The sequence below is a fragment of the Scardinius erythrophthalmus genome (assembly GCF_964197995.2).
Source record: "Scardinius erythrophthalmus genome assembly, chromosome: 25".
Lineage (NCBI taxonomy): Eukaryota > Metazoa > Chordata > Actinopteri > Cypriniformes > Leuciscidae > Scardinius > Scardinius erythrophthalmus.
The window spans coordinates 18,265,701-18,798,166 of NC_138245.1; the positions used below are offsets into that span (position 1 = coordinate 18,265,701).

Below are 532,466 nucleotides of genomic sequence, written 5' to 3' on the forward strand. Positions count from 1 at the left end.
TTATTGAGATAAAATGCCTTATGTAACTCTCTAACAGCGTTAAATCATTCAAAGGGTCATATTCACCACATAGTCACGGAGATCTGAAGCATTCCCAAAACAATGTTCTTCTGCAAAATGCATGCAGTTCTGCCTTTTAACCGCTAGAGGGCCAAAAGTTACATAGTGTACTTTTAAATTGCTCTGATCACCTTAAAAGTCTACATTTTTTTTTTAAATGAAGCTACACCCAGGTTTTCAAACTCATCAAATGCAACACCTGCCATACAGCACAGGCTTCATTCAGGACTTACAGTATAGGCTTCGTGAAGCACACAACTTTAACCGTGACTTAACCTCTCCCCACACCCACACACTTCCACCAAGAAGAAAAGAAAAAAAGAAAATAGTCTGAGATTAACATTTTGGGATTAAGTCATAGCTCATCTTCAGATATTGCAGAACAGAAGGAGATTGACTGACCAAAGATAACACAGACCAGTCCCAAGGCAGATCTTCTCAACCAGATTAACAATTTTCACATAAGATTTTCAAAACAAATCAGTCTGATCTTCAAGACAATAAGTATAAATGCAAGGGATTAGATATTAATACCGTGACATATTAAATGAAGGAAGAATATCTTAATTATAATATAGATTGCTCAAAAACAAGTCCTTAAGGATGAGGAAGAAAACAAGACGAGATTTGAAACAATGACTTAAACTTGATTCCTATGGTATAAGGAAACATAAACATTCTAAATACGCACCTGTACAGTATACACATTTAAATTGAAAATAATAATATTTTAGATTATATTTGTATTTTATTGGATTGACAGCCCCAAATGATTTGTATTTAATTGAATTTTATATTTGTATACAGCAGAAGATTGACTGGCCAAAGATGACCATTTTTATTTGTAATTTTGAAAGAAGTATGCTTACCAAGGCAAACACAGTAATTGTGAAGTATAATTACACTTTAAATTAACTGTTTCTTTTTTTAATACATTTAAAATGTGATTTATTAACAGTTGTGCTGCTTAATTTTTCTGTGGATACGTTATACTTTTCATTATCCTTTATTATATAATTTTGTGGTGGGGAAAAATACATTTTGCTCTTCTTTATGATTTAAAGATACATGCCTGTCATATCACATGCATATACATGCATACATTTACATGCGAACTGGTTGAATAACACTGTCCATTGGCACACTGTTAAGTATAACTTAGGTGAAGTGTTTCATTTAACCCCCTGGAGCACAGGCTATGGGCTATAATGCAGCACTCAGAGCCAGAGAAAGGAATGGATAAGCTTTAACTAGCAGATGGAAATTGCCTTTTCATCTCCTTACTCTTTCCGATCAAAACCCACGGATACAATTTGGTGTGTTGCTCGGCGCGGGGGCACAGGGCAGGGAAAGACAAATGAGAGAGGCCCACCGCTAGAATGTGTTCCCGTGGCCCGCCGCTGTGACCTAATTGTGGGAATGTACGCTTCCTCCGAGGCGCTGATTTCACTGTAATCAACAGAGGAGGACAGAAATGCTCTGTCGCCGGTCACGGAGCGCTGGAAGAGGAGCCTCGGATATCATACATTTAATTTCCTCATAAATCCTGCCGCAATGCAACAATTTTGCGAGGGAGAGGACCCGGCGACAGATTAATAGGCAAGGAGATTTATTCTGGCACGATCTGAGCTGCTTTGGCTTTTAAGCCTCAATCAGGTTAGGAAATAGGAATGATAAGTGTATCCAAATAAAAGATTCTCCAATTGACCGGCACAACAAGAACTGGCCCCAGGTTCACACTTGCATCTGTGCGGGAGAGACTTCCGAGACGCGAGGCCCGGCTTCGAGCGCAGCGTGTGACCTCAACAACGAAGGCGGTGGGCAAATGAAAAACAGAAATTGCCGACACAAATACACAGGGAAAGTAGCACAAGATTACATTTGTGTGCCAACGTTGGGTTAGACTTAAATGCTTCATTTCGAGGTCCACAGCGTGCGTAGTTTCACCCTGCTTGCTCGAGCAGATGTTGTGTGATGACGAGACTGCGCACGACTCTCACCTAGACTACAGCCGACTGTTGTCAGAAGCGCGCGCGCGCGCTCGCTCGTGCGGATGCCGGCGCGCGTCTCTAAGTAAACCCTCTAAGTAAACAGGTAGATGTCAGATCTCTTGAACAAGGACAATTCAAAGCCTCTTATGTTTTTTTGTTAAAGCCAACCCGCGACCATCTTATCTTAGTATTAGGACGGGTTACAACGGACCTGATTATTTTTTTTTATCTTTTCCGTGAAATGAATAGCTTAATGTTTAAAGTAATCTCACATTATGTTCAGCTCTTGGGAGCGCCGTCAGGTTGAGAGTGAGTGAGAGACAAAGAGAGATGATTGATCATCATCATCCTGCTTTAATCAGAAATGGCTCAGAGGATAAAGTGTGTCATATCTGATCCTGTGAATGGGCTTATGCTGAGATCTCAATTTGCCTTTCCGCTACACCGCGTAATATCCGCCCTAAAGCAAGATATGGTAAATCAAGACCCCATTGCGTCAAAATCAGCTGTGTTAGCATTAATTTTGCAATTAGCAGGTGGAATTTAAACCTTTGACTTGTCTTTTGCTGTTTCCAAACCACTTTAGCTGAATAAAGACAACATATTGCTTGTAAATAAAGATTTCAAATCATCTGCATTATAATTCCGAAATAGGTAAAGGAGAGGCTGTGCTTTATTGCGAATATAGTCATGGCTGAAAAGTGACTATAATACAGTACAAACTTGAGTGCCTTGAGAGGACTCAAATATATATTTAGTATATTTTATTACATAGCCTATATATATATATATATATATATATATATATATATATATATATATATATATATATATATATATATATATATATATGTAATAAAAATTCTTATTATTACTAGTTGTGCTGCTTAATATATATATATAGAGGGTGTGCTTTATTGCGAATATAGTCATGGCTGAAAAATGACTATATTCACAATACAGTACAAACTTGAGTGTATATATATATATATATATATATGTAATAAAAAGTCTTATTATTACCAGTTGTGCTGCTTAATATATATATATATATATATATATATATATATATATATATATATATATATATATATATATATAGAGCGTGTGCTTTATTGCGAATATAGTCATGGCTGAAAAGTGACTATATTCACAATACAGTACAAACTTGAGTGTATATATTTATATTTATTTATTTATTTATTTTTGGAAATTGTGAAAAAAAATTCAGGATTCTTTAATGATTAAAGTTAAAAACAACAGTATTTATTTTAAATAAAAATCTTTTATATCATTATATGTCAATGACTTGACGGTCCCCTTTGATCGATTTAATGCATCCTTGCTTTTTTTTTTTTTTTTTTTTTTTTTATCTTACTGACTCCAAAACTTTGCAGTGTTTAGTTTGTAGTGTTTATATAAATGAATAGTTCAAGAAGTTGACGAATTTCATCATATAAAGTAACACAGTATAGTTGTGTGTTAATAAACACCATTACTAAAGAACTGCAAGTCCACAGTATTGTGTTACTACACATATTCTCTCAACGGTGATGTCATGAGAGTCTGATAACTTGAGACATCTCCTCAAAGAAACACAAATATGCTTGAAATAAGTTTAAAGTGGATAATCAGGCCCTTGAGAGCAATGAGCTCACATTCTCTGCAGCCAATCAAATGGCTGGAATCACATCCTTCACTCATTCTCCTTCCCATTCTTCCCTCATCCACCTGTTCTGAAGCCTGAAGTGAATATGTTAATGCCCGGCCTTACTCACAAGACACATCGTCTGCATCCCGCAGTCTCCTCCATCCCCATAACACCGGAGGGGACATTCCCTTGTCCATTTTGCGGACCATATTTAATTTGGTGGACAGATGAGGGACGTGAATGGTGAATAGGAAGGTGAAGTAGGGTTACTCAGGTTGCGCTGCACCCGCGGCTTTGTCAGGCTTCCTCGCCATTGTTCTGGAAAAAGCATTCAAACCTTTTGCTCGGAGCATCAAAGGTGCGCTTGAGTCCCCCCCGCGCTTTGGAGACCACTGTGCCATTCAGAGCTGACATTATGGAGAACCTACTGCACACGGACAACGGGTCAGACAAATACAAGCAGGAGCAAAAGTGGTTCACTCAGCACTTGAAAGAACGTTAGGACTTGAAAAGGAAAATAGAGAAGAAAGGTGCAATGAAAGACAATTTCAAACAGAAAGGAGCTGGCTAAGAGAGCATGCACTAGATAGGGAGTCGTGTATGGCTATGACAAGACCACACAATCACAAAAAGCACTGTGACCACATGCAAAGTTTTCCGTATGTGCACATCTTGAGTGATCCTCGCATGCGTGTGTCCTGGGATGCTGAAGAGAGGCGAACGGACAGGCAGTGAGGCGCAGGTGAGAAACTCTGATGCTTCTGGAATGTCCAGGCTGACAAAAGGACTCACTCAAGTCTGCATTAAAACAGCCATTTTTCTGCAGTCCACAGCAACTGCCTGACAGCACAGCTTTTCTCCTTGGTCACTGTTTTCTTTGCAACTTCGACAGCTACTTTCTTTTTTCTCTTACTATTGCTATGAGTTTTTTTTAGTCTGTATGTTTGTTTGAGGTTAGCATTTCTTGTAGGAATCAGAAAATGATTTGCAGAGATGTGAAGGTTTAGTTAGAATTACAAATGCACAAATACATAGTAAATTAGTAAATAAGTACTTTATCTTCATTAATGTGCCCTCGTAATCTTAAATCAATATAACTTCCCCTCCCTCTTTCAGCGACATCTCTTGTCTTTTCTGATGATGTACTTACTGGCGTGAGGGCGGGACCACATGTCACTCACATAAGATTGACCAATAACAAACCACAATCCAATGATCCAATCAATTCCTGATGGACATCCTGCCCTACATTTCTTCTTGTTCAAGAGGCCATTTCACTCAGATATACGTCACAAAAGGGAAGAAAAGAGTATTGCAACTTATGTTTCATGCCAACTTTAACTAAAAATACATACTTAAAGGGAGAGTTCGAAGGAATTCTGTCATCATTTACTCACCCTCATGTCATTCCAAAACTGTCTGACTCACTTTCTTCTTATGTGAAACACAGAAGATATTTTGAAGAAACGTAGGAGGCCAAACAACACTTTCTTAGCCACAGTAAGCTTGTTTCCGCCACAGAATAAAAAAAAAAGAAATGAAGATAATTTGTTCTCGCAAATGCGAGAAAAACAAATCTGAATTGTGAGATACAAACTTGCAATTGCAAGAAATAAAGTCAGAATATGTTTATAATAAGCAGTTTTGGGCAAAGTTACTCTGAAAAGTAATCCATTACAATATGTTACTACCTAAAAAAGTAACTGTGTTACTTCACAGAAGGTAATGCATTACTTTTTCTCACCTGGGCTGGGCTTGCTTGTTTGTGTTTTAATAATAAAAAAAAAAAAAAAAAAAAAAATATATATATATATATATATATATATATATATATATATATATATATATATATATATATATATATATATATATATATATATATATATATATATATATATATATATATATATATACATATACATATACATAAATAATATACATAAAGTATAGCTATTTATGTTATTTAACATATTTTATTCATTTTGAGGAACAATGAATCTGTTTTTGTGCAAGTGAGATGAGTAAATGCATGTTCACATTGAGTCTAGAACTGCAATAATCATCATGTTAACTTACTCTTACTCATAAGTGTGAATGCACTTACTCACGATTTCTCTCAACATGGGGACAGGAGAGCTGTCAGTCAATGCATAGGAAAATAAAGTAACTTGTGTTACTTATTTGAAAATGTAACTCAGATATTTGGTTGTAAATTTAGAGGTAATCTGTAAATAGTAATCTAAATAGTAATCTGATTACATAACCCGTGTTGCTTGTAATGCATTACCCCCAACACTAATAACACGTTTATATATCGCAATTCTGACTTTATAGCATGCAATTGCGATTTTATATCACACAATTCTGAGAAAAAAGTCAGAATTGTGAGATAAAAAGTATTTTTTATATTTTATTCAGTGGCAGAAACAAAATATCAACTGCATCGGATACAAATATAAAAATGGCCTTTCTAAAAGAGTGCAAACGTTGTCATAAAAATCTAAAATATATTTTGCATAGATATAATTACATTTAAGTAGATCAGAGGAACATAAAAAGCATTTGAAGCAAAGATATGTATTATTTTAATATTTTATTTTTAAACATCTCTGGCACACAAACATGAAGTGAATTTAAATATTTTAAAATTTTTAAAAAATGTAATGTGTTTGAATGCATGTGTTTTTTAGTGTATTGATTTGTCACAGTCGCATTTTTTCAACAAACACACATCATCCACACACGGACAACTTTCTCTCTGTAATGTCAAGCCATTTGCTACAGAATGGTAATGGCGATATCTTTAATCCCTGCAGTTTGATCTGTTTACATTAAACATCACACCAGCACTTCTTTAATCCAACAGTAACTATATATGAGGAACCACTTAGTTTCCTACATAGTTTATTATGCATGCAAATATCTTACTTGGAATACATTGGAGTAGTTTGCAATCTAATATAGATATTTTAACTAATTGTAACACTTGAATGACAAAATGAACCTGTCATTCAGACAACATTCAGTGACGCAATCAACATGAAAAGTGAACTAATCAACAGTTCTATAGCAGCAGATCACAGATCAGGGCTAAATTTAAATCTGCACTTTTCATCAAGACTCTTTGACTGATCTGAGAACAGATGGGAGCGTTGCATTGAATCGGTCTCTAAATGCACCTAAGGGTGGGATCCCTGCAACAAAGTGTGGCACAATGTGTTTCTGGAGGTGTGCTAGAGTCTTGCTCCATTTCTGTTTGCCTCTCATGTCCTGCAATTCTACAGTTAAAGTGTCACATCACTTTCTTCCTTACTGCACCTGGAGTTAAAAGCTGCTAAATCCACAGGTGTCTTCATTATCAGTAAGTACCACACGTTGGTGTTGGACACCCACATTTCAGTTCTTCTCTTGTTAATGTGATTCACAAGCTGTAATTGCAGTTACAAAGATGATCTCATTCATTAAACACCCAAACTTATTTTAATTAAACAAAGTGGATGCAGAAAAAGTAGCCCTGCTGAAAATGATCCTTCAATAATTAGACAGTGATTATGACCACTTCTGAAAACATATGTCTATTTATGCATCAATTCTAGAAACCTACCCTGGGACGCTGGTCGACTTTAAAACTTGTGCCTTTACAAATGCAATTTTACTATACCACACACACACACACACACACACACACACACACACATACACACTTTTCATAAGGACCAACATTCTTTTTTTTTCTTTTTTTTTCCATTTCCTTTTTAACAAGCAATGCAACAAATTCAGTTCCCAAATGTAAATATATTTTCAACTGCTATCCCCCAACTCAAACCAATGTCACATTATGCAAAACAACAACAACAAAAACTCAATTATGACAGCCAAATATTTACCCCACATTCATATGTAGACATTTATGACATTCTTCCAAGATTCTGAAACTCATTCCTGGAAGCATGATCAGACTACAATATTAAGATGTCGTTTTTTCGATTAAGTTTCCAAACAATGTAGTATAGTAGCAGACATGACCATTTTCTTTAGTTCCCTGCAGTGCCAACACGCCAATTTCCTAATATATATTGTGAACCAATGGCTATTGTTCTCAAAAATCTATGTAAAGTTCTCTGGTTTGTATACTACAATTAAATGCGCCATAATACACAAGCAATTTGTCATGTAAATCGTGCTCCGTCTTTTGCCTCCTGCTTTCTGAAGAGGAGCGCGTCCGTTGAATGGGAATTTGAGCTAATTTCACAACGTGTTCGTGGACACAGATCAATGTTTATTGTGCGGACAAGCCGCTAATTGTGCCTGAATAAACTCAAATTAGAGTTAGATGATTTACATATGAGTAGAATTAGTGGAACCTCTCTGCTGTGGCTGCAGGTGTGGGGAATGGGTTTCTCAACTATTCTTTGCTTTTATTTCGTTGAAACCGTAAACGCTGAAATACTCAACTAGCATAAGAAATCTAGCTAGGCTACTGGCTAAACTGTATTAAAATGATTCCAATTCATAAGCAATTGAATCAAGAATAGCCTAGTATTTACAGTCAGCTTAACAAGCTAATAAGCAGTCGTGTTCGAAGACGCCATCATGCTTCAGTAAAGCAATAAAGATATGTTAAGTCAACATCATCTCCGGGCGTCGCTGAATGAGCAACTTCCACCATATTCTCCTCCGAGTAAAGATAATCACTAGCTGTGTTTGAACTTGAAAAGCTCCGTTTCGGACTTTTTTGTAATACTTTGTTGTGAGTCTCAGGTGAAATCGTCTGCAAACAAATGATTTCAAGCTGGCCCTCTTAAAAAGACGAGAGGGCGACTGGTCATTGTAGCAAGAACACAAAACTCTGGATTCCAGCAAACTTTTTATACAGCTTTAAAAGGGTCTCTCTCTTCCCCCCCATTTCGTGCTATAGCCTACCTCTGGCCAGGCTAAGTCTTTTCTTCCCTGCTTTAATCCTTCCCTTTATTTCAGAAAAACACAAAACCAGGTTCCACGCAGTGCTTTAGTGGCTAAAAGTGAAAGAGCTGCTTCTTTCGGGGCTGAACTCTGAATCGCGCTGGAAAATTGGTTCCTCTGAATAGGTGAAGGAGGAAAAACGTTTAATAGGATCCGAGGGAGGTTCTGCTCTCGCAATCTGCTCTCTAAACAGGTGGAAATTGGACCTTCTCAATTGTACAAATAGTAAGTATAAAAACCAGCATGGAAAAGCAATTTTCAGCGACAAGGATTAGCAAGTTGCAATGAAAATTGAAACTGGTCGGATGGTCCCCAAATCCTTCTTATTAAACCGAGCTGAATTGCACATTTCCTGTGAAACTGAGCGCTAAATAAATCAATCAAATAAAATAAACTATAGTATAATATGATAGGCTATAATATAATATATCACCAAATGCAGCAATTTTATGATAAAAGTAGGCTACGTTTTAGCCTCCTTATAAAAACAACATTATTTTTCATTTATGAAATGAACTGAAAAAAGCCACTATGCAATAATGTAGCCTATTAAGACATTTTCTTCTAAATGTTTTACTGCACTCCACCTGCACCTCGCGGATCACAAATGCGAACCGCATGCGCATGTGGATGCGCGACAGACGAATTGGGGCAAGAAACTTAAATAATAATCTGTAGTATCTGTCATGCATACCACCCCCGTGGCCGTGTATAAATGAGCGCTAAGAGAGGGGACAGTTCTGGTGATGGCGCTTCCTTGTCACCCTGATAAGAGCAAGAGCAAGTGATGTCAGCTAAGTGCTCCAGACAGTGATCTCGCGCTGATGAGGACGTCTGCGAGTAAAATGTGACAGTGCCACGCCGTTATCGTTGAATACATCTGCTGTGTGCTTTGGAGGAAAAGGGTAAACTACAACATCGGTTCTCTGGCGTAAGTTTGCTGTAAGATTTTCGAAAGTGCTGAATAGGAATCGACGCTGGGAGGGGTTTTGTCTTATTCTCTGCTTAACGAGCTCTGTAATGTCCTGTTAATTTTGTGTGTACTAGTTAATGAGCATTAATCGGGTACCCCTGGATGCTATTGTTCAGGGGATGGCCATTTGAATGCAAATGGATGACATTGTAAAAGCAAGGTGCTTATTAAACTGGTGCGTGTCCTGGCTTCTCTGGAATTCAACAGGAGAGGACGGGGCGGCTGGTCGATGCTCACACCAAGTTGGGTAGAAATGGCGAGCTCTCTCCCTGTGGAAACAGTGATGTCCTGCCCGAGACTTGACGACAGGAGCGGGGCCACGGCTGCAGCGCCCAAGTCCCTGGCCTTTTCCATCGACAGAATCATGTCCAAGACTTCGGAACCGAAAGCCGCAGCGGAGGAACGCCGTGGAGGACTTGAGGGATCCGAAGGGAAGAGAACGATCGGCTTGTGTACACCCATTCCCTGCATGATCCCGATCCAGCCGTTCAGCTACGACCTGCAGGCCAAGGCTTTAATGAACTATTCCGAGTTCTGGAAAGTTAATTTCAGGGGAGCACTATGCACTTCAGCGGCCATGTGTAAAGCCAACTGCGGCGTCTGCAGCAAAACGGACGCGGGCATCAAGCACTCGGTGTTGCCGGGGAGCAGGGTCATCAAACCGCAGGTCATACACCAAGCGCTGGCCATGCCTACCAACGGATCGTTGTGTTATTTCAATTATTTGGACTCTTACCATCAGTCCGATCTGCTGAGCGGACACTTATTTTCCTCAGCAATCGCGAACTCTCAAGCACAAGCCATAAGCGCGCACCAGAAGCTCCTCTTGTTGGAGAACGCGAAACTTGCGTGTGTTTCACCCGAGAAATTCCCCACACCTCAGTACCCACATAAAGAGCATCTTCCGGGGCAGCTGGACCAGATTGTTCGGGAGAACAACAATCTGACTGAGAAGAACGGAGCGAAAGCGCACAGCAAAACTTATAACTGCTCTGCTGACGGGAAACCCAAGAACTTCACGTGTGAAGTTTGTGGAAAGGTAAATTACGGAATTTCTCAAGTTGTTTTGACGCGATGTGAGAAATGAAAATAATGCACACATCAAATAAATTGTCGATGATTTATTAAGCTCTTTGTTTTCTTTCTTTTAAAGGTCTTCAACGCGCATTATAACCTGACGCGTCACATGCCGGTACACACAGGCGCGAGGCCGTTCGTGTGTAAAGTATGCGGGAAAGGTTTCCGCCAGGCCAGCACATTATGTAGACATAAAATCATTCACACACAGGTGAGTCATTTTTTTTTTGTTGCAATTTATGGCCCTTAAAATTTTTAAATAAATTGCTCTCGCGAGATATAATTTGCTTACAAATATGTTGTGACCTTATTCACAGGAGAAACCTCATAAATGTAACCAGTGTGGAAAAGCTTTCAACAGAAGCTCGACTTTAAACACACACATCCGAATTCACGCCGGCTACAAACCATTCGTCTGCGAATTTTGTGGAAAGGGCTTTCATCAAAAAGGTAAGCATTCTCTTAAGATAAGTTTCTTTTTTGTGTGCATACAATTCGAAATATTTCATTTGATGTTTGGTTTGTAGTTATTAATACATTTTAAATGAGATCAATTTGTCACTCTAACTACTTAGGCAACCATTACAAGATTTTTACATTTCACATGGGTCAAAACACAGACCTTTAACTCCTTTGTACGTCGACAGCTCTCGACATGATATTAACTAAGTTTGACAACTTCTTGACTTCAACATGCAAAGTGCTGATTAGAGAAGGCTTGAAAATGAAACTCTTCTGTTAAATGTAACTTAATTGTGAACTGTTGACCTGTTGGGGGGAAAACTGACATAGTTCGTTTTGTGTTTTTTTTTTTCAGGGAATTACAAGAATCACAAACTGACCCACAGTGGCGAAAAACAGTACAAGTGTTCAATCTGTAGCAAAGCCTTCCATCAGGTCTATAACCTCACGTTTCACATGCACACGCACAACGACAAGAAGCCCTTCACCTGCGGGACCTGCGGGAAGGGCTTCTGCCGGAACTTTGACTTGAAAAAGCACATACGGAAATTGCACGACAACATCAGTTTATCCGGCGGAAATGATTCTTCCAGAGGACACCAAAACTGAGACGCGACCTGTTTTTGACTGAACTTGGACAAATGATGAACAGCACCAATTTTATTTTTATTTTTTTGTGAACTTTTTCTGGTGGTGCTCAAACATCATCCACCGACATGAACGAAGATGAAGGGGACGGGAGAAAATCATCACATCATCGAGGAATTGTACATAAAACAGAATAAAATATTATTTAATGAAACCATGCCATACGGGCTGTCAAGCAATTATTTGTAGACTAGATGATACAAAAGGGTTTTATAAATAAATACCAACCTATGTGTAAAAAGAAATGTTTGATAAAATTGTTGACACAAATGCTAAAATAAAATCATAAATACAATAATGTCGGATTTATTTTATACATAGAAAAATTGTTTCATTTTTTGGGGTTTCTCATGATTGTTTTTTATGCTACGATATCATTTGAAAATGTAGGCTTAATTCAGACTTAAAGAATTACAAACGAAAGTGGCTAAAGGTTTACTTTTACATCAATTCTTAAATAAAATTCATTACAAATATTTGTTCTTTATCTTTATAAGTAGATTTATATATACATGTATATTTATTTAAAATAAAACATACATTCGTCTTTATAAGTAAAATTAAAGAGGTTAAAAACTGCGATTTTTTTAAGCACATAGTACAGTAAATTAGTTGTATAGATTGTGCCGTTTTATAAAATCAAAGGACAAACAAGACTCGTTCATCTATCAAATATAATATCGATATATTGCTGCAGCCATTCGGTGCAGTTAAATTTAAAGCTCGTAATGACATGTCTGGTGGAGTTCAAAGCCTGTGGTTTCACTCAGACATTTGATACACGGCTCTGCCTCTGTGACCGTACACTTGACTTCAGTTTAATGGCTCAAATTATCAGATAAAACATGGACTCTTGAAAGCCTATTACGTTAATCAACTAAAGAGCCTCAGGGGAAGCTTCAGCGCATCAAGTCGTGTTCATCATCGGTAGGTGGAAAATGGACTACACTTTTCCCACTTCTCCTCATCACCGCAGCGTTAATAAACAATAATGTATTCCGCGCACGGATCCTGGAACAATATTATCCTTACACGCCAACAGAAATTCTGATGAGAGACAAGCGCGTGATCCCAAATCTTGCTCTCCCAATTAAAGCCCAATTAGCGATTATGCCCACGTCTTGGGACCACGAGGAAGACTAATATTACTAGTTGAATGGCCTATTCACCTCCTCAGAGGCACGGTTCTAAAATGTGTTTGAACAGAAGTGTCTTCGCATGCATTCGTATGTCATCCCGTGTGGAATAACAACCCGAGTTTCAATAGGCATATAAGCGAGAGCTCAACTGCCATAAATTTGACATCTACTTACTGAATAATGTGCATTTTCTTGGAAAAGGCTATAAAACGGATAGTAAAATAATTATTATGAAGAATAAGAATAAACTATATTATTTCTGCAGTATAATTTTAATGCATCATATTCAAATGCATAAAATCGCCTGGGAGATGAGGGTTTAATAAGCGATTAATTCATATTATAACTCAAAAGTTGCTGCCTTAAAAATAAAAAGTACAATCAACTTGGATGTTTAAGTAATTTCAACTTAAATCAATTTAAACTCTTTAAAATCTTGTACGACTTACACAATAAGGTAAAAAAAATGCTTAGCTTATTTTGATGAGTTAAAGCAATGTAAAAATGTGTTGTCATAACTTATTGATCATGTATTATTATTATTTTTTTTTTTTTTTTACAGTGAAGTTATAGCAAAGTGCAAGAACTATAAGAACTATCACGATTTTATTCACATTCGAATTGGTCTAAAAACGTGCAGTAAACGTATCACTGTTCCTATACGTTGATTTTCTTTAATAATAATAATAATAATAATAATAATAAGGCAGCAGTTAAACTTTAATTAATTAATTTAGTTCAGTGGGTTGAAACTTTAAATGCGTTGAGATTTGATGTGCTGTGTGGGTAGACTTTTTTTTTTTTTTTTTTTTTTTTTACACAATATATCATCCGCGTAAAAACGATTAACTAAAAGATCCGAGCATTTCTGGTGGTGAAGAGGTCTGGGAAAATACCAGTTGTGGGCGGGTCTCACCAAAAGACATGTTTGTGTGAGGTATAATAAAATCCCTTTTGTGCAAAGCTGCCTATCTTGCCTATAGTGCCTAAAAAGATTGCAGAGAAGAAAACAACTTAAAGGCAGTCTCGTTGGCCTTTTTCTGCACTTACCTCTCAAACATCTGAGCAACCAGCTTTGCTTCTAGAAACATGTTAATTGACAACGGAGCTCATTACTGCATGCGCATGTAACGCGGCGAGAGGGATTATAGGGACAAGAGCGCATTAATGAACTGTCAACAGCGCAGAGCATGTACACGGCAGAGATCAGCCGAAATTGAGGCATTTACAAGCGACAAAAGCTCGTCTGAGACAGGAAGAAAAAAAAAAGACCCAGACTTTTGTTTGGTCAACTCAATTGATTGTAAATGGAAGATTAACGGGGGTAGCGTCAGCATTTTTAAGGGGGCGAGGAAGAAAAGGTCCCAATTAAGTCCACCAAATGTTAACTACATCGTTTCTCTCAGTTTAGCCCAAATGAAATTCTAATTAAACCGTCCTCTTTCCATCGTTTTGGAAAGCAATTTCTCTCCCAGTTGGAGAAGAGCGGGCTAGTTGTAGTACTTGTTAAGAGAAGCATTGCTTCTTGGCACAAAGCGCTCGCGAGGCGCATTGAAGCGCGCCAAAGGGGAAAGTTAATGAGCGTCAGGCGCGCGCACTTTGGATCCGTTCCTGCAGAACGGAGTTGAAAAGATGGACGCAGCCAAGCGTTCGCATGGTGTTCTGTACACGTATTTACGTCCAAGAAGATGACGATAAAGAAGGTCAACCTGACAATATGTTGTTTAATCCAGTTTCACGGGCTGTGAACATTCATTCAACGAATAACTGAGACGACATGTAAAAAATGAAGGTAATCACATATTCACAAATAATAGGCTACCTCCCTCACAGTTGTGCAATGTACTGACAAATTGAGCAATTATAGTTACAATTTATACAAAAATGTAACTTGAATGCACAAATTCTATGTTGAAGGAGAGTTCAATAACTGAATTTTGTTTTTTTTAGGTGGACTTAAAGTAAAAAAATGTCTCTGGTGTAGATTATCACAGAATGTAAAAAACAACAATATAAATCACAAATAGCCTTGAAAATGTTTATAAGTCAAATCAAAGTGGTGTAAACTACATGGGAAGCCATTTTGTTGTCATGTGACAAGAAGGGCTGTCAAAAGATTAATCGCGATTAATCGCATCCAAAATAAAAGTTTGTGTTTAAATAATATATGTGTGTGTACTGTGTATAATTAAATTTGTATATATAAATACACACATGCTTGTACATATTTAAGAAAAATGTGTAATTTATATATAAAAAATTATATTTATATATAATATAAATTATATATAAATATATACAGTATATGTATGCAAATATTTCTTAAATATATACATGCATGTGTGTGTATTCATATATACAAAATAATTATACACAGTACACACATATATATTATGTAAACACAAACTTTTATTTTGGATGTGTATTTGGATCTTTTGACAGCCCTACAATATATATATATATATATATATATATATATATATATATATATATATATATATATATATATATAAATTAATAACACAGATATCATGCCCAAAGTCACTAGAAAAAAAATTATCACATATTTTTAACCTTTTTATGAAAAGTCATGAAAAAAATGAAAAAAAGATTGAACTCAAAATGTACTGTTTTTTTGACGAGATATATCCAAATTGACCAAAATAAAAAATTGAAGGTAGCATTTACGCATTATTAGTTTTTTTTTATGTTGAATTTTAAGTTGCGATAATTAAGTCAAATGCAGTAACATAAAAAAAGAATCATAATTTTTGAAAAATATACTTACCTTAAAAAATTAAGTTGTGTACCCTCACACATAAACAAAGCACTTTTTAATTGGTTAGACCACACATTTTTGTAAAAAACTAAACAAAAACTTCTTGTCAATCAATTCTTAAATACGAAGAACTTGGCACACATTTTAAACTAGATCTCTCTTTTATAATAAATCCAGAGATCCTTGTTTACACATGGATGTACAAAATAGTAATTGTACATGAAATAAGCTTTGTGTGTTCACATTCCTCATTCCTAAACGAATGGGATCAGACATTACCAGCGCAGGGGCGTGAGTGGCAGTCAGCGGTGCCCCTTCGCTGGTCGGCCTGTTCGTCAAGGGCACGCTCAGAGAAGGAGCTTTATTGCTTTAAGGTGTCGAGGCAGCCGCATGGTAGCGGAGCGCCGGGACTCTGCCTCGCCGGAATTACATCAATGTCAGTCTCGGGTATGACCTCCATTCAGAAGCAGTCTTGAGGGCTTCAGGCCACGCAGCTGAAGGGGACCTTCTGTCCCCTCGTCCAACTCTTTACCCACACTGTCTTAAAAGAGACGAAGGTCTGACCTCAAAACAATCAGTTCCACATTCAACAATCTCAATGCCTTGTTATATAAATATGAATGCAAATGATGAATTGTGTTAGGGATATGAGCCAAAGGAAACTGCTAAATGAAATCTAAAGCTCTTCAATAGTCATCTGTTTAAATTGCTGTATTGCTTCTATAGAGGAATGACCTGAAATCAGTCTCATTGTTTGGCAGGATCAGCAAATCTGGGATGTCCGGTGTTAATCTTTTGACCTAGGATGCCCTTTCAGGACAATCTCCACTCCCTGTTTCCCAATGGATGGGTCTTAATTAACTCAGACCAAAAACCCTGCTGTTAAGCTGGTACTCTCTTCAATACACCAAGTTAGAATGCAGGGGGTTTGATGTAGAAAGCGATGTGTCACTGACTGATCCTTTAGACTGTGATTTTACGCCCAGCTCGGGTGGATTTCTGATCAGAATATACTCCAATCCATATAAAACTAAATAGATTGAGCATTATAACACACAAACAAGCGCATGCACTCATAAACTACTACAACAAATGTTGGGATGGAGTGGATGTTTTGAGTACTCGGATTAAAATGTTTCAGTGATGTAAGGGAGGAAATAACAATACCGAAGCTCAAAATCAATACAAAACAGAATGACGTACAAGTTAGCCAGAACAAAAACACAACAGGAGTCCCCTTATGACCAGCACTAGTGCTGGAATAATAGTTTCAAGAATGGAGAAAATTCCCCAACAGGCTCCCGAACGAAAGCTATTCGTGTTTAAGTGCACTACATTGACAAAGATCCTTAGTTGTGAAAAGCTCCTTCGGGAGCAATGGGTGGTATGTTTCTGATGGAAGACCAACTTGTTTTGCTAAGGAGAATTAAAAATATTTATACTTTTTCTAAGATCTAATGATCAAAGATTAATGGAATTACTAAAAAAATATATAATTATGCTTTCTTGTTTTAACTGATACGATCGCAACTACCATTTTAGTAGCCACACAAGATAATTAGTAATAAACAACTTTGTTCTACCATCTTACGATAATGTTCTGGAGATCTGGCTGATGGCCAGGTGTCTGAAGCCCGGAGCTGATCTACAACATTTGGCCTTGGCCTGTGCCTGAGCTCTGACAGCCTCAGTTGGCAGTGGTGTCCGTAGCCAAACCACCTCAGGGCTTTCCCCATTAGAATACATAATGCAGAACTAGTCATTTGGAAGGGCTCCAGATCGTGCTCTTCAAAACCCTTTTAGATAATTTGCTGTCTTGCCCTCCACCCACACCCAGAATTCCGCAGCCAACTGAACCCCCCCACCACCCCCACCCGCCAATTTGGAAGCCTCGACTGGTGCCCTGACCTCAGGGGCAGGAGTCCCAGCTGAGGAGGAAGGGCAGCTGCCAACCACCACCACTTCAACCCTGACCATCCAGATGATCGCGTTTGTCAAGCCGCCACTCCGTGTCACCCTGAACTGGTTTGATCATCCAATTAGGCTGGGTCACGGTCTGCAATCTCTCCCTCCATACAGGGACGACAGACTACACAGCGAAAGAGTACGAGGGAAAAAAAGTGATTGTTAAGGCACTCAAAATCTCTCTCTCTCTCTAAACCACTAGTCAACTTAAAGTCTAACCTTTCAACAATACAATAGCAATTACGTGTGGACAGTCGAAGTGCTCAGAGAGGCTTTGTGTAATGCCAGTCATGACCTCATTGTTGCTGAGGGTTCAGGTAGGAGGCGATGGGGTTTAGGGCAACATTCAAAAGCACCCCACATATATTTGCAAATGTGAGTCTTGAGACAGCACACAATGTTTGCAAGAGCTTTGGTTTAATCTGGACTTAAATTGCTCACCAATGCCTATAATGCAACTTAGAGACAGCGTCCGTTACGTACATTTGGAGGGAAATGGGGGGTGTGGAAATAGGATGATGAATTTGTTTTTTCTTAAAAAAAACACATTTATTACATGACAAACTATAAGGATACTTTTTTCTTTTTAAAACTAATTTGAACTTGTAAACTAACTTTAATAATACCTTTTCATCACTATAATAATAAAGTAAAATGTGTGGCACAAAAATATAAATAAAATTATAATAATGGGTAAAAAATGCATAGTTTTATGAGTTAATTGCATAGTTTATTACAAATCACTGCTAATCTTTACAACTGATTCATTACATTGTTATAAAGTGGCATTGTTACAGAAAGTGAAGTCAGTATCGCCCCCATGTGGACGTACACTGAATTTGGGCTCCTAATGTTACACACATAACACCTAAAGCATTCAAAGAAGACATTTATTCTGTATTTACATATATATACAGTATATATATATATATATATATATGTATGTGTGTGTGAGTGTGTGTTTGTGTGTATGTCCCTGTGTGTGTATACACTCTACTGTTCAAAATATTAGATCAGTAAGATTTTTTCAATGTTTTTAAAAGAAGTCTCAAATAGTAAGCTTTTGTAACATTATAAATGTTTTTTACTGCCACTTTTGATAAATGTAATGCATCCTTGCTGAACAAAATATTATTATTTTTTTTTTTTCAAAAAGAAACATTCTTCCTGACCCCAAACTTTTGAACAGCAATGTTACAAAAGCTTTCTATTTCAGATAAATGCTGTTCTTTTTAACTTTCTGTTCATCAAAGAATACTGAAAAAAAGGTAAACAACTGTTTTAAAGGGATAGTTCACTTTGAAATTAAATTTTGGTATGTTTTAGCTTACCTCAAGGGCATCCAAGATGTAGGTGTCTTTTTTTCCGCAGTAGTTTTAATTTTGATATTTTTAGGTCAAACCGTTCTTGTCTGTCAGTCTATATCTGACAGACAAGATATATTATACGACTGTCAGTCGTATAATGCAGGTCTATGGTCACTGTCTCAAAGAGCATGCACAGAGTCCAAATTAAAACAATTCCCCATCGTCCAAATTAAACAATTCCCCATCGTAAGTACACATTGATGGCCTAAGACACGAAACGAGCGGTTTGTGTGAGAAAACGAACAGTATTTATATTGTTTATACCTCTTGTAACACAGCCACGTCCAAGTGATCTGAGGGTGCGTGCGCTTCCTGCTGTGTGACGTGTGCACAGACTGGTACATAGATATATATATACACTAGATGTCGCCTTGTCTACGGCAGTTCATTGGAACGAATGTCTTTAAGGCGGCATCTAGTGTATCACCTCAGATCAGGCTTGTGCACAATTCAGAATTGAATTGAGAATGACTCCTTAATTCCAATTCAATTCTTGAATTTGAATTGAATTTGAATTGATGTCAAAAACAGGATCTAGAATTACAATTCGAATTTGAATTAAAGGAAGCAGAATTGCAATTCAATAAAAATTCAAAGAAATTCATATACATATTTGTATATTTAGATATGATTGCATTATAATATGTGGGGTGGCAGTGGCTCAGTAGTTCATGTAGGTTGTCTACAAACCGAAAGGTTGGTGGTTCAATCCCCGGTTCCACTTGACCAAGTGTCAAGGTTTTCCATGAGCAAGACACCTAACCCCAGACGAGCTGGTTGGCGCCTTGCATGGCTGACGCCGTTGGTGGATGAATGTGAGGCTATGGCGCTTTGGCGGCCATAGGTCTGTGAAAGCGCTATATAAATGCAGTCCATTTACCATTTAGTCACAGAACAAATAATTAAGTTTGATGTATTGTAATTGTAATTTTTTGGAACATGACTCCATTTCCCAGAATGCTTTACTTTAACCAAGTATTTAAAATGGTTGCTAAACAATTTGAGGTGGACATCTGTTTGAAAGCACAATTTGATGGGCAACACTGGACTTTTTAAGTTTCAGAAGTCCCTTACAACTTCACTCTGCACCTGTTGAGAGAATCTTTAGTGTTGCAGGAAAGATATTCAGACCAGAACTGTGCAGACTCAATGAAAAGGAGTTGAGGAGCTATTGAGAATTAGATGCAACAGTGTTGCTCAGTAATTTTTTGCATTGGAATAAATGATAACTTCATTTACAACAACTTTGTGTTTGTGTGATTACTTTGAAATGAAAATTACATTGGAACAAAACTAATTAAACAACACTGAGGGGGTAATTTATTTCAAGAATTTGATCAATATATATTTTAGAACAAAATGTATGCAGGGTTGAGGAGTAAATAGTTACGTGAAATGAAATTTCTGTTATTAAATTACAAAATTAAAGTAATTGTATTTAGTTGTATTACTGAGGTAAAATGTTTAATTCAACTAGTTACTAATCAACTTAAAACGAAATTGCTTTGCTTTGATAAAGTTATCCAAATAAAGTAATCCAAACCACATTTATAATGGGTAACTAATAACAGTAAGCAATAACATTTACAAAGTAACCTTCCTAACACTGAATGCATGCGAGACTCAACACATTCTTTCTGTTGTGTGACTGTGTGGAATTTCTTTGAATTGCCATGAATTTAATTCCACTTCCTGTCATTCCAATTCAAATTCAATTCAATGTCCTGTGGGGCGGATTAAATTCAATTCAAATTCCAATTCATGAATTGAATGGAGGCCAATTCTGAAATTCTGAATTTTGCACAAGCCTGCCTCAGATCACTTGGACGAACAAGATGTTTTCTCACACAAACCGCTCGTTTCGTGTCTTAGGCCATCAATGTGTACTTACGATGGGGAATTGTTTAATTTGGACGATGGGGAATTGTTCTAATTTGGACTTTGTGCATGCTCTTTGAGACAGTGACCATAGACCTGCATTATAGGACTGCCAGACAAGAACGGTTTGACCTAAAAATATCAAAATTGAAACTACTGCGGAAAAAAAGACACCTACATCTTGGATGCCCTTGAGGCAAGCAAAAACATACCAAAATTTAATTTCAAAGTGAACTATCCCTTTAAACATTGATAATAATAAGAAATGTTTTCTGAGCAGCAAATCAGCATATTAGAATAATTTCTGAAGGATCATGTGACACTGAAGATTGGATACATCTTCATACCGAAAATGTACATACCGTGATATGCATATTGCAACACATTGCGATATCTTAAATATTTTAATAGGCTACTTCAAAAAGTTGCGAAAAGTTAAAGTTTTTGGTCGACGCATAAAGCGGAGAATAGACCGGGCACGCGACACTTACGTGTGATCATTTATTTGGACAAGCTCCACGCATCATTCAGACAGCTGATTTAGGTTTGGGTCGAGGGGGTTTACCCCTGCATTGCACAGGTGAGGCATCTCGTTGCCTAGTTTTCAGTCTCTGTTGCCTAAGCAATCTCTCAGTCTCACTCACCGGCGGCTGTCCTTTCCCAAGCAAATACTGCTCCCATTCTGGCAGTTTCCTTTCAACTGAGGCCCAATAACGAGTCTATGACAGGACGACAAAAGACCAACATAGTTAAAAGAGCAGATAATTCATAAATATTTACTTCTGCACAACATTCTTATAACTTGTGTAGCTAAAACATTTAATACTGGCATTTGCATTTAAACTAGAGCAGCTGTCTTGTTGTATATATAAAAAAACACATATTATATTTACTTTACAACTGCCTCTTTTCAATTCATTATGATGGCACAGATGGGCACACAGTTGCTGTTGGCATCATCTAGACAAAAAGTACTTCAAATGGAACATTTACTATAACCTGCTTAAACGCTGTGCAACAATTTTATTTTATGAGACAGAAAGTAAGGATGTATGCTAGTCAAAAACCTCAAGGTTTATAATGTAAGCTAGTCAAATACCTCAAGGTTAATAATATCCGGATGAAGGAGCTGTCTGGTTTGAAGATTTGTTTCAGCATTCTGTAAATCCTGCAACAGAAACACACACATAAATACAAACACATTTCAAATACATTTTAAACATCCAAAATCAATTTAAGAATTTAATTTCACTGGGCTAAGAAGTTAGGAGGGTCATGCTATGTAATTCTGGAGATTTTAAAAAATATGTATGCATGTGCTGCAATTTAACACAGTATTTCTAAACAATTAAGAGTGCCTAACATGATTTGCTGTTGCTGATATCATACAAATTTCCATTTTTTTTTTAAGTAATTTTTACTGGATGTCATTTTTTAGAACAAGACAAGCCAGCTAATACAACGAAACATCACAAAAGTAACAATTGATAATAATAATAATAATAATAATCCATAGTATGGTAACACTTTACGATAAGGTCGCATTTGTTAACATTAATTAATGTATTAACATGAACTAACAATGAGCAATACATTTGTTATTTATTAATCTTTGTTAATGTTTGTTAATAAAAATCCAGCTGTTTATTGATTGTTCATGTTCGTTCACATTGCATTAAGTAATGTTAACAAATACAACGTTTCATTTTATTTAATAATGTATTAGTAAATGTTGAAAATAACATTAAGATTAATAAATGCTGTAGAAGTATTGTTCATTCATTATGTTAACGAATAAAACAAATTGTAAAGTATTACTGATAATACTTACTAGCCTATGTACCTTTTCTTTTACAGATTTTTTTTTTTTTTTAACAAAAGACAAGCAGGATTGAAAGTGAAAACTAATGTTATTGCATTTTATACATTAATACAAATTGTGAGTTTTATATTTTATGCAACATATTAAAGGGATAGTTCACCCAAAAATGAAAATTCTGTCATCATAGACTCTCCCTCAAGTTGTTTCAAACCTGTATGAATTTCTAATTTCTGCTGAACACAAAAGAAGATATTTTGAAAAATGTCTGTAACCAAACAGTTGACGTGTCCATTTACTTCCATAGTAGGAAAAAAAATACTATGGAAGTAAATGGACACGTCAACTGTTTGGTTACAGACATTTTTCAAAATATCTTCTTTTGTGTTCAGCAGAAATTAGAAATTCATACAGGTTTGAAACAACTTGAGGGAGAGTCTATGATGACAGAATTTTCATTTTTGGGTGAACTATCCCTTTAAGACATACAGTGGATACACTTTATATCAACTGTATGATGGAACATGAAAATGTAAGAACTCATTCCATCTTCATACCATCAGTATATCAGAGTAATTAGTTGAAAAATATTTTACTGTACTTATGTTTGGAATACATTATCATATAAAGGCATAGTACAGTATAGGCTATAATACAGGGATCTTAACCTTAAGGATCTGAGCATTCCTCTCCTTCGCTGCTTGAGACATCAGACACTGCTGTTTCTTCTTAGCCTTCTGCTGTTCATTGTGCGCTTCCATCTGCTGCAGCAGTAATGCTCTTTTTCCCAGTCTACACGAGGAAAATGATATCCATTAAGCCGTACAGTTTCATAACAAGGAATGAATGACTGGGAGAGACTTTTTAACCGACAACTAACGTTAGAGCTTTATTCTCAAAAACAAACTGAAAGAACTCACATATCTTCATGTTTCTGGCTAAGTTCTAACTCTTCATGTGTATAAGAGGCCATAATGTAACGTAGTTTCAAAGACATAAAAAAGAAACCCAAATTCTGTCATTTGACTGAAACTTTATCTAAAGAAATGTCGCTACTTCATGCAGTCAAAACCATAACAAGCCCTTCTGCGAGCATACTATCTAAAAAAGCAAAAAGCCTGGCGTAACCATACCAACCACCGTGTGTGCGGAAATGACTGCTCGTGAAAAAAGATTAGCACAAGTGCGCCATCTACTGTTGGGAAGAGTATGTTGAACATAACATTACAGTGATTTTGGCTCTTTTAAAATGAGTAAATTATTATTTAAATTTGGGTCAGTTTAAATATCATTTTCCTTTTCTTTCTGTTGTTGCTTTGTCAGTCGTAACTTAAATATTCATCTTTGTGCATAAAAACCACACTCAATACACTGGAAATAGATCCGAGTAGCCTTATATCTAAGCAGACCCAAAGAATAGCCTACAGAAAGTCAGTACAATATGGGGACAAAAATAAACAATTTATTAATAAAAAGTATAGCCTAGTAAAAATAAAATTCCAAGCACGAAGCACGAAGTGTTTGAAGGATGAAACCAATAACAAACTTGTTTTTGTCCTTCTTTTGTTATAATTATTATATTATATTAAGTTAACAAATGTGTGTATCTAGGCTATTGCATGCTCTGTATTTATGTTTACCAGTCTCCCTATTTATCAGTCGAATTACTATTATTGGCTTTAACAGTAAAATCATAATACACTAAATATGCAAGTAAAGCTTTATTCATATGTCACCTCTTTACAGAAGAGAAATTCACAGAAAAAAACACACATAGAAAAAAGATAATAAAATCAATAAAATATGCATATATATATATATAAAGTGGGTTGCCAAACATGTTGAGAACCACTGATCTAGATAATCATAGCTGTCATCATTATACTCTTATCATCGGACTCTTATCAGACTGCAAATTCCTTCTCATTTACCAGTCCTCTTATATGAAAACGAAAATGAAAAGTAAAGAAATTAACTCAGGGGCTGTCATTAAATTAATGTTTGACTAGAACAAAGTTGAAATCCATTATGAAAGCTACTTCCCCTGAATGTGATTCTGAAGATAAACCTAACCATGGAAGGCCCATTCATAAACCACAGCAAAATAATTTATGTTTTTTTATTTTTTGTACTTAAATGTATGGAAACATATCAACAGATTCCATGAAAGCAAAGTACAAAGCACGTCATGTCATAAATTGTTGTGAAAGGCATTTAAAGAATTTTCTGCAATAAAAACAGTTTAAAGTTCACTTCAGATCTATTATAGTCATTTAGATATCCATGTCTCAAATAGAAACCATGCAATCAGGTTCCTTCATCTATACTTGCCTAACCTTGTACTATTGCTTTCATCTCTTTTCATATGGCCAAATTATTGACATTCTCAGCAAAAACATTTGCTGTTTCCATGTGCATGTGCTTCCTCTATATCTGTCCATTTTGTTAGGAGTTAGACTTGCATCCAAGCGGGGTCAGCCCTATGTTCCCACAACCCTATGTTCCCACGGCCCTATGTTCCCACATTTCTAAGAATTTTTTTTTTTTTTACGATTTGTCTAAACCCCAGTTACGGGTAGGTTTAGGGGTGGGGTCAGGGGTAGGCCATTTGTGGGAACATTGTCTAAACCCCACTTACCGGTAGGTTTAGGGGTGGGGTCAGGGGTAGGCCATTTGTGGGAACATAGGGCTGTGGGAACATAGACATGCTCCCCATTCAAGCATGGCGAGTGTGAACACTGCGAGCTGTTCCTGATTTAAGTGCTCTGCCCTCGTCTCGCCTATTTCCAATGGCAAGCCCCCACATTGAGATCATGGGACTCGTGAGTTGATCTGGCTGAGGAGCCGAAACCCTTTCTCTTGTTCTCTCACCAGGTCGAGAGGTCTTCGCGCCTGCTTTCAAAGCAGCAATGGTCTCTCACCTTCTTCGAGGACCTCCATGAGTTAACTTGTTCATGGGGAAAACCTTATTCGTCACGTCTTTGTGACTTTGACGTCAACTTATTCGACTAATGTGGGTACAAGGCTTCGTGGTTATATGACGATGCCTCAGTCAGGGCTCCCCACCAAGCCATGCGAAACAAAATCCACCCTGGTGGGTAAAGCATTTCAGTCAGTGGGTCCTGCTGGTGCTGCTCTGCACACTATGGCGGTCTTACAGGCATACCATCCTGACCTGCTGAAAGATCTGGGAATGTGCAGGAGAATAGATGAGGAGGCCTTTTCGGAACTTCGCCAGGCCACAGATTTGTCTCTCCGGGCGACTAAGCAGACGGCCCGTGCTATCGACCGTTCCGGAGAGGCATCTGTGGCTAAACCTCATGGGCAACAAGGACAGGGACAAGGTATTTCCGCTTGATGCCCCTGTGTCACCTTCCGGACTGTTGCAAACAACAACATTTGAATGAATGGCAAAACTGATCATGGTTCACATACCAATCATACCTTATTTTTGGATGTTTTATTTTCGTATTCATCCTCCCATGTGGAGTCCAACCTGCACTCATCATCTGATTCCATGTCAATAGGCTATTGGGAGTATATTGCATACTCAGGTTCCTACTAAGACATTTCCAAGTACTAGTCGAGTATACAAAAATTGTATAGCAAACACACAAACCCAGACTCAATAAAGTGCTCAACCTTCACTCTGTTAATAGAAAATTACCTAAAGTATTTCCAGTGCAGTTCAGCAAAGAATGACAACTCAAGTAGACTAAAGGGTTGCCAAGTCTTCCATTAAAGTTCAGACTCAGTAAAAAGGCTAGGATTTAGGTCTTTACAGATATATATAACCAGTGGTGAACAAAATTAAAGCAGTATGCCTAGACTAAACTGGTACATATTTTTGCTATTTGCTAGCTCCAAACTTTAATAATAATCTTAATAATAATCTTAAATTCCCAGGATTGATGGTCTGTTTTTGATTTTAATACATACTGTAGATAAAAAGCAAAACATAATGACAGGAAATGAGACAATTACAGGAAATGGTGGCTTCCAGTTATTTATTCCCACGGAAACATGACTGTACACAGTTTACAAAACTCCAGTTTATGTGTGCTTTAGTATGTTGCTTATTTGGTCAATTTGTAGCTAGAACTAATTAAATTTTAATCCCACTTAACATAATTATTATGATAAAGTGACATGAAACAAATGTGGAGTTTTTAATATGAAGACAGTTTACCGTTGTATACTGCATAGTGTGCAGTAGCCTATTCCACTCTGATAACGTGACAGAGATTAAACCTTCTCAATTAGAATGTAACTTCCAGTAGTTTTTTTATTTATTATTTTTTTATATTAATTTGACATTTTATATGAATTTGACATTGTGCTTTTCAATGCTCAGTGTGGTTTATAAGAGGCTGTAGTTTAATATTTTATTTGTATCAGTAAAAGCAACATTTTATCAGTGGGAAGACATTCATTTGCTTCAGAAATAGAAACCTTAATAATAAACCAAAAGAGTATAATTTTACATGGGCTACTTCAAAAAGAATCACTAGTATTGCATTTATAAACTGTTTTTTCATGGTGCAACCTATGCTTCATCATCACAAGTTTCAAATTTCAAAGTTGTCAGTTTATCAGTGAAGACTAAATTGAATTAATTTATCAGTACACTTCACAATAAAGCAAAAGTAAAAATAAAAAAAAAATAATCAAAAATACAAATACAAAACCGTCAATACATAAATTTTACTACAAGGCAGACAAATACGAAAACAACTTTACTGCATAACTGATTGAAATATATACACAGGATTCTTAAAAAAATAGTTTGACCTGAAATGAAAATTAAGTCATCATTTACTCACCCTAGTGTTGTTCTAATGCTGTATGCCATCTTTTTATTTTGGACTTAAAATTTAGATTTTTTTTTTAAAAGCCCTGCTTGTGCTTTTCCATATAATGGCAGTGAATAGTGACCATCATCAAGCTTTTTAAAAAAGACGCAGAAAAATCACAGAATGATCTCATGAGTGATTTAGGGGTATAGGGTTTGGTGAATAGCAAACTGAAATCAAATGTATTATTTAATGAAAATCCTGACCGTTCTGTGCACAACAACGCGAAGTGTGTGTTCATGAGACATACAGTATTAGCACCACAGTTCAATCCGACTCACCCAGAAAAAGCAAACAAGTTGTGAGAAATCAAGATTAATAAATACGCGATTTCCTTTCGTGGTCCAAAAAAGAAAGAAGGGCATATGGCATTAGAACAACACCAGGGTGAGTAAATTATGACAATTTTCCTTTTATGGTGAACTATCCATTTAAGCAGACAGTTTGCCTCGTGCATACAGTTTAACAGCATCAACAGCAAGCCAAAGAGGGAAAAGTTTTTTATACACTTACATTATTGCTCCGTCCATGCAATTCACGCGCATTCTTAAATGAGCATTTTAGTGGTGGCCAAATGGCACTTTAAAATTAGTCAGAGCTATAGAAATGTATATTTTACAAGGAAATATGAAGATATAGGGCCCTATCTTGCACCCAGCGCAATTGACTTTGTACACCGACGCATGTATCATTCCTATTTTGCACCCGCGCACAGAGGACTTTTCCCTCCACAGACACACGTCGGTAAGTTAGGAAATACACTTGCGCTCCCCAGGGCCGTTCAGCACAAAGAGGAGGCGTGTTCCGGCGCAAACGTTCCTTCATGCTATTTTGCAGGTTTAGAAAACAATTGCGCCACTAACCAGGAAAAAATAGTTTAAAGTCAGTGGCGCGTTGCGCATGTTATTCATATGCTATTTTAAGGGCGCATGCTTGGCCATAATCAATGTAGTGTGTGTGCACAACGCGCATACACTTTGCTTCTCTCATCTACACAGAAGCAGCAGTTTTCATTTTTGCTAATCATACATTATTACGATAGATAGATAGATAGATAGATAGATAGATAGATAGATAGATAGATAGATAGATAGATAGATAGATAGATAGATAGATAGATAGATAGATAGACAATTTATTATAAAAGCATACATCTAGCTTACACATTTACCCAAATTATCATACGCCTGTTTAACCGAAGTTAATTTGGGTGTGTTTCTCCATTTCAATGTCACTTCTCTGTCTTTTACGGCCGTGACGAGAGCGTTGCTCTCCTTGGCTGTGAACCGCTCCTGGCGCGCGCCTGGCAAATCCGCCGTTACAATAGCAATCCGCTATGGAAAAAGTGCGTCTGCTCTTAAAGGGAATGTGAGATGACGCTCTGATTGGTTTATTTCACGTTACACCCAAACCACACCTATGAATAATGAAGCTACTTCAGACCAACCCCTTTTAGATTTGCGCCGGGCGCAAGAGTCATTTATCCCGCCGGGAAAATAGCAACAGGGCCCAAGACCCGCCCACAAAGTTACTTGCGCTTTGCGCTTGACACTTGCGTTTCAGATCGTTAAAATAGGGCCCATATAATCCTGAAGATAGATTCCTGTGATTAACACCTTGAAAGCACACAAATATTTATGTCCGTTTTTGCCCCGTGATCGTCAGTCTCTGCTTTTGAGGCTGAAGGTGCCTCGTGTATAACGTGCCGCACTATTACTTTCAGCTAATAAAAGAAAAATACTACAATTTTCTAGTGTTATATTTTGATTGGTTGGGGCATTCTACAGCCCTTCATAAAACTGCTCAACACACCCAACTAAGATTCTTTTTAATCAACACACAAATCTAAAAAAACAGATTAACACTATGTGTGCCTAAATTCTGTTTGGGTGGGCAAGGTTAATTGAACCACATGGTGACATGATATCATCGACGTGACGTGCCAAACAAACATGGAAACCATTCTGTTGTTTTTTTATCTTGCGCGTGCCCTGTGCGCCCCCGGCAAGATGCCGCCCTGGGCGATTGCCCATGTCGGCCATGCCTAATTCTGCCACTGCCCCAGACAAACTGTTCTCGGGGCTTAAAATGATTAAAGGCAAATCTAACCAGCTCTCGTCTCTCTGATTTGTCCAATACAGCAAAAATAAAGTAATCAAGAACACTTTGTTTCACATGCTGAAGTTGTTCCTTCACAAGGGTTTCATGGAGGAAGAACTTGACCAGTGGGGCCTGGTAGTGCTGCAATCCTAGAGTCCCCAAACACTTCAGTATGCGTGTGATGCGCAGGTTATTGTGTGAATATCTGCAAAATCAAAGAAAAATCTCTCACCACTGGAAACGCCTAGAAGTATTAAAACAACATGCAATTTAACAAACAGAATAAACATGACAGTAAAAAACCTGTTCAGGTTCCAAAAGCGATCCATCCAGTTAGGAGCACGGTCCACCTGTCCTGTTGTTTCGTTGACCAAGCGTATACCATAGAAATCCAACATGAGCTTATATGATTTCACCAATTTCCTCTTTGCTTCTTCATCTTTACGAAAAACCTGGAAATCAATTCATCAGATGAATTTAAAAATTTAGTTTTTTAAATACCTTAACCAGCTTCTGAACCGAGACTGATGTGCACTCCAAAATATTAAAATCCTGTCAGCCAAATCCTTCTTTTTTAAGCTGGTTGGTAAATAGAGTTGAAAAACATCTAATTGCGTTTTAAACTGACCTTTATTTCCGTTTTTGTGAGCGTATGTGCATCCGAATTAAGCCCTCGCTCTTGTATTGGAAACAACCTGAAAAGTTGTGAAATGGTTAGTTGAGGTCATTCAAATGTGCTAAAACACTTTCAGTAAAGAGTGCAATAATGAAGTGTTACAGTATCTAACCATTGAATGTAGGAGTGACAGTCTTCCAGCAAGTGATATTGACCCTTCCACTTTTGGTGAAAGTCATCAATGCGAACACCTGCGCAAATAAAGGTAATATGCTAATGCATTTGCCTTGATTGAATGACACTTGTATTAGACAAATAACAATAAATTGTGTCATTTAAATATTGAACGAGCAAAATGCCATACCACAAGGTGAAGATTTTATTTGACCATGGTAAAACTCCAGGTTATAGAAGCGGCCCTTGACAACAACAATATCAACAACAATAAAAAATGAAAAAAAAAAAAAACACTAAACCCATTCTTAAGCATCTGCTCCAAATCAAACCAGTTTTGATCAGACATGGCTAATTCTGAGTGTATACTGAATAGTATAAACTCTGTGATGGATTACTTACCAGACCTGGTTCATCATCATCGTCATCATTATCAAGGTTCTAGAGTTAAAAACAAAGACAAAGTTATCATGTAAGACTGGGTTCTGACGATATTTAGACATGTTTGTATGATTTAGATTCTCACCTATGTTTTACCTCATATGTGTATCAAAGGAGGAATGTGAGTTGGCATGTTAATTTGACATAGGAAAAGCTGTCATGACACCATAAGGAGCTTTTCTTTATTAAAAATCAAATTTCTATGATGGTATGCATTATATGATTTTTCTAATTTAGCAGTTTTCTAGTTTAGGAGAAAGATTTATCTTTTTTTCCCTTGCTCAGATGATATCTTCATTAAAAAGTGGCACAACATATAAACTACGCCACTCTTCCTTGTTTGAAAAGAGTTAAACGTACCCGGACACTATGCCGAAACTCTTGCATGTCCTTTGCAGCACACATGTTCCTGCGACTCCTTCTGCAGATCTTAACAAAACAAATCCCAAATGAGACAGCAGTTTGTAAAACAATTAATAAAAAAAATTATAAAAAAATTATATATATATATATATATATATATACATTCACAGAAATATAAAGTAGGAGGAATGGGAGGCTAATTAGCATAAGACAATGTTTTAGGTGGGGTTGATTCAATAATATTAATAATAATAATAAACAAATAAAATAAAAATAAAACAAATATTTCTATTTGAACTCTTAACTGCATTTCAAATTCAATGTCTAATAGGCCTATATCGCAGATTTTAAGGTGTAGGCTACATTTTGCCGCTGCCTAAGTAGCAAAGACAAAAAAGTAGCAGCACGAATGACGTTAAATAATCCAGTCAGGTGCGTTATTACGGTATAGGCCAGTATACTGTAGTTCGTATAGCTATAAAATCATAAATCATAGATAAACAACGACTTAGTAACAAAAAATTTTATAACAAATGGAAAGTTGTAATTATGTTCACTTGGTTATGCATTATTTTAGGATAACAACAACGCGTCACTAGACATCTAGGGAATGAGTAAAGACATGGTCGATTCTGGTTCAGGGACTTTATTCAAGCAAACAACATGTACCTAAAACAAAACAAGACAGCACTGACGTCCAAACATACCTTCTTCCTGGGTGGTTTATGATGGTATTCATCCTCCCATGTGGAGTCAAACTCGCACTCATCATCAGACTCCATGTCAAGTATCGAAGTATTTCTAACTCAGGTTACTACTAAGAAAACGCAGAGTCCGAGTATATAAAAATCTCACAGCAGACACAATAACCAAGACTCTAGAAAGTGCTCTGCTCAACCTTCCCACTGTCAAGAGAAAATAAAAGTCGAAGGTCACAGTGAACCGAAAGTGTTTCTAGTACAGTTCAGCAAAGAATGTATCAATTCCAGTTGACTAAAGGGTTGCCATGTCTTCCATAAATGTTCAGTAAATATGAAGGCTAGGATCTAAAAGCGGCCTTCAGGTATTTAGCCAATGGTGGCACGAAACAAAACAGCAGGCCTAGACTAAACTGGCACTTATTGTTTCTATTTGCATGATTCAATCTTTAATAACAATCTTTAAGAATGTTCTAAAAAAAAATTTATATAAAACAGACTACCAGAAAATACTCAGGCTTAATTTGAATACAGACATAAAAATGTAAACAAATAGTCCCTTCAAGTTATTATTCAAACAGGAGTAGGCTATATACTGTAGTTTACGAAACTCCAAATTATGTGTGCTTTAGGATGTTGCTTATTTTGTGACTTTGTTGCAAGATCTAACTACATTTTAATCCCACTAGATAGAATTATTCGCATAAAGTGACAAGCAACAAATGTATAGGCTACTTATGAAGACCGTGTACTGTTGTATACAGTATGTAGTGTGCAGAATGTTTTAAGCCAGTATTCCACACTGATAATGTAACAGAAATTAAACCCTCTCATTTCTGATTTTTCTATCAGCTTTAATATTCATTTTGATATCCATGACTCTGTTTGGCAATATGTTCAGTGTGGTTTTAACAGGCTCTATTTTAGCATTGTATTTGCATCAAACAGCATTTTATCAGTGGGAAGACATTAATTTGCTTCAGCAATAGAAACCCTTATAACAAACCAAAGCAGCATATTTTTTACATTCTTCAACAGAATAAGATATTATAGTATTGCATTTATACACAGCATACACATTCCATTTTATAGTATATTTTTGAATCACATAATTAATCAGCTAAATCATGTAATTAAACTTTCAAAGGCTTCACACTTCAGCGTAAGGCATAAAAATACAATATTTCCAGTAATCTCAATAAAAGAATAATCAGAGTAGGTCAAATCAGAGAACTCACATATCTAACATTTACTGGTGGTAATTTTCATAGTGCAACCTTAGCTTCAAGTTTCAAGTTTTTTTAATTAATTACTTGTGAAGAAGTCAGGTTCAAGTCAAAATTGTCAGTTCTTCACCGAAGAGACTAAATTGTCTTAATTTATCAGTACAATCCATAATTAACAAAAGTAAAAAACAAATATAGCAACAACAACAACGGCAGGCAAATGTACTTTTATGATGCTATCTCCTTTTATCAATCTGCTAAATCAAAATAGTTTTAAGAAGTCTTTAACTTATAAAGGGAGTTCCAATATATTTTCTGTATTTCAGTTTTGGGGAACAAACATGGAAACTCATGACGCTAACATAAATGGCTTGCTAACTTTTTGTCATATTGTACCTCTCCTTCCTTCTTGGCATCACTATCACTCAACTCTTGATTTTTCTTTACATCATTATCTCCTGAGTTGCATGAACTGTTATCATCTGAATCATGTTCATCTTTATTATTTTTGTCTGAACCCGTTTCGACTGGCTGCACATCTGCTGCCTGCTGATCTTCTTCCCTGTTTATTTCATTTTCAATATTTCTGACATGATTATTGTCATGTGTTTCGTTCACATCATTTGTTATCTCATTGGTTTCCCTTTGCTCCTTATCTTCTGCTGTGTTATTGTCTTTATTCTCTTCATTTTTGCTATCTACTTCACCTGACAGACACTTCTTGGGGCCCCAGACAAACTGTTCTCGGGGCTTGAAATGATTAAAGGCAAATCTAACCAGCTCTCGTCTCTCTGATTTGTCCAATACAGCAAAAATAAAGTAATCAAGAACACTTTGTTTCACACGCTGAAGTTGTTCCTCCTCAAGGGTTTCATGGAGAAAGAACTTGACCAGTGGGGCCTGGTAGTGCTGCAATCCTAGAGTCCCCAAACACTTCAGTATGCGTGTGATGCGCAGGTTATTGTGTGTATATCTGCAAAATCAAAGAAAAATCTCTGACCACTGGAAATGCCTAGAAGTATTGAAACAACATCAATGAAATTCAACAAAAAGGAAAAACATGACAGTAAGAACCTGTTTAGGTTCCTAAAGCGATCAATCCAGTTAGAAGCACGGTCCACCTTTCCTGTTGTTTCATCGACCAATTGTATACCATAGAAATCCAACATGAGCTTATATGATTCCACCAATTTCCTCTTTGCTTCTTTATCTTTGCGGAAAGCCTGGAAATCAAACGATCAGATGAATTTAAACATCCTATATTATTCAGCTTCTGAACTGAGACTGATGTTTCCTCCAAAATCTGACAAATCCTGTCAGCCAAATACTTTTTAAACTGGTTGGTAAATATAGTTGAAACACCTAATGTAATCTAAAATCTAATGGCATGTTTTAAACTGACCTTTATTTCCTTTTTTGTTAGCACATGTGCCTCCCAATTAACCCCTCGCTCTTGTATTGGAAACAACCTGTGAAATGATTAGTTGAACGATGGTCATTCAAATCTAAAACATTTTAAGGATACATAATAGTTAAAACATGCAATAATGAAGTGTTAAAGTATCTAACCATTGAATGTAGGAGTGACAGTCTTCCAGCCAGTGATATTGACCCTTCCACTTTTGGTGAAATTCATCAATGTAAACACCTGCGCAAACAAAGGTAATATGTAAAAGCATTTGCCTTGATTGAATGACACTTGTATTAGACAAATAACAATAAAATGTGTCATTTAAATATAGAACGAGCACAATGCCATACCATCAGGTGAAGATTTTATTTGACCATGGTAAAACTCCAGGTTATAGAAGCGGCCCTTGACAACAACAACAACAATTAAAAAAACAAATAATAAACCCATTCTTAAGCATCTGCTCCAAATCAATACTACTTTGTGGGCTATAAATATTCTAAACTAGGGGTGTCAAAGTCAATTTCTGCCCGGGCCACATACCTTCAAAAGGGCCGACTGAAAATTAAAGACCAATTTCATCACTCATATGCACCAAAGTTTTCAAGGTTTTATTTGGCTATTTTCTTTAACTATGTAACAAACATTATGTTTGTGCTGCAAATCATTTAAAAAGTTCAATTTTAGTTAGTTCAGGGCTTTGCTAAACTTACTATGTAAACTTTTTTTGAAATTAGAAAGTTTTTTTTGGGGGGGGGGGGGTAAGATATTCTATGAAAGAAGTATAGATATAAAGTTTCATATTCCTATTTCCGTGGTGACACATCAAGCTTGTCACTTGACACTTTGCATTGTATTTCAACTAGATTTTGCTATTTAAATACTTTTATAATGACCATGTTAGTTGATTAACTTACAGCAGACTCTGACAGCCGACATGTTTGTAAAACATGAAAACACAGAGGGCATAGAGAACACGTACACACCAAACAATGCACAAGAGAAACACAAGGGCAACACATATGGGAGACTAATCAACAGGGTTGATATAACACAATATCACATAAATTGTTCTTTCCTGTAGGACAAGAAGGCCAAGCCTATAGGCCTATTCGTAACGCTCCAAGTTGATGCTTCCTGCTTTATTTCGCTTGCGTGTCATGTGACCAGGGTGTAGCCTAATCGCAGCCTTTGATCGATATTATCGCAAATGCAATTAATAGGTCAGCCCTAATGAAAATAATCTGTTATTTAGATTAAATATACAGAAAGCGGTCTAAGAATGTTCCCTTTATAATCGCTGGAGGAGCTTTTAATCACACAGCGTGAGTTTATCAGTTCTGGACATTCGTTAAAACTCTGGCTCAGTGCCGCCAGTCAAAGAACGAAAGCAGATTTGAATTTATCAGTTCATCACTTCACACACTGAATGTTTTAAACACATGTGTGATACATGCGAAGGGTTAATATTCCTACAATTAAAGCACTAACTGATTGGTTGGACAGCGCAATCTGAGACGTTTCATTCATATGTGGTTTATTTCTTTTTTATTAACTTGTGGGGCGCATAATGAGGTGGAAATAAGACATGATGACAGTATAATGAAATACTGTAGCCAACACTGACATGCAAGAAGTGGAAAATTCTGAGTGTAATAGTTAAAAAGGATGTATTACTTACTTCACCTGGTTTGTCTTTATCATCATTATCATCATCATCATCATCATCTAAGTTCTAGAGTAAAACACAATCAAGTCAGAAAGGTTTTCCTTTTGTATGATTAAGATTTTCACCTGTTGTTTGTCTACATGTTTCAATGGAGGAATGTGAGTAGACATGCTCATTTGACATAAAGGAGAGTGGGGTGAGACGTGGGTAAACTGTGTTACCTCATTAATGTAGGAAAATATGCACACTTTTTGTTATGACAATAGAAGCTTTATTTATTTTTTTAAAGTCCCATTTTATGGATGTATGAATTAGATGCTTTCATCTAATTTAGTAATGACACATTAGTTTTACCTCTAGATCCTCTCTCCTTGTCAAGAAGCAGAACAGCTGCATTAAAAAGGAGAGGCTGCTCAACGCAGAGCCATGGGTGGAGTGTGAAGTCCAGCTCCCCCTCTCTGAATGGAATTTGGCTTAATGGTTGGAGAAAGAATATCCAACCACACCCTAACCCGACCTATAACTCTATCCCTCCACCCATTAGACGTCTAGAGAAGCTGGACATCATATGAATGACTCTGCAGTGACAGTGAGCACCAAAAAGTGACACATCTTACCCCACTCTTCCTTATATCAAGGTAATGAAACTTACCCGGCAACTATGACGAAAGTCTTGCATGTCCTTTGCAGCACTCATGTTCCTGCTCCTCATTTTGTAGTTCTTTAAACACACACAGAAATACCAAATGAGACAGTTGTTTGTAAAAAAATATTTTCATACTAGAAACAGAAAGTGGGAAGAATAAGCGAAATGGTAGCCTATATAAAACAACGTTCCTAAGCAAGATTCATTGAATAAACGTTGCACAGTCACGATAGGGGAAACAATAAAGCGTTGTGCCCAAACTTACCTTCTTTCTAGGAGTTTTATTTTCGCATTCTTCCTCCCATGTTGAGTCCAACTCGCACTCATCATCTGACTCCATGTTAATTCGGCGAATATTTCGCAAACGCAGGCGACTACGAACACGCCAAAACAAAGTTGCCAAAATACGCACAGATCTTAACACACCCCAGATCAAAGACTTCAGAAACTTTATAAAGTACATCAAGTAAAAAAAAAAATCCAGAATAACCAGTCGAACAAACCGTGCTTAACACTCCCACTATCAACTGTCAAGACAAAACGAAAGTTGAAGCTCATGGTGAATCGAAAGCATTTCAATTCAACAAGGAAGAACAACAGAGCTTGCGTTAACTCGAGGGTTGCCAGGTCTTTCTTAAATGTTCTGCCACAATATCCCAGAGTAAAGAAGATGTACCCAAATAACGTTTTATTTTCTAGCTTATATACATACACAGTATATCAATGTGTGTGAGTTCTCAGTTAAAGTACTAAAAAGTAAACTATTTTAGATTAAATACAGTAGTTTCTGAGCAAATCTATCAAGTGAAGAAGGGACGGACATTTCAAGTTGATCTTCGACATGGTTAAGAGCTGTTTAAACTGGTAAACACTGATTTTTTATTTAGCCTATGATAATTGATATCAAAAAGCATGTGTCACTAGGTTTGATCAAGTGTTTGTAAGGAAAATTGAAATGCCGATTCATAAAATATTGTTCTATTCATTTCTACCATTTGTGAACTTCTAAACAATGACCAGACCTATGCTTAATACTATGCTGATGACCAGAACTATGCTTAATACTATGCTGAATACTATGCTGTATTATGTTGGCTCTTAATACAGAGCCAACAACAGAAGATACTTTGAAGAATGTCGGTAACCAGGCAGTTTATGGACCCCATTAACTTCCATAGTATTTTTGGGCAATGAGGCCCATCAATTGTTTGGTTACCCATATTTTTCAAAATATCTTCTTTTGTGTTAAGAAGATGAATAAAAAATTCATACAGGTTTGGAACAACTTGAGGATAAGAAAATGATGACAAAATTGTCATTTTTGGGTGAACTATCCCTTTAAGTATTTGGTGCAGCTCACTTTTTATAAGCACCTAACAATAGCATGTTTAGTGGCCCCTAGTGGTTGTATTTGGGAACAATGTTAGGTTTCCATTCTAACCAGTTGGGTTTGTAATTTGTAGCTTTGGGAAATATGTCTAAGCAGTTACAAAGATAATCAGTCAGATACATAATTGGTCAAATAGGCCTATGTACAATGTAAAATGTATTTTAAAGATTGTTTACAGAAAAAAAAAACCTCAATTGTTGGCCACATGTTCACTCTCAGAAAAAAAGGTGTCGTACCCTAATGTACAAAAGCAAAAAGGTACGTCTTTGTACCTTATTTACCCCTAAATCGTACATACTAGTACCTTAACTGTACAAATTAGTACATTAAAAGTACATATTAGTTACTTAAGTGTACATATTAGTACCCTTTAGCTTTTGTACCTTAGGGTACTGTCATAGTGATAGCTTTGTACATTTGTTTCTGAGAGTGTTGGTATAGCATTGCAGGACCTCTGTTCAAAATATATGGGCTTCAGTAAATATCTCTATTATATTAATAATCTAAAGTTGTAACAAAACAATCTGTGATAACAACAACGAACTTGCGAACTTGCAGGTTTGAATTAAGAATGCTTATCAATTCCAATGCATTTAGAGTTGCAATTCCAAGAATTAAAATGGAATTAAATTCAGAGAAATTCATAGTGTAGTTTTTAATAACACAGTTAATTTTTCACTTTCAATTAGGTCTATATTTAAATATGTTATTATTATACACAATGTATGATTATTTTAGATGTTCCAGACTTGGGATAGTGTAAAGGGAAAGAATATACAGTTTGTATATAGAAATCGTTATGTCTATGGAAAGTCCCCATAAAACATGGAATCCCAACATGTGTGTGTGTAAAATTACTATTTTTTTAGACTTTAAAATAGAGTCAAAATTTTTTTGGAGTAAATGAATTCTACTAGGCACGACTTATGGAAGCTTGTTTCCGCCACAAAATAAAAAAAATCAAAGATAATTGCGACTTTTTATCTCACAATTGCGAGTTTACATCTCGCAATTCTGACTTTATTTCTCAGAATTGCGAGATATAAAGTCAGAATTGCGTGATATAAAGTCAGAATTCTGAGATATAAAGTCAGAATTGCGTGATATAAAGTCAGAATTCTGAGATATAAAGTCAGAATTGCGAGATATAAAGTCGCAATTGCGTCTTATAAAGTCAGAATTCTGACTTTTTTTCTCGCAATTGCGACTTTATATCACGCAATTCTGACTTTATATCTCAGAATTCTGACTTTATATCACGCAATTCTGACTTTATAACACATAATTGCGAGTTTATATCTCGCAATTCTGACATCTTTTCTCAGAATTGTCAGATACAAAGTCCAATTCTAATTTTTTTTATTTTGTGGCGGAAACAAGCTTCCATAATATGGAAGCTTGTTTCCGCCACAAAATAAAAAAAATCAAAGATAATTGCGACTTTTTATCTCACAATTGCGAGTTTACATCTCGCAATTCTGACTTTATTTCTCAGAATTGCGAGATATAAAGTCAGAATTGCGTGAAATAAAGTCACAATTGCGTGTTATAAAGTCAGAATTCTGACTTTTTTCTCGCAATTGCGACTTTATATCACGCAATTCTGACTTTATATCTCAGAATTCTGACTTTATATCTCAGAATTCTGACTTTATATCACGCAATTGGGAGATATAAAGTCAGAATTGCATGATATAAAGTCAGGATTGTGAGATATAAACTATTCTGAGGTAAAAAAAAAAAAAAAAGTCCGTCTTTTTTTTCCCCTTAGAATTGGACTTTGTATCTCACAATTCTGAGAAAAGATGTCAGAATTGCGAGATATAAACTCGCAATAATGTGTTATAAAGTCAGAATTGCGTGATATAAAGTCAGAATTCTGAGATATAAAGTCAGAATTGCGTGATATAAAGTCAGAATTCTGAGATATAAAGTCAGAATTGCGTGATATAAAGTCAGAATTCTGAGATATAAAGTCAGAATTGCGTGATATAAAGTCGCAATTGCGAGAAAAAAAGTCAGAATTCTGACTTTATAAGACGCAATTGCGACTTTATATCTCGCAATTCTGACTTTATATCTCAGAATTCTGACTTTATATCACGCAATTCTGACTTTATATCTCAGAATTCTGACTTTATATCACGCAATTCTGACTTTATATCTCGCAATTCTGAGAAATAAAGTCAGAATTGCGAGATGTAAACTCGCAATTGTGAGATAAAAAGTCGCAATTATCTTTTATTTTTTTTATTTTGTGGCGGAAACAAGCTTCCATAATGACTAATCAAAATGTATAATGTAATTATTTTTGTTTTGTCACAAAATGTGTGATGTTGTGCATTCTGGAGTAATACATTTTCACTGTAGTGTGACTGTGGAATTTATTTTAATTGGAATTCATTCATTTTCTCTCCCTGTCATTAAAGTTGATGTACTGAAAGGGAGTCAATTCTTAAATTCAGAATTTCGTCCAACCCTGTATGACACAATCGATTTCACATTGATGTTTCAGACAGTTTGACATGCTGTGGACTTACTCCCTTCTTCTAACTTAGAACATCAGAACATGAGCCGCTGATATCATATTAAAGGTCACTGAAGCCCGTGAACATTTCACTCCGCTGACAACCTTTGTCTTGTGACATCTAAGCTCAATATGACAGCATCAACTTAATCCATTTAATATACACATGGTCATTTCAGATGACCTAAGCACTGTATTCTGTTATATATGGTTTGCTGCTGTTTGTTTTTCGTTAGGATTGTGTGACTATTTAGCCTACATCTAGACAAAAAATCTATTTCTTTATCTTTTTCATTTTTCTGTTCTCAAAACAAGTGTGTGTGTGTGAATTTGGTGGTTGATGTCATGATTGTGCATTATTGTTGCAATAGTGTATTATGAACAGCAGATGGCTCTGTGTCATAAACCTTTTCTCAAAGCCGTCACTGCATAAGAGCACTGCATAATATCACTACATGGCTCATCATTCTCCGAGCTATTCAAATACCTGCTGCTAATACACTTGTCAAATGCCACATTTCTAAATCAGATATAAAACCATTTATATAAAACCATTTTACACCAGGATTAAGTCTCAATGAAATATTAGCTCAGCTTATGAACGCTAATTAGTGAATCAAGTCTGTCACCGAGAAAGATTTTGTTACTATTTTAAAAAGCTGTTTTCAGTGTCATTTGACGGAAATATGATTGCTACAGAACGTGCTTGACCAAAACATGCCACATTTTGCACTAAGGTATGCTGCAAATACAGCATTTCATAACAAAAACACATTTTCTACAGGCAAAAGCCATCTAAAAGGCACATGCACGCAGTGTGCATACAACCTGCCAAAAGCATTTTCCCTTTAAAGTTTATAATGTGTAGTAGTGGATTATTCTTGACAGCTTTATGTAACAGCATGTCCGCTGTGGGTGTTAATAATTAATTTGGTTGATTTTCTTTGTTCAGGGTCTTTTGAACAGCTCTACCTTCAGAGACGTTCATACAGCAGAACATTTTCAATGTTTTTCACTGTATTAGACCAGAGAACCACGAATGCAGGTTCAACCTTAGTGTTATTGTTTTCAGCTGCAACTGTTTTCAGCTTGCTATTTAATTTTGCATGAGGTAGTTTGCTACACTGCTATAGACAATGAGATTCTAAAACCTATAAGTAAATACAAGTGAACTTATAAAATCACATAACATTTTTAGCTGCAACTGTTTTCCTCTTATATTAGCACATTAATGAAAAAATGTGTAATAAAATATTCAGTTAGACACCGAAACAACATTACCATTTTTAATACCTTTTCCAAGCAGTTTTACAGGCTTAATCACACATGCAGAATTAGAAATAATTAATACAGCAGAGTAGTGGTGTTTTACAAGTCTGTTATTTAAAAGGTTAGTAAGCGCATCAACAGCTGCCCCATGAAAGGGCCAAAGGACTCAAGTGCTTAAAAGCCCTAAAACTGCATACATTTTTTTTTTCTCAATGATGTAAGATAAAGTGTCAAATTTCAAGATGTTCATCTCCAGTCGTTTAACAGAGATATTGTGTTCGCTAAAGGAAACCTTTCAGACCTCTTCTGCTCTTTCGTATCCTACCTGACCATGTATTTTATTGCTTTCATCTCTCCCCTTACGAAAAAGAAGTATACTTCAAGTTCATTTTATGAAGTAATGTTCAAGTATATTTTTAAGTATACATTATGTAGTAAGTATTACTAATCTCAATATGTACTAGTAGTAAACTTGAGTGAACTATTTTAATACCGCTTAATTGGGACTAAATTGGCCCACGTTTAGTATATAAAATATATGTTTAAGTGTACAGTAGTAAACTTTAAGTGCACAACTAGTTCATAATTACGTTTCTCATTTGTACTGCAAGTGAACTTATACTAGTAGTTTACTGTTTTAATACTTAGCAACTTTGAAGTATACTCTCAGTAAACTACTAGTTTAGTAGTTTTATACTACAAGTTTTCTTTAAAGGAACACTCCGACTTTTTGGGACTTTAGCTTATTCACAGTATCCCCCAGAGTTAGATAAGTCCATACATACCTTTTTCATTTCTGTGCGTTCTGTAAGAGTTATTTGACGCACCAACCGCTAGCCTAGCTTAGCACAAAGACTGGATGTAAATGGATAAGGTAGCATACTAATCCCAATAAGTGACAAAATAATGCAAACATTTTCCTATTTACATGTTGTGATCTGTATAGTCACAGCGTGTACAAATAACAAGGCTATATGAGACAGAGACCATTTTTAATCTTATAAATACTGGGAACTATATTCTCAGAATGAGAATATAGCTGTGCTCCTACGCCTAGTGAGAATATAGTTCCCAATATTTATACGATTAAAAATGGTCTCTGTCTCATATAGCCTTGTTATTTGTACACGCTGTGACTATACAGATCACAACATGTAAATAGGAAAATGTTTGCATTATTTTGTCACTTATTGAGATTAGTATGCTACCTTATCCATTTACATCCAGTCTTTGTGCTAAGCTAGGCTAGCGGTTGGTGCGTCAAATAACACTTACAGAACACACAGAAATGAAAAAGGTATGTATGGACTTATCTAACTCTGGGGGAGACTGTGAATAAGCTAAAGTCCCAAAAAGTCGGAGTGTTCCTTTAAGTGAACTTAACATTATACTTATAGTTTACTATTTATGTATAATTTTTGCACTTGCAGTAGGCCTATACTACTATGCTCAAATGTTATTTTTATACTTGAAAAATACCTTTAACTGTACATTTTATTAGCTTCATGCATCCTTTTTTTAATCAACACTTCAATGTTGGTAAGTTTCATAAAGAAAGGCAACATTTTAAACAAAAAAGATGAGAAAATCTCAATTTTGTCAAAGACTATGCCTTGATCAGATTCAGAACGATGATCAAAACACAGATGGAGGAGATCGAGTCCAACACCCCCAAAGCTTCACAGTCGTTTTCTCTTCATGGGTTACGCTTCATTTCATTTGGAAATTTTTGATTTACTGTTTGATGATCACATTATTTCACATTTGAGTGAGCAATATTCTATCACTTGTTCCAGCTACTTCTTCTCCTGTGTTTTGATCCAGAGATTCTGAATCTGTACTAGAAGATGTGAAAACATGGATAGCTGGAAAATTCAGTCAATGGTGGGGAAAGGGTAAAGTAAATTCCGTGTACCAGACTAGCCTACCCAAAAATTCAGATACGCAGATTCAGAAACATATCTGTTTTATATCAATATTTGAATCAATATTTTCAAACATTGTAAGTTTCATAAGACTGTATGAAAAAATTTATAAAAAGTATATTTAATAGGCTACTCGATCAAAAGAGTTAACACAACCACAAGCCAGTATACTTTGAATACTTAATTATACTTTTAAGTATATCTCGATCAAAAGATTGAGTTCAAGTATAGGACAAATATACTTGGACTTTTCTCTCAGTATAAGTCAAGTACACTTAAAGGTAGGGTAGGTAGGATTTTTATAAAAAACTTTTTTTCAAATTTGTTTAAACTGTCTTTATATACCAATACATAATTAAAATGTAAGTGCTCTGAAAAAGAGAGTATAAAAATCGAGTGACTGTAGACCTTTTAATCTGCAATAAACACAGCTCATTATTTCCATTCGGGACGAAACAATTGATTGGTTTGGGCGACTGTCACTCACTCTTGCAACCATGGCTACCACCCCTGTTGCTAGATCTGCCCATATGTGCGCGCACCCGTTTGATATGAGGAGTGCAAGAGGCGCGGAACCTACGAAGAGTAAAATTATGGCAGAGAAAGAGCATTCAAAATTCAAAGCACCTGCATATGCAGTCAGCGAAGGCAAACAAGGCAAAAACTACTTCCTCGGACCCTGGTTGCCCGCACTCTTGAACGACCTCCTCTGCTTCGCCCTCGACCCCAGACCTGTCCTCGAACTGACGAAGCGGTAGGCTACTTGTCTCCGGAGTGTAGTCCTCATTAGAGTCAACAATGCTTTCATCATGGAAACTCTTACATGCAAAACACCATATATGTTATGAATCTTACACGAAATTCACCTTCATCACAGTGTAACTGATGGTAATGGAAAAACGTGTATCAATGCAACCTGTTTTTAGCTTTGCCTTATAAATATAGCTCGTTACCTATAAATATAGCTCGTTACCGAATCAAACAAAGTAGGCTATATTTTAAACTTTACAAGTATCGATATGCTAGCTTGATAGTGAGTACTAAAATAAATCTTATTTGTTTATATTCATGGTGATAAAGTTAGGTATTTTATTACATTTGATTCTGACATGATGTCACTGCATGCACTGCGCTCCTTCCTCTCCACTCGTCTCAGGTAAATAAATGCGTCTTCCAGCTGAGCCTGAGCATTTGGCGTCGCGCGTTCATGTGTTTTGACACAAAAACGAATATATGTAATCACAATGCGCATGACGTCGCCACTTTCACAAATTCACGTTTTTGTAGTTTACACGGAGACAATAACGGTATCATTTTCAAAAACTCGCGTTTTGAATCCTGTTTTCAAAGATTTGCGTTTTTAGGCCCCCACATTGCCGTTGTCATGTAAATGTCATCTGCCAAAACGCATAAAAAGATTTACATTTTTAGTTGATGGCGGTGTTGTGTAAATGGCCCCTAAGTTGGCGTACTTGCAAAGTTACTTAGACAACAGAATAAAGGGAAATAAATTGTTACCGCAAACTTTTTAAACCTTTATAGATTTTTTTATTATTTAATGTACATTTTTAACACTATACTTTGTTATACCCTGGTATTAATTTTTTTTTAAATCTGATGGAGTGACTAAATTTGTCATATTTCTCTCTTCTCTTAAAAACTTCTTGTGGTTAGTTCATTTAATATTTCAACACTCCCAGTTTTTGAAAACAGCATTGCCATAATTACAACAGAAATACAGGTGGAAATATCTTAGCCTAGTCCTATTTTGTGCTGAACAATGGCTTTGAGTGAAAAAAGAAAAGTTGAGAACCTGATCTAGAAGATATAATAGTTTATTTTGTCATTCCAAACCCTGACATGGGAAAATGGTCCATAAAAGCAAAGTAAAATGAGGGAGCTTAACAAACCATGACCTTTTGGAATGTCATTTTTCTGTAAAATAATCTTCTCACAAAGCTAATAGTTACTCCTTTGCTTTTAAATACCAGTGGTTTCTGCCTTTTGATTTTTGTGGTGTCTGGCCAATCTCCTAATTACACACCCTGACATAGACAGCACGTTCTCTTCTGATATGATAAATTTAGAGGTGATTGAAAAGTTCAGTCATCATTTGTTACAATATGACCTTCAGAAAGACCCTTAATGCTTTATCATTTCATAGACCACTTAATACTATAATTGCACATCACATTTTCCTCTTATAAAAGTCTATTTTAAAACTTGCCCATCTGGCAGAATTTGAATAGGAACAGATAAAGACAGCCTACCAAGATAAAATTTGTTAAAACCCTAGGCATTCAGTCCAAAAGATAACAAGCGCATCTTGAAGGATTTATTTTTTATCTCAGCAAAATAAACTAAAAGGACAAAATAGAGGAGAATCACTACAAAAGTTGTTCCCGGGTAGAAATATGAACAGAGAATTATTCATGACCTCGGCCCATAGAAACTTGTACAAGAGTGACGCTACAATTTGTCAGCACGCTTGATCTTCAAGAGAGGAGGGGCGAGTCCGATCCTTTGCAGCGAATCATCTCTAAATAATTCAACACGCTGTGGTTAAGCTTCACGCCATTTATCTCTGCCCGACTGACAACCATCAAACTTGTCACTCGCTTATGTTTCATTGCGTTGAAGGGCTCTATTGATTGTGTTGCTGAGATTCACATTCTCTGAATGACTAAACAACAAATAAAAAAATGTCTGGGCTCCATCAGCTTACTGTTTATTTATTTGCACAAAAAAAGTAGGTTTTTTGTTTTTAGATGACAATGTAGAAATACAAAGCAATGCAAAAAAGCTGTTGTCTCATTAAAAACTCAACAGAGAAAAGTTTGGTGCTTTTTTAGGTTGCAGTTTTCATGGTTGGCGAATTAGCATACATTTTTCACGCCATTTACAAGCTCTCATATCTAAAAAGCTGTGTTTCAAATTAGCATAAAATGCATCGGTTCTGCTCAAAGAGGTAAAAAATTGTGCACTGAGTTGCCAGGGAAACCAGCAAATGTTTGCAAATGAAGAGGAAAGTCACTGTGCAGAATGAAATGTATTAGAAACTGAAATTGTAAGCAAACCGAGTTAAGTCAACGATGTCATACCTGCTTTTCGATGTCATTTAATCCAACTGTTTTCATGTTGCACATTTGGAATACCCACCGAACATATGCATTATACAGGGTTCCCATGAATATGGGGGAAAAAAATGGAAACAAATCAATAGAAATTGATTTCTTGGCCTGAAACATTTCTATAGGCCTATAATATATTTTTTTCCTGTTATGATCTGCTCTAAAGAGCAAAAGCTCTCAACTCATTATATTTTGTTTTGTTTTTTGAATGTTTTTTAGTTTGACTTACTTCCAAAATTTTAATTAAAATACATTGGACAACTCAATTGGATAAGCAAGTTTAATTTATTAAAAGTTATTAAAAGTTTATTACAACTCTACATTTGTTCATTACGGCATTACGGTTCATACCCAATTAATTTGAAGGTTTCACACCTTACATACATATGCAAATTGGCATCTATGTGAAATCATTTATATGTAAATCCTTATCCAATCATCACAAATAACTGGAAAGGTCATGAAGTAATGAAATTTCAATGGTGGATTTTTGGGATAGCTGCTATCACGACAGTTCAATACTACGATATCTGCCTAACTTTTCATCTTTCCCAGATCATATTCCTGGTGGTCCTGTAAGCCTTCACTGATGATCAAACATAGTAATTAGAGTCTGTCATTAGAGACTTCCAGTTGAACAGAGAGACTATGGGACTTGTGTACCCCACTGAAATGATGGGAAATGATAAATTGTACTGTGCTGAACTAGTTTAAGGCGTTCGGCTTGCCATTGTTTATCTGGTAGAGACGAACTTCACAAAGAGAGTCAGGGGAACAGCATAAGCAGCAATATCCATCAGCAGCTAGTGAGGAACTGCCTCTAAATACTAGCTGAAAGACCTCCAACGTAATTTTTATTCACTTTGAAACATTTCCATATTTGTTAGCATGTATTTTAAGGACAAACATATGGAACACATGGTAATGATACATGTGAACAGTTTTTTCTTTCTTTCTGTGAATTAAATACTTTCACCATTATTGTCCAGGACAACTGGGCAATAATGCAACACATACATGAAGTAAATTGTCACAATGCACAACACATTAAACAGCTGATGGACTTTTTATTTTAAAGAGTATTATGAAACCCTAATGAAAACTCTCCCAGGCGACAACCAGCCCCAGTCTCCCCTAATGCTATTTTACAATGAATTATTTGACCAATTCCAGAATATTTATCAGATCGACTTCCTTCAAATTAGACACTTTTGCTGTTTTACGATTTGTGGGCCAAATCTGTTGTGTTCAGACAACTCATAGCAGGCATGTTATGTATTTGTAACTTATGATGTAATATTTAAGTTTAACCAGAAAACAGCACTGAAACTGTTAAGCAGGCTTCAATGGTTTGTTTGAATGCACCCCAGAAGAGGTCGGTTTTGGCTGGTGCAGGCTGCTTTGCTGTTGGAAGATCTCTCCAGGGTAAGTGCGCTGTACGGTAATCTCGCTCTGATGGCAGGGAAATGCTGTCTTTGAACAAAGAGCCTCTGCAGCAGAGAAAAACCTCCCTTATGGTTGAGATGTGATTAAAGTTTCTCTCTCAGATCTCTGTGTGTCTGTCGAGGGGAAATGCGTTTGCTCAAAGAGAGATCCGGGGAGTCTCTCGGATTTGATGGGTGGATGGGTGGGTGGAAGAATTTGGGAAGTTAATAGTAAAAAGAATAGACTACCTCACTAAAAAAAAAAATCCTATCAGGCTTATGACAGCTACTGTAAGTGACTGTAACTAAAAATACGGATGGTACAAGCAATACACAAAATGATGTCTTTATGGGACAATAGTCATATTTTTCTGACATTTACTTGCAGTGCGGGAAGATGAATTCAAAAGGTAAGATATAAAAATGCAATCTTTCAATTGCTGAATACATAGCAGTATTTGTGCACAAACACACTCAGAAGACTTTTCTCCCACGTCTTTTGGCTTTCTCTCAAGACTGGCCTGGCTGTGGTTTGATGAGGTGTAATAGAACTCATTCTCAGTAAACAGAGATTCTCTCAGTTGGAGGCCAATAGTTGGCTACGTCTCCTTTGCTGTTTTCTTCTCGCATCAGACATATGTTATAAGCCTGGGTACCGATTTAGATATTTGCCTTCTCAGCCTTTGAATTTGAAATTCAATTCATTTTAATCTTGTTTGGATTTTCTTATCTCTGTCTATTTGCATGTGAAAAAGAAAAAAAAACTGGAGATGGATATGTCTCCTTAATATTGGTACTATAGAAGAGTTCTGAGGGCCTTCAAGGCCAAATGTGTAATTTCTGACACATTAATGTCAGCAAGCGGAATTGCAAAATATAATGTTGCTTCCAAGCCATTTTTTTGCGAACTTTCCTCGTTCTTTTTAAAGTGGCACTTGGACGACATAAATATATTTTTTAAAGATCACAGGAAACAATATTAGAAATGTTTAAATGTTCAAAAAATGAAATATGGAATTGTTAGGTCAATAGCACTTTATACATTACAATCTAAAATACAATGATAATAAATGGTAATTATGTGGGTATGATGTATTCTATAAAGGCCTTTATATCATCATGCCAGTATGGGTGTGGAAAGTTTATTTGTGATTGAGTCAATGATTCATTGGTTTAACGGATTCTTTCAAAAAGGCTGATTCATTTAGGAACTGAAGTGACTTTGTGAGTCATTGGATCATTCAATTGACCAATTATCTGCTGTGTCGCTGTTTGGAAATATTTGGAAATATAAATGGCCCAATCCTTTGCTATATAGTTCTAACATGATGTTTTTCAAATTAGTTTTTCAAATTTATTAGACAAACCCAGAAAGATTTGGTTGCCATTGACATATACAGAAATTTCATAATTTCTTTTAAAAAATCACTTTTTTTGGTGAACTTTATACAAAGCAGTTGTAACTCATAGACTTGTTGTGTTAATTTAATGTGAAAATGAAGTTACAGAAATTGCAGTTTTGTTAAAGGGCTCATGACATGGATATTTATTTTATTTTATTATTATTATTATTTAAATATGAATGCCAGTGGGCGGGGCCTATGGTGAGATGTGGTATACCAATTTGTTGATGTCTTTCTCTGGAGGCAGTCATTATGCAAATGTATATGCCTGTGTGATGTCACAGATGCAGTAATATCAAAACAAGCTGTTTTTTTGTGCTTGTTTAAATGAATGCTTTGTTTATAATGAGGGGGACGTTTAAGCTATGAAACTTACTGGAAGTTTTAAAGGGTAAGTTCGGTATTTTACACTTAAATCCCTGTTTACAGATCGTTTCTGATGAAATAGAACGGTTAAGATTAAAATTTGGACACAAGCTGCTGTCCCGAGAATTTTAGGTTTCTTTCGCTTTCCCCAAAACCTCTAGAATGGGTGTATAGGTGCACTGGAACAATCCTTCATAAAACGCATTAAACTTTCGTTTACAAAGACGTGAAACTCACCGAGTGGTCAGGGGTGTTCGCTGATATGCTCACACAAAAATCACTGCAAAAGATGCTTTTAAAACGTGTCCTTTAATGTTACAAAGACCTCTTATATGTCAAAAGATCAAAGCAAATCTGATGTCTCATGTCATGACCCCATTAAATGAAAAATCTGAAATGTTATAACTTGAACAGTTTCGAAACCAGGTTCGCTGCACAGTCTGCATGGACAAAGGAGGCTGTGAGAAGAATAATATGCAATAATACAAACTTTCAGTGTCCTTTTAATCATGGCTGTATTGTTACATAAAGAGAAGCCTGGAGTGTAATAGGAATGCATGCTATGTATAATTACTGTAAATGCCAGCCTTGCTCAAAATGCTTGTATAACAAAAAGGTTAGGGCAGGCTGCTCAGAACCATATTTGTCACACAGTAGGTAACCGTTAGAGGTTTCAGAGACATTAAGAGCCTCAATCTTGACGTCAAGACATGTTTTATTTGTAGTTGGAGTGTTAGGAAATCTCTTTTATTCCATTTCTTCTCCTCTTTCCATGTTTGCACCCAGCATTTACCTTAATTGCAATACGAAGTTATAATAATGGTGCAACTCCCACAATAATTTGAAAAGCCCACTAGTTTGTCATCAAAACCACTTTGTGACAGAGGGTCCGCCTACTTCCAGTCACTGTGACCCTCTCTCCGGCCCACGTCCAGCCTCGAATATAGAGACATGTGAAAATAGAAAACGCAGCATGTGATGAGGCACATCCAACGCTTTTTGTGCCCTTTCATCACTGTTACTGTATAAATCCAGCGTGGTATGTCTTATGTTGCTGAACATCCCAAAGTACATGCAGGAGGTGTCTTGAAGTACAAGCTGCTTGAAAATTGTGTCACGATTTCTTCATTTATGTCGTTACTGTATGGCTTTCCTCTGTGGAACACAAAAGAAGATCATTCAAAGAACATTAGTAACCAAACGGTTTTGACTTACATTTACATTTAGTCATTTAGCAGACGCTTTTATCCAAAGCGACTTACAAATTAGGACTAAATTAAGCGAGTCATTGTGAAGAGGCAAAAACAACGCAAGAAGTGCTCAAAATACAAAGTGCAGGCATTGCTCAGAGTAGCATAAGCCAGACAAGGGAGAACTAAGGGAAAAGGAAAGGCTTTTTTTTATGTTATGTGCTCACAGAAGAGATGAGTTTTAAGTTGTCTTTTGAATGTTGTCAGGGATTCTGCATTCCGGATGAGGGTGGGGAGATCATTGAATGTTCTGGAGAGTGATTTTTTGGCTCTCTGTGATGGTAGCACGAGACGTCGCTCATTGACTGATCGTAGGCTTCTGGTAAGGATGTAGACTCGTAGGAGCGAGTGAAAGTACACTGTAAAAACTAAAGGAGCCTCAAATATCCTGTCGGATACTCAAGGAACTTATACCTCTATAGTAGGGTTACTGGAGGAGCATTGACAAAATTTGAGGTTCTTGCTGGAACTTATGGGATCCTTTAAGCACTTTGTATTTAGTTCAGAGGTTCTGGAGTCACCTTTTCATTACCACGAGACCTCGAAGTGCTTTGGGGGAAAATAGAGGAACTTGAATGTGATAAAAAGGGTTATTGGAAGATCTTTTAACATTTAAGTGGTTCCTGGAGGATCTCTTATGTTAAAGCCAGCATCTGGAGGAACCCAGTGGTTCAGTGAGGCCAGAATGATATTATTATTATCCTATTATTACTTAAGTTTGATTCAGTATATATACCCAGGTGAAAAATACGTATAGGCTACTATTAAAAATGTACTTGAGTGTGTTTTTAGTAGGCCTTCAATACAAATATAACCTACTTTAATGCATTTTAATACATTTAACAGTAGCCTACGTCTTTTTCACCTGGGTAACTTACATTTATTTATATAGGCCTATTTTATTGATTAATTTAAACCTTAAACAACAACACTAAATAATAATAATATTAATTAAAAAAATGCATTAATTATTATTGAATAAATAATAGTAATAAAATAATATTTTTTACTTCTTCATAAATTATTATTTGAAGAAGAAGAACCAGGAGGATAAAGGTTTTATTCAGTCACGAAACTGCTGCTATTCCTCTGCTGTCGTCGCTTCAGTGATGCTCGTGCTGCTCGCGCGCAACAAAGCTCAGCTGATCTACGTCATCGAATTTGAAAGTAACGGCTCTCCTCATCAACGCCTGCCGCATCTTCCGCCGTTTGTTCGGCTCTCCGTTACAAGGTTTGTAAACTCGCCAAAGAAATATAAATACTCACTATATATTCAAACACACACATATATAAACTAAATGTATTATACATTACTACGTTTTTGCAGTGTTTACCACTCGTTTATTGCTATGGTTTATTGAACAGTATCTGGTATGAAGGTTTTAGCCGCGATGCAAACTACGTTGATCTAATGAACAAATTGAAATTATTGACTTATTGTCTTAGATTGATTTAAAGTTAGTCATTCAATTCAACATATTCTGTACAACTGTGTCTTCAAATTGCTGATATAACTTACAGCCTAACTAATTTAGCTGATTCCTGCTGTCGTCATTGGCGTTTGTTATGAATAACAAAAGCAGGTTAATATAGTTTGGTCTGTTTTTGTTTAGCCTAACTTTACTTACTACAGGTGCCCTCATTCTCTCAGATATCATTTTGAATCCATTTAGTGGTCAATAAATACTATGTTGTGAATAATCAGCTTTGTTATTTTGTTTCCCCAGAACAACCAGTACAATGTTTCAGTGGCAACATTGAATTACAGTAAGTTACCTGCACCACATGCAAGTACTTTATTACTATGAACTTTCTCTGTGTGCAATTGTATTGTTTGACTGTGTACTTGTGTTTTTTAATCAGTTATTCTCTGAAAATCTTCTTCCCTCATGCTCTCAAATCTCATTCATGTTACATTCATGTAATATCACTGGTTTGGAGCCAATAATGCTATGCATTTTTTATAGGCTATACCTTAATCATATGCATTTGAATATAAGACATTTGAACCCTGAATTATAACTTTGGTCTTTTTCGACAAAAAAAGGAAAAAGCTATTAAATGGCTTCATAAGACTTACAACACAACCCATAACACATGAGTTGTGAATTCATTGATTATTTTTAGGATCTTTTCTGGGACATTTTTGGAGCTTAACCATTTTTATATAAATTGTTGCATTGAATTGAACTAGACAAGTGTACATAAGAATGGTTTCATGAATGATTTACACAATTTTTTTCTGCTTGTGTTTCATGCAGTGAAAGTGAATGGTGACTGGGGTTGCATTATGCCTGAGATCTGCTTTTGGGTTCCACAGACAGAGAGTCAAACAGGTCTGGAACGTCACAAGGCTGAGGAAATTATTTAAATTTCACAACAATCACTTTAATAACATTACTAACAGTAAATTTTGTATTTTGCAGGGATCTCGGCAAGCTGAAATACAAGTTTGAAGAAGAATAAAAATCCTCCTGTAGACCTGAAAATCACTGAAGTGCCTGGACCATCCTCCAGAGAAGAGGAAAAACACACGGAAAATGAAGCTGATGCACCTTTTCACTTTTCTAACTCGTTAAGTACCTCACATGTCCCTTGTGAAGATTTTATAATTGATTGCATTTTATGTTGCAGTGAGTAAAGGTGCGGTCACATTTGTGAATTTCGTGAAATTACACAGGCAAAAAGGTCCATTGACCATTGTCAGCAGTGTAGCGATGTTATGTATGAAGCACCAAACAAAATTGCTGATCGTGTGGATTCTTATTGAAATGACTGAATTCACCAGTGAACATTCACAGAACAAAAGCTAATTTTACTGCACCTTAACTCTGTTCAAATGGAAAATGTTTTCTGCTTGTTGTGACATAAGGAATACTGTTTCCGGGTCGAAGCCTCTACTTCTACTTGCTTTATCTTGTTTCTAGATATTGAGAATATTGAGATATTGAGAATACTCAACCATTTATGGGAACTGTTGATTCAAGTCACATTTAAGCTTTTCAAAAGCCATAGTGTACATTACAGTCTCCAGTCTCACGGCATCCCAGACTTCAACATTTTATGATTCAAAATAGCTGAATAACTAACCATCTGAGATTTCGGAATAGAGATAAAGGTTAGGATCATAATTTTCAGGAATATTACAGCACAGTGAGTGCATATTAGCACTGTTTGTTGTTTGTTTTTGGCATCTGAGAGAGCTTTTGGACTTGGAAACAGTTGCGTCAGACTTAAGCGAACTGAAACACGTTTTAAAATTAAGTGAAGATGGACATTTTTAATTAGTCAATTTTAATTTTTTACATTGATTTATTACATGGAACATCTGTTTTCTATGCATTTTGTTGAGATGTCTTTTCTTGTGTAGCCTATTGTATACACATGGTTGATTATTCATGTTACTTATGTATTATACAATTTTTTTTGTGTATTCATTGATATTAATCTATTACTAGCTTTTTTCCCCAAGTGCATTGAAGTGTATGTATTAAAATGGATCTAAAATATGTAATAAACAATTCTTATTTTGTATTTGGTTCAGTTTGTTTATTATAATAGAAGTTTATGGTAACCGTAGTAACACCATGAAATTAATTTAATACAAAAAAAAAAAATTAAATTTGGTTCCTGGAGGCACCCAAAGTGGTTCCACACAGTGCTTCATATAAGAGTTCCTCAGGAAACCTGTGTGGTTCCTCAGAGAACCACCCCTTTTTAAAGGGTGCCTAGAGGATCTACAGACGGTTCCGCCGGTGTGGCAAAGTGAAGAACCCCAAAAGGTTCCTCCAGGCACCTTTAATTTTTACAGTGTAGGAGGGAGCTGAGCCTGTGATAGGTGTGTAAGCAAGAGTCAATGCCTGGAACTTGATGTGAACAGCGAGTGGTAGCCAGTGCAGAGAGATGAACAGAGGAGTGACGTGGGCCCTTTTGGGCTCATTGAAGATGAGACGAGATGCAGCATTCTGAGTCATTCGTAGAGGTTTAGTTGCACATGATGGAAGTCCAGCCAGAAGAGCATTGCAGTAGTCAAGCCTAGATATGACCAGAGCCTGGACGAGAAGTTGTGTTGCATGCTCAGTTAGGAAAGGCCTGATCTTCCTGATGTTGTGCAGTGCAAACCGGCATGATTGAGTTGTCTTTGTAATTTGGTCTGTGAAGGTCTGCTGGTCATCAAATATTACTCCATATTATGGATAAAATTATGGACTTTCATTGTATGAAAAAAAAAATATATATATATGTATATATATATATATATATATATATATATATATATATATATATATATATATATATATATATATATATATATATATCTCAAAATATCTTCTTTATATAGTTTCTTCTTTATACAAGTTTGTAACAACATGATGATGATGGTGAGTAAATGATGACAGAATTTTCATTTTAAGATGAACTAACCCTTTGAAGACTTCAAGGTTTGGCTGGTTAGCATGGTCCAGTTATCCCTTGATAGTGTTACCACATCTATCTTCATCTGGGCCCATAAAAACATACTTTTCAAGACCAAAAATTTTAATAATATTATACAATTCCTATTTTTCTGCATGTTTCAGCATGATTTCGTTGATTGTACCACTCAGAAGTTTTCTAAATTGATTTTTATTTTTTAGTGATGATTTTTTTCTTTGTTATCTGACATTTTTTACTTCATTTCCCCCCTAAAAATACCAGAACACATTTTTATTAATTCCTGTAGCTCAAACAGTAGAGCTCGATTCCCAGAAAATTGTCACAAACTGCCTGTTTTTGTTTAGTTTTTTGTTCCAGTTTCCCACTCCTCATTTTTTACTATGGTTTCTAATTAATGGGTCATCACCTGTTCACATTTGATTTCAATCATCGTTGTCTGGTATTGTTCGTGTATCAGTGAAACATCCCAGACAGCAACATAGTTTTGGCCCAAATCTGGGCCACATCTGGTACATGTGGATTCCATGCGTACCAGATGTGGGCCGGATTTGGGCCAATATTGCTGTCTGGGATGCTGTTATGCTGCCTTCCTGCATTGGATTAACTTAGTTTGTTTTATTAAATAACCTCTTTGTTTATTGAAACTCGTTTCAACATTTTTATCATCTTCATCTGGATCAAATCGTGACAAGAATGCATAGACTTGAATGCAATGCAAGTATCTAAAAGTGTCTGCCAAATTAAAAACATGACTATCATAGAAGAGGTGTATTCAAGTCTTTGTGTCTGTAAAGTTAAGTCCAAGGATGAAGGAAAAGGTTCCAATAAACAAAAAGCAATTTATTTTAACAAAACTAACAGATAATCCACAGATGAAGGTAACGTGCAGTGTGAGCACCAACACACAATACCCGACAAAGGAACAGAAAACCATTGTCTGAAATTGCCCCCTAAACCCTTAAGGGCCCTATTTGAGGGCACAGCCATTTGTAGTGGTGTATATAAACCATAGGGGACTTTGTCAAGTGTACTCAGTCAATCCCAAAATGCACCGCAATTACTAGTGTACAATCGATGTATGCTGCGTTCCAGTCCAAAATTGTCATGCCCTTCACTTGCTAACTTCCCTCCATCTCGTTCACTCGGATGTACGTCATTGCTTACGATGCACGAGTGCCCACTACTGGCGGAAACTGCAATGGGCTGAACTGGAACGCCCTAAGCCCTTGATCACTTGGAATCAGCTAAAGAGTTGATTTATTATTTACATTTTTTCCCTCTACGAATTTGTTTAATGTAGCATCCAAATGTATATAGGTGTGTGTGGGTTGTTTTAAATGAAAAAAATCTATAATTAATATATCATAGAGTTGTTTGTTGTGGTGGTGATTAGACGAGATTTGTGGTGACGTCACAATCGAACTGCATTGTGGGACATATAGATACCTGAAGTGTACATATGAAGTAGACTCGCTCCCTCGGTCAAAATCGAGGGAACGAGGGTCTGTCGATATAAACTTCCCTCGTCCACTTCACGAAGTGGAACGCACTTCAAAATGGCGGCGGGGATTCCCCCGAGGGGAAGTGTTTAGGGAAGTTCGCAAGTGCGTGTCTAAAAGTGGACTGGAACGCAGCAGTAGGCTCAACGGCTAGAGAATACCCATAATGCACTGTGACGATCGCGCTGAATGAATTCCTGCGTCTCACCAGAAGATGGCGCCCACAGCTGAATCATCCATCCATCCATTTCCAAATCGTTGGTCCAATGTGGCTACAGCGTAATATTATACAGGCTAAATTTACGGTGGCCGAGAGAGCTCAACGCGCTGCAAATGAAGAAAACACATGCAAACAGAAAAAAACGCATGCAAACAGAAAAAAACGCATGCAAATAGAAAAAAAACCCACCAGCGAATAAGAAAACATCTTCATCAGTTTTACAACTCACGTGCGTCCCAATACTCACAACACAACCAAATACGGAAACGCGCTGCAATTACAGAAACGCGCTGCAAAAGTTCACAACAAAAAAAACAAATACAGAAACGCGCTGCAAATAGAACAGAACACAACGGAAATGTTTCCGGGGAACCCAATAAGTGACGGACGGACGGCTAGGACGTGCTTACAGCTGTCTACTTTTATTTTTTTATTTTTTTTGCAAAACATACAAAGATGACACGTTTATGACATACAACTTTGTATACAATATACAAAATGTATTTGCGATATGTTCAATGTCATAAGAATACTAAAAAGAACAATGAGCTGAAGACTAAAATAAATAAATAAATAAAAAGATAGAGAAAAAGAACGAGGAAAAGACATTAATCTATACATCAGTTACATTGAACACATTTTGTCATGTTATGTTATAATAAGTTTCATAAGATGTTAGAATGTAGCTATAGTTCCAAATATGAGACGGCAAGTTTTAAAGTTGAGACACTCACACAAAGATATAACACATATTTTAAAAACTTTGTTGCATAAAATGTATATTTATTTGCAACAGTTATGTTAACAGCATTAATACTATATTTCTGGTAAGAACAGCTATTCAGCTGATGGACACGCGCTGCGTTGTCATGGGAACATCCCAGGTGAAAATAATGAGGAAATTACGTTGTCTTTCGTTGCTCCCTTCATCAACATAATGGCACACAAGTGCCCCGCTCACTCCAAAGTGCCCAATTCAAGGGCTCTGCCGTCTGCCCTTTTAAGAGAGTAACGTTAGGGCATAGGTAAAGCCAGAGCCCGCGTCACTCTGGTAAAGCTCGCGAGCCGTCTGTCCGTCACTTATTGGGTTCCCCGGAAACATTTCCGTTGTGTTCTGTCCTATTTGCAGCGCGTTTCTGTATTTGGTTTTGTTGTGAACTTTTGCAGCGCGTTTCTGTAATTGCAGCGCGTTTCCGTATTTGGTTGTGTTGTGAGTATTGGGACGCACGTGAGTTGTAAAACTGATGAAGATGTTTTCTTATTCGCTGGTGGTTTTTTTTCTATTTGCATGTGTTTTTTTCTGTTTGCATGCGTTTTTTCTGTTTGCATGTGTTTTCTTCATTTGCAGCGCGTTGAGCTCTCTCGGCCACCGTATAAATTCCTTTTTAATTGATTATTAAAATGCTTAATTAAGGTTTATACATGCTAGTTTCCACGACAGAGTTCAAGATAAATCTTTTCATCTTACTATACTGGAGCTGCCAGTTTGCTAATTTTAAATGATTATTAAACAGCAAGCACAAACTATGCAAAAGCGGCAGCCCTTCCGGCTCACTCAGTGTCCGAATTATCTCACTCGTTTTCATTCACTCCTTCAAGTGGACTATAGTGGAGTAATGTAGGGAATAGTGAATGAGGGTGTAAGGGGCGATTTCGAACACAGCCCAAGAGGAACTTAAAAACCCAGTAATGATGAGCCAACTACAGACTGGTGTGCTCGTTAATGAATGTCTATGGTAACAAATGACTGGTGGGAAACTAGAACAAAGGAAACAGGTAACTGAAGAGAAATAAAGAGAAACAAACTAAGGCTGAATCTGAAATCACCACCTTAACCCTCAATCATTATTCCCTACGTTAGTCCACTAATACTGTTCACTTGAAGGAGTGAATGAAAACGAGTAAGAGAATTCGGACAGTCGTTGAGCTCACAATGGCCGTTATTGTGGCGCAGTGTGAGATAGAATGAGTGCACTCAATGTCCACTATGGTTTCGGACACCACTACAAATGTCTGTCCCCTCTAATAATGCAAATGAAACTAGAAACAAAAAGAATGTGACAGTGTCTGCTGCATTTTTAATGATTAATGTTTCATTTCATTATGTTTATTTTATTAAGCTCCTTTCTACACTGTAAAAATAAAAGGTGCCTGGAGGAACCTTTTGGGGTTCTTCACTTCGCCACACCGGCGGAACCGTCTGTAGATCCTCTAGGCACCCTTTAAAAAGGGCCGGTTCTCTGAGGAACCACACAGGTTTCCTGAGGAACTCTGATATTAGGCACTGTGTGGAACCACTTTGGGTGCCTCCAGGAACCAAATTTCATTTTTTTTAAATATTTAATTTCATATTGTTACTATGGTTACCTTTGACATCTATTATAATAAACAAATTGAACCAAATACAAAATAAGAATTGTTTATTGATATCCATTTTTATGCATACACTTCCATGCACATGGGGAAAAAAGCTAACTACAGATTAATATCAATGAATACACAAAAAAATAGTATAATACATAAGCAACATGAATAATCAACCATGTATATACAATAGATAAACAAGAAAAGACATCTCAACAAAATGCATGGAAACACATGTTCCACGAAATAAATCAATGTAAATAAAATTACATTTGAACTAATTAAAAATGTCCATCATACTTAACTTTAACACATTTGTGTTTCAGTCCGATGGTAAGTCTAACATCACTGTTTCCAAGTCCAAAAGCTCTATCAGATGCCAAAAACAAACAACAGTGCTAATATACACTCATTGTGCTGTAACCTTTATCTCTATACTGAAATCTCAGATTGTTAGTTATTCAGCTATTTTGAATCATAAAATGTTTAAGTCTGGGATGCCGTTAGACTGGAGTCTATAATGTACACTATGGCTTTTGAAAATCTTAAATGTGTGACTTGAATCAACAGTGTTCATAAATGGTTGTTGAGTATTCTCATGAAACAAGATAGAGGAAGTAGAGGCTTCGACCCGGAAACAGTATTAAGGTGCAGTAAAATGATCTGTTGTTCTGTGAATGTTCACTGGTGAATTCAGTCATTTTACTAAGAATCCACACGATCAGCAATTTCGTTTGTGGTCAAAAATGTCACTGTGGGACCAAGTTGGTGTGAGGTACTTAACGAGTTAGAAAAGTGAAAAGGTACAGCATCGTTTTCCGTTTGTTTTTCCTCTGTTCTGGTGGATGGTCCAGACACTTCAATGATTTTCAGGTCTACAGGAGGATTTTTATTCTTGATCAAACTTGTATTTCAGCTTATTTCAGATCCCTGCAAAGTACAAAATTTACTGTTAGTAATGTTATTAAAGTGATAGTTGTGAAATTTAAATAATTTCCTCAGCCTTGTGACGTTCCAAACCTGTTTGACTTTCTGTCTGTGGAACCCAAAAGCAGATCTCAGGCATAATGCAACCCCAGTCACCGTTCAATTTCACTGCATGAAACACAAGCAGAAAAAAATGTGTAAATCATTCATGAAACCATTCTTATGTACACTTGTCTAGTTCAATTCAATACAACACTTTATGTAAAAATGGTTAAGATCCAAAAATGTCCCAGAAAAGATCCTAAAAATAATCAATGAGTTCACAACTCATGTGTTATGGGTTGTGTTGCAAGTCTTCTGAAGCCTAATAGCTTTTTCCTTTTTTTTTTTTTTTTTTTTTTGTCGAAAAAGACTAAACTTGAAGTTATAATTCAGAGTTAAAATGTCTATAGCATTTTTTGTGAATCAAACCTGTGATATTATTTTTCTGAGTAACATGAATGAGATTTGAGATCATGAGAAAAGATTTTCAGAGAATAACTGATTTAAAAAACACAAGTACACAGTCAAACAATACAATTGCACACAGAGAAAGTTCATAGTAATAAAGTACAGCATGTGGTGCAGGTAACTTACTGTAATTCAATGTTGCCACTGAAATGTTCAGATTATTTTAGAAATGTAATGGTTGTTCTGGGGAAACAAAAGAACAAAGCTGATTATTCACAACATAATATTTATTGACCAGTAAATGGCTTTAAAATGGTATTTGAGAGAATGAGGACACCTGTAACGTTAGTAAGTAAAGTTAACGTTAGGCTAAACAAAAACAGAGCAAACTATAACCTGTTTTTGTTATTCATAACAATCAGAGAATTTTCTAAATTAGTTAGGCAATTTGAAGACACAGTTGTACAAAATATGTTGAATTGAATGACTAAATCAATCTAAGACAATAAGTCAATCATTTCCATTTGTTCATTAGATCAACGTAGTTAGCATCGCGGCTAAAAACAGATACTGTGCAATAAACGAGTGGTAAACACTGTAAAAACGTAGTAATGTATAATAAATTTAGTTTATATATATGTGTGTTTAAATATATAGTGAGTAGACTCTGTATTTATATTTATTTGGCGAGTTTACAAACCTTGTAATGGAGAGCCGAACAAACGGCGGAAGCTTTGATGAGAGGAGCCGTTACTTTCAAACCGATGACGTCGATCAGCTGAGCTTTGTTGCGCGCGAGTAGCGCGAGCATCACTGAAGCGACGACAGCAGAGGAATAGCAGCAGTTTCGTGACTGAATAAAACTTCTCTCCTCCTGCTTCTTCTTCTTCATATAATATTATTATTATTTAGTGTTGTTGTTTAAGGTTTAAATGACTTAATAAAATAGGCCTATACTAAATATATGTAATCTACCCAAGTGAAAAAGACTAGGTTACTGTTAAATGTATTAAAATGCATTAAAGTATATTTGTATTGTAGGTCTACTAAAAACACACTCAAGTAAATTTTTAATACATTTAATAGTACGTCTTTTTCACCTGGGTATGTATACTGAATCAAACTTAAGTAGCCTATAATAATAACAATAATAGGATAATAATAATAATAATAGAATAATAATCTAATTCTGGCCTCACTGAACCATTGGGTTCCTCCAGATGCTGGCTTTAACTTAAGAGATCTTCCAGGAACCACTTAAATGTTAAAAGATCTTCCAATAACCCTTCTATCGCATTCAAGTTCCTCTATTTTCCCCCAAAGCACTTCGAGGTCTCATAGTAATGAAAAGGTGACTCCAGAACCTCTGAAGTAAATACAAAGTGCTTAAAGGATCCCATAAGTTCCAGCAAGAACCTCAAAGATTGTCAATGCTCTTCCAGTAACCCTTCTATAGGAAAAAGAGCTTTGAGGCACCAAAATTACATTTTGAAGTTCCTTGAGTATCCAACAGGATACTTGAGGCTCCTTTAGTTTTTACAGTGTACCAACCCAAGGATGCTTTACAATACAACAATACAATAAAGGATATAGTAGCATACAACACACAATACAGAAGTATATATAGTAAATATTTTACCAGTAATCATTTTCACAATTTTTCAATTTTTGCAAGACTCGAGATTTGGACTATGTTACTGTGTCTGCTGCCTTTGATGTCACAGCTCATTCACATCAAGTGATTGGCTTAAAAAAAATCCTATAAATTCAGAACTGAGTGTCCATTATGGAAGATGGGACATTTCAAACCGCATATCTGGATGGATCCTGCAACAGCTGAGCAGCTGGCTTGCTTTCTCTATGACATACCTTATATGCTCTGTTTTACTGATCTAAAATAATCCCCTCATCTGCATAGACACTTCTCTGACACCTTCCCAACATGCTGAGGACAACACATCATGATTTGTTAACACCATCTGCAGTTTTGCAACCTCATCCCCTTCACACTTTACTTCACTTTAAACTTTACTCAAAGAGAGAAAACTTTCAGAAAAGTCTCCCTGAGAAGTGCCACTAATCTTTAATCCCGCTGGATCTGTCTTCATTCTCTGCTGCGAGATACATCAGCAGTATGGTCTTTTACTCCTGGAGGCATCACCATATGGAAGCCCAAGTTACTTTTCTCATGTAGCATTTCTCATGCAACCAACCAGTGCCAAATTGCCAGTGGAATCGCTGAGGGCACCAAAGAGAAGCTTCCCATAATAACTAGTTCACCCATCCCGCAAAGCCCAGAAACATAAGGCATCCTGAGGAAGTCAAACCCTCAGGGTACTTTCCTACTAGAGCTTTTGATGTAGACATGAGTCCATTTGACGTCAGAGTGTGCTTCATTTGGTTGGTATGAGAGTGGTTTTCTGAACTTGGGTGTACTAAACCTGAAGCCGTGTGAAAAGATTGTCTGAGGTACAATTTGCAATTGGGATAGGACAGGAACAACTTTTGGAAGTGAACTGCCACTAAATTCTGGCCAATTCCAGTAAGTCAGTTATTAATACAAATATACAAAAGATATATCTAAAATGCTATTTTAAAAAAAAATTGATTAATCAAAGAATGTAAAATGTATCACGGTTTCCTCAAAATATTAAGCAATAGAATGATTTCTGAGGGATCGTGTGACAGTTGACATAAATTGTAACAGTAATAGTTTTTACTGTATTTTTGATCAAACAAATGCAGCATTGGTGAGCATACATAAAAAAATTATTTTAAAAACATAAAAAATGTTTAACGGTTGTGTATTTTGAAGCCCTAAATAATATGCATCTTGATTTGCGTTTATCTTAGCTGTTTGTCTATTAAATTGCCTTATGAGAGCATTGCATTCTTTGGATCTTGTTCATGCCTCCATGAGAGAATCACTCCTGGGAACAGTTTTGGACAGTTGCAGCTAGTACTCAATTGATGATGCAAACAAAAAAGAAGAATGTGACCCGTGGGAGCAGATAGAGGTGTTTGCAGTCGAGTTTGAGTTCAGACCAAGCAATCAAACCAAGTGTGAAAGCGGCCTAAGAATTAGGCTTATGATCCCAAATCCCTCTCTGATTAACCGAGTCTTACTAACTAGCTTATTATATTTTCAATGAGCCAGTCAGTTTCAGGTCAAGATGGAACTCATATCGACCGGTCACCCACCTACACCGGGCTAAATGATTAATCAGTTTGTGACACTTATATTGTAGTGGCGCTGACATTTTTTTTTTAATTGTGCAGTTTGCATCTCCGCTTAGCCTCATTAACACCGGTATTGTCGGCCATGCATTCTTTCACTGGCGAGTCCTCCCAGGACCAGTGAGGATAAATCAGAGAGACTGCCTGGAGTGCTTGTTAGTGATACACTTCTTTAATCAGATAAAGCAACTTTGCCCAATTTACCGGCTGCTTAAGCACTGGATAAAGTGAAGAGTGAGGGCTGGAGGCCCGTGGGCAGAGAGAGACTCACTGTATCTGTAAATAAGGCTATGTTGACTCACACTCTGACAGATAGGCCTCAGTGGGTGAGCTGGTATAGGGATGGAAACAGGAAAACCAGTATGATTGCTTTGTACTGGCCAAACACTCTCTTTTCATTGTTGAAAAAAACAAAACAAAATGGCAGCAAGCAACTTTTGAAACTATTCTTGCTGCAAAGTCACCCCTGTAACACATGGGTGTGTGTCTTTTTTTCTTTGACCGCATGATGTTGACCGAGTGCATTTATAAGCTCACAAAAAATGCTGGTAATTATCAAAAATCAGCTCATTATAAAACCCTGACAGTTATTTATGCCAAAGCCTTGGATAATGCGACACATGATTGTGTATATGTGTGTATATTAGATGTGCTTTTACAAGCAGCTTCAAGGTGCCTCATGCAGTCGTGCTTTGTAATGTATTACTATTTGAGTCATTTATTTTAAACTCAAGTGTTGCTGTATATTAGGTAAAGATAGATTATTCATTTATTTTATTCATAATTGCATGGTTTGTGTCCATCAAGTTAGAAAAAAAAAACACCTTTGATTAGCAAAATATATGTGTATATATATATGTGTGTGTGTGTGTGTGTGTGTGTGTGTGTGTGTGTGTGTGTGTGTGTGTGTGTGTGTGTGTGTGTGTGTGTGTGTGTGTGTCATTTCTGTTGTTGGTTTTTGGGAATGATTTTATGTCTTTTATTCTGTAATTAAATTCCATGAGGTGAGTTGCAGTGAGAACACATTACTTTATTAAAATAAACAAAGACTTGACTTGAAACATGGACTTAAACTTCAACTAAATAAACTCACCAACAGCAGTTACAGGAAACAAAACTAGACAAAGGAACAATGAAACATGAGGTTTATTTATACACAGAGACTAATGATTAACAAGAAACCATGAGCATCAAGACAATGAACCAATGACAAAACAGATCTGATGAACACATGAATACAGCAACCAATCAGAATATGACACAATAGACAGGGGAAGCACATGACATGATCACATGAGGAGTAAGGGAAATACATGGCAGGAAACAGGAACCAAACTACAAAATAAAAGACTTGAAAGCATGAACACAAAACAAAACCACAACCAATCGTGACTATGTATATATAATCTATATCTATCAAGGACTTTTTTTTTTCTTTATATGGGCTATTTATTTAATATATAAAACATTTTTGGGAGTAATTTTCAGTAAATATTACCCATACCGTGATATACGATTCTGGTTCTAACACTTACCACTCATTGTCTATACTCATTATTATAAAAGTATAACTATAAAAATTAAGAGTGTGGCCTCTGAGGCTTAAGGTTTTGTGGGTCCTGAGCTTTCCAAAGTTGATTAGCCCTGTTTTATGTGCTGCTCTCTCTATCGCTCAAACACTGTCCTGTTCACAGAGTCTGACAATTGCTGCAGGCCTATTATGCGGACACATCCAGTGTAAAGTATCCTGCAAATATGACTTGTGATGGAGCCAAATGGCCATTCTATATGTGGTTAATCAATCTTCTGTACATTTTCCAAGGAACTTAACCGATTGATTTTCCCCCACCAACAAGCAGTTCTATGAAGTCCAAATGGGAGGCCACTCCACACGACTATTTGCAGGTTGTACTGAATCTTAGTCTATTGATCGGTCTGCTCACAGAGAATATCCAAAGACTGCACCAACAACTGCTGCTTATTCAGCGTTCTCTAAAAGACAAGTGGAGGAGAAGCTGAAGTATAGTGAAGAAAAAGGCACACAAAAAAACTGCAATCAAATTTAAATCAAATTGCCTTTCAGTAGCGATTAGTATTTACATAAGCTTCTTTACCAATAATGACTTTTAAATGTGTGTGTTTTGAGTGTATGTGAACTTGTTTGTGTGTTTATTTGTGGAGAAATGATTTAAATTGCCCTCCAATTAAATGCCTAATTACGTACTTGAGAGCAGTTCTCTAAAAAAAAAGAACATTGAGAAGTGTCTTGCCTATGAGATTAATGACAATAATTTATTGGGCTAGAGACATTAAATGGTGTAAGAGGATTTTCTAAATGAACAGTTATTGGCTGATGAGCATCAAGCAAATATGCATGTTTTTGCAGTTTAAAAAAAGTGAATTGCCTATTAATGTAAAATTAAAATGGCAAGATTAATTATTTTTTTACTACATCACAATATTTTTGTGGTCCACTTATAATGTTAGACTATAAAGTTATAGGATTATTTTCTCTCTTTTTTTCAGGTCTGATTTTGTTTTATGACCACTTTACAACCTAAATTTCCCTTAAATTTCAATGGGCTGTTTTGTTTTCAGCTCTACCTTAAAGGGATAGTCAACCCAAATATAAATAAGAAGAATGTTGGTAACCAAACAATTGATGATCCCAATAGATCTCATATATATATATATATATATATATATATATATATATATATATATATATATATATATATATATATATATATATATATATATATATATATATATATATATATATTTTTTTTTTTTTTTTTTTTTTTTTTTTTTTTATATATATATGTTTTTTTTCCATATATATGATATCTATTGGGATCATCAATTGTTTGGTTACCAACATTCTTCAAAACACTTGAACATGTCTTATATGTCTTATAACATATCAGAAAGAGCCAATTTGGCAGCTTAGTTTCAATAAACAACGCTCATGATATTTAATATATATTTACTCAAAATTCTCAGCAGCTGAAGTAGAGGAATGGTGGAAAGAATCCCGGATCTTTTGGAGCTGTGGATTAGCGGTTAGTGCACATGCTAGCCACTCATTTACCTCTTTATTCAATTTTGATTCCAGGTGTCATGATTTACAAAAGGATTCTTGAATCATCTCCATTTTTATACAACAGCAGGGGTAGAATGTTTTGCAATAAACATGCAGTATACCATATTATTTGCATTGTGTATGTAAAGATTCAATACTGCATAAAAGCCATAATATATGTTATCTCTGACCCACCCATTTAAAAGGATGAGTGGAATAATAATAATCACTTTCCATCTGTTTTTTTTTTTCAGGCACTGTTTACAACAATCAACACAGTGTCTCCTATAAATGTGTCTCCATGGTGAATTAGAACGTCTGTAAATGCACTGTTTACCACTGTTGTGGTTTTATGCCGCTTCAGATGTGCCCTGCGTCTTCACACATGACATTAGTGATTTTTTTCAACAAAATTATTATTAATTAAAACCATATTGATGTTTTTTTGTGCATTGATGCAGAATCATTGAGTATCATGTCTATCTGTGAATTTTTGTCTTTCTGGACTTCATGGGGCATTATTCTGCATTCAGGGCACAATTTCAAAATCCACTCTTTCAAAACTGAGATAAATATGAAATAGTCAATCTAGAGTAAAAATAAAATATTTGAGGGAGGGATGAAAGGAAAAAATAGAACCTCTGAAAAAAATGTGTTTCATGTCAACAGCTAGATCTTGGCTGTATTGGAATCTGAACACAGCCCAAGTGCTCACATCCTCCCAGGCAATAAGCAATTTGCAACTTTTGCAGTATTTCCATGTGCACCAAAGCAATTAAAACAAGAATGTGTGACCATTTTTGTGTATGCCTTGCACATTAGGCACAAGTTCAATAGACCCGAGGCTCTTTGCTGCCTGGCCAATATTCTGTCTTATTTGAGATTAAATTAGAGAATGTCAGAAATAATCAATGTTACCATGTAAAATAATCCTGTTGCTATTGATCGCTACGCTCCAGAAAGGCCAACTATGAACACGGTTATGAAATAATGAGGAATTGATCATGCGGCCAATGTAGCTGCTAGCAGCATGTTATATTCACCTTTAATTCACATATGCACATTCACATAAAGATCATATAATAATAGTGGAGGATTGTGATGTTTCCGGTCATAATTCTTCAGATGCAACAGCCGACATGCAGATCGCTAGCACTGGAAGATTACCTCACCTCCTATTAGAGGTCTGTCACTTCAGTTGTATTTGTATAAAGTGACACTTTGCAGTTTGTGAGGGACACCTAGCTAAAATCGATGCTCGGGAAGGGCTCAGTTTCAGTCGGTAGACGGTAAAGATACCTCCCCCTGTTCTGGAAACTCTGCAAAGGCTCAGTTTTCATGCTGCTGCTAACATAGACATCCAAGAAAACAAGTGGCATGGCAGTGTGACACGTTTGGCTGATACTAATTCCCACAACTTAAAAGTAAAGGTCTGTCTAAAGCCAAAAAGACATTTTTCAGTTTGATTGACAGGCTGATAATACCCATTCCCAGGGTAACCACATTGGTTTCCTTGGTAACATTTATCGCATAGAAACAGATAAAACCTGGCATGAACTTGAGTAGTAATGTCAGTTATGTCTGCCTTTGTCTGCCCGCTTCTCCTATAGACGACGCGGTATAGACGTTTGGCTTTGAATCCTCGCAATTTTTTGACACAATTACAGTGTGCACTGAACAAATGCCAAAAGTGCAAGTTATGTCTAAGCATCTCTCTTTTTTATAGGACGTGGGAGTGGATTCCAATGGAAGAGGAGAGTAAGGCGAGACAGACAGCGTGTTAAACACAGAGGGCCAGACCCATGAATGACATTTGAAATCTCTTTGTGTATGCTGGCCTTCATTCTCTTCAATAGCGCGCTATTCAGTGGAGAGTGTGTTCTGGAGCGTGGATGTTATAGACAGAAACCAGGTAAAAGCTGATTTCAGAGGAAAGAGACTACCAGGATTTTTGCCAGATGTCTTTTGCCATGGCACAGTACCTTAGTACCTAGAGACTATAATACCTGGAAAAAAGTTCTCCTTTAACATCTCTATGGCAAGTATGTGATTTGAAATTTGCTATCTTTGATAAGTGCATACAGCAATGATCTGAACTAGGACTCCTACGTGAAGTTCTACAGATGGTGCAACCAGTACTTGATTTAAAAAAAACAAAATGTTTTCATCAATGAGAAAAGGTCAAACAGACTTATCCATTATATCATAGTTGGTATATCGGCTAGGTCGGCGAGACCGGTCAAATGCTATACGAAAATACAAAGACGAGGTGTGGTTTTGACACCTTTAAGAGAATATCGCAGATCTTACATTATTGTCATCATGTCTTCAGAGATGGAAACAGACATATTTTGATACAAAGGTACAGCACGTAAACAGTTCTGATGGAAAACACTTGATCCTACAGAACAGAAGAGACAAAAAAGATCTTACATTTGGAAATAATCAAACATATAAGCTTATAAAATATGTAAATGAAAGAAATCAATAACATAAAAGAATAATAATGCTACATAAGGAATATCACGATTAAAGATGATCGAATAGCTATCAATGAACATAATCCATAAAGAGATTAATAAGATTAATACAAAGGAAGTAATAAAAGACATTAATCAAAAGAATAAATTTGAATACAAATAATTCCACATACACCATATGTCTATTGTCAGCACAGTGTGCAGGAACAGACTGAAGAGGCAGATGAAGTTAACACGCAAGATTTAATAATAATCCACAAGTCAATCTAAAATAGGGCAGAGGGAAAACACCAAACGCAAAGTCTGGTTATGTCCAGAGGTGTCTGGGATGGTGGTTGTTCGCCCCGATCCAGAACAAAGACTTCAGGGTCTCATCGTCAAGGGGCAGGAGACAGCGAGCGAGAGAAGTTCTCTGTGAATTTCAAAACACAACTGAGTGAGTGTGACAGCCATATAGTTTTTTTTTTAAATCCTTTTTATTTGAGTTTTAGTTATTTTAGAACATCAAGTTAAACTAAATGAAAATGAGAAGTGGTGCCTTGGCTACTATAGCTTAAATGAAATAAGTTTAGGTATGTTTTATAATTTAATTTAAATTAATAAGTTAATTTTATTTCAAGTTTTTTTTTAAACAGTTTTACTTTTAGTCAACTATAATCCTGATTCCCCATGGACAAAATCGAGTCCATTTCAAGTAATTTTTTTTTCTAATTTGATCCTTCATTGATCCATGCGTCATATCTTAAAGTCACAGCAGGTATATTAGGTCATATATTACCTAATAAACCTGCTGCCAAATTATGAGATAATATTAAAAGCCCCTCCTACTTGGACTAAACCATTTTAGAAAATAAAGGTAATAAAAAAAAGGGAAAAAAAAAGATTTAAAGGTCCCGTATTATGCCCCTTTTCACAAGATGTAAAATAAGTCTCTGATGATGTGTCCTGAGTGTGTATGTGAAGTTTCAGCTCAAAATACCCAACAGATAATTTTTTACAGCATGTTTAAAATGTCATTTTTTGGGGCTCAGAAAAACGCGCTGTTTTAGTGTGTGCCCTTTAAATGCAAATAAGCAGCTACTGGACGACACAGGGGGCGGAGCTTCATGAGCTCGCGCTCAGTCTCTCAGGACAATTTCATCTCACGGAATGATGATAATATCAGAAACTCTCAGTAACGGTGTTCATTTCGAGTCGGACAATAATGCCTACAGAGTCAGAGTGCTGTATAGAGATGGAACAGGTATAGTTTAGTAGTTTAATTACGGTTATTATTATAACGTATTTGTCATCTGCTTGTATGTATCCATTATTTATTAATAGCCTACAAGTCTGCTGTTTCGGACCAGGTCCGAATGATGATCAAACATATACTGATGAGTTTAATAAAGTTTATTGTACACACACAAAAGATGAAGCATCAGTTTTACTTCAGAAAATCACCGTAAGAGCTGAGTAAACACAGTAAGTTATAAGAAGTGCGCAAGTACATAAACGAATTTCGGTAGAGTTGAGGGAGCATTCCTGTGGGCGGAGGTTAGTCAAAAAACTGTTCTAGTGACGTCATTAAAGAAGGAAGTAGAGGGATGTAGTCCAAACGGGCTGTTCGATGTAGGCGACTTCTGTTAAATAAAATATCTCGCTTGGCATTGAACTTTGAGCTTTATAATTTTACAGATATTATTTATGCTCTAACAGAAACATTACACACTAACTAAAGTTTGAAACATGGGATCACAAAGAACGGGACCTTTAACAGTAACAAAGAGATAAACTGTTATAATAATACAAAAATATATAAACATTGGGAACAAAACAAACTCAATTAATTAACAATGTTTAAAAATGTTTAACTAAGAATCAAACAGAACAACAATCTCCCCCTCATACATGAGAACAATTAACTGTGCATTCTGCTGGCGGGAATGAGATCTTCATAAATGGTGAGTTATGATGTTAGAATGAAAAGTGTGTGTGTGTATGCATGCATGTTCTCAGTCCAGTGTCAGAATAAGAGTCCTTTTACAAAATAAGAGTCTCTAGTCACAGAGCCTCACTGTGACAGTATCAATGTCAAAATTGTGAAAGTGTAAATGGCCAGTGAAAATGCTGAGCGGCTATTAACTTTGGAAAACCGCTTTCCACAGTGGCTGGTGAACAAAAAGAGTTAATGTCAAGCCCTGCTAATGATATATTTATATGTAGTGAGCAAAATATATCAGGAGGTCAATTAGCTTGCATAATGAGGAAATCCATACATACTCCTTATCTGAACAAACTGATCAATTATGGAAAAGTCAAGGTGCTAATCCCTATTTAGCCTATGCTGACCGTCTATTTCCCCCTGAGCTTTTCATTACCTTCTGTTGCTCCTCATGCTCCTAATGAAGTCTCTTTGTTTCGTCTTTACCCGTCTTTCTTCTCTCTATGACCTCTCCCCTGCTTTTTTTCCTATTCATCATGTTTACAAGCACGCACGCACACACACACACACACACACACAAACACACACACACACACACACACACACACACGCACACACACACACACACACACACACACACACACACACACACACACACACACACACACACACAAAATAATATAAATTGGATAATTATTTACATGCAACATTAACCTTCCCATATCAGGTCAATATTCTGATTTAGGAATGGCATATGCCTGTATTCAGTGTCATGTTAATACTAATATATATATATTTATATATATATATATATATATATATATATATATATATATATATCAGTGCTGTCAGATCATTTAATCACGATACTTAAATATATCTATATAAATATATCAATACTAAATATAAAGTATTGATCAGATATGGAGCTTAATTTGATAATGATGTGCATGTGAAAATTGCCATTCATCCATCTTTCTCTTAATCCCTCCATTTCCTCTTGGCATTTGCCAGCCTTGTTTTCCTGTGTCTCCTCCTCTGCCCACCTCCCTCGCTCCCTGCCTCCCTCTTCCTCCTCTTCTAAGCCTCTTCTTGGATCCATTACAGTGTTCCCTCCCATGAAAAATCTGAGCCTGTCAGCAGAACATCATAATCAAATTGTTTCAAAGGTCATTTAACATCGGAGCACAGAGCACCAACTAAGCCAAAGTCTTCAGAAGATCTGGCTCAAAAGCAATTTACGTGTCAGAGATGAATTGAGGAACGAAACATTTACAGAGAAAATGAACTATCTCAGGCCTGTTTGTGACTCGGAGTGTCAGTCCATCTACAACGTCTGTTCTGTTACATTCAGCCCCTCCATATGTTTCTAGATAGATATGGCATCATGTTTCATGAATGCTAGTAGCTGAGAGGTGATATTTGTTTGGGACGGCAGGATCTAGACAGCAGATGTGTATATCTTCATTTCTAAGAGCATATTTTGGCAGTTGACATTTGTTGTGCTGTTATGAATTGTTTATGCTTAGAAAGCACAAAACTGTAAAATTGCTTGCACTACTCGTTTGAATTGATTATTTGGAGCAAAGCTTCACAGATGTCTTTGTGAGGAATTGTGCTTTTTTTAATAATTAGTAAAATTGTTTGGTAGGTAATTTAAACCATCAACGGTTATTACGTTTCTGAAGTAAATCAGAATTAGATAATTTGAAACTAAATTAGCAGGCAGCCCCAATGAATCATCCTGTTCCAATAAACGTAATGGACATGCTAAGCTTTGATTAATTGTTCAATTAACTTTTCCTTATGTTACAACTTATTAGCTTTTTTATGGATGAATATTCCTGCCACACACTGTATCTGGTACAGCATCCTAGTTTCTGAAATAAACCAAAACAAAAGCATGGATTCTCATTTGTAAATTAGTCATCCACTCAGACAATTAAAAGCGTACCACCAGTCTTGCATATTCATGTGTCTTGCTATATTTAGAATTTCTGTGTTGTTCTGAAGCGGGGAGAATTTGTTTTGTTTTTTTGCTTTTAAATTTGACTGTGCAAGCATTGAGTAATAAATCTTTTTCCGATGCTTAAATAAACCTGGGGTGCGTTTCCCGAAAGCATCGTTAGCCAACTATGGTCGCAAGTTCCGTCGTTATCAGCATAGTTCAACGATTTGGTGTTTCCCGAAACCATCGTTCCAACGAACGTTCGCAAACAGCATCGCAAACTTGTGTGGTTGGAACGACAGCTCTCGAGCTGTGGTTAGAAGCATAGTTTCTAGTTTACATGAGATGTAGACTGAATAAATCCTTATCTTTAGCAAAATAAGCAAGCTGACATTCAGTACAACCCGTGTTATTTATTTAGAATACATACAAATGTAATTTACGTCTTTTAGTTTGTCAAGAGATTTAAAGCACCGTTTTTGAAGACTGCGCATGTGCGAACGTGCTCTACTATGTAAGAACGAGCCAAATATTGAGTCTGGTAATAAAGCAAAATAGCCTAACTGAGAAAAATTAGAAATGGTCTTCAGATGCCATGTCTGTTACTTATATGACAAAATCTAGCGTTAATTCGATCTCAAACAGATTAATTAAAATAAGTTATTAGTCCACCACGTGCGAGACGTCATAAACCAACGTGGTTGAACGATACTCTGCGACATACGCTTTCGGGAAACAGTCGTGACTAGCTAGTTGATTTCTCCAATGATGCATCGTACTCAGGGGCGCAACTACCTAGTTTCAGAGGGGTATGCAGCAACAATTTTGGCGCCCCCCCCCCCCCCAAAAAAAAAAAAAACCCAAAGAAATAAAGAACTGTGCCATGTAGTCTAATGAGTGAACGAGTGATAGTTAACAGATGAAATAAGTACAAAATTGTCATTGATTAATAAATTTGAAGTATATTTCACAGTGATTAATCCACTGCTGAGACCTCTGTCCCTCTAGGGGGGTTCGGGGGCATGCCCCCCGTAAGAAAATGTTGTGCTTTTTAGTGTTGAATTCATCAATCTGGTGCACTTTGAGAGTTCAAAATTAAAAGCTCCAACCCATATTCAGTGTGCAAATTAAACAAAGAAAAATTCAAACCTTTTTTAGTAACAGTGTCTGTCTACATTAGACTGCTACATAATAATATAATATTAGTCCCATGATAGTAATAGCCATATTTTGTAAAACAAATGCACTGAAAAATAAAGGAAACTTTCACAATTAGTTTTGTACTAATTTCTATACTTAGATGTGATTGGGCCAGCCCAGTGTCAATCAAGAAAAGAACCAATGGTCCGCTGATCTAGCCTACGTGTTTAATGAAAAATGTCAACAACAAAAAAAAAAAAAAAAAAAAGAAAAAAAAAAGTTTTTTTTTTTACTAATGTATTACAACGGCACTTACCCAGCGCCGCCAATTAAGCAAAACAAAACGAATGGGCCGCCGATGTACTAGTTTTGTGGGCCATTGAGACAAAGACAAAAAAAAAATAGCCTATTAGATGTATCGGCCCAAAAAGCACGTCGGCCCACCGGGAATCTCCTAGCCTACATGCATGGACGTCACACTTTAAATCCTACCTGTTGCCTTTGACCATCCACTTATTTAGCTGCTGGCGCATCAGTTGACATGCCATCTCCTTTTCCCTCTTTCTTTTTCTATTTTTAGTCCCGACAGCTTTTTTGCTTTATCCATCTTTATCGACTCGTACCTAGTCGCTCAGCGCTCACGGCGTTTAGAAACGCACAACAGCAGCTACATATATATTTAAAAAAAAAAAAATTACCATCGCTTTGGCGCCCCCCTGGTGCTGCGCGCCCCTATGCGCTGCATATAGCGCATACCCACTTTTTGCGCCACTGATCGTACTATGGTAGTTAAGCAGCGAGCTATATAGTTGTACGGGAAACGCAACCCAGTATTCTTGTTAATGGGCAGTCGTTAGTTTTGAAAGATCAGTTAAACTACTGCCAGTACACCACCTTTTTGTACAATTTCTTTGTGAAAATTATTTATATAATGGAATTTACAGAGGATGAAATATCTATCTACTGTAACTCGTTAACTAATGTGCGATTAAATAATGTTTTAAGTGTGTAAAATATATGTAAATTATATTGAAATATATTTTAAACCTGAAAATGATATAACCAAAATAATGTTTTACATTCTTTTTGTGAGAAGAGAGTATCCCTACAACTTTTGAAAGTAAACAGTATTTTACTGTAACATTACATAAAAAGTAGTTTCATTTTAATGTAAGTGTAAACCAGGGGTGCTTTTTTTAAAAGTCAATCCTACATTAGGATTATTTAACAACAGTTAAATAAACCTATTTAACCTATCTAATAATAATCAAATGTTAAAAAATACAACACTGCTTAGTCTTCACTGTTTGAATTAAATATATACTGATTTTTAAAGTTATTCAAAAGTTATTCAGTCAAGAGCAGCAAGTGAATTTCTCTTTGTCTTTTGTTGTTTTGTTAACATTTATCAGATCACAACTAAAATTACCCAAAGTACTTGTTCAACCTCCACATCATCTAATCACTTGAGCAAATCATAAAAGCAATTTCTTATTCTTTTGAACAAATTGCAAATGCTAGCATAATTATTGTTAGCAAATGCTAGCATAATATTAGAGAGAGACTTGTCTTTTTCTTTGTATCACACTGCTACTGCAATTTTTTGACAGACCAACGGTAACAGAGTAACTGTGAATCCTGTCGAGTCTCTTGCAATCAATATCCCACATTGAGTAATGTGTAAATTTGTACTGTTGAAATTTAGATATGCCATACAGATAAAGAACTGCACCAAAGACTGAGAAAAACTGTAAGATGGAACCAAATTTAATAGGCTGCTGTCACTTTAGGAGCTGCAAGGACTCAATATATTGTTTCATAACAATCTATCTATCTATCTATCTATCTATCTATCTATCTATCTATCTATCTATCTATCTATCTATCTATCTATCTATCTATCTATCTATCTATCTATCTATCTATCTATCTATCTATCTATCTATCTATCTATCTATCTATCTATCTATCTATCTATCTATCTGAGGTATAGCACTTAAAAAGAGAAAACATGAAAACAGCTTCAGGACTGTTTAGTATGGAAGCTTGTTTCCGCCACTGAATAAAACATTTTAAAAGATAATTGCGACTTTTTATCTCACAATTGCGAGTTTACATCTCGCAATTCTGACTTTATTTCTCAGAATTGCGAGATATAAAGTCAGAATTGCGTGTTTTACAGTTTTTCTCAGTCGCTTTGGTGCATTTCTCATAACACTATTTACATTTGCACAACAGTTAATGCAGTTCTCAAAACAATTAGTACAAACTGCAAAACCTAGTTGATAACCTGCAAAAGCGTGTCACTTGCTCAAAATGGATAGCTCATTCCTCAAAAGCAAGTATTTATGTCAATGAAAGTGTCAGTGTCATCAAAATGAAAAGTCCTGACACCATCGTTTATGAACAAGATAGTCAAATGGCTTAGTCATGTTTTCATTATGACAGTTTACTCTGTAAATGTTTTCCAATGATAAAAGTCAGATCTTGGTGACACTACCTGAAAATGCTCAAGATAGCACTATATACTATTTGCACAGCCATTTGAAAAGATACAGTAAAGTTAAACATTACTGTATTTATGAGGTAACTGAGTACAAGACACTGAATATGTATGTTTCACATTTTTACTGCATATGCTCTTTGCAATTCTAATTTGTTCACAGCATTGTGTAAAAGAAAAAATACACTCTTATTTACAACAAACATAAACTCCCTTTGGGTAGAGCTGTGCACAACTGTACACAATATTGCAGTAGGCCTATATACTGTATTGGAACTGAACATACAACATACATAGGACTGTAATCATTCATGCACATCCAGACGTTCCTCTCTGTCTGGTCACATAATTTCATTTACATCCCAGCGAATATCATCTCTTGCTCAATTGCAAATTGTTCAATTTAGGAGACTTGTTCAGGATTTTTTTTTTATTATTATTTTTTTAAATGACAGATTTTGACAACTAGTTCAACATTTTTGTATGTAATGACTCAAGCAATGAAATGAGGACTATTAGTTTTATATGGAATGACTATTCAGCATTCACAAGTATAGTTAATTTTGACTGACATGACATAAGCAAATGATAATGTTGTAAAACAGCAGAGAGTTGTATGAAAGCAATTGATGCATGTCCAAAAGCATTTGCAATTTGTTGGAAGGAATGAGAAACTGCTACTATGATGTGCACAAATGACTAAATGTTGTGGAGGTTGAACTAACTGTTGTGCAAATGTAAATAGTGATGTGAGAAATGCACCAAAGCGACTGAGAAAAACTGTAAAGTCGCAATTGCGTGTTATAAAGTCAGAATTCTGAGATATAAAGTCAGAATTGCGTGTTATAAAGTCAGAATTCTGACTTTTTTTCTCGCAATTGCGACTTTATATCACGCAATTCTGACTTTATATCTCAGCATTCTGACTTTATATCTCAGAATTCTGACTTTATATCACGCAATTGGGAGATATAAAGTCAGAATTGCATGATATAAAGTCGCAATTGCGTGTTATAAAGTCAGAATTCTGAGATATAAAGTCAGAATTGCGTTATAAAGTCAGAATTCTGACTTTTTTTCTCGCAATTGCGACTTTATATCACGCAATTCTGACTTTATATCTCAGAATTCTGACTTTATATCTCAGAATTCTGACTTTATATCACGCAATTGGGAGATATAAAGTCAGAATTGCATGATATAAAGTCAGAATTGTGAGATATAAACTATTCTGAGGTAAAAAAAAAAAAAAAAGTCCGTCTTTTTTTCCCCCCTTAGAATTGGACTTTATATCTCACAATTCTGAGAAAATATGTCAGAATTGCGAGATATAAACTCGCAATTATGTGTTATAAAGTCAGAATTGCGTGATATAAAGTCAGAATTCTGAGATATAAAGTCAGAATTGCGTGATATAAAGTCAGAATTCTGAGATATAAAGTCAGAATTGCGAGATATAAAGTCGCAATTGCGAGAAAAAAAGTCAGAATTCTGACTTTATAAGACGCAATTGCGACTTTATATCTCGAAATTCTGACTTTATATCTCAGAATTCTGACTTTATATCACGCAATTCTGACTTTATATCTCAGAATTCTGACTTTATTTCACGCAATTCTGACTTTATATCTCGCAATTCTGAGAAATAAAGTCAGAATTGCGAGATGTAAACTCGCAATTGTGAGATAAAAAGTCGCAATTATCTTTTTTTTTTTTTGTGGCGGAAACAAGCTTCCATAGTTTTGAGTATGTTCAACTTATGGAAAAAAATATATCAACTGAACAATTGAAGAAAATAATAATGTTTTACTTGTGAATCAAAGGTGAGCATTAACATTACTTAATGGTTGCACAGAACTGTCTTACCTGTAGATTGTCTAACTTGTGTAGGTAGTTGAGCAAACTAAAATTGTATATTTACCAGAACAAAAATGGTGACTAATGGGATCTTGAAACATAACACAACTTAAAACAACAAAATATGATCAAAAACATTACATAGTGCTAAAACATCAGTTAATTCTGAATAACAGATATTTGGCATTATACTGTAGGTCCCCATGCTTTGACCAAAAACACAAATTATTCAAGTGCATCATCAGTGTCCAAACAGATCATGTTCGGCAGCCTGTGTGTTGGACCCTCCCTCGCCAACAAACTTGACATTATAAGTTCTTGCTGCTTTTCTTTTTAATAGCCTAAAAGTTGACTTTATTTAACTAATGTTATGTCAATTTTCTCTACATTTGATAGTTCAATCAATCTTTAACAACAGAGTTTGTCTTACAAAATGGAAGTTGAAAGTTGTTTAGATGAAATATTGATGATGAATATACATCACATTCATTAATAGTTCCACCCAATGGCTGCTGCTGTTGATAAAGCAGAAATGTCTTTACCCTATTGAAGCCTTTAAAAAAATGGTTTTCAGTTGACATCCATAATTTCTTCTTCAAAAATGTGGCTTAGTGTGTACATGGTTTAGTTTTTAGATTTCTCTTTGTGAGTAATACACTTCGTACCAGACAGCAGTAATTCATCAAAAATGACCAATAACAAGAAAATATTAGAGATAAATGAGGTGCACAAGCAAGAAATCTAGCTTGACTAGGACAGTTTTGTCATGTTAAAGAATGACCTTTCTCTCTGACCTCTCCATGTCTCCAACCAAATGCAATCAGAGTGAAAGCTAAGTGTGATCGTTCTTCCGCACCCCACTTGTTTTAATCTACTTCGGCTTATTAGGCTCTCATAATATGAAAACATTGCAACAATGATGACTGATGTAAAATGTAAATCTGTAGGGGAGATTAAATAGCAAAGTTTTGCCCCCAGGCCAAGCCTAGATGGATCAGGGTGGCAGAGAGCTGTCTCAGCTCTAATTGGCTCCAGTAGACGTTAACAGCCAATCGAACAGTGCTTCTTTCTCATTGATCCCTCACTTAAAGCCAGACTAGGGCAAGACACAGGAAACGATAAAGAACATGCAACACAATGGGATTGGATTTGTGGGCAGAGGAGAACAGAGGAGACCATATTCTCCTTTCAGGAGTGCAAGTGGATTTTGGCATTGGATGAAAACAAACACACCTGGTTTATTTCAGTGATCTGTTCAAATATCTGAGGGCTACCTGAGAGGGATCCGGTGTGTTTGCACAGTTCTGGAGGGGATGTGCCCTCCTACATGGAAAGGTTTTGTGGAAAACTGGTTTGCATTAGCCTTTTGATGTCTGAGACTGTGAGACCTTGGAACGTGTACTTCAGGACCCTGGATAGCACACTAGGTCGAGCTCAGAAGCACTGACAATTCCTGCCTTAGCAGTTGAGTTCATCTCTTCAGAACCATGGAGAGCACCCCAATCATCACTTGTTCTTCAGAGCCTTGGACTGTGACCATGTTCAAAACACAACTCCATTTGACCATTTGAAGCTGTCATAATTATACCTGTCATAACTAAATATGCAATATATGCAATCCAAATATGCAATATATATTAGCAATACTAATAACAATAGTATTAATAATAATTAGTACTATTAATTATTCAATTATAAAAATATTGTTATTAAATAATATTATTGGTTTAATAATAGTACTTTATTAATAAACATGTATTGGATATGCAGTCTTCATAATGCAATAATAATGGTTATTACAGTTTTTCTCAGACGCTTTGGTGCATTTCTCATAACACTATTTACATTTGCACAACAGTTAATGCAGTTCACAAAACAATTAGTACAAACTGCAAGACCTAGTTGATAACCTGCAAAAGCGTGTCACTTGCTCAAAATGGATAGCCCATTCCTCAAAAGCAAGTATTTATGTCAATGAAAGTGTCAGTGTCATCAAAATGAAAAGTCCTGATTCCATTGTTTATGAACAAGATAGTCAAATGGCTTTGTCATGTTTTCATTATGACAGTTTACTCTGTAAATGTTTTCCAATGATAAAAGTCAGATCTTGGTGACACTACCTGAAAATGCTCAAGACAGCACTATATACTATTTGCACAGCCATTTGAAAAATACAGTAAAGTTACACATTAGTCTACTGTATTTAGTGAGGTAACTGAGTACAAGACACTGAATATGTATGTTTCACATTTTTACTGCATATGCTCTTTGCAATTCTAATTTGTTCACAGCATTGTGCAAAAGAAAATATACACCCTTATTTACAACAAACATAAACTCCCTTTGGGTAGAAGCTGTGCACAACTGCAAACAATATTGCAGTACATATAGGAACTGAACATACAACATACATAGTACTGTAATCATTCATGCACATCTAGATGTTCCTCATCAGTGAAAGCTGAGATTCACCTGAGAGAAATTGTTCAATTTAGGAGACATTTTCAGGAAAAAAAAAAGATTTAAAAAAATTTGTAAAATTTACTTGACAGATTTTGACAACTAGTTCAACATTTTTGTATGTAATGACTCAAGCAATGAAATTAGGACTATTAGTTTTATATGGAATGACTATTCAGCATTCACAAGTCTAGTTAATTTTGACTGACATGACATAAGCAAATGATAATGTTATAAAACAGCAGAGAGTTGTATGAAAGCAATTGATGCATGTCCAAAAGCATTTGCAATTTGTTGGAAGGAATGAGAAACTGCTACTATGATGTGCACAAATGACTAAATGTTGTGGAGATTGAACTAACTGTTGTGCAAATGTAAATAGTGATGTGAGAAATGCACCAAAGCGACTGAGAAAAACTGTATTATTCATTTGTCATCACATTGTGCGTCAAGTTCAAGGGTGAACGCTGATTTGTGACCCTGGACAACAAAACCAGTCTTATGGGTATTTTTTTAAAAATTGAGATTTATCCATCACCTGAAAGCTGAATACATAATCTTTCCACTGATGTATGGTTTGTTAGGATAGGACAATATTTGGCCGAGATACAGCTATTTGAAAATCTGGAATCTGAGGGTACAGAAAAATCGAAATATTGAGAAAATCGCCTTTTAAGTTGTCCATTTCTGTTGGCGATAGTGCTGCATCCATTCACAAAAATAAATGTTTTATGTATTTAAGGTGGGAAATTTACAAAATATCTTCATGGAACATGATCTTTACTTAATATCCTAATGATTTTTGGCATAAAAGAAAAATCTATAATTTTGACCCATACAATGTTTTGTTGGCTATTGCCACAATATACCCGTGCAACATAAGATCCAGGGTCACATTTATACTTCTGCGTCGGACCTACGACGGAGCCTCTACGGAGTCTACGCTGTAGGCAATGCGTTGATTTTCATTTATACTTCTGTGTCATTGTCCACGTTGACGAGCAATTACACATGCAGAGGGAGCATGTAAAACCCGAGGGAGCGGTTCTAGCAGACCCAATCACAGCGCTTGCGTCCGCGTAGAACTAACACGTTGTTACATTTTTGGAGAGGTGCACATCAGGGTACGCGTGCTACACACAGCCTACGACGTAGCTATGGCGTGATTTCGACGCAGAAGTATAAATTGGGCTTTACTCTTTTTGCGTAAATCGATGTGTACGGCCGTCTGCCGGAAGCTAGTTATTTTAGTCGATAAAGTTTTATGTGATGCGTTCGTGTAAGAAAAATATCCATATTTAAAACTTTATCTATCTACTAAAATAACTAGCTTCCGCATCTATACATGATTAAAGAGCTCCACGGCTCTGCGGGGGTTAATCTATTGTTTATTCCCTTTCATGTTTAGTATCATTTTAAATGTCTCAGTTCGATTGGTAAATGGGTCTCAATTTCATTGCAGTTATTGGTATAATGAGAAAGATTGAAAACTTAGGAGAATTCTGTTCTCATTTTTGTGTTGTCTCTCTTCAAGATATCTGATAGTTCTCTCCTCTCCCCCGAAACCAGGTGTAACCCCCTAGGGTACATGAATAGACCTAAACAACTCTAAAAATATTTGTACAACCCTTTTGGTCTGCGAAAGTGGCAGAGCAGCCTTTGGGGAATCCAGAAAACCCCCACATAGTGCTTTCTTGAGTTTCACACACCACTGTGTGTCTCTGTCAAGTATGCATTTCTTACTCTAAGAGTCATCTTTGAGCAATTGATGTTATGTATTATTATTAATTCTGAATTGGCTTCTAATTGTTTAATTGTGTAATTGCAAGATAATTTTTTTCCTGACAAATAAAATGTTATATTTTATTTAGTCTGGACTCTCCTGAAATCATTATGACCTGTACATTATGAGGAGGCTGATGGCAGAGCAGATCTGTGTCCAGGATAGGTCAAACTAAAGGCTCATGAGTGAATGGAGCAGTAGGCACGTCATTTGAAGACCTTTTGATTTCTGTCCATCACTGACTTGGGAAGTTGTACGGAAGTGGCTAAATAAACACCTATTTTGTACGAGTGAGCAGTAGGCAACCGACTAAAGAGGTATTAGCTAACCCTGCCCCCTCTGACCAAGATCAGACTGGCGAGTTTGTGTCCGTAAAATCCATGTAATCCGGGGCAAGTGACTCTGTGCGGCATTTGGGTCCCGAATGAATTGAAAGTATGGGATACCCAGAATAATCAAATATCTAAATTGATCAATAACCAATGTATATGATTAGTTTTTAATTAGAAACACAATCTAAATTTGAAAATCATTTGAAAGTGGAGTCAGATTAAGCACAGAGCTAAAGTAAAATTGAAACTAAATTCTAATAAATAAAGTTAACTTCACCAGAGTGCTGAAAAGACAAAGGCCTTCACGTATTATACCTTCACCCATGCCAGTGGAAACCATTGTTGCGGGCTGACGGGTGGTCCTTACAATATTAATTGTATAATAATTATTATCATTATTATTAATCAATATTATTGTTTTAATAATAGTACTTTAAACATGCAGTGGATATGCAAACTTCAAAATACAACAACAACAAAACCAATAATAATATCAATTAGCCTATTATTATTATTCAAATTAATTATTTAATAATAAAAAACATTAAAATTATGATACTCATTAATCTATATACACGTTTTAATAATAATACTTTATTAATAAATATGTATTGGAAATGAAAACTTCTAAATTCAATAATAATAATAACAACAATTACATCAATTTTATTTATTTCTTTTTAGAAGTTTGCACTCTCTTTTTATATCTTTTGAAATGAAAGAATCCTTTAAGACTGCAGGTGAACAAAACGCTGTCTTAAATTCTAACCTACACGCAGTGCTGTTTAGTTTGAAATAATGTGCCCTGCTAATGTCTCAGGGTAGATAACAAAGTATTGCAGCTTTTAATCTGCTGTAATGAAGTTTCTTGCTACATCGGATCCAAAGTAATCGTTCAACTGCATGGGATTCCACAAAATAATTCAGCATCACATCATGGAGCCACAGCAGTACAATTTTGGGATATTATGCTAATTCCCTGGCAAGCCAAACATCGCAGATAGCATGCAAATAAAAACAGCATTTGGAAAACAATTTAAGGTGAATAATTTGAGATGTGAATGTAAAAGCATTAAAGTTAGAGTGATGACTCTTGTCCAGACCCTCAACTTTAGAGAGGTGCTCATGAATTTAAATTAATCAATGGAGCCATACAAAAGCAAAAATGTAAAGACAAAACAGAATATCACAAAGGCAAGATGAATCGAGCAGCACTGTGGGCATGGCTTCGAGACGCCATTACATTACCAATGCGTGAGATGTCTCACAATGAGACGGAATAATATCCTTCTATGTGCGAAGAGATTGTGTTGTGGATGGGTTAACAGATTGGGCTTTAATCAAGACTGCAAGAGGGGATGTTTTTATTTTGTTTGCTTTCTCTTTTTTCATCTTTCCAAACAAATATCACTGATTGTGGTAATTTAAACCATTATCACAACTGAAAAACTTAAAAGACAAAGCTTTCAAGTTCTGTGTGAAGAGCTCCAATTTTAAATCTAACATTCCCGCAAGGCCGTAAGAGGTGTTTATGAGGTGAGACAAGTGTTTGGGATAAAACAATGAAAAGCAGGAGATAATTTAAGAACCAGGCTATATGTAATCTCTTCCTCCACTCTCACTGAAAGCAGTCTCTAATAAGTGATGTTCACATGGTAATAGCATCTCTTTTAAGATCAAAATCACAGGAGATGATGCTACTAATCCTTTGTGCCAATAGTGAGCAGTTTTTCTGAAATTGCCTTGATGCTAGGGGTAACACAAAGTTGACACCCATGGATTTTTCAAATGGTCACCCATCTTTCCTTGATGCTTCATCGACTAGCCTTCGCAGGGCTTGAAAATGAATTCCGGTGTCCCAGAGTCATCCCCTGTTACGTCTTTCCCCATTTCTTGAAGTTACCTTGGAGCCCAGGAGAGATATTTCTGGTTGATCCATAGCCATCGACTACATCTTTCTACTGCATCTGATGCCATGTCCTCTGTCAGTAGGCTATGCAATGAACACTGATCAAATGCGTTATTCTCTACATTTCATTCGACTTTTTTTCTCGAAACACAGCGACTTTATTCTCGAAATGTAATGAGTTTATTCTCAAGATTGTATTTCAACTTTTTTCTCGAAATTTAACGAGTTTTTTCTCGAAACATAACGACTTTATTCTCGAAATGTAATGAGTTTATTCTCAAGATTGTATTTCGATTTTTTTCTCGAAATTTAACGAGTTTTTTCTCGAAATTTAACGAGTTTTTTCTCGAAACACGACTTTATTCTCGATATTTAATGAGTTTATTCTCAAGATTGTATTTCGACTTTTTTTCTCGAAATTTAACGAGTTTAATCTCGCATTATAATGACTTTAATCTCGAGATGGTTTTATTTTTTTTTATTATTGCTTGGCCCTAATACTCTTCCGTAGAATATACTGTATGCCCGCCTGAAAAACGTAAAGCCGTGTTTATCTCTCTTTATTCTATTGTATTTATTTGTGCTGCTGTTTGAAATCTGCTTATTTGTTCATATTTAGTTACTGTTTTTTTTATTACTTTTTTTTACGAAATAAAATTTTGCATTTAAGAAAAGTAGATTTTTGTTTGTATGCTGTCAATTATAGTTGACAATTATAGGTACCAAAAATTGGTACCAGCAGGACACTCTTAGAAAAAAATCATAATCGTCCAAGAAAAATGTAATTGGTGCATCTCTAATAGCGAGTCTTATTGAAAATAATCACATCAGCATTTTAGGATGATTTCTGAAGGATCATGTGGCACTGAAGAACAGAGTAATGGTTGCTCGAATTTCAGTTTTGCCATCACAGGAGAAATAATTTACATTACTTACATTTTAAAATATACTAAAATGGCAAAAAAAATTTAAATTTTAAATTGCAGTCCAACATAAATTTGGTTATGCGCATCCACCAGCATCTTCCAGTCAGGGGCCATATTCGGCTGTCCAGTTTCTAGCTTATGAGTGAGATTTTTTATTTATTTTTTGCCATTGTTTGTCTCTCCTGACTGGATGAATGCCATCAGTCTTGCCCTGTTGGTTATGCTCAGTGGACAGTAGTTGGTTATCATCTCCTTGGTCTCAATTGCTGCTGCTGCAAGCCTTTCAGGACCTGGTTGTGTACCTGCCTTGAGTGAGGCTAGTTTTGTAGCTTAATGTCAGGATGTGTTTGATGGTTGCTAGAGTTGGACACAGGGCACAAACCATCCAACAACCTCTTATTTGGCTGTGAAGCACATAACATGTTGCTCTGATAATAAATCTGAGCCTATTTGCTTCCTGCCAGCAGATTTTTCTCCTGTAGTGTGTACAGATTATTACATTACATAAAAAAAAATTACACAATCAGAAAAAATTGGACATTTTAAATAGGGATCAGTAAGAAAACATTGTATCATTATGGCATCTACCAGCAGGGACACATGGGGTCATGCTAACCAGCCAAACCTTGACCCCATGGTCATTACTTTGTACCACGTGGATCCCCCTTTAGCAATTTCCTCCAACTATTAAACAGTCAGAAAATAATCAACATTGTATTTTTCATAAACATGTGGAAATATCAAAATTACACTTGACTTGAAATTGCCGTTTCAGCCCAAATGTATGTTTTTCTGGTTTTAATGGAGGCAAACAGGGCCTTTCCACCCCTAATGAGCCTTATTAGCGGGTCTGTTTACTTATGTCTAGTCACTGAAGCAGAATATCCATTCCAATGTTTTTTCCGCAGTTGCTATTCACTGTTTACAGGTGTAGGTATCACTCACTGTGTACGTGAAAGCCCAATCAGTGCAACAAAACAGGTTTGATTTAGATAACGAAGGAAAATATTGTCGAATTTAACAAACAGCACTAATGAAAGAAGCAGAGGTGCTGCTGTAAATGACAGCCAATGGAAAGCACTGTGTTGGCACCACCGGCCTTTCTGCACCTGTTTTTCTCATCTATTAGGATTCAAACAAGTGAGCAAATGAGGGCAGAGAGAAATTCTTGATTTAGTGCATCCTGTGGGATGAGATGAACCTGACGGGAAGAAGACATGTGTGGTAGTACACAATAAATCATTCCGACACCAATTATTTATTTTTTCCCTCAAGGCGCCAAAAGGCATAACAGAGCCTCTCAGGTCCATGGGCTACAGTGATTGTTAACTGTTCCTAAAGCAAACCCTTTCACTTGGTTTTAAAAAAATCAATAGGTACAAAGCTGGATGTAATGGCTTTGCGTGTAACTGTAACAAGTAACATTAATTCAGTGGCTGCAAACATGCAGCCAAACTCTGTATCGCTAACCCTTGTTCTTTATCTTCAGACCATTTTGTTTGCTTGACCTGTTTTTGATGAGAAGCTAGAGCTAGTTAGGCTATAGGTTGTTTTAGCGCAAAATACGTTGTGTGACATGTAACTACTGTAGGAAATGGTAAAAGCAAATGTGCATGTGAGTTAAATAAATGGCTGTTTTACAAAAAATCAATAGCGGCTTGGCTTTACAAGTGTAGTGAAGAGAATGAGACATTTTTCTAGTGAGTCACAGTTGGGTTCTTTTCAATTAATGCCGTGTGGAGGTTACAATGCAAATCACGACTTGAGGCATTATCGTGCTGCTTTCTACTTTGCTGTAAACAGGTTAAATTGAGCTTTTTGAGCTGGGAGAACCCAAAAATCTGGTGGGGATTCTTGTGCCCAACAAGGGCATCCTGTTAATGTGACAGGATCGCATGATCATTTAGATTCTAAAATTCGGATTATTTTCTAAAATGATCTATTGAAAATGGTTACATTTATGCTGCTTTATATTTTGGCAGAACACCATAATGCTCCTAGGACTCTTTGATGAATATAAAGTTCAAAAGATCAGCATTTATTTGAAATATAAGCGCCAATGCTCTACTTTTTGAGTTCAATTTAATAGAACCTTAATCAATCATTTAAATTTAATCTAAAAAATTACATTTTTACTATTTGAATGCAGTCAATACAGCTATATTGTACATTTCTGAATCACAGAACTCTAGTTTCAAAGTGTCCCTGCCTTACTGTAGCTTTTTGTTGTGCTTTCTGCTATAAATTGCAGATTTCTCTCTCCTTTCCCCATCCTAAGTTTCTCTCTAGTCCCAACAGTATTTTGTTTTCCCATCTCCTCTTGCTGAAATCTATTAACCCAGTCATTTGATCCGGGAGCGTGGGTGCTGACCTGATGGACGGATAGTTTTTGTGGTTGAGAGGTGAGAGTTCCCACTGGGACGCAGTCTCTCTGAACCTGACTTTAACCTTCATGGACTCAACCTTCCTACAACACTGGAGCTTCTTCTTCTTTTAATTAGTGTTTAACACAGTAGAATTTTTGTCAAATTTTTTTTTTTTTTTGTTACATTGGGTGACTAGAGATTGCAGGTTAAATGTCCACACTGTTTTCAATGTTACATTTATTCTTTATTCTCATTTATACTTAATCTCATTGAGTCCATTGACATTTTAAAATAAAAAGGGTTCAGTATGTAAAAGCGCACAATTAAAAAGACTAACATCTGGCAATTACCTTTAAATATGGGGGGTCACCAAGCTCTGACTGTCTGACTCTGACAGCCTTTGTGGAGCTGTCGCACAGTTAAATGACAGACGTTCAGAGTAAGAAACACGGAGGGAAAAGAGAGCGACAGACACAGAGAAAGATTATATACATGAACGAGGAAACCAGCGTTTAAATTTTTGGTTTGTTTTAATGGGCTCATAAACATTCACAAAAAATTCAGCAGCTACAAATCTGTCTTAGTTTTCTGAGGTTAGGTGTACTTGCGAATCAAATGTCAGAGTGAATTATATTCATCCATATCTTAAAATATACACAGAAAATTGAGTGGTGCAGGGATGATGTCAAAAACCGAATTCGCCACTGGTTCCCTCGAGATTTTCTTATAGGGTTTTATAATGGGGTTTTTCCAATGTATGAGTAAAATAAAGCCTGTGGTAAACATAACTTGACGATACTTTGACTTTTTGTTCTACAACATAAACTGCACACATTCAGTCACACCCCAAACTGTCGTATAGTTAAAGTGACACTCCACCCATTTGCACTAAGCTTTGCATTGTTAGAAACCCAGTCATACTATTGAATGGTTGTGCAACACTCTCTCATTTTCCCCTGAGACGGGAGAAATCCGTTATTTACCTCTTACACTTCCTCCCACAATGACGCAAAAATCGTCATTTTGCGTCATTGTCGGAGGAAGTGTAAGAGGGGGGGATTTCTGTTGAGACTACAGACACTCGTTCCTCATCTTTCCCAGGGGGCGGGAACCGCTCACGCTACAGACCTATTACAGATCAGTGGGTGGGACTTTACTCTCTGAAACTGAAAGCAATATCCTCCATCTTGTTTGAAGCTAAGCTAATAGACGCTGTGGAGACAGATGTACAGTTATGACAATAGCGGAGGAGAGTACTCAATATGATATAGAAGAAGATGATTTCGGAAGTCTGATGCTTGAATCAGGTGTTTGTGGCTACCTTTACAAGCCGCATTATAGCGAAGAGCAGCCGAGGCAGAAGACCTGCCTGCCGCGGACGAGGAGCCCGGACTGGCTCGAGTTAGGGCGGACTGGTGGCGCCGGTGATCTCACTATGCAACTCATAGACTGTAAGATGCAACTACGAACACAGAGATAGAGTCCGTCTGTGGCAAAGAATTTCAACGATGACAATTTCTCCTGGACGAAATCTCTGAATCAGACGAGGACACGGACGTTTGTGTTGTGAACTATCCTAGTTTCGCACCGCATATGTTCTGACTGAACATCCAGGTACCATGCAATAATTCACCTTTTCGAAAGAAATACAAACGAGGAGTAATGCACTAATGAGTTCGCCAACTAACTAGACATTTTGTGTGAAATGAATTTCAAGCTCTGGTGGTAGCTAGCCTTGTAGACGGAAGAGTGATTTCTCTTATAGGCAGATATGCGCTGTTCTGGATTAGTGGGAGTGGCTTGTGGAGCTGTGCAATGTGGTGCATTGTGGGAGTTGTTGTCTTTCATACAAATGCGTCCTGAAGTTATTTTTTGTCTTTCCTCGGTCACGAAGGCACCAAATTCAAAATTTATTTTACATTTCGACTACATATATGACCCACTTTCAATAAAAAACAATGTTCCTATGGGTGGAATGCCCCTTTAAACATACGTTTTCAAAAATAAACATAACTTAAAAAATGTTGTTTTCGGTATGGGTGTGTGTAAGTTACGTTGTAAGTTATGATCACCAAAGGCTTTATTTTACTCATGAATTGAAAAACCCCATTATAAAACCCCATAGGAAAATCTTGAGGGAACCAGGGGCGAATTAGTCTTTCAGGATTTGGCGCCATTCCTCACCCACCCTCACCCACAAAAACTCCTGTATCCTAAAACTCCAAAAAATATCCTGTAATTTCATGTAATTCCCGAAAGAATAAGAAACTTTTCCCGAAAATTCCCGAAAGCATAAGACACTTTTTTAAAATAATCATAATTTTTTTTTTTTTATTTAACAATAAAACAGTTTACAGTCTCCAAGAAACTACCAATTGTAACTTTAGTTGAAAACATGTTTCCATGGTTCCACAGCATTCCCAATGGATTAGTGCACTATGGTAATATGTTTCTGAAGATGCTGAACAATATTATGAATTGCTACTTGAATATTTATAGAAGATAATTGTCCTTCTGCCAGTGGACTATTGTTGCAGTTTTTTAAACATTGTTTTGTTCATCTGTATCTGTAAACATTCTAGTTTTGACAGTCATTAAACCTTTGTTGAACACTCAAAATGAAATGAATACAAAAGAAAGAACACCAGGAATAAAGAAAGATGTGGTAGTCCAAACTTGTCCAAAGTCTCTTCCTATAATGCATAAAATGAGTTCCATCTTTTCAGCTGCACCGCTGTGATAATGTGTGTGCTTATCTTTTCATTTAAAACATTCATCTCAAAGACAATGCTTAACATGGGTTATACAATCTAACAGGTTGTACAAAAGTCAGGAAGAAACTGCTGGTGTTTGGCTAGTCAATCAAGAGAAGATTTGAAGAATAAATGAAGCCAACTCTATAAAAGAGCTTTAAGAGAACTAAAGAGTTTGCGTTTTTTTTTTTTCATGTGCTAGTGAACATTTTTATCCAAATCACCAATGCATAAATAATACATTTACATTGGTGTAGGTTTATGTTTAATGAACTGAAAACTCTTGTTCATCAAGGCTGCATTTATTTGACCAAAAATACAGCAAAATCAGTAATATTGTGAAATATTAGGCCTGTCAGTTTAAAATAAATTAATTTTAATATATTTTAAATGGTAATTTATTCCTCTGATGACAAAGCTGAATTTTCATCAGTCATTACTTCAGAAATAACTGTAATGTGCTGATTTTTGTGCTCAAGAAACATTATTATTATCGATATTGAAAAGAGTTGTGCTGCTTAATATTTTGTTGGATTCTACCAAAAGTATCAAAAAACAGCATTTATTTGAAACGGAAACCACACATACTTATGGGGACTTTCCATAGACATAATGATTTTTATACTGTACAAACTGTATATTATATCCCTTACATAAACCCTACCCCTTAACTTACCCATCACAGATTTTTTATTTTTTTATGTTCATAAAAAAATCAACTTGTATGATTTCTAAATAGATTTCATCACGGGGTCCAAAAAATGTCCCCACAAGGACAAGGATATTTACAGTATTTAAAACATATACACTTAAGCACAAGCCAAGGATTTTTTGGACTCACATTTACACAGTGATCTGAAAGCTAATACATCTATCTGTAAGTGTTGGCTGTAAAATCCCAGCTATACATTTAGAGACCCTGATTGCTTCCAAAACATTTGGAACAATTACACTTGGAAGTAAAAGCAATATCCTGATAGTACTGTGGAGGATGGATTGGAAATCCACACAAACACGGCTTAAGGCTGCCATTTTCTCTATACTTTTCTGGAGGTTTAGCTTTGCTTGTGTCTAATCAATAAGGTTCATTGAATCTCTACATGCTCAGATATGTGTTTCAACTGACATTTTCATTCTCTGCTACTCTATTCCTATTCATGCTGCTGTAGCTGCTCTTTTTTAAAATGATTGTCTTATAATCAATCAAATAATGCAGCGAGTGTGTGTGCGCGTTCAAATGAAATATCTTGAATGGTTGGCATTTCATAAATACTGAGCTATGCAGTACGCTCACGAGTGCAGGCCATTGTACTAGTTAAAATAATGAGAAATAGTTTCTTTCTGATATCCATTAAATGGCCATAGAAAGAGCTCTTGAGAGTGCTTGCATTACAGTTCAATATGAATGTATTAAGAGCATTTTAAGTCTCAGTCTTATCCTCGACTAGCTCATCCATCCTCTTTCGCCGAATGCAGACGCGCACAAACAAATGCATACTCTCAAAACAACATTTTTTATCCTCAGACAAAGTAAGTTTACAGAATAATCAGTCCCCTATACAGGCCACCCCTTCACCACTCCCCCTTCAAATACACACAAACTTTCTTTTTCCGGTACTTTCCGCTACAATAAATCACAGAAGCTCCCATCTCTAATACCACAAACTAAAACTCATCCATTTAAACAAACAGAGTAGACTGTACAGATTACGACTTTATGTCCCCGGTATGGCCACAGTCCAAAGGTCAGGGCAAACCAGATGATCAATCGTCTCCTTATTGGAGAGTAATTCAGAGTCAGTTAGAATGATTCATTTGGTGAGGAGGGGTGAATCAATGCTGGTCTTAATGAGATTCTCCCATACGCTTCTTATCTGCAGCCAACACTGACATCCCCGAAACATTTATCCTCAGGTAGAACCTGCACAGCCAGAGGTGGAAGCTCGGCTCATTATGTATTTCCCTCCTTCTTCAACCAAGATGGTCTTTCCTTCTGAATACTTAATGCTGAGTGTCATAACCTTAAGCACTCCATGGGTTTATCAAGCTTGCGGTGCTCTGTTGGTCTTGATTTCATCCGACACGACTCGCTCTAGGACATCCGGTTAAGGTTTTTAAAACACATTTGGACGTGTAGTGGCATGGAAGCTGATGTTATTGTGGTTTTGACTGGTTTTCATAATTTGTTCTACTGTAGAACACCTTTCTGTTGAGTTGTTCTCATTATATGCATGCAAAAACAGACATCACAGTGTAGTTCAATTTGTGGACAAATGACTCCTATGAGCTGATTATTTTTAGTAATTTAAAAACATATGCAGCACAACAATTGTAGTTGGAGGCATTTGCTGATACAACTGACTCCTATTGAATGAAAAGAATACAGCGCAACCATTGTAGCTCGATTACTGATATAAAGGATTCTTATGAGCCGAGTGAATCAAAAACATATAGGGTGAGCAAGCTTGATTACTGAGGCAAATAACTTGTAGGCAATTAGCCAATTCTTTTTAATGAATAAAAAGCATACAGTGTAGCTGATATTCCTGATTATTTATAGTAAATAAAATACAGAGCAACCACTGCAGCATGATTGCTGATACAAATGACTCTTATCAGCCAATTCTTTATAATGAATCAAAAACAAGCTGCTTTTCCACTGTTGGGCTGATGGTTCTAACTAAGAACACTAAAGAATGGTTCCAGTTGTATTTCCACGTAAGCCTGATGTGGCACCGCACAAATTCAAACGGTTCTCGAGCTGGAATTCTCAGCACGGTTGGCTAACCAACCAAGTTTCTCTGTAGCTGGCCAATTGCACTAATTGAGCGATGCAAATTAATATATTTACATCTCATATAGTCTGTAAACTCTTTTGTATTGCATTCCAAAGAGCTCTGTTATCAGCCCCACGGTGGAAAATGTTGAAACAATAGCTTTTACACTTTATGAACTCAAATCTACACAAATGAATTAGAAACTAATCGCTTGTAATTTGGAATTAGGAAATCTGCATGAATACCCAGCCCTGCTGTTGTGTAAATTCATAGTTATTTCAACCATTTCAGGTGAAAAACGTGCTGAAAATAGAAAAGGAGGGAGGGAGGTAGAGAGAGAGAGGTATAGAGGGACTGTGCCAGGAAGCATTAGTTACACTCATTACACTGCGACTCACTAGCTGGCACAAGGGCCATAGCAGCAGATGACTTCATACCGGGGTGGCTCATTAACATCATTGGGAAGGAGCTGTGATGGTGAACGAAAGAACAGAAGAGCGCCAGAGAGGGAAGAATTATTGCTTTGTTGGGTTTATGAGCTTTGTTGGGTTACATTTCCCACCTCAAATCCAGTCAAAGGTATATGAGCTTTGGATGATTGTCTTTGGTCTTCCAGGAAAACAGGAAACAGGTGGACTGCCGCTGTACTGCTCAGATAAAATCCCACATAGCACTTCACCCAAGAATATATGATTAAAGGAGGAAGCAAAAAAAGCAGAGGATCTCTAGTGTCAAGGCTTTCTTCACATAAAAAGGTCTATCAGTTTCCCATAATCCCCTATTTCCCCCATTAATCTGCGGACAGCCACTTTGAGAAGATCCTATCTCTTCACACAAGCACTACTTTTAATTTCCCCTTGAAGAGGCTGGCTAATGAAATCACAAACAGCTTGGCGCGGTGGGACGGGTGGAATGAGTTCGGGAGATGGAGAAAAACTTGAAGCCTAATTGGCAGCGCCCGTGTTTCCAGTGTAATTGCGCTTTATCTCCAGAGTCACCTTCCAGGGTCATTAAGACCAGAGTAGATTAATTGAGCATAGCTCACGAGTTCTGGAGGAAAAGCTCCTGAGAGCACAGAGTTCCTCCATTACTCAAGTGACAAAGCTTCCCTCGCATAAACACACACACACACACAATCTATTCTGGGAAGAGTTTTAGGGAACATGAGCGAGTCCTTGAGCTCTGACAGGTGTTGAAATTCAAATGCAAGTGTTTGACATGTTTCTAGATCGGCCCCCCTGTAATTGCAGAGTTATGCCATCATTAAAATGCTCATGGCCCCATTTGTCTGTTGCCGGGTTCGTTTGAGGCGACAGCAAGGCGTAGCGATCGCAGATTCAAGATTCAAGGCAATTAGAAATCTAAATGACCCCACTGCATCCAGCTGAAAGTGAGATTATGTTAGATCATATTCATCGCGGCATGACGCATTGTTCAGAAAATTCGCTGGGTTCATCAGAAGTACCTGACTATGTACTGGTTTCAAGGACCTATGAAGCCCACTCTTTGTCTTCAGTCCTAGTGTGATCTTGCACCATTTTTTTTTCAAGAACAAAGGCTTCCTGTTCTTTGAGGGAGGAAGCACTGTAGGTGGAAAACTATTTTCTGCATTCCGGTTCATATCCTTTGGAAAAAAAGGTCCGTTGCTGTGTAGATTTGGAGACTAAGGGAGCATTTGATGCTACTTTTATGGTGTATTATTATTATTATTATTATTATTATTTTTACAGTTGTTTGGATTGAAAATTATACAGCTTTCTACAATATAAAAGTCAGTAAATTGCAATATTGGGGCAATTAACCCTTTTACATTACTTTCCAAAAATTTGTTGGATGTGGTATTTCCCTGGTGAAAAAAAAATATGTTAAGTATACTTGAAGCCAGACTAATTATTAGTATACTTCAAGTGTGTTAATGATTAGTTAACTTAAAGTGTGCTATTTTGAAACAACTAATTTTGTACTAAGTATATTTTAGTAGTAATTAAGTTGTAGTAAAGCATAACTTTAAATGTATTTAGTGTACTTTTGTGTACTAAATTGGAACAACTTTAAGTATATTTAGTATATTTTAAGTATATGCCTGTGTAGGGACTAGTTACATACTTGATTAGTGTATTAAAGTGTACTTTATTTGTGTTACAAGTACATTACAAATTAATTACAAGTGTCTTCGAAACATACAAGAAATATACCGTAAATTTATTAAAAATATATACTAAGTATACTTGCAGCCACACTAATTATAAGTATACTTCAAGTGTGTTAAGGATTAGTTAACTTTAAGTGTGCTATTTTGAAACAACTAATTTTGTACTAAGTATATTTTAGTTGTATTTAAATTGTAGTAAAGCATAACTTTAAGTCTATTTAGTGTACTTTTGTGTGCTAAATTGGAACAACTTCAAGTATACTTAGTATACTTTAAGTATATGCCTGTGTAGGGACTATTTACATACTTGATAAGTGATAATAAAGTGTACTTTATCTGTGTTACAAGTACATTACAAAATCATTACGAGCAATATACAAGTCTATTATTTTTGAGTAAAAATGATTATTCTCCGTAATACCTTTGGCTTAATCCAAATACTACAAATAGCACACTTTGTCTTCAATAACAAATGAACATTAATAAACAAATATTACTTAGCTATACTTTGTACAATATACTTTAAAGCTATAGTAGGTAATGTTGGAGAGCTAGCAAGATTTGAAAGCGGCACCTCTTCTAAGCTCCACCCCTCCCGTCAGTACTCCGTCCAAAGCTACGCCCCCACAAACATGAACGCGCATCCACAGTCGGAGTCAGCTGCAGGTCACAGAAAAGCAGAGTATTTTTGTCATGTTGGAATAAATATTTTGAAACGATAAATGCCTTTCCTTTACCATTTCAGCATAAACAAGCTATTACTTTTCTTACCTCCTTACATGCTAAATGAATAATGACAATGAATGTGGTATAACACTTTTTGTTTTATTTTTTTAAAAAACGAACAAGAGAGACCTAAGAGAAATACTTTTTTACACAAGTATCTGTACTTTCGCTGCTTTTGATTGTCATAAACAATCTGTATTTACATATAATAAATAATAAATAAATATATATAAGAAAAGGAGTGTCCAGGGATGGCTGACAGGCAAGGGCGTAACTTTGGGTCTACCATTGGGGGGGTTAAACTCGCTGCATATTTATTAATTTATTTATTGAATAATTTTCTTGTGTAAAAGGTAATTTGCCGTTCCTGTTTTAGAAATACATTGTGATACTTTTACTGATTTAGGCTACTTAACGTAAATGCAGTTGTTCACTTGACTATTTATGCCATAATGACACAGTGTTTAAGCACTAGCCAGCAGTGGCAGCTTCCAATTAATTGATTTTTTTGTGTGTTCAATATCTTATAAAAAAAAAACTAAAAAAAAAAAAAAACTTAAAGATTAATCAATTGCATCACTGTATTGGCACCTACATGCAGCAAATGTATTATGCACAATTCAACTCTCAATATTACAATATAGGGTGGCACACTGGAGTGCAGCTTGCACCTTTATTCTGAACAGATTTCACATATTGGTGGGCATCACCAAAACTCACCATCCACTAACAAAATCTTTAAGTTTATCTGTTAAAATGTATTTTATTAACATCACATTTTAAAAACTTAACATGAAATAACAGCATTAAAAACTTTCAAAGAGAGAAAATGAAAGTGCAATTATATTATCACTTTGCATGAAATAAGACTCAAAAGTAGATAAAAAAAAATTGTGTTTGCATTTAGCCTCTGATAACATCAAATTCAGAAACTGGGAAAGTGTGGACTAGTTGTGCTTTGATTCATTTTGTCACTTTGCAAACTGCAAAAAGAACAAAAAAATAATAAAAAAAATAAAAATAATGATAATAATCTCAAATTGAGCCGGAGGTGGTAAATTCCTAATAATTTACGTATTTTTGTTTTTAGGTATTTTAAGATAACTTACCTAAAATACGTTGCGCATACAACTAACGCGATCGTTATAAAGGTGTTTAAACAACAAAACACATCCACTTGCACATATTTGACAATCGGAATATCAGATAGATCCTGCTATAGCTAACAAATTTGTGAAATTTTGAATAAAAAGAAATAAAAGCAGATCATCAGTCATTCATTCAGCGCTATTGTGGCTGCGGTGTGACAAGCAATGAATGACGTGTCTCCATGGGAACCATAAAGTGATAGCCTAGCTACTACTTTTAAACTTACGTGTAAAAAGGTTCAGCAAGGCTTACATTTAAATGTGTCTTTGTTTTGTTTTGAGTGTATGGTCAATAAATAAAGGAATTAAAAAGATGGGCACAAAACCTGTTTGTCGCGCCCCATTTGTCATGTCTCTATTCCCCCCCAGCAGTGGGCCGCGCACGCGCCCGCGCCTCACACTTTGAGAAACGCACCTCCGTTTGGTCAGGATTTTTCCTCTTTTTGGCTGGTGTCGACAATAGACTGTAAAAAATGGTGTCGACCAACAATGAAAAATCGTTGTCTGGCTGCCTTTCAGTGTCCTTTTTCATCTTTCCATCCGTTAGCATGCACCGTCAGCTTTCTCCAACCATTCATCCCAGCGACTGCGCAATATAGTGAACAAACTTGGTAGAGAAAGCGGGTTGGGTAATACCAAGTAGTCGGCGGTGCGGTGGGCGGGAAGTACATTACAGATTATTTAAAATATGATACTATCTTTCTTGCTGGCAAATGAAATAAAGAAAACGAACAAAAGTATTCATTCGGAATATTTCATATTTATTTTAATATGGGGGGGGGGGGTTATATTAGCTGGATCAGATTTTTGGGGGGGTCATAACCCCCGTAACCCCCGTGCAAATTACGCGCATGGGTCAGGCTTTGCATGAGGCGTCGTCTGCTGTGGTGATCTACTCCTTTGGCAGTGATTTACCTTTAGGAAGAATATCACAATTACACATCTGACAATAATTACTGCATCTCAAAGACACACAAAGAATGACAACAAAACTTTGTTTCCATTTCACACAGTAACAAACATTTCTTCTCGTAGCTAACAAAACACATATGCCACATCACCACAGTTGTCCCGTTTATAAGCAATATTAACGTCATTTTATCACAATTATAATGCAGACACTTGCGACTATGGCTGTGCAATATGTTCAAAATGGCATGTCCTAAAAGTCAGATAAGCAGACCTGTAACGCAACTGGCTTACACCAGAGCCCGTCTACGGAGAGCCTGCCCACTCCCTATTAAGCCCTATTGTACCGAATTTTGGTTGTAGTACCACCAGAGTTCCACTGGGGGCGATCGCCATGAGTGCAGAATGAATGGGAGTCAATGGGGCTAGACGGCTAAATTTGTCTCTTTCACCCGATTGCCGTTGAGAAATCTCAGATCTGATTGTAGATTTTGCAAGTTCAACATGGGTTTTAGGTCGAAAGTTGAATGAACGAGTACTTATGTCGTTTTGATTTCTTACAGGTTGAGTTGTTGTTGCCCATAACACGCTAGCATTCTGCTAATGACGTCAGCATTCTGACGTCATTTACATTTTAAAAGACTTTTTAAAGCAAATAAGTGACTCTAAAAAATCTAACACCCAGCAATGTGTAATTTCTTTGCATCTCCTTTCGAATACAACATTCAAATTACTAGACAAAAAATTATATCCTGAGAAAAGTGGATTTTGAGGGTTTTTCGCCATAGACCTCCATTCATTCTGCACTCGTCCTGTGAGCGCCCTCATATGGAATCAGAGTGGAACTGCAACCAGTTCAGAAGCCGTGGCCTAACGTAACATATATCATGGAAATAACAAATCCCCCCGGAGCAAAACAAATAATTACCTGTTCAGCAGAAAGAACGCAACCTCGGCATCGCTTTTCATCACTTTTGCTCCCTCAGTTGTCTCCACCATTCAAATGCTGCAATGTTGACGCAAGTTTGTTCTCTGGCTTTATCCAGTGCCTGTTTCGTTGCAGCCTTTTCTGCCTCCGATTTTCTTTTTTTTAGGCTTTTTATCAGGTCGAGCAGTTACCAGCAAAGCTGGCATTGGTAGATTTTGCTGCATTTTCTCTTCCATTGTGCCGCAAACTCCTGCTTACTCGGTGTAGTGAGCTGAATGTTTCCGAGAACGGTGACATGTGATGAGTGCACGCAGGGCAGCGCACGCAGTGGGGCTCGGGCACGAGACATGAAGGCATCTGATTGGTTCTTTACACTCGGACCGAGTGGCAGTGATTGGTCAGAGTTTTTACTGTCCTGCACCTGCTACAGAGGTCTGATTTTTTTTCATTCCTTTTTCTGAACACATAATGTATTGACTACTCTCAGGATGGAAGGACCATTTCACCCAGTATAAAAAAAAGTGTTTCTGAACAGGATACCCTATAGTGAGTGAACTTCCATTTTTGGCCATGCAATATAGCCAGTGTTTACTTGGCTGCATATTAAACGGCCACTTGTGACATCACAATCCAGTAGCTGCCACTTTCTGTACAGTAGAAAACACATTTTCTTGTGTGTTCCAATGGTGTGATTGTTGATGTAAAATTTGTAATGGATTTGTGTTTATTGTACATTGTGCCTATCTTTAACATTGTATAAACTTAAATTAAAAATCCTTAAATCACAATTACAAAAGTAGCCATTTGTACACTGCATACTCAAATCTATTTTAAGTAGATCAACAAAAGTATGTTTTCTTTAAATACACAAAAACTTAAAAGGACTTGTAGTGTACTTTTTAGAAATATGTTAAAAGTGTGCTTGTTTTTAGCATATTTCTTAAAAGTGTAATTAAGCATATATTTATTACCAATGTACTTATAGTGCACTTGTTAGAAATATATTGAAAGTATGCTTGATTTTAGCATATTTCTTAAAAATGTAATTAAGCATATATTTATTACCAATGTACTTATAGTGCACTTGTTAGAAATATATTAAAAGTATGCTTGTTTTTAGCATATTTCTTAAAAGTGTAATTAAGCATATATTTATTACCAATGTACTTATAGTGCACTTGTTAGAAATATGTTAAAAGTATGCTTGTTTTTAGCATATTTCTTAAAAGTGTAATTAAGCATATATTTATTACCAATGTACTTATAGTGCACTTGTTAGAAATATGAAAAGTATGCTTGCTTTTAAATATATTTTTAGAAAATATACTAAAGTACTATTATTTTAAAGTGTGTTAAAAGTTGTATTATAAAAATAGATAAAAAGCATGATGCTAATATACTTTTAAGATATTTAAAGATAGTATATTTTTTTTAAATATATTTGCAATGTACTATTGAAAAAGGGAATATATTTCAAATATAATAAAGTATACTTTTTTTCACCAGGGAAGGATATGTTTACCTAAAGTTTGTTGCCTGAAACCAAAAGGTTTAGCTGTGTGTATAAGAGCATTGGTACTGTGGCATAGTGGTTAAATCTTACGGCTAGATGGTCACCTGAGATTAAATGTTCAGATTAAGTGTGTTTAAGTAATAGAAACATTTTGTTAGTGTTTAATGTTCAATTATGTTGGCTCTGTTTTATTGGAGTTTTTGAGTTAATGTTAGTGAAAATCACTTATTACTCGAGTTATGAGTTATGCATGCAATGCATATACATACATTAATTTAAGTTCAGTCCACGAACAAATGATTTCTTTGATTGTATGAGTAAAGTGTTGACACAAGGATGTGCCAGATGCTTTGATATAGGGCTAGACCTAATGAACAGACTGAATTTGCTCTTAAAAGATGTTATTCCGTAGCAAAATGCAAAAAAAGTAAAAAGTCTGTCATCATTTTTCAACCCTCATGTCATTCCAAATCCGCATGATTCACTGAACATTTTCAAATCCAACATAGCTTTCTTTTGCATGAGGGAAGTTTTTTTTTTTTTGTGAACTGTATATTTCACACTGTAAACCCGAATAAGTTAGCAGAACTCAAAAAATTTAAGGCAATCGATTGCCTCAATTTTTTTAAGTATTGAAATTCAAAGTTTTAAGTAAGCAGAACTTAAGATTTTAAGTTTGTACTTAAAAATTTCAAGTTAAGAACAATTAAAATCAGAGTACACTATTTCATACATTTAACTTAAAACCTTCATGCAATCTTAATGTGAACACTTTCATTAGTATTAACTTATAGTTTAAACAAGCTAGTTTGCTAACATACTTTTTAAGTTATCATGCTAACAATAGTATGTTATACAGCACTTGCTGTATGAGTACAACATTATAAAGATTTTATTTGCTCTCAAATGAAGCTGCATGCACCACTTGTCACCATGATGGTAACTATCCTAAAACCAACATTAACAGAAATTCTTCTAAATTAGCATAATAAAACATTAATCACTACTAAATCTCCCACTTAACATTAATCTTGCACAAAAAAACATTATATTACACTTAATTTTAGCATTTATTCTCCCATTCAAGTGCCAAAATCAAAACAATGAAACAGTTTAGTTTACTTAAAATATATCAGTTCTGTGAACTTGAAAGAAAAAGAAAGTGCTAAATACTCATAAAAATTAATTTGACTGAACTAATTAGTTCAATTTAAGTTTGTCCTACTCAAACCAATTAATTATTTTGAGCGTTAGGGTTTCATACAATGGAGTTAACAGTTAGAAGTTTACAGTTCAATAGACAAAAATGAAAATTCTTCAAAATATTTTCAATCGTGCTTGACAAAAGTAAGAGGATTTGGAATATGGTGATGGTAAATGATGGCAGAATATTAATTTTTGGACAAACTATCCCTTTAAACTGTGTACTATTGCATTTCCTGGGCATATGGTCAATTCTTTTCTGGCATTTGGCACTTGGTGGGCATTCATTTTGGACCCTGCAGGGAAAGCAATAGATCAAAAGTGTTTTTGTAGTTGGGATTTTCTGTGATTAATAAGAAAAATGTCCGACCCCATTTTGTTCTCTCTACACTGATTTCTGCTCATGGATGGAAACTCTTCTCACCATTTGGGTTTTCAGATTGATACTGATGGTTCTGACCTTTAATTTGAGTGTTTTTCCACACACATCATGCCACTGAGCAGAAAGTACGAGGTGTGACGACCACTGACAAGAGTTGCTTGTGTGTGTGAGCACGTGAAATCTTCACCAAGTTGGTTCGTCTTGTATTTGGAAGGTTTTCCTCTCTTGCCACCCCACTTTCGGTTTGCTGCTCTTTACGTCTCCATGTTGTACCAAGAAATGTTGGAAAAAAGTAAATCAACGTGTTTCGTAGGTGATAAAGCACAGAACACATAGCTACTTGACCGCATTCAAAAGTGAGAGCGGCGTGTCGGCCTGCCAAATGTCAGCATGATAAATCCAACCTTTACAACCAGCCTCTGCTGCGCTCTAGCTCATGTCTTCGAATTAATGATCACATCTATCAAATTGTTTTGGAATAATGAATGTCTCTGGACTGCCACGTAGCCTCATGCGAGAGTCTATAAATTCACTCTTTAAAAACAAGTTATTGTTTATTTACAATGTGCCTGACACCACAGTGTGGAAAATGGTATGCTTTATTAGTCGATAATTTTAACGCTTTCTTCACCAGTGACGTGTGTTTTATCTAATACTGGCTGAAAACTATCAAAATGCATTACAGATCGTCTGAACATCAAAGGTACGAATGGTATATCTCTTAATAATGTAAGCCCACATCACAGCACAGTTCCCAAGAGAAGCACCTTTATCTTTTAGCCAAGCTGAGTTAAGTGTTTCTGTTAATGCTTAGCCGTCCTCAAAGGGCCTTTTCCATGCGAGTCGGGTCTAGTCCACTGGGAGAGAGTCTGTTCTAGTTGAACATGACACCTCAGTCCTGTGGAAAATGCTTAGAAAGGAGAAACACTGCTGGTTATCAGATCACACAAGGAATGCACAATGCAGGAGGATGTCCTTATATGCAAAGGAGTTAGCTTGGAAATTTTCTCCCACGCTTCTTTTCATATAAGAAAAGAATCTCATATGCAGATCTACCATTTTGCTTCATTCGCTTAATAATGATTGAGTATTTTAAATATAAATTAAAGGGGATGTCTAATGCTATTTCATGCATTCTGATTTATTTACATTGTTAAAGAGTTGGATTCTCATGCTTAAAACGTCCAAAGTTTCAAAAAATGAGTTGGACGTATGACAAAGTATTTTCTGTGCCAAAAACACTCCTTCAGGATTCGTATAAGTTTCGGAAAGTTTTTTCGAGTATGGTCCTGTATTCCTGAATTCCTTATGGGCACTTCTGGGAGAGCACGTGCACACATCAACCAGAGCGAGAGCAAGAGCGTGGAACGTGCTTCGTTCACGGAGGACAGCTGTCATTTTGTTTTTAAACCACGAAATCAACAATGTCACCTAAGAAGTGTGTTTTTGGTTTTGAGGGAAAGATTACCTTGTTCAGCTTCCCAGCAATGGGGGAACAGTGGATGCAGTTTGTTTTTCCGGGGCAGCAACGGAGTTGTGCAAGTGTGTTTGTTTCTTCCTGGCATTTCGGTGACAAATGTTATATAAACAAGGCCCAGTTCGACACTGGATTTGCAGATCGTTTGAAACGATAAAATATCGCCTGTCATCATGAGTCGGAATTGCAGGCGGTAAGCAACATCAAATGTCTGTTTTGTTAGCAATGCGTGACTCTTTAGCTCCGCCCACGCCACGCCTCCAGGAGCTCGCTGTTTTCGGAAAGAATCGGTAGGTTACTGTGCATTTGTTTTTTATAAATCTGTTAAAACTAAATACTCTTCGGATATATGAAGGATGCAATATTAGGTACTCAAGAAACTGTGTGTGTTATGTGCCCTTTAAAATAGTTTTAAAATACTGTGCCACAATTGCATAATGGAGATAATATATTGAACTGATTATTGAATTGTAGATTACATTTGATCTATTTCATTTTTGATATTTTATTTAATGATTATTGCAAGAAATGGAAACACTTTACTAAAATGTTTCATTTGCTAACATTAGTATCAGTTAACATGAACTAAAAAGGAAAATACTGTATTTCTAAAGCATTTTTTTAATATTAGTTAATCTCAACATTTACTAATACATGATTAAAATCAAAAGTTTACATGATCTGATGTTTACATGAGTTGATGAAACTGAACTAACATGAACTAACAAAGAACAATTGTATTTTATTAACTATAATGTTAACAAGGATGAATGAGTAGTAGGCCTACTGTGACTAATGTATTGCTCATTGTTAACTAACCTTAAATAATGGAACCTTACAATAAAAGCTTATTGCAATAGATATTCTAATACAGTGTTACTTTAGTATTTATTTTAGTATATTAAATTAGCCTTTTTTATATTTTCAATTTTAAAATGTGGATATCAAACTATTGGCAACAAGGTTGCCAAAACCAGAAACTCCGTAAAAATGGGTATGAACATTTTTTTAAATAATAATTTTGCCCTGTTGTTCATTTGTTGGAGAAAAAAGGTCAATGTTTATTTTTTCCAGGCCCCTTTTTTACTCTATTTGTGGAAAGTGCCTTATTTTGTGTGATGCAGTTTTTTGTGTACCAAACGTGAATCAGACAAACAAAGATTTTGTTGAATCCCTATTGCATTCATGCCCACAACAGACATGGTAGTTTTTTTTTTCAGTTAATTGTTCAGCTCTATGTGACAGCAAGCTTTGATCCAGCTTCTTGTTCTTCTTGAAAATGAACAAATACTTCAAAAAAGAAACCGTTAACTGTCCAAAAAAAAAGATTGCTCTGCTGAAAACAGTGCACTCAGATGCTCCGGAAATGCAGCTTCTTAAAATCAAAGTTTATACATTTTTTAATCATGATCTTTTAAGGGTATTTTGAGGTAACCAGGAGGAAACCTTTTTCCATTTGGCCTATCACACAAATTGTGCTGTATGGGAAATTATATAATAACAACACTTCAAATCTCATCCACCCTCTGGGAGTCAACATTTCTGCAAAAGAAAAATAAATCTCATCCCTGCCCACGTCAGCTGACATCACTAGGGCCTATTAGGAAGGAAAAGGAAATGTCTGTATAAACTATAGTTTGACATCTTTTGACATCTTTGAAAAACATGAAATGGAATGTGCCTTGTTTATTGTGTCAGCACTGCAGTCAACTTATGATTGAATTTCCATCTCAGACTTTCAGCTGTAGTCCATTTAGGTCATTCAAATAGGACCATTTGAAATGTAATATGCAAAATGACAATGCAATATGTAAAATGGCAATGCATTTCTGTATTTAAATTTACATTTTCCATTCCGTTTGTGCAACGTTGGTGCAAAATGAAAATGAAAATTGATATAATTTACATTTGCTATTACATACACTAGTTTTAATATGTAAGTTGAATCCATATTTTAACGCTTTATAAGTTGCAAAATTAAAATTAAAATGTATTACAGAAATGATTAGATATGTCTAGCATGTTCAAGCAAAAGCTGTAGCAAAATTATCAATTAAATGTTATTTTTCTTAATTGCATTTACAGGACACTTGCGATTTCATTAAATGTCCCGCAATGAATGTAGCAAAATTCAATGTGCAAATTAAAAATGCATTCAGGGCCGATCATGTCACCGCCCCCTCCCACCCTGTCAATCACTGCGTGAAGTTGGCCCCGCCCCCTCCCACCCTGTCAATCACTGCGTGAAGTTAAACATAGGCTGTGAGATGTTGAAATGAAACACGGCGGCGGCAGAGCTGATACGAAAGTTAAATTCACTGGCAGATGAAGTGGAGCGTGAACAGAGAATGGTAGTGTTTCCGAAGATTATTATGCGTCTGCAGGTGATAGAACCAGCACATTTACATTTACATTTAGTCATTTAGCAGACACTTTTATCCAAAGCGACTTACAAATTAGGACTAAATTAAGTATGGAGCTAAAAGAGTCTCAATAAAGATAAATGCACAAACTGCATTCACATATGCACACACAGGATACACAAATGCACACACATGATTCATAAATACACACACAGGATACACAAATGCGCACAAAATTCACAAATGCACACACATAATTTAAAAAGCACAGAAGATTCACAAATGCATGCAAAATTCATAAATGCACACAAAATTCATAAATACACACACAATTCAGAAATGAAAACAAAATTTACAAATGCACACAAGATTCACAAATGCTCAGGACAAGATTCATAAATGTATTTCTGATGCACACACAAATATATCTTGATTTACAAACTGCTTGCGGTCTGTGAACTTCACTGCATTTGTGTGTGAATTTTGAGACTCCCCTGACTTGGCTCGACACACAAATGCCTTTTTTTAAACAGGGAATGATCTGTGACCAATCAGATATCTCCCTTGTTTTAGCCAATCAGATATCTCCCTTGTTTTAGCCAATCACAAGAACGCACCCCACGTGGGGGATTGTTTACTTATAAGACAGTCACATGAAGCGCGAGCGCGAGAGCGAGGTGGGTGGAGTTCTGCCAGTTGGTTGAGACCATTTTTTACAGTCTATGGTAACTTGAGACCTCAAAATGGCTTCTGGCAACGATAGGGCAGCGGTAAGTAACTTAACGTGTTTAACTCGTTATCTCCTTATTATAAGATGTTGCTTAATTGTTAATGTTAACCGGTTTAATTGTGCAACATAATGTTAACCGGTTTAATTGTGCAACTATCAACATAAGCTAGCGAGCTGAGCTAGCGCGTCTGCATGCTAATATAGGGTCAGGCTAGTATCTTTCCATAAAGTTGAACTTCTTGTGAATTAAGTGACTGTTTGACAGGGTCTGTCGCCTCAAGCCGAGGTAGCAGCTCGGGCTTTAGTGCAGTTATTGGCCCGGGAGCTGTCCTCGGCCCCAATTTTGCGTTGTATGTGAAACAGGGTGAAGCAGTCGATTCTGTTCCCTATCGGAATTCCTGTTCCCTTTATGCAATTATACTACAAATCATGCGTAGTTTCCGAGTTACCATGCGTACCATTAGAATTGAATACGAGCAAGAAGCATAACTGGATGTACAGGAAGCCAAAAGGTTAAAAAAGGATTGTATTTTTTCCCGAAATTTAAGCGGTTTTTTTTTATTAATTTTTTTTTATTAGAAGCGAGTTTTCCCCCATCTGTCAATTCAAACCAGATTATTTATTTTCAAATTTAAAATGTTATTACAGATTTCAATGTAATGTTTATTAAGGCTTTGATTTATTAAGGTCCCGTTTACAGGCCAAAGTGGAGATTTCTGAAAACGCCGGTTATGTGTTGCCGTGTCAACTGGGACAAACGGGGTTTTAGGTTCTCAAACGTCACATTATGCGCCAGAAAATGCTTATGTCATGTGAGCGCCCTATGTTTATAGTTTGTTTGGCTACTGTTTGATCATGGATGCTGTTAAGGTGGTACTCATTTTTACTTTTGTGAAAAAAAAAGAAGAAAAAAAATACTTTTGTGCAAACGCTTTTGGCCTGTTTGCATTTGCAAAACACAACTGCTGAACTATCGAGGAGCAGAGGCGAAGGAGTACGCGAAAATCAGCATTTTTACAGCAGCTTTTCCTTCCAAGACGCCGGTACATTGCCTCCCAACGTCTGTTGTTTTGAAAGGAACTGGAAATCGCTCGTGCTATTTGTTGTTGTCGATTTTGAGGATTCTGATTGGCTTGCATGGCTTTATCCTTCTCCCTACGCTCCCTCCCTCCGCTGCCCATAGGTTATGATGGCGCTCGAAGGCGAATTTATGCGGGTTGATGTAAACGACAACTTTTTGGAAAACAATGTTGTGTGCACGATGTTATTTTTGAAAACGGAGGGGGGAAAATATTCGTTTCTCTAAATACCCGGCTATGTGTAAATGTGGCCTAAGGTTTATTAAGGCTTTGACGCATGCGCCTGTCAGCAGACACGGCCCGTTCAGGGGGAACAGGAATTCCTGTAGGGAACAGAATCGACTGCTACACCTGAAGCAGACGAAGCTGAAGTTGGCCTTCAATTCACAGATTCTGATTCTGCATTTAAGGGGAAAGTTAAGAAAAAGTTTACAGAAAGCAAGTGAATAAAATGAAATTTCTATTTCTCTCTATCCCTTAGGAATCACTGAAGCGTGAAATCCTTCAGAGATTGCATGACCGACTGCTACACATCTTGGAGAGGCAGCCTCTTGACATGGAAGGGTTACATTTTGTTTGCCATCATAATTTAGTTTTATTAAGTGCTCTGGATGACGCAGTGAGCGTAGGAGAAGAATTACTGTCTGCACTTACAAATTTAAGTACTGTTATCCAACAGGAGATGGAGAATGAGCAGACATTTATAACACTGAATTTGCAGAGGGGCTTTCGTGGGCGTCCACGATTGACGACGTCAGTAGAGACCCTCACACATCTTCTAGAACTTGGCTTGCCATCAAAATGCATCGCTAGACTCCTTGGTGTGTCGAGAGCTACGCTTTTTAGGCGGATGGCTGAAAATAATCTGTCTATATCTGCCTCATACAGTGGCTGCAGTGATGATGAATTGGACTCATTGATCACAGGAATTAAGAGCACAATGCCAGATGCTGGATGCAGAGTAGTCAAAGGTGCTCTACTTGCACAGGGACACAGAGTGCAATGGGACAGAGTGTATGCATCCATGCATCGCGTCGACAGTGTAGGTGTGCTTTCCAGGATGACTCGTCTGAGATGTGTGGTGAGGAGGACGTACACGGTTCCTTACCCGAAGTACATGGTGCACATTGACACCAATCACAAGCTCATCAGGTATGTCTGCACACTATCTGTATCTGTTTAGTTAATACATCATTGTGTATATTGTATCACATCAACCAGAGTAATAGATCATAGTGAACTTCATTGAATTATAGTGCCATGAACTGATTTTATTCTGCTTACATTCCCAGAGATATTGTATTGTAAGACTTAGGCTGTTGGGGATGTTATGTAGTGTGTTTTGGACTTAATACTTGTCTGATTTATTTTAACCTAGGTACAACTTTGTTATATTTGGAGGAATAGATGGCTATTCAAGAAAGGTAAGAATTTTGCCTGTCAAGGACAAAGAACTGCAAAATGTTACTGATAGACCCCATTTTAAGTATGTAATATGTTTTCTTCTCATACGTTTCAGTTTATTTTCTGTACAAACAGGTGTTGTTCCTTAGAAACAAATATATTTGACTTCTATGGTTTTCTGTCATCCAGCAGTGTAGCATACCCCTAGGGTCATTCCATACCAACTCACCTGGAACCTCCTAATTCATGTTATAGATTTTCACAGTAATTTGAAAAAGTCAGAATCAGCCGGTCTTTGCAAACTCCTATCTCCTATCCTATCTCAAATACTGATTAAGTTATGCATTTTCTAGGGTCTTCTGATGCTGATTCTTTGTATGTGTATCATGCTAAGCCTCACCAGTTGCGCCCTGAACATCCAAGAGACCATTAGGATAATTTGCAACATAAATTATGTATGTATTTTTGAAATGTGAAAACGAACGGAGAAACTAATCTTTGAAAATTAACGATTGTTTGTTTGCATTAGGCTATTTACATGAATACATGTAGCAAATGTCCTTGTAAGGCCCGTGAAATTGGTCCAATATGCCGGTCCGCCAATACACAGGGAAGGTTATCACGTGTTCTGTCCTTACTCGTGCAAAATATTGGTTGGTTAAATTTACAATACATTTAGTTATGTATTCTCTCGTTAATTTCATCTGACTCCATAAATGAAAAGGTTTTAATGATATCTGTGGATCATTAATCATGAGTGAATGTTTGACTATTCCGTTTAACTCTTCAATGGAAATAATATCAAAGTCAGTTAGAGTAATCAAATGTAACAATTTATTATGTCAGGTAAATGTATCATGCCAATTTCATAATCAATTCAAAGATAATCGATACAAAACATAAAATGCTCTGGAATAGAGAGAAGATGCAAACCCAACATTAAGAAATACGTGAGGCTGAGAGATCTATATCTCTCAGCCTCACGGACCGATCTGAAATACAGAAAAGGCCCCGATCTCCCTGCTGCACTCCATTAAATAGCCAGACCTCTTTCACATGTAAACATGTGCTAACAATAGTCAATTTGCATTCTTGGGGGGGTGTGACCATTTGCTTGAGAGACCAACCCCTCCTTGTATGCTAGTTATCCATAAACCTTCCAAAACCTTATTACCTTGTGTTTTACTTATTCTGAGATGAGAGAATTGTACCAGTCGCACTGTGACATTTTAAACTATACCAAACATGAATATACTCTGTGATAATCATTCACATTAAACTATACATTTTCTTGGGTGAAATCAGGTAGTCACCTGAGCATGAGAGAGAGGGGGTGAAGGGAGAGGGAAGGAGATGTAGATTAGGATGATTCGGAGGTGAGACTTTCGTCTCGATGGTGCGTGAGAGCCAGTTCAAATGCTAATCTCCAGAGAGGTCCTTTTGTCCTCTCAGGGCCTGGTCACCCACAAAACAGACTGTCTGGAATTTCCTAATTTATCAATTCTTACATCCTTATGGTCTCTTGGTTGTTCATGACAAATAAAAAAATAAGCAACTGGTTAGCCTTGGCATACACTGCATATTCCTAAGTCCCGTTGATTTTTAATAGACTTTTCACTTGAATGGTTTCAGGAAAGTCAATTACATGAACTTTGCTTTGCAAAGTAGTATTGAACCTATTATGTATTATTCTATGTTAACTTTGAGGGTGTACTTTTAACCTTTAACAATTTTCCTGTCAAGTTTACATCTGTCCAATTCAGCAAACTATTCCTCATGCCAATGCAGTTTTATCAGTACTGAACTCTTTTTATTATGAACTGAACTAAAATGAACTGTTTTGATGATTTCTCATGTCATGAGATCCCGTTTTAAATTGAATGATTCAATAGTTCTTACTGTTCCACCTGTCATTTAGGCATTGTTTTTACCCCTTCAGAACTTTGTCAGCTGACTTATTTTACAGGGGAAAATAAATTCTTGACAGTATTGATGTATTATTCTATTTGTTCCTGTATGTGTAGATGATGTACCTTAAGGTAGCAGACAACAACCGATCTGATACCCACCTGGCATTCTTCAATGAAGCTGTGAATGAGCATGGGTTTCCTCTGAGGTAGTGATGTTATTTAATTTTAATTATTATTGTAATTGCGTAAATTTGAGGCTTCCCTCAAAAAAACAAACAATAATCAAATTATTATTGCACATATAGTAGTGCTTTGCAGTTGGTTCAAAGTAGCATAGTCTGAACACATGCTTGGATCTAGAAGTGGATGGACATCATCATCACAAACCCCTCCAGGTCACTAAATTGCATCTGAAACTTGTATAAGCTCATTAGCACATCTATGTACAATTGTTAAATATATTACAGAATTCTCAATGGTCTCTTACTCTTTCACATGACGTGCTACTTTTAAATTTTTGTCTCTAACATGAATCAACTACAGTATGCTGTACCCTCACACATACATACTTAAAGTTATATATACAAACATACTTAGAGTTGACTGGACTAATTCTGATCAGCTGTTCTGGAACTTGGAGTTTCACATATCAGGCTCAGTTTTTAAGCCTGTTTTCTGAAACAGGGCCCAGTATTCTTGCTTTTTTACCGGTTTAGGAAAGAAAATCAATTGAAGTGACTTGTATTTCTCATTATACGTTGTGAGCACCTACAGATCAATTATACTACATACAGTACATAGACCTGTCAGACCATATTTTATTACAATATTATGCACAAATGCATTGAAATTTAAAGGATTCACGTATTTTTTGTTGGCACTTCTGTCTTCTGCATAATTGTGTCCTTGATGAGATCTTAAATTCATGTTTTTATTTTCAGAGTGAGAGGAGATCACGGAGGAGAAAATGTGGGGATAGCGGAATTAATGTTCTCAGTTCGTGGAACTGACATTAACAGCTTCATTGCGGGGAAAAGCGTACACAATCAGCGGTGAGTTAAACTTAATTTTGGAAGCCTAAAGGTAGTATTTATTAAGATGCCTACCATAGGCATTTGTAAGAACAGACAATATCCTCACCAAAAAAATCTACTGGCCATGATCGCAAACATAAAAAAAAAAAAAAACTCTTAGAATTGAATTTATAGCATTAACTACCATGTCAGTTGATTATTTTTAAAATGTATACAATAATCAATTTGAAACATGGCCATTTATTCAATGGCTGGGGAAAAGTTAAGTTATTCAAAGGATCTTAAAGGACAAGTTATGAAAAATGTATTATTTTCCTCTTTTTTTTTTTTTTAATACAGGATTGAGCGCCTCTGGCGTGATTTGTTCATGAGTGTTACAGGAGTGTATTATAATATCCTGCACTCTCTTGAGGACGAACACCTACTTGACATCAGCAACGTCATACACATATTCTGCTGCCACTATGTTTTCCTACCGCGGATTCAGGCAAGCCTAGATGTCTTCAGTGATGCGTGGGACAACCATCCCATCAGGACTGAGCAGAACCTGACACCAAATCAGTTGTGGCAGGTGGGCCAGGCCCTTAACCCCGTTGCAGATCCTGATTCTGAGGTAAATAATGCATTAGTATTGTTGATCCTAAATCAATTAAAAAGCCAAATGCCAAAAAATGAAGTTTTTCTGATTTTTGACCCTTATTAATTGAAGTCCCTTTCTTGGGATTCAAAAGCCATGGCTTGGTGCAAGCAAGAATAGGATTGTTTGTGTGCACCTCTAGTGAAGTGACAATCTGAGCATTGCCAGGGCCCTGTTTCAGAAAGCAGGTTTAACAAACTGAGCATATCCCTGAGCTCTGAGTTCATTTCGTGTTTAATGAAATTATGTAAAACACATTCAGACTATCAGCAGATAATAATGCAAAAACTCACTTTTAAACTACATTTCTTTGTTTCAGCTGCACCACAGTCATCCTCACTCAGAAATATGCACATCATAGCCTATCCAACATAACTCCCATATAGATGTTCCAGTCAGTGCAACTACCATATGAAAGATTTGTTCATTGATTGGTTTTATACAGATTAGTTTAGTGATTAGGCTACTACAGTAGGCCTAATGTAGCTCACAGTAAGTGTTTCAGTGCAACTGTTGCCAACCTGACAGCTGCCTTAATGTCCACATAATCACAGTGTTGTAAAGGACAGTGTAGCCTATAAATTTTATTCTGTGCTGAAGAGAAATCCACGATGTCCGGAGATTCTCTCCATCATCGATGACAGATTTTAATCAGATTAATAAAGCGGTCATGTTCAAGATCATGTTTGGGTAAAAAAAATAAAAAATCTAAACGGGATTTAAATGTTTCTAAAGATGTAAATGCATTCAGATATGTGCTTTGATAGCGACATTATGAATGAGGAAAACTCAGCGTTTGTTCACAGCTTAAGTTGCGAGGGTTACTGATCTAGGCCCGTATCCCTAAAGAATTTTTGTGCAAAAAGTGGCTCCTAGCGGCCAAATTCTAAGAAAATTCTCAGAGTCATGACGTTTTCTTAGAATTTCCCCTAAAAGTGACACGAAAATCCTAGTTAATATAAAAGCTATTCCTCAAGATTCCTAGCGCTTAAAAGGGCTCCTAAGGCGAGATCTGCTAAGAGCAGGGAAGAGGACTTTTAGTGGCTTAGGAGTTCCCCTAAGCAGCTGCACAAAATGGCCAACAGAGGAGGCAGGAGAGATGTCCTGCAAACATTCCTTTTTTTCTCCATTTTATGTGTTTGTAGGATATTTGTTAACAAGCCTTCATAAATAGACCAGCCAGCAATCACAGACATTGATAAAAGCTGAGCCGTGTTACCCTCGTTAAGACCACACTGAGTTGTAACGTTGCAATTTCTACTTCATTAAGGACAGCCCCTTGAGATAGGCCATCCTGTTTTCAATGGGGTCCATATGGGAGTGAAAGTACAAAATATGCCAGCTAGGATATTAATATGAGCAAATAAGACACGAATCATTATTTGAACAGGGTGTAATGAGCTTAAGTTTTCACATATTTTTGATTCTAATGTTAGGCTATAACCCCTACAGATTACTATTCATTTTCCAGATATTTTCTTGAATGTGAAATATTATTTACAATTACAGTCTGCATAAGATTAGAGTGTATAATTATGTTTATTGATTTGAGGGTACATCCTTTGCTCATTATCACCAAAAGTTCATTTTCATCAAACTTGTAGGATCAACCAATCACGGCTTTTGAAATGATGACTCATACCTAGCAACGGGGTCAACCACACCTCCTCACTAAGATAGGATTTTCCATCCATTCCTTGCTCAGAGTTCACTGAAAATGTTCTGGAATCACTTCTAAGCTAAAACTCCTGGCAAGGAATTTTTAGGTTAAGTTAGGAGCTCTCTGAGAGGATTCTCAGAATCTTTAGGGATACGGGCCCTAGAGTTTATCTGATCTCGCTCTCTGAAACTGAAAACCCAGTTTCCACTCATCTCAGGCTGAACATACTCAGAGTTTTCACTAAACCCGCTTTCTGAAACAGGGCCCAGGTCTTTTCTTGGTCTTGAATATGTAATTACCTTCACATTTTAAAGGGGACATATCATGCTAAATGCACTTTTTTAGCCCTTAAATGGCTAAATTTGTTGTATATTTGGAGTATTTAGAAGTACAGAAAAGATGAAATTATTCTCTTCAGGTGCTTCGTTGATATCTTTATATTCTGTTTTGGTCATATTTTTCAACCTGTTCCGATTTTTGTTATCTATGATGTTTTTTGAACTATTACGTCACAGCGGAACTGCCAAATAAGGACACTGACTTCCAGCCCAACACTTCGAGCAATCCACCATTATTATTTCTCGCTGCAATTTTGTAGTCGGGCAATTCCACGCAAAAATGTCACATCCATAACGCCAACTCAATACCATTGCATTGTGTTGGTGTTATGGATGTGACAGTTTTGCGCGGAATTGCCCAGTCCAAGCTAAAGGATGCAGAAGTTACGAGAGGGTAAGTTAAAATGTTTGGTTGTTGGATGTAGTAACTCACACGCTTCATTACACCGTCTAATGTAGATGAACTGCCGCGCTTGTGACGCATATTTGACTGAAAGAACGAGCAGAGAGAGAGAGAGACCTGGGGCCTGTACCATGAAGGTAGCTGAACAAACTCGGGGTTACAAGATTAGTTTTGAGTTGACAAAACCAAATCGATGCAATCAGGCTTTATTGGTACCATGATGCAGCTCATCAACTTTCTCTGTCAACTCAGGCTTTGATCCTCAAGCTATGATTACTCCACGCGCGCGTGCACATAAAAGAGTGACGTCGACACTGAACAACCAATCGCGGGTCGCGATTTTTCCGCGGAGGAGCAAGAGATAATCATTCATAATTACGATTAATTTAAATATGTATTTCAAGCTCGAAACAATACGGTCTCTGCGGCCAAAGCAAGAGAAGACTGTTGGAGAAAGATTGCTGATTGTTAATGTGTAATTTAAACAAATACGTTCTATATTTATGTAAAATTATGTATGTATGTGTAGCCTATACGTGTAATATAGCCTATAGCCTATTTTTATAATATATAAAAATGTGCATGTACCGGTACTAAGAAAAATTAATATTCATTGATTTTTAGATGCAACCCCAACTCCAAATGTTCTTGGCAGCAGATAAAGACAAAATATAAAAATATAATTCAAAGTGGTGAGTATTTACCACAACCTTTTATTACTTTTGTGAACATTTTATCACAAACACTTGTTTGCAGAAAACAGAAATAAAGAATTAAATTCAGAAAACCAGAATACACTGTGGCGGAGGAGTTGGCTCTGAGTAGCAATAAGGGACGGACGATTATGGATGTGATTACAGGTGCTGTACAATCTGACCCTGGTGCTGGCTCCTCTAAGCAAGTAACACTGGGTACGTGTGCAATACATTACTACTTTAAGTTTTAAATATGGCTGACTGTATGTTCTGCAGACAGTAGAGGGAAATACAGTGTCCCTGTTGAAGCCAGCACACACACACACAGTCTCCAACACAGAGGTCAGTATGCAGCAGACAGAACACCAAACATAACCTTGTTTTACAACAGTTATGCTTTACATTGGCCTATTTTTATTTATTAGGGTGGAGGAAATGAAGACACTCTGTGTGTGTGTTCTCAGACAGTTGCTGATGTGAATGCACTGGGCTTTTTATTATGGCAAACATTTGAATGTGTGGCATAAAAAAGGGACTGGCCCTTACACATCTCTTTTATTGTAGGATTTTTCACAAACTGCCCCAGAAACTGAGGCCTCTACCTCAATGGCCTTCAGAAGAAATGTGAACAAGGTTAAAAAACTTAACATAAATTACAGTCAGTCCTGTGTTTGTAGGAAATCAAGGAACTTTTTGTGATTTGATGAGCCTCCAGAAACTTGTAATGATCATGTTTGTGGTGGAATTATGTTTCAGGTGGAAACAGACTCAGTCAGGGCCCTGTACAAAAGGAGTCTTGAACTAGACTGCACACTAAAGGAGACTTGAACTAGACTGCACACTAAAGGAGCTGACTGTGAGCTGAGGAGGCTCCAAACAAAATCAAACCGCTGGATAAAACTGATCTCAGTATGTATATATATATATATATATATATATATATATATATATATTATGTATGTATGTATAACTTATTTAACCAAGTAACACTTTAGTATGAATATTTATTAATGCAACTTTCTCTTGCTCTCTTTCTCCCTCCCATCCCACAAAACCAATAAAACAGTTTGAGACATATCTGCAGTTTCAGTGTGCTTTTATTAAGTGTAATATTGTATGGTGATTGCATCTACATCTGCACCAGCTGGGTGGTCAAGTGTGATCGGGTTAGTTTCATCGGGGAGAAGCTGGTTTTGTGGTGTTTCTCGCTCCGTTCTACTGGTGGCTATATTGTGCAGAATGGCACATGCAGCCACTATCTGTGATCTCTGGTGACTCTTAAGGGCCGAACACCATTGAAACGTGCATTTAGGATGCCAAAGGTCATCTCTATCTTCACTCTGGTTTTACTGACGGCAACATTGAAGCGGTGCTCTGGCCCTGTCTGGGTCATGATAGGGGGTTATTGTGTAGGTTTTTCTAGCTCAGTTCAAATTAAGTGTTTTGTACTGTACCAAATTTAACTTGCTTTCCTCAAAGTGCTGACACAACACAGACTCACAGAAAATTCGTGAGACAAGCACTGGAGCCAGGCCATTTGTCATCCAAACTTTGATCATATATGTTCATGACCACAAGTCGTCTGCAGATGAAATGTTTAGTAAATCATTGTTATATCTGTTAATGTCACTATTAATTTAAAGATTCATCTCACAGAAAATAATCATCTCACATATTCACATCATCTCTACCTGAACATTAAGGCTGTGATCGGACTTCCTATTAACATAATCTGCCTCATGTTCCCCTAGAGCAGTGGAGATTGGAGCAATAGACTGCATACATGTTGCAATGACTTGGGAATCCTATCATAAGATTAACAGAAGAATAATAAAAAAAAGATTCAAAATAATTCTTAACATGTATTATATTGTATAGTACACTTGTGAAATTTGCTTAAAAAAAAAAAAAGTGTTCATGTGATGTCACCCTATCAATATATCTTACTGGCAATTTTATAAAAGCCCTCTTTTATGGACATGGTCGATAAATGTCCGGGGAACACTATTAATGAAACTTTTCATGTACTCCTGCAGAGCGAGGACCACCTTACGAATGGTTTGACAAACCGTGTTTTCCCTATAGCTTCTGTGCGTCACCCACCGTGCAAGAATGTACCACTTGCAAAAAAAAAAAAAAAAAAAAAAAACGCAACGCAATATTTGCGGTACAGTAAGTGCATGAATTCGACGTGTTAAATTCTTTATGTGCGGCTCAAGAAGTTCGCAAAGATAAGACATTCCTTCCGCGGAAAATCTGTATCTTTCATACAAGTAACTATCAGTTAAGGCAAGGGGATTTTGTCTGGCTAAAAACTCTTTCTCTACGAGCTCGTCAAACAATTTGCGCTGAGATGTCCACCGGATTTGGAAGAAAAGGTGAAGTCATTGCAACAGACACTTGGAATAAGTTACGTCACCTATATGTTTCTTTGCTCTCAGCTGATTGGTCAAACTTCAGTCTGAGATCTTGAATCCAGAACATAACCTGCCCCGGAGCAGGTTAGCCGTGCAGCGTAAGATACCATGGCAACGAACACAGATTAAAGCCGAGCTACTTTCATAGTACCTAAAACCCAGGGTTGGCGGAAACTAAGCTGAAACATAGCTGGCTAGCCACCTAATACGGCTTCATGGTACAGGCCCCTGGTCGCGCGCGCGCACTCTCCAAGCGAAAGTGTAAACAAGACACCGTCTCCAAACTAGACGCTGTCTTGCTCTCTCTCCCTCGCACATATTAATCAAAATAAATCGACACGGTGGTAAAAGGTCGGAAGACCAAAGTTTCATGTGTAAATACAGTAACACACCATTGCGATACATCCATATGAAGACGTTGTTCTGCAGGTTCGTCGTCTTCATTTTCATCTCGCTCCAGCTCCGACTCTGGCTCGAACATGTAAGGCTGGCTGGACAAGTCTTCCATTGTTGACATTTGTTAATAACGTGTGAATAAAAAGTTTCTGTGCCGCTAGATAATCCTATCTCTGCTATCAAACTACAAAAATGGCCGAACGGGGTGGAGTGTCACCTCTGCATTCTGGAGAGGGGGCGGGGTATGAAGTGTCTCAATTGTATTTAAAGAGACCGCACCAAAACGAGTTGCTCTCAGACGCACATCAGAAAAGGGGTAGAAAAGGGTCCTGTGGAGCTATAATAATGAGGAATTCAGACCCAAGCATTGCAGTTCCGCTTTATATAGACTATAAATGTATGATTTATATGTAAAAAGGAACAATTTAAAAGCATGATATGTCTCCTTTAACACAATCAATGATTCATTTATTTACATAAAATAGAATCCATTTTTATAAATTGTCTGAAATGATTACCTGTTTTGTAATAAGTGGTGATGTGGGCACAGTGCACAAGTGTAAATTTGTTCAATAACATTTAATATGCCTAATTTTTATACACGCATGTCTTTGTCAGGGAATACCCATCCCAGAGATTGAATGGGAGGAGAGTGGCTACACTAATGAGCCTCATTCCGGGGTCAATATCCCTGAACTGGACAGTCCTCTTTTGGATCTGGAAATCACTTCACTGCGAGACCACATGGATCCATTGCAGCAATCGGACTGTTTCGGGGCGGATGTATACCTCAACACTGTCCAATATGTTGAGAACTTAATTGCGGCAAGATAAGAGCATGTGGCTCTCTTGCCACTTTCCAGTGGCTTCTTGTGACTGAAAATACTTAAGAACATTTCAAATGAGACTCCTTTAGTGTGCAGTATAGTTCGAGACTCCTGTAGTGTGCAGTCTAGTTAGAGACTCCTGTAGTGTGCAGTCTAGTTCGAGACTCCAGTAGTGTGCAGTCTAGTTCGAGACTCCTGTAGTGTGCAGTCTAGTTCGAGACTCCTTTAGTGTGCAGTCTAGTTCGAGACTCCTTTAGTGTGCAGTCTAGTTCGAGACTCCTTTAGTGTGCAGTATAGTTCGAGACTCCTGTAGTGTGCAGTATAGTTCGAGACTCCTGTAGTGTGCAGTCTAGTTCAAGACTCCTTTAGTGTGCAGTATAGTTAGAGACTCCTGTAGTGTGCAGTATAGTTCAAGACTCCTGTAGTGTGCAGTCTAGTTCAAGACTCCTTTAGTGTGCAGTATAGTTAGAGACTCCTGTAGTGTGCAGTATAGTTCAAGACTCCTGTAGTGTGCAGTCTAGTTCAAGACTCCTTTAGTGTGCAGTATAGTTAGAGACTCCTGTAGTGTGCAGTATAGTTCGAGACTCCTGTAGTGTGCAGTATAGTTCGAGACTCCTGTAGTGTGCAGTCTAGTTCGAGACTCCTTTAGTGTGCAGTATAGTTAGAGACTCCTGTAGTGTGCAGTATAGATCGAGACTCCTGTAGTGTGCAGTATAGATCGAGACTCCTGTAGTGTGCAGTATAGTTCGAGACTCCTGTAGTGTGCACTGCAGTATAGTTAGAGACTCCTGTAGTGTGCAGTATACCGGTAGTTAGACTCCTGTAGTGTGCACTGCAGTATAGTTAGAGACTCCTATAGTGTGCACTGCAGTATAGTTAGAGACTCCTGTAGTGTGCAGTCTAGATTGGATGTTCACAAAAATAAAAGGTTGTGGTAAATACTCACCACTTTGAATTATATTTTTATATTTTGTCTTTATCTGCTGCCAAGAACATTTGGAGTTGGGGTTGCATCTAAAAATCAATATATTAATCTCTTTGTACATACATGCACATTTTTTATATATTATAAAAAAAAATACTGTTTCAGTGGTGTATTCAATACTCTATAGGCTATATTACACAGGCAACACACATAATTTTACATCAACATAGAACGTATTTGTTTAACTTACACATTAACAATCAGCAATCTTTCTCCAACTGTCTTCTCTTGCTTTGGCAGCAGAGACCGTATTGTTTCGAGTTTTAAATAGATATTTAAATTCATTGTAATTTTGAATGATTATCTCTTGCTCCTCCGCGGAAAAATATAATCTCACTCTACCCGCGATTGGTTGTTCAGTGTCGACGTCACTCTTTTGTGCACGCACGCGTGAAGTAATCATAGCTTATAGCTTAAGATCAAAGCCTGAGTTGATGAGCTGCAACATGGTACCAATAAAGCCTGTTTGCATCGGTTTGGTTTTGTCAACTCAAAACTAATCCTGTAACCCAGAGTTTGTTCAACTACCATCATGGTACAGGCCCCAGGTCCTTTGGGTATTGTTTGTTGCTGGGTTATTTTCAACATTCATGTTGTGTTGACTTAATAGTATGATAAGTATTTTTTTTACTTGTGCTTTGCATCAGGGTTTATACAGAGATTCTTGAATTGAATTTATGGCGTCATTTTTTAGTCAAATGTTATGAGCGTGTAAGACATGCTCACGAGCACATTATGTTATTTCACACGCGCAAAAATGAACCTTCAGCTGGCATGATAAAAGTACTCGCGCACAAATTCAACAACCGAGAGGTGTACAGGTAGCTGCGAGCGAGCGCCTGGCATACTCTCATAGGTTAACTCTGCTTGTACAGTGGAATCCTGCTCGCGCGCAGCGGGCTTCTGCTCGCGGAATGCTGTTTTGCTCGCGCAGAGGATTTCTGCTCGCTCGAGTCTACACGACTTTTGACAATTTGGGGGCGGAAACCAAGGAGGGCACTGACCCTCTTATGATTGGTCACTTTCATCATGGAAAATCTTGGGAAATTCTAACCCCGCCCACCTTCTGACGCAGCGTGCGTCACTCAGCTCGTTCTGCTACTCCGGTTATCTCTGTGTATATTTTAGGCAACGAAATAAGTTATAAAACACCACACTATCTCTTTTCGTTTTCATTTAAAGAAATCTTAAACATTATAGCCACACAAATGTGGTTCAGGCAACGCGTATTGATTATATTCACTGCACATAACGTTTGCCTATTTATAACAAAACGAAATATAAAACACAAACCTGCCTCTTTTCGTTTTAAATATAATATAAAAACATTAAACATTTTAATATGGTCCAGGCAATATGTGCATTTGTACTAAACAACAGATTTTGCAGTAAACACCATTACAGTTTTTAAATTTTTAAATACAATTATTACAATTTAAAATGACAAAACTCAACCCAGTCTCTTTTTGTTAAATTTCAGTTTGATCAATATTAGCCATTATAAAAGTATAAGTAAAAGGTATAAGAAGCTATACAAATAAAGCAAACAATTCAGTCAAACACACAAAGTCAGCGCTAGTCTAACCATACAATGATGACCGGGCGCTCGCCGCTCATGTACCCCGCCTGGAACAGCCTTTCCTCGGCTATAGTCGTTCTGACGTTCGCCGCTTTCGCTGGCGTCTCTGTAGTGGTTAAACATGAGATATAATTCGTCTTGTGTATATCTAACGGGCGATTTTTGGTCTCGTGAATCTATAATTTATTCCCTGGCCAATCGTTTTGGCTGAGGGGAAGTTTCATAACTTTATAAGCTATTTAACATTACCATTGTATGGTTAGACTAGAGCGCTGACTTTGTGTGTTTGACTGAATTGTTTGCTTTATTTGTATAGCTTCTTATACCTTTTACTTATACTTTTATAATGGCTAATATTGATAAAACTGAAATTTAACAAAAAGAGACTGGGTTGAGTTTTGTCATTTTAAATTTTAATACAACGAAGATGATCTGTAATGGTGTTTACTGCAAAATCTGTTGTTTAGTACAAATGCACATATTGCCTGGACCATATTAAAATGTTTAATATTTTTATATTATATTTAAAACGAAAAGAGGCAGGTTTGTGTTTTATATTTCGTTTTGTTATAAATAGGCAAACGTTATGTGCAGTGAATATAATCAATACGCGTTGCCTGAACCACATTTGTGTGGCTATAATGTTTAAGATTTCTTTAAATGAAAACGAAAAGAGATAGTGTGGTGTTTTATAACATATTTCGTTGCCTAAAATATACACAGAGATAACCGGAGTAGCAGAACGAGCTGCGTGACGCACGCTGCGTCAGAAGGTGGGCGGGGTTAGGATTTCCCAAGATTTTCCATGATGAAAGTGACCAATCATAAGAGGGTCAGTGCCCTCCTTGGTTTCCGCCCCCAAATTGTCAAAAGTCGTGTAGACTCGAGCGAGCAGAAATCAGCTGAGCGAGCAGAAATCCACTGCGCGAGCAAAACAGCACTCCGCGAGCAGAAGCCCGCTGCGCGCGAGCAGGATTCCACTGTACAAGCAGAGTTAACCTATGAGAGTATGCCAGGCGCTCGCTCGCAGCTACCTGTACACCTCTCGGTTGTTGAATTTGTGCGCGAGTACTTTTATCATGCCAGCTGAAGGTTCATTTTTGCGCGTGTGAAATAACATAATGTGCTCGTGAGCATGTCTTACACGCTCATAACATTTGACAAAAAAATGACGCCATATGAATTTACTACCTTTTTACCACCTATTTTACTACCATCACAATATTTTTACTACCAACACGCTTAAAACTTCAACTGTAGCAGTGTTAAGTAGTGACAAGTAAAGACATGAAATATCTTTCCATCCAGATTTTTTTTTCAAAACGCTATAAATCCATCCAGATTTTTTTCCAAAACGCTATAAATCCATCCAGATTTTTTTCCAAAACGCTATTAATCCATCCAGATTTTTTTTCAAAAGCTATAAATCCATATTTTTTCCCCAAAAATTGATGGTTTGTCTTTTTAAAAAAGTATTTTGTCTTATTTTGTGTTTGCATTTGAGGAAAAAAAACCTGTAGCCTAACCGTTCGTTCTCCATTAAGGATGCCTTTAAAACTTTCACAGAGACATCAAACAGAAAACACAAAGCCTCTCTTTGAAACGAATTTCGTTTTGTATTAATTTTATCTTAATTTTAATCCATGTTTCATTATTTTGTATAATCACGACACGTTCAGACATGAACCGAAACTCAGCGTATAGGTAGCCTAGGCTACTTGCCTCACAGACCTAAACAAATTAGAAATATCCTATATCTATTATCTACACAAAGCTTGAAATTTCTACTTTTAACCAGAACCATTCAAAACTAAATAAAAGTAGGCTATAGGCCAGGGTTCACCAATCTCGGTCCTGGAGGGCCGCTGTCCTGCAGAGTTTAGCTCCAACCCCAATTAAACACACCTGAACCAGCTCATCAAGGTCTCACTAGGCATACTAGAAACTTCCAAACAGGTGTGTTGGAGCTGGTTGGAGCTAAACTCTGCAGGACAGCGGCCCTCCAGGACCGAGATTGGTGAACCCTGCTATAGGCTAATCCGTAAGAAATGCATTTTTCTCCGGCGCGTTCACTACTGCGAAAATCGCGAGTCAGTGTCAACTTCATCTTTGCAGCTGACACAGAAACACTTGATTATTAATAAACAATTAAAATGTCATAATATATTAGAGAGAGAGAGAGAGAGAGAGAGAGAGAGAGAGAGAGAGAGAGAGAGAGAGAGAGAGAGAGAGAGAGAGAGAGAGAGAGAGAGAGAGACACACACAAGGTCTCTCCCTCTCTGCCGTGCGCTCGCTACACTGTTTGCATGCGCGCTTTGAACTAATTTCCAGGCATCATAACATTACAAAAGGCAATTGTAATATTTTTTTATTACTATTTTGGTATGATGAACATTCACTCGCCAGTGTGGCGGATAGCCTTTTGAGATTTACTCGCCAAACGGAAAATCTAACGCACTAACGGAAATTTACTACCTCGTCAGATGACGTTTACTACTTTTTACTGGCCTTAATTTGCCATAATTTAATTTACTACCTTTTACAACCCCGCGGAAACCCTGTGCATGCTATTTGTAAATAACAAATTTTAATAAAGAACTGATTTATTGCTTTAAAGAAATTCCTGTATTTTTAAACCTTGTCCCTGTAACGGTGGTGAAAACATTTTTGGAATTGGTCCAATATTGAGTGAGAAGGCCATTTCAAATGGCTACATAAACCAGGGCAATTGTGCTACATAAAGAATAAGACCATAAAAATGCTTGTTTAGCACCTTTAATGTTCAAGGAACACAAAATTATGTAAAGTGTTGTGTAAATTTATCAAACGTAGCAGTACAGTTGTATTTAACAACACATCACTAAAGGGGTAACACATTTAGACAAATCGGTTTTACAAAACCAACATTGTTAGAACAGTCATCATTTAGAAGATTACTGTAAAAGGGCAACAGTAATATTGGAGAAACTGGCATCTACCTAAACATCTGAATGTATTAAACATGTACTAGCTGTATAAACTGTTCAATAATTACAACTAAATGTCTATGAAAGTCTTAGCTTAATGAACTAGAGAGGCCAAGAAAACAGCCACAGCTCTCAAAGAGATCTTTATATGATCAAAGCTCATTGGACTGCAGAGGACATCACAAAAGTAGCGATCAGCTAGATTAAGAATATGAAAACCACTAAAGAACTAGTGCAAATTCAAAAACACAGGCTAAAGACGATCACCAAACCAACTCCAAAGTATTTATTGATAGGTGAAGGTGGTGCCTAACAATCAAGTAGAATAATCTACTAACTTTATAACATTAATGGTGCATAAACTAGCAGGAATTGCTCTTTTAAGTGATTCCATTTCAAAAGAGGGACTACCGGTAAGAGCAAGAAGTTGATGACATTTGCACCTACACAAGTCCAAAGCCTGAACTTACAGAACCGAGAGCCATCATCAAGTCCTGGTGAAAAATCTTATAGGTCTGGTAGTGGCTGGGGAGCTTCAACTTGAAGAAGCAGGTGTGAGCCACTGGATAAGTTGAGGTTACAACCTCAACATTGAGTTCTCTTGTTGGCAGTTCCCACCCCACCCAAAACTTCATCAGGTCACGCAGCACATTTGGTGATGCTATGGAAGAGAAAATTTTAATTGTGACCCCTCAAAACTTTACATTGGAGTAGATCTTTCAAAAAATATGAAGTAATGATTCTCTCATAAAATTCTTATCTATTCAACAAATCCAGTTATGGCACTCTTAGATACTCATGTAAAGATAACACATCAGCAATGCTTGCTGTTTAGACAGGCTTTAAACAGATGACAAATTGAATGTGATATTTAAAGTTAAAGACATCGTTAATATAGTCCAAGTGACTACAGTGGCTCAATCTTAAGTATATCAAGGGACGAGAATACTTTTTGTGCGCAAAAACAAACAAAAATAACGAGTTTATTCTACTATTCATTTCCGTCTCTCTGGGCTTCGAGTTGGTTTACATAGTGTTTTTGCGCTGCGCATCTGTGTTGTAAGTGACACGCATCACACACATGACCAGCGTCGGCCAATAGTGAGCCTACGTGGTGACGTGTAACACAGACGCGCTGCGCAAAAACACTACGTAAACCAACTCGAGGACCAGAGAGAAGGAAATGAATATAGTTGAATAAACTCGTTATTTTTGTTTGTTTTTTTTGCGCACAAAAAGTATTCTCGTCGCTTTATAAACTTAAGATTGAGCCACTGGAGTCACTTGGACTATATTACCAATCTCTTTAATAACTTTTCTGGGCCAGCAAGTTTCAATAATATAGAAGCCTATGGAGGAGTGATCAGCTCTCAGATTTAATCAAAAATATCTTAATTTGTCTTACAGGGTTGGAACAACATGAGGGAGAGTAATTACTGACAGCATTTTAATTTTTAGGTGAACTAACCCTTTAATTTAGCAATTTTATGTGCATTTGTGTTTCATTTCATCTCAGTGTGAGCTGAGCTTTACTTTTTCTGTCAAACATTCACATTTGTGTCTTCTCCTTTCCCTGTGCTGTTGTAAAGCACACAGCAGATGACAAAGGAGGAGGGAGAGAAACATGACCATTTGACAATAAAACAGTAAACCAGCTCACACTGAGATGAAATGAAACACAAATGCACATAAAACGTGGTAAATATGAAGAACCACTTTATTATTGTAGCAACTCGGATTGTTATGAGGAAACAATTATGTGTGAATTAAGATGAGAATGAAAAATAAGGAAATAAAGACCATTTACAGTATTACCTTCCTTTATGAATTTTCTCAAAAATCCAGTGACAAGACTAATTTTCTCCAATGGAACAGTGTCGTCCTCATCCTCGTCGCTGTCAATGTTGGGTTGTGGCCAGGTAATGCTCTGGATCACAGTCTACAAGGGATCAAATATAAACATATTTCATGTCAGGATTGAAACTTATTAAAGGAGAACTCCGGTCAATTTTAACATTGAGCTCATTTTTTTGTACATTTGGAGTGCTGTCAATACAGAGAACAACGACAAAAATCGGTGTTGCCTACACAGAGTTATTCTATTTTTAAAATTTGCACCCTGTTGACTTCAATGGGGCAAGTACTAAACCTGCTTTTAGCCTCTTAACATCCTTGATGTGTCATTACAAGTGCACAGAAAATGTGAGTGATTCCTTCTGAGTGAACACGAGTGAGTCTGACTGCAGTAGATGTGAAAGAAATGTATAAAAATGATGTTATTTAAGCCAGCGCAAATACCTTTGTTTACATCCTGTTTTTCGGTTGAAGTCCAAAGTAGTCGATTGCCGAGTTCACGCGCGTGATCATAGGTATTAAACCTATGCGTGTGAACTCTGCAATCGACTACTTTGGACTTCAACCGAAAAACAGGATGTAAACAAAGGTATTTGCCGAAGTAGTCGATTGCCGAGTTCACGCGCGTGATCATAGGTATTAAACCTATGCGTGTGAACTCTGCAATCGACTACTTTGGACTTCAACCGAAAAACAGGATGTAAACAAAGGTATTTGCGCTGGCTTAAATACGCGCTGGCTTAAATACTGGCTTTTAACATATGACTACAATAAACCATTCATTTTAGATGTGCACACCCCTTTGACACCAAACAAAACTACACACAGTCTTTGCAAAAATAAAATCATAAAATCGTGTAGTGTGAACTAGGCTTTACCTGTGGGTTAAGCTCCTCACTTGACTCCCTTGGAAAAATTAAGGGGTGGACATCTGGCCTAGCTGTAAGAAGTGGCCAGATTCCTGTTTGTTTAAGGCCTTTCCGTATTTGTTTAATTGGCTGTTTAACACGGTGAAGTACCTGCAGACAGAATTGACAGGACAGAAGGTAAAATTTACACAGAGGCACTATTTTATAGGAAAGAGATAGTAGGCACAGATGTAACATGACTTATGAGTTACACGGCCAACCTCCAATATAAATACTAACAAGGTAATTTATAAAAATAATTACTGCATGCGAAAGCAGTTCCTGGAACAGCCAGACACGATTGGTGGAGGTTGGAAATGGAAGATCCCAGGACAGGCAAAGATCAGTCACTTTGGTGTTTTCTTCTGCAGTAAGTTCAGCATTCTTCAGCTAAAGCAGGTACACATTCACAAAAGGTAAAATAATTTAATAATTACATGAAAAGTTGTCACCAGACAATCCACAAAAAGGCAAAAGGTACAATAAAAATAACTAACATTTGGAGTAAATAACAGACACCAAAAGCTTTGGAAATCACAAAATGTCTCGGCACAGACACGTGTGCGACATGAACAAAAATGTAGTAATTCATACAAATGTGCAATCTGTAACCAAGTTACTCACCAAACCAATTGTTTCACGATGGTCAATATCAGGACAGTCCTCCAGTGTCAGAGCTGATGCTGCAGTGTCGATGCTCTCACCAGTTAATAGGGTCACCACAGGAAAACTGAGTCCAGAGAAGCTGGACCCACCATGCAGGAAAGAATGGCCGATCATACGACCTGCCATCTCAAATAGGTTGCTTTCCCGCAGGACAGCAGCTGCAGAGGGAACCCGATGTTCTTTTTCCCCCTCAAAAAGGGTTGTAGGAGCAGCAGAGCCTTAATAAGGACAAGAAACATTGAGCATTATGTTAAAAAACGTACTTGATCACAGCTAGACCCAAATCTGTCTTTGGAGGTTCATTTAGATTAAGTTAGAACATATCATTTATTTAAAGTAGAGTTTACATGTTAATACTGTTCCCTCATTTGATGACAGTGCCCAATGAATAGGCTACAAAAAGCAATTACTCCAAGTACTGCAATTAAAAAAGTTTTAACATGAAAACATAGATGACACACACACTCGTATATACAAACCTAAATTTATTCTGAAGCCAGTTTTCAATTTCTGCATGGCCATTGACAAAACATGTCTGTTGACACCATCACCTACTGCTGCATCTCCTTGGGGGCAAAATAATATTTGAGATGAAAAGGACAGTCGACCAGATTATGTCAAGTAAACAGAGCATGGCTATTGTGCTAAAATTTTCTGAGTTTCTACAACAATAATTACAGGGGGGTCAAGGGACATGGACTGAATTCATGAATTCAGAGAATAACTACCTGTAATGGAAAGTTACACGCTTTATTAATACCTCTCAGCCTGCACTTGAATGGAGCTGCCCAGTTCACATTATTCTGCTTATAGAATGAAATGAATGCACTGTCCTGGTCTTCTTCTGCATCAAACATGTCGAGTGATAGAGAGAGGCGTGGACTTTCAGAGTAACGGTTCAGTAAATCATCTCTGAACAACTGGCATGCTTTTTGGGGGTCGACTTCAGTGGCCCAGGTTGAAGCTGTAATTTGCCACAAAAAAGTTGTTGATGTAAAGGGCCTTCTAAATGATATACTAATATCAACTTATTTCCAAAGCAAGAATAAATTTATTTCAGCAGTGACATTTTGAAATCCCCACAGGTTAATGTAATATGTAAGTACTTGAAAATCAATATTCCTTTTTTAAAATCACTTAAGTTTTTTTGACAACATTATTTTCAACAATGCAACACTATAGCAATAATTGTGCATAAATTACCTGCTGACGATTGTGGAACTGAGGGTCCTGGCAATTCTTCTCCCCTTGAGGGTCCTGGCAATTCTTCTCCCCTTGGGGGACTGGCTGCTACGCTGGGTTGAGCACAATTCATTCTTAGAACACACCAAATATATTATAATAAAAAAACATTGCTTGGAAGAATGGGAAACAGCCAAATCATGAGTGGTGATTATTTTAATTATTTAACATAATAATGATGTCTGACTATCAGTTACCTGAATCTATCAGACAAACTTCCTACCTGTCACCACATGTGCTTGCATGAAATGGTAGAACATCGGCTGGGTACGATGCAAGACAGATTGGGCAGACCTGCAAAAAAAAATCAATACTTTTCATACATGAAATTATTATAAGAATAGAGTCATGTTTTCTGCATCTTACAGACATGTTATATTCACTAGCGACAGGAAATATGCTATGATCAAATTTATTTACATATGTGTCAGAGTAAAAAAAAAAAATTCAAGTTTGAGATGCGTTATGCCCAATCTATTTATATATCTGCAAGCATTACATTTTTCTGTGCTAAAACCTCTGCTTGCTTACTTTACGTGATGAATAAAAAAATAATGCTTTCTTACTAAATTCCAAAGCAACAGAAAAGACAACATCTATTACCGCCAAGGATTCATCCATGCCTATGGTAGATGGGACTGGCTGCTCTGGCTGCTCAAGAACTGAACAGTCTTCATCAAGACATGTCCCAGATTCACTCTCCTAAATAAATAAAATAAATGTATTAAAAAATATATAATAAACATACTTAATCTAGGGCTGGGCGATATACCTCACGATATTGTTATGCGCATCTCATCAGTAAAGCCGGTTCCTTGATTAGTAGTAAATCACCTTCACCTGCTTTCAGATGGAGCGGCATTTACTACAAAGAGCCGTAGTTAACTGACAAGCTGAGCCATATCGCATCAATATCGCGGACGTATCGCCAGCAATATTTAATGCGATATGGCTCAGCTTGTCAGTTAACTACGGCTTTGTACACAGCAAAAACTCCAGTGTTAAATTAACACTCCTGGGAGTGTATGAGTCGACAATCAAGAGTGTTTAAGTTAATGAGATAATTAAGTGATTAATTTAGTGATGATTGAACATTATTGAAGACACCTGATGTTAGCAAGCAGAATCACTGAAGGAGAAAATCACAAATTGTAAGTTACCATTATTGTGATGGGCATTTGCTTTAGTTGGACTCTAGACCATTATATGTGTACTTTAGATTTTGTTTGGCTGTTGTATCTGAGTTACAAATGCCAGATGAACAAAGAATAAAGTAATCTGATGGTGTTGGTTATATTATGACAATCATCATTTGAGCTTGATCACTGAACTCCTTATTTGCTTATTTCTGACTTAAATTTATGTTGTTGACCAAAGAATAATTGTGATTCTGCATAAATATCCAGAATTTTAGATGTAATATAAAGGATTTCTTAAAAGTTGTTTTAAAAAAAAAAATCTTTCTTTTAGGCACACACAGACATCAAAATTCAGTATATGAATCTCAACAATGGTGACGAGCAGAATATTAAAGTCCACATGAAATCAAAATTGACCATATTTACTTTGTTTGCCTAATTTGATCGTTTTGTGGTGAACAATTCATCCATGCAAGTCAATCCACACAAAAAATTTTTTTGGCTTCGTAATCTTTAATCAAAATCTGAAAATGCCCCTCCCCTCTGCATTGGAGGACCTTCTCTGATGACGTAGGTTTGAGGAATTGGTTTGGGCAACGCTTAACCACTCCCCTCAAACCGTTAGTCTGTTATGAGCAGAGATGGAGAGGAGGAGCGCTAGAGTAAAACCCTGCCCTCTGTTCAATATTCCCTTTCACTGGGAAATACGTCACAACACTGGAGAAAAGTCGTTTGCAACTTCCGGTTCACGCGGACTTTAAATTAGGGAAAAGTAAATTACATAGACAATTCAGATCATAATTTATTCATTCCGCAATGCATGATGGGAGCCATTAATGAGTTGTGATTAGTGGCAGCCACTACAACATGCTTTATTATTGTCACCATTGTTGAGATTCACAGACTGATTATTAATGTCTGTGTTTCTAAAAAAAAAAAATTGAATGTATTTTGATCAGAACAATGTTTATTAAATATTATGGGTTAAAAGAAATATACTGAAATACTGAAATATATCGCCGTATGCTGTAGACTCACAAAGCTGCTTCTAACAAGCTAAACCAAACTATCTCAATAAGTTTCCTTTTTCAGATCACAGCATGATTGTGTCAAAACATAACCAACACTATCAGATCACACTTTTCTTTGTTCATTTGCCTGTTATAAATCAATAACAGCAGACAAACAAAATTTAAAGAGAATGTATAAGGGATCAGGAACCCAACTAAATCAAACACTGATCGCCAAAATGGTGGCTTACAATTTGTGATTTTCTCCTTCAGTGATTCTGCTTGTTAACATCAGGTGTCTTCAATAATGCTCAATCATCACTAAAATAATCACTTAATTATCTCATTAACTATAATACTCTTGAGTGTTAATTTAACACTGGAGTTTTTGCTGTGTAGTAAATGCCGCTTCATCTGAAAGCAGGTGAAGGCGATTTACTACTAATCAAGGAACCAGCTTTACTGATGAGATGCGCATAACAATATCGTGAGATATATCGCCCAGCCCTACTTAATACTTTGAAACTGTCAATTGAACCAACTAAAAAAGAGAAATGAGAGATATGTTGTAATACAGCTTACAGTCAGAGTGCCATTGCATCCCTCCACATGCAACGGCAACAGCTGCAAAGGCATTTGACTGCCACATGTAATGCATTTTGACTGTGGCATCTTGGCGAACTCTACGGAATCATAGGAAAGTGGTTCAGTACAAAGCTTCTCCTGTAGTGGAACTACAAATACTATGTTTTTCCCATTGTTAGATGCTGATTTAAGAAGCCTTGTGGAGTAACCCTCAGCATCAGTTGGAATTATGGACAGCTTGCGACGTCCGCTACCACCTATTTTAAAATGGAAAGTAGTAAGAGTCTCACAATCATTAATATTAAAAGTTATATTTTGTCAGGCAAATAAGTCATACTACTGTCCTCTACAACTTCAGTGGTGTGAATGGTAATTCATCGCCGGACATCACATGACATATGAGGTTTTGAATTGGAAAAACATTTAACTATACTTTTTCGTAATTGGAGATTTAGAAAAATTCTACCTGTAGACTTGAAAAACATCCAACCTCCTTGTAAGGTCTTCAGTTTAGGATATTCCTCCTCAAGTAGAGCTACAATCTTAAAAAAAAAAAAAAAAAAGAAATTATTCACTATTCTGCAAATGATAATTTTTTAATCATTAGGCCTACCCATTCTACAATATTATATACTATATTATTACCTCATCGTGTTTCAAGTTGTCTGGTATACTTAACATCCTCTTCCCAAGGCCAGCATGGGCAAGTTCTAGCTCTTCTGAGCCCTTTGGTGTGAACTGACTGGGTTCCGAAAGGACATACATATGAAAGTCTGTCCTTTTCACAATGCAAGGGGCAGGAGTCGAGAATCGACGTTTTCCTCTTGGCTGATCAGCATTAAACATACTCGGGAACTGCCTGATGTGGGAAAGACAAAAAGATTTGTAGGGAAAACAGATATTTTTGAGTTTCGTTTACCTACTTTTCAATAATTTAAATAATCTCAAAATAGTTTAAATAGTCTCAATAAAAGTATAAAATACACTAACGCTATTCATTACTGTTCCAGACACCAATAAATGAATAATTTATTTTATTAATAAATCACCAATAAATCTAATATTAACTTATTAGAAATAAGTTAAATGTATCACCTTCTCATAGCCTGTCTCACCCTAGCATCGCTAACAGGCAGAGGAGCAGCACTGCCTCCAGCCCTCACTGTACTCTCTCTCGGTGCGTTTGGGGCCGAGGACAGCTCCCGGGCAAATAACTGGGCTGTACTCTCTCTCGGTGCGTTTGGGGCCGAGGACAGCTCCCGGGCCAATAACTGCACTAAAGCCCGAGCTGCTACCTCGGCTTGAGGCGACAGACCCTGTCAAACAGTCACTTAATTCACAAGAAGTTCAACTTTATGGAAAGATACTAGCCTGACCCTATATTAGCATGCAGACGCGCTAGCTCAGCTCGCTAGCTTATGTTGATAGTTGCACAATTAAACCGGTTAACATTATGTTGCACAATTAAACCGGTTAACATTAACAATTAAGCAACATCTTATAATAAGGAGATAACGAGTTAAACACGTTAAGTTACTTACCGCTGCCCTATCGTTGCCAGAAGCCATTTTGAGGTCTCAAGTTACCATAGACTGTAAAAAATGGTCTCAACCAACTGGCAGAACTCCACCCACCTCGCTCTCGCGCTCGCGCTTCATGTGACTGTCTTATAAGTAAACAATCCCCCACGTGGGGTGCGTTCTTGTGATTGGCTAAAACAAGGGAGATATCTGATTGGCTAAAACAAGGGAGATATCTGATTGGTCACAGATCATTCCCTGTTTAAAAAAAGGCATTTGTGTGTCGAGCCAAGTCAGGGGAGTCTCAAAATTCACACACAAATGCAGTGAAGTTCACAGACCGCAAGCAGTTTGTAAATCAAGATATATTTGTGTGTGCATCAGAAATACATTTATGAATCTTGTCCTGAGCATTTGTGAATCTTGTGTGCATTTGTAAATTTTGTTTTCATTTCTGAATTGTGTGTGTATTTATGAATTTTGTGTGCATTTATGAATTTTGCATGCATTTGTGAATCTTCTGTGCTTTTTAAATTATGTGTGTGCATTTGTGAATTTTGTGCGCATTTGTGTATCCTGTGTGTGTATTTATGAATCATGTGTGTGCATTTGTGTATCCTGTGTGTGCATATGTGAATGCAGTTTGTGCATTTATCTTTATTGAGACTCTTTTAGCTCCATAATTAAGCAAGTCATTGTGAAGAGGCAAAAACAATGCCAGAAGTGCTCAAAATACAAAGTGCAGGCATTGCTCAGAGGCCCTGTCCCAAATGGCACCCTAAGCACTCGTGGTCTTCCTACAAGTCCGCACTTTCGTGACGTAATGCCGCTTTGACTGTCGGGAAGAATGGATTGTAAGTCCACAAGACCGAAAGTGCACATGAAGTGTGCCATTTGGGACAGGGCTTTCATATACACTTTCGGTCTTGTGGACTTACACAATGGCTGCCGCGTGCGCGTGTCCGTTAAGTCCGCAAGACCGTAGGGTGTCCCATTTGTCATTTTAGGTCTCAGAAGGGTGCTCACGAGTGGGGCAACTATGCGGTCGTTTTGCGCCCTCGATGCGCACTTTTAGCTCCGCAGCAGACTTCTTCCCGACAGTCAAAGTGGCGTTACGTCACGAAAGTGCGGACTCAGAGTAAGACCGCGAGTGCTTAGGGTGCCATTTGGGACAGGGCCAGACTAGTATAAGCCAGACAAGAAAGGATTAAGGGAAAAGGAAAGGAATTATTATTTTTTTTACGAGGTTAAGTGCTCACGGAAGAGATGAGTTATCTTTTGAATGTTGTCAGGGATTCTGCATTCCGGATGAGGGTGGGGAGATCATTCCACCAGCATGGAACCGTGACTGAGAATGTTCTGGAGAGTGATTTTTTGGCTTTCTGTGATGGTACCATGAGATGTCGCTCAATGACTGATCATAGGCTTCTGGTAGGGATGTAGACTCGTAGGAGCGAGTGAAAGTAGGAGAAATAAAACGTCGGCTTTATTTGGAGCATGTTGGGGGGCTGGGTGACCTCAGAATGACCTCTAAAAAACCGAAGCAGCACAAAAAAAAAAAATGTACAGCACAAACCATCACAAAGTAAAAACGTTTGAGCCTATTTTGCCGACGTTTTGGATTGGGAGGGGGCGGGGCCAACTTCACACAGTGATTGACAGGATGGGAGGGGGCGGGGACATGATCGGCTCGGAATGCATTTTCAATTTACACATTGAATTTTGCTACATTCATTGCGGGACATTTAATGAAAATGCAATCGCAAGTGTCTTAACTGTGAATGTAAATGCAATTAAAAAAAATAACATTTAAATTATCATTTTGCTACAGTTTTTGCTTGAACATATTAAACATATCTAATCATTTCTGTAATACATTTTAATTTTGCAACATATAAAGCGTTAAAATAAATATTCAATTTACATAGTGTAAATTTACTAGTGTATGAAATGGCAAATGTAAATAATATAATTGAATTATCATTTTCATTTTGCACCAAAAGTTACACAAATGTAACGGAAAATGTAAATTTAAATACAGAAATGCATTGCCATTTTACATATTGCGTTGTCATTTTGCATATTACATTTCAAATAGAATATTGCTACCCATATGCTTCCATACATTTTCATTACGAGAGCTAATCTCACTAAAATTGGTGCCCATGTTGTTCAGCCTTTTGTTAGTAGGTTTTGATTCTTCTTTTTGGTCACAGTCCCAGTTGCCCAAAATTCAGGAGAACGTATAATTTGCATAACAATGTGATGCTAATTTTAAATGCATTTTTTTTTTTTTGGCTTCCATTTTAGGCCGAGTATAATATATATATATATATATATATATATATATATATATATATATATATATATATATATATATATATATAATTTCTGTGCCAGTAACATCACCAAGCGGAAATGCAGCTGTTTTCAAACCAAGGAGGTCTATAATACCCAGATAAAGCTATCCATTCCCATTCATCTCAGTGGGAGCTATAGCACATGAGGTCATGTTATTCTTTTTTTTTTTTTTTATTAAATCCACCAACAAATAGCTTAAAGGCACAGTTCACCCATGAAAATTATAATTTACTCAACCTCATGTTGTTCCAAACCAGTATGGCTTTTTTCTTCTGCAAAATATAACAAGATTTCCCTCATTTGCTTAATAATGATTGAGTATTTGAAATATAAACTCAAATATTATTAAAATCATGCCACAATGGAATAATGAAGATAATCTATTGATTTGTAGAATAATTTTTCTTGTACAGTATTTTTTTATCTATTGTGATTATTTAATGATTATTGCTAGAAATGTATTATTCTAATATATACTATAATCTCTACAGTGTAATTTTAGTATTATTTATATACTACTGAAGTATTTATAAATACTGTGAAGTAGCTTTTATTTTTATTTTTCAGTTTTCATTTTAGTTTTAGTAATTATTTGCCTTTTTTATGGTCCTTTATATTTATATTCTGCTTTAATTTATTTTTGTTTCAGTTTTAGTAATTTTAGAACATCAACACATTTCTGACAACTCTCTGAGAGTTTGGCATGGTAATGGATATGGCAATGTTAATGTATTTGGTATTGGCGGAATAGATCTACAGCTAACAAACTGCTTCATCGGCAGACATGCATATCTGCACATATGGATAAACGTAGACAGGACAGGACAAACACCCCCGAAACAAGCAGATCTACCGCCAAGACATATGTACTGCTGCTGCTCCAAAGAGCCACGAGACCACATTTTAATATATGTGTGCCTGGCTGGGCCTGCTTTGCCGAATGGCTTAACTCTAATGGCCTTTGACTATGTGTGCCTGGGCTACCACGCCAAATGGCTTAGCTATAAACTAGGTGTGCCTGGGCCACCATGCTGGGCTCTAGAAATGCGCACTATGTGTTCTCATTAACAATAGATATCACATTGCAAGCTGATAGAGATAAGAAAACTAAGCAACCACCTGAACAAGTATCATAATTTAAATAAAGTCTTATGATAATATCATTGGGGGGAATTAAAATCAAAACAATTAATTTTTTTATATATATATTTATCGTCATTGTGTGCAGCTACAACATCTTGTATATATCTCCTCTGTCCCTAATGCCCCAAAAGACAACCACACAACACATACAAGAAGTACAAATAACAATAACAATATTTTAAGTAATAATAATAATAATAATAATAATATGCGAAGGCAGCATACTGCGCCAGAACGCCCAGCTTACTGGTGGAGAGGAGACAGAGTGATGAAACCAATCAGTATATGGGGATGATTAGGAGGCCATGATGGATAGAGGCCAATGGGCAATGGGCAAAATGGGATTTTTAATGACCACAGAGAGTCAGGACCTCGGTTTAACGTCTCATCCGAAGGACGGTGCTTTTTGACAGTATAGTGTCCCCAACACTCTACTGGGGCGTTAGAACCCACACAGACCACAGGGTGAGCACCCCCTACTGGCCTCATTAACACCTCTTCCAGCAGCAACCTGGTTTTCTCAGGAGGTCTCCCATCCAGGTACTAACCAGTCTCAGCCCTGATTAGCTTCAGTGGGAAACCAGTCTTGGGCTATAGGGTGATATGGCTGCTGGCATTTTAGTGTAATAGTTTAACGATACAATAAGTGGACAATACTACTTCACTTTCAAAGTGATAATATTTAAAGACAGTGAACCTATTGCTAGAAGCTGATGAGATTATTCTTTGCCTCCATTGATCATGCAAAGTTACATCAGCTTACAATCATATATAATAAAACCATGTCTCGACAGCCACATTGAATAAATATAGACTCAGCATTAATGTCGTAGAGCTCCAAACGTCTGAAATGATTCTGACAGTAATGCATGGACTGTATTCAATACTGATTGTGTCAGCTCATGAACTGTACCATGGTTAATTTTCCTGCCATTATTTTACAATCATATAGGATCCGTTTATTGTGGTGCTCACAAGCCTATAAAAGTGCAGAATTAGATGGATGTCACATCCAATATATGATAAAAGAAAGCCACGTTGCCCCCTCATTGACATTAAAATCCCGCTCATTAAAGTCATCTCGCCCCCTTGCTCTTGTAAAACCGGCACATGTTCAGAGGAATTTTTTTGTTTTGTTTTTTGAATATCTCACTTGGGTACCTCACACTTACAGAGGTGAACTGCAAAGTGGGAGGGGAGGAATAAATCCACAAAGCTTGGAAACATTCACGAAAGATCTCTTACCTTCCCAAAGGTTGCGCTTTTCAGAAAAACTGTGCTTAAAAAAAAAACCGTTACAATTTTCATAATGCCTCCTCGTTTCTGAATCTCTAATGGAGGTCATGTAGCCCTGGAACAAATTGAGATGAAGAGTGTGAGCTCTCCAGCTATTCTCTGTTGTTCTTTTTTTCCCTCTCTCTTTCTCTACCATTTTGTTACACCGATCCATCCTAATGAGAGCTCTTCATGTTGTTTCATTAGGGTCGGGAAACTGTAGCTGTACCCGAGATTTGTCACAACCGTCAATTATTAGATGACTGGACCCATCTGTGACCCATTATGGATATTGTGCATATAGTATATACATATAGTGCCATATGTCTCAATAGCATAACCTTCATCCAGTGCATTTGTGGATGTTTTTAAGCTATGGATTTTCTGCTATCAAGCTATTAGTGTCATCAACTATAAGGATGTTTTTTTTTTGGTTTTTTTTTGTGCGCATGCTCAGATTTTCAACCACATTACCTTGGTGTCATATTTAAATCTAAAGAATTCGTTACAACAATAATACATTACTAAAAAAATATATATATTCACAAGGCATAAACATACCAGCCCGTTCTCATCCCAAGGCCGCCCCCTCATCCCCTTTACGCCGCCTTCACACTGGCTGTTGAAATCAGCTCCGTAATACGCAATACGCCCCCAGCGGACGTCGTACACAACGGTGAAAAGCGTCGGAAGCCTCGGAAGCGAGTATATTTAAATATTGAATTATTTAATTGTATTAACGGCCCTAATAACGTTAAAACATCATGAAAATAAAAAAATGACATGACAACTAATCGTTATAAAATCATTATTTATTTTATTAAAAGTTAAGAATCCAGGTTTGTTTATCAGTACCATAGCAACGCTAACTCCCGTTGGGATTTTCGGATAGAAACCGTCCGTAGACTTTCGCAAGAGTTCAATTTTTTTAACGCATCCGGATGGCCAACGGACACGATTTTTTTCGCACCGCACTCGTTCGCACCTGGTTCGGACCCATTCGCATGCGGTCTGCGAATCTCCATAGGAAATGAATGACTTCCGGTCGTTTCGCTGCCGTATCGGAGCTGATTTCAACTGCCAGTGTGACGCCGCCTTCACACTGGCTGTTGAAATCAGCTCCGTAATACGCAATACGCCCCCAGCGGACGTCGTACACAACGGTGAAAAGCGTCGGAAGCCTCGGAAGCGAGTATATTTAAATATTGAATTATTTAATTGTATTAACTGCCCTAATAACGTTAAAACATCATGAAAACAAAAAAATGACATGACAACTAATCGTTATAAAATCATTATTTATTTTATTAAAAGTTAAGAATCCAGGTTTGTTTATCAGTACCATAGCAACGCTAACTTCCGTTGGGATTTTCGGATAGAAACCGTCCGTAGCCTTTCGCAAGAGTTCAATTTTTTGAACGCATCCGGATGGCCAACGGACACGATTTTTTTCGCACCGCACTCGTTCGCACCTGGTTCAGACCCATTCGCATGCGGTCTGCGAATCTCCATAGGAAATGAATGACTTCCGGTCGTTTCGCTGCCGTATCGGAGCTGATTTCAACTGCCAGTGTGAAGGCGGCGTAAAGGCGTAGCGTAGGCGGCGTAGCGTCAATATGAGACGCAGATAGATATGGGCCAGAAGGCGCCTCCTAGCGGTCTAACCCTAACCCTACCCCAGACCCAAACCTACCCATAACCGAACAAAGCTCTGTGCGTGTCATATTGGCGCTAAAGTGTGCCATGTGCGTTCGATGTAGACGAAATGTCAAAAGCGTCAATATATGACGCCATGTGCATCCTTATTCTTGATCCAAACTGAGTGAGATTTTAGGTTAAAGAGATAAAGAAAAATGAATGGAGAGCAAACTGATGGATGACGCACTGAAACGGAGGGGTTGTGTTCCTGTGTAGGGAAGTTTGATCATTTCATTTTCTTGGAAGGGCACACTACGTTACATCATTGCTTCAATAAACCGAGATCAGCCTTGACAAAGATAAAGACCGTTCGAGATACACTGTGATTAATTTTTATGGTACGTTGATGAAAACTGTCCATCAAAACCACATTCATTTTCTTCTATTTGAACCGTTTCCTTTGTTGCTAGAACAGCCAAACTCAGAATAAGCAAGTGTGTGGGATCGTTGTCAGAAGTGCAGCCCAGCTGGTGTCATATCCTTCATGAACTATAAAAGGTAATTTGCACTGTCAGCCATCTCCAAGCTGCACATTTCCTCAACATTAACTGTGCGATTAAAAACCCATTCTCCCTCTAATTCTGCAGTTAAGCACCTTCTTTTACTTTGTCTTTTTCTTCTGCCTAAAATCTACTAATCTGTCTGCTGACGTATATGTCCACTTTGGATAATTATTCTGACGGCTGCTTGGAATGTTTTAATTAAAGGAATGATTGCAGTGGGATAAGGAATGCTGATTGGAATCATTTACAGTCCAGACAAAGAATGAATAAAGGTGCTGTGCAGGATAATGCAGTTGTCTGCTTTAGCCTATGTAAATGATTTCGTAAATTACTTGTTAATTGTGTCAGCTAACTGATTATCACTGTGTTTCCACATCACTGTTAATTGTATTGGAACTTGCACATACAAAGAAAAAACATGCATACAACAATCATGATGTGTCTTTTAAAGCTTCAGGACACCATAATGAGACTATTGTTCCAGACTATGTACTAAAAGTACTCTAGCAGTGTTTACAGAATAGCTTCTAATTACATTTCCTTCACTCAAAAACGATGAGTGCTTATGCTTGTTTGTTTGTTTTAATAATAATTATCATTATACTAATAATTGATCATGCATTTTGGAATACAATAACTGTCATGTAGCTCTTTTCTATACAACAAAAGTTCATTTTGATTACGTCTGTCAATATGAAACATAAAAAGTACAAAATGGTGAATGTGTTAACAATGTGTTAACATTATGTTAAAAACATTTTTTAAATCCTTTCATATGGCATCATTTTTCTGGCTAACTATCAAGTTTATGGTCATTGATTGAGCCTGCCCAAATACCCACATTTGAGGTCTTGGCCACTTGAGAGCATGTGCATAAGTGCACAAGACTGTCCCGGGTCTTAAAAACGCCAAAGCTCATTGCCCATGATGCACACTAAACCCACACCATGCTCCAAAGCAGTATTTGAGGCTAAGACTAATCATGCATCATGTTCAGAAACTCACGTGCCCGGAAATCGTGAGATGTCGAGGAAAGTTATGCTAAGTTAAGTTAAATGAACTATATTGGATATATTTGGAAGTAAAACATTAAATGATGCACATTTTATTGGTGAAAAGATGAGTGTATTTTGGACAACATTTGCAGCTGCTTTTTATCACTTAATTAGAAGCACCACAAATACTAAATGGTGTCGTCTGTTACATAAGGACTACTGAACAGACATTGAGAAGTTTATGTTAAATGTAAAGTATTGAAAATCAAAACAAATCTCTGTAAACTCTTGCATTTTTACAACAATTAGTGTGTCCCACTGGGTAATCAAAGTTTTTGGCCAAAATACAGGAAATTCGTCATGTAAGTAGACAAGTGCAAAGACCGCAAGTATGGGTATTTGAACAGGCCCAATGCCTTTTCTCCAAGTGTCTGTAACATCACATGACGTATTGTTTACAAACTGTTTTCCATGGTTGCAACACTGATTGAGCGATTACATGAGACATGATATGGATTTCTGTCATTTGTACTGAATATTTCAACATACCTTCTGATGTTCATTCATGTTATTTTGTGCTGTAACTAGCAGTAAAGCATAAGAGATTATCCGTTTATGTGCGCTCTTTACTGCCGCTTCGTTAAAATGTTGCGCTACAACGATCTGTTACTCCACATTAAAGAATGCCAAATGATATGTATCATTTGAATTTCATCATAAAATTGACAGAATTTGAAAGCTGAGACTTTGCTTCATATCAATATCCCAGACAGCAGCTTAGTGTCTGCCCAGATCCGGCCCACATGGTACATGTGGAATTCATGTGTACCAGATGTGGGCCGGATCTGGGCCGGCACTATGTTGCTGTCTGGGTAGTAGCGAAGCAAAAAGCTTTTACACTGTGGGCAGTGGACAGTGGGCGTTTACACTGAAGTCTCTAACCAGACACACTCCTTCAAACAGAGAGTTCAAATCAGAGGGTGAAAATCAGGCTAGGAAAATGCCTTTTATTTCTAAATTATGACCATTTTTGAAGTAAAAATCATACTCGCATAAAAAGTGCACCCCAGGAAACAGTATGAAACAATAAAACAAAGCAGTTCATGACCCTTTTAAGTTGATATTTACTGAAAATCTTCCCCTCTGTCGTAACTCTCAAATTAAATATACTGTAACTGTAGGTTTGACATCAATGGTTTTCATGTCTTTTGACTAAACGTCACTGATATTATGAACTATGATACATTTATGTTGCTTTTTGGGTGTTTGGGTTTCTTTTTGAAATGTTGTAAAATAACCGCATGACAAATCCCCCCTTTTGTGTGTAATGGACAAAAATAAATGCGTGCAGGTTTGGAAAAACATGAGAGTGAGTAAATAATGGCAGAATTTAAATTTTTGGCTGAACTATCTCTTTAATCTGCATCAACCGGAGAGATGAGAGAGCAGTCCTGTGCTTTAATTGCCTGATGTCTGAGTTAATCTGGGTATGTGGAGTCAAATTCCCCTCCTTTCGGAGAAAGAGCTGTTTGCGGGACAGTCATTAAGGACCTGACGGGAGAATTAAAAATTCATGGAAATAGCTCTGCACCCCTATGCGCTTTCCTCTAGAAGACATTTCCAGAAACAAGTTGGATCCCCGTTTAACAGAGGTATTTTATAATGCATGTGTTTGGTGCAGTTGTAAAAAACAAGGTGAACGAAATTTGCACTTTGCCAGAAAGAGAAATATGTGCTGCTCGCCAATGAAGGCAAAGCTGCCCGGCAATCACTTGTTGCTGCAAGGTCTTGTGAAGATCAACCTATCATGTCCCGAATTCTCTTGCGTCTGATGTATTGTTTATGATGAGCCTGACAGGATGCTCTGTGTTTTTCTCTCGCGCTCCCTCATTCATTTATGATGCCGGAGCTGGACTAGGTGAAGGGTTTGATATCATCAAAGGGCCTTATGACCATGACGGTGACCTTGAGTACGGTCTGTATCGTATTTCTTTCCTCTCCCTCTACGATTCTCTTTCAAGCTGTTCCTCGTTCTCGGTTTACCTTTCTCTCTTTTTCATTTATTTATATAATGTACACAGAAAGACAAAAAAACATAGATATAGAAGGAAAACACAAAATGTTTTTTCTCATGACAAAAGCTCCCGAAGTACATCTAGATCAAACTGTTCAGGAGTTACGCTATGAACTGAACATCACCTCTTCACTCTTTTAATATCCAGAAAGTGTAATGTGTACCGTGTACTAGAGATTTGAAGTGGTATTGATCTGACTTGAGAGCAGCTATCACGGTCAGACTCTGGTCTTTTCAACAGGAACGAATCTCGGTGGTTATTTGGAAATGGCCACTGTAAGTGTTGCCTGGTGTTGGGGGAGGGGTTATGCTGGGTAATAGCCTCGGGACCTAACGGTTATCAGGTGAAAGCAACATGGTGACAAGCAGGCTGATGGTTTGCCCCTGAGAATGAAAAAGTGATAACAGTAAGTGGTTCAGTTAAATATTAGACTGTACTATGTGAAATAGAGGGCATGAGGGTATAGATGGGCATGTGGGAATGAAATAAGGCATTTTTAGGCATTTTTTCATAGTTGAATTACTTTTTGTTTCTCCATGCTTTTTTGTGGTGCATTAGATACATTTTGAAGGGGCTAACAGCTATATTAAACAATACATGGAAAGTAATATCCGAAAAACCATAATAGAACCAAAACACTTTAAAAGAGCCAGTCGTTTTTCTGATGTAGTTTGTTTACGCTAGAATGCACATTCATAAATATGCACCTTAAAATACATGCTGTTTAGCTTGTTTTGAGCTAAAGAAGATACATTTGTGGCAGGTATTTTTGTTGACGGTAAAAATTTGGTAGATTTCAAAGACTGGCTCTGACCACACACAGTGATTTTGGATTTATACCTGGAATGGGATGCTAATAAAAACATTTGTGTGATTTAGGCAATTTTAGGCCTCTCTTAAGGACTTTGCTATTTATTTTTTATAACATTCATTAGATAAATCCTGTAGGCTACAGAAAGTACAAAAGTATTGGGTCACCTGGCCATTACACCAACAGGGACTGTAATGACATTGCATTCTGAATACACTGAATGGAGTTAAGAAACCATTTCTGAACAATGTGTGCAGTGTGGCAGGGTGCATTATTCTGCTGAAAGAGGCCACTCCCACCATAGAACACCACTGTCGTGAAGGGGTGTACCTGGTCTGCAACAATGTTTACGTAGGTGGTTGCATGTCGAATTTACGTCCAAATGAATGGCAGGACCCAGGGTTTCCCAGTAGAACATTGCCCAGATCATCACACTCCATCCACCGGCTTGTCCCACAGTGCATCCAGGTGCCATCACTTCCCCAGGTAAACAGCGCACACGTAAATGACCGTCCATGTGAAAAAGAAGAAAAGTGAAGAAAACTAAGAAAGCTGGATTCATCAGATCAGACGACCTTCTTCCACTGCTCCATGGACCAGTTATGATGCTCGCATTCACAATGAAGGCACTACACGACGGTGGACAGGGGTCTCAAATTTAGTTTGACTCGTGCCACAGTTGACTTTTTTTTGCTCTCGGGCATCAATGAGCCTTGGGCGCCGAACCCACTGTTGCTGGTTTGTGGTTTGAACCTCCTCGGAATTCTTGCCATTTCAGAAATATTCTGACCCTATCGCCTTGCCATAACAATTTGGCCCATGTCAAAGTCGCTCAGATATTTATTCCTGCCCATTTTCTTTGATTTGAAAAGTGTTTGCTTACTATTATTACCAACATTGATAATAATAAGATAAAAATAAGAAATGTTTATTGAGCACAAAATCAGCTTTTTAGGATGATTTCTGAATGTGACACTGAAGAGTGGAGTAATGGCTGCTGAAAATTCAGCTTTTTCACATTGTGGGGATAAAATGTCTCCACAAAGATATAGTAATACCCGATTTTTTTGACCTAGTGGGGACATTTTTGGTCCCTGTGAGGAAATCAGCATATAATTATTCTAAATTATGTTTTTTATACATATAAATGCGGAACGTTTTCTGTGAGGATTGTGTTTAGGGGTAGGTTTTGGGTTAATGGACGGAATATACAGTTTGTACAGTATAAAAATAATCATGTTAATGGAAAGTCCCCATAAAACAGGGAAAAACAAGCACGCGTGTGTGTGCATGTGTGTGTGTGTGCATGCACTGCCATATGCACCGCGGCAGAGGACTGTTTTCTGTGCAAGTGAAAGGTGCATTTTCCTTCATACATTAGGTCTGAGCAATTAATCGAGCTACATAATTATCTTCTTAATTAAAGAGAATTACCTACATATAATCAAACCAAGAAATTATTATGGGGATTAAAACACTCCATACAGTAAATAATTCCCAGGGGGGCATGTGTGCATTTTTAAACTAGCCTATGTATAATAGCTTCCCTAGTGAAAATTAAATACACCAAAATGCATTTTAAATACATTTATTTTATGCTAAGTATACAACAAATACATTTACATATTTATGTACTTAATATAAATACCATGCAATTGTACTTTTGGTATACTAAACTGATATATTTAAAGTCTGCTAAATTGGAACAACTAATTTTGTACTAAATAGTGCTGAGGTCCATCTAAAGATATACTTAAGTATATTTGATTGTGCTAAAATGGAACTATTGCAAGTATATTTTAGGTACACGTTAAATATCTTGCATTTAAAGACTGATATTATACAGAGATCATACTATGCTTCCTAAAAGTGATATTTAAACACATTTAGGCTTAATATTAAGAAATGTGCATTGTGCAATGAAGAAGTACTCCAAATAAAGTTTAATTGTAATATTTATATTAAGTCTCAAGCGATATGTCAGTATGTTAATGGTTTGTTGCATACTTAGTATGAAATAAATGTATTTTAAATGCATTTTGGTATAGGTTTTTTCACTAGGGTTATTAAGGTAAAAGAACATAACAATTTATTACAAATCTTGAAATTCTGAGCGAACTGGAAAGCGCACCGTTGAGAATTTAAGAGATAAAAAGTGAGAGGATTGCACAGTGAATACAGACGTAAGATAAAACTTATCAGTAATAGAGAGATTCTGACTGCAACTGCATATGTCTTGCCATCTCTTTTCTCATGCTTTCCTTCCTTCTCTTTTTTCCCCACCATCAACAATTTTCAAACACCCTCTATCTCCTATGACTTGAGCTACAAACATGCCACTGAAGGTCCCTCTGATGTGCAAAATATTCGATTCCTCTTTTAAACTAGAATTTGCGTGAAGCCGAACAGATCAAATGCATACAACGGGATGTTAGAGATCAAGTGATTTTTTCAAACTACTTCCTTTCTGCTTTATTAAGGATACAACCTTTGAGATGTGTAGCTTTACAGTTGAAATACTCTGGCTGTAGCATGAGAGGAGGGGTGGAACAGAGCCGCACGCAGATAATCAAAAAAATTTCCCCAGCGTTAAATCTAGAGCGATTCTTAATTGTAATGTCTGATTACTTATATTCAGCTTGTCTCCAACGACCCCTGCCGAGTTGATCTTTTAATCTGCAAACCTATTCGTTATTATTTCAGGGCATTAATTTAACGAAGTCACTTTGTTTTGTTCCGAAATGACAGGATCAAAGGCCTTATTGGTTATTTAATCAAATCATTGAGTCTTTGTACCATGCAGTGTTTACTTGTACAGTCTGGTTGTTAGCTGGATTACCTTCAGACTCATTAAGATCATATATCAGGGCTATTCAATTAGTTTCATTCGAGGGCCGCATTATCAAATCGAAAAGTTGAGGTGGGCCGGTGGGTTGGTTTGGGGGTTTATCTTATTTATTGAAACATAACAGTTTCAATAAATAAGCTAAAGTAACCCTAAAGAAGTGTGGTATTTACTTGGAAATGTGGTACCCAACAGTATGCAAATATATAAAACCATAATAAATAAAAACTTGATAATTTACAGCTGTGTACAACTATTTTCATTGGAACAAATAAATTATTTATACAAACTTATAGCTGTTGGTGAGAAATAATAATTCTTTTATTTATAATTGTTATGCTTAAATGAAAATATTCTGACAGTGAGACTTGACCACAGGCTACTCACTCCCACTGCATAAAAAATGCCTAAACACAAGTTAAAAACTATACGCACCTTTTCAAAGAAACTGACATAATTTCATAACAAGCATTAAATATATATTCCTCTACCCACCTAATAAATCTAATGCAATATAAATCACTATATTTACTATTATACTATATAATATTATAGTATATATATATATATTACTATATTTATTTATTACTACATAGTATTCAATATAAATATTGCACATTTCTGCCCAACCATGGTAAATTACTACAGTAAATGTGGTAAATGTTTGTAAGGGTGATAGGGGATTTAAAGTCTTATAATTTCGTTCATGCCACAATGTTTCTCCTGCTTTCCTCATCAGTCTTGTTGGGAATGTTGAGGCTGTTTCATCCGATTTAATACTAATTAAATCATCGAGTGATTTGTGGTTTGTAACAGAAATGTTTCTGTCGAACTGAAACGCTTCCACTGGTTGTCGCAACGCTGTTTAATATTAGTGTGTCCGGGACCGGGAAAAAAACGCAACTCCGCGCTGGGCCGTGTTTAAACAACTAGTGAAACAACTGAAAACATCGCTATTTGTTGTAACTGTACTGAACGAGAAACCGCTTCAGATGATTCAGTGACGAAGCAGTCCGAATTAATCCGAATAGTTTTAGACCGTTATGCAAGCGCGTTTAGAAAGAATCGAACCAAAAGAATGATTCATTCACGAATGATTGGTAGCCTATCGCTGGTTCAGTCGACATAAATTCGGGACACATATAATAACTGCTGAAATATTCACACGTAAAACGTTTCTCAGGTCAATCGGAGCGAAAAGAGGAGGAGGGAGGTTGGTGCCGTCGGGCCGCATGGAGATATGGTTGGCGGGCCGCATGTGGCCCGCGGGCCGCCAATTGAATAGCCCTGTCATATATGATGCAAAGTTGCTAGTCAATTACATGCATTATTTTTAATGGGATATTTCAACAAAAAAATATATATTCTGTTCATTGACTCATGTTGAAACTGTCTAAAACTGTATGACTTTCTTTCCTCTAGAGGACAAAAAAAAAAAATTGTACATGAAATGAAAGCCAATGGGGTCCAATAAACAGTATGGCTACTGCATGTAGCCCTGTTGACTTGCCATGGCCATATACATACCACAGTCCATAATGAGGTTTGTTAAATTCAATAAACATTGAATTTAACAAAGATTAAATCTTGAACTATGAAAGTTTACCGGCGGATTTCTCTAAATTGAAGTCGTTAAAGCATGCTGCGACTTAAAGTGCAAAGAAAGAGCTCTTATAAAGCTGTTAATTGTTGCATCCCTTTGATGATATAGGCGTTTGTGAAATTAAGGCTTTTAAGGCTACTGCAGTGATCAAAGACTATCCCCAGGATAGATGCTGGTAGGACACGCAGTGTTTGAAGTGTTCTTACACATTCTGCTATTAGGCACTGTTTAGGAGCGAACACTAAATTCAATCTGATGGGGATTTCATGTGTATTCAGGCCTAATATAAAATGTACCATCTTGAACATTAGTGCAGTCAGCTTGCAATGTGAGGTCATGAAATGAAAAACACACAGGGAATTAAGTTTGTATGCTTGTGTGCAAGGCTGAGTTCATGTACTGTTTAAAAAAAAAAAAAAATTGTCCTGGAGTTCCTTTTCCTGGAGTTCATGTCTCAATAAAATGGAGGCTGAGATCTGGAGATGCACACACCAAGAGGAAGAGCTGCAGGGTGGAAAGGAAATTATTACCCACTTTCCTGTTCCATCAACATTAGCCACACACTCACAGCAGACACCCCCCTCCTCATGTTTGTAAAACCAGCAGCCTCTTCCAGGTAAAGGATCCATTAGAGTTATGGAGCACTACAGCACAGACTTTCTATACTTGGACAGATTTGCACTGTAAGTACGAGACTGATGTCATTGTAAAATCTTAGTAATTTTATGCAGGAAATTGCCCACTAAGCCCTGTGCTCTTAAATGACACATAATGGCAAATTATCAGTACATGTCACTGAGATTTGGAATGACCTCCGGCTTGGTGGATGGCTTGACACCAACAGCCGAGCAGGTGATAACTCTCTGCACTCTTGCCTGATAATGTTTTACATTTGTTTAGATTGAAGGATAAAGCTTTTGTGCATGAAACTGACGCACTCCTGTTCCCATGGAATTTAAATCACCAATGCATTTAGCGAATAAAAGGCGTTCGTGAAAAGGCATTATGATGCTTGCAAGGTTTCTAAAGTGTTTTGTGCATCTTGCCAAGTAAACACTTTTGCAGATGAGAGACATGTTCTTTTTCTAAGTGTAAGTGTGAGGAGCATTAATAGTTTTTTAACCTTCACATTTACAGAGCATTTGAGTGGAGTTGACAAAAAATGTAGCACATTTTGTGAAGGGCGAAACAGAAACCAATTAATAGACGGATGCAATGCCTGATTTTCTTTTCTTCTAAATAATTAGTTAAAACTTGCTAAGTACAGGGGGGAACAATTCACTATAAAGCTGCAGCACAACATAGGATAGATGGATGGATGATTGGATAATGGATGTTTCAGTGTTTATAAAAATGCACAAATAGCAACAATTACTAATTCACAATAGGTCACTGTAAAAAGTGATCCGTTGACTTAACTTTAAAGTTTAAAGTTTAACTTAAAAATGTAAGTAAATGAAATTCATGCTTATTCGAAGAAATTTAATAATGTGGAACTGTCAAGTTTACATAACTTCAATATTTCAATTAAGCGTGAAGTTTATTTACTTAATAAGTTTAAGGCAATGGGTTTACAATTTTTTTGAACTGAACAATTTTTACAGAGACAGTGACAGAAAGACAGATTTGCACCAATACAGCACAGTGTGAATCAGATGACATATGCAGTTTGTAACTCAGAACCTAGAGTGAGTCATTCAACACGTTTAATTTGTAAGATTAAGCAGAATCCTAAAGTCTTTCTACATTTGCACTGCTTGCTGCGAATCTCAAACCTAATGGTCGACACAAACCAAAGTGACAAAATGTCCAATTGCACTTCAAAGACAGCAGTGATGAGAAAAGTAATTTGACCACAGCATGTTGTCCCACTTTTTATATCTTGCAAAAGGGAAAAGCTGTCACCAGGAGGGCTGGAAACACGCTAGGCAGAGCTGACTACATTATACTGAAAAGCTAAGTACTATAAATCACAAATATGCCATCTGAACAGGAGTGTGGGAGTGTTAATGTGTAAGATGGGCATGCATGTTCAACACACACACACACACACACACACACACACACACACACACACACACACACACACACACACACACACACACACACACACACACACACACTCTCTCTGTCATTTTCATTTAGCATTTTACCTCTGTCCTACACAAGGGCAAGCTTTAACAGCACTAGCGCCAAGATAAATGCACTCAAAATGAACCTCAGATTTTTGTGTAACCTTACAGTATAAGGGAAAAATTGGACAAGACCCGACCTGATAATAATAGCTGAAGTTGAAATTACTTTAGTTCCATTTGAATAATGGTGCCACCTAATCGGAACAATTCCTGAGCCCATCCACTGAGAAAAAAAAAGAAAGAAAAAAAAGAAGAATAGGCCTATATATATGTGTGTGTAATACATATTATAAAAAAAGAATATATATATTTATATATATATATATTTTTTTTATTTTATTTTTTTCTGGGCAGTCACTATTATTTACTATTTGTTATATTTAATGGAAGGTTTTGAGTTCAAAACTAAAGAATTTAAGAGTAGAACATTTTCATTATTTCCAAATTACGTCATGATCCTTTTATTCATTTTTTTTTATTCTATAGCAGTGCATGATTCTTGAATGAGCCATTATTTTCAATTAATGATTTGTTCACAAATATGACTGATCCAGTTCTACAGTTCTTTCTGGCTGTAACAGTTAGGCACGCAGGAAGTCAAGATTATTAGTGAATATAACCATAATTTAACTCTATCACAAAGATCCATCGTTTTGTACTGAATCATTGTAATTGTACTGAAAAGACCAACCAGGCACATTCTTCAAAATATCTTATTTTGCGTTAAGCAGAAGAAACATCATACAGGGGGTGCGTTTCCCAAAAGCATCGTTAGCCAACTATGTTCGCAAGTTCCGTCGTTATCAGCATAGTTCAACGAGTTAGTGTTTCCCGAAACCACCGTTCTAACGAACATTCACAAACAGCATCGCAAAGTTGTGTAGTTGGAACGTCAGCTCTCGACCTGTGGTTAGAAGCATATAGCCTAGTTTGCATGACATGTGAACTAAATAAATCTTCATCTTGAGCAAAATAAGCAAGCTGACATTCAGTAGGCTACACCTGTGTCTTTTTATTTAGAATACATACAAATGTAATTTACGTCTTTTAGTTTGTCAAGAGATTTAGAGCACCGTTTTTGAAGAGTGCGCATGTGCGAACGTGCTCTATATGTAAGAACGAGCCTATGACTGAATCTGGAAATAAAGCAAAATAACTGAGAAAAATGAGAAATAGTCCTCAGATGTCATGTCTGTAATTTACAGCAAAACATCTAGCGTTAATTCGATCTCAGATTCATTCAAATAAGTTATTACTCCACCACGTGTGTAGCCTACGTCATAAACCAACTTGGTTGAACGACCACTTTGCGACAATACATTTTCGGGAAACAGTCGTGACTGGCTAGTTGATTTCTTCAACGATGCATCGTACTATGGTAGTAGTTAAGCAGCGAGTTACGTCGTTGTTTGGAATGACATAAAGGTGAGTAAGCCTAAATTATGACAGAATTTTAATTTTTGGATGAGGCTCATTTAAAAGCAGTTGTGACATATTTTTGGATAGCAACAGAAAATATTTTAGACTAATCTTGATTATAATAATGAACGTCTGGTTGTGTATTGCTGATGCAACTACTGTGAGTGGAGTTTGCTCCATGTAAACCATAGCCTACCTAGTGAATAGTTGCATCATGTTATAAATGCATTTTTTGTAAACATAATTTTTGTTTACAGAAATTGAATGATGATTATTTTCAGTGGAGAGCAACAGTATCTGTGGCCCAGAGCTTGAGTTGTATTGAACTTGGAATATTGTTTTAATGTCATGCTTTAGCAGAGCTGCAGAAAAGGTTGCAACTACTAAGACACCGTCCTTAAAAAGCTTACATACACATTTTCCTCTGTCATTAAAAAATTATGAAATATTTTAGCAAGTTGAGATGAAGTCTTCAGTTCCAGTCACAAATGAGTCAATGTTCATGAAGCCAGAAAAAAAGCAGTCTACTGGGATAAATATCTATCCAATAAAGCGCTCAAAAAGAAGCTAGAATAAAAAAAAGGGATTTTTAAAACACTGCCAGTGGTTATACATATTCCACTGGGCCTCAAACTGTGCAATTAATATTTAGATGATTAGTTAAAGAAAAATAATAACCCGTGATCCGTCGGCCCTGTCGGACTCTGGCCGCAAAGCTTGTATTCTTAAAGAATATTAATTAAGAAGCTGGAGCCTTGAGCCATCAGAGATCCTTTCAGAAGAAAAATAATTGGAGGAATTTACCATCATAATTTCAAATTTCTAAACACATCTCAGATATCTATTCTAAAATAAATAAATATATATTACCGGCTAGCATTCTCACGTCAATTAATTAGTCTGGCTTTGTCCAAATGTTTATGGATAATCGATGTAATTGGAAACACTTATGATGTAACATCACGGCCAGATTTCAGATGACGAAGGCTCCGTTCTGATACACTTTAATTGTGTGTTTTAGAATCTATTCTGTTAGGATTACTGAGACACTGGCCTCTCGGATGACCTCTCTGCTAACAATCTCCTCTCTCTGCTCTCTGCCATCAGATAAAGGTGTGTGTGTCTGTGCGTGTGAGAGATGGACTGAGTGTGAATGTGTATTGTGACAGCAGTCTCTCTTCTATAATGAAGGGTGTGTGTGTGTGTGTGTGTGTGTGTGTGTGTGTGTGTGTGTGTGTGTGTGTGTGTGTGTGTGTGTGTGTGTGTGTGTGTGTGTGCAATGTTGCAGCAGCTGTCATATTGTTGGGTGTAATTGGGACCCATTGCACCATTAAGAGGGTTATGATCATTTGTGATGGTATGTAGCAACTGTCTACTTTTGACCTAGCAGACCATTACAGATGTAGAGCAGAACAGAGGGTTAATGACATTACGCACACACTCACTCTCTCTCTCTCTCTCACACACACACACACACACACACACACACACACACACACACACACACACACACACACACACACACACACACACACACATTACATTTTGGTTCCTTGTTCTCCATTCCTGCATTGGTACAGGAATGATGCAGTATTCATGACACCAGCTTTTCTCTGAGCTGCGGATTACATTGTGCTGTAGCTTATTTAAAAATAACTGCATATCTTATATTAGAAGATTTTTTTTGTATGAAATAAGTGACACATGCCATGTAAATGCAATCTAAAATCAAAATAAATACACGTGGCATCACCTCAAGGATTAACACTTAGAATTGATATTCGCTTACTTCATGGTTTTCCTTGAGCCTTTTTCATCCAACGTATAAAAAAGCTGTTAAAACATTTCACAGTGAATGGTTTGGTTTTTGTTTTAGAGAACTAAAAATGTTAAATTGCCACAACTTAAAAACTGCCATTACTGTAACAATACCTATTTAGATTAACTTAAAGAGTTCTACAAATTCTTCTCTTTATGTGCCACACATCTCATGTTTATATAAGAAATATACATGCCATAGAGATTAAAGGTGGTATCAGTGATTTCAGGCCCAAAAATATTTTTATCACATTCATCTAATCTTTCCTAACGATCCGCTCGCTGCCCGCCCCATAAGCATGCCGTCAAAAAAACGCTTCTCTGTAGGCAGCCTAGGCTCTGAGATCTGCACACAAAAACAAATGGTTTAGCCAAACACTCAAAACCAAAACAAATAGTGTTCCAACCAATCACCGACAGGGGGAGGGTGTTGTGAGGTTTTGTGCTCATGCACGGCTGCACGCGAAGTCAGAGCTGAAGAAGGAGCTGGCTCAAAACCTCACAACACCCTCCCCCTGTCGGCAGCTACCGGATCATTAGGAAAGATTCGATGAATGTGATAAAAATATTTTTAGGCCTGAAATCACTGATACCACCTTTAAAGTGCCAGTTGTTTTAAACTATCGACAAAATATAATATGTATTTGAAGATGTATCTCAATGAAATCAAAAACATGAAAAACAAAAACAAATCTCTGTGGCGTCATCTCAAGGGTTAACACTTAGAACAGATATTCATCTTTCAAATTCAGATATTTTTTTTTTTCTCTGCAAAAAAATAAAATAAAAATAAAAATAAGGGGTTTGTAAAACATTATGCAAAGTGAAATTCTTACATTTTAGGTTAAAGTCTTGAGTGTACTTGAAATGTTATATTTGCATTACTTATTAAATGTTATATTTGCATTTGCAAACTGGCATCAATGTAACAATTACCTTGTTGTATTAACTTAAAGAGTGCTATGCACATTTTTCATTTTATTTAAATGTTTTATATAAAAAAATGGTAGATGTTAAATATTAATGGATATTATTCATCCCTTGTTTATGTAAGAAATTTCATGAGGAGCAAAGCGCCTGCTGCTTTAAACTTGCAAGAAATCCTAAAATGTCCCACACAGACCTCAACACTTGGTACATTAAAGGGTTTTTTTTAGTACTGAGTTTTTTACACTGTTAAAGAGTTGGATTCCCATGCTAAACATGGAGAAAGTTTCAAAAATTAAATATTACGTTTGAAGGAGTTTTTTCTGTGCCAAAAAATACTCCTTCCGGTTTGTCTCAAGTGTCGGAAAGTTTTTTTTCGAGTATGGGCCTTCAGATGGGGCGGAATTTCCTTATATGGGTCCCAAGGGCACTTCTCCCGGAAGGGCACGCACGCATCCGTAGACCTGGGGTGCGTTTCCGGAAAGCATCTTTAGCCAACTATGGTCGCAAGTTCCGTCGTTATCAGCATAGTTCAACGATTTGGTGTTTCCCGAAACCATCGTTCCAACGAACGGTCGCAAACAGCATCGCAAACTTGTGTGGTTGGAACGACAGCTCTCGAGCTGTGGTTAGAAGCATAGTTTCTAGTTTACATGAGATGTAGACTGAATAAATCCTTATATTTAGCAAAATAAGCAAGCTGACATTCAGTACAACCCGTGTTATTTATTTAGAATACATACAAATGTCATTTACGTCTCTTAGTTTGTCAAGAGATTTAAAGCACCGTTTTTGATGACTGCGCATGTGCGAACGTGCTCTACTATGTAAGAACGAGCCAAATATTGAGTCTGGTAATAAAGCAAAATAACTGAGAAAAATTTGAAATGGTCTTCAGATGCCATGTCTGTTACTTATATGACAAAACCTAGCGTTAATTCGATCTCAAATAGATTAATTAAAATAAGTTATTAGTCCACCACGTGCAAGACGTCATAAACCAACGTGGTTGAACGATACTTTGCGACATACGGTTTCGGGAAACAGTCGTGACTAGCTAGTTGATTTCTCCAACGATGCATCGTACTATGGTAGTTAAGCAGCGAGCTATATAGTTGTACGGGAAACGCACCCCAGAGCGAGAGAGCGAAAGCAGTACGCCCATCAAAGCGCTGTGCTCGGCTTTATGGAAGTCAATGTCACCAAAGAAGTGGGTTTTTGGTTGCCAGGGCAAGACAACCCTGTACAGATTCCCAAAGAACCCAGCGTTAGTGGATGGAGTTTGTTTTTCCAGTTTATTCCATTAAAAATGATTGTTTTATAAACAAGGCCCAGTTCGACGCCGGATTTGCAGATCGTCTAATGCTTAAGGATGGAGCAGTCCCAACGATAAAGGTTCACGGTCGTAGAAAGACTCGTTCAAAGACTCGGTACAGCCTATCTTTCTTTTATAAATATAATAAAACTAAAGACTTTTTGGAGATATGAAGGATGCAATACTACTCTATAGGTACTCAAGATTAACATGAGATTGACTGAAACTGAGTGGTTCACCCCCCCTTTAAACACAAGATGAAAAGGTAACAATCAAATGATCATTTTAAGTAGATGAACAAACCAATCTCCAGGCAAGACAATATGCTACAAAATGCGACTACAAAATCAATATCAACAATGTTAATAAAGCTATGGTCAAACAGTTCATCCATATTAATTATTCATACCACAGTGCATGCTGGGAAGAGGTGAATGTGACTGAACCAAGGTCAAATTAAATTTCTTACAAGTAACATTTAATATCAACATCACAATGTTCCATTATATTATAGCAGATGTTTTACCAGTGTCGGTTTGTTTTGGAGAGCTTCCCCCCATCCCCCCATCTGCTCAGGATTGTGTCTATAGACGAATCCGGCGAAACTACCGGAAGTAAGCGGGCGCCATTACTGAGCTGTTGCTGGGTAGCGTTGCGCCATTGCCTCCTATTGGTTTGGTTGCGTCCACTGGAATAAACAGCCCGCGATTTACGACTGTCACTAAAGTTACATCTACAACTTTACTATTCTTCCTCTGCAGAGTTATTTGAACAGTATAAGTGTTGTTAATGGTCTGTGAAAATCGGACAGGTCCTTTAAGAACTATGTATTTATCATCTGGTAGAGTGTGCATTATTTGACCAACCCATACGGAGCTCAGATAATTTTTTTGACCCTCTATCAGTGACCTGTAGTTGGCATTTTGTTGATCATCGGATGCCAGGCGAAGGAGAAAATACTCTTGAATACATTTAAAACAACCGAAGGGGCGCGTTGGGGCAGTAACTTAGTAACATTACTGTATTTGCTTGACTGTGACTCTCACTCTGAGAACCAACAACGCTAGCAGTTAGCTGTACCTTACCCTTTCCTTTTAAAATGTGAAAATGAGATAAATAATGGTCACAAATGAAAAACATGAATTTGTTTATTTGATATCATTAATTTATTTATTGTTGCCAAATGGACAGATCTTTTAATAAAAAGTTTCCTCGTTAGCTTGCCTAGCTAGCATAGTTATTGCCAAGCTATTTTCATAAATAATCTGTAAGATCGTTTGTACCTTCATCTGTGACTGGAGGCCACTGACTAACATCGTCAACCCAACAAGTCATACGGCCTGGCTGTAACTGTCATCGAAGGTGCGTTTGCGTTATCACGGAGGTTTGTTTACATACTAGTAACAGCTCAGTAATGGCGTCGCCACAAGATGGCAGCCTACACAGAACGCTCGTCGGATTCGTCTATAGTATTGCTACAGTATGTGTACTTTCTTGAGGTCCCATTGGCCAATCAACGTTGTCATGATGTCACTTTTCTAATGTTAATTCTATGGATAACTTTCTCCAGGTTTTCTAAAATGACATGATCAATATGGCAACATATGTTTTTACATTAGTTTAAAGCAACACTAAGGAAATTTTTTTACCTTAAAATAATGTTTCCAAAATCATATCAGTGGTTCATCAAGTCGTAACAGGGTGAAAGGCACTTCTGGATTCGCTTTGCAGCCCTATATCTGCTATAACCACACCCTGCAAGTTTGCCAAACCGGGTCGTGTTTCTGTAGTTCGAATGAGACATAAGAAAACTAATACATCACAATACATCATACTTTCATGAAATCATGCAACATACTCTACCTTGTCTGTGGACATCGTTCATTCCAAAGCCAGTGCTGGATAAACAGCGAGCGTGCGTGCGACAGTAGGCTGCGGGCGGCGAAATTATTTACGACAGCGGTAATTGACAATTCCGCTTCCAACCTGTAGGGCGACCAAAGAGGAAAAGTTCCTTAGTGTTGCTTTAACACATTTTTACTTCAGTTAAGTTATTCAAGATTCAACTTGAAAATATATTTTTTAATTATTTGAAATTACAAAAATTTTAAGGCAGTAAATTTGAAATAGGTAAATTTTTACAGTGTTTGGATTGAAGAAGAAAACCTTTTTTCTTTTCTTTTCAGTGTTAAACTATGTGAACAGAAAAACATCCATTAATCCGACTCAAATTCGCTTATTGTTACAAAAATTGGAGTACATCGCAGGAAAAAATACTTCTATTCTCGAAAGTTTGGAATAGTATATACACTCAAGTAAAAAATCAAATCAATCTTTTGTTGTTTTTTCATCATTATTTATTTGATCCGAGACATTTTCTACAGTGTGCTGTGTAACTCCACCACACGCTCTGTCCAAAAATTCACTCCTCCTTCATTTATCTCCTTCATTAATCATTCCTCTTTATTGGATTCGCTCTCATCCCCCTCTCTTTTTAAACTAAATAATCCCAACCACTTCACATAAACAATTTAATTTGCGACTGGGTGAGAATTGTGTTTGTCATGCCAAAGGCACAGTCATCCCTCATTTTCCAATCGGTCGTGGTGCTCATAATGAATGTTCCTGAGATGGACCAACTGCTCGTAAATTAACACATGCCGCTCTGTTGCTCGCAGCATTACCGCAACACTTTTGGTAGTATACAGCAAGACGTCACTGTGGAAACGGCACATGAAGCATTAGGAGGGCTGTGGTGTGGAGGGGTCGGGGTGGAATGAAAGTGCTATACACGAAGAAGCCACTGCCCTGGAAAATAGCTGCGAAACAGCCCCCAGAAACAGCAAAGAGCTTGTGAGGGGAAAGGATGGTCTTAGGGGACTGGGAACAAGCACATTTCCTAAATGTGAGAATTTAGGACCTGCAAGGTGAGGTTGGCCTAGCACTGAACTCTGTGTAACCTGGTTTTTACCTCATATGTGTCGCCCGAATAAGATTAGAGAACTGGAATTTGTAAATGGCATTATGTCCGGCTCACAGCTGTCTTCCCTGGGAGAGATCATTTAAAAGGGAATGGCTGGTCTGTATTGATTGAATATCTGAGAACGTGCTTGTGGCTTTCTCTCCATGGAGATCCTCAGAGGCAATGATTTCCCTTACAGTTTACAGTCATGGGAATCTTTAGTCACTAGATTGGGTTCATAAGTCAATTCGTTTGTCATTTAATGTAGGTAGAAAGAGACAAATCTGTCATCCAAAGCCTGGACTTTTTTTCAGTTTTGGTAGCTCACAGTAACACTTGTTAGCGTGTCTGTACATTAGATATTCTCTTTCCTCTTCTTGGTCAAATTTCCGCTCAAGGATTCTGATGTGTTTCACAAGTGCAAATGTCACGTGGCAACCGTGGAATGGTGACAGAAATGTAGTCGATGGAATTCATGAAATTTGCATGACCTTTTTTGTCATGCAAAGTGTTAGAATAAAACACTCTTAACATCTGATATAAATTTGTAATCTCTGCACAGGCAAACAGCAGTAAAATGTACAATTTATGATATATATAATAGTAAAATATAATATAATTGAATATAATACATTTTATATTAATTTTGTGTATTAAATATTTTATTTTATTTGAAATGTTTTATTTATTTATTTTTATATTAATTGTTATATTTGTTGTGTTCTTGTACAGGTATTGTAGCTCTCTGAGAAAACACCCCTGCATCATTCTGTTGTTGTGCAGGTGTGGACTTGCACCAGGCCAGGGTCACTGTTTGATTTTATTCAATACTGTTCACATCCTATTTCTACTCAAGACAATAGTAGTGGCCCAACCTGGCCTGAGGGACACAGCTTGCGTTCATTACAAGTTTATTGCTGCTGATTTTTTTTTCTCCTCTGCTCATTTGGCCTGTTGGCAAGTCGTCTCTGTCCATCCATCCATCCGTCCAAGTGCCCTGCGGGGATGATCATTAAGGACATCACAATGTCCATCTCTAAGACGCCTGTCTTCATCAGATTCTGGGTGGTTATGTTCCTCTTCTGCCCGAGGGGACACACGGTGGGAAAAGCATCTCGTCGCCTGACTCTTGACACTTGTGTTTCTTAATGAGGTTTAAGAGTGACTGTCCCTGTGACAGTATTTGGCCGGAGTCTGTTATGCCTGTGGTGATCTTAGCCAGCTTGATGGTTTTATGTCCTGCACCACAGATTCAAATCACAGTGATTTATGTTGTTTAATCTCCAGGCCTGTGACTCAATCACTTTTGTCAGTCTGGAATATCTCCTTTGAAATGCAATATTTTTCCAAGGATGTGTAGATGGATGTATGTATGGATGGATGGATGGATAGATGGATGGATGGATAAAGTTGTAATCAAAATTATTGAACCCCCATTGCAAATCATGTTTATTGGAAAAATGTACACACTTTCAGCTGTTTGTAATGAACAAATCAAACAAAAGTAATTGAAATAGCTCAACACAACAAATGTTTTAATTGGTTTCCCCAAATTCAACTGAAAATGCAACTTTTAATGACTTCTGCAGTCTCAAAATTATTCAACCCCCTGAATAGAATCCCACACAACAGTACAAATCTGCAAAACAGGTGTTGTCTCAAGCACACCTGATGCAATTAATCAAGGGCTTCATTAGTTGCACCAGATGTGCTTGAGCTAGAACACATGAAATATCTGAACTGGCAAGGTTTGTTGAGTTGAGTTTGACTGCATGTTAGTCAAAAGAATGGTCCAAAAAGATGTCATCGTCCTTCACAAACAAGTAACAGGACACAAAAATATACCGAAGGCATTAAATGTTCCTAGAGACACTGTTGGAAGCATAGTTTGCAAGTTCAAAGTTAGAGGAATAGTGGTTACACTACCTGGACAGGGCAGAAAAAGGAAGCTATGAACGGCTGCAACCGGATTTCTGAGAAGGGAGGTTCAGAAAAACCCTTGAGCGCCTGCAAAAGACCTGTTACAAGACTTGGTGGCAACAGGCACTGAGGTTTCAGTTTGGACTAGGTTTGGACTAAACACATGCCAGAACTCCAAGATGTACAGTCTACAGTTAAGTATGGTGGTGGCTCGGTATTGCTCTAGGGCTGCTTTGTATCCTCTGGAATTGGAAACCTGCAGTGTGTGGAAGGCAAGATGAATCAACTGAAGTATCAGGAAAACCTAGGAGAAAACGTCCTGTCGTCAGTGAGGAAGCTGAAGCTTGGCACTACATTGGATCATCCAACAGGACATGAATCCCAAGCATTCCTCAAATTCAACCAACGCTTTGTTGCAGAAGAAGTCCTGGAAGATTCTACAGTGGCCATCACAGTCACCTGACTTGAACCTCATAGACAATCTCTGGTGGTATTTGAAGAAGGTGGTTGCAGCACGCAAACCCAAGAATATTACTGAACTGGAGGCCATAGAGACAGAGCGTATATAGGCCACGCCCACACCGGGGGGGGAAACAATCATAACGTCTCCATTGACTTCGTATTGCGAGAGGCTGCCTCCTTGTCATTTCTTGCTTCTAACAAAAGACAGAAAAATGCCTAAAAGCTGCTGTGTGACAAGGTGTACAGCAAACAAGCTAAAAAACCCAGAAATACGTTTTTATTAGCTCTTGACCCCAAAAAACGAGTGTTTAGGACATAAAAGTGGATATAGGCAGTTGAGACAGAGCGTCACGTGTCTCATTACTCTGAGAACTAACGTACGCCCGCTGGAGGAGACCGTAATCGGCAACACAGGATAGTTTATCTTACAGAAATATAATATATAAAACTGACATTTGGATATTTGACTCACCAGTGACCAAATGTTTAACTTACTGCACACGTGGTGTATTTTTAGTGCATACTGAGTGTCAGGATCCCACAATTTACCCATTCGTTCCAGCCTGTATCCACTTTTATGTCCTCAAACTCTCGTTTTTTGGGGTCGACAGCTTATGAAAACTTATTTCTGGGTTTCTTAGCTTGTTTGCTGTACACCTTGTCACATAGCAGCTTTTAGGCATTATTCTGTCTTTTGTTAGAAGCAAGAAATGACAAGGAGGCAGCCTCTCGCAATGCAAAGTCAATGGAGACCGTTGGACTGTTTTCCACCGCGGTGGGCGTGGTCTTCAGATTATGACGCGTTGCGCTCTGTCTCTATTGCTCATGAGGAATGGGCTAAGATTCCTCAGAAACGCTGCCAGAAGCTGGTGTCTGGTTATACATCTCATTGGCAGCAGGTCTTAACAGCAATAGGGTGTTTTACTAAGTACTAAATATGCTTGCCATGCTATGCAGTCATATAAAACCTTTCTTTTTAGTAAACTTTGTGTACACAAACAATGTTGTCAATGCTTGAGTTCATGTGTAGAGCCCCTGGTGATTCTTCAAGCACAGTTTCATGTTGTGTCGAGCCTCCTTAGTGTTTTAAAAATAGCGATTTTGATGCTATCACTGTAGTGCCCCTAGTACTCCCATTCAAAAGGCATTTTGACCGAAAACTAAAATAAGGTCAATCTTAAAAGTGGCGTTTTCATTATAATTATGCTTTTACACAAATGTTTGACTTGGGCAGATTAACAAAAATAGCCTAGGTTGCAATTTGGCGAGAGTTACCAAAAAGCAATTTATTTAAAAGAAAATATCTCCCTTTGCTTTGAACTTTGAGCGTTGTAACTTTGCAGATGTTGTTTATGCTCAAACATTACACACTAACTAAATTTAGAAAAGTGAAATCATATTCAACCACCCCTTTAAGTACTTTCATTTAATGTATATCAAAGGTTCATTGCTTGCAAATATTGTGATATATCATTGCTTTTTCTCTCATAAGCTTGACACACTTGGTGTACTGTGCGGAATAGAAATATTGTGTTCTGAACAAATATCCATCAGCCTGATAATGACAGATAAACAGAGAATATGCTAAACTTGGGTTTTGTAAATACTGCCCTGTCTTGCCAACAAAGAGAAATATTGTTCTCTTCAACAGCAAATAGGAATATCAAAGGCCTTAGGTCTCTTGAGCATAATGAGATTGACTTTCAAAGGGATGCATATATCAATCTATTAAAATCACCTTACCATAGCTGATTTGTCCCTCACTTACCTTTTATCTTAAGAGCTTTCTCCAGGAAAACCAAGAGGCACTACTTGGTATTTAAATGCTCTGAAAGCTTCATGCAAGTTCTCAATTATCATCATTTTACCTCGCTGATAAGCCACTGAGCTCAGAGATTTCCTCATCTTCATACTTTGCCATTTCAACATATTTTGACACTTCAAAAATACTTACTCATCAAAATTTAAGTATAACTCTTCGGTGATGGTCATGCGTGAACATGCTACTTCATATTTACTTTATTTTTTTGCACAGAAGCAGAAGAAAAAAAGAATAAGTCTGACACAAAGCTACAGGCCATACTCAAGTTTTTATGGAATAGTGTGAAAATATTTATTAGAAATACGTGACTAAAACCTAAAAGATTTTTGTGTGTGTCTCCTGACATCTAGAGCACAGAGACAATGTTTATGCGCTAACCGTCACTTCTATGCATGCTACAAAATTTCAAGTCATCATCTTATGTCTAGGTTCAAAATGTCCAATAAAAATTGTCTAGCATTTGCTTTACATTTAAAGTGCATTTTAAAAAGCAGATTTCTATCTGTGCTTCTATCTCCACCCTGATGTGTTTTCATGAGATCCAGGAGGTTTGTCTGTGTAGTTAATTGACTTTAATAAGGTATAACTCCTTGAATTGATCACACTCTCTGAAGCACTTCATGTCTTTCTTACTAGCCTTCAACATCCACCCTGCTGCGTAACTCCACCACACTGCCTGTGTCCCAAAATCACCTCTGAATGCTTCTTCTCCAGTTATCTCTTTCATTAATCATTTCTCTTTATTGGATTCTCTCTCATTTTCTCTCTTTTTAAACTAAATAATCCCATCCACTTCACACAAAGTACTTGTGGCTGGATGAAAACTGTGTCTGCCAGCTCAAGGATACAGTTATGCATTTTCCGTTCAGTTTACTGTTAAAGTTCATATAGTGCAACATGTTTGTGAGTTTTAAAATCTGATTATGTGCTTAGAGACTCACTTTGAATTTGTGAGCATGAAGTTGTACACTTCAACTGATTAAACTGTTTTTCCAATGACTGTTTTCAATTATGGGGTAAAAAAACAGAAATCCTCTGTAAAAGAAATTCGACCTTAGCTAAAATGGCACCTTTGCCTCTTTATTTACTGAACCAATGATCTAATCTAAGCCCCGCATTAAAGAGATCTGACCAATCCTAACTTAGTAACTGTTGACATACAGCATAAATTCAGAAGTATTTTTATTCTTGTGTAAGTCTATGGAAGTACAGTTAATGTATCAGGTTACGGGTGTATGGTTTTGACGTTATGGGAACTTTCCTGCAAGACCGTTGTCTGAAGCAAGTGTGAAAACACAGCAGTCATATTTGACTGACTTGAGGTCATGTGATGAGCCATAGTGCGTCAGCAAGACCATAAAAGGACACCTACGTCACGGATTCCCCAGAATCTAATTGGTTGATGGAAGTCACATAGACATGCCCGTAGTGTGGCAAAGCAATGCAGCATCCCGTTCCCTTCTCAGTGGTGGATGTAAATTTCAAGAGTGTGAATAGGTGAAATCTTTCTTGCTCCTGTGTTTCTTGCAGTGGAGGAAGAAGGCCTGAAGTATGACCAAATGAGTGGTCACAGAAGGCTGACTATGTCAGGCATGACCACATCTAACTCCTCGGAGCCAGATGCAGACAGCATTGGATCCTTGTTCGGATTGAAAGAATTCGCAGAGCAAGCTTCCAAATCTGAAAAAAGGGATCCTCTGAGTCGATGGATATGGCAAGAGAAAAGACTACCGTCTCAAGCTCCTCCTCCAACTCCACTTGCGAGCCCCATGATCTAAGCTGCCGTGTTGCCTCAGCATACAGGGAACCCAAACCACGCAGCACAGAAGCCTGACTCCCATCCCTCAAGCTGAGAGCCAGGCAGAAGTGCTAAGCCTTATGTAGAAATGTTCACACAGTCAGCCCCCTTGAGGACTGAACAAGCATGTTTTGAATTTAATCTGGTCTGGGGTGCAAAATCTAAGCAGGAGGAGGCTATTTTGAAAGAGATCTCCTGCTCTTCTAAACAAAGTCAATGCTAACAGAATAGTAACTACTCTGAGGCTGTCTCTAGGGGTTCAAATGGAGCCTCTAAAAAACCTTCCAGGACCACAGAAAGCACCCAGGAAAGAATTTGCTGCCTATATGGAGACAAATATTGAAAATATGGAGACACCTTGGGTCTTCCCACAGAAGCTCTAACCTACTGCCCGAACAACCTTACATGTCCCGATGCCCTTTGAAGAGGGAGGCGGGCACCACACTTGGACTGTGTTGCTGCGCAGAGTTCGGGCAGGATCCCGCTAGAAACTGCTGTTTCCAAAACACCAAATGTGGGGGGTTAGCAAGACCTTAAGGGCATCGAGAAAGAGTGAGCACCCAACACGCTGTCCCCCAAGGGGACTTGTCCTCAGGCCACTAAATGCCATAGTGTAAGGGCTTGAGATTAGAGAGATAATTGCTCTGTTCGGCACACTGAATAGCTCCTGAAGGGGAAAAACTCAGTGTTGGTACACTTTGCCCCCTGAAAGCGAACCTAAGATACTTTTTGTGCCAAAAGCCAAAACTGGATACAACCCACTGTCCAACTTGAGTGCTCTGCTCAGTGCCCTGAAACAGCTCACTGGCAGGGAATAGCCTGAACTTTGCAACCAGGGGATTGATTGAAAAAGGCAGAGCCCGGCTTTCTCCATGGGTTAAACTAACCTTTAGTGTCCCGATAACCGCTAAGGAGGGGAGGGGGTCAGGCACCATACTCAGGCAGCAAAGCTGAGCAGACTAGGAGCACCCCTGTTAGAGACTGCTGCTTTCCGAACACAAACATGGAGGGTTAACAAAACAGTCCCTCGCCTCGAACTACAAACATAATCCCCACGAAGACAGGATCTGAGCCGGAAGGTTGCTTTGAGAGCCAATAGATAGGACAAGAGATACGGGAACACCCATCTCCAGTTCCGTCTCTGCTCAATTTGCGATCCCCATGATCAAAGCCACTGCGCCACCTCAGCAAACGTAGGACCTGAACCACAAGGCGCAAACGCCTGACACTGATCGCTCGTGAAGAGAGCCAGACAAGAGTAGAGATCCCTCTAACGTGAAACACTCACAAAGAGGATAGTCAGCCTTTTCAAGGGCTGACCGAGCATGCCCCGTTCCCAAACACATAACATACAGATCATGCATGTCGTCCCCCCAATAAAGTGGAAGCACGTAAAGGACAACTCCTAATCTTAGCATTTCTGCTGGCCATAATGCCTAAAACACAGAGTGAGACAATCAATTTGACAAACATTATCACACAACTGCAAACAAAGAACTGGCTTCCTGAAGACAAAGAAGCTGGGGGTTCCATGAGGAAGGTGCCCTTTTATGGTCTTGCTGATGCGCTATGCTTTGTCACCTGACCTCACATCAGCCAATCATGATTGGTGTGTTTTAACACATGCTTCAGACACCGGTCACACAGCATTCTCATAACGTCAACACTATGACACAGCATCGAGCTCCATTTGAAAGGGAACACATTTTTTATTATTTCTTCATGGCTTCTTTTGGGAGAAGTAGTATTTTTCCAATTCTGTGCTTAAAAATGTACTGTTGCAGCAATTTGAGCAAAAAGTATTCTGACCAGTCCTACCTTAGCAATTGTTGCCATACGCCATAATAAAATAAAGGTTACTAAAATTATCCAACAATACGGAAAATGATGTTGTACATTTGTAAACTTCCCGATTCTTTATTACAGCCCAGATAACAATATCCCATGATTTTCTTACAATTTTATGAGTACATTTTCCTGTAAATCACACTGCTCATGGAAATCTCCACATCATTCCTACGGTATGGCATGCTTTATACAGCTTGTCTTAGTGAATGACAGGAGGTCTGAGCTTAGTGAAGGGTGAAGAGTCTTGACTGAATGCTGACATGCTGAATTCAGGAAACAATGAGCATTTTGTGCATTTTGATTACATTTTCCTTGTGGATGTGAATATATGCTAATAATACACAAATTTCAGTTTCGTTTCCAGTTGAGGTGACTGAGGTGGAGAATTACTGAGATTCCCTCTTCTGTTGTGCCCTTAAGCGAGGCACTTAACTGTGGGCTGCTCCAGGCCCTGTCCCAGCATCATGCCCCTTAAGAAGCTTTGCATAAATATCTTACTAATGAAAGTTATATAAATAAATAAGAATGGAATCTAGCCTCAATGTGATACTGCAGAGAGTTATCAGATCATTGCCTATGACCACGAGACTTTCACTGTTTTCAGTGCTAAAATAATGTAGTCATCCTTGTGTCATCCGTTAACATTATGCAACTGTCTGCCTTAATAGGCTACAGTGTAGGCAATGTCAACCGCTAAAAGAAGAGAAATTCTTATATATAAAGGTGTTTTAGCTTAATTATGAGCTGTCAAGAGCTTAAAAATACAGACTTGCAACTCTTTACTTGACTTAGGGCTGTCAGGGTTTTAGAAGTCATGGTGTTTTGATGTGCAGTACTGCTACAGTATATTGGCTAACTATTCATAATAACATCTCCGGGAAGGTTGTCTGTAAAGCACTAATGCGTTTCTCAGGTGTTATGGTCGGTTATATTGAAATAAATTAAATGCTTATGGCCTTCTAAGCAGCTAATTAATATAGTTCATTCCATTTTTTTAGTCAGTTTTACAAAGGGTTCACACTTACAATCTGAAGAACATGTAGGAATGTCGTTTGCACTTTTCTATTTAATAGAGCATTACTAATTAGCACGATTGCATTTTAAGTATTCACTGACAGTTTTGGCTAACACAAATTGATGAGTGACATTATTTTCTTGACACATTTTGCTCAAAAGTTGGAATCAAAGGTAAAACTAAAACAATTTACTATTATTATTATTATTATTGCTATTTACTTATCGAGTACCAATGATGGCCTGCCAGTCAATGTAATTATGTACTCCACTTCTTGTCTCGCACCACTCAGTGTACATTATTCATCAATAACATATGGTTGTTGATATGCATTTTGCATAATGTCGACTTTTCCTGTCAGATAATGGGTTTTATTGTGCTACTTGAGATTTAATGATAGGCTTTCAGTCATGTGTTTAATTGGTGACAGGGTGCTTTATTACACTATTTGTTATATATTATTATTATAGTATCCATGCATATGGGTAAGACTCTGAGCTATGTGAAATATCCCGCACTTTTCTTTTTTTTAATTGCTATAGTGGTATAAATAGTACAGTACAAAGCACAAACACCTCATTTTAAATTAAACTATATTTGTTTATATATGAGGGATTCATTATCACAATAAAGATTTCACATTACTAACACTTTAAAAATGCAGCTTATACCTCAGCAACGCTTCATATATTTGCTCTACACCACCTGCGCTCCCTTGAGGATGTTAATATTCATTTTTATCTTCCTTGGTACCTTGTATTTAGCTTAATGCAATGTATTATGCAGTAGGTCTGGTTTTGCCTTCTGCTTTTTGCCTGACAAACACATCTCAACATGTGTTGTATTATTCAACAGTCGGACAAAAATAGTGCTGAGTACAGTTGGCCCTCTAACAGCACAACAGATCTTTATTATGCTGCTAAACACATATTACTGGGGTTTCAAGTGTCCTTTCCTCAAACATAATTTCTTGGAGGTTAAAATTCTTAGTAATAAATATATTACATATGTATGCAATTGTAAAACCAGCAATTTGGAGATAAACTACATAATATTATGTTTGTGCTTTTTGTGTTTATTATGAGGAATCAGTTTTGTTTGGGAATGCAGAGTTTGAACTGGAGACAGCAGTGATGAGAGGGAAGAGGGAAAAGAACAGCTCACACGCTTGGCAAGACCACAGATTAGAATTTCATGAACCGTGGATCACATATTTGACTCGAGTAGATCCTAAACAGAAATGCAAAAACCACATTAAGCACAGGTAGTTCCTCTAGAACATGTTCATCTTCTCCACATCCAGTGGCTATATTTTTAATAGCCTGCAAAGAGTGAATCACAAAGGCCAGTAATGATCTATTAGAACCTCAACCAAAGCCCAAGCAAAAGGTTTAAAAACATGTCTTTACCTAATAAACCTGTCACCATGGAGACTCAGAGAGACACTGTTCTCAAAAAAAAATAGATGAACTGTGTTTTAAAAGTCCTCTCCTGTCACAGATTCATGGTGGTGGGTGGATAAACCACATGAAATAATTCACTGTTAAACTGATTTTGTCTGTTGTTTCAAATCTTGAGCAATTCTTTTGATCCTAATTATTAAGATTATTACTGTATATATATTTTTTTGCAATGATGAGTAAACAGGTAATATAATTGCCTTTAGACAAAGTGATTAATTGAGGCAATGCATATTTGTCAATGTCCATTTTGATTTCCATTACAGTCTGCTTTATTTATTTATTTGTTTGTTTGTTCACATGTGTTGATTTTAATTGACTATAATAAAAGTACTAATCTAAATAAATAGTTAATAAATATACTTAATAAATAAATGTACTAAAATAAAAGTTTTGATTTATTTATACAATATATTATAATATTTGTTTTGGTTTTAACCATAATATTGTTTTTAATCAAATGTTTTATTTTGATTGATTAGTGTAATAATAGTACTAATATAGACTAATACTATACTAAATAAATATGTTTATTTAAAAAAGCTAGTTTATTATTATTATTATTCGAATATTTAAAATATTTTAAAATAAATGTTTGGAATTACCTTTATTATGAGCCTGGAAATCCATGTCTAGTATCTAGAAATCTAGTATTTCTACTTAAAAATCTACTCATGTTTAACTCAATGTGTTACTTGTAATTAATAGTGACATTTACAAGCAATTTCAGAGCGAACATTGTTCCAAAATAAATCCTATACATGTTTTGAATAGCAATCAATGCCATAAAGGTGTAGTTCCAACATCTACCAGCAGGGGCTGACTGGGCCGTGCCAAACAGTCAACCCCTGAGCCTTATGGAGTTAGCAGTACACAACAGAGATCTCTGCTTTGACTGTCATGAATTGTGCAGTCTGTTGCTGCCTCCGGTTACGGCTAGTCATTGTGTCTCCATTGTGCTGCAGGTTTTTCACAGACAGACCTCACTGACCCTGAGATGATACAAATAAAAACGTGCTTTTGGAAAACAATGACATCGTCTTCACGTTGTAAAAAGCACTATGCACGTGTTTTCTTGTGTGAATCGACATCATCCAGAGTACCTTTGATCCTCCGCTGTGTATGAGCAGAATAAACTTGTCACTCTGACAACCGCAACAAAATCCCAGGGTTGCGATGCGCATCTTTGTTTTCTTAAAAACCTCTTTGGGTCAAACCCAGTCAAAGAAGAAAATATTGACCACTGACACACAATTGTTTAAAGAAAACACTAAGAGTCTGTCATTGTCCAATTGTTGTCATGCTTTCATCTCTCTGATTTACAAGATGGTCCTACACGGTTGTTCTCTGAATGCCCAGATCAATACAGACTCTCATTTGTAGCCGAATGACTTTGACAATGGCTGTTTTCAATGCTAGTGGGTTTGTCTTTTAAAAGATGGAGGAGTCTTGTTACACGCTTTGAGTATAAACTGTTAATAAAACGATTAGGTCTCTTCTGTCCAATGTGATTTCAATTGGACTTGATAATACCAAACATTAATATCTATCCGTGCCATATTGATTTCTCTGGAGTCGTGCCTCGCTCTTAGAGATTTTTTTGAGTGACACCAGCATGATTCAATCGCGGACAGAAGGTTTTGATCTAATTTTTCTTCTTCTCATTGGCACAGATGCAACGGTAGATTTTGCTAAAGCTCCGATCGATACAGCTCCCGGCTCCTTGCATCTCTCCCACAGCTTAGCATTTCCTCTGCAGGAAAAGATCCCTTCGCTTATGCCTGGAGAGGCGGACACATCAACTTCTGTTGTCTTTTTATATCTACGTGCTAAAAGCTCATGAAATGTTTAGAGATAAAAAAATATTGTACTAATTCCATCTACAATATCACCCCCCCCCAAAAAAAAGAATTTTAATTGTACAAGCGGGATAATACCTCTTTAATTGTACAAACGGGATAATAAAGTTTGAGTTTTTATTCAAAATTGCACTACACTACCAATGATATGTCTGTAGGTTAAAGCTAATAATGGGACCTCAAGTTCTATAAAAAAGTTTCAAGTGGCAAAATATGAATTTACATACACCTTGTTAATCTTACTCATCTGAAATTAATGGACACCCACGACAACAGACGACGACCTCACAGGTGTTTACTCTACACGAGTCAATAAGGACAGAACCCTTCAATTACATTCTACAGGGGATGCGGAAGAAGCATTTGTCTGAGACAATTGGCAGAAGATTGAATTGATTACCTGATTATGAAGAGACAGAGTTATTATTGTCATAACTCACTCCCCATTACAGTTCTTCGGCTTTGCAGACAGGCTATAAAAAGCATTATGGCTGTAATGTGGATATAGTGTGTTTACCACCTGTTCTGCAGGGAATTGCTGGCTTAGTTTAGATGTCGTCAACACCATTTTACCTTGTGGTGAGAGGATCCTATTTTTACCACATATTCTTTCTTCCCCTTGTCTTATCTGAATTAAAGGAATAGTTTATCCAAATACGACAAGTCTGTCTTCACCTTCTCACCTTCATGTCTTTCCATAGCCCTGACTTTCTTTCTTTTGCAGAAAGATATATCGAGAGATATATAGCAGGTCTGAGCTGGTCTTTTCCATTCAGTGAATGATGACCACTGTTGTCAAAAAATTATATAGATTTTTTTTACAGATATCATGAATAATTAATTCATATATATCTCATTAAGCAATAAAACCATAGAAAGGTGATATTTGGAGAAATAATAGAATGCTGTAATTTTGTAAGCCGAGCTGAAAGTTAGCATCACCCTGTTTCCCTCAAGAAAAAGACAATAGGACACTGTAGTTTCGGGTCCAATTCTCAACTTGCCTGATGGCTAATGCTACCGCTAACCAGGTCGTCGAGGTCACTTCAGTGATTTGGGAAAAGCACGTAAAAGTCCTGGCAGAAAGCCAGTATATCCTAGCCTGGCTAACGTCAGACCTCTTCTCATTAAGACGTGGTCTGCGAACCACATGTTAATTTTCTCGTATTTGAGGCGTGGTTTACGAATGCCCAGAGCCGTTTATTGGGCGCTACGAATGTCTATCAAATGCACCTGTATGTAGCTCATAGCCAATCGTTTCAATTACACCAGATGACGTATGTAGAGCGTCAGAAATTCGACGAGGAAGAAAACGAAATAAACTTGCGTTCTAAACTACTTAGAACACTATCTAAAGCTGCATCGGAAGGTAACTTCGCGTCTGCTGCCATGTTGGATCCATAGATGTAAACAAACTGCTTCGGTGTGTCGCATAGACGTCGTCATCATCTTGCTGCTCCCTCCCCGTTCTGTGATTGGTTCCCTTTTTGAGGGGAAAATCTGGTCCATGGTGTCCAGGCTGCCTAGCAGCGTGAATAAAATCGCGCTGCGCTAAAGGCAGAATGGGGAAACCCAGGATAAGTATATCCAACATTTTTTATTCTTTTTTTCCGAAGTGTTGACAACTTGTTGTTAACTAATAATTGTTGCAAACTGGTACTACCCAAATAAAAAGAATCGAGAAAGAGCTATCAATCTGTCAATCCTTTCCGTGTCCGGTGAACTGGGCGTCGTTACACTACATCCACTACATCCACTACATCCATACACAAACAAAACCAGTGCAAAGGCGAAGAAAAATGCAGCAGAAACTCTGACTCATATCCTACAATACTCCACGGGGTGGGAGATTCAGCACATATTGTTTGGTCAGTTGTTGTTTCCCCTCGTATTTCTCCCCTATAGCACTTGCTGTCAGAAGCTATGCTCTACTGTGTTTTACAGTTCTTGCAAGGTGTTGAAGAAATCTAAACATCCTTGCTGTCGGCTACGGCTCAGACGTCTTGTGCTGACAGTTTGTGCTGTCAGCTTCTTCCTTCATCCTACTGTCCTCTCTGCAGAGGTGAGGCTTGTATGATTAGTGATGGTGAGGTGCGAGGAGACAGCTGAGGGAGGAGAAAAGATAGAGAAAAGAAGGGAGAGAGGCATGAAAGAGAGGGAGGGAGGGAGATCTATTCAGCTTGTCGGTTTGTGGTCCTGTCAGACACTTGTCCCACTGCTTTCTGATGGTTTGTCCCTCGCTTCACCTTTCTGCTAAAAAGCTGCTGCTCCTTTCTTGTGTGAGAGGCAGGTGTATGGGTGCATTCGTGTGTGTGTGAGAAACTGGACAAAATTGTGAGCCTTAGCTGAAACAATTGTGATACTCTGTGACATGTGTGGGCCGTCTGGTTTTCCAGTGCGCTGCAAGTCACACAAGTCAGCAAAACGGAAGGGAACATAATTGTTTATCAATAGACAATTATGTTTAAACAATCGATGCCAGGCTATGTTTAATACACAAAACAGCAAAAATATCATGTTTTAATTAAAGTCAACATGAAATTAAAATTCAATCTATGTACTATGTCCCCCTGTGGTGAAAATCAAGCTTTTAATGTTGTTTATATGTCAATGTGGTGTTTTTAATAAGCTTTAAGACAAACAATGTACAAATCCATAAGTCAACACTATTGATGAGTATTTTCTCCTTAAAACTGCAGTGAACCAAAGACAGTCTCAAAAACGCGGTTTGAAATCGCTGGTGTTTCTGACGTCAAAAACTACCTTGTAACCAATCATGCCAACGAGTGGATCTTTGAACTGGTGTGAGTGAGTGGAGACGGGGCTAATTTGCATATTCAGAACAGTGTATACTAAATGAGGCAAGGGTGTAGAGTTACATTCAAGCTATTTTAAGGCCTGACCTTTTTCCGGGGGAAAAACTTTTAAATATGTCATTTTGGTGATCAGAGATGTGTTTAAGGGATACATTGATTTGCTACAGGGGGACTTTAAAGGGATTGCTTGCTTAAAAATGAAAATGTTGTCATTTTTTTTACTCACACTCATGTCATTCCAAACCTGTATGACATTCTTCCATCTGTGAAACACTAAAGAAAATATTTTGAAGAATGTTGGTAACCGGACATGTTTGGTTACCATTGACTTACAATTGTATGGCCAAAAAAAAAAAAAAACTATATAAAAAAAGTCACACTGGTTTGGAATGACTTGAGGTTCAGAAAATATAGCTATGGGTGGTACATTTTTTATAGTTTTTTATATTATTATTTATGTAATTATATTCTATATATATAAAGCACTTATATTACCATTTGTTAACAAATTTGTGATTTCTTTATAATAAATTAAAAACAAATGAATTAATATAAACTATTATGAATTAATTAACAAATTACGTATTTGTTAATTACTTATTACTTTATTATACTTAATACTCTGTTTATTTTTATACACCACATGTTCTAATTACTTTTTGAGTCATTTTGAACGTCCATTTTAGAGTGAAATATAGGTTTCGAGCTGCGTTTCACGTTCACTTTAAGAAACAACGAACAGTATGTTGATCATATGCAGTGCTGGATTCAACCCGATGATATGGCTTGTCATTAATTTGACAATTTTGTGTTTCTGCATCCAATCATGCGGTCAGGGCCATTAGAGCTCTCATTGTGATGCCTGCTCAGTGGTGCTGAGGCAACTTTTTCCATTTTATTTTCCCTCTCCCTTTCCCTCACTCATGCCATCTCCCTTTCTTGCTCTCTCTCCTGCTCGGTTGGTGTGTAATTGGGCCTCAAGTAAATGGAGATTTGTATGGAGATCAGCACTCACCATATCCACACACACACACACACACCAGGGATAGCTTTTAATCAATGGCTGGAATGTGCGAACTAACATACGATAAAAATCCACCGTTCTGGCATCAGCTTTGACCAGTGCAGAGTCTTTTGTGTCCCAGGTTCTGTAATTGTCTCAGTATCTGATTTCATTTGACTTTTTGATAAGAATAACCTCATTGGCTCTGCCTTGATATTTCCAATCCCATCATCCCTCAGAGAATGATTAACTCTCCTCCTGGCTGCAAACGGCCGTCACTGAGGCATAAAGTATTATTTGTATTACCCAGCGTTTCCGCAAGCCTCAGTTGAGATCTTTGGCAGATGAGCTGGAAATAAACAGAGGGGGGAGCCAGTGAATCAAAGCTCCTAATAATAAATGATACGATATTAATTAGGGACAGGCGAGAAGTAATGCATCACGTCTTATTGAAAAGGGCCCCGGAGGATTAAATTAGACTCGCAGGGACGGGGCTAAAAATCACCTAACCTTTTCTCCGTTTTAATATAAGCCATCCAGTGCGGTGGCGGTGCGCTTGTTAAGACGTGGAGGGTTCTGTGAGGAGCTCCACTCCTTCTCTCTAATGATCATTATGCTCTGTGTAAACTGAGATGCTACTGTTTGCTCTTCCAAATCCCACTCCAAAGGGTCATTCTTCTTCATTATCACCGTCACAAAGTGCCTGACGATTATTGTGTAATCCAATTTGTTGTATCATTTTCGACAAATTGCTTCAGCCATCTTTAGCCGAGGAAAAATGTTTATGGGCGCGTGCGTCTGTGTTTCCACACTATATGCTTTTAAGATGCCAATTTCCTTAGCCTTGCTAGTTAGCGACGATGGAATTATGTTTTGCCAGCCTTTTATTATCCGCGTTATTAGTTTAGCGAAGGACATTTCTGGCAGAAAACGCTTTTTAAAATGCTGTTTTTTAATTGCCTTGCTCAATCAGAGCTCCAGGGATAGGCCGCGGCCTTTGCTAATGGACTCTCTCATTTCAGCAGGTAAGACAATTAGCCATATTACCAAGCCCACTTAGCTACAGGCTAACATGTGTGCTTCTCTGGCACCTAAAGTGCTCTGCTTTGCTGGTGTGGACCCGAACAAGTCGTGACTGCCAAAAGGCTAGGCTTTTTAAAGGAGGCTTGCTTGCTTTCAGATGCAACCTTGTTTGTTTGTTTGTTTCTTAGAGATTCATCGAACTCTTTTTGTTCTAAAGGCGACGACGCAATTACCGGAACTGCGCTCCATCCCAAGCCGGATTTCGACCAGAGGTGAGCACGTTTAACCTTGGCCGTGATTGAGAGGCAGATGGCGCACCCTTATGTCTGTTGAGCATAACACTGTGCTAATGAAGTGATGTCTCCATAAACAGCAGACACGGGGTCAGTCAGGCTGCGGCAGGCCCGGAGAGAAGCTGTTGTTGCAGCAGTGGACAGGCCTCTGGAGGACTAAATAATGAGCACTCGCTCTCGTTCGCGCTGGCCCTCTGCTGCCAGCTCTCAGCCCTCAGGGACATGACAGAGGAAGACCAAACACACACCTGTACACAGAGGGACAAATGCATAGACGTACTTGTGCAGAGTGAGAGGCTACTATAAATACAGATGCACAGCAAGCAGGGCACACAAGTACACAGAAAAGCAAATACATATATTTACCTCAATATCCAGCTTCTGGATGTGTGCTGCTCGCACAAATATACCAATGAATAATTTTTGGGACAGTACGCATACACATACGCTATAGAGACCCGGTGTCAATCAATTCAAATTTCTTATCAAATTAATCACGATGTGCTGATTAATTATTTGGATTATTTGCAATTACTCCCATATATATAAATATTTGCACAGAAAAGTCCCAAAAAGATGATTGATTATTGTGGCAGAATGATGTCTTTTGTAGGCTTTTCACCAAAGTGTAAACAGCAAAACCAGTATTAAACAGCAAAAATATTAATAACGATTATTAAACATTAGGGGTGTAACAATATATCGTGTCACAATATATTGCAATACAAAAATGTAACCTTATGTATCGTGGATAGTTCACCCAAATGACTGTGTGTAGTCAGAAGTCTGAAGTTTTCAGAGTTTTAGTGTCAGTACTACATTAAACTACTTTATATAATGTTGAATATAATGTATAATAATGCAATGGGGGAATATTTGTGTAAAACGTGGCCAGCATTATTTTAAATATATCTAGTCAGTGACAGAGTGCAAGCATATTCGTCTAAAATAATTCAGTATTTTCAGCTTTAGAATCATGAATATTTGCTGGTGTCACCATTGTCCTGTGCATTGGGTTACCAGCACAGAGTCCAAGCCTACTCATTTCCACCCACAATGTAATATCAAATGTATCATTTTAATCAACAGTATATTTTTTGTTAACCTTTTACCGTATTTTCTTGGAGTATCGCAATCATATCGTATCGTGAGTTCAGTATCGTGATATGTATCGAATCGTGATATGAGGGTATCGTTACACCCTTATAACATATCCATATATTTTTATTCTTGAATTAATCTTACACTCACACACCCCCCACATATATATGCTTCTAAATATTTAATATATGCAGTAGCTGTATGACTGTTATGCTGTGCAAAGGGTGAAGTTGAAGCTTCATTAATTTCTGCTGGTACCAGTGAGCGCTTCTCTCTGTAATTGCCGGAGTGTCTGCATTATCTTCAAAAGGTAACTGATAAGGAAGCTTTCTGATGAGGAATATAAATTCATGTCGTAAATCTAAAGTGTGATGTTTGTTTTAACTCCATATCTCGGTCTATCACTGGCATATGCAGCCCACGTTTTAATAATGCATTATTTACAGTTAATACAGAATTTCATTTTTATTAAATTAACAATTGAGAGTCCTAGTTATTACAAATAATCAGAGGTGCAGGAGGGTTGTAAAAAAAATATGAAAAAGAAAATACATAATTTATTTTCAATTCATACTGAATAAAATCACAATATATGTTCTTGTATTTCCTTTCATTTAAGGCAAATTCCAGCTGCAGAGTGTGATGGTGCAAGACATATTTATTATGAGAGCTCCCAAGAAAGGAAGATAAAAAGCATCTGAAGAAATTCACAGTCTGATATAAAAAGCACACAATCTCCAAACATCTCCTTTAAAGCACAAATGAAACAAAGAAGTCGGTGTCCATGACAGGAAGCTACTCCTTATCAGTTAACTTTTGCAGATAATGCAGACATTCCTACAATTACAGAGAGAAGCGCTCACTGGAACCAGAAGACATTAATGAAGCGTCAACATCACCCTTTGCACAGCATTGCAGTCATATGGAAATTGCATATATTAGATTTAGGAGACAGATCAAGTGTAAAATGAGACAGACAAAACCAGTGTAAAATGAGTCAAATTAATAAAAAAATATTAGTAAATAAATTAAGAAATAGATAATGTTAAAAATATGGGTTATAAATGTATGTAATTTATTAAGTACAATATATTAGTACTAGTTTTACTATCAGATTTTGCTGAAATAAGAGGATTTTTAATGGCCATTTTTACAATAGTGTGACAACATACCCAGCTATGTTTAATGAACTGTATAATTTTTTCTCTCTTATTTTTGAAGCCAAGACCTTGAGGTATGTGCTTGTACAGAAACTGACTTTAAAAACTAAATCTACCTTGAAAAATAAATGCGATTAAAAAAGTATGTCAGTTAGCCCTGGTCTCCCATATGCATAGTATATATAATAGCAATAATAAACTAGAAAGCAAAGTTTGTAGGGACAAACTTTTATGCTGGTTTGACAAAGCCTTATCTGAAAGTTTGAAAGAGTTACAGTGCTGGTCAGAATTATTTGCCCCCTTGGTAAATATGATGAAGATGGCTGTAAACAGCATGTAAACATCTCTGATCATATTTACCAAGGGGGCAAATAATTCTGACCAGCACTGTAAGTTTCCTACTGTAGTATCATGTTGTTATCATGTGTCTAACATTATAGCATGGTTTAACACATGAATTACATGAATTAGTATGTTGCAAGCATTTTAGAATGTTTCTAACATGAACTGGCATGTTACTAGCATGTTTTGACAAATTGTTTACATGTTGCTAACATGTTTTACCACTTTGGTAGCATGTTTTAGCACATTGCTAGCATGAACTAGCATGTTTCTAGTATGTTTAACATACTAGAAACATGCTAATTCACGTTTCTAGTATGTTTAACATATCATATTTTAACACTTTGCTAGCATTAATTCGCATTTTGCTAGCATGAATTAACATGTTAGTGACATGAATTTGCACATTGCTAGCATGAAATAACACGTTGTTGACATGATTTAGCATGTATTAGCACATTTCTCGCATGATTTAACATTTTTCTAACATGTCCTAAGCTAGTTGCTAGGCTTTGCTAGTGACAGATACTTGGTGGATGAAGCTTAAATACTCTTTAAGAGTTATTGTATAAAAGTTTTGACCTGCTTTCAATGAAAGTCTGACTGATCAGTCAGAAAAGATATAGCAACCCGAGTTACAACAATCTGAAGGTCTGACCCGAATTTGGTGGTTATAGCTTTAAAGCTCTAGGAGGAGATACTGTTTAAATTTAGTCTTAGAAGAAGAAGAAGAAGATGCTTAAATAGTAGATCAGTATGCTGGCTTTGTCAAGCCAACATAATTAAAGATACTACAAAAGTGTCTGTGCTCTCTGGAAGCAAGCCTTCAAGAAAAACATTCACCATTAGCTCTCCTGACATGAGCCAGGTCTCATCTCTCAGATAAAACTCACAGGTGGCTTCACAAACCAATTATCCAAGAATCCTTCAGATCGTCATGTTCCCAGCAGCACTGCTTTATACTACTGTTAATAATAAATAATAATAGAAACATGGTGTAAATTCACCCTGTGCACATGTAACCATTACCACACATGCTCAGTGCTCTTTGTCACACAATCTTTCACAAAGATTCCTCACTATCTGTATTAGGCCCAGTTCCAGGCCTGAGCTCTTTAGCTAGACTTTAATAGAGATGAAACTCCTTCATTCATAAATTTAATTGCCATGGATCTTCTTAAGCATTGTTCATTATACGTGCAAGGTGTAAAGACCTTCTTTTAAATAAGGACATTCATTTATTTGGGAGAACTTTAACACCCTAAAGAGGTATGATTTAGTTCTTCCTGAGAGGCTGCAAATGAAGAGTACTTAAGAAGGGTACTTGTGGCACATCAGAGTTCTTGTCCTGCACTCATGATTCCCACTTGAGATAAGTCTTGCTTTCCTGTATTAAAATTCTTATTACTTCAAGTCACGAGTTAATGATTGAAATACATATAGTGGATCTTGGGATATGAGTGTTATTGCATGTCAATCTTAATTTGGTTTCTAATCTGAAGTAGTCCTATGTGTTCTAAAGTAGGTTCTAATTTCTCAATTTTTGTCAGACCCCTTGGTGCAGAGAGCTGGGACCTTATTACATATTGTAAAACATTAAGTGCTGTGCTATAATAGTGATGTTTGTGGGATGCAATATAAAAATGTATATTTTTAATATATGTGTATGTCATGTATATGTAAATATTGTATTTGTTTTTGTTCATAATGATATAATACGTGCAAAAACAGTGGAAGCTTTCTTCAAAATATAATCTTTTATGTTCCACAGAAGATAGAAAGTCATACAGGTTTGGAATGACATGAGGGTTTTCATTTTTGTGTGAACAATCCCTTTAAGTGAGAAAATGCTGCCACAATTTTGGAGGTGCTGAAGTTATGAAATATTACTGAATTTTATAAAACCGATAGGCTAATGATGGCTTTTTGAAACCCTTTTGCAAGGTTTTAGAAATATTGATATTTAACTTCATAGAGATTAATAAAAGTGACTCAAGAAAAATGCATTTAATGCGACTCCACGCATTGTGGGTCATTGCGATTGCTCCGCTGCTCTGGCTTAACCTAAGATTTGTCTTTTTTGACTGGAAATTTAACAGATGCACACAAAACAGAAAATGTATGTAATGATGGACATTACATTTGATTATCATTGATGCCGTGTGGTGCTTTCTTTTGCTATTAGTAAGTTTAGATTATTCTTTGATTAATTCTCATTTTACAGTGTACAATGGCTTTGCTTTAATTAAAATGCATTACTTTCATTTCTAAAGTCCCTTTGTCTTTGGTAAACAGTAAAAGATCTGTTTTAAAGGCACGTAATGGGCTTACAAATGGTCCGAGGCTTTGGCTAATTGAAGTTTTTGCATGCTACTTAGATATTGATGCTTTTATGCTTTTACTATGGACATTCGGATCAATCACAGACCAAAAGATTATTTGCAATCAGCTTGCTGGGAGAAAACAAGCCACTGAAGAACCCTTTATTTTCACATACTTGTTCTCATTTAGATGCATAATGACAAAGCTACTGTTTGTTTTCAGTGCGGCCACAATAGCTCAACCCACAGACAGCCTATTCCTTCCCCTTCCCGTCTTTGCTTTGGTTTTTGCCACAGAACAGCCAAATCCACCACTAGCATGTAATTACTGCCCATTAAGAGACCCCGATCTGTTTTTATGACCCACATTCGTTTTTATGCACTCTATTCTGAGTGGCTTCTTCCTCTCTCCCAGGCATTCCTCCCTCTTTTTCAAAGCCTCTCTCTTTTAGACTGTCTGATTCTTTCTCCTCTCTACCCCCCATCTGCTGTGCTGGCACTTTGATGGTGGAATAGCCGAGGGGACCCACATCCCCTGAGCTTTCTAGTCAATATATCATATCTATACCTTGAAGGAGATACAGAGGGCAGTCGAAATGCAAATAGGCTAAGATGTACGGCGCACACATTTGACTGTGTTGCTAGTTGGAAGTGGGCGATAAAGGTCAAATGTCTAAAAGCAATTCACATCTATCTCTCAAATGATGCTGCTTGTCCTTTCACAGCTTTTTATGTGCTGAATAAATGCGTTGTAATTAACAATCTGATATTAGAAATCTGATCCAGAATTTTTCTAAATGTTCAATGTTTTGTAATTATAAGAGTTTTACTCACATGGAAATGAATAGTAGGCCTACACTTGAGAAATGTAATGTAAAAAAAGAATAAATCCTCAGGAAAATAATAATAATAAGAAGAATTAATATTAACATTAATAATAATAATAATAATACATTTTAAAATGTTAGATTATTACTTCTGCTATAACTATTATAATATAATATACTTGAATATTAATTAATGCATTAATATATTTCATTAATAATATATTTTATACTCAAATAAATGTTGTATATTAATATTTATGTACTTGTACTATTTACATACTTAAATATTAATGATCGATTTTCACAAAATAATATTTTCACATTATTTTATTTTCAAGATAATATTTTACATGGTAATCCTATTTATTTTTCATTATATTAATGGATCTTTATAAACATATTCCACTCCTTTGGCAATATGTGGCATCAAAAAGTTAGAAAAACTCTATTCTAGAATTTTTTTTCAATAATTGTGACAATAATAATGTGTTTATCTAGCACTTTCATCCAGTACTCAATGTGATTTACATAGCATAAAATAAAATATCTTTGCTGTGAACAGCAGTGAGTAGACAAGCTTGGGTGAAGAGTCAGTGAAACATTAGCAAACAATAACTTACTAAATGCACTTTTTTTTTTCTTTTTTTTTTCTGTAGTGTAATTGTTACTTTGATTCTTTCAAGAGGAGCAGGAAAGGTGTTCTCTAACCAGAGTTATGAAACTCTGAACAAGGCCTGTTTTGTTCTCAGGGCAGGTTTCCACGATAACAGCGAAATATCACTTTCAAAGGTGCGGTGTAATGCTAGCCACGGGCTCCAGGTAGATTGGGTCTTCACTTCGTTTCTGCCAACCCCTATTTTCTGATGGGGCAGGTGTGCGGTCCAGATTAAGGTCCTCATATTAAACTCCCCAACCAAGAAAGGGAGTCGCCAATAAGTTCACATTTCTCACTCTCTGCTTTTCCCGAAGCTCTCAAGCTTGCTTTAAAAAAGACCTTGTGCTCAGAAGGTGATATCACATACAAATAAGACAAAGATGTAACATATTCATACATTGCCGTTAACAAATCATGAGTCCTGTCAACATCCTCAGCTTTGCAATCTATCAAAAATGCTTACACTTTAGACTGCAACATATAATACACACTGAAATATACCTTTCTCCCTAGAGAATGAGAAACACTGTTAGAACTTGCAAAGATAACTTATGTCGTTTCTGAGAAATTATTAGTGTAAGGGGCAGCATTATTGTTTGATATTGCTTTTATACAAGACTTCAATAAACAAGACATTTTTTTCATGTCGACTAACTTACATTTTAGACACAGTATTGTCAGTCGCTTTGTCAGTTTTTGTTTTGCCAACACAAATATTTCCAAACAAAGCCACAGCAAAGCCTTTGCGTGTCAACCCAGAGATGTTATTTCATTTGAGAAATTACATCTCTGGAAATAACATCTATGTTCATAAAAGCAGTCATTTTCTTTGCAGAATGAATCAGTGTTTTGAATAAATCTGTTGTGTGAATGATTCAATGACTATAGCTGTGACCTAGTAACTACTACATTTGGTTTGAAACTTATTTTGTAACTGTTATAAAAGTAGTATGATTATGGGTAGCATGAATGAAATTTGGACGTACCTCATCTGCCTTGTTGTTGATGTCCCATGACCTACCAGAATCAATTGCGTTGCTTCACTGCCATTCACAAATCCTCTCCCTTGGCTTCATGGGATAGTAAAGTGTCCATTGAATGCACACTCCACAATCTCGGCAGAAGTAATAGGTCATCCAGGTACTTTTCGTTTACTGTTTTTCATGAGGCACATAACACGAACATAATAATCTTTTGGCACATATTTTTCGCTTACTATAGTTTTGAAGTAGGCATATTCAGACACAGCACATGCCATAAAGTCACTTGTTTCATTCCCATACGAATCAATGTTTTTGAACAAATCAGCTGAATGAATAATCAAAATGACACTCATATAGTCAGTTGCTTCTTGCTGTTATTGGTGCAACTATAACCTAAAGAAAGAGAAACTGAACATTTTCCACCACTACATTTTCTAATGCACAGACTAACAGTGTGACACAAAGACTGATACAAACTGTGAAGTCTATATTATATTATATTATATTATATTATATTATATTATATTATATTATATTATATTATATTATATTATATTATATTATATTATATTATATTATATTATATTATATTATATTATATTATAACATTAGATTTTTAGATTTTCTTTGGTCATGTCTTATCTTACCTACAGTAGTAATCCAGGACTGCTACTGGTGACCTTGAAGTGAAAAAAGATCTGATTCATATATTGAACTTTTTTGAACCAGTACAGGAGTCATGAGATCACAGCGCTACAGGGTCGACTCATTCTGCTTTCTTGCATTTGTTTGTTTAATATCAAACTAGGCTTTCTCCATGGCATAATTAAATCAGTTCTAATGCACTATTTATGCATGCAGCCTCTGCATTATTCAAACAACACTTTTGCACATTATTGCATTTTTGTTGAAACACAAGAACTTGTGAGGTTGCCATTATTGAACAGCAAAACGTTCTCCCCATAACCCCTCCCGAGATGCCATTTATTATTAATTTATCCCCCGCCACCTCTGAAAAGGAGCACAGAAGCTATTCAGAATGCATTCCTTTAGAATGCTGCATTAGCATTTTACTCAAAATGAGCAAAACATTTTTCTGTATGAGCATTAAAAAAAACAAAAAAAAACACTGTTGTTTATATTATTGCTTAGAATGGCAAGGCATTGTGCTGATATGATGGTGAAGTGGGAAAGTTTTATCCTCTTGGTGCTGTGCTGAAGTTGCTGGGCCAGCTGTATTGTTTGTTTGCCTGAAGAGATCCATCAGTGAAGCAGGGAACAAACCAAACAGAAAATAAATCCTCCATTAAATTGATGAAAAAAGTAAATATAAAAAGCAACAGGGTCGAGAGGTCTTTCTAATGAAAGACGACATGATGCCAACCAGAAATGAGTTGGAGAGGACTCATGAATTAGGCACAAATGGCACACTTCATATGCACTTTCAGTCTTGTGGACTTGCAATGAAGTGAGACTTCTTCCCGACAGTCAAAGTGGGGTTACGTCACAAAAGTGTGGACTCGTAGGAAGTCTGAGAGTGTAAAGGGTGCCGTTTGGGACAGGGCCTTAGACTGTGTCTAAAACTGATGCAAGAAACTGCAGGAGGAGATCATGAACAGCATGAAGGGCTGCGGGAACTGCTCATGTTGAGCTCATGCCAAGCTCATGCCCAGACCTGCTTCAGAAACAACCTGCCACCGGGACCGGACTGTAAACTGAGGGGGGTGTCCTTCCTTTTTGTGATTTTTGCATAACCTCGAGGGCCAATGTCATGACTTTATTTTCACACACTATCAAGGTGATAAGAAATCTGAGCTCTGAGTCTCCCAAGGTCGACGCGGCCTGTATTTCCCGCAAAACGGGGAGGTACAAGCTGCCCAGAGCGGTCTCTCGACCGAGCAGGGACCGTCCCCAGGCGCATCCGAAGCTCCAGTCGACCAGGCAGGGGGTGCGCTCCTCCGGGCCCCAGGCAACCCGGAGGCGCCTGAGGTAGCCATTACCCAGAGGGTCCGTTTTTGGACCATCTTTGCGCCAACAGGAGCTCCATCAGGCCAACGGATTTGAATGTGCCCGGACATGAGGGTGCAGGCCTACGTTTCTCGGCTGGATAAAGCAAACCATCGTCTCGCTAATAAAGCTTTGATGGATCAGAATTTCAATCAGTATGCACGAGTGAGTCTGTTATATTGATGCGCAAACAAACCGTGTATGTGCACTCTCGACGCACTCGATCACACATTGTATTTATGCATAGACACTTTTCAGTACATTCACATTGTTTCCACACATATCCAGAATACTGTTTTGATTTGTTGTGTATGTTGCTGTGTTTTGTAATTCTGAATGGATCCGTGTACTGTACTATAGGTATATACAGTCAGTTCAAGGCGGTTGCCTTAGGGTTTTTTTTTTGGCATCTCCGTGTGATCCTGTGTGGTATTGCAACTTGACTTGTCTAAAATGTAAACAAGCTCTTTGCTGTTGCACTGTACACATTCACTGTGAATTCTGAAAAGTTTTTTTTTTTCTGTAATGTTTTTAAAGGGTGCTTTGGTGTGCATACATTTATGAATTATCATTTGGTTGTTTGGTGTCTTTTTGGAGTCTCCAAGTGTCGTTTTATAGAAAGACACCTAGATTTACCTTAAAAAAAGCTTGCAGAAAATACAGATTTGCAGAGAATACAGTCTTATAATACTTTTTACAATAAAAAAGTTGTGCTAAGTACTTTTTTTTATTGACATGGGAAATCTAAGCAAAAATGACTGCTGTAACAACAACTGAATAAATACTTAAAATAAAACACATAACAGAAACCCAAATTAAATGTAATGAAGACCAAGTTCCAGTGAAATATCTTCACAATCCTCTATGGTGTCTTTACATCCATCATTATGATGACTAAAAAGTTATTAATGTCATTAAAGCTTTAATGTCTTTTCTTTTTTGATTTCTTGGCATGTTTATGCATTAACCCAAGTAATAATTGAAAACTTTAACAATAATGGATCATAAATTCAATATATCTGTCACTTACTTACTTAGTGGAGAAGAGGAAAGAAGTATCCTCAACTGAAGCTGCATACACTTACATGGTTGGATTTTTTACAGTTACAGATAAAAAAAAAAAAGGCAGGAACAAAGAACCCTAAGCTCTAACACAATTAACCATTTTAGCATAAAACAGCTCTTCAGGATGATATGGTTCTAAACAGAATCGTTAGAACCTTGTGAAAATAACCTTTCAAGAACTATCGCAAGTGCTGTCAGTTTAAGCTTAACTTGTATTGAACCTGGAATATTCTATAAAGTCATCCTAATGATTAGGACTGCTCTCCAGCTATAGAAGTTAAACTAACACATTTGAAATGTGCTCCAACATTTGCACAATCACATTCCGGAGGCGGCCCGTTACATAACTCACGCACTCCGCAAATGTTGTCTGATGATGTTAGTATCAAGGATAGCATTTTTACAGCCAAACAGCTACATTACTTTAATGACCCCTTTGACTGATAGAAAACATTATGTTCATTTCATTGTGGTGCCGTGACGTGCGACGTCTCCATCGTTTCAAATTGTGTGTGAAATGCAAGATCTACAGGAGCAGATTGCACCTCTTCCCTAAGGTAAGATGTGAATAGGAAGCCCTCCAAGAGGAACAGCCAATGTGAGGTTAATTAAGCAAAGTGTATTCCGGGTTACGGTTCAAATGAAAATACAAATGACATCTGCCGTCGTTTGTCAATGTTGCTCGCTCTGCATGCCTATCAAGCAATCATTGTGTTTCGAAACTGCAGCCAAAAGGTCATGCGAAGAAACAGACAGCACACCGCTCCCATTTGTCTCCGGTGATACGAAATGCATTTACTTGGATGACAACTTTTGTCTGTAGCATGTGGCTTGTGCGAGAAGAGCTGCTTATTCACTTTCTCTTCCTTCGTGATTCGATCTACGCAACAAGCTAACATTGTTACGCTGCAATATTGCTACATTCTGACTTATTGTGTGGATTGTGTAGTGTACACACACAAATATTTATCTGTAACTTTGCACCAGGAGTCAAGAGGTTCCCAAGTTTCATCCATGGATGAAATTGCTTATACATTCCGGATTTTCATATCTCTGTGACTCTGTTCCCTGCGCGCCATGCATTTAGATAGGCAGTGGAAATATTTTCCTCTGCAGTGTATTTTTTATGTATTCTGGGTTCAGTACAAGTTAAGCTCAATCAATAGCATTCGTGGAATAATGTTGATTACCATAAAAATAAATGTCCAATTTGAATTATTAAATAGAGGTTACAATGGACATGAAAGGGGCCATTTTTTGGAGAATTTTATAAAAATGTGAAGCTTATAAAAGCATCCTGTAAAAACGTGTTTATTACACTTTAAAATTGTTTAAATAATCATTTTAATGGGGTTTTAGTGTTTGCCCTTCTGTTGTCATGGTGACAAAGTTGGTTAAAAGATTATTGATACATTTTTCAGACTAAAATCATGTGAACACTTGTGTCTTGTGGCTATGCTATTGAAACAGTGAGTTCTTCATTTCTCATTGTCTTTTTTTTTAAATAAAAGTTTGTGGTGAACAACATTCTGTTGATTGAGCTTAACTTGTACTGAACCCAGAATATTCCTTCATTATTTTGAAAGTTTCATATGATGCGCTGAAATCGCATCCATTCCATTTCATTAGAAATGTAGTGCTGCGTTTCTCTGTTTAAAAGGCTGTTTTCATCTCTAAGCTGTTGTTTTTGCAGAAACTTTTTAGTCTTTATAAGCATGTGTTCATCTTTTGCTTGTTTGTGCTTTGCCAGTGTGCTGTGTCTGTTGTAAACATTTTCCAGGGATTGACGCAACACTTAATTAAAGCTTTTCCAATTTCACCCCATGAATTTTTGAGCTCTCATTGATGTTATTCATGCTTTCTGCATTTAATACATAATAGCAACATTATTATCAGTCATAAGAACAAGTGCTGTGTTGCACACACTTACCGTAAACTTGGCCCTATCCGCAAATTGCAGCGTGAGGCATTTGGAACACTTAAATAAGTGCTTGGACAATCAGTCCAGACTCCTTCAAGTGGCCAGAGTGATACAGGTGTCTTCAAACCATTAAGAATGATGACACCAACAACTTACACAGCCATGAATTGTAAAATGGAATAATGGATTATTTATAGAACTAACCCACCACGAGGAGGTTGCGATGGAAATGCCATTCATTTTATGCTACGCTTCTCATTCGTTGGATTACATTTGATCATGTCATTTGAATACATGGACTAAAAGTAGAGTATGGTTGGATGAACAAAGCCAGACTGTAGAATGCTAAGTATAGGTATTAACGTCTGGTGTGTCTCTTCCTCTGTCAAACAAGCGAAAACGGAGAAACCGCAGACCAAAGCTATGAGAGAAAGCTTAGTGTCAAACTACTTTAAATATGTCAATGTAACCTGTGAAAAGCCATTTAAATAAAACAACGGCTTCTCGTGTGTGGCACTTGATTTGTAACAAAGTATTCAAAGATATCTACAGTGTTTGGCCCGTAAAAACGTTAAGTGGGACCCATTTTGTGAGATTTGCTTAATAATTTAACACGGCCTTAAACCAATTCACTTCAAGTGCCCAGATGGTGTTTTTATTAGGCAAATGTTCAGTACTCAAGTAGAATAATTTACGCACCTTAAAACAAAGCCCTGCTACAGTACCTTCAAGCCCTGCAATCCACTGAACTCAGAGTAATTCACCACGTTGTTCTGCTGATATTCAACTCAACAATAAAATGAAGAGAACAAGTATTTCCGGGATATCTATCTGTTTGCACATGGGTTTGCGGACAGTTTAGACGTTTCAAAACTGGTTCTGACATTGTGAACTTGAGTCAACACACTCTGGTTCCTCAAAGACTCTGTGATCAATCCACAACGGTTTTTTCTTCGAGTAAAGATGTGTCTACAATCAAACATGTGGATGTTGAATATCTCGCAGCTTGAAGCAGGAAATTCACTCGAATTTGGTGGAGTGGTACTTGCTGTGAGTACCTATTATCTTCTTGTTTTAATTTGAATTGAGAATTAAAGTTGTACCAAAATAGCCTTTTTAACTGGTGCTCTATTTAGTATGCAGAGAAGAATGTTAAGAAGTCAGGTAAACGAATTGGTCTGTCCTAATTGGTATAAAAGAGCACGTTCACATTTCTCTCATGTTTCTTTTGATTGGATCAGACTGGCGTCGTTCTTCTGATATGGAAATTGAGCTACCAACTCAGATGAGCGAGAAAATGTCAGCGTCATTAAAATGTGGACGACGGCCTTTTGATTACTTTCATTATGGGCAAAAAGACTGTTGCTGAGGAAGTGAATTATGAATAACTTGGAGAGCTATATTTGTTTCTCACTTGTTTAAAACAGTTACGTCAGATGGGATACAGGTCTTTTACAACGGATCACAGCGTGTAACGCGGCAGACTCAGCTATGATCAAAAGAGAGAGAAACAAGCGAGGTGTGAAATAGCTTCCTGTGTTGCAGTCTATAGTATGCATTCGGTTATATGATGCCTGTAAGACAAACGTTTTTTTGCCTACGGGCAACCTACCTTACTCATTTGTGGAAAGAGCCAGTCAAGGGTTTACACTTGAGACCAGAAGCACAATTACAAAAATTTTACCATGGGAGAACGGGGAGAGATCAAAACGTCTGTTACTCAGTCTGTTATTCTGCATGTATGTTTCTCAAACTTTGATTTAACATTCGATTGTTGTTTGCCCTGTGAAACCTTTATATTTTTACACACAGTGTTGAGAGGTGGTCATGTGTGATTTCTCTCTTTAACTGGTGGTTTCAACACTTTATTTTAAGGTGCCTTTGTTACACTGTAAGTATACATTTAAGTAATGATTAATATTACATGTAGCCTACTTATACTATAGGGTTAGCATTAGGGTTTGGTTTGGTTCAGGGTTAGTTGCATGTAATCATGCATAATTGATAGATATTACTAACTGCATGTGACAATGACACTGTAAAATAGTGTTATAGTCTCTCCTAATCATAGTTACCTCCAAAATATAACATTATTCAATTATTGGTATTACTGTAACTCATTCTTTAATAAATGTCAGCCCCTCCAACAGTGTAGGCTATAAGACATTTTCAGAATCTTATTTTATTTTTGTCATGACAGTGGTGGTAACAATCATAGTTTTTGTTCTAGTAATTGTCACCATGGTAAATTTTCAAAAAGGAAAACTTGTTGCTAGTGTCACAACTTAAGTTTAAAGTTTAATTGATTGCCCAAACATTCTGAAAATGTTTTGACTTAATTGCCTGACATCATAATAGTGGATGTATTGATTGGCCCTTTTCACAAAGATGTCAGAAAACTTCTGCTTTTCCGCAAAGCAGTGTATATGTACAACAGGAAAGGTAAAGTTTAAAATAATAATGTTTACGTATAATGTAAAATTGAGAATTTTAGTTGAGAGGGCGATACGCAGGGTGAAGGAGTACCACATTTGGGATGGGCTTGTTCCTCTTTCTATGGTAGGTTCAGTCAATCAGCTGTGGGCCATCTGTTGCCTACTCTCAAACTATCAGGGAACTCTTGATATCAAAGGGGACAAACCCGTCTGGTGTTTCCTTTCTTGGGTGAGACTAATTCTTCAGTACTTTAGCTGTTTGACACTGTGTAGATGTACTGTAAATACAAGTGCTATGTAATATATTGTTAAATTGGTAACATGTTCTATGTTTTGCATGAACGTAGGGGTTAGTATATTTTCATGGTTATTAATAAAAAATGTTGTGAAGCATTCTGTAAAAAGTGTATCCTGAGTAAAATGCATTTACACCTTAACCATTAGAAGAACAAGAATATTTTTTAAACTTGCCATTTTTTTATTTACACATTTGGTAATAGCGTATAAGTGAGGTGAAGGAAACTAATAAAAAGCTTCCATAGCAGCTCAAAGCTACAAACAAGGTTGGAAGCAGGTCATTGCAACCATGGAACATAAGCAAAAAGGGACACAGACAATAAAACCCATATATATTTAAAGTACATACAATGCAACATTGACTGAAGTTGTAAATTACAATAGGAATTACATGCATCACAGATGTACATAGAACTATTTACATTTGAAGTTCTGCCTCAACGTAATAATACATCCATGTAGATGTTGTGATAAAAATAATCCAGTTTATGTCGCATTGAGTTGATAATCTTCTCATCCCTAAATATTCTTTCAACTCTGAAGTCAGTGTGGGCATCTGTTATGAAATCACAGCACTGAAGTCCGCTTAAGGCCAGCTGACCTTGAACCTGATAATAATATTTGTGGCTTTTCTTAAGGCAGGCCTGGCCTCGAACTGTGATCAGGTGTTTGAACTGAGCAACATCTTCAACATCACAACAACCCAAATGGTGGTGTTTCTCTGGGGTTGAAGACTTTAGCATCAGGGCTGGCTGCAAGGTGAGGTGCATCAGGGTGGATGATGACCCCACACTGCGTCACAGAGACATCACACAAATCTGAATTTTGCCTAAGGGGCTAAGGATTTGGCAGCTAAGAATTTGGCAGTAGACTCTCATTTCACCATATCTGCTGGCTGTAAGTTGGGGTTTGCGTACCTGGGTCCACAGCTGGCATTCTGACTGCAGTCGTGTTTCTGCCTCAATAGCAGCAGAGATCTCCCTTGATACCCTCTCTAAGTGGCATTGTTGCTTGTAGTTGGGCTCAAATTTGATGTGAAGTTTAAAATTGTAACCTTCAACAGGCAACTGAGGAAATCCAGGGGCACCAGGGTGTTTAATAATGTCTCTACTTATCTCAGGAGGGCACTGGTAAGAGGGAAACGACCCAAATGGCACAGGGCCAAATTTAGAGTCCACAAAATTAAAGGCCTCGAGCCCGTGCAGCAATTTGCAAATGCCTGGCTGTGAGCGTTTGTCTTGCAGTTTCTCACCACTGGCAATGATGTGAAGATCTGGAAGAGGCCCTGACAAAAAAAGTGAGATATGTCAAGTTAAATTTACATATCATTGTCACCTGACCTTTCATATTTTAGCAGACACCAACACATATCACCTTTCTAGAAATACACATGAAAATGTTTTGAGCTGCCCCAAACCCTTATATTAAGAAATGTTCATAATTTGCAGAACATAATATCAACTAAAGGCTTAAAGGGAAAATATAATAATCATTGTTCTGTTATAAATGAAAATATTTGGACAGGTGTTCATTCAGACTTATGACTCTGTACAGTGTACATTTCACACCAAATCGGGCATGATCCTTGGTCTTTGGTACTGGTTTACTCGCTACCATGTCATTTGTTGCCTCAGGAGCAATTCCCTGCAACATATTGATGATAAATTATTAATTGACAAAAGTCATTACAAAATTCTAGTCCAACATCATTAAATGTAATGAATGTTAACGTATTACATGTGTCCTAGGCTGATGCCAGGTCTGCAGAGAGCTGGTGCATGACAATGCATGGCAATGGCACTGTCTTGAAGCCCATGGTACAGTAATGAGCACTTTGAAACAATAATGCTACAATGTGTTTGCACAGTGCTTTCCCAGCAGAGCAGGTGCATTACATGCATTTCAGTACCACAGGAACCTCTTTAGCATGAAATGTAACCTGATAATAGAAACATGAAAATAAGTCTTTGCTGCACAACAATGTTACATTTCATTGGAGCCATTGAACAAACTTAAGGATTAAAGCAAGTCTATGAACTTTTAACACCAACTTATCACAGAGAATATTTCTCAGCCTTTATTGTCCCCAAACAACCCTCTTCTGTTTTTAAATGTAAGGTTGTCATCTAGAGTTTGGCGCCACACACACATTGACATCAGGCTGAGAAACACACTGAACCACAAAGGAACTTTGTGGGATACTGCAAAGTCTCTGCAACCGCAGCAGAACAAGAAAATCAGAAAGACCTGAAGGTGATGAGCCTCCTCATTTTTCCTCATGGACCTGTGACAACGGCCTGTCACTGTCACCTCCTCGACTACATTCGAAACTTTTCCAATGCAATGTTTTGGTGAAAGGGCACAATTTGGACACACGTAAGGGCACAATTAACACTCTGTGTTACAGTAAATTAATCAAGGATATGGACTTAAAGACTTTCACTGCAGAAGAGAAAGCTAACAACTACCGTAATCCTAACTCCTCCGCTAACGTAAGTTGGGCGGGACAATACAAAATGCTTACCTTCATACGCAAACAGGTACTGCTCAATGAAGAATTTGTATCCTTTATCAAGTCTGGAACGTGTCGTAATTTAAAATTTATCTGCAAGTCGCAGTACATCATCTAGATGTATTTCTGGCAGGTGTAGAAGGGACTGGGTAAACTCCATAGCGTTCCACTATGCTGGCGGAAGTAACCATACACTGCTTTGAGTCAGAACGGAAGTTGCGTGACGTCATGTGAAAAGGGCCGAAAACACAGAAAACACTAGCCTATGTAGTGCATTATGGATCATGATTATGAAATATCATACTGTTATGATCTGACAAAAGGCAAATTCCACAATTTGATCACTTTTAACAGAAGAAAAGTGTTCTTTAGATGTTATGTGCAGAGTAGTTGAACTATGTTTAACATGTTTAACGTTTGGTGGTATATTTGCGATTTTTAAATCTATAATAGATTGATAAGTAATAACCTAAATAATAAGTGCTATAAAGCAGCGCACTGTTGCTATGTTTACTCCTGTTGGCTCACGTCCATTTAGTGAAAACTTTTGTGCTACTGAAATATAATGCAAAATGCATGCATAAAATGCAAACCTTAAAGGGTTAGTTCACCCAAAAATATCATAATTTACTCACCCTCAAGCCACGCTAGATATGAATTTGTTCTTTCAGCCAAGTTATAATAAAAAATATTCTGGCTCTTCTTTATAAATGGGAGTGAATGGTAACTAAGATTTTGAAGCCCAAAAATGTGCATCCATTCATCGTAAAAGTAATCCATACGGCTCCAGGGGGGTTAATAAATGCCTTCTGAAGCGAAGTGATGCGTTTTTGTAAGAAAAATCTCCATATTTATAACTTTATAAACTATAATCACTTGCTTCCGGTAACGGCCGTACGCTAGTCGAGTTCCGGCCGAAGAGTGAACTCTGACCCGACGCATTACGTGAGATGTAGGAGTAGCATACGCTTAGGTGAGACTAGATGCCTTTGGCGGTTCAAACAAATAGGGTTTGACAACAAACTCAAGCTCCTCCGACATTTCTCAAAAAATTGTCATTTTAGACTTTTAATTTGTGACCGGTGTTTTGTTTTGCTCTCTGCACTTCCGTGTTCATCAATACATGAATCGGGCCAGAGTTCACTCTCCCGCCGGAACTTGACTTGCGTACGGCTGTTACCAGAAACCAGTGATTATAGTTTATAAACTAAACATACTTTTTCTTTCTTTCTTTTTTTTTTACAAAAATGCATCGCTTCACTTTAGAAGGCCTTTGTTATGATGGATGGATGCTCTGTTTTGGGCTTCAAAATCTCAGGCACTACTCACTCCCATTATAAAGCATGGAAGAGCCTTGATATTTTTCTAATATTACTCAGAATGGCTGAAAGAAGAAAGTCACATATGGCTTCTGGCTCTCGCCAAAATGCTACCTAGGGTCTTTTTGTTAATATACCCGATGCAAACTTTCGTTTAAAAGCATAATTAAAATGGAAACGCCACTTTTAAGATTGACCGTATTTTCGTTTTCGGTCAAAATGCCTTTTGAATGGGAGTGCTTGGGGCACTTCTTTGATAGCAACAAAAATCGCTATTTTTAAAACACTAAGAAGGCTCGACACAACATGAAACTTTGCTTGAAGTATCACCAGAGGCTCTACACATGAACTTGAGCATTGAGAACATTGTTTGTGAACACAGAGTTTACTAAAAAGAAAGATTTTGAACAACTCACTTTAGCAGTGTCCGTCGGCATTTTGACAGTCATAAATAGTCGATCTCCGAATGCAAAGTAACAGATAAGAGGAGAGTAAAGATGGAAAGCTCATAAAGCTTAGTTCCATATAAATTCACGGATAATTTGTTGTTTTGTCGATAGTGAAAATCAATATTGACCTTGTATTTGAAAAAGGATACTCATATAAGACACAATACTAAAATTCAGAGTCAGTTCATTCACATTTGCAGATTGACTATTTTTGACTGTCAAAATGTCAGCGGACACTGCTACAGTGAGTTGTTCAAAATATTTATTTTTAGTAAACTCTCTGTATACACAAACAATGTACTCAATGCTCGAGTTCATGTGTAGAGCCTCTGGATACTTCGAGCAAAGTTTCATGTTGTGTTGAGCATTCTTAGTGTTTTAAAAATAGCGATTTTTGATGCTATCATAGAAGTGCCCGAAAGGCAATTTGACCGGAAACGAAAATACAGTCAATCTTAAAAGTGGCGTTTCCATTCTAATTATGCTTTTAAACGAAAGTTTGCCTTGGATAGATTATCAAAAAGACCATAGGTTACATTTTGGCGTGAGTTACCCTGTAATAACGGTGATAATTTTCATTTTTGGGTGAACTAATCCTTTTTAATTAGGGTGGACAGACCCCCTCTAAACCCCCTTTATTAATTCGCTACCTGATTTGAGCTGCAAGTTATTTTAATCTGAAGTCGATATGTAGAATGAACGTGGCTGGTGGTTAACTGTCAAGCAAGCGTGCTGTAGTGCGTCTCAGTGTGTGTCTTTAAGTAGTACGCTGCGGTAGGAGGAGTTGTATGGGTTGTGACGCCGTGGTGCTGAGCCTGAACAGCCCCTGTCCACCTGCAGTAGGGCGAAAGACCGAGCGGGACAATATTCTGTGCGCATCGCTCAGCGGAACCCTGCTACCGACAGCACATCTCACAGGAATTATCTCCACGTTTGTGAATAACAAACACCTGCCTCCTCTGCTGATGGCAAAAATGAAAACCGGCTGCGCGGTTCTTGTGGCGTGTGCCTTAGTTGTGGGCACATCTTTGGTAAGTCCAAATGTTTTATTTACAAACACCCTGGAAGTAATAGCACTTAAAATTAAACGTTCGTAGGCTGGACATAAGGAATAGTACACTTGTATTTGTGCGTTTTATATGCGTACTAACTAAAAGAATACTGTGGTGCATCGAGCGTTCACTTTGACTGTTTGGAAATCAAAAATTGCCTTGCTAGCACTTCTATAACAGGCTATTTCTTCTTCTTCTTTCTTCTAAATAACATTCAGACGAGGAAATCAGTTTGTGTTGAACACTGGTCGTCTATCAGTAAGCTGCAGTGGCTTGCAGCTGCACTTTTAACACACACATTGCAGAGGATGCGGCGATGCCTGTGGTGTGTCTGATAATAGTGCGGCTCTGTCGTTACTGGAGGAGTATATGAATATGCAAATCAATTGTATTAATATTAAGATTCATGTCATAGATAATTACTTATCCCATTCTTAATAGGAACATCAGGAGCGATTTAACTTGTAGCATACTAGGGAACTAGTTGCTTTGGTCTGTGATGTCTTGCGTTTAGGAATTATGAAACACTCATTCAAGAAGGAGAAACACACACATATACCAGTAAATGAAATCTAGGAGGTGCTAGGGTGTTGAGTAAATATAAGTTCTGGAAATAAGACACATATTACCCTGTTGGATGTATGGCAGATATTGACATTCTCTTTGATGACTCATTCAGAATAAAATCTGTATCTGGGGGTGAGATATAGCTATAGAGCTGCATTCACATGGTGGGCAGAGGCAGCGCTGCTTTAGAAAGTAACCATCTCACAGCCCTCTGACTAATGTGATCTGTAGGGATGCTTTGACAGACTGTTCCTCCGTGGATATATGAAAGAGCTTAGAGCGTCAGCTCTTTGTTGTCTTGATTTTTCAGGTTCATAGTTGTCTGGGTTCCAGAATAGAAAATATAGGAAGAGAGAGAGAGAGAGAGAGAGAGAGAGAGAGAGAGAGAGAGAGAGAGAGAGAGACCCCTAAAGGCAACCTCTCGTTCACTTTAGACACAGCGAGGCCTGAGCTTGAACCCTGAATCGGTTTAGAAAAGCCCACCATACTGAGACTGGGATAACCTGAATATGACCCACCATCTAATTATGCTAAATCTCCATGGTGAGCACTATCCATTGATGCGCGCACACACACACACACACACACACACACACACACACACACACACACACACACACACACACACACACACACACACACACTAGGTCACTATCCTAAAATAGGTGCCACTGTAATGGGCACAATTTCTCTACTGATTCACATGGCAGAACTCCAACGCAACCTTCTTTCTTCTGCACTTCCTGTCTTCCATCGCATCCTCGTTTTCTCCCTCGGTTTATTTTAATCATCAAACAAGCTCATTTTGCTCTTGTTAATTTTTTAGAGAAGCTCTTGATGTTTTCACTCGTATACATTTTTTTTTTTAAACCACCATCAGGGCATGAAAATGCAGGACTCTAAATGAGAATTAAATCACAGATTTGTTGCTTTTTATGTAGAATTTGTTAATTTGCATATTTTCATGGAATTATTGTAATATTCAAATACTCAGCTGGACTACAGCAGTGATTCGTAGCCAAGGGTACATGCATTCCGGAGGGTATTTAAGCAGGTTGCAGGGGGTACTTGGAAATATTTAGCTTTGTTAGAGCTACAAAATGTTTTGAAATAATTATAAAAATAATTAAAATAACTAATCTTGATGATTAATCTCAAGACTTTTTCAGAATCTTTTAAGGAATTATATAAAATAAAAAAGTAATGCGTTATAGTTTAATAGATTTGCATAACAACATGTTTATTAGAATATGTTTGACACGTTTATTTATACTTTTATTTGATTTCACTTATTGATTTATTTACTTTGTTGATTCTGCTGATATTAATGTAATGAATGATATTTACTGACTATAGTGGTTATAATATAACTGATTACAAGTGACTTATTAGTAATATTAAAAATAAAGTTAAATTATATCAAGGAACACATTTCTGGGTACATATGCTTGTCTATTGAACAGTTTTTTCATCCCTAGCAGTAAATGGTTGCATCCTTGCTCTGTGAGTTTGCTCTCCTGAAGGTATTTATATCGGTTTCGATAACCTTGAATAAGAACCACAACCCTGTGGTCACAAATCAATTTGCCTAACCACTTCCCCTCTCCTGTGTCTTCATAGCCAATAATGTCTGTCTTTCTCAGGGGAGTCACGGAAATGCTCAGACCATCGCTCCATGCAGACCAGGTTTCTCCCAGAGCTCCTACACCGTATTTGTCCCCAGGGGTGTGCTGCAAGGCCTGAACATTCACAAAGGTAAGAGCTTGCAGTGCATTGCATGATTCGCCACAGGTTTATTTGCGTGTGTGTGTCTTAATCTCAGTGGAGCTTCAGCAACAGTTTTGTGGGTGAATGTAAATGCTTGTGCATTTCTCAGTCTGTGTGTGTAGGCTAAATGTAATACGTTAAATATAATTTTAGCTTGATTATTGCATATTTCTGGAGAATGCACAATGACTCCCAAATGATCAGGAGGTGTATGTTGTTGAATTTTCTTCGGGACTCTCACCCATGCAGTAATTTAGACTAGTTGTGCTGTATGATTCCTCAAAAGGTTTTAACAGCGATTCAAAACCTGTTTCAGCCGGCTTCGAAATAAGCACAGTGTGGAATAACAAGCACAAATAAACGGTTTAGAAAGGAGGAGCGGAGATGCAGATATGCCCGCGTGTTGAATGTTGATAGTACACACAGGACCAGTAATGCAATTAGAACACGTTTAAAACACACTATGCTTCTCAAATGCAATTTTCAAGGTCTGCGAAACGTCAGGTGATGCTTTTAAAGAAACATGTCCACGGTGTGCCAAAAACAACGCTTCCATCTAAGTGGGTGTCGTAAGCGTATACACGTTCTTAATCGCCGAGAGCTACAGTTGGCACACGTCTGCATTAATAAAATGCACAAAGCCAGTGTTTCCTACTGATCAAAATCAATATGCATATTATTCAGCTTTAGTTTGACTATCAGACAAACCTTGGCTGGATGATTAAAAACATAAATAAATAAAAAATGGAAATAAACCCATAATCTGAATTTAATGGATAGTTCAGTGGCCCGGCTGGCTACAGAAGCCTCATTTAAATCTTCTGTTCATCTCCCGCTGGGTGTTTTTTTGCTGCTTTGAGCTTTAAGCTTTCCTTTTTTTTTTTTTGCGCTCCCCCTCTGTCCTGCATGTAATACAGTTCCTCTATTCTTTCCCACTTCTTTTCAGCAAGATTTCAGCCGTCCTTTTATACTGTCGCTTTTCATTGCCATTGTGCGTGCATGTGTGTGCGTTATGCGGGGATATGCTTTATCTGTGGAATTTGTTTAGCTGTTATGGAAGGAGAAAAGACGTCGGGGGGGAAAATTGGACTTGCAGAAACAAATCATACAAGAAAATGGCACATTGATTCGATCAATTACCTGTTTTTTTCCACTGCATTCAAAACTTTGATTGAGTATAACTGTTATCTGAGTAATCAATGGATTTATTCACATGAGCGTGGTCGTGTAGAGAGAGTTTTATTTGTTGTTCTCAATCTGACTGCAAGTTTTGCGCTGATGCGGGAGCACAACAAATCGAATTTTCGCTGTAATTGCAGAAATTGCGCAACTGCTTTGGAAGTGCGTGCTCTTATTATTTAGATTTCATTCGGAATGCTGTTCCCCGTTTATCGCACTTCTAAGGCCTGTTTGTTTTGATCCCAGCCTGTGGAGGTGTTTAGGGAACATTGTCAGTCATTGACATGTCAGATGTGCTTGTTACACAGCAAGTCGTTTGAGTGTTGGCATGCATGTCCAAGCGCTCACGCATGAGTCAATCATTTTGTTTACTCGTGGATTCAGTTATGAGCATTTTGCTATGATCAACTCTCAAGCCTGTGCCCACAATATCCACTAGCGTGCGTCGTGCAGGCAACCACCTTTCCTTCAATATCCAATAGTGCACTCTTCATTTTAAAAACATGCTTACCCCAGCACAACTTGGCACTTGGGTGTATATCGCCAGGCTGCAGTATGAGCCCTTACAGAGAGTGATTAATGTACAGTCACCGGCCTGGAGGAAGGGTGATGTGTTCGGAGGAACCATAGTAATCGCGGAGTGGGGTCGCCTCACTGGGACGTTAATGATAACAGCCTTGTGAAACCCAGAACCGTCAAAGTGGAGAGTAATGGGTGAGCCAGTGCGCTCGGTTGGGCCAGCGAGCGTCAAGTCGAGAAACTCCAGCATCAATTTAGCTGTGATTGTAAACATTGGTCTGACACCTCGAGAATGCTAATGCCGAGACGGGAATTCTCAGGAGCGCGGTGCGGTCTGAGACTTGAACTCGGCAGAGGAATCGAGAGTAGAAAGTTCCGCTTGCCTTCATAACTGTTTAATATGGCTGTGGTGCACTGGGGTGAGAGTGAGCGATTCATCTCAGTTCTCTAGGTACTGCTTAGCATTGGTCTCTAAAGCCTGGCCATCCAAACAGAATCAGATATGACTTCTCTTTTATGGCCAGAGCAGTCAGGGTGTCTGCCAGCTGTCTGCTGGTCTCGCAGCTGCTTTCGATGCAATTTGCTGATTCCGTTTAATTACACCAGTAGCTTGTGTTTATTTTCTATTCATTTACGAAGGTGTTTGTTCGCGCTGGGCATTTAATTATAGCAAAGTTTGGGTATTAATGCAACAGTGGCGCATTTATACCTATCATCCTCTAATCCTCATGATCCACTTTTATTGTACTTCTAAGGATAACTAGCTTATTAAAGACACAGCCCCTCGAATGAAGTTGACCGGAGTGGTTTTAATTCAACCATCCAACATTTCTAATATCTTTTACACAGTAAAAACAGACAGCGTGAGTCCCTTCAGGCGCTCTGCCTCACTAGATGTGATTCATCTTCACTCAGCATGTGAAAAGATTCATCATTTATGCTGACAAAATATAAATGCCAGGGTTGTCACATATTCAGCTGGCCTCGGGAGCATATGAAAGGCACCTACATGGCCACAGTAAATAGGTATGGTAAGCATTCGTGTTTTACATGATTGGATTCCAAGTCCTAGATGGTAAGTTTCGAACCCCGTGCAACATTGACTGATGATGCGGTCATTTAGCGTGGCTCGTTATTGCGGTAGGCAGTCTAGCTCAGGGGAAAATGATATTTTATGAGGTTTTATTGTGTTACGTCATGTCTTCCGGCGTTTATGCAAACATTTATAGACGTATAAACTCATGCATAAACAGCCCATCTTTCTGTGTTGACATGTACGGTGGGGTCCAGCGTTTGAGACTACATTCAAAATATGAGATTTAAAAGAACAAAGGAGTGTTATATACAGTATGTAAAAAGAACAAATATGTGACATTTGTGCAAATTTGTCACAATGATCGTGTGTACAAAATGTCACAGGTCATGAAGTTCATGTGCTGCTGTCATGGTAACACTTTTGAAAAATATTGTAATTGTTAGCACTAGTTAAAATGAATTTAAAAATGAAAAATACTTCTAAAGCATGAATTAATCTTAATGTTAATTCCTCTCATTAATACATTATATATAAAAAAAATCTATATATATATATCTGTTAATAATATATAATGTAGCTATAACATGAACTAACAAATGAACAGTTGTATTTTTATTAATTGATGTTAATAAAGATTAATAAATACTGTAACAAATGCATTGCTAACCTCAACTAATGGGACGTTATTGTTAAGTGTTAAAGGGTTAGTTCACCCAAAAATGAAAATTCTGTCAGTAATTACTCACCCTCATGTTGTTCCAACCCCGTAAGACTTTCGTTCATCTTCGGAACACAAATTAAGATATTTTTGATGAAATCTGAGAGCTGGATCACTCCTCCTGCAGGCTTTTGGACACCTTAACTTGCTGGTCCAGAAAATGTATTAAAGACATTGTTAATATAGTCCAAGTGACTCCAGTGGCTCAATCTTAAGTTTATAAAGCGACGAGAATACTTTTTGTGCGCAAAAACAAACAAAAATAACGACTTTATTCCACTTTTCATTTCCTTCTCTCTGGACCTCGAGTCTTTTTACGTAGTGTAATAGCGTAGTGCGTCTGTGTTGCACGTCACCACGTAGGCTCACTATTGGGCGACTCTGGTCATGTGTGATACGTGGTGACGTGCAACACAGACGCGCTAAGCTATTACACTACGTAAAAAGACTCGAGGTCCAGAAAGAAGGAAATGAAAAGTGGAATAAAGTCGTTATTTTTGTTTGTTTTTGTGCACAAAAAGTATTCTCATCGCTTTATAAACTTAAGATTGAGCCACTGGAGTCACTTGGACTATATTAACAATGTCTTTAATACATTTTCTGGGCCAGCAAGTTATAGTGTCCATAAGCCTGCAGGAGGACTGATCCAGCACTCAGATTTCATCAAAAATATCTTAATTTGTGTTCTGAAGATGAACGAAAGTCTTACGGGGTTGGAACAACATGAGGGTGAGTAATTACTGACAGAATTTTCATTTTTGGGTGAACTAACCCTTTAATGTTGTCATTTAAGAAATATGATTATAATTTAGAATGACTGTCTTCTATTTTAATATATATATTTTTAATTTATTTTCAGCACCATTACTCCAGTCTTCAGTGTCATATGATCCATCAAAAAATCATTTTAATATGCTGATTTGGTGCTCAAGAAACATTTCTTATTATTATCAATGTTGAACTCAATTGTGATGAGTGATATTTTTGTTAAAAACGTGATACTTTTTTTATCATTCTTTGATTAATAGAAGTTCATAAAAAACAGCACTTGTTTACTAGCATTCGTTTTTAACACTATACATATATTTACTGTCATATGATTCATTTAATGCATCTGGACTTATTCATCTTTAGTTTCACTTTCATGGACTTTCAGTTTGTTTTCATTCATCACATCCTTTATTTGATTTTCCCGCCACTCATCAGTTGCCATGGACACTCATCAGATCATCACACCTGTTTGTCATCTCCTCATTATCACTGTGTATTTAATGCCGCGTTCCAGGCAACCTGTAACCCGTGTTTTTCCAACTCGTAACTGGGAGTACATCGTTCCAGGCAACCTGTAACCCGTGTTTTTCCAACCTTATACCCGTGAAAGTGCACTGGAACGGCAGTAAATCCCGTAACTTCCCACCCGTGAACTCGTACTAGATCGATGTACTCCCAGTTACGAATTGGAAAAACACGGGTTACAGGTTGCCTGGAACGCGGCATAAGTTCCACACCTTCACTCTGTGCTTTTCGTTTGTTGTTTGTGTGTCTGTTTTATGCACTGTTACTTTCTCTTCATCATTATGGATTACCTGAGTTTGTTTTCATTAAAGAACAATTTTTTTTATAGAAACCTTTTTGAACTCTCCTTCGTCTTCATCTTCTTTAACTGGTGACAGCATCCTTGCTGAATTAAAGTATTAAAAAACAAAAACAAAAAAAAAACGTATTGACCCAAAACTTTTGAACAGTATAGTGTACATATGATCAGATGTATAGATTTAAATGAAGAAAAAAAATAAGGATTCATTCTGTGTACTATATTTAAAAAAAATGTATATATGAGAGTATATTGTCCATGAAGACAAACGGAGCATTTGAGCGTGGGCCTTTTTCAGAGCAGAAACCCACCTGGGAGAGATAAGCCATGAAAATGGATATTCCACTGATTGCACATTGTAGTGTAAACCATCATGTTGGCCTAAGAGCAGGATCAGGCACTTTGAAGCCAAAGACAGAGAGATGGAGATGGAGATGGAGGGAGGACAGGTACACACAAAAGAGCAATCTGATTTGAGTTGCACTTACCCCTAAATGGTGGTCTGAAAGGATGCTGTCAGAATGTGTTCAAGAGAACATGAGCGATGAACTTCAGTGCATAACCCTTTAATATCCGACACAGTGCTGGTGGGAAATGGAAGTCAGTCGCCTTTGCCGTTAGTTCAGAGGCGGCCATTAATCATCTTAATTACTAGTGCTTATGCATAGTCAGAGTCATTTGACTTCTCTGGCAGATTTGTGGCATTTGCAGTGCCACAAAATATAGTGCCTGCTTGGATTTCCAAGATATGCAAATACCACATTTTATCATCAATAAAATATAGTAAGTCCCCACTTCAGTTCCCCTTTCGCTTTAAAAAATATGCCTCTCCCACAAGGACATCCATTAAATCCAAACGCACTGACATCTTAAGGCAGATTTACAATAAAACCAGAACTAGGACTTCACCTGTGAGATGGAGACGCTCTGCGCACTCTCTTTTCTGCGTTCCAGTCGTGTCTTAAAGTTTACCTCATTATCTAGCCAACACATGGCTCTTCATACTTACGCCGTGCTGTGGAACCTCTCATGGATACAGACATTCACTGAAGCTCATTAGGATGGTGCTGCTTGAGTCCTGTCTGGAGCTTTGCAGTTGCAAACAGAACATGGTTAAGAGTTTATTAAAAAAAGAGAGTTTTTTTCCGACTGAATTCTGATTGGATGTGCAACATTCAAAATCAGTGTGAACAGCAGACGATAATAATAATAATAATAATAATAATAATAATAATAATAATAATAATAATAATAATAATAATAATAATAATAGTATTATGTAAAATAATGCATTATTGTTGTTGTAGTTGTTGAAGAAAATTATAATAAATTATTTTGTTAATATGGCAAGCCTATATCTACAGTATCACTATCAGTTATTATTAGTATTATTCAATTATTTGCATTTATTATATTAATTTGTTGTATCATTTATTTTATATTTATTTATAATATATTTATTATATTGATGCATTTTTATGGCAAACTCTGTTCTCATTTTCTTAATAAATGTTGTTGTTTTTTTCAGTTTTTGCTGCTTCCATCATGGCCATGTATTGGAAAATAGCAGCTTACAAAATCTGCAGCTTTTGGTTTTGTAATAACCAACTTAGCATGATGAGCAATTGAAGTAATGTTCTATTGATCTGTTTTATATTGCTCAAGGATGTTAAACACTCCACATGGCTGAAGAAAACATGTTATATGATGTTTTCTAAGACGCAAAAGTGATATTCCTACATTTATTGCATTATATGCTGTTATTCATTTGAAAGGTCTGCTTCTCAGCTCAAGTGGACCAAGCATACAATAGTGTGCAATACACACAGCCTTGGTTTGTTTCATGCCTGATTTACTTTCCATTGCATTTCCATCTGGATTTTTTTCCACACTGCATAGGGAGTAAGGTATATCAATCTATATTAAAGGAAAATCTTGACTTGCGTAGATATTTTCCTTCCCATCCCTCTCTCTCATACTCTCTTTCTACAACTCACCTAGCAGTTCTTAATGAAGTTTTCATATGAAACCATAGCTCAATGTCTATTTGAATATAAATCAGATTGGATTTTCATATTAAAGGCAGACTTTTCACTACTGGCTGTGTGTATACTATTAGTCAGCAAGGCATTTCTCATATGCATTGACCCCGCCACTTAGAATTATATTCTGATCTAACATATTCAGCAGCCCAAGGTCATTAACCTGAGATCGAAGTAGAAGAAGTGGCCTTTGATTCTGTGCGAAGACCTTGGGTACACTGCTTTTGAAAGAAAAACATTTTTGTCGATTCGTTTATTATCATTACCAATACTTAAGTGGATGCTTTTTATATAGAAATTTCAGTTCTTTATTGATCAGTGTGAAAAATATGGCATGTATGCAAGGACACACCAATCCAAAAGCACAACTTTTATCTACAGTAAAAAAAAAACATTTCTATGGGATCAGACTATCAACGGCTAGAATTAAATGAAAAGGAAACAGAAAGAAATAGTTCATTTATGAACAAATCATACAGACTCAGATTCATTGACCACATTTGACCCAAAAATAATCAAATGAATTTGTCGCGATTAATCGATTTGACAGCACTATTAATTATACATATATTTTTTTGAGTGTACTGTCCCTTTAAGAGTATTTGCCTTATGGTGTATGTATAATATACAAAATACATGTTTATATACAACATAAACAAGCTCTTTCACTTTTTCTATATACATATGCATGTGTGTTTCTCAGCGGGCCATTATGTGTTTCATGACTCTGACCTGCCGGTGTCTTTAATTCCTCATCATGCCCTTAGGTTCTGTTTTAATTACTTCTTCCTTTGACATGGTGGGTTTATTTTAAGGAGCAAATACTAAAACGCCACCGGGAAAGGGAATATGATTCAGCTCATAGAGTCTTGAGGTTTGGCACCAATCTAAACCGAGTAGAAGGAAATAGGAAAGAGGTGAGGTGTAGCACTTTTTTCTCGTGTTGGAGATTGGAGAAGGGCTGGGGGGGATGAAGAAGGGAGAATGCTAACAAGAGGTGAAGAATGCTAATTGTATTCATAAGATGCAGCCTTAGTTTATCCTTATCTATGCGCTTCTCTCTCTTGCTCTGTCTTCTCTTTGAGGCTTGCTTGCAGACAGCTTCACTTTAAGTCCTCAGGCTGAGATTCTGTTGAGAGGGCTGTGGTCAGGGACTGTTGGACATGCGTTTAGTCTGTTTACTTCTATAAATGTGGGACTCCAGAGGAGAGATAAATACAAACGGACAAACATAAAAGGTGTTGCTGTGGATATTTGGCTTACATTTTATGAATTTGAATCGCACACGCAAACACGGGCGCACAGACTCTTCTCAAGCCTGACAGTTTGTCATTCGGTTGTGTCGTCGGGGTTGCGTTTGGTGTTTACAGCGTTTTGACTTGATTGACAAGGGCCACAGGAAGTGGAAGCATCCCTCCATCCAGTGAGTGATTATCTTAAATGGAGAAATTAAAGGATTACAAACTGGCCCAGTAATCCAGCTGTCAATCTCTTGACTCATTAAGGAGTAGGAGGAAAGAGGGACAGAGAGAGAGAAGAGAGCAAACTTAGGTGTTAGGAAGAGAGGATTGGTATTTTAGTAGCTTGCTTGTGTCTTTGTAAATGATGTGTCATTGTAAATGATATTATCATGCACACGATGTTCTCTTGATAGAGATAGTTCATCCAGAAATGAGAATACTGTCATAATTTACTCACCCTCATGTCATTTCAAACCTGTTTTTTTTCTCTAAATGTCTTAGCTGCTATTTTCCATTGAATAAAAAAGGAATAATAAAATATTATCAAAATTTTAAATACTACTATATTCTTTATTAATATGTAGATTTTTTTATATTTAATGTAGATTTCTTTTAATAATTTTAGTTTTAGCAGTGTTGTTTAATTTAGTTTTTCGTTTTTTTAAGTATTTCTATTTGTTTCTCAGTTTAAGTAATTTTAAATGAACCTTATTTTTTATATATATTTACATATATATACATATATACACACACATGGCCAAAGGTGTTGTCCAGCCTCGGAAAGTTGACGTCTTCACCCTTTATTTAAATATTATACATATTATTATTTATTTAATTAATGGTTTTGTAAAAAAACAATTATTCATCGTTCCCTGTATCGCTCAAATCCAATATGGCGCCATTGACATCACTGAGTTTTGGACACAAGGCATGCAAGAACCTTCATCAAATGGTGTCGATGCACCAGATGTTTTTTGGAGTCTATATGACTTTTGTAGCCTCTTTTAGAGCAGAAAGGAAGACTTCTGGCCCTCATTCATGATCATTGTATGTAAAAGTGACAGAATATTCTTTGAAAATGCACATAGAAAAAAAAGTCATTATGAGTTTGTAATGCATGAGGTGAACTATTCATTGAAGTTTGCTTTGAGGCACACTTTTTGAGAAGTTCTGTAAAAATATGAAATATGTTTTCCAGGCTGGTGAAATGGCAGATTAATAAATCAGAATATAAAGAAGGGAAGATAATAATAGAAATATTGCGGACTTCATAATATAAATCTCAAGCATTTGGTTATTGATTCATTCTAAGCCATTGTCTACTTTGACAGTTTTTTTTTTCAGTCTCGGGAACGGACTGAACTATCCATATCTGCGCCTGTCCTTTCATTGATTTCTTTTGTTATTAAGTTGTTTATATTGTCCATAACGGGGAGGCATCTCTTCTAAATTATGAATATCAGCTCGAACTTGTAGACGTTTCTAGAATCCTGGAGCTGCTTTGGGGACTGGAGTAAGGCGAGGAAAAATCAATACAAATTTCCACCGTGCTGCCAGTTCAACATGGCCACTCACTTATAGCATTGATCGCCTCTTCAGAAGAATCTTTTTAGTTTTATTTATACGTTCATGCATGCATTCGTATAAACGCAAACCTATTTAAAAAGTACAAATGCTGAAGGACAAGAAGCCAGGTGAGATTGCGGAAGCAGAAAAAGGAAGAAATCAAGGTCTGTGTCTTCTTAAATTCCCAAAGCTTGCTGGAGTTCCATGGACGTCGGCCAGAAGTACAAATATGATTATCAAAAAATATCTTCTGCAAGTGCTCGGACTCTAAATTGTCCTCTTCAGACTTTGTATAAATTTTCCACAGGCCTGCAACAAGCTCTTCATGTTCACTGAACTGTTGTGGTCTGGTAAATAAAGCGACGTATGTTGGCAGAGGCTTCAGCACTTTTGCGCTGATAAAGAGCTTGGCCATTGGTGGGTAAAAATTATGTTTGCAAAAGGACTATTCAAATTTCATCCCTCGCTACCAGTGGCTTAATTTTGAATTTTGCAAGTATGTACAATATTCATTATCACCAAATGCAGCAGTTTCATAAAAAAAAAGAAAAAAGAAAAAAAGTAAACCACCAACAGACCCTAGGCTGATATTCAGTTTGTTTATTTATTCAAATCATGAATGCTGTTTGCAACAGATAATTTGGAGGTGAGGTATGAGACCTGAATGTGAATGAAAGGTCCATAATGTCCAACTGCCATTGTGTTAGATGTGAAAATGCACTAAATAGCACAAATAAATCCATTTCCGCTTCACTCACTGAGTCATCACTGCACTTGCGCTTATAGAGTCTTGGTTTTAAATAACCCTGTAAGATTTCTCTGTGGGAGTTACGTGTAACTGTAAGATGAACTTGAAGTATGAAATAATAATCACTTACATTTAAACAGGTGCTGCCAGTAATTTATAGCGAGAGACTTAGTTCTAAAAACTAATTATCACCATGGTCATGTACTGCAAGTGTGTTATTATAGTGGCGATGCTGTGATGTACAGTGCTAGTTCACATTCAGAAAATCCATTCATCGCTTTTTGACAATGCACAGGAATTTTCTTAAGTATTTTATTTTTTATTTGACTTTTTTCCTTTAATGACATAGTAGACACAAAATCATATTTCGATCATTGGCTCTGACTGCTTTAGGAATTTTGAGAGTCTTTTGAGGGTCTACCACATCATTAACATCAATTGTGTCATTAAGTAATATACCTGTGGTTTTGGCTGTATTAGTTGGATCCAGTAGACCGCAGATGGCTTTGCTGTTGGTGTGGAGCTGTTTGTGTCTGTTTATGTGATTTTGTGAATGATGTTGGCAAGGTTAAAGCAATATTTTGGTTCAAAACAAGTTAAACTCAATTAACATTTGTGGCATTATGTTGATTTCCAGAAAAATGTATTTTGACTTGCCCTTCCTGTTCCTTTATAGTTAGGATTAAAAAGCAGAAATATGGAACTTATAATTTTATAAAAACACCCTGGGGTCAGTTTGGGGTCAGTAATATATATATATATATATATATATATATATATAAAAAATTGAAAGAAAGAGATTAATACTGTTATTCAGCAAGGATGTGTTAAATTGGTCAAAAGTGACAGTAAAGACATTTACACAAGCTTTCAATCTTTCTATTCATCAAATAATCTTGAAAAAAAGTATTACATTTTCCACAAAAAACTGCACAACAGTTTTCAACATTTATAATAATAACAAATGTTTCTTTGGCACCAGATCAGCATTTTAGAATGATTTCTGAAAGACGTGACACTGAAGACTGCTGAAAATTCAACTTTGCCATCAAAGGAATGAATTATATTTTTAAACATATTCAAATAGAAAACTGTAATATTTCACTAAATTACTGCTTTTACTATTGCAGCCTTGGTGCACAAAAGAGACAAAAAATAAATAAATAAAATAAAATAGAATTTGTACCAACCCCAAACTTTTAATAAGTTTCTTATATAATTTTTCTGTTAAAACTTGTGCATTATTTAATCTGTAAAGTTGTTCTCATAATTGTTACAGTAATTTTAAGGATTAGACACGTTTTATAAAATTTAACACAAAAGTTTAGTAAGCAATTTTACATTTAACATGTATATTGTTTTGCCACTATTTACACTGTAAGTTCACTACACACATATAATAACTCAACACAATGCACAAAGATGCACAGATGTTCAGACATGTGTGCGCACACACAAACCCAGATCCTTGCAACCCCTATGAATGTGCCATTAAACGGACACATTCTGTGATGTCATTGTGTTTAGGTCTCAGGAGAAATGCCTATCACAGCTGTAGCAGCAGGAATCTTCTATTTTCCCTCCAAACATCAGTACCGGAAAATACCGGGATTTTCCCTGCCACCTCCTATGGAGTTACAAAACTGAAGGTTCTCTATATTTCTTTAATGCTGCAAAGCTTAGAAAATACACAAACACACACATAGTCAGTGAACAGAAAAGTGCACACAAGACCCTTGCACACAAAACACATTCAAAGACACACTCTGTATTACTGACCTGAGGAGGTGATTTCATATGAAAGTAATGATATTAGAGGAAGCACCATCACTGGTAGGTTACACAGATCAAAAGGCTGATGGTTACTTGCTGATCTTGTGGCCTCTGGCTTTTTGTATTTCTTTTGGTAATTTTTTTTTTACAGGATTTTATCCAATCCCCCACACATCTCTCTCTCTCTCCATGTATAAAGAGATATATAGAACATTTCACTATGACTCTTTCTGCAGGTTGCATCGTTACAGCAGTAGGGGGCGACAAGTGACGTGTTTTTATTAGTGGATCATCAAATTAATTACCGATTCATTCAAAATGCTGATTTATTCAGGAATGAAATAAATGTGTCCCAGTCTGCACACCTTCCATCCTAAAAAGTAAGTGAGATACTAAAGTACTATTTCCGGTAGATTTTCGAAGTGTGGATCCATACACACTCTTACGACTGATATTTCCCTCAACTCACTGCGCATTGGGGAAGGATTTGTTTCAGAATTACAAACAAGAATAGAAAGAACTACAAACATCCTGAAAAGGGGGTTTGTGCTATTAATAATATCTAACCTGACGAAAAATACTTATTTAATGTTACCTGTGTTAAATTACATCTGCAACAGCAATGTGAACCTATCATTATATTATGTACTTTATATTATGCATCATGCAAAACACAATTGCAAAGTTCTCATATACAAAAGCTTGCCTACTCTTCTGCCACACTCAAAAGTGTCTACTTTTTCTTCACAAAAAGAACAGCATGACTTTGAGTCATTTTTAGTAATTCATTCATCGTTCAAAATGATGAATCATTCAGTAACAACAACTTAATGAGTCTTCGAATCATTCAGTTAACCGATTTGTTCAAAAACACAGATTACACTACAGTGCATGTACACTTCACTACAAACCTTTAACCTTGCGCACGAGCAGATCCGTTTGCTCTCTGGAGACGCGTTCAGTCTTTCCGCTTGCAAATTCCGTCATGTAAATAGCGAATCCGCCATGGCGCGAGCTCAACTGGCTTTTAAAGGGAATGGGAGATGAGACTCTGGTTGGTTTATTTCACGTCATGCCTAAAACACACCCATTACTCATTAAGAGAATATGGACAACCCTTTTAGACCATGCGCTGGGCGCGCAGACCATTTTTCCCATCGTTAAACTAGCAAAAGTGGATTCGGACTCGCCCTAAGTGAACTTTAGACCATGCGCTTAGATCGTTAAAATAGGGCCCTGAGTGTGTTCATGATTCAGTCAGAATCATTAGGACAGCTCATTCAGTGATTCATTTGAAGCACATTCTCCCTTTGTACAAGAGTAACCAGATATTTCAGAAAGCAATAAACAAAAAGAATGCTGGATGGACTGGATATTTACTTACAGTCAGTTGAAACCAAACCTGCAAATGCATCCTGATTTGGTGAAGATGAAGAAGCTCTTTATTAAGTTCTACTCGTGCAGGTGTAGCTTGTTCTGCAGTTACATTTAACAACTAAAAGACTATCATTACACTAACAGTGCAAAATACAATGTACCAGGGTATTACCAATTTGTTATTTTAAGTGCTTTTGGATGTCATAGACAGTAGGCTACATGAATATGGTAATAATTGTATACTATGATTTTGTTTTCATTTTCATTAAAGCTGATAACTATAACTATAGAGGTGTAATAATCATTCTACAACCCCATTTCCAGAATAGTTGGGACATTTTGTAAAATGCAATACAATCAAGAATCTGTGATTTTGTTAATTATCTTGAGCCTTTGTTCAACTGACGAATGTACAAAGAAAATATTTCCAATGTTTTCACTGACCAACTTAATTTTATTTAGTAAATATAAACAAGTTTTGATTTTGATGGTTGCAAAACACTCCAAAAAAGTTGGGACAGATGCATGTTTACCACTGTGCCACTTCACGTTTCCTTTTTAATCATTTGGGAGTTGAGGATATTAATTGTTGAAGTTTTGCAAGTGGAATATTTGCCCAGTCTTGTCTGATACACGACAGCTGCTCAACAGTCTGTGTACATCACTGTCTGATTCTCCTTTTCATGATGGGTCATACATTTTCAATAAGAGAAAGATCTGGACTGCAGGCAGGCCGTCAGGCACATCCACTCTATGGTGCAGAGTGTCTAGAAACCATTCAATTTTAGCATGTGCAGAATAAGGCCTGGCGTTGCTTCCCAGGAAAGGTGTCATCAGGTGTTTATATCTCTGTGCAATACAAATATATGCCTCCATGTCAGTAGTGCCTTCACACAAATGCAAGTCACCCATGGCGTTTGCACTGATGCCCTCCAATACTTGGACAGATGTTTGCTTTTGCACCTGTCGCTGATGAAAGTCTGGATGGTTGACTATCTGTAATATTTTTTTATAATATTTTTAGCTTGAAGTGTGACTAGGTTGCTTTATCTAACTTGTCTAGAGTCGTTAGTGGCTTCCAGATTTTGAGTATCTTGCCCAACACCGCTGACATCAGATCAATCGTAGCTTGGTTGCCCACAATGCCATATTTCTTTACAACCCCTTGGCAGCAATGTAACATGCTTAACTATGCATAGACATGGATGTTGACTCAAGAATCATGAGCAAATCACCTACTTAAAGAGCACCATAGTGTGTGCCCTCGGGATTATGCAGCTGTCTCATGTCTTTGTGTGAGAGAGAATAATTGTTTTTTCTCTAATTACGAACGTGAGATGTGGCTGCTGGTGTGGTTGTTTCGCAGCTGCCATCTTTTCATTCTTGTTGGCACCTATCTTGCTGAAAATGGGATTTACTACCATCTGGATTTGTGGTTTATGCTGATGAAACAAAGTTGCTCAAGTGGAATTGAACATGGTTTCTGTAAAAATATTCTTAGTGTATAGCAATAAAAAGATATGTTAGTTTTTCCATAAACAATTTGTCTAACTTTAAGGGCTGAATTCACTAAACAAATGTGGTATTTTAGCACAGAGATCTGTCTTATTCACTAATCAATAGCAGTAAAATTTAATCAGCCAGTAAATGCACAAACAAGCCTTGTTTCTATGAAAATAAGGTTTGTTAAGGTTAACTCCTTGTTTATAAAATCTTTTTTTTTACTTTTGCTTGCCACAATTATTGTTGCGCTATTACCACCTACAGAAAGCAGACGGTAAACAGAATTTTTCCAAACAAGCATGAGCCACGCGTTAACTAGTCACAAACCTGGTTTTGTTAAATAGTCACAGTCATCTGTATGACTGATAAAAATAATGATTTGCTGCATTCTCGTTTTCTGCAGTGTTTTAGCGAAAGTATCGCTAGTATTTAGTAAAAGTACTATTTTGCTACTCACAGTGTTTCTGGTACTGTTGTTAAAATAACCACACCATCTGCAGCTCTTAAAGTGACGCTTTACATCTCTTTAGCGGGAGAGAGAAGCAACATGCACGGAGCGGAAAGGGCTTGAATGAATCACGTTTTGCTCTAGATAAAAATATTAGGGTAAAATGACACAATTATGTCTTTAGGTTATGTAACCGGACCACAGTCCGCCATTTAAATAACACTTCATTATAGGGTTCATCAACAAACCCCTATGTAAATCTTCTGTATTTTAACTTTCGGTAACACTTTACTTTAGAGTCCAATTCTCACTATTATCTAGTTGCTTATTAGCTTGCATATTACTAAGATATTGGCTTATTCATAGTACTTATAAAGCACATATTAATTCCTTATTCTGCATGACCATATTCTACATCCTTCCCAATTCCTAAACTTATCAACTACTTTACTAACTATTAATAAGCAATAATTAGGATTTGAGGCAAAAGTTGTAGATAATAGTTAGCTATAGTGAGAATTTGACCCTAATCTAAAGTGTGACAGAACTTTCTTCTAAAGTAGTTGTATCAGTGACCTTTGACCTTTGACTTTTGTTTGCAAGCAAGGCTGTGAGCCAGCGCCCAGGTCCCAGGAGTTACTCGTGTGTCACCAACAGTAACCCTTGTCAACGTGATGGTGATGGCCCGAGGGGTCTCTGCTTCAGTGACAGCTGACAGAAGAGTGCAGAATGAAGCTGGGCCCTGGGAGGCCAGCCGTGCTTTTCAAACAGAAACAGGGACTACAGGTGTCAGAATCCATCTGTCCAATATGATAACAAGTCCTAGGATACACTCTAGCCTGTTTAGCTGTTGTTTTGTGTGGTTCCACTGCCTAATAGGGGTAATAAGCTATTTAAACCTATAACCAAGGTCCCATAACATTAAGGTATTTAGAAATACATTTTAAGTTATAGAAACCTTATTTTGCATATATTAAGATAATGGTATTTGATGCCCTTAAAATGAAAGTTCACTCAAAAATCTGTTCTGGTCACACTCATGTTGTTCACCATAGCTGTCAAAACCTATCTGAGTGAATAGTGTATCATGAACCAAAAGTGCTCAGAGTTGGGAACTCTGGTGGAGGGCAAGATTTGAATTTAATATAATGTGTCTTTTGATGTTGTGATTACAGTGTCTTTTGGGGCAGCTCATGTTTGAACGCCTCCATGCCAAACCTTATTTAGTTTGTATGAACATGCAACCAAGCGAAACACTGATTTGTTATTTATGAGGCTCATCTCAAGACCTAGTTATGTTCTGTTTATTTGATTTATTGGTTCAGACAGTAGTCTAATAAAGTCTGAGGATTCGGTGTTAATCTTCCTGTTTGTTTGTTTGCACTCACATGTAGTTTAGCTAATGATTGTTTAATTATTTATTTCAGTTTTGTCTGTGTAAAATCTCTTTTACTTTAAATCACAAACAGCAGCTCTTATAAAGATTCCGACTCAGCTTTCTGAGTTTTTTTATTATATTATATTATATTATATTATATTATATTATATTATATTATATTATATTATATTATATTATATTATATTATATTATATTATATTATATTATATTATATTATATTATATAGGGCTGTCTATATTAACAAATCCTTAATATCAATCTAATTAAAATAATTTAACGGAAATAACGCAAATAAATTACTGAGCGTGAAATTGCATAACTTACGTAATTTGCGTCAAGCAGTTAGATGATCTTGGGAGTCGAGAGTTTGTCACATTGACTGAGCATCTACAATGACGCAAACACCGGAAATTTCTATTCTAACCCTTTAACCCGATTTCGCTTCTCTGTTTGAGATCAGATCATCTTAATATGATAAACTTTTCAGTCCAATGATCCAGTAAGCGAATTCATTCAAACAATCAGTCCAAAACAGAGCTAATGTAAAGAAAACGAATACATTGGCGAGCCACCAAAATGACTGCTCATCCAAATACAGCGAAATCTAACAATAGAAGGACAAATTGACTGATGAATTTCTCTGGTTCTTAGTAAATTGGTCTGTTTAGTTGTAATTGAGTGATACGCAGGGGGAGATTATGCAAGTGAACCTTCACAGACCCCATTAAACAACTTGACAAGTGCAGTTTATTTATTTTTTGTGTGCCTATTTTGATATATTTTCTGTTTAGGCAGGAAGTTGGGGAAGGGCCAGCCAAGTTACTGCCTTTAAGATGAATGAGAACTCTGTCTCTAGGTATTATAGACCAATTGCTATTGCAAGTCAGGGTATGTGGTAGTATAAGCAAACATCAGAATATTTTGCCCATTCTCCCAGAAAAAGGACTATAAACTTTAAATGTGCCATCTGCTTAGTGTTATTTTTTGTCAGTTTTTGGGAGAACGCTAGTATATAGATGACCTCGAATCTGACAGGCATGGTCTAGAAGCCTCAAAACTCCAGTTTTGATGTCATAGGGTCTTGAGCCTCTGGGTGACTCCGTCTCTTTGTCTGTCTATCTTTATCTGTCTATTTATATTTACATCCACATTTGTTTCCCCCCTCACTGGCTGTATTTCTGTCTTGGATCAATCGTCTAACCTTTGTGTCCATTATTAGAGCTCCTATTCACGTGCGTTACGTTACATATGTGATAGATATATTATTAAATTTTGAACACAAAGAAAGAACTACATAGTGTCCAACTGTCCACCCACACAAACACCCCGGCAAGGGCAAAAAACGTGCCTGACATACAGAAACGTAATCTTACAGACTGTATGTGATGAAGCTTAGTTTATTTAAATGACTTCATTAACTCTATGAGATTTCATTAGCTACTGCCACTGTGCTTTCGGCAATGTCGCGTTTGGTTCATTTGGTAAAATGTTCGGTCAACAAAGGGAACATCAGGGTTTAAATGCACCCATTTCTTTAGAGACAATTACTCTGTGAAGTGCTTTTAAGGCTAATTCTGAACACTCTTAATGTCTCTCCTAATGAGATGATGTTACTTTGCTAACAGTTTTCGGTGGCATTTACCATGTGTGCTGTAAAATATTTAAACTATAATTCTAAAAACCATCTAAACTAAACTAGACAGAATAATCAGCTTATGAAACAAATGCAAGTCACAAATGAGTCTTTAAATCATTCAGGAGCAAACAAAGCAGCAAGGGCATGCGGGAAATGAGCAGAAAGGTTTTCTATATCCAGAAAATGGTCAGAGAAAAACAGCGAGGGGTTCTGAGGTGCAGGGGTGAGGTGTGATGTTTTCGCTCTGCAAGTCAAGGCCGTAGCGGCCTGGCCTGACAGAGCCGTTTATCACACTGTCCTCTGGTGATGGATCTTAGATTGCTTCACTTGGCTTGTATTAGCTTCAAGGAGGCTAAAGGGGCTGTACTAGACACACATACACAGCTGTGTTAGAATATGGACTGGCACACGTGCAAAATGAAACATATGCTTAGAAAGGCCAAGAATAACAAACTGTTGCTATTTACCCACCCTCATGTTTTTTTTTTTTTTTTTTTTTTTTTTTTTGTATGTATGTATGTATGTATGTATGTATGTATGTATGTTTGGATGGATGGATGGATTTATATATGTATGGATGGATGGATGGATGTATGGATGGATATGGATGTATGTATGTATGGATATGGATGTATGGATATGGATGTATGGATGGATGTATGTTTGTATGGATGGATATGTATGTATGTATGTATGTATAGCCCCTTTCACACAGAGATTCTGGAAAATACACGGATAATGTGTTGTTTGATTTTGGTTCATTCACACTGCCAGTGATTTTCTGGAATCTGTGAGTGCGTTCACACACATCCCGTAAAGATCCCGTCCTGTCAGATGTCAGTTCTGCTGATAACTCCTCTTCGTCATTTCTACACAAAGACGAGTCCATACTCCCCAGTAGCGCCTCTGGATTTGCCGAGTGGCTCGTTCCCCATATGCTGTAGCATAGGTTGTACAGTAGAAAGGCCAGTGCGATGGCACGTGTGTCATCACTACGACATAGGGCTGGGTATTGACACAAATTTCACAATTCGATTTGATTTCAATTCACAAGCTTGCAATTCGATTCGATTTCGATTCTGATTCAATATTGATTATTTTGGATATCAGGTACAATGCATGGCAAATTTTTTCAAGGAAAACAAATCTCTTAACTTATGCTGTAAACTATGGGAGTCAGTTGTAGCCTATGGGCTTCATTAGCCTACTATAATATTGAAGGTAAAAATTAACTCATTTGTATACAAACACTTAAATGACACTTTCATTTATTTTTATAATAATAAAGTTATATGAAATATAAACATTTAAATGGTGGCTGTCATAAAAACTCGCCAGATTTATTCAAACATGCATTAAATATTGAAGAACTTAAAAAGTATAATGAATATGTAATATGGTGCATATATTTAGCAAAATGCTCCTCTCTAGAGTTAATTTTTCTAGCTGACTAATGAGTTTATGGTCACTGGATATGGTTTTTCTGTGGTAAATGTGACAACCCTATGTTTACAAGCTGTTTTAATGACGTCTTTCCACGGTTGAAACACTGATTGAGCGATTCCATGTCACATGATACGGATTTCGATAAGTTGTACTCTATCTTTTAACACACTTTCAGATGCTCATTCATGTTTATTTAGTGCTGTAACTGGTGTTATTAAGGCAGAATAGAAGATCATGTGCGCTCCGTGCTGCTGCTTCTCGCGTTGAGCTGGGCCAGAACCAAAACGGTATTTATGTTTTTGAATTTCGTAAGAAAATAGACGTAAATCTGAGACTTTGTTTCATATCAATAGTAACAAAGCACAAAGATTTTTGCTATTTATTGGATGGGATGCACGCTACAATGTTCCATTCATCCATCAACTGAAAACAGGATGACTAATCGATTCTTGGGATTTAAGAATCGATATTGGTTTGTAAAAATGAGAATCGATTAAAATCGAGAAATCGATATTTTTTACCCAGCCCTTCTACGACACACCCTTTACGGCATTGGTCCTGGCTTGTTCACACAGGGCACGTTCCGGGACTGATCCCGGCAATGTTACTAGGTCCCCATCCCGGCATCGATCCCGGCATCAATCCCAGCATCAATCCGGGACATGTTTGCATTCACACAGAAGGCACTCTGCAATTTTACTATTCAATGGGATCAACGCGCTGTGTGAAATGGGCTTAAGTGTGTATGTATGGATGGATAAGTCAGTCATTTTTGCAGCTTAAGAGTCCTGTTTAATGGTGCTTCAAAAATTCCATTGTTGTGTTTTACTGAAAATATAATAGCTTTGGGGTTTGGAACAACATGATAGAGAGTAAATATTGACAACATTTTTATAGTTGAGTAAACCATCCCTTTTAAACGTGCACATCCACACTTTAAAGCAAATAGAATAAAAAAAAAAAAAAAAAAAAAAATGACTCACTACACTTTTTATGTCAGTGACTAAATTATATTTAACAGTGAGTGAGCAAGCTGAATAGAACCAGTGTTTTTCTCAGTAAAATCATTCGATCCATCAGTGTCCGGTTTGATAACTCTTTGTCCATGCTCATTTAGATTAGTGCTGGTCAGTCTAGGTCTAGGACGTGGAAGGCTGGGTCACCAATCATATCAGAACTTCCTGTTCTTAGGTTTGCAGTGGACAGCTATTTCAGGATACAGTTGTTCATGTGGAAAATAGCTATAAAAAATAGCGAGGCCTTCATCTGCTACCACTGCTAGACTTTACAGGAAAAAATGTGTCCCCAGGACCCAGGCCATTCATAAATATTAAAGAACATCTGTCCCTCAGAAGAAATCATATGCCTCCATACATTGCATATATATTGCAGATTATGCTTTAAATCTAAAGGAATTCGGTAAATGGACTCAAATTCTATATGATGGATTTGAACTCTTATTGAATGCAACAGTCCGGTTCTGGAAGTAAAATAAAATACAATTTCATTTTGCTCATAGAGAAATAGTTTTTAGCAGTGATGTATAAACATAACTGTTGTTGATTTAAGGTATATCCTGTAGAAGTCATAATACAGTGTGGTTCAATGAAATAAACACACACACACACACACACACACACACACACACACACACACACACACACACACACACACACACACACACACACACACACACACACAAATGTTAAGTACACAGCCTTTTTTCATGTACTTTTGCTTCATTTTAAAGTTTTTAATTTTGTTCATCATGTACATGGTTGGTTTGGTTTGTGGACCAAGAAAAAAGAAAAAGAACAGTCATTGTTGTGGGTCAGTGTTAGTTATAAACGATCACTTACCTAGTAGTGCAACCAAGTAAGAGTTAACTGAATATGGATCCCATACTAACATTAATTAGGGCTGCAACAAACGATTATTTTGATAATCGACTAATCTAACGATTATTAGAACGATTAATCGACTATTCATCGATTATTTCGCCGACTAATCAGTACTTTTGGAACGATTATTCAGCCTTTTCAATTAGCTAAAACACTGAGTTATACATATTCTAACTATAATATATATATAAAAAAATCACTTCAGCTTTTGAAATGGTTGTTTTAATGAACTTTGAGCAACTAAACAGGTCATTCTATTTAAGTTTTCAGATTTCTGTCCAACTCAAATCACACACAAATGCTCTCTAAGCAACATTGGTTAAATATTCTGTTCACTTTAAATAGAAAAAAATAAACAAAAAAAATTATCAGCTGCATTACAGACACACTTAAACTGCAAACAATTATTATAAGAATTTTTTTTTTTATTGATATGACAATTGAGCTGAGCTGACAGAGACATTCTCATTCACCTTTTAATTTACAGTATAAAAAAATAACTGACATGATATTCTTCATAACATCTCCTTTTGTAAGTCTTCATGAATATGTAACAAAATACAGGCAAGGGATAATACTGTAATAACGTTACCTAATAGAGCTACAATAATAAAAACAGCCCTGACTCCTAAGCTCGATCAAGCTTTATTCTATGCAAAAATAAATCATCACATTACTGTAATTATATTATTATTGTTAATATTATTGCTATTAGTAGTATTGCATTCTCTAAAAAGAGATTTACTGCTAGTTATTTAGCTTCAGCTGGAGAACATTCACCTCTCACTGGCTCGTCTTGTGCCGGTGTGTTTCCTCTTTAAGTGCTTTAACATGCATGTTGTGCTCCCGTGAAAAGCAAGTTACGCCTTGCATGTATTGCATACGATAGTTTTGTGAAACTTTACACACCTTGCTAGTTCGGATTCGTTTGCACTCCGTCATAATTCGCGCTGTGTTTTCTTCTACCGCAATAGCATTTGTAACGGCTGCATTACACTCGAGCGCTACAGCGCCGTAGCGGTCAAATCCCGATATTGCAGGCCCTTACATTAGGTCACGTGGGATCAAACGACTACTCGACAACAAAGATATTTGTCGACAATTTTTTATTGTCGACGTTGTCGACAATGTCGACTAATCGTTTCAGCCCTAACATTAATTGATTGCTGCACACTTAATTTTCTAAATTCTAGGTGCCTGGACAATGTTGACCTCATCTACCTCTCTTTTTTCCTCTCCATTCTTTCTTTTTTCCTTTCCAGAAGATGTGCAGATGTACAAAGTAGAGCACTATTGGTATGTCTGGATTCTCAATTACTCCACATGAGCTTGGAACAAAATGGCCTCGTAACTGAGAATTGCAATCATTGCTCTTTAATTGGGTTTGAGTTGTGCCGTTTTCTCTGTGCTATTCACTGGAGAGGCTCCATCACTTTTCATCAGCTTGGCCATGTCAGGGTCTGAATGAACGGAATTCCAGTGTCATGGGTTCCTTTCACTGAGGCTTAATGAATGCGTAGAATTCAACGTTAGTCCTGCAAATAGAACACACACACAATGGCCTTTCCCTTGTAGTTGCCTTCAAAAAAAAGAGGAGGCCTTCAATCTGCCTCCTCCCTGGAGACATTGGTATTCAGCTGTGTGTTACTCACTTAGGGAAGCCATTTAGGACTTCCTGCTACCATCTGGCTGAGCTTTTCAGTCACAAAAAAGTCGAATATCATGCACATTGTTGTAAGTTTTAAAAACATTTGTCTCTATAACAAAATTAATTAAAAATGGGACTTATGTCGCTGGAGTGATAAACAGGTTTAAAAAGTTAATTTTGCCCTTAAAAGTAACACTGTGACTTCTCAGTTGAATTTGACATTTGTAATTTTGGTTAGACTTTATTTTAAGGTGTCATTGTTCAAGTGTAATTATATATTTAAGTACTGAGTAATATTAATTAACTACATGTTCCTACTCTAGGGTTAGGGTAGGATTAGGATTTGGTTGAGGTTTAGTTGCATGTAATTATGCACAATTTACTGTTATTACTATGGTAAGTACATGTAACATATGTAACAAGGACACTGTAAAATAAAGTGTTACCGTAATGTTTCATACATTTATGAAGTGACATCATTATAGACTATTGTGATATGTCTGTGCACATATGCTGAAAATTTACTAAATAAACCAGGAAAAAATATATATTTTATTTTAAGGATATGTTATATACTTTTTATTTTATTCTATTCTATTTTGTATTAGTGTCTTCTGTATTTTTGCCTTCTGTGTGTTTTTCAGTTCACAAATTTAATTTAAAAATTTTTTGCAAGAACAAACAGCAAAGAGAAAGACAAATGAAGTAGAATTATAAATAATTAATTAAGATGCCAATGACAAATATATATATGTGTGTGTGTGTGTGTGTGTGTGTGTGTGTGTGTATTCATAACTGATTATTTTATATAATCCTACTTAATTTTTCTTTCTTTTTGTTGTTTCTTCTTGCAAACATTTCAATTGAAAACTTTTTTATTTGTGAACCAAAAAACAAAATGACAGTTAGGAAGTAGTTAAAAAATGTAACAACAACAACAGCAAAAACAAAAGAAATAGGAACAACAGCTATGTAGAAGACACTAATAACAAATAAATGTGTGTATATACAGTAATTAACAATTATATATATATATATATATATATATATATATATATATATATATATATATATATATAATATATATATATATATATATATATATATATATATATATATTTTTTTTTTTTTTAAGATGTTCCAAACTAGTTAGTGCTAGTTTGGTGCTGGTCTGTCTAGAAGAAATCAATAGCATGACCTTTCTGATGATTCTGGATGAAGACTTGCTGGTTAAGTTAGCTTAAAATGCCTGATGGGAACACTAGCACGCCAGCATCCCATCCCACCCAAAACATATGCTTTTCAGTAGAGTTGGTTAACCTCCAGGAATTTTCCATAAAAATGCTCAGATGAGGAATTTTTGGCAACTGAACTTTTTTCCCCCTTTACATGTCAAACAGGTGTTGCCTGTTGTTAGAATGATGACACAGAGCATATGTTTTCTTCAGACTCGCACCCGCTCCTGAGCGAGGTACCTCCTCACAGTACGGCAGGATCTATTCCCAGTGGGACCCATTACTAATTTTAGCGAAAAGCTGACAGTTTGGTTATCACTGGGGACATTATTAACTCAATGAACTGAATTTTAATGCAGACCCACATAAAATACAGCTCACAGCAAAAGTGGCATCTGTCTGGGTACGAGCTGTTTTCTCAACACTGCCCTTGAGTGTAAACGGCACACTTATCCGAAGGTTGCCAACGGTTTAGCTTCTCGAGATTCAGACATAAAGCTGTTCTCATATTGTCAACAGCAACACAAAGATAGTATCTGTGCTAATCTGCCCCTCTTGAATGTGTCTCTCATTCTCTCTATGAACTTGGCACGGCTGGATTAGCCAGTGGGTCTAATTTAGCCTTTTTTCAAAATCCTATTCAACAAGACAGGGGCATAATGTGTGAACAAAAAAAGTGCAAACACTTATACAGGGGAATTGGTCCCAAATCAATTATGAGACTCTCAGTCCCCTTCCTTTCCAAGAGTCCCAGCGCTGTCAGCAAGGCCCGAGCCTTGAGCTAACAGAGAGCGTGATGGAGGAACCTGAAAAGTGGGTGAAAATGGAGGAATGTAGACCCTAGAGAGGGGCTCTGGCTCTAGACGCATATGAAAAAGCTTACAAATGAGAGTGAGAGAGCTTAGAAAAAAGTGCTGTATGAGGATAGACAGGATACTGTTTGAATAGTAAGGTGGGTTAACTATCCATCAAAGCAATGCTCATGTATCATTTCCACTACCTTAAGCATTATTCAGTATTAAATAATTATTATATTTTAAATATTATATTGAAGTATTTTTTCAGAATTAAAACTTTAGAATTAAAGAATTGTCTGCCTTTCAGTTCATGAATGTGAATTGATGTACCACACCCCACAGGAAGTTGAAGTTTAGTTTGAATTTGAATGGAAGAGGAATTGAAAACTGAATTGCAATTACAAACAAATTCAACAATGTATACAGTATGATGAAATAGCTAAGCGCACATTTCTATTGGTAGTATTTTAAGTATTATTTGAATTTCAATTATTTGTAATTGTACTTCTTTACATTAAACTTCAAATTACAGTTCTACACAGTGGTGGGGGGGGGTGTAATTTTTTTTTTACATATATAAACACCACGATTATTGTATTAATTAATTATTAATTAAGTACCATAGTTTTACAATTTGACACAATCACTGTATCACTGGCAATCACTGGCCTAGTTTGTTGTAGTTTATTGTTACTGCAAATGAAGCATTAAAACCAGCAGCCGTAAATCATTTGATTTGTTATATAGTAGATGTAGTCAGGAGATTGTGAACTAGAAGTGTCACTGCTGTCATAAATATCTATGTGTCCCCCATTACCAAAGTGCCCCTCTGAAATGCGTTTCACTTAATCATTGCTCACTGTTGGTGTGTAATTATGGTATATTTGTTTGTCACTGGCCTAGAATCATGCTCATTTATTTAATATTTCACACTTCTTCACCCAAAGCAAAGCCTGTGTGGACTTGAATCGACTTCTCGCTCTCTTCTTTGGTCGCCCTTCACAGAGCTCTGGTCATCTGATGAAGTGTGGCGGTGTGTGTTTGTGTGTGCGCGTCTGCCTCTCAAAGTGGTCTGTGATGCATGGCGACGCCTTAATTCGATATTTTGGTGTGGGTGTGTGTGTGTGTGTGTGTGGCGGTGAACTGGGCCAAGAGAAGTGAAGAGAGAAGGAATAGGCAGCGAGTGAATTCAGTCGACTCAGCAGCATGTGTCGAATGGAGTAAATTAGATCTAAACTGAGAGGGAGAGTAAATGAGAGAGGAGATATTTTATTAACAGTGACCTTATTCTGGCTACTATTACTGTCTGCTTTGACCTGTCTATGTCCCTGGACTTCAAAGAAAACTTGATACGGCAATATGGCAAAGGCCGATCTCAGGCTGAAGGAAATAATGGTTGAGAATGGCTGTAGCTGAAAGTTAATTTTTGACCCAAATGGCTTTACATCAATTGCCTCCAATAGACATTTTAAAGGTCAAAGGTTACAAGAGTAATGGCCACATGGTGCAATTAATGTTGGTGTAATGGTGGCCACATCCCCATCTCTCTCTGGTAATGGATTTTAAATGACAGTGGTTTCCACAGCGCTGTGGAGAATGTTTCATTAAACTGGGAGAACATGATGAGGATAATTTATCTCATTCTGCTTTTACATTCGTCTGGGATTTCTTTTTTTCACCCATCTTCAGATGTTTCTTGGTCATTCATTTGACTCTTGAGGAATGACTATTGCAGAACACCAATCTTGTGAAAACAGTCTATGAAAAATGCTAATGACCTTATAAATGATGGCACTCGCATGACGATATTCAGCGACGAATTTGCCATATTTCACAAGTATGTGCTTGACATTGAAGAATGAATGGCAATGAAAAAAGAACTAAGCAGGTCTCTATTGTCGAAAGATGAATGGAGTCAAAAACAGAATAGCGGAGGACTAAGATATTTGTGCCACAGACGCTGGCGGAGGCAGGGATTTTTCACACGGGTGGTTGGGCAGGGGCATGCAGTCACTCTGGGGGGATGGAATTGAGATTTTTGTTATAAACATGCATTCAACTATAACATGTTGAGCTAATAATCCCTCACTTACAGGTATTTTAACAGAAATGAAGCTTACACTACACCTACTGAACACTGCAAGTTCAACATGTTCAGTTCAGCTTATGTTGCATCGGTTTTCCATCTCTGCAACTTCAAAGACAGGCTGGTAACTACATAGTTCAAAAGAGTTTTTAATCAGAGAGTCATCTTTCATTTCATATACAGTATATCTGATCATAATCAGTGACGTTTTCAATAATATTTCTGGGTTAAGTCTAAGGCTCTGTTCCTAAACCTCACTAGGCATCATTTTAAGGCATAACCAGACATACTCCTCAAGCATAAGGTAGGTAACTTCATTTTGTTTCCTAGTGTTGCCCAAATTCTAAGGCAAGCATTACATTTATCATGGAGTGACAATCCCAGAATGCACTGTGCTAAGCTCAGTGGAAAAAATCCGTCCAAGATGGTGGATGAAACAAAAAAAGGGGGTTGATTACATTGATATATATATATCGCCCGCCATCTTGGAATGGTCAATGTTTGATGCCACAACATAGCTTCTGGTTTTGAAACCGCAGAGATTTCATTTCCAGAAGAAGTGGGATAACCTTTCACGGGTAAGAATGTGTTGGTTTGTGTTTTTATGTATTAACTCAATATTACAGGTTTTTAAACTATGGTAACTTTTTAATGTCATCTTAGCTAACTCCTTTGTCTTGTTGTATTGTGTTTAGCAAAGTAATCTGCTGTCAATTGCAGATATAGATAATCATACAGTGTATACATCTAACAACGATTGCAGACACACAGTAAACTTGCTCTTGAGTGTTCGCAGACCAGCTTTGACCATTCCACTATGGCGGAGGACTTACGTATAGAGGCCTGCAAAAACAGGCGATAATGAGTCATCTATGGTTGATTATAAATGTAATTCATTCCATTCTGAAAACTTCACAATAAAGGTTCTTTATTGGCATCTATGGTTCTATAAAGAAACTTTATTAATAAGAAGATTATTTTAAGAATTGTTCACTGAAAGATTCTTTGTAGAACCCACATTGGTTCTTCAATGGCATCACTGCGAAAACCTCCTTTTGGAGTGATCATGCATAATGCTGTCTGCTATGTTTATGTATTTGAGGTCATTTCAGAAAGTTACCCCGCTTTGTGACTATCAAGCTAATCTTTAGCTTAGCAAATTGCTAATTTCAAACTCTATTGGAATCAATTGAGAGCCTCTCTTGTGTGGTTCTCTCTTGAGTTCCTGCTTATGTAGGGCATTCCGAACCAGTCACTTATGTGGTTCCTTCTCTGCTGGAATGCTAAGTAGGCAGCGAGGCAGCACACTAGGTTTTGGAACATGTATGCTATATTTTCTCTCCTATATTCAAAATATATATATTTGAAAATGAGTCACACTAATCTTTAAAGAGACTGCAAAAGACTGTCAATCATGTTCATACTGAGTTCAATGTTATGTAATTTCCATATATTTTCAAGTTTGCCTTCTAGCAAACAAAAGATTATGTTTTGAATCACATGTATGAATGCACCGCTTACATCGGTTGTATATTGAAATTGTGGCAAAGCAATTTACAAATGTTTTATGAGGCTGGTACTGAAGGGACAGGATGGTGAGAGTGTATGTGGCGTCATCAGCCGGTAACGTAAAAAAAATGTTTAATGTAAAACAATATACAAGAATTGACAAGAACTAGGACAGGGATTAAGCTATATTTAAACACATAAAACATGCTCTTTTCATCACTGAACAATCAGGCATGTTTAGGTTTGAGAACATATTTATATAAATATGATTTTGAAAGAAGTCTCTTATGCTCACCAGTTGTGCATCTTATTATTTTTGATACATTTTTAAGAATTATTTGATGAATATAATGTTCAAAAGAACAGCATTTATTTCAAATAGTCTTTTGTAACATTATCTATGCCTTTACTGTCACTTTTGATCAATTTAATGCATCCTTGCTGAAGAAAACTATTAAAGTACTAATTTCTTTAAAAAAAACAGACTTTTTAACAATAGTATACTGTATGCAATTGTTATGAGCTCACAAAAGTGTATACATATGTATATTTGTGCATGCATATGTAATGTGATCTGCATATGTGAACTGACACGTTAATTTGTTGAATGTTTTGACGCTGCTTGAATTCTTTCCATACTGATTAGTTTTAATCATGTCGTGTATTTCCAACTGTTCTACTATCTCTCACATCCACAACATGCCAATCTACTATTCAGACCTACTTTTTCTATGTCTATTTGACTTGCATCAGACAGCACAGCTGGACTCCTCCACTTGTTGCACCTCCCTCAGTCGATGCTAAAAGTGAATTTATTCAACATTTAAGAGAAGACTTGCATACACCCTATCATTCTAAAGTTTGAGGTCAGTAAAATTATTATTTTATTTTTTTGGGGGGGGGAAAGAAATTAATACTTTACTCAGCAAGAAAGCATTATATTGGTAAAAAAATACAGTAAAACATTTATAATGTTACAAAAGATGTATTTTTCAAATCAATGTTTATATGTATCATGGTTTCCACATAAAATACACAAAAATACATCATTGGTGATAAAAATAAATGTTTCTTGAGAACCAAATTAGCATATTAAAATTATTTCTGAAGGATCATGTGAACATCACAGCAATAAATTACATTTTAATATATATTAAAGGTAGGGTAGGCAATGTTTTTCATAAACTCTTTTTGTTGTACTGGTTGAAACTCTCTTCACATCCTGATAGCAATCAATAATAGAATTGGTCTAAATATTAAAACGTACATATATTATCTGTGGTTGTCTCAGCACCAAAAAATGTTCATCCAATCATTGCATTTGGTCCGATGTCTTAACTGTATGTCAACCTGATTTGCACACCTCTGGCTCAGCGCACCCTGCTCACGCAGACGTCACACGACATCATTGTAGTTGTAGACACAGTCACCGAGCGCTGCAAACAAACAGCAGACGCCCTTTACGGTTCCTCCTGAACCAAAACAACAAGCTTATACTGCGTTCACTCCATGCCGTAACTACCGTATTTGAGAGAAGGCAACCCGTAACGTTTCATCCGGAGCTGTTAATTATGCGGTAACACTATAAACGGTGAAATGAATCTGCAGCAGTCAGGTGGTACAAGTCAGTGCTCTCAAAGTTGTTTACATTCATTATTATTGTAAAGTTTTGTGCTTTGGGACATGAGGTAGTTTAACGCCGTCTCTCGTAACGCTCTGCAGACTCTGCTGTGTGCGTTTATGTGTTTTTAAAGGAGGCGTGCCTTTGGAGACGGTCTGAAGGGAGGGTGGGATCTCATGCTTTCAAAACTAGCTGACTATTGCTAGCCTCTCCAAAATTGCCTACCTTACCTTTAAAATAGAATAATGTAATTTTAAATCATAATTATTTTTCACAATATTACTGTTTTTACTTTAAACGATCTAATAAATGCAGCTTTGACGAACATACAACACTGAAAATGGATTAAAATCCACAAAACTCCCATTTTTTATTATTCTTAAAAATATAATAAAAAAACACAGAAAAAACAGCAATTTCAAACAGGCTGACCAATAGTATGCCCAGGCCTCAGTTTATTGTGGCTACAGTAACCTTGTCCCCCACTAGCGCCGATCCTGGTCATGGGAGAAAAGTGACAGTGTTTTCTTACTGGCAAGTCCTGAATGAGAAGTGGCTGAAGAGCACAGTTGTTTTTGAAAGTCCTGAGAAGAAAATGTTCTGAGAGCTACAAGTGGAACCTCTCTTTGAACTTGAGGATGGGATTGTCTTGCAGGTTTTAAGGCTATAGGTGGTGAGAGGGTGCCTGGGAAACAGGGAGGGGTTGTGTACACGTGTGTGCGTGGGCACACAATTTGCCCGACCTGACAAAGCTCTCTTTGTTTAAAGTCAGTGCCTATGGGGAGATGCGGTTGAAAGAGACTCTCTAGGAACAGAATTCAGCAAATCTTTGTAGCTATTCCTTCATTTTTATGTGATAAATGGCAGACTGAGTGCTTTTCACAAAGGGAACTGTTTGTATTAGGAGTAAGACTGTTTGTAATTCTGGTCAAGCTGGTTAAACTGAACTGTGCATATGCTCTCACCCCCCACACCAATTATGGTATTATGTTTGAAGTATGTAATATCATCTTTGTATTTCCAATCACATATTGTTGATGAGTCATTATATGTGCATTGGATGGTCACTTAAAGGGACAGTTCATCCAATAATGAAATGAATTTTCTTTCTTTTGTGGAACATAAAATCATATATTTTAAAGAATATTTCAACTGTTTTGTCCATACAATCAAAGTCATTGGGGTCCAAAACAACATTGGTCCCCAAATTGGTCCCCTAATATATCTTCTTTTGTGTTCCACAGAAGAAAGCCATAGAGTCACCTGTTGTTTACTACTTTAAAGCAAGGGTCTTCAACGTTTTTTCAGGGCAAGGACCCCTTAGGCGATAGAGACATGGAGCAGGGAGCCCCGATAGAAAATGTGTCAAATAGAGCTATATATTAATATAAACTAACTATATTATAATTAAGAATACGTTATATTATGTTAAGACAGTAGATCATAACTGCAAATTATTGTTGTCACTGTCTGTATATTTCTTTTCTTTGTTAAAATTTCTATTTATGCATAGTATACAAATGTTGCGATGACAATCATAATGCATTCTATGTTTGCAGTTGTTGTAAATTTATTTTAATGGATTTGCAGAATCATAAATTTTTATTGTACTAGTCAGATGGACAATTAAACATTTACTTGAACTTTAGCTTCAAGTTTACTAAAACTTAACATTTTAATTTAACTGTGATTAAAAATATATATTAATAAGAATATTTTTCTAGTAATCTATTAGTCTGCATTTAGCCTACTTTGCCCGTATCTATTTTTTACATGCCTTATTTTTGTCCTGTGCGATAGTTATCACTGTCAATAGCAATTTTGAAAGTGAATCCTGCATTTATATGTAGTTGTCAGTTCAAAAAATTTCCAGCGTATAATTGGCCCTCGTTCCTCTTAGCAGCATAAAAAAACAATACTTTTATTCAATGAATAATAGCCATATAGCCTCAAAGGCGTGAAAGAGCGCTCACTTTACAATCACTAAAAAGCAGTCACTCATGTCAGTTCACAATCTCACAAAGTGCCATTAAAATCAGTAAAGTTGTCTACACACACTGCATAATGAATATCTTACTTACATCATGTCTTTGTTTGTTAATGAGAGGATGTGCGAGAGTGAGCAGAACTCATCACTGAACAAAAACTAAACTGGCATTATGAGCGGTGAGTGGATTCTAACTTAAACACCTCTGATTGGACATTGCGTTCAAGAGATCAACAAACATGTCTGTGATTGGCTACATGTCTCACCACTGCAAAAAGTGTTTGCCAAAACTGTTTCCCCAAAAATATTATATTATTACAGTCAACTGCTGCATTTCAGTAGCCTGGCTCCGCCCTCCTACGTACTTCCGCTCAATTTCATTTTCCTTCAGTACTACGTCTGGGACTGCTGTATATTCTTAGGTTTCCAGAAACAATTTTTTTGTAGGACCAATCAGCGAATAGAGGGAGTGGCTGAGAACGATGACGTTGATGTGATCACACACATGACTAGCGTCGGCCAATAGTGAGCCTACGTGTGACGTACAACACACAGACGCGCTGCTTTATCAAGACTCGAGGAACAGAGAGAAGGAAATGAATAGTGGAATAAAGTCGTTTTTTTTTTTTTTTTTGGCGCACAAAAAGTATTCTCGTCGCTTTATAAACTTTATAAAAGACAGACATCTTATTCTAAACATAATCCTCTGATCATTCGTACGACCACACGTTAGCGATTGGCTATGGCAGATCCTGAGTGACTCTGGGCAGATCCAATAGTTTTGAACTTTAACAGAGAACCCGCCTACAAGGAAGTAAACGTTTCTCAATGGAGCGAGGCCAGACTCTCTGTACAAATGAAATGTACGAGAGTCTGGTAGAACCAGGCTAGCATTTCAGAGTGCTTATATTTAAATTTGACTTTGTGATGTTTTTTACTCATGTATTCATTTTTTTTAACAAAAACATATTTGTGTGATCACCACAATAAATTGGAAGTAGCTACAGATATTTTCTTCCATATTATGATGTACACACAAGTGTAAGATATTGTCAAAAAATTTTAATATAGGGCAGGGACTTGGTTCTATGGTTGCTAATTCGATGTTACAATGTGAGCATTGCATACATCCTGCATCCGTCACCAGAGAGAAGTCTGTCAATTTCACCAGCTGTTTCTCATTGCATATTAGCAATTTTCATAAACGCAAATAGAATTGAAAAAAAAAAAAAAAATCTGGTGTTTGTACAATTTAAAACTGACATTAAACATATTTGGAAACAATGTTTAAAATATTTGTATTCTATATCTAAAAACATTAAAAAACATTACAAACTATGCAACTGTTTAATATGTACAAACCCCTCATATATCCAGTTATATCTACACTTGTTTGTAGAATATGATTGGTTATCAATCAATCAATCACTCAATCACTCAATCACTCAATCACTCAATCAATCAATCAATCAATCAATCAATCAATCAATCAATCAATCAATCAATCAATCGATCTATCAATCAGTCAATCAGTTTGTATAGGTGAGTAAATGATGACAGAATTAAAATTTTGGGGTAGACTATCACTTTAAGCCTAAAATAAATAATTATTTTAAAACTGTTTAATTGCCCTTTGTGCCAATGTGAGGACGATTACAGACCGTCCTAAACCAAACAGCTGTTTTATTTGATCCACTGAGCGGAACTGAGTTTCAATCACCTTGGTTTGGCAACCCGTCTTAAATTATCCACATTCACATGCTTGTTTAAAATGACAATGTTTATCCTTAGAAAGTTAGCTTGTGTTCAAAATATAAATTATTCCTTCAATACTCAGTATGCATCAAAGAACACGTTCCCAATTATTTTTTCTATAGCCTCGGGCCATTTGTCTCTTTTCTTTCTTTTAATCTTCTTTTTTTTTTTTTTTTTTTTTCACACAACTCCAAAGGTAATTTAATCTATCTTTGAAAATAATAGTGTTGTTTTTTTGGGTTTTTTTTTGCATTTGGACATTCAATTACTTTTTCTTTAAGAAAAGGCTCCAGCTGTCTAGCGCACTCTGTCTAGCCTCGCCACGCTTAACGGTTTTCACAGGTAAAATTTCAAGCCTGGCTCAGGCGTATACCTGCAAACAGGTGACTTTGCTCGCAGATGGAGGTTTTGTTTCCCTGGAGATGCTCTGCTGTGTCGTTTGCATCTTAGCCTCATAAATCTTTCATAAAGGATGTCAGTTTTGCTTACACGAAGCGAAAGCAACTGCCCCACAGGATGGAAGAGAATACATGTGCAAAATGCGTGATTCCCACAAACTGTCGTGTATAACGCTGTCGTTTGAGTTCGCTTGGTTTGTGTCCGGCTGAAGTGGTATTCTGTGCACAAAGCAAGTACACAAGACCCTTTGCCATCTCAACTGGCGGTCCGAACCAGGTGTTCAAAAGAACTTATGAATAAATGCACTAAGGAAAGAAATAGACTTAATAAGTCTTTTTGAACCATCGCTCTCCCTCTCCCTGCCTCTCTCTCTCTCTCTCTCTCTCTCTCTGTAAAGTGTTGGATAAATGTACACTTTGTTCTTGCTGATGTTTTGGTGCCAGCATTCACGGGGGTGTGCTTCTATAGTGGCGACTGAGTGTCTGATCCATCGCTCATATTTCTTTGATCCTACCATCCACACAAAACAGATTTCTAGCAAAGTGCTTTGCTAAAAGAGTGCACTTGTACCTGATTCACATTAAGCCGCTGTTATTGTGTGTAAACTTCACTTCAAAAAACATTTTTGGTCATTCATTCATCCGTTCATTGATTGACTCACTCTCTCACTCGCGCACTGAGAAGCTCAAAGTGTTCTGCTCATTATCAACATGATGTTGTTATTGATTTCTGCCACCAGTCTTGTGGTATACAAATTTAGGAATAAAGTGCAATTAACCTGGTTTACTGCATATATGCACAGTCTGCTGGGCGCTGGTCAACCAAGCGAACAGTTTAATCAATATACTTTACCCTCATTCCTGTTTCTTTTTTAGCTTGTGGATGTGGACGTCTTGCACCGAGTGGCTGTTTTCTTGTATTCGGGTCAGGGTCTGGCTGGTTAGCATGGCTGGTTGAATTAAAAATTGATCTAATTCAGTGTTTTAAAAAAAGTAATTGCATGAATTATAATAAACATCTTCATTATTCGTCATAACCTAAAGAATAATTCAATCTAATTTCATAGTATATTGCTATTATTATGACATCTATTCATATAATAATAATAATAATAATAATAAAGGTCTGAATATGATCTTTTTTATTATTATTTCTATTTATAATTATATCACATTCATTCTAATAAATGTATACTTATTTTCTAATTCTGCTAATCAGATTATAGCTTGTTAATTTTACCAGTGGGCCATACTTTTCATGATTTCATGATCCGAATTTAGCAAATGTTTCCATTTATTTTCCTTAATATATTGCATGATGCATCTTTATTCTCTACATGCTAAAGTCATTTCCAAATGGACACTTTTCACAGACTGTGATGATACGATTCCACAGTTATTAACATTGTAAATCTAGCAAGTTTTTTTATTCTTAAGAAAAAAAAAATCGAATACATTTATAACACTATACTGTGTATTATATTACCTTGGCATTACATTTCAGAAAACTTGTTAACGCTGCTATGTCAAAATACAACTGTTGAAGGTGTGATGGCAATTTGACATCTTTCTTTCTCCTGCCCAACATAATCTATCCCTCAATATTTTTTGAAATCTTTTGTAAAGTCAAAGAAATGCTATAATGGATTGTTTCTTCTTCCTAGAGAACATGAAAAAAAAAAATTGTTGTATAGTTTCCATTCATTACTCTAAAAGTTTACCTAACTACGACCACGCTACTGACAAATGTGGAAAAAGTGTCTATATGTGACATTTTATCAATAAACGCTTTTCAAAATTCTCCTGCAAACATGAAATCCCACATTTCCAAGTGGCCCTGCACCAGTCGAGCAAGAGGCATGGAACTGAACAGAAACACTAACGTACAGTATAGCTCTATCCAAGTACATAGACCTTCTTGGTTAGAACACCCCATTGCGGAGAAGAGAGCCTGAGAACATTGACTAATGCTGCTTGGCCTAAGCCATGTCCCCAGACTCTGAGTGACAGTAAATTGCTATTGATTGTGAAGTCAGAGAGCTGGGGTCACCGCCTTGCTAAATACTAACCCTGTTCTATAGGGCTATTATTAGTAAGTCTCTCTCGATCTCTCTCTCTCTCTCCGTCTCCGTCCCATCTCCTCTTGGGAGGTTAGATGTTCACTCTACAATGCACACTTTGCCATACTGTTATCTCAGGAGACTGAGACGGCCCTGTGGCTGGACACTAATTTACGAGGAGATGCTTATCAGCTTAAATTAGGAGGAAGAATGAAAGTCGGGACGAGATAATTGTTTTTGACAATCCATGCCTTACCACAATGAACTCTCCCAAGAGGGGTTAGATTCTATACTTGGCCCCTGGAGAGTTTCTGTGCATGTGTGCGTGTGTGTGTGTGTGTGTGTGTGTGTGTGTGTGTGTGTCGTTTATCTGAGCAAACGTGGGGGATCAAGGACAAGACGTCCATGAAGGTTAAATTTTCAGTTTATCGATTTCAAAATCAACATAATTTTACTGTTCTCATACAAAAAGAAATGACTGATATAGTACTTGTGTCTTTTTCAAAGATGTTTTTGATCAAATTGTTACATCAGTTACCCCACTGAGCGTCTAAATGATGTGTCACTTGATGTTGAAGAGCTTTCATGGTCAAATCAGCAAGAAAAAGAATAGAAAAGCTTGCCAATTCAATGCCCTCCCTTATCATGACATTTTAGTATTCATTATCACATATTTCACTCCTTTATTCAATCTGAGCACTTAGCAAAACAGGACGTTAGACAGCATAAATGTCATTATTATAATGCTGAGACAATGCTGCATTGAGCTCAATACAGAGACAGCTTTGTGATTCATTTTTTTATTAATTTCATATATATGCTTGCGGGGCTACAGGCCTAATATGTGCTTGTAATTGAAGTAGTCTGCCTTCAATCACACATCCCAAATAAACAAAACACACAAATCACACAAATAGAGACCAAAAACTGGTGTGATCTAATGAGTGAGCTCATGTGCCCAGCTGAGTAAATCTGCTCTTGCCGTTTTTTTTGTCCGATTACTTCATTCCCACCTGTGCTATCTACATAATGATCCCAAAAAGCACTGTGCCAATCATTTATCTAAGAGATCAGTTAAATGAGCATAAAAAGCGTCAACTGCAAAGAGGTAGTTTACCCAAAAATTGAATATTCTGTAATAATTTTTTCACTCATTTCGTGTGAACAACAGATTGGAATTCATGCCTGAAAATTGCCCCCTCCCTTCAGCTGTGAACCACTCCGACTGAATCATTAAGCCAGTGAATTGAAGACAATAGAGTAGTAAACCCAAGTGCAGTTTATTTACAGTGAACCAAAATCCAAAACGAGAAACATAAACCATGAATTAAATCTAAAACATGAAACAAAACAAACACAAGCTTAGGGCTGGGCGATATGGCCAAAAAAAAAATATCACGATAATTTTTTTTATATCAGTCGATATCGATAATTATCACGATAAAAGTCAAATCTTTATTTCTTTCAAGTTTAAAGGCAGATTTTTGCTCCTAAGTGAAAGTCGTAGAAACCAGAGCATTAACTGTGGTTTTAAACTACTCTTTATTGTCAGAACATGACAAAACACTTGCCAAACAGGTGAACATTTCACAAATCTGAGGTAGAACATTCAAACATTAGTCATTTTTCCTTAACAAAATAAATATATTTATTGGGCAATTTCTTACTTTCTGCATGTGCTCATTTTTTTTGGTAAAATGTAATATTCTGACTGTTTGAGTTTTATTAAACTTAACCATTGGTCATCCAGGATCATGCATTTAGATCATGACAACCACAGATGAAACCAGGCCCTGTAGCACCTCACTATCATGGCAAAATGTAACTTTATGGTTTCTATGGTATTTGTATGAAAAACAGTAGCCTAAATACATAATTAAATAGGCTACTGTAATTATATTCCATTAGTCATTTAATACATTGTCTACATTAATAATATAATACAATTCAATATGTATATCCCACATTTCATGGTGCAGTTAATATTACTAGGCTAACGTTACAGTAAATCCATGGTAAATTATGGGAATTTGTAGACGTTGCGCACAGTGTTTCTCCTGTTTGTCAGCGCTGTTTCATCTGCCTTTAAACTGGTTTAAATCACTGAGACATTTGTGTTCCTCGCTGAATTCAAGCGCTTCTCACTGGATTTCGTGACCGAGATCTCCTCTAGTGAGCTCGCGCTTCCGTTTGGACTTTGAGCCGAGCGGATAAATGGTCCGTGTGGCGCGCGGTTCAAATGAGTTTCGTTCCGCTTTTGGCGCATAAACATTATCGAACAGTTATCGACCTCTTGATATCGTTTTATCGAGAAAAATTATATCGCCATAATTATCGTTATTGTTTTATCGCCCAGCCCTACACAAGCTATAAACTTAACCCGAGACAGTGACCTGAAACATGGAAACCTGGAACAGCATTACATACTACAATACATGACAACTAGACAAGGCAAACATTAGGGTTGGTACTGCATTCACGCCATGTTTTAATTACCATAGTCTCGAGATTATAGCACGTGACATTCTATTCATACTTTGCAGTCACGTGACTACCATGGATACCTGGCGGGCAACAAACGGGTATTTTCAACGTAGAGTCCTGTAGTTCCAGGTCTTTCTAGTAGCTATCAAGTCTGTTAGCGAGCTAGCTGCATAACTGTGGACTAGGATTAACTCCAAGGTAGCTAAATTGTGTAAAGCAGACAAGGTTTTTTAAGATAATCGAACAGTAATAATTCCTCCGTAAATAATCTAGCTCTACTGTTGGGTCATCTCTGGTTCTCATTGAAAACCATAGATATCACAAACCTCAAAACAACCTATCACACACTTTTGTTGTTGTTAGCAAAAGACGACAGCTGTTACTGTGCGTTCACACCGCCACCGGCGAGAGCGTCAAAATGCCTGGAAGTCATTCATTTTCACCGGCGGCGGTGTGAACGCACAGTTAGCCTAGCTTAGACTCATAACACAAACAGCTGACTCGCCGAACCAGCTGGTGGTGTTGATTGACGAAACTACAGAGTAACTTAAAGACACGATTACATGATCATACACCCATTGTATTCAAACAAATGTTGAAATTACCTTTGATGGAGTGATGAAATGATCACTGCACAGACGTGTATACTGTAAAGGTTGCTTATCTCATCTGCGGTTAGTGCATCCAATCGCACAACAACTATCTGGCATGTCGTTTACACCTCAAAACACCAACTTTTGTATAGTAAAACTGGCGACGTCCTGGCAAGATCCTTGATTAGTTTACTAGGTTTCGTTGCTGGAGAACGACGTTCTTGCCCGCCAGCCAGTACTTGTGACGTCACGTGCAAAGTATGAATTTAGAGCTGTTCTGAAGTGTGCATATGATGGACACTTTACCATGGACACTCTCCACGGGAGAGGATTTATGAATTTCAGTGAAGCGACACAACTTACTGGTGGACACATGGCGGATGTAGTAGGTCCGAATTACATTCATACTAAACACATTCATACTATATAGAACATACTTTTTAGCAGTCGTGAAGTAATTGTACAAAATAAGTACCTACACAAGAGAGTATGCGATTTTGGATGCAGCCCATGACTATGACAATATACAAAATAAAAAACATGAAAACTTGAACATAAACAAAACTACAACAGACGTGTATTTGCGTCTCTTTTTTTTCTTCAAAGCTTGAAAATATGGATAAGATTAGAGTATTGATTGAAAAGTGAGCATTTTATACCAGTTTGCAGTCAGTTGTGAAAATCTACCTGTTGGTTGAACGGCCTTGTTTACACCAGTCATTTTAGAGGTAGATTATAACCAAAAAGATGTGTTAAGGAAGTAAATCAATTTCGATTTAATGCTGACTTTAAGTTCACCCATAGTAGTGAAAAGATTCCCACACAGCCATTTCCCATTGTTTTTTTTATACAGTCCAAAAGAGATTTTTGTTGTCCTTGTTGCTCTTTAAGCAATATGTTGTGTTTTATTGTTGTGTTAAGTCTTTGTTATTGCATAAGCAGCTGGGTAGAGCTGTTGCTCCTTGCTCGCATCACGTCTCCTCTCATTATGAACTGTGGTGTGATATGAACCGACAGACCCTTGGGACTAGATATAGATCTGCCTATCCATATGTTACACACACACACACACACAGCACGCAAATAAATGAGTACAGACACTAGCAAAGCTATGGACTGACTAGCACTAGCTTGATGAAATACACAATCGTTAATTCTTTTCATTCAGTATTTTTCACTCTGTCAAGCTGAGGAAAAGGTGAAAAAGAAATGGAAACGTTTCATTGGGATTGATGGCGAGAGAGAGGTGGGTGGGTGGCAAGCCCGGTGCCTCATGTTTGAAGTACTGAGGGCATAAACTGAAATTAAAGGAATATTCTGGATTCAGTGTAAGTTACATCCCTCAGCTTTTTTCAAGCAACAATTAAAATTATAGTAAGACACCTATAATGCAAGTAAATAGGCATAGGCAATGAAACCTAAATAACCTACTGTATATTGAATTCAATATTGTACATTTTAACATTAAAATTAGTGCAATATAAATGCTTACTAGAAGATATTCCGCCAAGAACTGAAGTTTCACCATCTAGATGATGATTTAAACAAAATAAGTGCTTTAAAAAATACACTATTGTTCAAAACTTATTTACTAGGCGGTAAATAAAATAAAAGAAAAGAAATTGAAAGAAGTCTCTTATACTCACCAAGGCTGCATTTAATTGATCAAGTATTATTACAAGTGTTTTTTTTTTTCAGTGATGCACATTTTTATTTTTTATTTTAGCATCATTACTCCAGTCTTCAGTGTCACATGACCCTTCAGAAATCATTCTAATATACTGATTTGGTGCTCAAGAAACATTTCTTATTAGTATGAATGTTGAAAACATTTGGGCTGCTTAATATTTTTCTAGAAACCGTGATATATGAATACTAAGTTTAAAAACAGCATTTCTAAAAAATATTAATCTTTTGTAAAATTATAAATGTCTTGGTAACACTTTTACAATAGTTTCATTTGTTAACACTAACTAACATGAACTAACAATGAGCAATGCATTTGTTACAATATTTATTCATCTTTGTTAATGTTAGTTAAAAATACAGTCGTTCATTGTTTGTTAATGTAAGTTCACAGTGCATTAACTAATGTTAAGAAATACAACTTTTGATTTTAATAATGTATTAGTAAATGCTGAAATTAACATTAACTAAGATTAATAAATGCTGTAGAAGTATTGTTCATTCTTAGTTCATGTTAACTCGAGTACAAAGTACTTTTTAAAAACAAAAAACAAAAGTATATTTACTGAAAAAAAGTAAAAATCTTAAAAAAAAAAAAAAAAGCCTGCTTCCCTCAAGCTTTTAAACAGTAGTGTATTTCATGTTTTTTTTTGCCATTTTAACCATTGTAAGTGCCTTTTGCTTTTTAAAATAATTATATAAATAAATAAGGATTGAATCTAAATTATTTTGCGGTGGTGATCAAAATTATGGAAAGAAATGCTGTTGTTCGAGCTTAACTTGAACCAAGAGCATTCCTTTAAAGCTAAACAGACCCTCTGTATTCTGCGGCCAGATGAATCCAATGTGGAGTGAACTCGACGGGAGCTCTAGGATGTTCTGGTGCATGCACCAGTTGAAAAATGTATTTGTGAGGAAAGTGAATACAATATCAAAGTGACACTACTGTGAACTATAAAAAAATAAATAAACTAGACTGACTGATGCCCATCTCCAGGCAATTGTCAGGGTGTCCACTGCCAACTCTCTCAAAGCAAATGTGGTTCATCCATCTCAGCAGAAACACTGCATGCTGTCAGGCAGCAACACCAAATAAATGTTGAATTTGGCCACTGGCCTCCCAGTAATCTGAGTTTAAGACCCTTGGCCCATATGCTGCTGCAGATCCAAAGCATTTACACAAGCTTGGCAGATCCCATGCATGATACTCTCTAATCATGTCAGGACATGTTGTATCATACTAGACACTTATAAAAACTTCTTTTTTGGGGGGGGATGGAGGAGAGTTTTCATGAGAATGGATTATTCTTAGTGTCTAGACATTTAAGACCACGGGCTATTCATTTGTCTTCAAATATCCAAAACCACTATGTCCTAAAGGCTTGTCTCTATTTTTGTCTTTTTAATTTTTTCTATTATTTAAATTGAGATTATTTCTGTTTTATCAGCCCATATTTCAGTGAATAGTACATTATTTGCATCATATGAGTTATGCTCCCGATAACTCATATCAATATACAATTTTGTCTGTACTGTTTCTTATGATAGTTTTATCTGTCTGTACAGCTGTAGCGAAACTAGTTTTAACATGAGCAGTCCTTCCAGTTTTTTTTTTATTGAAACCAAGCTAAATTGCTACTGCATATATATATATATATATATATTAGGGCTGCATGATTAATTGAAATAAATAAAAATCACTATATGGCTTATAGGGCCCTATTTTAACGATCTAAGCGCATGGTCTAAAGCTCACAGGGCAAGTTCACTTTAAATGCCAGTTGCGCTCGCGCCATGGCGGATTCGCTATTTACATGACGGAATTTTATAGTGGAATGCGTCTCCAGAGCGCAAACGGATCTGCTTGTGCGCGAGGTTAAAGCGGACCATACGGACAAGCCGGATTCCACCATATTTTTATGTACACAATAATAATCTTTTACATTGTAATCCTTTTATTTTTAATATTTGGCATGTTTGTGTGCTGCTGCGTCCCTGTGTGTTTAATAAGCGCGTTGTGGACCCGCCTAGGTGCACATTACTAATGCGTTCTTTAAATAACAAAAACAATATTGCGGTCTATTTCAGTTGCCTCAAAATAGCAATGAGCCAACAATGCGCCTGAACACACCTCATTTTCAGACCAGCACGCCCATGGGCGCACAGATGGGTGCAAATGCATTTGTTATTTAAACAACGTGGCGCAGGACGTGAAAATGATAACTGCGTCAGGCTGAAACTAGTAAAAAACACTTGCGTCACACCTGGCGCTGCATTGGATCGGGTGTATGATAGGGCCCATAGTCCATCCATCCATCCATCTTCTCCCGCTTATCCGGGGATGGGTCGCGGGGGCAGCAGTCTAAGCAGAGATGCCCAGACTTCCCTCTCCCTAGACACTTCCTCCAGCTCTTCCGGGGGGACACCGAGGCGTTCCCAGGCCAGCCGGGAGACATAGTCTCTCCAGCGTGTTCTAGGTCTTCCCCGGGGTCTCCTCCCAGTGGGACGCGCCCGGAACACCTACCCGGGAAGGCGTCCAGGAGGCATCCGGAACAGATGCCCAAGTCACCTCAGCTGACCCCTCTCGATGTGGAGGAGCAGCAGCTCTACTCTGAGCTCCTCCCGAGTGACCGAGCTTCTCACCCTATCTCTAAGGGATCGCCCAGCCACCCTGCGGAGAAAGCTCATTTCGGCCGCCTGTATCCGGGATCTTGTCCTTTCGGTCATGACCCAAAGCTCATGACCATAGGTGAGAGTAGGAACGTAGATTGACCGGTAAATCGAGAGCTTCGCCTTGCGGCTCAGCTCTTTCTTCACCACGACGGACCGGTACATCGACCGCATTACTGCAGAAGCTGCACCGATCCATCTGTCAATCTCCCGTTCCATCCTTCCCTCACTCGTGAACAAAACCCCAGGATACTTAAACTCCTCCACTTGAGGCAGGAACTGTCCACCAACCTGAAGTGGGCAAGCCACCCTTTCCGACTGAGGACCATGGCCTCGGATTTGGAGGTGTTGATTCTCATCCCAGCCGCTTCACACTCGGCTGAAAACCGTCCCAGTGCATGCTGAAGGTCCTGGTTTGATGAAGCCAACACGACAACATCATAGGGCCCATAGTGTGTGTATCAAATTGCAAAGCCTGCAATTTAAGACATAAATATATATCAGAGTGAAACATGGCACTTTTACGCACAAGCAGCTCATGATCTGGTGTTTTCAGTGTCACAGTAAATGCTGCTCCACACAAATTCATCTCTGCAAGTCTGTGAGTTTGGGTTTCTCATAACGTGCATTGGTCCCACTTTGCACTATGTACTAACATTGAAAAATAAGTACAATGTACTTATTGTGTTGATGTTGTATCGTAAAACAATTGTGCTGCTATTGAGGTGTGATATAAGGTTAGGGACAGGTGTGGTGGCATGGGTAGGTTTAAGGGTTGGTTAAGGTATAAGGGAAGGTCAACACATTAATTACAGCTGTAATTACATGCAGGTATTTTCAAAATATAAGTACAATGTAAAAACTTGTATGTACACAATATGTCCATTGTATCAAATTATTAATTTCACTGTAAGTACATAGTACTTAAAGTACATAGTGCATTTGGGAACGCAACATGTCTTTCCAAACTTGTAATGAGAAAAGCTTGTAAACCGGCTGTTGCCAACAAAAGAGAACCTTTAAGGTCTCGCTGAGATATATATATATATATTTATTTATTTTTTTGCCAAAATAAAAATTTGATTGTTTAACGACATTAAGCCAGCCATAAATATTAGTATTGTCAGTTGACAGTTGTACTCTGAACATTTTTTTTAGTAGCACTATAATATTTTTAAATACTTGTTTTTTATATATATATATATTACAGTGAAATATTACAATAATAATATGTATTTTTATATTTTATATAATAATACAAATCTAAAATATATATTATAAATATATTATTATTACATTTTATAATAGTAATATTTCTTATTTTGTTTAATATTTTAGTATAATAATAATTAGATTTTATTTTTTTTATTTTTTTTTAGGGGAGATGGCAATATAGTTATATTTTATTTTGTGATCTGGAAACAGATATTGGATTGACAAACAAACCACCATTATTCTGTTTCTTTCTTCTTTAAAAAAAAAAAAGGTTAGTGCAGTAATGCCTATCTGGATAGTTTCAAATCATCCATGAAAATATTTATCCCATGACCCTTGAATGCTGGAAGCAAATCTGCTCTGCCTACTCTTAAAATTCCTCAGATAAACTGTTCTGTGCTCGCATTTTGTGGTGAATAGTAAAGCTCCACAGTTAATTTGTGGCAGCTGCATAAAAACAATAAAAGTATGCATTGTTGACAGTTCTTCTCTGCATGCTAAGCTTATCTGATTTATTTATCCTGACATTTCAGAGGTGGAAACGAGCTCTCACGCGGATGGAGAGCCTGAACGCAGGTTGCAGCAATGGCAGGCTGTGACAAATTTAATGTCTGTCATGTTTTGATTATGATCAGAGTTAATTAAAGCCTTTAAAAAGCCTGTCGTTTTTAATTAGCATTGTGCTACATGGCACTGCTTGGCTAGAAAGGGATATACAGATAAAGCTTTACTGGACAAGTGCCGATGCCTGATACGTCGTGTACTTTGACCTCTCGTTCGTGTTTAACACAATGAGGAAAATGAGCTATACAGTCAGCCTGTCAGACTGGGAATCTAAGCTAATCTAAGCACTTCATAAAATTGTTCTTTCCCAGGTATAGCGGACCAGTTTTCAGGAAGAAATCAGAATAATTGAGCCATGGCGACCCGCTTTTGCAAATAACCGTCTGTCCACTCACTGCACCACACAGCGGGGCCTTTGCTTTCACCAATCAAAGCGCTAATGTCTCCGAACATCAGTGTCATAAGCCATTAGATGCCACTTGTAAGGAAAAGAAGGGGAAAATAGTGTCGACTAAAATGGGAAAGAGGGGTAGGGAGGGATACGAACGAGAGGGAGCGAGCGAAAAGAAGAGATAACAGGCCAATTTCCTCCGGTGTTAATAGGCAGATAGCACTGCAGCATTGCAGCTCGTTAGCATCGTGCTATATTTAGCCACCTCCTCCCTTTTAACTGAGAGCTAACACATCCACGGGCCAGCAAAAGAGGGATTAAGGGATGGAGATACGGCCACCTTTCCTCAGCATCAGCATTATAAATCTCGAACGCATGCACATTGAAACTCACTGCTCTTCTCTGAGAGCGCTAGCTGCTTTTCAAAACCGCTAAAGATGAGTGCAGTGCTTAAGCAAAGCTGCCATATTTCTTTTATCATTTTTTTCCCTCACAGGCTTAAAGCTGATATTCTTTTCCTCCATATTTCAGATTTTTTTTCTTTTTTCTTTTTGGATTTATAGAACTCGCCTACATACTGACCTAAACCTTTCTTCTGGTTGAGAGTGAGTTTGCTTGCCTGGCTGAGGCAAGTTGGGTCGCACCTATGCCATCCACCATCTTTATTCCCTCCGGAACATTTTTAGAAGGTCACTCGGTGTTTGGAGTGCGCAGGAAGAGAAATGGAGCAATCAGAAGGTGGAGCAGAAGGACATATCTCCTGTCTGTGCCCCTCAACCCACCCATCCACTCAAGACTACCACCTGAAACCTGTGAGGCTAAGGACAGGTTAAGAGAAGCTGTCATCTTTTTCAATCTGACAACAGACAATGATCAATGGTGCACTGTTCAAATTAGAGAAGTTCAAAACTCAAAATATAATGTTATATTCTGTCTGTCCATTCAATCTGTCTGTCTGTCTAAGTTAATAATAAGTTGCAGATTGACAGCCATGACCTGCCAATCTAAATCAAGAATGTATAACACAAATATGTGTATGTATTTTTACACTTTTTTATATGTGGCTGCCAAGCTGCTCAAAAGGGCAAAAAACGCCATAAAAGTACTATTTAAAAGTAGCCTGTATGTACGCTATATTCTGATTTCGTACTAATTTAATTTCTTATAGTCCAGAGGGTTACGACTTCATCGTCCATCATGGACCGTAAGCTAAATTTGTTTGCACTCATTCCACTGAAGAATTACTATTAGTATATGAACTTGTGAACCAAATCATTATTTATGATCAAAGTTTGCTCATTCACGCTCTCTTCAAAGTGTTTAGAGAAAACAGGACATTCATTGTAGAGCCTGAGCAAAGGCTTTGATTGGTTGAAGTTTGTGGCATCCCTAAAATAATGACAACAAAATGATTTTTTTTCATTTCAAAGGGTTCAAACGCATAACTGAAGATTGATAGGACTCTTTATTAGTCTTTGAGTCCCCATCTAATAATGCATATTCACAGACCCAAACAAACATATTTGAATACACAGACTCTATTAGGTGTGCAAGCTTCATTTCTCTCCTCTTTTGCCTTTGATTCATTCTCTCTATAATTTCCACACACCCACTCTTCCTTCCTTTATCATTTTCCCTTATTATCTTTCAGTCTGTCCTTCTTTTTTTTCTCTTTCCTCCTCCTTTAATATATACAGCCCCCCTCTGCATGTACTAAAATACTGTACTCCAACAGGTGTGCGTGCAACTTCTCTTTATCTATTTCATTTCTAGATATGCCTCCACACACACACACACACACACACACACACACACACACACACACACACACACACACACACACACACACGTGTACTGGGGTGAGGAGTCGGGTTCTCTCACAGACACTGGGGACCAGAGATAGCACTTGAGCTCCATTATCTGAGAGCAGTGGTTGCTGAAGCAGAGAGCAGGGAGGAGAAAAATCAATCCAGCCCTAGAGCTCCACTCTCAGCTTCCACCCTCCTCCCCCTCTGCCCCTATACAGGTGCAATCCCTCTCTTCCTCTTCCTCCCTTCCGTACTTCCTAACAAAGCACACTCCCAACCCCAACAGACGCACACAAACACACTCCAACGCCTCGACTTGCTGCTTCAGTGCAGCTGTCAGTTTCAAGTTCTTGTTGTCCTAAAACCTGATTACGCAGAGGGCACAATTCCACATCTTTGTGTCTTCAGAGGTCCCTCCCAACACACACGCTCGCAAATATAATCATCCACCCAGCCTGCCTCCGAAGGATCGTTCTCGCAATCATGTCGTATCTCCAGCATCATCTGCTGCGATGCAATTTTGTTTTATCTGTTGAACAGCCAGTGGGAATTTGTCTTAAATATCACCAGGTTCTGTTTGGTATTATATCAGCACAAAGGGACACTGATTACTGAGCTCATAATGTTTTGCTTTGGTAATTTAACAAGATATATGTAATTAGAAACTATAACAATGCAATGTTAATTTACAAGCAAAACATTTGACTTACATTAAAATGTACATATTAAATCACTTATAATGTGTTGCTATTTATACTATAACAAGTTGCTGTCAATTAAATCAAACTTTTAAAAGGTCTTTAGTATGTGCTTCATTAAATATAAAGCTGTGTTACTCAGGACGCCTTCAAAGGAGATGAGCTCACCAAAGATGAGCATAACCGATGACTTTCGAATATGAAAATGCATAAAATAACTAGCTTTGGCTGATTACCTTAATAGATATCACCATCAGTTTATTCTGCTGTTATTACTCTCTCCGACAAGCAGATGCGAAGAGACCTGTTTTCCTGTTAATTCTTGTGACGTTTGACATAAAACCTACTCTTGGGCGAAATAAGCCAAAAGTGGTATGGGTGAATTTGGAATAGCATACTAGTGAACTACACCACTATTTCTGTAGATATGTCAGCAGTAGTAATATTTCAAATTCAGCATATCTCTTTCACGCTTAAGTATATGTTAACGAACCATGCGACAGTTTGTTGGTCACTTGACTTCTGTTTTTGTAGAAATCTCATTGGTTTCAAGTCCCACTCCACATTACTGTAGATAAATTATTGCTTTGATTGTGCACAAACACTCCTCACTGAACATATGTGTTTATCACATGAAAAGCATATGTAGCGTGTAAAAGTTTTAAGATGTCTCGGCTTGCTTCTATTCTTTAATATTTGTGTCACAACATGCTCCGGCGAGTTTCGACAAAGCCGCCGACACTGAAAGTGCGACAATTGTTAGGAACGGACAAACCGTTTCCACCCATTAATGCTGAATGTCATGCTAAGTACCACCCCCGGCATGATCGGGTCATCGGGGTTAGAAGACAGTCCTGTCAAATCGCACTAAATGATAATAATAATGTTAGAGCACTCTCACGACTCCTGACATTAACACTGCCGGACCGGACCAACCACTGTGAGAACTCTTCCTCATGCTGCCATTAGCGTACATATCTTAACTGCAAATTTATGTAGGATCTCTTTTAAAGCCATGTGACGCTCCGTAGGCATGGGAACACACAGAGAGAATAAGAACGAGACAGAAAGTCAGAATGGCAGCGCCGTGCCCTCTCCGTCTCTTATCTGATCGTGTTCTATGCCATTTGGCATTATCGCTGTGGCAGAAGTGCCCTTGTCAGATCAGGGCAAATACTAGCATTAAACAGCAGGTCCCCAACAGAAGAGAGCAATAATAACTTCAGTTTTATAACTAATTTAAATGGAACTCAGCGGAAAAACTGACTTCTTTTAAACGCTCTTTGCTACTTTCTCTTTGTCAACTGCCTAATGAGCATGGATGAAAAGGGCTTTGTTAAAACACTAGCATAGCAAGAATACAACACCACCGCATGTCTGCGAGGCTATTTTAATGCCCTGCCGAGCTTTAGCACAAGGCCAGTAGACTGCGCTGGAGATGTATGAATTCTTTTTGAAATGAGCATTGAGCTCTAATAGCCCCTGCTTGTTTAAGAAGAAGAGAGATAGAGCTAGCTCTGGTTCATGGCTAGCACGCTGCTTCTGAGCGACTCACTGCTGCTTTGACACACAATGGCTCAACCCCCTTCTGTCACTGCCAGGAAAATGACAGAGTTTTTTTTTTTGGAAAATGTGACTTGAAAATCGCACGCTTGAATGACTTAAGTGTTCAAAAAAAAATTGTGTTGGACCAGAGTGCGGCTCCTAGCATCCAGGCTCTTTAGTAGTCTGTGGAGTGTCTGAAGAAACTGCCAGTTAGCTAAAGTGTAAGTTTCCTGCTCTTTGCTTTGTGATATCGAATGCTATTTCAGATTATGTTTTCAAGGTTTGGTTTACTTTTGTCTTTCAAATGTCATGTTTAAAAATGCATTTGATTTTCTTGTTAGCATACATCTCTAGGACAGAGATATCGGTTAACCTTCCCGCTTACCTCAATGGTAGTTGCTTGGCTAGCGTAGGAAATACACAGTTTGCACGTTTGCTCACTTCTGCGTCCAGGTTCACTTGTACTGTAAAATAGGTACAAGAAAATTATGTCATGGCGTGATATACAAGAAACATGCACAGTCCTTTGCTAGCGGCTAGCCTGAGCTACAGTATGCAGACCGAAATAGCCATTTTAAGTACATTACATGTACTTTTGAATGGCTATTAATGGATAAAGATGATTTTGGAACCAGTTAGTGTTATGTCCAGTTAGGGCTACATGTTTTTTGGGGGGAGGAGATCAAACTTTTTTTTTCTGATCTCTCTCTCTCTCTCTCTCTCTCTCTCTCTCTCTCTCTCTCTCTCTCTCCAGGTTTCCTCTGCTTGTGTGTAGCGCTTAGTTATTTCTTTCAATTTTTACCAACTTATGCCATAGGACATAATTCTAATGATGATTCTATTCACCTATATTTCTGTGGCTGCTGTATAAACGTTCTGAATTCACTGTGAAAGAACACACCAAAAATGCCATATTATGGTTGTAATGAACAGCCCAGAGAGTCAAGCATATCTGGCGAGATGTACTTTTATAGATTGTTATATACAGTGCTAATCTTTCACCGAGAGAGAGAAAGAGAGCGAGGACACGTTTAAGAATTCATGTCCTTGTACAATTTGTTCCTGCCTCGGGCCTTTCATGTCTCCATTTTAAAAATCAAGTCCAAAATTGAAACCAAAGGCACATTGACAGGCCCTAACACCGACCCACCATCCTCTCATGATAGAGGGGGAGAACAGGAGTGTGAAAGGAAACTAATGGAGCTGCCCATCCTTTCCATTTGCCTCTCCTACCTGTCTTTCTTTCTCAACCCTCTCTCTCTTTCTCTCTCCGCCTCCTTCTCTGTTTCTTTCCCTCTCTCTCTTGAGTTTACTCATGGGTGAAATGAGCTGGTGCTAGTGGAGTAGACTGATATCTGCTCCAGCCTAACCGAGACTGAAAGTGTCTCAGGCTGTGTGTGAGTGATGACGCAGGCTAAGGTACTCACTCTCCCCAAGTGTGGCTTATTTCCCTTGGCTTATTAAATACTAGCCTCCAGGTTGAAAGGCAGTGTACAGTGGTACAGGACCTTAAACACTCAGGGCTGCTCATTGTCCAAAAAGTTTGAAACAAACACTGAACATTTACCAAATGTAGGAGTGTCATGCATGTCATTTTTTAAGGGGCACTAGTAGCAGTATTGGCTCCCTTGGTGGCTGGGGTGAGGTATTGTACAATATATAGCTGTTTTGGTACAGTTTTCATTGAAAAATGAATCGTAAGAGGGATGTAATCAAACAGTATTTAAAAAAAAAATCATAACAAAATACACGAATCCTGTAGCAGATCTAGGCAGGTGGAGCTTGGGAAGGTGGAGGGTTTGGAGCTTAAGAAATCTTTCTTATTATTATAAATGTTGAAAACAGTTGTGCTGCTTAACATTTCCGTGGAAACTGTAATATTTCTTTCTGTCATGAAATTCCACAAATTCTGAACTGTTATATTATTCCTTGCTTACAAAAGCTTGCCTTATAACACAGAGTGTAACATATTGTGACCATGATCTGTAGCTCTAAGCCAGGGTGTGAGAATTCTCCACTGTGGAAGACAATGAGAGATGTGAGATGTATGTATGTGATGTTCGGATAGGATTGTGGGATATGCAAAGAGCAAAAATAGCTGCACTTGTAATTAGCACTCTGTAAATTACAAACAGTGTGACAACCACTTCAGACCGCAGTGGTGCAGCGGTATGTCACGGTACTCTTCACTGCGGTCTGCAGCTTGTTTTCTTTGTCACATTCCCCCTTTTCCTTCCCTTTCCAGGACTGGATTATCCCATGGAGAATATCTGTTAGCAAGCTAGTGCTGTCATTATGAACAATGGTGTCGTTCTCTATTCAAAGGAGGGAGGGACTCTAACAATTCTCTATGATTGTTCTCAAATTGCGCGTTTGGGAGAGTCATGCGTTCTCATGCTTCGAATCCTCCTGGGAGGACTTTGATCAGGAAGATTTTCCCCCCTATCCATTTCAGATTTAGAATATATGCCATTCATCTGAAGGAAAAACTGAAAAGCTATTTTTGCAATCCCTAGAGTGAACCACACCAGCCATGAAGTCTGGTAATATTAGTCCAATGCTGCTGTGGCCACTGAATTGAGTGAATATGCTGACTCTCTCTTTTGAAAATTGCATTTTTGTGTATTGGACATTAGGTCGGCTGGATGAAAAATCAGCTTCTACTTGAAGAAGTGATCAGTCAACAGCAAAATGAGGTTTCCCAAGCTGGAAAAGGGTTGATATGCAAGCGTAAAGAGTTCCATAGGCGGGAAAATTTGATATAATTTAAATCCATTAAGGAGCAATATGTTATCCACTTTAATGTTAGAGCTCTAGATTTACAGCAGGGCTGAGCCAATTGTGTTGCATTAAAGGCTGTAGGGGCTTATGTTATTTACAAGCTCAGACTACCAGAGATTTGAAGCTGCAATAGAAATCATGCTAAGAATTACAATATTGAAATTCTTGCCTTTCAAATTAGTTTCGCAACTTAACCGTGCAGGGCATTCCCGGGCACGGTGTCACTCTGACAGTAGGAATCTTTTATATCCCATTTATTTTGTTTTGTAATAATGGCTGGAGTAGATGCTACAAAACCTGTCGAGGGTAATAGAATCTGACATGTTGCTCATTATCTGCAGTGATACTACATTATAGACCGAACACCTGTAATTAAAAATGTCACATAGACGCACTGATGTTACAGTTACATCGTCCTACTGATAATACAGGCATCACATACACCAACATGTCTTTTTTAAAATCATTGTTGGCCTTTAATATATATTTATTTCTCCATTTTCCATTATCTAGAACATTATTAATAATAAGCACACTACATTCTCACTTGTTTACAGAAGTATCTATCTTGTAGTCGTAAAATAACATTTTGTTGGTGTAATTTCCTGTCATTGCTAGGTTGTTATTTAAGTGATTAATTATTATATCTGTAATTATACATTTAAAAAACAGTTATATAAAAAATAAAATAAATAAAATAATGCAAGTAATTAGTTTAAAGAAATGGCACAGAACAAAAGGTTCTTGAAACTTTTCATTCTGAACTGCTTTTAACTTGTTACAGCATCTAAAAACAGCTCTTCCTCAGATAGAATGAAAATAATTGCTGTGAATTGTAAGGCAACAGGTTTATACATTGATTATACTATATTGATATTATTTATACAATATGTTGATTTTGAAGCCACTTTTTGCAATGTCCTTTTGGGTCTCTACACTCTAAAAAAAAAAAAATAATAATAATATATATATATATATATATATATATATATATATATATATATATATATATATATATATATGATCAATAAGTTAAATGTTTACATTGCTTTAACTCATCAAAATAAGTTAAGCAATTTTTTTTCATAATACAAGATTCAACTCATTTGAGTGTAATTTAAGTTGAAATAACTTAAACATCCAAGTAGATTGTACTTAAAAATTTAAGGAAGCAACTTTATTTTTAAAGTGTACTAAGCAATACTTAATAAATAGCCATATTGTGTAATTCATTTTAATACAAATTGTTATTGGTTGACAACGCAAAGGATTTAAAACCCTAATGATTACATCATATTTGAGTGGTTTTATAGATTCCTATAATGCCTAGATGATCTAAATATCCATTTTGTGTGTATGTGCTGTTATTTGTGAACTGGTATGCTTCTGGCATGTGAGTGGACAGAAATCACACTTATACTTCGGTTTGTGAGTCTCACTAAATGTTTTGTTCAAATGAACATGGTTTTCTTTTGACCTTTCCTGCAACTTCGAGCCCATTATCTTGTGGTCGCAGGAGAAGTTTTCACCTCTGCTTACTGAGCTTATCACCCATGTCTCATCACTTGTCGTTTTTCGCCATGATGGACTGACTGACCTCTGTCCACTTTAACCTTTTTTATCTCTCACTCTCTTGCTCTCTCTGTCTCTGTCTTTATTGTCTGCATTGATGTGTTTTTCTGGCCATGCAGGTCTGGTGGGTTCATGAAAAATAACACAAGTTTATAATGCATATAATCAATGATGTATAATGGTATGTGTGTGTGTGTGTGTGTGTGTGTGTGTGTGTGTGTGTGTGTGTGTATACACATACTTAGAACACATTATTAGGAGTAATTCAGCACAATGTGGAATCAGACTTGATATGTTGTGTTACTTGCGCAGGAAAGCAAATTGCTTATTAGGATTTTGTGTAGCTGTATCACGTGTAACAACCTTATATCATATTTAGTCATGTAATAATGACTTTGTTCTATAGCAATAAAAGCTACAAAAAGTTACCTAACAAATGCATCAAAATAGACTTGTATTGCATTTGCAATTCAAAGAATAAAATTTTCCTTTTATGACCAAAATACAAAATGGCATCTTTGAATAGTGCTATGCCACAGGCAATATTGATGAAAGTCCCTTTAAGTCAAGTCAGTCCACTTGGCTGCCATTTTGGCAACACCCTCAGGCATCCGTTTTCTATCTGAGCAGTTTGTTAAAATATGTTTCAGTAACTTACTGAATGTCAAATCACCCATTTTCTTTGGCAAACAAATTGCCTTAAATCAGGCTAAAACTATAGTTTTAGCTTTATATATGTATGTGTGTGTATGTATGTATGTGTGTATTTTATTTACTTATTTTCAAGGCAGTGCTTTTACTAATGTGATTGGCTCTTTTATCTGAAAGACGGAACTTCCTTTCTTCCAGCCACCATATTGAATGTTGTGATGTCTCGTATTCATTTTTCCACATATAGTCTTTCTACTGTCTTTGGTATTGATCTTGGTCCATTTCCTCATTACTGCAGCTGTAAGTTTCATTTCCTTTCTCGGTCCAACTCTTCTAAAGTTAATTAAAATAGTACCATGCCATCGCATTTGGTAAAAAAAAATCTATTCATTTGGAATCTCCACATATTAGTTCTGCCCTGTTTTGTTGCTGAAAAAGACGATGCCAAGAAAATTAGTTCCTAAACAAACTCCCTGCTCTTTAAACACTTGCTGTGTTTTGCTTTGTAATTAGTTGGCCCCATTTTGGTTTTTCAATTATGCACGCTGGATTCACTAATTTTAAGAACACTGTGGCAGCTTTTGAAAAAAAAACTGATTACCCACATTTATGTTTACAGTTGGACATAATCATACTGGTAAGGTGAGGTATTCAGTTTTTCTCACAGTCTCGTCACAGAACCAGGATTTAAGTATTCAAGAGTCTTTTCTTGTACCAATACACGCAAACAGCCTGCCGGAAGAGGCATATTTGGTATACTTTCATACATGTATGCATGAAGTACATACACACCTTTATCCTTCAACATCTACTTCTAGTCTAGGTGCACACAAGAAAAAACAAATGAGAAGAAAAAGAAAAGAAAAGAAAATAGCATGAGATACTCTAAATTTACATTTTGCATCTGATGCAATGGCAGTCCAGTCTATATTAGGTCAAATTAGGCTAAAGACAATTTCTTGACCACTATTCTGGCTCTGGCAATATAACCATCTTATGTGAGTGTACAGTATGTGTGTTTTAATAGTCCAGACTGGGGTTTTATGGATGTTTTCACCTCATTAGTGTTACCTTGCCATCAGTCGAGAAATACTGTCGCAATTGTTTGACAATGTTACTGCACATGGCTAGTTTTCAGAAATGTACATATAATTTAAATATTGATGGACAGACGCTAATAACGAGGAACTTAGATAAGAGCTAATAACGAGAAAGAACCTCGACTGCTAAATGTCACACTTCCAGTCTTCTCACTCGATTCTTTAATAACCCACAGATACAGAATATTGCCATGTGAGAGGGCTTATATATAACTGGCTAAAACAGGAACAGGGGCTATATAGGTGTATTCCCTTTCTAGAACAGGCCAAAGACTTCATCTGTCCTGCAGTTCCCCTGGGGTGTGTCTATTGCTCTGGTTAGAGTTACATTTTCCCAAGACCGTAGTACACAGGGCCAGATTAATGGGCCAACAAGACACATGCCTAGAGGCCTCCAAATACTTGGGGGGCCCTAAACTATTACATACTGTATGAAAACAATTGACTTTAGTTTTCTCTTTTTAGTTTTTGTTTTGTTTTGTTTTGTTTTGTTTTGTTTTGTTTTGTTTTGTTTTGTTTTGTTTTGTTTTGTTTTGTTTTGTTTTGTTTTGTTTTGTTTTGTTTTGTTTTGTTTTGTTTTGTTTTGTTTTGTTTTGCTATTAATTTTGTAGACACTTTGATCCAAAGTTTTCTTCTGTTTTGTTCTGTTTTGTTTTGTTTTGCTATTCATTTAGCAGACACTTTGATCCAACATTTTGTTGTTGTTGTTGTTTTGCTTTGAGAGAAAGGGAGTGGAAATAAAGAAGTAAAATGATGAAAAATCCCTTCGAAATCAGATGCATCAAAATCCTTTATTCAGTTATTTTAAGAAAGTTAATAACATCACAAGGATTTGATTCGCTGCACTGACATAAACGCCAATATTATCAACAGTAACACCATCCTCAATATGACTAGTAGCAGCAACAACAGCCTGGTAAGTGACAGTCCTCCTGGAGACGTATCTCCAACACCGATCGGTAACAGAACAGGGACAGCAGAGGAGCTCCTTACATTACTGTTGATAAAAACAATGTCTTCTTCTATCGAATCATTGGAGAGGAAGGAAGATAATGTCCATTGGTGCGAGAAAGCTACCGACCCATCGCTGCAGGAGATGTCAATATAGAGGCAGTGAGAAATATTCTGAGTAAAAGAGCGACATCTGCATTTCTTAACACGGGAGATAAATATTGAGCCACAGTCAGTGGTCTATGTTGAAAGAGGTAGTCATTAATGATTTACTCCAAGGTTGTTTGAACTATGAACAGGTTATGCTTTTTTTCTTGTATGATTTGTATTGTACATTTAAAATCAGAAAAAAGATCCGCACACGAAAATTGTCCAGAGGTCACAAGGTGTGCAAAACTTTTTCGAGTTTAACCCTTCATCAGTGCCAGTGCCTAGTGTTTGGCGCAACTAATTTCCATTCGCTCTTGTATTACACATTTTAAATTAGTACTTTTATTGTATTATTATTTTATTATATGCATTATTATTATTATTATTATTATTATTTAATTAAAATTGTTGGTGGTGCTGTTCTGTGGTGATAAGACACATGAAAGTGTCTCTGCCCTGTTTGTGTGATGATCAAAATATTTGATTTTATGCTATAAGGGATTTCATTCATCCAGGCAATTGTGGAATATCCGGGGTAATTTAGTCACAAGAAAACAGGCACAAATTTGCAACACATTTGATGGGCAACGGAGACCAAAATAAAAGCCCCTCCAATGATCTCTCTGTATGCCTCTCATCTCTTCACTCTGGGGGTCTGTAACAGTAGGGAGGGCTCTTACACTTGAAAGGGCCTGTATTAAAATGCTCTTTTAGTGAATGAATTTCTGCTGTCTTAAGCCGATTGAGCAAAACAAATCTCTCTTAAAGTAAAATCTGGTGGCAGCAGGAAAGAGTGGCAACAATAGCAAGCTGAGAGACCAAGAGAGAGAGACGGAGAGGAAAAGAAACCGGAAAGATATGGGTGGCTTAGAATGGCAAAATTGCATATTGAAAATTGAAACTCAAGTTGAAAAATAATGCACTTAAATTCAACAATGAAAGCCCACTTTGTGGCCTTTAAGTACAGACAAGCTTTTTTTCAACTGTCGCATCTTTAATTTGATTCGAGCTAAGTTATTGGCCTAATGTCTGAGAGCTAATTTAGCATGTGGGTATATTATATGTTAATGGCTGTTTTCTTTGTTCTCATAACAAGTTAAAAGGTCAGTTTCTTGAGGGACAGCAATATGGAGATTAAGAACGTCCACATTTGATTTAATCTATAAGTCAAGGGCTGCATCGTTCTAATGTTTGTGTGTGAGTTTGCATGCACATTTGTGCAATTGGCACTACATGAGCTATAAAGGCTTCCAGGCTCATAAAGGTTTTAAGGGAAGAAGACTCTTTTAATGAGGGACACAATATGCCGGGAGTGAATGACCTCAACGCATCCACAATTACATGCTAGGTTTTTCTATGCAGCTTTCCTAAACTTGTTAAGTAGCTCTGTTGTCAAGTAGCTTTATTGTACAACAATCTTGGCTCAACAATCTTTAGCATTTTTTTTTTCTTTTCATATAATCCTTGATGATAATCAACTCTCATTATCTTTTTAGACTCTGAGGAAAAAAATGTTAAATCCCATGAAATTGCTTGACAGGCTCATTTTTCTTTCATGTGTTGATTTCCCGGTTTGTGCAGAATATTTTAGTTATGTTACAGCCATGGACTGTAGTTGAACCCTAGTTCTCGTACTGGAATTCGATGCAGTCCTGACTGTTGATGAGATTACATACCTTAGGTATGCAATTGCGGAATTAGGCCTACATTCACAGACAAACTACAGCGGCCATTTTGGCACTGACCTTTGACTTTGTACTAACAACAACTTTAAGGAACAGCATTTTGGTGTAAAATAAAATAATTTAACTCACACTTAAAAACTTTTTTCAGTCAAACTTGTCGAATCTAATGCTTCCTCTGCTCCTTTGGTCTTATGGAATAGCAAAGTGTCCACTGGTTGCACATTCACCTACTGTTTCACGCTTTTTCAGATATGCTACTCATTTGATGTATTGCTTTTTGCATACTCTGTATTGGCTGGTTGCATTTTCATTACGGAGAGCATTTGATTGGACAAAAATCGGTGTGGTGCAGGATGAGTAATCAATTTTTAAATGCATCTGTTTGCTAAAGGTGAATTTGTCACCATTTAGCCTTCAATATGATCTCAAAGCTAACACGCATTGACAAAAACTCTCATTTTGATTTTCCTTGATATAGAAATGGTTTTGTGTGAATTCCAAGTTTATACACAGTCACAGAGTATGTCCTTGAATGAACAGAATGTCTTCGACCATTTTGAATACAATCACAATTCCCATGTTGTGTTTCTTCACACCAACTGTCTCGTTTCCTTCTCCCCCTCTCTTCCTGCTGTGAATAATAGCTCCCGACCGCAAGAGATAAGATGCGATTTAGAGGAACGGCTGATGCCTTTGTTCTTCAAAACATTGTCAATGTTGTTTGGCTAAAGCTTAAAGCTGGACACATGTTTTAGACCTCTTCCTTTCCTGTCATCCGTTAATCCCCCTGCACCTCCCTCCCGCCTCCGTCCGCCTTCAATCAAGGTTTTTTTTCCCTGTTCTTGAGTATCCTACTCAATATCCTGATCCCTCTCCATTTTTCTTTGTCTCGCTCTGTCCATAATCAGCCTACACTGTCATGCATCCATCTCGGATTTGTTTCTTCCTCATAGAGTCTGTCTTTGTGTCTCTCTTTCCGTCTTTGAGGTTGCAGCTGGTCAGCTGGGCCATGGAAAATTTGCCTGCGGCTATTACAAGCAGCTGGCGTCCAGAGAGATGGACAGGGAGAGAATGGGCGAGTGAGGGTGGCGTGGTGAGACTTCAGGGCGCGCAGTTCTGCCTTCAGCACATGCTGAGGGTACCAAATTCAATTTCATCCGCTTCGCTTCTTTTAAATTTATGATTTAAGACAAGGCAGAACATGTGTACGTTCATATAAACACCCTTAAGGTAATTCTATATTGCAATAAATCCAAAAATAGGTCTTGTAGCATTGTGACATCTAAATATAGTTATTTTACTGACATCTCTCTGGATGCATTTTGATACAAACTGAACGCAATCGTTTAGATTAATTAAGCAATGAAAACTCAATGCTAACCACTTTAACTCTCTGTAAACAACAGTGATATTAGTGATACTATTAGTTGTTATTGCCCATTCCAAGTAAAGTGATAAAAAGTAAGTACACAGAAAAATTTCACAGTTTCACAAACAGCAAGTAACACGTTGAATTAAACTTGAAATTTTGAAATGGAAAAACTGAAGTATATTTACTCATAAAACGTTCTCAATTCATTCTTGTAGTACATTGTAGAAAATGTAGTATTATTCTACTTTTATTCTTTAAAGGGTTAGTTCACCCAAAAATGAAAATTCTGTCAGTAATTACTCACACTCATGTCGTTCCAAACCCGTAAGACCTACGTTCATCTTCAGAACACAAATTAAAGGGTTAGTTCACCCAAAAATGAAAATTCTGTCAGTAATTACTCACACTCATGTCGTTCCAACCCCGTAAGACCTTCGTTCATCTTCAGAACACAAATTAAGATATTTTTGATGAAATCTGAGAGCTGGATCACTCCTCCACAGGCTTATGGACACTTTAACTTGCTGGCCCAGAAAATGTATTAAAGACATTGTTAATATAGTCCAAGTGACTCCAGTGGCTCAATCTTAAGTTTATAAAGCGACGAGAATACTTTTTGTGCGCAAAAACAAACAAAAATAACGACTTTATTCCACTTTTCATTTCCTTCTCTCTGGACCTCGAGTCTTTTTACGTAATGTTTAAGCGTAGCGCGTCTGTGTTGCACGTCACCACGTAGGCTCACTATTGGGCGACCTTGGTCATGTGATACGTGGTGACGTGAAACACAGACGCGCTACGCTATTACACTACGTTAAAAAAACTTGAGGTCCAGAGAGAAGGAAATGAAAAGTGGAATAAAGTCGTTATTTTTGTTTGTTTTTGCGCACAAAAAGTATTCTCGTCGCTTTATAAACTTAAGATTGAGCCACTGGAGTCACTTGGACTATATTAACAATGTCTTTAATACATTTTCTGGGCCAGCAAGTTAAAGTGTCCATAAGCCTGCAGGAGGAGTGATCCAGCTCTCAGATTTCATCAAAAATATCTTAAATTGTGTTCCGAAGATGAACGAAGGTCTTACGGGGTTGGAACAACATGAGGGTGAGTAATTACTGACAGAATTTTCATTTTTGGGTGAACTAACCCTTTAAGATATTTTTGATGAAACCACCCATACTTTAGGCAGCAACATCATTGCAACTTTCAAGGCCCAGAAAGATAGAAAAGACATCGTTAAAATAGTCTATGTGACTACAGTGGTTCAACCTTAATGTTATGAAGCGATGTGAATACTTTTTATGCGCAAAAAAACAAGCAAAAATAACGACTTTATTCAACAATTTCTTCTCGTCCTACGCTGTTGACGTAGTAAACAGTGCAGCACTTCCGGGTTCTACGTCAGAACGCCGGCTCACCATTGGCCAGCTCATGCATCAGCATCACACGCATGCGTTGTGGTGCTCGCGTGAACAACGTCGGCCAATGGTGAGCCGGCGTTCTGACATAGAAGTTGCAATGATGTTGCTGCCTATGGATGGTTCAGAAAGTGGATTTCATCAAAAATATCTTAATTTGTGTTCTGAAGATGAAGGTCTTACGGGTTTGGACGTGAGGTTGAGTAATTAATGACAGAATTCTCATTTTTGGGTGAACCAACCCTTTAACGCCAGAAGATGAAGATAATTTATTCCAATTGATAGAGTAGTTGAACTAGGTTTCAATCTGTTGTGTAATTGTCGCTACATGCAAGCACTTGTCGCTTCGACTGAAAGGAAGTGGCAAAATGAACAGTGGTTGATAGGCGTTTTGACACTCGTGACAACTGCAGCAAACACAGTAAGAGTTTGAGTTTTTTTGATGAGGAATTTTTAACCGTTTTAAATATATTTATTCAGAAAGAAGTTTGCATATTGTTTCAGTCTGTGTTGCGCATATTTAGCAGCATGAAGTTCATGCATTTATTAGGATAATCAATGCAAATAGCACAAACTTGAATCTATAATTTATGTATGCTTTATAATTTGCAAAGATTTGTTTTGCCAAAAAAAAAAAAAAAACAGTTTTGTTGTTGATGATTCCTTTTGCACATTGCTGCATTAGAGAAAACATGCACAGTTTATTTTAGGAAGACAGGAACTGTCTGTTCTGTTAATTTATAGTTTCTCTTCAAGACCAATTTAAATGCAAGTTAGCTGTAACAGCTTCCTGTTGAGGGCTCTGTTCCTCATTAGTATTCGGTTCAATCATGCAATTCGCCCCAACCAAACTGAGACAGTCATTAAATATGTTCTATCTTGCTGGATAACACCTGTTCATGTACTGTCTCCCCTGTGTTTTATCAGAATAAAGCCACTGTGGGTGTACGTGGGTGTTTGTGTGTCTAAAATTGCAAGTCTGCGCGTGACGCCCCCGTCGGACCTGGATGTTTGCGTGCATATATGTGTATGCATGCCTCCACTCTAACTTCCACTATCTTTCTCTCAGCTGGAATTCCATTTGTTCCTCACCGGAATGAAACCGCATTGATTGTTGGCTCAGATGTCGGGAACAAGGGGGAAAAAAATACAAAAAAGGACTGGGGAACGGTAGGAAGAGAGAGGAATGAGAGAGTGAAAAATAGAGGGAAGGTGCTTGCCTGTGCTGTGGCAGCCAGTTGTAGATCAATAGGGGACTTTAAGAGAGAAAAAAAGGGAGTGAGTTTGGGATGGCAGAGACGAGCCACTGATGGGTACGTTTTAAAGGGGAATGACACTCTGTCATTTCGAATATGTAGCACAGTTCTTCCAGACAGAGCTGTTATAAATAATTAAACAATGTCAACATAATGACCCTCAAGTTATGCTGATTAATGGAGGTAAATTTCAATTATTCACATTTATAGAGCCCCAGTGTTTTTTAATATATATATATATATATATATATATATATATATATATATATATATATATATATATATATAGACATACCTCGGCCCTCTTGCAATGTCAGGTCTCAGTAAAATTCTTGCAAAATATAAAATATTTAACAATGAATTTCAGCCAATGATTCTCAAGGAGTCTTGATCTAATATCAGCTCCTTTATCAGTTTTGGTCTCTTGCAACATCTACTGTGGCCATACTTGAGATAGTGTTTAATGTTCACGTTGTCAATGGCAGACCCAAACAGTGAGGAATTGCCTCTTGGCAAATAGCGGGTCTTCACAGGGACTGCCTGCCATTAATGGTAATGGAATACCATTAGCAGGCTCGACTCCAATAGCACAGAGGCTCTCTCGCTGTTTCTCCCCTCCTCGTTTCTTTGTCTTCCTCCTGTTCCATATCTAAACGGACAGTAAAGAGTGGGTGGAGATGTGTTGTTAATTTGCTGCTGTTGTGTGGAGAGTAGGCTGCCTCCAGTGCTTTGTTTCACTACAGTTTGGGAATCTAATTGATATGTTTCTCAGACAGCGTTGCGGTGCTGCGCAGCTCCACCACAGGGGTGGTCTTCAGGTGGTATTTATGTCAAGTGGAAAACAATGTAGTTTTTATGAGCCTGAAAACCTAGAGCTAAGGCTCTGTTCCTCACCTTAAAGGAATTGAGCTTGGAAACATTTAAAGGGGCATATAATGAAATACAGAACTTTCATACTTCTCTTAAAATAAACTACTTTTATAGCATACTTCATCTTTCACATCTCAAACATCCTGTTTAGTTGACCATTTGCAGGATCAGAATTTCGATCACAGCGATGAATATATTAACACATGGCCACATTAGCACATGCATTAGCATTAGCACATTAGCACATGCAATTATTTACTTTTCTTCATTACCAACATTAACATATACAATTAATATATTAGTAAAGGGTCACCACCAGTTCCTGGTAAAGTAATAAAGAGTTCCAGGTGATACTGGATGGTAACCCCTTTTACACCGTTCTACACTTTTGTTAGTTATATGCAGTACCGTAGTTTCCCTGTAGGGGCCGCTATATGGACTGATTGACTGAGACGTAGATATTGAGAGAAGAAGACTGTTTATAGCTGATATGCAGGAGGTGATCAAGCGCAACTTTTGAAGTGTTACAACTGCACGATTTTCTGACAAAAGATGTTTAAACTTTTCATATAAAATTCTTGAAGTATGTTCATGGGTTTCAAAAGGAATTCCCATTGATGTTTATTTAGAAACATTACTTCTGCAAACTCTGGTGAGTTTCTGTGTTCAAAGAAATGTTTTGTCGATGTGCTCTGATTAATGATCAGAAAATTTTATATATGATATTGTGAATGAAAAAAAAAACAGTCAAAAGGGGGACTATGCAGTTTTTTTTTAGCTTAAAGGGGGGATGAAATGCTCATTTTCACTCAATCTCCTGTTAATCTTGAGTACCTATAGAGTAGTATTGCATCCTTCATATCTCCAAAAAGTCTTTAGTTTTATTATATTTATAAAAGAAAGATAGGCTGTACCGAGTCTTTCCAGAAAAAAACGAGCGGCTGAAGGCGGGCCGTGTGGGCGGAGCTAAAGCTGTGCTAACGCGCCGAGCTAACAACACACAGAGACATTTGAAGCAGTTTTACTCACCGCCCGGTTCCAACGCACGACCGGGAACCTTTATCATTATGACTGCTCGATCCTTAAGCATTAGACGATCTGCAAATCCGTCGATCTGGGCTTTGTTTATAAAACAATTATCGTCAAAATGCAGGGAACAAACAGTCTTGCACAACTCCGTTGATGCTCTGGAAAAACAAACTCCATCCACTGGTCCCTTAACGCCGGGTTCTTTTGGGAATCTGTGCAGGGTTGTCTTGCCCTGGCAACCAAAAACCCACTTCTTTGGTGACACTGACTTCCCTAAAGCCGAGCACAGCGCTTTGATGAGGTACTGCTTTCGCTCTCTCGCTCTGGTCTACGGTTGCGCGCGCGCACCCGCGTCCTTCCGGAGAAGTGCCCTTAGGACCCGTATAAGGAAATTCCGCTACATCTGACGTCACAAATGCCCATACTTGAAAAAAACTTTCCGAAACTTGTGACAAACCGGAAGGAGCATTTTTGGAACAGAAATACTCCTTCAAACGTACAATTTAATTTTTTAAACTTTGTCCATGTTTAGCATGGGAATCCAACTCTTTAATAGTGTAAAAAACTCAGTATGCATGAAATAGCATTTCACCCCCCCTTTAATTTACCTTAACTGAATAACTTCGGAGTCATTGGAATGGTTATATGACTTTTTTCGGGTTGAATGGTGGTCTTCTCGCACCGCCCAGTGCCTGTGAGCAGAAAAAGAGGGAGAAGATGGGAAGCCTTACATATACATTAACCTTACACTACACACACATCAACTTGCGAAGGAACCAGGAGGATTTTTGGACACTTTATTTAATTATTGTCTTTTTTTTTTCTTTTTTTTTTACCTTTCATGCACAACACAGACTAAATATTGCTTTTCTCCATTTCAGATAGGGTTGTGTTGGAACGAGACATCAATATGTTAACTTGCTTTTGTAGTAGGCCTATTTGGTTATTACCTGTTCCGTGTACAATAAATGTGCTGGCTGTTAGCTGATTCACACTATTTGGCCTAAAGTTTATTTTTATCCTCCTAAGAGTTGAACCTAGCCCTATACTTATACATATTCAGAGTGATACAACACTTATGGTGTTATATTGACAACCGTTACAGTGTTAAATGTGTATAAAAGAAGATAAGAGTAAATGTGTGGGAATTTGGCCAGGCATTGTTCTGTTCCTGGCAGTAGCAACTGCGGGTCTGTGTGATGTTAATAAAGTTACGAATGGCTGAAATTTACTTTAAACAAGGTCACTGATCACATCAGTCTGACCTTCGAGTATAAATGAAATAAAAAATGACCTATTTTCTTTAATCCATGTGGCTGCACAGTTCATCAGTGCATTTTGTTTCAAATTATTTTTTTATTCTACTACATACAAGTTGCTACACCATTAAAATTATATGGAAGCCTGTTCTGCCTTAAAGTGTGTGTGCGCGCATGTGTGTGGGGGGTAAATAATCCTAAATAACTTTTTGAATTAAACTTCTTGCAATGCTGCTTCATTTTGAATAACAGTTTTGGGTCGATAAAATGTTTTAACGAAGCATTAGAAGCCTCTTTATGTGCACCAAGGCTGTATTTATGTAATCAAAAATACAGTAAAAATAGTAATATAATAAAATAGTATTACTATTTAAAATAACTTTTTTTTTTTACATATTTTAAAATGTAATTTATACATTTTTTGATGACAGGAGCCATTATTCCAGTCTTCAGTGTCACATGATCTTGCAATATGCTGTTTTGATTCTCAAGATACATTTGTTATTATCAATGTTGAAAACAATATTATTGTGGAAACAGTGATATTTCTTTTCAGGATTATTTGATGAATAGAAAGATCAAAAGAACAACATTTTTTGAAATAGAAATATTTTGTAACATTATAAATGCCTTTACTTATAATCAATTTAATCCATCCTTGTTGAATATTTTTCTTTCTAAAACCCAAAACATTTGAACAGTACAGTAGTATCTGAAACATACTGTATGAGTGCAATGGCGCACTGGGAGGCTTTTTGACCTTTTAGGTCATACGAGTTCAATTTACTGTTTCATTTAAACTCCCTCAACTCAACAGGCAATTAATTCAGAACGGTATTAGTTTGAGTGTGTCTGTGTGTACTAGTTTGTCATTGTATTATGGGTCTGAAATTAATTTAAATGTAACATATCCTGCAATAACTATGCCGGCAACTGCTTAATGATGCATGAGTGGATCTAATTTGAAGGACACATACACACGACACTAATGCACATATGTACACACAGAGACACACACTTTAATCTGAGCAGCTCAGTCTCATGCTGAGAGCAGCAGGAGACAAGATCTGAAGAGAGTAACGCCACATAACTAATTAAAGCAGAGTGATTTCCTGATAACATTCTCCTTTCAGATTAGCAGCGAGGTCTGCTGGGGAGATGAGAGGAAAGGGAGAAGCAACCAAAGTGTGTTTTGAGTTTGTCCGCCAACGTTTTTGCTGACTCAGGAGGTATACAGTAGATGCCAGCCAATGGCTGTGGATCAACCTGTCATGGCTGTGGAAGAAAAACTATAGAGGAAGAGCGAGAGAGACAGGCCTTTCAGAGCCGACATATTTCATGTCTGTATGACTGACACCAATAGTTTTCAGTCTGGCGCGCCGGGTGTTTAAATTCATTAATATTAATTCGTTTGATTTCCAATGTGCTATATTTATGTGACACATTTGATGTGTTTGTGATTAAAAAATGGTCAGGGCATACTTCAAACAAATTATTTTTAGTGCCTCCTGTGCCCTCTTCACTAGGTGTGCCACATTCATTAGTTCATGTTCAACAGTCACTGTCCTCGATGACCGACGGCACGTCAGGAAGCGGGCCAGCTCTGTCTCACGATGAATGTCACATTCTTGCATATTAGCAGATGGCTTTGGATAATGTGATCACTCTGTTTACTAACAGGCACTTGGAATCATCCGAGGATTCTTGCCAGTACTTACTTGGGCAAGATGTGCCAAAAAGATTGGTATTAAAACAGAAGACGACCAAATGTTCCACTTTTGAATTTAGTGCATGCTGGAACCCAGTTAAGCACAGTTTGTTATTTCAGTTCAAAAACCCAAATGAAATGGCAGAAACTTGCGCAGTGTTTCCCTTTACATTTGCATATGTTCATATTAGGCGTGGGCAGTGTCACAATATTTTCAAACGTTTGGCTGATAGTGTTTTTGACTTAAGGTGAGGTGTATGTGTTTTTTTCAGTGTTGAAATACTTTATCCTGCAAGTTTCATTTTCAGATGAAACACCATGTAAGCCATTTGTAGATTGTCCCCCCCCCCCCCAAAATCTGAGGCATTTCATTAATCTAATTTTATTTTATTTCAGTTCATTTGTATTTATTTTTTTATGAATTTACAATGCCCAAAGTAAATGTAAATCAATCAATCAATCACACACACACAAAACAAACTGAAATCAAATTAAAGCTAAATAGAAACAACAACAAAAAAATTTAAATGGTAAAAGCATATAACCAAACTAAAGTTAAAAATGAAATATAAAAATAAAAGCTAATTCAAAGTATTATTAAATAATATTATAGTTTACTAAAATAACACTGAGTTTTTGAAATGTGCTAATAGATGCAGCTCTGAAAAACCTGAGACATTGTGATGATAATTACAGGTAAATTAGCACCAATGTGCCATTTCTAAATTCTCCTTTAGGGCATATAATATTTCTCACTTTTTTTCTGCTCCAGAGAAGCACCCACCCCGCACCCACATGCCATGGACACACACGTTCACACACTTGATGGATGTAGTACTGTGGATTCACCACTATTCCTCTGCCCGAGTGCAGCACTGCAAGCAAATCAGCCAACTCTTGGGAAATAACCTGCTCTCCTATGGCCAATTAGTCAATTAATTGCTTATCAGATCCAATTTATAATCCCTTTAAATGAAAAGACATTTCTTTTATGTTCTCTCCCACATCTCCCCCTCTGTTTTTCTTCCTTCGTTTCTCCCTGTTCTCACCTGTCATTTTTAATCTGCAAGACTGAGACATTTAATTGTTGACTGAACTCATTTTGTTCTTGACGCTTCCTTTTGTCTTTCACCTCCTCGTCATCATCAGCATCCGAGGAGGGGTGAAAAGGTTTATGCTGAACCTCACAATAGGAGCCCGCCCTGAACCCCTGTCACCCTCCCCGATTTGGGGTAGCGGTGCCAGGTAACCTTTTCTGTGACCCAGTAGGAGGTAATTGATGCGGAACATTGCGTTTTTCACATCCTGTCAGGACTGAGCATTACTGACGTCTCCTTATTGGATCAGACTAAAATAGATTCACACATCGCACACACGCGGATATCTGTTGTTCAGTGGAGTAATAAAATAGAGGAACATTAGTCTAATTCTGCATGAATAGAAGAGCGTGCTTGCGTTCGCTACAAATGCACAATGTCTTCACTGTTTTGTGTACTAATAGAAAAAGTCGGTTTCCTGGAGGTCTCTTTGAATACACAGATTGCTGTTTTTTTAGCTGTTTCAAGAAATTGAATATTGATTTTTTTTTTCTTTGGCTGATTAGTGAAAAGCCAATATTCCCACAAAGAGAATAAAGACCTTTGCACTGAGTTGGACAATTACTCCACCACTGTTGAATACAGTTTCAGTACATAATTAAACATGTTGGGTTAAAACAATTAAATGCACCAGCACATGTGTTGTTTAAAGATGGCAACAGGAATAGCAAAACGATGGATTTTCAATAAAAGGAAAATTAAAAAAGGTGGCCAAAGTGTGTCATTTAGTTTATTTTATTTATAATTTATTACATTTTTCAAATAAACAATGCTCAAATGTAAATCAATTACACATTTGAATTTAGATTTTTTGTATTAAAATGTAAATTATAGTTTATGCAGCAAAAGAATAGCTGTCAGCTATATTTAACATATTTAATTGGCTACAAATTGCTCTCAAAATCAGTATGAAATGATTAAAGTGATTTAAAAAAAAAAAAACTCCATGAAGGAATATTGAGTGCTTACTGCTTACAAGGGGCAAACCCCCTTTTTTCATGTTATATTGATCAAAACTAATAAAACGAGATATAATGCCTTGAAAGGGAGGAATTCACAAGCTGGCAGTGTGGCATAGTGGTCATATCTCTATTCGGATATGTCCATATGTGACTGTGTATTTTGCTCAGGAGAGGACACAAACTGTCAGACTGTGCGTGGGTATGTGTGCATTTATTGTCCTCCTGAGAGCAGTCCGCTTCACGGATGAAGGTTTAGCTACTCTACAGGGGTCTATGGGATCACTCGTTCATCCGAGAGAGAGAGAGAGAGAGAGAGAGAGAACCAGAGGAAGAGAAAAGAGATGTAGAGATGTAATAGGGGACATTTTGTTTTTTGCTCATTACTCCAGTCTTCAGTGTCACATGACACCTTCAGAAATCATAATAATAGAAAGTCCAAAAGAACAGCATTTATTTGAAATTCTAAAAAGATATTTACAATGTTGCAAAATATTTGTCACTTTTGATCAATTTAAAGGGTCCTTGCTAAATAAAAGCATTCATTTCTTCAATCAATTCAATCTTAGTGACCCCATACTTTTGAACACTGATGTATTTCATTTTGCGTCTGATGCTCTTTTTCACAGATGTGGGTCAGATGTTACTTTCACGCAGACAGGAACACTGCATGATGTTCTTTAAACATTGTGTCAAAATCAGGCCAAAGAAGACAAAATCATATGCAACCTTTGAAAGAGTAATAACTACGTTGTTGAATGATGTATAATTTCATCTATTGAAAATAAATGACAACCTAAAACCAAAAATTACGTAAGAAAAACATTTTAACTTACTCAAAACATGTCAACAATTACTGAAAATTTATGGTTGTTTGGGATGATGTATCAGAAGAGATAGAGCGAGTGCATTGTGTATTTGAATTGACATTTTTAATGTTGCATTTATCTATTGTTGATTTGAATCCACCAAGAATTGACAGCAGAAGTCAGAAAAAAGTAGAAACAGAACAAGGAGGGTTGTGAGAAAGCGAGAGGACGTTCATTTTGTCCTTTTGATAATTGTCTCGTGCGTTGAAAACCGGCCCCCACCACAGACAGGTGTAATTGCTTTACTCTTTCAATAACAGTGCACATAATGAACCCTTGTACCTTCACAGAATGACAGTATGTGTCATTTTCCATTCTCTCAATGTACCACTTTTACACACACACACACACACATACAGAAGAACCTACAAACACACACATTTATTCTTACCTCTCTGCTAGTGTTTAGGTTTCCGCCTCAAGGGCTTTATTGAGATGAAATGTCAGTTTTAATGGAAAATGTGATAGAAACAATATAACAGAACAGAATATTGGCCAGGCTGTGTGTGTGTGTGTGTGTGTGTGTGTGTGTGTGTGTGTGTGTGTGTGTGTGTGTGTGTGTGTGTGTGTGTGTGTGTGTGTGTGCGTGTGTATAATAGAATACTCTGCCTCCATGTCTTTTTTTGGGTATAGTTTCCAGGCATAGATAAGCTATTGGTCTCACTACAAGAATGAACATAAATTTTGGCAGAAGTCCACTCGTGTGTGTGGGCCATCATCAAACAGGAGGGTCCACGCACTGTAGACTCAGGGGACGGGTGGGAACACAGTTAAGATGAAGAAGTCATTTTAAGGGAAAAATGTCAGCGGTCGTACTTCAAAGGCTTTCGGGGGAAAACACACATCACCGCGGCGTGTGTGTTTCTGAAGGTCATAAATGTACCTTTAGGCACAGGGAACATGCAGCTCATTAAATGGGAGTTCATTTGCCAGTTGGTCCTGCTGCCGCTGTGGCAAAATGAGTTTGAGGTGGCAGAAATGGCTGACGGGGTCCTTCCTTGTGTACAACAGGGGTGAATTACAATTTACATACCGCTGCTTGGTATAAAATGGTATAGGAAAGTACAGATGTTCGCATAGTAAGACAGTAGGGCTAAATTGGATGTCATAAGATCACATCTTGGATTACTTTATCTTCTCTTTCACTGTGTTCAGCACACCAGCAAACCATATGACAGAGCTAGTGAAAGTAGTATGCTAGCAATTTTAGCCCATAATTATGTTCAATAGCAAATTAGCATACTACACTGTATATTGTGCACTTTCCTGTATGCATGGAATGCCCAGATGACAACATTGCAAAAATGTGCTGAAAACAAGAGAGCACACTGCACTGGATGTTGTATCCCACAATGCAATGTGCTGAACTTGACCTTCCATTTACATGTGGTACACTTTCTTTGCTTCTCCCAAGCATCCTTTGCTTTTTTCCGTCACTTAGCACAGGGTTTTGTAGTAATTAATTCCCTCTTCTTGCTATCTATTATTTTAATCTGTTGAATGAATAACAGGGTTATTGCAACTAGCATATTATCGCCTACAGGCTCATATTTATTCATATGCAGTCACATACCAGCAAGCCTTGAGCAGACAGTTCGTGTCCTTCGTAAGTTGTAGTTTTAACTATTAATTCACTACAATGTAACTTTAAACACATCTGTGTTGGTTTAATCCTGCCAAAAAAAAACGAACAAAAAACTCCCCCAGTTCCTTCAGTGGTCTTAAAACCGCTACTCAAAACCAGGCTCGAGGTTTGAAACGAACTCATTTTGTCATCTCCTAATTCCGAAATTCAGTTTTGTCCCTCTCATCGCCTTCAGTCATGGGAGGCTTTCATCCCCTTCTCTTTTCATCACCCTCACTTTGTGTGTCAGGTGCGTGTGGATTTGTGTTCTGGGAAGTGTCTGAGCTTCAACACTTCTCGAAATGTTTAAAAGGTTTGCCATTTTTAAGATGAAAGAAAAAAAATACTACAGCACTTAAGTTTGGTCTCCACTTATACAGTTTATCTCTTCCACGACCAAACCCAGGTGCTCGGGTTGCACTCGTTCCTCTCCCAGGGAACGATGGCGTCTAAGATCAAAAAGAAATATATTCATGTATTTTTCAGAAAGATAATAGGATGCATTGCAGTCCACTGTGGCTTTGTTGGAAGTTTGCATAATCCTCACAGCAATATATTCATTACGAGGTTAATAATTTATTAGCAGTCTTGTTGATGAAATGCCTCCGAGACGCTTCAGCAAATGTTTGCTGTGATGTTGCCGTTCCCCTTTATTAGTTGTATTAGTCTTAGCTTAACCTTCTACGTTTTGCACTCATGTGAAAAAAACAATAGTTGTGTTTATATAACTCACGATGGGAGGGTGTTTTATAAAAATGAGAACGCATCCACATGCAGAATGATAGCTCTCATTATTTTCAGAAAAAAATCGTCGTGTTGGCGTACAGACATTTGAAATGTGGCCCACAATATGGTAAAAATGGAGGGAAAAATTACCTGTTTGGATTTCAAAAGAAGTCATTACGCTTTTTGTACGAGTGTGCGTGTGTGTGTGTGTTGGGGTCTTTCTAGTGGACTCAAGGGACATGAGGGAACACAGATAAAGATGAAGAAGTTATTTTAGGAGGAAAATGCCAGGAGTTGTACTTCAAAGGCCTTCAGAACTGCAACACAGACCATTGCAGAACAGGGCTGTTTTCCCACTCTGAGGGCTTTTAATAAATGCATTCAATCTTACGCGTTTATCTCCGGCTTTATTACTTTGAACTGTTTCTCCCACAGGACCGAAGACAACGCAACAGCAGTCTAGTGTTATAAATTATTTATACCATCCATATAGTAAAAAAAAAAAGAGAAAAAAGCCTCTTGATTTTGAGGTAAAATACAGGAATGCGTTGCGCAAAATACACGGCCTTCTGCCGACCGCCCTCGTCGACTGTATACACTATGTGAGAGTTGCAGCATAACTGAACAATTAACCTTCTTAGTGTCTAAGAAAACAGGTAACAGCCCACGAGACCTGTGAAAACAAAATAAAAACATGCAGAGCTTGAGATGAACAAACTGTTTCTTATCCCTTGGTTCTCTTTCGGCATTACTGTTAATTAAAGCCGTGCCATCTCTCTCTCTCACTTTGCTTCCGCTTCCCTTTCTCAGGATAAAATGTAATCATAACCTGTCATGTCCTTACTACATCAAAACGTTAATGTTTTTGGTCGCTTGTGTTTTAATGGTCCTGTCATGGCTGAGGAAAAACTAAGGCATGCAGAGTCACAGATAACACAAAACGCCATAATTAGATTTCAGCTTATAAAATCACGATTTCCATTTCCTTCTTTTCTGCACATTTAGTTATTACCCATAAAAGATTTTCATAGGAGAACCGAGTACTCATAAAAACAGATTTCAGTCCATATATGGGTGGTTTTTCAATTAGACGGGAAAATTCTGTCCTATTTCATGATTTTATAAAGACAAAATGCTTTTAAATATGTATCTACACTACTGTACCATTCACAAATTAACTTTTAATTAATATACTTCTCTTCGGAAGTGATGCATTCAGTTGATCAAAAGTGACAGAAAAGATTTTATATTGCTGTACTTTTCAGCTTCAAAGAATGGATAAATGTTGTCAATATTGATGATAATACTAAGGAATGTTCATTGAGCAGTAATAAGCATATTAGAATGATTTCTGAAGGGTCATGTGACACTGAAGTCTGGAGAAATGATGCTGAAAATGCAGCTTTGCCATCACAGGAATTACTTTAAAAAATAGATAATATTAGTTAATATTTTACATTATTACTGGATTTCGATTTTTGATCAAATAAGCATGATCATTCTTTAAAAAAAATTGTAACAACTTTTTAATGGGTGTCTTTATTTACGTTTTGCGTTATTTTAAAGAAGGTTTATGTGTTAAATTTGCCTGAATTTTTCTATAATTTGGCTATAACTATCTAATAATAATAACGAAAGCTGGAATAGTCTACTTTTTATTCTACATACATTAAATAGTCATATTTATTTAATTTGCAAACTGTGAATATTTTTGTAGCAAACACATTACATTTTATTCTTCAATATTTTGTTACAAACCCTCATAAACAACCATTTTACTAAAAAAATATATATTTCAAAGTTATTTGAATCCTAGCCAACTCCTTGCTAAGTTTAAAATCATTACCATCACACATCATTACCATCATGCGCAATATCAAATATTCAGATTATCTCACATTATCCCAAAATCCCCAGACTTGATAAATGTTTTAGCAGATGAAATTTGAAAAAGTTGTATTTTTCAAGATCAAAAGTGATCCGCTACGCTGATTGAAGAATGACCCGTATACACATGTAATGGGAAAGATCACCTTTTGTCAAATTATCTGTCTGGCTTTATCATTGCATATGAAAGCTGCTTTTCAGATGTGAGGGTGAGTCAGCAAATGGAGGATTTCTGAGGTCTTGCTTTATGATCAATTATTATAAAATAAGGCCCTTGGTTCTGCACTGCTTCATGGATTCTTCCCAACCTCTGTAAGTTTTCAGAAAGTTAAGTAAATGTCAATTTTCAAACTCTGTGTTCACAGTTTCCTGTTTTTATCTGCTCCATTGACCGGCTTTGGGCAATGTGCAGAGGATTAGAAAATCTGGTCTTGGTCAAGGGCTTGTGTGCTTTAAGAGAAGACACAGTGGTCCCATCTCACACATGGAGACATCAGAGAAAGTTCAGGCTTAACTCACAGACAAAGCCATTCTCAGAGCGAGCCTTTCTTTACATTTTATCCAGATCAGCATATATTGACTTTGAGCCGACTGTAAGGACGCACTGTATCCTCTATATTCTCCACTATAATCTTCCCTGCAAAGGTTATGGCTGTTTGGAAAATGTTAATGATGGGCCAAATGCCATAGACATTCTGCATCATGAAAGATTGCTGAGTGTACAGTAGTATGATAAAAAGTATGAACAATATGCTTTGAGTCTTTATTTACTGCTGCATGACTAGCGCAGGTGGAATTCCATGTGATGTTGCTATGAAGTTATTATTGGATCGGTCCTCCTGGTGCCTTGCTGAAGGGCACAACGCTAATGGATCCTTATAGGGAATGAATCAGCAACCTTCCGGTCACCAGCACTGATCCTTAACTACTCTTGTTGGAAAGAGCAGAGATAATTGTAACAGTCATTATCAGTGTCAAATATATTTATAACATAGCAGATACAATTGCATCCACATCTATAATTGCAACAATTCTAATATAATCTAATATAATATAAAATACTTTACATTGGTGGGGATTTTTTTCCAGTCATTTTTCTGCAGGTTACGTCATTACGCCAGTAGGTGGCGGCAAGTTATTGTTTTTGAATCATTTGAATCATTCGTTCATCTGATTTGTTTCAAAAACATTTATTCAGTCCGTAAAGAGACGGCTGTCTTTGAGTGGGTCATTGAATCATTCTTTCAACCGATTCATTCAAAATAGCTGATTCATAACAAAACCATGGACGAATTCCAAACTATAATTTTGCACCCTTAAAGGGCACTTTGGGAAGGGTATGCCATTTAGTTTTCATTAGTGAGTCAATGAATAATTCATTCAAACAATTCGTTAAAAAAATTTGATTCAATCAGGAACGAAACATGAATAGGTAATTGAATCACTCCAGCGATTCGTTCAAAACTGCTGATTCTTTCAAAACCGCTGATTCATTCAGGAATGAAACACCACTACTAGGTGTTGGTCGGATACGCGCAATGTTTCTGATGTGGCTTTGTTAGGATGTATTTTTATTTATATTTGTCGGAGCGAAAACAAGCCAGACAACTTGCAATACTGTGTCTAAAATTTAATTTGCTTAACATTAAGGTATTGTTCTGTCCTGTTTTATAAAATAATGATAAAATATTTACATTTGACAACAACAGCATGCATATTGCTCATTATTTTATTTACATGTGTGGGTATACTACTGTTAGTCAGAACAAAATACATAGTCAAACACTAGACACATCCTTGTATTATGAATCACAGACTTTAAACACAACATCAAACTTATTTGTAACACACCAAGCAAACTTAAACCCTAAGAGAAAGGAGAATAAAAGAATTGGAATGGTGACTATTTAAAATACATGATTTGATCTATTTTGTTCGCGTCATCGCTATTTAAATAATAATAATAATAATACAATATTTTGATCTTGGTGAATTTCATGACTCGAATTGAACATTTATCCATCCAAGGTGGATGATCTTTAGTGGTTGTTAGGGTTTCATTGAGTCTTCTAAACTGGAAACATGCATTGAAAATCATCGGTCCTTTTACGTTTGCAGTTCTCACATGTTGGAGTTGGTTTGAGTTGCACTTATCCTGGCAGTTTCTTTTCTGTAACAGTTTGCATTTGTGTTTTGATTCACAATGTTTTGAATTTTCACACTTTGACAGAGAATCACTTCATGTTTAAAAAAAAAAAAAACGTGCTCAGTTAAGATCTGAGGAGGCTGTGTTAAAAGTATGAACTGCTGCCCTGCTCAAAGGCCAATGTAGTGCCCTCAGGCTACTCGCGGCTTTTGTTTTCCACTTCTGTTCTCCAAATTGCTCTCCGTATTCAGCACTTCTATTTCACTTTCATCATGACCAGTGAGAAAGAGAGCCGCAAGACCTCAGAAGGGAGGTCTTGAAATGGAGCTTAAAGCTCTAACGATCTTTCTGCAGCCTGGAGCTCTTTCTCTTGCTCTCTCTTTCTCTTCATCCACTATATCCTGTTCATTAAAATCAGTGCTGAGCCCGTTGGGACAGGCACAAGCAGGGCAATGGATTTCTAGCCATTTAAGAGGAGGCGCTAACTGAAAGAGAGCAAGGAGGAGAACATCGGAGGAACAGGATCCCACAGTCAATGAATCAGGCCTAAAGATGAAGAATTAGATGTGGCATTGTGAACGTGTGGAGAAGATCGGTGCGATGTTGCCTCCAGTACATTAATTCAAGAACGAAACATGAATGGGTCATTTAATCATTCACTTAAGTGAATACGCTCAAAACCTCTTGATTCAGGATAGCCACCAAAACCTAAACAAGACCGAACAAAGAACTGAATGAACTGAAGGCTTATATACTCTACTACAGGGGCCGCGGGCCAATATTTTTTTTAGCCAGTAGATGGCGGGCCAGCTACACAGAGTAGGCCTATGGATACAAATTAAATACTCTTATAGGCCTATAATCGCGGAATATGATGGGTCCGTCACCGTCCGTGGATCATTCGTTCAATCGTTTTTTTTTTTTTTTTTAAATTAAAACCAAAATTAAAAAGATGAAAAAACGACTTGTTTTTCCATTATTTATTTCCTGAACTAAAATGAAAAAAAAACGAATAACAATGGGTTTTCTGATTGTGCTCAGATCAAAAATAGAAAAAATTAATTACTGGATTAGACAAATTTTAATTTTGATTTTTAATTTTTAATTTAACACCTTAGGCATATATCAAGGAAATCATTTTAAACAGATCAAGTACTATTGTGGTAACAGATTACAGCCATTTTAATAAAGGTGTGAATAGCAATCATACCTCATTCGCTTACAGTCCTACTTTTGAACTTTATTCCTTTTTTTATTATTATTATTTATTTGGGACACACACATACACACCTAAGGTTTAAGGAGGTCTGCGCGGGACTGTTTTTTTCCGTCCTGTTCCCACAAGGTTCTATTCAGCAACCGCTTAAAATACGCTCGGTGTTCACCCGCTTTATTTCCCGACCTGACGGGTCCGCAAAATTTAGATCTCGTTTCCATAATCTCACATTCAAATGTCTCTAACGGAAAGAATGAGATTAAGTAGCCTATAATAAATGCTATACAAAAATTGTGTTTGTGTCAATATAAATAGGCTATTTTAACATTGTACTGTCAGCAGAGAAAAATATAAATAAATAAATTATGAAATATAAATAGCCTAACATAAATTAAACAGGACAAAGCCTATCACTCAAATTTCTAAGCAACATAAATGAAAATCATATTGCCCTATACTGACAAATGAAGTAGCCTAGGCTATTTTCTGCCGAACTATTTCAAACATCCTTGCAAAAAAAGAATGTTGTCGACTGACAATGGTTTCAGTACCAAACAGCTCTTCAGAGCTAGGTGTACAGGTGGTCAGAATTAAGTGCGGATACGCTGTCAAAAGATGTCGGGAGTGGGCTATTGTCAGTCAGACCGCCCGCTCCGTCCAAAGTAGCCTAGGCTACACCAGAGTTCTGACCGCTACCGTCTTTTGATGCGCGAATGGACACAAAGTGGTCAAGCGTATAACTAGACGCGGCAGGCGCTAATTTGACGCGCTATTCGCGTCCGGTGTGAACGCACAGTTATACTTTAAAATGTAATCCCGCGCCGCATGATTCCCTATGGGTGTTTCACACAGTATGCGGCGGTGAAATCGTCGCGCGACTACGGCTTTTCTCAAGTAGTGGAAGAGTTTTGTGCAGCATTTAGGACTTCCAAAATAATCCGGCGGGCCAGAAAATATTGCTGGGGCCGCCAGTTGTCGTTCCCTGCTCTACTGTATACAAGGGAGGAGAATCAACAGAACAGGTGTTTAACTCATTAACGAATATGGGAACTAACAATGACAGGGAACACAATGAAACTAAACAGACTTAAAGAGATAGTTCATTCAAAAGTGAAAATTCTCTCATTGATTAGTCCCCCTCATGTCGTTCCAACCTTGTAAGACTTTTGTTCATCTTTGGAACACAAATTATGTGTTTGGACGGGTAACAGCCCACGAACACAAATTAACACAAATTACTTTTGATGAAATCTGAGAGCTTTCTGTCCCTTCGTTGACAGCTACGCAACTACCACTTTGATGCTTCAAAAAGTTTTCAAAATTGTTTAAATGTGAATAAAAACCTGAATTAAATTTGTTCATCATATAAAGCGATCAAGTCTAAACCGCTCAATTAATATGAATTAGTTTTACGATCTCTTTATGAACTTTTTGAAGCATCAAAGTGGAAGTTGCATAGCTGTCAACGGAGAGTACAGAAGGCTCTCAGATTTCATTATAAAGATCTTCATTTGTGTTCCGAAGATGAATGAAAGTCTTAAGGGGTTGGAACGACACAAGGGTGAGTAATCGATGAGAGAATTTACATTTTTGGGTGAACTATCTCTTTAAATATAACCCTGACACTACTGTGCCTAAAATGTAAGTTGCTCAATATTAAGGTATTTTTCTATTGTAAAAGCATCATCAAACATCATTTTCTGTGTTCTGGATATTGCATTATACTGTAGTGTGTTGTTTCTGCAACAATGTATTCACAGTGTGAGATGAACTAAGTTATATGGTAGGCAGAATATGCGAGTTCACCCATGCATTTATTGTTAATGTAGATGTAGTATTGCATAGAAATTGTAATTTTATGTTTATGTTGTGGATATAGGCCATTTAATCTCATACTGTATAAAGGATGTGTTTGAGCAAACTAATCAGAACGGATGAGTTCACTGGTGTTCAGCTCTTTCAGATCAAATAAATCAATATGCAGCATGCTATGATTGGATTATTTGGATCAGTTTTTTCTATATGGAATCTATAAAAATATTGTTAGTGCATTGTTTAAGGCATACAGTAGTACATCCCAAAATGAAAACACTGTCATCATTCACTCACCCTGTGCCATTCTAACCCAGTATTATTGTCTTTCTTCTGTCAGACAAAAAGGAGGAATGTCCTAAGGCAGCTTTTCCATTTATTGACGCTTGGGGATAGACAAAAATGTATCATAACACTATGTTGAACAATTCTTTTTCTTCTGGTATGTACTGTATAGTATGATGATTAGAATAGGGTCTTCCAAAGATATACACTTGCATGACCAAGTTTTTACTGTATTTTTGATCAAATAAAAACAGCCGTGGTAAGCCTAAGAGACTTCTTTCAAAAATATAAAAAAAATCTTTGCCAAATCTTACCAGTTATTTGTGTGATAGCTTTGTGTCATGATGCATTGATGAAAGCAAATTATTATATTATATTATATTATATAAATTTTTTGGTACTTTTTAAATCCCTTTTTTAATGAGCATTTTAAATCTCTATCCACTTTCATTGTATAGAAAGCTGCCTAAGGACATTTTACATAAGATCTTTTTGTGTTTCAGAGAAGCAAGAAAATGTTACTGAGTTAGAATGGCATGTGGGCGAGTAAATGATGACAACATTTCCTTTAATATCGTTCATTGTTGTTTTCTTCACACCATATTTTCGTCAATAGCATGCCACAATTCTTTATCACTGACAAAAAAACATTTGTCAACAAACATTTTTGTCAGTAATTTGGTTGACGAGATTACTGCTGATTAGGCTCCCCGACGAGTTCTGAATAGCGAAATGAAGTCGAATGATTCCACTTCCGTGTCTCCCTCTGGTTTCACAGACCATTGTGTTTGGAATGCTGCGGAAAAGAAAACCACTTGTGAGTCATACGCGGTCAGACTACCTTTCACTGACCTGGAGCGAGCGTTCCCTCGGAGGGAATTTATATCTGCTCTCGTAGTCCTAAACACTTAAAGGTCCATCAACCGGGACCTCCAGCCAGTCAGGTGCGGTGTAATAAACCAGACGGAGGTGGGGAGGACGAATTTGCCGCCCGCCCCCTCCCTGTGGTGAAATGGATTCACACCATTTCAGCCTCAATGGGCCCTTTGTGGATCTAAATGTCTGTTTTGAAATATGGAATATAAACTCTATCAGGATTGACAACATCTCTCCGGCAGCGGGCTGTAAACCGACCGCAGGTGAAAAGGGGACGGTAATGTTGAAATGAACCCCAAGCGGACTAACTATAGACGCAGTGGAACAGACCCCCTTTGGGCTTTAGGTGCACCTTTAGTGTATAACCGCTCTTTATGTGCTGATAGTGGGAGAGTTGCTTTCTTTTCAATGAAAAAGACATTGGATTGGTTGATGATGGTGGAAGACTTGCCACTGGGTCTTCTGATGTAGTGTTACCACACGCTGGCAATTTTTCTTAGCGACGGGGTGGGGGGACTGTCGTTTCGCTTTCTGTCTTACTGTCACCTCTTCTTTTCTTCTTCGTTTCAGTCTCTTTTCTATTCAGTGCCAGGGCTGTACGATTTATCAAAATAACATTGATATCATGATATGGCTTAGTGTGATTTCAAAATCAGGCAGACTGGGATTTAATGAAATAAATAAATGCCTTACCAGTTCCAGAATGACACTGCTTTTCCACACGCATACATGATCTGCCCGGATGCAAAGTGCCGAGCTTCACTCTGAAATTGGCTGTGCTTGCATCCATTTGGCGTAACCTGGCAAAATAAAAGGTTTAAAGGTGCATTGCGCAAGTCTCTGAGTTTTTGCAGAATTATGCCCCCTATGGCGACAAGCGTAACTGCAAAACTGCAACTGAACGCGCATGACGTCACGCCCAGTCTCAAATTCCGACCCAAATCCCTCTTATTTATTTTATTGTACAAGAGGCAATTGCAGTGATCAGAGAAGGGCTCATTCAGCCCAACAGGCAATTGTTTAAGCATGTATGGGTTAGAAAAACGGGTATTTTTAACATGAAATGTTGCGCAATGCACCTTTAACATTTGAAAATGATGACATTAAGACAGTTGTACTATATAATGTGCTTTAAACCATATTTGTATTAAATACTTGATGTTCATGTTTTATAGAAAGCTTGAAATGAACCAATTCAAATCGAAAACAAATATCCTCTGATTATGTAATCAGGTCCAGAGGTAATCTGTAAATGTAATATATCTAATGAGTGCTTCCCAATAAGGAAAGGACAAGGCATAAGTTAAATTAAAATATTCCTTTTCAAAATGTTCTGATATTGTTTCATTAAAGTTCATAATTAGTCTATAAATGTTAATTTAACAGCTGTGTGAAATACCCTGTGGTTCGTGATTTATTTTCATGAATAAAAAAACAAACATTTCAGAAACATCCCGCCTTCTGCATTTTTCACAAATCGGACCCTATGTTTAAACTGTTCAGTTGTGTTAGTGCTTGTAAAGAGTAATCCTAACTTAACTCTTTCTCCGCCATTGACATAATTTTCTGGCTTTCCGTGTTTTCACTGTTATACGGTAGGGGGCGCTATTACACATCAGAATCTCCAGATAAAAACACAGGTGAAGGAGATGCAGAAACAAGCAATCAAAAGTAATCATATGCTTATGTAAAATAACGCGATCATCAACATTAAACACCATATCAAAACTGCTTAAGGTTACTGAATGAAATTTTGACCCAGGACGAGCTATATCTGTGAAGATTTGGGGGTGTTGATGGACTTGAACTACTCCATCTATGTTTTGTTCATCATTCTGAATATGATCCTGATGTAGTCTTTGACAAACACATGATTTTCTCAGCTTTTTTCTCAAAATTGTGCTTTTTTAAAAGAGATTATGTTCTTTCTTTTGATATATTGCATGTTCAGATATTCATACAACAAAATATTTTGGGGGCCATGACATTTTTGTAAAAATGACCAAAAACGCTGGTGGTGGCTGGCTGATGGGGAAAGAGTAAAAAACTACTTTTATTTTTATTTCACACTCTCTAACAAAATCACCCCACTCATTCTAGAACTCTTTTCAAATATAGCTATTCAAGTCATTTGGTGACCATTCCTGTATTTCTTCATATTTCAATATATATATGGCAGAAAAAGTAAAGTAAATGTCAGTGTTTTCAATGTTGTGCAGCTCTATCCAGCTCTGTTTGGTCCTGTTATGGCTGCGGCCCACTTGTGGGCAGTTAGAGTGAACGGTTTGTCGAAAGTAAGAGAAGACTGCTCTTAAAATATCTCACTCTCCCGCTCCATCACTCGCTCTTATTTTGTCTCAATTTCTCGCTATCTCCCTGGGTTCCTCATTTGATGGTCTCTTTAGTACCTGCTCTTGCTTTTTTTTATTTTCCATTTCTCTGTCTCTCTCTCTCTCTTTGCCGTTCTGTCACTCCCACCCTCCCTTTTTTCTCTGCCGCTCCTGTGGACCCTAAACCCTCCTTCCCTCCACCAGTGAGCGGTAATGACAGACATTTGTTTAATCCAGGCAGTGGGAAATGAGATTAGAGAGAGGAGAGGAGAGCTTACTGCACTATCTCCCACACTGTGCCCACAGGCTCCGACTGCATGATGAAGGAAGAGAGAAAAGACAGGGCAGGGAGAGAGAAAGTGACTGAGACGCAGAAATAAGACTGAATATGCATGTATGTGCAATCGTTTACTGACTGTGGGCCCTAAACATACCCACCGCAGAGACACCGTGTCATTGCTTTACTTTGAGCACTAACCGATTTAATGGCTTTCAACCTTAGCAACCAATTTAACCGGGAGATTGTTTCCTCCCCAATTTGAGAAGTTCATCCATTGCTTCATAATTTGGAAGATGAACAATATATTTTATGAGTTTTGTTTTGCTTTCCTGGCTGTGTAAAATGCCAGTTCGCGCTGTAAGTGGTAATCGCAGAGCCGTCACTTGAATTCACAAGGCACAATTAAATAAATATGGTGGGCTGTAATTGTAGTATGTGCTTACTTAACATCTGCCTTTCAGCAAAATCAGTTACTACTAATAGACGAAATGTCTTACGATTAATATTGATGAGCAAATATGATACATTTGTGATAGTGATGTTGAATTATGTATATGCGTTTATTGTAAATGTAAAGCTTCCTACAGTGTACTTACAATGACAGTTAACCTGGAGTTCTGGCAGGTCACATTAGTCAAGCTCACATCAGCTGACTCTCAGCTGATCCACGTCCACCTATAGGAATACGATGCCTATTACAGCATCCGTATATAAGCTCCTTCAGTATTATCAGCAGTGTTCTTGGGCAAGAACTCTCATCCAATTTTTTTACGTTTGTCAGAACATCAGGCAATGAGTGAAAAACAATTAAATGACTATGTATAACAAAATCTGATGACCCTTGCAGAGCTCTCTTTGTTGGTAGTCATGAGAATTTTGTGTTGCAGTGTGTGTAAATGCGTGTGTTAACATCCGTTCCTTTGAGCTTATTCTCTTCTGACATATCTACCAAAATACCTTTCAAACACAGATGCATTTGCATCTCTCTATTCTTTAACAGCACAAAGGGCACTGCATTTAAAAAACAAAAAAACAAACTAAAATCTGCCTCAGTTAGTGCTGGTTTGGCACCAACAGTGATTAGCCACAAACTGTGGCTGACTACCCTTCATTTCTAATTAGTCAATGATACGGATATAGAACACTCTCATAAAAACAAACATGCAAGCACATATAAAAACGAGTGGAAATATTTTGTGTTGCCAAAATGCGTTGATGTGCAGTACGGACATCAAAACATACAAATATTTTCTCCTGAGGAGATGAGGAAAGCATTTCTGTATTGGCCACCCTGATGCAAGAAAATGTATCTCTTATCTCACATTTTTCTTAGATCTTGAAAACTGCACTAAGGGCGCGTGATATTGCATTCATAGATGAAACTTAATAACATGAGGTTCAGTTGATTTACTCATAAATATTGTTCATCAGCAGTTTCTTACCCAAAAAAGAATAATATCTTACCAGCAGTGCATTAATTTGCTCCTGACAAAGCAGGCATATTATGAGCATCTTAGCTTTGCGAGAATTTATGCTTACTTTCGTCCAAAAATCAGCGAGCCATATGGTCAGACGTCTATGTTCTCTTAATTTGCAGAAGTTATTGAATCCAAAAGTCTGGATCAGCACCAGTTGTGTCTAGTTAGGCCTTTGTGCTGAAAATCACAATGTCAAATTTGACCATAAGGCTTTTAATAGTATAGTCTCTATGCAGCTTACTGATTAAAACAGGTTATGTTAGTATGTGATGTATATTTCAGCACAAATTTGTTTTAATAATTTAATAACTCAACTTGTTAATCGCATTACTGCTGAGTTCTGTTGTATTAAACGTAATTGCCAGATATCATAAAATATGTATGTCTCTGGCATTTGCTCTGAGAGGCAAGGGAGGCACTGCCCCCTCAAAAACTTTTTATGAGAAAATAACTCCTATGTGACCCTGGACCACAAAAACAGTCACATGGGTAATTTTTTTTAAATTGACATTTATACATCATATGAAAGTTGAATAAATGAGGGTGCAAAAAAATCTAAACATTGAGAAAATTGCCTTTAAAGTTGTCCATTTATGTTTGTGATTATTCTGCATTCACTCACAAAAATAAATGTTTTATATATTTATGGTAGGAAATTTACAAAATATCTTCATGGAACATGATCTTTACTTAATATCCTAATGATTTTTGGCATAAATGAAAAATCGATAATTTGGACCCATACAATATATTGTTGGCTATTGCCACAATATACCCGTGCGACTTGTGACTGGTTTTGTGATCCAGGGTCACATATTACAAAAATAATACAACACAAATATTACAAAATGTGACGTTAAAAAGTGTATAAATCACTTGTTTATCTAAAGTAACAGTATCCAAAAGTGACACCCACAGTCCGCTTCTCTTGCCTCCCCTGAGCCAATTGAGTTTTAACAGACCCCCTAAAGCGTCCAATGAGTTTGATAGGGGTTAATTGAGAATGAATGGGGGGAAAGTCACGTGAGAGGAGGCAATCCCTCCATCGCGCTATGATTGGATATGATTGGTTAATGCGATAAATCCCGCCTCTTGTTTTCGTGCGCGTTCGCAAATTGGTCTTAATGAACAAAATGATGGCATTAATGGAAAAGACTAATTAAAAAGTAAGTAAATGACTCAGCCATTTATCACCGCTTCATATCATGCCAAAATCATACTTGAAATTGCCTAAAACATGATGAATGTGTTTTTTTTAATGAGCAATCAGCTTGTGGATATTAAAGATACATCATAACTGTGACAGTGCTCACCGAGCATGATAACTGATGAAAATAAGATGACTATTAAAAAGAACAGCTCAACATAAGTTCACAAAAAAAAAAAAAATATATTTTTTTATATGTATATATTTAAGAATTTTTTTTTTATTTATATATAAATTATGTATAAATATATATATATAGTATATACATGCAAATATTTCTTAAATAAATATTTCTTAAATGTACTACTGATGCATTATTTTTATTTTTTTACCACATTTTCAAAGAGAGGCATGAGGAGGCAAATTCCTCACACTTTTTTTATTTGTATGAAATGTAAATTCATGCCCCAGTTACACTTAATGTTGTCACAAAATAAAAATAATGCATCAGTAGTACATCCATTCCCTGCTACAAATATTCAGCGCTTTAGTATTACACTTTTGCACAGGTCTTTTTTCAACACTATTCCTTTAACTGTGTTGTAAAGGGTGTATCTTCTTTTGTAACAACAACAACAACAGGTTTAACAGAGCGTGTGCTGTCTTATCACGTCATTCTACTGTATCGTCTAAAGTGCTAGTTCTGTACTTTAGTATTTTGCTGGAGTATCGGCGCTGGCCCGGGTGCATCTCTTGAATGCATGAGACGAGGTCAGAGTCCAGCTGGGGAAATTACAGAACCAGCCGTTGATGGAGACCATTTGAGCCTCAGTGCTGCAGCAGGAAATTGAATTACCCTCACAATCTGTTTGTGCTGTACGCGCATCCCTCTGTTGTTCCGTTACCTCTGCCATGTGTGTGTGTATGTTTGTGGAGACTCTTTCCGATTACCTCGCTGAATGTGTGAAATCCTCCTGATCTGCTCTACGGTTGCACGCGGCCGGATTTAACCATGTCACACACCTACAGGATATTACCTATTTTATGGTGTGTCATATGACAGTGAGAGGCTGCGCCCACAACTGCAAAGGTTTAGAGATATGAGATGATGCATGGAGGCTTTAGACCTACTGAGCTTGGTTATTAGATTGAAAGTGATATTCTTCGGTCACTTTGGACTTCAGTTCAGAAGATGGGTTTGCACTTCTATCCTCGCATTATCCAAAAGCTAGATCCTCAAGATCAAACTCTCCTGGGTTTACAACATATTGTAGATAACATAAAGCCTACCCTGTGAAAAAATAAAAAATAAACTAGCATAAATTTTCTTGGAGTTCTCCAGCAAAACCAGTGCTGGTTAGGCTAGTTAAAGTGATAGTTCACTCACAAATGATAATTATGTCATCATTTAATCACCCTCAGGTTCTTCTGTTGAACATAAAACAAGTTATTTTGATGAACGTGGGTAACAAAACAGTTGATGGGCCACATTGAATTCTTCCATAGAATGGAGAAAAAACACTATGGAAGTCAATGGGGACCATTAACTGTTTGGAGTATCTCATTCTTCAAAATATCTTCAACAGAAGAAAGAAACTCATACACAGGCTGAGAGTGAGTAAATGATGACAGAATTTTCATTTTTGGGTGAACTATCCCTTTGAGAAGACTGGTGGGGACACCAGCTCAGACACATCTAAAAACAAAACACATAGTGATACACAATGTTGTTTCTTTTCAACAGGCTAAGGCCAGAAACAAACTACATGCAGGTACATGAACGCAAATGCTATGTTTTCATGCAGTTTTTGTTGCGTTCCAAAATGCGTCATTTGGGAATTTATAATGCAAGTGCAAAGTGCATTCTTATTATGGAGTTGTTGAATTTTTGTGGGCATAATCCATTGATTTCAATAGAAATTCACACGACCTAGATTGTTTTGTGAGGGTGAAAGATTTTCCTAGGCTGATTTCTCATCGCCAGTTTTGTCGCAGTGTTGACCAATAGAGAGTTGCTTGATTTGAACGGGACTTCTGTGTGAGCTGTGCTTCATATATCACAATTGACAATAGAATGTAATTGAACCTTTAGGGTTGCCACAACGGTCGCTATTTCAGGCATTAACAAAATGTTTTCTTCTATGGCCAGATGGCAGGGTCAAATACTGTCAGAGCAACAGTTTGACCAAAAAAATTGCTTTGCAATAGGGCTGCTCGATTATGGAAAAAATCATAATCACGATTATTTTGTTCAGTATTGAAATCACGATTATGTAACACGATTATTTCACATGACTTTGGGAACGTGTTGCATTTATTAAAAAGACACGGTAACACTTTACAATAATGTTAATTAGTTAACATTAGTTAATGTATAAACTAACATGAACTAACAATGAGAAATACATTTGTTACAGTATTTATTAATCTTTTTTAATGTTAGTTACTAAAAATACAGCTGTTCATTGTATGTTCATGTTAGTTCACAGTGCATTAATTAATGTTAACAAATACAACCTTTCATTTTAATAACGTATTAGTAAATGGTGAAATGAATATTAACTAAGATTAATAAATGCTGTAGAAGTATTGTTCATTATTAGTTAATGTTAACTAAGGTAGTTAACTAATGCTAATTTGTAAAGTGTTACCAAAGACACCTTTCAACAATTCTTAAAAAAAAAATTGAAATTTGAACATTTATTGTACTTTTTGAACTATTAAAATAAATAATATAACAGATAATACTTCAATGAGTATTTTAATAATTCCCGCAGGTCTACCACTTATAATGCGGGAAATTCCCCCGCAAACATTGACTCACTTTAGCCTGTAGATTGTATGAGTATCCTAAATGAATCCACACAGATTATAAAATCAAATCAATCATTTTAAAACTTTCTCCAAGACGCAATTTCACAAACCGCGCGAGTGTTCAGCGGCGCCGCGTCTTCTCTCTCTCTGTCTCTCTCTCTGAATGGGTTGGACAAGGCAAGCGTCGAAACTACACTCTCGCGTTCAGGAGTCGGGACATGACGGAATTGTCAGTTGCACAATCGGGCCAGCATTGCATCGTAACTAATGCCTGGTTCAGATTACACGATTTTAACCCGATTTTGGCACGATCCATTTGACGTAGGGTGTCGTGGGGATTCGCAAACGACAACGGGCGTCGGGACGCAAGATTCGATCGTTTCATCTCGTATAGTGTGTCATAGTGGGCGACAACCTACGTCGCGTCTGCGATGCTTCACGACATCACGACAAAAAGACTAGCATGTTTAATTTTTTAACGGTCCTCCACGACGACGGTGCGCGAGTGAGTGAGTGAGAGAGAGAGTGTGTGTTCGCGAGTGTGTGACTGTGAGTGAGAGAGCATGTGTGTGTGACTGTGTGTGCGCGAGAGTGAGTGTGTGAGTGAGAGAGCATGTGTGTGTGACTGTGTGTGTGCGCGAGAGTGAGTGTGTGAGTGAGAGAGCGTGTGTGTGTGTGTGTGTGTGTGAGAGAGTGATTGCGTGTAGGCTATGTGAGTGAGCGTGTGTATGTGCGAGTGAATGAGTGTGTGAGACGGCTCGCGATGACTGGTCGGAAAACAACGTGTAGTCTGACATGTTTCTTGTCCACGACATAACAAGATTTTTAGGAGTCAAAATCGTGTAATCTGACACAGTGACTATCGTAACAGACAAAAAAATCGTGTAATCTGAACCAGGCAGTCTTATCAGTTTAAACATTCGAGCTGAGAGAGTTTATGGCATCGGGAGGGGCGGATGTGCGCGTGCGCGCGTCATTCAGAACACAAGACAAAATTAGAGCGTTCTTTCAAAACAGAATATGGCAAAATAATCGTTTTTACTCGATTGTACTATTTTGGTAATCGTTGGGACCCAAAATCGAAATCGAAATCGAAATTCAATTAATTGCACAGCCCTACTTTGCAAATGATTTAAGTTTGACATTGTATTGTTTATATAGCTTGCTACATATATAATAATACTGTTTAAGGTTATGGTTATGGTCCGATCTAACGATTTAGTGTGGTTGCAAAGACATTTGAAGGGAACTCTACTGACCCCTTGAGCACTGAGGCTTATTTCCACCAGCACAGGAACACGTTTAGTATGTCCAATGATGTTCAGTCGCGTCTACATTGGCATATTTGCGTAAAGTATATTATTTTTTGGCTTAATCCTGTTGCACACAAATACTCAGTTATAGACAACAGCAATTTACTAAAGCAAACACACTGTATTTTTCCACTCTGACTTTGGCTTTTATCCAGGTGAGATTTTTGTGGCTGAATACATTATCCAAATTGGAAAAAGGATCCAAACACATGTGCTGATGTGGGAGGTTCGGGTTCAAATCTCCTATTAATATAGTGATGATAAACATTAAAACAATGTATGTTCCATCTCTAGAGAAGCTCAAATAACGGAATCAATCCCCAGAATTATGTTCATTTTCGCCGTCACTGCTTTTGACGACCTAAACCTTCTGCAGTGCACTTCTGCTTATTTAAGCAATCAAGAGTGTTTTACCTCATTGTTATTCTGCACGCAACCCATTAGTAATAATTAATCAAAACAAACAAAAACAATAAAGTCCATTGTTGTTTTTCATAATCAGACAACTAATTAATTTGTATGAAGCCAACTTTCCGACTTTCTCTCCAGTAGGGAGAAAGACATGGAGGAACATGGAAATTTCTACTTCTCACTACGCTCACTCCAATTAATACAGAAATCCATGTGGAACGCAATATTGTTTGTTGCCATTTGTGCAATGAATTATTCATGCTTTTGTTGTGGGAGTGTTTTGTTGGTAGATACATTTCTTTGCATCATCTTCTTTCTCATTTTGTCTCCCTCTGCTTGTTTTAACAAGACCCAGCAGAATTGAGTATTACTTCTGCACTTAAAATGAAACGTTCATTTTTTTGGTACATTTGCCTGTTCATTAGCACAATTTTAATTATACTGGCTCTGTAATGTTACAATAATGTGCTCAGTAATGTGTTGCAGAGGATCTTTGGAGACCTCAAGGCCCTGTCACATTGATACAAAGAGTGCCGAGATGAAAAGCAGAACTTGTCTTCTGCACGGTTCATAGGAAACATTCACGATGGCTTTACTTTGGGTTTTTCGTGCTGTATGCTGGCATTGACCGAAAACACTATTGAATAAGAAACGAAGTAATCTGTATTTTCAGAGAGAGAAATAAATTGCGATGACCTTTCCATTTCGAAGATGTATGAAAGAGTGCATGCATAGTCATCCAGCAAGAGTGATTTAAACACATAACGGGAGCTCGTGACTCAAGGGAACAGACAGTGTTTAGACAGGAAAGGCTGAGTGGGTCCTTGGAATGCTGAAAATGTTTTATACAATTATTTTCTTCGGGCAGGAGCTTCTTAATTGAACCTAAACGTGTGTCTGCATCTCGAATGAATCATCAGCGAAAGAGCGTTTCTTAGTTCATTATTCAAATGAAGGAAGTATAAGATTTCTTTCAGGGTAGAAGCAAGTTCCTTGATGTTTTACAGTTGGCTAAGCCTGGCCCGTACGTGCTGGGAGTCTGAAATCGTAACAGTGATTGTTAGTCATCTCCTGGTGAGCGCTACAAGGTTTAGGCATGGGCGAGAGTTCAGACACAGCGTTAGAGTCTGTATCCATGCCAAAATGCCCAGATTGTGTGCCAATGAGTCTGCGTGAAGCCTTGGGGAGGAGAGAGGAACTGCCTGAATTCGCAGCAGTGGGGGATGAGATGCTGAATAAATGAGAAATTGTTATTCATGTAGAATAAAGGAACATTGTTTGGAAGACCTACAGCACTCTGGATGTTGTCTGTGTGTGATTTCCCACATGCAGAAGTTTTGAAACATGGATTGCGGACTCGCAGGTGAAGTAATGCATGAACTTTGAGACAAAACTTTATTTCAACCCAAAGATGTAGTCATTTGAGCTGGCTGGTTGAAAATTCAATTCCCCTTTCCTATTTTGCATAGAGAGTGAAGTGGAACTCTGAAAATGTACAACAGAAATTAAAGGGAAAAGCCTTGGAAGAGCTGTTCGAGCATTCAAGCGCAAGGCTGTGATTTGGCAAGAAGTTAATATTACTGGTTTAATAAAATTATAAATGTTACTAGTTACTTTGTGTAGTTTTGCTTCTCTAATAAAACAGAGTTCCAAACAAAGCCAAAGCAGAATCAACTTTTTTGCGACTCCAAGTGTTTCATTTAACTTATTTATAAAGACAGTCACTTTCAACAAATAGATGTGCTTGAACAAATTGGTTAAATGAATGATTTAACAACTCATATTAACAGTCACTTGAATTAATTTGTTTTTGAACAAATCGTTTGATTGAATTACTCATCAACTCTCTTACTTTTATTCATTTTAATAAATCTTTGTTTTGCTTTTTAATGCGTTGGTTGAATGAACGACTCAGTGGCTCACTTATTTACAGTCATTTGAATGAATCACTGTTTTTGAACAAATTGGTTGAATGAATGATTCAGTGACTCATATTTCAATCAATCACTACGTTTGATTTAATTGAATGAATGAATGCTTCAAAAGACTAATAAATACAATCATTTGATATTTTTAAACAAATGTTTCAGTGTGTTTCAACAAATTGGTTGAATAAAGGGTTGAATGACTCGTTCATTTAAAATTACTTGACTTGAATGAATCAATGTTTTTGAATTAATTGGCTGAATGAATGACTCAAATGACTCAATTGGCCAGCCATAATAGCACAATTATTGGAAATCGAATACTAGTGTCTTAAAGTGTTATGTTAAACCTTATGTGTACATATTTCCAAGGTTTGTTGTGCTGAATCCTGTCTATTGATTGTACTACTTGCTAATATCTATGTTGTGTATAAAAGTTGTTTTCTTCTTCTAACCATCTTTCTGTTTTCTCTCACTTGTAGATACCCTGCTGTCATCTGGCCATGGTGAGTACTTGAGAAATATGTTCCCTGAAACAGCTCTGCATGACTCTGAATGTGCCAGATCTCAAATGTGATTATTGTTTCTCAATGTTGGTCCACAAACGCTCGTGACTCCATCCGACCGGAGCATCGCTGCGGCAGCAGATGAACATCTTTTTTTTTCTGAAATTTACATTGCATACTTTCAGGTCTGTTGACTGACATGGAGAACCCAATCTTTGTTAGTGATTACTGAAGATTCACCTCTGCTCCCTCAGATCTGTTCGGAGTTTCAGAGCCGGCACATTTTCCCAGCATGCTCGTTCAATCATTCTCGACTCGGTCAATCACCCCTTGCGGTTCCACTGGCTGTTTGTCAAAGATGAGGCGCTTCCCTGGGAGTCGCTGTATAGACAGACCTCTTTTTCATGTACATTTGACTCCGTGGGGGGGCAGTTTTTAAATTTGATGTTTTTGCTATTGAATTGATGCTGTTATAGAGCCTCATTGGAAGCATTGCGCATGTGCTGGATATAATGGACTGCGTGATAAGCATATAGTCCACCTGCAGGGTGGCTGCTAGGGCCACTGGAAAATAACACCTGCGCTGATCATTTCTACATTCGTTTAGAGACGAAGAGAAAGAGAGCGATCAGAAAGGAGGGTGAAAAAAGCCTTGCAGAGTCTGCGCTTAAAGGGCAGTCCTGTCCTAAACTCGAGCTGTATATGTTTTGCACTCAAAGCACACTCGCCCACAATGCTTTGTGGAAACAAGATGTGGCACTGGGTTCAGTTTTTCCGTTTACTCTGCACTTTGCGCGAGAATAGGATATGTGCAGGCCAGCAGGGTCTGTATTTCCAGGCCAGCACATTTTACTTTTTTTTGCCAGTGATCTTTTGTGAGACGGTAAGCTGGTACAAATAGTGTGCAGCCATTCAAGATTTCTGCAAATGCACCATAATGGATAATAATATGGCTCATGCAAGCACTTTGAATAGCTTTTAAAGGATGTGAAAACTCTCTGCGGACCGGGGAACTTCTTTATTTTAGTATTTAATGCTTGTTTTATTGTGTTTGTGTGGTATTAGTGCAAACAAAAGAAAGGGCCATATGGTTGAAGCGATGTAGAAATATGTTGACGACATCATCTTGACAACAGTAATGGTGACGGTCACTGTTTAGACAGCAGACATTATTCCTCCGGCTGCCTTACATGAATGCGTTCGCACAAACACACTCTCCCGTCCTGTCGAGAGCCATGAGCGTGACTCAAAAGTGGCTAGACCTGAGGTGCCGACACACACATACACATACCTCACGACACACACATATGCAAAACTTCAGGTATAAGTGGCTAAATACAATGTACTGTAGATGTTGGTATATGCAGCTGTATATACAGGGATACGTACTGCATGTGCACACAGACCCGGCCTTTAGATTTGAAAGGCCTAAATTTAGGTCATGAAAATGGGCTCTATTGGTACACACAGTAACTGTAACTATGTGTTTAAATGATTATTATTATACAGCAATGTAATCAGAAAAATTTGTTTGGACAAATTAAAACAGGAATGGCAAAGTAGAGGGAAAACATTTTATAAAATAAAAATAAAAACATTTAATAAGGCATATATTACAATCAATAGTGTTTGGTCAGTAAGATTATCTTTTTTTAAAGAATTTAATACTTTTATTCAGCGAGGATGCATTACATTGAACGAAAGTGACAATAGAGATATTTTTAATCTAACAGAAGATATCCATTTCAAATAAATGCTGTTCTTTGGAACTTTATATTCATTACAGAATCCTGAAAAACATTATCACAATTTTCAACATTGATAATATTAAGAAGTGGCTCTTGAGCAGCAAATTAGAGTTTGCATTAGAGTTTAGCATATTAAAATGATTTCTGAAGACTGGAGTAATGTGCCATAACAGAAATAAATTACATTTAAATTATTATAAAAAGAAAACAGTTATTTTGTTAAATGTATTTTTACTGTATTTTTAATCAAATAAATGCAGCCTTGGTGTCCTCTGACCCCTTTGTGTCTTTATAGTTGCAGTTTAACATCTTCAGTGTGGTTTACTTGATAAGAGTTTTTGCATCCGGCGTCGTGATTTACTCATTTATTCCAGACTGTCTTACAATTCCTCCTCCGTCATGTCAAGGCCATAGCCGACATCCTGTATCACCTATAGGACATGCTGGCTCTGCATACACACAAGTCAATACTTTATATGAGTGTTTTTGCTGAATGCCCAGTCCCCCCCCCCCCCCATTCTTCGCTATGAATACCGGTTGATGGCTTAAACTAAAAGAATGAAAGCAGCAAAGGAGGTGAGTGTTTGAGAGATGGAGGAATGAAGATGAAAGAGTGAATGAAGCAGAACTCTGTGTCCTTGGCCTTTGTGTGGGACTGGCTGAACTCTGTGGTTTTGATGACAGATTGCTTTACAGCTTATGCGCACCTCATTACTAAAGAGAATCCGGGAGATTTTCTCTATCTTCTTTTTTTTCAAACAAGTTTCAGTTCGTCCTTTCATTACCATTGCTCTTGTATTTTGAGACTTTATCTTTGGTCGTTTGTTGGGTATAAACTCACTGTGTATGTTTGCTGAAATGAGGAGGCTTTTGTTTATTTTTGGCTTGCTAGACCAGATGGTTTCTAGGCCTGTCTTTGAGGCCAGAAATAGTATACGAAGAAGAGGACAGACTAGGGCTGGACGATTAATTCAAATGTAATTAAAACCGAAATTCAGGTTTGTCAATTGTATGTGTTTAAAGGCTTGCCAGTTTGAACATTCAAGCGATTTTACACCATTCAAGAACAACAGTATGGAAAACATCTCACTTCAGTGCTTGCGAGCTGTTTTCTGTGACACAGAGAGCCGAGCCGTGTCATGTCTCTGACAACGCGCGAGCCTTGAAGCCAGATCACTTTCACGTGCGTCTTCACTAAACTTTGTCAATTGTATGTGTTTTAAGGCTTGCCAGTTTGAACATTGAAGCAAACATTGGATTTGTATCATTATTGAACTATTGCGATGATGCATTGTGGCACACAAATGCATCCAAAGAACCAAAAAAACAAAATAGTCATTCATTAATCGTAATTAAGGTAAAATGTTCAATTAATCGAGATTTTGATTTGAGGTCATATCGTCCAGCCCTAGAACAAACCATTCCTATAAAAAAAATGAACGGGAGAAATCGCAATGCACAATATGAGTCCAGCCTATCAGTTAAAAGGATCGAATTGCATTTTTGAGTGTGAATTATGTGGGCCAACCTGAAAAATGCATTTAAATTTTTTTAAAATTAAAAATGTAATAAAAAATGACATTCCAAAGTTCTTGGAGCCCAAAGTTGGGTTATTTGTGTGAAGTTTGTATGAAGGCTGCATTTATTTGATCAAACAATACAGTAAGAACTGTAATACTGTGAAATAATATTACAATTTAAAATAACAGTTTTATATTTGAATATCATTTAAAGTATAATTTATTCTTGTGATGAAAAAGCTGAATTTTCAGCATCATTACTCCAGTCTTCAGTGTCACATGATCCTTCAGAAATCATTCTAATATACTGATTTGGTGCTCAAGAAACGTTTTATTGTTATCAATGTTGAAAATTGTTGTTTTTTCAAGATTCAATAATTCAATAGAAAGTTCAATATTTCAAAGCGACTGCAATTTTTTTTTTTACTGTCAAATCACCCTTGCTAAGTAAAATCATTAAAATCTTACTGACCCCAACCTTTTGAACGATGGCTGCTCAAGAAGCATTACCAATATGGCCGCCGAGTGCCTTGTTTCACCTGAATCACCTCCACTGCAAATTCTATATGTCCATTGCTATTCTTTGTCTCTCTCTCATTATTTCTACGCCCTCACACTCTCGCAGTTTAATTGCCGCTACCTGAGGTAGGCCTAGGTGTAATTGTTATAGTAGAAAGTGCCTTGGTCGGCTGAATTTAAAGCCTTTTATCTCTAATCTCCCGATTGATTATGCTTTTTTCTGCCAGCCGAGCAAATTGTTCAAACCCATCAGGTGCACGGCGGGGAAAAAATAGCGAAAGAGGACCTTCAGCTGTGTAACAGCCAAATCACAAAGCACATCGGCTAGAACATCAAATTTAGTGACAGACAACACAATGTTGCTTTTTAGTTTACTCACAGAGACAAATGAAACACAGATGTCTTCCTTGATTTCTCAAAAATGGAAAAAAGGGGGAAGATTAAAAACTGTGTAATATGTAATTTAGAAAAAAACTAAATAAGGAAATGATTTTTGGAGTCATGCAATATATCAAAACATTATTTTGGCTGCAGTGAATGATTTCTACACCGTTATTGCATTCTGCAGGCAGCTTCACAGTCCACCCAGCTTGATCAATATCTTATTCAGCGTTGTTGTATTTTTTAAATACAATACAGTAATGAATGCCGCCACCCGGGGGACTTGGCGTAGCCTCTTATTCTGCATATCTGTCTCAAATGGGCCCTCCTGTTAGCCTGTCATAATGTTAAAAAAAATGCTATGGTAGGAAATGCATTAGTCTTGAGTATTAGATTTTAATACAGCGCTAAGGAGCGAATAAGAGGAACTTAATAGCTGAGGTTAATGTGGGTGTGATCCAAAACCAGTTGACAGAAATGAAGACAGATAACTAGAAAAATACAGTTCATACTTAGAATGCCGGGTAAAATCCCACCCTCTGTTAGCTCTCTCTCTCTCTCTCTCTCTCTCTCTCTCTCTCTCTCTCTCTCTCTCTCTCTCTCGCCATCTTCCCAGGAGAGCTATATCTGTCCTGCTAATAGGTCCGCCATTGGAGTGGCTCTCTAGTAGTCATGCAGTGAGGTGAAACGTCCAATTTGGCTGCCTCTGGTGGAAGCACTGTCCAAACCCTTACCATCATGTTAGCATTGTGGGATAGAGATGCTGGTTGTAGATTGGCAATAATATGACAGGTGCTGCCTCTGCAATTACGGTAGGTTTTAGTGTGTTAAGTGTAAGTGTGTGTGGGTCAGGTTTTGCCTACATTGTGAGGACCATATAAACCCAATGATAGTAGAAGTAAAATTCATCTACAATGTAGGGAGGAAAAATGGATAATATACATACTCAATAATGCAAAAGGGGTTGTTTGAGGTGGTTTGATTGCGAAAAAAGTTTTTTGATACATTTTTTATGAAGTTTATTGAGGATTGTGTCTTTCAAACACATGAAGTGGGTTGTCTTATGGGATTTTAATGAAAATGTAATTTGTGGTGTGCATTCAAACATGCAAAATGAAGACCGGTGTCAGTGCAAATGGATTAAATGGCACAGGATTTATCGCACAGGATTTATAAATCCTGAAAGTAATTTTAGAAGCGGTGACTATGTGAACAAATTATTATGAATTAATACAGCAGGTATTAATGTGATTGGTGTTGTGCACTATGCTGTTATTTAGGCAGAATTGAGAATACATAGTGCGACCAGAAATGTATTATACCTTTATTTCTTTATTTTATATATATTTATTTTTTATTTTTAAGTAAGTCAATTATGCAATATGTTTGATAGATTTCACAAGCAAATGAACACCCTTTTTTTGGGGGATCTTAGTAAATCAGGGGCCAGCGAGTATAAATTCTTTAAATAGCTTCTCAGTATCGTATAACAGAGTTTGTTTCGGTTAATTGTTTGAGAGTCTGAGTATTTAGGGAACTGCCTTTTTAACGATTTTAAAGAGTCACACATTACCTCACATTATTTGCCAACAGCTGTTGCCAGCCTCTGGTTCACAGAACTTGCTGCTTTCCGAGAGCACCAGTGTGTGTGTGTGTGTGTGTGTGTGTGTGTGTGTGGCCGTGCGTGTGTGCGTTTTTACCCATCTGCATGTGTTTGTTTGCACTGCTTTTGAGTTCCAATTAAAAGCATCAGTCCTTTTGGCATCGCAAGCTCCTTAAGGAAATAATCTCATATATATAAGCACAGGAGGCATGGCAGATGGTGTGATAGAGGGTTACCACCAGTGAACTGTCACTTAGGAACACAGATTTATAGTTTGTGATTCAACACTGTACTTTAATTTAGCTTTCATACAAATGGAAGACCTTCCACTTCCTCTTTGTTGTTCTTATGATGAAAAGACTTAAGACAATGACACTTGTCTTTTATTATACAAAGAAACACACTGGTAAGTACATTTCACAGAGCCTCAGCTGCGCTAGAGCTGCACATCTACTCTGCTGCAAGTCTAAGCTCCACATCCAGACTAGAAAAACAGTAGCAAACTGCATTATGGCTTATCAGTTAGTTCAGCTGGGCCCAGGAGCTAAAATAAATGTGTAGTTCGTAGGTCCTGCAGTGAGGTGGACAGGAAAGGAAAATACGCTATTTAACTATGAGACTGATGGATGAACAGCTTTTGGTTTTTACCTTAGAGCTTACACCTGTTCATGCGGTGGTCCAAGCTGATAGCTTTGGGCTTGACGGCTCTCGGCCATGTGGACTGTTATTCAAAACAATTAATTTGCCAAATTTGATCACACACAAATGCATTTTTCTAGAATGGTGAATTCTGTCCCCTTAAACCCAACTTTCAGAATTAAAAAAAAAATTATAATAATAATTTCATAAGCCGTTTTCCTCATCAGGATTGTTGGCCTATCCCTTAGTGTAGGTGATTTCAGGTTTTACTACCCTTCGGGGCACATTTGGTCCGCAGAATGTAGGCAAAACCTGACCCACACACACACACAAATTATTTCAGCTTCCCTGGAGTTGAAAGCTGCCCTATTTTCTTTGCTAATTTTAAATTTGGTCAAACATCCAGTGTTATGTTTGTGCTTTCGATCTTGGGAGATTGTGAAATACATTTTCCTGTAGTTACACTTAAAGTTTCGTGCATAAATTTCTATATTTAAAATTCTGTATATATAATTTATTATAAAATAATGCAATACGCCACAAGGTGATGTGTGTTAAAGGGGTCATGAATTGCTTTCTGAAGTAATTTATTATTTATTATTTTATTTTTTTACTAAATGTGCCATAATTAAGAAACAAAAAGCCATTTTCTACTCTAATTGTGTTATTTTAGTATTAATATTCTATTATATGGTTCACATTTTGAAATCGATTTTATTTTTTATATTTTCTGTTTTGATTTTAGCAGCAGCTTTATTAAAAAGAAAAAACCCTCAAAACTTCACAAAACAGAATCTCAGTTTTCATGAACTGTACCCAGACCACCATTTTTAATCGGACTCGGGACACCCAAGATCTTTCATATCATCCAAATGAACCGAGCTCTAGCGTCAATCGAATCCCAGTGTGCACCAAAAGTGCTAGTGTGAAAGCAGACTGCTATGAATAGGTAACATCTTTTTGGAATATGTAGGGGTGCGTTCTCCGATAACGTTGTCTCTTAGCGCGCTACGAAGACTCAAAAGGTACACCTTAACTACAGGTATACCTTTCCTACGTGTGTTCTCCGAACTATACCTTAGGATGTTGCTTAAGGTAAACCTTCTTAAGTTCGACCTTAGCAGGCGCTGTCCATGGTGGAGGCGCTAAATAGGTTGATATCGATGCCTCGATGATCGATTGTGCGCTCTTTCCTTCACAGCGGTATAGGTAAAGTATTGAGAAAACAATGTTATTTATAAAGAAGTGTTTTAGAAATAGTACAAACTGCATTTATCGGGGCTCATTGAAATATGTAAATGCAGAAATAAATATGAGTATGGGTTTATATTTTAGCAAGTGTGCAATCCCAAACCCTCACGGCCATAAGTGTGTTAATGTTCTCCACAACGTATGCTGATTATCCACCAGCCATGCAGTTGACATACACTAACTGGCTCCGCGGACGGCGCCGTCTTTGATTTAAAACAAGTACTCGCTGTCTCGCTGCCATAGCTATAAAGTTTGTGCAACTCATCTTTCTTTATATAGACTCCTAAGCCTTTTCTGTCAAATGGTTCGCCAGCTGATGTGCCTTAGGATAGTAATTAAAAAAGCTAACAACCATTAGTGTATGGAAACCTTATTAATGAAAACACTTCCATACACTGGGTGTAGGCTATAACAACTTAAGTATTTTATGTGTAAAATTTTAAAGTAAAGTAAAAATGTAATTTTAATACTAAATCAGATTTTATATTAAATGTTCATATAACATTTTCTATGTGTAATTAAACTGCGATGTAAAAAAGCTTTTTGCGTAGTGGTGGCCACTAGCGGTATGAACCGTCAGCAGCGATAAGGTATAGCTAAGAGCGCTCCAGACCAACCTTACGAACGTATGACTTACAGAAGGTATACTTAACTAAGAAGTTTTCGGAAACCACGTATTAACGATAAGGTACTTCTTAAGGTACAACTTAAGAACGACGTAGCGTTAAGGTAGCTTCGGAGAACGCACCCTAGAACTCTTTTGAAAACTTTTACTACATTTTCAGTATTACAGCTGCAGAGCATCACTAATTGTGAAAAGTGTTGATTACAGCATTGTATTATACTCCGAATGCAAAAAAGGTTTCAGCGCTGAGCATTGTAGCCGATAACAGTCTGTTGAGTGCACAAATTCAATGATCTAACCATAACACTGCAAAAAATTATATGATCGATAAGTTTTTACATTGCTTCAACTCATCAAAATAAGCTAAACAACTTTCAACTTTTTTGATAAGCTATACACGATTCAACTCATTTTTAAGCCAGCTTAATGTCATTTAAGTTAAAATGACTTAAACATCCATGTTGACTGTACTTAAAAATTTAAGGCAGCAACTTAAACTTGCTTTCATCATAACTAACAGTGCAAACAGAACGTAAATAAGAGATTGATTGTGCATTATTGATTGAACAGTATTTTTATAGTACAGTGATGAATGTCAAAAGATCAAAGATAACTTGATTTCTCGAATAATGACCCTTTAAAGTGGTTTAAAGGCAAGTGTTTTTAGGCACGACTACAACCATTTGGGCATTTGAGCAGTATAAAGTGGTTACAGCAACTATATTTAAAAAAAAAGTCCAATAATTAATTAAATGTATTACTTTAATAAGAATACTTACAATAATAAAGAATTAGAATGGTTTCTTATGGATAATAATTACAATAAACAAATCTCCTGTCAAGTGATATAGTTCATTAGCCTGACTGCAGGCTGTTTGTGGTTGCCAAGCAACATCGGAATTGCAAGCAACATTAATATAGAACTTATCTGATGATGCATATATCACCCAAAGGCTGAAATTCAAATTTACTGCTGTGATTCAGTTTTGATCGTGAACTTTTAATGACCTTAACTCTTAATTTTGCTGAAAGCTTGTCTACGTCTTCTCAGGTTGTAATCGTTTGCATTGTGTATGTCATGTCCTTAAATAGAAAGGGTAAAGAGTCAATTTAAACTCTACACTGAATACTTTCACTCCATCTGCTGTTTTAACACACCTCTCATTCTCTCTCTCTCTCTCTCTCTCTCTCTCTCTCTCTCTCTCTCTCTCTCTCTCTCTCTCTCTCTCTCTCTCTCTCTCTCTCTCTCTCTCGTTCAGAGGCGGTGTAGCATTAAGGCCTATGGAGATCAACTGTGTCCAGGCAAATCCCTACACAAATTAGATAGCAAAAGCCATTATTACATCCAATGTCTTCATGGCAATCCCAGCAGTTAAATTACAACCTTTCTGCTCCTGTTCACAGTCAAAGAACAAAAGGGAAACCATTTTCATTACCGCCAGTCTGTCCCTTTTTCTCCTTTCTCTCTAGATAGGAGGAATAGGAACAAGCTCCGTTTATTAGATGCTTAGGTGGTATCACACATGCCTGTTAAGACTTAAAAAAAAAAGGATCGGGAGTGTGAAAGAGAGAGCTTTTCATAAACTAAATTATATTCCACTGACTCAAAGCATTGAGAGAGCAAGCTCTGTTCTCACGGCTCAGACGGCTGGCATGTCACGCGCACGCTTGAAACTCTTCACTTTACATTCCTGTCAGGTTTTCTGAAGCAAGTCATACTTTAGGTTCAAACTTCTGCTTTGCTGCTTTTGTTCAACAAGAGACGCTCTCCACCTAAACAAATTGTCTGTCAGTCAAAAGAAAACTGAAGCTTTATATTGCGGATTAATGTATTGAGTTCCGTTTTATGTTTCGCCGCGGACCTTCTTTCATTGTGTAAACATACAATACAGTCTACAACGACATTTAACATCAAGCTGTCATGAACGGTTTTACTTTTATTGTTCTAGAAAAAGCTACCGCTTCCACTTCAAATCATTTTTTTAACAGCAATAGTATAGCTTTTCCAATAAAGTTTGACAAAAAGCAATTGTTTTTGTGAAACTCAGGTATTGTTAAACATACCCTACGAGAAAGTTTTTGCTGTCTGATCTCATATATGTAAGTCATATTTCAGGTTCATAAAAGTGAACATCAGAAGTCCCTGTACAGTATTTTACATCCTCCTTTTGTATTAAAATATTTGGTAACACTTTAGTTCAGGGTCCAATTCTCACTACTAACTAGCTGCTTATTAACATGCATGTTACTAGGATATTGCCTGTTTATTAGTATTTATAAAGCGCATATTAATGCCTTATTCTACATGACAATATTATGCATCCCTTAATCCTAGCCAATACCTAAACTTAACAACTACCTTACTAACTATTACAGTCGCTTTGGTGCATTTCTCACATCACTATTTACATTTGCACAACAGTTAATGCAGTTCTCAAAACAATTAGTACAAACTGCAAAACCTAGTTGATAACCTGCAAAAGCGTGTCACTTGCTCAAAATGGATAGCTCATTCCTCAAAAGCAAGTATTCATGTCAATGAAAGTGTCAGTGTCATCAAGATGAAAAGTCCTGACACCATTGTTTATGAACAAGATAGTCAAATGGCTTTGTCATGTTTTCATTATGACAGTTTACTCTGTAAATGTTTTCCAATGCAAAAAAGTCAGATCTTGGTGACACTACCTGAAAATGCTCAAGACAGCACTATATACTATTTGCACAGCCATTTGAAAAAATACAGTAAAGTTACACATTACTGTATTTAGTGAGGTAACTGAGTACAAGACACTGAATATGTATGTTTCACATGTTTACTGCATATGCTCTTTGCAATTCTAATTTGTTCACAGCATTGTGTAAAAGAAAAAATACACTCTTATTTACAACAAACATAAACTGTACAACTGTAAACAATATTGCAGTACATATTGGAACTGAACATACAACATACATAGTACTGTAATCATTCATACACATCCAGACGTTCCTCATCAGTGAAAGCTGAGATTCACCTGAGAGAAATTGTTCAATTTAGGAGACATTTTAAAAAAAAAAAAGATTTAAAAAAAATGTGTAAAATTTGCTTGACAGATTTTGACAACTAGTTCAACATTTTTGTATGTAATGACTCAAGCAATGAAATGAGGACTATTATTTTTATATGGAATGCCTATTCAGCTTTCACAATTATAGTTAATTTTGACTGACATGACATAAGCAAATGATAATGTTGTAAAACAGCAGAGAGTTGTATGAAAGCAATTGATGCATGTCCAAAAGCCTTTGCAATTTGTTGAAAGGAATGAGAAACTGCTACTATGATGTGCACAAATGACTAAATGTTGTGGAGGTTGAACTAACTGTTGTGCAAATGTAAATAGTGATGTGAGAAATGCACCAAAGCGACTGAGAAAAACTGTAATAAGCGGTAATTAGGAGTTTATTGAGGCAAAAGTCGTAGTTAATGGTTAGTTATTAGTGAGAATTGGACCCTATACTAAAGTGTGATAGAATATTTTGTGAAAATATTCACTGCTGCTGTCAGGAGTAGCAGTATATTATGACAAGAATAATCCAAGGAAAACAGACTTCAATTAAATAATACTCGAAACAAACAGGAGAATTGCAGGGAACACAACCACTAACTTTAGACGACACAGGACAATGAGCAAACAAAACAGTAAGTAGGTTAAATGAGGGAACTAAACAGGAACAGCTGAACTTAATGATAACTAATGTGTATAGCCATGGAAACTAACAAGAAAACATGCAGAACTAAACTAAACAAAACATGACTGTGATAGCTAAATTTTCGCTATTTTTATTTAATTTAATTTAATAAATTATTATTTTAAATTATTCTAATGTAATTATTTATATTAATTATTTAAATTCATTATGGAATTGTTCCCTAACCCTAACCCTTAATTATATTTATTTATGGTATACTTTTTCATTATATAATTATTCATAAATCTATACAAAACAATAATATTGTTCAATTACTTCTATAATATAATAATTTATAAAATGAATAACAAAATATTTTAAAAATACAAATAGCTTTTTTGTCTGCTTTTTAGGACAAAAAAAAAATAGGAGACTTGACGTATACATTTACTTAAATTTTACTACTGTCATAATTTGTATGTTTGTTAATGACTGTTACTTTGTGCACATTGTTACTTAAAAGTCCCCCTGTAGTCAATCGTTTTATCCCTTAACTCACCTTGATCACCAAAATGACATATTTAAAAGTTTATGCAAATTAGCCCCGCCTCCACTCACTTGCACCAGCTCAGAGATCCACTCGTTGATGATCACACGTTGACGTGATTGGTTACAAGCTAGTTTGTTACGTCAGAACGATTTGTTACGATTTCAAACCGCGTTTTTGAGACTGTCTTTGGTTCACTGCAGTTTCAAGGAGAAAATACTCATCAATAGTGTTGACTTATGAATGTGTACATGGTCTGTCTTAAAGCTTATTAAAAACGCCACATAGACATATAAACAACATTAAAAGCTTGATTTTCACCACAGGGGATTTTAAAGGATTAATTCACAGAAGGATAATAATTCTATTATCCTTTACTCTTATCAGTTACTCATTTACATTTACTTTATTTCTTCTTCTGTGGAACACAACATAAGATATTTGGAGTAAACATGGTAATGTTTGGTTCTCATTTACTTCTGTTGTATGGACAAAAAAAAAAAAAACACTTTCTAAAAACATATTTTCATTGAAGAAAGAAATGACATGAAGGTGAGTAAAGAATGACAGACACATTTTTGGGTGAACTATCCCTTTAAGAAATCAACCGCTTTATTCACACTGGACACGTACTGTATACATTTTGGTTTTCAAATCCTATCCTTTCAATCGACTCTCTTCACTGTCATCTTGCTAGTTTGTTCAGACAGCATAGTCAGTATCTAGTGTATCTACATTGGTTGCTATAGTAACGATGTAAGCATCAGCACGATGCGAATAGACTTTCGCATAAACTACTGAGAGGAGCTGTCAGCGTGGAAAGAGCTGATGGAAAACAGAAAATGTTGTCTCTGCTCATGTCCATCATGATATCATAAGGATATAGTTTGAATCGGGGTTTGTAAACATAAGATTTTGGCTGGTTTCCTGCTGTTTAGACTACAAAAAAACGAAATGGATTTGAGTTGGATGCGTGTCTAAACAGAGCCCAAGAATTTGGTCCACTGGAAGCTGCCCTTTTCTTCTGGTTCTCTTGGCTCAGTAGACGACAGTGGCTGTCTCACAGATGCTGATGTTGCATGCGCACAGAACAAAATCTCACGTCTCTCCCTCCCCACATTCAGACGCTCTCCTCCTCAGTCACGCAAACGCTCCCATCACACCGTTCCATCTACATCACTGTCACTGCTCTCCCTTCATTTCAGTTGGCAAGCGCGCTCATACGTTCATAGACTGCGTACGCGGATACAGTGCATGAGTGGGTATTTAATATGTTGGCCGACAGATGCACTGGTATTGGCCGCAATATGTTGATGTAATTGATTTAAACGGAGAACATCTCATCTTCATTCAGCTTGAAGATGATGCGGCCTACTTTCCTGGCGCATCAGTTTGGCACGTTTTCCGGCCGCTCTTATGACCTATAGCTTAACCTCTCATGTTTCTTTTCTTCGAGTTACTCTCCTCTCCAGATTTAGCTTTGGAACATTGATGCTGAATGGAAAATGTCTGCAGTCCAACCTGATTTGGCAGATTCTGTTAGGAAGGGAGTCCAGTTGTCGGCATTCCAGTTTCCATTATGCAGGCGAGCATGTGCTGTCCTCTCCGGCTGTTTCTTTGGTTACGATGGCATCATTACTCATGTATGAACGCTCTCCCTGGCTCTTGGCATTGGTGTAGTGGGTACACAGGGGTCACGTCATGCCAGGGTAAGGCGCTGCAGGAGAGCGTGACCTGCCAAAGGGCGGGCACATGGAAAGGGGTCCCGCTGCAACAAAGTTGTCCTGACGGTCAGCTAGGTCACTCCATCAACCTGTCCTCTTTTCTGGGCAACTGATCCCCATGAATGAATCATGTTACGGCTGTTCAACATAATTTATGTAGCATATAATATGTTACTGTCTTAATTCTATTTGTCTGTCCATATGGGAATGATTTTTCAATTGAAACAATTGGTGTTGCAAGGCGTGGATGAATTGCCACCAGCATGCCTCATTAATTTAAAATAAACATAACATGTTTTACATGAATTATTAACAGTGGGATAACCAAAATCATGATGCATGTAGAATAGAAAGTAGGGATTAGTCACAACTAGTTTTTTTTATTATTATTTTTTAGGGATACCAGATAGATAGATAGATAGATAGATAGATAGATAGATAGATAGATAGATAGATAGATAGATAGATAGATAGATAGATAGATAGATAGATAGATAGATAGATAGATAGATAGATACTTTTTGAAAGCTTTTTTTATTTTTTTATTCAAGAAAAGTAATTTTGTTATTAGCCACAACATGAAAAAATCTTAATTTGGCCCAAATTTTTACATTGCTGCATACCTATTTTTATTTTATTTTGTTTTATTTCTTTTTGGGACTATTTCAAGACTTTCCGTTTTCTCAGACTAGGGGAAACGGAATTTTTAACGATCTGAAACGCAAGTGTCAAAGCGCAAAGCGCAAGTAACTTTGTGGGCGGGTCTTGGCGCTGTTGCTATTCTCCCAGCGGGATAAATGACTCTTGCACTAGGCGCAAATCTAAAATGGATTGGTCTGAAGCAGCTTCATTATTCATAGGTGTGGTTTGGGCGTAACGTGAAATAAACCAATCAGAGCGTCATCTCACATTCCCTTTAAGAGCAGGCGCGCTTTTTTCTAAAGCGGATTCCTATCATAATGGCGGATTTGCCAGGCGCGCGCCAGGAGCGGTTCACAGCCAAGGAGAGCAACGCTCTCGTCAGGGACGTTGGGGATGGAGAAACCCACCCAAATTAACTTCGGTTAAAATCTATCTATCTATCTATCTATCTATCTATCTATCTATCTATCTATCTATCTATCTATCTATCTATCTATCTATCTATCTATCTATCTATCTATCTATCTATCTATCTATCTATCGTAATAATGTATGATTTGCAAAAATGAAAACTGCTGCTTCTGTGTAGATGAGAGAAGCAAAGTGTATGCGCGTTGTGCACACACTACATTGATTATGGCCAAGCATGCGCCCTTAAAATAGCATATGAATAACATGCGCAACGCGCCACTGACTTTAAACTATTTTTTCCTGGTTAGTGGCGCAATTGTTTTCTAAACCTGCAAAATAGCATGAGGGAACGTTTGCGCCGGAACACGCCTCCTTTTTTGCGCTGAACCGCCCAGGGAGCGCAAGTTCATTCCCTAGTTTACCGATGTGCTTCTGTGGAGGGAAAAGCGCGCTTTGCGCGGGTGCAAAATAGGAATGATACATGCGTCGGTGTACAAAGTCAATTGCGCTGGGTGCAAGATAGGGCCCTAGATGTTTTTGACCGCAAGAACAAGTCATACATAAAGCATGTGAATCCAAAAGCCTAACTATATACAGTTTTTTTAGTGGACTAGTTTTTTAGGCAACCTATCGACTAATTCATTTTAAAAACATGTTGGTTTGCAAGTTCCTAGCAGCCAGACTGGCCATGCTCCATTTTATCCGTGTATTGGCCGTTTCTGTGAGAACTTTGACACCGCAACTGTTTATAGTCTCCTGTGAGATCCTCGTTTGCCAGCTCATTTCCCAACTCATGCTTTTTAAGGTTACACAAAATTTCCTTCTCTCAATTAGCAAACATCACAGTGATATGCTAAAATGATATTTGACCACTGCATCTCATTTCAAAGGGCAAGCGTTCGCACACGTGCACGTTTCACCATCTGGTTTAATTTACTTTAGAAGCCTTTCCCTCCTCCCTAGTGCATATACAACCTGATAAACATGTGGTCGGTACTCCTCAACTCTCCTCTCTTCTCCTTCAGTCCATTTGAAGTTGCTCTTCAAGCTCATCAAAGATTCTCATTTGAGATACAAAGAGCCCTTCCTCTTGTATTATCCAGCCTTGATGCGTATGGCCCGGCTGGCCTTCAGGGGCAGAGGCGAAGAAAAGAAGATCAGGCCACACGTTATTGTCCGTTCTCCTCGACCTTGAAGAAATCGAGAGGTCCTGATCTCCCAACGTGGAAACTTGTTTATCAGAAATCAATAGCCATTCTCTGGCCTTTTCTAGACAAAGGGGCTAGAAAATGGAGTGAATGTGGGCGGTGGGGGAAGATCTCGCATGTGGACTGTCTCTCCGTCCTTCTAAAGGGCGGTTGATCTGAGATTAAGTCTCGCCTCTTCATTATGGAGAACACAACTCTTACTCAAGGCTAATGCTTTAAAGAGGGGCGAAAGTTCAGAAGAGAGCATGACCATGCCTGTTTTGTTCTGCCTGCTTAAGCGCGTGGGTGTTTGTGTGTGCGCGCGGTTTGAATTCACACTTATTATTATTATTATTATCTTCCGTTTTCAGATAACAGGCTGGCGTGCAGTAGCCGTCCCCTTAGAATATTACTCCAACTTTGAACTGAGTAAACACTGTAATCGCCATTCACCTAAATGCATTATGGGTATGAAGGCCGCGCTGCACCGGTGGCCTTTGCAGACTGCGGTGAGCTCGGCTTAATCTTCCTAATGTCGAGGATGTTAAAGAATAGATAATGAATCCTCGGGGTGCTGATTCAGTGGAAATGAGCTTTACAATATGGCTGGCGTGTGTGTTAAATGAACACAAATAGAGCAGGACGTCCAGCCCTGGGTGTATAATTGACCACAATGTGTGGGCATATGAATGCACTTCAAAAAGGCCCAAAAGATCAGCCTAATGAGCGTAAAAAAAACGCTCTTTTTAGCGTGGCTAAATTTATTCGGAATAATAAGAGGGTGGATGGGTTATTAATAAAGTGTCTGTTGACCTTCTGATCACAGGCCTGCGGGAGGATCCATTGTCTCTCCGCCTGCCTGTTTCTTATTCTTTATCATTTACTATGTTAGTCGTACGCCTTTGCCCTTGAACACGGCTCAACCTCTGATTGTGTTTTTGGTGTCTGTTCCTATCTAAAGTTTGTAGGTTGTCTGAAGGGTCATTAGGAAATCAGAGATACTTCATTCTTACCGTGAGATCACTACGATGCACTTTTTATGAGGTAATTGTCGATTGAAGCAGTCCATCTCTGTTTGCGCCACTGATGGTAAGGACTTTCCTGCCAAACAGCTAAATAATGATATTGCGTCTGAGTGGGAGACAGAGACAAAGAGATCAGCTCCGTGCAAGAGACATCTACCCGTAGGTTACGCACATAAACACAATAGCAAACGCAGACCAAAAATTGCTTCGCATCAGCAAGTCAGTAGATAGATGATACGGGGATGGAGATCTGTTTCTTTCCCTCCAGCTCTCTTCCTCTCTCTTAAGATAACGGTGCGACAGGTATCTTTACCTCAAGAACGAATGATGAATGGCTCTGTTTCGCTCTCTCAAGCCTAAGCAAATCCACATCGTTCCACAATCGCCGTGGCAGATGCTGTCACTCACTTTTAGATGGCAAAAACTGCAATGTACACAATTCTTATATATAGCACATAAGACCTGCTGTTTATTTTCTGGGTCATTTCACAATTTAAGTTTCCTTTTCTGTTTCCTTATGTAAGGAATATATATATATGTGTATAGTGAAATGACCCAGAAAATAAACAGCAGGTCTTCTGTGCTCTTTAGAATCATGAAAACTTTATGAAAGCTCACTAAATTATTCTTCAAAAAATGTTCATTGATTTTACATTAGAGGTGCTGAGGTCAATTAAAGTCTTAACATGAAGGACCACGGGAAACATAGTTATCATTAAGCACAACAAGCCCCTCTAAAATGTCAGCTCTAATCATTTTCTTAGACAGCGCATAATGAGCTGACATTTGGCATGGAGGTAGATAGGATTAATGCTACTAATGGCTAAATTAATGGTTTTAAGAGTCTGACTGAAGGGTGGGGTGTGTAAAGAGATCCCAAAATGAGCTTGATTTCTTTAGAAACACTTATCATGGATACAATTAATCAGGAACGCTAGAGAGCGCTGGGCCGTGACATATATGGGCGGCGCGGCTCGGCGCTCGCATAAACGCACACGTGCACACAACGCAAAGATGCGTGACACCCACTCATCTCTGTTACGCATACCGTGCTGTTGTTTTCCCGCTCTTTTAAGCCCTGTAATGGAGGCACACCCTACAGAGGGACTGTAAAGTCAACTCTCCAGTCATGTGAATGGTCTAAACGAGACATACACTCGCATTTGTCACTCTCTCCAGGCTGCCTTAAGATGTGAATGGGATGATTTGCATCGCGTGCTAATTAACAGCTTTAGCATTTGGATGGTCTCCAACACTGCAGAGTAGGAGGAGAACGCGGAAGAGAGGATGTCTGTAGGTGTAAGAGATAGGGGAAAAAGAGAGAGAGAGAGTGCAGGATGTAAGAGAACATATGCTTATGTGCTTAGTGGTGTGCAGCAGTGCGCTAATGACTTAACTGCTCTGTAGAGACACCGCACTCACAGGGATGTGTGTGTGTGCATGTGTGTGTGTGCAGTCTTCTTACTAAGGCTGTGGAGCATATTGAGGTCACATTCTGTGCATGTTTAGGTGTTTCAGATGTGTAAACAAATTTGTGGAGGGTTGGAGAGGTTCACTGTCTGAGCACCATTTTCTTGACAAATTGTCCTCCCGCTGTGGATTTAGTCTCAGAATGGTGTAGTACCCAAGGGGTTAAGGTTTGGTTGGTTAGCATGGGCAGATGCCTGCTGGTAGATAAAGCCAAAATTGGTTTGTTTTTTTAGTCTCTCTGCTCACGTTTCATTTATTTGATTCAAAATACAGTAAAAACATTAATACTGTTAAATATTACAATTTCAAATAAATGTTTTATGTATGTGTGTGTATTCCTTAAAAATATGATGCAGCTCAACTGTTTTTTAACATTGATAATGATTGATAAGGATCATGTGACACTGAATACTGGAGTAATGATGCTGAAAATTCAGCTTTGCCATCACAGGAATAAATTAAATTATTTTAAATTGTAATAATTTTTCACAATATTACTGTTTTTACTGTATTTTTGTCCCAGTAAATGCAGCCGTGGTGAGCATGAGTACAATTGTAAAGTTATTTAATGTAACCATCAATGAAATCAAAAAGGAAGATAATTTTAAGATGTATTTTATATATTAGTTAAGTTCTTACAAACATTTCCCTTTTCATCTCTATAGTCAAGTGTTTGGGACTGTGCAAGTTGTTGTGGAGCCATCAGCCAATCAGATTGTCAGGAGGACATTTTCCTGTGTCATTTATGAGCAAAGACAGCAAGCAAGTGAAGGTCTTTCAAGGGCCAACTGAGCAACAGCCATTGAGATGAATAAGATGGAAAGTTCCTATAGATATTTTAGCCTCCATTGGATACCACAGGGATATAACGTGAACATTTGGCTACATCCTTATGTTTCAGAAATGAAAAATAAATTATTCTGCACTTTTCGGTTCACGCAACTCCCTGCAAGTTGTTAGCTAATGAGTTCCTGACAGAATTCATTAATTGTTCATTATAATAAATTAGTCCTGTAGTTGTTGTCTGACTTTGAGGAAAGTATTTTCTAGTAATATTCAGTTGAATGGTTCTCAGAGTCTGACCATATGTTCTTCTTTTATTAAAATATTGCAATGTGTGGTGACCTTTATGGCTGATGTAACATTGCGTTAGTTCGTTGTTGGAGTTGAGAGAGTTTTAAGGTCAACCCGTTCCCTTGACTCACAAAGCAAGGTTTCTTTTTTCTTCAACATGCTCATCATTTTTTCTCTTCACTATTCAATAGTCACCCTTCATGTCACTGCTTTCTTTACATCTCTGGTCCATTTCTCATTCCGTTTCACTCATCCCTCCTCATTGTTAATTTTGCTTTTTTTTATCTCGTTCTTTCATGTCACCCTCATCCTCTCTGTTTCCCTTTCCTGTCACCCCACACGAAACGGCTGACACGCGTGTGTGCAAGCTCGCCATGGTTCTCACATTAATAACTCTGACCTCTGAGTTGACTGAGATGTTGCAGGGAAATAGTATTTGTCAGTAGATTATATAGGTTGTATCTCATTCCTTCCCTGCTGACCTGAAAGCAAACAGAGATGGCATCGTCATAACCTATAGTGTAGCCATTCTCTCCGTTCTTTCTTTCTTAAGGTCATATTGTTACATTTTTAAAAGGTTATGCTGAAGATAGAGCGAGCGTGAGACAAAAAGAACGCTGACATTTGTACGCATTAGTGGAACATTCTCGATGGCCGGAAAGAGTTGTGAGTGTGCTGTACGCCTATTCCTTTTCATCAGTGTGAGATATGTCTCCAGTTTTGGAGCCTTTTTTTATTACTGTTATTTTTATTTTTTTTATTTTTTTCCCCACACTCTGCTTTTACCAGCTGCAGATAATCACTGTAATTCATAATGGCATCTTCCATATGGAAGCTGTCATTCAAAGCGCTTTGGGGGCCGCCATTTAAAATTAATGGGAAAATATGGTCATGCATATTGCTATACCCACTCATTGATTGTATAATATATCTAGACAGAGCTTTCAGCTTAGGAATATTTTCTTTCCTTAACTGTATCCTGCTATACAGTACTGTACATAAATATTACTCCTACATTTGTCCTGTCACATATGCGGTGTGTGCAATAGGAACATTTTCTCCATTTATTAATTTAGCTTTTGCATTTATTCTAAGCAAATATACAACATGAATTGATTGTAAGGAGGCAGTAACGTGAGAAGTGCCTCAACGCAAACTTGAAAAATTGTAGTAAAGTACATCATTGAATATGGACCAATCAGCTTGATGCTAGACTTGATCAATATTAAATAAAGTAAAATGCTACTTTGGTCATAAAGGTTAAAAAACCTGCTGGCTTAAACACACAAGCTGGCTTAAACACACACACACACACACACACACACACACACACACACACACACACACACACACACACACACACACACACACACACACACACACACACACACACATTGATAATATTAAAGGTTACTATACTATTAAAGGTTACAATTAACAACAGAGTACATATTATTAAATTCAGTTGCAATTTGTTTTTTTAGAAGGAATAATCAACACTTAAAATAAATTAAAGTAAATTGCACATTAGGCAGGTTTTGCATTAACTTCTAAATCTAATTATAAAGTTAATTTTCTAAAATATAATAATTTACACAGTGGCTATCATAACATAATTTGTTTTCATGACAAATGTATTTAAACATACATTAAATAATCAAGACATTACTAACTGGTTAAGTAAATCTAATGAATTGGCTAATATATTGCATATACGAGTTCATTTCTTCAGCTACACTAAATGCTTGAGTTAAATGTAATGCTATGTGAGATATAATTCTCAAGCTGTTATATATAATTATGAAAAAAATTGAGTACACGAGTATATATGTGAGTTAAGTTTGTTTGTGCTTGTTTTGTTTTTTCTCACTCGACTCTTCAGATAGGTACATCGAAAGTGAAAGTTCAGGAAAGAGATTTTGTACCACAAGGAAACAGATTTGCTTTGCACTCCGCAAAAAGCTCAGCACGATCCCACACACATTCACTCAAAGCTCTTGAATAAATACTTGCAGATCTGTTTGATTGCACTGTTTACATCCGTGGCCATGCCCGTCCTCTGCGTAAGTGGCGTGCACACATCCACGAGCCCGAGTTAGCCGTGACAACAATGACCATAATACACTAGATTATTTTCACAAATCCACTGCTGCTTGTTGTAATACAGAATTAAATCCTGTTCATATGGGGATTATATAGTTTGGACCATCTTTCGATTGCAGGGGGAAAGTCAATAACACAGGACGTGCATCTCCTGCACCTTTAGAAGATGATGTTTATGTGCTTGGTAATCTTACTTATTGAATGAACTCTACTGGATCAGAGTTTATGTTTGCCAGGGTCATGTAATGCTTATTTTAGAGTTCTTAACAAATTTGTATGGATGAGGGGTTTTCAGTTGGATGCTATAGTTTATATCCGTTAATCTAAATCATATTCCGTGTGGGCCAACTGTATCAACAGTCGCCTTGAATTAATGAAGGACACGGCGTGAAGGATTTGCAGTACAGACGGTGAGGTTGCCTGCACTAGTGTGTTTTTCACCTCTACTCCAGTGCTGCGAGTTCTGATCATAGAACTATTCATTTTTAATGAGACAGGAACTCTGCTGAATAGAGAGGTGTGGAATGTTGTGGTTGCTTAAGTCACTTCACGCGTTTCCTTTCCCCATGCTGTACTTCTTATCTGTGTACTATTTCTTCCTATTTCATTTATCAAACCTCTCTCTCTCTGTTGCATTTTTTCTTCTTCTTATTTTAGTCTTTAAGCCTTTCTGGTGATAAAATTTGAGTTCCCTTAGCTTCAGCCATTATCAAAGCAACCCTTTTTTTTTTACTTATCTTTCTCTCTCACACACTTGCTTTTTCTCTACCCATCTTTTTTTACAACGTCTGATCTGCAGTCCCACACTTGCTGCAGCTCATTACTCTGATTTGGCCGCATCTTTGCATAAACTGTAAGGCAGCAATGGTGACCACATTTAAGGGCAGGGGCCTTTTGTCCAAAAAAGAGTTCCGACTGTGTCTCCTTAAAAAAAATATTGAACAAATAAAACTGAAAAGGGTTATCTTATCGCATATGCATTTGCAGAGTCACACAAGGTGATTTACTAAAGTTTGCACTGGTCAACTTACTGATATTTGCACCATTATTTAACTTCCAAAAAGCATGTCTTAAACCAGACGTAAATTTGCGCTACCCTTGGTAGATTACGTTGGTTATTATGGAAATGATCCGGCTGCACCTGTGTTCTTAAATTTGTGTGTCATCAGTAGATCACGCGCAGAACTTTCACTCACATCTGCGCTTTTTTTGGAATTGCGCTCTCACACTAATTTGCCCTGTTAAGAAATTATGGCTCTTATTTGTCTAATTTAGCAACAGTGATACAAGGGGATACAATTTATAGTGAGGTAGTGTTTTTTTTTAGCTCTGAGTTCTCGCTGAGATCCTTAAAGGGTTACTTCAGGATTTAGCATTAAGCTTTGTATTAGTAGAAAACCTGTAGTATTTTCGAATTACCATGCTTTCCACCCTCATATCCCCCTGAGAGGAGAGATTTATGTATTTTTTGTCTGGAAAAAATCCTCCGATGACGCAAAAATCGTCATTTTGCGTCATCGGAGGATTTTCTGGCCAGAGGCTAAAGACTACAGCCAGTAGATGGCGTTGTTCCGCATGTTTTCAGCCCGCCCATAGAGGGTTGGATCTCACTCACAGAATGTACACAGTGTCAGCCGTCTTTCTTTGGAAGCTAAGCTAGCAGGCTCTTGTTCTGTGTGGAGAAAGCTGAATAGTAGGAGAAAGCTGAGTAAGTAACCATCCTCCTTTTCCCGGACTTGTCCGGCCGTCGAGATCGTTCAAAATGTCCGGGATTCAGCTTTTGCTTTCTGCAGTCGCCATTCATTGTTTACATGCACACCTTTTGTTTCAACCTAACTGAATTCATTCCGATTGGTGAATTTGAATGTAGTGTTTACATGAACGCTAAACAAGTGATCGGTTGATGTGCGTTTTACCATTGCTAAGAAAAATTCCCGCTCCTCCGTGAGAGATGCGAGACCGGGCGCGTCTCTGTAATCACGCCACCGGCCTCGCGCCGTTCTCCCGCGGCCGTCAGCCTCGTCCTGCTCGCCACAGTAAACATGATGAATGGCGACTGTAGAACGCAAAAGCCGAATCCCGGACATTTTGGACGATCTCTAAATCCCTCGCAAACTCATCACGTAGGCTAGCTTTGTTGTTTACAACTGCGCACTCTTACCGGTAGGCGTGGCCTCCTAAGGCAGCGAAGCAAGTGCATTCTGGGAGTTGTTGTCTTTCATCCACATAAGCCAAAAATACATTTTATGGCTTTTCTCAGTCTAGAAAGCTCCAAATTCAAAAAATTCTTCACATTTCTTCTACTTAAATGACCTATTTTAAATACACATTCATCTTCCCAGAGGTGAAGTATCCCTTTAAACAGTGTGTGAAATGTAGGTGAAAAGTCACATGAGAGGACAGTGCCTCCACATCACTGTGATTGGCCTATCACGCTGGCATACGATCCAGAAAATGGCTTTAATGTGTGCTACTCTTCCAGATAGACAGACTAATTACAAAGTATACTTCTCCAAATCAAAATTATTCTGAAAATGTTTGGAATGATGATCTGCGAATGAGCCAGGGTTTATTTATTTTTTTTATTTATTTATTTATTTGCAAGCACTCAGCTCAGTTTAATTAAAGCTGCTCCTACATGCCTGAAACCTTCATGACACCTGCTGTGTTTACATATAATTTTTTGATTAATGGTCTGAAAAGAAGGTGACTAAATTATAAGCAAACAACATTCACCAGTAACAAACAAAAATTACATAAATTGTGCTTTGTACATTGTATTTAATATTTAAAAATGGATAAAATGGATAATCTAAAGACGAGACATTCATTAATTTATGTCTAAATGTGTATTTCATGTAATGTAATTTAATTAAGTCGGGGAATCATTCTGCAGGTTACATCATTGCATAAGTAGGTGGCAACACTGAATCATTTACTCAAACAATCTTCAACTTCAAGAACCAAATACTGGCTGTATCCAAAATCCGGTACTTTTGAGTAGGTACTTAAAAAAAAAAAAAAAAAAAAAAATTGTGCAAACATTTCAAATAGCATAATCTGTATAATATGAATGTAATCCAGATGTAACTACATTGGTCATGTTGTCGTTATCATGTGACCTACCAGCGTCAGTTCCGTCACATCACTGCCATTCACAAATCCTCTCTCGTGGCTTCATGGAATAGTAAAGTGTTCATCTGACGTGGCATACTCCTCTTTCACATACTGTTTTTTTCGTCTACTATATAGTAGGGAAGTTTTCAGTTTCGTATACACCCACTGTCATTGAATCACTTACTCAAACAATTCATTCAAAACATTTCATTCAGGGAAAAAATTACTCAGAGATAGGGGGCCCTATTTTAACGATCTGAAACGCAAGTGTCAAAGCGCAAAGCGCAAGTAACTTTGTGGGCGGGTCTTGGCGCTGTTACGGATTCCTATTGTAACGGCAGATTTGGCAGACGCACGCCAGGAGCGGTTCACAGCCAAGGAGAGCAACGCTCTCGTCAGGGACGTTGGGGAAGGAGAAACCCACCCAAATTAACTTCGGTTAAACAGGCGTATGATAATTTGGGTAAATGTGTAAGCTAGATGTATGCTTTTATAATAAATTATTATCTATCTATCTATCTATCTATCTATCTATCTATCTATCTATCTATCTATCTATCTATCTATCTATCTATCTATCTATCTATCTATCTATCTATCTATCTATCTATCTATCTATCTATCTATCTATCTATCTATCTATCTATCTATCGTAATAATGTATGATTTGCAAAAATGAAAACTGCTGTGTCTGTGTGTAGATGAGAGAATCAAAGTGTATGCGCGTTGTGCACACGCTACATTGATTATGGCCAAGCATGCGCCCTTAAAATAGCATATGAATAACATGCGCAACGTGCCACTGACTTTAAACTATTTTTTCCTGGTTAGTGGCGCAATTGTTTTCTAAACCTGCAAAATAGCATGAAGGAACGTTTGCGCCGGAACACGCCTCCTCTTTGCGCTGAACCGCCCAGGGAGCGCAAGTTCATTCCTTAGTTTAGCGACGTGCTTCTGTGGAGGGAAAAGCGCGCTTTGCGCGGGTGCAAAATAGGAATGATACATGCGTTGGTGTACAAAGTCAATTGCGCTGGGTGCAAGATAGGGCCCGCAATGTTTGATTGTTTTGAATATTGTTGTGTGTAAAAAGTAACTGGTAAAATAGTTTAAAATGTAAGTTTATTGTTCATTGAAAATGTGCATTATATAAAAGCTCATAAGCGTGCTGTTGGTCTGAATATCATATTACATCTGTCCTGATATTCAGAACAACAGCTTGTGTAATATTCAGTTTTAAGACAAATTTGGCCAGTTATTTTTTTTTTTGTCTCTGCCAATATAAATTGTGTACATACTGCGTCCCATATGTCTAGAACCCAGAAACTTGTGTACACCTAAAATGAAACGGTTACATAAAATCCCCAAATCCAGATAGGAGACTTATTTCTGAAGTCCACCACGCCGGTATAGTCGAATGGGCTTTGGCCTTGTGATGGAGCTCTGCCGAGAGCCCCTCGCAACAAAAGAGACAACTAACTTCTGTCTGCCACAGATAAGAAACATCTCGGCTTTTAACTATTTGCGTTTTGGTAACCTCATGTGAGCGTGTCACTCCGACTGCGTATGAAGTCTTTCTAGCCTGCTGACATCTCGCTAAAGGGAATACGTTCTTAGCTTCCTCGCTAGCCATGCTTATGAAGTCTCACAGGAGGAGGTTGTATGGCTAGTGACAGAAGTAAACCCACTTATGACGTACAATCCCATGCGGGGTGTCTCAGGTATCCTCGCTCCCCTGCTGTACCACCATATCTCGAACCAAGTGACAGGTGTTTGTACACACCTTCTTTCATGCTCGCGAAAACTATCCTGTCAGATTTGAGAAAGACGTTCTGACTTCGCCGTGGCTTTATTTTGCCTTCCTTAATCTGAGGCAACAGATAGTCAACCATCTCCACGTTATCTCCGAGCTGTTTCCTCATGAGGAGAAAAACAGCCCAGAGGAGGTGAGGCAGACAGACTGTTATTGCTAAAGCTCGGCTGGATACCTCTCACAGCACCAGAGAGACATGTGGTGCAAATACAACTTACTAAGCATTTGCTTGTAGACAGTGATAAAAGTTGTGAGTTGTTTTTTTTTTTTTCTCCTTCTGAGAGTAAAGCAAGGTTCGGGTTGGGTATGGGAAGAGGTTGGGAGTCCTGACAAATGGTAGTCGTGCGTTGACAATCCGTGGGATTGGTTTCTCTACGTTCTGAGCTGTTAGGGGTCTGTTTTGACGATGGGTTTTGCAGAGGTTTTGACAGCCCCTTTGCCAGCGGTCTCACTTGTCGACGATGAGGTGCATTCCAGCAACATTAAGTAGACAAGATATCGACCACTCTCTCTGTCTCAGAACATTTCTGACACTGTTTCAGTCTCCTGTGTGAGTAAACCTCCCTGCTCAGCTCTATACGCGAGTAGGCAAGCTCAAAGGAAATCATATACACTCGGTTTTACAAGCTGATAGGGAGGATTTGTTCACTGTGTGTGTTGTTTTACCGCCATATTCATTTGAGGAATTATGCAAATCGGGTAATGGAGTAAAGTATATGCTGGGTTTGTTCTCTGAAAAAAATAAATAAAAAAAAATGACTGTGTGAAATACATAGGTTTCGGTTCCAAAACCAGTTCTGGTGCCACACACGTTGGGAGTGTATCCTTTTATAGTAGGGTCATATGAGTTTCACAACATGGAAAACACAGGAAGAATTGTGGAATCCAGTCATCAAAATGGAATTGACTGTATAATTCTGAATTTCACAGAATTTGGCATTTTTTATGAATAAATCAAAAGTAGGGCTGTGCAGTTAATCAAGTGGAAATGTGGACTATAGTGTCTGTGAATATTAAAGTGGAAAAAGACCACTGTTCAAATAAGAAGTCTGCATGTATCTGTGTGAATGAGTGACTCAGTTTCATCTACTACACATACTCACACACATACTGATGTTTTCAGTGTCTGCCATCTCAATATATGAGGACACTCCACATGAACTGGAAGAGGAATTGGAACCAGAATTGTTAGGCAGAACTGGAACATGAACCGGAAAATTGCTTATGATTCCCAACCCTAATGCTGATTTCCTTTTAATTGCATTGAGTTGCATTGGATTGCATTGTCCAATCCTCCTCCTTACAGGTTGATACTGTGGAGGGTATAGCAGACTAATACAATATGGTGTACTTTACCGCGGGTTCTGCGACATTATTCGGCTCTTTAAATCGGCTCTTTAAAATGCAGAAAGTGTTTTTTGTTTACACTGCAAGTCTGAATGTAAGCAGTTATAATGCTTTTCTCTGTCATTTGATGAATTACTGCTGTCATGATCAAAAGAAAATTTACACAAACATCTTCATTTAAATGGTGGTAATTGCACCAGGTAGTTCTTTGAACAATTGATAATGAGGCTAATTTACATACTGAAAGGAGGCACAAATGAATTTGTCTCATTTTTTTAAAGGTAAGTGGTTGCAATAAATTAATTTGATCTAAATTTAAATAAACAAATTTAGTTGAACTTAAGGCCCGTTCACACCAAGGACGATAACTATAAAGATAACGATAAAGATATAATTCTAAAAATCGTTCTCCATATTAAAGAATAACAGAGTTCACACCACAACTATAACGATAAAGATATGAGGAACGATATCGTTGGGATCACTTTCAGAACGATTTTTTTTCAGCTGTCAAACGATAAAACACTGACAGTCAATCAGAATCCATTCTAATTTAAAGGTCTCGCGCATTTAAAATGGGGCGCGCGCGCGCGTGCTTAGAATAAAAAGACCGTTATCGTTCGTTGGTGTGGACGCATATATAGTTATCTTTGTCGTTATCTTTATAGTTATCGTGCTTGGTGTGAACGGGCCTTTAGTCTATTTTATTTAGTTACCTTAGCTCAATTAAACTTAGTTTATTTGAGCATAACTTAGTAACTCCAGCGTTATTCAATCATGTTTCTTGTACTTGAATTATTTATTTATTATTTATTTATTTGTATTATTTAATAAGTGTTAAGTGTCTAGCTTAATACATCTACAGTGGTATTTAATTATTGGAGGTCCGTAAATGCTCTTCAAATGCACACAAAAATGACATAAACTTATCTTTATGATAAAGAATAGTTTTTTGTGGGTAAAACACCCGTCCTGTAGAAATGTTAAAACTTACATTTAACAAGGCATTTTTTTGTTGTTTTTATAGCCTTGAATTTGTCCATTGTACAATTGGCCACATAAGTAACCAGCCACAATTGATTAGAATGCAACTGCTAACAAAGTGCTGACATGTACAATAACTGCCCATTTATATAATTAATTAATAAATAAATAAATAAAGTGGCAATAGGCCACAGTATATTTAATCATTAAAACAACATGTTTAAACTGCACAGAAGTGCTGACTTTTTAAAATAACATTGCACATTTATAAATAAATAAAAATCACACGTAGAAATAGGCCACAATACATTTGTTTGTGAATCATTAAAACAGCAGTGCTAAAACTGCACAACTCCTAAAACCAAAGTGCTCACATTTGTATGCTATTTTTTTTATATATAAATGTACACGTCTTGAAAGGAAAATAAAGGTACAAATACAGGCCGTAACAACATCTGAACTGAATTGTTATTATGAGCCTGAACATCCGTGTCTGCTGCAAAATTATATCATTACACTTTAGTTTTTTAGTTCTAGAATTTTAGGGGAGAGCCTTTCAGAATCCATCTGCATAATGACTTTCTGAAAAAACTCACAGTATTTCAGTTCTTTTGGGTATGCCAAATTAAGCACATAGATTGCACACAGCATCAATGCACAGGCTTGTGCAACAGATTTGATCTGCTCAAGATAAAATGCATATACCTATGGCTCTTATCCAACTTCTGACATGGTTTGAGTATCTAAAGTGTCAAGAATGTACATCTTACTCAAAAGCAGCTGTAAAAACTTCAAGATTGGGACGTACTGCATTGTTCTTTTGCATTTCTCATCCAAAATGTACTCTACTGGTTCAACAACTTTTAAATTCTACCTGTAGTAAGACTGGCGTTTAAATGATGTGCCAAGTGGGCCTTTACCAATTGCATTGTATATTGATACACACAAAAGATGCAAGTTCTTCAGTGACTGACTGGTCAATATGCAAGTGATGTCTAATCGGTATCTCGTCTGTCACACTTCTTGCGTTACAAAGGGAAGCAGTTCTCAAAAAATAATGGAGCTCTTTCAGCAGTCAACTAACTGCAGCTCTTGGAACATGTAATATATTTTCCAGTTTTAGTAACACAGCAGATAGTTTGTGCTCTACTACATGTGACCCTGGATCACAAAACCAGTCACAAGTCGCACAGGTATATCTGTGGCAGTAGCCAACAATACAGTGCTATGCATAAGTTTAGACACCCATGCTAAAGTTGACTAAAAAGAGGAATAAAAAATCATCTTTTGGGAATTGAACTTAATGCCTTAATTAAAAAAAAATTGGAAAAATCCAACCTTTAAGGACACCAATTTTCTTTGTGAATGAATAATGTATCGTAAATAAATACATGTTCTTCCTTAAAATACAGGGTGCATAAGTCTGGACACCCCTACACTGTATGTTAAATTCCCATAGAGGCAGGCAGATTTTTATTTTTAAAGGCCAGTTACTTCATGGATCCAGGATACTATGCATCCTGATAAAGTTCCCTTGGCCTTTGGAATTAAAATAGCCCCACATCATCACATAGCCTTCACCATACCTAGAGATTGGCATGGAGTACTTTCCATAAGATCATCTCTCAATGCAAATCAAACCAGCTATGTGGCTAACTGAAATAAAACCATGCCAGTCTCTAGGTATGGTGAAGGCTATGTGATGATGTGGGGCTATTTTAAAACTTTATCAGGATGCATAGTATCCTGGATCCATGAAGTAACTGGCCTTTAAAAAAAAAATCTGCCTGCCTCTATGGGAATTTAACATAGGGGTGTCCAAACTTATGCACCCTGTATTTTAAGGAAGAACATTTATTTATTCACGACACATTATTCATTCACAAAGAAAATTGGTGTCCTTAAAGGTTGCATTTTTCCAATTTTTTTTTAATTAAGGCATTAAGTTCAATTTCCAAAAGATGATTTTTTATTCCTCTTTTTAGTCAACTTTAGAATGGGTGTCTAAACTTATGCATAGCACTGTACATTGTATGGGTCAAAATTAGGTAGGCTACGTTATTTTAAAACGTGATGGAGCATTAATCTTTCAGAACTGCAGTGATACGTACAAACTCCAACGTAATAAAACCTTGCCATATTCACGTTTATCTGTTCCGGGAAAAAAACTAAACACGCTTTTAGCGCAACTCACTGAACATTTCACTTTGAAACTGTCGCGAAATGTGTACGACGCAACGTATTTTGCGTCTTGCAAAAATTTTGGTACATTTTTCTAATGAGCCTGGGCTGGAGAAAACGCCTTTTGTGTCCCACAGCAAAACAAAATAAATATTACATGATAAACAATGGTTAAACTATTACGGAAATGCTATTCATTTTAAGGGTTTAAAGTGTAATCTTGTTTAACATTGTGTAATCTTTCGAAACGAGTTTGCAGCAGAAGTCATAGAACAGAGCAAAAGGTTATTAAAGTAGATACTGCATTAACTGCGACTGGAAATGGTTACACTTTAGAATACTGTTCCGTCATTAATGAATAACTATACAGGAAGTATAGAATAACACACTATTAGCATTCTAATAACTATTATTAATTAATAAGAAAATATAATTCATTAATTAGTAAGTAATAGTGCTCAGTTGAATGTGGTAGTTCACTAGCTAATCAATAACTCATTTATTTTTCATATCTCCCAAAGGACTGCTAAGGACTACTATATACAGGTTCATAATTAATGAGTAATGCTGTGTAATTAATTCTAAGATCATGTATCAGTGAAGGTCATGGTAACACACTTGTAATGACTCAATCAGTATTCTAAAGTGAAAAGCATGAAAACTCCTTAATATTGACTGAAGTCATTGTAAACCAGGCACGGCGCCAGGATTCCAGATTTGGATGGGCCAGACCAATTGTGGGTGAGCCTTAAATTAAAAGCGTTATCCAATCACTGTTTAACCTAATAAAAATTACTGACTAATATGCTGTTATATTATCTGTGCGTATACATAATATATAGATTTGAATAGCTTGATTCTCTTTAAATATTTTTTTGCATTGTAAAAAGTTTCGGTGCATAGGACGGACCTATCCGTGATCGGTCTCCATGGTTCTGACCAAAGAAGAGCGCTTTGGAATCTCCATTACGCATCATACCTGGGCTGCATTTCCCGATAACGTTGTCTCTTAGCGCACTACAAAGACTCTTAAGGTATAACTTAACTAAAGGTATAACATTGCTAGGTGTCTTCCCTAACCATACCTTAGGAAGCTGCTTAAGATATTCCTTCTTACGTGCAACGTTACCAGGTGAAATAGGCTACTCTCTGATTATTTAATCCATATGAAATTTGCATTTCTCTCTGGCGTTCATGGTGAGACCGCATTGTCAACTTCATCTTTGCAGCGACACCGGATTTGCCCTTATTCCACATATTTTCAAACCAGGCAGCAGGCCATTCTGGGTTGAGTGAGCGACCCTGCGGAATGAGCGAGTGGAGCGGAATATTCAGAAATGTGCTCTCCGCTCACATGCTCTGATCGGAACAAACCCAAACCTCACTGTCTGCTGAACTTGCGCAGACACATCAAAATAGACATAACCAGCTTTTTAAAATTGTTTTTAAAACTAAACATTTAGACTATTTTAGCACAAATTATGAGCTTATTGCAGATTTTTTATAATTCTTGACAAAATTAGAATATATTAAAAGTCTGGGGTTTTTTTGAAGAAAAGTTTTGGGTGGGCCTGTTGAAAAGTGGGTGGGCCTGAACCCATAACGCCGTGCCTGTTGTAAACTTTTGAGTTTTTTGTAAGATTTTGAATAATAATGACTCAAGTGTCACTATAGTACATCCTTCTAGATAAATTACTAAATATTTGTATCGGTATTCGAAAGTGAAGATCATGGTAACCCGTTAGTAATGACTCAAGTGTTACCAAATATACCAGTAACCTAGAATCAAAATATTAATTCCCAGATTATAATAGTGATAAATAAGGATTTGTACATATTTGTACATCTAAAAGCTGTTCATCTGTAAATAATTTACATTTTAGTGATGTCAGCACGTCAATTTTGTATGTTTCAGTGTGTATGCAAATGTAAGTAAAAATGTATGGGTGGTAGAACCACACTTTACAAAAAAAATCACATCACGAACACTCTAGAGATCACGTTGAATCAAGACACTTAACCCTAGTATACTGTATAGGGGAATTGTCACTGTAATAAGGCGTAAGGCTAGTCACTTTGGCTATCTGCTAAACATCTACATACATACTCTTCTGAATTGTAAGCATAGTTCCTCTCTGGATATGACAATTTAAAATAATATCCTGTAGCTGTCTTTTTGTGGTATTTTTATGCTCGTGCCTTTCAGTGACCACTGTGTTATAAGAAAACATTAATCAGGTACGCTAGGTCTGCTACTTAATATTGCGCTAACTCCTGCTTAACATTTCGGCTCTGAGAATCTTCCATTTTGTGTTCTTATCTCCAAGGCCACCACGCAAAAGGCATTTGGAATATCTGTGACCCATGATCGTTCAATCTTCTCTATCCCCCTCTCCGCACAGCACCTGCAAGACATGAAAAAGGGATAAAAGGAACATGCAGCTGTCAGCCAGGATCACGTCTGAGTGTGTGCGTCACATTCTCTTTTTCTTTTCCACCCTTCTAAGTTGCAGGCAAAAATATTATTTCCTTATTTTGAAAGTCTAACGAGTTCCATTAGTCCATCTGCAAGGAAATTGGTCTCTAGACAGTTTATTGAAAAAATAATGGAAATTACAATACTGTGATTTACAGATCACGAAAAGTGTCAGGATTTAATTTAGGACTCATGTTGTCTTTGCAGTAGTTGAGAATTGTAACCACTTACAGTTACTTCTATTGTATGCATGAACAAAAAAGCACAAATGAAAAGCATCGTAATTCAGAATCATTTCAGATTTGCTAGATGTCTCACCACTCGCTTGCAATGTAGACGCCGTATTATCCAATATACAATGAAGTGAGCAATGCGACAAAACCAGAATGGTGCCATTATAATCAACATGACGCAGAGTAAATAAGAGATTTATTGTTCCTTGCTAACAGCTTTGTTTTTGATAATGGGAGTGTAAGCAAGAGTCCCGAACTGCACACAGTCAGTGAGGTCCAGTGGAGCGTCCAAGAAATGTTATATGGGGCAGCCAGGTGGGGACAGTAAAAATCTTTTGGGTGGCAAACCAAAAAGGCTGTTGCATGGCTGTGTAGCTTGCAGTTCCCTTTCGAAAGGGAACTCTACACTACGTCAGAATGACGCTATGGGGAACGCCTCAGGCGTGACAGGTGTCTGAAATCAATATCAAATCACGGCAATCACATTGACCGGCGACAGCCCGTGAATCATTAACGTGAATGATTAACATGCGACCTGCAAGTATAAAAGGGCGCCTTGCAAACATGACAACATCTTTTCGTCTTCAGGGACTGTTTTGTCTGGTCTTAATGTCAAGCATTAACGGCAATTAGAAAATGAAGCGCACACTTAAGGCAAGTCCTAAGGTAAGAATTTCATTATATGTGTTGACCCGTGCCCAAGGTTTTTGTTGCCGGGTGACACACATGAAATGTGCATTTTCTGTCTGAGTGAAGAGCACGCACGGGACGCTCTCGAGGGAGCGTCCTGTGCAAATAAAAAAAAAAAAAAAACCCTCTCAGATGCGTCATCGACTGACGAGAGCGTGTTGCAGGTGGATGACGGAGACGTTTCTCCTACTGGTACTGCAGAGAGTGCTCTTCAGGACGGGCAAGAAATGGCTGATGAGGATGCATTAGATCCAGAGCCTCGTCAGCCATCCTGCCCCGTGTATGCTGAGCTGGTGGTTGATATGGGGCGCGCCGCCGACAAACTTCAGTTGCCATGGCGGCGCGCTCAGGGAGAGATCGCTCGCGGCAGGCTTGACGATCGATTTCTCCCTGAACATATGGCACCAGCTCAGGTGAGCCTTCCTTTCCTTCCTGATCTCCATACTGAGATCGAGAGGGCTTGGAAGAACCCATGCTCTGCTCATATTCACTGACATCAGCGGGGTGATTTCGCTGATGTTGAGTGGATCGGGAAGCATGGGTATGTGTCGATACCGCCGATTGACGAGACGTTCACAAAATATCTCGTGTCTGGGCGGGTGTCGACACTTAAAGCTCCAACCCTGCCATCCAAACCGCTTAAAGTATCAGCTCGTTTGAATGGCAGAGCATACACGGCAGCAGGTCAGGCCGGCGCTGCTCCCCATACCATGGCGGTGCTGCAAGCTTACCAGGCTGACCTGCTGTGGGATCTCGACCAGGGGGCGGGGCTGTCCCCTGAGGCGGTTGCTGAGCTGCGTCGAACCACAGTTTTGTCTCTCCGGGCCTGCTGCCGCGATCGGCTGATCGATGGCAGCGATGGTGGCCACGGAGAGGCATCTGTGACTTAACATGGCTGATATCGGGGAGAAAGAGAAATCCTTTTCTCCTCAATTCACCAGTTTCGCCTTCTAAGCTTTTTGGCACCTCCGTGGATGACGGTGGTTGGGAAGTTTAGAGAGGCGAAGGCACGCTCAGCTGCTTTTGAAACATGTATACCGCTGAGATCCGGGTCCAAGCCCAGGCAGACGGGAGGCCCTGGTCCCTCTCGGTCCGAGGACCGTAGACAGGACCAGAGGTCCAGTGTCGCCTCTCGTGCGCCCCCTCCATGGAGGAGTAGGACACAGAGAAGGCGAGCCTCCCGCAAGAAGAGGGATCTAAGGGAGGTCATCCAGCGCAAGCGCACACAGCGTGAGTAAGGGTTGATCTCCCTGGAGGGCCTTTTTCTACCAGCCCTCTCTCTCTTCCTGACTCCCCAGGCGTTCTTGCTACATCAGGCCTGGGGCTGGGCCCATGATAGAACTATGTTCTGTTGGCCCGCCTTGGCTTGATTAGTGTGAGCGCCTCTTTTAGGCATGTAAAAGTGGTGGACCCCAGGTTTTTGTGAATCTCTGGTGGAGTCTTCACTCCGCATGCCGCAGGTGAGCTGATTGGTCTTTTAAGAATATCTGTGTGTACAAATAACACTGACATTTATTTCTCTACAGACCTCGTTCCCTGTATAGACCTAGGGAGTCGTACTGGCAAGGAGGAATAAGGTAAAGTAAGTTTTGGACTTCAGGGCCCTGAAGCCTCCCCTCAGTTGGTGGCTGGAACGAATTAGGGAGAAGCTCAAAGAAGATTTGGCTTCCGTGCTGAGTGTGTGATGGCCTTCCGGTCATAACATTTTTTATGCGTGGTGGGCCGCCGCTCATTTCTGTTTAGCCTCAGGGCTATTAGCCACCCAGGGGTAGAGTAGTTGGTCTTCCTAAAAAAAAAAAAAAAAAAAAAAAAAAAAAAAAAAAAAAAAAAAGCTTTTTTGTTTAGGTTTAGACTGACGCTGGCGCTTCAGATAGATCTTATGTCTTACCTATCAGTTTGTGACATTTGTATCCTGAGTACTTCGCTCCCCTGAGCTCTGTAAGGTGTCAGTAGGTTGAGTGTTTCACAGCCTCTCAATCAAGTTGGCTTTGGCTCCTCTGAGCCCTCAGGTAGATCTATGCTTATGGGTCGGCCCTAACCCGGGCCGCCTCTGTAGCTGGCCTAGGCTATGTTTGGGATGTTGGAGGCGTTCTGCTAAGTATAGCTGCCGCATTCATTATGTGTTAGGCTTCCTCCCCTAGATTTCAGCCTCCTCCCTTAAATGGGAGTTGTTGGCCAAGGCCCGCCCCTTTCACTGCATTCAGGGGTGATAGAGTAATGCAGGGTGGTAGTTGAGGTATGATCCTTCAGGCGGGTCAGGCTGTCTTTCGCTCTGCGATGTGATAGTTTGCCAGACCCTGTCGAACAGAGCTACTTGTTTTTAGGCCTCTAGAGCTGGCTCCACTCAGCCCGTTGAGCTGAACCACTCGAACGATGGGTGAAGGTTGGTTGGCTTGCAAGCAAGCTCCGCTTCCCCAGGCTGGGCACAGGACAAATCCCTGTCACCCTTTGGAGCCACTTGCAGGCCCGCTCCCTGTCTAACATTTCAGGGGCATATGGTGTTTCTCCCCCACTAAACGCGGGGTAGTTTTGAGTAATCCATTCTCAGCTCTGTATTATCTACCTCACACCACGATGGCTCCGGGTGAGCAGGGAGTTCTAACTACATTTCATTCCGGTATTTGAACTCCGCTCCCTTGAAGCCAGAGCATTGCCATGAGCTGATGCCCATGCATTTAGTAGGTAGGCCCTTAAAATGGGGCCTCCACTAGGCAGAGTGGCGTATGTTGTACTCCCCTGCTATGAGGGTATTGCTTTTTGCTGAGTACACTGCCTTTGGCAATGTGATTAGGTGCCAGGATGCTGTAAGTGCTGTAGTAACAGTTTTTCTGCCTTGAAGGCTGCACAGTTAGGTAGTAGGCCCCAGCAGGCCTCCTTGACCGGGTAGCCCCTAAGATAGGGCTCCTAGGCCAGCTCACCTTCGTTGGTTGGCCCTGGTAGTTCGGGCAGAAGACTCACTACCGAGTAGTAGGTCTTAACAGGCCTCCTCGGAGGTGGGTCACAACATTGTGGAGCATACACTAGGTCAAAACTTTAGGAAAGTTTTTTATTAGTATGGTTCCAGCAGTGTTCATTAAAGTAGCAGAAAGACTCGCTATCAGCTAGTAGGCTCGACCGGGCCTCCCTGTTAGGCGAGTCCCCAGCAGCAGTCACATCCAGCTGATTAGACTGTTTCAGGAAGTAGGCCTCTTCAGGCCTCCCTGGAGATGGGCTCCCACATTTTTTGTGGGGGTCAGGTAGTAGGCTTTACTAGGCCTCCCTGAGGGCTAAATCCCTCATACTGTGGTACTAAGTGGCCCTGAGGTTGAACTATCAGTTAGTAGGCCTCATAAGGCCTCCCTGAAGGCAAAGCCCCATAGACAGTCAACTGGAATGCCAGTCTGGCCCAATGTCAGCTGTGGTTTTCAGGTAGTAGGCCTCTCCAGGCCTCCCTGAAAGTAAGCTCCTTCATGTTATGGTTCTCTGGTAGTAGGCCTCACCAGGCCTCCCTGGAGTTGAGTTCCAACATACTTTGAGTTTCCACTTAATGTGGTTTTTCTGGTAATGGGTAGTAGGCCTCTCTAGGCCTCTCTGTAAGCGAACTCCCATGTACTGTGGTAGGCTTCAGTAGGCCTCCCTTAAGTTGAGCTCCCACGTTTTGTGGTTGTCATGTAGCAGGCCTCTCCAGGCCTCTCTGTAAGTGAACTCCCATGCACTGTGGTTATCAGGTAGTAGGCCTCACTAGGCCTCCCTGAAGTTGAGCCCCCGCATACTGTGGTTGTCATGTAGTAGGCCTCTCCAGGCCTCTCTGTAAGTGAACTCCCATGCGCTGTGGTTATCAGGTAGTAGGCCTCACTAGGCCTCCCTGAAGTTGAGCTCCCACATACTGTGGTTGTCATGTAGTAGGCCTCTCCAGGCCTCCTTGAAGGGTTAGCTCCCACTTACTGTGTGTTCCACTGAGCATGGTTTTTCAGGTAGTAGGCCTCTCCAGGCCTCTCTGAAAGTGAGCTCCCACGTTTTGTGGTTATCAGATAGTAGGCCTCTCCAGGCCTCTCTGAAAGTGAGCTCCCACGTTTTGTGGTTATCAGATAGTAGGCTTCACCAGGCCTCTCTGAAGGTGAGCTCCCACATACTGTGGTTGTCAGGTAGTAGGCCTCTCCAGGTCTCCCTGAGTAGTTTCACTGTGGTGCTGGGTTTTGTAAGCTAGTGGCCGCTTACTTTCAGTTTAGCAGACCTTATCAGGCAGCTACCGAAGGTGAGCTTGCGCACTGGCTCGACTCAAGTTTGTATTCTCTGCTACGGGTTCCCTCCTGGAACCTCTTTATCCTGCTACAGCCTGGTTGCCTACCAGGTAGATCTAATGCTCCCCTCACTGAGGGTCAGTATGAGTATGTGGTCTCCTGAGTCTGATCAGTCGGTCGTAGGCCTCTCATGAGGCCTCCCAGTTAGATCAGTCCTTAGGCCCTCACAGGCCTCCTTAGTGTTTTGAAACACAAACACTGGGTTGATCCGTGGATCGAGTAGAGAAACTCCCCTCGCTGGCAAGGGTTGTAAAGCACTATGCTGAGTCATACTCTCCAGGATATCCCGTCTCTGAGATCCGGTCCGAGTGGTTTACTGCCTGCTTCGCAGTCCCTCGGGTTGGATGCCTTCCTAAAGGCAAGTGTCCAGAGGCTCTGTCTTCGGACAGACAGGAAGTGGCCAGACTGTAGTGTCTTATATGGTGACACCAGGTCAGGCCTGCCTGGTGGCATTTCAGGTGGCACGTTCCCCTGAATAGTGACTGGCTGGGGTTCCCTCAGGTTCCCTAGCCACATTCCCTAGAAGGGACCCCTTCTAAGAAGTTGAAGTTGTGGTCCTAGGCCCTTGAGCAGGCCCAGGTAGACCTTTCACTAAACTATGTTTATGGAGGTTTTCTGTGGTGTCATTTAGCTTGGGCTATGACCGTAGGGAGTGCTGTCACTGACAGCTCAGTGTGACCTGGGGGTGAGTGGTACTAGCGTTCATTTGAATTGCCGGTTCTGACAGTTGTCACTGCCTTTGGCATGCACTCCCCTTAGCATGGTGGCGTTGGTATATCGTTCCCCATAGCGTCATTCTGACGTAGTGTAGAGTTCCCTTTCGAAAGGGAACGTCTCAGGTTACGACTGTAACCTATGTTCCCTGAGAACAGGGAACGAGACACTACGTCTTCCTGCCATGCCTCGGGGCCTGCCTGCAACAGTCCCTTCAGACGATAGGATGTTGTCATGTTTGCAAGGCGCCCTTTTATACTTGCAGGTCGCATGTTAATCATTCACGTTAATGATTCACGGGCTGTCGCCGGTCAATGTGATTGCCGTGATTTGATATTGATTTCAGACACCTGTCACGCCTGAGGCGTTCCCCATAGCGTCATTCTGACGTAGTGTCTCGTTCCCTGTTCTCAGGGAACATAGGTTACAGTCGTAACCTGAGACGTTTTGTTGATTTAGAATTTGCTGAGCTCAACAAACCATGTAATACCAAGTAAAAAGTCAACACTAGAGTTTGCCAATCCCTCATAAAATGTAATAAATCTATGCAATGAATAATAAATGTATTTTCTTGATGGTTGGGGTGTCTTGGAGGCTCCACTTGTGAACATGTGGTGACCAGGCCTCAAATCAAACTGTCAGATTCACAGTTTCACAGCTGTGTGAAGTTGGAGTCACACCTTCAGTAATTATAATTAAGTTTTATTTATTTTGATATTTCTGTGGATAGTTCATTTCACACCATCAATGTAAACATGATTTTTAAGCCTGTGTTAATTACTGATGTATAAAACCAGATGTATTTTAATTCAAGAATACATTTAGGTTTTTTTCAAGTCATCATGCATTTTTAAATATTTTCATGTAAAATCTTTTAAACTCAATGAATATAATCAATAGAAAAGTATGATTTGATCAGAGTCAACCACTTTACTTGTTCCTGCATCTCAATCCAGTCTCTTTATATGCAAGACTCGGTAACTGCACTGATTTAATAGGCAAATTAAAGGCTGTCTAGTTCAGTGGATGGCCAGGGATATATTTATTGCACATATTAATGTGTGCTGCTTCCAGGCTGTGGTTAAAATGAGCTGAATGTTAGCAAGCTATTTATGGACTGATATGAAAGCTTGAAGATGACTGAAAATTGATTAATTTCAATAAGAGCTGTATATAAGTGGATATGGTATAATGTCGAAAGAGTCGGCCTTCTATGTGAGCGCTAGGCCAGAATTGTAAATAAGTCTTAATTTTTAATAAGCTCACATGGTGAAATGGAGGCTAATAAAGTTCACATCAAAATTATGCACTTAAATCATTGGCTTTCCAATGTAATGCTGTATCGGAGAGAGAATTAGCAGGAAATAGGAAGGGTCGACGGTGGTTGTGTAAGCCATTAAGTGTGTCAGGTATTATGTCGTTCTTTTCAAGCTTGACAACCTTAGCATTTTTTCAGTCTCCCAGAAAACGGATTTTGCGTAGCTCTCTCGGCAGCGTTACTAGCACAGCAATCGTGTCTAATGGATTTTCCAGCTCTGCAATGGCTGAACACACAGAAAAGTTACGATGAGACTGACAGAGAGGTCATACACGTCCTCCTTAAACTTTTTTTTCTTTTTTGTACTGTGAATGTTTATTTATTAACAGGGAGCACAGAGGACCTGCCAAAAGGCTCCAGAGCTGATGAGATAGTGTGAAAGGTGAGAAGCCTTGTTGAGGAATATATGAATGTGGTTTTGGACCACACACAATAAGCCAGTTTGTGTGAGAGTGTGTGGGTGTGTGTGTGAGACTCCCTTGCCCTGATCATTTTGGAGGACTTTCAGGCTAAAATGAAAATCTGCAAATGCTTGCTCTATAAAAATAGATGTAAAGCAGAGAATGTGGTGTGGTATTCAAATTGTGCCGAATATGCCCAAAAATATCAAGTTCACTTTCTTAAAAGGAGAGTTCACCCAAAAAAGAAAATTGTCCATTTACTCACCCCTGTGTTCTTTTTATTTATTATTATTATTATTATTATTATTATTATTATTATTTTGTGAACTGTCTTGTGTAACTATTTATTGGAACACATTTTCTCTACACTCTCAGGAATTACCCCTAATATATATATATATTCAAACCGAACCGAAATACCGCAATACACCACCCATGACTCTCATGGCATACCGAACACCCTCCACCCCCTGTTCCCCCGGCCAGCCGTGGACTATTGTTGAGGTTGACCTCACTTTAACTTGTCACAAACCTAATTTTTGTTCCTTGGCATTTGAGTAAATAAGTGTAACGGTACACGTATTGTAGCCTAACCACCGTTAACCATCAATGATCGCAATAAGCTCCTCGTTTTGTTACTTTTGATTAGAAGCAAAGTGTCATCTTTCAAATCCCGTCCATTTTATCACGAAATTCAAACTATCTGTAGGCACCTCAGTTCAAGTTAACTATTTCGCTAAATATATGCACTATATTATTCATTATATTTTACTTAACCTGTTAGTGATGTCTTGATAATTTAATGTACGTTTAAATAAATCTGTCATGAAGATGACAGCCACTGTGTAAATGTGTAAAAACATCATTTTATAATTAGATTTAGAAGTTAATTCAAAAACTGCCTTATGTGCAGTTTACACATTTGAATACAGTTTGTTACTTTAGTGTTGATTATTAAATTTTTAAATAAATAGCAATTGAATTTAGGCTAATAGTTTGTGGTCGGCTGTTAACCTTTAATATTATAGTAATGTGCAAATAAGGGCTCCCTGTAGTTTACAGCATTAGCAGAGATAAAAAAATATATATATCCTTAAGAAATTTGTAATTATAATTGAATTAATTTAAGGACAGAGACATAATTTGTTCAGTAAACCACGGTTAAATAAAAAAAATTAAAAAAATATATGTTTTATGTAAATTGTATGTTTAGTTTTCTCACCCCTGCTGTACCAAACCTGTACCAAACCGTGACTTCAAACCCGAGGTACCATCAGTTTTGTGTACCGTCACCAGCCACTTTATAGGTACACCTTGCTAGTAACAGGTTGAACCTCCTTTTGCCTTCAGAACTGCCTTAATTCTTCATGGCTTAGATTCAACAAGGTGCTGGAAACATTCCTCAGAGATTTTGGTCCATATCGACATGACAGCATCACACAGTTGCTGCTGATTTGTCAGTTGCACATCCAAGATGCACACCACATCCCAAAGTACTCTATTGGTTTGAGATATGGTGACTGTGGAGCCAATTTGAAATATAGTGAACTCATTGGCATGTTCAAGAAACCAGTTTGAGATGATTTGAGCTTTGTGGCACGGTGCCTTATCCTGCTGGAAGTAGCCATCAGAAGCTGGTGCACTGTGGTCGTAAAGGGATGGACATAGTCAGCAAAAATACTCAGGCAGGCTGTGGCGTTCAAACGATTCTCAATTGGTACTAAGGGGCCCGAAGTTTGCCAAGAAAATATCCTCCACACCATTACAACACCACCAGCAGCCTGAACCGTTGATCCTGATCCATGCTTTCATGTTGTTTATGCCAAATTCTGACCCTTCCATTTGAATGTTGCAGCAGAAATCGAATCAGACCAGGCAATGTTTTTCCAATCTACTTTTGTCCGATTTTGGCGAGCCCGTGTGAATTGCAGCCTCAGTTTCCTGTTCTTAGCTGACAGGAGTGGTACCCAGTGTGTCTTATGCTGCTGTCTGGCCATTTTCCTCTGACATTTGGCATCAACAAAGCATTTTTGGCCACAGACTTGCCGCTCACTAGATGTTTTCTAGAGATGGTTGTGTGTGAAAACCCTAGAAGATCAGCAGTTTCTGAAATACTCAGACAAGCCTGTCTGGCACCAGCAACAATGCCACGTTCAAAGTCACTTAAGTCACCTTTCTTCCATTCTGATGCCCAGTTTGAACTTCAGCGGACCGTCTTGACCACGGTCATTTCTCAATATGCGTTCTTGTCTGTACTTGTGTTCTTGTGAACAGTCGCTATTCCAAATCAAAGTTCACATCTAGCCAGTACAGTTCAAATTCCCGGATGTTTGCGACATTGGTAATAATAAGAAATGTTTCTTGAGTGTCAACTCTGTATATTGATTGAAAGTAGCTGACCCGCTAATAACAAAGCACAATGGCGCGTTGCTTGCGCATCTCGAGCTCGTTTGTGGCAGAACGTGATAAAAACGAATCAAGAAGACTAAGGCTGTTTCAGAAGTCACTGGAGATCCGGAAGGCCTGTAGTGAGCATGTCCTTTGGAAGGTCAACTTTATGATCAATGGATGGAAAAAAAGGAATTCAGGAAATCACAAAGAGAAGAAAGCAAACATACTGCGGCGCAAAGATGCGAGCATTTGACCTTTAAGGGGTTTTGTTCCGTGGTGAGATCAGAATCTGATAAGAAACAAAAAACTTAGCAGTCGTTGCACAGGGAGAAGCCTGAGATAGTCAGGCGGAGGAGGCCTGTCACACCTATTGTACCGTTGCTCTTTGAGAAAACAATGAGTGTCCCTGTGGACCAGAGTACGGCCACCTGCCACTAAATGGCAAAGGAAGAGATTGCTTTGACAGTAACCTGCAGAGGGAGCAACCTTGAGAGTGTGTATTTGCATGTGTGTATGTGAATGTGTAAATTAGACGCAGAAAGGTCAAAACTCCTGTCTTATATCGTTCTTTGAGCTTACAGTCTCCAGCACTCAGCATGCTTTAGCAGGCAGAGCGCAGGTGGAAACTATATCTTTTCATGCTGTGTTGTCACCTGTCGTCTTGATCAGGCGAAACCGTCTTTTGGAAGTCTTTTCGAAAATAGGTCAGGAAACATCATTTTTGAATAAATTATTTCATTTTAACTAAACGTGCTCATTTTGTTTGTTGATCGTGCTTTCAATTTCAGTTTATAGCTCATTCAGGAGATAAAATGAGATGTCCTTGAGATGTCTTTCATTAGTCTTTTCTGGTAATTTTTAGCTTTAGCTGTAAAATTAAAAAAAAATCTTTTTGTCAAAGACAAGTGGAGTTCAAAAGCAGCAAGAAGCAGTTGAATAAGAACCTTGCAGATGAATGTAATGTTCAGATAAACAGATATTTCTGGAACAGGCCACAGCCGCTTCAAACGGTACCTCCAGGAGACAAATATGGATTCATTTCTGAAAGAGGCGTCATTGACCGTTAGAGTGTTGCAGGTCCGGTGAGGGAAGGTATTGATTTTCTCCGTCTCTTTTAAGGTGCTAGACAGAATATTTCAAAAATAAAAGACAATATAATTGAACCGTTTCACACTAGTATTTTCTCTCTGATGAATTTCTGTATCAGATTGTAGTAACTTGGCTTAAGGAGGTAGATAGGCCTATGTATTGCTGAATGGACTGATAAATAAACAAAAAAAATCATTCCAGTCAAATTAATATTTCACAATAGACTCTTATAAAACTATATTCTTTTGAAAATAACACTCATTTCAAATCATTAACTAGTTTTGTCATTCATCATTCACTTTTTCATTCTCAGATTATACATCTTTACTTTGATCAAAATGTCCATTTCCTCTATTTCTTCTTCACTAACCACCCACAATCCAATGAAGGAAATTGAATCACTCTTACTCGATCCCTCTATCGCCACCAACTGTCCACAGTTGCACTTCTAATAACTTTTGAAGGGCTAGAAACAAAATTCTCTTTTCCTCTGATTTGTTTGCAGCCTATTCCGAGGCTCAAATTTTCACGAAAATCGAACCAGATCATCTTTATACTATGCCAACAAAAAAACAAAAAAAAAAAACACATGGAATTCAAGTTGATTAGTCAAACCGAATAGCATCCAAACGAATTCGAAGAAGAGCATGCCAAAGTGGACATGAGGCTATCTCCAAAAGGCTTTGACTGTATTCAGACCAAATTTGGTCTGTGTTATGACAACCTTGACCTATGTGTACATGCATTGTTTCAGCACAGTGCCACCTAGTGGTCAGGAGATACAAGAAATGGCTATTTTTGCTTAAACTTAGCTGTTCTGGCCAAAAAGTCACATTACTGGTAAATGTCAAGTCAAACAATACCCAATTTAGCCATTATTAATTTTGTTGTAAAATGCTATATTTTACGAGCACATTGGCATTTTTCATGATTTTTTAAAATTATTAGCTGTTCCCACATGAACCCCATTTTGGGAAACCCTATATTTCCCTACTTTTCATACGCTGAAACTACACAGAGAGTGAATGCAAATAAATGTCAGTGTTAACTGGCACAATTGATTCTTAGTGAATCCTTCCCTTAGTATTTTGACTTTCTTTGAGCATGCACCCAATTTTGCCTGTCAGCTCCAGAAACGAATCTTTTTAATTGCCACAAAATTATAGATATATTTTGAATGACAGTTTTCTGTTCAGAGCTGGTAAATCTGCGACAGCGGGGACAGATGGGAGATTTAATCATCTGGACATAAGAAATCTTACATTTATGAGTAAAAGTAATATTGCATGAACAATTGACAGCATTAGTCAGTTAGTCTGACAGTTTTTGTGACAGCAAGAATGTGAGAAATTGTAAAAAGAAAGATAACTATATCAAATACGGGTGGGTTATGGTTGTTAGACCACTGCCCTATTAGTGAGGTTTATTAGTGTATATAGATTCTTTCTTACATTTGTTTACTTGATATGTGTTAGAAGTGCTGCTTTAATTATTAAAAAAACTGCTTTGTTTTAGCTGTTAGAAAGTTTGCATGGTAAAATCCTGTTGGAGAAGTAGCATCTTTGAATTCTTCGCCTTTAAAGCACCGCCACTGACTAAAGCCATACACATTTCAGTGGACGTCTTTAGCCATTGTAAACCATCTCATGCTGTTGTTTTGAGCGTCCCACCATGAGTGTTGTATTGGAGTACAAAATAAAAATGTGCCTGTTATGCTCATTTTAAAATTTGCGCAAGCGTACAATGTAAAACCCCCCAAAGAATCAACCGCCCCAATTATACAGACAGATAAGTCGACTAATCATTTAGACAGCCCATGAACCGGCTAGCTTTGAAAATATGAAAATTTTGAACATCCAGAAGTTAAAAAGTCAGTTTATTTGATCAAGGCTGTCAGAGTGTTTTTGTGTTTTACTCTGAAACTGAACTCCAGTCAGCAGATATATATTTTTCAACATTTTATTATTATTATTATTTTTTGGTGGTGGTGGTTTTGAAGATTTTTACGCTTTTCTCAAATCTGTATTTATTTATATGAGTGTAAAAAAATGAATAGATGAAAAAAAAAAAATGAGGATGGCTATACAACATCCATAGACCTCTGGTAGAAAGGATAGAAGCAAATTAAAACTGCTGTTCCATTTAGGGAGATTACTTGCCTTCAAGAAAAAAAAGGCAAGAAAGTAGAGAGAAATGCTGAAAAAAATAAAGTGTTAAAGAGAGATAAAGCCAGGCTGAGGGAAACGCAAATTAAAAGCTTACTAACATCCCAAAACTTCAGTCAGTCCTTCCTGACAGAAGCGTGCTGTGTATTTTATTATTTATCAAATGTGCCTTCTGGGGAAATATTCTAAGTGCCTAAGACTATTCAACACAACAAGGGAACTGTGAATTAGAGAACGCAAACATCCCAGCCCTCCATTTTCACTGGCTTTTGTCTTCTGAATAATCACGCTTGTACTTATGTTCTATGAATAGGGATGAGTGCCTTGTCTATGTACATATATATCAAACTCTGTTACACTCTACAGCTTGTATGAATGCAAACAGCATGTTGAGGTGAACTGGCTGGATGAGCAGAGCTGCTTCTGCTTGTTTACCTGAACTCTTGTACCTCTGGAGAGGTGATCAACACTACAGTATAGCTTCAGGCTTCTGCAGTGTCCATGCGCCACACTTAAATGAGCACCCAAGAAAGCCTCAAGGTTGGTGTCTGTACCTCCTTAAAACAAGCCAGGACAGAGGACTGGAGAGACACCTACTGTACAAACACATGTCACACAAATATGATTGTGATAGGTGTTCTAGTGCGGAGTGATTGTGAACATCTTGGTGTGGGGAAGACCACAACTTTTTGAATGTGTTTTTAAAAAATTGTGTACGATTTTATTTATTTATTTATTCAAAATTTTAATGCCACAGATATATTATGATTGCAAGGAATCCCCTACCTAAAACACACACACACACACACACACACACACACACACACACACACACACACACACACACACACACACACACACACACACACACACACACACACACACACACACACACACACACACACACACACACACACACAGTTGTGTTTTCATGTTTAAAGGGGACCATTACTAAACAGCAGTGTGAGATTCAGCGAGAAGCATTAGATTCTGTCGCAGTTCACCGATGCAAACCACTAACGTCTCTGTGATTTAAACTTGTTCAAATCCAAATGAAACAATGCTGACATTCTCAAAAACACTGATGCAGAAACTGGAGAAGCATTGTTCCACAGCAATCCAGTTAAAAGGCGTTTTAATCCACAAATCAACAACATTTACCATGGATTTACTGTAGTAACTGTACACATGGAATTGTTGCAGAAATGTGGGATATTCATATTGAAATTTGATTGTAGCCTATTATTACGGTAGACATACACTCACCTAAAGGATTATTAGGAACACCTGTTCAATTTCTCATTAATGCAATTATCTAATCAACCAATCACATGGCAGTTGCTTCAATGCATTTAGGGGTGTGGTCCTGGTCAAGACAATCTCCTGAACTCCAAACTGAATGTCAGAATGGGAAAGAAAGGTGATTTAAGCAATTTTGAGCGTGGCATGGTTGTTGGTGCCAGACGGGCCGGTCTGAGTATTTCACATTCTGCTTAGTTACTGGGATTTTCACGCACAACCATTTCTAGGGTTTACAAAGAATGGTGTGAAAAGGGAAAAACATCCAGTATGCGGCAGTCCTGTGGGCGAAAATGCCTTGTTGATGCCAGAGGTCAGAGGAGAATGGGCCGACTGATTCAAGCTGATAGAAGAGCAACTTTGACTGAAATAACCACTCGTTACAACCGAGGTATGCAGCAAAGCATTTGTGAAGCCACAACACGCACAACCTTGAGGCGGATGGGCTACAACAGCAGAAGACCCCACCGAGTACCACTCATCTCCACTACAAATAGGAAAAAGAGGCTACAATTTGCACGAGCTCACCAAAATTGGACAGTTGAAGACTGGAAAAATGTTGCCTGGTCTGATGAGTCTCGATTTCTGTTGAGACATTCAGATGGTAGAGTCAGAATTTGGCGTAAACAGAATGAGAACATGGATCCATCATGCCTTGTTACCACTGTGCAGGCTGGTGGTGGTGGTGTAATGGTGTGGGGGATGTTTTCTTGGCACACTTTAGGCCCCTTAGTGCCAATTGGGCATCGTTTAAATGCCACGGCCTACCTGAGCATTGTTTCTGACCATGTCCATCCCTTTATGACCACCATGTACCCATCCTCTGATGGCTACTTCCAGCAGGATAATGCACCATGTCACAAAGCTCGAATCATTTCAAATTGGTTTCTTGAACATGACAATGAGTTCACTGTACTAAAATGGCCCCCACAGTCACCAGATCTCAACCCAATAGAGCATCTTTGGGATGTGGTGGAACGGGAGCTTCGTGCCCTGGATGTGCATCCCACAAATCTCCATCAACTGCAAGATGCTATCCTATCAATATGGGCCAACATTTCTAAAGAATGCTTTCAGCACCTTGTTGAATCAATGCCACGTAGAATTAAGGCAGTTCTGAAGGCGAGAGGGGGTCAAACACAGTATTAGTATGGTGTTCCTAATAATCCTTTAGGTGAGTGTATATTAAATATGTTAAAGGAGTATGGGATATAATTACAGTATTTCTGTTATTAAGCAGTTTTTGTGCATTTGTATTTATATTTATTGTTTAGGCTACTGCTTTTACTAACAAATACCATAGAAACCATGGTAGAACTTTTTACCATGGTAGTGAGGGGCCATGCATGATTTTACCCGTGGTTAGCATAGTCTACGAATGTATGATCCTATGGAAGACCAATGTTAATTTCAATAAGAGTATAGAGTCCAATTCAGTCCAATATTAGAATTTTTCTCTAAAAAGGAGGTGGTTAAATTTTTTACAAATATTTAACAAAAACAGTCGCATCTCAACTCAAGCTCAAGCTAATGCTACTGAGAACTCAAGCTACTGTCAAATCTGCATTTCCAATGGACAAAAAATTGATATAATAGAGACTGCTGGCAAAAAGAGAATGTAATAAAACAAGAATCAACATTGGCAAGGGATTTTAAATGTTAAAGGGATACTTCACCGAGTAGCATTAAGCTTTGTATCAGTAGAAACCCGGTAGTATTTTCGAATGACCGTGCTTCCCTCCCTCATGTCCCCCTGAGACGAGAGATTTCTGTATTGTGTGTGTATTCTGTATTGTGTCTGTATTTCCGCCCATAGGGGGTGGGATCTCACAATAAAGTTGTTGTCTTTCATCCACATGAGCCAAAAATACATTTTCTGGCTTTTCTCAGTCTAGAAGGCACCAACTTCTAAAATAATTTCACATTTGTACGACATAAATGACCCAATTTAAATACACATTCATCTTTCCAGCGGTGAAATATCCCTTTAAGTATTGTTTTGAATAGATAAATTCTCATATGTAGCTCTCTAACAGAGTTCACTCTTAAGCATTATCTATTGAAAGCCACCCCACTAAACATTGGACGTCGGATAGACGTGCAGATCATGTCTATATTGGGTCCGTCGGTCCATGACCAATTCTGGACATCTATTTGACGTCCAAACTAGGTCCACTATTTGGATGTCTAACCATGACCCAACTTGGACGTCATATAGACGTTCAACATTGGATCTTTGAACTGGGTAATTTTTTTGGACGTCATTTGGACGTCTATGACAGGTGCAGGAAATGTACATGATTACTATGTAATATTTTTTTTATTTACAAATATCAACATTGTTATTATCAACATGATTAATACATATGAATACAGATTATTTATAATTATTTATTTTCCAAAAACTCCATTTGATCGTTTCAGCATCAGGTGATAACTTGAGACGTACAGAGGTGTGATGCTGTATCTCAAACAGTAGAGCGTTGGCGCTTATAACACTAAGATCATGGGTTCGATTCCCAGGGAAAGCAAGAACAAGAAGTGTGTGTGTCTGCCTGCATGTTGTCTCATGAGGAGAAGCCTAAAGAAGCCGCTGTTTTGTTTGAGCGCACTGAGCGTGATTATTGTTTTGAAAAGACTTATCTAATAATACACACGATCCACAGCAAGCCGACCCCATCTCTTTCCTTCTTCCCACAAACTTTTGTGGACGGACATCAACATTAGACGTACGGAAGACGTCGAAAAAAGACGTCGCCTGTTCTGGTTGTGCTTTGGTTCCTCATAACTGTGCGGATGAATATGGTTATCCTTCTGCTAATAAAACATTCACTACTAGGCTTAAGAGATATAACCAGTTTAGATGGAAAGGATCTCAAGCTGACTAGTTGAAGACGTTACTGTAGCTATACCCATTAATAGACACCGTAATTCCTTGAAAATAAATTCCAGCACAGCGCTACAATAATGAAATGACCCTTCACAATAGTAAGGATGCACTGAAAATTTTTGGCCGAAAATGGCATTTTCCGTTTTTTGACGAAAGAGTAAGAGGCTGATAATATGAGCCAAAAATATATATTTTCAGTCCAATTTTGTTGTGTTACTTTAATTAAAAGTGTGGGTAATTTTTGTATTATTTTTTTATTGAGATTAATTAAACATTTTGAATTTAATAAAATCATTTTTGTAATCATTAATTTAAAATAATTAATTAATTTAAAAACATATATTTTAGGGGTTGATTTTTGGCCAAGAGCATCCATAATTTTTGGTTTCGGTGGATAGAATGAATGATTTCCAACTAGTATTTAGAATGAAACAACAATTAAGTTAGCTTTGGTCAATTTTACTACAATTTATTTATTTTTAGCACACGCTTGTGCTCCCCTTGGGCGTCTGGTCATGACTATAATTCAAGGCGATTCATTCGAACAGTTTGTTTCAATCATTCTGTTTCAAAGAATTTTGCTATTTGAGTCATCCCTCAAAAGTATCCCTAGATGCCCCTGTGTAGCCACCTGTTTCTTTACTTAATAGTTATTTAGTTAAATTGTGCTGTTTATCATGTTTTCATTTATGTTGTGTAAATTAGATAGTGTGTTGTAATTAGTGTAAATTGTTTCCCTGCTCCATTTGTTACTGCCACACTAATTACATTGAGTCTGTGCACTGTTTTTTTATCCCACGTTTAGAATAAAAATAGGTTTATAACAGGTATGTTGTCCACATATTATTTTGCTCGTAAAAAAAGAAATTGCAAACAAACAATACAAATGTGAAAATAACTGTAGCCATTAATAATACATATTTATAATCTAATGCAGTTTAAATGCAGCTGGAGCCTGAATAAGCCTAGCAACTTAGCAAAAGTCTTTTTTCTCTCATTTTAAATGAATGGCTCGAGTGATTTGGGATCGGCCTATTGAAACCTGTTTGGTTCATTTCGAGTTGGACGTGATCAATTACGTGAGCGATTAACTCCGTAATCTGTCCAAGCATTTCAGTCGGTTCAACTGATTCAGTTTCAACTGATAACTTGGGTTTAATTCAGTCCAGTCTGTGAAATGTGTTCAGCCAGTTTATTAAAAAGAACCCATTCAAAAGAACGCACCCAATAGGATGTCACTGTGACTAATGTTTTCGTAAGAAACACACGCCTTTCTTTCATTCCGATGAGGTGTATTAATCACTTTGACACCTCCGACTGATGTTCGTTTCCCTCTCTTTTAATTGTTTCCACTTCTCCAACTTCCGCACAACTTCTTTATCTCGTGTCCGCTCTATTTTCCCCGGGCCTAAAACCACATCCTTCTATACTATGAGCTTCCAATTGTGAGATAAGAGGATGAAAAGAGATCTGCAGTGTCTCTAAGAGCAGATCAACACTCGACGCCTGTGTCCTTAAGGCAGATCTCTCTTGCCCTGAGGGCCATTTTCTCCAGAAAATAGCCTCAAAATATGCTTTTTACTATTTTATTGTTGCTTGTTGTTGTGTGTTTAATATTATTTTAAATTGGTTAAAAAAATAAACTTGATGAGAGTATTATGCGACTAGGTTTAGTAAATAATGTTAAAATAAACAATAAACAGGTTAAAATCATTAGCAAAAGCATTATTATTGTAAAATAACAATGCCCAATACTTTTACAGCATTTATTAATCTAGGTTAATTCATGTATTTATATTTGTATAAATTAACATGTTAGCTATTGCATTCGTATTAACATATAGAACCTAAAAAAAAAAGTGACCATGTATAGGAAATATATTATATTTTGAAAGTAGTATTCTTTATATACACTACCGTTCAAGCATTTGGGGTCAGTTTCATTTTATTTTTATTAATACTTTATTCAACACGGATGTGCAAAGTGTCGGTAAGGATTTGTATGCTTGGAAAAGATTTGTAACTGACTGACTTAGATTTGTTCTTTTGATCTTTATATTCATTTAAGAAAAAAAAATATATATATATATATAATATATATATATATATATATATATATATATATATATATATATATATATAAAAATATATTTATATATATATATATATATTTTTTTTTTTTTAGGGTGTGTGTGTGTGTGTGTGTGTGTGTGTGCGTTTGATTTATATTACATTGTGGGAACCAAATGTCCCCACAAGGATAGTAAAACCTGAGATCACCTCCATTGTGGGTACCAGCCAGCGGTCCCCACGAGGGAAATGGGTTAATAAACATACTAAATTATATTTTTTTGAAAATGTAAAAATGCAGAAAGTTTTCTGTGATGGGTAGGTTTAGGGGTAGGGTTAGTGTAAGGAGATAGAATATACAGTTTGTACAGTATAAAACCCATTAAGTCTATGGAGAGTCCCCACAAAGATAGTGAACCAGACGTGTGTGTGTGTGTGTGTGTGTGTGTGCATTACCATATTGCTCATAAACACCTTATACAGTAGAGCAAATGTAACTACAGTTGTGCAGGGTTGGGTTGTTTTAACACCATGGGATTACTTTGATGAATGTATGCTGTTAGCATTTGATTGAGTTTTTGTAATAATTATTAGCTTGTAATGTAAGAATGCATTAATGTTGTTTTTTTTCTCACAGTTATCGAGTGGTGCCCTGACCCTTACTGAAGCAAAGGCAAAACCTCAAAGTGCTTTCGAGGTTTCTGCTGCTTCAAAATAACACGGCACATTTAAAACCTCAAGAAACTAGGCTAATTAAAATGTGTACTCAAAAATATACTACCACATGGCAGCAGGGAAGCAGAGGATGGCTGTTCTCAGTCAAGTGCAAAACTGCCCAGAGGAGAACGAACAGTACAGTTTGTGCCAGAAGAAGGGAAACAACTGTAGTCATACATTAGTTATCATACTCCAGGCCATTGGCCTGCAGTTCTCCGAAAAAGTGGTTCAGTTCATAGTTGTGAACTCACTTAAATTTTTTCATCCTCTGATTTGTGGACAACTGTCAAGACCTACTGATTTAGTTCTTGGCATTGCAGGACCTCACTGATCAAGGCTAAAGAGTAAAAGATGGCTCTTAGGAGCTCTTTCAGACAGACACATTAAATTGCAAAGAGTAGATAGATGTTTTTTTTACAGCATATTTGTGTCTCAGGCACCAAGCAGCATCACACAAAAAGTGCTGTGTGCAGAAGTGTTTTGGTTCATTCACACTCATTAGCAGTCCAGTCATGTGGCTTCGTGAGGAGGATTTGAAGCATGTCCAATCTCTCTGCCATAGCTTGTTTTCCTGACACAAACTACTCCTCAAACTCCAGACCTATCATACACAACTTGTTAGATTTTGTCATTTCGAAGTGAAAGTTGCGAAAAGACGTATTAAAATGTTTACTCAACATGTCCTGAGCACACAATATGACAGTCACATTCGCGAATGTCAGATTACACACATGCAGTACAATTTCACCGTTACGAGGTGTGGAAGAACGTCGAAACGTGTTATAGTGTGTTATATAAGTGACAGGATGTTTGGGGTCAAAAACAGTTGAGCTGCTTAATATTTTTGAGGAAGCATGCTACATTTTTTCAGGATTCTTTAATGAATAAAAAGAAAAAAAGTAATAAAAACAAACCTTTATTTGAAATCGAAAGTTTTTGTAGCATTATAGATGTCTTTACTGTCACTTTTGATCAGTTTAATGCATCCTTGCTGAATAAAAGTATATACCCCCCCCCCCCCCCCCCCAATCAAATTTTTAGATAGTATTCTGCTAAAATGAACATCTGAGGTCTCTGACACAAACTACTAGCCTGGCAAGCCAGACCTACATCAAGATTTTAGGTCTGGCAACTCACCATAGACACGGCTCAATCCGAGGGGCGGGATAAACGGCTGTCTTTCAAATTCCCTCTGCACGCAATAGGACAGCGCTTCAACCAACCAGAGCGTTTTCCCAACAGCGGAGCTTACGTTAGTTGATAGATTCGACTTTTGAATCTGGCCGGCAAAACTACAAACACATCTTCCTTTTTTAAGAATGACTTAAGTGCCGTTCTTTGCTCTTTTCTCAAAGAAAAGCTTAACTCCAAGTCCTCCAGAGTCGCGGCCAAAGCCGATTCGAAAGACTGTTCGCCAGCAGCAGCCGCCATTCTTTGTTTTCAAGTCCAAACCTATCAATACGTCATAAAGGAAACGTCACAAAAACTATGTATTCAAATGTTTACTAAGCATGTAACATGAGTCACATCTGTGAATGTCATATAACTCACATACTCGCAGTTCAATTTCACAGTTATGTGTAAGTCGGCAAAGAGCGGCACCGGCTCGGAGTGTTATAACCCACTTCGCTTCATCAAGCATAACCACCATTGTCAAAAGTGACAGAATGTTTGGGTCAGGGGGGATCCGCGTGCATGTGTGTCTGGGTTCGTGCGTGTGTGCGAGGGTAACAGTTTGGTGCCCTCACTGTCCCCCTGTCTTTGTGTTGTGCGGGTCTGCTGGTCGTACAGAGAGTTCTGTGCTGCCGTACATTATTCCTCCGTCAGTCAAGCGGAACAATGCAGCCCTACGGTACCAGACCTGAAGACCTTGCCACGTGGATGTGTGTGTATGCGCACGCACACATCTGCACTGTGTATTTGTGCAGTTGTGTGTGTGAATGTCATGCCCCTTTTTCCCAGTACTACCTGCAGTGGTGTGGCAGGTGGACCTGATCAGGCATGGGGTAATGGGAAGGACTATCTTTTATTCCTGCAAAGACATTAACACTATACCCTGTTTTTTTTCCGTAGCCAACATTTTAGACAGGGAACATTTAAAAGGGATAGTTCACCTTTAAAAAAATCCATTGTTTACTCACCTTCATGTCCTTCAAAACTCATATGCTCTTGAGCTGCAAATTTTTTTTTTCTTCCAAAAACAAACAACAAAATTGACCCAAAACTTTTGAATAGTGGTGCTTTTTTATTTATTATTTACTAAAGATCGTCATCTTGAATGTGCCTCTCAAATCAAATATGTTGCCTGTGGCGGAGTCATATATTTTAGACGAATGACGTGGTGTTATTGACAGCCAACCTATATTGTGCGTATTTCCAATTGAAACAGGAAGTTGGAGCAGGACATTTGAAGGTCTTATGCCTTATTATTTATTATTAAATAATAAAGGAATTAAATAATTAAAGGATTAAAAGGGATTTAAGGGAATAAATCAATAAGAATGGTAATTGTAAATGGTCTAATTAATTGTAGTTATGAAGTAATTCATTTAAACTATTTGAAAATATTTTATTTTAAAATGTGCACATTCACTATTCATATGTCTAATATGTGGAAAACACAAACATTTCTTGTCTTGTCGCATTCAGTTATGAATTACATGAATCATGATCAAATCATAAAAAAAAATGAGTAATTTGCATCACTAGGTAGGCTATTACTGTCGGTCACTGACCATTTCTATAATCCAAACAACAAACAGCTCATTCTACTCTAAAATGATAAGACAAATAAAAAATTTCCTTTTTGCATTTTGTGTGGCCAATTTGAAAGCTAGTCATTTGCTAAAGCTCTTATGATAGGCAGGTGGCATTTAGAATTCAGGAATTGGGGGTTTTCTTATTACAGAGAGCGTTTTATTACAAAAAAAATGTGAGTACAAGATGAGCTATCAATATTTTTTATTAATTTCCCCCCGGACTAGAGAGAGGGAGTATATTTTAAATGTGTCTATCTGTTAAAAGTTAATTTACAAGACAGTGTTGTGGTTTATGCAAGCATATAGATGGACTTTAAGCATACAGACATACCACAAACCTCCTTCATAATCCTATCCATATTGCAGGAGTTTTCCACTTACAGTTGATTCGTAATGTTGTGAGAAGGCTTTATCTTGAGCCCCAGGTGACCCTTGCACACCTCTCTGTGTCCACACACCACCCAATAAGGCAAAGTGCAGGTTGTAAAGCTCCTGAATTTGTGATGTTGGTCTGTTTGTAAGCACAGGGCCGAATGACCTTCAGGGGAGCCTGTGGAGAACATCAAATGCTGCTGCTCTCCTGAACTGCCTTATCTATCTTTCCATCCATCCATCAATCCAGTCTGTCTGTCGTTCTAGCTATCTGTCCTGTCTGTCTTCCTTTTCTTATAGGCATACCTCATTCCATCCATCCATCCAATAGCTGCAGGAATGACACGATTCTGCACCTTTAAAGCACTATACTAACTTGTTTAAAACATAGTCGTACTGTGTTGTCAGTACACAGCGGTTCTTGTGTTCCCCCTCTACACACTCACACACAGTCACACAAGAGTCAGACAGACACAATCATCTAGTTCTTGCCCGTTTTTCTTTCTCTTATTCATACTTCTTGGTCAATAAATTAATATCTCTCCCACATCTCTTCTTACACACTAGACCTTGACATTCCAAAATCTGAATTGCAGTTTCAATAAAGCTGCCGTGTGCAATCTGAAACGCAATCAATAATTGATTTTTGTTGTTGTTGTTTTTTTATTTATGTGTGCTGTGGTTAAAGCTTGTGAGTTGAATTAGAAATTGTAATTGTATATGATACTGGATTTTTGTACTTCACATGGCCATATTTCAGCCTGGTTTGAATTGCTATTGCAAGAACCTCCTACATGGACAGAATATGTCTGTTTTATTGGATCAAACTTTCCACAGTATAACAGAAGGCAAATATCAACAGGCTGTCAGCCTGTGTGTTAGTGGTGAGGTTTTTCAGTAACTCTTCCTGCTGGTTACACTGTTACTGTTGGCGACAAGTGCCTTTATGAGTGAGTCACTCAGTCATTCATTCAATTGATCTATTCAAAACTTTGATTCATTCAGTAACAAAACAAGTTACTAAACTAAACAATGCTGAGTCCCAATTCGCATACTATCCATTTTAAGTGTAAGAATTCAAATGTTTAACCCTAATTAAAGTTATATTTTATTGTCTCGTAATATTAATGGGTTTATGTTTATGCCAAAAAAGTACCGTGTTTATCTTGTAGGGTCCGATGAATATACTGAGCGCCTCATTCGGGTTATCAGGCTACAAAACAATAAATAAAAGGCAGTGTACAGTGTCACAGTGTACATTTCAGTGCGTTCTGTAAGTGTTATTTGACGCACCCACCGCTAGCCTAGCTTAGTACAAAGACTGGATGTAAATGGATAAGGTAGCATACTAATCCCAATAAGTGACAAAATAATGCAAACATTTTCCTATTTACATGTTGTGATCTGTATAGTCACAGCGTGTACAAATAACAAGGCTATATGAGACAGAGACCATTTTTAATCGTATAAATACTGGGAACTGTATTCTCACTAGGCGTAGGAGCACAGCTACTTGGGCGGAGTGGCTACTTGGGCGGAGTGATTAGCGCAGCACACGAGACGCCCTGTTGATGGTTCCGTAAACAAAACAAACGTGACTAAATAGCTAGTAGCGAACGTGGCTCGTGATCATGGCTGACTTTGATGAATTGTCAGAGGAATTTTACTGGGTATCAAACCAAGATCCAGAACCATATAGTTTTGAGCCAGAATACACAGACGAGGAGTTACAAACTTTGGAAGCTGTAAGACAAGATACAGCGAACACCCATGATTGTAAACTATAAATTTACTATCTAGTAATTGCTGACTCTATTACTCCAACTCTAGGCAAACTCTCTGCTCCTCACCACAGGGTGTCTCGTGTGCTGCGCTAATCACTCCGCCCAAGTAGCCACTCCGCCCAAGTAGCTGTGCTCCTACGCCTAGTGAGAATACAGTTCCCAGTATTTATACGATTAAAAATGGTCTCTGTCTCATATAGCCTTGTTATTTGTACACGCTGTGACTATACAGATCACAACATGTAAATAGAAAAATGTTTGCATTATTTTGTCACTTATTGGGATTAGTATGCTACCTTATCCATTTACATCCAGTCTTTGTGCTAAGCTAGGCTAGCGGTGGGTGCGTCAAATAACACTTACAGAACGCACAGAAATGAAAAAGGTATGTATGGACTTATCTAACTCTGGGGGATACTGTGAATAAGCTAAAGTCCCAAAAAGTCGGAGTGTTCCTTTAACTTTATCAGTCCAACCAAAGAAACATGGTTACTACACTTTTACTATAGTAAAAGCATGGTTCATTTTCATCTGGGTATTTTTGAGTATTATACATAAGTATAAAATTAAGTATAAAATACGTTAAACAATAGTTATACTATAAACTTTAAATATTTTAACTCAGAAAATAAGTAGCTTTCTTTACACACATTGCACATGAACGTCAGAACCAGCCGCCTCACAAACGACCTGCGTTTGGTTGATCTACGACGACGCTGCTTCACTCCTCAATTTGGTAAAACACATTGTAAATGTATTGTGGAAAAAAAGATGGGAATAGTAAATAAAATTATATTGGACATATAAGAATGAATAAAATGTAAAATGTTTTGTTAACAGTCGCGGTGTGCGTAACTAGGCAACCACGTTCTCGTTCACGTTGCATGACGTCATCGAAGTATGTCCCAGAACGTGCATACTCTTTTGCTACACACTTAAAAGTATGTGCTTTTTCCTCACAAAAAAGTACATACTTTTAGTTCATAGTATAAGTAGGCGAATTGAGACTCGGCCCAAGTTACAAGTTGAATGAATGATTAATTAATTGAGTCATTGAATCATTCATTTAACGATACAGTCAAAATAGCTAATTCATTCAGGAATTAAACTTAATAAATTAAACATTCATTTAAAAATGTAGATTTTTTCTGGAACAAAACATATTGTGCGTCACTATACTGTATGTTGCTCGGAGTTGTGCAGTGTTTGATTCAGCTATATTTGGAGATATTTTTGTTGGAAATGTAAGTTACTTCAATATTTACGTTTTGTTTAGAGAAAATTTTAATTTCAAGTTTTTCGAAAGGTAGTAGGTACTGATCATTTCACATACTGGCACTAAACTGGAATTTGCTTGTTGGGTAGTTTATGTGCTACTAGGTCCTGCACTTGCCAATAAAATGTGATCTCGTTATCTGGAGGCTGTCAACACACATCGAAAAGACCAGCACAAACACATTTGTGATCTAGTTGTCATACGTGTAAGTTAGCAGGTCTTTATGGTCAATATGCATGGTAAATGCGTAATACAGTAAATGGACTGTAAGCTGTGTATGGGTGTGCCATCCAAGGCTGAGACTAGTGGGTGGATTTCTGTACAATCCTGTTTGTCGTTCAATACAGAAAGTACGAGAATTTTGGTTAGGCATCCTCAGTTTGATAATAACACTTTGAGGCTGATCATTCTTATGTTCCCAATGCCAAAATCCCATCTCATAACTCAACAATATCATGTTGACCAACTCCTGGATCCAGTGTTTTTCTTATGCAAACACCCAAAGTTTAGCCTCTGTCCCCTGATCCACAGGTTTACTCTGTATGTCAGTTGTGGAGTGATAAAAAGCCTTCAATGACAATAATTAGCTCGTTCCATTAAAGCAAATTAGCCTAATTTACAAAAACATTGACTGTCGTTGTTGCTTCACAGAAACACCAATCTCTCTTTTTTATCATGCTTGTGTTTTTTAATCTTTCCCTGCTGGCAGATGTTTTTTTGTTGATGCTTAAAATAAATTAACAGTTTTTCCATCAACAACATCAGGCTCCAATTAGTGTATTCAGGCCATTTGTGACATTTGCCAAATAGCAAAAATCACTTTGATTCTTGATTTACATCTTTTAGACATCTTCAGGAGAACTGACAGAGTAAAATGTCATGATTCTCCAAGTATAATGCACTTTGGTTTTTTTCTGTTTTTAGCAGTGCTTGTTAAAGTAGGCAGCGTGCTTTTCATGTGTCAGTGGTTTTGTGCTCATTCTGAAAAGTGCTGCATATGGGCCTCTTCCCCTCCCATTTGCAATTATTCACCAGACAAAACTCCGGAGCATTGAGCGAGCCATGGTGCAATTGGTGAAATGGATTCTACGCTTTATTAGCCTGTTGTTTTGGTGCATCTTCTGGCAGGAAACCATGTGGTAAATTGGATAGATGGCTTGATAAAAAGCTTGTCGTGCAAGATATTTCATGGACGGATTTCTTTTTTTTTTTTTCTTTTTTTTTTTTCAAACATTTTCGCCCAGCACTCTTAACAAGTGACTTGGTCCCGCAGTGATTTATGAAATCAATTTGTCTTGTTATCAGCAGGGTTTTGGAAGAGAGATAAAATCAGTAGGAAGTGATTTTAGTTCCATCTTTCTTTCTTTTCAATCCTGAGGGATGAAAGAGATGAGAGAAGCGGCACTCAAATCTATTTGGAATGCTTTGACCCTCTACTGGTAGTCTGTGAAGACTATGGTTCTGAACAATATGCAACTGAAGTGGTTTTAATGCAAAATGGAGACTGGGGCTAGTTGTCACAAGGGCTATGCCTCTGCGGTGGTAAAATTGTGCACTTTCTCTGGTGGTTTTATATGTTTTTTTATTTTTTTTTTATTTTTATTCTGTCCTTAACACAAATTTCAGTATAATGTTAATGCTATAGCTTTTGGGTCACGCGTGTTTTACATGTTACTGAATTTGAATTGCAATATTTAATTGCTTGACCTAAATCTTTTCTTTCTCTCCGTTTTTTTTTTTTTTTTTTTTGTATAGTTTATTTTTGTAGCTCAAACAGTAGCCTACAGCTTTGCACTAACAATGTCAAAGGTTCGATTCCCATGGAATGTGTGAACTTAATAAAATACCTTAAATGCAATGTAAATCACTTTAGATAAAAACATCTGTCAAATGCATGTAAATGTTGTTGCATTTAGGGCTGCAAAAACTAATCGATAAAAATCGATTATTATCGATAATGAAAATAATAAACAACGAATTAGATTATCGATTAGTCGTGTCTGCGCTGTGCTCGGAAAGCAACATCAGCCAGTCACGTGCGAATAACCAATTTTTTTTTTTTGGTCAAAACGCATATGGAAAATAGCGGAGGACACAGAGTGAGGTGCTCCGGAAAAGGTACATAATCTAAGTTGTCCTAAACATGAGAATGCTTTATATTTAAGCCCTTCGAACAAACTCCGAATCGTTTCCCGCATCTTACCCTCTCGTGCTTTAACAGATGCGTGCGTGTAGTGTTTAACGCCTATAACACGTGTTTTTCTCAGCGTATAACTTACTTTTATGGTTATATCCTTGATTCCTTATATGTAAATGTTCGAATAGTCCCGCGAGCATTTCCATTTAGCATATTCTGACGACAAGCGTCTCGTTAAAATCCAGTATTCAATGAACGAGCGCCGGTGCGCGCATGCGCGTCACACAGGCTAATTCTGACCAAAATACACATTTTGCTAAAATATTTTTAGGTTTAAAAATATACATGTAAGACAAGTAATCATATTTATGAGAGCATGAACATTAATGTTTAGACAAGTGAATGTGTTTTCTTCATAAATCGTTCAAGTTAACACTTTGTACTTTTGTTTTTATTTTTAATTTAGCCGTTTTAATTTCTGCTTTAAAATAGTAAGCAATCAGTTGTTTAAGTTTAGAATTTAATGTTTATATTTTAACCTTTTTATTATTATTATTTTGTTTCATTGTACAGCATATAGCCTACATAAATACATTCACTTGTTTTCATATAGGCTTTATTATATTACACATTGTTTGGAGGGCAGCATTGGACAGGATGTGGAATAACATTAATGTTAACATATAACATGTATAATATTTTTGATTTTTCTTCAGATTAATAAAAAAAAAATTAAATGACATAAATCGATAGTCAAAATAATTGTTAGTTGCAGCCCTAGTTGCACTTATTCCATAGTGTGACAACATGCTCTGTTATTGTCAATGTGTGTTCACTGAACTATATCTATTTTTCCCCTGAACATTAACAGTGGAATTGTTCAGTAGCTTTTTATAAATAAGAATCTTTAATAAATGTGTCTATATTGCCTTTTCTAAAATGAACTCAATCTGAGAAATGTTTACTGGTGTACAAATTGTGAAAACTAGCCTTAGTCTCCCATATGGTCTACTAAAGTTGTAGGAATGAACTTCTGGTGTATGTGAAAGAGAGCTCTAATATTAAAACTGTGATTAATCTAGACGTGGCACATGGCTCTCTCTCTTTCTCTTGCTCTCTTGCTGGCTTGCTCAATTTAAGTAGAGCTGAAGCTGTGGAACTTTCCCTCAGGTGTAACTGAACGGACCATCTGCTGTTGTTGACCGGAACCCTTTCCAAACAACCATAGCGAGAGAAAACATATGACTCACTCATTCTGTTTGCTACCTTTTTACATTTTTAGAGAAACGTCAGAGGAATCTGTTTTTAAGAGAACCTCAAATATTAACATTATCAGATTTGTCATTTTTTGCACATTTTGACAAATGGTGCCTTGTGTTCCTATTACATATTACCCAGTACATTGCTTATATTATTGGATTTAGCTATAGCCCATCATTTATTATTATTATATATTTTATTTATTAATTGTTTTATATGTGGCTGAATTAAGTATTGAATCAATAATGCCCGGTTCCACCTTAGCTGTAATAACTACAGTATGTTTTTATTGTATATAGCCATGATGTTTCATTTAATAACCAGTCAAGCATAGTAGAGGAGATAGACAATGACAAATGTGCATGCACGAGCACGAGCAATGAAACATGTTGGCTGAAAATAAGATCGCTTTGAACAGTTTTTGCATCTGTCAGCAATAATAGTTTCATTGTTATTTTATGTTTTTCTCACCCTTTACCCTCTCTTTCTCTCTTTCCCTGCAGTGGAGTTCGAAACCTGTCAGCAAATAGAGGAGGTTTCTTTTGAGAGCAGTGACCCAAAGTTCAGCGTTCGGCCGGATGGCTCTCTGTACGCAGAGCGAGATGTGGCGAATCTAACCGAACCGATTCAGTTCATGGTGACGGCCAGAGATAGCGTGGGCAAGTATATCTGGGAAACCACTGTTAAACTGGCCCTCGCCGGACACCCGCTATCTCCTCCTATTAACCAGGCAAGGACAAACTGTGTAATTTATATCATATATTATTTCTGAATATTTGTTGTCTGTGTCAGTTGTCTGTTTGCTGCAATTAACAGATTTTTGCTGCAGTTTTTTTTTATATATATAGGTACATGCTATCTTTATATTTAAAATATTATTATTTTTATTTTTATATATTTATTATTTATATTATATGTAATTATTTATAATGTGCACTACCGTTCACAAGTTTGGAGTTGTCAAGGTTTTCAAGGTTGTCAAGTCTTTTATGCTTACCAAGGCTGCATTTATTTATTTTAAAATAGTATAAAAAACATTAATAATGTAAAAAAAAAAATATTACTTGAATATATTTTAAAGTGTAATTATATATACTACCAATCAAACGTTTTTTTTTACATTTATTTATTTTTATTTTATTTATTATTATTATTAATTCTTCATGCTCCGAGAATGCTTTAAATTGATCAATACGCACTGAAGACTTGAGGAATGGCTGATAAAAATGTAGCCCTACCATCACATGTATATATCACATATTGAAATATATTAAAAACAGTTATTTTTCATTTAGTATTTAAGAATATTCCTGTATGTATTTATCTAAGAAATGCATGGTTAGCATAAGAAACTTCGATTAAAAACATTACAAAATCTTATACAAAACTTTTATTTTAGAATAATTTTATGATTTTTAGTTTGCATGTGTAGTTTTTTGTGAGTGCTTCTGTTATGACAAGCCATTTGTGAGTCTACCAGCTCAGGAATGGAGTGCATGAAATAATGTACATTGATTGAGTTCATGGTTTTAGGGGGGTTTTAGGTGATGTGCCGTCTCTCTGTGTAATTATTTGCCCATATAGCAACAGCAAGAATGAGATTCAATAACAGAGCAAGATGTTAATACGTTTAAGCAATCATCAGAATTTGAAAACTAGTTACAGTTTTTAAATTGATTACATTTTGTTTCGCCGCCTCTTGCATGTACAGTATGCAGAGACGCCGTTGTCACGTGTTGAGGGTTTGCACAAGCCCTTGGCAACACACCAAAAGTCATGATCTGATTATGAAAGCGAATGCTCAAATGTAATTTTTATACAAAAGATGAAAGGAGTAATATTTCATCCAAGTCATTTTCATCCAATGCACACACACACACGCACACACACACACTCACTCACTTCTGCCACGATGTGTCCTGCTTGGCAAGTATCATTAAACTTTTAATACATGTGGCTGTCATGCTCATGTCCTGTGCTCTGGTGTAGAGCAGATGAGGTGTACAGGCTTTATATAGATGTCTTTCCCACTGGCATCGGACTGTTTCTGCATCCAAAGTGACCTAGAAATGCCAAGCAGAGAGGCAGGAATGCAGGTCCTCTAGGGATCCAGGAGTCTGGTCTGGCGAGCCCTATCCCCGTGTCCCTAACCCCGCACATGTCCTCTCCTTCTGCACGACCATTGAGAGAAATGTCTCCTTGCCGGTTATGGCTGGTTACTGAAGGACAAACGCACACACACAGCAAGATGCATTGGGTGTTCATGGGAGATGTGACTCTTTGCAACTCTTTGACCTAGTTGAGGTTATAAATAATTAATGAAAAAAAAATATCTAAATAAAAATGCAGTGGTTTAGCTCTGAGTATTACAGAATTTAAGATGTGTTTGCATCTATTTACGTGCCAAAATTTCCTATGTGTTGTCTCTAAGTCATGACAGATGTGTTTTCCACAAACTAATTCTCCTTGAATCACTCCGTGAAGTGCCAAAAAGCAAGGCAAAGGAACAATCTGACAAAGTAAAGGGACATTATTACAAAGCTTATCAGTTGGCCTAATGAATATTAATTAGGTAGCATAAGGTTTTCCCAGCACTCTTTAACTGATTTGCTGAAAGGTATGTAAGTAGGTACTAGCCATATTAGCTTGTGCCAAGATAACAACAGGTTTTTTTTTTTTTTTTTACACCAAGCAGAATATATATTTTTTATTATTACTCTAATTAATTGTTAATATAATATATTATTTCTAAAAAATAAGTTATTATTTAATAGGTAATTATATATATATATAATATATACTACTGCTACTAATAATAATAATTATTAATGTTATTGTTGTTGTATATACAGTGTGTATATATATATATATATATATATATATATATATATTATGTAATTTTATACATTATTTATCTAATAATACTAATAGTTGTAATTAAATGTATAAATCATTTAATTATCATGTTTATTATTAATGTAATTCATTATTTCATTTTAGATCATTATAATTATTATTATTTTACATCATACAAAGATAATACTTTTTTTATAGATTACTTTGCAGTGCTATGTATGGTATTTGATTATGACAATCATCGGTTTGACTTCCCATTCAACAATATAGATTTAGTTTTTACTTTTAGACTCATTTAATCTATTTTGGCCTCTTGACTTGAAATACTTTACATGAGATATATTTAGCGGTAGAGCTGAGAGAAATAAATTAAGATCAGCACTATCTTAAAAGAACACACATTACATAAATAAATGCACACACGCACACACGGCCATGATTAAAAGTAATTAAACTAAGATGCCTCAATTACAAAGTAAGCAAGTCTTTTGTTACTTTGAACTAGCAGAGGTGATTTGAAAGACATTGATATGGAAGCTACACTGAACAAAATTATAAACGTAAACGCTTTTGTTTTTGCCCTCATTTTTCATGAGCTGAACTCAAAGATCTAAGACTTTTTCTATGCACACAAAAGGCCTATTTCGCTCAAATATTGTTTACAAATCTGTATAAATCTGTGTTAGTGAGCACTTCTCCTTTGCCGAGATAATCCATCCACCTCACAGGTGTTGTATATCAAGATGCTGATTAGACAGCAGGATTATTGCACAGGTGTGCCTTAGGCTGGCCACAATAAAAGGCCACTCTAAAATGTGCGGTTTTACTAGTCAGTATCTGGTGTGACCATCATTTGCCTCATGCAGTGCAACACATCTCCTTCGCATAGAGTTGATCAGGTTGTTGATTGTGTCCTGTGGAATAGATGGTAGATGTGAGGTAGATGGATTATCTCGGCAAAGGAGAAGTGCTCACTAACACAGATTTAGACAGATTTATGAACAATATTTGAGAGAAATAGGCTTTTTGTGTACATATAAAAAGTCTTAGATCTTTGAGCTCAACTCATGAAAAATGGGGACAAAAAAGTGTTTCGTTATAATTTTGTTCAGCGGAGATTTCATCAAGTGTGCATCAACAAAGATATCCGTCAGTCTGATTCTTTGTGCATCTGCTGAGCGTAAATGTCTGTTAGTTGCATGTAGTTGATTATCAACTTGCATGGTATTTGCCTGGATGGCATGACTTTTATTGGTTTGATCCAAATGCAGCTTTCATTCTAGTCTATTCTGTTGTATCTCCTTCTGGGCTGACAAGTTCCAGAGAGTGCTTTAGAGTTCGGCACAACAGTGCAGTCGCTTTGTCCCACAACATGTTTTATTGAGCAAAGTTTCTATGCTTTTGGATGGTTCAGATCTAAAAATACCCAGTACTGTTCTTTGGCTGGCATTTAGCTCGATGTGAGCCTCATCTGCCTGAAGCTGGAGTTTGGAATTCATGTTTTTTTTGTTTTTTTTTTACTATAAAAATTCACAGGTCTCGATTTAAGTTTTTGCTCATAAGACGCATTAGTTCATGAATTGGAGTTTATTCTATTATATTCTATTCTATTATTATTATGTTTGTTTTTGATTAAATGAAAAGAACAGTCTCTTAAGACTAATTTGTTAGGGAATTGGACTACACTGGTAGTGGTGTATGTTTTTGAATTACTAAAAACAAAAACGGCTCAAAAAAGTCATTTGTTCAGTTGTAGGATTACACGTATTGCCTGGTATGTTTATTTTATTTTTCCCCCCGCATATTTTGTTCACACATCTGCAATTCACTGAAAAGAACAGGCTCATACGTTTCATTTGTTTAGGAATGTAGGAGTTCTCTAGTCATAATGTATGTTTTTGATTCACAAAAAAATAAACTACCCATAAGACTCGTGCGTTCAGAAATTGGAGTTTACTGATTGTGAAACATTTCAATTAAAAATATTCGTACTGTAAATGCTATAATAGTATTTAAATAATTCTAAAATTAAATTTCTAATTCTAAAAACGCTGACTCATAAGACTAATTTGACATGATTAGTGAAATGCTTTTGCAGTACTAATTATAAACCCAGATTAACTTTGTTCTTTTCTTTTTAATAATGGAACTTCCAGTGAAAATCCAGGTGCATTTCCGCTTCCTCCCGACGATGAGGTGCGAAGACTGATTACCAAAGTAGAAAATGAGTGGCGTGTGGCATACTGGCGTGTAATGGAAAAACTCCAGACAGGGTTGCAAGCAGTGCAATGCGGCCCTATAGAACAATAACCTCCAGATGTCTGCTGCAGAGCTGCAGGCTGACTGATGCCCAAACGGGTTTCTTCTCAGCAGGGAGGAATGGGGAGCCAGCTGGCAGGGCTGGTTCTTCTGGAGCTACGGGAGCTCAGGGCAATCCAGGCAGCCATTTCACACACGCTGAAGTCCCAAATGCGCCCACACACACACACACACATGCATGCACGTATACATAGCTGCACATTCCGTACATCTGCCGTGCGCCGTCCCACAACACAACATGCTTGTTCTAGTTTATTCTTTCCTCACTGTCTGTTGTAATGGGTGCAGTGCTTGTTGCCCTACCAGAGGAATAAGACTTTTCATTAGGCATGCTGTTGTAAGTCTGTGCCTTTCATTGGCGCCGCCACGCGATGCATCAAACCATTCTGGATCTTCCTGTGCTGTTGGCTACACATTCAGAGGAATGCTTCCTTGGTGCCAGTGAGAGCTGATTGATAAATCAAGGTCTTTATCACAGCTCCCAATGTCTGTCCCAATGTTTGTCAGCAGGCAAAAAACGATAGGGATGGAGTGAGAGACAGATCGAGATGATGAATACCCCGCATTAATGAACAGATCTGTGAGGGGAGAGATAAGGCTTTTGTCTGTGTTCGAACACATTTGTCTCTGAACGCGTCCTCACGAAGGTCACATTACTGACCAGGCATGGGGTGTCTAGAGACCTATGAAATCCTTTTTTTTTTTTTTTTTTTATTCCTTTTCTTTCTTTTTTAAAAAAAAAAAATATATTTGTAAAAATATTTGATTATCCCAATTATCCTATTTTTTTATATACAGTATATATTTCTGGATTTTGATTTCTGTTTTAATTCATAAAACTTTAACTATTTTTTAACTAATTTTTACAATTATGATGAAATGAAAATTTTAAAAACGGTGGTAATCGAATGAAGGCATAACACATTAGCAATTGAATTAATCTTTTAAAATGCAATCAAATGAAATGTAGATTTATTTTATTGAACAAAGTGATGCACAACAGGTTTGCTATTAAAATTAAATACGAAAGAAAAATGGTGTGATATTCCTTGAAGTTTTACAAATGATGTAGTTGTTATTATTATAAAAATTCTTTAAATTCCTTTTTTATTAACGAATTCCACCATTTTATCCACGTTTTCCACGTGACCCGTAGCATCCCTCGGCGTTGCCACGTGCCGAATTGCCGGACGGTGTAGATGCAGGAGTTTTGAATGCCTTCTTATGATTTGTCTTTTGTCTGGGAGGATTATTTAGCCTTCGCTGCTCAACTTGATTTCCCCTCGATCTCTTTTTTTTTTTATTCTCCAACCTCTTCTTTCTCTATTTCACCCTCTTATGCACAGTAATTCCACCTGCCGCCCCCCGAAAGGTCTCGTTGCAGCTTCTCTCTCGTGCTGCAGCAGGTACCTGTGAGCTTCGTGGATGAGCAGAGCTGAGGCGGAAGTGATTTTATCAGCGCCTCACAGCTGCCCTCCTCACTCGTTCACCGCTCCCTCCCTGCCACGACACAATCCCTCCATTTTCCGAGCCCCTGCAGCCAGAGCCATCAAGCTGTGAAAAATTAAAACAAAAGAGCGAAAAAAATACAATATGTTTGCTCAGATTTGCCTCACATCTGTTCGAGCTCTTCTGCCGACAAACCGTGTTTGTGAGACATTGATAGGCTGACCTGCCTACACATGCTTGAGTTGGCAGCCCCCGCCGGGGGGACGCGAGACACACCGAGAGAGAGAGAGAGAAAACTGGGATTTGGCGAATGTGCCTCGGCTCGAAAAATGCAGTGCCACAGACGTCGAGGTGTCAGGGGGAGAAACAGCAACACAGGATTGAATGAAAAGCTGACAATTCAGAGATGAGCGCTAAAGACATTAAATGAACCGCAGGACAGTCCCGTTCCCCACACACACAGTCAGCTGCTTTTAAAAACGGTGGCTATTTGATTGGTCGCTTCAGCCCTTTCCTTGGCCTTTGGATGAATCAAGTAAGGGTCAGCGGCAGCTCTAGTTTTTCTTGTCTAAATTATTGATGTGGTATTCCATCAATCTTTTTCATTGGGCACCCATGAGGAAATGTCATGGTATGCGTCACTGTGGTATTGCTGTGTTATAAGGGCTGGTTTACAGAGGCCTTGACGTGATTTGTCATTTTGATTGGTCGTTTTAGCAGAAACCCCACAGCTATGTTTACGATCCTGGCTCGGTGCTCAAGTGTGCACATACCGCTCCACGACTGTTTCGTACCATTGCCTCACAAATAATGAGTGATTAGTAGTAATTGGACAGGTATGTACTCCTATTAAAGGTGTGTTTGTCTCTTCAAACCTTCTATTGTACGGTATAAATTGCTCTTTTATAACTCTGAAGACTAAAAAGAGTTCTCTGTTGTGATTTTTCTCAAAGTGTCATGGTTTAGTCCACGAAGAAGATGAGGAAGAAGGTTAGCGTGCAAATAACAAAATAACTTTAATAATACAAAACAAAGGAAGTATTCCAAACAGGGTAGCAGCATAACTGTGCACTCAAAACATAAACTACACCAGACAATGAACAGAAAGAACTGAAGGGCTTAAAGGATAACTCCGGTCAATTTTAACATTGAGTTAATTTTTTTGTAAATTTGGAGTGCTGTCAGTACAGAGAACAACGACAAAAATCGATGTTGCTTACACCGTGTTATCCTCTTTTTAAAATTTGCACCCTGTTGACTTCAATGGGGCAAGTTTTAAACCTGCTTTTAGCCTCTTAACATCCTTGATCATTTAACTTGTGTCATTACAAGTACCCAGCCATTGTGAGTGATTCCGTTCAGAGTGAACGCGGTGAATCTGACTGCAGTAGATGTGAAAGATATGAATAAAAATGATGTTAATTCAGCCAGCGCACATACCTGTATTTTCTTCATGTTTTCGGTCGAAGTCCACAGTAGTCGATTGTCGAGTTCACGCACATAGGTTATTAAGCGCATGAAATCGACAATCGACAATCTGACAGCACTCCAAATTTACAAAAAAATTAGCTCAATGTTAAAATTGACCGGAGTTCTCCTTTAAACAGTGCAAAATATTAATTTTGTCATGTCATATTTCTTAATTTATTGGTCAATTTTACTGGGCCTAAAATTAGAATTTTAGTTGACAAGGTTTAATTTTGAATATGAAGTATTCAAATATTTATGTTTAGGCAGGTTAATTAACCCACCCAAACCAGTGTTGTTGTTGTAAATTCAAACTATTGAAATGGTTTTTGTTAATCGAAATAAAGATAGAATAAAACAATATATATATATATATATATATATATATATATATATATATATATATATATATATTAGGGTGCATCAAATTTGAATGGGAAATTTTAATTTCAAAATATCAATTTGGCTGGCATTGCATTTTGTTCCAATTAACATATAAATGACTTTTGCAAAGTTTTGAGGAATTCCATTGAGATTTAGGGGTGCCACCTAACACATGAACTTTGGCGAAATTTCAAAAAATGTGCAATTTTTAGTCTAATTGCCAAAAGGTTGACCTGGAAATGTTGAGTACAGTGAACTTTTATACAGTAACATGTTCTATAGGGTTATCAAAGTAAAAGTTGTTTGTTTGAACCCTTTGGGCAACTTGGGCATTTCTCAGAATTCAACTTTCAAGATTCTCCATTCATTTTTCCTATAGACAAAATGAATGGAGGTCAATGGGACATGTTCACGTGGCATTACCCTGTTAATTTACTTTAACAATTACAATGCTACTCTCAATACACATGAGACATCTACAGTGGGGAGAACAAGTATTTGATACACTTCAGATTTATCAGGTTTTCCCACTTACAAAGCATGTAGAAGTCTGTAATTTTTATCATAGGTACTCTTCAACTGTGAGTGATGGAATCTAAAACAGAAATCCAGAAAATCACATTGTATGATTTTTAAGTAATTAATTTGCATTTTATTGCATGACATAAGTATTTGATACATCAGAAAAGCAGAACTTTGGTACAGAAACCTTTGTTTGCAATTACAGAGATCATACGTTTCCTGTAGTTCTTGACCAGGTTTGCACACACTGCAGGAATTTTGTCCCACTCCTCCATACAGACCTTCTCCAGATCCTTCAGGTATCGGGGCTGTCGTTGGGCAATACAGACTTTCAGCTCCCTCCAAACATTTTGTATTGGGTTCAGGTCTGGAGGCTGGCTTGGCCACTCCAGGACCTTGAGATGCTTCCTACGGAGCCACTCCTTAGTTGCCCTGGCTGTGTGTTTCGGCCAATCTTCAATGCTCTTACTGAGGGAAGGAGGTTGTTGACCAAGATATCGCGATACATGGCCCCATCCATCCTCCCCTCAATACGGTGCAGTCGTCCTGTCCCCTTTGCAGAAAAGCATCCCCAAAGAATGATGTTTCCACCTCCATGCTTCACGGTTGGGATGGTGTTCTTGGGGTTGTACTCATCCTTCTTCTTCCTCCAAACACAGCGAGTGGAGTTTAGACCAAAAAGCTCTATTTCTCTCTCATCAGACCACATGACCTTCTCCCATTCCTCCTCTGGATCATCCAGATGGTCATTGACAAACTTCAGATGGGCCTGGACATGCGCTGGCTTGAGCAGGGGGACCTTGTGTGCGCTGCAGGATTTTAATCCATGACGGCGTGGTGTGTTACTAATGGTTTTCTTTGAGACTGTGGTCCCAGCTCTCTTCAGGTCATTGACCAGGTCCTGCCGTGTAGTTCTGGGCTGATCCCTCACCTTCCTCATGATCATTGATGCCCCACGAGGTGAGATCTTGCATGGTGCCCCAGACCGAGGGAGATTGACCGTCACCTAGAACTTATTCCATTTTCTAATAATTGCGCCCAGCCTAGCATCCCAGCCTTGTGCAGGTCTACAATTTTATCCCTGATGTCCTTACACAGCTCTCTGGTCTTGGCCATTGTGGAGAGGTTGGAGTCTGTTTGATTGAGTGTGTGGATGGGTGTCTTTTATACAGGTTCTGAATTTTTGTTTTAGATTCCTTCTCTCACAGTTGAAGTGTACCTATGATAAAAATTACAGACCTCTACATGCTTTGTAAGTGGGAAAACCTGCATAATCGCCAGTGTATCAAATACTTGTTCTCCCCACTGTATACTCTGAATATGACATTGTCCACTCTAGAATACTGTTGATGTTAAGCTTAATAGTTTAGCTAACATAGATAGCAAACTGTGGTTAGCAAACTGTTGCTAGCTAACGTTAGCTAGATGTAATGAGCACCAAATACCTATAAATATGACTTAAATGACTTATGATAAATAAGTATACAAAGACAAAATTACAGATAATTATGTAATAATACATACCCAACACAGAAAGATCACCTCAAACAGAAAGATAATCTCAGTTTTCTTGAGCTGTAGTATTGTTTACCTCAGATCTCCATTGTGACCATTGAGCACTGTTAAGCACTTTATCCAACGAAACCAGATGTGCGGTGGCACCCCTAAATCATCATGTACTGGAAAAATATTTTGCATGTGTTGTTTCTACATATATTGGAACATTTTTAGCACCCAGCCATATCAAAATTCAAGAATTGTGTTTTTTGATGCACCCTAATATATATATATATATATATATATATATATATATATATATATATATATATATATAAACATTTCTTTTTTTATTGCGATTAGTTGCGATTAATCACAGAAAAAATGTGTGATTAATCTAGTTAAAGTTTTTAATCGATTGACAGCACTAATATATATATATATATATATACAGTGCAATGCATAAGTGAATACACCCATGCTAAAGTTGACTAAAAAGAGGAATAAAAAATCTTATTTTGGAAATTGAACTTAATGCCTTAATTAAAAAAATTAGGAAAAATCCAACCTTTAAGGACACCAATTTTCTTTGTGAATGAATAATGTATCGTAAATAAATAAATGTTCTTCCTTAAAATACATGGTGCATAAGTGAGTACACCCCTATGTTAAATTCCCATAGAGGCAGGCAGATTTTTATTTTTAAGTATTTTTTTTATTTTTTTTAATTAGGATACTATGCATCCTGATAAAGTTCCCTTGGCCTTTGGAATTAAAATAGCCCCACATCATCGCATAGCCTTCACCATACCTAGAGATTGGCTTGGGGTACTTTCCATAAGATCATCTCTCAATGCAAATCAAACTAGCTATTAGGCTAACTGAAATAAAACCATGCCAATCTCTAGGTATGGTGAAGGCTATGTGATGATGTGGGGCTATTTTAATTCCAAAGGCCAAGGGAACTTTATCAGGATGCATAGTATCCTAAAAAAAAAATTAAAAAAAAATACTTAAAAATAAAAATCTGCCTGCCTCTATGGGAATTTAACATAGGGGTGTACTCACTTATGCACCATGTATTTTAAGGAAGAACATTTATTTATTTACGATACATTATTCATTCACAAAGAAAATTGGTGTCCTTAAAGGTTGGATTTTTCCTAATTTTTTAAATTAAGGCATTAAGTTCAATTTCCAAAATATGATTTTTTTACTCCTCTTTTTAGTCAACTTTAGCATGGGTGTATTCACTTATGCATTGCACTGTATATACAGTATACACTCACCTAAAGGATTATTAGGAACACCATACTAATACTGTGTTTGACCCCCTTTCGCCTTCAGAACTGCTTTAATTCTACGTGGCATTGATTCAACAGGGTGTTGAAAGGATTCTTTAGAAATGTTGGCCCATATTGATAGGATAGCATCTTGCAGTTGATTGAGATTTGTGGTATGCACATCCAGGGCACGAAGCTCCCGTTCCACCACATCCCAAAGATGCTCTATTGGGTTGAGATCTGGTGAATGTGGGGGCCATTTTAGTACAGTCAAGAAACCAATTTGAAATGATTCGAGCTTTGTGACATGGTGCATTATCCTGCTGGAAGTAGCCATCAGAGGATGGGTACATGGTGGTCATAAAGGGATGGACATGGTCAGAAACAATGCTCAGGTAGGCCGTGGCATTTAAACGATGCCCAATTGGCACTAAGGGGCCTAAAGTGTGCCAAGAAAACATCCCCCACACCATTACACCACCACCAGCAGCCTGCACAGTGGTAACAAGGCATGATGGATCCATGTTCTCATTCTGTTTACGCCAAATTCTGACTCTACCATCTGAATGTCTCAACAGAAATCGAGACTCATCAGACCAGGCAACATTTTTCCAGTCTTCAACTGTCCAATTTTGGTGAGCTTGTGCAAATTGTAGCCTCTTTTTCCTATTTGTAGTGGAGATGAGTGGTACCTGGTGGGGTCTTCTGCTGTTGTAGCCCATCCGCCTCAAGGTTGTGCGTGTTGTGGCTTCACAAATGCTTTGCTGCATACCTCGGTTGTAACGAGTGGTTATTTCAGTCAAAGTTGCTCTTCTATCAGCTTGAATCAGTCGGCCCATTCTCCTCTCCTCTGTGGGCATTTTTCAAATGACAAAAGCAAATAACAGAATTACTAAAACTAAACTTAAAACGAAAACTGAAAATATAAAAATAAAAAATATATTCAAAATTATTAATACTATAGTATGTAAATAATATTAAAATAAAATAAAATAACGCTGACCCAAACCTATTTTATATGAAACCATTTGGATGTATAGACATTATTAACATCTGAAAAAAAAAGAAAAAAAAATTTCCGACAGTAATTTGAAGCATTTTGAAAATAAATAAATAAATAGAATTGTTTTCATGTGGAAATTATTTCATGTTCATGTGGAATGTTTCATGTTTTTTTTCAGAATATCTTCTTTTGTCTCCAGTCACCATTTTCTCCCCATTTAACCTCTTTGTTGTGCATGAAATACATTTGAGAAATCAAAGAGAACTCATTTATGATTTCTCTTTTGAATCATCATGATCTTATTTATAGAATCAGCTTCTTTTTTTCAGTTTTTTTTTTCTTTTTTTCTTTTTTAGAATCAGTTTTTTTTTAAATGTACCTTTTATATGTGTGAATTTGAAGATCTGCTTCATATGGAGTGTACATATCTGTTCTCCACAGGTTACTGGGGACGGTATCTATGGCTTATCCTCCCACAACCACTATCAAAATCCCAGGCTCATTACGTTTCCACGACAACACCAGCGAGGCTCGTCCAATGGGCTGCGGCGACAGAAGCGAGACTGGGTCATTCCACCAATCAACGTGCCTGAAAACTCCAGAGGACCCTTCCCTCTAGTTCTTGTCAGGGTCAGTAATGGTTACAGCTCAAAGCTTACTTGTTGTAAACAGTATGGAAGATTAGTCAGGTTTATTTTGATTAAACACACAACACCTTAATGTCTTCCGCCTGCTTTGATATCTCCATAGCTTTTACTTGATGATCATATATAATATTTTGACAGATGCTGCTCAGTTATTAGTAAAACAGATATGACACTCAGCCATGAATGAAATGTCTCAAGATCTTGGCAAGCTGTGTCTCTCAGAACAGACAGTTCCACAACTCAAGTTTCACTGTGTCCCTTCGAGACATAAAAGAACAAGCCTCTCTCAAGTCTCCTCACAGAAGCTTTTACTCTATTTTTTTTTTTTGCTCTTCTGAAAGACAGAGCTTTCCTCGCCACATCTCTTGAACCGCAGAGAAACCTAAGAGGTTAAAAAGCAGCATCACAGGTGAACATTTTCAAGGGCCTTCTTTCAGACAGCTCTTCTGCGTCTGCCGCTGAGAGCCCTTCTAAGGTAAGGAGAGGACTTGTGCTCCCTCTCTGAGTCAAGGGTTGATGAGGAAGGGGCTTGGAGGTAGATTGGCACAGGGTATCAATAACTCTCATCCATCTAATGCTTCTACAAAGCCTATCCTTGCGTTTCTCCAGCATGAGATGAGAAATGAGGTTTGTGGGATCTTTTGTATCATATCTGTAGGGTTCACTGCTGGGTTACGTGTAACTGTGTAAGGCTAAATGTACGACCCTGAGTACAGTCAGTGCCACTCAGCATTGAACTAAGAACTTCATTAAATTCCAATTCATTTCCTAATTTGGAGATTCATCTGAATGAAAATTAAAAAGAAATTCATAGATAGTAGCTGTAATTTCTAACTTAGAACATCAAAGATTAAGACAAACAAATTGAATCAGTAAAAAAAAAAAGTTTACCAAAAGTTTGAATGTTACAAACCTAGATAGATAGATAGATAGATAGATAGATAGATAGATAGATAGATAGATAGATAGATAGATAGATAGATAGATAGATAGATAGATAGATAGATAGATAGATAGATTTGTTTTCTTGCATTAACTGGAGACATTTGAGCTTCTAGTCATATATGAAAGGTTTTAATTTATTAACAATTATGTAAAATTGAATATCTGCAAATACATTTTGTTAAGTGTAGTCAGTGGCTAACTGTTTTAAATTTCAAAATGATGCTAGATAGCTAAATTACGTTGGTATGAAAAGAGAGTTTATTATAAAGTTGTTGTACTGCAATATTTAATACCATTATTGACCCATCAGAATTGAGTATTTAAGAGAGCAGTGCAAGAAGAAATATTGTGATTGAGGACTGTATTGGAATATTCTAACTAGGATGGTATGGCAGCAGGTACTCCAAATGTTGAAGAAGATGTGTTCTCATGAAGAGTTTTTATAGAAACCAGCACAAAAACGCACCCATCTCTGCGGTACTTTGAGGTGTGTTATTAATGCTTGGGCTCCTCTGGAGGTTCTACAAGCTTAAGTTTGTGTTATCTGTCATTCAGACTCCAGTCTGGACTTAGCATTCTGTGGACTGTCCTCATAAACTCCCTCATGGCCACTTGTACCTTAGATTACACCCATGGATTACCACAATCTCTTTCCACCGATGCACACGCAGACACATGGACATCCCTTTAAACCACCCATATGGAAAGATTAGGAAACCTGGGAAAAAGTGTGGAATCTATTTCAGGTGTTTTGATAACCCTTCTCTCACCTTTAGCCTTAAATGTTTGGCTTTAGAGACCTGGGTCTGTGGGTGTGTGGTGCTGGCATGTTCAGTAAAGCTTTACTTGTGTTGGCTATTTTCAGGCAATACAACATTACCTGTGGTGGCCCATACAAGCAAAATATGCACTGTGTCAAAGCAAGATTATTATTTACCAAAATAATTATATAAAAAACTGGCTTCTTTTCAGCTCTCTGGATTTCACTGTACATAGAGAATTCTGAATTTTGAGGCATGTCGAAAAACCTTTATGCATATCTGAACAGTCTCTATAATGTAAAAGTCTTGTAGTACCAAGGACCTGATGTAACACACAAGACCTTGAATTACATCCATACATTTGCATGTTTTACAATTTTTAAGCCCAATCCTTGAAATTCACATCTGAGCACACTTCACTCAAAAGAGCCTTGCCTAACCCATTTTTAGCCTTCAAAATGTTTGCTTGTTTCTCACAGAAATAATCAATACACTTTCTGATCGCATAGGTGTAAGAAACACACCAAACTTGGTGGATAGTTTGTACCCAGTTGCGGGAGATTTATAAACATGAACAACAGATGAGTAGACAATTCAAACACAGACAGTGTCTATTTTCACTTCTAATAAGACGATACGAGATTAATAGAAGGCATTCTTCCTGACAGCTTGATTCCAAAACATCCAGGGATGCGGTGCGCGTGAACAGGTAAGTAGTCCTTTTCCCAAAATGGGACCGTTAGAAATGACAGGCTTTCACAGTTCAAGTCAAGTCAAGTATATTTGTATAGCGCTTTTCACAATACAGATTGTATCAAAGCAGCTTCACAGTATTAATTTAAAATAATACAACAAGGTTTGTTTCAAGTGGAATTTATTGATTGATAAAATGAAATTAAATATCCCCAAAATATCCCCAACTGAGCAAGCCAAAGGCAACAGTGGCAAGTAAACGAAAAACTCCATCAAGTGACCTAATGGTGACCTGAATCTCCATCAGGTGACCTAATGGAGAAAAAAAAACCTTGGGAGAACCCAGGCTCAGTCGGGGCCAGTTCTCCTCTGCCATTTATGAACTAGAGGCCGAATTGTAGTTTGAACTGTAAGATTAAAAATATTATATGAATGCCTGGCCAAAAAGATGCGTCTTTAATCTAGTTTTAAACTGGGAGAGCGAGTCTGAGCAACGAACAGTATCAGGAAGGCTATTCCAGAGTTTTGGAGCTAAATGTGAAAATGCTCTCCCTCCTTTGGTTGATCTGGATATCCTAGGTATGACCAAAAGCCTCGAATTTATTGATCTTAAACAGCGCGATGGATTATAGGGCGATAGAAGATCCGTTAAATAGACTGGAGCTAAGCCGTTTAGGGCTTTATAAGTCAGTAGCAATACCTTGTAAATAATACAGAACTTTATAGGTAACCAATGCAGTGATGATAAAATCGGTGTTATATGATCATATTTTCTTGATCTAGTAAGAACTCTAGCAGCTGCAGTTCATCAATAGATAGATAAATAAAGCCTGTTAAACCAAGAATAAATTCAGGAATACAGAAGAAACCTTTAAAGGAGAACTCTGGTCAATTTTAACATTGAGCTAATTTTTTTGTACATTTGGAGTGCTGTCAATACAGAGAACAACGACAAAAAACGGCGTTGCCTACACCGAGTTATTCTATTTTTAAAATTTGCACCCTGTTGACTTCAATGGGGCAAGTACTAAACCTGCTTTTAGCCTCTTGACATCCTTGATGTGTCATTACAAGTGCACAGAAAATGTGAGTGATTCCTTCAGAGTGAACACGAGTGAATCTGACTGCAGTAGATGTGAAAGAAATGTATACAAATTATGTTATTTAAGCCAGCGCAAATACCTGTGTTTACATCCTGTTTTCGGGTGAAGTCCAAAGTAGTCGATTGCCGAGATCACGCGTGTAGGTTTAGTACCTATGATCACGCGCGTGAACTCGGCAATCGACTACTTTGGACTTCACCCGAAAACAGGATGTAAACACAGGTATTTGCGCTGGCTTAAATAACATCATTTTTATACATTTCTTTCACATCTACTGCAGTCAGATTCACTCGTGTTCACTCTGAAGGAATCACTCAGGGTGCAAATTTTAAAAATAGAATAACTCGGTGTAGGCAACACCGATTTTTGTCGTTGTTCTCTGTATTGACAGCACTCCAAATGTACAAAAAAATGAGCTCAATGTTAAAATTGACCGGAGTTCTCCTTTAAGTCTGATGGCATGTAATTCCGATTAACAGGAATTTAGGAATCTGATTTGAATTCGTGGCAGTTTTTAAAGACACTCTGTTGTTATTTCTTATTTATTTACACACTTGTGTCGTCGAACTGTTGCATAAATGCAATATCACACTCATATGCGATATGGCTCTGTATCAGCGCAACTGTGATAGCCTTCGGCTGTGCTGGTATAAAGCGATATTGCACGACTACTCATGCGATATAAAACAGAATTCATATAATTCTCCCACAACTTCAAGGTTGAAAACCTCTACTGTAGTCTAATTATCTCTATCACACAATTGTCATTTCTCTGCCTGTCGTCTTGACAGGCACAGCACCGAAGGACAACAGTGAGATTCATTGGCATTAATAAAAGCAAAGCAGCATTTATTCTTGTTTACATTTTCTACATCCCCAATTACCTTCGAAATTCAAATTCCAATAAACAATACATCCCCACAACACACGCAAACAAAATGAATGCGGTGAATTCTTAGTTTACTGACTAGCTTGAATCAATTTCCATTCTCCCATATTGGTCCATTAGCTCCGAGGGGAGATAGGGAAGCTCAGTGCACCTGGCCAGCTCCAATATTCACATTGTCTGTGTCCTATTATTTGGTGAGCAGCGCTGGGGCTTTGTCGTCGCATGGATGATTTACAGAACGAACTGCAAAAGGGGTATGTGCGCTAATGCCACTAATGCCTGCTTCCACCTGACAATGGTGCTCGATGATACCTGGATCTGGGATCCTAGAAAATAAATAGAAATGGATGGTTTGCAACATAAAGCTTGGACATGTTTGCAACATTACGCCAACCTGCTTTTTTTTTAGTACCTCAAGAATAGCATAGTGCAGTAAAAAAGTAATAATGTTGTTGGGACTAAAGACAGAGAAGCAGGAACAGTTTATGTTTAGAAGGTCAACAGATTATAGGAATATTTCATCCAGAAATGAAAATTCTGTCATAATTTAGCTAACCTTATGTAACCTTTATATCACATAACACTGAAAGAGACATTTTTCCATGCTCTTCTCCATGCAATTACAATGAGCTGGAACTGAAGGAAGATGCAAATTCAAAGATGCAAATACTATAAATCATCAAAAAATCATCCATACGATTTGTGCATATATAAGAGTTTATGAAAGAAAGAAATGTGTGAATGTTAGATCTTTTTATTGAATCATTTGATCTGCTTCACAAAACAGGTCTGAATAAGTGATTCATTTGAAAATCTAACTGATCCCGTTCTTAAGTTCAACTCACTGATTCAGTGATTTGGTTGCAGTGGTGAACAGCTCACTCTGTGAAGGATTCAGATGTTGCTTTCAGAAGCACGTAAGTCATATGAACCACTTTTATAATAACTTTTATGGAGCTTTTGCTTACTTTTCTAAACTTGAAATCTCCAGTCTCACCCAGGTTTGGAACAAAGTGAGAGTGAATAAATGTTGACAGAATTCTCATTTTGGAGAGAACTGTTCCTTTAAGGACAAGCTGAGAGAACAAAGACTTGGCCAGAATATTTATGCGGTTTTGTCATATACAGTATACAATCTAAATAGTTTTGCGGCGAACTCCTTGGGCATACCAATGAAAGACAGAAGTTTAGATATTCTGCTTTGACTGGAGTCAAGATATCTGAGGGCGATCACCCACACAAAGGAGACATCAAGCTCTAATCTAAGCTGCTTGCTATGTGATTACACATCTCTACCTAAAGCAAAAAACCCAGTGTGGTAGAAGCATAATTAGATCTCATGGAATACTCCTTGAATAAAACTGGCAGTCAAACATAGCCTATAGCATTACAGCTAGTGTAAGTGTCCTGGTGGGGCTCTTCTATTACTGCCTAACTTAATCAGAGGCAGTAAAAGCATGGGTCAGAGGGTAACATATTCACTTGAATGGAGAGTCTGAATGATTGTTATTTCTCACGCTGGCCTTGAAAAACTGTGCTTTTAAATAAGCAAGACGTATAGTGTGAAACTTAGCTCAAGTGTTAGAAAGTTCATTTGCTGAGTACCGAACCTCCTTGAATGTGGGCCCACACGATTTCGGCTTCAAGAACCTGCGCTAAATGGCTTAATGCAGCTGCTTGCTTGCATGTGTGAGCATTTATGTGTGGGTGTATAATGCTAGCTTTGAAAGTTTTTATAAAAAAAAATACATTGTAATGAGAACTGATCGTTTCTATTTCACTAAGAAGGTATTGTGTTAATTTAGCCTGTAAGAAAGCTGCATTGCCGAATGCTTGTCGCTGACCTCCCTCATGTCCCCGCTGCCCACACAATCTTCTTATTTTTATGTAATATACATGTTAGACTTTTCTAAAATGGCCTGTTCTTTACATGTGTGGATACTTACATCTTTAACAGAAGCAGATTTTGAAGGGAGGGATATATTAATACTATATCTGCTGCATTATGTCGTATGTTTACTGTGCACAGTATGATCATTTTCTGCATGCACACATTCAGTGCCTAAATGGCCCAAAGTCATTCACCAAAATGGTGACCATTGCACCACAGATCACACTGCCTGGAGTGCTGTATCCCATTATGCACTGCACAAGACTTGACATTTTCCAGTGTTATGGATGAACTGGAAGTATTAGCTGCTAACTCATTATTTGATTGGAATTCCATTTAATTATGGCATTTTTGTACAAAATTGGTGTAAAATTTCATAATAACCAGACACCACCTAGCTGTACTGCATATATTTAACCATATACACTAACGTTCACAAGTTTGGTAAGTCTGTAAATATTTTTGATGTTTTTGAATGAAGTCTCATGCTCACCAAGGCTGCATTTATTTGATCAAAAATACAGTAAAAAACAGTAGTATTGTGAAATAGTATTACAATTTAAAATACCTGTTTTCTATTTTAATATATTTTGAAATGTAATTTATTCCTGTGATGGCAAAGCTAAATTTTCAGCATCCATTACTCCAGTCTTCAGTATCACATGATCCTTCAGAAATGATTCTTATATGCTTTGATTTGGTGCTCAATAAACATTTCTTATTATTATCAATGTTGAAAACAGTTGTGCTGTGTAATAATTGTGTGGGAACTGATTGTTTGATGAATAGAAAGTTCAAAAGAACAGAATTTATTTGACATAGAAATCTTCTGTAACATTATACATGTTGTTACTGTCAATTTTACTCAATTTAATGCAAACCCCAAACTTTTGAATGGTTGTGTATACACTTTGGAGTGTAAACGGTAGTATCACTCCGAACATATCCGTAGCCCTTATAAGAGGGTTTGTTGCGAAAACACTTTTTATTTTGTGGCTCGAAAAGCTATAAATTTCACCCAAGAGATTCTAGAAGCCATTTGGAGGCTTATAACGCTAAACTAACACCCCATTAACCAGTGACATCATTATGATAGCCATGATTCGCTCCATCCCCCTTATTAAGCCCCTCTCTCATCTGCATCTCTGGCTCCTTCTTTATTCTCTATCCCTTCCTGCCTCACCAGTGCGCCTGACATTTCTCCCTGCATCCATTCTTCATGCTATGTGTGTGTGTTTATAAGAGCATGGAGCAGAGAGAGTGGAAAGATGGGCGAGGTGGATGGCTGCGACTAGCACAGTAGAAAAAGTGCAGAAGCAGCACAACGGCATCTCTCCTTCTCCTGCAGACGTGTAGAGGTTGTCTCTCTAATTACCCAGCCCCCCCCCTTTCACGCCGCTGCCCCACCTCTTAGCTTGTACCCAGGGATTTGTCCATTGTGCTTTTCAATAGACACAGCGTGATTGGACTGAAAGCAGTCATTAGCCTGTGCCACTGTCTCTGGGGTCCTTGGGCTTTTATAGAGGGAGAGAAAAAGAGAGTCTTATGCCTGGAGAATACAGTGTGACTGGACTAGGGAATACATAAAGGCTCTATTTGTACTGTTCGCCCATTGTGCTGACTTTAGGAAATTAATGTCATTGTTGATATGTGGAAAAACTCCCATAATTCCATGAGTATCCAGCTATTCAGCAGCTAACTATTTTAATTGCAAAGCTAATGCTGTAATTGCATTTGTGATTCAATTCTTAGTACCCATTAATATTAATTTTCTTGCTAATTATCTCATTTCAACACCATTCCATTCCCCTCCTCACGGATGGGAAAAGAGCTTGGCCCGCTATTGCGGAGCGTGTGTGAATACGGTTCATGCCGTTTCAGTCTGTGAAGTTCTATTCAAATGCTTTGACGCATGACTTGATGACTGTCTTATTGAGTTCTCCGCATTAATAAGCCTTCAGGGCACATGCAGTGTCCCCAGAAAGTATTTGGACACTTTTCAAGTCACACAGATTTATTCATTCCATTGGTTCCACACTTAAGACATTAATACTAATACTTGCGCCATTAATATTAACACTTATTCTATATCTATTTAAAAACATCCACTTTCATATTGCTACTTTGATAGCTTCAATTGCTCTACTTATTTTTAAGTCGCTTTGGGTAAAAGCGTCTGCTAAAAGATTAAATGTAAATGTAGAATTAATTAATTAATTAATAGCATACAATTTTTTAAACCAATTGGCAAATGATGCTAGATTTTTTTGTATGGTATATATTGTATGAATGTATATGAAGGTCTATGAAATCCTTGATTTTTTTTGTGATTTTTTTTTATGGTACTATATATATATATATATATATATATATATATATATATATATATATATATATATATATAATAAAAAACATATAATTTAAACATGTTAGAAATGTTTAGTCATATCATCTCACACTCATGCACACCAAATATATATATTGTATACTGTATATATGACGGTCTATGAAATCCTAGCAGACCAACCATCTAATATTAAATATGGGGATTTATTTATTTATTTATAACGTTATGCCAAATGCAAAAATAAACGTAGTGTAAATAATTTGAAACATTTTTGAAAACGTTTTTACATGGGTATTCGAGTGCTATGCTGTTCCTTTAAAAAAAACAAAAGGTCTCTGACATTTTGTTAATGAGCAGAAAGGCATTCACACATTTATACAGGTGCTTTAAGTGTACAAGGGTGCTGCTATGTTTGGTATGCATGTGTATGAGATGATATGACAAAACTTTTCTAACATGTTTAAATTATATGTTATTTTTTTTTTTTTTTTACCATCATTGAAATAGGAGAACATTTAACCTTGCAAAAGCAACAGGCTCCCACTCTTCTTCTTCTTCTGACGATATAATTTTTTTTTATTTGTCTACATCATGCAGTTATTGGCGCACTCCACTCTTCATCTCCTGTTCGTCTTCCTCTGAGAATGCAGTGGTGAATTCATGCAATTTGATTTGGGCTGTATCTGTGCAGATGGCTGTCTCTCTTCATCCTTCTCCGTTCCTCTCGTCTTTTCACTCAGATGGTTATTTTCTCTTCTGCACTGTCGCTCCCTCTCCCTTTCTTTCTCTCTCTATGTCTCAAAATAAAAACAACTTTCAGGGGAGACAGAGAAATCGATCACGTTGACAAAAGATCCGCATGACTGCAGCCCTGGCGATGTGGCTCATCTTTCAGTCTTTCTCTTTATTCTCCTCGTGATAAACTCCTGATATCGGTTAGCTCTATGATTACGTATTGTGTTCAGTCCGATCAACTTCCCTAGTGAGCATAATCAGCATAGCTTTTCAATTTATGTCCTTACACATGCTGTACATACCTTCATTTTACACTTAAGGGATTTCGTCAGGGATTTTTCCCCCAATACCTACAGCACATGGAACGTGGACACTTCTCTTTAAATTACAATCTGTATTAGCTCAAAGTCACATGAGGTTACGATTCCAAAACTCGCCTTTATAGGTACAGCCAGCACTGTTGGAATTAAGGCCAGGCCATTAATCTCACTACAGGACCTGAGGAATTACAGTCAAATGAGGCAGAGCTTTCAAGAGTCAAATAATACGTGTTTCAGTACATTGGAATAGAGCCGGTTTAAATTTCGCATATCAGTCTGGCTGAATCACCCCCTCATGTTCCATTGCCAACTCATTTATATAGATGGAACTCCTCTTCATGCTATCCATACCCAGACAGCAAGAGGCAGGACGACAACAAAAAGAGATAGAGAGAGAGAGAGAAAAGGCAGGGAAGAACAAAATCTATATTTCAAAATCATGCTCTATATTCCTTTCCAATTCAGGCTAGGATCCATAATAAAGTAGCCTGTGTGGAACAGACAGTTTCGTCTGTTTCTAATGGGATTTAAGAGTAAGAGTATTTGACTGACTCCAGCTTTCACTTGAGAAATATTAAACCTGAGCATCCGGAACTCAATCTCAAAGATGTCGTTCATGACTTCTTTTTTCATGCATATTCCATTTTGTCTTCTTGTAACCCATAAGCAGGCTGAATTTGTGTGCACAGAACTCTGAAAAATTGCTATACAATTGCAATAAGTTCAATTTCACAAACCTTTGTTTATTGTCTGCCCCTTGCATGTTTGTTTATTACATAATTTGGCTAATTTAATTATTTTTTCAGCTATATCAGTGTACACTGTCAGTGAAAAAAAACATTTAGTTGAGAATACAACTAAAGGACAGTACAGGGACAGGGCACTCAAAAGGACACGTTTGTTACTTTTCTACACCTGAAGGGGTTCATATTAGTACTTTTAGGGTGCATATCAGTACCTTAAGTACCAACTGGTACTGATATGTACCCTAAAGTACTTATACTAAAGGGTACATATACCCCAAAATTTACATTTTAGTGTTAATTTATACTTAAAATGCAATAATGTTAGTACATATTCTAAAGTTTTACTACATTTTAGTACTTGTAGTACTAATATGGGCACTTTAGGAAATAATATATCTCTTTAAGTGTACGTATTAAATGTATTTTGCATATTAGTGCCTTGAGAACTTCTTTGTAAACTCAAGGTTCTAATGTGCAAATGCATATACTGTGCATAATAGTACTTTGAGGTACACTGTAAAAAGTGATCAGTTGACTTGTCTGACCCGTTGCCTTAAAATTAAGTAATAAACCTCATGTGTAATTGAAAAAATAAGTTATGTGAACTTCCACATAACTTATTTTTCTTTTCAAATGTGCATAAAGTTTAATTAATAATTTTAAGGCAACTGGTCTCCTTACTTTTTTAAGTTAAGCCACAGTGTAACTAAAGGATATAACATATTAGCATAAACCTAACATTTTAGTAGGCAAGGCAAGTTTATTTATATAGCACATTTCATACACTATGGCAATTCAAAGTGCTTTACATAGAGGAATAAAAATAATCACAAAATAAAAGCAAGGAAACAAAGTACTAATTACTTTGTATGGTACAGTATATGCAAATGCATATACAGTACATAATAGTACCTTAAGGGACCATGTTAGTACCTAAAGAGTAGTTTAGTACTAATTAGGTACAGTAGGTAATGGCACGTAACTAAATTATATATTTTAATTTCAAAAGGGACATTTTAGTACTAATTACTACTTCTGATGCAAATATGCAAGTACAAGTACTTCCTTAAAGTAACAACATGTAACTTTTCAACCTTCATAATATATTTCCAAGACCCTTGTGATAGTACATCGACTTACAATAGGTTGAATGAGACGTCTGCCAGAGCCTGACGGGGTCTGTATCGCTTTTACTGGCACTATGTAACTTCGGGGTGCGGGTAGTAACCAGCGCTCAAAAAGAACTACAAAATTCGACTGCTTTACGGCATACGTCACTTTGCCCACCACTTCCTCAAATGTGGCCAACCAGCGCGTTTGTTTTCGTGCGTCTGTTTTCGTCATGGCTGAAGCAGCAGCGAAACGTAAGAAGTATTTTAAAGGTACAAATATATATAAGTACATATTCATATACTGTACATAATAATGTCTAAAGTGTACATTTTAGTCCTTAAGGTACTAATATGCTGCCTTTAGGAAGAGATAAGGTAAAAAGGTGTACCTTCTCTGACACGCAACACCATTTAACACATTTTACTATGTTAATGTGTTGATTTTCAGCTTCCCTCAAAATCAGTTCAGAAAATGCAAACATATATCCCCTGTAAACTTACCCATAATTAAAAAATGGAAAAAATAAAAGCTACCTTTAAATTTTAATAAGTGATTAATTCCAGATGTATTTAAGTTACCAGATCACATAAAAACATTTGTTTTCTTCTTCTTTAGTCGGCTCATCTCTGCATTTGAATTTGTCCGTCATTGACACAGAACCTCCATCACACCTGACAGGGCTTTGAGGAGATACACCATCCAGAATCAAAATGTGACAGAACGCCTTGAAGAACAGTAAGACAGCTTGTTTGGTTATCACCTTGATGTTAAACATAAGAAACTATGTTATGATTCCGAGAGTTATAAAACTGACAGAAGTAGACTGCTGTCAAATTTGCGAAGGTAGGAAGCGTTTGATAGACACTTTTGGAAGCGATGTACTGTAGGGTAAGCTGCCAGGTTTTGGTCACATATTTATGGATGTAAAGAGGTTTATTGTTTATTACTTTAAACCTTAGCCTTGAAGGATGAGACTAATCTTCTAAATGTGCACGACTATTTCCTAAATCGTCTTGAATGGTCTGCCAAAGCAATAAGTTTCAACCGTTACACTAAACATTTTTCAGCCACTCTTTCTTTTCTCAATAAGTCCTGTACGTTTTTTTTTTTGTTTTTTTTTTTGGTGCATTGCTCATCCTTTAGCATTCTGGCAGGAAGATGATTCATCCTGGTGAATAGTATCCATCTGTCTAAGGAATACTGAATGGAAGACAATGAAACTAAACAGCAGCCCTGGTCTCCATTTAGTCGGGCAAAGGCTTGTATTGAGTGTGATGGTTCTAGCACAATATGCAATCAGATAGCCTTAGTAAAGACGCACGAATGCATTCACGCACAGCTGACTAGCAGAACACTTTGTAGTTAACCACTTTGTAAGAACTTTAACTAGAGTTGCAAGCTTTCAGCAAAGGTTACACGAGTGCTGCCACAAATGAAACCCTATATCAGGTGTGTGGTCGAAAATAGCAGCACTAAAGGACAAATTCGACCAGCTTGACTGCAATGAGACTACCAGAACACGGTGCTTATGGAAGCAGCCTGTAGGAAGCTCGAGGTGGCCTGTAAGTTGGAGAACAGTGCCTGACTGAACACTTATCAGACTGCACCCGTTGACCAGCTCATCAACCACCTCACAAAGCTCTTGACTCTCAATGCCTGCTTGAACGCCTCGGGTTCTCATAGGAAGAGCAGACAGTACCAATAAGAAGTCATAAAACGAGAGTGCAATACTATAAAATCAAGGGAAAAAAAGCCATTACTGATGGGCAAGAAATAAGAGAGAGCCATCAAGACACTTTAGTTGAGTCCAGAGAGACCCATAGAAAAGAAACTGACTTTTTGGACTTCAGTCGCGCATTTCAATGAACTCCAAGAGGGTTTTGATATGATTTGGTTATTTGTTGCTTTTCATTTTCACTCTCTCTTAATTTGAGTTTTCATACTTTGGTTGCACATGTGAATAACTTCAAATAACTTGAAATTAATAGTACATTTGTTATTCAAACGTTGTCTGTTTCATTATGCCGAATCCCAAAATGAAAAACGGCAATGCAGAGAAAAGCTAATGAAGGATTCAGTCTCTGATGTAAAAGAGCATTAAGCTTTATTTTCAACGTTCCCTGCACGTCATGAGGTTTCTCTCAACTGCCGCTAGCAACTCTGCAGTAACGGGTTCGACTCCCTAGGAGTATAAACTGATTATAATATACCCTGAATGTCTCAGTTTGTCTCTTTGCATTAATGCATTTTCTATTTGTTACAGTTAACATGTTGCTGATCAGTTATTGCACTAAGCTTACTTAAAGTATTTAAACTACAGCATGCAATTCTTTTGAAAAGTACACTAAAGGCTACTAACAAAAAGTCACTACAGCTTCACTTAAATATTAAACTTTTTAACATTTTAAGCAGAGGCACATTTTTTTAGGCACATTGAGGTTTTTTGAATAAATAACAGGGTTCCCACAACTTTTGACCATGACTTTTTTTAGTCTTTTGTGAATACTGAAGAAGGGTTTTAAAAAAATAATTGGATACTTGCACTTACAAAGACCAATTCCTGCTCTTGTCTAGTCTTTATGAAATATTTTAGAACAGATAACTTGTAAAACTACTATTCACTGTGGAAGTTTCCTTGACTTTCCCATGACTTTTTCTGATTTTAATTTCAATTACTTATCTCTGTTCTGTGTGATGTTTTCCAGGGTAAAAATATAACATATAATTTCACCGATTACAACTAGAAAAAATATATGTATTTGATATAACTGAGTTGAAAAGTAGTGATGAACATCATAACTGTTGTAAACGCTGCTATGATGATAAAATAAAATTTGCTATAATAAAGAAGAACTACATTTATACTTTTATTTCTCTAACTTGTAGCAACTGTGGAGTGCAAAAAAACAATCTTGCTGTTCCTGTACAATGACAGAAGAAGCATCACTTAACTTGAATGTGACACTTTTTTGTTGCAAAAAGTAGCTTGTTACTGGGAAAGCTGCACTATTTTGAAAACCACAATCAAACTACTGCAAAAAAAGAAATGTAGTTAATAGTGTCACTACTTGTAACGAGTTGCTCCGTGGCACTGGTGCTAATCCCTAGCCTGACTCCATTTGCTCTTTTGAAAGGGGCTCTGATACAACCTCTCCCAGGACCGTAAAGCTCGCCAGAAAAAGGCAGAAGTCACTCTGAACCTGCCCTAGAAACGCAGCATTTATCTCCAACATGGTATCTGCGGAAAGGGCACGTTCCTCACGTGCCAGCCATCTTCCCCGATTCACCCCGCACTCGCTGTAATTCTACAACTAACGAGTGGGAGGAAGATTTCAAAAATTGCTTTTTGTCATTAGCACTGAATTCCGATGACTCAATCAAGCCCAGGGGACTTAACGAGGGCACGATCATCATTTATTCAATTTAGTATTATAAAGAACATTCATTAAACAGGGAGTTTGGGGGGCTGGGGTTGCAAACGTGACAAATCCTTCCAGGCTGCCCATGAGAGGAATTTTAAAGAGACTTTTTAATGTACAAGAGACCTTGCCTCCTTTCCCTCTGGGATATTTAAGCGTGTGTGTCATCGGGATGGCTCGAGTGTCGAATGTCGATTTATCTGAATCAGGAAAGGTGGATATTCTAGGTGTGTGTTCATGGTGCACCACGACTGCTGAATTATTGAGCAGAAAAACTCTCTTTGATCCATGCTATGTAGCCCACATACCAATCTCTTACCTGTCAGCCTCCCAGAAAGCCATTCATTTTTCAAATGTTTGCAAGGAGGATGCTGCGGTATGTTATTTTTCCTACCGCAAGAAATTTCCAGTCCCTTTCAGGCTCTAAATTGAAATGTAGCCGACATATTCTTAGCAGAATACAAAGAACTATTTCTGTGATTTCAGATTTGATTGCCAGTTCATGCAAGAAAGTAGTAAGAGACGACAAAAAAAAAAAAAAAAAAAACTCCTGAACTTTGATTCTTGGCTTTTTGTCTATTTGGAAACCCTTGATATTGAATGCAGACTCGAGCTGTACTGAAAGCTACCAGGAATACGTTTTATTACCAAATCAATACACGAGTCTCAATGTCCTGAGCTGCGTATCTCTTTGATGTTTTTAGCAGCCGTTTAAATAGAAAGAGAACTTTACCAAAGCAGAGAGAGTGGGAGAGCGAGGTTCAGATATTGCTCTGAAAGGTCATGTGTGGGAGAGTTCAGTGTCTGAGTGAAATGAAGAGAAAGCCATCACGCTCAGTCTGCGGAATACGTTATGCAAAAGAAGGACTGTAGCACGCTCACCAGTCATTTCACTTTCACGCATGGTTTCCAGACCTACGGCTCACGAAATGGGTAGGCGGGATGTGGGTTTTATATCCCGTGACTCAAACGCGTCAGGGTTTACATTTGATTGCTTCAGCACAAAATCCCCTCACATCAAATGTCTTGCGCATCGCAAAGCCCAGTGACACACAGAAACACGGTCATAATTTCGAATCTGGTGATGTTTCATGAAGTGTTGCATCGCTTGGAAGTGGAGAAGCATAAGTGGGCGCATGAACGCATCTCCTGAAAGATATCTCTCCACTCTGCTCTCATTTTTTCAGTCGTATTCCTGTTTCTGGAGAAGTCAGTGCAGTAAAAGCGTGGGTATTAAATAGTGAAGACAGAGGTGTAAAATATTTGGTGAAAATGCCTTATTTAAAATAAGGAAAAACACTGAATACATTCAAGAAGTCTTCTGCATCACAGAAAACAGGAAATTCAAAGAGGTTCAGTTGACAAAAATGTGGAGAATCCTTGCCATTGCATGTAAATATGAAATTACATGAATTTGAATGTGTTTAAAAGACAAAAGCATTCCAGAGACAACAATACAAGGTTAAATGACTCTGAGTAATAGTTCAAATAATAATTAATGTGTTTGTCAGGAGCTGATTAAATATGCAATGTTGAGAAAGCGCTTCTTAAAAGTGAAATGATTTCTGTAAATCCAGTGATCAAATGCTTTAGTGGGTCTTAGTTTTCAGTGATCGGCACATGACTAGCGGCTGGTCTGTGTGTGCAACTCCACAAACCTGGAAGACCTTCTGAATGTATATAGGCAGTAGACTTTTATAGAAAGGAAAATTTCAAATATAACAAAGAAGTAGAATCAATTAATTATTAATAATTTACTGCCATTGTGAAAATAACATACTCATGTAATCAATGGAAAAGTAACTGTGTTTGATTACGAGTATTTTAAAAATGTAATATGATTAGATGTAATCAGTTACTACCCAGCACTGGTTACTTGTAATGCGTTCCTCCCAAAACTGCTCATTTCAGATGCACCTGAAAATCACCTGGTCGTTTTTTTTTTCCACAGTCTGAAAACATCAATAAATCAATGAAGATTTCAGTCTGAGGTTTTCTCAGAGAGGAGAGCTACGGTAGAAATGTGTGCATTTTAAACATAATCAGAATTATCAGCTAATAAGGGTAAATCAATATACGAGCGTGAGTGTTTTTTACATAGCCTGAGTTGTACATTCACCAGTTGTAGAGATCTTTGATGGAATCACGTCCTCATGTTCAGATTTCAAAGACACACGAAGTTCAACTTGTATGAAGTTCTTTGTCTGCTGGTCAAATGGGAACAAACTCAGTTGCATTTGCAATACTTGAAGCTGTATTATATTTTTTAGTAAATATAGTTTTCACATCATTTTATATTATTTTATTCATTGGTTTGTTAAATGCACAAAGTATTGTTGTGTTATTAGTGTATTATGTTTAGTACAGGATCTCTTCAGTTAAAACTAAAAACGCATAGAATCCACTCAAGTGGACAGAGCAATAAAAACATCAGAAAAAATCCTTACTGAGGTAAGGTTGTCAATTACTTGAGTACAACTGGAGGTGCACAAAGCTGCACTCTTGCGCAAACTCCCATTATAATCAATGAAGTTGTGCAATGAAACTTTTATTGACATAATTTTTATACTTTGTTGGTTATAATAAAAGGATTCTAAATAAATCTTTGGTGAGACAGATTCATTTTGGAGGGCGCCAAAATATGCAGGAAAAAGCCTGATATATAACACATTTAATTGATCACATGCGTTAATCAATGTTAATTTTGACAGCATTAATTTTTCACATAATTCACCAATATTATGGTCCTCAAACATGTTATCTGCTTATACAGTTGATTATACAGCAATTATTCTTGATTTCTCTAGCCTGATTTTTTTCAAGTAAGTGTGTCTGATCCACTTAGAATGAAAAGATTAAAGAGGCCCTAAACTGTGTTCTGGTGTTTTATAGGACAAGCTTTTTGTTACATAAACAGGCTAAACATGCTTCAACAAAATCGGTTATAATCGCACTTTTGATGTGAAGAACTATTGTGAGAAACATCCTCTGTCAAACCAAAAGCATCAAGCAGATTGATATCCAGATGTTTAATGTCCCACGGTTCTGCAACATGTTTCTTGCTTCAATGAAAGAGAGAGGCAAAACAGAAGAGGGAAACGTCTATCGCATTGAGCCATGCCATGGTTAATGATGCCAGATAGAAAGACGGGAGACAGAAAAGAGATGGATGGGGGAAGAATGAGAGAGAATTGTGTATGCATCTGCTCTTTACATCAAACAGAGTTTGGAAGAAAAATATGAATGCGAGGATTTCATACGCGGTAATGATCAAGCTTCAATTAAAAGTAGGCCAGAAATGTCACTTTTTTACTCATTATGTCAATCCATCAGTAAATGGAAGTATATACAGTATGACGTTTTTCACTGACATGTGTAACTTCTGTGACACTATCATCATAATTGGAATTGTTTTTAGCAAGTGGGGGGATGGGGTTGTATCTGCAGGTTGGAGTAATGGACATGCCGAAAGGCCGTAAGGTCTTTACAATTGGTTGTGAAAGCTGCCTGTTCCACATAAAGATGGGCCGTAAGCTTAAATGCTATTAAAAGGAAGTGATAAATCCAACATAGACAACAGGTTTGTACCTTGTAGTCATAATCCTGTCAGCCCAATTCCCTTCTTTCACTGTAAAAATGGCGATAATGATATTAAGAATATTGCATTTGAAAGTATATTCAGAACTTCATTCATTCATTCATTCACAAAATGGACACCTTTGATGTCTGATGATGATATGATTGTCAACTCTGAAGGCTATGATGCAAATACAGTCACTGTTTTTTCTCACTGTAACATGTCTGTCAACAACAATAAAATAATGACTAAAGCTGAAACAAAATATTAAATTATAATTTTATTTTATTGCTATCGTAAAAAGTGCTGTCAAGCGATTAAAATTTTAATCTACTTTTTTTCAGAATCTGCATCTGAAGTGGCATTTACAGGTATTTACACAGACTGTTTAATGCTGCTCAGAGCGGTGACTTGAATGCAGTTAGAATTGCATAAATAATGCTATGAGATTAATGAGTTTTAAATGGGTATTAAAGGGATGGTTAACTCTAAAAGAAAATGTTGCCATCATTTACTCACCCTCATGTTGTTCCAAACCTGTATGAGTTTCTTTGTTCACTTGAACACAAAAGAAGATATTTTGAAGAATGTTGTTAAGCAAACAATTGATGGCACCCATTGAATTCCATATTTCCATCAACTGTCTGGTTATCAATATTCTTTAAAATATCTTCTTTTGTGTTCAACAGAAGGAAGACGTTCATACAGGTTTGAAACAACTTGAGGGTGAGTAAGTAATGGCAAAATTGTCATATGTGGGTGAACTATCCCTTTAATGGGTTTTAAAATATTAATGTTGAAATATTAAATTATTGAAAAATGAAATGATACCAGGAAGCTATAAAACCGCCAGTAGGTGGTGGCAAGTCACTGTTTTAATGAGTGAGTCATCAGTCATTCATTCAACCAATTCATCCAAATGGCTGATTCGTTCAGGAATTAAGCAAGTGAGACTGTCTTTATGAATGGGTCACTGAATCATTGGCTCACTGGATTCGTTAAAAAAACACTGGATTCATTCAGTAACAAAATACTGCTGTGTGTTGCTCAGAGACACACAACAGCTCTGAAGTGGCTTTTTTGGGACTATTTTCGTTGGGGAAATTGAGCAAAGACAATACTGTGTCTAAAATGCAACACAAAATTAACCATGTTTATTGAACTGTTGTACAAAATCAATATCACATTTGCATATCGCTATATCATTTTATACAAATATAAGACAAAAACCCATACAGGGGCATTTTTTCCCCCTAATATCTTGAATTTTAGGGGCATTGTAACTGCATTCTCATAGACTTCAACACAAAGTCAGTCGTTGCCCTGCATCATGTCTTTACTAAGGATGTAATGTATCATGACGTACCATCTTCTTCCGGTCTAAAGAAATGACTTATATGTATGGTTAATGCTGATTGGCCAACGCAGTTGTCAACAAGAAACTTTTTTTCACCAATGATAAACCTTTCGGCACACCCATTACTCCACTGCAGCTATTTAGGTTTCCTGGCCCCTCCCCCTGTTCTCCCATTGGTCAGACTAATGGATGGCCCCACCCACAGTTCACTGGATTTCACTGTTGCATCCAGCTCCACAGTGTTTGTTTAGAGGGAAATCAGACCCGCTATTTTAACTGTTGTCTCTGCCCATAAAGCTGAGATAGAAAGTATTTTAACAGCAAAATATATACACACTTTAATAAATGAGTCTATGTTGCTTTAGTCCTTTATCATTCTGTCTGTTTTCGTTATTCTCAGGCCTATTGAGTCAGGTTTGTATGGCAGGCAATTGTCACGCAGCTGAGAGAAAGTGTCTGCTGAAGCATCATCATTGTGATCAATGGCCCAATTCACTTTGCATCCAACTGTCAAGCATCAAACCCTGATGCTGAATACCATTTACTGTTAGGGAAGCAACAGTGGCTTGACTTTGATTAATAAACAAGCTTTTGATGCCACACGCCACTGCCACATTATCCATCTGACATTTTTTTAATTTCCTGATGGTACCAAAGCCTAAAGATTGAATCGGTTGTGCAGTGCAATCATAACAGCATCTATATTTCTGCAAACTCTAAGAATGTTAACTAAGCATCAGTGGATATGTGTGAGAATGTTTTCAGAAATCATTTAGACACTGATTGCATGAATACGGAAATTATCTGAAATTTGTCATCAAAGTGTGTAGATGAGGCATTCTCAAGGTATTTGGTCTGGAAATAATAAAATACAACTAACCATACAATCGTGCATAGGAAAATTAAAATGTAAATGGATGAAAATTCGGTAACACTTTAATTTAGTGTGACCTTGTTACATATGTTACATGTATTTACTATACTAATAACTATAAATGATGCATAATTGCACGAAACTAACCCTTAACCAAACCCTCCTCCTAACCCTTAGTACACGTAGTTAATTAATATTACCCAGTACTTAAATATATAATTATACTGTAACAGGGACACATTGAAATAAAGTGTAACCAGAACTTCCTATTTATTGTGCTGTTGTCAAAACAGACCATACAACTGTATTTTGTTGGAAATTCATTAGTCATTGAATAATATGGCCAGTTATATTTGGCCCAGTGTTTGTTCCATACTGTATGTTAGGCTGGTAAATCACACTTCCTATGTTGTTAGTGCATTTACAAAACTCAATATTATTCACTATTCAGCCTGCCATTTCATTATTTTTCATTGTTGTTCATGGCAATATTAAAGTACTTTGATGCTTGATTTAAATGTTTTGTTGTTGCAATAAATCATGGTGCTATCCAGTGTAAAATCTTGGTACTGAAAGCAAAAATAAATAAAACAGAGAACCACTGCTCTTTTGAGCTGTAAATTGACAGTTTAAACACATCAAGCATCTTCTGTTTTCTTATCTATAGAACTCTACTTATTGTGCTGTTTTATTGCAGATTCGATCGGACCAGGACAAAGAGATTGAGATCCGGTACAGTATAACAGGAGCCGGAGCAGACCAGCCTCCTAGTGACGTCTTCGTCATCGATCCTGTGACTGGTAAAATGTCTGTCACTAAACCTTTGGACAGAGAGGAGAGAGCCTCTTATCATGTAAGTGCTTCTCTTACCAGAGTTGGCTTGAGAAGATCAGTTTTTGCCCTATTCAGATCCTATTTAAAGTGGAACTGGCCTCAAACCCATTTAAGAAACATGCTCCAGTTTGCAAGAGTTGATGGCCTTTTGCCAGCTGGAATAAAACTAGAACTGCACTGTCTTGTCTGGACATTATCTGGACACTTGAGGCACTTTTAAACCTATATGAATCCCTTTAATTTATAGAACAAAATAGCTAAATGAAGACAAAAATCTTTTTTTCAGACTTGGTTGAAAATGTTTTTGTGCGTGTGCGTGTGTGTGTGTGTCAATAATTATTCTGTATGATTTATAAGCTGTTTTCCTCATGCAGACCAAAAAATGGCCCCGCAAGGACAAGGATGTCTCATATTGCCCTCTTTGTGGGGATATTTTGTCCCAATAAAGTATGGTATACCTGAACCACACACACATGTGCAGTACGCATACACACAATGGATTTCTTAAATTACATTAAAAAAAATTTAAACCAAGCAACCTCTGCAAACAAATTATACTACCTTTTCCAGAACCAACCAACTTTTGTGAGACACCTTTTCAATCATCTTAAACTAAATGGTCTCAAGGTCATTTTTTATGAATGGGTGGAGTAGGGTATTCCTGCAATACCGGAGGCTGAAGTTTCAGGACTGCACTGCAGTCCTAAGACCACATTTCTAGGACCTTTTATTTTATTATTATTTATATTTAATTGATATATTGTCCTAACCAACCCTAAACACAACTGCTGGTAACCCTCTTGAAATATATGAAGCCCTGTATTCTGGTTTTAAATTCAGTTTTGCTGGGAAGAAAGACCTTATTTGTCCAGAATGGAAGTAAGATATAATGGGCCCTATTTTAACGATCTGAAACGTAAGTGTCAAAGCGCAAAGCGCAAGTAACTTTGTGGGCGGGTCTTGGCGCTGTTGCTATTTTCCCGGTGGGATAAATGACTCTTGCACCAGGCGCAAATCTAAAATGGGTTGGTCTGAAGCAGCTTCATTATTCATAGGTGTGGTTTGGGCGTAACGTGTAATAAACCAATCAGAGCGTCATCTCACATTCCCTTTAAGAGCAGACGCGCTTTTTCTAAAGCGGATTCCTATCATAATGGCGGATCTATCTATCGTAATAATGTATGATTTGCAAAAATGAAAACTGCTGCTTCTGTGTAGATGAGAGAATCAAAGTGTATGCGCGTTGTGCACACGCTACATTGATTATGGCCAAGCATGCGCCCTTAAAATAGCATATGAATAACATGCGCAACGCGCCACTGACTTTAAACAATTTTTTCCTGGTTAGTGGCGCAATTGTTTTCTAAACCTGCAAAATAGCATGAAGGAACGTTTGCGCCGGAACACGCCTCCTTTTTTGCGCTGAACCGCCCAGGGAGCGCAAGTTCATTCCCTAGTTTACCGATGTGCTTCTGTGGAGGGAAAAGCGCGCTTTGCGCGGGTGCAAAATAGGAATGATACATGCGTCGGTGTACAAAGTCAATTGTGCTGGGTGCAAGATAGGGCCCTTTATGTGTAAGTAGGAGACTTTTTTTTAATTAGCCACAGCTCGCCGTTGTACTTCTTGTCTGGTGTGTGACTGACTGAACAAAGGGCAGTAAACGGTAAAACCTTTTGTGCTACAAACTAGTGCGTTTATTAGTATGTTTACGACACTAATGAACTGTTTTTGCACAGCTAAAATAGCTGGAGATGCCTGAGACTGAAAGCATTCAAATTTAAAATGGCCGCGTCCGCTCTTCAGTTAAAAATAATAAACGTATGTTTGGTTTAGGTTTAATCATCTTTTTTTAGAGTAGAATTGGCTAGGTGGCGCACTCACAAAAAAAATTAGGGTCATAGAAATGCGGTCATGAAACTGCAGCCTCCAGTATTGCAGGAATATAGTATTTGATATATGAAGTCGGTTCACAAATTTCACATTTGTGTTCCATAGAATTTTACAATCAGAAAGTATAAATACATTTTGTCCCCATTTTGAGCAATATATTTCTTGCTTCATATCATAACATTAAAATAAATGTCATTTTTGTATATATTTTGTCATGTATTGCCAATAGATAGTGGCTTGTGGCCAAATACTTGCTTCCAGTGTATATATAAACTCCAGTTTTGAATGAATATAAATATATCTTTTTTATAAACTATTTATTTTGTTGTTCAGGATAACTTTTAATCAGACCCACAAACCCAGAGATCTGACTTGATTGCAAACCTGATTGGTTCCAGAAAGATGTAGCCATCAAAAACAAGAGCAGTTGCCTTGTCAGCCTATATATCAAAGACAAAACTACAGACTTAGTAAAGCTACTGCTTGTTAAGCAAAGTTTGCAGAACTCTTCAAATTCATATTTCATTGTGCAATTAAGTCTATTCAAACTGCTTTCAATGCATTAAAAACAAATCGTTTCGGACCTGCTGGCTGGCGTCACTTGTTAAGAGTGCTTTTTTGTTTTGTTTTTGTTCCTGCAATTCTGTTTATGCGGCTCTTTTTTATGAATAATGTGAAGAAGAAAAGCTAGAGACAAAGAAAAGAATTGCTTTGACACATCAGGGTTTTTTTTTTCAGTTAGTCAAACTGTCAATTAGACGAAGGTTCAGTAGCAGCGTGCAGATGAGAGAGTGGGAGAGAGAAAGAACGGGAATGAAATAGTGTTGAATTGTCACAAGTGATGAGTATGCAACTCCCAATGCTTCAACTCAACTGGGGAATCAAATCAAACAGCGACCCTGCCCCCTTATGTTTCTGCCTGTCACCCCACCTCTGTCACAAGCAGGGCTGCCAGCCAGCCTTCCCTCTGCCACATCTTCCCCCGACTGTCATTCACTCACACTCTCCTAACACAACACATTGCTCTTGATTCTCACGGTTGTTCCTTACAATTATAACTGCCTCTTTATCTCAGCAGTTTTGCAGGAAGTGTCAATAGGCCCTTAGTATATATTTAGATGCTATAAAACGAGGTCTTCTCTGTTTGCGGCTCCTACTTTTGACATATGCCTCCCTTTCTCTCTCACTCCTTCTCTTTTCTCTTAACTCCCCGGTCCATTGAGCAGTAGATGATGTGGCACCGCGCGTCTACCTATCAGTCTAAATTACGGCTAGGCTTGTCTCACCAGGTGTGTGCGTAAGTGTGTCTGCATATCTGAATAAGTCAGCACCCGCGGTGGTTAAGTTAGCGGCTGTGTGTGTGCGAGTGCATACATTTTCTAAAAGTAGAAAGCTGCCTATGGAGGTATGAGACTGTAGGCCGCCCCAAAAGGTAGGTAACTAATTATGCTGTCTCTTAAGATACGTCGTTCGGGCCAAAATCAAAGATCGTTCTGCATAAATCCTCTATGGAGAAGGCAATGCTAGAATGCATTGTGGCATGCTCAGTTAAAAAAAGAAATATTATACATAATGTATGTATATATAATATTTATAATATATACTCTACCGGTCAAAAGTTTAGGGTCGGCAAAAATTTTTATATTGTTGAAAGAAGTCTCCTATCGCCATCTCTTATGCACTTATTTGATGATAAATTCAATAAAAGCAGTACTATTGTAAAATATTATTGCAGTACAATTTTAAATAATGCAAATCATTTATTCCTGTGATGGCAAAGCTGAATTTTCAGCAGCCATTACTCCAGTCTTCAGTGTCACATGATCCTTCAGAGTCTAAAATGCTGATTTGGTGCTCAGTTGTTATCAATTATTATTGGTGCTCAATTATTAATAAAGGTTATTACTGTCGGTGTGACACTTTTTTAGCATTTTTTCTTTTCTTTTTGATGATCGAAAGAACAGCATTTATTTGAAATAGAAGACTTTGTATCACTATAAATGTCTTTGTCACAGTTCGTGGTAGACAACGCAGACGAAGATGAAGAATGCGGTTCAAGGATAGTATTTAATGATAATCCACAGGTATATCCAAAACAAAGCAGAAAAGTACAACATAACATAATGGACAAAACGGATAAAACAAGAGAAACACACATGAACTTAAATACCAAAGATAACAAGGTATACACACCTGAACTGAATGACAAATAATAAGGTAACCGTGACAACAAAGGGTTAGCGGCAGCTTAAAGGAGAACTCCGGTCAATTTTAACATTGAGCTAATTTTTTTTGTAAATTTGAAGTGCTGTCAATACAGAGAACAACGACAAAAATCGGAGTTGCCTACACCATGTTATCCTCTTTTTAAAATTTGCACCCTGTTGACTTCAATGGGGCAAGTTTTAAACCAGCTTTTAGCCTCTTAACATCCTTGATGTGTCATTACAAGTGCACAGCTAATGTGAGTGATTCCTTCAGAGTGATCACGGGTGAATCTGACTGCAGTAGATGTGAAAGATATTAATAAAAAATATGTTATTTCAGCCAGCGCACATACCTGTATTTTCTTCCTGTTTTCGGTCGAAGTCCATAGTAATCGATTGTCGAGTTCACGCGCGAGATCATAGGTGACTAAACCTATGCGTGTGAACTCGACAATCAATTACTATGGACTTCGACCGAAAACAGGATGTAAATACAGGTATGTGCTCTGGCTGAATTAACATCATTTTTATTAATATCTTTCACATCTACTGCAGTCAGATTCACCCGTGATCACTCTGAAGGAATCACTCACATTAGCTGTGCACTTGTAATGACACATCAAGGATGTTAAGAGGCTAAAAGCTGGTTTAAAACTTGCCCCATTGAAGTCAACAGGGTGCAAATTTTAAAAAGAGGATAACACGGTGTAGGCAACTCCAATTTTTGTCATTGTTCTCTGTATTGACAGCACTCCAAATTTACAAAAAAATGAGCTCAATGTTAAAATTGACCGGAGTTCTCCTTTAAATGAAGGAAACCGAGAACTAATGAATACCAACTAAAAGTCTATGAAAACAAAACTAAGACAAGAAAACTGAATGTCTGTTACACTTGATCAATTTAACGTGTCTTTGCTGAATACAAATAATTAATGTATTCATTTGAATAATTTCAGAAGGATCATTTGACAGTAATAGCTGCTGAAAATTGCAGATATTTCACAATATCATGCGTTTTACTATTGTATTTGTTAATATATATATATATAAAAGGTTAAATTATGAATATAAAAATGACACCCTGTTTTATACCCTGCACCCCTTTCACTCGTTCATGTATTATGTTTATTATTTATGTGTTCATTGATGATTAGTACGGTTTGTATTTGTATATATATAATATGTATTTCTTTTTTTTTTAATATTGGCAGCGAGACAACTCACTAGGGTTTGAAAGAGAGCTAATGTTTATGATTATGAGTGTTTATGAGTGTAAATGCATGTTTACGTTCAGGTAGACACTGCTTGCAGTCAGTGAGTCAGGACGATAGGCGTATGAGCACTGGTAAGGTTAAGTGGTCCCTCGGGTGTTGTGCAGCCCCTCCGTTACTCACCATAATATGAGTATCCATATGATACCTTATATCTAATATATGTTCGCAAATACCACTAACTAGTGCAGACAGCCCAGATTTATACAGTACCTATTGCTTTTTAACATAGGAGGAGGCCAATTCAATTAGAGCCTTCTTGAGTAGAATACAATGCTTATTTATCAGCACATCACAAGGGCCAGAATTGGTGTCTCCGGTGCTGCAATTGATCGCAGTCATGAACTTAAAGGACAATCCCCCTGGAGCAACCTGAGGTTAACAATAGTGATGGCTCATGGTTAACAACAATTGTGTTAACAATAGTGATGACTCCCACATCACAGGAACCAAACCAGCTACTGGATGTTTAAAGCTGACCTACTCAACATAAAATGAAAATATATGTTTAAAGTCAACATAATATTAAAATGGACTAGATTTACTTTCATAACGCTTACAAAATACTGTCATAATGTGCTCTTGTTGTGTAATATTCACCAATGAATGTCATTGAAAAGTTGGTTGCTCTTTACAGTACATGTACTTACATGTACTTGCAGTGTACTTACCTAAGAAAGTACTGGGTAAAATAAGGTAACTACATGGGTTGAGGTTAGGTTTAGGGGTAGGTTCAGGGTTAATATCTAGTTATCACCCAGTTATTGCAATTACTCTAAGTACATACAGTAGTATGTACATGGGGAACTGGACTGTAATATAAAGGGATGCCAAAAAGTTTGTTTTCGTAATACATTAGCATTAAAAAGTTTGGGGTCAGTAAGATTAAAAAATATATATTTTCAGCATAAGTCTTTTCTGCTCACCATTGCTGCATTTATTTTATGAAAAAGACACATTATTACAATTTAAAATAACTATTTTTACATATTTTACAAATACATTTTCTAATTTGATGGCAAAGCCATTACTCCAGTCTTCAGTGTCACGTGATCTTTCAGAAATCATTCTAATATGCTGATTTGGTGCTCAAGAAACATTATTACTGCAGAATATCGTATCAATATCAATATCGTATTACTGCAGAAATTAATACTGAATCTCGATGTTCCTGTGTATAATGTATGGAGCAATGCAACCCTCTTATTTGGGATGTAATTCTGGTGAGGGATTTTGGGATAATAGTTTTATTTAGTGCGTGCACATGTAATTCTGTAGTGAATAAATTCCAAGAAGAGAATTTTGGAGCTAATCCAGCCTTAAACCTTTCCTCTATCCCTCTCTTTTTTTCGCTCTCGGTCTCTTTCTTATGCGATCTCTTGCTCTTTTGAAAGTGTGATACATTTTTTGGAGGATTCTGATTAACAGAAAGTTCAAAATAGTATTTTTATAACATTATAAATGTATTTACAGTCACTTGTGGTCAATTTAATGCATCCTTCCCGAATTAAAGTATTATTTCTTAAATAAATTAAAAAAAAATCACTATTTTACATTTTTACATTATTACACTGATGTAATAATTTTCCCTGCCACTTTATTTAACAGGAGAAGTGGCATGAATGTACAGAGTTACATCTCCAACATTTTTAAACATTATGGAAGCAATATAGGTTGCAAATGCTGTTTTTCATGTTGACATAAACCACTGGATTTTTGATTGTTAAACCTGCATTATGTAAATTCACTTTTAAGTCTTTCTCAAAGTTTCTCCATGATTGACCCAGAACTGTTAAAACCTGTGAATGGCAAACAAGCTCCAATGTCTCAAAAGCAAGGACATTTTGCTAACTGTATTGATTGTGTTTTGTTCATAAGTGAGTCTTTGTAATAATGACCACTTTGATAATATTACAGTTTTTCTCGATTGCTTATACACATTTCTTGAAACTATGCCTCATATTCTCAAAACAGTAAACACAAATCCATAACGTCTCGCCCAATTCCCCAAACATCCTATTTTCAGGTCAAAATGAAGCTCTACACTCAAAACCATTCACTCTTGCTGAAAAACCAAACTTTGCCCTCACACTGGACACACAAGCCCTCAAAATCACACACACTACAACATAGTCCAACACACTGGTGCAATAAATTCAAAACAACATTTCCAAAACTGGTAAGTTATGTTAATTGTGGTTCCCCGCCTCACAAACCTTTTCACATGATGAACACAAAAGACACAACCAGTGGATACACTGGCACATTTTTATTCATTCATGTACTACACAGTACAACACACACACACCAAAAAAAAATTATATATTTTTTTTACTCTCTCCTCTCTTTTTTTTTACAGTATTTACTTACTTACAGTAAGATGTGTGTGACCATCATATGACAGTAAAAGAGCACACACAAAACCTTATTCTATGTGGAATTGTATTGGAATGGTAAAGAGTGTTAGTAGGTGACAGGAGGGCCTCGATCCACTCAAGGAGACAATATGATGAACACGTCTAAGAATGTTCCACGTATGGTTGAAATACCATCATTTGCCTAGAAAGATAACATTCTGGGAGTCAAGACTATAAAGGATGAAGGATGGCCAACCTTCACTGTTACACTCTGCAGACACTCTGTGTGACTGTACGACTGCTGGCCTTTTCTTGCAAGAAAATAAACCTCATCGAAGACTATTGGAAATGTTTGTCTTTTATTCAGTGATAGAATTCTGTTTGCCACCACACACCTCCTTGAAGGTTCTCGAGGCGACGGTAAAGTGACTCAAATTTGGCCTTACTCGTAGCCCAGCCTCCCTCATAGTCATACCATTGACAAAGACATGGGCAACTAGAGTGGCTTGAATTTCATCTGAGACTGCTTGTCTTCTTGTCCTTCGTCGTCGTCGTCCTCCTCCTCCTTATCCCTCCTCGATCTCTTCCTTCATGTCTTTCTGGATCCATTGTTCCAAAACTCAATAAACTGATTTGGGCCCCTTTATCTATCTATTGAAGGATCTGATTGATGTGTGTTAAATTTTGACTCTTAGTGTTTCCACCTGGGTAATTGTGTGCTAACTGAGCTGAAGCTGTGCTGACTTGAGTGAACAATATTGAGTGCTAGTGCTTTATACATGACAACATGGTGTAGGCAATGAGAAATGAAGGGATTTGTGTGTAGAGTTTTGCAGTGACAGTTCAACAAATTTGACTCGTGTCAAAACAGGGAATAGTGTTTATAGTTTAGTGAAATGGGTGTGCTTTTTGATAAATGGCATTATGGTTTTGAAATTTTAGTTCAAAAGCCTGGTTATAGTGTTTAAGCAATCGAGAAAAACTGTAATGATAATGATAATGATGAAGGGGTGCTGTGGGGGTACACAACACTAAAAAACCTTAGGAAACACTGCCCTATGCTCAAAATGACCATGGTAAATGTGCTGCAGGCATGAACACTGACCCTCTATCTCTAGTTTTCCCTCATTTTGTGAGTTTTCAATAGTTTTTCTTCACTGCCCACAAGTCTCCCACCACTAGAGTGTGTTGCAGAATTTAAGAGCTGATGGCTTTGACACAGTGGCAAGAGAAGAAAATAAACAAAGGGATAAAGAACTAGAGGAGGATTCTTTGTTTCTCTGCCCATCTCTCTCTGTCGCTGTCTAATGTTTCAGTTCTGTCAGCTAGCATGTTAATAATGCCATTAAGCCACACATTTGCAGTCCGCACGCTCCCGTGGGTCGACAGATCAAAGATGCAGTGTCTCAGCCACTAACAACAGACAATCTCACACATATCTACATGCTCACACTCTCTCTCTCTCTCACACACACACACACACACACACACACACACACACACACACACACACAGCCAACCCTTGCAGAATGCTAAGCACAGCAGCTGAGGAAACAGATTTTCCTGTTGTGCGTCTTTATTTATTTGTTTGCTTGACAGTTAGTTTTGCCGTGCACAACAAAAACCTGTCGTCTCGGGGCAATATTAAATGAGAGCTTTTGGCGGCAGGTGTCATATTACTGCAGAAATGCATATAGAATCTCGATGTTCCTGTGTATAGCGTATGGAGCAATGCAACCCTCTTATTTGGGATGTAATTCTGGTGAGGGATTTTGGGATAATAGTTTTATTTAGTGCGTGCACATGTAATTCTGTAGTGAATAAATTCTAAGAAGAGAATTTGAAGTTAATCCAGCCTTAAACCTTTCCTCTATCCCTCTCTTTTTTCATATATATATATATATATATATATATATATCGTATGTATTTTCTTTGTTTATTTATTTTTTGTTAAGCTAAACATCTCTCTTCTTCTGAAAGTCCTCTGAATTATAACTCATGGATTTCAGATAGGAACAAGGCAACACCGTCCCAACAGATCCCGTATCTAACTTGTATGAAATATGAATGTAATTTCCATTCAGTGCCTCCGCCGAGTACGCTGAGATCTTAAATGCCTCTGAGTTTCTTAAATCTGATTTAATATCAGTGCTGTGCTTTCCACAGAAGCCTCTGCAGAGGTGAAGTTATGGGCAAATTATGAATTGTTAATTAATGTACTTTTATTGTTGTCTCGTCCACAGCTCAGAGCCCATGCAGTGGATATTAATGGGAACCAAATGGAGCCTCCTATTGATCTGTTCATTTATGTCATTGACATGAATGACAACAGACCCGAGTTCAAGAACCAGGTCTACAACGGATCAGTCGCTGAATGGTCCAAACCTGGTACGTATCCACAATAAAGGTCATGGTAATGATTATACTCTTGATGATGGCAAAGTTGTGATGATTTGTTCAGTTTATAATTTCATTTCTTATGTCATCAAGGAAAAGCATTTCTGTCATGACAGCTCTCGGATTGTTTGGCATGGTAATGGGTATGACAGTGTTGATAAGTTTGGTCTCGGTGGAATAGATCTGCTATGCCTGCTGCTGCTGTAGGTTATTGCTGCTGCAGATTCAAAACAAGTACAGGACTTGCTGCTGTCAATACATACATGACACGCTGCTGTGAGCAAGTAAGACATGTTGTACAATATAGCGTACATGAATTACCCACAGCAGATCTACAGTATACAGGTGGAGCTGGGGAAGGTGGAGGGGTTCTGAAAGTGCGCTGCACTGCTAAGCAAATGCTATCCAAGTATTTTAAGGTTGAGTACGCGAGCTCATTGGCTACTGATACAGCAGGAACCAATCAGCCTAGGGCTGCACGATTAATCGCAATTTACATGTAATCGCACTTAAATCGATTTGGCTTATCGCGATTTTGAAATCGCAAAGGCTGAGATTATTTGTTATGCGCAGCTTGTCAGTTATGTACGGCTCTCTAAACGCTGCTCCATCTGAAAGCGTTGTGAGTTTGAGTCACTTATAACGTGCATTTGAAAAAGCAACACGCGTCAAACATCTTTCCAATTTCGAGGATCATTTATGAACCTCTTGTCCAACAAAAGACAACATTTAATAACATGCATTTACTCCAAACTCACTTCATAACGACAGTTGAGCATCCTTCTTACACAGAAGGCAGTCATGTATTTATAAGTCATGTTTAATCAAAGCGTTTCAATCTTCTGTTTATTCAGCTACAGCGATAGGGATTTCCTGGAATGATCATAGACAGTAAAAGAAATGGACACAGCGACCCCATAGACTTCAACGGAGAAAAGTGAAGCAAATTAGAAGCACTCACTTCCTGATGGCTGAGCGTACTGCGCAGACTCAAACTGAGCTTGATGACGTAGATGTGACGTGGGCAACCTGTCTGACAGTTGTAAGTCTTCTAGTAGCTGTGCCAAGAGCAATCTGAATCATTCCCTTCCGAATCTTGCAGAGACGGAGAGCGTGAGTAGGAGCTGTCCATGAGCTAGGAGCAGGAGCAACTTTATGACTCTCTATGGGCTTCTCCCTTAACTTTATCGGACTTTATGCCTCCACGCCCATCTATGATAGTTTTATGATAGAACTTTGTATAAGGTAATGATGAATTACATGAATTACAATGCTGGTAATGAAATTGACTGAAATCATCATCACCAGCTTATGGCATCATTTCATATGGAGGTTTAATATACATTCTATTTTTTGTAATATTATTTGGTTATAATATTTTGAGGTCACACGCACATCATATATATATAATGTTGTTGTTGTTGTTTTTTTTACTTTTTTGCAGTATTAGTTCATGTTATATATAAAACTCATATATAATTAACTTGTGTTTATGTCGCTCAAATAGTGTGCTTGCCCAACTACAGATAAACTAGTAGCCAGCCAAACAAATGACCAATCCTGAGTGGCGATGTCACTACACGCACTCTACCAGTACCGTTATATTTCACAGAATTACGGCCTGAAAACCGTATAATCGTGCCGTGCCTAACCAGTCTCAAATGGAAATATAACTGGAACCATTCTGTACCGTTCTTAGAACCGTTTGGCTCAATGGTGGAAAACTGCTAATGAATGATATGTTAAAATGTTGATTATGGATTTGTGTGCACAGCGGACAATAACAGGATATATGCGCTGATTGGTATTTTTAAGATGCGGTATGAGATTAGGGGGTATGTGTCAGATTATTATTATCATGTAATAATTCAAGATGGGAATCTTATGCTTTCCCTTGATGATTAATTGAAAACCCCATCTGAATCCCCCCTTTCTGTGAACGCTTCTCTGTGCTCTTTGAACCAGCGTTCCCGTTGTGTCTTAACAAACACAGGTTCAGATTCTTCCTTTATTCTCCACCTCTTCGGTTTGTTAGGCATCAGAGTCGACTGGCTGAGCAGCGAAAGCATAGACTATGAGTCAGATTGGGTCTAACTTTTGTAATGTTATGGCCCAAATAGCTTGCCTCTGAGGACAAAACTTTAGTCTTTATTTTGTTGAGCTCTCCTCAAAGAAAACTTGATTCTCATGGGAATTCATAAACAAAGAGAAAAAGAGCAGCACAATATTTTCTGTTTCCCTTCAGTAGAGCATGGGTCTGCTCCACGCCAAACAAGCACTGTAAATTATCCATGGAAAACGGATGTGTTACAGGCTGTTCCATTATCCCTCTGCTGTCCATGCTGACATCCTCCATGTTTTATGTGAATTAAATACATGAAGTCCTGGCGAATTTAAGCTAAACTCCGCTCTCGTCCCTCGCGAGACCACAGTTAATCTCATTGCCTTGAAAATGGCAATGCCAATATTGCCTGTTGATCTTCTGTGATCACAAGGATTTAATCACAGCAGATGTTTTGTATATTTTAAACGTGAACGTTGAAGGAACATGTTTATCAGTTTAACTCACCAAGGGAAGCTTAGACCAAACAGATGCTCATATCAGAGTGTCTCTGAAGTATTACAGCGGATTTTCCATCAGCCCCTGCACTACAGGCCACGTTCAAAGAGGAGCATGCAGGGAAGTGTCCTTATCACCAGCCACAGATGTATGTGAACTTATCAGATCAATTCAGCTGAGAGATCCAACTTTAAATGATACATTACTGATTTCAGTGCCAATGTAATACCTATTTGGAGGTGCAGACACATAGAGTAATTGAATTGTGTTTGTTGCTGCCTAAACACAAGTAATCACCCAATTACTACGCATTTAGAAGACTGATCCAATTTAAGTTTAATCCAATTCATCGGTGATTCAGACCTGGATCAAATTAAACTGTTTAGTGTGAATCCAGCCTTTTTTTTCCTTGAGTGCTGATGCATTGGCATGACTGCAAACTAAAAAGTCTAGTAAAAAGTAAGTTAAGATTAATTTGCACTTCATGTCAAGTCAGACTTTTATTTTCATAAAAAAATGTGTGTAGATATGGAAATTAAATTGTGATTCTCTTACAGATCCTAAATTTTAATGTTGATCCTGTCGACTTTCTTAATTCATGTTTCTGGTTTATTTTGAAAGATTAATTCCAAAGAAAATTGAATGACATTCACCAATGTTTGTTTTGTATTTATTTGTGTATTACTAAGGCTGGCATAGAGTCGACTACCTCAACCGCTTGTCTTTCTTAACACACTTTTTTTAAATGTTTTTTTTACAATACATATAAGAGATGTAATTGTTGCAAACATTGGGCTGTCAATTAATAAACACTTGTTGACACAAACTATAAAAAAAATTAACAGTAACATAAACCACGAGTAGTTGACAAGTAACCGACTAGCAGAAATCAGTAGTTATTGCAAGACAAACATTGGTGCATGTTTTCTCATTTTCTTTCAAGATTCTTTTTAGGCCGAAGTTCTATCCTACATTTTGTCTCCATTTAACTATTTGCTCTAAAATACTTTTTATTATGATAGTAAAATGTGTCGCGACATAATATATGGAAATCGTGAGATAATATTACAACACCAGAACAGAACATGGGCTTGGGATCAGTGTATTCAGAAATAAATATACATTTTGGTTCAGATAAAGTGATGTGGATATTGTGGAATGGATGTTTGCAGTGTATTAAAGTTTAGTATTCTGTAATGAGGAACAGAATATTCACAGTCCAGACTATAGCAATATAAATACAGGTTTTTTTTTCAGACTTATCCTGTTTTAGTAACAACCTATGAAGCAGTTAAGGCTGTTCTCACATTCTCAAAGACATAGAAAGTTTTCTTGTACTTTTCATAATAATTAACCATAATTTTCCCTGTAGAAAATTTGCATGCCAAAAAGTCAGCTGCACCACGCAATGATAGTGTTCAGAAAACTGGTGTTTGCGAGCTTGAGGAACTGCTCTAGCCAATTATCCGTTGAAATGATTTCTCCAAACTATTTTGTTGTTTTGCATTTTACTGGCCTCAAAAATCAACATTGATCCTGCCTCGTATTTTAGTCACATGTATCCTTGTTTACTTTCCTTTCTGTTCTCCTGCCTAAATAACTAGCGACAAGGGGATATTTTCGCTGTCTGTTGCAGATAAAAACAAGCCACACCAAAAGGGCGGCACGGTTAGAAAATGTAGTTTTCACACTTCCAGCTCACACAACCGATAAGGAAATGTGCTAACAGTGGATGATAGGACGCTACTCAACACTCAGCCTCAGACAGCTGGCTATAGGGGTTAATTAGGCCCTGACGTCCGCACGCGAGAGAGAAGAAGATAGAGCAAAAGTGAGCGCTGAGAGGAGAGAGGAATGTTTCAATCAGTTTAATGGACTTAAAGTAGGCGTCTGCCTCTGGCTCTTTTTTGCAGGAAAAGTCATTTGCCTCTTCATAGTCCTCAAAGGACTCCATATGGCTACGGCCCCGACAAAACAGATTTGCTTTGAAAGGCTCACCGTGAGGGTGGTGTGAGACAGTGCTGAGTGTAATCTGCAGTGGAAAACGGAGTGATAACAGCTTGGAGGACTGGTTTAGTCTGGCTAGCAGCTTGTCTCGGATGGACAGCCATGTATAGAGAGCTTTTATGTCGTATTTTCAATGTAAGCACGTTGTGATCCAGCCGTACCGTAAGCGAGTGAAAATTTGCGACTGAGTGGCGGCGGGGTTCGAGAAGAATACTTATTTGCACATCAGACAGCCTTGAAATGGGAAAAGATTGGAAAGGATAAGTTGCTTTTAACCAAGCCGGCGCTGCAAGGGTCGGTTTCCATTCTCAGGCTGGTTATGTTAAACTTGTTAAAACTAATGACTCCCCAATTTCTTATATACCTGTGAAAGAGAGAGGCTGCCGACCAGCATGCGTCTAATGAAAGGAGGAATTTTGAGCTTCAGTGGTTTAAGTCGAAAAGCAATTACAGCATTGAATTAGTTTTCAAATTAAAAAGCAATTGAAAAGGCCCAGGGGTTAACTGTTTCCTGCATGGTCATCTCTCTCACTTTTACACATAAAGAGCATTTAATCCCGTTACAGAATGGCACTCATTGAAAATTGAAGGCGACAGAGTTGACATGCAACTCTTTTGTCTTCTTCATCCCTCCGCATGTGCTCGCTCACTCTCTGGTTGTTCAAAAATTGATGTAGCCCTATCAGAAGAGGGCTTAATTGTTTTTCTTCTCCCTTCGCTCATTTCTTCCTTTTCCTCTTTCTCATGGGGCGTAGTGACAGATTCTGCTCTGAAACTTAATGAACTTTGAAATAGAACTCTCAGCCACAATTATCCCCTCATAGGTGTGTTGTCACAAAATGATGACACTATCTCCGCACAATTACAGCTGGGCTGGATAAACCTGCGAAAGCGCGAGGTCTCGCGCGAAGCTCAACGTGCGGCCGCTCCCCTCGGACCGGCTTTCTGGGTCAGCGGGGCCGTTAATATTAAATGACAGAAGTGACGGGAACACAGGAGCGACAGAATGACATTAACACGGAATGACAGGGTGACATTTTGCCCACGTCGCAAGGAGGTTTATCCTCTGTTTCCTCTATTTCGAGGCCCCTAATTGCTCACTCACATTTGAGATGGTGTGAGACAAGCTCTCAGAAATCGATAAACATTTTTAGGGGACTAATGGCCAGACGGACCCCCAGCCGCATCATCCGGCACCTGATGCCTCACACTCACGCAAACATATTTCACACTGGTGAGTGTTGATTGCTGTTTTTAAACATGCGACTTAGAACAAATAGAGGCAAGGGGGAGAGGCTTTTAAAGTTGGCACACAATTTTTTATTTTATTTTTTTAAGTTGTTTAGCCAAGACATAATTATTCATTTTAAACTCCCCACTCTGATTGCATTTGGCATATGATCAAACAATGAAAATTTTATTTTAGTTGATGATTATGCCCAAAATAATGAAAAAGTGTGTCAAAACAAAATAAACATTTAAAAAAATGTAGAGACAAATATGAACAAAATAAATCATGATGGTGTGTGTGTTATGGCAACAACATATATTGATGATATGAAATACAGATTCTCACGTTACATATCAAGTTCACCTAGAAAAATGAAATATAAAAAGATATATATATATATATTTATATATATATATATATGAACATTATCATATAATTAATAATTTATACATTTATAATGTATTTAATTTATAATCATTATTCATTTAACATTTTAATTTGAATTAAATATCGGGCGGGGCTTCAAATAATAACAAATAAGCCTATAAAAAAAAAACTTAAAATAATAAAAACTTCAACAGACATTTTTATCAGTAATTTTGTTTTGAGTTTGACACTGCCCTCACAGGTCTGATTGATAACGAATGTGATGGAGGTGAGAGAGGCAGACGGACCCTCATTAACTGAGCAGATTTTGTATGGAGAGCAGAATCAGGGATGATGAAGAAGAGACAGCTTAGGTGAGAAAGGCCGCGTAATCAGATGTGACGTCTGGACATTGCTCTGACACCGGGATCACCACACACATTTTTTAATCACCGATCAAATAGCCACAGCTTGTGCGTGTTTTTTCTTAGCGACTCGGACAAAGAAGCACAGCTGCTTTGTGACAGAAACTGAGCGATTATGCATGCGCTAGTGTTTTGATTCACGCTTGTTTACCTCTCTTCCTCTGCAGGCACTTCTGTAATGCAGGTTACGGCCTTTGATGCCGACGACAGCACCACGGCGAACGGGCTGGTGCACTATCGCATCCTGAGCCAGACGCCTCACATCCCCATTCCTAACATGTTTACCATTAACGGAGCCACAGGAGAGATCAGTACCATCGCTTCAGGCATCGACAGAGAGGTTAGTCTCATCTTTTGACGTACATGTAAAAGCAAGAATGCTTCCAAGAACCTGCTTACCGTTGATTAGTGTGTAATGGGTTTGGCGTTCTCACCTGGTAATGGATTTGAGTGTATTACTGTACATATCATTCCAAGATTGTTTGTCTTGGCCTCACATTTTTGCCATCATTCTGACTAAATGACTTCTCAGCTATGGTGTGTCTGAGCATACTTGGTGTGGATGGTCCCTAGTCTCCTGTGAACAACATTCTGAAGAGACACTCTTGCGCTATTACAAACAGTGCTTTTAGAATCAACTTAATGATCAGCCTGTCCTTCAAGCTGTCTGTGACCTTTTCAAGTTGAAGAGCAGCTATTTGCCCTCCCAGAACACCCCATCAGAGCAGGACAACAGCTACAGCTTCAATGACTAGGATGCTGAAAATGCTGCAATTATCGTGGCAGAATTTCAGTTGGCATACTGTCCTATGTAGTCAGTGGGTTCTAACCCAGCTAACAGGAAATGTTCTCAGATCTTCAGCTAACATTCTGGCAAGTTATATGCATGAACAAACGTTCCTCCAGTAACATTAATATAACGCTCTTTCAAAGTTATCTGTTCTTTAATAACGTTCTCAAAATGTAAGCACAAAAACATTATTTTTACATCATTCATGGAACATTTTTTCTTGTTGTAGTTGGATGTTATTCTTTAATTGTGTTATGCTACTTGTTTTAGAATGTTCAAAGAACATTTAAAGTCCCCCTGTGGCTTTTAATGTTTATATGTCTATGTGGTGTTTTTAATAAACTTTAAGAAAAAAACATTTTTAAATTCATAATTTAACACTATTGATGAGTATTTTCTCCTTAAAACTGCAGTGAACCAAAGACAGTCTCAAAAACACAGTTTTAAATCGCTGGTGTTTCTGACGTCACGAACCATTCATGTCAACGTGTGATCATCAACAAGTGGATCTCTGAGCTGGTGTGAGTGGGGGCGGGGCTCATTTGCATATTCATAGAACCACTTATACTAAATGAGGCAAGTGTGTAGAGTTACATTCAAGCTATGTTAAGGCAAGATTTTTATTTTTATTTTTTTTCAAGGAAAAAACGTTTAAATATGTAATTTTGGTGATCAAAGGTGAGTTTTAATGGATAAAATGATTGACGACAGGGGAACTTTAAAAGTAACATTCACACAATGTTTGCAAAATTATAAAATGGAATATTCACACAGCCAAGACAAAACGTTTATAAAACATTTATAAAAAACTGGATGTTTTGAATGTTCAGAGAAAATTCTGAAATAACGTTTTCAGAACTTAACGAGAACGCTAGCAAAACGTTCTTAGAACATGTTTTTGTTAGCTGGGAATGTACTGGGTCCATAGGATGACTTGAAAGTATTTTAATTAATACATTATTAGTAATATATTAAAAAAATATAATTTAAATCTAGATTAAAATTAGAAAAATAAACATATACAATCAAGATGTAAACTGTCAAGGTATTTATTTTTTATGTTCCCTCAATAACTATTGTTTTTACTTCAGAACATACAATTCTATATTACAGAATATAAAAACTTCTGGAATCACAAAATTAATCATATAAATTAAACTAATTAACCACATTAAATCATTCAATATTTCAGTAAAAATATTTTAAAACAAGCAGTTATGTCATAATTACAGCGGAAATACCAGAAATAGCTTAGTGTAAATACTGTGTTGGACAACGGGGGCCTTTGAGTCAAAAAGGTTGAAAACTACTGGTCTAATATTGTTTTGGACCCCATTTACTTTCATTTCATCTTTTTCACCAGTTCCTCAAAATCATACAGGTTAGGAACGACATGATTCGAGACGATGCTATGGCAAAAAACTGCTTTTATTATCCACAAAATTTATCTTAAATTTAAATTATATCCATATAATTTATCTTTTTTCTTATTGAATTAAAGTATTTGCTTGATTCCCCTGATAGTGTGTATGCCAGAATTGTTTCAATTCTGGGTTTTCTAGCTTGTCCTCTGTTGCACAACAGAGTTATGTACATGCTCTCGAGTCTTGTTATACTTAATATTTCCAGCCCCTCCTAGAATTAATTCAGCTAATCACTGGAGTCTTCTTAGTGTGTCTGCTTTAGAATGCAGTTGACTTCATTTTCAATACATGCATACACTCACATACCCACACAAATGAACTCTGTGGGTCATGGGAACAGCTTTCCCATAACTCATCTAAGTCTCAGAGCCTGACCCTTCCCACCAGACGTGTTCCTCACCTTAACCTCTTCATTAATCCCTCTCTCTATCTTGCACACACACACTCTCTCTAACAAACACAAGCGCACACACAGTTGTGTGCTCCTCCTTAACCTCCCTCTGCTCCGCTAATGAGCAGGGTCATTCAGAGGTCCATTCAATTTATCCCAGAATGCTTAAGCGGACCGGCGGGGAAGTCTTTCAACTTCCCCTTTATCTCTCCTTCCTACGTGATCCCTTGCTTTCTCGCCACAGATTCTAGTCTCAATCTCATTAGCGTCATATTAAAATATTCAAACATTTCTAGTTGTAGTAACTGGAGACCGCTTTCTCAGAAGTATTAATTTTATGACAAATAGTGCTGTTTGTCAAGTATAATAATTGATGATGATTATGAAGGTGGTGATGACGATGATTATTCAAGTGTATCAATTGTAGCTATTATTAATTACACTTTACTGCCAGGACTCTTTGCTATATAAATACTTTTATTTTATAGTAGTAATAGTAACCGCGACAATAATAATAATAGGAATGATTATTATTATTATTGCGGTTGTTGATGTCGTTGTTATCAGTTATACTTTAGTGCAAAAATTATTTGTTAGAAAATGAATACTTCCATTTTATAATAGTCATGATAAAAACAATAGGCATTATCATCATCATCATCATCATCATCATCATGAGATTAGCTATTATCAGATACACTTTAGTGCCAGTAAAGTAGATTAGGAAACTTGGAAAAAGATGTGTTTTAGGAAGCTAAAAACTTTCTGACAATTCTGAAAAGGATAAAAATATTCTTTAATCATAAAGGTCTTTGATGGTACTGAGACCCTTAGAAGACCAGTCATGAAAAACTAGATCAGAACATGATGGTAGAAAAGAAAAATGGTTCACTATATGGAAGCCAGAGCTGATGGTCTGATTAACCCCAAATTTTTCTAAATTGAACCCATATTTTAAGAGTATTGGCCACTACTAAACTGCCTGAGACATTTTTACTATTTACAGGAAGCTGAGAGTAAATCATCGAATGAAGGGAGAATTTTGAGGCTGACAATTCCATTCGGGCACAAACAGGATGTTCAGGAACTCTTGAGGAGTTGGTCCAATTGAAAAGCTTATTGATATTACAGGCCCAGTAATACTGTTGAAAATTTGGTAAAGCGAGACACCGCTTGGACTTTGGGAGTTCGAGAACCTTTCGCCTTATCCGTGCACATTTGCTGCCCCACAAAAAAGAGTTAGTTGTCTGATTTAGAATGACAAGTTAATATGACCAATTAATAGCTATGTTGGAAGAGAGGAGCATCTCTCTACCTTATATATCTACCTTATAAACATAAATAAAGATAGCTGTGACTGAATTGGTGATAAATACTCCTAGATATCTGAATCCTTCCTGAGCCCACATAAAGGGGAAAGGATGTCAGGAAAGCGTCTCAGCTGCTAAATTAATAGGGAACAATTTGCTCTTTTGAAGATTCAATTTGTAACCAGAGAATTTGACAAATGATTTAGAAATCACGAGGATTGGCGGTAACGATGGAAATGGGGTTTGCTATATATAAAAGAAGGTCGTCTACATGAAGGGACAGTTTATAAGAGGTTCCAGGTTTACTTTTAATATTAATATTCAAACAATTAAAACAGTTGTTGTTGTATTGTTATTAAATTACCTAATGAACATCAGTGGCTTGTATCAAATCACTGTTAGTGGAGTTTTATTCAAATAAGCTACGATTTTCCCTTGCTTAAAGGCACACTATGCAAGATTTGTACCTTAATATAACAGCTTTGAAATCATTTCGATGGTAAACGAACTCATAGTAGGGCGAATCATCCCGATAGCAAAACAGGGGGATTGCGCCAAATCTCACGAGAATCACGACTTGCTTTACGGCACGACGTCACATCAACAACATATGAAGCAGCCTCTATGGAAGACACTAGCTTGCATTTCAGACGTGAATCATGGCGACGAATAAAACGAAGAAAGCGCGGTCGGAAGAGTGCAGAGACGGCTCTGCTTGAATGTTATTTACGACAGTAGCTTTACTCCACAAGTACTCCACGGAGACTCTAGGGGTTGCTGTTTGAGAACAACAGAACTGCATAGTGTGCCTTAAAGGGGGGGTGAAATGCTATTTCATGCATACTGAGTTTTTTACACTGTTAAAGAGTTGGATTCCCATGCTAAACATGGACAAAGTTTCAAAAATTAAATTGTACGTTTGAAGGAGTGTTTCTGTTCCAAAAATACACCTTCCGGTTTGTCACAAGTTTCGGAAAGTTTTTTTCGAGTATGGGCATGTGTGACGTCAGATGTAGCGGAATTTCCTCATACGGGTCCTAAGGGCACTTCTCCGGAAGGACGCGGGTGCGCGCGCGCAACCGTAGACCAGAGCGAGAGACGAAAGCAGTACCTCATCAAAGCGCTATGCTCGGCTTTAGGGAAGTCAGTGTCACCAAAGAAGTGGGTTTTTGGTTGCCAGGGCAAGACAGCCCTGCACAGATTCCCAAAGAACCCGGCATTAAGGGACCAGTGGATGGAGTTTGTTTTTTCAGAGCATCAACGGAGGTTGTGCAAGACTGTTTGTTCCCTGCATTTCGACGATGATTGTTTTATAAACAAAGCCCAGATCGACGGATTTGCAGATCGTCTAATGCTTAAGGATCGAGCAGTCACAATGATAAAGGTTCCCGGTCGTGCGTTGGAACCGGGCGGTGAGTAAAACTGCTTCAAATGTCTCTGTGTGTTGTTAGCTCGGCGCGTAAGCACAGCTTTAGCTTCGCCCACACGGCCCGCCTCCAGCCGCTCGTTTTTTTCCGGAAAGACTCGAAACAGCCTATCTTTCTTTTATAAATATAATAAAACTAAAGACTTTTTGGAGATATGAAGGATGCAATACTACTCTACAGGTACTCAAGATTAACAGGAGATTGAGTGAAAATGAGCATTTCATTTCTCCCCCCCCCCCCCTTTGCACTACAGTTCTATTATAGCCGTCATCATTATTCCTTTGGCATCTTGTTTCACTTGGCGCATAAAGTTCTCTACCCTTCATGCCACGTTAGATGACGTTTGCTGTCATCTCAAGATTTGCTATTTTCTCTCTGACAAGTTATCATAAGTCTATACCTGGAGCAGTGACTCCTGCTAATCCAATGACTAAGACAGACTGAGAAGGTCTCTTCAGGAGCATGAATGTGGGTCGTGGTGCTTACTGCAGGCAGATAATCTGTCCTCCTCTCAGGACCAGAGAACGACCCTCATTAATCTAATGCTCTCTTCCACCTGTGCTCTCTAATTAGAACTAGGACAGTCTTATGTGTTTACAAAGCCACATCGCAAATGGAACATTTGGAAGATTTTCAACATCACATTCTCTGTCAGTAAAGACATTGTTGGACGAGACTGAAAGGAACAGTTCACCCAAAAATGGAAATTCTGTCATTATTTACTCATGTCGTTCCAAACCCACATAACTTTTTCTTCCATGAAACACAAAAGATGATGTTGTTGGACAGAATGTCCAAGCTTCTGTTTTCCATACAATGATGGTGGATGGTGATTTATACTAACAAGCTCCAAAAAAAGAAGAAAAAAGTAAAAGCATTCTAATTTTCACAGATATAAATGATTACTACAGGCTTGGAACAACATGGGGTTGAGTAATACCAAAAGGGGCTGAGTAAATGATGACAGCGTTTAGTATTTGTGAGAACTATCGCATTTAGTATTTGTGTGAGTTATACATACACTGTACACGACCGTTCAAAACTTTTATTCAGCAAAGATGCATTAAATTGATCAAAAGTGAACATTGTTAATGTTACGAAAGATTTATATTTCAAACAAATGCTGTTCTTTTGAACTTTATATTCATCACAGTATCCTGCAAAAAAAAAAAAAATGGTTTCCACAAAAACAATAAGCAGCACTGTTTTCAACATTGATAATAATGAAATGTTTCTTGAGCTTGAAATCGACATATTAGAATGATATCTGAAGGATCATGTGACACTGAAGACTAAATTGCTTTTTAAAATATATTGAATTAGAAAACAGTTATTTTAAATTATAATAATATTTAACAATAGTAATGTTCTGTATTTGTTCTCTTACTCTTTGTCCCTTACTTTTTGGTTGCGTTGTGAGCATTTGCAACACGTGTTGCAAACTGATGAAGATGTTTTCTTAAAACTTAAGAAGTTTTCTTCAGTCGCAGCACGTCGGCCACCAACTGCGTCAAAGATTATGGAAAACAGTAATATTGTTAAATAGACTAAGGCATTGTCTGTATGTCCACTTAGTGTTTAGATTAGTGGTCTTACCTGAATATGCTCTCCCATTTCAATGTTGTACACAACAGGCAGCGCATGGGAGATGGCCAGCTGTCTACACACATATACCCATCCTAACATTTACCTCTCTCCATTTCCATCTGTCTCTCTCACGCACACATTTTCCCATCAGGAGTGCAATCCTCCGCCATCAGTACCTGTAGACTAATTGGAATATTTATGCAGTAATTAGTGGGTTGAAGAAGCCTGGTGCAGTTGCTTGCAATGGTGTGAGTTCACATTCACTTTAATGTCACACACATCTGATAAGGTCTGAATACCAATTACCCTCTCACACCGAGACCCCATCACCTCTACACACCTCTTAACCTGCTTGCCATCACCTGTCTGATTACAGGAGCTAACAAGCAGCCCCTCTCCCCGTCTTTCTGCACTGCATATGCCTTTTACTGCAACTGTCATCTTGTATTATGCCCCTCATGGAAAATATGTCCATCTTATGCACTTTGCAAGCAGCCTTCCCCGTTTCTGTCTCTTTCCTCTTTAATAGCATGAATCTATAATATCATACAGGAATTAAATGGAATTGGTTGTGTGTGTTTTAATGGGTTTAGGAAAGGCATAATTCTACTGATAGAAGTTAAAATGAATCATTTATTCACCCTCATGACATTCCAAACCCCTTACGGCTTATTTTCCTCTGTGGAGCACGAAAGGAGAAGTTTGGAAGAATGTTCATGCTCTTTTCTATACAATGAAGGTGGAACTGTCAAGCTCCAAACGGACAAAAAGCATTCGCCAAAATAAAAGTTTGATGATGTTTGAGAATGAACAGTGTGCGACAGGCATAAATATCGGTATTGTAATTTTACTGTTGTGCTGTTTTTATTTATTTTATTTTATAATGCACTATTACAATCTTATTTTGTTTAATATTATTTCTTTATTAATAATAATAATGGTCACATTTTAGATTAGAGTTCCAGTTCTCACTATTAACTATGACTTTTGCCATATATTTCTTTTTATAATTCCAAGTCTTTTGAAGTCATATGATTACTTTGTGTAAGGAATAGACTGAAATTTAAGTAAATTGCTTGGAAAAGAGTCCAATATATACTTATTTGGTATTTTTTAATTATTAGCATTAGCCGATACGTTTTTCTGTTCAACCAATAAGGACAACCAGCTTGGACAATCTGTTATAAACCTCTCCTTTTGTGTTCCACAAAAGACAGAAAGACATACAATTTAAGATAAGAGGATGAGTAATGATGGATGTGAGTGATGGAATTTGAATTTATAGCTGAACTATCCCTTTAAATCCCATGGTGCTATTTAGCTTAATGTAGCATAAATGTTCTTTTCATTTTTCAGATGTCATGATGTATCATAATGTTAAGTCATGGATTTGAATCACATAAAATCAAAGCGCTTAAATGTTCTGCAGCGCTGTATCTTTTGTCTCTGTGTGTGTCTGTATGTGTGTGTGTGTGTGTGTGTGTGTGTGTGTGTGTTAAAAGCCCTGCATGTCTGTTTCAGCAGCTCTGTGAATCTGTTCGAGCCAGATTGTCCAGGCTGTTGCTTTTCATTACCTTTCTCTTGTCTCTGCCAGAGGCCATGTGGTCTGTGTGCGCATGTGTCTGTGTGTGTGTGTGTGTGTGCTTGCCTAGTTGTGTCAGGTCTGGGTTAGAACGTGTCCACTCTGCCTCGCCTGATTATGGAATCGATTAGTGTGTAGTGTGTGTGTGTCCCAGTCATTCCCAGATGATCCAAAGCTTCCTGTATGTGGGAGATGAGGAGAATCATAACTTCTGGTTGCACTCTCTCTCCACTTTCATCTCCTCCACCGTCGCTTTCCTCCTCACCTTCCCCTTATCACCTCTCCGCTTCCCTTCTCTCCCGAGGGAGCGAGTGATGTGTCGGGGAGAGGTGAGGTCAGGGCCCGTTGGGCTGTGAAATGCTCCTCATAACGGTCGACTCAAGCGTGTGAGAGTCTGTATGGATGAAACTCGTCTCTCGTTGGATCTATCTCAAGTCGGCAAGATTCTGCCAGCTGTCCTGAGGTGTAATCGCTTTACATTCTCTTCAGGACTGGAAATGTGTTTAAGCTGGTCTCTTGGTGTCACGTTCCCTTCCCCGCAGCCAGCTCTGTATGAAAAGTGTGCGAGATTAATTACACACTGATTTGTTTCTCTTGTTCTCTGCAGAGCATAACCAGAGGAGACAGTATTGATATTTCATTACGGTGTTAATAAAGGTCAGCCGCTATTGAGCTCTCATTAATAGAGCCGAACTGGGCAATATTAACGAGAAGACGCAGGTTTTAATGACTCTCAGTGTGTGTCTGCGACACTCTGCAGTTCTTTAAGTGCTTTGAAACAGCGAGCCAGTCCCTGACCTGTCTCTTAAATACAACTACCTGAGGGAGAGAGAAATATGAATGGATTGACAGAATGATAGACTGAAAGACTCAGCTTAAACCTGTCCAGTCAGTCAGTTATTATAAAGTTTTTGTATGAAGCTTCCCATTAAGGAAACTGGTTTCAAGACAGGCTTCCAGGCATCACAAGGCGACATCAAATGAGCCAGAACAAATTCAAATGAGCATTAAAGATAACCAAATGAATGTATTGACTACATTGAATATTTCCAGGTAGAAATGGTATTAGAACATGAAAAAAATTGATATTTATGATATAGGATTGTGGGATATCATTGACCGAGAAAGACACATGCAATATTGCCTTCACCAGACCGAAATAAGGCGTCTTAGTAGACAGGATGCTACTCAAACATTGTTTTCAGAAATGTCTTGATACCTTCCTTCTTCCTTCCCTGCAAAAGCAGTTTATTTTTTATTTTTTTATTATTATAAGAAGGCATCATAACTAAAATGGAACCTCCTAGGTGACTGATTTGGAATGCTCTTCATAGGCACCCACTCATGTGTCATAAAAAATATCGATCAATAATATTTTTTTTTTATGGATAATACTTTATATATACAGTACCGTTCAAAAATGTGGGGTTTAGTTAAAAAAAATAAAAATCCAAGGATGCATTAAATTGATCAAAAGTGACAATGAAGACATTTATTATGTTACAAAAGATTTATATTTCAAATAAACACTGTTCATTTGAACGTTCTATTAATCAAATAACCCTTAAAAAAACATTAATTAGCATGACATTTCATTTTTTTAACATTATTGATAATCATAAATGTTTCTTGAGCAGCAAATCAGCATATTAGAATGATTTCTGAAGGATCAATCTGACACTGAAGACTGGAGTAATGGATGCTGAAAATTCAGCTTTGCCATCACAGGAATACATTACATTTTAAAATGTATTCAAATAGAAAACAATACTAAGCAATAATACCGTTTTACTGTATTTTTGATCAAATAAATGCAGCCTGGGTGAGCATAAGAGACATAATTCAAAAACATAAAAAGTCATATCTTGGAAGAAAATATCTTAAAGATACATGTATCTTAGAATGCAATGTAATTATGCTGCCTATGTAGGCAGTGCTATGCCAGAACGTCAGAGAAGGCATTTCCCCGCAATGTTTAGTTCTGATCAAATTTATGTCCCATGTTCAGTCATCTCCTAAAACAAAAGGAAGCCTATCAGGATCTCCGGCAAGGTCTTGTGAGGGTATCCATTGCTTTACAGCAGCAGTCAGCCACCTCCCTCCAAGACACCCGTCCCCCAGACCTGTCTCAGTGGGACACTGACTCGTCCTTGACTCCCCCTATACTTCCTGTCTGCAACAACAGAAGGCTTTCGGCCAACCGGATTAAATTCGGCTGGAGCTGAAAGAGGCAGAGGAGAGGCTTTGGCTCAGGCTCAGCTCTCTGCCTCCTCCCAGTGTGGACTAACTGGAGTCAGATTCACCCGAGCATGGACAGGGGCACAGTTTCAGATCTGTGCCCAAAGGAATGTTGGCCATGCAACAACAAACACTTCGATGTGTGCGTGCGCTCGCATGTTTCTATCCATCTGTTGCCCTCGCAACCCCTGCTTTTCATCCGTGGTTACAAATACTGTAGGCTGGTTCATGTCCGTTGATGAAGAGTTGTTTTTGCGCACTGATTATCTGTGTGCGTATGCGTGTGGGTGTGTATTTTTCCATAAATACAAAGTATAAAAGCAGAACAAAGCTCACAGTAGCCTCTTGTCCTAATTAACAGAAAAGCCTGCACACAAGCAGACAGACAGATGTATCCCCAGACTAACACAAAGAGCTGCCATTCCCCAAATATGCAGTCTCAAAGTCTTTGTAAGATGGCTTTGTTCAGGCTTAGATGCCAAACTTCTAGACCAGAGATGTCCAAACCAGGGCCCGCGAGCCAAAGCTGGCCCGTGATGACCTTTGATTTGGCCCGCCATGCCATGAGAGGAGAAATATAGCCGAGGAAAAAAATAAAAACGTCATTGAAGTAGACTTGTGCCGGCATACGGTAATACTGTTTATCGCTGCAATTAATATGCACAATATTGTTACTTTATGGGCTGTTTAACGCCAGTTGTGTGCCCCATCTGACTGAGAACAAGAGTGTAAACAAAACCCATAATGAGAAGTATGTCTGAAGGCGTACCGCTTACAACTATAGGGGTGAAAAAAAAGATCTATCTGATGATGAAAGTGCATTATAATCTTTTATGTGTATTATTATTACAAAGTGCGTCTCAGCGGCCACAACAAATGCGGAGCATGCGAGATTGAGGAAACAAATGCACACTTTAAATTAAGAAAAATCATGCTGCTAAGTTTAATTTCTACATTGTTATCCATAAATGTTGATATATTATGCATATGCGGGAATATTTGGAGGATATACACTGTTCTGAAACGTTTTGTTCATTATATGTTACGTAAGAGATAATGTATAATCAGAAACAAAATAAACCCTGACAAGGTGCAACAATATTACAGTAATGATAATACTGAACTGATGGGTTTTTTTTTTTATGCAATCAATGAATGAAAGCAAGATGGCACCAGTGCATTTGTATGAATCAAGATACAGCATTGTCATGGACAACAGTGAATAAATGCTGAGATTGACCAATCAGAATCATTTATTATAGAGAGCCATGTAACAAACGCAATTTAGTTATTTAATTAAATTTAATTATCAAGATGTATGCTTAATTTAAAGATGGTTATTGTTATTTCATTAATAGCATACTTTATATTTTAATCAGTAGCTGTTCTGTCACATGAAATGCTAATCTACTTTCCATATTTGCATATATTTATAAATCATAATTTATTTGTGGATTAATTCAAGATTGTTTTCTTTTTGGCCCTTTTACTTTTGGCCCACAGACCTCGATCAAGTTAGATTTTTGGCCTATTTAAAAAAGTTTTAATTAAAATAAAGCTGAAATAAAATATAATTAGATGAAAAGCGTACATAATTACATCCATTGCAACTAATTGAAATTGCAACTATTTCAACTAATTGAAATAAAATAAGTACTATAATTACAAAAAACTAAAAATTAAAGCTAAATGTAAATATAAAGAACTAAAAAAAAAATACAAAAGCACATAGACAAAAACAATACTACTAAAACTTTAAACTAAAATGAAAATATGAAAATAAAAGCAAATTATAGTTACAGTATAGTGTAATATACTATTTCATACTATACTATTTTGGACTACTATACTATCTATACTATTTCAGGACTATTGTATGTATCATTCTACCATGGGATTACCATATAATTTTTGTACAGTCGTTCCCAGAATTGAAACCTGTTATCAGTAAAAAGGAATCAAAAAACTTGTTCATGAATAAACATCATAAACTATATATATATATATATATTATTATTTTATTTTTATTTTTTATAAAACTGCATAAATGTGTGTGTGTGTCTTCAGTTGATTGATATGGACATGTTCTGTGTTGTTTCAGAAAGTGCCTCAGTACACCATCATAGTGCAGGCCACCGACATGGAGGGCAGCCTGAACTTTGGCCTGTCCAACACCGCCACGGCCCTCATTAGCATTACTGACATCAACGACAACCCGCCAGAGCTGGATGCTAAAATGGTGAGTGTCCTACAATTTAAACAGAGAGCATTTACATACCATAATGTGTTCCAAACCCTATTGAGCTGCCTATATAACTCATCATATGTGTACTACACACACAAAGACTCTTCCAGAAGGCTGGAATTAAAAATGATGATTATAAATAAACCTATATTTCATTCATTACGGAAAAGTGTCCATTAAAAATACTTCAAAATAATACAGGTGAATAGGGTAAAAACTTATATGTAGATATCAACATACCCCAGTTGATTACATTAATAATTGCAAACATTTCTTTGCATTTTAAGTTTTCTGTCAACAGCCAGAAAATTTTTTACCATGTTTTTAGGATTGAAATGTTGTATAAAAATCAGACAAATGTAAATAAACACCACTGTAAAAACCTTAAAATATAGATAAAAAACAATGCTTTGGTCAGAATACCTTACCCATTATTATGCATTGCAAATGAGAGCCAGTTTCCCCTTTTTTTTTTTCTTTTTTTTTTTGTATGGCACTGATAGTTGCTGCTTATGTAGTGTTCCAAATCAGGAACTTATGAGGTGCCATGATGATTAGAATGCAGCCTTGTAAGATGAGGTTTTGGAACAGAGCTGTAGTCTGCCTGTTTGGACGCATCCACTTCTCATTACCCCGATTTCTGAATTCTAACAGTGTCTTGATACTCATTTAATTCACACAATACTGTCTGACAGCTGGAGAAACCTACTGGAGCTGTGAAACAAAGAGAGATTCAAGAGCAATGAATTCTGGGAGGTGATGAGGGAAGAGATGGAGTGAAATGGAGGGTGTAGGGAAAGAGGGATGTGCTATCAGGTGCGCTCTCTCTCTCTCTCTCTCTCTCTCTCTCTCTCTCTCTCTCTCTCTCTCTCTCTCTCTCTCTCTCTCTCTCTCTCTCTCTCTCTCTCTCTCTCTCTCTCTCTCTCTCTCTCTCTCTCTCTCTCTCTCTCTCTCTCTCTCTCTCTCTCTCTCTCTCTCTCTCTCTCTCTCTCTCTCTCTCTCTCTCTCTGTCCTGTCCTCATGCCAACTCTGCCCCTTAGGTGACTGTAGTTCCTCTTCAGGCATCTGGCTTCAATCCCCTCTCATCCACTCTTTTTTTTCTTCTCTTTTTTCCTTCTCTACATCCTCCATCTCCTGTTTTCTTTATCTCTGTATCTCTACACCTCTCTTCCCACATTTACCAGTGTTTGTTTCTGTCAGCCTTCATCTCTCTCTCCTTCCTTCTCCGCTTAACCATTTATCTCCTTCCCTCGATCCCTCTCTCTGGCTTTCGTTGTCTATCTCTCTCTCCGTTTCCATTTATTTCCCGCTATCTGCCATCCCTCTTTTATCGCTCTCTCGCAGCGCTCATCTCTGGTGCCCTTGCGTTCTCTCTCTCATTAAGTAATATCCCCAGGCCTCTGCCTCAGCGTCTGATGCTGAAGCATTCTGAATTATTTTGCACATTTTTTTTTTCTACCTGTAATATTTATTTGAAGGCCAAACGATACTTAGTGAATCGGTATGACATCTTTCATCTGGCATCAGATGATCTTGCTGTTCATTTTAATTGGTGTCATTTTATTTTTAAATGATGTTTTTGAGGACTAGACAGGTCTCTCCGCCCATGTCAAGCGTTTGGCTGTTGTTGTTGGGTTTGAGATGTGATGTGCTGACAGTGGTAGAGAATGCCTGTTGCTTATGGCCTCAAGGAATCACAGGTTCAAGGTCAAAGGTTTTTCTCAGGGTCACAACCAATCGCCCCTTGCTTGAGCATGAGCTGATGCGACGAATGTTTCCTTTGTTTAATGGATAGTTCACCCACAAATAAAAATGCTGTCATTATTTAGACTCCCTCATGTCATTCTAAAACCATAAGACTTTGATTCATCTTCGAAACATATCGTTTAATGAAACCCGAGAGATTTCTGTCCCTGCGCTGAAAATCTTTCAAGCTTCAAAGCATAAAGACATTGTAAAAGTAAATCAAATGAATCGAGCAGTTTACAGAGAAGTTACAATCGTGAATCGTGTAAATCCAAAAATATATATATTTTGGGGGTGGTGGGGTGCTGGTAACTCTACGAGGATTGAAATCGCGAAAGAGTTACGTTTTCTAATACATTTATTTCATGCACGGATTGCTTCTAACAGTGTTCGTATCTCGCTCTGCGATCTGAGGGACACCCTGAGAATGTTAGCCAGGGTTCAAAGTGAGTAAACATCTGCGTTAAAATAGTACCTTTTATGAATTTTGACTGTGCATGGTGGTGAGAGTGTGTGATGACTTTGTGTGATCATCAAATCGCGACGGTTGTGATGCAATTATAGTCTGATGCGCTACGTGATTCAGAGGACTGTAACACCACTGTGTTTTCAGTTTCGATTCACAGTAAATGCTGCTCTGCAAGTGCTGTGTGTTTGAGTCGCTCATAATTTGCATTTGGGAATATAACATTCGTTATGAGAATCGTTTATAAATCTGTTGTTGTCAACAAAGAGAAGTGATAAGGTCTCTCTGCAGTTGAAAACAAAGAAATTAGGACAACCATTAATGTTAGTATAGTAATTTTACTGTTATTCTGTAAAATAAAATAACAATAATGATAATAATACTTATTGACATTGTTATTAATAATAATTATTATTATTATTTTAATACTTTTTATAACATACACTCACCTAAAGGATTATTAGGAACACCTGTTCAATTTCTCATTAATGCAATTATCTAATCAACCAATCACATGGCAGTTGCTTCAATGCATTTAGGGGTGTGGTCCTGGTCAAGTCAATCTCCTGAACTCCAAACTGAATGTCAGAATGGGAAAGAAAGGTGATTTAAGCAATTTTGAGCGTGGCATGGTTGTTGGTGCCAGACGGGCTGGTCTGAGTATTTCACAATCTGCTCAGTTACTGGGATTTTCACGCACAACCATTTCTAGGGTTTACAAAGAATGGTGTGAAAAGGGAAAAACATCCAGTGTGCGGCAGTCCTGTGGGCGAAAATGCCCTGTTGATGCTAGAGGTCAGAGGAGAATGGGCCTGACTGATTCAAGCTGATAGAAGAGCAACTTTGACTGAAATAACCACTCGTTACAACCGAGGTATGCAGCAAAGCATTTGTGAAGCCACAACACGCACAACCTTGAGGCGGATGGGCTACAACTGCAGAAGACCCCACCGGGCACCACTCATCTCCACTACAAATAGGAAAAAGAGGTTGAAGTTGGACAGTTGAAGACTGGAAAAATGTTGCCTGGTCTGATGAGTCTCGATTTCTGTTGAGACATTCAGATGGTAGAGTCAGAATTTGGCGTAAACAGAATGAGAGCATGGATCCATCATGCCTTGTTACCACTGTGCAGGCTGGTGGTGGTGGTGTAATGGTGTGGGGGATGTTTTCTTGGCACACTTTAGGCCCCTTAGAGCCAATTGGGCATTGTTTAAATGCCACGGCCTACCTGAGCATTGTTTCTGACCATGTCCATCCCTTTATGACCACCATATACCCATCCTCTGATGGCTACTTCCAGCAGGATAATGCACCATGTCACAAAGCTCGAATCATTTCAAATTGGTTTCTTGAACATGACAATGAGTTCACTGTACTAAAATGGCCCCCACAGTCACCAGATCTCAACCCAATAGAGCATCTTTGGGATGTGGTGAAATGGGAGCTTCGTGCCCTGGATGTGCATCCCACAAATCTCCATCAACTGCAAGATGCTATCCTATCAATATGGGCCAACATTTCTAAAGAATGCTTTCAGCACCTTGTTGAATCAATGCCACGTAGAATTAAGGCAGTTCTGAAGGCGAAAGGGGGTCAAACACAGTATTAGTATGGTGTTCCTAATAATCCTTTAGGTGAGTGTATAGTGTATTATATATTATCATGATTATTAAATACTCTGTTTTTAATGTTGCAATGCAATAGTATTTATTATTGTAATATAACATACCTTTTAATTTGATAAAAAAAAAATAATAATATTGACATTTCAGAATTGCGAGATATAAACTCGCAATTGCAAGTTATAAAGTCAGAATTGTGAGATATAAACTCGCAATTCTGAGAAAAGTCAGTCTTTTTTCCTCAGAATTAGACTTTATAATTAGCATTTGCTAGAAAGTCAGAATTGCAAGATATAAACTCACAATTGCAAGAAAAAATTGTGTGTAAATCTCACAACTCTGAAATCATAACGTGCAATTCTGACTTTAAAACTTTAAACCTTAAAACTTTAAAACTTGCGACTTAATATCACATAATTCTGAGGGGGAAACAGTCTGAATTGTGAGGAGAAAAAAAGTCTGATTCGTGAGATAAAAAGACACAATTACCTTTTTATATTTTTTATTCAGTTGCGGAAACAAGCTAGAAGTTCAAAACTTCTTTGATTGACAATAATTTTTTAGAAAGAGCATAATACCTAATATAACAAACTTTAAAGTTGTTTAATGAGGATTCACAGCGAACAGCTTCAGATAGCTGCAGTCTTCAAGTAACGTGAAGTGAGATCACACAATCACAGATTTTTAAGGGTGCTGACAGCTTAGTTAATCGCAGATTTAAAATAGTCTAGCAACACTTACGGTCCAGACTGAGATGGAGAGTTGAGAGGGAGAGACGCAGGACAGACCTCCATCCATCTTTTCTTGACACCTCCCCTAAGTAATACACACCAAGAATCCCTCATCCGTGCTTTAGACACTTTCTCTGTCTGAATGAACAGTGAAGGGAAAACAGAGCAAAATTGAAAGCAAGACTAAAATCAAATGAACTCATTGCTCATCCACCCACTTGATTACTCTTGATACTTTCTGAAATTGTCAAGTTTCGAAGGTTTTTTCTTTTTCTTTTTTCCTCCACGCAGGCTTTCCACGTCCTTGTCCGTTGCAGTGTCCATAATTATACAGTGCAGCTGAAGCACAACTCCGACGGTCGGGTTGTCTTGTCTTAGCTCGATGCGCATGACAGGTCCTAACAGAGCGAGTTAACCCAGACGACACCAGCAATTAAGTCCCACACTCAGCACATGCTCTCGCTCCCAATAACAAACACTTGTGTCACATATCACTGAGCCGAGAGAAAATGACTCACAACTGGTTTACGACAGGCTCGCACGATCTGACACTTGTGAGGGTTTGTTGATTCAGTCAGCGGTTTGTGAGAGACTTGCTGAATCTGTTTTTTGGGAAATAGTGCACTGGGAAGAAAGAGAAAGAGCAAAACTATCAAACACCTTGACGGTGGAGCATACACAGCAAATTGATTTTCTTGTGTCTGAAATTCATTGAAATCCTTTCGGAGTTAAACGCAGACAAACATTTTATTAAAATAAAGCTTTAAAGCTGAGAATATTTACATCAGATTCAACTTCGCCGCTGCACTTTATGGCTTTGGGCCGTGGAATTGGCCTTGTGCATCTTCCAATTGCGTGTTTGCGACAGACAAAGCACTCTCTAAAGCACATACTCACCATCTTTCAAGCAGAATTCATAAGTTATGTGCTAGAACAAATTTGTTTTGTTTTTCATCCATCCTATCTCTCTCTCTCTCTCTCATTCACCCACACAGTCTGAGTATGGTAGGAATGTTCTGTGATTATTTGCATTTGACAGAGGCATGAAGCAGTATACATCTTGCTGTAGGAGACCCTCACGAACGTAAGCAAGCTAATTAAGCGAAATTGCTTGAGGGGCTGTAAACCTAGCAGATATATCGCTTCCAATTTGAAGACAGCCGTATGTTTTATTCATGTAAAAACCACATGAATATGGAAAGAGCCGTCGGTTCTCAAGAGTAAAGCAAAATAGTACTGCATTTTAAGATACGTACAACTGATCACTCACTTTTTTGAAGCACCACAACGACTGAAATGACAATGATGATGGTGGTTTAGAAGATGACGAAGACTGTGGACCTGAGAGTTCATCGCCACATGAAACAACATAAATATACCACAGGCTTTATAGTCCTTCTGAGGCATTAATGTTTATGTTCTGTGATGGTATGGTATCTATTTTCCTTAGGACGCCATAAAATCACGTCTCTGTAGTCATGTTTTTCATCATGGCTCAGTGTAGAGGTTTTTGTTTTTCTCTAGTCTCTATTTTTATTTTTATATACTCTCTAAATCTCACCACAGATCCTAATACTATATTTTTTCTATTTTTATTCATTACTGAATCCTATAAATTAAAAAAGAATTTTTTATTTAATTATTATTATTTTTTTATTTCTTACACACAAGTTACACTTATCATAAGCATCAATATTTCTGTATTGTATATATATATATATATATATATATATATATATATATATATATTTGTATCAATATTTCTGTATTGATACAAAAAAGGGCTTTATGGCTTTTGTAATACTAATTTATTTAAATAAGTATAAATAAATAAAAATATTCCACAATAAATATTCCTTTTTTTTTTTTTTTTGAGGACAGAGCTGTTTACAAAAATTCAAATGCAAACTTTTGACTGAAGTTAGATAAAAAAAAAAAAAGAATATTGGACAAGTCTGTCATTAAATATGGATAGTGTTACTAGTAATGAATATCTTTAACTCTTCCAATGCGCTTGCCTGACTTGAAATGCTCTGAATATTGATGAAAGACATATATCCATTATTCTAATTAATTTCTGTCACTTGTCAACATCAAACTACTGCATCTAATATGGTGCCTAGATGGTCCTACATTTTTAATGAATTATTTCTCTACATATATTTAAAGAGAATGTTGCTCAAATCTTGGTTCTAAAACACCAAGGGTGGGGAAAACTTTGCCTATCCTCTAAATTTCTTCCCACCACAGTAATCCACAAATCATAAACAATTATCACATTCCTTCCCTCTTCTTTCTGTCAGCACAGTGAGCACACACACATGCAACATGACTCCACACACACACACACACACACACACACACACACACACACAGTTTCAAACTCTTGAAAATGATTGAACTAGCCTCCAGAGGATTTTTTTTTTTTTTTTTTTTTTTTTTTTATCAAACTAGAAGCAGCAGCCTATAGAGAAAGAGGACTCTGATTGCACAGATCAATCAGTCACTCAATCATGTCGTCTACTGTCCTGTCCTCTACTGGTCTCTTGCACCCCGTCCTGGAAGGGACACAGCACATTTGTTTGATCTCAACAGAGTGTTTTTCTGCTTATCAGTAAATGCAGCTGTGCATCCCAGACAGCGTGCAGCCGGAGAGGCGGGACGGCCCTGTGATGTTTTCATCACAACAGCCAGTAGATATTACTCGCTCTGTGCTGTCTCGCTATCATTCTCTCTTTTCTACGATTTGAACTAATAAACCATGAAAATAAACAACCATCTTTTTTTTCTTTCTTTTTTTTTCAAGTATCTGAAGCATCTTTGCCAGTGATTGGGAGTTGCTAAGTAAATGTAGCGCTGATATTAATTTAAATATTTTCTGAAATTTCACAACTTTAGTGAGCTACTTTTACCAGTGAGTCGCATTTATAATCGAGCAAACTCAGGAAATACTCAGACATACTCTCCTAACATTCTTTTTTGAAGAATTCAGTTAAACAGTTCCTGTTGAATCCCTTTTCAAATGTGGTTAATCATGTTTTTAACTGTTATAGATGTTTATTAGTTTCATTTGGTGTAAAATTCTTTTTATTTTGGTAGATGTACACAGTAACTTTGTTTTAAAAAGTGGGTGGGACAGGAGTGTGTGTCTAATGTGATAGTTTCATTCTTACATCTACTATAATACAATATATTGTTAGTCCCGAGATTCTTCACAATAGTGAATGAACACAGCGATCCGCAATCATCATTTGTATTCACTAATGATCTGGTGGTAGAACTTTTGTTAGGTATGTCAGAGGTTCCGGGTTCTAATCCGCCCTTGTGTAGTTTTTTTCCTCATTAAAATCAAAGATGTTGTTCATCAATGATTGTATATCAAGAGCAGGGACACGTTTGTGTACATTTTGTTTTGTGATTTCACCAGAAAGAATAGAGAGTCTCCGCAACAACATTAAGCGATATATTGACGCGCTCGTCTGTGTGAAGCCAAAAGAGGACGGTCCACCACTGATTACATAAGCAACAACTCAGCATGATTTACAAAAAACACATTACAGTGCCAGATCATCTCTTATTTAAGACAAATAATGAGGACTAATTAGCTATTCTTAAAGTAGTCAGCTACATGAAAGTAGTTTTTAACACTACAAGCACTATACTAAATAGTAGGCCTAAGTTACTTGAAAAAGTAGGTTTCTACACTACAACCCATTAACAAAAGCTGCAATACTAAAATAGATGAATTATGTCACTATCTGGTGACAGAAGAATAACCAATTAACAAATTAAGTCATTGTAGTGAAGTTAACTTTTAATATCTTCAATATTTTAATGTAGATCAATTGGTTATTCTTCTGTCACCAGATAGTGACATAATTAATCTATATTAGTATAGCAGCTTTTGTTAGTGGTTTGTAGTGTAGAAAACAACTTTTTCAAGTAGCTTAGGCCTACTAAGTTACTCATAAGTGATTATTAGTATAGTAGCTAGCTTGTAGTGCCAAACTACTTTTCAAATAGGCAAATAATTGAATAGCTAGTATTCTTTGTTAGCATAGTTGTAGCGTTTAGTCTAGCTAATTTTGTTGCTAACTACTTAGCTAAGAATAGCTAATTAGTCCGTTGCTATAGTAGTACTTTTGTTAGTAGCCTAGCTTGTGTTGCGGCAAACTACTTTTTTCAAGTAGCTAACTGTGCTACTATTACTCTAATAGCTAAGTAGTAGTTTGCTTGTTTACAGCTTTTGTTAGTAGCTTGAAGTGTAGCTACCTAGTTTTTCAAGCAACTGGCTACTCTACGCGGAGCTTGACCTCAGTGTAAATTATAAATAGCCTGTATCTTGGGAAGCTACAGTTAGCCTCCACTGGAGCACTGGTCTCTACTGAGCATGTAGCAGTGTGTATTTGGCCCTAGTCTCTGCTGCATGGTGATGCCATTACAGTAAACAGCATCTGGCAGACACACTTCATAACCCCTTTAAACTGCAGATTACTGAGCTGTAATGAGCTTGTGTTTGTGTGCTACAGCCTGCCGCACATTTGCACCTTGGGCTGTTGGTATAGCTAGTTGAGTGTGTGATATTCTTTCAAGAACCTTGTGTAACAAACAAGATTTAAAACTTAGCCCTAACACTGTCTGTAATGCTAACTTGAACTATATTGTGGTACTCTGAAGCCACCCCCAAAAAGCTTTGAGTCCAAGAGCAAAACCTTAATTGATTTTTTTCCTAATAACCCATGCATGTACCATCACCACTGTGCCTTGAGCAAGTCAATTGTCCCTGTAATACATGTATTTGAAAACATTTATTTGTTTTAAAAGAACTCGAGTGTCTGATTTTATTTACGTGTCGTCACTTCCTCTTAGTTCCTTGGAGAGGTCCCAGAGAACGCTGTGGGTGTGGTCGTGGCCAATTTGACTGTCAGAGACAAGGATCAGCCTCATACACCCAACTGGAATGCCGTCTATAGGATTACAGGAGGAGATCCATTGGGCCATTTCGCCATACGCACTGATGAGATCACCAACGACGGCAGGGTCATAGTGGTTAAGGTGGGTGTGTCTTGTTGGTTACATTGTAAACATTATTCTTGGTTCTCAGGCTGCTGATCTTTTGATTTGTTCTCAAACTCTGCATACTCAAACATTTAAATCTCTCATGTGTGAAATCTTCTCATCCACTATCTGTCCTCAATCCCATCACTGATTCTTCAGACATGGAGCAGCTTTACCTGGAATTAGTTTTTAAAATAGCAACATTTCTACTTAAAGATGATTGCTCGAATGTTTCCTAACTCAAATTGCCATTTCATATGACCTTCTCTTTATCAAAATCATGACAATATCATTTACTACAATTAAAATCTCTATAATTAATATAGATTAAAACTAGAGATGCACCTATGTATTGGCCAATAAAAGCTATCATTTTCAATATCGGCCATTTTCAACAGTGGAAAGACGTCAGTAAAACAGCTTGTGAACAATGACACTTAACGTTGAATTTACCTCAGGAAAGTCACCTGATGTTAAAAAAAAAAAAAAAACACACACTAGAGAGGAGCTTATTTACTGTTAATTATATTTGTATGTTTGAATAAATTTGCCATGAAGGCAAGTGCTTATAAAACCAACCTTATATGTCCAACTGAGTTGTATACAAACATTTATTTGGGTGTAATTATTATATCTGAAAATACATAGCAGTTTAATATAATATCTCTGTTGTTAATTGCAACCAATATTATAGTGTACCAAATGAGACTGTTCTCTGTATACTTTGCAGCATTTTTTGGGAGAGATTTTTTTTTCCCCATAAGAAAAATGGCATCGGCCAATATCATTGGTATCGGCTGAGAAATTTAATATTGGTGCATGTCTAATTAAAACCTATTCCATTTAAGGAATCATAAAAATTATAATTTAAACTGCTAGAAACGACTGTGTCTCAATTATTCATTGAAGTGAATTATTTGTCACTATTACAAAGAATACTTGACACAATATTTCTTAATGTGTTAAACCATACTGAGTGAAATAATAGACCAGGAAAAAGCATATTTTGCGTGGTAATGCAAGAAGCAGGATATTGCAACCCAACTCAGGTGAATACAGTAGCTCCCAGATTAATATATATATATATATATTTCTTGTGCATAAACTTTTATCTTTCTCCCGCAGTTTTGTAGCCTGTATTACTCTAATATTAAGGAGTCAGTGATGTGTAACTTCGAAACCTTTGTGTATGCATGTTTTGCATACTTTCTTTGGCCATTTGCATGGTGTGTTGTGCAACAGAGAGTAATAGAAGCCCTTGGTATACTTAGACATGTATTTCAGCCTCTTTCGGCACACCACGCTATCCACGAAACAGCTGATCCTCTCACACTTGTCAACTCCTAACCTTTACTCCAGGGTTCACTTCATCTTTTAACTCAAACTGAGTCACTTTCTGTTCCTCTTCTAACACTTCTGGAGTCTCTTTCAGGCCATTCAGCCTGAGAGTGAAGAGTTGAATGTCTCTTAGATGAAATGTTTTTTGCAGTTTCAATTAATGGTTTATTTGAAACATGTTTCCTCTAACAAAAAAGCTTCTTGCTTATTATCTAAAATCGCCTTCACGCTGTTGGAGCACAACCAAGTTCATCGAAGGTTTAAGAAACCTTTGTGTTTGTGTGCATATGTGCAGCCAGTCGATTATGAGAGGAACGGAGCCTTCATGCTGATGGTGGTGGTCTCGAATCAAGCTCACCTGGCCAGTGGGATCCCCTCCTCGCCGTCCTCCTCTGCTAGTGTTACTATCACAGTGCTGGATGTCAATGAGGCCCCCGTGTTCCCGTCCAATCCTAAAGTCATCCGCTTTGAAGAGGGAGTGCCTGCTGACACCACCCTCGCTACTTTCGCTGCACTGGATCCAGACCGCTTCATCCAGCAGACTATCAGGTAGAGAGGATTGACAGGAAGTGCTGTTGTCTGTCTGATTGAAACTCAGGATGTCAATCTTTCTGAGTGACCGTAAATGTCAATCATTTATGTCCTTCCTCGCTCAAACACACACATGGGTCAATGACAAAGTATGTCTGAGATGAAAAAAAGGATAATCTTTTAGAAAATTCAGTTTAGTTAAAAAGCGTCAAGTTATGATTAAAATTCTCTTTATATTCAAGTTGGTTTCACACATTTTTGAAAAATGTTTTAACTGATTTAATGACTCGATGTCAATTGGTGTAACCGTTAAGTAAAATTTAATGACTTTTCATAAAAAAATAATAATAATGACCTTGACACAACGTCAGGAATCCGCTGATATAATTTTCCTGTTTTATGGCTTATTAGCTTTAGCGTGCGCACAAGAAAATTATCGCGTGCTCACGTGTTACAGTTTCCGGTTTGCGTTATGGTGTGGGAATAGGGATGAGATGAGAGTGTGCTTGGAGCATGCCTCTAGAGATGTGTTTTATAGGGAGATGAGAGTGTGCCTCTTACCATCGGAGAAAGCATTCTCACACGAGGCACCTCAGCCTATATGTAATGGCAGTGACGTCAGTGCACGCAGTTCAAAGTTTTATGACAGTCAGTTTCTTGTGGAATATTAGCACGTTGGTCTTGTGAATAAATTTGGTGTTATATTGTAAAGGTACAGTAGCACTGCATTGTTTGTGGACTGTGCTTTACTGTAGGAAAAAAGCATGAATATCTCTATTAGCTGCAAAGTACTAGTCATTGCAGGCAGCAAAAAACTACATTTAAGATTACACTAAAAACTAAATTGTAATTTAATACATATTTAATTCATTAAAAATATTTTTCTACCATCATTCATGACAAAGCATTATATCATCATCATTAAGCACACAGCAGTTGACAAAACACTTAATGTTTTATTTTAATTAAACAACATACAAATATTTATAATTAAATTCATGTTATCTTTATTCATTAAAATGCATAATATCAGCGTCATATGCATACATCAGTTACAATTCAAGTCTTATCATAGCTGGTAAAACCTGAAAGTCAAAGAAAGAAAACATCTCTATTTTATACTTTCTTTAGACCTTATACAATATCACTCAATATTACTATTAAATACTATGGTAATGTCGCAAATGGATCCTACCTGTCGCGACATTCCCTTCTTTGCATTCTCTCATAAAATAATCTTTTTATCATAGTAAAATCTACATAGCCTATCATTCCCAACAAAAGTATTGTTTAGCGCAAAACGTGTTGAAGATTAGTGGACAGGCAGTCGATTCATTAAATAAGCTATTTCCTCACAAAAACGGTTCTGTGAAGCCTCTTCTCCATCTCCATTTCCATTGATATCCATTAAAGCTACACTGTGTAACTTTTTAAGTTGATTCTTAGCAAAAAACACTTTGTTCTATCAAAAGTGTATGTGCTCATTTATGTGTAATTACTTCCACCAACTAATTAAGTATTCTCGTAAGCGTAAAATCTACCATTTAGAATACATACGAGCGAATCGCTTGAATGGCGGCAGCCATGATGGCCTCCATCTTGAAAATACATTCGCCAAAGAGGGACATACCTGGAAATTCAAGCTTCGCGTTTTACACTCAGTGACACCGTGACGAATGCGAGGGGGAGATTACTCGCGACTGCCGGCAGATTTGAAAGATTGCTGATGGAGGATCACGCCTATTTTCGAGGACATGTAGAAGAGTCGCCAAGGAAGCGAAAGAGAGAATTAAAACGTCAACGCGACAGGCAAATCAGCAAGACCAAAGTCAATACTGGAGTAACTTTTCCCAGATGGAAAGAGCTCATGAGGAGCAAAGATTTTAAAACGGACGCCGAAGTTGCCTGCTTTCTTCTCGACAGGTAATTCAGCCTAGTTGTGTAAATTCGAAGTGAAATTGCTTGTCGAACTGGAAGCCATATTAATCTTGGAATAATACGGCCACCGTAGGAGTTAAAACTCCCTCGAAATTGAAAGGAACAGAAACTAATATTCACTGGGTAGTCATATACAATTAGTAATGACACTATAACGCAAACTAGAAATTGTAACGCGTGAGCACGCGATAGTTTTCTCGTGCACACGTGAAAGTTTCTCGTGAGCACGCAATAGTTTCTCATGCCCACGTGAAAGTTTCTCGTGAGCACGCGAAAGTCTGTTTTTTTTTTTTTTTTTTTTTTTTTTTGCAAGGCCCCCTTCAGGGGCTCCGTAGGAATCCGCTGATATAATTTTCCCGTTTTATGGCTTATTAGTTAGCTCGATGGTGTTTTAAGCCCCCAATGGCTCCTTAGAGGCAGCTAACCCTACCCTCAACCTTAAACCTACCCATCCCCTCACTGCCTGGAAGGCGCCGTTGGGGGCTTAAAACACCAAACACATATTAGTTATTAGCTTTATAATGTTTTTTTTATTATTATTATAATTATTATTATTATGCAGTTTTGTTCTTTATTGCAGTTACAATTTTTATTAAGCCCCACAAAAATATCAAAATGACTTTTTACGCAAAGATTGAACATGTACATTATAGAAAATTTGCATTTCCAGTCACTGAAAGCTTATTTTTGTTCTGACATTTCAAATCTTTATATGCTTCATAAAAAACAATACTGTTATTTCAATGCTTTCAGAGTTTCAGAGTCTTCTTGAATGATTGATGTTTATTGATGATTTAAATACAGCACTCGTGAGTGACACACATGAATAGCAAATCAACCCAACGTGTCCGCCACATGAAGTCTAGTATATTCCACCCACTATGTTCCCTTTTCAATTTTCTGCTGAGTCATGCTTTAAGTTTTAAAATGTCCATTAATCCATGAGCACTTTATTTGACTGGTGAGTTTAAGAGCCATTTTTATAGCAACCAGGCTTAAAACAAATCCATCACTCTCAGGTGCAGGTCAGCCCAGACTTCGTGAGCAAACATCAGAAGTACATGCAATTTCCATACTGTGCTGTATGTCAAGTGATGTAGCACATATCGTTCGCACCATTAACACCCTTGGGATCAGCTAAATGCTTTTAATTGACTCTCTCCTGTTCTAGTCCCTTGGTTGTGCCTGGGTTGCCAAGCAACAGGGTGAAAGGTCATTGAGTAATGAGCCAAACCATTCCCCACACTGCTGCTTCTATTGTGTCTCCCCCTCTCTCTCACTCTATCAGTCGTTCACGCTTGATCTCTCTTGATTTCTCTTTTTTTCCATGACTCAAAAGTGTGCGGGCATCTTGCCAGCTTGAAGTATTGATCCAAAGTTTGCCTCCATGCACATTCACTCACACACTCGAGGGACCTTCACTAGACTTGCTCCATAGATCACTGTGCGCAAGGAACAGTCCAATCAATACAGTCCACACTGTGGCGCTCTCGCTCTCTGAATCTATCAATGTTATAGGCTCAAATAAGCAAACAACAGGCCCTGATAAACAAACAACAACAAAATGTGGGCTTGATTATTAGCAATATTAGCTGTATAGCTATATATAAAATTAAAAATATAATGTTCCATGATAATATTCAAACAGCAGTAGCAGTCAATGCAGTCGCATTGTTAGCAACTTGGAGAACTGGTCTAGCAGATAAATAGACTGTTACTGTTTTTAACTTCAGTGTTTTGAATTAATAGAGCAGAAGCCTGATACATTACCCAATAATATATAGAAGAAAGATTGTGTGTCACATCCTTGATTTGATTGAGTGTAAATGTTTCCACATTTCTCCGAGCAGATCCATTGATCAGAACAGAGCCCATGCTGCGACTGAATGAGGGACATATCTTAATAATCCACATGCTATATCCTCATAACAGGCTAAATATGATTTTAACGGCATTTAAATGGATTGATGATCTCAAAGTTCTACATTATTACCCTCAGCCATACTGTTACAGCATAAATTATGATTGAACGTTGAGCTCTATACTGCGTCTTGCGGATGCTTATGGATTTTTACCCTGAGTAATCTGATGAACAATGCTTTTGGCCTTCAGGTACTCCAAACTGTCAGATCCAGCCAACTGGCTGAAAATCAACAGGACCAATGGAAGGATCACCACCATGGCGGTGCTGGATCGTGAGTCGCCGTATATGAAGAAGAATGTATATGAAGCAACCTTTTTGGCCGTGGATAACGGTAAGAAAGTTGGAAAGTCTGAACGAAATCAAAACTGAGTGTCGATGCATTAAAGGTGCTGTGTATGAAATGAAAAAAAATGGATTTGAACGATTGTGTAGGTCAGCTTGGAGAGAGGTTGGTTAGCTTGAACTTCATTTGTCCCACAGAGCAAAAAAGCTGTTCACAGCCTATCGATTCATAACCTATCAGCACTGGGGCATTTTTCTATTCTTATTGGATTTCATTCTCATGCTCTATTCAACCAAGAAAGTGTTCCAACAAAGCTGCTGTCCAATCACAGTTGATTTGCTTGTCCATTTTTGCTCAAACTTTCTCAAATGGAGAGAGTAGATTGCTTAACACAAAGAGTTGCTTCACACCCTCAGAAAACTTCGGGGTGAGTTGGTACGATTACCATGATCCATTTAGAGGGCACAGTCTTTGAACAGTCTAGAATGAAATGGGTTTTTCAAATCTACTAATGAGAGAGGCCAATGTTAATGAACAGATTCACTAGAATTAATCATACCTTCCAATGCTACATGAAAGAAAAATACCTTGTAGGTGAGCATGTTTGATTATATATTATAAAGGGGCCATATGATGCTAATTTAAAAGTTCATTATTTTGTTTATTGGGTATAATAGAAATTATATTTTGTTAAAGTTTGGGAGGAGCACGTTCATATAATCTACCCAATCAGCGCGAGGAGGCCTACAGTTGTAATCAAAATGATTCAACCTCCATCGCAAATCAGGTTTATTGACAAAATGTACAGACTTTTAGCTGTTTGCAATGAACAAATCAAACAAAAGTAATTGAAATAGCTCAACACAACAAATGTTTCAAGTGTTTTCTCCGAATTCAACTGAAAATGCAACTTTTAATGACTTATGCAGTCTCAAAATTATTCAACCCCTTCATGGCAAGCATCTCTATTACTTAATAGAACACCCTTTAACTGTAGACAGAGTGTTCTTTTCAGCATATGCTTCATTCTTCTTCCTCCAGACATACCGCTGATCCATAGGGTAGAAAAGTTTTGTTTCATCGCTTCACAGAACAGAATCTCAAAAATTCTGTGGCTTATTTATATGATTTTGAGCACTTTTCTTGTGCTTTGGGGTCAGTAGCGTTTAGTATGCACCTTACTGTGCAAACTGAAACCTCCGTGCCTGTTGCAGGTCTTTTGCAGGCGCTCAAGGGTTTTTCTGAACCTGCCTTCTCAGAAATCTGGTTGCAGCCGTTTATAGTTTCCATTTTCTGCCCAGTCCAGGTAGTTTAACCACTATTCCTTTAACCTTTAACTTGTGAACAATGCTTTCAACGGTGTCTCTAGGAACATTTAGTGCCTTCGCTAACTTTTTGTATCCTCATCCTTGTTTGTGAAGGCCAATGATATACATACAACCGGCACATCCGGGAACTTAACTGTCAATTTCGTAACCGCCCCTTTTTAGGGGAAAACAAGCCAGACTTCCCATAGACTTCAATACAAAATAGCGGCACAAAACAACGTCCGTACATAGCCGGCAGACGTGTATAACTTCAGAAATCACTTAGATGAAATATGTTGAGTAATTATATGTCCACCCTGCCTTCCATAGAGCGTGAACGATACATTTATAAACTTAATTTGGGCAACTTAAAAACATATCCCGTTTCATTCTACCAGCGTCAAATTGGTCTAACAACCCCACCCAGTGGTTTACTCGGACATTTACTCGTACCTCATCGAGTCACCAGGTAGCCAGTGAATGATTTTACTATGGTTTTAAGACGTAAACATCTTTAAATGTATAATATTGTGTCTTTATATTTAGAGTAGATACTGAGTGCACTTTTCTGTCCAGCTACAACTAGCCTGATTTAGCTTTCGATAGCATCATCCGTAATTCATGATATTTCCATAACAGCAAGATATTGATGATGATGGCAGGCAGAGATGGGCATAAATACATGGAAATGTATTTAAAATAAAATAAAAAATACAAAATACTGTGTGGAAAAAAATAATTATATACAAATACATAATAGGGGTAGCCTACTGTGTGAAAAAAAATGTTTAAATACAAATTACATGTTTGTAAGGGTTAGTACACGTCCCCAACCCGTTACTGTGTATGGCGCTAGCCGGATTGTTTTCCCCTAAAAGTGGGCGTGAACATTTTCAGAGACGTTCTATGACGCTACGCCGGTTGTATGTATATTCTCTTAACTTTTTGGACCATTCTTTTGACTTATTTCTTTTGGCCATATATCTCTAACATGCAGTCAAACGCGACACTCAACAAACCTAGCCAGATTAGATATTTCATGTGTTCTAGCTCAAGCACATCTGGTGCAACTAATGAAGCCCTTGATTAGTTGCATCAGGTGTGCTTGAGACAACACCTGTTTTGTAGATCTGTGCTGTTGTGAGGGATTCTATTCAGGGGGTTGAATAATTTTGAGACTGCAGAAGTCATTAAAAGTTGCTTTTTTCAGTTGAATTTAGGAAAACCACTTGAAACATTTGTTGTGTTGAGCTATTTCGATTACTTCTGTTTGATTTGTTTATTGCAAACAGCTGAAAGTCTGTAAATTTTGCCAATAAACCTGATTTGCAATGAGGGTTGAATAATTTTGATTACAACTGTATGTAAATAGCCAACTCCCCTCGGTCCCAGGACAGTTTTCCAGCATCCCTCCTCCACCCTAACTCCCCATTCTCTGTTTCTAGCTTTTAGTGGGCATTATGCTAATACTTCACATTGTGACGTAGACGTTTGTGGAAGTAATATCTGGACTGGACTTTTAGACAGGTTTAGATCAGTTTTCTTTGTCAGATAGAATAAATCTTTTTGTGGGAAACTGAGCTTTGTAACTTTGCAGATGTTAAACATGCTCAAAAAGATAAATTACACACTTGCTAAAATCAAAAAGAGATGTAGAGTTTTTATCACGGTTAATTGGCATGTTTATTTTTAGTCAAACTCTATGAAATGAAGAAACTAAAATTGCTTAACAAGGTATTGCTTCACAAGCTCAGAAAACTTCAGGGGAGGTTGGTATGATTAGGAAATCGACCAGTCTATCTGCCTGTCTTGGTGTGTTTTTCCCAGAAGTTTTCAAAGGTGTCTGTAGTGGCAGGCCTTGTCAGGCATCCTATCTGAACAAAGGCATATTGGCCTAAATCAATATGTCTTTGGGGACTGTCGTTTTGTCTAGCAGCTGATACAGATGTCCAGGGTTGACGGGTTGTATTTTAGACTCATATCGGACCTTCTAATAAGAGAATTTGACAGAATCAATCTTTATAATATGTACCCTGTTACTCATTTAGAGCTTTGAGAATGATACACCTGTGTTTTCCACAAATGCCTCTCATCTTTGATGGGAGATTGTGTTGTGAGAGCCAGTATTAATATATCTAGCCTCGGTATGCTACGTTTTGTCTTTGATTCACGCACAGCCATAAGGAACAGATGTGTCTGTTTCTTCAGGCAAAGTTATTACACAAATAACTGTCCTCTGAGAGAGCCCGGCTCTATTAAAGAGAAAACAGCTTTGTGAAATATTTATGTGCAGTTATCATTTCTTATATCTGACACAACTGAGAGTTTTCAGGACAAATACATAAACTTTATGACCATAACCCCTTGACTATCGTTATCCTCTTTCTGTCTTATAGGTTCCCCTCCTGCCACAGGAACCGGTACTCTCCAGATTTATTTGATAGATGTGAACGACAACGTTCCTGTCCTAGATCCTCAGGAGGCTCTGGTTTGCGAGAGGTCACGACATGGCTATCCGGTCAACATCACAGCCACAGATTTAGATTCAGAACCCAACGCTGGCCCATATGTCTTCGAGCTGCCCTCTTACCCCTCTTCTGCACGACGTAACTGGACCATTTCACGCCTGAATGGTTAGACATGGATTTTACAAATTCAAATTATTTCAAGGTTTTTAACACTTCAACAGGTCATTTTTAACTTCCGTTAATGTGTTAATAAAGCTGAATAAAATGTGAAAATGTTTCTGTTCAGTTTAATACATATAACATTAATAGTCGATAGAAAAAAAGATAATATTCAAATATTTGACTTTGGCCTTAATACAGTGACAGTATAAAAGCCAAATGTTTAATTTTGGATTTAATTTCCTATCTCTATCTAGGGAATTATGCCCAGTTGAAACTTCGGATCCCGTACCTGGAGGCAGGCATGTACAGAGTGCCCATTTTAGTTACGGACTCCGGAAACCCTCCCCTGTCCAACACCTCCGTGTTGAAGGTGAAGGTGTGTCCCTGTGATGAAAACGGAGACTGTACTGTGATCGGGGCGGTGACTGTGGCCGGGCTGGGGACTGGAGCTATTATCACCATCCTCATCTGTATCATTATACTGCTCAGTAAGTGATGGATGGATCAGGGGACGGATTGATGGTTTGATTTATAAATGGATGGATAATTAAATCAGAGAATGCAACAAAAAACAAATCTTCACAACATCAGTAAATTGTGATTAATAACCTTTCAATCTGTCATTTAATATTTGATTATTTATTTTCATTTAACTGTCAGTAAACATTTTCTCAGCTAAATGAACCTCCCAGCTTATATTTTATTTTATTTTATATTATATTAGATTTTATATTATATTAATGCACACTGTTGTTCAAATATTTGGGGTCAGTAAATAAAAAATAATAGCCTACTTCAGCTTCAAATTAATATTATTCAGCAAGGATGCATTATACTGAGATGCATCAAAAGTGACAGTAAGACATGTAATGATATTCATATTATTTCTATTTCAAATAAATGCTGCTCTTTTGCACATTTCTATTCATCAAGAAATCCTGGGGGGGGAAAGATCATGTGACACTGAAGACTGGAGTAATGACCCCTGAAAATTCAGCTTTGCCATCACAGGAATTTAAAATATTTTAAAATAGAAAAGAGTTATTTTAAATTGTACAAATAATTGTCACAGTAATATTTTTACTGTATTTTTTTATTTATTTTTTAAAATGCTAATTTGGTGAGCGTAAGAGACTTCTTTCAAAACATTAGAAAAATCTACTGACCCAAACTTTTGAACAGTATGCTGCTGTAACAGTGGACTAACACACACACACATATATATATATATATATATATATATATATATGAAGACTTCAGATGCAAAAGCCTCTAAGTGCCATCTGAAATTTTCTTCTAGAATGATCATTTTTATCAAGCTTGTATGTTTATGTTCAGTTATTTCACTTTAATGGCATTGGAAATTACCTATTAAGTGTCATTAAAGTGAAATTACTAAACCTAAATATTCAGGCTTGATAAAAATACTCATTTTAGAAGAAAATTTCAGATGGCACTTAGAGGCTTTTGCATCTGAACTCTTCATATATATATATATATATATATATATAATTAGTAGGGGTGTAACGATTCATCAACTACATCGATGTATCGATTTATATTCCTATGTTAACGTTAACGTTAAACGTTACTCGATTCAGTCTGCCTATCTGTGATGTCGTCGCCATGCATGACGCGCCAGCAGCAGCGCAAAGACAACGGGCAGCGCGAAGTCTCTCACCTCAAAAAAACGGACTTTCCTGTCCTCTCGAGATAGGTCTGACTGCAGAACCGCAGAACCATACGTCATAGCAGTGTGAGGACAACAGCGCCAGCCTAACAGTCTGATGCCGGAACCGCATAACATACATATCCACCTTACATATACCATACCTAAACCTACCCATCTCCACCCCCTGACCCCTAAACCCACCCATCTCCACCCCTTAGATGCTTTTACCCCGCTCACTTCCGGCATCAGACTGTTAGGCTGGCGCTGTCATCCTCACACTGCTATGACGTATGGTTCTGCGGTTCTGCAGTTGGTTAATATTGGTCCTCTCAGCCGCTATACTGCAGTAGCGCGCACTCTTCAATTTCACGCGCAAATGCGCCGGCGCGCGCTGTATCACTTCACTAAAGCGCAAAAGAAATACGAGCATGCAACGTCGTAAATTAGTAAGTTAAGAAATAAAAGTAAAATACCAATAAATTACGTTATTGGTACGTCATGCGTGTTGCTGTTTATCAGGAGCAGTTTCCAGTTTCTTTACCAGTTCTTCTAAGTATTGTGTATCACCATGGTAGCCTAATTGTTGTTTGTTTCCATAACAAAATGCAACTTACTAGTTATTTTGTATATTTTTATATGACTGTGGTGGCTCATACCAAGATTGTATTAACAAAAACTAGTTTGGGACTGCTATTTAATTGCTTAACCTCGCAGTGCCTACTGTTTATCAGTATTTGTCATTACAATATTTTTTTTATGTTAAGTAAAGGGGGACAGAACTTGTGTGTCAACAATTTTTGTGTAAACAATTTTTGTGTAAACAAATGTATTATAATAGGCCTATATAATTCCTAAAAAGGTGGGTCACGGCTTGATGACCATGGGGAAATGTGGGTCCCATGGCCAAACTTTTCAAAACATCATTCAATGTTGTGATAATCGTAATTAATATTTGCAATTACAATTTCAAGGGAATAATCGACAATTATGATTTTTGTCATAATCGTGCAGTCCTACTTTATTCAAATAAAATGTGAATGCATTTGACATTAATTGTTGTTTACTTGTTTGTTGATATCCATAATTAATTGATCCCCGATTCCCTTACAAGAATTTTTGGCTAAAAAGTCACTGAATCGATTTCAAGTCACTGAATCGTTTCAGATCGTATCGTTCTAAGTGAACCAATATCGTCCTTGAATCATATCGACAACCACGAATCGCGATACGAATCGAATCGTTGTTAAAACGAATCGTTAGACCCCTAATAATTAGAGATTGTTTTGTTTTCGTTGTCAACTCATATCTTGCCTAGGGCATCAAAGAAGTCTAGACTGCCACTGATACCCCCTCAAAATTAGAAAATAAGTGCATGATGCTCCTGTATGTGTGTGTTTTTTTAGGTATGGTTCTGTTCTTTGTGGTGTGGGTGAAACGAAGGGAGAAGGAGCGTCAGACAAAACCCTTATTGATCGACCCTGAGGATGACGTCAGAGATAATATTCTGAAGTATGATGAAGAGGGAGGAGGAGAGGAAGATCAGGTAAATGTCACACACATTACGCTTTTATCGATTGACGAGTCAAGGTTTGCTGCTGCTTTGTCTGTTGCAAGAGCAATGCTGACCTTGTTTGAGACTTGCACTGGTCTATTTTTATTTCTGTTACAGGACTATGACCTGAGTCAGCTGCAGCAGCCCGAGTCTCTAGACCACATAATGAGCAAGCCTGCAGGTGTGCGGAGAGTGGACGAGAGACCCGTTATCCTAGAATCTCAGTACCCAGTTCGGCCAACGGTACCACACCCAGGGGACATCGGGGAGTTCATCATTGACGTATGCTTCCTCTGTTTCTTATCATGAAGATAATCTAGTTATGCCTTAGGTTTGACTAATACCTGCAGAGGGGCATAGGAAATAAATATTAATTCACAGAGATTGGAAAGCTGTACTTAAAGGGGTCATAACTGTTTTCTTCCCTGAGGTCCACATAGTTTTTTGTGTTAAAATTATTAGAATTTATTTTTCATCCAATTTGAATCTTCCGTCTGACCTTTAGAATCAAACGGTGTGTTTTTTTTGCCTTTAAAGTCCCTATTAAATCAAAATGTAATTTTTTGGGGCTTTTAGTATGAATACGTTAGCTTTAAGGTTCTCTATAAGCTAGTGTGCTCCAATCCAATGACAAAATTCACATTTAGAAGATATAAGCATTCAAAACTTCAAGTCTCTCACTTCGCCAATATGGATAGCGGATTTTGATGACATCACTCGGTAACCCTTTATTTTAAGGTGATATAGTTACACGTTTCTACATGTGCTTGCTATAGTATTAAAAGTAAATAAGGCATAATTACAAGTAACTAACCTGCTGTAGAGTGCATTCAGTCTGCTCCGGTCCAGAGATACAGTAGCACAGAGCGGAACATTGGCGCAAGTCGGCACAGACCAGAAAGCATATCGGACCCATTTGAATTCTGCACGGAATGCTATATTTTAAAGCAATGTGGAGGAGAATTGGTTAGACTCTGCATTAGAAACTGACGAGTAGAAGAGATTACACCCATGCCATGCACCAACATAAATTACACACTTTTCAAACTACTCATCCTCAGCATGATTATATTCACTGTTTTGCTTTAGTAACTGTTTAATATTAAATCTAATAGGGGAATCTATTAGACGGCTGTCTGATCTATAAGCTGCCAAATGCGGCTTTGCAGAGCTGTGATATGAACTAAACTCTTTTGGCTATTTTTAAAAAGGGGAGGAGCTTTTCAATATGTCCCACCCTGTCTTCCTGTTTCAGTGGAAATTATGTCAACACATTAAATAACGCTGCGTGTTTCAAGGCACTTCAGTGGGCCTTTAAGAAACGTTTTTTTGAACAAAGAGAGAAACTAAATTCTGATTCAGTTCTGCCACCAAAAAAAAACTAAGATTGTAAGTGGGCTTCAGAGAATAAAATGGAATAAATGATGTGCTTAAATAAATTAAGGTTTATAAAGTGTGATTTAAAATGATCAATCCTGTTAAAAATAAGCTTCATTCATTCCCAACCTTGTGGCCTCTTAAGATATGCAGAGTTGCAGGTGATACAGAAGAATAAACAGCCCAAGTATTGACAAAAATTTGTACATTTGGTGTAATGGGAATAATCTATCCCCTTTTTTCCTTATTTCCTCACCATGACTGGGCCAGTGTTATTTAAGTACCGTATTACATATATACTAGCCTATTAGTATTTTGAATTAGCCTTTTTTGTAATAATTAAAATTTTACAGTTTTAGTAATTTTATGCGCCTTTGTCATTTTTATTATTTCTATTTAGCTTTAATTTATTTTTATTGCAGTTTAACAAATTGTATATATATATCATAGATAAATAACGTGGATAGACGTGTTGATGTGATCTGCCTTATGTGGGAAAGAACCAAAAATGAGTCCTATTTCACAGAGTGTTTTCATAGGGCATCAAGGTCTTTCATCTCAAACGATCAAGATAAATTTGATTCCTCCTGATGTGACCCCTTTAAGCACTTTACAGCAGTGGCTTTTAGAGTGTTTAGTACGCATCTGTTCCACCAGCCTTGTTCATGTTCTCATGTTCATATTAGGGTCTGCGCGCGGCTGATAATGACCCCACCGCTCCCCCCTACGACTCCCTGCTGGTGTTTGACTACGAGGGCAGCGGCTCCACAGCGGGCTCCGTTAGCTCCCTGGACTCCTCCAGCTCTGGGGAACAGGACTACGACTACCTCAATGACTGGGGTCCTCGCTTCAAAAAGCTGGCGGACCTCTACGGCGGAGGGGGAGAGGACTGAAGTTGGAAACGAGAGGAAGACGGAGGGGAACGGAGAGGGCCAGGAGGTACAATAGGCTTCTCGGATGTTTTATCGAGAAGCCGTACGCCAAGCCTCCGACGTGGGCTGATTATCTCTCAACTAAAGTTCCTCTGCACGCTACGGAGGCATTGAGAGGGGAGGATATTGCCCTGCAGCCTGCTCTGGACCTTTGCTGCAATCCACAAGTATTTTACGGCTTTTTTACAATATTCCGCGTTGTGGTTTCTTCAGTGTTGTTTTGTCATTCCTCTCGGACCGCCTAGAGGCTCAAGATGGAATCGAGTTGCGATGGGGACAGCGAACTCTCAGCGTGCGGGAATAAAAAAAAAAACGAGTGCGCGCTAGTTTTTTTTCCCTTCGCTTTATCACTAAAGAGAGTTCCACACACACTTTTTTCTCTCAACTTGAATTTCAGTAGAACAGAAGCACTGTTGTTGATAAAGTGCCTTTTGTGGTGTGTTTTGTATCGGACTCCTGCAATCTCAGGGTCGGTTGCCATTTTGAAAAGTTTCTTCTGTTGGGCACACACTCCCCCGTTCCGGTCTGCTCCTCTCGACTACCTTTTGCTTTCCTTTCATCCCTGCATTAACGGTGCACAACACCTCTTTGACTACTATGTGGAAACAAACAAAGGAAACAGAGAATGTTTTGTCAAAACTTTTGTTGATAAACACAGGATTCATTTTCCCTTAAGAAATCTCACTCTCCCTTGATGAGAAATTGGAGCGTATGAAGTACAGTGATCCAATTCGAAAAATCATATTTTTTATTTTGTTTTGTTTTTTAAAACTTGACCGACCACGACCATATAATGTTATGTTGTATAATGGTTGTGTAAAAAACAAGGTCTTTATTTTAAAAGAAGAAAAAAATATTACTGGAGAATGCCTTTTAGCTCATACTCTTGCCTGCCTTGTACGATTTTGTGTTGAGTTTCCGATTTGTAAAGGTAATTTAGGCATGACAAGTTGCCAGACAGTGAGACTAAAAGTGATGGCTGAAGAAACCCGACTCTAAAAGGATTGCATCAGAAGAAACCTTCTTTTTTGTCTTGAACATTCCCCTTTTCTAACTTTATAAGTTGATTAAAATATTATACGTGCATGACTTCTTTCAAAACAATGTCTCAAATCTCTCGCACTTGTTCCTCTGTGGTCAGAATGTGAAAAGTAGTTGGCAAAGAATATACACCATACGGAATAAATATAATCTGAAAAAATAAAAAAACAAAAAAAAAAGATTCAAAAATGTTTAAAATGCTGTAAAATACTTTTTTTTAAGTATTATTTGAAACATTTGCTGCTCTTCAAGCTCAGAGTTGGGCTAAATGAGTGTGTCTGGGCCTGTTTGGTTTTTGTGTGTGAATCTGAGAGTGTTTGTCTATATCCTGTAGGATTTTTAAATTCTCTTTTTATATGTTTGTCTCTTGTATTTTTCCTTAGGTTTTACGTTCAATTCTTTGGCTATGAGAAATGCAGCAGCATTCAGTTTTTGTCTTATCTTGCTGAAGAAAGTCTGTCTCGTACCGTTCTGTCCCTGGATAAGGGTCTAAACCTGCATTGCAGAGAAGCTTACAATCATGCCTGCTCCACCATTCAGTGTAACTGATTTCTCTTTCCATTCATCTCAGATATTGGATGTGCTTTAGAGAATAAACAATCACAGTTTTATATATAAAAAAAAAAAAAAAAACATAAAAAAAATCTCAGTCTCTGTCCTGTCCATAATAGATTCATGTCTCTTTTCTTCTCCCTCATTCTTCCATGTTTCTTTCAGCTGCTTGTCATAATATTTTCTGGGCATGAGTGAGCATTGCTTCACGCCATTAAGTGACAATTGAATTTTGCTGATATATCGAGTATGGGATTTCTGATTAAGCCACAAAATCAGGCCATTTTAAAATGGCAGCATGATAATCATTAGAACTTCTGGATTTCCATGCATTACCATTAAATTAACACTGACTTAACATAACTTTGGATGACTGCTCCTCCTACACATTTGCCTTCAGAAGCATTAATAATGAACCACTCTGTCTAGTGATGACAACACTTTTCTGATAGAAAGTTTCCCAGCCTTTTTACATGTATTTAAATGAGCCGTGAATTTCTTTCCCATGACCAAGTGAAAGGTCAGTGTACTCAAAGGGCACATGGCATAATTAAAACATAAGGCCACCACTAATGACGATTCTCTGGGAGGGGATTAAAGCTAAAGAGCATTACAATTTAGGAAATTACAATTGGGTAAAGAGATTGAAAATGTCGTAAGAGTGAATTCTCTTGGGGGATTTTACAATTCCAACTATTTTATGAATTAATCAATTGATTTTGTTGCAAATAATTTAGTTCTATGCTTTATTTTTACAAGGACTATCAATCAATTTAACGTTATAATTGAATTAATTGCATGATATATTCATTTCACATTAATAACTGTTGAGAAAAATGAAGATAACAGGTTCATAATATGAAAAAAAATATATATATATAATAACTATGACCTTGCAATCCACCTTGTAAAGTCTGTCCATCTGTATGAGGTACATTTCCCTCCACTCAGGATGCGGTCTAGTATTCCATCCACAATATTTTTTATGTTAATACACATCAGACATCTTTTGTCTGTTGCATCACATCTTGTTTTTTGAAGCATCTTACGTCATGAGCGCCACATTTTTGTCGAGTTAAAAAGGTTAACTTTTAGAAGTCAGCGAATTACACATTTTTAAACTTTTTTTATGTAATTAATTAAATGAACACTAAATTGACTGTCCTTATATTTATAGTACATACTTATACATTTATAGAAAAACTGTTTGGTTTGGTCTCAACAGCATGTACATTAGCACAAGCCACAGCTATTTTGATTCTGATCTCATTTATTAACCTCTTGCCCATTTTAAAGACAGATACATACTGACAGTTTATCAGCGCTCTTCCATTTGTTTCAATCAGTACATATCTCTCTCTCTCTCTCTGTTACGCATTGCATACTAATGATGAATATGTTCTGTTTTATCTACTCTTCGTGTACCGAAATTGTGTATGAGTATCTCTCTGCAGTTTCAATAAGTCAGCACACAGAGAGAGTGAGCAGAGACACCAGAGAGAGTGAGAGCTGTAGGGGATTGGAACTCTCTGCGGCCGTGTCTATCAATTAGTGCTCTGATTAATCCCTTGCTTTAATCTCATCAAGCAGAACACTGCTAATTACCCACAGACGAGAAGAGAGAGGGATGAAGAAAGAGCAGAACCGTAAGAGCGCATGTCATTAGATGCAAGAAGGGGTGGTAAAGGAGGAAAGGGGGAGCAAAAAGTAAAAGGGGGAGAGATCATAGAAGATGGCAACTGTTTGGAGGAAGACAGTGAAAACCTATGACTTTAGAATAATGTACTAATGTAATGTACAGACTTATGTTTAAGTCATGTTTTGTACAATTGAATGGACTAAATTAGGACTAAAGCAACTACTAACTTAAGAGTCAATGTACAGGTAAAATAAAATAATATCAACCTAAAATAGACCATTATAGTGTACAAATACAAATGCCCTATAGCAACAAGACTTACTTAAATAATATTCCCAATATACTATAGTCCATTTAAATGAGACTAATGAGAATGAGAGCGTGAATTTGTGGTATGATACGAGAGACACGAAAGTTATGCCGTTTTCAGTTATTTAGCCATATTCAGCGTTGTCATGAACAACATAACATATTAGGAAATGTGCTCTGATCGATAATAAAAGTAAATAAATATTAAAGACCTGAAAGTTTGGGATGACAATGAGAATAATTTTCATTCTGGGGTGAAAAATCCCTTAATAATAGCTCCTATTCTAAAATAAAAGTGTTTCAATTAAGCTATAAGTGAAGTTCCTTCATGTAGTCAGTTTTCAGGCAGGTGGGCCACGGCGGCAGGAAAATATAGTAAGGCACTGATGGATTGTTCTCTCCCAAATACGAACTTAACAGGTGGCTTGCGGCCAAAGTTGTGAATGTTATTAATAATGTTTGCCCTTTCAAATACACTTAAACATATTTTTCATTTACTCAAAGGCCTAGATTTCCAACGCCGTGAATGGGAACAAATCAATTTGAAAATGATTTGGACAGTGTGCATGTGCCTGCGTACTTTACTGAATGGGGTGTCTTTATTGAATGTTTACAGGTAAGTACTGAGAGCATCCTGAAAAAACAATCACTTTACGGATTTGCTGACAAGGCTATTCTATTGTGAGATGCAAGTCAACACCAGAACGCGTTTCAGCTATGTAAATAAATGGAATACGCCTAGCAGTTTATTTGTCAATGTCTGCTGTAATGGCCGTCCATTTCACTAAACCATCATTCAGCATTACAAGTACATATACTGTGAAGTAGATTGTAATATTTCATCAACAATGAAGACAGCGTGTCACTTTTGGACACTAAATTATTGTTTAAGACAATTTATCATTACTACCCAGTTATATTTGGCATCTGGTAACTGTTTTGCTAGCATAACACTGATATGGAACTAGTCACTAGGGTGATGTTTAAATCCTGATTCAGCAACGTGACAATCCATACCGAAGTCAAAACGCAGCATTAGCAGAACTCTGAAATCCCGCTGGGATGCTAAAGTTAGTTCTCCCACAGTGGGCGTGTCTCAAGAGATAATTGGCCATGGCCAAACATACAATCTCTGTGGATCTGGATTCTGTTGTTACACGCACACATTTCAGCTGGAAAGTGTCATACTGTTCTATTTCAATAATATCATTTTGCTGAGTCTGATGAATTACATTTAGTATATTTTGTGTTTCTGCGGGGAGGTGAGTGATTTGACGTCAAATGCAGTAGAAAACAATGGCCTACAACAAGTCTGCAGAGTTTCAAGAATCAGGGGGGAAACTTGGGTAAAGTCTTCATAAAACAAAATGATGTAATTTGGGAAACATATCAGTCATGTGAAGTACAGCTGGAAAACTGACAAAACTAAGTTTAAAAATGGGATAAACAATGCTATGATTTGTTTTGTAGATATAAGATTGTCTTCAGAAAAGCCTATTGAGAGTATGTAACACCTGACCTGTATCTGTAAGAGATGAATTTTATTGTTTAGGGGGCCGGTATGCTCACAACATGCTTTTAATATGAGCAGGTTTTGTTTTAGATGCTCTCACAGAGTCATCTAAATGGGAACCTCATTTGCATGATTACAGGTAGATGAACATCTCTAAATCAGGGATCTCCAACATGTCGCTTGCGAGCTACTAGTAGCTTGTGGCCTATTTGGAAGTAGACTGCCAAGTCAAGACGTACTTTTCATCCAATCAGAGTGAGCTAGACAGGTGTCCCACCATCAATGCAAATAGTATTTATTTGACATATCGGCCGTAAGGTTATTTTGTATTTATTTAGGAACATGCAGATGTAATTACAGAATAACAACCAACAATAGAAAAAAAACCTTTTGAACATGACATTAGTCATTTCCAAATTATGATATAAAAATTGTTGAACAAATATATACTACAAGATGTAGAAGAGTATATACAGCATTATATATATATATAGAAATGTTTTGAGTTTGGGATTTTTTTGTAATACAGCTATGTCATAATTATTCAACCCCTATTCAACACTGCTGTTTTTAAAGGGGTCATCGGATGCAAAATTCACTTTTATATGGTGTTTGCATATAAATGTGTCTTTGCAGTGTGTGGGGACAACCACCATACAATGAAAAAAAAATCCATCCTCTTTTTTAATCCTCAAAAAACCTAAACACATTTTCTGAGCAATATGATGTCATATTGCTCATGCTCCACCCACGACCACTGACGGACTGTCCCGTATTAGCATATTTCCACCCTCAGCCATTTGTATACTGTCTGCCAAGGCAGTCTTGTGTCAACGCCCCTCATGGAAGAGAGGGGAGGGGTGAGGGCTCATTATCATTTAAAGAGACATGCACCGAAACGGGTCGCTGTGAACCGAGATGTTTTTGAGGAGGTAAGAGGGTGTTGTTTTACACAACCATTGAGGAATTTTAACCAAAGTATATTACAAACTTTACATGAAGACCCTAAAGAATCATACCAACTTGTGGAAAACGGGCATCATCCGATGACCCCTGTAAGTCACTTATTTGTATGGTATGGTACAAAATTGTGTTAAAACACAAGTAAGACTTGTATAAGAAACTATAACAAAACTGAATTAGCTTGTGCTGTAACACGCATACATTTAGCATGCAAAGGAGGAAAAAACATTTGCAATGCAGAGTATAAGAAGAAAAAGCATGACCTTCATGTTGGGACAGCTTGCCGAATGCCACTCTTAAAACAAGAAGAACATAAAAGGCCGACTTGAATATGCTAAAATTCATTTGGATAGAACTGTGGAGTTCTGGAAGAATGTTTTATGGAGTGAAACTGGAACTTTTTGGACCCAAAGATCAGCGGTATGCCTGGTGCAAAAAAGGTAAAGCTTATGAGCAGAAAAACTCTCTATGGTCAACATGGAGGAGGACCAGTCTTGTTATGGGGATGCTTTGCTGTTGCAGGAAGTGGAAATCTTAACTGTATTTAGTATTAAGCCATTTTGTCAAAGATGCTAACGACCATCCAAACAGATGTCTTGTTAGTTTTTGGCACAGTGTCCGAGGCACGAGCTGTAGGCTCTTTTGGAAAGCGGCTCATTTGCATTTAAAGATACATGCACAAAAAAAAACATGTTTTTCCTTCTACTCATGCATTTACAACGTAAAGTAAGAGTATTTTGAGCTGAAACTTCACAAACACATTCTAGGGGCACCCGAGACTTATTTCATCTTGTAAAAAGGTGTATAAAACATCCCCTTTAAGCTTGGTTCAGGGATCAGTCATAGAATGTTCTTGGCCTTTACAGTCTTAAGATTTAAATCTCAATAAAAATATTTGGTGGAATTTGAAGAAAGCAGTGGTAACGTGACAGCCAAAGATTATCAGTGGAATGGGCCAAGATTGCAGTAGAAAGGTGACGGAAGGAAAATGGAAAATATTGGAAAATGACTTGTTTAATTTCCAGTGTGTTCTTAAATTATTATTAGAAATGATTCCAGATAAGCCAATAAATAAATAAATTACTTTATGGTCAGTTAGGACAGATGTTTCCACAATAGCCTGGCTGACTTGATGTTCTAGTACGCTGGATATGAGCCAAATGTATTCTGTTTACTCCTGTCACTGGGACATCATGTAAATCAGGGGTGCCCAATCCTGCTCCTGCCGATCGACTGTCCTGCACAGTTCATCTCCAACCCTAATCAAACACACCTGTCTTTAATTTTCAAGTGAATCCGAAGACTTTAATTGATTGCTACAGGTGTGTTTGATTAGGGTTGGAGATGAACTATGCAGGACAGTCGATCGGCAGGAGCAGGATTGGGCACCCCTGATGTAAATTATTGGTTAGTTGGGTTTCTGATCCTTCAAAAAAATCAGTTGAATCTAATCCTAAACACAAATTATGTAATTAATTGAAATTATTTAATCTATGTATTTTAACAATGTGGAATACAGTCTAAATTATAGTCCCAAATAGAATTATAATCTCCACCAAGAACCTTTTACCTTTACATCAGGAAACCGGTTCAAGATGTTTCTGATTTTTTCTTCCAAGTCTTGAAGTAAGCTTTTACTCCTTACAACACTGTTGGTTGCATATATATTCCCTAACACAAAATATTGCTGGTTGAATTCAACGATCAAAATAACCTATCCACCCAAGGAATATGAATAACTTCGGTAACAATTTTTCCTCTAAATTTACCATTCAAAACTGTAACACCTGCAGAATGATTTCTACCATATGACATCCACATATAGTTCTTCCAAAACTTAAAGTCTGTTTGCCTGTCTATCTGCATATCTTGCAGTGATGTTAAATAGCTTCCACATTAAAGGTGATTTAAACTTACTGATGAAACGTATTGACACCAAATACAACTCAAAAGTGGAGTAAACAAGATGACTGAATTACTACTAGATCAAGGTATTATAATTAACAGAAAGGGAGGGAATCTGGAGAGGAAACTTTGGATATACATCTTCCATGGTTGCCATCTAGGCCACCCAATCAGAAAAAAAAACTATGGGGAAGTCATCACACTACAAGGCAGTATTAGCTAGAAAACTTTGCATCAGGATGAGTAAGAAATAAATAGTGTGTGTGTGTGTGCCTAATTTTTTGGCGCTACCAAAAGGCTCTTGGCTCTTCTTGGTCACTATAATCGTGATATGACCGTTTCGTCTCTAGTTATAATGCACTTTAAAAACTACAGTTATGTGTAGACAACTACAGTATACTATACAAAGAACTGTTTTCCATAAAGAACTGTATACTCTGATTATGTTCTTTTCTCTGATATTAAAGGGTGGCGTGACGGTGTACACAAAAACACTTTCAGGTGAAAATCTGTTAGGATTGTTGTTAATTTGAGAGTTATGATGCATTATTTTAACTCTCAAATGAAATAAGGTTGGAGACCCCTGGTCTAAATGGTCTGGATGATCAAGATGGATATTTTAAAACCTAAAAGTAATCATTACGATAAACCATCCCTCCTGAATCAGTGCTTTTCATTGCCAATATTTTAGTGTATGTAATGTATACTTGCGTGAATATCTAAAAGTGGTCTTATGCTGGAGATATGCTGACACAAGTAGGCCCGGTGAGGCCCTTTTGGATGTTCTGCAGTTGAGATTGATGCAATCATTTTCTGTCCATGGAACTGCAATGGGAAATCAGTTTACTCCCTGCATATCCAATATTCATTTAGGGCAGGGATGGGGAAACTTCTGTCCTGAAGGGCCACTGTCCTGCAGAGTTTCAGCTACCTGCTTCCTTGACCTTGATTAGCTGGTTCAGGTGTGTTTGATTAAGGTTGGAGCTAAACTCTGCAGGTCAGAGGCCCTCCAGGACTGAAGTTGCCCATCCCTGATTTAGAGCAAGTTCTGGAGCAAAATCTGAAGCATGTTGTAATAACTAGGGATGGCGAAAACTAAAAAAATTCTTGACCCACCACCGAGCCTCATTAGCCGCTGTGACCTCGCGCCAAATGTTTTTATTGGTTTATTAAGTACAAACAGGCGAGTTATGAAAAATTGAGTGTGAGGGATTTGTTCACTTCGCAAAAAAAGATCTTGGAATGAGATGGCTAACTGTAGTAGCATTTAGTCCACTGTCTAATAGCCTAATTTAGAGATCACTTTTTTTTAACCGACTACCGAAAACTTTGATCGGTTAACGTTGATATGGTCAACCATCGGTCAAACGGTCATCGGTTAACATCCCTAGTAATAACACCTTAATTTAAGAAAAACCTTAGTGAAAACTTCCTTACAATGCAGAGAATGCATAAGAACGTTGAGTTGGCTGCAAATATACTGAAATCAAAATTGACACTTTACTTAACTTAAAAAAATAACTTACTCCATTGCTGAATCAACTGACATCAAATCACTAAGCTCATTTTTCACAATCCAATCTTTTCCCAATGGATAAAATGAAGTCTTGTCCTATATACTTTGGTTCTGACTGAATGTCCTTATTTCACTCAGAAATATATCACATTTTGTTATAAAACAAGTTGCTAATGTGAAAACTCTTGTGTTGACTTTAAAACCTTTAGATTGAGGAGAAAGTTTGTCACTGAGGGGAAAAATGGAAAATCTCAGTGTTTAATATTGGAACAATATTGATCAATTGTATCCCTTTGTGACCACCTTTCTTCTTCAACAGTTTAATTGCATTCTATAATTAACACTTATTTGAGATGGGAACTGTACTTTGAAGTAATAGGCATGTTAAGAGGAACACAGGGGCTTCTGGTTCATAGTTTTGGAATGGACAACAAGGGAACAAGAATAATCACTTCAGAACGATACATTAACAAATCTGCTATAGCCCTTATTTTCTGTTTGGAGTCTGAGAGACCCTTAAGTCCCATTTAGCTAAAAAAAACAGAGCTGCCTAAAATTGGTACAGGGTAATACTTTTTTACTTTGTATGAGTTTTATGAGTACCTAGAATGGATCATAAACAGATTGTGTGTTCTTGCTGGGGTCAAACACAAGTAACATAAAATAAAAAGTACATTCTGAGCAGTTCCTTGTGACAGAGGGTTAATGTCTGTCCTCTAGGTTTTAATTAGGTTAGAGAATTTGAAGTGATGATATCAGATAAATCAACACCACTTATTTACATTAGCATGGTGAGAAGAATCAGGCGACTGTGGGTCTAGAGAAGTAGAATGGTTGAGATAGTAAATGATGGATATTGAAACCGCATACCAATTTTCCTAATGGTTTGAATGGAATTATTTATAATTTCATGGATTATGGGGTAAGAGACTATTTTAAGACTTCAATTATCAAGCAATTATAAAATCCCATCTTAACTAACATTTCAGGAAATTCAAGCAACGTTCAAGCAATTCAATGCTGTTAAATCTATAATCACATGCTGTATAGCCTAGTGATTATACATGTGACAATTCTAATGCATTTACTCTCAGTGGTGTACATTTGCATTAGCAAAAAATACACATTATGTATAGTTTAATTTATGTGAAAATGTATGTATTGTTTTTACATGCATCATAACCGTCATGAAGCTTAACCCTACCACAAACTCACTGTTTTTTCTATAGGTGATATCTAAAGATTCTGGATTCAAACTCTTATTCCTAATTCTAATAAATAAGATAAACCAACTAGCGACTTCAACATAATCATAATGCTTAAAGGCCCGTACACACCGGGACGAATATCGGCGCGCGTTATTCAACGCGTTTTTTGTGTTCACACCCAAGGGATTTTCGCTGACGATGAGCCGAGTGAACATGCAAATTCATTCCCTGACATTAGATGGCGCTTAATACCACTCCATAACAGTTCTCTTTTATCAAGATTTTTGTAGTCGCTGTCGCGTTTGTCACAATTCTTTATGTTCCGACACCAACGAGACCAGCTGCTCTACATTCATCTTGCCTTGCATCTTCCTCCTCTTATTTCTTCCCGGTAGTGTTTAGACGCTACTAGGCATATATCTTCTTCGCTGTTACGTATGTGTGCTCGGCAAGTCCGTTTTGTGTTTGAGCGCCCCCAAGTTGTGTTTTACTGTAACTTCAGAAGCTCCAGACACGTGAGCAAAAGCGCCAATCTCATTGGTCGCGGCGTGTCAAACCAAAAAAACGAACCCGAGGCGTTTTTTAAAAAATGTCGCTTTTACGCGTGGCGTTTTTCGCGTCGGTGTGCACACTCACATTGGCGCCCTTTGTTTAGTTACAAGGCGTTAAACGTCAGCGAATATCACGCGCGAAATTCGTCCCGGTGTGAACAGGCCTTAAAGTCGGCATGAAACAGAATTTGTGATAGTCTTTTCTGTAATAGGCTATATATTCGATTGAAACATCTAGAACAAGAAAAAAAATGTAGGGAGGGAATTGATTGGATGGTTGTGGTTTGCTATTGCTGTGATGTCGTGTGAGTGACAGATTGTCCCGTCCTCACGCCAGTAAACATGCCATTAGAGAAGAGATGTCGCTGCAAGAGGGACGGGATGCTATTTTGATTAAAGATTATGAGGGCACATGAATTTAGAAAAAGAATAATGTGCACGGATCATTTATAATAAATACTGCAATATTCAATAAAAAAATAAATAATAATAATACAGTACGTGACCCCAGTCATGTCTGGAACATTTTGCTCTTCTCTTCTTTTTTTGACCGCACTAAGTGATCACTACTGAACAGCAGCTGTTGGACATTATCAACACAGCTAAAGCTGACAATTTCCATGGGCAGACAAAGAATTACCATTAGGTAGAGCTGTGGCTGCAGAGGCACGTGACATGCTCACATGCTAATTTCTTGTTTATCCTTCCAGCTGAGATGCAGCTCATCAGACAGATAGAAATCAGCAAATGTACAGATCCGCTGTTTATATTCAATGCCAAATCTTCAAGTTTCCATCCATTACAGACAGAAACATCGAATACTCAACAGGTGCTCATTTGCGCTTGCCTGCGTGTACTGAAAGCATCATCCTGAGAGAATTTTCATCATTTGAAGAATAAATTCACCAGCAACTTTGAGAGTGGATAACGATTGATTGTCTGCGTGCTTAGCTTGTTTGTGTACATGGCATCTCTGTTAATGGCTCCTTTTTATCTGAGAACAGTGGGATCCATTAAATAGGACCAAAAATAACAGTAGAAAGGCACCGTATTTTCTTTCCTGCACATTGTTGATGACAGAGCCCTTCCTGCAGGTCAGTGTTTTGGAGGAGAATAAAGACGGCAAACAAGACATTTAAATGCTTTCAACTTGTTTGTGATGATTTGTTGGCCCTGTCTGGAGGAATAGTCACAAATCAACATGTTTTGATGCGCTGTGTCTTCAAAATATCAATTCAAACTATAATTACTGACTCAAACTGTCAATTAATAGAGACATTAGCGTAAATGGTTGATGGATGGTGTTTTGTTGTAATCACAGGCTTTACACGGTTGAATCTAAACTTGAAAAGTTTGTCAAAATTGCATTATGAAAGTATGGATTTTGATGAGTGCACACTAAATATGATTTATTCCAAGTATAGCGCTTAATATTTGGCTGTGAAATAAAGTATTTGGCTCTAGCAGGAACTGCAGTATTTGAAAGAACAATTTTCAGTGTCTCATCAATAATATATATAAGGATCAGAACATCAGAACATACAATGATGGTCACTGAGCTGACGAATCAGGACAGAATTTAAAGAAGCATATAAATGTGAACTTCTTTCCTCAAAGCCTTTCGATGTTGCAACAGCGAGCTAGTTTTGATCCGTTGAGATCCTTGCTGAGGGAGGCCCAAGGCGCTGGATTCTTGCTGATGAAACTGTAGTGGTTGTAGACTCACACCGGCTCACCGGGGTGGAAACATTCTCCGGTTCAGTAAATGCAATTTCTCCTTTGGGTCATTGCCTGACTGCAGGACTGCTGAGGTGGTTCGCTCAACATGCTTTCATGCAGAAAGGCAAAATATTCTTGATTCAAAGTGTTTCATCTTTGTTTGGAGCTTTTGCTTTATTAAAATTGCAGCACATGGTAAGACTGGATTTAAGTTATTAGTGTTTATAGTATCATTTTTATGTGGCTCTATAGACCTTATTCACAGCACCGCCATCTTTGATTTTGAACAGGAATGAAAATGAGTCTGAGGGATAGATATACATCTCTTCAGTATTTTGTGCTGTTATTTTATGTGTTTTTTTAATTGTTCTGCTGACGAAACTGCAAAAAAATCTTTCCAAGAAATTTCAAGAAAAATAAAAAAAAGCATACAGCTTTTTACAACTGTTGCCATTGAAAACACGGTAAGTATATCCCTCATAGCCTCGCTTTCATTGCACTGCTCTGAATAGGCCTAAGGTCTATGGAATTATTGATTCTGATAATTTCCTAATACACGATTACGACGTCGTCCATGGCAACCGGCGCTACTGTCACGTCTCTCGTATCACACTACGGGCTCGCGCTCTCGTCAACTGGCACCACCTTGCGTCTCAGAAGTGAAAATGAGTTCGTTCATGCAGTGAGTGGAAATGACTTTAGTACTTTGTGTTAAAAGGTGCATTCGGTAAAAAAAAAAAAATATATATATATATATATATATATATATATATATATATATATATTACAATAAAAAGTTCAATTCATTAGTCATTTAGTTAGCGTTAGGTGGTCTTGACTTAGACGCTGCACTTGCCATCTATCGACGTAACGTTACGACAGTACGATCATCTATAGCCTACATTTTGAGTAAAATACAGTGATACTAACGTTACTGTTTTAGAGAGCGGTCTAACCGTTACACACAATAATTAAGTATCTTACCTGTTCAGCAAAAAGAAGTAACTTGGGCGCCGCACCACAACTCGACTTTCTCAGTCATTCCACCTTGTTTATGCCGTACGTGTTAACGCTCGTCTTTTGTCTTTCTGTCTTCTGCCTCCAGACCTTTTCTGCGTCATCTTCCGTACAGATACTAATTCTCTCGTTGCCCCCACTGTTAAAGCACGAGAATAAACGTGTTCCATTGTTTAATTTTTGCTTTTCACATCACCAAACAACTACGGTACTAGCAACGTTTAGTGAAACACCGCGTGTCACGTGACATGGCAAAATGAGCGGCGTAATTAAACTCACACATAATTGAACTCTTAACATAACTCTTCATAAAACACAATTTATTTCTTAATAAGAGTTTTTAAATTAGCACCAAACTACTGAAAGCACCTTTAATATTACAGTATTATTAGCAGAAGATATTATTATATTATTTATATCTAGCCTTGTGGTGTGACTATCCACCTTATTTTTCAATGCAGAAGCAAGCTGTTCCCTGTGGACTTCCAATTCATTGGCTAAAGGTAAATAAATAGAAGAATAACAAAGTGCAGTAAACTAAATATTTTCGGTACAAGCAGTGTGATTTTGATTATGACAAAAAATGTAAATAAATATGATAATATCAGTTTGCTTTACCAGGCAGCATTCATGGAAGCGGCTGACTCCAGAAGATTTGCACATTCAAGTTAAAAATGGCCTTGTCTGCTCTTACACTGACCCTAAAACACTCTTAAAAAGTGTACTAACACTTCAAAGGTTTTGTTGTGCCAAATACACATTCACTGCAGTCAATTAACTGTTTCTACTAGTAAACATTGAAAACACAAAATCACAGATTTTTAGTAGGCTTGAGAAGAAAGAAATGAATCTCGCTTAAACAGTATCGCCCATAGCCCAAAACTAACTATCCATCATGACCTCAGACTGAACTGCAGAACACAAACAGTTAGAGACAGGAAATCACAGACTTAAGGCCCTTTGACACTAATGCTGAACTGTTTGAAATTACTTATACTGATGTTTATAGATACAATCAAAGTAATCTAATAGTTCTGAGGATAGGAAAAAACATTCGGATGAGATTGAATTTTACAAGAAAAAAAACTTTAGTCTAAACTACAATCAGATGCCAATTTTTTCTCTCTAAAACTAAACCAAATAACCAGCCATCATAGCCTCAAACTGAACACAGAGTTTTTTATGAGGAAAACAAACAGGTAGAGACAGCAGCTTCAATATTTAGAAGACCAAATCCCACAGACTTAAGGCCCATTCACACCAAGGATGATAACTACAGTGCTATGCATAAGTTTAGACACCCATGCTAAAGTTGACTAAAAAGAGGAATAAAAAATCATCTTTTGGAAATTGAACTTAATGCCTTAATTTAAAAAATTAGGAAAAATCCAACCTTTAATGACACCAATTTTCTTTGTGAATGAATAATGTATCGTAAATAAATAAATGTTGTTCCTTAAAATACAGGGTGCATAAGTTTGGACACCCCTATGTTAAATTCCCATAGAGGCAGGCAGATTTTTATTTTTAAGTTTTTTTTTTATTTTTTTTTTAGGATACTATGCATCCTGATAAAGTTCCCGTGGTCTTTGGAATTAAAATAGCCCCACATCATCACATAGCCTTCACCATACCTAGAGATTGGCATGGGGTACTTTCCATACAGTAAGATGATCTCTCAATGAAAATCAACCCAGCTATTAGGCTAACTGAAATAAAACCATGCCAATCTCTAGGTATGGTGAAGGCTATGTGATGATGTGGGGCTATTTTAATTCCAAAGACCACGGGAACTTTATCAGGATGCATAGTATCCTAAAAAAAAATAAAAATACTTAAAAATAAAAATCTGCCTGCCTCTATGGGAATTTAACATAGGGGTGTCCAAACTTATGCACCCTGTATTTTAAGGAAGAACATTTATTTATTTACGATACATTATTCATTCACAAAGAAAATTGGTGTCCTTAAAGGTTGGATTTTTCCTAATTTTTTAAATTAAGGCATTAAGTTCAGTTTCCAAAAGATGATTTTTTATTCCTCTTTTTAGTCAACTTTAGTATGGGTGTCTAAACTTATGCATAGCACTGTATAACAAAGGGAAGTCCACACCACAGCTACTTTATGAATGATAAAAACATCCAATCAGAATCCACCCGACTTTAAAGAGCTCAAGTATTTTAAGCAGATGACTTATAATAGACAGAATGTTATCGTCCGTTTGTGTGTACATTAATATGGTTATTGTTATAGTTATCGTTCTTGGTGTAAGCTGGCCTTAACACAGGTCATCTTTTGTTTTGCCAATAAGCAGCCAACATGCAACCCACCAGGCAATGCCCTAGTTCAGTGGTTCTCAACATGGGGGCCTCAACAAACTTCCTAGGGGGCCTCAAGATGACTTAAAAATAAGCTAAAACAAGCATTAAAATAAGCTAAAACAACTAAAAATCAAGATTTTCTTATTTGGTTAATTTTATAATGAATATGCGTTTGTAGTTATGACAAGCTCTAAAATGTTTTATTGGGTATAAATTGTGAGAATTTCAAATATACAAATTTCAAATATTGTTGAGGACAATGGGGGTCCTAGTGACCACCCTTGAAACCAAATAGTAACGTGTTAAAAAACGTTTTGAATACTGACGCGGCAACTTTCACACAAATGTAAATGTATAGCTTGATTTAATACCCAAAAAGCAACTTTATCGTGGTCCACAACTCGAGCATTTTAAGCAGACAACTTAAGCACGGTGTCTTTATAATAAACAATGTTATCATCCATATGTGTACACTAATATAGTTATCTTTATAGTATTCTTGCACCTGGTTTCACAGACAAGGCTTAAGCCTAGTCCCAGACTAAAATGTTTGAGCTAATTTAACTGAAAGCAACTATCTTATTATGTCAGTGCCATTGTTTTGTTTCAAGATGCACATCAGTAATGTTTTTTTTTCTTTCTTTCTTTTCTAAGACACGTTTATATAAACTACTTCATGTCCTAATTGAACTAAGGCTTAATTCTGGCTTAATGTAAGCCCTGTCTGTGAAACCAGTGGCCAGTTGCATAAACTGCTTAGAATAGTCTTAAAAGGTAGTCATCTCATTTTATTTCTTCAAGACTGCTCATAACTTTTTAATGTCAGTAACCTAAAAAGATAGATCGGAATAATTTGACTTGGGAAAGTAAGGCCTGATTACCTTTTGGTTGCCTGCTAGTTGGTCAAACTAGTTCTTAAAATGCAGACTTAAAGGAATGGTTCACTTAAAAATGAAAACTCTGTCATCATTTACTCACCCTCAAGTTGTTTCAAACCTGTGTGAATTTCTTTCTTCCGCTGAACACAAAAGATGATATTTTGAAGAATGTCAGTAACCAAACATTTGATGGACCCCATTAACTTCCATAGTATTTTTTTCCTACTGAGGAAGTCAATGGAGTCCATCAACTGTCTAGTTACCGACATTCTTCAAAATATCTTCCTTTGTGTTCAGCAGAAGAAAGAAATTCATACAGGTTTGAAACAACTTGAGGGTGAGTAAATGATGACAGAGTTTTCATTTTTAAGTGAACTACTCCTTTAACTTGTGGCTAACTTTATGCACGTTACATTGGCCATATTGGCGGGGCTAATTTGCAACCCACCACCCTTGCAACCACACACAGCAGCATTGAACATTGTGGAGGCAATTTTCTTACTCGCATCTTCAGAAAACATCAACATATAGTTTGATTTAAAACCCCAAAAACTGTATTATGGTCCATAGCTTTTTCTATTATCCATGTTGCTGACAAGTATTTGGCTGAGTCCAGTATCAAAAGGAATAGCATTAGCGTCTATATGCCATCACTCCTCTCTAAAATAATTGGAGCATTTCCTCTTTAATTGAGCGAATACAGGTGAAAGCAAATACGGGTGAGAGAGAGCAGCTGTTGAGGTGGGTCTCATAAATTGAAATTGACGTAGCACAAAGAGAATGGAACATAATCGAGCTCAGCGCGTCTAACAGCGATTCCAAAGCAAGCTGCTGACACAAGCAATTTGACATCACAGATCCACATGACTACAGCATTCATACGAAACACAAGGCCGGGCCCCTGACACGAGGAATCGATGCTGTGCTGACCTCGGTTTGTGTACCAATTAATTGACAACTTCGATTTTTATGGCAGAGATGTCTGTAGCGCATACGATCATATGTCGGATGAAATGTCACAGCAGGGGACTTTGTAACAGTAAGATTTTGGCTTCCTAACAGCTTCGGGATAATAGTCGGGTTACAACTGCTCCACCCTATCAAACCCAAAGTCTGTGTGATTTTTCCTCCGCCAGCCGCTGTGTTTACACAGAACATTCTGTGAGATGTAGCTAGGCAACCAGTCAGCCTCTGCCATCTCTCTTTCTTTCTCTTGAGAGGGAGCTTATGTGGGCTTAGCTCTAGAGGAACAGTGACCCTTTGCAGCGAAGAAGGGAATTACCATGGAAAACACTGGATTGTGCCCGCACACAAAGGGCAAAAGAGGGAGGCTGACATGGGAGAGTGATTCTGCAGTGCGGGATAGACCGGCATCATTACTCGAAGTCAATTCTGTCATGCGTCGCTAAATCTACAGGATAAAGTACAGAGTGGTTTGTTACATGTAAGTGAGGCATCAGGGGAGACTTTTGATCTTTGCTTGAACGTGAATATCTTTAGGTTTCCAACATTTTTGCTGTCTTATGTCTTATTACGTGATCACTGATCTTTCTCTTTGGAAGGTGCTAGGAGACAGAATAAGCTACTTGTAGCCTAGAAGCGTTAACTCAACCGATGCCATCTTGCCTTGCCAACTGTCATGAGTTTAACTCTTAAACCTATGAATATCCAGGAGGGATGACTGTGGCTGTAACTGGCTGAGTTTGAAAACCTAAGCCTAACACTGAAGTGTTTAATCTATCCCTACTGCTCAGATCGACAGGAAAGAAAATGAGTCCAAATCGTAGTTCCTCCAAACAGCTCAAAAACTGTGATTGAAAACCCAGTAACTGGCTGGAGTCATATTAAAAAAAGTAAGAAAACGTCCCTTTAAATGCAGGAACTTGCAATTGCAATTTATGGGTAATTATATTTGATTTTCTGCAACAAACTATCATTTATTTCTAGCAGCATGCTACAGTCAACCCAGAAGCAACGTCATAATGAATGCAGGTCTACAGTGCCATCTAGTGTACAACAGGAGAACAACAACGTGATGTCCTATTCACTAACGTATGGTTCTTTTGAACCTCTCAACGCGTTTGAGGGAAGTAAAACTTTGAGGTAGGGTGACCACGAGATATATATATATAAGCATAAATAAGCATAAAACGTTAAATCTAAATAACACTTTCACTAAAACAACCTAAAATGGTGAGCAAGGGAACATGTATGAGCAATGGTGTAAACGAATCAGGAGTCATGTATTTGAATATTAGTGAACAGTCTAAACTAACCTATTTGCTTTAAACGAATATAGCAATTAGGAATTCGTATAGCATTACTTGTTATATTATAAAACCACACCACCAAGTATTTTATAGAAACTTTGTCCACTTTTATTTCTTAAAACATCTTTATAAAAACACAAATATAAAATGAATGGGTAGTTCCACTGTGAATTCTTTTTTTACATAGGTAATTTGCACATTACAAAGCCACCTTCTATGAAAAACATATGATATATAATTGCAATTTTCTTTTAACACAATTTAAAGAGTAAAATTCACAAGGGGCAGGGAGCTAAAAACAAGGTAAAATAAAAGACTTAAAAGAAAACAGAAAAACAAGTCAGCTCGTGAAAGAAAAAGGAAAATGTATCACTGTATTTGTATGTGAGACAGTGACAGAAAGTGAGAAAGAGCGATAAAGAAAGATGAAAAGGGAATGACAAAGAGAATGATAATAACAGTAAAAAAGACAGAAAGAATGAGGGAGTGAGCCCTAAAGACTGAAATGAGGGAAGGGCATGGGCTTTCTGCTATTTGAGAAGGGCTCGGTAGAGCAGTTGTGAGTGGCTGGTGCTTCTCTCGTTCTCTAGACAGAAGAGCAGATCCCTGAGGTTTACACGCGTGATGCGCTGGCGAGTGAACTGCCTCGACGCTCCTGCATTTAAGCCCCCGGATGCACTTGCGCACAAACCTGAGCCCTGTCAACATACACACAAACTTTGACACCGGTGCTAAACTGTTTGAACCAACATCTTTTATACTGATATTGGTAGATAAAAAAAAAATAGAGTAATACAATAGTGACAGTTGTTCAAAACATATTTCTGTCAATTATAATATATTTTAATATCATTTAAATATAATATAAAATAAGCATAAATAAACAAATATAAAATAAAAATAACAAAATAAAATGTGTGAATTTTAAAAGGGGAATGATAATATATCAAAATATAATATATTACAATATAATATAATATAATATAATATAAGAGTAATCTAATAGTGTAAGTTCTGAGGAAGAAAGTTCTGACAAAAAACATTTACAAAATATATTTCTTAAATCAAAACTAGTCGAATGTGTTTTTTTTTCTCTGAAAAAGTGAGTGATAATATATCATAATATAAATATTAATATATCCACCTTAATATAAATATTTTGAAATGTTTAAAATTTCTCTGAAAAAGGTGAATGAGATTATATATATATATATATATATATATGAAGAGTTCATATGCAAAAGCCTCTAAGTGCCATCTGAAATTTTCTTCTAGAATGATCATTTTTATCAAGCTTGTATATTTAAGTTCAGTAATTTCACTTAAATGGCAATGCAAATTAACTATTAATTGTCATTTAAGGGAAATTACTGAACTTATATATACAAGCTTGATAAAAATGATCATTCTAGAAGAAAATTGCAGATGGCACTTAGAGGCTTTTGCATCTGAACTCTTCATATATATATAAACTAATACAAAATAAAAATAGCATGATACAATATATTTTTTACATTCTTATTTTTTTCTCAGAAAAATGTAAATGATACTATAGTATACTTAATATAATATAATATAATATAATATAATATAATATAATATAATATAATATAATATAATATAATATAATATAATATAATATAATATAATATATATATAATATAATATAATGCATGATACAGGAATATATTTTTAAAATTGTGTAAAAATTTGCTGAAATTGACTATGTTACTATGCCTTTAGACTGTCCCATCTGCCTTTTGTGACAATCTGAGACCCTTGAAGCACAACCTGACATCTCAAACCTGCCCAACAGGTGCTAAATGATTTAAAGAGGGCACAGAGGGGGACAGAAGGAGAAGAGGTGGAGGGCAGCAAACTGCCGTGGTGAAGGATAGATATTTCGTACCTCTGCGTCATTCCCAAACGAAGGAGAATCCAGTTTTCTTTTCTTTCTGGGTCCGATAGCCGCTAACGCCGTCAAGTTGGCATCTCTCTGTCGAATCTGAGCCAATTCCTGCTGCTGCATCTGTAGCCACACACACACACACACACACACACACACACACACACACACACACACACACACACACACATCAGCTCTGACCCATAATCAAACACAATGGTCCTCTGACAAGATAAACATCTCAAGTGTGCCATCTTACCTCTTTGGCCTTCTGTTTCAGCCGCAGCTGCTCGGGGTCCTCTTGTCGCGAGCGTGACTGCAAAATATAAACAGCAATTAGAGGATCAACAGTCAAAACACAGAGACATCTGCTGAGATCAAATGAATATGTAAAAATTAAGGCTGTCAATCGATTCAAATATGTAATTGTGATTAATCTCCTAATATTTCACTGTTCATGCATTAATGCATGCAGTTCCTTGTGTATGGAATAAAAAGAGTAATTATGGGGTCCTACAATTTGTGCGGAAGAAATATATAAATAACCGCATGTCTACATAAATACAATGGACAAAGGCAAAAAAGTTATGCAACTGTGCTCTTTCCTTCAGAATTAATTCTAATATGCTGATTTGGAGCTCAATAAATATTTCTTATTATTATCAAGGTTGTGCTGTTTAATATTTTGTGAAAACAGATTTTTTTATTTTTTTATTTGATGAATAGAAACTTTAAACCATAGAAATCTTTTGTAAGAATCTTAGAAAAAATCTTACTGACCACAAACTTTTGAATGGTAGTGTTCATGTATAAAGATGTTTTTGGCAGCTAGCCTGCATTCCTCCACATTAACATGTTGATGTTCATAATAACATTTCCATTAATGGTGGTGTTTCACTTGTGGGTGATATTTACTGTGTGATATTGTGTGTGTGTGTGTGTGTGTGTGTGTGTGTGTGTGTGTGTGTGTGTGTGTGTGTGTGTGTGTGTGTGTGTGTGTGTGTGTGTGTGTGTGTGTGTGTGTGTGTGTGTGTGTGTGTGTGTGTGTGTGTGTGTGTGTGTGTGTGTGTGTGTGTGTGTGTGTGTGTGTGTGTGTGTGTGTGTGTGTGTGTGTGTGGCTAAAGGTGTTTTACTAACCTTAGCTGCCTTCATTAAAATTTCTCTCTCCTGTTCCTCTTTCTTTTGTTTCTCCAACTGGTCAAGTTGCTCAAAGAACTTCAGCTGAGAGCGAACATCCTCCACCTGCTCATACCGACTGTCCTCCTGCACACACACATCATTACCATTACACACAGCCTTACAGGCTCAAAACAATCAGACACCTAAAGGATGGAGTGTCTCGCTTTTGAGACCAAAACCCACAACAACCTTTGGATTCAAAGCCTGACATAAAAGAGATTTATCCAGGGTTCAAAAAAGTGTTTTCGGTAAAGAAACATAAAAATATGTTACTAAAAATACATTGAAAATATTGCTAAAGCAAGTACGATCCCAACTACTAGCACAATTGGGTCTGCAGACTTGCCTTGTAAGTCATGTTCTTTTGCTGGGCGATCAATGAGACTTTCTCTAGAAGGTTTTGCAGTCTCTGTTGAGTGGCGTGAGAGACAATGTTCACAACCTCAGGACCCAGCTCTGTCACTCCAAACCTTTGGCCTGACAACATACAGGGCAACAACTATCAGCTATGGTAAAGCAGTACATTTTTAGCTAAATCGAATACAAGATTTTGACTAGAAGTCTCACCTATCTCTAGTATCTTGTGCTGTAGCATACTGGCGGAGAGGAACGCTTCATCCTTACAAGACCGCGTGACCGCGCCAACCAGCTCAGAGTTGGTGGCCAGGATACGGGCACTCTCCTCCGAAAGATTAACGCCAGCCATTGAGGCCACGTCATTAATGTCATCATCATCCCTGTACAGATTTAGACACAAGCATATATGTCAGAAAGAGTCCTTAGCATCAAGTTTGAGGGTTGAGTTTGTTTCTCCAATTGTACAAATGCTGCAAAACTATGACTTCAAAATTCCCATTATTAACATGTCCGTGCAAAAAAACTGACATCACATAACTGCTCTGATGCCAAAGATTAACTCTAATTCATGGAGACCCTACACACTAAGAAGATTTCTGTAAAAGTTCACTTGGCAAAATTCAATTATTATTACTTCAAACACAGAGAATACTTCAGGCATATGCATGTTGATAATATACTTGTAAAAACAAATACAAATTTACATTTCAAGTATATAAATGTGTATATATATATATATATATATATATATATATATATATATATATATATATATATATATATACATACAGTGAGGAAAATAAGTATTTGAACACCCTGCTATTTTGCAAGTTCTCCCACTTAGAAATCATGGAGGGGTCTGAAATTGTCATCGTAGGTTCATGTCCATTGTGAGACATAATCTAAAAAAAAAAAAAATCCAGAAATCACAATGTATGATTTTTTTACTATTTATTTGTATGATACAGCTGCAAATAAGTATTTGAACACCTGAGAAAATCAATGTTAATATTTGGTACAGTAGCCTTTGTTTGCAATTACAGAGGTCAAACGTTTCCTGTAGTTTTTCACCAGGTTTGCACACACTGCAGGAGGGATTTTGGCCCACTCCTCCACACAGATCTTCTCTAGTTCAGTCAGGTTTCTGGGCTGTCGCTGAGAAACACGGAGTTTGAGCTCCCTCCAAAGATTCTCTATTGGGTTTAGGTCTGGAGACTGGCTAGGCCACGCAAGAACCTTGATATGCTTCTTACAGAGCCACTCCTTGGTTATCCTGGCTGTGTGCTTCGGGTCATTGTCATGTTGGAAGACCCAGCCTCGACCCATCTTCAATGCTCTAACTGAGGGAAGGAGGTTGTTCCCCAAAATCTCGCAATACATGGCCCCGGTCATCCTCTCCTTAATACAGTGCAGTTGCCCTGTCCCATGTGCAGAAAAACACCCCCAAAGCATGATGCTACCACCCCCATGCTTCACAGTAGGGATGGTGTTCTTGGGATGGTACTCATCATTCTTCTTCCTCCAAACACGTTTAGTGGAATTATGACCAAAGAGTTCTATTTTGGTCTTATCTGACCACATGATTTTCTCCCATGACTCCTCTGGATCATCCAAATGGTCATTGGCAAACTTAAGACGGGCCTTGACATGTGCTGGTTTAAGCAGGGGAACCTTCCGTGCAATGCATGATTTCAAACCATGACGTCTTAGTGTATTACCAACAGTAACCTTGGAAACGGTGGTCCCAGCTCTTTTCAGGTCATTGACCAGCTCCTCCCGTGTAGTTCTGGGCTGATTTCTCACCTTTCTTAGGATCATTGAGACCCCACAAGGTGAGATCTTGCATGGAGCCCCAGTCCGAGGGAGATTTACTGTCATGTTTAGCTTCTTCCATTTTCTAATGATTGCTCCAACAGTGGACCTTTTTTCACCAAGCTGCTTGGCAATTTCCCCGTAGCCCTTTCCAGCCTTGTGGAGGTGTACAATTTTGTCTCTAGTGTCTTTGGACAGCTCTTTGGTCTTGGCCATGTTAGTAGTTGGATTCTTACTGATTGTATGGGGTGGACAGGTGTCTTTATGCAGCTAACGACCTCAAACAGGTGCATCTAATTTAGGATAATAAATGGAGTGGAGGTGGACATTTTAAAGGCAGACTAACAGGTCTTTGAGGGTCAGAATTCTAGCTGATAGACAGGTGTTCAAATACTTATTTGCAGCTGTATCATACAAATAAATAGTTAAAAAAAATCATTTATTGTGATTTCTGGATTTTTTTTTTTTAGATTATGTCTCTCACAATGGACATGCACCTACGATAACAATTTCAGACCCCTCCATGATTTCCAAGTGGGAGAACTTGCAAAATAGCAGGGTGTTCAAATACTTATTTTCCTCACTGTATATATATATTAGGGCCGCAACGACGCGTCGACGTCATCGATTACGTCGACTATGAAAATACGTCGACACGCATGAAATGCGTCGACGCGTCACATTCATTATTTACGTTTAAATATCGAGTAATGGCGGCTTCTGCTCCCACTCATGGTGAAAATGACAGACCACGATCATCCAAAGTATGGGAATACTTTAAACTACGGCCGAACAGAAAGGTGTGAGACCTGCACTCCAACGGGACCCAACGCAACAGAGTGCGGCGCGGGAACATAGATCTGATGGCTGAGTGCGGGCGCAGGCGGTAATGCACTCGTGTGTGTGCTGGTTGCGGGAGAATGAAACGATTCGCGGGACTCCTGCAAAATTGAACATCTAAAAACAAATAAATTGTCATTCATCTGTTACACAAAAGCAACAAGAACAACTAAAACAAAATAGAAACGATTTACAGGCCAGAGTCTCTATCTATTTATAACATGTTTGCAGCGTTGAACAATGTAGCCAATCAAAGACAAATGGGTTGGTTTCTTGAACGCTTATCAGATGCATTAAATAGAATCCCCTCACCGCTCAAAATGGACTTTTTGTTCAGTGCTGAATTCTGCATACTGGCAAATCATTGATTATAGCAAACAAAGTGTAGATATTATGAAAGATTCATTGTGCACCCAGTTTAATTTATAATAACAGAGATTTGTGAGATCGCGATGAACTGAGATGTCAGCTTTTTAGGAATTATTAAGGGAGAAATCCTTCCCGTGCAGGTCTCTAACTGGACTTTAAAAACAAACGACTAACGTTATATAGACTAGTATATAGACAGACTAGTAAACACATTTCCTAAATAGGCCTGTGACTGTATCTTACATTTTATGAAATAGTATCATTAGTTAAAAATAAAGTTTAAAATGCTTCCTGTTCGCATATTTCATAATAAAATATAAAATACCCTTTCTGAAATACAATTTTTTTGTCATCATTCATAGATTTCATGTTAAAATAATATACAGATGCACTACCCTCTTCAAAATACAGCTGATATATTGTTGTACTTATTTATTGGAAAGTCTGCCAATGGATAAATCAACTAATCCCAAAAATAATCATTAGATTAATCGGAAAAATAATCGTTAGATTAGTCGACTAATCGAAGAAATAATCGATAGATTAATCGACAACAAAAATAATCGTTAGATGCAGCCCTAATATATATATATATATATATATATATATATATATATATATATACACACACTTTTATATATATGTATGCAACATTCAGTACAGTGTTGTTATTAACTAAAACTATTAAACAATTTTTTTGTTAAATGAAAATAAAGCTGAAATAAAATATTGCCTTGAAAACTAACTGACAAAACAACATTTTTCAAGGCAACATGAAGTACTAAAATTACTAAAACTTGAAATGAATACTGAAAATACAATAATAAAAGCTTAGTGAAAATATTAATGTAATAATTGTACATAAATACTACAATAACACTGGTGGTTCGGTATAAAAATGAACAGTACACTGTTATGTGAACTGTGGTCATGATAATCATGGCACTGTGACAGTCATATTTCATGCAGAAACTACTGCCTGAGATGAATTAAGCCGAATGAAATCAGTTTAGCCACACTTTATTGATCACTTAAGATGGCCATGACCCTGTGAAAACCACTATTGAGCTGCTGGAACTTGGAACACGCACTGTATTTCAAATGGAATCATTCAAAAGTTAAACAAACACAAGAATACAAACCTGAAAGTTCCTCCAGCCCCATCCTTGGCTTTATTCTTTTGAGCTATCGCTACAGACACGGAGCTGTGAGCCAGTTTAGTGCTACTCACCATACCCTGCTTCACTGCCACTGAAAGAGAGAGAGATTTTGCGGTTTTTATATTATGAAAAAAGAATCATACTGTAATGGATCTGACAGACACCCTCACCTGTCTGGATCTGTTTGAGCTGCACCTGAGGCTGACCCACCACTATGTGGCTGTGGGGCTGACCCCTGAGCGTTACCATGGGAGTGGTTGTCAGGGTAACCTGAGGGGGCTTCACTATTGCCCCCTGCTGTGGAGGCTGCAACACCTGAACAACGACATTGAATGTAATTCTATAATTACAACCATATGGAAAACATTTTACTGTAGAGGCTCAACAACAAAGTTGTTTTGGGCCAGCAGACTATTGGTCACTGCCCTGTTGGGCCAATGCTGCATAATATATTTGTTTTTAAATACTTTTTTATATCTAAATAATTATTTATTTATCATTATTGATCATGTATAGTTTTAACTATTTGTTTATACATCAATAATAATAATAATAATAATAATACATAAATAGTATTATTATTAAGCTGTTTAATTTGATATATAATAATAAAAATAATAATAGGAAAGGGACTCAAAATTAATTTAAACATTTTTACTAATACTACTTTTCATTAAATATTTTAATGTTTTTATAAACGCATTCAACCATCTACAATGCAAGTAAATCACTTGTTTTTCACAAATTTCATGCTAGGTGACTAAAAAATGTCTTTAATTAGCCAATGTCTAGTAAACTGTATCATTTCACCTGCTTGAAATTGAGTTTGACTAAGGCAAAAAAAAAAAAGTTTAGCGCAGATATAATTTCATTGCCTGTTGAGCTTCGCCCTCTGTTGCTTTTTCACGTGAGTGGAACAGAGAGGATTTTACACATGCCATGTAAAGAGAATTGACATGCTAGATCTAAATGCAGGGCTTGACAGAACTGCCCGATGGCCAAGAGTTGACGGAACTGTGTCCCGATCGGGCCAGTGCTGCATCATCATGAAAATGTATCATTTGTACGTGTTTTTAAGCCTTGCCAATTTAAAAGAATCAAGCACATGAAGATAACTCATGCGCGTCTGACAGAAAGTCGGGTCTGACAGGACATGAATACTGAATCAAGCTCTTTCAAGTCTTCTTGCGCTTGAACAGACAATTTCACACAAAATTATGTCAAAATGCCTGTCTTGGCGAGGATCCTAGTAAACACAGTCGGTTATAGTGAACGTAAACAGTTGAGAAAGACAACGCATGTGTACTGTATCAGTATATTGGATCTGTGCATTATGTATTAAAGTGACAGCAGCCTAATATTCCTGATGCTGTGTGCTTTTAATGTTAATCTATATTTCATTTATAAACTTTGTTCTATTGTGTTTATTTGTGCTATTTCTTGTAGTTTGTTACATTTTATTACAGACTGTTTACTTGACTTTAATAATGTTTGAAAATTATATTTTATATTTATATTTCATATTATATTTATCTAGAATTTTTTCATTTGCATTGTTCTTGCATACCATGTAAAAAGTCTGGCAAGTAAAATAAAAAATTTACTAGCCAATGGCGACTCTAGCTTCAGTGTGTCTGTAGAGGGTTAAAGGGTTGAACTGACAATTTCAACCCATTTGTCAGTAGTATTAGGCACAAACATACTCTATGTTGCCAACAGTCAATATTCTGAACCAATGTGTAAGAAATACCAACTAGTTATAATGATATGCATATGATGTTTACCTTTGTATTAAATGACACAGCTCAGAGTAATTTTATACTTTGCCACAAGGCAAATACAGGCAATAACATTCAACATAATTTAAACCATGTACAAAAGCAATTAAAATCCAAACGTTGTAAATTAAGACTAAACACCTCATTTTACCTGCAATATGCTGTTAGTATTAATTATCCCAATAGTGTCCTTGCCCTCACTAAAAAACACATGAGGTAAATGATGCACGTAGATATGTCTTTACCAGAGAGGCGGTCTGGCTGGAGTTGCTGAGGGCAGGCTGGATGAGCGTGCGAGGAGCTGTAGCGGTGGCTCCAGCAGTGTTGGGGCTGGTCAGCACCACAGCAGACGCCTGGAGGGCCTGGCTCTGCTGGATAAAGGCTGTGGAGTCAGGAGTGAGCTGTCGCAGAGCTGGAAGACTCCTCTGAGGAAACGCATAGAAGAGGAGAGGTTAATTGTGGGCAATAGGATGGTCCCAATTATGAAGTTATCATACAAGCAATTGCAAATAAAGATGTAACGTAACTCCATTTCCTCCTACGCTTCATCTAAGCAGCACTATGTGGCTTATGCAGGCAGTGTGAATGCTGCAACGTGCTAACACCATCTCCCAAATAAACATGCTGTTTACGTGTGCATTGTGAAACAGGCCTCACTAAGATAACAATCCTGCTCTATAAACATTGCTTATAAACTTAATCCCAGCTTGATCCAAAATGATTTTCCCTCCAATTAGACTTTAAACCACTTACAATAATTGTCTATCTAATAAAAGGTAATTACATGGTTCATGTACCTGAAATACGACTATACAATAAAACTGAATTACATGAATCGAGCTACATTTATATTAAAAAAAAAAAAAAAAAAAAAAAAGAAGAGCTTTACCTTAAGGAAAGGCACTAGATAAGGCTGAGGAGACGAGTTGAGCTCTTTGTAGAGCCTGCTGGTGAACTCCTCTGCTTCAATCGCCCCTTCCTGAAGGGGAAAAACAGCAAAAACAACTCACACATATGGACATTTTAATATATTTAGAATTTCATATTCCCGAGGGTCCAAAAGTCTGAGCACATAAAAGTTCATTTAAAATAAACTGAAATTTTTGGATTTTTTAAATGTTAAACTAAAATATGAGGGAAATATCTTATATTTTTAAATAAGAGGGAAGAACAAAATACTAAACTTGGATAAGATATTCATCTGAAAAATTATTTGGCAAAACTACAGGTTTTATTTTTACTACGCAAAAAAAGCATAAAAAAACAAAAAGCTCACAGGAAAAAGCATATAGTACATTGACTATAACATAATCAGTTATTAATATTTTATTAGTCCTCTCTTGTTTTGCATGCGTTCATAATTTCTTTGTAAGAAAGTCTGGCCAAAAACAAATGTTTATTAAAATTTGAATAAGGGGTAAGGATGTCAATTATATATATATATACATAAATGTATAATTTATGCGAATTTATGTGAACTGTATAATTATTTTGTATATATAAATACACTCATATGCATGTATATATTTAAGAAACATTTGCATGTATATATTTCTACATAATTTATATTACATATAAATATTTTATATATAATAATTTTTCTTAAATATATATATATGCATACTGTATGTGTGTATTAATATACACAAAATAATTTTACACAGTACACACACATATATTATGTAAACACAAATTTTTATTTTGGATGTGATTAATCGTTTGCCCAGCACTAGTATATACATACATTAAATTCTTACAACTATATCAGGTAAAGGAAATTAATACTTTTATTCAGCAAGCATTATATGATCACTTTTGATACTGATCAAAAGTGAAAGTAAATAAAATTACATTGTTATGAAAAAAATATTTAAAATAAATGCTGTTCTTTTAAACTTTCATCAAAGAATCCTGAATAATAATAATAATAATAATAATTAACCGTTTTCAAAATGTATTATAATACGAAATGTTTCTTGAGCACCAAATCAGCATATTATTATGATTTATGATCATGTGACACTAAAGACTGGAACAAATTCAGCTTTACCATCACATGAATAAATTACATTTCAAATATAATAAAATAGAAAATGTTTCTCAATTGTAATCATATTTCACAATACTTTTACATACTACATTTTGGATCAAATAAACATTAAAACAAGTTTTTAAAAAAACATTAAAAATGTTACTGTCCTCAAACTTTTTGAACAAGTGAATAAAATAGAACTATTCTAATGGTCACTAAAAGTGAAACGGTTCAATTTAGCCTTTCTGTATTATTATTTTAAAATCTAAAAGTCTTCAATTACGAGAAGAAACATAGAAACATACAAACATACTCAACCTCTGAGACTCACCAGCAGGTTCTTGACCAGCTCTTTAACGTTGGCGACAGTCTCTGATGACTGCTTACCGCTAGTGGCCAGCTTTATCAGCGTGGATAAGAAGTTCCTACATTTCTTTACATTCTCCATTGTCTCCTATAAGAAAAGAAAAGTGATTGCATTAGCACAAAGCCGTTTTACTCCTCCTGCAGTAGCTTAAGGTTATCTTGCAACAGTCTCTTGGACGCATATAAATGTTCAGGTTAAGATTTAACAGCATGAGCCTTGCATCAAATGGGGATTTCAGGGGATTCCCACTCTGAGAAAACAGTTTTTCATTTAGGTTAACAACTCATTTTTCAAAAGCTCTCAAAACATATATGATGAGGTTATATTTATATATTTACAGACCCTTCAAGAAAAGCATGAAGCTAAATGTTCAGCACCGTCTCTTCAGTCTTTGTGTGACTGCTAAGTTAGCGCAGCCTCTCACCGTTGCTGAGGAGACGGTGGTCCCCGTGGCAGCTGTCACAGTCCTCTGGGCAGTTCCCGCCTGCACTGACAACACTGCACCCACAGAGGAGGCCTGCTGACACATGAGAGAGAATGAGTATGAAGAGAGAAGGTAACAGCCAGCTCAAGAAATACAATTCACAGCACAATTACAATTTCACATACAATTCCCCTCATTTCTAAGGGGCGGTTTCTTCGTGATGTGCCTTTTGTAGGTACAGTACCTGTACAGGTGGTCTCTGGAGTGTGGTAGTGGCCGTGCTGCTGGGTGTAGGAGAGCCCTGCTTTATGATGGTGGTAGGGGTCACCTGTCGGGCCATTAGAGGAGTTCCAGGTGCCTGCAGGCATGCAGAAATCAGACAGACAGCAATGAGAAGAAATCAATACACTACTGTTCAAAAGTTTGGGTCCTGTATATTTTTTTAATGGTTATGAAAGAAGTTTATCTTATGCTTACCAAGACTGCATATATTTGGCCAAAAATATAATACTGTTAAATATTATTACAGTTTAAAATAGCAGTTTTATTTTAATATATTTCAAAAATGCAATTGATTCCTATGGAAGCTTGTTTCCGCCACAAAATAAAAAAAATAAAAGATAATTGCGACTTTTTATCTCACAATTGCGAGTTTACATCTCGCAATTCTGACTTTATTTCTCAGAATTGCGAGATATAAAGTCATAATTGCGTGAAATAAAGTCAGAATTCTGAGATATAAAGTCAGAATTGCGTGATATAAAGTCAGAATTCTGAGATATAAAGTCAGAATTGCGAGATATAAAGTCGCAATTGCGTCTTATAAAGTCAGAATTCTGACTTTTTTTCTCGCAATTGCGACTTTATATCACGCAATTCTGACTTTATATCTCAGAATTCTGACTTTATATCACGCAATTCTGACTTTATAACACATAATTGCGAGTTTATATCTCGCAATTCTGACATCTTTTCTCAGAATTGTGAGATACAAAGTCCAATTCTAAGGGGGAAAAAAAGACGGACTTTTTTTTTTTTTTTTTTACCTCAGAATAGTTTATATCTCACAATTCTGACTTTATAACACGCAATTGCGACTTTATATCATGCAATTCTGACTTTATATCTCCCAATTGCGTGATATAAAGTCAGAATTCTGAGATATAAAGTCGCAATTGCGAGAAAAAAAGTCAGAATTCTGACTTTATAACACGCAATTCTGACTTTATATCTCAGAATTCTGACTTTATAACACGCAATTGCGACTTTATATCATGCAATTCTGACTTTATATCTCCCAATTGCGTGATATAAAGTCAGAATTCTGAGATATAAAGTCAGAATGCTGAGATATAAAGTCAGAATTGCGTGATATAAAGTCAGAATTCTGAGATATAAAGTCAGAATGCTGAGATATAAAGTCAGAATTGCGTGATATAAACTCGCAATTGTGAGATAAAAAGTCGCAATTATCTTTTATTTTTTTTTATTTTGTGGCGGAAACAAGCTTCCATAGATTCCTGTGATGGCAAAGCTGCATTTTTTTTCAGCATCATTACTCTTCAGTCTTCAGTGCCACATGATCCTACAGAAATCATTCTAATATACTGATTTGCTGCTCAAGAAACATTTCTTCTTATTATTATTACTAAATATGATAAACAACTATTCATCCCAGCAGAAAAAAATCAGTATTGTTAAAATCATGCATCTGATATACATTATAAGAGATACTAAATTTGTCCGCCGATTATTCAGAATGATATCTGCAACTATTGATACTTTAATTTTCTAAGGTCTTTCTAGATCTCTCCCAACTTATGCTGTAAACTATACAGAGAACCCTCTCATTTGGTACATTGCTATAATATTAGGTCAAAATTAACAACAGATCACAAACTATTATATTCAACTGCTATATATTTTCAGATATAATAATTACACAAATAAAAACTTTAATGTTTGTATACAACTCAGTTGCACATCCGGTAGATTTAATAAAAACTTGTTTTCATGACAAACATGCATATATAATTATTACCCCTCTATGGTGATGTCTGAGGGGGTGGGGTTTGACCCTGGAGATGTTTTGACATGCCCTGACATTTGTAATTATTTCAGATAGGAGAATGATGATGGGAGAAGAATTCGTTTTTTGTAGTTTATTTCAACATAGTGCACACCATAATCAAAATATACATAATGGTCAAAGGCACATTATTGATCACACTGACCAAAACAAAGATACTTGAACAGTTACTCACATTTGTGCCATTCCAGAAAACAGTTCCTGTTCAACTGTAGAAACAAGTGAACCCTACCTGGCATTTCCAATGTTTCTGCTGTTTCTTTTGCCATTCACTGAAGAAGAAAAAAACTACCCCAACATCAGTAGTCAGTGATGGAACTTATTGTACCATGATCATGTAGAGTATCAGTCCAATGTAGTTGAAATGATTGCTGATGGTACAGCAATCTCAGAGAAAAACAGTCTGAAGACACTCTTGAAAGTTTGTGGTGCAGGTAGATACTGTAGATCACTGTAGTAAAAAAAAAAAAAAAAAAAGGCAAACAACTGTCAGCATAATATCAGGAGCAACTGTATTATTACATTAGAAATCACTAATACCTCCTAATATTGCCCACAAAAAAAAAAAAAAAAAAAAAACGACAGATAGTAATTTTCGTCTTGGCACACAAACAGTATGATGTATTTGCATCATTATATAGTACAACAACAACATTTTATATTTTAGAAACTAAATTACTATTGTTTAGCACTTTATAAGCATCCAAGTTTGAGCAGATATTCCTGAACACAGTATTTAACAGTAAACACTGGTCTAAATATTCTTATAATAATAATTCATTACATTTGTATAGCGCTTTTCTCTGCACTCAAAGCGCTTTACATAGAAGGGGAATCTCCTCAACCACCACCAATGTGCAGCATCCACCTGGATGATGCGACGGCAGCCAGCTTATTGGTGGAGAGGAGACAGAGTGATTATGCCAATGAGTATATATGGGGATGATTAGGGATGCAAATTTAGCAAGGATGACGGGGTTAAACCCCTACTCTTTCGAAGGACATCCTGGGATTTTTAATGACCACAGAGAGTCAGGACCTCAGTTTAACATCTCATCCAAATGACATTCATCATGTTACAGTATAAACACTCATTTTAATTTTATATTGTATTATGGTTTTATATTATATTATATTATATTATATAGCATAAAAACATCCTTGTGTCATACAACATTTATATGCAATGAAATGTTGCCTATATATTTCATATGTCAACAGGTCTCACACATTTGTGTCTGGCAATACAGTCCAAATAGTAAAATGTGTACAAGTTTATGGAAAACACGTTAACTAATGTAAAATAATGAATGACTTACTTGTCAGTGAATGATATCCTCCGCTTCTTCTGAGGAAAATTCAAGGCTTAATTCTCATAGTGCGTCTTCTTCCAAAAACGATGAAAAGTAGAGTAACCTGACGAAGCTTGATGCTTTGATTTTGTGATAAAATGGACAGAATTTGAAAGCTAAGACTTTTATTATTATCAGAAGTAACAGGGTGGCTATGTGCGCTACAAATAATGTTTGCTGTTGGGAAAAAACGCAGACCTGGCAACCCTGGCTTGAACTACGGGTGATTCATAGGGTGATTCAGAGACTGCTTTAAAAGGATAGTTAACCCAAAAATGAAAATTCTGTCTTAATTTACTCACCCTCAAGTTCATACAGGTTTGGAGCAACTTGAGGGTGAGTAAATGGTGACAATTTTCATTTTTTGGGTGAACTATGACTTTAACATCGCTATTTTCTTTACTGGTAATGAGTTATTGTCATGTTAACAGCCTTAAATTTAACACTAGAAACATTTTATTCACACACAGTATGAGAGGCAGTCTGACAGGTTTTTCTGCCCCCTTTTGATTGACAGAATATAATTGGCCCTAATAATCTGTTGTTTTTAAACAATCAGCTGTTGTATGATAAATAATTGCTTTTATCGGCCAAAACTAATTATTGGCCGACACATCGGTGCATCCCTACTATATGTTCATTTTTAATGATATCGTTATTCATCTTTCGTTTTAAATTTTTAAATTTGATCAATAAATGAAATTAGAATAGCCTAATAAGATAATATAGGGCTGTTGTTACCCTAGGTAGGGCTGATCAAATTAAATCATTTACACTGAAAATTTACAACTGCATTAAATAATGTTATGAGATTGTTTTAAATATTTTAGAATATACAAATATATAACGTTGGAAAGAATGATACTTTTAAACATGAAAGTAAACCGCCAGTAGGATGATATGAGCGAGTCATTGAGTCATTCATTCAAATGATTCGTTCAAACAACTGATTCATTCAAGAATGAGACAGATGTTTATGAATGGGACATTGAATCTTTGACTCAGCCAATTCGTTCAAAACGCTGAATCATTCAGTAATGAAACACGGTTAAGTGTTGCTGTGAGATGCGTTACGGTTCTGCTGTGATCTTTGTTTGGAACTATTTTCGTCAATATTGTATCTAAAATGTAAGTGACTTAATTTGAACTGTTTATTGAACTGTTGTATGAAAGCAATGTCACATTTTCAGTCGTGATGGTATTCAGGAAAACGGCACTCCTCGTGTGAGGTTGCTAAACTGTATCATATGTTAAAATATTAAAACACATTTTGAATTTTGGCACTGGCAGTATGTTGTAACTGAGTTTACATTTGTTTGGATTTCTCCTCGAGAGGCTGCGCAAGCCTCAACAGCGCAACCTTGTTACCGTCAGTAAATACATTTATTATCCACTACTATCGATCGCAACTTACAATAAATATAATACAATCAGAATCATTCTCTCATTTTAGTGATTCCCTAGTTTTTTTTTATTGTTATTGACGTTTAATCAGGCTACTTGTCCGGTCGGGCAAGTAAAATTCTCTTTTACTTGTCCCTTCAAAAAATCCACTTGTCCCAGACAAGCGGACAAACGTTAAAGGTGGTATCAGTGATTTCAGGCCCAAAAATATTTTTATCACATTCATCTAATCTCACCCCCTGTCGGTGATTGGTTGGAACACTATTTGTTTTGGTTTTGAGTGTTTGGCTAAACCATTTGTTTTTGTGTGCAGATCTCAGAGCCTAGGCTGCCTACAGAGACGCGTTTTTTTTGACGGCATGCTTATGGGGCGGGCAGCTAGCGGATCGTTAGGAAAGATTAGATGAATGTGATAAAAATATTTTTGGGCCTGAAATCACTGATACCACCTTTAATGTCGAGCCCTGCAATAAATAATTGGATTATTTCCTTCAGCTGAGACACTTCAGATGCGCACTGTTCGCCGTGGTGGTTTTGAATTCTTTGAAATATGATTGGAATCACTTCAAAAATGTAAATACAGTTGAGTGCAACATATGTAGCGCATGTGTGTCATATAGGCTACATAAAATTATAATGAAAACACTACTGTAAAAGAATGCTGTGAATTCTTTGTACGTTTGTACGGTTTTTGAGCGTTGTTACATGTAGAGCGCATCCACAACAGAGTTACACCTTCATGACTAGCCGAATCAAGTTCCCTTGTGCATTCGCAGCCTTTTGTTTTGTGCAATTGTAAGTTGTAATATTATGTTTATTTTGTGTGTATATATATATATATATATATATATATATATATATATATATATATATATATATATATATATATATATGATTTATCTCATATAGGATGTGTTTGGTTAAGAATTAACATGGTAGTAAAGAGCTTACCAGTGATCATCTTTAGCTTCAGCGCATACAGCTCAAACAGCATTGTACAACATTAATAACTATGATTGGGACATATTACATAACATATTAGAATGAGAACACTATTGTAATAAAACGCTGTGAATTCTTTGGGTTTAGTTGCCGTGTTTCAGCACGTTGTTACAGGAAGAGCGCATCCATATAGGTTGAGTTAATTAACCCGCTAACAAAGCGCTTCAGTTTACTCATTACTCATTTACTCAGAGTTCATTAACTCTTCAGCTTCAGCGCACGCAGCTCAAACGGCAATGCTGTTATGTGAAACAGTAATATTAATTTTAGATGTTTCTTTTTCAAAAACACTGATGCATTATTAATAATAACTAGTTATTAATTAATAACACATCCTATATGAGCACTTTTGTTTAATTTTCATCAACATTATGGTTTAATTAAAATCGGTGTTTAATTAAATTGTCCGTGCCTAGGCTATTCCATTTTATTTATCCATGGCACATGCATTTTGATTCTTTGTACGCAAGTAATGTTGTCCTCTGACTTGTTTGCAATAGATTTTTTTTTTATTATTATTAAGAAAGCTGGCCATAGAAGTGTCAAATTAATTTGAAAACTTACACTAGTTTAATCTAGGCTACTGTACTGTATATGTTTGATTTATGCATAAGTGCATGGGACATGGATTTTAATAGTGAGACTTTTGTTTTTGTAATCAGGCTCTCAAAAATTATATAAAAATTTGAATTAGAATAGGAAAAACGTAGATTTAGATTTATCTGCCCATATATATCAGTTATCGGCTTTCCGATACATATAGTTATCGGGATTGGACAAAATTTTCATATCGGTGCAACCCTAATCCCTACATATTATAAATAAATCTAAATAATTATTATTCTGCAGTCATAGCCGCATTCATTAAGGAATGTGTACTGTTGATGTTAAATTAGTTGAGGGTGGTCAGACTCAGATGGCATTACCTGTGCAGAGGTGATCTGCCCAGGGGTGGTGCTGGTGGGGGCAGCAGGGCGGGCGGCCTGAGACTGGGCCTGCATCTGTGCCAACATCTGCTGAGGGATCATCAGCAACTGACCACTGTCACTACGCACCAACACCATTCCTGGAAACACAAACAGACACATATAGAAAGGCTGACATCACTTCCCATGTAAATTGTTATTCATTAGTGAGCTTTTCGTATTGATCTAACTGGAGTCAAGTCTGGTAACCGTGCCCTGCTTAGAGGCATGAAGAATAAAGCGCACAGTTGGTGGCCTATATTTGCACAGCACACTGAGAACCCTACACACTCCATCTCCTGTTACCGTGTGAACCAACGGATGTGTTCTGAACAGAAACTGTCGGTCAGAGAATCCAGATGGCCTCTTGTAGAAAAACCTGTCAAGTATTCCATCCAGCTAGACAACAGGCTTGTCAGAATGACCAGAGCATACAGTCAAAAGGAAAAATCATTAGAAAGAGAATAACCAGATTTGCATTTTCTTAAGGAAATGCCAGTGCTTGCGAGGAAGTAAAGAAAAGTGTGAAAAGGGATGGTCACACTACACTTTGTACACTTTGACTTCCATTCATATGCATGTGAATGCTTAAGATCTGTAACGCAAGCTCATACAATGAAGTTTTGCATTTTGCTAGTTTGGTGAACTCTGACCAGTGAATTCGTATCACGTGAACACATTGTGACCAATAGCTTCATCACAGCGTGACCTCTTGAATTAAAAGTACACAAACTTTAAAACTGCGGGTTTGCAGCACTGCAGAAGGTGGAGTAGATTGTGTTTTTGTACATTTTGGATTTTTTTTACATGTTTCATTTATATTTTTAAAAAGATGCTGCAGAGCATGACATCACATTATGATTGTTGCAGTGTCCAAAAACATGTTGTGTGCTCAAAGTCAAGTGTAACCACCTCTTAAAAGACAAGGTAGAGGAATGAGAGACAGAGAGAATGGAAACCAGTAGGCTATATATTAGCACATTAACATTAGTATGAAATCAGGGTAACAATCAGGGTACAATAAGGTTCATTAGTTAACAACCTTAGTTAACATGAACTAAGAATGAACATTATTTCTTCAGCATTTATTAGGCTAATATTAATTTCAACATTTACTAATACATTATTAAAAGCAAATGTTGTATTTGTTAACATTAGTTAACATTAGTGCACTGTGAACTAACATGATCAGCTGTATTTATATTAGCCTAATTATTGTTAACAAAGATGAATAAATACTGTAACAAATGTGTTGCTCATTGTTAGTTCATGTTAGTTAATACATTAACTAATGTTAAGTAATAAACCTTATTGTAAAGTGTTACAGAGATACAGCTCGATTTCAGAACTTTTAGCACTGAAAGTGAATGGTAGAATCTAAATTTTAACCTCAAATTGAAAGGAAAGGAAAACTCAATTAGAAGATGCATTATAATTTGACAATGACATCAACAAGCAGGGTTAAACTTTATAATGAATAAATACAATTCTGCCATCATATACTCATCCTCATGTTGGTCCAAACCTGTAAGACTTTCTTCTGAACACAAAAGGAGATGTAAAGCAGAAAGCTTCTCTTTTTTCCCATACAATGAAAGTGAATGTTGACTGAAGCAGTCATTCTGCCTGACATCTCCTTTTATATTGTTATACGTTATGCGATTTGAAGGACGTATAAATAATGCCATTGTTAAAGTCTAGGGTGAACTACACTTTACATAATCTTCAGAAATTGTAATTGCTTTCCTGCTGTTGTATGCACTTAGAGAGCGCATCACAACACGCGCGCGCAAACTTCGCACGAGATCACAGACGGGTGTTAAAACAATCTCTTCAACTTCCTATAGTAAGTTACACAGATTCACATAACTAGACACACATTTAAGAGTTAATGTGAGTGACGGTACCTGGAGGTAGCTGAATGTTCTGGATGTTCTGGCCCGGGTTGCTCTGAGGGAGTCGGGGCGCTAACACCTGTGGCGCGATGGCCCTAATGGCAGGGCTGGATGCTGCGACCGTTGCCGGAGCTGCTGTTCTCGCAACCCCCTGCAAAACAGCCCCCTTGACCACTCCAGGACCGAGAGTCATGCCGCCGGCGGACTGGATAATAGTTTTAGGGGACTCGGACTTGCTCGCAGAGACAGAGGCAGGAGTCTGGTTCATTAAAAGAGGTGTCGTTGTAGTAGTAGAAGTTGTAGAAGTAGTAGTTATTCCCGGGGTCGCTACATTGGCTACAGTCGTGTTATTATTACTCCCGTTAATAGTTAAACCTGTTCCAGCAGTTTGCATAGATGGCCTGACAACCGTCACCGAGGGTCCTGCACTGGATGCTGCGGATGCTGGAGGATTCCCGTAAGAAGACTGTATCACTGTGTTTGGGCTTGGGGCGACAGTGATGTTTCCGTGTCCTTTCGCCACCCCGGGCCCGTTATTAACAACTGGTACAGAAGTTGAAGCCTCGTCTGATGGTGATGATGATGATGGGCCACTGGACACTGGAGTGCCGCTTTCAGTGTGCGAATCCATTGCATTGCCTCCGTTCAAAGTTTGCACTGTGGACGTCCCGATCAAAGTAGTTACCATAGCATTAAGAAACACCGGATCGCCTTAGCTGTCTTCCATCTGTGCCTCGTGCACATCAGTTCAGGAAGTTTGGGTTTTCATCCGCTTTTCCCTCCAGTTGCTTTTCGAAGGAACAAGCGTGAGTGAAGGGGAGTCTCGTGTCACAATGTCAATAAGGATTTGACAAGTGCCCGTGTCACCTCAAGTCCACTAGTAACAATGCTCTTGGGAGAAATAATCATCTAACACACTTGAAGAGCAGCTGCTTTCACTATGTTCATATGTACAAGAGCTCGCGGAATGTCAACATTAGCTAGTTGAATTGCCTCTTTTCCCGGAGTCAGCGGGGTGATTTTCCGGCTGCCTGGGCGCTTACCTCAAACTTATTGTGACAAGATGTGGAAACTTCTAATCTAATACAACCTGAAGTATCGGTAAAAAAGTTTCTTTCCCACTCTTTTAATACAGAAATCCTTATATAGCAGGTCAAAGACTGCCGCCATCTTCGATGTGAACAGTGAGGAGCTTTGGACAAAATGACATTGCGCATGCGCGCAGAAGCGGAAACGTCATTACGCTAGAGTTTTGCGGAATCCTCATTAGTTGTCTCTCTACGTGGAGGCGGGACATGATAAACGTCAGTTGATTCTGGCGGAGCGCGGTCAGAGTCGGTCTGTCATCGAGAAAAGGGCCTTGTGAAGTTGAAAAACAACCGTTGATTTAAACGCTAATTGCTCTTGGGTATATCTAGAGGCACTCTTAGCTGTTATGTGTTGATTATAAAGCGTGAAGCAGCTATTCTGTGAACTTCACAGCGGGCTGTCTTCCCCCAAAATGGCCCCGTGTTTTGAAGCGTCTGTGTTTGGTTGAAAGCGTGAAAAGGCGCCACACCTCTGCCAGCGTGACTGGCCATAGAGGGCACGCTTGCTACTGCATCCCATTGACTTACAGTATCCTCCTACAGTCTGTATCCTCACGTTTACGTCGTTCAGTTACATGATATAGTTCTTCTGATATCGAGCTTAATTCTTTAATGCAAAAACGTTACTGCAGGGTGAAATCTGTTTGCAAGCACAGTATGTTTGATTGAATAAAAAAGACACAAAGGAAACTCCATACAAATTATGCATACAATATGTCAATAAAATAGTAAATGAAGGGATGACTTTGAACCAATGAATCAATTGTTGTTTTTTTCTTTCTTGGAGACCATGTCTCAGTGGTCATTATAGTATAGTGTGGTAATTTTTTCTTCTGGCATAAAAGGCTGTGCATTTGTCCTCAAAAGTTCTCCCCAAAGTTGTTTTTATCAATTCGTCAAAAAAACATTAAAATTAGTTAGTGATGAAATTTGTGTAATGTCATATATAATTTACTTGTACAAAATAAAAGTGGTGTAAACTTGATTACTTTTGGCCTAAATCATTGATCACATTGATTTGAATAGGATAATCACCATATTGATATAAAAATACAAAGAGAAAGAAAACAGGTGTTATCTCAAGCACACCTGATGCAACTAATCAAGGGCTTCATTAGTTGCACTAGACGTGCTTGAGCTAGAACACATGAAATATCTGAACTAGCTAGGTTTGTCGTGTCACGTTTCACTGCATAACCGCCCTTCACAAACAAAGAACAGGACAAAAAGATAGCTAAGGCACCAGATTTTCCTATGACAACTTTGGAAGCATAGTTTGCTAGTTAGAAGTTAAAGGAACAGCGATTACACTACCTGGACAGGGTAGAAAAAGGAAACGGCTGCAACCAGATTTCTGAGAAGGCAGGTTCAGAAAAACACTCCAGTGGCTGCAAAAGACCTGCAACAAGAATTGGTGGCAACAGGCACTGAGGTTTCAACTTGCGCTGGAATGCATGTTTCTTCATTTCTAATATAACTTGTATTAAAGAGGAAAAAGACGCGCTCCAGGCTGCGATATCGCGATATACAACGATCTGTAGCATCACATTTAACACCATTTATTGTTTGAATTTTGTGATAAAATAAACAGAATTTGAAAAGCTAATACTTTGATTCTTATCAGACGTAACAAAGCACAAAGCCCTTTGCGATTATTGGATGGGAAGAGCACTACCAATGTTTGGTGTATGGAAAAAACCCAGACATGGCAACCCTGGCTTGAACTATGGGTGATTCATAAAATCAAATAGAACCTACTTTAACGTTTCTATTTTCTGTTAACTGCTAACTGTTAATGCATTATTGTCACATTAACTCAACACAAGACATTTTCTTCACACACACAGAGTTGCAGTCTGACACATTTTCTGATTGACAGGAAAATATCAGCTTATATCAGCTAAATAATTGCTTTTATTGGCCGATACATTGGTGCATCCGATGTTGGGACAGCTTTAGACAGCAGAAAAACAACTAAAATTCAAAAGTTTTAAAGCAATGTCATAATTATACACCGGTTTGTAGCGCAAATAGTTTTACTGTTTACTGCACTTTTACTGCAGTTAATTGTTATTCTTCTACTTGTATACCTATATAGCGGCTAATGTATTGGAAGTCTTGCACAATTACGGAAAATAGCTTGGATATAAGCTGGATAATTGCCCTCGTTTTCCCTGTACGCATTCAATCACAGTTGTGCTTTGACAAGTTGTTTCTAAAAGAGATTTAAATGATTGTATTTGCATCACAGGTGTAGCTACTGCTGCATGTGCAGCTCCGTGAGTTCCAGTTTCAAATTTCAAACATGCATAACTTCATTATTGTTCCTCTATCACTGCTTTGTAATGCACTGTCAGTGTTAATAATTACACCTATAGGAAGGGCTCAATGTTGAACAATTTTTTTTCATACTCTATCTTCTTTTGTACTCTTTACATGTGATTTTTTTAACATAAAACGCCATCTGAAGACCCTCCTGGCATTTGATGGATTATATTGTACTTTATACACTTTATACTATGAGATGACTAGAAAACAAACAACACTTTAGTTCTCTGGTTGTCGTCTTATGCAAAAACAATGAAAAATGTTTTTATGGCAATGTACTTTAGGTCAGGCTACTTCATATCTGTTGCTTCCTGACAATCGGAGCGACTCAGGCATGGGATTCTCCACAGATGGTTCCCTGTCCCTGTGCAAACAACAGCCAGTGTTTGGGTTTGACAACATCAAGACCTTCCAGGGCACGTAAAGCATTATTTTACCATCACTCTAATAGTTTCCATTATATACTTTCCTTTAGCTAATAAAATGTCAGTAAATGCTGCTTTCAGAGGTACTATAGTCATCAGTTTTCCTGCTGTTGCACTTGCTGTGTACAAACATATCAGTAGGTACAGTAGGTTAGGCTCTTTCCTTAAATCTTGCACATACAGGTAAATCTGTTTTTCTGGAAACTTTACAGATTCATTGGCTGAATAAAAAGTAATTTTGGAGGTTCCATGGGATGGACAGTGGACCTTGATGATGATCTGGGATAATAGACCCTTTATATATATATAAAACCCTGGAAAGAACAAGCAAAATGCAGAACCTGTGTAGTATCAACAAACAATTATTGTTCTAGATTTCACATTTGGTAACATTTCCTGAGAAAAAAAAAAAAAAAATATATATATATATATAGGCCTATATATATATATTTTTTTTAAGTAGCTACTTAAAGGGTTAGTTCACCCAAAAATGAAAATTCTGTCAGTAATTACTCACCCTCATGTTGTTCCAAACCCCGTAAGACTTTCGTTCATCTTCGGAACACAAAGTAAGATATTTTTGGATGAAATCTGAGAGCTGGCTCACTACTTCATAGGCTGCAAGGTAACTGAAACTTGCCAGCCCAGAAAAGTTAGTAAAGACATCGTTAAAATAGTCCAAGTGACGTCAGTGGCTCAACCTTAAGTTTATCACGCGACGAGAATACTTTTTGTACGCAAAAAAACCCCAAAAATAATGACTTTATTCAACTATTTATTTTCTTCCGTGTGGGTCTCTGATGTGTTATTTAACCCGTACTGAATGAAGGCTCAAAGATGCATTAGTTCTCAACAACCAAGAGACATGCCAATGAAAAACAAGACACAGTTGATTTGTGAGGAGAGCAATTACATGTTTATTTCTAAAATTGAAATAAAACTGAACTTATTTAAATAAATCAAGGTCGACACAACAGCCTTTTAAACGTCTACAAGCACTCAAGTCTCAGTTAAGCTCAAGTGCTCAAGAAGGGCATACTGTAAGTAAACCAATATCAAAAAGTAACTTCATAAGTTAAACCAATAACTTCAAAAAGGTCTCTTCGATATAACGGATAAATAAAATAATGTTAAGAAAAATTAAATAGTCAAAGCCTACTCTGGACTGGTTTCAGCCTCATCCCCGGCTGCAGTCGTGCCCTCATCTCATATAAGGAACATGCGATTTACAACTTCCTGCTAATGCACTTGCATTCACATAAAGTAGCCTTGTTGACAATTTTGGGTGAGTAAGGACAAAAAGCACAAGTACCTTCAATGACCTGTAGATGGCAATATAATTTATTTTGTAGCAAAAATAAACTGCTGCAGAAAAAAACCAAATGTAACAAGTAATTGTATTACTTGTCAGAAATGTATTGGAGTAAAGAGAACATATAATACTTCAAAAACTAAATTAAAAAATGTAGTCAAGTAGAGAGTAAAATATGCTAATATCTTTGATACTCAGTAACCAATAATTTACTCAAATACGTTACACCATTGATTAACAATATGAATCATATGTACCTAAATATTTTCTAACCCCCCTTTTTGTGATAAAAATGTTTGCAATATAAGATGCAAGATCTTCCAGATTGTCTGGTAATTATACCCATATTGATTAGTATTTATATAATAGTTACATTGTATTGATAAATATGAATATTACATTTCAATTTGGACATTAAAAACATAAATGTTACATGTTTCATTAAGAGCACCTAAAAAGATAAATGTAAACATACAAACTTCTCATAAAAGAAAAAACTTATCATTAAAAATAAAATCCACAAAAAATTTAACTAGAATGCAATTAATTCATACAAAGGGATTAAAAGTATATACATTAACATGTTAAGTTATCTTACTTACTATGTTAAGTTATAAACTACAGAGAATAGTGCTACATACTGTTATGATTATGTTAAACATTTTTTACAACCTAGTAGTGAATTTATTTGAGATTACAAATATATTTGCATCAGCCACGCCTCTCGTACCGTAACGTTCTCCTCTGTGACACTCCAAGTAAGGACCCCAGTCTTCTCTGGGAGAACAGGCTGCTTTGATACGCTGTACGACAAAATACAAGAGATCAAAATGAAGAATACAATGCACCACTGATATACTATGCATGTTAATATCTTAATGCCAACAGATAAAAATATGAGCATTCTGCTTTACCTGCCAGGGGCCTCCGCTAGCTTTGTACACATTCCAGGTTGCAAGAATAGGGATCCAAATGAGGCAAAATGCAGTCATACACCAGCCCAGGGAAATGCCCCAATCTGGGTATGCAACTGAGCCATATGTGGGGGACGTAAAAGTATACAAGGACCATACAAGAATAATCTGCATTAAAAACAATAAAACGTTATTTCACATCATTATTGATTACAATTTATATATAGGTCTGTGTGTGTGTGTGTGTGTGTGTGTGTGTGTGTGTGTGTGTGTGTTTGTGTGTGTGTGTGTGTGTGTGTGTGTGTGTGTGTGTGTGTGTGTGTGTGTGTGTGTATACAGTGGTGGTCAAAATTGATGCCACCCCTGATAAATATGATAAAAAATGGCTGTAAAAAATAAATCTGCATTGTTTATCCTTTTTATCTTTCCTTCAAAAAATTCGCAAAAATCTAACCTTTCATTGAAGTAAAAGAATTGAAAGTGGGGGGGGGAAATCACATTATGATACATAATACATAATATTTACCCTTTTTAGCACACCAGGGTGACTAGGAACATGAAATTGTCCAGCTATGACTTCTTGATTCACAGGAGTTTAAATATGAGGAAACACAAAGGCCAAATTCCCTTGCTCATCCATCACAATGAGTAAAACCAAAGAATATAGTTCTGATGTGCAGCAAAAGATGGTTGAGCTTCACAAAATAGAAAGTGGCTGTAAGAAAATATCTAAAGAATTGAAAATCCCCATTTTGACCATCAGGGCAATAATTAAGAAGTTATAATCAACTAAAGATGTTACGAATCTGTCAGGAAGAGGACATGTGTCTATATTGTCTTAATGGACGGTGAGGAGGAAAGTTTGAGTGGCCAAAGACTCTTCAAAGATCACAGATGGAGAATTGCAGAGATTAGTTGAGTCTTGGGGGTCAGAAAGCCAAAAAAAAAAATGATCAAACAACTCCTACATCACCACATGTTGTTTGGGAGGGTTTCAAGAAAAATCCTCCTCGCTCCTCCAAAAATAAACTCCAGCATATTCAGTTGTCAGACACGACTGGATCTTCAAAAGGGACCGGATTCTATGGTCAGATAAAAAAAAAGGGGGCTTTTTGGCAGCAAACCCAGCAGATGTGTTTGGTGCAAACCAGGGATGAAGAGTACCCCATGCCTACGGTTAAATATACTGCTGGATCTTATATGTTGTGGGCCTATTTATTTGCTGGAGGTCCTGGACATCTTGTTCAGATACATGGTATTATAGATTCTAGCAAATACAAACAGATAAAAAATAAAAACCTGACGGCCTCTGCTAGAAATCTTATAATGGGCCGTTGTTGGATCTTCCATCAGGACAACGATCCAAAACAAACATCAAAATCAACACAAAAATGGGTAACTGAGCACAAAATGAAGCTTCTGCCATGACCGTCACAGTTCCCTGACCTGATGAGTGGAGTGAACTGAAGAGAAGAAGCACCAACATGAACTTCTGAATCTGAAGGGTCTGGAGAGATTCTGTATGGAGGAATGGTCTCTGATCTCTTGTCAGGTGTTCTCCAAACTCATCAGGCATTATAGAAGAAAACTCAAATCTGTTATCTTGGCAAAAGGAGATTGCAAAAAGTATTTAATAACAGGGTGCCAACAATTACGGCCAGCGTGTTTTGGAGAAAAACATTTATTTTATAATGTGATTTACCCCCACTCTCAATTCTTTTACTTCAATGAAAGGTTAGACTTTTGTGAATTTTTTGAATGAAAGATCAAAAGGATAAACAATGCAGATTCATTTTTTACAGCCATTTTGTATCATATTTATCAGGGGTGCCATCAATTTTGACCACCACTATATATATATATATATATATATATATATATATATATATATATATATATAAATCAACACAAAAATGGGTAACATTTGGGTATATATTTTGTATATATATATGTATGTATGTATATGTGTGTGTGTTTAAAAATCATACACAAAGAACCACTGGGGTGATAAAGAACCAGCAAGCTCTCCACCATAACCAGAAGAGGGAGCTCTTGGCCCCGATCATCATCTCAATGTCCTTGATGAAACGATTACCACCTGAAAATGTACCTCATGAATTTTAGAAAAGGGCAGAACAATAATTGAAGAATAATATAACATATTACTGATATACTTACCGTAAAGGATGGATAAACCCATGACCTCCAGTAATCCAGCAACCAGGAGAATCCATCCAGCACAAAATGTGTCAATTAAATTCACCCAGTATATTCCTGCCTTTCAAAACATAGATTTTTAGATAGATTTTAAAAGTACAATTGAGTTCATTTTGTAATGGTGAGTTGGAAAGACTCTCTGAACCTTCAACCTAATCAGTGCTGTTCAGAACAGTTTGCCTACCCCAGTGACGCACGGCAAGCCAAGCAGAAAGAGAACAATGCAGACCGTTGTCGTAACAAGTCCCCGTTTGGACTTCAGAACTTTGGGATAGGCATCTTGAAAGCAAGTGGTGATAACCTCTGTAGACAGATCATGATTCTAATCAAATATTTGAGTAATGATAATAAAAAAAAAAAAAAAAAAAAAAAAAGATTTATTATAAATCTATTCTTTACCTATTCCTGCAAACTGGGAGTCCAAGCCAAGGGTAATAAGCATGACGAAGAACAAGATTGACCACAGGGGTGATATGGGCAGCTTAGAGAGGGCATCAGGGTACGCAATGAAGGCCAATCCAAAACCTAAAACACAAATTGCAACTTAGCTTCTTGCTAAAACTGTTTTAATTGTTCATCCAAAGATGATAAAGAACCTTTCTATGGAAGCTTGTTTCCGCCACTGAATAATAAAAAAAAAAAGGTAATTGAAGTTTATGTCTTGCAATTATAACTTCTGAAAAAAGTCAGAATTGCAAGATGTACGCTTGCAATTGTGAGAAAAAAAGTCAGAATTGTGAGATAAAAAGTCGCAATTACATTTTGTATTTTTTTATTCCGTGGCGAATACCATACCTATCAGTCAACAGTTCTTAAAATAACCATTTTTTTCTTAGTGTGAAGAACATTTTATAAGCTAAAGAACCTTTTTCATTTTTAAGAGTGTATACTGTTTTTGATTAAACTATGGCTTTCATGACAAATTACTCTTTTTATTATTTGCTTTGTATTAAAAATTGTTCTGCAAATACATACTTGTTTTTGGCTTACAAATTAAAAACAACACTGCATTTACATTTCTGATCTTACCTGCATTTGCAACTTCTGACACTGGTTTCTGATAGACATGCGCCATGTGCCCAAGGATAGAAAAGATGGCGAAACCAGCAAAGATGCTGGTGCCACAGTTTGTAACACACACAATAATGGAGTCTTGGTAGCAGTTGTTGTAAAACTTATTGTAAGAGGACAGAGCCATCAAACCACCCCAAGCAATGGAGAGAGAAAAGAAGATCTGAGTAGCTGCATCCTTCCAAACCTACGATAAAAACAGCCTATGTTAACTGTACGATTTATAGTATGGGTATTCCGGTGCGGTTAGACCATTGTGTTTCGATCTTTACTCACCTCAGCATCAGCCAGTTTGGTGAGGTTGGACTTTGAACCGATGTAGAACTCGATGCCGTCTTTCGCTCCCTCCAGAGTTGCACCACGAATTAACAAAATTAAAAGGACGAGGTAAGGGAAAGTAGCTGTGAAATACACCACCTGAAACATACCATTTATGTTCAATTGAATCCAAAATGCTCTTGCATTCTTAATACAATTTATTGTACAGATAAAACGTAATGTTTCTGGGGTGAAACACTAACCTTCCCAGAGGACTTGATGCCTTTGAAGAGAGCTGCTCCGACTAGTATCCAGGAGAGCAGCAGGCAGAGGGCCAGATGCCACACCACTGGCCCCGTCTCGTTCATACTGCTGGTCCGCTGAAGAGCCACCTCACTGAGGACAAATAAAATGTTCAATGCAGAGACAAGAAAGGAAAACACACAAACATAACAAAAAAGAATGCAGAGAATACCAGTTGCATACAACGCATGAATGAATGTACAGTACTGTTGTACTCAGGGATCAGGGCTGTTTGGAACAGGGTTCATTTTATAACAGGGTATCAAACATGTAACATCTGCAAGTTTGCCCTCGTGACATGGACCCATTGACTCTATCAATCAAGACTAATGATTAAAACATGCTGAGGTTTAGATCATTTTAAAAAAAATTAAATAGAGAATTTTTTTTAAGTCTCATGCTCACCAAGAATGCATTTATTTGATAAAAATATATTTCAAAATCATCACATGATCACATGATCCTTCAGAAATCATTCTGATTTGGTGCACAGGAAACATTTCTTTTTATTATTATCAATGTTATCAAAACAGTTGTGCTGCTTGATGGTTTTGTGGAAACCATGGTATATATTTTTTCAGGCTTCTTTAAAGAAAATAAATGTATCAAATCTTTCGTAAAATTATAAATGTCTTTTTTGTCACTTGTCCTTGCTGAATGAAAGTATTACTATCTTTAACTTTTGAACAGTATTGTATAGTTACCGTTACCATTAACATTATACAATTATTAAAACATTATAAATGATTCTAAAATCAGATAAATGTGTTGGGTGGTGTTATGTTTAAACCAAACATTTGACACTTTTTACACTTACACTTTTGTGTTTGTGGCTTAATCTTACTGCCTTGTAAACATCAAAAGGCAAGATAAACCACCTAAACTTCCTGTTTCAACAGGAAATAATTCAGAACAGGAGAAACTACACACCGCAAGTCTTTAGTGCTGTGCCAACCGAACTGACATGACCCAAAACAATAAGTTAGTCACAAATGTAGGATCTATTTTGAGACATTAAACATGTCTGTGTTTTATCCAAGAACGTGGGAAGAAATGAAAACCGTGCACAAACTCTGGTTTCACTGACAAGCAGGTATTGTATAAAAACAAATGTCAACTTACTCCCAGTATTTCTCGCTGAGGCTCTGGCCTGCTGAGAAATCATCCTGGCAGGTTTGATTCTCAGCAGTCACATTCAGTGCTGCAGCAGAAACGTTGTAGGCAGTTGAAATACAACATAAGGTATAAACAACAATTTACTGCACTGTTATTTGATTGTACAGTATCTTGATAAATACATATGCGAGACGGTAGTTAGATCTAAACTAGTTATGGTTATAAACTCTTATCTTTAAGCACAGAGCTGTAGGGAAGTTCCCATCAGAGATATTTGTCACAGGGTTAAGTGCGAAAAGCCCATATCCCTTAAAAAGCCAGTTCATCTGGAAAAATCCAAATACTTTCATTATCTAAGCAGAAAGTCATGGTATGTCTGACACAGCAACATTGGCCTCTTTAGAGGAGAAGCAGTATAACAAACCTGTTGAGCTGCAGTTCTTGACACTCCAGGGGAGAGGATATTGAAAAGATGCAAACAGGTAGTAGATACTGTATGCAATGATCACATTATAGTAGATTGCCACAAAAGTGCTAACCAGCATCATTGTGATGCCAACACCTACAAAAGATCACATGAAAAGATACGTTTAAGGTATAAATGACACATTTGAATCCATTTGTTTAATAAGCATGAACTTTATTTGCACCTGTTGGGTTTTTAAGTGTCTGCAAACCTCCTTAAACATTAATGTAAAAGTCCTGAGGGCATATGTAAGTATGCAATCTTTATTTTAACTGTGTCAGCAGAGTATTTGTCCTTAGTATGTCTCAAGGTTGGTTTAATATATGTACAAATTAGCCATGAGGCATTTAACCAGATTAGTGGACCTCAAAATATGGTAAAGGTCCACCTAAATCTTTGGTGCATATCTAAGAAACCACCTCTCCAGCTTCTAGTTCTACCAATGTTAATTCTGTCATAATTTGGAAAATATTTTGAAGAATATGGGTAACCAAACAGTTGATGGGCCCCATTGACCTCAATAGCATGGAGGGGGAAAAATACTATGGAAGTCAATGGAGTCCCATCGCCTGTTTGGTTACAAACATTCTTCAAAATATCTTCTTTTGTGTTCAGCAGAAGAAAGAAATTCATACAGATTTGGAACAACATGAGCGTGAGTAAAAGATGATGCTATTTTCCTTTTTGGGTGAACTATCCCTTTAAGGTTGAATTTAAAGTGCGCCTATTATGGTTTTTCAAATATTCCCTTTCATGCCATGTGTAATATAGCTGTCTGTGAATGTAAATGGTCTGCAAAATTGTTAAGCTGAAAGCGCACGATAAATAAAGTTGTCTCTCAAAAGAAAGAATTGACTCTGAACCGCCTAAATGAGTCATCAGGAATTTGAATCCCAATCAGTTATGTCTACACGTCACTAGAAAAGGCATTTGCATAATGCCGTCGTGAACAACTTGACCCGCCCCTTCAACGCAAGATTCGCAAAATGCTTGTTTTTGAAAAATGGGTCAGCACTAGAGGTCTGCACAGGCTTTAAACTGAATTAAATATTAAATATACTCGGGTCAGGTACCCAGTTTAATTTGGACCATCTTGCTCCTCAGAATCACAACCTGTAAGTATGATTAATTATTAGGTGTGGAACGGTTAACAAAATCCTCGGTTCGGTTTGTATCATGGCTCTGTGGTCACAGTTTTCGGTTAGATTCGGTATACATTTTGAATTGAATTTTTTCCTTTTTAACACTTTAGAAATACCATACATCAGCATAAAATATATAGCCTTATAATCTACCATTTACAGTATTTAAAAATGTTATTCTCAAGGTCATGTAATCAAAAAACTGAAAGAATAAGGCAGCTTGATCTTACGAATAGATACATTATTGTGGCACTGACAATCATAAATTAAATCTGTGAGATTCTGATACAGCAAGAAGGGAGATGTTGTTAATTTCAACAGGCTTTTCATTTATTTGTAAATGAAACAAATTGTAGCTGAGAACAAAAAGAATTGAAAGAATAGGCTTTCTTGTCATTGTCAGTACCTACATTTATTAGTGTTAACTTTTAACTTTGTGTTAACTTTGTGGTGGCTCTTACAAAAAAAATCAACATTTCTCTGTTAATTCTACATTCATGTTCTTTTGGAAGAAGATTAGTATTTCCACGTTTTCTGCTGAGAGACGAGACCAGCTTGCAGTGGCAATATCCCCTGCTGTAAAGAAAATTCTCTCACTTGGAAGTGTTTCCATTAACATAAGTCAAGTCAAGTCAACTTTATTTATATAGCGCTTTTCACAATACAGATTGTATCAAAGCAGCTTCACAGTATTAAGTAAAATAGTACATCAGTGTTTGTTTCTGGTGTAAAACATCCACGTTTGGTAATGCAGATCAATAGCACTGGTGAATCGATTAATCAATTTAAGTATCCCCAACTGAGCAAGCCAAAGGCAACAGTGGCAAGGAACCGAAAAACTCCATAAGCAACACATCTTTGCAACACATCTTTGCACAGTGCTTACAAACTGTCTCGGTTTTATCCACCACTTTCTCACTGCCATTGTCATCATATGTAGCATTAAATCCAAAATGATCCCACACATTAGACCGAAACAATACTGTCGGACACTCCTAACATTTGCCTACATGCCAAATTATAAAAAAAAAAAAACGTTACGCTGCGCGGACCCGAACAATACACACCGTGTCTTGAACCGTGACAAGTGAATTGAATGGTTCGGATTTTTTCATGAACCGTTCTACCCCATTTAATTATTGACTGTAGTTTTGTGTTTTATATTGTGTAGGTCTTCGGCTAACTGGCTAACTCACGTTTTAACTGTCTTACTGAAATAGTTCTGCTAAGCAGCTGTGGGCCACTATTACCTAAAATGGTGTCTTTTAATGCAGATTGTCTGTTGTTCTTACTACTTTGAGTAAAGATAAAGAATGGAGCAAGATTTGTTTTACAAACTTTAATGTTACATTAATCATTGACGTTAGTAACGTTAATGCTGATGGTGAGGAATTGTTGCAACATCTGTACCTAAACGGCTTATCACTGAGAAATGTCCTGCTCAAGTCGTTCTTGCGATGGAGGTTTGAGTTGAATAACTAGTTCTTCCAATGTTTCACATCGGACTCACGCTCAGATTTATTCAGTATGGTCAAATCAACGCTATTGTTACTGTCTTTGCAGTGTATACAATCGCTAAGGATTGAGGAAGCCTCCGGAGCTAAAGTTCAGTTACAGTATGGTATTGTGTGTTTTGTTTTGGACACGTGCTGTACGCAGCAGACCAATCAGAACAGACTGGGCCATCTGGCCAATCAGAGCAGAATAGGCTTAGAGAGACTGACAAGTCGTTTGAGAATCATTGAAAAATGTGGTGATGTACAGGGTGGGCCATTTATATGGATACACCGTAATAACATGGGAATGGTTGGTGATATTAAAGTCCTGTTTGTGGCACATTAGTATATGTGAGGGGGCAAACTCCTCAAGATGGGTGGTGACCATGGTGGCCATTTAGAAGTCGGCCATCTTGGATACAACTTTCATTTTTTCAATAGGAAGAGGGCCATGTGACACATCAAACTTATTGGTAATGTCACAAGAAAAACAATGGTGTGCTTGGTTTCAACGTAACTTTATTCGTTCATGAGTTATTTACAAGTTTCTGACCACTTATAAAATGTGTTCAATGTGCTGCCCACTGTGTTGGATTGTCAATGCAACCCTGTTCTCCCACTCTTCACACACTGATAGCAACACCGCAGGAGAAATGCCAGCACAGGCATCCAGTATCCGTAGTTTCAGGTGCTGCACATCTCGTATCTTCACACCATAGACAATTGCCTTCAGATGACCCCAAAGATAAAAGTCTAAGGGGGTCAGATCGGGAGACCTTGGGGGCCATTCAGAGTGGGAGAACAGGTTTGCATTGACAATCCAACACAATGGGCACCACATTGAACACATTTTATAAGTGGTCAGAAACTTGTAAATAACTCATGAACGAATAAAGTTACGTTGAAACCAAGCACACCATTGTTTTTCTTGTGACATTACCAATAAGTTTGATGTGTCACATGGCCCTCTTCCTATTGAAAAAACAAAAGTTGTATCCAAGATGGCCGACTTCTAAATGGCCACCATGGTCACCACCCATCTTGAGGAGTTTGCCCCCTCACATATACTAATGTGCCACAAACAGGACTTTAATATCACCAACCATTCCCATGTTATACGGTGTATCCATATAAATGGCCCACCCTGTATATTATGAGAAAATTAAAGTGTTTTTTAACCTTTGATGCATGTAAACCTGTTGTAGGAGACCACCAAAACAAAATTAGGAACCTTTAAAGTAGCTTAATAGGGGCACTTTAAGTGCTCATATGTTACCTTGCAGTATGGGCACAGCTTTCCACACATTGATTGGGCCTTGGCTGCAGAACTGTCCAAAAGAGCTCTCCATAAAGAACAAGGGAAGGCCAGCAACAGCTAACATGATAGTGTAGGGGATGAGGAAAGCCCCTAGAAATGTAAAGGAGATGCAGTATTCAAAAACAGAGAGAAATATAAGAGACATTTGTGTCTATCTATCTATCTATCTATTGAAAAATCTATCTTTTAAACTCACTAAACTAAAACATAAAACTATTTAAAACTTCAAACCTTAAAACTTAAAGCTGTTAAAACTACCTTCAATTTTCTGGTCTAGCTTTCTCAAGCCAACTTCAAAGTTTGTTTACGAACTTTACTCATCTAGTTTCATTTTTCATGCACTAATTGTGGAAAATATTTTCAAAAGTTACTTACCTCCCCCATGTTTGTAAGCCAAATAGGGAAATCTCCACACATTTCCAAGACCAACTGCATAGCCGATCATAGAGAGCATGTACTCTCGTTTGCTACTCCAGTTTCCCCTGTCAGTGTTCTCATCTTCATGCCCAACATGAGGATCTGGGTTGTTAGACCCATCTTTATCCTGCAAAAAACAAAAAAACAAAAAAAAACATATATATTTATAACATCAATTTATAACAAATCACATCACAAAAAAATCTTCAGTTGGTCTTGCTTTACAATTTTCACATTTGCTATCGTTATTATCAAAACATTCCAATAAATGTATACCTTCTCGACTGCAACTGAGTTTTTGAACACTCCTGTAATGTTGTTCAAGTCGTATTTCCTCATTCTTCATCAGTCTCAAGAGCAGCAGCTAAAGTGATAGATACACCTGACCGAGTGAACTTGAGGAAAAGCTGTACCTACATGTAGTCTTATATGGGTTACATACACCCCTCCCTACTTCCGTTTAACATGACAAAACATCACACGTGGTGTGTTCATCACAGTTCAGCACACATTACTGATTATAATCTCGTCTGACGGAAATATTGAATACATTTTATCAGGATTTATTAATAGAGATGTTTGGAAGAGTTAAATATTCTTGAGTGTATAAATATACAGTATATATATATATGTAGAATACAGATTGTTTTCTCTTTTTTACATAGGAAGAACTGGGCTAATTTAGTCACATAGTGTCAAGTAAGAGTCAGAATAAACTACTAATGACTGTAAACCACAGCCCCTGATAAACTACACTTAATCCATCAGAAAGGGGACTACACAGTCGTCTTGTCATAACAGCATGAACGTCAACTGTTCATGATTCAACAAGAAAAAAAGCATGAGGTTTAGATATGTATGACATATTCATATATATTTAGCGAGATCACTTCCATGAAATTTTGTCAGTCAACATTTAGGCAAGGCTGAGCTATTCAGGGAATGTCAGGGAAGCAAGATTGGCTTTATTAATATAAAACATGTTTTGGTGTGGTTTTACAGGGCAATGGAAAAAAAAATTATTAGCTGCCATATACATATGAAATTATATAATATATATATATATACATAATTGTATTATATATATATATATATATATATATATATATATGTGTGTTTTTATATTGCTTTAACTTAACTTTAAGTTTGTCAAAAATGTCATGTTACATAAGATTCTACAAATCAACAAAGTCAGTTCATTGTGATTTAAGTTGAAATTACTTAAATATCCAAGTTGATTGCACTTGAAAATTTAAGACAGCAACTTTTATTCCATAGAAGTAATCTTTGTGTTTGATGGTTATGTTTGATGGTGTGCCAATCCTTACATATAGAAGAAAATGTATCATAAAGCACAAGAAAAGATTCCGGGAATTAAATGAATCCACTTCCCTGTTTTTTTGGTTTTTTTTGTTTGTTTTTTAAAGCATGTTAAAGTGCAGATTCCAAAAGCATTATTGACATTCCACAAACCCTCAATGGCTGGACACTGAGGGATGGAGAGCAAACATAAGATCTTTGTATCAAGCCTGAAAAGAGAGCACAATCCTGAAATAATCAGGCAACTTATTAACTCAACATTTCTACAGGTTTGAACATCTCACCACCTGTATTTAAGCCTTATAAATCACTGTAATTTTGTTAAGCGTCAGATTATAGTATGGTTTGCTGATTTGTCAGCCACTTGTGAGATAGGTCATGCGTTGTTTGCCGCAGCATGATGTTATTGCCCAGAAGTGTTTTGACTGTCATTAAAGTGCTTATCAGGTAGTTACAGTTAAAAGAAACAAACACCCCCCTTAAAGACTGTGCCTGTTTCAGAGGCATGTTATCATATACTAAGAGTTAAAATAAAGTCACTGGAATGAGAGTGAGCACCTAAAATAGTGCTTGTGGTCAGAAGGGTATTAATATATATTATTACAAATCAGTTAATTTGACAAATGTGCTGTGATTTCGAGTGTTCAGGGAGTTGTGCAAGGTAATCTCATGTTATGTCGTTGAAACTTTTTTTTTTTAGTTTACTATCTCTAACAAGTCATTGGTTGTCAAAGTTAGACAGTATCTTGCTGAGTTTCCAGTGTGCAGTGACTTTGATAAAAAGAAAGAAAGCTATAATCTAAAAATAGGGTGTTTTTATAGGGTTTTGGGAGTATGGGAGTATAAATATAACGGTACAAATGAACATGTGTGAGTCATCTGAATACATCACATTCGAACTGGTGTGGGATTGCATACTCCCTATTACACACTAGACAATGTGATGTCATTGTCCTATTGTCACAAACACATGGTAACTCAAACAAAACAACATCATTAAGCTCACTACATTCTCAAATATGCGTAATGTGACAATAATTCCCAATGACCTGCAGGCTAGTAACACATGACTTGCAAATTGAATTGCATTAATATGTGACTAATTCATGGCATAAAGCACAAAAGCCACATTCTCCTGTCAGTTTTGTCTGAAGGTTACTTCCTTGATTCGGGCCTAAATTTGTCTAAATGTTCTGCAAGCAGGAATACTCCATCAACATTTCAAAGATGTGTCAATATAATTAAGATTAAGAGCAATAAATTGATATTTAGAACTTGTTGAACTTGTCTTATGGGTAACGTGTGTTATAGTCTATATCAGTATCAGACAAAGAAAATTAGCAGTTTGTGAGCTGCAATTTATTCAACAGAAATATTAGGCCAATTTAGATATTAAGATATAAAAGTTGGTACAGAGAACTAGTGAAATACGATTTGTTTGCATGTGTATTAAACTCACATCAAAACATTTAAAACATCATAATATGCTTTATTGAGCCACACGAAAGGTCTGAAAGCATGTTTAAACACCAGGACCTCAGTCATTTTTTAAATTTCACATGCAATATATTTGCTCTTAAAACAACAATTCAAAGTTTTTTCTTTCCCCTCTTTCAGATGTGAATAGTGGAGAGATTACTGATTTAAAAGGTTTTTCTTTACTTTTATTATGATGATATCATATCAGATAAAACATTATAGAACAAGTCAGATAGATGTAGTCAAGTAAGATGTTTCTGTTCTCAGATCTGTTCTTCTGTCTCACATGTATAGAATAAATACTCACAGCATTGTTCAAAATCCTTTCCTGAAGAGACATGAATCCAGGTTGCACAAACCTAAAGTAAATCAAATGTGCATCAAGCAAAATAGCAAATTGTAATGTTGATTTTAGCGCTGCTAATAGTGTCATCTAACCAACATAAAAACATATTAGAATGGCAATGTGGCTTTTGATTGGCTTCACATACCTTTACAAAGGATCTCCATTTCCTATCTAAATCTCTCAATTTCCCTTTTTCCCCCATTTCTGTTTTTGTACCTCTCTCTAAAGTCCACAGGAAATTAGATTCCTCTCATACAAAATCCCAAGGAACTCTAACTTTCCCTACTATAAAAATTTACATCAATGCTATGTTATGCCACTTTGAGATAATAATGTTGGAGGGGAAACAAAAGAGCCCCCTGCTGATTGGTCAGTGCCATTACACAGCGATATCAGAGGCCAGACGAAGGCACAGGGCAGCTTCAGAGGGCATTTCTCCAGGACTGATCTCATTTCCTTCCAGCCTTAAGACTTTCAGCTTGGAGAAGTTCATAACATCCACCACACTGCAAAAACTGCCCAATGAGAACTCTGAAACGAAAGAAAAACGCTCAAGTTTTAAATACAATTTCAACATTTATGTCATGGGAACAGTCATTGGATGAAAATAGATAAGACTGTTACATGGCAAGGAATAATTTTCTTAATCAGTATTTTTATTTTTTTTATTAAATCAAAGTCTAGCCTTAAAAATATCTAACATCCTTAAATAGCCTAAGATAAATTTGCACAAGAAAAATAACTTATTTCAGAGAATATATCATTTTAATTCATTACTTATTTATTTATTGTATTTTTTTTATTCATAAAATTTCCCTAAAAAAATATATACAAAATTGTTAAAAAAGTAGTGAAAACGACTAAAACCGCTATATTCTGTTGCCAGGCCATTAGATGGCGATGAAACACTATAGACTGAACACGTAATACGCATGTGCATGACTACACTGGAACGTTCATTCCCTAAAAAAACCCACAATGCACCTAAGAGACCAGAAATTATGTCACATTTCTGAAGTGTGAAACATAAAACGCACGTTAGGTAGTGAACACATCTAGTTAATATTTATAATTAATATTCAGCTGAAATGTTGCAAGGATATGTAACAGAACAATGTGTTTAAATGGCATAAAATAATATATAGGTCCTGCCTGTTGTTGATTAATACCAGCGGTAACGGTCTACAACGTTGTATGTAGTCATGTCGCTGGAAATTGAGTAATCACTGTCCCAATGTGAAGTGAACCAGGGTCCTTACCAGTGCCCGGATTTTATTCACGACCTTGTGAGCTGATTGAGACACACCCTAAGATCTTCCTCAGTTCTTGTCAAGAGGGTCTTTTGTTAATGTTACATGGATTGTAGTGTTTTAGTTCCCAGAGTTTATTAAAAAGTTATATCTCACACATCGTCTTTGGATTATCTATACAAGCCACTCCTGACAAAACGTTAGTCCAGTCATGAAATATTATCCAATTATATTTCATTAAAAAAATAAAACAACATTAATTCTAACAAATAAGGCTTTGATCTGACCTTTGATCTGATTGGCCTGAAGATAGAGATGTTGCAGACTGGTACTAACAACCGGAATGCTCTCCAACTTGTTGAAGGACAAATCCAGCTCCACCAAACCGCTGTTGTTAAAGGTGTTTTGGGGGATGCCTTTGTTTGTGAGCTCATTGTGAGAAATACGGAAATACTGCAGGTTGGTGAACTGGCTGAGGAAGTTCACTGGAACTGCTTCGATAGAGTTGGACTCTAGGTAGAGCTGGTGGAGCATCTCAGGAAGACCATTTGGAACCTTCTTGAGCTGGTTACTGCTCACATCCAGCAGAGTTAACGACTTCAGACCTTTCAGGCCACCACCAATATCCTGGAGGCCATTGTTATTGAGCAAAAGTATGGTCAAATTCTCCATGCCCTCAAAAGCGTTGGGGGCCAACTTGGCAATTTTATTGTGATTAAGGCGAAGGTCACGTATTGAGCGAGGTAAGTTGGACGGCACCTCAGTTAGGTTGTTGCTGTTCAGGTACAGGCGATCCAAGTTCGCCAGTTTAGCAAACACTTGCTTGCCCACTGAGTTAATATGGTTCTCATGCAACATAACCCACACAAGGTTGGTGGCGTTTCCAAAAGCATTATCTGGGACAGAAGTGATCTGATTGTGCTGTAGGTACAAATATTTCATACGGGATGGGATGTAGGGCATTTGTTTAATGTTGCGGTTGTCGCAGTACATGGCAATTGGGAAGGTTGGAGGACAGTCGCACTCCTCGGGACATTCTCCCCCGGTGTTGTCGGCCTGCAGAGAGGCGTAACCACGGCTGTGCAGAGAAGAAAGCCATTGGAAGGGATCTCCGTCCTGAGCCAACGTGAACTTCAGGAGTCCCAACAGCAAGAGAGCGACTAGCCGCATTGTCACAGAAACAAGAGACTTGACAGCTGCAGAGAGAAAGAACATTTTAATATTTGTAGGATTCAAAAAAATTATTACATACTTAATTGTTGGCAACCCCGTTGTGAAAACAGCCTCAGATGGATTGCTAGTCTTTGCTGGTTTAAGATGGTCCAGCTGGCCTCCCAGCCCAGATAAGCTGATAGTCAGCTGGTTTAGCTGGGTGCTCTGCTGAAAAGAAAAAAAAAAACAGTGCTGGTCTTCCAGCATATATAGTCTGGCTAGTTTAAAAGGAGTTTGGGCATTGTCTGACCAGCTTAAACAGCAAATAGACCAGATTGGCCATAAACAGCTGAATACCAGTTTGGACAGGATTAGAGACCAGTTTAAAACAGCTAAGACCATCTTAGACTGATTTAAACAGTTTTTTTCAGCTGGGTGACTAGCTTGGCTTCCGGATTGTCTAGCTGACAAGTGCCGAAAATCCATCTAAAACTAAAAAAAAAAAAACTGATTAGGCTTAATGACCAAAAAATGTTAAGATCAAAAAAGAAAATGTGGTCACACTCTAGATTAGGGAACAATGATCACTATTAACTACGACTTTTCCCTTAATAAACTTCTAATTACTGTTTATTAATAGTCAGTAAGGAAGTTGTTAAATTTAGGTATTGGGTAGGATTAAGGGATGTAGAATATGGTCATGCAGAATAAAGCAATAATATGTGCTTTATAAGTGATAATAAACAGCCAATATCATTGTAACATACATGCTAATAAGCAACTAGTTAATAGTGAGAATTGAAACCTTAACTAAAGTGTTACAAAAATGTAGATAAAAAGAAGATACGGAAATGATTGCACCCTAGACAAAAATGGTTAATTGTGCATGATAAACCTGAAAAATAGTGGCTATATTATCCAAAATGTGACAAAATAGTGCAGTCAGTAGTGAAGGGGAAAAAATTAAAACCAAGAGAACAACAACAAACATTTAAACCTATTCCGCAAAGAACACGCTCAAGAACAAACAGCCACACACAACCTGAATTCAGCTACTGTGAGCTTATTCCACTCAGTACCAAATCCAAAGAGGAACATTTCAACAAGTCTCCATTGATGAAGAGATGCTAAATAAGACAAGTAAAAAAAAAAAAAAACTAAATAAATAAATAAATCTTGCACTAACAAGTTGGAGGTAGCAAACAGCATCACACCTACCTGATCAACAAAGGCACTGCCTTCTCTTTGTCTCACTGTGAGTCCCTGTAGCAATATGGACTGAGTTTGGCAAAGATTGCAAATACCCCTTCTCCCCTACAAGCTTTTTCCCTCCACCCTCCGAAGCCCCCTCTCAAACCCTGTCCAATTACAGAAGACTTGCCTTTTCCATCCCAAGTCCATTTTTTTTTTTCACCAGTTTTGAATGGCTGGTCTCGATCACTCCCAGCTGTGGAACATGTAGGGACATCTGCTTCTGCATACATCAAGCTTTTCTCATTAAGGAGAATGCGGCCCTCACGGCGAGACTGACCAAACCATCAACAGTGCACGAGGGAGCTGTATACAACTATGCAGACTCTTTCTACCTCTGAGCCGCCCAAGAGGCACAACAGACATTATCACTTCAGATTCAAAAAAGAAACATATTCATCACATTTTCCTCAGATGCAGACTTACTGACTCAAGTTATTTAGCAGAAAAGAAGTGGCCATGCTAACATTGCGGCCAAAAACATTCATCTGCCATTCAATCTCTTGTGTGTTTCATATCTTTTTGCGTTTCATATCTTCAGGCACTCATCCTGAGGAATGTCAGGTCCTCCATCTCTTGAGAGGCCTCTCTTTTTGTGGTCTTTGATGGCTGGTTACAGCCAGCTGGTTTTTGGTAAGTAAGTAGATCTGAGGCGTGCTAGAGGTGCTGTGCTTTGGACTCAATGCAAAACAAGCCAGACAGCTTCAGGCCTGAATATACCATCACAACCACAGGTCTTGAGGGATTCTCCATTTTTATTTACTGTTTGAAGGGATGGAGAACATTAAAAACCATAGGTGTGGAAAGGTAGTGAGAATTGTAAATGTTTTGGGTATTTCTTGTATAGCTAGTTTGGTTTAATGTACCAATGAGTCAAAACATTTTCAAAATCATTGAGTAAGTAGTTGTTACTTCATTTTGTGTAGTAATAAGGGATTTTACAGTTTCCCTGTTAAACATCTTACATGTACTAAAAGTACTATTGTACTGTAATCTATGCATAATTACAGGCCTAATTCAAACTCTAACCCTAAGTATATAATAAGTACATGTTGTTAATTAAAATGACTCAGTACTTATTTGTATAATTATACTGTAACAAGGGCACCTTAAAATAAAGTCTAACCAGTGATTATTACAAAATTCATCATTGCATTAAATCTATTTGTATACATGACATACAAGATCCAATTATTATGACATAAAAGCACATCTTAGTGTCCAAACTGCTTGTCAAATTCAATAAGCAGTGGAAATTTTCAAAGGCAGTGGAATTTTTCAAAGGCTATAGAAGTAATTATAAAATTACATATAATAATGTACTCAAGTCCTACATGAGTCTGTCAAAAACAAATTCCTTAAAAACACTAATTGCATTTAATCTGATTTTAAACTATAATACATTTTTATTTAATTGCAATTTAATTAATTTATTTAATTAACATGCAAGTGCCTGAAAACATTACATTCAGTTCGCACTTAAGCAGTATTTTTCTAATTATGTTATTGAGAACAGTATTATTGATCTGCCTGCATTGGACGATGACATCACTGTTTTCTCCAGAGCTGCTGTATAGATAAATTAACTAAATTAATAATATGGAAATAAATCAACACTGAACTTACTTAAATTGGATAATGACTTTCTTCTGCTGTACAGCCAAAACAAACTCTGTTGCATTAATTTCCTGTTATCACAGTAAAGTTGCTTTGAAACAAATTTGTATTGGAAAAAGGGCTACATAAATAAAGGTGACTTGACTATTATTTGTCTAATAAGTTCTCCTTTTAAAAATATAATAAAGTGTTCTTCTTTTTTACAAGGATGTCAAGTCTACTTCAGTAAATTGCTTAACTTAGGTTTGTTTAGTAAGTAGATCAGCGAGCTAATCACCTATAAAAACAACTTTAGCTAGCCAGTTTTAGCATGAATTGTGACAGAAAATTGAAGATCTATACAATGAAACAGCATAGGATTCTTCACCCCCCAGTATCCCTTCAGTCTAAACATTATTCGGATGCATACAGATGATTCGATCACTATAGCCCTGTAAATTATTCATACTTTAGCTGCACGTAGCCTGACTGTCTCTAAAAAGCCTCAGGTCCAGAAACCAGAATGCACAGGGTCTGATCCCATGAGGGAGGTGAACTCAGCATCAGGAAACACTTTACATTCCTGCCATCCCTGTCCCTGCTCCTGCTGATCTCTCTCCAGCCGTGACTTAGCCTCTTTGAACTTTAGGCTGATATGTGATTTGTGTTTCAGCACACAGAGGTCAGACTACAGAGGTGACCTGAATCTCTCTGAGACATGCTTTCTTACATTATCTAGAGTGATGACCTCTGTGTGTAAATGAAGACTGAAACTTTGGTCACACTTTAGTTTGGGAAACACATATTCACTATTAACTATGACTTTTGCCTCAATAAACTCCAAATTTACTAATAGTTTTATTATTATACTAAATTAATAATTACTAAATTTATTAATAGTTAGTGAGGTAGTTGTTAAGTTTAGGTATTGGGTAGAATTAAGGGATGTAGAATGCTCATGCAGAATAAGGCAACAATGTGCTGTATAAGTACTAATAAACAGTCAGTATGCTAGTAATATGCAAGCTAATAAGCAACTCGTGAGAATTGTTCCTCAAACTGAAGTGTTACCGAAACTATTAGTGATCATCAAGTATAGCAAGTTATTCCGCTAGAATTTTGATCATATACTGGGTAGATGTCTGATTCCAATGTCTACAGTCCAAAAATGAATATTGTGCCATCATTTACTCACGCATTTGTAGTCCAAAAACTGTATGACATACCTTCCGTGGAACATCAAGATGTTAGAACATAAGTATTTGAAGAAAATGTCTCAATGTGCATGTTTTTTAGTTTTTTATCCAGAGTTAAAGGGATATGCTCACCCTCATGTTGTTCCAAACCTGTATGAATTGCAAACAAATTGCATCACGTAATTAGTGTAAAAAAATATATTTTTACAGCATTTGTTTTTAAACAATAAATATTGACATGAATAAATACTCAAGTATTTTTTCACTCTCTGTTTAGATTATTATAGTTAAAAAATAATAATCTACTACAATACAAAAAGAAAAACAGTACACTCTATGGCAACTCTTTAGTTTAGGGTCTCACTATTAACTAGTTGTTTATCAACATGCATATTACTAGAATATTGGCTGTTTATTACTTATAAAACACATATAAATGCTTAATTCTGCATGACCATATTCTACACCCCTTAACTAAACAACTACCTCACTAACTATTAATAAGCAGTAATTAGGAGTTTATTGAGGCAAAAGTCGTAATTAATAGTAAATAGTAAACAGTTTCAATGTCACACAAAAAGGAAATAGTTGAAATCTGTTACTTTCAATACAAATCAACCCCTGGGACATAAATGTTCCTTCATTTGTGTTGTTTCATATTTTGATAAATGTATTATAGCTAGAATTTAGCAGATAATAAAATTAACACGCCAAAGTACACTTTGGTAAACCTTAAGCGTACTCTGGCATTGGTCAAACCATTATTAGAACTCACAATTCATTATTAATTTCTAACAATTTAAAAAAAATATCATTAAAGTCCTTTGTGTAGTGATGATGTGTAGTTTGAGATATAGCACCCTCTAGGCATCAGTTTAGGGAAAAGCATGCGATTCTGGAGCCAACACATGAGTCATATTCACAGGCAGATGATCTCAATAGGAAATAACTGATCATATTCATTCATATAGACTGGAATTAATCAACAGGCTTGATCAAAGCTTTCAATGTAACATATGAAGTATAGATCCACGAAACAAGGCTTTGAGAGAAATGAAAAACACAGGCTTCTTTATCACAGGCCTGTAAATCACTTGTAAGGCATTTGTGCTTGAATGCATTTGGCAACAGAAATATCTTGTCCTGTGAACTGTTCGTCATACTGTACCCTCTCTGTAACATCTCCAGCTTGCCTGTCTTGTGCCCATGGCTTGGCATGACTTTGCCACAGCAGTCTGCTAACCACACAACAGTTACAAAGACCTCAGTCTTCACGAGCCAGGAGAAAAACAGCACACATGAGGCACGACTGGAGCAAGCTCATGAAAACGCAAACACAAACCACTATGTGCACATGTTAGCAGTGTTTTGACTGGATGTATATATACACAGAATTTTGCTGACTGGAAGTTGTAATTAAACATGGAGAATGATGAGGAAGTACTAGAGATGATGGAGAACATGAGTGTTAGGAATTATGGATGTATACCATAAATATACTGAATGAGATCAAGACATTGATGAATTTAACCCTACATAATTTAGCAAAATGTTTGCTTCTTTCCAAACACTGCAGTTATGCTAATAAAGTATGTCCCTCTACTATAAGAAATGTGATAGGAAAACTGGTTTGCTGTATCATGAAGGCAAATAAGTTTTTTTTTTGTTTTTTTTTGTTTTTTGTGGTCAGGCTGCACTGCCTGCTGCGTAACAAAGTACAATTCCAAAAATCACTGGAAGGTTCTTCATTTCCTTCTGTTTAAATGGAAAAGAAATTTGGCAGCCACTGGCGGACTACAGTGAATGAACAGAATAACATAAAGGCCCCCTTCAAAAACGCTCAGAGCAATACTTACACAGTTAAGTCAATGTTTTCAAAAACTACCTGTCTAGCTTTTAAAATAGTTCAAGACTTCAAATGTGTCAGTGCACGTCATGTTCATCTTGGTGTCCTAAACAAACTTAAAGTATAAAATCTTAATAATTCAAAAAAAATTCTTGAGAAATGACAATTTATAGGCCAACATAAACTTTTCAGTCTTGTAACAAATCAGCCAAGTTTGCTAAGGTACTTTTTGTGAAATTGCAGAATAATCTAAACTGTTACTTTTCTCCGTATGACATTTTCAGTGACTATATTCAAAAAAGTTTACAGAGGGCAAAATAAGTTTTATTTCATTTATTTATTTTTGCTCTTTCAATAAAAAAAGTGAGCTTTATATTTGAAAATAATACAGATTAATAATAATATTATAATATAATTAAAATATTAAACGAATAAACATGTTGTGAAGTTTCAGAATAAAAGAAACTATTACTGTTGTCAGTACAACATTTTTGGTGACTATGTTAAATAAATCATAAGTGATTTAATTCTTTCTTTTTTTACACATTTTAAAATATTCCACGGAATGTAATTTGTATATTGTGCTTTTAATGTTTATGTTTTGATCTTTCAATAAAAAGAGGGCTTTTAAAAATATATTAAACAATGTTAAATGTTAACATATGGGGGGGGGGGGTGCAGTAAAAATTATATTTCAAAACCATACAGAACAATAATAATATGATGTAATTTAAATATACGCAAAAAGTAAATAAATTATATTAATACGTATAAATATGAAATAGTAATATTTCATAATAGTGTCATCTAAAAATCTTCCACTATATTCAGAACAATATTTCTATAGGACAGGAGGTCATGCTTTGCAAGAACATTGCTTCATGCAGGAACCTTGCTTTTGTGATTGTTATGGTTGATTTGAGTGCTAGGGGGCACTCTGACTTTTCAGACCTTCATAGACCAAAACATTGTCTCATCCCTATGGAAGGGCTTTGAAGTGTTGGACTAAAGCTGTCTCAACTAAACCACACTCTCTCTCTCCCTCTTTTCTTTTCTCCTGCTCACAAGGTCTGTTTGGCTCCCCAGGCCCCCTCCAGCTGTCTGACTGTAACCATTGCTCTCTGTGCTAGATGTTCCAGAGCTGCAAAGAGAAAATATACTGCCCTCAAACATACTCCTCTTTCTCACAGGCTCAATGACGTGATATTACAGTTCATCAGTCAGCGGGCTGCAGGCTGTTTATGTAACAGTATATCGTTTGCATAAGCATTGACATATGATTCAACATCAGTTGTGCATTATACATCATCAAGCTTTGAAGAAACAAGTCACAATAAATCAAAAACAGGATTTATATCCACACATTATGTGATGTGTATTAATTCCAAAAGATCTTAAATCACAACAGCATTGTCTGTAAAGATTGCCCTTTCTACGCTGCCAGCACACATGTTTCTAACAAATGTTGTGCAGTGGTTAGACTCCAACCATAGGCTTCCGAGACAGGTTAGGGAAAAAAAGGAGTGAGAATACGCTGTATGGAAGAATGTTTCAGTAGCTGGGAAAAATTCTTCAGGTTGCCATTCAGTGTCCAGCGTAAACATCTACAGGGATAGTCTCGACAAATCTACCTTTTCAGAGGCTTTCCTGACTAAAATTGGCCGCGGGAGAGAGGCGAAAGGTATGCACATTCCTCTCACATATGTAGATGATGCATGTGACGAAAGAGAATGGAAGAAAATTATTGGGAAGTAGCATTTTTAACCAGTTTAGTCACTTGCATATTCATTGATGCTCTTGAAAGTATATTAACTGTAGCTGATAATGAAATAGAGATTATATAGATGTTAAGTTATATTCAACATATTATTATTAAGCAAGAATGCAAAAGCTTTGCTGGGAATTGCTGCTGTAACTTACACGAAAAGCTATTTTCTCTAAACAGTATGTGTGTAAGGTTTTATTTATTGCTGCAAGAAGAAGCTTCCTGATTAGTTTGAATAATAAACTCTATTAAGGGTTTTTATAGGCTGTTTGTGTTTCATTTAGGCAGGCGGACAAATGGATATCAGATCAATTTTTTTGTTACTCTCTGTGTGTGGGCTGACTTGGGCCTTCACATTGGACTTGGACTATGGAGGTGTACCACTCTGGATCAACCGTTTTTTGGGAGAGCCGAGTGTTTTGACTTTGAAAGATCGGATGGATCCGGGCTGGTTTCGTGCTGTGAACGCACAAAGTTGTCCCTTGGAGTGCGACTGCCCGATCCAGTGGCCAACGGCCCTTTATTGTGACCACAGGGGCCTTAACCAGCTTCCATCTGGCCTTCCATCCCGCATTCAGTACCTGTTCCTCCAAGGGAATGATATTACTTTCCTTGGATCCGGGGCGTTTGCCAATGCCACCAACTTGCGTTGGTTGATCTTGGATCACAATCAACTACTGAGTGAGCAACTCGATAATGTGTTGTTCTCCAATCTGACCCGCTTGGTAAATCTTTTCATAAACAATAATAACCTGACAAAGGTGCCAGCCAGACTGCCTAGCGGACTCAAGCAACTGCGACTCGCATATAATCACATCGAAAAGATTTCTGCAGGCGCATTCCAAAATCTGGCCAATTTAACGGTACTTCTGTTACAAGGCAACCGTCTGAAGATTATTGAAGGGAGCGACTTAAAAGGTATTTATTGGTATTTATATATTTGAACACATCTTTCAAATGCTTAACGTAGAGATGCACTGTTTAGCTTGTACAAATAAGCTGATATTTATTTTAATGTTATGGCTGATAACTGATATATGGCCGATATATTAAAATTATATTCAATTTGTCTAAAAAACATTTTATTAAGCACTAAAATCAATTATTTTAAATGCTACAAGTGAATGTAGGCATCACAACATAAATGTACATTATAAAAATTAATATTCATTTTGAGATTTGCTAAAGATTATATTTAAGAGTGTTAATAAATTATTCGTTTTAAAGATTAACTTTAAGGGCCCTATCTTGCACCCAGCGCAATTGACTTTGAACACCGACACATGTATCATTCCTATTTTGCACCCGACGCACAGCGGACTTTTCCCTCCACAGACGCACGTCGGTAAGTTAGGGAATAAACTTGCGCGCCCAGGAGCGGTTCAGTGAAAAGAGGAGGCGTGTTCCGGCGCAAATGTTCCCTGGTGCTATTTTGCAGTTTCAGAAAACAATTCCGCCACAGACCAGGAAAAACCTAGTCTAAAGTCAGTGGCACCTTATTCAGATGCTATTTTAACGGCGCATGCTTGGCCATAATGTAGCGTGTGCACAACGCGCATACTAAGGGTGTCACGATTTCAATTTTAAATCGAAATCGATTGAAATTAATGCTCAATCTCGATTATCGAATCAAAAAATGGAATCGTCGATGCTGCCACACCCCATATGTCACGTCACCTCCTTTTCTCGAGAATATTGAAGCCTTTATTTTAAAATGCATTGCAGCTGCACAGCGAGAGCATCATAGCTTGTCTGAGCGAGCTGATTGTCTGTGCTGCGGTAACTGCACGAACCTATGGCGAGTATTATTATTAGCAGTGGCATGCGGTTCAATGAGAGCGCTTGGCGCCCTGCTAACCTCGAGCACGCAAATTTGGACGCGGCTGAAGTGTATAAATTCAGAGAAAACTCGCCAAAGGACTTTAGGTTTAAATCGACTGAAGCGAAGTACCAGATATGAGCGAATAGCACGGCAAGGCAACGCAGTACTCGTTCCCTTATCTCTAAGGGAACCGAGGTTACGCAAGTAACCAAGTACATTCCCTTACGAGAACGTTCTCTCGTACTGCGTTGCAAACGCTGTGGGAACCAAATTTAAAACGGCGTGCTATTCGCCTGTGACTGCTCTGAGGAGTTCTTATTACATTAAGTTATGTAAGTTATATAAGTTATTGTTACATTATGTTGTTAATAAATGTTTTAAATTTGACAATGTAGTGTTTGGTACATTGCGAACAAAGGTCAGATTTTATTATATTGCATAAAAGTCTAAAAATGGCATAGCTTGTGCTTTTTTTTTTCTTTTTTTTAATCGAGAATCGAATCGAACCGTGACTTTAGAATCGAAAATGTAATCGAATCGAGGATTTGGAGAATTGTGACACCCTTAGCGCATACACTTGGCTTCTTCTCATCTACACAGACGCAGCAGTTGCCATTTTTGCAAACCATACATAATTACAAGGAAAAATATTCCACATGAGGGAAATCATTGCGGTGTCCATGAAGATGTGAAAAAACAGGCATAAATCTAGCTTACACATTTACCAAAATTATTATACGCCTGTTTAACCGAAGCTAATTTGGGTGGATTTCTCCCATCCCCATACAATGTCACTTCTCAGTCTTTTACAGCCCTGACGAGAACGTCGGTCTCCTCGGCTGTGAACCGCTCCTGGCGTGTGCCTGGCAAATCTGCCGTTATAATAGCAACCCGCCATGGAACCCAACCCAACAAGCGCGCCTGCTCTTAAAGGAAATGTGAGATGACACTCTGATTGGTTTATTTCACGTTACGCCCACACCTATGAGTAATGTAGCTACTTCAGACCAACCCATTTTAGATTTGCACTGGGCACAAAAATCATTTATCCCGCCGGTATAATAGCAACAGCGCCCGAGATCCGCCCACAAAGTTACTTGTGTTTTGCGTTTGATACTTGCGTTTCAGAACGTTAAAATAGGGCCCTAAATGTTTGATGATGGCAAATGTAATCTAAATGTAAAAAATACTAATTTATCAAATATCCAACAACAGATATCGATAAAAATTAATTAATTAATTAATTAATTAATTAATTAATTAATTAAAAAACTAAATCTCTAATATCTGATAACTGATATGAGGCCAATATATTGTGCATCCCAACATAAATCATCAGGACACTTTGATATTGAAGTTGATCATTCTGTAAACTCAGCGTTAACTCTATCTTTCATGTACTTCACCAGGTCTTGGAGCCCTCAACCTCTTGGATCTCAGTCACAACCTCCTGGATACTTTCCCCAAACATCTGCCTTCATCTGTCCAGCAGCTTTACCTCTCCAACAACTCTCTTACAGGCCTGACAGAGAACAGCCTTCATGGTTTTAATGGACTCCGTTACCTACGGCTCGGACACAACAAATTGAGGAATGAAGGGCTTGAACCTGGAGCCTTTAACCTCACATCTCTTGTAGAGCTGGACCTTTCATATAACCAGCTGACAGAAATCCCAACCGTTCCCACCACCCTTCAGTACCTCTACCTTGAGGTTAACCAAATCCAAGGTGAGTTGATGTAAGGCTCTTGTTTTACACAAACAAAAACACTGAGGTTTATTCTTTAGCACTGCACTGAGAAAATTCAGCACTGCTTAATTTCAATGTGACAGAGGAAATTTTCATGCCAAGTTCATCGACAGAATAATTGTGTCAAGACACAAAACAGAGAACCTTATTTTTTAAGCTATTGTCTCACTAATGTTACATTAAAAAAAAGATTCAATAAATTGCTCCAAAAGAAGAGAGAGCATGACACTTAAATCTTACTGCAGATTTTCAAGAGACAAGATGTTTATAGTGGAAATAAAGCAGTGCTGACAGACCTCAGGAAACAATGGATTGGTTTTGATCTACAAAATCACTTCAATGTGGCAAACTACACAATCTCAGTTTCACTTGGGAATGTGTATTTCAATTGAATTTGTCACACTGGAATTTGAAGTGTAATTGAAGGAATTTGATGGATTCTGAGAAATTCAACAGTAAATGGTATTCTGGAAAAATAAGTATACTTCTATCTTTGCCTATACATTTATTGAATATAAGTATTTTAGATTGGTATACTGATTGGTTTTAAAAGGTCAATACAACCTATCGATTTTTTTTTTCTAAACTTACAAAGCTTTGTCAAAATTTCAGTTCATTTTAAGTTTACTTAAATTCAAATTGCAATTCTGCATGCTATAGTATTTGCTAAATCAGATTTAATTCATATTCGAGAACTGTGAATGGAATATAAAAGGAATTCTAAGTACAATTTTGTATTGTGCACAAATCTGCCGGGAACGCTGACCCTTGTAATGCCTACAGATTAAAATATTGGGCAGGGAAAAAATTAGCAACCAAGCTTATGTCTGCTACAATCTTAACTCTTTCCCCATCAGAATTTTTATTTTTATTTTTTAAAGTTGGCTGTTCCCCACCAGCGTTTTTGATAATTTTTCACAAATATTTCATGGCCCCCAAAATATTTTGTTGTATGAATATCTGATCATGCAATATATATAAAGAAAGAACAGACCCCCTTATTCTAGCTTCATGTGTTCTTTTTTATCAACAGTTGAATATGGGTAAGATGAGAAAAATTGCGGTTTTGGTCAAAGACTACATCCAGGGGTGCGTTTCCCGAAAGCATCGTTAGTCAACTATGGTCACAAGTTCCGTCGTTATCAGCATAGTTCAACGATTTGGTGTTTCCCGAAACCATCGTTCCAACGAACGTTCGCAAACAGCATCGCAAACATAATTTCTAGTTTACATGAGATGTAGACTGAATAAATCCTTATCTTTAGCAAAATAAGCAAGATGACATTCAGTACAACCCGTGTTATTTATTTAGAATACATACAAATGTCATTTACGTCTTTTAGTTTGTCAAGAGATTTAAAGCACCGTTTTTGAAGACTGCGCATGTGCGAACGTGCTCTACTACGTAAGAACGAGCCAAATATTGAGTCTGGTAATAAAGCAAAATAACTGAGAAAAATTATAAATGGTCTTCAGATGCCATGTCTGTAACTTATATGACAAAATCTAGCGTTAATTCGATCTCAAACAGATTAATTAAAATAAGTTATTAGTCCACCACGTGCGAGACGTCATAAACCAACGTGGTTGAACGATACTTTGCGACATACAGTACAGTTTCGGGAAACAGTCGTGACTAGCTAGTTGATTTCTCCAACGATGCATCGTACTATGGTAGTTAAGCAGCGAGCTATATAGTTGTACGGGAAACGCACCCCAGATCGGATTCAGAATGATGATAAAAATCTACTAAAAAAGTAGATCAAGTCCATCAACACCCCCAAAGTTTCACAGTCCTATAGTTCGTCCTGGGTCAACATTTCATTCAGTAACATTAGGCAGTTTTGATTTACATGCTGTTTAATGTTGATGATCGCATTATTTTACATATGCATATGATTACATATGTTATCGCTTGTTTCTGCATCTTCTTCACCTGTTTTGATCAGGGGATTCAGTACTCTTTCAGAAGAGGTGTAATAGCGCCCCCTACCTTATAACAGTGAAAAATACGAAAAGCTGTAAAAAACTGGTCTTGGGATGGGGAAGCATTTTCTCATGAAAGACGAGACAACTCGGTCAATAGCAGGGAAAGAGTTAAATATCAGCCAAGAGCAGAAATTATTCTAAACACAAATCTGTAAGCTTGACTGAAAACTGCTCAAATGTTTGTCCTGTCTTACGGTATGAGGCTATGTTCTCAGTCCTGATGAAATAATCTCTGGCACGAGAGAATCAACATTCAGAATCGGACTGGCCTTGGGAAAATGACGGAAAATGTGATGAGGATTTTAGAAGAGAAATAACAAACTTTCCCTCCTCTGTTGGTTTCCTTTTCCCCCTTTCTCATTCTCTAATGCGTTTGTCACAACGTGTTTGCAGACAGAAACATCCTGGAGAGACACAAGGTGACTAGAAAAAGTAGGTTAGCTGAAAGAGAAGGAGGGAGAAAGGAAAGAAGGAAGGTTTGTCTGGGAACATCTGTGAATACTCCAAAAGGAATCCACATGTGCTAAAAGCACGCTCTGTTCTCTCCCCCTCCTCCTCAGCAGCACGCCGAGCTCAGTTACAAGAGCTGTGCCACTGGTCAACTGCAAAGACTTCAGCAGACATTCTTTTTTTTTCAGGCAGTGGTCATATTTACTGTTTTGAACCATTATAATGAAATCTCATGCCATTAGCAGTGGTTTACCAGCTCAAAGTAAAGTATAATATTCTAATTATTAACAAACCACTGTAGATAATAGCCAATTGCTATATTAAAACCTAGAAGTGGAGGTTAGGAAAAGGTTAAACAACCTGTCAACCTGTCAGATTTATCCTTTAGAAAACAAATGGAAAGAATGAAATCGAGAATGTATTGACTAACAGTGATATTATTAGTGGTTTACCAGCTCAAATTGAATTATAATAATCTAATGTTTAACCAGCCACTACTGAAAAAGATAAAAGAGACGATTGGTAGGCTATATTATAACCTAGAAGTGGACGTTATAAAAGGTTAAACGGCCTGTCAAACTGTCAGATCTACCTTCAGAAAACAAATGGAAAGAATGTAATAGAAAATGCATTGACAAGCCCTATTCAAAAGGCTCCAGTCTGAGGATGGAGACACTGTGTGCCTGTTTTGCACATAGATTTCCAGAAAATATGATAATAACATTATTATTGCCGGATTGCAGGCTAGAGGACTGGAAAAACAGATAAAAAAATAGTTACACACCTTAAGTGCTTTATAAATGCATATCAATGTCTCAATGCCACCAGACATACCTCATGGTCTTTCTATTTTTTGGATTCCCCCTTAGCATTAGCAGCTAGAGCTTAGATACTATTATTCTACCATCACAATAAGTATCTAAAACCAGGATGAAACAGATCACTGTAGAGATGCCAATGTCAGCGCACCTGCAAATTATTTACACGGTATTGGGAAGCAGCTCCTGTTTACGACGGCTGTAGTTTGACTGTTGTGTGTGATCTAGTGAAGGATTGATATCTGCTGGCAATTCTCTGAAACGGCACGTCACATTAATCACCATATGTTGACCTCATTGTCTTGCTATTTCGGTCAACAGTAAACAGTGGAAGAGGTAACAGTACCATTTTTGCAAAACAGCCTTCTAGATAAAGTAGCTTACTATGAAAGTTGAGTGTGAAAGTTAAGACAAATGTGAAAATATGTACAAATAAATAAATCAATAAATACCCTTCTGGCAGTGATGATAATGCTACTAATGATAACACTACTACTTCCATACTGGTTAACCATAAGATAATATCAAACAAATCTATTTATGTTTAATCATGTGACATGAACATTAAAAAAGACTACACGGCAACTAAATTACAACAATCAATCTGTTCTGCTATATATTTCCTGTTGTGTTGTCCAGCGTTCAACGTGAGCAGTCTCTGCAGGACAGTAGGACCCACATCATATTCACGTATGAAGATCCTGAGGCTGGACGGTAATAAACTGGAGTACCACAAGCTGCCTCCTGATTGGGTGTTCTGCCTACGAGTCCTCCATAACATTTATATTTGATCTCATAAAAACAGGCATTGCCTCGAGTAGCTCTACATTTTCATGCTTTTAATAGGCTTTAAAATAGCATGCAATAATATATTATGTTATATTATAACATAATATGTATATTTAGTCTGCATTAGAAAGCATGACAGCAGATTGAGCTGCTCAGTATTCAAGGTGTTTTGAATAAGCATGTTGTAAATTATCTTATAATGATTTAATATGATTTTACTCTGGATTTACTGTATATGGGCAGCCATTACTTTGTTTTTATGTACAGTGCAAGTCTTGTGCCTTGTCCTAGTCTTCACTTCAAATGTTTTAAGGACATAATGAGAACTAGTCTAACTGTTAAACATGTGAAAATACACAGGAAGTCAGGGTCAGGAAGTTTTTTTCAATACTTTTATTTAGCAAGGAATAGGACGCATTGCATTGATCAAAAGTGACAATGAAGGTTTTCACGTTGTTACAGAAAAAAAAAAAAAACGTTTTTTTAATGTTTTATTCATCACATAATCCTGAAAAAAAAAATATTGGTTTCCTCAAAAATAGAATGTGACACTGAAGACTGGAGTAATGATGCTGAAAAGTCGGCTTTTCCATCAAAGGAATAAATAATTTTTTTTAAATATGTTAATAGAAAACTTTCATTTTAAATTGCAATAATATTTCATAATATTATTGTTTTACAGGTTTTTTTAAATAAATGCAGCCTTATGAGCATAAGAGACTTCTTAAGAGAAAATCTTACCAACCCCAAACTTTTGAAGGCTTTTTACCTATAGTCTGGAAAATTAATATTCCATTCCTCTCTGTAAGATTACAATGCATTTCCCTTTAAACACTTGTAAACACATGGTGACAAGCAATAAATCTCTTCCATGTTAATCCTAATTTCTGTCCTGCTATATTTTTAAGTTGCTCACTGGAAACTCACTAAACTAAAAACCTGTTAAAACCTAAGAGACTGATATATGATGACAAATCACTCAACTTCGACAAGGAAAACCACAAAAAGCATGCTATCTGTAGAAGCGCAGCTGCTGTACAAGTTAAGGGTTTTTCGATGTGCAGTGTTTTGCAAGTTCAAGAGAGTGCAAACAAATCCACTTTTGATGTTTGGGTATATTCGAGGCAGCATTTTTGCTTTCAGTGTGGACAGACCAAAGACTAAAGACATGGTAGACATATAAGAGAGTGAAGTCAATCACAGCAAATACAAGAGAAGAGCTCATTCTCACCAGTCCAGTTGAATGAAGAGTAAATAACACATCATGCTCAACCTGAACTCTCATTTAGCACAAAAGCCAAGTCCTGTTGGATCAAAAAACATTTCCCCCAAAAAATAATGTTTAATCAATAAGTCCAAAGAAATGACTCCACCATATTCCATATAGATGTGAGTTAATGGACCAAGTGTTCAAGATACCATAACTCTCTCTGGGATTTCACTTTTCTTCTTTCTTTTTTTTCCGCAACTGCAGAGCAGACTGGTTTGGACTTCACATTTCCCATTAGCAAAGCCATAACAACAGAAAGAACCTGACAATTCTATTTCTTGAATAAAAGATGGATGAACCAGGAGGACTACAGTCAGATAATGTTTATTAACCTCAAACTAAAGCCATTACCAAGTTTGGTTTGAGGTAAATAACACATAATTATAAAATGTACAGCATTTTTTCACATAGCTGGATGGTTGAGAAAAAACATAAACCAGCCTGAACAAAGTGAGACCGTTATCTTAAGAGAATAATGGAATAATATATAGCTGTGTTGTGGTAAAGTCATTAGTGAGGTAAAAGACAGATTGATATCACCTCTGAAGGAAGAGTTGGTCCCACAACAGACCTCAGAAACAGGGGTCTTACTGGTGCATATTGTGGCAGTGGTTGTTTAGAACTACCTTTGATAGCAATTAAATTGTACTGAGTGCTATACAGGCCTGTTAAAAATGCTTTCTTTAGTTACCCAATAAACAAGAAATCCACTTACTAAACAAGACATAAATATAGCAAATATACTTCAAATAAACCACTATGTATAAATGTCAATCACAATGTATTAAAATAAATGTAAGCACAAAAGAGTCTAAAAGATTTGGCACAAATATCCATTAAATCGATTCTAAAGTTCATCTGGCCCAAAGAATATCAAGAAAAGGATACATCAACAAAACCAGTCCAAAGTCAATATTCAATTAACCCAACAAACAAACACAGACCAGAGTTTCAAATGAACTATTCATAATGTTTGGATGTGTTTGTTTGATTGTTAGGGAGTTGAGACAAAGACAGTTGTAGGCAATGCATTCACAACACTTAGAGATATTGAAGTGTCCTTCAATATTCAAGGGAAATAAGTCCCAGAAAAGTCCCAGGACCAAACGTATAACAAAACAAAAAGCCACTACTCAAGATATCCCTTTCCCTTTTAGCTTTGTTTGCTCATTGTTCTCCACCTAGATTCATTTTGTTTGACTGATTTATATAATATTCAGACCAGCAGCACAATTACAAGTGTTTTTCTATTTTATGCAACAGTTCAATAAACAAGTAAATAGGGTTACTTACATTTAAGACACACTATTTTGTCCGTATTTGCTCCGCAAAGGAAATAGTTCAAAACAAAGCCACAGTAGACTCAAACGCTGGATGTTTCCAAGCAAGACATGGTAGTGATTTTTTCCTGAATGAATCAGTGTTTTTTTTTTTTTTTTTTTTTTTTTTTTTTTTAATGAATTGGTTGAGTGAATTACTAAATGACTCTCTCATTACATGTTTTGTTCCTGAATACATCAGTGTTTGGAAGAAAAAAAATCAGTTAAGTGCATTATTCATTGGCTCACTCATCAACATTTCATTCCTGTATGAATTAATGGCTGATTCTCAATCAGAAGGCTGTGTCTTATAAGGCTGCATTTCTTGACTGCCATGTCACTGAGCTCCATCAAAGGATGTCTCAATTTAAAGGATCCTTTGAAGGCATCATTTGTTTCACATCCTTCATTCAGCCTGTTTTAAAGGACGCATAAATCCCTCACAATCCTTTGCACATATTCCAAATCACAAAAAAAAAAGAATTAGCAGAAAGACAAAAAATATATATATATATTGGAGATAAAGGTTTTCTTTTTCTTTCATTATGTTTTCTTTTGTTTTGTCACATAATGCTAAACTGTGCGTAATGTAAACCACTGGGAGACCACAGATGGTTGTCATTACCTGTACTTCTTTAATAGAAAAGTGGTTAATATTAAGGTTTGTAGTATTACGTTTTTTCTTTTCAAAATATATTTTAATATTATTTTTACATTGTGACCATGGGGTGGAAACGTTTATGATGTAGCTATGCGCACTTACTAGACTGTTTCTTTCTTGCTTTTAATGCTGAGGAGGACTCCAGCCTACAAGCCTCTGAAGGACTGGACTAGGAAGGACACAGCCTTCCATTTGAGAAGCATTCAATGTGTCTGAACGAATCAGTTAAATGAATGATTCAGTGACTCACTCATAAAGTGTTTTGGTGCCACCTACTGGTGCAATGATATAACCTACAGAAAGAGTCACTGAGATACAGAACAAACATAGATAATCTTTCAAAATAATTTGTATTATTACTATTATTATAAAAGAGCCAGACTTTCTGCCTTGCATGGGCAGATCAATATTATGTATATTGCAATATTATGTATAATACATGTTAGGAAGACTTACAAAAAAAGCTGCTTCTCATTACAAACTGCTTTGACTAAACAATTGCTGCATAATAATAACATACATTCAATTTCCCCTTTATAGCATACGCCGAATCTACATGCATTGACCCTGCTGCGTTTTCACACATACTGCTATAAATGAAGTAGGTAGTGAGCTCTAGCTTTATTTACTTGGACCACTTCCCAGAAAAATTTCTCTGATATTTTGCTGAGTTCACATACTCTACCCTTAGGGTTTGGCAAGTTGTGGTGGTTATCGGTGTTAGATCCTCTGGGTGGGAGAAACAGCTTAGTAAGCAAAGATCTTAATGAATCTCAGTCTGATTACATCAACCAGACCTCCACCATAGACTTCATCAAAATGCTTATGGTAACCACAACTGCATCACAAGCCTGGCGCTTCATTAACTCAAACACAGAGGGAAAACTGTGTGGTGAAAATGACACATTGCTAAGCCTCTGCTTCTGATCCAAAACTCACAATTTTGTTTTAGGTGCCAGAATTACAAGTTGTAAGGCTTGATGGTTTGTTGAGCATGATGTAATAGAATTATTAATCCTATGCAAATTTAATGTCAATACAGGGAGCATAAACTGCACTCCATTTATTGTGATGTTCACACATGTGCGTCTGAAAATGCACATCTGTCAATCATTTGTGTCTGTCTGTGGATGTGTGTAAGCAAGCAAACAATAAAATCAACCCATATGGCAAGACTGCACACATCAGACACATAATCATCTGTTAAGCACATGCCGAAAGAAATCCATCACACCTTAGCAATAACTAGAAGAACAATAAAGTAAATCTGCCTTCAGATGCTCAGATGCTTCAGGGTCAGTTCAACCCTGCATCATGCATATGACTAACCTTGGATGTTTTCACTCTGTGCCAAACCATTAAGCTCTTGACAATAAATCTTAAAGCATGTAATTAAGCTTGATATGCAAATAAATGTAAGTTGTAAGAGAAAGGAAAGACATTTCCTTGCCAGAAGGGCACACCAGTTACATACTTTCCAGCCTTTTACTTTTAATTAAAACAAAATTTAGATGTGTCTCAGATGACAATGATCCTGCATTAAAAAATATTGTCTTGGCAAAGATGCATTGTCGTGAATATTTGACCTAAATGATCTCACAAGGTATCAGAGTAAATGTCACAATGACTCGCGTATAGTACAGAGCAAGACCCATTACAACACACATGCAAAATCACACCCACTTTAACTTTGATGTAATGATGTTTGATAGAGACCAGCCTGCGCCTGAATAGTGATCTAAACAGTATTCTTAATTTCAAGGACTCACTTTGAGTGAGCGAGTTTCAATGTGTCTCTTACAAAGGATCTCACAGCATACAAAAGTGATCTTCCTAAAAACAGAACTGGACCAGCACCAAAAACACTTCTTCACGTCACAGATTATCAACAATGTGGACAAAGAAAACCACAAAATCAAAGCAAGCCAATGCAAAGAGTAAGACAAACCATGTGCAAACTCATAAGTCAACACCATTGCTGAGTATTTTCTCCTTAAAACTGTAGTTAACCAAATACCATTTTAAAAAACGCTGTTTGAAATTGCCGGTGTTTCTTACATCACAAATTACCATGTAACCAATCACATCAAAGTGCGGGTGGGCTTCAGCATTTCATTACTGCTGTGAAGCAGGGTAGACTCAAGAGAAGTCAGTTTATCGCGGCATAATTTTCTGTTGATATGAAAAATCGGGTGCATTTAGCAATATAGCAGGTGAATTATGTATATGATGTACATTACTAAGTTATGATGAACTAGAGTATATGTCTTTC

The 532,466-nt window shown here is 37.3% G+C and overlaps 11 protein-coding genes and 1 long non-coding RNA gene across 16 annotated transcripts; 4 read left to right on the plus strand and 8 right to left on the minus strand.

Annotated features, from left to right (window-relative positions):
* Positions 1–9,866: 9,866 nt before the first annotated feature.
* fezf2 (FEZ family zinc finger 2) lies at positions 9,867–11,785 on the plus strand (the record flags this gene model as incomplete). Its single annotated transcript, XM_081357561.1, has 4 exons — positions 9,867–10,676; positions 10,791–10,925; positions 11,032–11,164; positions 11,532–11,785. The coding sequence occupies 4 exons, from the start codon at positions 9,867–9,869 to the stop codon at positions 11,783–11,785; spliced, it is 1,332 nt and encodes a 443-aa protein (XP_081213687.1).
* Positions 11,786–21,139: 9,354 nt separating this feature from the next.
* Positions 21,140–23,936, minus strand: cep15 (centrosomal protein 15). Its single transcript, XM_081356998.1, has 4 exons — positions 23,692–23,936; positions 23,440–23,563; positions 22,052–22,120; positions 21,140–21,671 (listed from the first exon to the last, which is right to left on the minus strand). Exons 1-4 carry the CDS (start codon positions 23,766–23,768, stop codon positions 21,480–21,482), a joined length of 462 nt encoding a protein of 153 aa, XP_081213124.1. The 5' UTR covers positions 23,769–23,936; the 3' UTR covers positions 21,140–21,479.
* Positions 23,937–27,133: 3,197 nt separating this feature from the next.
* LOC308686130 (opioid growth factor receptor-like) lies at positions 27,134–32,358 on the minus strand. The gene is made up of 8 exons (XM_081358519.1): positions 32,026–32,358; positions 31,316–31,384; positions 30,917–30,955; positions 30,705–30,759; positions 30,513–30,591; positions 30,353–30,419; positions 30,028–30,176; positions 27,134–29,929 (listed from the first exon to the last, which is right to left on the minus strand). The coding sequence occupies exons 1-8, from the start codon at positions 32,098–32,100 to the stop codon at positions 29,551–29,553; spliced, it is 912 nt and encodes a 303-aa protein (XP_081214645.1). The 5' UTR covers positions 32,101–32,358; the 3' UTR covers positions 27,134–29,550.
* A 500-nt stretch (positions 32,359–32,858) lies between these two features.
* On the minus strand, positions 32,859–37,578 carry LOC308686128 (opioid growth factor receptor-like). The gene is made up of 8 exons (XM_081358517.1): positions 37,234–37,578; positions 36,975–37,043; positions 36,335–36,388; positions 35,004–35,058; positions 34,812–34,890; positions 34,645–34,711; positions 34,317–34,465; positions 32,859–34,215 (listed from the first exon to the last, which is right to left on the minus strand). The coding sequence occupies exons 1-8, from the start codon at positions 37,429–37,431 to the stop codon at positions 33,600–33,602; spliced, it is 1,287 nt and encodes a 428-aa protein (XP_081214643.1). The 5' UTR covers positions 37,432–37,578; the 3' UTR covers positions 32,859–33,599.
* A 23,355-nt stretch (positions 37,579–60,933) lies between these two features.
* Positions 60,934–62,315, minus strand: LOC308685384. The gene is made up of 4 exons (XR_014029450.1): positions 62,251–62,315; positions 61,737–61,793; positions 61,194–61,268; positions 60,934–61,103 (listed from the first exon to the last, which is right to left on the minus strand). It is a non-coding gene; the product is annotated as an uncharacterized lncRNA (long non-coding RNA).
* A 46,179-nt stretch (positions 62,316–108,494) lies between these two features.
* On the plus strand, positions 108,495–121,365 carry LOC308685713 (uncharacterized protein; the record flags this gene model as incomplete). The annotated part of the gene is made up of 7 exons (XM_081357676.1): positions 108,495–108,598; positions 110,119–110,789; positions 111,016–111,061; positions 113,066–113,157; positions 113,893–114,003; positions 114,325–114,598; positions 121,150–121,365. The coding sequence occupies exons 1-7, from the start codon at positions 108,572–108,574 to the stop codon at positions 121,363–121,365; spliced, it is 1,437 nt and encodes a 478-aa protein (XP_081213802.1). The 5' UTR covers positions 108,495–108,571.
* A 5,317-nt stretch (positions 121,366–126,682) lies between these two features.
* LOC308685433 (G2/M phase-specific E3 ubiquitin-protein ligase-like) lies at positions 126,683–132,342 on the minus strand. The gene is made up of 11 exons (XM_081357205.1): positions 132,331–132,342; positions 132,162–132,260; positions 131,782–131,852; positions 131,520–131,611; positions 131,077–131,280; positions 130,796–130,882; positions 130,275–130,534; positions 129,915–130,040; positions 129,621–129,761; positions 128,704–128,827; positions 126,683–127,549 (listed from the first exon to the last, which is right to left on the minus strand). The coding sequence occupies exons 2-11, from the start codon at positions 132,177–132,179 to the stop codon at positions 127,332–127,334; spliced, it is 1,341 nt and encodes a 446-aa protein (XP_081213331.1). The 5' UTR covers positions 132,180–132,260; positions 132,331–132,342; the 3' UTR covers positions 126,683–127,331.
* A 66,983-nt stretch (positions 132,343–199,325) lies between these two features.
* On the plus strand, positions 199,326–451,008 carry cdh4 (cadherin 4, type 1, R-cadherin (retinal)). 3 transcript variants are annotated; one of them, XM_081357558.1, is made up of 17 exons: positions 199,326–199,441; positions 201,673–201,784; positions 296,152–296,175; positions 360,580–360,806; positions 373,298–373,486; positions 394,971–395,126; positions 405,077–405,221; positions 411,987–412,159; positions 424,670–424,807; positions 434,251–434,436; positions 436,073–436,326; positions 440,359–440,501; positions 444,157–444,393; positions 444,645–444,878; positions 447,466–447,605; positions 447,732–447,896; positions 449,678–451,002. In XM_081357558.1, exons 1-17 carry the CDS (start codon positions 199,376–199,378, stop codon positions 449,882–449,884), a joined length of 2,796 nt encoding a protein of 931 aa, XP_081213684.1. In that variant the 5' UTR covers positions 199,326–199,375; the 3' UTR covers positions 449,885–451,002. The 3 variants fall into 3 exon arrangements, with proteins under 3 accessions (XP_081213684.1, XP_081213686.1, XP_081213685.1); XM_081357560.1 differs by lacking the exons at positions 199,326–199,441; positions 201,673–201,784 and adding an exon at positions 252,832–252,893; XM_081357559.1 differs by lacking the exons at positions 199,326–199,441; positions 201,673–201,784; positions 296,152–296,175 and adding an exon at positions 358,682–358,797 and having other exon boundaries at positions 449,678–451,008.
* An 18,405-nt stretch (positions 451,009–469,413) lies between these two features.
* taf4a (TAF4A RNA polymerase II, TATA box binding protein (TBP)-associated factor) lies at positions 469,414–491,763 on the minus strand. Of its 2 annotated transcripts, none has more exons than XM_081357018.1 (15): positions 490,269–491,763; positions 488,323–488,462; positions 481,794–481,907; positions 481,550–481,642; positions 481,090–481,212; positions 479,616–479,705; positions 478,972–479,151; positions 477,119–477,263; positions 476,931–477,039; positions 472,978–473,147; positions 472,757–472,887; positions 472,369–472,494; positions 471,491–471,547; positions 471,235–471,354; positions 469,414–470,023 (listed from the first exon to the last, which is right to left on the minus strand). In XM_081357018.1, exons 1-15 carry the CDS (start codon positions 490,942–490,944, stop codon positions 469,856–469,858), a joined length of 2,442 nt encoding a protein of 813 aa, XP_081213144.1. In that variant the 5' UTR covers positions 490,945–491,763; the 3' UTR covers positions 469,414–469,855. The 2 variants fall into 2 exon arrangements, with proteins under 2 accessions (XP_081213144.1, XP_081213143.1); XM_081357017.1 differs by having other exon boundaries at positions 469,415–470,023; positions 481,550–481,645; positions 490,269–491,449.
* Positions 491,764–494,993: 3,230 nt separating this feature from the next.
* slc6a14 (solute carrier family 6 member 14) lies at positions 494,994–506,525 on the minus strand. 2 transcript variants are annotated; one of them, XM_081357408.1, is made up of 14 exons: positions 506,404–506,525; positions 506,086–506,254; positions 505,669–505,800; positions 501,713–501,850; positions 501,295–501,373; positions 500,133–500,265; positions 499,888–500,028; positions 499,570–499,798; positions 498,940–499,065; positions 498,725–498,843; positions 498,502–498,601; positions 498,312–498,421; positions 496,324–496,491; positions 494,994–496,212 (listed from the first exon to the last, which is right to left on the minus strand). In XM_081357408.1, exons 1-14 carry the CDS (start codon positions 506,464–506,466, stop codon positions 496,075–496,077), a joined length of 1,845 nt encoding a protein of 614 aa, XP_081213534.1. In that variant the 5' UTR covers positions 506,467–506,525; the 3' UTR covers positions 494,994–496,074. The 2 variants fall into 2 exon arrangements, with proteins under 2 accessions (XP_081213534.1, XP_081213535.1); XM_081357409.1 differs by lacking the exon at positions 494,994–496,212 and having other exon boundaries at positions 496,399–496,491; positions 498,355–498,421; positions 506,404–506,518.
* A 3,126-nt stretch (positions 506,526–509,651) lies between these two features.
* fmoda (fibromodulin a) lies at positions 509,652–511,692 on the minus strand (the record flags this gene model as incomplete). The annotated part of the gene is made up of 2 exons (XM_081358288.1): positions 509,652–509,803; positions 510,810–511,692. The coding sequence occupies 2 exons, from the start codon at positions 511,690–511,692 to the stop codon at positions 509,652–509,654; spliced, it is 1,035 nt and encodes a 344-aa protein (XP_081214414.1).
* Positions 511,693–519,082: 7,390 nt separating this feature from the next.
* Positions 519,083–527,828, plus strand: LOC308685665 (lumican). The gene is made up of 4 exons (XM_081357614.1): positions 519,083–519,244; positions 519,613–520,246; positions 522,560–522,877; positions 526,795–527,828. Exons 2-4 carry the CDS (start codon positions 519,625–519,627, stop codon positions 526,944–526,946), a joined length of 1,092 nt encoding a protein of 363 aa, XP_081213740.1. The 5' UTR covers positions 519,083–519,244; positions 519,613–519,624; the 3' UTR covers positions 526,947–527,828.
* The last annotated feature ends 4,638 nt before the right edge of the window (positions 527,829–532,466 follow it).

Coding starts and splice junctions, on each gene's coding strand:
- LOC308686128 (XM_081358517.1), bottom strand. CDS start 37,431: ATGTACTTTATAAAGTTTCTGAAGTCTTTGATCTGGGGTGTGTTAAGA. Junction 36,389..36,974: donor ACTTTCGTCATAGTTGCCGG/GTAAGTTTCATT, acceptor GTTTTACTCTAG/AACTTAGATGATGATGATGA. Junction 35,059..36,334: donor ATAAAGACAAACCAGGTGAA/GTAAGTAATACA, acceptor GTTGTTGTCAAG/GGCCGCTTCTATAACCTGGA.
- LOC308685665 (XM_081357614.1), top strand. CDS start 519,625: ATGGATATCAGATCAATTTTTTTGTTACTCTCTGTGTGTGGGCTGACT. Junction 520,247..522,559: donor TGAAGGGAGCGACTTAAAAG/GTATTTATTGGT, acceptor GTACTTCACCAG/GTCTTGGAGCCCTCAACCTC. Junction 522,878..526,794: donor TGAGGTTAACCAAATCCAAG/GTGAGTTGATGT, acceptor TGTGTTGTCCAG/CGTTCAACGTGAGCAGTCTC.
- slc6a14 (XM_081357408.1), bottom strand. CDS start 506,466: ATGAGGAAATACGACTTGAACAACATTACAGGAGTGTTCAAAAACTCA. Junction 501,851..505,668: donor AGCTGTGCCCATACTGCAAG/GTAACATATGAG, acceptor GATCTTTTGTAG/GTGTTGGCATCACAATGATG. Junction 498,844..498,939: donor CTCCCAGTTTGCAGGAATAG/GTAAAGAATAGA, acceptor ATCTGTCTACAG/AGGTTATCACCACTTGCTTT.
- taf4a (XM_081357017.1), bottom strand. CDS start 490,944: ATGGTAACTACTTTGATCGGGACGTCCACAGTGCAAACTTTGAACGGA. Junction 481,646..481,793: donor TCCAGAGACCACCTGTACAG/GTACTGTACCTA, acceptor CTCATGTGTCAG/CAGGCCTCCTCTGTGGGTGC. Junction 471,355..471,490: donor TGAAACAGAAGGCCAAAGAG/GTAAGATGGCAC, acceptor GTGTGGCTACAG/ATGCAGCAGCAGGAATTGGC.
- cdh4 (XM_081357558.1), top strand. CDS start 199,376: ATGGCAAAAATGAAAACCGGCTGCGCGGTTCTTGTGGCGTGTGCCTTA. Junction 412,160..424,669: donor CTTCAGGCATCGACAGAGAG/GTTAGTCTCATC, acceptor GTGTTGTTTCAG/AAAGTGCCTCAGTACACCAT. Junction 440,502..444,156: donor CTTTTTGGCCGTGGATAACG/GTAAGAAAGTTG, acceptor TCTGTCTTATAG/GTTCCCCTCCTGCCACAGGA.
- LOC308685433 (XM_081357205.1), bottom strand. Junction 131,281..131,519: donor AGTTCCACAATCGTCAGCAG/GTAATTTATGCA, acceptor GGCAAATTACAG/CTTCAACCTGGGCCACTGAA. Junction 130,041..130,274: donor ATCGTGAAACAATTGGTTTG/GTGAGTAACTTG, acceptor TACCTGCTTTAG/CTGAAGAATGCTGAACTTAC.
- LOC308686130 (XM_081358519.1), bottom strand. CDS start 32,100: ATGGAGTCTGATGATGAGTGCGAGTTTGACTCCACATGGGAGGATGAA. Junction 30,177..30,352: donor TCACAAAAACGGAAATAAAG/GTCAGTTTAAAA, acceptor ATTGATTTCCAG/GTTTTTCGTAAAGATGAAGA. Junction 29,930..30,027: donor CGCTTTTGGAACCTGAACAG/GTTTTTTACTGT, acceptor TTGATTTTGCAG/ATATTCACACAATAACCTGC.
- cep15 (XM_081356998.1), bottom strand. CDS start 23,768: ATGTCTTTGAAACTACGTTACATTATGGCCTCTTATACACATGAAGAG. Junction 23,564..23,691: donor AGCCAGAAACATGAAGATAT/GTGAGTTCTTTC, acceptor TTCCTCGTGTAG/ACTGGGAAAAAGAGCATTAC. Junction 21,672..22,051: donor CGGATATTATTAACCTTGAG/GTATTTGACTAG, acceptor GTCCTGTCATAG/ACTCGTTATTGGGCCTCAGT.